Source organism: Python bivittatus, unplaced genomic scaffold, assembly GCF_059951505.1.
Source record: "Python bivittatus isolate LINGU-HERP-01145 unplaced genomic scaffold, Pbiv_v1 ctg000070_np1212, whole genome shotgun sequence".
In the NCBI taxonomy this organism is placed as follows: Eukaryota; Metazoa; Chordata; class Lepidosauria; order Squamata; family Pythonidae; genus Python; species Python bivittatus.
Window position 1 is genome coordinate 49,169,754 of NW_028277034.1, and position 576,716 is coordinate 49,746,469.

The window sequence follows — 576,716 nt, forward strand, 5'->3', positions numbered from 1 at the left end:
AGATTTTGGGACCTACCCAGAGTCTGGTGGAGTGGATGACCGTAACAAATTTAATAAATTAAATTATACTATCTTAGCTATTTGCAGTTCAAAATCAAAAAAGAAAGGTGGCTAATGAACCTGATCTTTGAAAGCTTACTGGATTTGTCTGTTGTAAAGAGTTTTTACCTTCAACAGATAATCTGCTTTAAAGGGGCTTCTGGGTATCAACAGATACCTGGATCAGTGTTTCCCAACCAATATGGACTTCAACTCCCAGAATTCCTCACTTAATGTGGCCATTGCTGAGAATTCTGGGAGTTGAAGTCCAGCCACCTGGGACTTTCACAGGCTGGGAAACCCTGACCTAGATCCTTCCTGTTGAGATGCCATGGAAATGAGGACAGCCAGGATGGGACCTCCTCTCAGCTATCTTGGTGCTGAGACTCTAGCAGTAGGATTGTGGCATTACATGATTTCTGAAAACCAGGAGTTGTACATTGCAGACTTTGGCATACTTTGCCTGGCAAGTGGAGGGAGACGTCACAGCTCAGAATAGCCCTAAACTAAGAGTAGTGGGTTCCCCCCCGCCCTTGCAAAAGGGTGTGAACTCATCTGGTTGGCTTTAGCATATTCTGCACTGAGTTTCTGTTTTCTTTATGAGAAGAACGTTTTCATAACCTATAGAGCCTGTCCCTGCTACTAGGAAGACAGCTGGGTGGAGAGAAAAAGCATGTGTTTAACTGATGGCTGGTGTGGGTCTTCCGGGCTGTGTGGCCGTGTTCTGGGAGTTTTGTTTCCTAACATTTCGCCAGCACCTGTGACCGGCATCTTCAGAGTGCAGGAGCACAGACAGGAGCAGTTCTCTCTGTGCCCAGGGTGATGTGGCCCTTTTGTGGGTATTTATAGAGATCTGAGGGGGAAGGGGGAGGGGAAGGGGGAGGGGGAAGGGAGAACTAGAGAACTACTGGACCCCGACCCCACCACATACAGAAAACTAAAACGGGATCCGACCAGCAAAATCATGAAACAAACCAACACCCTGACGAGGAGCTCCTCCCTTCACCCCAACGTACTTCAACGCATATGCAAGACAGAAGCCCTTACACCCAGACTATACGGACTCCCCAAAATCCACAAAGACTCGATCCCACTCAGACCCATCGTAAGCGCCATTGGCTCCCCGACATATGAATTATCCAAACAGCTGGCCACCCTTCTACAGACCCACGTTGGACAAACTCCAGCCCACATCAGAGACTCAGGACATTTCATCGACAAAATCAGCACCCTGAAACTCAACCCCACGGACAAACTGGTCAGCTTTGACGTGGTCTCCCTGTTCACCAAGGTACCAGTGAGGGACACCCTGGCACTCATCAAACAGATCTTCCCAGAAGACATCGCAGCCTTATTTCAGCACTGCCTAACAACCAGTTACTTCCTATGGGATAATGAGTACTACGAACAGATGGACGGTGTCGCCATGGGAAGCCCCCTGAGCCCAGTCGTAGCAAATTTCTACATGGAACATTTTGAAAAACGGGCTTTAGAAACCGCACCCATTACCCCAACAGTCTGGTTCCGATTTGTGGATGACACCTTCGCAATTTGGAGTCAGGATGAAGAAGACCTAGAGAAGTTTCTGAACCACCTAAACAGCGTCCACCCCAATATACAATTCACCATGGAAAAAGAAGTGGACGGCCAACTTCCATTTCTAGACACGTTTGTCATACGCAAACCAGACCTCAAATTAGGACACAAAGTCTACAGAAAACCCACCCACACAGACCGGTACCTACACAAAAACTCCAACCACCACCCACGTCAGAAAAGAGGCATTATCAAAACCCTCATGGATCGTGCCAATCGGATCTGCGAAACCCAATTCCTAAACTCTGAACTTAACCACCTTAATTGGATCCTACAAGCGAATGACTACTCCAAGAATGAAATAAAAAGAGCCATCAAACCAAGAAAACAACATGCGACTGAAGAAGAAAAACAGCCACCCACCAATAAAGTATTTCTGCCCTATATTAAAGGGGTCACAGACCGCATGGGAAAACTGATGGAAAAACACAATTTCCAAACAATCTTCAGACCCACCAGAAAAGTACAAGAAGTGCTAAAATCAGCAAAAGACAAAAGGGATCCCCTCACCGCCGCAGGAGTATACCGCATACCATGCAGTTGTGGGCAAGTATACATCGGGACCACAAAACGCAGCATCCATACCAGGATAAAAGAACACGAAAGGCACTGCAGACTACAGCAACCATAAAAATCTGCAGTAGCTGAACATGCTCTCAAGCACACTGGACACAAAATCCTATTTGAAAACACAGAGATACTGGACAACACCAACAGCCACTATACCAGGCTATACCGGGAAGCCATTGAGATTCACAAACACCAGCACAGTTTCAATAAAAAAGAGGAGAGTCTAAAAATCAACGAAACCTGGCTACCAATCCTGAAAAATACAGCCTGCAAAAGGTCAACGAACTCAGCTCAACCACCAGGACATGTGAACAGTTCACACAATGAACTTGCTAATCATCCCCAGCAGCCCCTCGTTAACAATTCAATAGAAGAAAAAACCCTGCCTAATCCCCAGGAAGATACAGACAGATGCTGACACCAAAACAAGCAGCCACTCAGTAACCCAACCCCCACACACACCCCCAATCCCCTCCCTCAGATCTCTATAAATACCCACAAAAGGGTCCCCTCATCCTGGGCACAGAGAGAACTGCTCCTGTCTGTGCTCCTGCACTCTGAAGATGCCGGTCACAGGTGCTGGCGAAACGTTAGGAAACAAAACTTCCAGAACACGGCCACACAGCCCGGAAGACCCACACCAGCCATCGTATGCCGGCCGTGAAAGCCTTCCACAATACATCTGTTTAATTCATTTCAGTTTGCTTCTCTCTCTTTGAATTGCAGAGTTTCATAGGCTTAACAGCTGGGCTGCATCACCCTTGTCATCCAGGTAGTCAGAATTGGTAAGAGCCACAGAAAAAGGGGAAAAGAAAACAATTCTAAGGTGCATCACCTTAGCAAATGTTTGTTCAGCAACTACTGAACATGCAGAAGCTTATTTTAAAATGCATCTCATTTTATGCCTTTTTGAGGCTGTGATCCCAGTCCATTTAGAATTACTTATGAGTAATGTTGTTTTAATTGGATTTAAAGCTGACCAGGGAATCCAGATGTGTCCATGAACGGCCAAAAGAGAAACCTTTGCAGCAATTCTGAGTCTCTCTTAATGTTGATAGGATTCAGTTTGGGACAGTTGCACGTAGAATGTTCTGATCCTCTTCTTAGAGACACTGCAGTCCACTCTTTCTCAAACTGTATGTCTGGGCTCACCGCTGGGTCTCAGCCTGGCTTCAGAACCTACACTTTCTCCTCTGCTTGTTTTTGTTGGAGGAAAGAAGATGAGTTGAAGCCAAATGGACTGAGGGAGCGGTGAAGAAATTAGAAAGTGATCAACAGGTTGATATTTCTTAAACAGAATTGTGGAATTAGGCTTATCACATTCAATCTTCTCAGCCTCCTCAGTGCAGGCATCCAAGTTAAAGCATCCGTCCATCCATCCATCCATCCATCCAAATTCTAGGTTGTCCAGCTCCAAAACAATATAGATGGCTATTTAGCCTTTGCTTGTATACTTATGGGTGAGCTCTCAAAGTGCTGTCATGTGCCATCTCCAGCTTCTTTTCTCAAAGCTAAACATCTTCATTTTCTTCAGTCTCTTGTCGCAGCATCAAGAATCCTGGAGCCACAAGGGTCATGCAGCTGATCATCTTTGTAGCTCTTCTTTGCACCTCTTTCGGTTTGTCTGAGGGCTTCTTAAACTGGCTGGGGTTTTGTTATTGTTGTTACTGTTAAATTCTCATAAAATTAGACTGATGGTTGCTTTGTGTGATAATTGCCCTGCCTTTTGGCTCTACCACAACTCTTGTCATTTTGTGAATGATTAGCCTTGTGATTTTCAGCCATCTGAGATGGATCCTATGTAGGAAGTTTGGGAATCCTGGGTACAGTCCAATGAAAACAAACTTCAGAGGGTACTCCAACAATATGCTGTTGAACTGGAGTTAATTAACCAATTTAATATTGCAGAGCAAGATCTTAGCAAATCCTGAGAATTGTTCTTTATGTGTGTGTTTACACTTTTCATTAGCTATTATCTCCAGTGGTGTTAGCTGAAATGTGTCACACCTACACTAATTGAATCAGATATTTATTACATTGTATTTTTAGCAAACTATTCTCTGCATAGCCCTGGGCCACACCTACTGCTGCTATCATTTATGTTGCTTGACTTTTGGTATTGCTTAATTTAAAATATAGACTTATTATTTCCCTCTGTATAAAGGTATATCTTCCTATCAAGTGAACTGTTCAGCGCATCTGATGAAGCAGATCTTAATATCCCACAAATGTTTTTTGTCATACTGTAATTAATTGATTGATTAGATGCCAATGAGTTGGTGTCGTCTCTTAGCAATGACAAGACAGATTTTCTCCAGGATGATCTGTCCCTAACCTAATCATTCGGGTCTTCCAATGGTGCACTGATCACTGCTGTAACTGCGTCCATCCACTATGCTGCTGGTCCTCCTCTTCTTCTCTTTCCTTCCATCTTTCCCAGCGCTATAGACTTGTCTAGAGAGGTAGGTCTTCATGTAATATGTCCAAAGTAGGATAATTTGGGCCTGGTCATTTTTTCTTCAAGTGAGATTGTCATAATTAGAAATGTGGTAAAAATAATTAATATTTCATTTTGAATATATCTAATTTGCCCTTTTTGGATTAATATGCAAACCACGCTATTTATTTGGTATTTGCATTGTCTGGATTTTGTGCTGTTATTTCCTGATCAGAAAATGTGTACATGAGGGTAAAGTTAGCAAAACGATGAAGACAAATTATTGTCAGGAAAAACAACTTACACATATTCATCAGCATTTGGATAGGAGAAATATGTATGAAAATAATTGAATTGGGCAGGTTCAGCCAACTATAGGCCTAAGAAATGCTATGAACCTGCTACCTGGGTTTTGTTTCCTGATCAGTATGTCCTTTCTGCTCCATACTTCATAGGGGTTAAGGTGACAATCACTGCTTGGATTAAGAGTAGAAAATGGGTTTGGAGGGAAATACCTATGGGTGAAGGCACTACAAAAATAGCCTTCATGAAGAATCAAACACTTCATGAAGAAGGATTCTGACAAGAATTTTGATAGAGGAAGTGAATGGTGCAACATGCACAGCTTAAACTCTGTTGCACGCACTTGAATAAAGAGTGACGGCTTTGCAGTAGAATGCATAATGAGGTTGGTGTGAAGACCAGAAGATTTCCATGGCTTGACTGCACTATCTTTTTGATGTATTTATTATATCCCTTTCTATTTGTACGAAAGGCTGGGAATGTTGAACTATGCGCATAACAATAAAAAATTCTGTCCCTGCGGCCCAAAGGAGCAAACAGTTGTGAAATAAGATATTGACTGGTTCTGTAGATGGACTATCTTCATCATATCAGATGGAAGTCATCTTAGAAAATTGGGTGGTTAGCAGAAGTCGGTACTGAGTACGGTGACGTCTTAAATTCACGATGTATATTGTGTTTGTGTACTGGTGTGTGTGTGCTGGGTTGTGGGAGAATTTAGATAAAAAATGCAAAGTGCATAGTGGTTGTGTTATTGCTAAGCCAGAAACAAGCACAGAATGAAGACTTGTGGAAAACAAAAAGTTAGGGGGAAATCATTACCAATCTGATTCCTGAAAATCTTGTAAATAACACTGGTTAGCACTGTGGCCAACCATGGTTATGCTCACCCACCATAGCCTTATGGCATAAACTAAACTCAAGATGGCAATAGTTCTGTATATTCCCAGAATCTTAATATGGATATTTTCATCTCCTGAAGTAAGTTTTAGTGAAATACTAATTGCTCTCCATTCTTATGGAAGCAATATTAAACATTTCTCTGTATCTGTATGACTTTCTCAGTCTAAATTTCAGGAACTGACTGCACCCAGTTTTTTTTAAGGCAAATGAAGTGAAGCTGAGGATCCAAATACCTTTGCCTTTCATTAAAGTTCTCCCGATTTACCTGTCTCTATTCCCTGATTCGGAATAGAACAGGGATATATACAACTTTCAAATCCAATGGTGCCAGAAATAATGTCCAGGAAGAAGGAAGAACTCTTAACTGCATATATTACTGTATTCATTGTAGTTGATCTATTGCTGAAATGATCATCTGATTGTGTATCTAGAACAGGTGCTTTTATCAGCAATAGTGAAATGCAAAGGCCATGACATCTGAAGGGTGTTGTTATATGATTAACATGTCTTAAAAATATGTGTTAAAATACTCTAGCTGTGTTAACATTTAATTTGTTTCTAATGCCAAAGCATCTTAGGGATTAATTGACGCTCTATTGCATGAGATAGGAAAGTCCCATTTGGTGAAGATGGTTGCTAGAGATGAGAAAAGCACACAAGCCATTTACTGTATGTATAGCATAATCCATTTCATATTTACTCATAATTGTCTATTGTGCACACAGGGACTGGAGTTTTAACACTGGAGGTTAAAAAAAATTGCATCCTAAAAGTAATCCCACGTAATGGAACAAGGTAGGTTCTTCACAAACAATACTTTGGAGCTTAAAAAGTATTCAAATCCAAGGCAACATGTTTTTTTTTGTTCTGAGTGCAAGACAATAACATAGCAATTACTTCATTTCCGTACTTCATTTCTACTTTGCTTGGCCTACTAATGAGCTGGTAGCAGAATTACCGGTTACCACTGGAAATTGGAGACGGATCTTTGATCTGACTGAACAGATCTTGCAGACCTAATCCACAGGAGCACAGAACGCCGATGTGAGGTCGTCATTATCCACTGCCGATGTTCATCTGAACAGAAAGAAGAGCCGTATGTGTAGTTTTATGCTTTGTTGAGCAACTCAAGATCTGCTTCAGGGAAGGATATTTGCATGTAGCATCTGCCCAAGAACCAAGCACTAATGAAGGTGATTTAAAAAAACCCAAAACCTGAATCTGGAACCCTTTCATTATGGTTTTCCATCATGGCTAGGAATTCTAGAATGTACTGGGCCAGTGCGCTTGGAGAAGGTGGCTACAGAAGCCTTCTCCAAATGGAATGAATCACCAATCCTCACATTTATTTATTTATTCAATTTGTATGTTAGCAACACGATGACATCAGCCTTTCTTAACTGGGCTGTCTTTTCTTGCACTCTTCCTCCTTTTGCATACTTGAAATGCACACACAAATTACTTTTCAATCATCAGTGCTTTTATGATCATGCGGTTAATAAGTTTGGGCTGTAATTTAAACCCCCACATCAAATCTACTTTCTTTCTTTACCCCTACAGGCAAAGACATGGCTTTTGCTGTAATTTAATCAACTTCAAAAGCATTGATTTATAGGGCATAAGTAAGAAGACACAGAACACACCTTGAAGAAATAATTTCCATAACCTTGGAAGTTTTAATTTGGTTTACTTTTATTTAATCTCTTGATTTCTCAAATTTTCTTATGCTCTCCTTCCCTGTGTATGTGTGTGTCTTTCCACTTTTGGATGATATTTGCCCACATTCCATGGATTTTGTCACATTTTAGGTTTTTATTACTTTAAGATCAGAGTTGTCAGAAAGTGAGAGCAACAGAAGTGATTTGAAGGAATTGCAGAATGTAATTTGCATTCATCACCTGCCTAATGAAACCATTATCAAACTGTTCTTAGGGTGTTTAGGATTCCACTGAAGATAACAGTTGAGCTTTGCAACTTCCTTTATGCTGGTCTTTGGCCATAATAAAGTTTTTCTTTGTTTATTTGAAACCTCCCACTGTTTTTATTCACCAGATGACTGAATACATCTAAGCAACAGGGAAGGTAAATAAATAAACCCACATAGGATTGCAATTGATCAGCTAGCAGAAAGGTTTACCTTACTAAATCCTGTAGCTGTGTTACAATGGAGAATTAATTCTCTGAGAGAAAAATAGTAACATAGGCATTTTTCAGCTTTCCTCTTTGGCCTGTTCTTTGGAAAGATGTTGAGAAGGTCCAATCCCTTAAAGCTTTAAGGTTTTCTCTGGTTTTAGGAGTGTAATCTCAATTGTCTTAAAGCTGTAAGGGGCAATTTTCTGGAATTCAGAAGGCAGTTTCTTAGCACACAAAGCAGGTTGGAGAAAGGCAGCACTTTTCCTACAGAATGACCCATTTACTTTTTTTCTTTTGATGCCTTTGAGTCATTGTTGACTCCTGGCAATGATCTGGACAAATCCCTACAGTTTTCTGGGCAAGATTTCAGAAGTAGATTGCCCTTGCCTTCTTCCTAGGGCTGAGAGAGCGGGATGGCCCCATGGTTACCCAGCCGGCTTTGTGCCCAAGGCAGGACTAGAACTCATGGACTCTCAATTTCTACTCTGGTGCCTTAACCATGAGACCAGACTGGCTCTCTTCTTGTCTACTACCAGGAGCCAAAACAGGAGCTCCACAGCCTTGATGTCATGGCCCCAAATAGTCTGCAGGCCATCTGCTCAATCCGTTGGGTCCGATGAAAGCATTACAGGAATGGTGGCAAGTGAAGTATTCCACTTGCCATCCCTTCAGGGACCTGAAGTAATTTCCTACTCCTGAGCACCAAAAGACAGCAGTGGAGGCAGAGAATGCAAATAGCTGGTTGTCAAACATCTAGCACTGGAGACTTTCACTTCACATCCAACCATTTATCGGACGCTGATGCTTGCCTCTTCTCGTCCCTAGTGCTCGTGGGATGAGTGTGGGTAAAGACTGAATTCCTAGCATCCTATGATCGTGGTTGGTAGCCTAGCAAAACTTTTGATTGGATAAGAGTTTTGAAAAGTGGCACCGGCCACGCCCAGTTAACAAGCTTTTTAGGCCACCTTCTTCTCTAGACCTTCTCATCCACTGCAAATGTCTTGAGATGTGCTCTGTTTTTGAAGCACAATGAGATTCTTCCTTGTCTTTCCTGCTCATGTGTCTTGTTCTGGGGACATGACTTGGCCACTGAATATGAGTGATTATTTTGTTTCTTGTCTCTAATTGACACAGTTAATAAATTGATTAAAGACATACATAAATAAAAAGTTTTACTTTATTAAAAATCAGTGCTCTTCAAGATTTAACTCATTACATTTGTCTGTTGGTGAATGGCAATATATCACCCAACAGAAACCTGGGAGAAGAGCAGTTGTAACTAGGGAAATGAAATCTATTTTGCATCGTACTTCTAGTTGGGAGTTTATGAGCATAATTATGTCATTTAATCATTTGTTAAAAAAAAAAAATACTTGACTGTCCTAGACCGGCAGCCTGTTGGGTTCCCTCCTCCTATATTTTCGCATTATGCAGAGCACAGAGGAATACAGAAGTCAGTTTTCCAGATGCAGATTTAATTAGTGTAGGAATCCTGAGTAGTCTGTGTTGGTTTGTTGGGATTTTTTAATCATGTAATAGTATCATTACATGTTGGCTGCTGTGATAGGTTTATTTTTGATTTGTTACAGAACAAATGGTTTTTCTCTTTTTCTCCTTTAAGTCAGGTTGTATGTATGTCCCATTTATATCAGCTTTCACCCATATGGCACTCTCCCTGGTGTGTGGATTATAAACAGCCACCAGGATTAGGGGCATTGTAATCCAACCCTTTTAAATGCATGCCAAATTTTGTTATTTTGCCCCAATCCACTTTTGCTGCGGTTTGCTCACAGTGACAACTTAGCCACAGCTTTCAAGTGCTAGTAACCCTCCATTTATATTACTGTATTGCATTCTGTGAGAGGTTGCCCTCATACTTGGTCTAGAAGCTCTGCATGGTGCAGAATGTGGCAATCAGGTAGCAAAGTGGAACATCTGGCCATACACATGTGTTGAAGCGATTGCATTGGCTGACAATTATCTACCATGTCAGGTTCAAGGTTTTGGTTATGGTCACATGAGGTCCTAAACCATGTGAGAGCAGGAAACCTGCCAGATCACCTTTGCCGTTATAGATCTAGTTGGCCATGGAGATCATTGGGGAGGTCCTTCTCCCTATACGGAATCAGCGAATGTAATCTCATGATTGCTTGCAGTTGCATTCTGCCTTCTCTTTGGCAGAATTTTCTCCCTCCCAACATATTTTAAGCCCTTTTTGAAAACTGACCTCTTCACCCAGGCCTTCCCGATATACATGTTGGATGATTTCCCCCCATAATGAATATGTTTCATTGAATACTGTTTTATACTGCTTTTATGTACGGTATTATTTTATTATGGACTTCAGTTTTTATTATAAAATGCTTCATGAGATTTTGCCATAGGAAGCAGCATTTTTGTTCATGTCTACTATCTTCCAGCCAACCAAGGAGAATATATGAATGATGCCTTCCAAATGCAGGTTGTCAGGGATGTCTTACAGTGACAGGGGATTTTAATGACCCATCTTCTTCAGAGAGACAAATTTCTGACTTGTCTTGCCGGCAATTTTCTCCTTCAGAGAGAGAATCCAGTGACCCAGAGTGCTTATGAGCTCCTTTTCACTGAATGTGTTCAAGCAGAGACTAGATAACCATCTGTCAGGGCTTCTTTAAATCAAATTCATTTCCAGCAGCAAGCAGTAGCTTCAATACCCCCTGGCATCATTATGGTTCCTTGTGCTGTGTAACCTAGATTTTAGAACCCGAATTCTTAAAAGAATAGGATGTGAAATATTCCAGCATAATCTTTTGATGATCTTCTGTTCCTTCCATGTTTGTGATTCCAAGAATTCTTTATATAGTCCAGAAATACCTAGATGTACCCCCCCCCAACATTTCCTATACATATAGACTGTTCTCATTTCCAGGATATACTTGGAGCATAGGTTAATTTTCTTTAGCATTACTTTGTTCTAGCAAACTAGAATGTTTGAAACTCTGTCTTACTTAGCACCTGTGTCCTTGGAGTGTTCCAGTGCTGACAGATTTCCTATTTTTAGCTTGCTTTATTTTGAAATGATTTTACAGTTACTCCAAACTACTTGGAATTTTCTATAACAACAACTAGCAAAGAAGCAATCCATTATTACCTTCTAAAATTACCTTTAATGAATAGACTTATTGGTTAGAAATCATTTCCGGTTGATATTAACTGTTGGCCTCTGAAAGTGGTGCAATCATTTTTCTTAGTGGTTTGAAGCACAAGATGAATCACACGATTTCCTGTAGTGGCAGAGGACTAGGTGAGATGAAATGGATAACAGGATATTTTAAAATAAACGTTGAGGTGTAACACCCCTCTGTAGGCATGGAAGCGTTTCTATTGTATCCTTTTCTATGAAAAGGAAAAAAGAAAGATATATGTTTTCAAAACCATTCTTTGCGGAAAAGATCTTAGACAATAGTCTTTCCTAGTTAGAAGGATTGATGAAGAGAGACAGGTACTCATCATCATTTTCACTGCCATCCTGTTCCTAGCATATCAGTCCCTTTTTTTCCACCTGCATAAAACTGGTACCAATACTGTAGCTGGTCTTCTATATCAACTACCAAAGATTTGTGTATTTGTCTTATATACATGCCCTTCTTGCTGTGTATAAATTCGAACACTCTCAGAGGGGATTTTTCTTTTCCAAAGCTGATGGGAAGAAAGCCAGCTCCCCAGATATTCTGTCTCATCTGGCCCTGACATTTTTCTATACTTATGTGTAGCAGTTTATGTCATTCATGTTGTTATTTTCCCCTAACATGGAAAAGGCCCCCCCAAAAATTTTTGGGGTGGTAGTGAGAACATGGGCATATTGTGGGATCTATTTATCTGCTGCCTGGGACTTGATCTATGGAGCAACCTTCTAAACAACCTTCCATGGTTATTGTAATGGGTGCAGAGGCCCATTTTAACTGGGAATTCTAGGAGCTGTAGAGGCAGAACATATGGAGAGCCGCTCAGATGGAAGGGTGCTTTACGCTTTGGGGCACTGTTCCTTTCTGGTGTGAAGGTTGTGGCTGCATGAGCACCTCTCCCTACATCAGAACATTAGCTCACAGTGTGACTCTAAACTGAGAAACTCCTGGCAGTCATGCTTGGACTGTCCTTGCGTTGCCTTCATCTTGCTAGCTTCCTGGAACTGTGCCCATCTCTTAATGAATTTACCTCTCCCAACTCTTAATGAATTTACCTCTATTTGGGGCCTCTTAAAGATTGCCGCACTTTGAAGAACCTGCTTACTGTGCAAGCATTCCAGCCCTTCCTCTGGGTGTCCTCTTATATATTTTTTTTGTTTTTGTTTTTTGTTTTACCATGTAGTCCTTCCCCTGGAGCTGCTGCAGTTCCCTGTGCCTTCCTTGGTTCTTTACTAATTCCCAAGCTGCTTTCTCCCAGCCCTTCCTGTGAGCACTTGGCCCATGGCATCATCTGTTCCCCACTTTAGTAGGTGGGTCCTTTTAATTAGAGATTTGCAAACTAATGAGGGAATTACTCTGTGTCGAGATGCAAAATTAGCTTCTTGGGCTTCTGCCTGAGACCCTTATCAAGGAGAAAGAAAGGATTTGTAATATTGTGGATTGGAATTGGGTACATCAGATTTTGTCCTCCAGATGTGTTGAGAACCCAATGCAAAGTGTATAAATAATGGGAGCTGTAGTCTAAAACATCTGGAGAACACTAGGTTCGAGAAGTCTCCTGTTCTGAAGACATCTAATGGTGAAACCTTCAGTTTTATTTTCTACCTCACTTTTCACAAGATGGTATCTTCCAGATATGTTCAAAATACTTAACCTACTTATCTTTGGTACAAACCATTGCTCCTAAACAGGTTTTGATACAATTAATATTACACATTTATTATCATTTTCCTATTCATATCACTTACCTATTTCCTTTTTAGTTCATATAATGCTCAAGTGAGTAAGCCCCATTGAACTTTAGGATGAAGCAACAAGTCATACTGTGTATAGTAATTTGTTTCCTAAATTCTTAGTATTTTGCAGGAACCTGGAATCAAAACTAGGAGACCAGGCAGAGTTCCAGAAGCCAGGAATTAACTGGCAGTTAATTCAGTCTCACTACCTATTATCCTGATTCATGCACATTTGTTAAGGCTGTATGACTCTTTTTGAAGGAATGATTTGGTTGACTTGCCCCTTCGAATGGAATCTTAGAATGGAATCTTAGAATTGATTCTTTTGAAGGATCTATGAAAGTTTTTTTTTTTTTTTAAGTTGGAGTAGGACCCTTCTATATTGGTTCAGCATAACTTCTCTGTAGACTCTTTGCTGGACAGTTTCTGTCCTTTCCTCATCCCATTAACTCTGCCTTAAAAGAAGTGCACTGAAATAATATCAGAAAGGCATTATAAGGAAACCTTTGAACCTATCCTTTGCAAGGTTAATCCCCTTTAAAGCAGGGGTGCAAGAAGTATAACCTAGGAGTCATATAGGGCCCATCAGAAGCCTTTTGTGGACCTCAGAGAGTCCCTCTACTGTAGGTCGGGCCAAACATTTGGGCCTTGCTTCATAGTCCTGACAATCCACATAGTAACACTATACATATTTTTGCAGCATTGAACTTTCCCTTTGCCTCTGGGCACGTCAGCAACTGGATGTCCCTTTTGGCTTTAACCCAAGCACATCAGAAGCACCAGCACTTGGATAGGTTGGGGAGACTGAAGACCCAAAATGATCACCTTAAGCTTTGCAATTGGCTAGCACACCTCCAAAAAGAGGCCACGTGCCCCTACACTTTGATTGTCAAACAAAATCTTGTATGACCCCTGAGCCACTGAAATTTGCAGTCCCCGGCTTTAATAAAATTTGTAGTCCCCAGCTATTTCCACCTTGTGCTGCAGAAAGGGAGGGAGGGAGGGAGGGAGGGAGGGAGGGAGGGAAGGAAGGAAGGAAGGAAGGAAGGAAGGAAGGAAGGAAGGAAGGAAGGAAGGAAGGAAGGAAGGAAGGAAGGAAGGAAGGAAAGGAAGGGGGAAAAAAAGCAGCAGCAGCAACTGCTCACCTTTTGATAAGTTCCTGTTATAGTCTACAGTTGGATATTCTGTCAAACTGAATCTTAAATTGGTCTCAGGAATATCTTGTTGCCTTTGCATTTCAGATTTGGATAAAATTGGATCTTGGCTGATGTGTACATTCCTAATTGCTGTTACTTCCCATGGACATCACTAGAGGTAAGACAGAACTATGGAATCCATTATCATTTCCATGGCTTTCAAAGGGGACTTTGCTTCTTCATAGATCATTACCTTGCAATGGTGATGGGCTTCCTGCATGCCAATTATAAGTGCTATCAATTGGAATGTACGTTCCAGCAGGGTCACCCACAGCAGGTCACAGATGAGAGATCATATTAAATACAATCCACTCAGGAAAAGAAGTGGCTACCTACTCAATGTTCTGCCAAGAAAACCCAATGGGCATTCACAACCTGGACAATGTCAACTTGATATTGAGACTCTGTCCTGTACCCCAGGTCAAACATTTTGCAATGAGCTACTGAGGTAGAGCAGAGGGCAACTGTGAGTTACACTGGTGCTTCTGATATGGCTGAATTAAAGACAAAAGGACATCCACTTGCTGACATGTCCAGAGGCAAAAGGAAAGTTCAATGCTGCAAAAATATGTATATCATTAATATGTGGATTGTCAGGACTATAAATCAAGGCAAACTTGATGCTGTAAGAGCAAAAATGTCAAGACTGAGTACTGACATTCTAGGAATCAGTAAAGTGAAATGGACTGGGATCGGTCATTTCACATCAGAAGGACATCAGATCTTTTACTGGAGACAAGAAAATCATAGAAGAAATGGAATAGCCTTCACTTGTAATAACACTCAAAGTCAGTGTTCCAATATAAGCCTCCAATGATGGAATGACCTCAGTTTGAATCCAAGCTAATCAATATTACAGTGATCCAAGTCAATGATCCCATTACAGACACAGAGGAAGCAGAACAGTTCTACGGCAACTTGCAGATCTTGTTGAGACCACACTCAAAAAAAGATCTCATACTAATTTTACGAGAGTGGAATGCTAAAGTGGGAAGTAGAATACCATATCGAATAATGGGAAAATTTGTCCTCAGTATATGAAATGAAGCAAGGGACAGACTAATTCAATTTTGCCAAGAAAAATGTGTTGTTGTTTTTTTTAATGTTTTGCTGATATTGGCCTTGGTATTTTAATGTGTTATTAGCCACCCAGAGTCACATTCGTGAAATGAGCAGCCATAAATCGACTAAATACATACATAAGAAAATAGATGCTGATACAAAGTACTTTCTTCCAGCAAACTTTACCAACAGACATCTCTGGATAAACAACACTGAAATCAAACGGATTATATACTCTGCAAATAAAGATAGCATAATTATTTTCTGTGAGCAAAAGGACAAGCAGACAGCAGTCCAGATCACAAAGTCCTTTTTGCCAAATTACAACTTAAACTAAAGAAAACCAATAATCCGATAAACAAAATACAACCTCAGCAGTACTCCTTATGATTATGCAGTGAAGATAAAAAATAGATTTAATGGATTAGATTTGACAAATAGAGTGCATGAGGAACCCTGGACTGAAATTCATAACATCATGAAAGAAGATGAATAGTTACCTACTGATATGTTGAAAATACTGGAGAAAGGCTGAAAGCAATAGGCAACAGAGGCAGGAAAAATCGCCCATCTAAACTCTGACTCTCAGAAAAGAGCAAGAAGTGAGTTAGATGTAAATAAGCAATGCAAAGAAATCAAATGTGAAGAACATGCTATTTATTTATAGAAATCAAGTGAAACTTTCATGCAAAGAAAAAAAACACAAAGGCAGAGATCAGAAGGAAATATAAACAAGAGATAGCATGAACATACAAAAGGGTTGTACCAAAACAATTCCCCAAATTGACGATACGTATGAAAGTTTGAAGCCAGACATTCTGGAAAACGACAAGTTATAATGTATTTAGAGTATACTGCAGGATGATATATCAACAGAACAGAAGATGATGCAGAGAAGGTGCATCCTGTGGTTTATAAGCAGTAAGGAAGCGAATGCAAAAAATAATTCTATATTTTAATAACAAAAGGGCAGTGCTAAAGAATGCTCAAATTATTGAATAATTGCATCTATCTCAAATGCAAGTAAGATAAGACCAAGGACCTGGGAATTCAGACTTCAGCTATACCTGGAGTGAGAGCTGGCAGATATACACATTGGAGTCAGGGGAGGTAGTGGCATCAGAGATCACACTGCTACCATCCAAAGGCTAATGGAAAAGAAAGGGAGTTCCAAAAAGACGTCTACTTTTGCTTCACTGTATATACAAAAGCTTTTGATTGTGCAGACTACAACAAATTGTGGGTAATCCTGAAAAGCATACTAGGCCAGCTCATCTACCTATTGAACGATTTGTCTGATGATTGATTATGTGCCATCAAGTTGTTGTCGATTCTTAGTGACCACATAGCTAGGTTTTCTCCATGATGATCTGCCCCTCACCTGCTCTTTCAGCTCTCCCAATGGCATCCCTATTGCCACTGTAACTGAGTCCCTCCATCTTGGTGCTGGTCCTCCTCTTCTTCTCTTTCCTTCCACCTTTCCAAGCATTAGAACCTTCTCTATAGAGATAGGTCTTTGCTTAATGTGTCTGAAGTAGGATAATTTGAGCCTGATCATTTGTGTCTCAAGTGAGAACCCTGGGTTGATTTGTTCAGTGATCCATTTGTTTGTTTTCTTGGCTGCCCATGGTATTTTCAGGAGTCTTCTCCAACACCAAAGTTCAAAAGCGTCAACACTCTTCCTTCTGCTGTCTGATGACCAAGAAGCAAGTTAGAACAGAACATGGAGCAACTAAATGGTTCAAAATTGGGAAGGGCTTGAGCTGAAGTTGTAAACTGTCACCTTATTTATTTAACTTATTTGTAGAATATATCATAAGAAATGCTGCACTGGTAGAAAAAGAATGAATTAACATTGCTGGGACAAGTATTAACCATCTCAGATATGCTGATGACACTATTTTGATGGCTGGAAGCAAGGAAGTTTTGAAAATTCTTGCTGAAGGTGATAGAAGCTACACTAGTGCTCAATATTAAAAAAAAAAAAAGTTAGATAAAGCCAGTCTAATGCAAATAAGCAGAGAAGAAGTTGAAACAGTCTTTTACTGACTGTTTTCATCTTCCTAGGATGAAAAATTCACAGGGCTGGTGATTGTTGCTATGAAATAAAGAAACTCTGCTAGTTGGGAGAAAGGCGATAACAGATCTAGACAAAATATTAAAGTGCAGTGACCTCACAGTTACAGAAAAGGAATATATTGTCAAGACCATAGATTTCCCAGTTGTGATACATGGATGTGAAGGCTAGACCATCACAAAAGTTAAACAAAAAAAATGGATGCCTTTGAATTGCAGTGCTTGAAAAAAGTGTTGAGAATATTTTGGAGCGCAAGAATAACATATCGTTCAATACTAGATGAAGGGAAACCAGGTTTCTCACCAGAAGCGCTAATAATGAAGATAAAGCAGGGTTCCTCAACCTTGGCAACTTTAAGATGGGTGGACTTCAACTCCCAGAATTCCCCAGCCAGCCTTCTGGGGAATTCTGGGAGTTGAAGTCCACCCGTCTTAAAGTTGCCAAGGTTGAGGAACCCTGAGCTAAAGTTTAAATATTTTGGACACAAACTGCAAAGGCAAGTTTTATTGCTTGGATCAAAGGCAACAGAAAAGAGGCCTACAAAAGCAAGGTGATTAGATACTATCAGTGGTAATACAAGCAAGAGCTTGTAAGACTCAAAGAAGCAATAATTGACAGACAATCCTGGTGAAATGATGTCCATCAGTTCACGTAGAGTTGGAAGTTACTGAACAAACAGCAAAGAGATATTCATGGAAGATCAGGCCCTCAATGGCTACTAAGCCGACAGTTATTTACTACTTCATGGATCTCAGGAAGCAGACCTTAATACAACTGCTGGGAAGCTACAGTGAAACACGCCCATCATCTTCCTTTTTATGTTTGTAAGCTTCCTGAATACATCTGGTTGGCTATACAATAATGGGCTAGTTGAGTTCATGGCCTAACCCATCAGGGCTAGTGCTAGCCCCACAAGGTAGACTAGACCAAGAAATCAATTCCACAGGAAGGCTAAAACTATTTTTATTGAGATAATAACAGACTCTTGCAAGTCTGATTGTGCTATATCTCCTCCCCCTTCTTATACTCGAGTGAATCAAGGTCGCATCTGCCCGAGCTGCTTCTGAATATTATCTCATACTTCTGGCCTTATAAAATGTTTCAACCCTTTTTGTCTAGGTAATGGTTCTTGCATATTTCTGACAAGGTCGTCTTCTTTACTCTCTACAACTACTCCTTTGGTTCATACATATTTCTACACATTTTTTAGAGTGATAACACTTTTTCTTTTCAATGGCATTTACCGAGTTCTAAAGTGAAAGAAACCTATCATTTAAAAAATAGTAAGCAGGCATCTCACCTTGTGTCTGCACACAGTTTTAATATTACTGTGCAAATGCAAGGATTTAAAGCAGACAGAGAATCACAACAACCCTTTAATGAATAGCCACAGGGAAGCATTCTATAAAGGTCCTGCTATCTAAGACAGCAGTTTTAAGTACTTATCCCATTTAGATCTTGGAAGACTGCCTCCTTCCTCAATAGGTCAAAGACTTCTGCCAATGCATTTAGTCCTCATGAGAATTGATAGTTAGATTTTTCTTCTGAGGACATGGTCATAGATAACCACTTGCAGGTAGAGGTCCGTTTTGATTGGAGTCCGTGTTGTGTTGTCTCCAGGAAATGCCTGAGAACCAAATATTAGCCATCATCAAACAGGAGGAGGAGAAAAATAAAATCAATCACTGGAACCTGTATGGAAGATCTAACGATGTTCTCACATCGCAGTGAACCCAAAACTAGCAAACCACATTTTAGCTTAGTGTTTCATGCAAATCTAGTTCATATAACCATGTAACCAGTATCATTCTATGCAAACTTAGAAAACTGAGTCAACTGAGTAAAGTACATGGGTTAATATGTCATGCAAACACAACCCTTCTTAGATTAGGTGACCCGAAATTTATTGCAAACTCAGATAATCTTTCCTGCCCCAAAGTATTGAGTTTGGCAAATCTTGTGGGAGAGTCAATCATAAAAAATGTGTATGGAATTCATGAAGCCAAGTTTGGTTATGATATCTCTTGCATGCATGATGTGTTCTAGGAAACTTCTGCTGCTTGTCAGAAATGCAACTGACAAAGGCAGTCAAGATGGTAAGCATTTGTTCATACAGACCCCAAGAGCTGAATCTGACTTGATAGCATCTAACTTTCATACTTTTCAGGTACTGCAACCTTTTGGTATGAATGTTGTGCTACAGACTTTGGGAGTTGGGTGGCATACAAGTTTGATAAATGATGATGACGATCTTGACCCCATTAGATTTGACATAGCAGCGTGAATGAGGAAAGGTCAGCTCATTTTTTAATTATTCTTACCCCCATTTAATTCATCTCCATTTGGTTATATCAATGTTGCTCAGCCTTAGCTACTTTAAGATGTGCAGACTTCAACTCCCATGCTGACTGGGGAATATAGGGAGTTGAAGTCCACACATCTTAAGATAGCTGAGGTTGAGAAACACTGGGTTATGTGACTCTGCACTCACCCAAACAATGGAAGGGACATATGTATTTGCCCATTCAGGCAAGAACTCTGACTGTACCAAGAGTCCTTGATGAAGGATGGTTCTTTGTCCCTCACAACCATTAAGAGATGTACAGTTTCCTATCACTTATATACATCAGGAGATACATTTGTGTTCAATCATTTTACACACACCACACAAAAGAGACTAGCGATGCAATGCCTATGACTTTAAAGTGTCCAGATTCTTCTCGGCTTTAATGCTTAAAGTATATATTTCACACAGCAAGAGAGGATCTGCTTATTCGCTACAGATGTTCCACAGCTGCTGGAACTTAGACCAGTGACCCACTTTGAGTGCAACCAAATACACTTTTTAGGTATGCATTTTTAAATGTCTCACAAACCAATGCACTCATTTTGAAATGTGTATAATTTGATATTTTGTACTGATGCTATTCATATGCAACCCTCTTTCATGGGAAGCACTTCAAAGAAACCATCATCTAAGAGTTGTTTCTGTGCAAACCCAAACAAATTACGGCCTGGGTTGGTTTTGAGAGGAACCAAAGCATGGGTGTGTTTGTCATATTCAGTATCTGCTTAAGGACTTTTTAAAAGAGGGCAGTGAAGAACAGCTGGGTATGCTCAGATCACAAGACAGGGCCATTGTTCATTAGAGGAAGGCTTCCGTTCCTTTGCAAGTGAGCAAACAACTGACAAATGGGTATGCCTCAAACCAACCTAGCATCTCCCATTCTTTTGGAAAATTAGGCATGTGCTTAGTACACTCCCACTGTAAACGGTTGGCATGTAGAATATGTCATCCTTGATTGAATTATGGTCACTGCTGTTTTTCCTCTTTGTTGTGGAGGAGGAAATGGTCTGCCGCCATGTTTATGAACATAAATGAGTAACTTTGGGCTGGCCATAATCTCTTACATCATTATCTCCTTTAGGAGAGGAATCATCGCTCAGCAGAAGATCCTATGTTTTTAAACAAAGCAGACCCAGGTTTGAGTCCCCACCACCTTCAGGTAACAGGACAAGGCAAATAAAGCTGCGTAAGGACCTCCTATCATTGTGAATCTGGATAGCGTGAAAGCAAGACGGGGAGTCACTGCCATGGAAGCTAAACAATACAGGGCTAAGTAAACCAGTAGTCTGATCTGGAAGAAAGTAGCTTTTCAGAGCTGGCTCTGCCATTGGGCAGAAGCAGACAAATCAGCCAATGGTGGGAGCTGGTGAGAGAAATTCCTGGCAGCTTCTCTTGAACCCCTCAGCGTTTGTCTTGTGTTGGGGAACAGAGTGGGGTTGCTGCAGAGCTTGTTTCAAGCTCCCTCCACTAGCCCACTCTTCTTAGGTTTGACAGAGGGGCTATTTTGTCCCTGACCCACCCCTCCAGCTAGCAAAACATCTTGGGGCAGTCTCATAGCGGCCCGTGTCCTTTGATTCTATTGAGGTAAAGCGGTGGTCAAAGAAAGGGTAGGATCTAACATAATCTCACTTTCGGTGCTTAGACTAGGCTAAATTATAGGGGCTAATTACACAGGATGGTAAATGACTCGCTTCCAGTGTCATGTGAAAGCAGATGTGTTTTTAATTAGAAATGCAGTGTGTGGGAAAAGTTTTCATTGGAACCCAAGTGTTTAAAATGGATCCTGGCCAATATAAACAACTGTGAACTATGGCTCTAAATCAGAGACAAGGGCATGCCTTATCATATGTAGCAGTTGTTTCATTTGCATACAAGATGCTTTTAATTTTGGAATGTATATATGCACGCACACAATAAATGAACTAAAACAAAAAAGACACCCTCAAATTAAGGACAACTCCTGATAGATGCATCCAGGCTTCTGTAACTGCACTATCCCAATAGCTGTATCTATCAAGCAAATCTAAGTGGCTTACCAGTCCCATGATGCAACAAAATCACCATCATAATTATTATTAAACAATAAGAGTAATGCAAATAAAATCCTAATGCCATAGCACCCATCCCTCATTCCATGATGCACAGACTGATAGTTCTCAGCATCTCAGTCCCCAAAGGTGATGCAAGCGTTTAATTTCTGGAATACTAAGATGGAGGGTGTTGCTTTTCTTTCAGGGATTCAACTTGTCCACCAAAGAGGGCCCCAACAGGGAATACTCACTTCTGAACTCCTTCTGGCTGTATCTTGGGGATGGGGGGACCTTTGAGTGTGCCTTTCTTGTATACAGATTTGGGCAGACAGCTTCTAGTTAGAGTAAGTGGTCCTGAAGATAAGCTGGGCCCAAGCCATATAAGATTTTATATTTACAACCAGCACCTTGAAACAGGGAAAGAAACAGCAACCAATGTAGCCCCTATAATACCACAATAATCTGGCAGCAATGGGTTCTGCCGATTAACATAGGAGCAACCACATTCCATATCAACTGAGGTTATCAGATGATCCTCAAAAGCAGTGTTTCAGAGCTGTTTTGCCACTGTGTTCCCTTCTGAATTCCCAGTCTAGTCAACAGCCTTGGAATTCCTAAGAGGTTCCCCATCCAAATATTAACCAAAGTCTGACCCTTCTTAGCTTCTGTAACCAGAAGTTTGAGCTATGATATCTTAAGAGTTCCTGATTCTCTTGAATTGTCTTCCCCAGCTGCAAATAAATAAAGCATTTTAAAGTCTTTAGAAAGCAAGAATTACACACTGGTCACAACCATACTTCTACAACTCTTTATCACTTGTTCTGGCTCTGCCCTCAATAACCTGGCCGATATGTGCGGTCAGCAGTCCTACAGTCTTTGGAAAAACACAGCTTGCACAACTGCTCCACTCGAGGCAACTTTTCAATCTTTGTCATTTAAATGAAGGGCTGCCTTAGCATAAAAAATTTCATGGAAAGAAAGATGCAAAGGAAAGAGGAGGATTGGGTTTACCTGGTTTGAAATTGTATTTTGCAGCTTGCTGTTTGGTTTGGATGAAAGAGTGGGTGCCGCTGAGAAGGCTTTTGGAGTTAGAAGAACGTGACCTGAGTTTTGGGTGGCATAGGTGATACAATAAAGTCAAGGTTAATGTGGATTTTAAAAATCATTATGTTAGACATGCCATATTGAGAATATGATATAGATTCAAACTCACTTTTGTTTGTATCCCAAAAACACTCTCAGCACATGAAGCATTTTATAGACGAGAAATAAGAGGCAAACACAAATGGCTAACAAATCATGAGATACTAGAATTTGGTCAAGGGGAATACAAAATAAAATCAAGAGAACAACTGATGGCTGAGGGATACAGCTGCCAATGGTTTTTTATTTACGGTTACCAGAAATATTTAAAGTAGATAAAAGAGTTCATGGTACTGAACATTGTTAAGACCGATTTTGAAATAGAATTGTGTACAAATGATGAACATGTAGTTGTTAAAATATATAAACTTTTATTGAAATTTGAAACAGAAGAAGAACAAGTGAAAGAATGTATGATGAAGTGGGCTAAAAACTTTGGTTATAATTTAGAAATTAAAGTGAAAATATGTGGTTAAAAGGATTGAAATTTACATCGTGATACAATCTTAAAGAGAATTTTTATAAAATGTATCTTTGGTATATGACCATAGAAATTGTCTAGGATGCATAAAGGCACTTCAAATTTATGTTAGAAGTGTGAACAACAAGAAGGGTCATTTTATTGTGGTTAGTTTTTTCTAAAAAAACTAGAAAGTTTTGGATTCAAATACATACAGTGATTCAGAAGATTTTAAATATACAGTTGAGACCAAAAGTCTTCCTCTTGGGACTGATGGACAAACAACTGGAAAAAAGTCATGGGACTTCGTTTTTGTATATGATAACGGTAGCAAGATTATTGTATGCACAAAGATGGAAAGATTTGGCAATACCTACAATGGGGGAATGGTTGGTGAAGATGATGGAACTTGCTGAGATGGACAAATTGACTTGTTTGATTAGAAAAATGACAATATCTATGTTTATGGCTGACTGGAAACCCTCTATGGACTTTTTGCGTAAAACAGAAAAAAATGAATTTATGATATATAGTTTTGATGATTAGATAGGATAGATTATCGAAAGAAGAGAGTCATGATGTAACTTTAGAGCAGTGTTTCTCAACCTTGGCAACTTTAAGATGTGTGGACTTCAACTCCCAGAATTCCCCAGCTGGCTGGGGAATTCTGGGAGTTGAAGTCCACACATCTTAAAGTTGCCAAGGTTGAGAAACACTGCTTTAGAGAAAGAGGTAAATTTATAATTGTACTTATAACTGCTGTAAAGATCAGAAGCTACTTCTTTGTATCTTTTTTCTTTCTTTTCTATTTTTGTTCTACTTTTTCTTTCTTTCTTGCACTTTAGCCCTTTTTTTGATTTCTTTTTCTTTTTTCCTTCCTTACTCTATATAACTTTGTATTAGTTTTTTACCTTTGTTTTCAGTTTTTTAATACAAATATAAATTCATGGAAAGGGTAGGGGGAACCCGCTTCTGAGGAATAGTTTTTTATTTAAAACCTTTCTGCAGTGGTATTATTGCAGGGTTATGCAGGCAACAATTACACCTGGAGATGAGGCCTCTGCCTCTAGGCTGTTCTTCTTCCAGCCCTAACTTTTACTAGTAACACACCTGCCATGGGTCTAATATTCCCGATCTCTATTCAAATTTCCCATTTGCTTCTTTGAGAGCCGTTTTAGCAAAGCCTTCAGAGCTGCAGAAATCCAGATATCCACGAGGTGGCAGCAAAAGCATACAGAGAACTCGAGGGGTCCTATGGTCATACGATCTTTTTCAGCCCAGGTCTGGTAGCCCAGTTCTCAACTGACAAGGTCTAGGTGGGTTCTGTAGTGCTGAACTCCCACCAGCATGGTCATTGCTAAGAATGTTAGGAACTGACATTCACATGTTACCAAGTTAGGAAAGACTGACATATAGAAAGAAAAAGGTTCTCCAGATGTTCTTAGCAAATCCAAGTACAACTGCTAAAGTGGGCTGGAAAACCTGACCCAGGGTTCAAATCTGCTACTGCTTCTGCTTAAAAACGAAAAGAAATACCTGGCGATGCAAATTGGGCTCTATGATGGCACAGCTGATGGTTTGACTGCTGCTACATTTGTGTCCTCCAGTGCTTCCACCTGGAGAAAACAACCAACTGCTAGAACCTATTTCCTCTATTTTATAGTTGGATTATATGGCCACGCAGCACAGAGTGACCCTTGGGAAACCACTTGGAAATGTTGGGTCTGCCAACTTCCTGCCTGTGGCCTGAAAGCTGTATGTAGCTGCCTGCAAGCCTGAGATTATTATTTTTTTTTTTTTGCATTCCATCCTCAAGCTTCAGGCAGAGCCTCAAGGTTTGCATCTGGCAATTGATCCTGCTAAGCTTCAGTTGCTCTAGGCAAAGATCCCAAGTATCTGCTTGACTTGCTAGCCAAACCTCTGTTTATTTCTCTGCCATTTCCTGTAGCTGTCTATTGGCTAACAAACACAGAGGGACTGAGGGAGAGGCATAGCCTTGCTCTTGCCCCACTTACAAGAAAGCTTAGCCCAGCAAAGAACCACAGGAGAAACACCTGTTGTCCCTGTCTTGCGATCTAAACCATAGTGCAGACAAGGCCTGCAAGAGAGTGGTAGGAATCCTTGGCTCCAGAGGTCCCCTCAAACCTGGAGTGGACACTGCCCCTGAAGGATACGATCAGGTTATGTACAATCACAAAGATAGACACGTTTGCATCTGAGAAATACTAATGGCAACAAGTAAGGGGCTTCTTTGGAAACAGAACTTAGTTTACAAGCCCAGATATATGGGCTTGAGAACCTAATTCACAAGCCTTACAGTGAAAACCAATTTAAATTGTCCTATCAGCTTTTGAAGATTTTTCTTCTTCTGACCCTGAGGAAAAGATGTCAGGGTTTGATTCCCCAAAAGAAGCCTGAACAATGACTACTAATTTCAAGTGGGCAATTGTCATTTATGGATAAGTGAACAGTTAGAAGGCTGTGAAATTGGGGCTGGGAGACTGTATGTGGCCTCTTAAATATTCTGAAATACAGTTTGTATTTAAGGTACTTAATAAGAACTTAAATTCACCAATAATAGCTAATCTTCAAAGGCATCCATGCTTTTCAGCAACCAAGTCTGCATTCATATCAACTTTTGCTCATTCCTTTAGTTTCAACAGCTTGTCCTATTTTTATTAGCAAATGCCACATGACCCCTTACCCTCTTCCCACAATTCACAGGAACATAGTTTTTGGGGGGAGAGGGAGATTTACCATGTCATGAAGTAGAAACAGTTATACTTTGAGGTTGTTATTTTACATTGGTCTAAACTGAAGAGCCAGATGTTGGAAGATGGTGATTCAATGGCATCTTATATCATCAAAGCTATCCAAGATATGTAAATATAATAGATGATGTTTTTTGTTGAACAAATCCCTTCTGGAAAATAGTGAAAGAAACAGTTGAAGAAGTGATGACTACTGGTTAATTTTGGATGCTTGTATTTTGATTCTCTGTGATTCTTTTTGGCTCTCTCATTTCCCTTGGATGGATACAACACTGCCAGTGAAGCTACATATGACTAAGTCTCCATTATGTTGTGGGTCTTCCACAAAGTTTATCTATTTACCCTGCATAAAAGAGTAAGGGGCTTGTTTCACGGGCCTCTGACAGAAGCCTCAATGATGTCATAATTGTCATGACATCATCTGCAAATTTTGCAAGTCACATCATTGGCATGTGGCACAAATTACATAATTTATGCTCTTGGACTGATGACATCATGATACATGTGACATTACTTGCTTTCCACCTCCTCCCTTCCCCACAAATGTCCATGGCTTCTTCACCATTTTTCCTGGCAACATTTTTCTAATAAAAATCATACTCCAGCTGATTTTCTACTATGGGGAGGAAATATTATCTTGTGCCCCTGCAGGTTAAAAAAAAAAAAATCAGCATGTGAATTAAAACAATATGTGAGATTTGAGAATATCCACTTGATTGCTGGTTTTTGAAAAACAAAATAAACCACAACTTCAAGTAGTTGAACCTTGTTGTAGTTTTGCTCCACTTTTTCCCAAATGGTGAGAAGAAGTGTGTCAATTAGGACTTGGAAAATTGAGAGGTTTACTTATCCTGGTTAAGGTCATGCAGACTGTCAAAGGCCATTAATCTGAAGTTTGAGTGTTCCCTAATTGTTTGTGCTGTTTGGACAACAGATTCACTCATTGCTGATCTGAAAGAATATTGTTATCTACCTATACCTGTAGGTCACGAACATGCTTATTTTTTTATAAAAGGAATGGATATAATTTATTTATTAAATGTATACTTTTCTGCAGATGAGCACTCAGAGTAAAACAAAATACAAAAAGTTAAAAACATTAATACTAAAATCAGTTAACAGCCCAAAACCTGAAGAAAAGATGTACTGAAGTTTTCTAAACATCCAGAGAATGGGAGAACTCCCCAGCTCAACTTTCCAGGAAATTCACGGTACATCTTAGGGGCATCTGCAATTGGGGGGTAGATTCAAAGAATTTTTGACATTTCCCCACAGACACCTGCGCTCTCTCTCACATCCCAAAGGATAGGTCATGACGATGGGGCCATCTTACTAACCTTAAAGATTTATAAAAGGAGAGGAGGTTGTTCAGACATTCAAACCCTAAGCCATTTAGGATATTAAAGGTTGGCAAGCAGTACACGTTTTGTGGTACAAGCATCATGTGATCCCTGTCCCTTGTACCAATTAGCAGGCTTTGGGGGGGGGTTGGTATTTTTGAGTCATTCTTGACTCCTGGCAACTGCCTGGACTAGCCCCTGCAGTTTTCTTGGCAACATTGCCTTTGCCTTTTTTCTAGCAGTGAAAGAGTGTGACTGACACAAAGCCCCACAGTTGGCTTTCATGCCTAAGGTAGTACTAGAACTCATGGTCTCCCTGTTTCTACCCTGGAACCTTAAACCACTACACCAAACTGGATCTCAATGAGCAACTGCATTTTTCACCAGGTGTAACTTCTTACATAGCCCTACGTAAGTGCCTGTGTGGTGGAGAGGTGAGAGTGTTGGACAGGAGAGGAGAGATCTGGGTTTGAATCCATCTTCAACCATGAAAGCTTACTGGGTGACTTTGGGCCGGTCGCTCTCTTGCAGCCCCAACTACCCCATAGGGTGAAAATGTGAGAAGAAAGAGCTATGCAGGTCACCTTTAGTTCCTGTACAAAAGGTGGGGAATAAAGCAAAGAGACAAACAAATAAGATAGGAGGATGGCTGGCTACAGAATTTTTTATGGAAAAAATGATGTTTTTTTGGAATCTATTTTTTTAACTGTAGACAGCCCTCCTTTTATTTTGACTACACCCACTTTGCACTTGTTTCCCTAACACCATCCTCAAGACTGTATGTATCCGTCAACCCACCTGCACTCTGGATCCACAATCTGCTGCTTCATGCAATGGAAGCCCACCTGACCTCCTTATTTCAAAAGAAGAACACTTCTCTTTTGTGGGAAAGGAGCATTTGAGGGTAAAATTTCCAATAAACAGGATCTCAAGCAGTAAGGCAAATGTTTTGAAACAGCCACCCCCAAACTGCAGCTAGCCTGATGTGTTAGGATTGCAAATCCCAGAATTCCCAGCACACAAATTGCACAGCTCCATATTTAGGGAAGATTGCTTTGAAAAGCTTCTGTTGTCAGAGAAACCAACGTTGGTTAGATTGACTAAGTTCCAGCAGCACAGAAGGTGGAATGAGATGGTCCGGGGATGATTTTAATTCAGAAGTCTATCTTGTCTACATTAAATTTAAGAACATTTTATCACAAAGATATATGAAGGCTTGCCCTTTATTTCAGAATTTCATTACTTAATAGGACCACGGCATAACTGGTCAATGGCAAACATATTAGAGAGATATAGATGGTATGTGTCTTTGAGGCATAAATACAGGGAGACAAACGATATGTTTGTAGGATCTCAAAAATATCTAAGGCAACATTATTACCTTGGGATCCACATTAATGACCTTCCTGTCAGACTTGTTCTTGAAGAGTAAGCCACATGCATTTTCTGCAATCACCTGGTAGTTTGGACTTGAATTCATGGAGCAGATGTTTCTGTCCCAGTTGTAGAAACTGTGGAAACAAAGCAGAAGCCATGGAGACCATCCCTTCAATGTAACAAAAGCTCAAAGCAAACTGCCCTCATTGTCTGCAATTGGTTGTTGAGGGCATTTCTTCCTGAGACAGTTTTCCGACTAGAAGCAAGGATGACAGCTGCTGAGCATCTAAACAGCAGATGACTCCTGCTCCTCTTTTGACTGGAAAGTGGGTGAGGGAATAACGAGGCTTTCAAGGTTTCCTACTGTTTGACCTAGATTACCATCAAGGAAGTCAAGAGAGGAGGACATTAATCAGGAAAGCTTTTACTTTCCTTTGATGGAAGTCTTACTTCACTGTTAAGAGTTTCAGCAGTAACATTCTTCCCAAGATAAAGAATGACTTTCAGCTAGCTGAAGATCTCTGGCTAATCGTCCATGTGCTCTGCTTGTTGAATCAGGGAAGTACAATAGAAGAAACTGAGCTCTCAGATAACTCTGCCTGGGGCTGCAGCCAATGAGGATCCCAATACATGGTATATTCGGTGGTTGTCTGCTACTTTTAAAGTGAGTTTTTGTGTGCTCTGCATCTGTACTACCATTACAAATCCTCATGTTTCAAGAGAAGTACCACTGTGAGCCTGATAAATTTGTAGCAGTGTTCCTCAACCTTGGCAACTTTAAGATGGGTGGACTTCACCTCCCAGAATTCCCCAGCCAGCCATGCTGGCTGGGGAATTCTGGGAGGTGAAGTCCACCCATCTTAAAGTTGCCAAGGTTGAGAAACACTGATTTGTAGCAATGCCTCCCACCCCACCTGGTAACATTTAGAAATGCAGTACGTATGCAATGAAGTGACTACACCAGAGATCTCTTGCGCCTGCAAGCAGTGGTCTATGAGAATGGCAATGGCATCAGGGCACCCATTTCTCTAAAAGAAGGTGAAGACGTGGGCCCATACTTTTCCAAAGGCTCCTGATGACAACATGTAGTGGCAGCCTGCAGTAAATCACTGCAAGCCCAGCCACTTAACAGCTATAGAACACTCCACCAGTTGATTTTATCCTTTCTTTCCATTTCTTTTTAAAGGAAAAAGCCCTTAGAGTCTCATTCTGCATTAAGTGAGCCAAAATGTTTCAGAAGAAAAATGTTTGCACAATCTTCTCCTACCTCCTCCTCCTCCTGCTGGAAAACAGACTATTAGGAGCCCCTTTTTGCTCATTCCTGTATACATGCTCAGTTCTGCAGGAAGATCTGAGTGTGCAAGCCCATGTACGAATTGCAGGTGTCAACTCTTCTCTATCTGTTTATCTCACACGGCTGCCTTGTAATCGCTTTCACGCCCAGCAGCACAGCTCGGCTAATGGACACGTTGCACAACTTGCCTGCGTTTTGAATGAGCAGGTTGATGAAAGGGAATTTGCTTGTGAGATTTCTCATGGGTGGAGTATGAGGTTCTTGTTCTTGCTTTGCTGCAAGATGTCCAAGGGTGTGCACGACTGTCCCATCTTTCAGTGAACAATCATATCTCCAGTTAAATCCCAAGGAAATACTTTGTAACAGAACTCTTCCCGTGAAGCTGGCTCAGATCAGGAATGGGGACACTGAGAGTGGCTTCAAAGTCACAGAAAAATGAGTCATAATTAAAACAACAACCCACTAGCAGCAAGGGGGCTTCCACCACCTTCAACAAGAAAGTCAGCTCAAAAACACCAGAGAAAATCTGAAACACCAGATGAATGCAGAAAATCACTGTTTCTACTTCACGATATGGTAAATCGAGAGCTTTCAGCATGGAGCTAAGAAAAATTCCCTTTCACCACTTCCTCTTATGAAGGAGGAAAAAGAAATTTTTCTATAAAGTATTTTCCCTGGCAAGACAAAACAAATTAGATTTGTGGGGAAAGAACCATTAATCATTGCCAGAATAAGCACTTCCCTCATTTTGCCAAATTTTATACCCACGCGTGAATATCAGTGTGCTTCTGTCCTCTTCACGCCCCAAAGATCATGCACCCGAGCCAGTGAATTAACACTTCCTTTGCAAGACTGCGCTTGACAGGACAAGCATAACCATTATGGCTTGACACTGACTTTTCACCACATGCTCAGTGAGCCCACAGCCCACATGGCTGAAGCATTTCTTCCTAACAGTCTCGTAACACTCCAAGTCAAAATGCAACTGGCTTGATTTTGGTTTAGTGTGGCTTCTGAAACCAGCCACGATGGTTTTAACCCATGCTTTGGGTGGCATGAACTCAGCCAACTGTGGTTTGATAAACTACAGTTAAACTGTGGCATAATGTATTACATGAATGAAGCCAAAAATGTTCCCTCCCATAAGAGAAGAAGCTGGCTTAGAATGGAGGCCGTAGGAAGAGATAGGTTTCTAATTCTACACTAGGGCTTCCTACCTTCCTTTGATACCTCAAACATTCAAGCTATCTTCAACTCCTGTGCCCACCTGCTTCTCTTATAACCCTGGTCACATAAACCCAGCTGAGAAGTTGTGTTGCTTGAAGTTAGCATGACAAATGATCAAGGGAACCAGTGAACTGCTAAGAACATTGCAGGGGAATTTTTGGTTGCAAGAATTTGAGCTGGGTAGCAGTGACTTGAGAAAAGTATCCATTGTTTCTCTGTTGCATCTGCCTAAAATGAATTTCATTATGCTTATTTTCCCCAGAGCACCTGCACCAATTCAATGTCATCTAGATGCATAGGAATACAAATCCAATCAGCTCTTACCAGCATGGCAGTGGATGATGATAAGTGGAACTGGAGAGCACTAAGACTTCTGAAGACAATGTATTTCATCTCTCTAATACTTTGCTGGCTAGAATGAGCCAGAGGGAAATTATCTTGACATTCTTCTACTTTTCCAAATAACATGCTTTTGTTAAGCATGGCAACAGCCTCAACAATTCGCCTTATAAATAAAAATAGCATTCCTCTTGCAGCTGGACAGTGGGCACCGGTTAGGGTTGCATATTCCACATAGCTGAATGTCTACTGGAAGGGTATGAATTCCGTTTGGAACATTTGGAAAACTTAAAATCATAGTTAGAGGAAATTTATGCTACAGTTTTAACACATTTTTGGCATTCTTCACTGTCTATTGGATAACACTTCTTGCTCTTTATCTCAGGATGCTTTGAATTATTTCAAAGGCGGCTCTAATTCTATTAATCAAAAGTAGATTAAATTAACTATTGGGGCTTCTTAAGTTCTTAGGAAGCAGTTGGTGCTACAGAAACACAGTTACTCATTTCTGAGAGTAAGTGAAATTGTCCTGAACTACAAACATGTACTGGCCAAAAAGGTAACAAAACATAAGTTAAAGACAAATCATTGTTCTGTATTATAATCCAAACTATCAGAGATTCACAAGCAAAGGTCTTTCCTAATTATTCTAATTATTCTATAAATGGTTCTTTTCATTAGAAATGCCACAGACTGAACTTTGGATTTAAATAGCAGGGGGTCTACACATGAAGTGTCATCTGCCTCTACTGTTGGGCTGATGATTTCAGACAATACTAAACATTGCTATTTCAGCACTACCTTCCTTTTCTAAGTTGTCCATATGAAACTGTTGTAGCATCCTTTCCCAGGCATTGCTAGGCTTCTCAGGAGTCACTAGCAGGGAAATTTTTCCTACTCAGAGCCTCTGATGAAATAGCTAAATCCAAAGATATGGAACATATTTCACAGTTGATCAAGAGCATGTCCTAGTCTTCAAAATGGACCAAGAACAGGTTCAAAGGAATGATGCCGCTGGACCATTGTGCCAGAAGGAAGTCCCAGCCTCTGACTAATCATACTTGAGACAAACTACATGGATAAAATCTTAAAAAACAAGAAGTATTGAGTGGTGAGCGATGATGACCTTGGCTGATCTTGGAAAATAAAGCAAAGTCACGCCTGGTTAGTGGGAAATCCCAGTGCCGTAGGCCAGGCTGGGAAGTTGAAAAACATATTGCAAAATGGCAAAATACTTTCATATTGTTGTTGAAAAAACTATAGACATCCCTATGAAGTTGAGCTTGACTTGAAGGAAACTTTACCTTGATCTAAGAGCAACCCTCAATTCTATCGTGATTAATCATATTTATTTTTCCTTTAATATTGTAGTTCTAAATATACAACAAGAGGAATCATCACCCTTCCTTCCCTCCTTCCTATTTCTCCATCTCTGTTAATGCTGGAGCACTCTGAATGTCTGCAAAGAGCAGTGCCGGCCCGAGAGACCTGGTTAAGAAACAGAAACAGCCTAGCACATCGATTCACACTGGTGAGTGCTGCTATTGAAACACCAGACTCATACGCTTATTTGCAAGTTCTCCTCCCAGCTGAGCAGCCTATGATTCTTTGTTTGCTTATTCAGGGAACTGAGTAAGGGAGAGCTGCATTCAATTGCTTTGCCAAATTGTCCCTAATTGCCAAATTAGTAAATTAGCATAATCAACATTGGTAAATTAGTGTAATCGAAATACTCATTAAAATCTTCTGCTATAGACCCCTTTAGAATACTGCAGAGAAAATTTACAGATTAGGAGTGTTTGTAATATACCATTAGGAATCCCTGATCAATTGGAATGGGTACAGCTCTGTTCAGATCCCAGTTTGAGGAGAAATTAGAACAGAGAGAGAAAACGCCACACCTACCATACCCTGAGCTTCTTAGAAAGTGGAAGAGGTAGACATGTGATAAGAGAGTCCATCATACATGTGAGGGTGCCTTGCTTTCAGGGGGAGATCTATCTATATCTTCAAGGGGGGAGGGTGTATGTATGTATATATGTATGTGCACACACACACACACACTGCACTGGGGAAATCCTACTTGATTCTCTGCTTCTCTTTTAAACTCTCGCACCAGGCCAGGAAGAGTACCTTGGTTTCACTTCTCCAGTTTTCTCTCCACCCCACCCCCACACAAATACAACCAGATAAAAATGTTCCCTATAGCAGATTGGGAGTTAAATACGTCTCTCCAGTATGTGGTTCCAAACCTTTGTGATGTCAGCCATCCAGGTCCACATCCTACCTCTTAGAACTAAAACAATTACCATTCCAGAAATGGGTGGGAACAGCAAACAGAAGGGATGGTGGTGGGGCTGAGAAACATACATTAGATCCATCGTGCATTTCATTGCAGATTGCCAAATAATCATCTCTTTGGTCCCTTTTTTAGCCTCATCAGATAGGATCCTGAGCTGTAAGTTTTGTAGGATGGGGTTCCACCTATCAGCCTTTTTGAGGTCAGACATTTAAAGCAATTGTTACTGTGATGGCTATGAGGAAAAAAAAAAAGATCCAAAATCCATGGAAGCCACCCCTTTATTAGACTGCAAGCTTTTAAGTTTCAAGAACTCTTCATCAGGCAAGATAATTAAGGGGTGGGGTAAGATAGGAAAAAACCCAGCTTCACTGATCTTGTACAGACTGCAGTGTTTGATGTTTGATGGGGAATTTTCAGATGTGCAGCTTCAATCTTATCAGATAATAGTAGATGATCTCCCAAGTTTGCTGGAAAGATGAAAGGAGGATATGTTTGTAGGTTACCCATTTGGAGAAATACAAGTTCCGGTAATGAAGGAGCACACATACTGGACCGCTCACGCCTTTGGGATAAAAGGCTGTTTCTACTTATAAGGCTGCTTGCAACTTTAGGCTTCCATATTCCTAGTGTTCCATAAACACGGGATGTGTCTTATTAAATCCCTGCAGTTGCCAAGTAAGTAGAGAAAGGGATGCGTAGCTCTCTCCCAGTTGCCATAGATCTGTATCTGTTCCCATGGGCCTCAGCCACTGTGGCCAATGGTTTTGCTGCCTTCCATTCATATAAGGAAGAAACTCTCTGAGGAGAATGCCTGAGAAAGATGAAGAGGAAAATCAAAAGGAGGGACCGAAGACGTATGTCAGAAGGCTGCAGAAATGCCACATCTCAGAGCAAAAAGTAGGGAGAGAGAACACAGGTCATTGTTTCAAATAATAGAAACTAGGGTTACAAATAAAATAAGTATTCACTCTATAGAAGTAGAATGAATATGATGATTAAGAAGTAGATTATTCATGTGGGCCTCCTGAGCAGGCAAGTGATGTCACATGAATCGAGCTATCTTCACGAAAAGGGTGCAACTAGCAGATGTTTCATCATTTGCAGAATCTGTACGATGATGTCATGATGCCTTGGTCAGCATCGTGGTTCCTAACAAGCACCTATGATCATCTAAGCTACATATTGGGAAGGGAAACTTGCTTATTTATGTGATTTATATCCTGTCTCCAGGTTTTCCACACAACAGCAACCACCAAGAGTTATTTGATTGTGGCAGGATAGAAATGGAACAAACTCACTGTCTGGGGAGAGGGACTGGCTCAAATCCCCCAAGGAGCTTCCATGGCTGAGGAACCTATGTCTTCCCACTCCCCATTTGACACATTCACCACTACATCGGTCTCCTTTCCTATTGACCAGAATGAGGGCCTTCCCAGGACTCCACTTCCTGCTACCATCTCTGCTCTTCTCCTCTGAACTGAAGAGTTTACTCAAGATAAGTAGGTGCAGCACCACTTCCATCTCTACTATTAAGTGACTGGGTGCTACTGTTGGATGACTAAGGGAAACATCCGGCTATGGGTATATTGTACTAGAGACTGTTTAAAAACTAAAGTCAAGTTGAACTTCCTCGTTACTTTTCAGACACAGCTATGTACAGAAGTGGTTTGCCATCCCCTTGACTTAAAATATCAACCAGGTCCAACTCTATTTAGTTTTATGAGATGGGCCAAGATCTCATCTTAATGCTGTTACATGCTGTAGGGATAATTAGGGGAGAGGATTAAAGAATGGTTACTCTTTTCAGGAGCCATCTCTTGACTTTGATTGTTTCCACTTCAGGTTAATTTTGGAACATAATTTATCAAAGAAATCTTGCAAGAAGGCTGTTGCTTTGATGGTCCAGCTTCCTCCTCTTCCTTACACCCTTGCAATCTCCACCTTAGCCTCTGTTGTCTATCACTAACCTGTTTCCCTCAGCTGACCCGTGATGGAGTTTTGTAGGTTAAGGGTGTCACAGCATTTCTGACTACCACCCAACAGCTTACAAAGGATTCAGCAGCAACAAGAGGGATGCAAAGTTAGAATTTTAAATCCTGTTTAGCTCTTAATATTGCCCATGTTCACACAACACATTTAACCTGGTTGCTGAACTAGTCTGTGCACAATATATTAAACTGTATAAACTTCCCCAAAGAGATGGGTTTGCAAATGAATGCTTGGTCACTGCCTCCAAAAATCAACACTCCCCTCTCAAGTTTATGAGCTTGTACACAAGCTGCTGTCTTTAACCTGGTTAAATGTGTTATGTGAACACACCAGTGATGGCTTTCAGAAGCTCCCCAGCTGGTTCAGATCAACTAAGTGGCTTTGGGGAAGAGAGCCAACAGCCCCTCCCACTTTTAGGATCTGATAACAAGCAGTACAACAGCTGCGTGACCTCCTCCTCTTATCTTCCAAGAGCTGACTTAAAACAGTGCTTCATGTTGGAGATCGAATCTTTATTATGCTACTACCCAAATGTGCTCATACCAAAGGGATGTGGGGATTTAAATGTCTTTTGAGCTGTGGTTTTGCAAACCCTAACATTAACATGCCTTTGCTACACACGCCACGTCCAGAGACAACCAATGCAACTTGCCCTACGAATCTTAATCAGCCAAGTCATCCATCACAGGGTTCTGTTGCATCAGTTCTTCACTGGTTTTTAATACCCTAAGAAAATACTAATGAACAGGGATAGATAAATCCTGGTCTGGCACCAGCAAAGTGTGGCTTTGCAGAGTCTCCCTGCCAGGTGTGTCCTCACCTAGTGATCCCACTCTGCAAACCAAGGGTTAAGAAGATTCAAGGCAATTTCTTCTTATGAAAATTATGGGAGGTGGCTAGAGAGGTGCTGAAGACGTTGGCTTTCAGCCCTGATTTTATTTAATGTCTTCAGAGGCGGGCTGGAGCAGTTCTTGGATGGGGGGGGGGGGGATTGCACAACTCTGTCGGCGCTGCTCTTCTTTGATGTTACTCAGCCCCCATCCTGAGTCCTGATATTCCCAAACCCCAATGCATATTAAGGCTTCCCCCTCCTCTTCTTTGGTTCTGTTTCTCTTGCCTTCAAATCCAGACTGAACCTGGAAAGAGGGGCTGTTTTTCAGAGAGAAGCACATCAATGTTGTTTTGATGTCGTTTGGAATTTTATGAGTTCTTGGCACATTCAGATCCCCACAGCCCTAAGGGATTGGGGATGTGCAGTTGGCCTCCAGGTTGTAGCAACACAAGGAGGAAACTGCCACGTTTGTTTCCAAATAAGAGCCTTCTCCCAAGCTGTCTGTGAGAATCATAGCAATAGAACATAGGAGCTAGCAGTCTTGGCTGGTCAGGAGAAAAGCAGGGACAGAGTGAGTTAAAACTTGGATGGGGGACCACTATGAAGTCTCAGAGCAGTAGACTAGATGGGGAACCTGAAAAATCATCTGGAGAAGGCAATGGCATCTACTATTGAATTGTTCCCAAAAACCTCTTCATGAATGCATCCAGGAGCTGAGCAAAACTCAAGTCTTTACAGTTTAAGCAGCAATGTTGTGCCTGCAGCTGGTGACAGGCAACATTGTTCTGGGGACAAGCTAATCTCTTCTGCATAAATCTGTGCCATCCTATTTTATACCTAAAAATAGGTATATTTCATAGTGAGACCCTGTGACAATAAATTCTATGAATTAAATATGCACAGAGTGAAGGATTATTTCCTCTTGTGTATCTAAGAAGACCATGCAACTTTTTATCAGCATTTACAACATTGTCCTGCAGTCATTTTAAGCTCTGTATTCCCTTACGTTTAGGTCTTCTACAGAAGATGAGCCATTGCCATGATCACTCAAACTGCTCAATGATCACTCCTCCTCAATTTTGTAATTTGTAAAGGTAATCACCCCTGTTTCGTCCCTGTTATATCAGCCCACCCCACTCGGTCCGTCAGAAGGGGCATGTTGCAGACCCCACCAGTCAAGGAATTTGGACTGGTGGGATCTAGGAAGAGGGCCTTTTCTGCTGTGGCCCACACTCTGTGGAACAACCTACCTCCCGAGGTGCGGTGTGCCCCCACTCTCATGGCCTTCAGGAAGAGTCTGAAATCCTGGCTATCCCAGATGGCCTGGGGGCTGGACGGGGGCTTGCACCAGTGGAGGTGGCTTGTGGGGTAATTGACTTTGCCCCCCCCCGTCATCTTGAATGTTTTTAGTAATTAGGTATAGAGTTTGTTTTTACAATTGATTTTTAATGGATTGATTAATTTCAATTATTTATGGGGTATTTGTAATTGTTTATGGGTTTTTGATTTTAATTGTGAGCCACCCAGAGTCACCCGTTGGGGGAGATGGGCAGCATACAAATTTAACAATAAATAAATAAATAAATAAATAAATAAATAAATAAATCAGAGCTAAACCCAGCATTTCGGAGGGCTGCACAATGGGTTCATGCTTTAGCATTATTATGCCAAATATCTCATCCTCCAATCTCTTTATTAATTATTCTTGGCATGCAACTGTCTTTCTTAAATGATGCAAAACACCAAGCCAACATTTTCATTGACCTGACCCTGGATCTCTTTCCCGATCTGTTGCTGGCTAACTAAACCTCATCAATATTTCAGGGAAATTAGGATTTGGGGCCTTAATATTCATTGTATCACAATTTCATTATACCTTACCTGTCTTTTTATTCTCTTGCTTAGTCGAAAAGTCCATTTTGGCGCTCGCTATAGTATGCTTATGGGAGCAACAGGCACTGATAGCATGAGTAATTAATTTCCATGTTTTAATAACGTAAATAGTAACTTTTTGCGCCAGCCATGGCCCTAAAGGTTTCTACCCAATGCAAATAGTAGCTTCAGGGGACACCTTTATATTAAATTGCAGCCATAGCATTAGTATAATCACCACCTTGGCCCTAAATTCTGACCATCCAGAACTTTTTGAGACCATCTGCAGATCTGACTCCCTTGATACTCCTTCATCATTTCAGAGAATTATCAGTGAATTAATAGCATACCGGTCCAACTTGGAGATGATAGCTTTGGCTTCTGTCAGCTTCTAATTTTTGCAGATCTGTAGAACTGATTCCCAAGTAAGGTTCAATGTGCTTTTTTTTTTTTTAACATAAACATTATCAGGCATTTTTGTGTCTCTTTTTCCTAATAGAGGGCATTTAAAAAACATTATTTTCATAAATAATTGCCTTTTTGCAAGAAAACATCCCAGCATTCTTTCATCCTCAAAAATAATACGTGGATTTTTCTCTTCTGGAGCATTCTGAGGGGCCTTGACCAGAAAACCAAATCACAAAAGTGCTATTTCCAGGGTGGATTGATAGCAGAGGTCAACAATCGTTTGTTCAAAGGCCACATTTTCTTAGGAGTAATCTCTTGGAATTCACATGAAGGATGGGGCTGCGTCAAGAACTGGACCAAAGCACTGAAGGATCCATTCCCTCTAATACTCCTTTCTTCTTGTTAGACCTTATTTTCCCTTTGCTTTTTACAAAGCAGACTGCAGGGAAGGGAAAAAATAGCTACTTCCACAGGTGTAAACTGATATTTTGCAGAAATTAGACCACAAATTACACACTCCTGCATTAAGGGAAGACTAGGGGCATTTCCACTCAACCAGTGCTTCACTCAGAAGCAGTCTGAGGACAGTTTCTGATTGCGTAACTCAGAAATGCTGAGAACAAGTAAAAATCGCTGCTTTGCTCTGAGTTGCTACAGGCACAATAGTAAAAACTGCTCTCACTTCTCCTCTCCAAAAAGGAGGCAGAGAAGCAAGCCCACTGCCGCATTGCAGAGCATCATGGAGAGAAAACAGACAAAACATTTTTTTCCTTATTGCAACCGGGTTGCTGAGAAAAAGCAGTCAACTCTAAAACTCAGGAGTCAACAATTCTTTCTGATGGGCAAAAGGTAAAATTAACCTGCCTCACACACTCATTAATCAACCCAAGCTTTGCAGCAGTTACAACAGTATCACCTCCAAGCCAAAAATTAATCAGCTCAACTCTCAATACTGCTAATGTCATGAGATCACCAAGATCCAGTATTGCTTTCCAACTGGTGCAGAAATCTCTCATGGGAGGGGCCTAGAATTCTAAAAACCATGAGACAGACTTCTCTAAATGTCTGGCCTTAAGACAGGCTTCTCCACTTTTTAATCTTTTTGATTTTGTGTTGCAAGCTGGTGTAGCAAGCCAAACATATCTGCGTACACATCCATCATGCTGTTCCCTTTTGGGGTAAGTAACATTATGCAAAGCACAGAATGGGAGTAAGTAATAGCCATAGAAATTCAGGCATGAAATAAGAAAAGGAAATATTGCTACATCTAGCTGATACCAAGATCATTCACTATACCTCTCCCTACTTTCCAGTCCTTGCAAATCAACTCGGTTTCTACCTTGTCCATATAACTCTTTAACTTCTGCTTGTTGTCCTTTAAACGTCTCACCTCTCATCTTTTTTAGGATTTCATCTACTCCATAACTTCCTTGGTCTTCCCCTTCCTTTCCTTCCTTCCATTCACTCTTTCTTCAACCACTTATTTGATTTGATCGTCATTCATCCATGCTACTGTATACGGCCAAACCTCCTCAATGTATTTCTTTCAAACCAGTCATTCAATCCACCTTCATCCAGCACCCAAGGATTTTTGACCCAATCTCTTGTTTTGCCACACACGTCTTAACCATCCTGTTCCCACAGCACTGAATCTACTTCTAGGCTTCTCCTGATATAGTCAACTCTCACTTCCATAAATAAAGTGGGCAACCACCGGACCTTTTTCACACAGCCATGTTCACTTCTTTTGACATTCATTCTTTGCCACTGATCACATCTGAGCCACAATCTTACTACCAGTATTTACCTGTCTTAAAATGTCTTCATCCATTTTGTCATCTTGAAGAAGCCATCTACCAAATTCATCTACTCGCTCTATTTTTTGCCATTTATGTGTAACTCACATACCTACCATATGTCTCTAATGTCATCTCATGCATTTTTATACATTTATCCATAATTACCTCTGAGAACATCAAATATCTGTGTTTAGCTCCCCATTCCATGTTGAACTATTTGCTGAGCATTCTGTTTATTCCCAAACATGCTTTACTGCTCTTGTGGCCATCAACCTTCAACTTCATGGATACCTTCTGTATACACTCTGCACACTCCCTGCCTGGCACAAAGCCACAGTACATTTCCAACTTTTGTTCATTGTCACCTTTGGTACCCTTTCATCCAGAATTCTCCAAAAGCCTTTCCAGAAACTCTTAACAAACGAATCCCATCATTTTTTCCCCCTTTCATTCTTTCTACCTTGTATAGAGAAACAATAACAGCATTCTTTCAATAATCAGGCACAGATGCAGTCTGTACAGACATGCTGAAGAAGTCACAAGCCACTCCATTCATATTTTTACATTTCTTCAGTTCGCCTATGTAGGTATTCAGCATTCTCGTGGCATTTAGGAGTTCCTTGTCAACCTTAGTTTTCCTGAAAGTTGCCGGCCAGAAATGGTCGACGCTTCAGTGGTTCGAGTCCAGCCTTCGCGTTAAACAGGGTGAGCTCCTGTTTCCTCCCCAGTTCCTGTCAACCCAACAGTTCGAAAACTTACGTGAGTAGATAAATGGGGACTCTCACTCCGGTGGGAGGAAAAATGCTGGCGGCGCCTTGCAAAAAAGGAGTTGGGAGCAGTTGCCAGTAAGCGCGAAAAACCACGCGCGCCCGAAAAGGGCGCGAAGCAACGGAAACCCCACCTCCTGCGCTCGCCAGCTGGGCTCTGCCCTAGGAAGGAGGCTCTGGCAAACCACTTCCAAAAACAGTTGCCTTGAAAACTGCAAGGACTCGTCCAAGCAGTCACTGCAGGGTCAGCAATGACTGAGCACAGACAAAAAAAAAAACAACATTTGTAGCATTTGTTTCAATTTCATTCTTCAGTACTATGCTTTTTATCACTTACTGTTTCCAACCTGCAATTTTCCATATGCTGTGGTCATCACCTGATGGGCTCATAGATATTGACCTCCACCTCCACCTCCACCTCAGTTGGGGTTGGTCAACTAAGAATTTCACATCACCCTTTTTAGTGAGATAAAAAGGTGCACCCTAGGTTACCAGCCTTAGTTATACCCATGCTAAGTCAGCATTTCCTCCTAATGGTATATTGGTCAGTTCTGGCATATTTTGGCCACTATGTCAAAAGTGCAAACAAAGACCAATTTTACTGCAGGAATGCTCACACTACTTTTTGTAAGCTAGGTCCTCTAATCTAGGGACTATTTGCATTTACACTAATATCTGCATCCTACCACTATCAGAGATACGTGCATAGTATTGGCACATTCAGTGTACTAACACATGCAGAATAGAAAACCCTAAATCAGGGTTCCTCAACCTCAGGAACTTTAAGATGGGTGGACTTCAACTCCCAGAATTCCCCAGCCAGCCATGTTGGAAGTTGAAGTCCACCCATCTTAAAGTTCCTGAGGTTGAGGAACCCTGCCCTAAATCACCCATTGATGGTGAAGCAACCAAAACTATATCATGAGAGAGGCATTCTCACTTACTACTTAGAGCCACCCATCAATGCTCTAATTGCAGTAAATAAGTCTTCCAAAAAAGTTTTTGTTGGGGGAAAAGTGCATGCGAACATATTGCTTCCACCAATACCAATTCCTGTTATCACTGAGAATATGAAAATGAATAATCAAAATCCAAGATTAGATTATGATCATTAATATTTGTAATACAGTCTTCAAACTAAGCATGGTGAATATGAGTGTGTGTGTGGTTAGAAACACTGCATCACAAATAACCTGACATTCATTGCAGAGTTCTATCAAAAGGGAAACAATTTTTGGAGTTGAGGAACTGATACAACTGATGTAAATTAGACTTTCTGTATGCTAAATATAGAGCTCTTAATTTTTTCTTAGCTGTGACACAGTCTACATCAAACCAACTGGAAGTAATACTCAGTCGAATATTTCTTTGATTTGATACAGCGGATGCTCCAGATACTAGAGTTTTTCTGATTAGATTTGTTAGAATATTAAAAGAAATTATTTTTTCTGTAGAACTCCCATCTTTTATTATACATGATCTAAAATCTAAAGCTTGAGGAGGGTCTAAAACTGTTTTATCTAATGCCAAGTTGAGATTATCTTTGTAACTTGCTTTTGGGCCTTTTGGCTGTGAATAAAACTGAAACTGAACTGTAAAAAAAAAAAATACAACTGATGTGTACAGACTCTGAAAAGAAAAAAAAGAAATGAGATAAGAAAGAAGGAAAGCTGTGGAAAACAGGTACAGGGATAATCTGTATTCTGGGGAGGGTCTAGACCAGTGTTGCTCAACCTTGGCCACTTTAAGCTGTGTGAACCTGAACTCCCAGAATTCCCCTGCCAGGAATTCTGGTAAATTAACCCTAACACTAACCTTGCCAGGAATTCTGGAAGTTCAAGTCCACACAGCTTAAAGTGGCCAAGGTTGAGCAACACTAGTCTAGAAGGAGCTTGGGTTTGCAGGAGGGGAGGGTTCTTGATGAAAAATATATCTGATGTGAGAAGAATAAACAGATCAAAAGATGGGAAGAAAAAGGACTAAGGGAGCAATTTTGAAGAGCAATGGCTTAACATATGCCCTCTGAAAAAGTGCCCTGCTTGTATTTCATATGAAAAAGGTTTTCATTTGGCCAATGAAGTATTGTGGAAATTTCACTAGCATGAATTAGGGATACCCTACACAAAAGACTTCTGGCTTTGCCACACCTGAGTAATAAATACACCTTTCTCAGCCCTAGATGCGATAAGGCATGGATATGCCAACCACACCTACATCTATTTTTTATATCTCCTTAGATGCAGAACTCTGAATCTCAGCTGTTCCTTTTCTTGTTAAGCCTGTTAACCAAATACAGAGATTCTACCCTGATACAAGATGCAGTTAAAAGCCATTTAAAATAACAGATCAGGCAACAGAAGAGATCTCAGTTAATCTGGTTCAAGGACCTGAAGATTACTTGGGTCACAGTGAGCTTTTGATAGCTAAGTGATCTTGGTCTGGTGCTACTAGAGGTGCCAATGCATGAAAATTTACCTGTGCTTTCTCACATAGTTTCTTAATTTAAACTTCCATTTCTGAAAGAGCTGATACTACAGTTTACCTGAAACAGTGGTTTAAGGTGAGTTAAGGTTATTCTTTAGTAAAACATATGAGGAATTTTGAAGAAAGCCCAAGTGATTTCAGCACAACTATTAAAACAGCCTACACCCTACCCTTCTGAATCCAGCTTAAAACACACCAAAGGCTAATCTTGGCTATTTTGATTTTTGGGAGAACTAGTTGGAACTCAGTACAGTACGAGCACCATTAAGTTTCTATATCAGCAAGTCCAAAATGCTGGCAAAGAACAATGAACCAATCAGCATTGTCCTTTCTGACCAGTTGTCCTTTCTGGCCAGTTGCTAATCATAGAGAATTGATAGATTGAGCGTTCATCTTGTCCACTCAGGTTAAATGCATCTTCCTTCCCTTTTTCACAAACAGAAAACAGAATTCATTGCTAACATTCCCTTCTCCCGTGCTTCATGTGTTTCTGTACATACGTTTAAGAACAAAACATTTTCCCCTTCTTTTGCAACAAAATTCCACAGTCATCTTGAGGGGAAATTGGACAAGAGAAGATGGATTATTATATAAAAAATAGAACAAATGCATTAAACCCTCAAAATGTCATGGCAGCAAACATTATTACCAAATTCCTAATATTCGTCGACCAGCAGTTCTGCATTGAGCTCCTTTTTCTAAACCCGTGTTTCTCAACCTCAGCAACTTTAAGTTCTGTGGACATCAATTCCCAGAATTTCCCAGCCAGTCCTAAACCATGCCAGCATATTGCTACGATAAGAGTCCAGGAAGCCAAGAGACGGCTCATGCCAAGAATCTCCTCCTATGCGCACAGTCTGCCCATTCAAATACAGGGTTGCTGCTTCTGAAGTAGCATTTGCTGGACCAAAAGGAAACGTTCTTGTACAAGGAAAAAGTGGAAATGGCACAAAGAGAGGTCATAAGGACAAACTTCCCAGGCGAACCTCATGCATTCGGCAGAGGGATCAGTGTTCTCCAGGGCCAGGGCAACACAGAAATTCCTACATTTACTGTACGTAGAAGACACTGGACTTGCCTAACTGTGGTTCCTCCAAAAACATTCATAGAAACTACAAAGCCATCCCTACTCTTAGAATGGAAAATGACCTTAGGCAGCAGTTTTCAAATTTCATGAAAGAACACCAAATCATTGCTTGAATGATTGCTAAGCTGGAGATAGGGGCTTTTGGGTTCAGCACTGAAATAACCCACAGGGCTTAGGGTGCTACACACTTTTGACTTGGGCCAGTGGAGATGGTATTTGCTCTCCCCTTCAAATAGCAAAATGTCTTCGTGGCCCAAAGAGATCGTTTGTTAATCTGGGTTGCACCCCTTGGCTGTCCTTTGCAAAGGTTTGACTAAGAGTTTGGGCAGTGGGGAAAGTTGATACGATTTGAGAAGAAGGTTGGCACAGGATATTGGAATAGATGAACATTTCAGCCAAGTATGGAGCCTCCTATCTGAGGAAAACATCTGAAGTATTCTGGGGAAACATAAGAAGTTGGAGTAGAACAAGAAAGTTTCTCAGCAGTTTCTTCCCTCTTTCACTACCTGCAGGCTTATCTTTAATTTTGGGGCTAGGGTTTACCAAATAGGATGGAGAACACATTACACTCAACTTCTTTGTAGTGCAAAGCTGTCAGTTGCAGACAAATGCTCCTTTGGCTTAAGGCAACTTGCATCTTAATTATTCTGTGGCAAGATAGCATTCACCTGTCTTCTTACAGGTGAGGTGTTACAGCTTGTGTACTGCTCTCTGGATTGCTCCATTTTGATCAGAATAGCCTCTGTTAGATTCAAGAAGCTATATTCATTGCACTCAGGTTCTTTCTGGTTTAGGTTTAATTCTAATCAGTGAAAGGCACCGGTAAGTCTCAGAAGCTGCAAATATCTGTAGGGCGCTTGTCTAACCTGTGAGACACCCTTACAGTTCAATCCCTAAACCTAGTCATTTAAAAATTAGTCCTGTGAAGGCTGTTTCATGTGATTCTGAGTCTGCGGTAGATCTTAATCTCACAGCCTGATATCATCTCCTTTATACTGGCTCCCTTGATTTTTAATAAGCAGCAATTAGAACTTTAAACAGATTTATAACTCACACCTTATCTGTAAGTTCAGGGAGACATATCTTGAATCTGAAGATCAGGTATACAAACCATCAATGTATCATTACTAAATTAATTAGGCCCTGAATTTTTAGCTATACCTAGAGACAATCAACCCTGCCAAGTACTCCTCCAATTTAGTCCCCTCCAGAATTCCCAACCACCACTAGGAGGAAAACTGCTCCAGGTACTTTGGCTCTAGAAATCAATCCCTCCAGATTTTGTATAAAAAGTCTCAAGCTTGCTCTACTAGTGGTGTCCTCATGTCCTCCCAAGGTCTATGAAGTCTGGCCAAAGGGGTTCCAGGCCAGCTTGTGGACTATGTTGAGAGGTCTTCTAAACCAGGCTTTTCTATCTTGAATATTCTCCAAATTTTAACATTCCACATTCTGAGCCAGGATATCTACAGGGCACCCAGGTTTAGAATGAGTGTTTTGGATACTGCTGGTCCTGGTTGGGCCTGGAAAAGCCTGAGGAGGCACACTAAACCCCAGAATAAATTTTTGCAACCACTTGGGTTGCAACTTCCTTTCTCTCTTTTTCTTCTTCTGGGTAATGGACATACTTCCAAACAAAGCACTGCCTGCAGTCCCCTACTATATTCCTAAGAAGCCTGTGGGAGGTACAGAAGGAATATTGTAAATAAAGGCGATGCTATAGGCTGATGCATAACAGCTTCCCAGTTCTTTTACATAAACTGAATCTTAAAATAAAAAAATCTTTGGTGTGGAAAGAGCATGGCATATAGCAAGGGACATAGGGGCACACTGGCACTCAGGCATGCATTGTTGTTTACCCCTGATTTCCTGGAATCCACTGGATTTGAAAGAAAGGCATGGGGAGCAGAAGTCTTTACTGATAACTGAGTTCTGATTGGAAAGGACTGGGATGCTAGTTCTTAAGGTTCTTTCTCTCTGTGTGTATTTGCACAAGCGCACACTATACATGTGTCTATGTGTGTATTGTTCTGTGTATTTAAGCTGGCATTCCTCTTTTTCCAGAAAAGGGAATTCCAACCAATAAAGAGCTGATAAGTCAATAATCTTTCTTCCTCTCTCAATAAAACAGAAAACTTCCTGACCTTCACCACACCTTCCCAATTGTCTTTTGTAAAAGGAAACTTCACATTGATTTGAAAAACAGCCAAAGAGGCCAAGCAGATCTTCATTTCCCACAAAGATAAGGTCCTTCAGCCCTTGCAATGACTAATGAGAAGATCTGCGAAGGTGAAGAGGCTGCAGATGGGAAAAGCCCATCAAGACATCCAAGGGGGGGGTGCCCTCACCTCCTTACAACCTTTTGTGGTTATGTTCATGTGGTCATCAGCAACTGTAACATCACCAGGCCTAAGCTAACCTTTTGAAGCTGGGTTGCCACCACCAATCACCTGTTTACGGTGATGGGATTTGGAACCTTTCTATGCCACAACACATTTGATTTGCAAGCCATCCTCAGCATGCTTTTGCAACCATATCATTTCCCAATTTCTCCTAAGTGCAATGTTCAAATGCATGACTCCTGCTGACTACATGGACAAGTCTCTTTTTCTGGATGTACATGATCTTTTCCCCTATGCCTGGAGTTGTTTGGAGTCGTGATGATAATACCTTCAAGTCAGTTTTTGACTCCTGGCGACTGCCTGGACAAGTTTTCTTGACAAGATTTCAGAAGTGGTTTGCCATCAACTCCTTCCCAGGGCTGAGAGAAAGGGACTGGCCCAAGGTCAGCCAGCTGGCTTCTTGCCTAACGCGGCACTAGAACTCACAGTCTCCTCGTTTCTAATCTGGTGCCTTGACCACTACTGTACACCAAACTGACTCTCTTGTTTGGAGTCAGCAGGCCTCTAAATTAATTTATATATATATATATATATATACACACACACACACACACACACACAAGAAAGAAAGAAAGAAAGAAAGAAAGAAAGAAAGAAAGAAAGAAAGAAAGAAAGAAAGAAAGAAAGAAAGAAAGAAAGAAAGAAAGAAAGAAAGAAAGAAAGAAAGAAAGAAAGAAAGAAAGATTGACTCTAAGGTACCCCCCTACCAGAAGGAGGAGCTATAATTAAAAGAGACATTAAATGGAGGGGATGGAATTGTGTAAATGGAGTTTAATTAAGGTCTGGCAAATTAGAATGAGTATTTTTTCTCTGTAATAATCTGGAAACCATATCAGATTTTTCTGTTTTTTGAGGCTGTGTACTTTGCTCAGTGCTTGTGGAATTCCTTTGGAGTGATCATTTTGGTGTGTTTACATTTTCAGGATGAAGGGGAACAGTAATAAAAAGAAAAGGAAATTAAAGTCCTCGGGGTAAAGGCCCTGGCCCAAAAATGATGGAATTGCCACCAGGTTCCAGAAGCTATTTGGTAATCATTCAAAATTTATTATCTTATTAGTTCTCCCCACCCAGGAAAGGAAAACAACATTAATTATAGCCATGGAAACTAAATTGTTTTTTTACTGAAAGCAAGGCACAGAAATAAATAGGCATGAAGTAGCTTTGTAGAGAAGGAAAGGCAAAAAAATAGTAAGATGAATAGTTTCAAATTCAGATATCTATTTAACAGCACTCATGTGCATTGTTACCTTTGGTATTCATATATGGATTTAGGTCAACTCATTTATCCTCAAACTTTGAACAGAAATACTGGGACGTAAGGGATATTTCTAATCAATGCAATGATGTAACTTTATCATGTTGCTGGCATGAACTGGGGTCTCCTATGGCAGCTGGGCTCACTATTGTACTAATATTTGTATAAAAACCTCATTTCCTACAAGGGGACTGGTCCACAGCAAGGCAGTAGGAGGAAGTAGAAGTCACAGATGGCAAATGAGAACATGCCTCCATTATATAGAAAGTCTATAGGTGTGTTAGAGTCAGGGGAATCCACAGGCTGTCTAAAAAAAGTCTAAATGGCAACCACAATGACGCAATTGAAGTTCCACAGTTTTTATGTGCATCGTACATAAATTTGTTGGGGAGTATTAAAACCTCGGCTAGGGTTTTAACCCTGGATCACTTTGATCTGGCTTCATCCTACCTCATCAAAGGGATGGCAATGAGATGGAGGCTTCATTGTGAGGAGATCTCCTCTGCAAAAAGTAAATAGAGCATCTTCAAGCTGTGACAAAGAGGGTTTGTGTCTGCAACAGCTTCAACAGATCAACCAAGAGCATTCAGCCATGACAATCTACAAACAGCAGTAAACCAAATATAAGTAAATAGCATCTTCTCCAATCTGTTGCCTTTCAGATGTCTTAGACTAGAACTTCCAGAATTCCTAACCAGCATCCCTGGAGGCTGGAAATTCTGAGAGTGGCAGACACCTGGATGGTCTCAGGCTGAAGGGTTATATATATAGACTGGTAAAAAATTTTTTACCATGTTTCTCTGTCTATATGATAATACAGTATTTGAAAACAGTTGGTTTCATGTAGGAAGTGCATGTAAGTCCATAGTGACAAAGACTCCGGGGTGTAAGTTGGATGCTGGTAGGCTTCTCCATACTATCTAATTGCAGAAGGAAAAGGTTTGGTTGAAAACATCAAGTCTTAAGTAACTCCAGCCACAGATGTTGGAGGACTTGAATCTAAGTACCACTGCCTATGGATTACATCTGATATTAGAGGTACTTGACTAGTGCCTTAGAGGTAGGACTGAATGTCAGGCTTGGCCTTTGAAATGGTCCTAGATGGCATCTTTCCAAGTCTGGAAGGATTTTCCTCCTGTGGGGTTGCCAAACCATGAGCTTTTAAACTTATGGTTCGCATGACATTTTGAGCAGAAATATTGTGTTAATGAGGTTCTTATTTGCCTTGAGCCTATGAGGATGGAAGGAGCTGTAAATCAAATAGCTAAGATTTACAAAGGCTATCAAAAGTGAAGTATTTTCCCTCAATAGGATGAAAAAGACATGGAATAAACACTAGCTTTCGATTTCACCCGAAGCAGCGGAAGTGTTTGAAACAACAACAGGGAAAAAAAATCCCATTAGCTTGGCTGGCGATTAGAAGCGTTGTGCACAGTTCAGTGACTTGATTCTTTCTGGATGAAAGTGCTTCAGTGCCTTAGGAGATTAAAAGGGAAAAGAAGAAGCCCCTTTGAAGAAACCACAGAACTAGGGAGCGAGCTGGAGAGATGCGTATATTATGTACAGCTTTGAAAACTTGCCTTCAAAAAGACCTAGAATTTCCATTTTGGAGAGCTCATCAGTCTTTGATCAAAAAAGACTGATTTATTCATAGATATTAAATGCTGCATCCTTAAAGGGGAAATAGTTCAAGAAGGTGGCCCATCACAAAAAGAAGAAATGGAGAAGAATCAGATCTGCCCCCAAATTGCTATTCTTCTTTCATTCTTAACTTCATTTGCCCTTGCCAGATAGTCCTTGTCATCATGTGTCTAATTTGCCAATATCCAGAGCTTAATTTAATTTTGCTAGGACTAAGCACGGGAGGGAGGGAGCACAGTTCTTTAATATATTTATTAGATTTATATTCTGCCTTTTCTCCTGGAACTCAAGGCAATGCGCATAGCACTTCCTCCTCCAGTTTTCCTCACAGCAACCCTGTGAAGTTGGTGCAGTTGAGAGACAATGACTAGGGTGCTAAGATTGGTCTTGGACTTGGATCCCACTGGTACTAATCCAACATCTTTAACCACTATAGCACAAACTTTAATCTGCACATATTCTTAATTCCATGTTAAATTTTGAAATACCGTTCCAGCTCTCTGTTAATTGATTATCTCTGTTGGTTGATCTCTGTTCAATGAAGTTAGAACTTGATGATTACCAGTGCCATGGAGATGGTCTTGATAGCTATTGCTATTTTGCTCTGACTTTGAACTTGGCTTGAATGTTTGAGATGAATTAAAAATGGCATAAAATAGACTAGTTGTTTTATTTAATAAGATTTTCCTTTGAACATTTAACAGGGCAGGATGTGTTTTTTTGGCTATTTTCCTGATTACTCTTGTATCATGTAGCTGTCTTGCTTTGTTGATGGAATTATGTAAGGCTGAAAAATGCAGAAGCAGAACACTATGGCATTTGGCCCTTTACACCTCCCTATAAAATCTGTGAATCAGGCTGGATAATTGCACAATAATCTGAAAGCATCCTTTCTCTAGTGCAGAATGGCAATAGAAAATCAAACTTATTTCCAGGCTCTTGTAAGTGAAATCTTACAAGGCATTTCTTGAAATACTGGGACATAAAGTTCGTATTCTGTCCTCAGTCACTAGATATAGCTATTCCATGATTTCACAAAGAAGGAGGGCCAAAGGAAGCAAAGTATGAAGGTATTTTAAACGGATTCAGAATTTTCAAGACTTTTAAACCAACTCATTGTGATATTGTATTGTTTGCTGAATCTGTGTTTTTGTGGTTTTTCAGTTTTAATAATAGTTTGAAATGCTGAATTTCCAGTATATTGCTCAGTGGATATACTGTAAGTTGCACTAAATCTGGATTCGATCTCGAACGGAGGAACAAGCATAGAATCCTATTAAGTAACTTTGGAAGTTACTCTGGAACAGTGTTTCTCAACCTTTTATCACTCGTACCCCCCTTCTGACCTTGCTTTATTTCTGTGCCCCCCTCCCGGTCCAAGTCCCATTACCAGATACACACATGGGATCATAATTGGTGCATTTTCTGGCATCAACAAGACAATATTTGCAGTAAAAAACACTTTGCTTTTCTATGGCCCGTTCTGCAGCTTGGTACTTCTTCAGAGAAGATTTGATGGAAATTCCCAGAATTGTTAATATCCAAGCATCTGAGGGGGGGACGCGGTGGCGCAGCGGCTTAATGACGCTGAAAGTTGCTGGCCAGAAATGGTCGACGCTTCAGCGGTTCGAGTCCAGCCTTCGCATTAAACAGGGTGAGCTCCTGTTTCCTCCCCAGTTCCTGTCAACCCAACAGGTCGAAAACTCACGTGAGTAGATAAATGGGTACTCTCACTCTGGTGGGAGGAAAAATGCTGGCGGCGCCTTGCAAAAGGAGTTGGGAGCAGTTGCCGGTAAGCGCGAAAAACCGTGCGCGCCTGAAAAGGGCGCGAAGCAACAGAAACCCCGCCTCCTGTGCTCGCCAGCTGGGCTCTGCTCTAGGAAGGAGGCTCTGGCAAACCACTTCCGAAACACCTTGCCTTGAAAACTGCAAGGACTCATCCAAGCAGTCACTGCAGGGTCAGCAATGACTGAGTGCAGACAAAAAAAAAAAAAAAAAAGCATCTGAGGGTACCACATTAGGGAAGGATAAAGCTAAAGTTGTCTAAAAACCTAAACATTTGTTACAGCTGATCAGAATGTGAATAAAGCACTTTGGTAGCTCTGTGCTGCTTTTGCAGACAAACTCCGAGTTAATATCTATTTCAAAAATCTGAATTTGAAAAGCACCTTCATGACAGAAAGAAAACATTATCTTAGACAATGACTCAATGGAAACTGAGCTCCAAAAGATCATGATTTAAGAAAAGGTCATCATAAGGAAGGAGATGGTCTTAAGATCCCAATTTAAGTGTTTATGCATGAGAAAATAGAGCAACTTTCTACTCAACTGAGTAGACGCTACAAACTTCAATCGCTTGCTAACTGAAGGCTAATTCACACGCTCACCCAGTTGAGATGCCTGCATGGAGGAACAGATGTGACTCGAGTTCAGTGCAAACATTCAGCAGGCACAGAAGTGAGCAATGTGGTCTCTGCAAGTTTCCTATATGTATGGAGATGACCACATATTCCTGGATTAGTCACAACGGCTACTCCAGAGAAAGTGCATCACACTTGAGAAATCAGGAGGTTACCAGGAGATGGTGCACCAACCAAACAAGAGCTATTTCTGGCTGTCTCATCATCACATGGTGTAATCTTTGACCCATGGTTAATGTGATTGCTAATTGTTCAACAAAAATAAACAAATAAACAAACACATTTGACCCCTGGATAGAGCTGGCTTCCTTCAGAATATGAAAGCATGGGTTCCTTACAGTATCATCTTTATAGAACTCAGTAAACATGCACAGGGTATCTTGTTGCTACCATCTTTATGGGTATATTCAGATACATTCTGATAGTGGTAAAAAAAGTTAATTGAATCCTTTATACCTCCAGGATTCCTCAGAAGGTCTTAGAAAGAAGGGTCTCCCTCATATCTCAACCATCCTATGAGAGAAATACCATACAAAGCCTTTCCAGTGCAAAACAATATCACGCATTACCCATGGATATCAGATGGCATAGCCAGAATTCATTAGCCTATGAATACTGAGCATTTCCATCATTACATATGTGAGGAAAAAACCTGATCACCATATGACCCAATTGGTATTTAAACAAACAAACAAGCAGACAATAAACATGAGGAAATGGAGCTGGAGGGATAGAAAGGGACAAGTAATCCTCGTTTCATTAGCCTGTCAGTCATGGTACACATGAAGCTGAACTGTGTCAAAGGAACAGCTTCGCTATGCGTCCCTAAGGACATGCCCCTTCTTCGTGGTTTGGGACAGACTTCTATTTGGAATATCAGTAATGTGCTAGAACAGCACAAATTCCTGATTTAGGATCTTCAGATCATGTCCTTAACTAATCCCCAACACAGCTAAAATGTATCATCTTAGGACGTGCTTCACTGGAGCTCTCCTTAATGAGCTCCAAATATTTACCATTTGCTATCAGTTGACATTTCATAATAGCTCTTAGAACAGAGGCCAGGCCAGATTTGCGACAACGCAGTAAGACATTTGTTCTCTATCAGTTAATCACATTTCGTAGTGTTTATCTATTGAAAGATTTTAAGATGCTCTTGGACGGGGGTATCAGTGTACGATCAGTGCAACAGAACATCAGCATATAACACAAAGCTGCATATAAACAATGCAAAAATCCAGCGTTCCACTTCAACATGCTTAGAAAGATATCAGACAATGAAATAATATCATTGGTTTAAAGCAGTGTTTCTCAAACTTGGCAAGTTTCAGCTGGGTGGACTTCAACTCCCAGAATTCCCCAGCCAGCATGGCTGGCTGGGGAATTCTGGGAGTTGAAGTCCACCCAGCTGAAACTTGCCAAGTTTGAGAAACACTGCTTTAAAGCCTGATTAAAGATGGTGGCAGGCAGTCTGCATAGAATAAAGCTGTAGTGCAGTTCTAAATATACTTCTTGGGTGGGAAGGTCAAGAAATAAGATGGCAGTGTAAAAATTCCTAACTTTAAATAGTGGAATCCAGAGGAATGCTTTAGAAAGATTAATAACATGTTCTGATCTTTGGCTGTGCTTCATGCTGTATTTCTTTGCAGCAAGGACCTTCCTGGTATTCAGAGGCAGTTCAAGATCTTTTGGTTCTATGAATAATCCAAATGACCTTGCTTAAAATATAAAAAGCAAAATCATGGAAAATTGGCTGACCATTAGGAGCCATCCAGTCTTGAAGTGGGCCGCATCACTCTGTTGAATGAGAGGATCAGCCTTAAATCTATTCGCTAGACTGCCTGCAGCTATATTTAGCACAATAATATTTGGCCATTGACCTTTATTAAACGTTTGACTGGAAAATCATCTGCAATGGATTTAAAGTATACAGTGTGGCAACCCATTCCGTCCCTAAACATGATTTCTTGCAAGACGCAATAATAACAGAAGAAGCACCTATTTTGAATTCAGTGAAATGTGGGAGCAACAGAGTTATAAACCAGTTTCTGATATGATTGATCCCAAATGAAAAGCTATATTATGTCACTCTGATGAGGAATGCAAGTTAAAAGGGAAAAAAAAATCTGGATGTTAGAAACAAAACTTTCATACCATATTAGTAAATTACTGTCAGTATAAAGGATATTAAGATTTGTATGATTCTGTGTAAGTCTGGATACCAAAGTTAGAAGATTGGTTAAGGAAGAAGGGATAATATCATGGTTTCTTATTTGAATATTACTCATGAGGGAGGTAAAAACAAAAAAAAAACAAAAGTGGAATTAAAAATAGTGGAATGGAGGAACAGGTCCTTTACAGAGTATGGGAGAATTATTGGTTCCTTTAGAAAAGAAAAGCAGCACAATGAAAGTAAATTAATCCCCAAAGAAGAATTGGAAGCTAGCCTAAAATTCAATACACAGATTTAATGGCTGGAAAATTAAACCCCAGCAGGGTTAATTGTCTTTTGGCAGTCTGCAGACTTACTCTGTAGATTTAATAAAAACAGGGTTCAGAATTGTTCTACTGCACACTGTAACCAGATTCTTCTTTGTGTGTATGTGTGTGTGTTTTACATAACTGATGCAAAATGTAGTTAAATGTAATTCAATGATTATAAATGTTTGATAATATACAGTATTACTATACACACAGTGGAATACTAGTGTGCAAAACAGAGTATTTATAAAGGCAGATATGTTCTGTTCCAGTTAACCTAGGTCAGTGTTGTCCAAACTTGGCCACTTTAAGATGAGTGGACTTCAACTCCCAGAATTCCCCAGCCAGCCATGCTGGCTGGGGAATTCTGGGAGTTGAAGTCCACTCATCTTAAAGTGGCCAGGTTTGGACAACACTGACCTAGGGATTTGCACTTCTGGCTCCCAAGAGGTATTAGAAAAAGTGAGGGCCATAATTAAGGAAATTCCTGATTGTTTCCTTGGACAGTTATTTATTACTAATACTTTTCCACAGACAAGAGGAACTACGAGGTAAAGTATTGGGAACAAGCCATTATACACTTTCATATACACTTAGGACTGATTCTCACTTGCACAAATACAGTTTGATTATACAAGATTTGATCATTTGCAGCTGAATGTCTGTATGGAAAAGCATTACATGAAGTGACATCACACAAGATTTCGGTTTATGATGCATGTATAATCTAAAATGACTGCCCTCTGCAATCTTTTGTGATGAACGAATAATCATATATTCTAGCAGAAGTGCTATCACGGGAAGGAAGTTCAGATCAACCCCCTCAGGTGTTCGGTAAGCAAACGGGATAGCAGAAACGGATCAACCAAATACAGTAATCCTTTTTTTATTATATGAATGAGTGCCCTCTCTGCAAATTACTGCTTCTGCCCCCTGAGCTCATGCAGGGCCCAAGCATACATTTTCTTGCTCTTGTGCAAGCTCGTAAACCTGGGTTTAAGCAAACTGCTATCTCATATTGCAATCATGCCATACCTTTCTGCATCATTAATGGAAAATTATGTGTTTTCTTCTACAATTACACTCTTGCCTACACTGGGGCTTTTGTTATCTTTCTTTAACATAATACTAAAGCTGAAGAAGGTTTCTATGAAGTGAACTTTTTTTTTTTTAATTTGGTCTCAGTAAAGGTACTGTTCTGTTAATGTTCTGATTTCTTTTGAATTATCTTATCTGACTACAAATCTTCTGTTGAACAGCCTAGCGTGTTAATGCATATCTGAATACTGCCCTCTTTATCTCCATATTCCTCTACATAGGAAGCCTGCTTGTCAGAAGAAAACTGAGTTGTAATTTTTTCCACGCTCTCAGTTTTTCAGCAGTCTTTAGATGTTGAGAAGGATGGAAGGATGTTAATCTTTCCCACATCTACCACTTTGGAGGTTTGACAGTTCTTCTTTGTAGCCCTGCAGGATTCGTTCTGCCATTCGGGTGTTGAAGCCCCACAGCTGTATGTCCACAAAACAAGACATTCTCCTTAGCTTCTGGATCCCTTCAAGAGCCTCTGTATTAGCATTCCTGCAAATATCAGGATATGCCAATGCCAAGGAGAAAAATGGCCTCGCACCACATCATTACTTGAAACATTTTGAGAAGCAATTACAGGTAATGAAAGGACCTCCCCCCACCTCCAGTGATGGTTGTAATGTATAAGCACAGGTGCATCACCCAGACCCAGGAGAAAAACAATGCATTTCTGGCCTGCTGTGGCCCACAGCTTGGATCCCTGCCCTGCTATTTCACTCCCAAACTTGTTATTAGAGCAAGCTGGAACTTCATTCTAAAGCCATATGCTCTGGCTATGAATCAGGTGGGAAGTGAGAAAAGCTCTTTTTTTTTTCAGAATCCAATGTTAAAAAGCCACACACGCTAGAAATATGGTCTCCATGAGAAAAATTAGCGGTACTTCTGAACGTACACCTACTTGCTCTTTCACAAACGCACACAACTCAAACTTTTCTACAGTATAAGGCTTAGGTCAAACTTTCTCGCCTTAGTCATTTATTTATTTATTTATAACATTTATATAGCTGCCCATCTTCTATCGAACTCTGGGCGGCTCCCAACCAACAGTTAAAACAACATCAATATACCATTAACACATACCCATATCTATTAAAACCACAAACATTCAAACCTGGCACCTAAGTTAAACTTTCCCAGGCAGTCCATCCCTAAGTTCCCTTGTCAGCCTCATCCTATCCCAGCGCTTGGGGGAAAATTCAGGTCTTCAGTGCTTTTTTGGAAGTCTAGAAGGGGGGGGGGCTGCTGAACTGCAGGGGGGAAGGTGTTCCATAGGGCAGGGGCTGCCACGGAGAAGGCATGCTTCCTAGATCCCATAAGATGGCACTGTTTAAGGGAAGGGACCAAGAGCATGCCCACCCTATCTGATCTGGTAGGACAGGGAGATGTCCTTAGGGAGAGGCAGTCCTGCAGATAACCTGACCCTGTGCCATGTAGGGCTTTAAAGGTAATAGCCAGCACCTTGAATTGCACCTGGAAAGAAACTGGGAGCCAGTGCAGCTTGTGCCACAGAAGTGTAACCTGGGTAAACCTAGGGGAATCCATCACTGCGTGCACCATTTAATTTTAGTTATGTGGTGCTACACCTCCCTCATTTTTAGCTTACCATCTTTCCTTCTCAATGTCTGTATATATTTTTTTAACCTTTGGCTAAGAAAAACATGTTTTCAATTTTATAGTTGGAAAAGAGGTTAGGAAATATATTGAAAAGTTTCATGTATCTTCGTGATAAATAACTCCCAGTTTAGAAATGATGCTAGATGAGTAATTTATACTTCTTTAGCATCTACTATTTAATTTCACAGGTTGGGTATCCAGAAGCTTCTCTGGATAATCCTTCACAGAACTGTCTTTCCTGGGGAAACTCTTAATGACTCTAGAGAAATATGAGCATTTACAATGTTCTGGCCAACTACCAAGGACTGGAGCGCTGGAAACATTGCAGTCCATGGGAGAAATGGAGGGCAAATCACAGATCCTGCATTGTGACACCTTGCCTCAAATTATGTGACTTACATACTTGTGTCAGATGTTATGACATAAGTACTAAGTTGAATCCTTTACGCAATGACGTCACGATGACCATGTCATTTTGATGTCAACGTAGCTTATCATGGATGCCGCTAGCTGGAGATATCTGTAATTTGGTTCTTCCAGAGATTAGAGTCCATCATGTTACTGATACCTAGTGAGGTTTTTCACTAAGAGTGGCAAAATGTTATCAGGCCTCATTCCAGCCCTTCAGGAATTTGCTGCTTGACAGAAGGCTCACAGATCTGACATGGTTACCTTGGTTTTTCTTGCTGTCAAGAATGAGGCCATATGCAGACAGAACTTCCTTTCACAGTACATAGCCATCAAAGCCTAAATGTATATTTAAAAGCTTTTTTCTCTCGCCTTTCCAAGTCAATGGATATTTCACGGTCTTTTCAAGGCCATGAGAGGCAGCTGGGTTAATTAAATAATTTATTTATCAAATATATATGGCCGCCCATCTCACACAAAGTGACTCTGGGTAGCGTACAATAAAGCCAACAAAAATTCCACAGAGAACATTGAAAACAATGAAAGAAACATAAATAAAAGGAAGGCTGTGAGAGGTATGCATCAGAATCTTACTGAATGTGATGTAGCCAGTGCCCAGACTCCCTGTGGCCAGGCCTGTTGGAAAAAAATTCTTTTAAAGGGATTTCCAGAAGATCACAAGGGTTGGAGGGTAACCTCACCTCGGGGGGTGATGTTCCAAAGGGTGGGTGCCGTGGCAGAAAAGGTTTGCCTCCTGGGTCCTGTCAGATGGAACTCCTTAGCAGACAGGACTTGCAATATGCTTCTCCTGCCAGACCTAATGGACCTTATATCCTTCTCTCCAGCTTGGAACCCGCTAAGAAGACCAAAAATCAGTTTCACAGATAGGTTCTGAACCTTAAAAGTTAGTTATCTGAATTCCCAATGTTAGATATTTAGGAGTGAATCAGAAGTAGCTTAACTCGTTTTGCCAGTCTTTCAATTACGGTGTTGAGTTTCAGAAGAGACCAGCTGTTTCATCAGCAATAAAGGATAGCTGGCATTTATCCTAATGGGATAACAAAGAGCTTTACCAGGATGTTCAGTATTGCTTTTTTAAACAAAATAAACTATACAGCCTCCTGAGGAATTGTCTTGCTGCTAAGTCTAGGTTTGCGAAATAAGGAAAGAAGCATTTCAGTGTTCCAAAAGCTGAAAAAAAATGGGGATGGATCATATTTTGCAGAATAGCTATCCTTCACTGATAGCTTCACAGATGTATTATGTTTCTAGAAGGCATCTAGGTAGAGAAGAATGATATAGAAAGAGGAAATAATCATTCCATTTCTCTTGCAATTATTAGATTATGAGAAAAGCCTTAAAGATGGATTATCATCAGAGTTCACTGAGGCAAGTGAACTTCTGTAGTTTCCCTGTCAAGTCAGGTCCATTGGTTCAGGTTACCCTAGTCCTGCCTATTCTCTGTAGCAGCATGCTATTCTACCAAAAGTTTTACCCAACAATCAATGCCACTTGGCAATGTCACGCTTATGCATACTTCCAGAATAAAGCTATGGTCTTCCCCCAAGGAACCATCATATGTTCTATGGAATGTGGGTTTCCTACTGAAAATGCATATATCACTCACTATGCTGTGCATTACTGTGTCTCCATTCCATATTACTAAAGGGTGATGGTGAAATGCTGAAATGATCTCATAAACCTGGACTGGAATGGATCCAAAAAATCAAGAGACACCAAGACGACCTGGATTTAAGAAGCCATTACTTATTCCAGAACTTCACTCAAAAATTAAAGATTAGACAGTGATTTTGCTGTTTATAGTATGGCCCTCTATTTTTTCAGCAGGGATTTTTGCTGGGAAGAATGAGGAAAAAGTGAAAAGGATTCCAAAGCAAACACTGTATTCCCTTTGAGAAAACTGAATTACACCTGTACCCCATTAGATTATAAATATCAGCAGAGGAAAAAGGACTTAAATTACAACCCAGATTCCAGGCCCATGTTTCAGTGCAAATTTCTCTTGCTAACACATTCCTTTCCTTTAACAACTAGAACCAAATGAGTATCATTAACACATAAATAATGCTCCCTTGATAAAGGACTGCAATAAAATGGAAAGGGAAGCCTTATAGATCAACTACAAACTCTTCAAAGAACACCCAAAGGATTTAAAATATGACTGTTACATTAAATTGTTAATTGTCCAAATCTTTCTCTTTCTTTTGGGAGGGAGAATTTGACTGGATGACATTATAACATGTCGTTTAATGTCTTTTGACAACCTTGGAAAAGTTTTTTTCTTTTTTTAATCCACTATATGGGAAACTTGAGGACAAGAAGGAAGTGCTCCCTTCTAGAGTGAAAGACTAATCTTTTTACAGTTCTGTTACAAATACTTTGTTGCTCAGTAGGGAACATGTGGCTCTCCAGATGTTGCTGAACTCTGAGTCTCATCAGTATGGACACTGCTGAGGAATGATGGAAGCCTGCTTCCTGTAACTCACTTTTGGATCCTCTAAGGCAGTGTTGTCCAAACTTGGCCACTTTAAGATGAGTGGACTTCAACTCCCAGAATTCCCCAGCCAGCATGGCTGGCTGGGGAATTCTGGGAGTTGAAGTCCACTCATCTTAAAGTGGCCAAGTTTGGACAACACTGCTCTAAGGTGATTCTAGTGACCCCATCACTTGCAATTTAGTGATATCCATTGACCATGAATTTGGAGGGGCAACCTAGTTCTTTAAGATGACAGAGAAAAGTATCCCCAGAATGTCCCATTCTTATCGGTTACAGTGGGCAGCAATAAACCAACATGCTGAGAAATGAGGTTCTAGATCAGAGCTCTCCGTATTTTTCCTGGATTCAGCATCATGGTTGTCAGGCCTAGCCCAAGGAACTCCAAGAGATCATGTAAATTCAGTCCAGCTATGTTTATTAGCTACAACCTCTAGCAAGAACCTTCCCAGACTGAAACCCCAGCTCCCAAGTAATGCCAGCCACAACACTGTGAATTCCTCAAGGAGGTGCCAGTCTCATCCTCTTGTATCTCCCACGCTCCTCAGGAGATGTAAGAAAATGTTTTTCTCCCTGAGCCTGGCCTTCATAATTCCATTCCATCACAATGGTTACATATATGACCAGACTTATGAAAGTTTGCTTCTTCTCAGATGGCTCTTCCCCACTAATGCAGAGCATCAGTCATCCTCTCCTTAGTCTTCCTCAACCTGGCCCCATCCAGTGAACTGAGATGGCAGTGCCCAGGATTTCCAGCCAGTGCAGGGCTTGTATTGGATAACATTGGCTGGGACTTCAGGGATAACGTTCCCATATCCATGAAGAATATCCAACTTGGGGGGAACCGCTTTACATTGTAATTACTTCATTTCTGCAAACATTTCCAAAACATAGTGAGCCTATAGGGACCCTGTAACTATGTGGTAATTTTCAATGCAGTTTAAATTTTGCACAAACATAGAGAAAGAAAAGCAGCATTTGACATGAATTGTTTTGATGCATTAGGCAGGAAATACACATACCACTCCATAATGATTTAATAAATTAATTATTCAGTTTATTATTAACTGATTGGTCATTGGTATCCCCCTAAAATCTACCACTTAGCTTCCCTTCTAAAAAGAAGCCCAATATTAAAAGACCAAAATCTTTTAATACCCAAACATATGTATGGAATCCAAAGATTTCAGTAAGTCAGAAAATAATGCTAATTCTGCTTTCTGCCCAGATAACATTATGCTATTCCTACAAATACAATCATGTACACAAAAATCTGAAGTCAATGAATCCATCAGAATAAGTTCAAGTAGGAGCCTACAAATACCCTTCAAAAAGCCGTGCCCTAAAGATTAGGACAGTTGACTATTATGAAGCATTAAGAAAGATCTTTCTTCTCTAGAGCACTTCACAGTCCCAGACAGCATGTGCCTTCCAGTAGGTAGATAATTTGCCTAGTCCATTCCATATCATATTGCTAACTGGTGTGAGCCTCTCCCAGTATGAAGAAATAACTGCAATGCCATGGAGGAGATCAATTAGATTATATCTACAGTGTCTGCTTCTGCAGAGACAGGGTAACAGATGTTAGCAGAAGAGCCTCATCTATTACTGTTGCTAAAGTTTCAGCTAGTTGAGTTCACAGAGGTTAATTCCTTATCATCTGCCACTGGAATGAGTTGTCAGATAGTCCTTCGATAATGATGTCTATATGTAGCATTAGCTGGAGACAACCATTTCGATTGCGGCACCCCAGTCCTGGATAAAAGAAAATCAGCTCTGTCTTGTTCAAACTCATTAGGGAATCAGGGGATGTACAAATTGCCAGAGAAAGATGTCAATCAGGACTCCTATGTGCTTAGTTAACTTTTAACCAAGTTAAATTAAATTAAATTTTCACAACTCCCCAGTAAGCTTAGGATAATTTCATGTCTCCAAAACCTGGGCATGACACAGTACTTTGTTTCACATAGGCTTATAAATTTAAAAAGAACGTTGTATTTATTGCAGCTATTTTAGACTTTGAATGGCCTTTGATGCTGAGATCATACCAGGTTTGTGCTGAAGGTGCAGTTTGTTAGAGATGCATTTAACAGCTTCAGCTGATTCCTGGTGGAGAGACAAAATGTAATGCAGGTGGATGGTCATCCATATTATTTGTTTGGCACATTCTCTTTAAAAAAGCTACTGTTATCAACCCTATATTATAACAACAGAAACAATGCTTGACCTACAGAAAATGCTTCTTTGTAGCTGAGTGGAAATTTCAGCCCAGGCTCTATAATACAGGGGTCTATGTCTACGCCCAAAAACTGGACAGTGGGCCCATAGGCAATGCCTAATCTCCAATGCCTGGGAGATCAAAATTTATGGTCCATCAAATTACTGTGGAAACTATCCAGGGAACATTTGTAGTGCTTTTCTTGTCTCCAAAAGATAGCAATGTGGCATGAATCACTCACGCACGTAGATGCAGTGAATGTATGGCTAAGAGTCTGTGGAGATTTGTGACTGATGAAAAATAGAGATAAAACTCAGTTCTTTAGGAGAATCTTCCAATAAAGTCATGGGGGCACACAGGGCCTACCACCAGATCTAGCTCATGGCATTGGATGTTTTTGGATAGTTCCTTTGCTGGACACGCTAAAACGTATCTTTCTGTATGAAAGCTTGTCCTACTACTGCTATAGTATGTGATGACGACGATGATGATGACGACAATAAGGTATGCAGCCAGAATGTGTCTGTCTTTATGAAAATTCAAACTAATTAGCTGATTGATGGGAAAGTCAGAGGACACTGTGTAGGCTGTGATTAAGCTGTACAACAGACGACAACTGATAGCTTAGAACTCCTTTAATTGAGTACATGATAAACAATCCATTCCAGAAGGTTTGATTAATTCCATGAGATTATGATTTAAATTTCTGAACAGCAAGCAGGCAATCTAAAGAAACCCACATACCCCTCAAGACTGGGCTGTGAATAGCACTGCAAATAACATCAGAGAGAAAACCTGAAGACAAGTTTGTAGAACGAGGCTGAGTCAACACTAAGAATAAAACCAGAAATATCAGTAACACTCAAGAGCAGTGGTTTTTAATCTCCCCATTTGAGGTGTGATGCCTTGGGAACAACTCCCGACATATCTGGAGGGTGATAGTTTGCAAAAGACTGCTATTTTAGGGCTACAGCAGACCTTGATGTTACATCAAGGCTAGGTGCAAAATTAAATCCTCTATATTAGTGTTTCTCAACCTCATCGGCTTTAAGATGTGTGGACTTCAACTCTCAGAATTCCCCAGCCAGCTGGCTGGCTGAGGAATTCTGGGAGTTGAAGTCCACTCATCTTAAAGTGGCCAAGTTTGGACAACACTGACCTAGGTTAACTGGAACAGAACATACCTGCCTTTATAAATACTCAGTTGCTGGCTGGGGGAATTCTGGGAGTTGAAATCCACACATCTTAAAGCCGATGAGGTTGAGAAACACTGATATAGAGGATTTAATTTTGCACCTAGCCTTGATGTAACATCAAGGTCTGCTGTAGCCCTAAACACTGCTCTATATTTTTTCCACCAGGAGGGGTAGAACCACATCAGATCTGCAAGGCTTCTTCCTGAGATGCTACATTTGCGTCCTTATCACACAGGACAACAGTCAGCCACTCTTAACACTCAGACATAATTCAGATCAGAAGGTGGACATTAAAAGAATACAAAAATTCAGCCTGACAATTATTAATGTAGCATCACCAGAATACAATTTAAGGACTACGATCTGACCCTAGGAAAAACCCCAAACCTGGCTAGGGTACAACAAGATGCCTGGTGTCTCACTGACAACTTTTGCCAAAAAGGATCAGCCGCCACTTTTTTCTTCCTCCTCTTCCTGACAGATTCAAGAAAAAGAGTGTCTGATGTGAGGCCATCAAGCTGTGAATTTCTTTTCCTTTTAGCTGTAGTCAGCCATGTAGCAAGATCTCAGTGACTGGAATGATAAGGTTGTAACCCATGGAAATGCCACAAATACCACGGAGTGCAATGCGGAGACAGAATTGAAATGTGGGTGGGTTCCTGCTTTGAACGGCGCTACTCTGCCTGAGCATGCTTGCGTCTTATCTGCAAAGCCCTCGCTCTCATGTGGTGCCTCCTTTATTACACAGCCTAATCAAATCTAAGATACTCAGGCTGTGAACCAAAATACACATCTGGAACTATAGGGCAGATTAGCCACAAGAATCCAGAATTTGCTCAGCCCTGCTGTAAACTGTCAGCCACATGACCTATACGTCGTCCCTAACTGCAAGCAACAGAAAGGTTATAGAAATGGTATAGCTTATATAAATTAAAGGGCAATGCAGTTAAATCCACAGAGGAAATATTTTTCTAACAATCTTTCATTAAGAGGGAGTAGGGGCCTTGCAGTAATTCTCACTCCCCCACCTCTGAATTCAAAATTAGAGTTCAGAGTAACCGGAATAAAAAAACCAAGCAACGTGAATCTTAGCTTGGAGCATCACAACAGCTCCAACTAGTTTATTCTTGTACTAATTGTCTGGAGTCTTAGAAACTGCTCTTGTTTTAAAGTCCCCTTTTAGCACTGACAACTTTGCATCAGGTGTGCATCAGTTTATACCTAAGGAAAATATCCTGAAAGTAAACAGAGTTTCAATAGGTGGCAGCACCAGGCTAACCTTAACTTGGGATGGGAGACCACCAGAGAATTCCAAGACTATAGGAAAGATGGGGAAGATGATAGATGATGGATTGATTGATAGATAAGCTGATAAAACAATATGATTCTATTCTTGAAATCAGTTGAGCTTCTCTCAAAGGAGAACGTACTATTTGTATCTTTAAACAAATAGATGAGCCTGCAGTCCATATGCTAACTTTTGACCTGAACTATCTGTGTGTGTGTGTGTGTGTGCACATGTGCGCATGTCTGTGTGTGTATCAGGGCAAGGGAGGAGACCCACAATTAAATGCATACTTGTTTCTGCACAACTGATCAATTGATTATGTGACATCAAGTTGATGTCGACTCCTAGCAACCGCATAGATAGATTTTTCTCCCTGGTGACACCCCTCCCCTTGAGATCCAGCAGACCCCTCCCCTCTCAGCCTCCCCAAAAGCCTTAAGGACCTGTTTTCCCACAAGCATTGGGGTGGTGTGAGGATGCAGCCCAGAGAAGTTGCTTGTGGACCTGTAGGGATGCATTGTGGTTGGGGACACCAGGAGATTGTGAGTTCTGTGTTTTTTCACTGTTTTAACATCATTTTTACTGTTGTTTGTGAGCCACCCAGGGTTATGTTGCCGAAAAGATAGCCCACTATACAAAATGTTTAAATAAAGGAAGTAAATAAATCTGTCCCTAACCTGGTCCTTCAGGTCTTCTTCTGTGTAATACACATCTGTAATCATGACTACTTACCTGAAACATTTTACCCTGGCTGATTTTTTTAAATGCCTGAGCGCAATGGCTGCTGTTTGCTAATGAATGTAGCAAGAAGAGGAAGTAGAAAGGATGGATTCCAAATAGTTCAAATGCTACATTTAAAACCCAACAAATATCAGGAAAATCCCTAATTAGTTAGCAGCTGGAAACCCCTTATGGACTTTTTGCTGAAAACGGAAAAAAGATGTACTTGTGATAAAGTCCACATGCATTTATAACTGCTGTAAAGAAGATTGGAAGTCATTTCTTTTATATTTTGTCTTTATTTTTTTTATTTTTTTCCCTCTCTTCTTTCTCTTTCATTTCTTTATTCTTTCTTGCCACTTTTTTTACTTTCCTTTATTTTTGTTTTCCTTAAATGTTTTTATTCTGTAAAATTTCTTGAATAATAATTAATAAAAAATTAATTTGTTAAAAAGGGATGATTCCAAATTAGAGATGCCTAGGACATTGTATGCCAACAGAATCAAATATTGGGTAAAAGCCTTGGTTTTCCACTCTTGGAAAAGCCGATATGCTCCACAAGGTTAATCAGCGGTAGAACAAAATAATACCTATTTTTACATTGCTCGCTTGTTCCAATCAAATAAGATTTCAGATCTCTCTTGGGTTTGTTCATGTCCTGCTCCAGAAAGACTCCCTTACCTATACGGCACTGTGATTAGCAGCATTTTTACCAATTCTTCCTGACTACTTTTATCATCTAACTGGACGTTTGAGGAATGCAAAACCCCATGAAATTCCTACCACAGAACAACTGTTTGTTCCTTGCAAATGAAGCTATAGTCCTCTTTTTTATTTATATTAAGAATTTTCATATAATGAAACACAAATTGAAAGAAAAGAAAAAAAAAGAGAATAATAAAAAAGTTCAAGAAAAGAAAAAGAAAACTAAAGTTAAGAAATATATAAATGACTTCCGGCCATCTTTTCAACAGATAATTACAATCTTACTGTCTTTCCTCCCTCTTAAATATTTTACAAGTCTGCTTACCCCCTCATTTAGTCTGCGTCTTTCTTAATCTTCAAATCCATAAATCTTCCATTTTTTTCTTCTTTCAGCAAAAAGTCCATCTAAGGTTTCTAGTCTTTTAGAAAAGTTTTTGTGTCTGAAGCTATAGTCTTCTATGGAGAAGTCATGATCATGCATCATATAATGTTAAACAATACAAGCAGCAGTTTAATTGGGGGGGGGGGGATGCTGTTGCAGTATCCGACGTTCACAGAGGTCTCACTCTGAACACTGCTTCAATTAAAGCATTTGTTCTGTGTATCCGAGTAGATCTTTTGCTTATTCTGAGATTCAAAACACATATGAGGAAATACAAGTGGACATAACAACAACTACCTGCAGAGCAAAAGAAAGATATTCGGCCTCCCCCACAGAGCTCATGGACTTTGGGTCTATGTCTTTCCTCAACGTGATGTCCTTCTAACGTGTGGGACTTCATCAGTAGATGTAAAAAGCTGAGCCAAAGAGCATGTTAGCAGGGAATTGTGGGAATTTCTCAACATATTGGGAAAATGCCAGCTTGAGAAAAGCTGGCCTACAGTTTGTCCTCTAACCATGCTTCTAATTGGAAACATGCCTAGGAAAGGATATAGCAAGTGAGTGCAGGCAAAGAAAGTAATAAAACACTTTTTTTTTTTGCTTTAAGTCACTACTCCCACCCCCTGCTTTGCATGTCAGAAACACATTTGCTGCTGCCATGTTTAATTTCAGTCTGACAACAGCTGAGTTTTGCTTTCTGGGAAGTGCAGTTACAATTAAGTCTTGGGAGTTGAGGCTTCCTGAAACAGCCAAGGTATGAAGCCAGTTGCGCTTAATCAACTCATCTGAATGGCAGATTTGCTGCTCAGCTTCCATGCCAAGTGATATTGCTGCATGTTGGAGTGTCTGGATGCTACCAGTTACCTTAGTATGTCAAAAAATGGCTATGCTGACAAAGTAATGAGAAATGAGTCCGGGCAAGCCCTTGGCTAGAGAGATGTGAATGTGAACACCTTCCAAATTTAGGAAAACACTGCAGGGATGTTGAGAGTTTGCACTGGAATCCTCTTTAATCTTGATACAACAAACAGAAGCAATTAAGAGAGAACACAAAGAGGGAGTTGTCCTATTGGTGCCCCACTTTTGGCTTCTGAGACAAAGGTTTGGAAGATAAGAACATTGTTGCTCAATGCCTTCTGCTGCTCCAGCTAAGGCAGGTGTGAAAAGTGTAACAGCACTTCCTACAGGCTGCAGTGCTGAAGCTAAGATGCTCCACTATACAGAGGCAATAATGACAATATTAATAATAGTGCCTCACTAGGGGTTAGCATAACAGCCTTACATCTTGCGACAATACCTTTAACACCATCAAACAACATCTGCCTATCCCAGGTCCCTGGGAAGGACTCAACAGGTGGACAAAAATGCCAAATCCAGTCTGAACATCTGGCTGACTGTGCACCACCACCACCACCAACAATAATAATAATTTTTAAAACTTGTATGCCACCTGGCTCTCAGCAACTCTAGGTGGCTCACAACAATCGAACAAAGCAATTCAAATAAAAACAATAAAACATTAAAAAATAAAGATGAAATAAGAATAATGATGCCTAATGATGTCAAACATGGCAGAGAAGGACAATGACCAAAAATTTGACTAAAGTTGATGTGACAGTGAAAGAGTTAAGGGCATGATAGCTAGGGGAAAAATACTCCGTGGTGCCTCTTCCCCTGGATACCCCAAGCAAATGCTTATTTTGATGAATGGTTAATCCAGGGCTGTCATAATTAATGTAACAAGGGGGCAAAAACCTCAGTGGTGCAATGCTTTCATATGCCACCCCCCCCCCCATGCCTGTCTCTGCCAATACAGCTTGTGATGATGCAGCTGGATGTATAACCTGGGAGCATTCGCCAACAGAGAAAGTATATCAGCTTTTCATACAGGATGCCAAGCAAATCTTGATACAAATAAGCGGAAACATTCATTCAAATTCTCACTTATTGTACTGTATGGGAATCACCAACTATTTAATAGCCTTTCTAGTGTCATCTGGTGTCCAACAAATAGAAAGATTCTAACTGTTTTGACTTATGCACACCACCAATCCATTGGTGCCCAAGTCTGAAGATCTTTATTCTAGGAGAAATATTGTCCTTGCATTCAACAAAGAAAGGCAGGATTTTGACAGCAGACTAAATGACTTCTGCTAATATACAAAGCTAGATCAATAACTGGAGTCCTGATGCTGATGAAAGACAGATGAATGCATTTCTATTTGATCTCTGCCAATTTCTCATATATTTAATTGTTAAGTCCATTATTTACAACGTCTACATAACTTTGCAATCTTTTTTAGAAGGTATAAAGTACACAATTGTGCATGTAATTCCCTGCCACAATCTCTAATCTTTACAGTTCTGTAGACATCCATTTTTATTTGTAACATCGCAAAACTGGAAGAAGCAGAGAAGTGGAAACATAACAGCGTTACACTCAACCTATTAGCAAGACAGTGCCGATTATGAAAAAATACAGTTCTCCTTCAAACCTCTTCCACATACTGAGCTATTTGATTTGTCTTCTTATTACCATGAATGTGCTGATTCCATATGTGCTATTTTGCTTATTCTCCCTCAACCCCCTACCCAGGTTTCACCTACAGCTTCAACTCTGGATGGAGAAGTTGCTGGAAATACATTGTACCCCATCCTCAGCATCTGCATTCATTTTTCTCCATTTCAATTCAACTTTGTTCAGGTAATGGTTTTACTCTGAAAAGTCCTCATCTGCGTAGATCTGATATCTCTCTGGGATGGGCCTCTCACTTTCATTTTGTGGCAGACCCTTAAATCAGCCAAATAAACTATCATGTTATCTAATAAATTTTACCCCCTTTCCCCAGAGTCTTAATGAAACTGGGACTGGAATCTCTTTTGAAAACATCTGCAAAGACTTTCTATTTACATTCGGTTTTGAGACCAGGCTTAAGTGTTTAACCCTAGCAGATGAATCCGAGAACAAATATATTGAGGCTGTCCATCATTTGCTGATTATAGCATTGAGTAAGAATTTGCAAATGTGTAACTGCCACCAGAGACAGAACACTGTATAGGGAGATGTCACCCTTCAAACAAAATGTTTTCTGAGGCACTTGGTTGACACATTCAGTGGTAGACCCCCAACTATCAAGTGAGAAAGAGAGCAAACAGGCTATGAAACATCTCAAAGCTGTTTTGATCCTCATGCCTATACCATTTATAGCAACACTGCCTCCAAGTACATTTCTAAATTCAACTCAAAGAGCTATTTTTGATTTGTAGAACTTTACACATCGCTGGCCAAAATGCCTACAGAACAGCTTATGGGACTACTTTGGAAGAGATCTCAGTTTTATGACTCACTGCTAGCTAACTTGGTATGTAGAGAGGACACATTTATCCACCAGGGCATCTATGTTGTCAAATATCTTTCCTCAAGCAAAGTATATTGTCCCATCCATTCCCTTTCATGGCTCTAACTGGAAAGTATAGGTTCTAATATTTCCACAGTTGCCAATGGAAGCTCTGCAGACCAGCTGCTGAAGTTTCACATGTGGGCAGAAGATGTATCACCAACCTTAGATCAGTGCGCCTGGGGAAAAGCTTCTTTTTGCCACTGAAATAGACATCAAATTCATCCACCTTCAAACGATGGGCATAATCAATATACGCAGAGACCTCCTGGCCACGGGCATTTCGATCACGAATGAAGATTATGGACTAGAGAAAAAAGGGAAAAGTATTATACTACACTCGAGTGTCCATAAAAGATAGGTTTGCGCCATTTGTGTGGTTTCTTTGCCTTGGGGGACACAAGGACAGGATTTCAATCATTCTGTCCTTCATACTAGCTTCATCCATCTTTCATGTACTATTTCTGTAGCCAGATCCAATCTGTATCCGCTGAAAAGTAGTTTTAACGAGTTCAGTGAGATTTCCCCTGAAGGAAGAGCAAGTAGCGTTGCAGATCTCCTCAGGGGGAAAAAAACCCCTCCATGTTTCAGAGTATAAACTACAACAGTGTTTCCCAACCTTGGGGTACTTTCAGATGTGTGGACTTCAACTCCCAGAATTCCTCAGCCAGCATGCTGGCTGGGGAATTCTGGGAGTTGAAGTCCACACATCTTAAAATGGCCAAGGTTGAGGAACACTCAACTACAATATGACTGCCGTCCCTTTAGAGGGAAATTGGCACCTGAGACCACATTAAGAATTCAAGGAAGAATTTTGACCTTAACTTGAGCTGTCTTGTATATATGGAACCAATCTGGGTGTCATCCGGGGATGCTAAGGTTGCCCATAATGACTGGCCAATAGTAGACTGTCTTAGTGCAGTGTTGTCCAAACTTGGCCACTTTAAGATGAGTGGACTTCAACTCCCAGAATTCCCCAGCCAGCATGGCTGGCTGGGGAATTCTGGGAGTTGAAGTCCACTCATCTTAAAGTGGCCAAGTTTGGACAACACTGGTCTTACTGCCTCACTGTTAGGGAAAACCAGCAAAAAAGCTGAATTCATCTTTTATATTCTTCAGCTCTTATTGCTGGTTAGTAGCATTGCTCTTCTTGTTGTTCTATTGGTATGAAAGCTAACTGGTTTGTTTGCAGACATCTGTATAAGCCCAGTCAACAGATGTGGCAGGGGTCATTGCTACAGAAATGCCATCTAGTCCCCCTTTTCATATTTAAGGGAGTTTCAGATCACATCTCTACATATCTTTGTATCCTGCAGGGCCAGTTTCAAACCTCTGGTATGTGGCGATTTATCCACTGCTAAAATAACATTTAATGTACATTTATGAAATAACTGACGATAGGGCCAAGATACATGGCATTTATTCAAGTTATATAAATATATCCTGCTTCAATACCAAGAAATTATAAGGACAGTAACTCATGCAGTCCATGGGTGTTTGCAAAGGTGGGTCAAAAAAGTCAAGATGGCAGCCATGACCATGTCATCAAAGGCCTGTCCCTTTTTATGTGTATCATATGTAAAAAGAGGCAAGGCCATTTTGACTTTTTTTACTGCCCCTACAGATGCCCCTGGCCACCAGAAATTGTCACCAGGACAAATCCCTGATTGAACTCTAATTAAATATGGATCTAATGCTGAAGGGCAGAACCTCTTAGTTTCATCTGAATAGAAAACTGCTAATTATAACCTTTTGAAGCTCAAGAAGAGCCAGTAAATGAAGATGAATTCTGTAACTGTGATCCTTGTCTTTGGAAGCAGACTATGACCTTTTGCATTTTTTGAAGCTGCAAAACCATTTTGAAACCTTTCCATACGGAAGAACATGTTAGACTTACAAAACTGACAATCCCTGGCCATTGGCCATCCTAGCTGGTATTGATTAAAAAATTCAGCTCAAAACATCTGGAGAGGTTGCCTATCCCTCCTCTAATGTGGAATATATTTGAAACCTATGAAATGATTATAGATACTGAGTTTTATAAATTCCCAAGAACTACCAGTATACGTGTTCATAGACCAAAGGTTGTAAATAAAATCAAATTCCAAATCAAGTCCTGGAAGATGAGCTGGAGAGATGACCTATAGTACAGAAATCCCCAATCTTTCACAAAATGGCTTGGAACTGACTGGCAATAATCTTTACTTTTGCAGAACACAAAATGTGGAGTACATCAAGAGCTGAATCGTGCTCCCTGCACTAATCAGTTATTGCTCCATTGTGCTATCATCGCTCCTGAAACAACAGAAATCCTGGAGCAGGATGAGGCAAAAGTTCTCACCCAAGAGAAGACAACCCCTTCACAATACCTACAGAGCTGCTCTGGTTTCAAATAAACCAGCCAGATGCAGAAGTAAATTAACACATCTGTGCAAATCAGCCAGTGCTGTGAGCTGACTTTCAGGGTCCTGCTCTAAAACAGATAGGGGTGTGTCATTTACATATCAGGGAGATCAGAAAGAGGCATATTGAATGTCAACAAGGAGAAACCCAGAGTGATGTCATAAGATGAAGAGTTGCACATGTATTTTCTATTTACCAGCATGAAAAAAGACAGAAGGTTCCTATCAAACAAATCAACCACTCAATCAACCATTCAAGGAGATTCTAGAGTCAAAACTCAGCAGTGTCTCTTCCCCTCCAACTGCTGCATGAATCACCTTGAAAGAAAAAAAAACTGAGCTGCAATAAAAGGATTTTTACCAGGAACAGAAAAGTATTTCCTCTGCATGGCCAAAACTGAAGTACAGAGCATACTGTAGCTAGGAGGAGATAAAAGACAAACTTACTATAAATCTATGAAATGTTGATTCATAATATCTTTTTCTTTAAAAAAAGGAGAAGAGATGAACAACCACCACCCTAAATTACATGGGATGTTCCTGTGTTTAAAAAGTTGGCAAAGTATGTGCTGTCTTATGTTCAGTGTACAACATAAAGGACATCTTTCAACTCTCACCTGATTATAAAATTAATTTCCTAAAGTAGGTGTTTTCACACAGACCTGCCATGTGGGAAATGACAAATGTATACCGCTCTACAGGGAAGCAGTCAGGATGTCTCTCTGTGGGGTTGTTTTTTAAAAACAGCTTCAAACACCTGATCAAAAATATCTGGAAGTCCCACCCCCCAAAAAAGTCCTGTGATTAAGGTACAAAGGCTTTTTTTTTGCTTTTGATCAGGTATCACCTGTCAGCATTCATCTACATTTTCTTCCCATTTCCAAAAATTCATTTAGAAGTACTTAAAAAGCTTTCATTCATAAAATGTACAAGTGTGTTGGGTAGATATTCTTAAGATGTTCTATCACTTTTCGGTTTTACCACACCTTTCTGCCTCAGAGAAAGTAGGTTCATAGGGAGGTGATTAAATATTTTCCTCCTTAACGTGATCAAGGGTAGATAATTGTGTTCATACTAATAATTAATGTGAGTTTCATGGGATGATCTCAAGGACGTGTTTACTACAAGGGCATTTTAAGGTGACAGGACAGAGCAGGAGTCTTCAACCTGGCTCCGTCCTGATGTTTCGGGAATACAGTTCCAAGAATTTCTAACCAGCATGGCAGACAGGTTACCACCAATCTTTGGGTTGGCCTTTTCATATATGATCAGGGCTGAACAGGGCTCGTACTAAAAGCACAGTCACAAATGAGAGAAACAGCAGGAAATGGTAAGCACTACAAGCAGCCATGAAAATACAGAAGGGTTTACAATGAATAGTGCCAATATTAGAACTGCAAATACAGACAAAAGTATCAAAGCAGCAGCTAAGAACTAAATAGTGCAAAACTGATTAAAATAGTCATTATTTAAGGTCATTAAAATAAGAAATATTGCTTGGCACAGATAGTAGAAGGAGGAATCAGAGTCCTTAGGAGAAAATATTGGAAAAACAAAATGGTTCTAGATTAGATGGTCAGATCAGTATATTTCTGGTCCTCGTCAATTTGGCATATATTAAATTATCAGTTTTATTTTACTTCCATATCAGTTGGTGGCTATTTTTTAAATCGCAGAAATATTAACTGAATTATGTCTTTCCTACTCTCAAATACTGTATGTCTTTACATAAACATTACATATTTACAAAATATACTTTTGTGTCAGCATTATCACAAATTTCACATTTTACATGGTTGGTTCTATTTCTATTACCTGAAGAAACATATATCCAAACTTGATTACTAATTTGAATGTGCACAGATCTATCTGAGTAGTCATGGCTCAAATCCAGTCCTAACTCTACAAATCAACTCTGTAAGAATCCATTTTCCAGTTGCTCTGAAAATCTGTACATGGGCAAGAACTATATATGGTGGAAGACCTTTTTAGAAGGCAACACACACCCAATAACTCATACAAGAATCTACCCCAACCTCCAGGGGAAAAGTAAAATATGCAAAAGCTACATTTAGAGAGTTTTCACTATGTTCTCAGTGATTTTTTTTTAATTCAAAGAATTTATTCCTGCTCCCAGTCCATGCTACCTTGCAAACAAATGGCCAAACATCTCAGAAGTGATTCATGATGCTCTTGAGAAACACATGTCCAAAGACTCACTGTTTGGGCAAACTCAATCATATGTATTTTTGGATTGGAGCCATATTTTGCAGGTATGATTAGTCTCTGCTCCAGTTCCTTAAGCAATTATGTCTGAACAAAAATAACAGACACAATGAACTTTCTCAAAAGCTATTTTTCTCCATGCCCTGAAAAATTCCCTTCAGAAGTTTGTGCAGTTAGCAAAGTATAATCTCCCCAACAGTTATTGAATGGAATGAAAGTGATATTGAAGGAAAACGGATCCCCGGAATAGGTAGAGAAAAGAATAATTTGGTTTTTCTGAAACCAGAGAAGCAGCTTTGCAATTGTGCTGCTTACAAATATATAAAAATATGGGGGCAGGATACATTTTTTAACAATTTTCATCTTAAAAATAAGTTAAATTAGTATAATTAACAGCTATAATCCACAGAACTTGTAATGAATAGCCAGCTCACTGATCACATCCCAGCACGACATCTACAGGAGAATCAATGTACTCTAGGATTTCTTCCTGAATTTTTCTATTTTATTGCTCCTAAGACATCATCTTATACCATCCCATGAAATGCCTCAGATGGCTGATAAAATTTAATTTAAAACTCATGGAATATTGCTCTTGGCCATACCAACCATTTTGGTTATCAGAAAGCTATGAGGACAGGCAGCCAACCAGCCCTCTGCTGCTGGCTAGCCTGAACCTCTTCCTCGGTTCATGCTTAAACATATCCCTAAAGTAAACATATTTCTTTTGTTTCCCCATCCCACCATCTCCTATATAAATGCTGCTCTATTTTGGCTCCTTTGCCAGCCCACATGCAGCACAACAGCAGGAAAACAGATGAGCCAGGACGTGGGACTGCTGGGCCGTCCTTTAATGAGACCACAGGCTGCCTGCCTGTCCCAGCTGCATGAAGAATAAGCAAGCTTATGGGAGCTACCACGAAAGTCACGACCCGGTGTCTGGAGGATGTCAGGGTCTGGATGGGGAAAGCACACTCAGGCTCAACCCAACCATGACAGAGTGGCTGTGGATTCAGAGGCCAACTAATTCCAGGAATGCTCAGTTGCAGCTGGTGCACCAGTGTGGCCTTACCTGGAACAGGATGCACTGAAGAACATCTCTCATGCCCTTATCCACTCTGGATTAGATTAGTGTAATTCACTGTGCATGGAGACTCAGAAAGTTTGGCTATCCAGAATGCAGTGGCACATGTGCTCAGTAGTCAGTCATGATACTGCCACATTACATTTCTATTACAGGAGCTTTACCTGTAGGTGTAATGGACAGAAGAAATAACCTTGAGGAACAAGAGGAAGAGCTGCAACCGAGACGATGGACAGATAAAAGAAATCAGAGTCCGGGCTAGAACTGTACTCTGGGAAAAGCATCTCAGAGAAGACCCTCCCCAGTTCTCATGAAGGGAGGGACGGGGGAAACACATTCAGACTTGCAAGATTCTGTTACTATGACATTATAATAAAAGTAGTATTAGCATGCAGGACTTTGATTTCCTAATCTGGTCTACTTTGAAAAGCTGACAGTAGGTTTCTAAGTGCAAGTCAAGGTGTTTGTTGTTACCTATAAAGCTGTACATAGCTCAGGGGCTGGATATCTTAGAGATTGCCTTTCCTTAATAGTTTCTGCCAATCCCATCCAAACTACTAGGGGTCACCTACTAAAAGTCCCCACCTACAAAAAGGTATGGTGGAAGGAGGCCCCACGGCAGGTGTTCTCTGTAGCAACTCCCCCACCCCCTTTGGAATAGCTTGCCCGCTGAGGTGAGGATGGTCCCCACCCTTATGGCCTTCTGGGAGCAGGTAAAAACATGGGTTTTCCAGAACCCTTTGGGGGTTATTACCAGTGGCACCATGCCAAATGCCAAATTCCGTTTTAGCTATTATTTTAGCATCTAATTTGGAGAACTAGATTAAGATTAGTCTTATTATTAAACTACTTATTATAAACTCTGTAAGTCATCTAGACTCTGTTAGATGGCAGGTTGTAGATATGTCACATACATCAACTTGGGGTATAACTTCTGTCATCATTATGGATGTCCCCCAATTACAAGAACAGTGGGAACACACTGTTTTCACAATTGCTAGCTATGGCATTAGCTGATCTACAAGGGACTCATTGCAATCCCTTGTCAGAAGCCTGCCTACAAATGAAAGATCTACAAAAGAAAGATCATTTAATTTGGAATAGTAGCAAGAAGCTAGAAAGACCTGAAGAAAACTCTCAGGTATGGATGGAATAAGAAGAAGAAATTATAAACACATGAGCTGTTGTTATTGCAAAAGCCTGTTGTTGGTTGACTACAATCTTGACCAATATATAATGCAGTATATAATATAATTTGTAAGAATTAATTGAGGACCATGAAGCTATATAATTCAGCAAGTTCACACAGATTTCCCATCATCACCAGGGCTGCTGTTATAGTGTTATCTGCAGTTGCCTGCACAACTTAAGATGTAGGCGAGAACATCCTTAGTGCTAAGAGTAAGATGGCTGCTTAGTTACTATAGAAGAAAGACATGATCAGAAATAATGCAAAATAATGATACAAAAGATGTGACTGAATGCACATTCTGGACTGGCAGGAGCACATCTGAGAAACAGCAATGTCGCCTAAGCAGTCTTTCATTCCACGTGTCCTAAATGTTCAGCCTTCTCCCCAGTGTCAATATTTAAAGATCTATCTGTCTGGGGAAATGATGATGCCTGGGGTGCATTCAGACAATGTAACAAACCATAATGGGTTACCACGGAATAGGCTGCTTGCACCCACTGATTCATCCTCTGGATGAGAACAGCTTTTTCATTGCCATTCTGCTGTAAGAGACAGGAGATATGGGAAGGCTAGGGGGACAAGTGACATCACATGCATCATGACATCATTGCTGCAACAAGATGAATTGTATCATTTGCATCATGCACTGCTATTTGTGACATCATCATGGCTTCGAACATGAGCCTGGGGAGAGTCGTGTATATGAGGGTGGGAAGAATCTTGGTCTCTGAGAGCCCACACAGTGGCATCTGGACTGCAAAGACTTGCTAGAAATCTTACTTTCTCCTTGAGTGAAAAGTGAGAGAGGACAAAAGTGGGGGAGTATTGAAACCTCAGCCATGTCCCCTGGCAAAAATGACCCCAGCAGAAAATGTTTGAAGGGGTGCCAACTGAAGGGTAAATGATGCAGACAATATTTAGGAGTCAATTATTCACCTACAGGGGAAGCTATTGAAAAAAATAATCAAGCCAAACATGGACAATTTCATAGGTGATGCCCTAAGGGGTTGAAGCAATGATTTCCTGGGAAAGGGGAAGTTTAAAATACATTATAACTTAAAATAAATTCTTAATGATTGGCTATTTTAAAAAAATAATGTTTAGCCTAATGTGCCACCTGTGGTTCAGGTTACATCAAGCAAACATACCATCAGGCTCCAGGAGTGAGAGGAAACTGACCTCCTGTACCTTGAAAACAGATGGCCTTAGTTCTTTTCTGGAAAAATGTCAAAACTGTTTGGCCTGGCTGAGCAGAAGGGATGAAAGCTGGCTACAGAATGATCTTCCATTTCACTATTTTGCCCGGCTGAAACCCAGGGGTGCTGGTTTCAAGGAAAGGAGATTGCTTGACTTAAAGTTTCAACCTACGTTCTCTGGAACATTGTAATTACACTGTCCTCAATCCTGCAATAAACGGTGTGACATCGTGATCCTGTGAATCAGTATCTACCTAAATGAAGCAGTTAAAAATATCTGCCTTGCATCTGGGTTGGCAAGGATACAAATCTAGGATGAGCTAAGTCTGCAAATACATTTTGAATCTGGTATAGGCTATCAGATGGTGGATGTGATCACTTTTAAAAGTGCCCCCCCCCATGTTTGAGGAGTGGGAGACTATCTTTTTGGATGAAAAGTTGGGGTCAAAGCTGATTAAATTGTATATCTATTTCGCAGGGGTGTGTGTGTGTGTGTGTGTGTATAAATCTTCTCAAAGAGCAATAAATGTGCAGCTTGATGAATTCAGGAGACAATTATTTTAAGTTCTACAAATTGTAGATTTTTATACAGGAGTACTACACTTGTAAGAGAGACAAGAGATAATAGTAAAAAAACTGGAGAAAATTATGCATGGTGTGGACAAAATGGACAAAGAGAAGCTATTTTCCCCTTCCCAAAATATTGGAACCAGTGGTTACCAATGAAATTGAATCCTTGAAGAACCAGGGCAGGCAGAAGGAAATATGTTTTTACATAATGCATCATTAACTTTTGGCATTTGCTACCATGAAATGTGGTGCTGGCTACCAGCTTGGCTGGCATTCAGAAAGGGTTGGACTAATTCATGGAAGTCTTGGGGAACTATGGCTATTAGCCTTGATGGCAGTGTGATTACCTCTGAAGGCCATCTGCTGGGAGACTCGTGGGCTTCCTTAGGCAGTTGGTCGGCCACTGTGAGAATAGACTGCTGGACTGAATGGGCCAGGGGTCTAATTCACCAGGGCACTGCTTACGTTCTTAAACATATTTTGTCTCAAAGCATGTAAAATATATATTGAAGCCTAACAGAGATAATCCAGCTGTTAATATTCTACTATGTTGTCCCAATTGTTCAGTTTTGTCTCCCTTCCTTTACTCTGTAGAATCCTAGAATCATTGAGGGAGCATTAAAGGCAACTCCTTGCTCAGTGAGAAATGCAAATTCAAGCGTCTTGACAAATGGCTGTCTACAGCACATCCAATGAATGGAGCCCAAAACTCCTTGGGTAATTAGGCAGCTTTTAGTTCACGAATGCATTCATATGTACATAGATGGTGGATCACCTGGTAATCATACAGTTGTGGGCTGGGCTGGCACAAAATGGCAAATAATGGTGCTATTTCCATCTAACTGCATGGACCACCAAGAGGTGAACCTGGCTCTAGGATGTCACTGGTCTGAGATGGGCAGCTATATAAATTGAATAAATAAATAAATAAATAAACAAACAAACTACCTTTTTATATATGAAAAACTTATTTTTCCTATTCTGTTAACCACCTGAATATTTTCAGGGGTCCTGCATGTAGTCTGCCGTTCTCTGGCAGCTGTTAAACATGATTTGCAAAGGTGAATGAACTTAGCACACCTTAAGGAAAACGTTCAGGGCCAGGTATGGCAAAGTCAAGAGTGTATGAACCAAATAAACAAAGCCTTGGTTCACTGCCCATCGCGCCGACGTTTTTAATCCAATTCTTTAAAACACAGACACATGCATCTTCAGAGGACCATGTGAAAAAGCAATACCTCCCCCACCCCCAAACAAAACCCTTTTGCATCCCAGAACCCAGTTTGCAGGGGAGACAGTGGCTGGCTGAGAAACAGATGTCACAGCTTTGAAGTCTTCAAAAGAAAGGCTACTTGCCCTGTACAGAAGAACTGTTCCACTGTTTGCGCAACATGTGCCTTCCAGTCAACTATTATTCACAGTGTTCCACAGCTGCTACTCTGACTAGAGGAAGCTTGGCAGACTGCGGATTTGCTTATCTGTGTAAACAGGGTGTTGGCTGCATTTACAAGTAGTAATTCACAGTGAGAACAGGCTCCTGAGTGTGTGTGTGTGTTCTTGTATTCGCGCAGATGGCACAAAAAAAACCTGAAAAGCCTTCTGTGCTCCACGTGTGCCACCAAAGCAGCATGGATGTTGCACAATGCACATCCCCTCTAGACTGATTTTCTGAAGACCCAATTATCAACAGGGATGGAAACTGGGGAAGATGTATGTCTAACCTCTCTTACTACTACATGCCCAAAGGAAGGACCTCGGGGGTACATACACAGCTGAATATAGGATTGATCCCTTAGAAAGCACTGAATAAGGTGATATGATAGGAAAGTGCTATTCTGGGTGTTCATTGATGATTATGGAGCTGGAAGGATTTATGGGGCTGTGTCAGCCTTACAAGGTATACCAGACACAAACACCACCAGATGAGCAAATTCTACTTTGTTGTAAAGCTACATTAACAGAATCTTGCAAATCTGAAAGTATGTCTTCACCCCGTCCCCTTTACAGCCCAAAAACTAGGGAGGGTCTCTTCTGAGCCTCTTGCCCCACCCACATTCCTGCTGCAGGCTCAGCTGCCTTTTATCTGACCGTTCCCTTGGCTGCATCTCTTTGCCCTGTCTCTCAAGGTCATTCCCACATACCATTACAGGCTACCACAAAAAAGGAGATTGCGGTGACAGTTGGTGATTCCCAAACAAGTGGGGTGGAGGCAATGGTGCCATCCTAACATGTTGCCGCAAGAGGTGTGTTGCCTCCTTTCTCTGTACATCCAAGTTGTAATGATAAACTTTGCCAACATTCATCAGTCTCAATGAATTCTATGCTGTTGATCCATGTATGGAACAATTATTCCTCCAATCACAACTTGGAACATACTGAGAATGACAACGAGGTCTCTGGGTGGAAATTTGAAGGACTTTGGAAGTACAGGTGGTGTCATTGTCATCTCTTCCCATTGAAGGTCATGGTGTATGAGAAGAGAGAAGAGTACTGGAAATGAATCACAGCTATCCTAGATCTGGTTGTTACTGCCAAGGAAGTCTTGACTGATGAGATGAAAGAAAATAGAAAATTTGGATAGACATAACTAAGACCTTTTTAGGATTCATAAAAGCATTTCTTTATGCAAAATATTTGCATAGAATCTTTTGAGACAACAGCATATTTTATAAGACCACATTTTTAAAACAATAAACTATTAAAATACAAACAAGAAGAACACCAGAAAGAAGTTTAACATAATACATGGAAAATTATTCTTTGGACATGAACCAATGGCCTCAAATTACAAAGAATTTGACTAAACATTAGGAAGAACTTCCCAAGCTTAAAACCTATTTAACAATGCACCAGACTGCCTTGGAAGATGGTAGACAATTCTGTACCAGATGTTTTTTTCCACAGAGGCTGGACATCCATTGGTCAGACACACTGTAGTTGGCAGAATGTGGTAAAGATGACCTTTGAAATCCTTTCCAACTATATGCTTGTATCGTTTGCTTGCCAGTGCCCATTTCAAGGGATAAACAGGCACAGGAAAATTTGCTTTTGATTTTCACCCAAATGTGTGAAAAGTACTGGCTATGAAGCCATACAGATGTTTTAAGTTCAGTAGCTCATGGATACCTATTTGTCATCTCTAAAGGTTGCAGTGATGAATTGGCATCTATGAATCACGATACAGATGAATGAGAAAAATGATTCCATATTTATTTATTTGTCTAGCATTCTCCACCCGTCCCCCCCAAAAAGAGCTTCAACTGGTTTATAAAAGGAAGGGGGAAAAACCTGCCTTGAATACTTATATAAGCAGAAAGGCAGGGTATAAATTTAATATATAAGAAAAACGTTCATAAATACCACCATTGCAATAAAACCAACAATGCTTACATTCAGAAGAAACAAAATCACTAATCGGCAAACTTAAAGGCAGAGCAGGGGTCAACCCAGTTGAACAGGTACACCTTCCATTGTTTTTCCTGAAAGAAAACTGTTTGGAGGTCAGGTGGACATAGTGCCATAACCGGGGTGCTGCCACTGAGAAGGCCCTGCTCCTGGTCATGGTATTATAAGTCAAACCCACTGAGGAGACCACAAGCTGGGCTTTCTCAGCTGATCTTAGTTCAAGAATTGGGTGGTGGTGGTGGTCTTTTAAATCCTTTGATCTTAAGCCATTTGGGACTTTGTAGGCTTAAATTTGTTCTGGCATCCCAGAGGTTACAAGTACAAAACTTTCAAGACAGGTGTTCTGTGTGCACGTTTACCCACCCTGCTTACCAATTTAGCAACTATGTTTTGCAGGCAGTTGCAGCTTCCATATTGTCTATCCAGAAATAGGAGGATGGAAAGAGAAAACAGGTATTATGATGTGACAAGAGAACTGCCCAGGAACCCAAGTGTCAGTGGATAGAGAATTACCAGGACACAAAGCAGCTACTCTCTACATTCATGGCCTCTCCATCTCTTTTACCAGTTGGAAGGTAGAGATGATCCAACAGATCACCAGTGGGCATTCCTCCGGTTTCTCTGGTTCTAACTGCTACCCAAGAATGCCTGCAAAGAGATAGCTGGCTCAGTGTTTCTCAGCCTTGTCAACTTTAAGATGTGTGGACTTTTCCTAGAATTCCCCAGCCCCAGTTGAGAAACACTGAGCTAGAAAGAGTGGGTGGGGCCAGCCAAGAACCAGAAAATGCTTTGTTGCCCTGATCTGCTTCTATAGATAGACTGTGTTTAAAAGATGTTATGAAAGAGGAACAAGTTTTTCTGGACAAGATCAAGACTGATCTGAAAGTGGATTTAAAAATGACAGGCTACAAGAATGATATGGAAAAATGCTACCCTGGACATACAAATAATGTCTTCATAATTAAAAGGGATATACAAAGAAGAAACCAAGAGAGTGACCTGGATAATTTTCTTATATTGGATTTACAAAAGAGTCCTGTTAGAACAATTTTGTGATAAGAGACAAAGAAAAATGAAAAGAAATAAAGTTCTAGGACATTATTTGAGGGGACTAAAGATCAAGATTGTTAAAAGTAAAAGGAAGGAATATAAAATTGGTTTATTTGATCAAGGTTAAAATAGATATGTTGTTATCTGTGATAACCCTTAATGGACTCTTACTGATCAGGACTGAAATAACAAGGTTTTGAGGATTTGTTTACAGAGAATAGATGGGATATGGAAAGATTATTTGTTGTATTTTAAGAGAAGGTGATAGGTTACTAAAATTATTTATACTTGTGATGAAAGAGAAGTAAAGAAAGTAATATATTTCTTTTTTTCTTTACTATAGTCTTACTTTTTCTTTCTTTTCTATTTTTCTTTCTAATTTTTTCTTCTCTGCACTTCCTATTTTTTCTTTTAGTTTGTGTTAGTTTTTATTGTTGCAACTGTAATTACTATTTTAAAAAAGAGAGACAGAACATTATTTGGGAAATTTTCCCAGTTCTATTTACCATTAAAAAATATAACAATGTACATGGTGTTTCCCTACCTTCCTACAATACTTCAAGTGCTTCATTTATGTGTATTGCTTTAGCTACTTCTCATTAGAAACAAATAGCTCCCACTGATATGATCTGATATTTCATTAGTGCAGAAATCACCTTGAAGAAGGAATTCCACAACAGTTATGTAAACTTCAATTTAGCCCAGGAGCAGGTGAGAAAAAGCTCAAGATTGCGCCACCTTGATTCTTTTTGGTATAAGAAGGAGAGAGAAAGAGAAATTGTCAGGCTTTCTGTTGTTATACCCTATAACAGTAAAATAAAGTTCCAGTAGTTCATACAGTGTCTGTTTCATTACTGGTCTATGTCGAAGGGCTGACAATTAGCAAAACCTTTCTAATTTCTAAGTTAATTGGGAACACCTAAGCACTCACTTCTGAAAGTTGAAGAAAACTTTCAGAACTGCTGCAAATACTGCTTTAAGCTTTCCAGAGATCCTTCATGATGCTCCAGCAACAACAACACTCAGCTATCACTGCCAAGTAGAAATTGAGGAGGTGGGGGATAGAGTGCAGGATCTCTGATCTGAAGGGAACTGCAAGAACTCAAGTCTGGATGCTAATACCATAATCCACTCTTTCTGGGAATACATGACTTTAGACAGCCAATTCAATCTTGGGGTCTCTTATATAACTCCCTCATTTGGACAGCTCATCACTCATGGTGGCCACCAGACTTAGGAACATCTCTGGCTTTTCAGATGGCCTGGCTGTCCACACTTCTGTTCTCCATATTTCAGATATTGCACTTCACCAGCTAATGGGGCTTTGGGTTTTGCTGGACTTGTACAGTTATATCAACTTTTTTTTTTTTTAATTTCCTCAGTTACTGTTTCGGGGTGGCGTGGTATTTTGACTGACCACATCCTAACCTGTGAATAAACATACAGATGAAACACAGGAAACTGGGAGGTGAAATTCATATTTGGAGAGGCAAGCTCTGTGAGAGCTGCCCAAATGTTGACCAGAGTAGGGGTTTACTTTCAATCTCTCTACTCCTACCCAATGTAATTGACATTTATGGCATCTCCAGGTTTCAGAAGCAGTTAGTATCAGATATCACACAATTTCTACTTTCACAGAATAATAAAATCAGAAGAGGGCATTAAGGCCACCAATTCCTTGATCATTGCAAGAATCCAGATTAAAGCATCCCAGATAGAGTTCCTCTAAGTTCCTCTGAACAGTGGGGGAGTTACTGTTAAGATGTTTTCCCCTAACATTCAATTGGCATCCACCTTCCTGAACTTAAATCCATTATCTCAGGTCCTGAACTGTTCATATGTAAATGCTAGCTCCATCTCCTCAACTGATGGGGGATTTCTGTCCTGCCCTCATGAACAGCTCTTGATCTTCTTCAGTGTGATGCCTGTTCTGGTATTTGAAGACTGTGGTCATCTCTCAATCCCAATTTCTCAAGGCTAAACACACCCATTTTCTCTAAACTCTCCTTGTAGACCTTAAGATTTCCAGTCCTTTAATGACCCATCTTGCTTTCAAAGGTACAAGCCACCTTCCTCTTGGATTTCCTTGGGAGTACACAAACTGCTTCTGCCATGCATACTGTATTTCACTCCTCACCATTCCTGTCATTTCTGAACCTAAATGGCATTAAAAGGGAGACAGTTTTATAGCTTCGGCCCCAAGGAAAGCAAGCCTTCCTTACAAAGAAAGGGTATTGAAACCTGCACATTTCCATGAACACCATGATTTGAGAGCATGCTTTAGTTTCATGCTACAATATATTTAAGATGGTTCCAAGCTGAAAAACACTCGTATGAAAATTAGATTAAGCAAGTTGAAACAAATAACAAAATCAGGAAGGGAAGCAGGCAGTGTTAACAGAACTGATCTGTGGGAGTTTCATGTGAATCCATTAAATGTTCTGGCAGGTCAACTCCCAGGCAGCAAGATTTCAAGATTCCTAAAAGAGGTTCCCTTCCATCCCTCATTCTCCTCAAAATGCTTCAATGAAGCCAGGTAGACTTCAAGAGATTGTAGCTCCTGCATTTCTTCCTACCAGTTCTTCCTCCCCCTGATGAAAGGGAATTTGATTTTGAAATCTCTTTCAAAAGCAGCATGCACTTCGGTGAAATAATCTTGGGCAAAGGGTAAGATTCTTGCATTTATTTAGTTAGGAGGTCTTCATAGGACATTGTGTTCATGTCCTGTTTTTCACTGTATAGTCTGTAGCCTCCCTAGTTTGCCGTGTTTCAGTTCAATCTAAGGGAAGGCCTCAAGACAGAGATGAGCCCTGCCTTTGAGAAATTGTAGAAGTCCTCTTTTACCTGGAAAAATGGAAGCCAATTGTCTACCCAATTCCTTTGCTCACAAACCGGGGGGGGGGGGGCAGAAAAGAGATTTCTGCTCAGTTTTAGTTCAAAGATCAGACAAAAAGATGCTGTGGTTACTTTTTAAGCCCTGGAACCTGATGCATTTATTCCTCTGAAAGTTACCGTATTCCGTGGCCCTAAGAAAGTCAACTGTTGTAGACAGAGTCATTTTCTCCCTTGTTGGTGGAACAACAACAAAAAATCCACATCTAGCGGATAAAGTCGCTTCAGTTTGCTTGGTGTTGGACTCCAGCCTTAGGGCAGAGCTAGTGGAGTTTATGGGGGCTGAGTCTTGCATGGTTATCTGGGAGGAGTTTGATCCCATTGAATCTGAGGAAGTGGACAGGATTCTTGAAGCTGTTAGTTTGACTGCTTCTGTGTTAGATCTGTGTCCCTCCTGGCTGGTCAAGGCTGCCTGGGAGAGGATGCATGGTTGGGTTTGGGGGGTGGTTAATTCTTTCTTGTGGGGGTGGTCTGCCGGCTTTGAAGGAGGAGGTGATGCACCCTCTCTTCAAGGGACCATCACTTGACCCAACTAGTCTAGACAGTTTTCGTCCAGTCTCCAACTTTCCTGTTTTAGGGACGGTTTTGGAGAAAGTAGTCACATGACAGCTTCAAAGGACCTTGGATGAAGTGGATCTGGACCCCTTTCAGTCAGGATTCAGGCTGGGTTACAGGACTGAGATGGCATTGGTCATGCTCTTGGATGACCTCTGTTGGGAGCAGGATGAGGGTAATGCACCCATCCTTGCTTTTCTTTCTTGATCTGTCAGCTATTTTCAATACCATTGATCATGGTATCCATCTGGACAGCCTTCCCGAGTTGGGGGTGGGAAGTTCTGTGTTGTGCTGGTTCTCCTCCTTCCTCTGGGGTCGGTTCCATATGGTGTTGAGAATGGGGGGAAAGGTCCAGCTCGCAGCCTCTACTTTGTGGGGTGCCACAGGGCTCGGTCCACTCTCTCCTCTTATTTAACATCTACATAAGGCTGCTAGGTGAGGTGATCTGATGGTTTGGGGTGAGGTATGCTGATGATATCCAGTTTTATATCTCCACCCTGGGCCATCTGAGTGATGCCATGGATGTCCTGTCCCACTGCCTAGAGGCTGTAGGAGCCTGGATAGGGCACAATGGGCTTCAGTTCAACCCAAGCAAGATGGAGTGGCTTTGGGTACTTGGGCCTTCCAGCGTCAGGGCTTTTCTACCTTTGGTCCTGGATGGGATGGCACTGCCCCAGATGGACCTGATGTGCAATCTTGGGGTCCTCTTGGACTCACAGCTCCTGTTGGAAGAATAAGTGGCAGCCGTGGCTAGGAGGGCCTTTGCATACCTTCGGGTTGTGCTCCAGTTGTGCCTATTCCTGGACTGAGAGGCTCTGCTCACAGTCACACATGCCTTTGTGACCTCCCATCTGGAATACTGCAGCTTCAAGGGCTGCCCTTGAAGACCATTTGGAAGATTCAACTGGTGCAGAATGCAGCTGCACAGGTAGTAAATGGTATCAGAGATTCGACACATGTAACATCGCAGCTTTGTGAGCTGCATTGGTTGTCACGTGTTTCCAGGTGCAATTCAAAGTGTTGGTTGTCACTTTGTCTTCATGGCTTGGGACTATCTTCCTCTAGTTATTTCTATCCATCCAATTTGGTCTGGCAGGATGGGCATGCTCCGGATCCCATCGGCCAAGGAATGTCGGCTGGTGGGGACTAGGAGGCGCACCTTCTCTGCCATAGCTCCTGCCCTCTGGAACATTCTCCCTCCAGAGATTAGGATGACCCCGACCCTGTTGTCCTTTCGTAAGGCCTTGAAGACCTGGTTGTGTGCCCGGGTCTGGGATCCCATGTGTGTCAAGGGCCCCATTTCCAGGTTATATTAACATATATGGTTATGATTTTCTATTTGGTTTTTAATTGATTTTATGACTGGTCGCCACCCAGAGTCACTTGTCCAAGATGGGTGGCCATAGAAATTGAGAAATTGGACAAATAAATAAAGCAGTGAAAGTACTTTCCCAGTACAGTACATTTTTTAAACTTCTGATGTCTTTTCAGCTTAATCTTTTTTCTGTGTGTGCATATGTACTTGCATGTTGTCCAAGCCCGTGGAAATCTCTCCTGCCATCAAAGTTTTCCTCTGGGGGTGAACAATCATGTACTGTGTGGACGGCTGCAGGTGTCTCTGGATGTCAGCTGGGCTCTGTTTATTATTGGTTTTCTGTGTACAGGAAAGCAGGCCAGGCCACTAGTCACCAATCTGTGCAAACCAGGGTCAGGAAAATGAAAATAAGTCCTGTGGAGTAGGAACCTGTAGGGTCTGAGGCTCTGCTGGCAAAGTCTTGCTCAGTTCCTCTTGAGGTGCTACTTAAAAATTGTTCCTTGTTTGACTTGGAAGGCATTTCACACACCAGAAAGCCGTGCCCATGATGTGAGATATGTATAGGAGAGAAACCAAATGAAAGTGAAGCAGGTGTGTCACTCTTTTCATTCAACTTCTCCTGGAAGAATGCTTTCAGTGAGGAGGGTGTTCTGTCCTCCTGGTTCCATCTCTCTGTAAAATTCTGTTTATACAATGGGATCTGCAAAAATAACGAAGCATTCAGTTCCAGCTTTTTGAACTCTGTGGTCCTCTAAAGATGATTTCTTACAATAAAAAAAAGCTGGTCTTATAATTCAATGAAACAAAGATGGGAGGACAGACTGGCTTTATTTTTAAATATTTTCCTAAGCCATTTGATCCACTCATGTCAGTGGAAAAAAACATGGTTTTTCTAACCTTTATGAAATTATTCACCAGAGTAGCTTGGCACAGCCTTGAGACCCTGGAGCTCTGGAAGGGACAAAATAAGGAAAGACTTTTGCTAAGGGCAATAGTTAGCTTCCAATACATTCACCATGCATTGCTACCTTGAGAGAGTCATATCTGCTCCCTGCAAGATGGTTCACCCAACTGGAGACCCCACCAACCTGGTCCAGATGTCTTTAAGAGGTTCACACATGCACTCATCTGTTTGGAGATGAAATTTGCAGAGTAGGCTTGGGAAAAGGAAGCAGGAGAAGCTAAAACTGGGTCCCTTTGATTCGCAATCAGTAGCTTCCCAAGCAGAATGTGTGGCACCATCCAAGGAATGTATCAGTGGGAGCCTAATGTGAATGTCTTCAGAAACTGTCTACAGTTTCTCCAACCTCATGCCATCCTCAAAGCTATCTTGGGCAAAGTGGGAATGAGAAGACTAGATTTGGTAACCACACAAATCAAAACCTTTGGAAGTTGTTATATTAGTTTTTAATGGCATATTTTCCCCATTTACAGCCTTCTAGTGTGTTTACCGCTTATTCTTGGTTTCTTACCCCTGGCCTCTCAGACAGTAGAGGAGTTAATAGTTAACTTTTTCACGGGGATACTCAACTTTTCCTTACCTGCTGACCTTAAGGATTTCTGCACAGTCTAATTGTCCTAGTGCAAAACCTTGGGTCAGCAACTAATTTTTAACAAGGGAGGTATTTTTCACAGAATAAGAGTAGAGGGGCCAGCAACCCACAGATTTTCTTCCAAAAACCGTGATGTATGGAAAAGGGCGTAGTATTCCACAGAATATATAGCATCTGTGATTCAAATCTGGCACATTCTCATGTATTTCAACTGCTCAGTTCAATTTGCCTCATTAGATAGAAATTTGCCTCATTTCTTGTCTTGAGAAGATGTAATCCTTCAACTAAAAGGCCAGGACCGGATGGCATCCAGACAGGTTTCGGGGCCTAGACATATCCTACAAGTCTCCAGAACCCCACAACTATACAATTTTGAGGGATAAACTCAAATCTTATTGAAGCCAGAGATAGCCATTTGCTGCTTATAGAAGTCTTCAACAAATTCGAGTTTTTAACCTAGCATATTTTACACCTCTGGCTTCTGTCAAGATGTGTTTTTTCTGGTGCATGAATCTAGGAAGTGGTAGAAGCATTACCATGCCTCATTTAACCAATCAACTACTGTCCACTCTTGCTTATCCACAAGGGGATAAATGACATTGCTAGAAGAGGATAACATTTGAGAGGATTATAAGTGACTAAAAAGCCCTGATTAAGAAGATAAAGCTGCTCATCTGTTGGTGATCAAGGGATGAGAATGGAAAACAAGATGCTGAGTAAAAAAGGGTTTCATTAAGAAAGATGATAAGATAGACCATGACCAACACTACCAGTATAAGGGACTCTTAGATGAATATGGTGAAAATGTGCTTTGCAAGAACCTTACATAACTTCTCAGAAGGGCTTTAAACTAAAATTAGAAGTGAGAGGGAGACAGAGGCACAGACTCAGGTAGAGAAATGTTGAGCATTAGGAACAGGGCATCACATTGTAACACAGGAGGTATGAAGCAGGAAATAACAGTCAGAAATCCTAACACAATTGTGTGGAGATGAGTTAACGGTTATATCCCCTGTTACTCAGTCTCTGTACACCAAGGTACGAGGTATTGATAATAAACCTTAACCCAGAAAAGCAAGTATGAACTGATAGATATCACAGGATCCAATTCCTATGACAGTCATGATTGGAACAGAGAATCTACTCATTCAAAGAAAGAGACCCAACTTAAAGAAAAATAGAACAGCTTTGTATGTAATGAAATAATATGCCTGCAAAAAATTCATGTTCCTAAATATGGAAGTCCTGCTGAAAGCATCCGCTAAGGTGAAAAGAACCCAAAGTGATACCATTGTAAGAGTTTGCCAAAGGCCACTTATGGAAGCAAATACACACACACACACACACACACACACACACACACACACAGAATTTTTCTAGATCAACTCAAGTTCTCAAGAGGGCTAAGATTATAGTACCAATAGAAGAGAATATTACAGTGTTAAAGGAAGACTTCAAACCATATATGGACAAGACAAGAGAACCTAGAATTGATGGGATGCTACTACAACAGTAGACCTAATGAGAGGGGATATATGAAATGTATGAGGGAACTCTGAATAGACAGAAGACCTACATCCACACTAACTGAGAAACAGCTAGTTACCCAAAGCTTCAACGTAGTGAAGAGGAAGCTGCTCTCACAGCTTGAGATAGATCAACTACACATTACATCCTGGATTCAAGAAGACGGAAGAACAACTGGATGTGCAGCCAACACCTGAAGCTGGAATGTGTTACCAGGGCCTGAAAGAGAAAGTAGAGAGGATGTGGAAAGTAAAGGCCAAAGGGGTCCCAGTGGTGGTAGGAGTACTCAGGGCTGTGACTCCTAAGGTGGGAGAGGGGCTCCAACAGATGCCAGGAATAACATTAGAAGAGTTAGGGTTAGGGTTAGGGTTAGGGAGTGGGAGGTGCAATTTCTGATCTCTCTTTACTGACACATCCTTTTTCAGAGGGAAGAAGACAAACTACTTAACATCATCTTTATGTCTGTCTTATGATAGGAGATGTCCTTAATTTGACCGAGGAAAGATGGAATGCTGTTCAGAATTGATAAAAGTATAGTAAGAATCCCATTGTACCTTAAATGATTTCAAATCTCCAGGAACAGATGTGGGAAGAACTAGGAAAAGTGAGTGTGATAAGTGCTTCCCCAAAGTACAGTGGCATTAGCCTTGAATGACCCGCCCATGCTTTATTTAACAGTTTTTCTGCCCCTCCATGAAAGCCAAAAAAAAAATGCATTTGGTTTTTAGAAAAACTACCATGAATACTGATGCTGTTTCATTTTTGTCAGTCTCTCTTACTCTAAGGCTGACACGTGGGCCCCTATGCATATTTGAAAGGATTTCCTTCCCACTCTTTTTTTCAAAAAGACAGCAAAACAGGACAGCTTACAAAACATAACAACCAAAATATAATAGTAATTTTTTAAAAAGTCAGCCATGTGAGCTCAGTGTTTGTATCTGCAAATGCCAGGCTCAACCAGGATTCAACCTGCACAGCAGTAGGCAAGTTCTCTCCCTGGATCCAATACAGGACCCTGATGCTGGTTGAGACCAGGCCAGTGTACTTTTAGCGGATGAAAACTGACATTGCTCCTCTTCCCTACAACTTGTTTGCAGTCCTGTAGTGAGTAATTTCAGACTTTCTATCATTTGTTTGGCTTCTTTGCCGTTCGAGCCTCCTTCCCTCCCCACTGCCACAACTTTGTGAAAATGAACCGTCCTCTCCAATCATGTTCAGCAGAATGCCAGTCAACTACAGCTATCAACAAAATCACAAGATAGAGATCCCTTCCCATATAATTATAGGGTGTGCCCTTATGCAGATGTTTCTCTGGAAAGCTGGAGCAGCCCGCAATTAACCAGAAGAGCCGAGCAGCGAATGCGGTTAAAAGGAAATAGAGGGGAGGGGGGTTGGAATCTCCTAAGGTTTATTTTAAAATTCATCAGATCAAGGCTTAAACAGCTATGCCATATTCCAGAATCGACCATATCTTTGCTGCAATTAAATTTGGGGCTGAAACTTGGAGAGTTCTCTAAACACTTTGGGTCATAACCCCCATGTGAAAAGGAGGGTGCTTGAAATTACTGCTTACCAGGAAGGAGATGCTGCAACTGTGTTTGCCAGAAGGTATGAAATGGGCAACAACGGGCCAAAAAAAGAAAGCATGTTGAATGTCCCTGACGTTTCCTTTCTGAATTGCTTTACATCTATGTTCTGATGTTAGACAAGTGAATCACACCTTAAGACCATCTTTTCCAGGGTTGTACCTTCTAGGTAGGCCATGAGGCCTGGGAATTATGGGAGCTATAGCCCAATAGGTATGAAGAAGTTGGGTTGGGGCATTAAGATTTCCCGCTATTTTTTTTTTAAAGGTCTGTATATTGTGTGTATGTAAAATTTGAGATCATGGTGCTGGAGACAGTTCTTCCTTTCAACCCTGGAATTTATAAAAATCATCTCCTTACCCCAAACTGCTTTTTACCCCTGCTTTGTGGGCAATGAGATACAGGTGAAAAGACCATAACAGCATTACCAATTCTAGGAAAAAGGGAGCCAATTTGTTGATCACTCTCTTGGCCTCCCTAGGTAGGGACTGCAAACATCTGGGTAACCACTGGATGGCAGCAACAAGTTAGAGATGTCTGTATTTCTACTACCATCTAGCATGCATGCAATTATTTGCAGCTCAGATAAGGTGTATCTCTCTAGCTGTAGTCTTAGAAAAGAAAACTGATGGGTGGTTCTAGCAAAATGTTTTGCTTAAACAAAGGTAACCTAGGGATCACTTGATGGGGAAATGGGTGGGGTAAAGGCCAGAAAAAGGAGGAACTTTTCTAGTTTGCTTTCTGGTAAATAGATTTTAGTGACTGGTCATGGTCACCATGTTTGCTCTATGAATAGGCCAGCTTTACCTCCCAAGGCTGCCATTTCGTGACAACATCCAAGACATAATTTCAAATGCACTCACTGGTCAAAAGATTAGGGTTAGAGTTTTCCCCCAGCTTCCTTCTCCCCATTAATAACCTTTCAACAGGCAAGGAATAACTTTTTTCTCATTTATATACAATCTAGAAATTACTATTATGCAAATGGCTCCAAGTTAAAAAGCACATCTGATAACAAATGAGCCAGAGGATAATTCAGTCATTTAGCAGATGAATCAGATTTAAAAAAAAAAAAAAACTGTAAAATTTGCCTTTATCTGAGAATAATCAGATTGGCTAATGTAGCTAAACCACAGCTTCAAGATTCAAAATTCATATTTCTAAGAGAAACAGATTATCATTTCACTTTCAAGTTAACCAGTATGACCAGCTAGCAATTTGTCATTATGAATTCATTACTGTGGTTAAACAACTGAACTGTTTGTGAATAGGAGGGAAGGGAGGAAGTTCAGAGGAAACTAGTTTCAAAATGAAAGCCCAGCTGAGTAAAGAGGTCTTTGTGTCATAATGTGTAAGCATGCAGTGAAAGAATGCATCTGTAATACAATTTGGAGGGACCTTATAATAAATGCTATCTGAGGATTATTGTCAGTCCAACCAGGTAGATCAGACTAAGAAACCAATGCCTTATAGGTCAGAACTACTTTTATTGTAACAGGTAAAATAAAAGAATCTTACAAGTCTGAATGTGTTTCTCCATCCCTCATTTTATCTTTATGTGAACTAGGGAAGGGCTTGTCTGACATGTGTTCTCATGTTATTTTCTTGGCCTGAGCTCAAACCCTGCTTATCTGACTGTTGGCTTGGTAGCAGCTTTTCCTCCTGTCCTTCAAGGCCATTCCTATGTCCTCTACATCCATGTTCTTTGCCCCGCTCCCAAACTTGGTATCTTTCAGATTTGACTATCATAGCCCAGCCAGCACAGTCAATAGTAGAAATTATGGGGATTGTAGTCTAACATACTTGAAGGGCATCAGGTTGAGAACAGTGGTGTTAATGTGTCAGTAACAAAAAAAGCTAAACAGCAGTGTTTAGTATTTTTAAGGTGCAAGATGCAGTGTTAATTGATAAACTGATTAAAACATTGAAACTATTGAAGTTTACCCTAATTAATTACTGTATTTTTCTAGTATGATGTTTCTTATATAGAAAAACTGTAGCTGGTTCATACAATACACTAAGCCATGCTTTGTCTTATCATGATGGCTTGAATCAACCATAATTGACTAGGTTCACCCATCATTCTAAGTCATACATCTTAATTTACAAATCACAACTGCCTTTGCTAAGCCATAAACCATTAAGCCACCTGTGATTTATAAATCACAGGTGGCTTGATGCAATGAATGAAGCCTTTGGCTTAGGTCACCTAAAGAAAAGCAAGCTTCTGCTGCAAAGTGGATACACATTGCCTAAGAACCAGAAGAACATGGTTGTTCCATCAGAAATATTATCTCCTTAGCATGGACATTTATGTAGGATTAGACTGCAATCTAGGAATATCAACAGAAGAGAATATATGTAGCTCAGGGTTGAATTGTGGAGTCCTTGGGGTTCTCTGAGCTCGGTTGTTTTCTTGCAGACATTTTGTTACCCGGCTAGGTAACATCTTCAGTGCACTGTGCAAGGACTCCACAATCTAGGAATAGACTGGGAACAAATCCTATTGAAACCACTGAAGCTTACTTCTGATTAAATGTTCAATTAGCTAATTTGATTATCCTTCAAATCTAACCAAGATTTTTTTTCACTGAGCCACAGCAGCCTCTGCTCCAAGTGAGAAATTACTTCAGCTCTGTTAATGTTGAGTAACTCTACCTTACATTCAAAGAACTGGGATCGTCATGTGTGCGTCATGACCACTGAATGTTGAAATGTACTCTAAGAGTTACTTTCCCCCACCCCAAAATCCACTTTAGGGCCCTCCATGGCCAATGCAACATTTACTTCCGTAGGCAACTGACAATAAAATCTGAAGCCTTCTCTTCCCTGCCAATTTTTTTTTCCAACCTCCAGAAAGCTCCCATCGTGATGGGGTTGAAGCGAGAGGTGGGAGGTCTCCTCAACAGCTTCAATGTTCCTGGGGGTTTCCCCTTCACATTTAGATAGTTTTCTTAGAGGTTCTTCCAAAGATGGCAACTTTCCAAATTCAGAGGCATACAAAACCTCACTCCGGCACAGCTGAAAACCTCAATGGCCAAGAGAGCTCGAAAGTTTTTGGAAAGCTTGAAGACTAACCAAATGAAACAAATGTCAATGTTGTTTATATTGCAGATGTTATTGAGCGCTCTAGGAGAAACCTTTAATTTGTTTCTTCTTAGAAAAGAAATATGGTAAAAGGAGAAGGAAAGATACAACATAATCACACATGCATTTCCAAAGCATTTTGTTTATTGAACCCTCTCTCCATGGGCAAAACAAGTATGGCCTTTAATCACATTTGCAAACAGTTACATGTTCAAAAAGACACAATGAAATAAAACTGGAACAGTGGAACTCTCAAGGAACTTTGGCACTGTTGAGTTAAGGAGGACCACGGCTTCCAGGATCAGGGGAACCGTAGTGGTGCTATCAGACCCCAGCCCTCCTGATTTGTTCAAGGGTGGGTGAACTTCCCTGCTTCATCATGTAGGGCAGGCAGGTTCTACATGAAGAAGATGGTCCCAGGGGTAACAAGCACCCAAGCCGTAAATGGCTTTATAGGTCATTACCAACACTTTGAATGAAGCCCAGAAGTCTACTGGCAGTCAGCTCCTGCAAGAGAGATGCTATTCTGCTAAGCCAGGAAATGCTGCACAAGCAGGCCACCATGTTCTGGATCAGCTCCAGCTTCTGAGTCATTTTCAATGGCAGCCCCATGTAAAGCTAATTGTAGTCACCTAGCTGAAAGATGACAAGGCCATGAGTCAATATTTTCAGTTCCTCCCAATCCAGAAAAGAGCACTAACCCTAACCCTAACTGGAGGACCTAGTAAAGCTGTGCAAAAGGTCTCCTACACTCTATACCTGCTGTATCAAAGACACACATGGGGACAAAATGTTTGTCATGGCACCATCAGGCAAATATTGTGAAACCCTTACCTGTATCAGATCTCAGGTGCAAATGGATAAATATCTAATCTGAATAATGACATCATCACTCTTGTGCTGTTATTTTACCGTAATCTTGGTTTGTTGCAGACTCCCACAAATATATGTGCAACTGTACATAAGCAGACAAAAACGCCAACTATAACACACCAGTGCTATGGATAAGGACAGAAGGATCTACATTTTCGGCAACGGGTTGATCTTTTCAGACCTCAAAAGCAGAGCAGGGCTGAGCCTGGTTAACACTTGGATGGAAGACAAGAATATGAAGGCCAGGCTGAGAAACTGAAAAACATCCCCGAAGGCGGCAATGATAGAACACTTCTATGTCTTTGCCAAGAAAACAGCAAGGATGTGTCCATGACACCAGCACGAACTAAACTGGACTGAAAAGAGATTTTACTCTCCTAGGCTTAGCAGCTTCTAAGAGCCCCTGCTGTTAGTGAAGCCAATTTACCAAACCATATAGCACCAGAAAAGAAACTAATGTTTTTCATTTCAGAACGTAAAAACCAGCACACAATTAAAAAAGGTGCCAAGCCTGGCATAGGATACATGAAAAGAATCTTGAGTAGCCCAAAAGTTAAATGGAAATAAAACTGTGCAATGTGGTGGCTAGAAAACAAGTACTACTAAAGGATGCTTTGCTAGAAGCATGGTCCTTGCAAGAAGGAATGATACTAGTTTGTTCTGCTTTGGCCCTCTCTTTCCTGGGATACTGGGCCCAGTGTGGAAGGTGTTCAGAAGAGAGCAAATGACATGGCCAGGAGTGTGGAGACCAAACCCTCTAGTTAAAAGTTGACCTAAGAATCTCTTACAAATAGTTGAATGGCTGTTGCAGAGATGGTAGAACATTGTCTGCTTTGCAAGGTTAAATGGGAACCAACAGATTTTAATGAAATATAAAACTAGCTTGGTACAGGCTATTTTAATTAAATATTAAAAATAGCATGCTAACGGTCAGCATGGTAGCAGATGGTGAATCTTTTTTTTCTTTTTAAGCTTGGTTGGCACTGAAATAATGGGTTGGCTGCATGGATCAGGTGGCCTTTGAAGTCCCTTTCACGTGTATCAACCGACACTTCCCCATAAGATGTTCGAAAGGAAGGCATGGTTATGAATAAAATGTTGCAGCAAATAACAAAGATGTCTGAAACTGGAGCCTGTTAAGCCCGTGATGAGCAAAGCTGAAGTCAAGAAGGCTGTCCTCCTTCAGAATACGAATTTCCTACCTAATAGCCCAAATCTTGTTTAGAATTAACATACGGTTTCAAAAGGCACATTTCTGCTATTTTTCATTAAGGAGATGCACCTTTCAACTGATTTGAAGCATTTTCCCTGACAGATGACCCCAAAATCTCCAGACGAAAATAGCCAAGGTACAGCCTCTAGATGCTGTTCAACTGCAGTTCTCATAGGCCAGAATCACACTGTTCACTTAAATTAAGCATTACACCAGAGGGAAAGTTGGGTGGGTTGCTGTGAACCCACCAAGTTTAAAAACAACAGCAACCCTAAGACACGGTTCCTCAAGCTCAGCAACTTTCAGATGTGTGGACTTCAACTCCCAGAATTCCCCAGTGGGAGTTGAGGTCCACACATCTGAAAGTTGTTGAGGTTGAGAAACATGGCCCTAAGAGAAAGGGGTACCAGTACCAATTAGCTTCTGATCTATTAATGCTTTTGAAGAACGTAATTGACTCCTAAGAACAGGATGGGTCTTTCTTCGTTAGTCTAACTAGGCCCCTAATTTATTTGCTTGACATCTGGTTTGCATCTTTGCACTTTGTATGCTGTGTAGTTTATAATTTTTCAGCAAATACATTTCTTTCTACCTGAGGAAGATCATCTCATCATCATCTCATCATCATGAAGATCATCTTCCTCTCACCTGAGGAAGATCATCTCATCATCATCTCATCATCATGAAGATCATCTTTCTACCTGAGGAAGATCATAGTGTGCACACTTCTACTGTAGTGCGGGGTTATGAGAGATGTGAGTGTGAAAAATTTGCATAATCCTGCACTGCGTCTTCCCCCCTCAGGGTGGCCCACTTTCAAAAAAGATATTATTATTATTCCACTATCTTTGTCTACGATGACATTGAAAATCTTTCAGTACAAAGCTGTCAAAATGTATTGTGTGATATTGTTCTCAAACCAAATTTGGGAATGCTGCTTCTATAATTAGTGAGGGTGGCGTTCAGCTTCGCCCCCCCCCCCCATCTATGATGCCTGTCCCCTTTTTCCTTCCTAGGCAGGCTTGAAAGCCTCTTGCAGAGAACATAATTTTCAGTTGGATTAAACGAAATGTTTACAGGAGAGCAAGCCCATAATCACTTTTCAGCTTGAGAAGAATGTTTTCTGCTAGAAGGGAAAACAAGTTAACCTTGTTGGTGATAATTTGTTATTTCTGACAGCCTCCTTGTTCTGGAAGCCAAACCCTCAAAATGGCTATAGAACATGTTGGAATGTAAAATAGATATTTCAACAGCATCACTCATTCTTCACACCAAGGAGCTTCCTGCCAAGGACAGGGCACAGTGTGGGGTGAGGAACAATTGCAGATTCCTAAGGATATAAGCAATATTCTGTGTTCCTATAACCACAAGTTTAGGATGAGGTCAGTGATTGTTTTGTAAGATTCCAGAACCTCAGGAGACAGGGTAATTGTTACTTTCTAGATAGATAGATAGATAGATAGATAGATAGATAGATAGATAGATAGATAGATAGATAATTTTAATGATCTCTCATTGGAACCAATACAGAATCTGAAGGAGCAAAGAGACTAGAGATCTCCAAGTTTCAGGACTTGCATCACCTCAAATGCTCTAAATTAGATACAACCACTGGCAAATACGGGTGGTAATCCTATGCCTGTAGCTGTTCTGCAGAATTCCAGGATAACCAAGCTTCAGTGTTGGTGAAATAACATTGCTTTCTGCCCGATCCTGGGCCAGCTAGCTTTGGGCAAATTGCCTTCTAATTTTTCAGATCTACCTTTTAAAATAGGAATGATGAACTCTCCTCCCAGAGAAATTCCTTAGATGTTTCAAAGTTCACTTTGGGTGAAATCTCAAAAATAATTTAGAGTTGGAAATCTCTTCCCAGAAGTGTCAAAGACATAGAACTCTTCCGATTGCTTCTGAGATTCTTCAAGGGTAATTCTTCTGAGAGAAGACTGTCCAAGTTTTGCTTCAGATAAAATTCCAGTGGCCAAGGGTAGTTTAGAGGTGCGAGAGACCTCGATTAGAGACAGGAGCCAACATTTTATGTGAATATTCAAAATAATACATATACAGTGGTACCTCGGGTCACGGACGCTTCTGTTCACGACCAATTTGGGTCACGAACAGCACCGTTCGCAAAATTTTGCTTCCGTTCGCGAACTCCGCATCGGGTGAACACAACCCGTGGCCATCTTCCCTGCTGTGACACGTGGTCATGGCTTCCTGTAGGGAGGGGGACTCTCCCTCCAAACAATAACTGCCTCCCCACCCACCTTCCTGTCCTCCACGCCTCAAGCAAGGTTAGCGTTCTCTCTCTTCATAGTGTACTGTACTGTACTTTGTGTCATATTTTTGTGGTTTAAAAAAAAAAATACATATGGTTCAGAACGGATTAATCGTATTTACATTGAACCTTATGGGAAAATTTGATTCGGGTCGTGACCAATTTGGGTCACAACCAGAGTCCCGGAGCGAATTAAGTTCGTGACCCGAGGTACTATTGTAGTTGCCAAAGGCTGATTGCTCTTTCCATCTTGCTATTCACATTGTTTCTTTTTCCGATGACAGCAGAAACTGAAGTAAGATGGAATCAGTCTTCTTAATTCGCATCCTTAAGCCATTTGATGGTTCACCAACCATTTGCTGAATGTGCATGAAGCAAGGAACCATTTTATAAAAAAGCAGTTAGCCTTTTGCTTGTCCAGCTTAATACATGGTCCCAGAGAGGAGAAAGGTAACCTTGAATGATGTGGCATTGAAGGGAAGTTTTATATACTGCAGGTGAGTTTATCAAAATTGCAGCGCTTTGGTTCATGCTTTTAAGAAGCCTTAGAGCTGCTTAGGCTGAACATTAGAAAACAGAAACACACTCAACTGCAACTGGTTCTTCTCTAGCTAAAAATAAGGCCATGCAGCAATTTATCCAGTGGAACTATAGTTAACCAGAGTATTCCCAACACAGTCTAATATGCTGTGAGTCAATTTTGACCTTTTTGATAACATACTTGCCTGGTTATTTTGCAATAGTAAATATTTGTACCATGCTAACACCTTGGGCCTCTGAGCAAGCACGGGTCCTTTTAAAAATGGAACAAACGGGAAATTCAAAAAGGAGAAGTTATGGAAAGATCAGAATCAACATCTCACTTCTTAATTTAGAATATCTGTCCTGCTCTCTCTTGGAAGCATCCCATGGCTGGGATTAATGGCAGGAGATCTCTCCATCGTGTTTTCCAGAGTTTTTCTCTTGTCAGACAGCCTTTGGGAGGAAAAAGAAAGAGGAAAAAGGTTAAATCCTTTTCCTTGAATTATCTGCCATCCAGGTTCTTACTGTGTACATTCCAGGATGTTCTAGGAAGAGTGTGCAAGTGCTAAGAAGTCAGAGGAAATCTGTAATTATTTGTGGTTGAAGAGAAGCTTTGCCATCTGACACGGATCTTCATTGAGTAAATGTCTGTAAAGTAGATAGAAGGTTTGGGATACTGTGAACAAAACATGCACACAGCTGCACACAACTGGACATGCCTTCCTGTTTATGCAACAGATAGGGCCATCCTTTTTTTCAAGCAGAGTCTTGAATCTTTAAGAGATTTCTTCTTCTGTCTGGCATGATCCACCATACAGATGTGCTTGAGTTCTGACCTTAAATAGTTTGGATGACAACAAAACCATCCATGGTATCCTTGAACATTTCAGTTCTTTGGTATAAGTTGACTGAAGAAAAAAATATTCTATAGAAGCCACCTGATAAAACCCATGTTTCTTTAAACACCTCTCTGTCCTTTTATGAATGCAACTCACTCATACTATCTTTTTCTAGCAACCTTTTCTCGTAAGATCACCTACAATATTCACTACACATTTCTTCCTTACTGATGCTCACAACATTGTTTACCAAGTTTGTCATGCCAATATTGTTTAAAATCATGGCCAGGAAAAATCTTGGCTACAATGTTGCATGCAGCCCCGACATTGTAAAGCACCTGGGTGTCCTCCACGTAGATGGAACTACAGTCCTCATCGTCCCAGTGAGTTAGGAATTATTTTCAACACTTCTGGACAGCACAAGATAAGGTGTAGGCCCTTGAACAGCAGCCTGAACTGAAAGGGATTCCTTTCCAAGCATGATTTTCAGCATAACTTTAGCAAGAAAGTGATGGAATTGCAAGAATTCTGGCAACTGAACTATTTCCCACCTAAAGCCAAGATATTCCAAACTATATTAGGTTGGAGAGACTTCTTTATTTTCTTTTTACGTGCTTCTAATTGTGAACCAGCAGACTGGTGGGTCTCTTCACTGAGAACATAGGAGTTTGCAGCTGATTCTCTGCCCAGTGGTCTGCTAATCTTTATCAATCTGGGAACTCACAATTACAGTAGGCTATTAGGGTTGGTTAGTCATCACACCTATGGATGGACTCTTCAATAATTCAGTAATTTCATAGCTTTCCTGCAAAATGGCTGCATACTAAATAAATGCACCCTCTTTTCCTCCCCTTTCTTTACAGCTGGAAAAGAAAAAACACACATTTGGGCAGTGAAACACACATGTTGCTGTTCTCCTTGCCCCATGCTGATTATGTTACATTTCTTTCAGTACTCACATGTTTTCCTTTTTTATTCCAATGTTTTTCAAGAGCTAGAAAGTCCGAAGTATTTGCTAGTTTCCATCAGTCTGGTGTGAAAAATCCCAGTTGCCTTGGCTGCTCACAGAGCATGACCCTCACAAAATATCTCTTGAGTTTGTGAAATAATAATTTGATGGGATTTACACGTTTAATGTGGTGGGGAAAAGTAGGATAGACATTCAGCAAAAGGGGGGAAAAGTTCTGTCAATAAAATGGCCAGAAACTAAAATGTCCAATATAACTAGTTCCTGTTTTTACTGCAATAGGACCAAGCTTGTAACATGTTTTTCTTCTGTTTTCTCAACCAATGACACTGAAGTCCAATGTCAACTTATCTAGGTGGTCTACAACTAAAGGAGACAGCCAGGAAAGATTGGACAGAAATCTCTTTACACCAGTACATGGAACTTCGTACCATATGGAAGAGGGGAAGCATGCCAATCACTGTTTTTGAGTCAAAAGAACCCATGTTTACTAATCTGTAAAGATGTGAAAACATTGTACCTTCACATGGCTTATCACAGTAGTATATGGGTTTGATTAAGAATGATGCAAACATTGCCAAATTAATATAAGACTTATATTGCACCCAGAGATGGATGCAAAACTCTTGCTTAGCCCATTTTCTAATTTTTCCAGCATCAACTGTGTCTCTGCATTATTTCTCTGCGATTTATTTATTTCTGCATTAGTTGGCAATTTATTGTTTTAAAGGTCAGCATAAAAATGCAAATGTTTATGTGCCTTTCTCCTAATAAACAAATTTTCTTTATCAACATTTTTCATGAGCAGTTTTCCCTAAGACGGTGATGGACCTTTTCATAAATTTCTGAGAGCTCTTGTCCCTAATTGATACTTTTTAGTGTGTTTTTTTTCCCAAAAGAGAACTGGCCTCCAAGATTTGAAATTAGTTAAATGTGAAGGCTAATGCTATTTCAGCTTATGTCTTGATTTTCCAGTTTATTCTGGAAGAAAGTTCCTAAGGGGCTATGTCCATGGTTGAAATTGCATCCAGGTTACATTAACTGATGGTGCCCAAATTCAAAATTACCTGGCTTAGAATATGACTTTGGCCACCTCTTAAAATTCAGATGCACTATGAACTGAGTGTACTTCTGCCAAGAACTATTTAGACACCAAGGGTAAAGCAAAATTCTGGAAAAAAAGAAATCACTTTTTAAAAAGCAGGGTGCAATCGTATTACCCTATTTTGTTCTGTGTGCTACTGTTTCTAGGTCCAATTCAAAAGGTTGCCTTTCTTTTCCAAAGCTTAATTATCTTAATGAACCAGGATATCTAAAGGATTATCTCTTTCCATATTATCCTGCTCAGAACCCAAAGTCATCATATAAAGTATTCCTCCAGCTTCCCTGTCAAATGAATCAAGGTGAGAAGCTAGTCTTTTCACTAATCACACACATTTTTAGAACATTATCCTTGAGAAAATGACCCCCATACTATGGACTCTTCAGGATCAGGTGAAATGCCTCCACATATTTTGAGAATGTCTCTAGTCCTTTTAGATCATATCACTTTTTGTTTGCTTCTGGTTTTACTCTGGTTTATGAGCTGAGGTTACTTTGGTCACCTAATCCGAAGAGAGGACCCTTTGGAAAAGACCCTGATGCTGGGAAAGATGGAAGGCAAAAGGAGAAGGGGACGGCAGAGGATGAGATGGTTAGAGAGCATCACTGAAGCAATGAGCATGAAACTGAGCAAACTCAGGGAGGCAGTGAAGGACAGGAAGGCCTGGCGCAATATGGTTCATGGGGTCACGAAGAGTCGGACACGACTTAATGACTGAACAACAACAACAATGAGCTGAATATAAAGGAAGACATTTGGAACCTCCAAGGGTAATGTATTCCATAATATGGGAGCTAACACTGAGAAGACCTGCTGCCTTGTCCAAAACCCATGTACCTTGCAAGGAGAAGGAACTCAAAGCAGACCTCTTGAGATGTCTAAACCGGGTATGTGGAATTAATTGTGACAAGGCAATGCCTGATGTAAACCAATACTGTGATGTAAGTAATAACTACAGGTAGTCCTTGCTTAATGACCACAATAAAGACCAGAAAATTAATTGTTAAGCAAGTCACGCCCAATTTTATTACCTTTTTTGCAGTGGTCATTAAGCGAATCACTGTGGCTCTTAAGTGAATCATGTGGTCATTAAGTGAATCACACAGTACCCCATTGATTTTGCTTGCCAGAAGCTGGCTGGGAAGGTCGAAAATGGTGATCACATGACCCTGGGATCCTACAACTATTGTAAGTGTGAATTTGTTGCCAAGCACCCGGATCACGATCATGTGACTGCAAGGGTGCTGTGATGGTTGTAAGTGCAAGGACCGGTTGTAAGTCCCTTTGTTCAGCACAGCTGTAACTTTGAATGGTCAGTAAACAAATGGTTGTTAAGTGAGGACTACCTGTAATATGTTAGATTTTAGCTTTTTAATTTTACCCTTGCTGTATGATCTCTAGGTATTACACATTCTGATGGTGTGCTAATTAAATTACAAGAGGTGAGTGAGAATCTTGACAGAATCAAAGAGATTCTGAGATGAGCTAAAAGCCATTCATTCATTTCATATTATTAAAATGAACTGGATTTGAGAGATACATAGAAGAATCCACACAATCCTTACATTAAAATGTGGGAACGTAGCTTCTGGGCCCTGTGCAGCACCCACAAGCTACGTTCCCACATTTTGTGTAGCTTGTGGGCCCTGTGCAGGCCCTTTTTGGAGCACATAAAGCACTCCTGGAGTGACAGAACAAAAATGTCTGACCTGCTTTGAGAAGACAAAGAGGGTGAAGCGCCAAAACGAATGCCTTAAGCCTTGGAGACGTTAAGGCACCCAGCTGGCCTCTAACTCTTCAAAACACAGGCTGGAAATTTTGCCCATTGCCCATTCTGGAGGTGCCAAGACAACATCAACCACATGCCCTGCAGATCTCAGAGGAAAGAAACAACAACAAAAACAGTCCTTTGGCCGCAAAGACATTCAAGTCCCTTTCACTCCTGTTTGGATCTGCTCGGTGACATACAAACACAACAAATTGTTCAGCTTGGGTAGAGGAGAAGCTTTCCATCAAGACACACATCCCCATGACTAGGCAGGCTGGCAGCCGCAATACTTTTCTCTTGCAAGAGAAAACCAGGACTGTTCTAACTTTTGCCTCTCACCTCCAAGAACATGCTCCTTAGCTGAAGTCAGCTGTAATTCTGATCACTGGAAATTACCTTTCAGAAATCACGTGTAGGACTTCCCTGACCTTACCGGAAATAGACTAATACGATCTGTTTCTATGGTATTTTAGAAATGGCTCTAGGAACTTCTCTGGATACCACTGCATTGATTTCTAAAGTGGATTCTCCTCATTGTGCTACTTCCTCACTTCTCCTCCTTCACAAGGTAGATGTGAGTCAGGAAAAGAGTTGGATGCGAGAAAAAAACACTGAAACGGTAGGCATGTGTCTGGCAAAATGTTGATGGGCTGCTTATGTTAGGAGCTGCTGTTGTTTTCAGAACTGACAAGTGTTTAAATGACTGAGGAACTGGGAAATTGCTTAGCATTAAACGGAGACCACTATGGTGGAAATAGTCGAAAGATTCTCAGCAGAGTTCCAGGAAGTGAAGACCAGAATGGAGAGAAGGCTTGTGGCAACATTCAAATTCACCCCTAATATTGCTCCCTTGCTATTAAATGTAGATGGGACTTTGATCTTTTCAGCTCTTTATTAAAAAAACCAAGATCATGGAAATATATTAACATACATGAATATGATAGGCTCTCAGAACCAAAACTCAAAGAATGAAGAGAATCCATTTCAGTGAGCTGATGATGCCCTTTCCAACATTAAAGGTATGATGCATGCAAGACAACCAAGCCATAGTCAAAGTTGCAGAGGGTAAGGGAGATGATCTTGACAGAAATATGCAAGAACCGTTAGCTAGGCAAAGAGCACCGAAACATCATTTAAGTCCTGGGAAACGAGGTAATATTCAGAAGTGGCTCAGGCAAACACCTCCCTGATTCACTGGGGTGTAAGAAAGAGGGGAGGTATTGCACAATCAGACTTGTAATATAACCTACCTCGGTTGAGTATAGCCCTAGTCTTCCTGGGGAGCTGATTTTCTGGTCTGGTTTATCTACTGGGGCTGACAACAGGATAGGTTTCATGTCCATACATACTTTCCTATTATGTAGATCTAAGACCCTGATGCTGGGCAAGATTGAAGGCAAAAGGAGAAGGGGATGGCAAAGGATGAGATGGTTAGATAGCATCACTGAAGCAACGAGCATGAGACTGAGCAAACTCAGGGAGGCAGTGAAGGACAGGAAGACCTGGCGCAATATGGTTCATGGGGTCACGAAGAGTCGGACACGACTTAACGACTGAACAACAACAAGATCTACTTACCTTGTCCAACACTACTATTACGGCTACCTATATGGGGAGGAGAGAGGGGAACTAGCAGCACAACACATGGGTCATACAGTATGGAGCATTAGCAAAAGAAATGATGACTGGCACTCCCTCTCCCACCCAGGGACTGCCAAACCAGAAGAGATAATGGAATATGACTGAATGCTTTCACTACACAAAAGGCTGATAAACTGAGTCCCACATATGGAAGTGACCCAAGTCACAATGGCTTGGACGACCCATTTGCCTTGCCGTTTTTTCAGCTGAAGCACACATTTTGCTTCTTGTTTGATGAAGTCACACAAATGGTAGCTGTCCCTTCTACCCAATTTGGCCACTGAAATATATTAACATCAATCCTCTAGGAGACACAAGAAAGTTTGGAGATGTCCCCGGGTCTGGACCTTGGATGGGTGGGTCAGGGAGCCTGGGCTCTTTGCTAGGTAAGAGAGAGGGCGGGGCTTTGGGCTTCCCAGTCTGCAAATGCCTTTCTATCTCTTGTGAGAGCTGGGCAAGAGGGTGGATGGGAAGGAGGGCAGGTGTGTAGTGTATGGTAAAGTTTGGTGAGTGGGGAGGCTGAACAGCTGATTTTGCTTGAAGTTACCTGGTTGAGTGTTTCTGGGTCAGATAGTTGGGAATTTTCCTGGACAGGATGGTGGTGGTGGCCAGCATGGAGGGGTTGAAAGAATGGGGTTTGGTTGTGACAGGCCAGAGGAGATATTGTAGGAGTCTTAGAGCAGGCTGCACATGGACAAATGGGTTCAATATCTTTGATCAACCCCCTTCTGGTTCTGAGACCCTTGGAACCAAAGAGTTCCAGCTGCTGCTATTAAATGCCAGGTCTGTCTGTAATAACACCTTTCTCATCCATGATCTAATTGTGCACGAGAGGGCAGCTCTGGCTTGTATTACTGAACCTGAGCTGGGGAGGAGGGGAGACTTCCTCTCTCAGAAATCTGTCTCACTCCAGGCTTTCAGATTTGGCAGTCCCTGGGTGGGAAAGGGAGTGCAGCTGTTGTCAACCATGACACTCTGTTGGCATCAAGAGGCACTACTTTGCAGATAACTGGATGTGAGACCTGAGGGGCCGGTTGGGTTTGCTGCTTATGTACCATCTTCCCTGCTGCATAGCAGCATCCCTAGGCTTAACCTGCTTGCTGGTGAGGCAGTGGAGTTCGCCCAATGGGTAACACTGGGGAATTCAACCTCAGCAAGGGGTTTGCCATGAGAACCATGGACATCACTAAAGTCAGGGGCCCAGCACACCCAAGAGGCAACATACTAGATCTGGTTTTAATCCTGGGGCAGGTGCAAGGTGCATGATGTAGGCACACTGAATTTCACCCCTTGTCATGGAAGACCCATCTCTCTACATGCTGTGAAGTTTTGTGGTGTGACCTTTCCTGCTGCAGTGAGCAAGGACCTATTAGATTGCTCTGCCCTAAGCACTTGATGGAACCTGTGGATTTTCAGAAGTTTCTTGGGGAGCCTCCTGTGGACCTGGCATGCAGTTTGGCCTCTCCCATATTATGCCTCCTGCCTTCTTTGCCCTCACCTGCCTTGCATAAGAGGAAAAAAGGGAATCACTAAGAGAAACGCCAGCTGTCTTGTCTCCCACTGCCATCAAGAGAACTCGGCAGTAATGGCCTCAGTTTCAGCCATAATAATGGAGAGGAGGAGAGAGGAAACTTGGTCAGCACCAGCCTCTACGAAACTTCAAACTCTCTCACAGAATGCCAGCACTGTCCCAATCATAATTGGTAGCGGTATCTATTTTGTTGACTCAGTATATTTCTAAATTGCAGTTCGGATCACAGGAATATGTTAGCCCGCTGGAAGGTAATAAGCACACAAATGCGACCTTTCTCGTTCTGTAGCACAGATTTGTTTACAAATGAACAGCCCAGAAAAGCCTGTTTTTACAGGCTGCATTCTAGCAAGCCCAAACCTTTCTCCCAATTTTGTGCTTTTTGCTTCAGGGGCCCAGCCACAGTTCCCATCTCATGTGAACAGCAAGATGCCTTCAGCTGCCAGAAAAGGAGCAATGCCTTTCTTTGACTAAGCACAGTCTTTCTGGCATTGGTGGCAACCATCAAATAGACGTACCATAATTTGAAAAGTCTACACCCTGGGATTTTTAATTTTTTTATTTTTTGCCAGGCTGAGTGAAATTCTCTTTAACTGCATTCTTTCAAATTCCAAGTTTGTGCAGAAAAGTTTTGCCTGAGTGGAGTCATGCCAGTTTCCCTTAAATACGGTATTCTTTAAATCTGAGTAGGTTGCTTGCTATTGTTTTGGTGCAAATGTAAGGGGCTAGTGAACATTTAAAAGTTTTAAATACTTTTCCAATGCACACTTGTGATTCATATAGGCTGGCTCATGGCTGTTGCTTGTCAATTAAAACACCCAAGTAAAATCAATAACTAAAATCAAGCAAGAGGTAATGAAATGTACCAAATGAAGAGTGAGCCACAGACCACAGCTAAGCATTAGGTAGCAGTCTCCATGTGGACAGATTGAATGTCGTTTCTATAGAGCAGCGATTTTTGTTGAAACAAGGCAACAATTAAAAATAAGCTTGCTCTGCTTTAATCTTAATATGTCTTCTTTTCTTACTAGTGGAAAATTAATTTGGTATTAAGAATTAACCAGATTCTAAGGCCACAAAACAGAGCACGTTATGGGCAAAGTTGGTGACACCATCAATTCAGCAGGAAGAAATCTAAGGATCACTTAAGCACTCTAGGAAGGATGGAAGCATACAAGGACAAATGTTGGCTATTTCTTATCTGGTTTAGAGAAAGGGAAAAAGGTAAAAGGTGGTTGAAACAAAATGTTCTTAGCCAGGTATTTACTGGCATGGGCACAGACAATCTAGTTCAAACATTTACTGGCCACCATGAATGAGATTCTTAGGTTTTCAAAGAGTCTGACATCCCCAGAGGCTAGAAAAGAGTCATATAATCTTCAGATGACTACTAATTGTCAGCATGTCTCCAAAAATCAGAAATGAATCTAATTAGAAAGACTCTAAACAGAGTAGTTAACTTAATATCTGAAAAAGACTAATCTTTTTCACTTCCTTGACATTCCCAGAAAAATACTTTGTAAGACCCAACATGTACATTCCTATGTTCCCAGAACATGGTCAAATTTCCACCGATCCTTTAACCCCACCTCTAAAAATCTCTTTTTGTTTTGTGATCATAATAATCTGATTAATCTTCCCCAAATCCCTGTAAACTATGCTATTATTTCTAGCATTCAGCCTTTGTGCAATGGTTGAACAAAACAGATTGCCCAAGGCCACCCACCAAGTCCCTACCGAGATCCAGGTGTTCCAGGTCTTATTTTAATATTCTGACCACCAGACCATGCAGAGTTTATGACTTAAATAGCAATTATGATTTGATTGTGGGCACTCGCTGCCTAATCGTCTTATCACCAGGTGCAAACGGTACCCATGAATGGAAGGAAAACAGGTGCAGAAGCCTTGCTGAGCTTAATGCATGCATCAGCTTCACTGCTGATCAGCAGAATAACACCTTGTCTTTGGTATAATTAGGATGACAGGTGTGAAGAGAGCACAGATTTTATCAGACAAGAAAGGTTTGCCTGGGAGAGAATCAGCACTACAGGAATTTCGGCTTTGTCAGTTGTATCTTTTTCTCCTGTTCCTCCATCATGTGCCTGTACTTCTTCTGTTTTGTTTTTGCTGCCATGGAACCAATCAAAAGATGTAGAAAAAATGGAGGTTAGACAGATAGCTCTCATGCCATCTGTCTCAGCTGCCAACTCCTCAGCATCAAGACGGCCAACCCAGAATTGAAAAGAAAAAATGTATTTAGTAAGCCTCAAAATCCCACTGCTAGGACTACATGCGTTTGAGGTCAGCCCTACGTGTATACAAATTTATTTCCTCCCATTTCTGCATCAATTGCCAAATTAAAGCAAAACTCATGGACATTTACATTTATTTTTTGTCCTCAATTTCCCTAACATGTATTTTTATATGCAATCTTCCCTCACCTGTGCAGTTACACAATTTTTCTTAATGTACATATTTATGTACGCAACGGATGAGCCAAGAATGAAAAAGAAAAAGGCAAAAATGGATGCAGTTTGAAAGACAAATATGTGTTACTCTAGGACTGGTTTCATTAGGAGCAAGGAAATTATCATCCAAGCCACAAGTTATCAGGGCTGTCCAAAGCCACAACATACATGGTGAGCAATATACCCTGGGGCACCAAGATGTTGATCAACCCATCCATACTCTCACCCACATACCTCCAAATGATTTTTTTAAAGCCAAAGTTGCATTCTTTCATAAAATCTCAAAGGAGAGATTGTCAAAACCTCATGAGATTTAAAAATCTCACAAGATTTAGGAAAGGGCACTTGAACTAGAACACAAAACCATACAATCACAGAACCCAAACAGCTTGCCAATTTGTGTTATATACTATCCCACATCTACAGTAGCTATTCTGAGTCACTTCCAGATAACCAGCCTTCAAACCACCAAAATAGTCTGAATGAAGCAGTGTTTGAGCAAAGTGTTCTATTTATGGTGGCCAGTCATGTTTATATCTTTGCATGCCTATAATACTCACAGGAAAAGGCATCCAATTAGAATTTGTTCTTCTTGGCCCATTAATGAGGGCAAAGATGGCTCAACCAATCAGTGCTCGTTTGCCAGTTAATAAAGGAATGCCTTGTCCCTCCAGCTTTTGTACTATCTCCTGGTACCCCAAAACTATAAATCTTTCATCCGCTCACCGTTGTGGAATATCCCTTAGCATATGTATGCATAGATATAGACAGCCATGCCATCTTGCCCCCATAATACAATCCCAGGGGCTGGAGGTAGAATGGGTCATGCAGCCCCCTATGGCCACGCTAACTGCTATCCTTCACAAAGCAAGACTCTTTTGGATGTAGGAGTTGCTCATGTGCCAAAGCTGTCACCCCTACAGCAGAAAGCAGTGCAAGAGTGGCTGCCCACGGAACTGATTAGAAGGGGCTGTCTTTGGATTACTGTTCCAATGGCACCCCTATCTGGAAGAATACTAAATCTCTTTGGTCCTTGATGAAGGTCTCAGCACAAATCCCAATGTTTTGCTAGGATCAAAGGGCAATGAACTAAAGAACACCGATCCAAGCCGAGCCTTGAAAGTAATTTGAAGACAGCTAATGGGTTCTCTACCGATATGGAAAAGCATTTTGAAAAAATGGGAGGGGTTGTTCTGTAATCTTAGAATCTTTAGAACGCAGAGGAAATAATCTAGCCGTTCTGGGATTACAAGAGGAGGAGAGGAAAAAGAGAAGCAAGTCCAACATATAGAAATGATTTTCCTTGTAACTTAAAAAGAAATGTGCACACGTATAGAAGAATTCTGGCCCCAGTTGCAAAGGATCCCTTTTGTACCAGCTCCTTTGCACAGATGGCAGATTCTAGCCAGAGGGAAGAAAATAGCCCTTCCAAAACTTTGCAAGTGAAATGCAGTGGTTAGAGCCTTCTTGTTTCATTCTAGAACTCTGTCCAGGACTTTTAAGAAACACATCAGGGCTCAACCACAGAACACGTGCAGCATAACTGGTCTTTGAACTTTTGTAGGATGATTTGTTAAATATGCGCTGAATAATAAGCAGTTCTGCAGACCTCTTAAACAAACCCCGTACAAAAGCAGTTCTGCCTCTTTTCTCTCTTGGCAGCTGCAGCTTGTGAGCAAATGCAAAAAGCTCATTAGAATGCAGGATATCCTCCCTTACCATTCCACTCAGGCAGAGCAAAGAAGAGCTCAGAGCATCTTCCGAAGATAAAGACCATCTTCACTTACGTGGCAAAGACAATCCCTGGATTTCAGTTGTCCTGCTCTGAATGCACGGGGTCTTGATCATGCAAAAATGATCAAGGAGGCCAGACATTTAAGGATTTCTACATAAGCATGCCCAGGACTGAGCTGGGTACACATGCCCAAGAGTTTATTTCTTTATTTTAAGGACAAGATTCACAATACAAATGTGCTATGCATAAGGAGCTGTAAGTCCTATTATATTTGGTGGATGTTGAGGCGACTTCTAATTCCAGGGGTTATTGGGCAGTTTGGCATTTTCCCTACTCCTGGAGTAGTAGGGAGTCTCTCTTGCAGATGGAAACTTGTAACAGGTCATATACAGCAGTAACATTGGAAAACCAGGACCATGTAGTGGGGAATGTATTGGGTTGGAATGGGAAGACCCAGTCCTCTTCTTCACTCCACCGTAGAGTTCACTGAGTGACTCTGGCCCAATCTCTCTGCCTCTCTCACTTCACCCTACATTGCTGGGTTGTTATTGTGAAGCTAACATTGCAGGAGACACACATGTGCACAGCCTGGAGCTTTTAGAGGTAGGATAAATGTAGCAGGAAGGAGAAAATAATAAGACATAGGAAAAAGAATAATGGATTATTTGTTGTTAGACTGACTATTGTTGCAAGCTGCCTTTGGTCTTGCAAATGCAATGGTAGGATGGGAAAGAAATATTTTAATGTACAAATAAAAATTAGAAACACTGTTTAGGGTTCATCTTCACTAGCAATCTGTCTTCCATACCTACTGGGTATTATGGGTTCTTTGGATTTCCTTGATATAAAAACCAGACCAGATCAGTGTGGGGTTGCTAATGCAAGATGAGTCAAGATCTTTTTCATAAATTCACTGTGGAGCTTCCAATGAACTTTTTCTCCCTAATAAAGAGACAAGGCAGGGGAATTCACAGGAGTGCAGCCTTCGCAGCTGTATGTCTCATGTCCCTGGACCTGGTTCTGAAACAGTGAATGGAAGATGTGCTATCTTGGCCTGAAACAGGGTGACGGTCGAAAAACCAAAGGTTTGTCCGGTTAATTCTGTTTTCATCTGTCATCTGCTGAAAAGGAAGATGTTAAACTCACTAGGACCACGTGCATCAAAAGAAAAGTACACCTATTTTAAACCCTTTGTATTGCCAAGCTGGGGGAGTGAGGCTAGCATTTCAGCATCTGGTGGGGCTGATTAACGTCTCTGCTGCTTGGAGCCCAAACATTAGATACAACTGTGGAATGTGGTTTGGCTCTTGCTGCCCTCCAATATTTATGCAGGTTTGAGGGTTTTTATTATTAGAACGATTTGCCTGGCCATATGCCAGACGGTTCATATTTGGGGGGGGAGGGAAGATGGGGAAGAGCACAGCAATACAGTCTCTACTCAAATCTCTAATTGCTTTTCAAAAGCCTAGCTGCAAGGAGCAACTTTCTGCAATGTTCTTTCCGTCTGTAGCGGCTCAAAATAGATTTCGTTCACATTAACATGGGAAAATACAGATGCAAAGTGGTTTTTCACTCAGAGAACAAGTATAGTTCACCTTGACTTGTAGAAGCAAGATGTGGCCCCCACAGGAAGTTGAGTTACCAGTTTAATTCTTGCTTGGGAAGCACAAGCTTAATTTCCTTTGCTGTGGTGGAAATGGAACATTTGCATCTCATACTTTGAGGCACTATCACATTCCAAAACTTTATTTTTTTAGAGTAGGTGCATTCTTAGGATTTTCATATATTTTTATGAGAGTAGGCTGTTACATACATCTGTCTCTCTCTCTCTCCCTCTCTCTCTCTCCATGTTGGGCCCTCGCATATTTGCTCTAGGGAAACATTAAAAGTATGGGGTGAAATCAGAACAAAATCCCATCAAGTGAAGTTTTCAGGCAAGAAAGATGGCCCAGGAGATCCCACCAGAAGTTCTCAAGCAGGACACTTGCCCTTTTATACCAGGATATGCTATTCAAGAGCTTACACAGAAGCCTCGGAAGATGCCTTACTTGGTAGTAAATTAGAGCATTAGTTCTTCTGGATTTGAGGGTTTCTAGATTTTCATATAAGGTTTTTCTCTTCACCCTCAACTGTTGATGGTTGGGTGGAACCCAGGATCTTCTCCATGCAATGGTTTGCTGTTCCACTGAACTAATTTCCCTGAAGACATAATTCCTCTGCAATATTTTTGTGGAGAGGCTAACGTATTACACACATAAACACACTACATAGACACTATAATGATAGACACTAAAATGAAGCATACAAGGTAGAATACATTGCTTTGCAACTTGAGCATTTTTCCAGGATATGCTCCTGAATCTAAGATTTGTATTTTTGTTCAAGAATTATCCAGGGTGCACCCTGATCATTTAACGTGGGTACAGAAGAAATAATGCACAGTTACTATATATGTAGCTGGGGGAATTTCTGCAAAAGATGGAGAAGCCAAGGAAGCATAGTCCCATTTCAGAGTTTGTAATCAAGGTGAAGGTTTGGGTAACATTTCAGCTACCTGAAATGTTGCCTACCTACAGCTACCCTTACAGTTGTATAAATTACATTTTCTGTAGAAAGATCTGGTTAACTCTGTACTTACACAACATTCACAAGTTACATGTTTGTCATGATATGACACTGATGCTTCATGCGGCAATTAATCTCTGGAGTGGCTCTGTGTTGATAATCTATGCTACAATTTCTATTCAATTTAACACACACACCCCGAAATTGTTTAACTTAGTGTGAAAAGAAGTTAAAACAACTTTACTGCAGCTAACCAAGAACAATCATTTATGGATAGCTAGCTATTAATTGAATATTCTTATATTTTAATTTGAATAAAAGCATTCTTGTTTCTATTTTTCAAATGCATCAAAGCGTCAAACAACATATTGACCACCCAGAAATGAAGAATTAGATTCCAAGAACAGAGTTCTGTTTACTGACACATATGTTCCACATTACATAAAGACTTTCTCAGATTTTAAATTGAAATCAATTTTAATTCCAAAGGCAGGGAGCCATAACAGGGAAAGCTGGATATTGGGGTCACCTTTTGCCTCATCTCAGATAACCATGAGTGTCTAAGCGTTTTTTCTACTATTGACTTATAGCATCTTTTAGAAACATCCAACCCTTGTTGAGTCAATATAATACTACAATAGATAGTTTTTATATCATCTGGAAGATGCTAGAAGACCCTATGAGTCATTAGTGGGGAGGTGGCCTTAAAAACCTATGAATAGCAGAGATGTCTTGCTGAATAACAGCCTGTGCGATATTCTTAGATCCCAACACAAACTGCCTGGGTTTGTGCAAAATGGTTATAAAAATCTGAAAACCTTTCCTTAACTAGATTACAAGCAAGCTGAACAACTATTATAGAGTCCTTTATTCTGAATTAACCCTGCTTGAATTTTATAGCAAACCTAAAATAACTTCCAGGGTAAATCATTATATCTATTCCACTTAGTGTAACTTCTATTTTTTTGGAGTAGAAATATAAACCTAGTTGGATATTAGAAGTTTTGTCCGAGGAGATCCTTAATGGCGATTCTGCTATGTGCCAGGAAGAGCATAATCAGAAGCATCTTGTGCTTTGTGATTAACCTAGATCAATTGATATTTGAAGGAAATTGGTTGTGAGTCTAACACTCATAACTTCAAAAACAATCTTTTCTCAAGAAGATCAACTAAAACAAATTAAGGCTTTTTTTTAACCTCATCCCATTCACATTTTTCTGTATACTTTTGTATTTTTAACTCTGCCTTCTTTTGGCAAAATGCAGTTTTAAGGTACAGAGGAGGAGGACAACTGGGTACTAATCCCTCCAATTCCATTCCACTCTGATAAAATATTACTAATAATTGCAAATATGTCCTTAGGAAGAAGTATGTTATCTTTTTCCCAAGGGATACTGGAACAGGTGGAAGCACTTAGCTGACCTTGGCTGATTTCAAAAAAAGAAGAAAAAAGGAAAAAGGGTTAAATTAAGGTTAAATTATCAAAACAATTCTAGGATTGTAGCACTAGACCAGGAAGTAAAACAAACTAAACAACAAACACATCCAGAAGGCAGCAATGACAACCCATTTCCATTATGTTGCCAAGACAGCCTGGCCATACTCATGCAGTCACCAGGAGCACAATTCATCCCAAGAGAGACTCTACTTAGTGTTTCCACAGGTGGTAATATCTAACCATCCTTTTCTGGGAAAGGAAGCAAGGACCATCAGCCAAGCCCTTCAAAATAATGCAAATAATTTGGAGATGGATTTTTTTCTTTAATGTATGTGGCACTGTTACCCTCTATTTATATGCTTTTCTGGCATAAAAATGCATTTACTTATTTATTATCTAAATTATGTTAATCTAGTCAAGTTCAGGGTGGCTAATGATCTTAGGATCATTGCAGGAACAAAACAGGAAAACAGTCAAAGTTAAAAGCAGCAGAATGTGGCCCGATTAGTTAAAATAGCAGCTGGGTGGAAATCAAATTAAATGGCTATAAAGCAATGACTGAAGAGAAACTGCAAATGTGGTGTACAAAATTAGTGACAACTGCAGTCTTTGGAGAGAAAGAGAGAAAGCATTAAATAAATAATGATAAAGCAAGGTTCTCTCAGGAGCATGCTCTAAAGCAGTGTTGTCCAAACTTGGCCACTTTAAGATGAGTGGGGGAATTCTGGGAGTTGAAGTCCACTCATCTTAAAGTGGCCAAGTCTGGACAACACTGCTCTAAAGTTTAGATTACTTTCCCATCTTATTTTATTTTCCCTTTCTGATTCTGTCAGAAGACATCGGCCTTAAATTATCTGCATAAATGGACAGGCTCCAATGTTCTGGTTGGGAGTAAAATCCCTGCCAACTGGAATTAGAAGTGAATTTAATTAGTTGGAATATTTGCACAACATTAGTGTAGTTAGGTTGGTGACAGCTTCTATTTTTCCCATTTAAAGGATAAGGTCTGTAAAGGTCCTGGATGAAAACAAACCCCATTAAAATATTTGTTGGACAGAACCTTTAAAGCAGTGTTGTCCAAACTTGGCCACTTTATGATGAGTGGATTTCAACTCCCAGAATTCCCCAGCCAGCCATGCTGGCTGGGGAATTCTGGGAGTTGAAGTCCACTCATCTTAAAGTGGCCAAGTTTGGACAACACTGCTTTAAAGCGACATATGGAGGTACATTGCTTGCCCTGTGTATACTTCCATCTAAATACAAAGCTAGCTTTGTGGGGTTAGTATCACCTCTATGCTGGAAACACACTGGCTGAATACCCAGCCAAGAAGGATTTGCAACTGCAGACCCTCAGTCTGATTCTCTCTAAATGTTCAGGATGCTAGTTTCAGGCCAACCATTCTCTGCAGGCGCCACTGTATGATATTCAGAGAACGCGTCAGAAGAGCTATGTCCTAGTCCAGCTGGACACCCTCCTGCTGGCAGGGCCAGGAATGCCACTGAAAGATGTGCCCACCCATAATCTGGAACCTGATGATGATCTGATGGATTGCAAGAACAGGTGTGATAGATGACAAAACTCTGCTGCAAAAGAGTGGCTGTTGGAAAAACAGAGTGTTCAGTTCAAATCTATCCAGCTCTATAAACTGAGAAATATACAAGGCCAGGACTGTGCAAATCCTGCATTCAACTACATAAGATAAACATATGAAGTCAAAACAATCTAAACGGTGGATGTAAACACTAAATTCTGCCCCCCTGTAAATCCTGCAAACTTTCTTCTACTGCATATTTTTGCAGAGTTTATTATTCCAATGTTATTCTTTTATATAGGATGTTGCATTTACAACATAAAATTGTCTTGCCCACCTATTGATGAACACTTCCATCGTCTACAGACTATCTCACTCATTAAGTAGAGACCAAACTGGGTTTCCCATTAAGCTTATGTTCAGTAGGGAACAAATGTACCCTTCACTGTTCACTCGTTTAATGGTCAACTTCCCTTTGCTCTCAAAATCACTTTCTGCTCTGTTACTAGTATGACCACTCACTCAGCTAGATCTACTGAGTGATGAAATAATGGGTTTTTAGCAATGTTGCCCATGTTTCTTGGTGAAAAGCAGAGTTTCAAACCTTTCTCAGATATGAGCCCTTAACTTTCAAAGAATTTCCTATTCAGAAGCTGGGGGATCAAAGGAAGTGCATTAACATAGAAGCCCTGAACCCACCTAAAGGAGACAGATGCATCTTTCTGGGTAATATGGTATTGCAACTTCCCTGATTTTCAGGTTGCAGCACAGGAAGTACTTTGGAAATTATGGGTTTATCTCTAGAAAGGAGAGTTTTTAGCAAAATGTAACACCTCACACAGAAACAAACCATGCTAATGATTATGTAGCATGAATAATGCAGCCATCTGCATTGGGAAATGTGCATCCTTTCCGTCACAAAAAATGGAAATCAGTTCAGAATCTAAATGTGCAATTTTAAATGCACCTTATTAAAAAAAAAATTAAGAAGATGTGCTCTTTAAAAGAAAGCATACAAATGGCTCAGCTATTTTTTTCTGAAAGGTTTAGCAGAAGAATATTGCATCTACGTGCTGTATTCACACAAAACGTTAAATTCCCTATACGTAAAAACATACATTTCTTTGCCTCAGGATAACCCTTCATACATCTTATGCATTGTAATGTAGCCCACAAAGGCTTACAGCATCATGGGTTTTTTTAGATCTTAAGGTGCAATAAATTAACTTGGTTACCCTGCTTGAATGTGATCCTAATTTGTTTACCTAAATGTTACAAGTGCTTTCCAGGCATTATCAAAGTAACCACAGCTGGTGGACAGAGTGAAACAGCAAGTGATCTCACCCCTTCATGCCAGAAGTGAGATTCAAACCAAAAACTTCTTAATTTGTGGTTCCAAAGCTTTACAGAGAAGCTTGAGCTATGTAATAAGAAGAAAGTAAATCACCTGTAATGAGCAGCTTTGGGCCTATTAGGCATAATGATTCCAAAGCCACAAGATAATGAAATTGGAGAGTAAAAGGATGTAACTAATGTTTACTGGGGTCTTTTAATCTTGAAGAACAGGTGCTCTCTTCCTGGATGCTAATTGTTCAGCAGAATTCCTGCTGCACAGCAGGTGGAAGCCAATTAACCTAAGAACATCAGAAGAGTTCTGCTGGACCAGGCCAAGGTCCATTGCACAGTGGTCAAAGGATGCCTTTGGGGTGGTGCTCAAAAGCAGGATCCCTCCAATGCGTTCTTACAACAGGTGTTTGGAGGCATGTTGGCCCCAACCTAAAAGTAATGTTGAATCTTCAAGATTGATAGACCTGCCCTCCAAAAGCCATACCACATCTTGTGGTAATGAACTCCAGAGATTAACTATATGCAGTGGAAAGCATGCTCATTTTGTCTTTTCTAAATCTCCTTCCAAACAGCTTCATTAGAAGACTCCTGGTCCTAGTGTCCTGTAAGAGAACCAAAGGTTTTTTCCTGCCCGTTCTCTCAGTCATGCATGATTTTGTACACCTTGAACATGTCCTCTCACTTGCCTATTTACTAAGCTAAAAAGCCCCAAATGTTCTAGCCTTTTTCTTTTCAAGAAGCTGTTTCATTTCCCTGATCATTTTGGTTGGCTTCTTCTGTATTTTTTCAAGCTCTATTATATCCTTTTTCAAATGCAGCGATTAGAATTGTATACCACTCAGTTACATAAGGACATTACAATGTTAGCAATTTTATTTTCTATCTCTTTCGTAGTGATCTGTGATATGGAAGCTGCCTTACCCACACACCAAGTCAGCATTTTCATGAGCAATCCACTATGATCCCCAAACTTTTTTCCTGGTTACAGAGAGTATATATGAAGTTGGGACCAACTCAATGCTTATCCCCAAGTCAGGATAACTTATGAACAAGTTAAAAAGCTCTAGTCCCAGCACAGATCCTTGAGGAACTCTACTTCTTAGCTCCTCCATAAGAAAACTGACCATGTATTCCTACTCTTTGCTTTCTGTTTTTAACCAGTTAGCAATTTGTCAAAAGATAAGTCCACTAAGCTTACTCAAGTGTCTGTGATGAGGAACTTTGTCAAAGGATTTTTGAAAATCCAAGTATGCAGTATGGACAGAATCACCTCCACTGATATTCTAAAATAAATCTAGAAGGTTGGTGCAGAATGATGTATCTTTGTACAATCCATGCTGATTTTCCTTCAGTAAAGCATGTTTCTCTCTTTATTTATCCCTTTTTCCACTTGTTTCCCCAGAACAGATCTTAGGCTAACCAGGTCTAAACCCTCCAGGCCTCCCACAATGAGTCCAATTTGATGGACAAGTGACATATTTTTCATAGGAGATCAGCAATTTCACAAGTGAGTCCTTTTAGGCTCTTAGTAGATGCCCCCAAAACCAGGTTCTGATTCTCTGACTGAGACAATCAACCCAGGCTCAGGTAGGTATCCTTCAGGTAGGACACTGAAGTGTTTTCAGTGTCATTGCAATCTCCAAATCCTTCTTGAGGACCACTTTCACTCCACTGTCATCTAAAGATCTAACCACTTCTGTGGTTGGTTTCCTGCTTCAAATATATTTAAAGAAATTCTTATTGTTTGAAATTCAAACAAGGCATGCTTGTTGTCAGGTAAAGCTCAACTGGAGAGACCTAACTTCTTAAGTATCCCTTAAAAAACAGTGGGGAGGATCCAGTCATGTTGAAGACAACAAAAGGAAAAAGATGAAAAAGCAGGGAGGGAAATTCAAGGGTTGAAGAAGAAGGAAGTAAAATATGGAGATAGGCTTGTCCTTTATAAAACCTAAGATGACATAAGTAAATATAATAATGCATGTAGCCCAGCAATGAAAGGAAAAACATCAAAAAATTAAAAAAGGATGTTCTTCTTAAAGCTACAGTCAGCGTTATGGGCTTCTTGGAGTCAGAGGGGTCTGATCTGTCAAGTTGCTAGCTTCAGGAGTTGACAGACAGTCAGCCATCTGGAAATGACTCGGCAGAAGATCAATAGGGGAAGGTGTGGGAGAAGTCCAGTGTCAAGGGATCAGAGCACCTAGTCCCAGGATACTACTGCAGTTTTGGAGAGCACAGCAGAGGCACCCTGCTCAGCTTCTTGAGAAGCTAAGGGCACCAATGCCCATAATTGAGCCACACCTACATCTGATCCATTTAAGAGCAGCCTCTAGTGGCCAGCCCAAATCCCTCATCTTTGTTCTTATGTCCCAGCTTCCTGTTCTGTTTCTTGAGTCTCAGTGCTTTGATTCAACCTGGCTGACCAAACTCTTTGGTGTTTGACTCTTGGATCGTCATGGGTTGCACTTGCTTCTCTGAACCTGTGCTCTGGTTGGCTCTGGACTAAGTTTTCTAACTGCCTTGCTACCAGGCAAAACCTCACTTTCCTATATCTTTTCTGAGATGTAAACGTGGCTACGCAGCTGGCTCTGCCTGCCTCTGTATTTGGCTGTGTTGCTATTGGCGAGTAAACCCCTTGTAAATCAAGCTGGGTCCATGTGCTCTGTATGAAACGGGACAGTGCTCGTACAACTGATGCATAGCAGAGGCCAAAGAGAGAACCTGAAGAAGACTCAAAGAGAGACAGGCCTTGACATCTTCACTCATAACAACCTGCAGGAAAGACATTATCTGATGAAAAATGAGAAAAACAAATTCTGGGTTAGAGGAATCAGTGGTCTGACTCTGCCTAAGTTACTTCATAGATGCCCATATGTAAACTATGTACATTACCAGTCACCTCCTATAAATCTCTATCCACATGCAAATTACAACAAACATCTCTGTTTCCCTTAGGGGGGGAAATGTGCTAAGTTCATTTACTGCAAGAAGATTTTAAAACAATGCAAAACAGATCCAAAACAAAACAAAGCAGGAAAACCTGAATGAAGGCAACAATCAATACAATTTGTTATTTTTTTCCTCTTTGTTTACTCATAGCACAATCAAGATATGAATGGGACAAGTGTATACCAAATACCAGCAGAGTCCAACATCTTGTAAAGGCGACTTGACACCCCATAATCTTTGGCTTTCGTGGAACAATGCCCACACTCTCAGTTAATTTTCTGGTTAAACTTTGAATGAAATAGAAATACATATCAACCCAAATTTGCAATCAGCTTTGATCTAAGCAGGGAAGCATGCTTCACAATGCAAACATTTGAATCCAGCAATGCAAAACCCTTTTGAATCAATTGATTAGGAGACCACAGGAGTTCATACCCCTTCTTCCTCCCCAATAGTCCTGTAAGCAAAGACCAGCAGTGTTCAGACATGCCTGGAGCAGCTGTTTTCACCACAAAATAAACCTAACCCTGGTTTGTACAAATAAACTTCTTGTGCTTCAGGGATTTTATATATGACAGGATACCAGACAAAATTATTTACATTTTTAAGTCACACATATTTAGAACTGTTTGGGACAGGGGTCTGTATCCTACAAGGATCTCAGCTGCTTCAATTGAGCAAACAATTGTTCAAAAAAGGTTTCTACTCAACTCTTGCCAAAAACTGAATCTTTAGAAGAGGGGCTATTAGGCAAGGTCAAGGACCCCCATATATGGACAAACAAATGGGTGGCACAGGTTTTGTGAGACCATTGCTATCTTTCAAAAGCTTTGGGGCTTTCTTAGCTGCTTCCCACATTATCATGAGATGCCAACTTTGATGATTCTTTTGTATTTCTGTTGTAGTTTAAGGTGTCCTCACCAAAGCTCTTTCATTGTTCTTGGTCATGCTTACTGGGAATGACAGAAGCTGTAGTTCATCATAGTTGGATGGTATCAGATTGGGGGAAACTGCTGAGATAACGCCAGGCAGAAATATCTCGAGGAGACCACCACTGAGTCTTTCATTGTGAGTCCTCATCCAATAAAATAATGGGAAGGAATGAGAGCACAGAGGAAGTGGGGGAAAGAACATCCTTGTTCTTTTTATCCTTGTAGATTATTTTGCGTACAGACATGCCTCCTTTGGAAGAATCCTCTTCTGAAGAAGAGCCTAGCTCCCAAATGCAAAGCTACAATTATATAGCTCTATAAACAGAGTTCAGGAACTCTGGTACAAGGTACCCAGATGCAGATAAGTCCTTTGCCTGGTTGAGAATTAGAGGCTGAGGTTCTACAAAGGTGGTGTAGCCAACTATTGTTCAGACTCAAAGACCCCTTAGCGTGCAATTAAGGCTCATCATAGTTGAAGACTTTCCAGGTGTAAACTCACAAAGAAGAATTCTGAATGATTTAATGACTGGGTGGGATTTTATAGGCTTTGGCATTATCACCTAACAGTGGCTAGCAGCCAGCATTGAAATATTTTTTGACTTGATTCTGTTTCTCTTGATACACAAACACACTGATTCTTGACACTTGGGCTGTCTCTAGAATTTGCATCTGGACAGTGATTTTATTTGAATTTGAGCTCCATATATGATCAATAGTTCAGCTTTGGATTCTGCTTTCAGTTGCCAGTAAGTTGTTGACTCACAGCATACTAGCAGCCAGATTTCTTTGACAGGATATCTCAGAGCTTTGAAAGCATGTTTTTTAATCCCTTTTCTGTACAATCTCTTCCAAAGAAGCACACTTCCAAAATACATTTGTCTGGCCTCTCTAGTATAACTAAGCAAAATACTGCATGAATGTACTCTGTAAGACACAAAGATTCAGACAAGGAGATTTACTGCAGCAAAATTATGAAGCCATTCTGAAAGAATTCCAGCAATTGCTGGGTATTAAATGCAAGTGCTATTTATGAGAATCAATGTTCACATTTCTTGTGCCTCTTTCTCCTGCTCATTCCTTGTAAAGAGTTGGAAATGAATCTCTTTTGGGCTGGAGTTACAGTTGCTATCTGCTTTTTCTTGTTTTGGTAACAGCCTGATCTAGTATTAGCTTCTTTGCTGTTAATCAAGTGAGAACTATTGTACATCTGATAGCAGCTATTGATTGCAGCCCATATCAGTCAAAATTAGAGAATCTAAACATAGTAAGAAATCACTTCTAATTGCCATAGCTTTTGACGAGTTTGGTTAAAAAAGAATGCAAGTTATCATTTATATATTCCTTCTTCTTTGCTGTCCCAGAAAATAGCACGAACTCATGCTACAACTTGCTGCAGATGGATTTTAACTATCTGCTTAGAAATCCATCCTATGCTGGCTGTAGATCAGAGTTTGAAGAAATTACTGAATGAGCATCTCTTTGTAGTCAAACTGACAGGAAAGGGAAGATTAAATATTCTTTTTTTCCACTTCCTTTCAGTTTTGTTATCAAAATTCCTGTGAATGGGCAATTTGAGCTGTAACGCTTACAGCTATGAATATTCTTCAGTACTTGCTCAAAAGCATCATTTATACAACTCTTCTTCTCTGTTGCAGTATCAAACAGCTTCCAGCTGGCGTTTAATCACAACCTATGACCCACAAATCATTACTTCTGTGACTAAATTATTTGGCATTGAACCATTATTTGATGCTGCAATACAATGAATTTTATCAGTTCCCCTTTATTAGACTTTCCAGAGTTCAGTAAGTTAGCAGTGTAATAAAACATGGAAGTGCATTTGGGATTCAATGCTCAGAAGATTGCACATTTGGCATAAAGAGTACCATTCAGATTCTCCACCTATAGAAAAACTTTGATTTTTAAAGCCATTTGGCTGCAAAAAAAGGCTTCAAAGCATATGGGAAAGGTCTAGTGAAATCTTAAAACCATGATGGGAGACGGAACAAGATCAGAGTTGAGGTTTCAGCATTCCATGTGATTCTTGGCACTGCTTTTTCCTTTTCATTTTTCTGTGCTGCTTTGAAAAACACTGATAAGGCAGAATGTACATTTTATAAATAAATATAATAAAACAGATCAACCACATAATCCACACCTTTCTTGATTTTCGTAATTTGTACACATCAGAGGGAGAAATGTTTCTTGGAACCAAATGGTAATACATTCTTTCTTTTACCTTTTAAGAAATACACCCACAATCTTGATTGTGATCTGACATGATGGTGTAATCTTAGGCTGTTCTGGTAAAAGATGTGTAGATCAGTTTTTTATATTTATTGTTGAGTGAATGCAGTAATTTCCCACCAAGTTACTGATCGATTATGTACCATCAAGTCAGCGTTGACTCTTAGCAGCCACACTGCTAGATTTTCTCCAGGATGAACTATCTCCAACATGGCCCTTCAGATCTTCCAACGGTGCACCTATTGTCACTATATTGAGTCCGTCCACCTTGCTGCTAGTTGTCTATTTCTTCTTTTGCCTTCCACCTTTCTGAGCATTATGGATTTCTCAGAGAGCTACGATGTTGCATAACGTGTCCGAAGCGGGACAATTTGAGCCTGGTCATTTGTGCCTTGAGTGAGAGCTCTGAGCTGATCTGTTCAGTAATCCACTTATTTTCTTGGCTCTCCGTGGTATTCTCAGGAGTCTTGTCCAATGCCAGCATTCAAAAATGTCAATCTCCTTCCTATCCTGCTTCTCCAAAGTCCAACATTCACTTCCATAGAGTGTCTAAGGGAAAACCATTGCCTGCATTACACATCCCAGCATCTGAATATAATTTTTAAGCCTTCATTACTATCCCATCAAGTGCTAGTCTGTGGCATATTTCTTAACGGCTGGTTTCTCTACTGTTGATCCTAGAAGGCAGAGGCTATCGTCATTGTCAACAGCAAAGCTGGTTGCTGTACCTGTTCTCTTTAGTTTGGTCTTCTTCATATTTAATCTTCCTTTTTTACTCTGCTCCTTGATTTTCATTACTAGAGTTTACACATGTTTTGTATTTTCAACTATCACCAGTACAGGGTAAGCATAATAAATTATTAATATGATTGTGAGATTACAAACAGCATTCACATAATATTTGTAGTACAGATGGAAATTCACTGTCCATCACACACACAACATGCGCACACACACATATGGGCGAGGCAAGTGAACCTGGAACTGATGGGATGCTACTACAGCAGTAGACCTAATGAGAGGGGATATATGAAAGGCATGACCTACATCCACACTAATTGAGAAATAGCTAGTTACCCAATGCTTCAACATAGTGAAGAGGAAGCTGCTCTCACAACTTGAGATAGACCAACTCCACATTACATCTCAGACTCAAGAAGACCCGGAAGAACAACCAGATGTGCAGCCAACACCTGAAGCTGGAATGTCTCTGCCACCCCCTCTGTTACAGAACACAGCAGCTGATATGAGGCATAAGACCATGGATAAACTAGCTACAGCCAACCCTTGAGACTGATTGCCAAGGCTCAGTGGAGAAGTACCATCAGATAGTATGCTAGAAGATACTAATAGAGCCCTCATGACAATCCCTACTACCACCAACTCAAACCAATGAACTGGTATACACTACAGCTGCTGTAATCCTGGAGATGCTTGGCTACATGATTGAGAAGAACAGCAGAACATACGCCGCTTGGAAAATGAGGTTGGAGCTAAGATCAAGGCAACTCGAAGAGAAGTTAGTCAGCTGCTGGAACTACAGAAGGATGTGGAGATTAAGGATAAGACTCAGCTACTGAAAAAATACAAGGGCCTGACTCCACCTGAAGCCCTAGAGACTGCTGAACAATGTTTCATAGCAGTGGCTACCAGGCTAAGGAGGTATACTAGAGAAGCAGAGCCAAGAAGTTAAATGCCTTGTTCTCCAAAAAACCATCTACGGTGTACTCCAACAGCAGTGCAACAACACAGTAATAGCAGAGCCACCAACAGCAGAAACTGAACAGTACTGGAAGAACACATGGGAGAAAGAGAAGATACATACCAGTGCAAAGTGGTTGCAGGATCTGAGAGCAGACCACAGCAGGAACCAGTCACCATCACAGTAGCAGACACCCAGTAACAGGTCAAGAACATGAACAGCTGGATAGCACCTGGCCCAGACATGATCCACACCTACTGGCTAAAGAAACTAACAACATTGCATGAATGCATAGCAGCACAGATGAACTAGGTACTAGCAGCAGGCTCCCACCAGACTGGCTAACACAAGGAAGGACAATGCTGATCATGAAAGACCCTCACAAAGGAACAGCACTGTCCAACTACTGGACAATAACCTGCCTCCCCACAACATGGAAGGTCCTATTAGGCACATAGCTGCCAAGCTACAGGACCATATGGGCCAGTACAGTACATAAGCACAGCTCAGAAGGGCACTGGGAACAACACCAGAGGCTCAAAACACCAGTTCCTCATAGATAGAGCAGTCGCACGAGACTCAAGGTCTAGACAGATTAATCTGAGCACAGCTTGGATTGATTACAGGAAAGCCTACAACTCAGTGCCCCACACATGGACTGTGGAAGACAACATGGTAGTAAACTCAAGACAGCTCGCACAAGTGGCCATCAAGTACAGCATATACTAAGTTGATACAATGTCCCTGCTGTTGTTCTGCATAGGCTTGAACCCCCTCAGCCAGATAACAAGGACTGGATACAGGTACAAGTTCAAGAGTGGAACTACTGTATATAACTGTGTGTGTTTGGGTGTGCACACATTGAAGAAGAGAGAGGGGTCTGAAGTGCAGATAGGAACATCTCTATCTTTTATAGAATGACCTAACTTGTGCTTTCACGTAGCATATAGCTATCAGAAGTTGTAAACGAGGCCTTCTGTTTTTCCTGCAACAGATGATTTCTGTTCTCAGAAGACTGACAGACCCAAGGGAAAAGAACACAACCCCTGTAAAATCAGTGGACAAGTCTCTGCATGCTTAGAACCTGGAAACCAAGAAGGGTTCCAAATGTGTTCTTCTCCCTGTCTCAGCAACAACAAGCTATTAATCTGGCTGCCTTGGAACCTCCCCAACAAGGAAAGTGCTTGGCAATTCTTGGATATTTGGTGTGGCTGAATATTAATGGGCCAGCTTGCAGTTTTAGGAGAATTAACTGGTAGGACAGAGTGTGCCTCTGAAAAAGCAGAGTATACATAATTGAACAGATCCAGGTGTGTTGCTTTTAAACCAAGCCTTGGCTCCCCTCCAAAGCAAAACAAAAATTTAAGGAAGACCATGCAACTGAATTGCTTCCTTCAGTGCTTCCTCCTCTTCTGGCTCTGCTCCAATCAGATTTGAACCTTCCTTTCCTTCCTGCTCCAAGTGCCTAAGTGTGTGCACACCACAACTACTTGCACCAGGTGAGAATGTCCTAAAGCCAGCCCGACTCTAGAGAACAAGTTTGCATCCGGAGGAGCAATTTACAAGGGGGAAAGACACTATCTTTAAAGTACTTCTACCAGCTTTTTCCTTCACAACAGGAAGATATAAAGATGAAGGCCCAATGCAAATCTGTAAGGCACAGGTTTGCCTATACAAGGACTCAGACATCTGTTCATAAGATCTCAAGGAGCAATCATGTAAGAAAGGTCTCTGCTTGGCAACTTGAAGGCCTGCTGCCAGTCAGAACAAGGAATACTGGCTTAGTTTAAGACAGATGTTGCTCAGTTAACAGCTTTTAAAATCAATTAAAATCAATTCTATTGCAGCTTTCTTGCTCATTTTGCCCAGGACATATGGTGCAACTAAAGCAATTAATTCAATTGTTGATGTTAAAGGGCAGTTTTATTATAGTTAAACATTAGAAAACTAAAACTTATACAGTGTATAATACAGAAGTAGCATTGGATGAAAAATTAACACAGTAGCAAGAATTCTTGAAGAACTGCTTTATACTAATGAAATAATTCCAAAAAGATTACCATCATTTACACAAAAGTAATTTTGGACAGAAATATTGAATATGGGCGATTAAAATGTCTTACTTCTGCTTCAGATTTTATTATTGATGTATTGATTTGACTTTATTTGATTTACACCCATCATTTTTATTCTAGTGAGTGCTCAAGACGGCTAAGACGTTTTCAGACCAACAGAATATAAAAAGCTAAAAATACAGAGCAAAAGAAAAGCAGAGCAAAACAACAAGAACAACATCTTTACAGAGTTTCTAAGTACTAAGAGACTAGGGGGAAAATGTAATGTTGGAGGGAGTATATTCTACAGTCTGGGAAACGTGAACCTCTGACTGGAGGGGCATGTTCTCCTACGACTCTTAACAACCAGATAGGTCTGAATGGTAAAGTCCCTTAGATAGCTAAGCCCTCAACTATTTAGGCTTTAAATTATGCCCAGTAAGGAACAGATATTTCGTGCAGATTTTTCAGTATAGGATCATATGATCTCTCTCTTCCTTCTTCCCTCCCTTCTTTTCCATCCATCCATCCATCCATCCATCCATCCATCCATCCATCCATCCAATTTATGGGTGGCTTACAAACAGGTAAAACAATATAAAACAACCAGACAATACACCAATAACACAAAAGCATATATCTTACATTAGTTAGCAGCCTAGCTACCACATTTTGTATCAACTGCAACTGTGCATACCTTTTAAGGGTAGCTCTACATTGTTTTAATTTGTTTTGTTGCATTTTTGCTTGGTAAAGTTTTCTGGGATTGGGGGGGGGGTGTTGTTATGCTTCTTGTTATTTCAATATTTTCTTGATCACTGTTAAAACAACATTTAAAAGATGTTCCTCAATCAAAGGTATAATAAATAATCCAACTTAAAAAGTCACCAGCCATAAATGAACAAGAAAAATAAAAGGCATTAAAAAGCACAGTGCATTGGTTTATTTAACAAATGGATCTCATGTATAGGACTAATGTGCTCTCTGTTGAAACCCACTCAGTGTCTTGAACACTAAGGAGCCACACTCCTCGATATTAGGGCACTGGCACCTTAAGCAGGGTCTAAGCTGAACTTCTAGAATTTAAGAATCCAAATATACCAACTGAGAGCCAGTTTGGTGTAGTGGTTAAGACATCAGGCTAGAAACTGTGAGACCGGGAGTTCTAGTCCCACTTTAGGCACAAAGCCAGCTGGGTGACCTAGGGCCAGTCACATTCCCTCAGCCCTAGGAAGGAAGCAATGGCAAACCACTTCCGAAAAACCTTGTCAAGAAAACTGCAGGGGCTAATCTGAGCAGTTGTCAGGAGTCAAAAACTGACCTGAAGGCACACAACAAATTAGCAACGATCTCTAAAAGCTGTACATGTGGGCTTGGGAGGAATCTGCATATGACTCATGTGGGTAGAAATGCAAAAGAAAATGCAACTTCCATTGGATTTTAAGAATCCACAATATGCTCTATAATTTTGTCCATTTGACTCTGGATATGTTGGATTTAAGTTTCTAACTTATATGGGATTGGCTATTACTTTACACACAGCCACATTGATATTTTAATTTCTTTATCATTGCATAATTATGTTACTTACATTATTCTGGCTGTGTAATCCCATACATACCAATTTTGCATGCATTTATTTCTTATAGATTGAATGCTGTGCCATTAAGAAAGCCTCTTCTCATAGTCACAATAATCAGTACCAAATGTGCATTTTAAAATATCTGAAACATCATAAGAATACAAAGTATAGAACTGTATATTTCTGCAGTTTAATCTTTTGGTCTTTTCATGTTATGTTTATATTTCTTTCTCAACTTTTTATGCATTAGTTTTATTGGAATTTTGTTGTATTTTATTATGCAGAATGTTCAACACATGTTAGGATAGTCCAGTCAAGCTGTAACTAATGCATGTAGGACATGGCCAGTTCTAACAGTACCAAGAACAGATGTGGAGCAAAAGCACTCCAGGCCACAATGGATGGACGAGCATCTAACAACAAGGCTGGTTCCCAAATTATAAATCTGATATTTTAAGGAAAAGGCAACAGTGTTAGGACAAGCTGGTTTTCTATTCCCAGTCTAGAAGCTTCTTAACTAAGAGCGTCTCTGTTGGATAGAAGAAAAATTAAATGCACACTGTCTATTCTATTTCAAGCACTCATTCAACCCCAATTCTGGATTTGCATGTCTCTCCCCCTGCCCCCCCCCAAATATAATGAACTGAATAGGCAGAGCTGGGTAACACTGATCTCATGATAAAATCGCATTTCCCATCTCCAGATTATCTGCCACAATATAGAGAACCAAAGAAAATCCTGTAGGGATCTAGTGGTATCTTCCTACTCTAAGGAAGAACCATAGCAAAACTGTTACCTGCATCTCAGAAATATAATGAAAATGGTACTGAAAGTTACTGAGAGGTTCAAGAGAATTAAGAATCATATTTCTCCCGTCTAGCTTTTAGCAAAGACGATCTATTGGGTAAACGACATAATTTCCATTCCAAAACTGTGCTCCAAGCCCCACAGAAACAGATCCAAGACATCAGTCTGACCCATGAAATCTTACAGCTGAGTTGCCATTATGCACCCAAGTATTAATGAAGAGAAAAATGTAGTCCATTGCTGACATGATGTTTGTAAAGTCATTTTCACCTTGACTATGACCATTATTTTTCAGATATTACAGTGCCTACTGGTCAAGAAGGCAAATAGAATCCTTTAAAGAAATGAAGTACTCCAAAAAGCCTGATACTCATCTTTCATAAAGCAGTAGAATAAGTTTGCAAAATGATGAGTGAATTCACAGAGCTGCCAATCTTTAGAACGTACTATTGATAGAGCAACCTTTCCCAAAGTTGGTGTCTTTCAGATGTGCAGACCAATTTTCCAGCAACGGCCATGCTCCCTAGAAAAGTGACATACCAGCCCAATCTGTATATTTTGTTCTAATGAAATAATTAATAATCCATATATTTTCTTGGAGAGAATGTAATAACTGGGAACAAGATTCACAGCAGCATTTGTATTTTAAAATGAACACCTGCAACACACTGAGATTAGCATTTTATATTTCCATAATCTTTATTACTGGAAAATTAAGCAAAGCAGCCAGACTTGTTTTAGCTAATGAAGAAACAGAAAATCACAAAGGAAAAGAAGTACCAGCTGAGATCTATGCTATATGTCTCATGCCAGAACTGTGACTCATATTTGAAATTAACAGATCAAATCAAATCAAATTTATTTAACTATGGTCAATGACCAGCAATTAACAGAGCTGTTTAAAAACAAACACCGTAACTAAATGAACATTTAAAACAACAAACAAAATACCCAAGCTACTTATATCTTCTCTAATATATTGTATGAAACTGAAAAGAGCTGTGAGTTTTACTACAGAATTAGATCTGCTCAATCTGTCTGCACTGATGATTTTGTGAACAGCTGGTAATATAACTACAGTACTGAGATAGCACTGATTGTGCTAGTGAATGATCTTTGAGAGGACTGGGACCATCCTGGTCATCCTTGGTCTCTTCAGTACCATCAGTATAGTGTTGCTCAGCACAGACTTGGTGGGTTGGGAGTGGGGACCACGGTGTTGTAGTGATTCTCCTCCTCCATGGCTGGTTCCAGTTGGTGCTGATAGGAAAGGAGCCCCCTCAGGGCTCTCTCCACTCCTATTTAAAGTCTACATGAAACTGCTGGGTGCTGTCATCTGTCAGTATGGGGTTAAGCATCATTACTGCACTGATGATACTCAGAGATAAATCTCTATCCCTGGCCAACCAAGTGGCCGTTCTTTCCTATCTAGAGGCTATGAGGGTCTGGATGGGGGAAAAACAGACTTTGGCTTAACCCAGAAAAAATGAGTAACTGTGGGTGTTAAGGCTCCCTGGATCCAGAAACTTTCCATCTTTAGTTCTGGACAGAGTAGCACTTCCTCAGACATAATTGGTCTGTAATTTGGGAGTCCCTTAGACTCTTAGCTTGTGCTTGAAGAGCAGCTGGCAGCTGTGGCCAGGAGGCCTTTGCACAAATTCATCTTGTGAACCAACTGTACCTATTCTTGGACTGGGAGGTCACTCATGCCTTGGTCATTTCCCAATGGACATGCTGCCATTGAAGGCCATCTACAAGCAGCAACTGGTGCAGAATGCAGATGTGCAGGAAGTCACCACACATGTAACACCACTGCTTTACAAGCTACACTGGCTCCTGTAGACTTCCAGGTGCAATTCAAGGTGATGGTCATCACCTATAAAAGCCCTTTATGGCACAGGCTGGGTTACTTGCAGGACTGCCTATCTTGGTTGGCTCTGCCCATCCTATGAGATCTGACAGGGTGGGTGCATTCTGGGTCGCCTCTATAAAACAATGTCATTGGATGGGACTCAGGAGGCATGCCTTCTCTGTCATAGTGCCTGCCCCCTGGAATGGCTACTCCCAAGACTTAAATGGCCCTGCTCCTGTTGACCATCCATAAGGCCTTGAAGACCTGGATTTTTCTCTATGCATTGGGACAGATGGTTGGATAAGCCTATCTGTAAACCTCCCAGCATCACAATGTACAGGTTGGGCAGCCATATAAACCAATAAAATAAGTAAATAACCACCAATGGTCAGCTAAGATAGATCACCAAGGTCATTAGAGGTCCCATTTAGAAATAAATTTATACAAAAAACAATATGGCTAGAAGTATTAAAAGTATTGCATTTGTATCTTTCCTGCTTGGGGCTGTATTGCTGGGCGTTTCCTGACTATGGATTCCATTATCCCTGCAGCTGTGGGGAGGTGGTAAACAGCTGTTCTGCATTCCACCAGGGCTAGTAAACAAGGGATCTTCCCCATGTACATTCTTATTAATCTGCCATCCTCCTTTGTACTTGCTTACTACTGACCCTGGCAGAATGCTCAACATCTGTTTACAATACAAGTATTGCTTAGTTGGGGGAGTTTTGTACCTTCAAATCAGTCTTGACTCCTGACAACTGTTTGGACAAGTCCCTGTGGTTTTCTTGCCAATGTTTTTTGGAAGTGGTCGGCCCTTGCCTCCTTCCTAGGGCTGAGAGAGTGTGACTTGCCCAGAGTCACCCAGCTGGCTTTGTGTGTAAGGCAGGACTAGAACTCACGGTCTCTGGTTTCTAGCTCATCTGCTTAGCACCTCCCATTTCTCAGGGTGTACAAATGCCACATTCATTTGTTAGAGGTAGGGAAGATAGCAGCTATCAGTGGCCTGAGATGCCAATGATGGAGAGAAGATGGAAGAGGAGAAGTCATACACTGGATCCATATTCCTGTTCTCAGGAATTGCAAAAGCAGAGAGGTTAGACAAACAGAAAAAATATAAGAGGAAGGGCCTGAGTCTTCCCATCCTTTCTTTACTTCATGATAAATGACACAACAATTGTAATATTGTTATAATGTCATTAACATCAACTCATTTGTAGCGCCCAAAATTCCATTGGAAAGCTTATGACCTCCAGGCAAGTATGTTCTTTAATTTTATGAACATTGCTCGTAGACATTTAGTTTCAAATATCCTGATATCGGTAGCTGATCTGCTAGGAGTCAAGGGGGAGCAGAGGCACTATGTTCCTCTGAGTCTCTGCAGCAGTTGGCTAGAAACCAAAGGCACTATGACACCAGTCCAGCCTCTTCAGAGCAGACCCAAAATACCATCCAAGCAAGTCAGCTCCCACTATTGAGAAAGGCAAAATAAATAGATAATCAGAATTTTAGGGGGAACAAGTCAGTAGGAAAGAGTGATCTAGAGCAGATGTTGAAACCCCGTCATTAGCAATTTATTCCTCTACACAAATCCCTTTTGTTTTTGTTTTTTAACAATTACCTTATGAAACCCTAAGGCATTCTTTATCATCAGGATGACTAGAGACTTGCTGGGAGTTTTAAATTGCCAAATTTTGGGAATGATCCGAGTAGAATTCATCCTAATCAGCCTTCCTGAGCAACCAGATCACCTCTTTTGGTTTACTGAGAGACAGTGGTTGAAACAATTCACGTCTCTAATGAGCAGCTCTGTCTGGGCCTTGCAAAACCAATCTTCTTTGGAGTTTACTACTCATGTATCCTTGTCTTTTTGGAAGACGATGATGCACTGCTTGATGTAATTATTTTAATGCTACTGATTGAGTAAATACTCTGAGTAAAGCATGCTGATTAACCTTAAAAGAAGAAGAAGAAAAGCGTGGTTTCAACTGAGATTTCAAATGCCAGAGATGGCATTTAAGCAAATGTTTCATCTTATTCTTTAGCTGTACTAAACAGAAGAAATTTATCTGAAAAGCTTTTTCAATCAAGTGGTGAATTAAAAAAAAAACTGAACTAGATGGAAGCATATAAAGTTCATACATTTGTATTTAAGTAAACACTATGCTGTGGTGAAAAATTATGCCACAATTCTACTTCTACAGGTTGGGAGAAAGCAATATGGATTGCCACTGGGCCACCATTTAGGGTGGGGGAACTACATTTTTCAGACTCCATATGTTTGTTCCTCAGGAACCTGATCTTTGGGCATTTGAGAGAGAGAGAGAGAGAGAATAGAATGTTATACTCCATACTAAATTATTATTAGAAAACAGTTTTACAGGTCTCTGGACTCAACAGGGATGTATTGGTTAAAAGGTGCTATAATAGTTCAGGTGCTAGACCATGACTGGGGAATGGGTCCTCAACCAAGAATAATGTTCTTTCTCTCTCAGCCCTACCTAACTGGCAGAGTTGTTGTGGTGAGGAAAAATTGGACAAGGAAGTTAGGTTTATTATGTACGGCTCATGAAGCGTCTTCAAGAAGGTTATGGTATAAATAAGAACAACAAAATAAGAAAAATAATAGCAATAATAGCAATACTAATACATATAAATACAATGTATGAATATTATGTGGTAATTATATAATAATAAGGGAAGCATAAGCATAGTATCTATTTGCAAAACTGAGATCAGACTATTTTTACCACAAGAAGGTATCTTTATCAAAAAAGTGGTGAGACCCCCATAGCAGGCTCACTTCAGATATTAGAAGCTTGGCCTGTAGGGCTCCACCCCACAGCAAACAGAGTTTGAGCAAATGCTCAAATAATATCTGCTTTCAGTAAATGAATGCAAACGTTGCAGTTGACAGAAGAAGATCCATGTCAGAATAGGGACAAAAAGTCTAAGTTAGAAACAGCAACCGGTTTCTACAAGACGCCAGTTATTCACCTTGTCCCAAATTGGGCAAGGTTCATGCTGGATGAAGGATGATGAACACATTAGGGGTTGCCAGAACAGTCAGGCTGGTTGCCACAATGGTGAGACTGAAACTCCATCACTTTTTTATCTGGGCTGCCATACATTAAAATGGGGCAGGGCTTCAATTGCTGTGACAGCTGCCATCTTGTCCTCTTTTACTCTCCCTGTAAAAGTTGCAATCCGAAAAAATGCCTCTGGATGGGAGTTGCAATCCAACACATCTGATGCGAGAATGAGGAAGCCTGTGCTCCTCTAGCATTTACATCCAGGGAAAATGTGAGTCTCTGGGTTAAATATCTGCATCTCTCTTTATGTACGTGCATGTGTAGAGAACAAGCTTTGAAAGATTTCATTCCTACCAAAAGTCTGAAGGAGCAAATTCTAGGACTCCTTCATTCTTTTTTGTAATGTGGAGAAGGGCTGGAATGTGGAGAAAGGAAACCAAATATCCAGTAATTAAAAAAAAAGATATTGTCATGATGGTGAGCCAAAAGTTGAAAGTGCTACAAAAATAATGCAAAAGCCCCAGAATTTAAGGAAACAGATGCAAATAATTAATTGCTTCTCAACCTCCACGATTTCAAATTCCACATCAAGAGTTTCAAGGATTGCCTGAAGCTCATCCTTTCCCCTCATCTGAAGGCAGCAATTTCAGATGGAGGACACTGTAAGAAAAGAGCATTTAATTAATGCGAGCTGCCTTAAGTGTTTCTACAAACACAAAGGCAGGGTATATATTTAATAGTCCATCAATCCCTGATAAATGGAATTTGCACCCTGTACATTCCATAGTGGGTTTGTTGCAATGAATGGCAAATTATGCTAGTTGTGGTGCTGGTAATAGTTCTGTAGGTTAGTGGTTGGGTGACTCAGCTTACAAGCTTTCAGCTTGTCTCTGCAAATTGTAATGGCATGGACCTTGCTAAATAGTTCAGTCTCAAAGCCTTGCATCTGTAATATGAGGTTAATATTTCCTTATCTTACAGGGCAGCTGTCAGAACTACCAGATAGAGTAAGTTAGCATTCAAAGGTGGTATACAAATAATTACATTAAGATTATTACCAACTCTCAAAATGCATCCTGCCTGTATCTTCTGATGTAACCCCCCACTTCGCTCCTACCTATGGGGATCAGTTACTCATATCTGTCACTAAAGACCAGCTTAAGGGGGGGGGGTCTTTTTGATGAAAAACTGTTCTTACAGCTCGTAGTAAATCAGCTAAGGACATTTAGAACGCAAAATGGCAGAAGGAGAACCACACATCGCCTGTAGCAAAGGAGAACCACGGCAGCACAGGCTTGTTTGTATTTACAAGTCTAATCAGAAGCGCAATGTGGATTTCCAGAAATGCTAATCCAACTCGTCCAAATCAAAGGCAAATGGGGTGGATCCTGCCAGTTGCAAGTGCTGCTTGCTGGAGCCAAATCATCCTGCAGAGACCTCCTCGACCATTTCTCTCAAGCCCATCTGAATTTCCAAAGAGAAAGAAAGTTGCCTATGCATTTTGCCCCTTTTTGTAAGATATATCTATATATCTATATATAGATATATAGATATAAAAATTGGCACGTTGTCTCCCAACAACAATTATCTTTTCCCTGATAGTTAAAGGTTTAAGGAAAGATGCATGCCAGTTTTGTAATTTGAGGGATCTGTGATCCTTGGCCAACCACAATTGCAGAGCGTTACATATATACAGGGTTGCGTGCAGGGTTTATACTGCCTTGACAATTTAGGGAGTAAATGGCAAATGGCAATAACACAGGCTAAGTAACAATACTTTGATGCATTTTAAGCATGAGAGACAAAATGGTTGCATACCCAGGACTGCTTGGATTGTATATGAACTGGCTGATGAAGATGATGTACATTCTAGATGGATAAAGTCCAGTTTATCTGGAAAGCTGAGATGATCTGCCTATGGAGCCAACCCCTTCCTTATGAGAAAAGACTAAAGCAATTCAACCTTTTTGTGCAAGAAAAAAAAAAAATCTTCTGCTTCTGAGTTTCCCAGAGGATTTAGTCCACAGGATGATGGACCTCTGGGCTGATCTAGCAGGGCTCATCTGGAGTTTTTAAACAGACAAACTGAAGGATCACTTTAAAGCAAAATGGGCAGCCTATTGGTGGTCAAGAGGCATACTCAATAGAACAAAAGATTATCTGTCCTGGATCAGGCCAAACGCCATCTTAGACCAGTGTTTTGTTCCTCGCAGTGGCCAACCAAATGTCCTTGGAGCGCTCTCTAACAAGAGATGGAGATAGACCTTTCCAACATTGTTCCTCTTCAACTGGTACTTGGAGACAAACTCTTCCCAATCCAGAGGTAACAGTGACTGTTTCTGACTTGTCCTTCATGAATTTATCCAGATCTCTTTTAGAACCATCACCACATCTCATGGTAAGGAATTCCATATGTTAATTATGAGCTGTGTAAAAACTGCATTATTTTATCTCTTGTAATCTCTTCCCAGTTATCTTCATTGGATGTCTGGTCCTAGTGTTAGCAGAAAAGAAGAAAACCCTCATGCCCTCCATTATACACCTCACTTCTATTTCCCTTCAGTCATCTTTTTCCCAAACGAAAGAGTCCCAAATGTTCTAGCCTTTTCTTGCAGGGAGGTATCTAAATCCCTGATTGCTTTGTCTGTTGTCTTCTGCACTTTTTTCCCTAGCATTATTGTATCTTTTTTCAAATATGGCAACCAGAACTGCACAAATATTCCAGGGGTGGGTATTCCACAGATTTGTACAAGGGCACTACAGTGTTGGCAGTTTTATTTTCAGTCCCTTTCCTAATGTTCCCAGCGTGGAATCTGCTTTTTGACAGAGCCCATATCCACTGTGGCCCAAATATCTTTCTCCTGGTTACTTTTAGAGACGGTTCAGATCTCATCAGTGTCTAAGTGAAGTTAGGGTTTTTGTTTTTGTTTTGTTTTTGCTCTAAAAATGATATTTAAGTATACTTAAATTTGCCATTTGGTTGCCCAGTTGCCCAATTTAAAGAGATCCTTCTAGACTGCTTCACAAATTCTGCTTTTCTCCACCTTAACTAGTTTGGCATCATTTACAATCTTGGGCTGTTTATCCCAAGTTGGGATAATTTTTAAGTTAAGAAAACACTAGTCCTAATCACAGATCCTTGAGAAACTCTATCATGTGAAGAAGACTTGGGTTGATGGATAACTTCAGGAGTTAACCTTATTTTACCAGAACCTCAAAATGATGTGCTACCAGGTTGGGCGAGGCTTCTGAGGGATGCGAAAGGGCCACCACCTTGAGGGTGCTGGTTGCCTAACTTTTCTCAAAGTCATAAAACTCAATGACCAGGGTGAAGGCTTATCTGCAGCAGCTCTCGGAGAACAGAAACGCAGTCTGTAATTACCATCAGTAAGCATTATGAAATCTGTGCCTTCCATTTGTGTTAGATTTCAGTTCCAATAATAATTCCTAGCTGGCTTCAAGAGTTGAAGTCCATTACAACTGGAGGGCACTACGCTGGAACATTTAACTCAAGATCAGTTCAGAGAATCCATCAAATAAATCTTTTTTCTCAGCCTGTACTATTTAGTTGCATGTGGCAATAAAATTGTTCCCTCTCCCTGTCTCCCCCCAACATATTTATATGAATGTTACTTGAACATACTTGATGCATAGTAATAGATTATTCTGGAACATAGGAATAATAAAATCCAGACCCATAAGTTTACAGACTATGTTTGATGGACAGTGTCAGAAAATGCAAAGATAAGAGAAGGCTTGGATACAATTAAATAAGTATGGCATCCACAACCTGGTGCCTTCCAGATGTGCTAGATTACAATTTCTACAATGTCTACCAGTAATGCTACGCTGGGTGAGAATTTGGGAACTGTAGTCCAATAAATAAGGGCATTAAGCTGAGTAAGAAATCCCCAGCAGGAAAGACTCAAGGATAGTGGAAATACAAACAAAGAGAAATTAAGATGCTTCAATTCAACTAAAAGGTGGAGATGTTGCCCTATCTCATCTCATTCCTCCACTCAGAATGGAAAACTTGGCACCTCATGATGTTCACCTCTATTATAAGGTGAGCATTATGATTCCCAAATGTTTCTTCAATTCAGATTTTTATCCAAGGCAAAGAAGAATATAATCTGTCTGTTAGGCAAGCAATTACATTTCCCCCTTGGGTGGTATAGCAGTACCAAAACCCAGTTGTTGCAGGTTGGGGGTGGACGGCAGGAGAGGGAAGCTGAATCCCCCCCACACACACACACTTTCTTTTTTACACTCCTACCATCAGCATAAGAACAGCCAATAAATTAAGTGGGTGGGAAGGCACTGGAGGCTCAGAGGTGGGTGGAAGATGAGGGATAAGAAATTTTGAAGGCTCACAGGGAAATTAGGGTTGCAGTGGGATTCAATCTGATTTAAAGGGGTTAGTGAATATGCCATTTCCTGAAGCCCTCCCCAATGGATGGGGCTCACCTACCCATCATTCGAGACAGCACAGGCAAAGTGAAGTAAGACCAGTCCATGCAATACATTTCTTAAGACATGTGGGTGTGATGTACAGGAAAAGAAAAATGTTAAAGCTGCAGGTCAGTGCATCACATTCCAACATCACTTGCCCGTGTGTTTCATTCCTGCTTCTTGGAGCAAGTACAAGAGCATCCACGGAGAAAACTATCTTTCTGTATACAATCCTCTGAGAGCCTATGAAAGACAGGATTTTTAAATAATTATTTTGGTTGGGCCACTGACATCTTGAGATTTGTAACGATGCGAGTCATTAGTTGAACAGGATGAAGTGGAAGGAAAGCAGACAAACGTCGGGGCCTAGAAAGTTAGAGGTATGTTAGGACTTCCCCCCCCCCCAATAAAAAGTGGACTATTAACTGGGATGACAGAGATTTCTGGCAGCTTAAGGTAAGACAAGCTGCCCAAGAACACCTATATTCAGATATAGAATTTATCCTTTTTCACAATCATTTGGTAAAAGGAAAGAACTAGAAGGTTCCAGTCTAAACTGAGATTTGTAGGAAGACTCAAACGCTGTATTTTTCCCTAGGCACTCATCATGATAAAGGATGGAAGCCAGCTGTACAGAGAAGGAAAAGAGAAGTTTTGCAGGTGATATTTTTGCATATTTTTTTTAATTTTTGCACCTGCAAAATGAATTTCAGAGACAGATGAGGATATTGTTCCATGTCTTTGATCTGAACACATAGATGAGAAATACAGAGACATGTTCATGCAGATGTCACCTGTGGAGCCACAATATATATGTGTCAACACAGCAGTGCGTGCCAGTGCTCTCCTGCAGTGTAGTGAGATGGTTAATGTACGGAAAGTTTAAATCTATTGCCTAGCTCTGGAATGGGGTAGGGAAAAAAGAGACCACCCAGCTGTAGAACACCAAATGATATTAGCAAATCTCCAACCTGACCCCCCCCCCAAAAAAAACAGGGGGAAAGCAAACAGCAGAAGGGTTATTATTTATGCATATTAAGAAGATCCCTTTCCCAGGGGTCAGACCTTTTGATGTTCTCTCTGTATCATTAGCTATCTCGAATCCCTTTGGCTACCAATGAATGAAACTGCTTCCTGATTCTTTCATGTGCTTCCCTTTTGTTCGGGGCAGTGAATCCTCGTGCCAAAGTCAGCAGAGATAATGCAACTTCCAGACCTGAAAACTTGTCCATGCTTTAATATCCTACTCTTAGTATGTCTCTTTCCAGCATATTTTCCATGCTCCTGTTTATATGATTCAATCAGGCGGCATCATACTGTTTGCCATCATCATTTCCATTTCCAAAATCAGAGCAGTAGAACTAGGCAGGTGGGATGCTCAGCTTGACCTAGTACATTGGTACCTCGGTTCACGAACTTAATTCGTTCCACGGTTCTGGTCGCGATCTGAATTGGTCGCAAATCAAATCAAATTTCCCTATAAGGTTCAATGTAAATAAGGTTAATCTGTTCTGAACCATATGTATTTTTTTTTTAACCACAAAAATTTGAAACAAAGTACAATACAGTACAGTATGAAGAGAGAGAACACTAACCTTGCTTGAGGCGACACCAAAAAGCTTCACAGCAAGTGTCTGTCTGCGACCGCGATCTCACATAGAGGAAGCCATGACCATGTATCAGAGCAGGGAAGATGGCCACGGGTCGTGTTCGTCACCCAATGCGGAGTTCACGAACGGAAGCAAAATTTTGCAAATGCTGCTGTTCGCGAACCGAATTGTTCATGAACAGAAGCATTCGTGAACCGAGGTATTACTGTACTCTATGGACTTCCCACAGTCAATACTGCTGCAGCTCCTCCCCCTAGAAGGTGGGAGAAGGAAAGGATGTAGAAGTACACATATATTATTAAGGCCCACCAACTATAGGCTGCTTAGGATTACTGTATTGATTCCATTTTGCAGATTAATTTTTTTGCAGACAAAAGGAGTCTATATCAACGAAGCCCCGTGCATCTTGGCTTAAATCAGTGTTGATGAAATAGCTTGCCCCAGCAGCCTAAAATGTGTCACAACCCATCACTGCTGAAATTTCTCTCCTTCCCCATGCAAAGGCTGCTTCCTACCCTCTTTAGCCAGACAACTTTTGTCCAAAATATTTGCACTCTGAAATGATTACAGTCTTCTTTGGGTAGTAAATATGATCACTCCGTTGACAAATTAAGCATGGAAGATTAAGCTAGCCTAGCAAAGCAACCCCAACACACTCTACAGCCGTAGGAACTGCTTTATATCTCATGCTGAAGCAGAAATAATAAAAACAAATAGTCACGCATGGTAACTATACATAAAGCATAAATCTGAAACTTGGCAACAGCCCTCAGTGAAGGAGGAGCAGGAGGAGCAGGAGGAAAAGGAAAGGGATCTTATCAATATGCAACATTAGTCCACATTATGCTTGTAGAGTAATACAGATTTTAAGGGGACTGACATAGGCTTATTCGTGCATTGAACTGATTTCTGTCAACTCAACCCAGTCTGCTTCAATGACTAAATGTATTTCAAAGGCAGGAAGGCCATGGGAAATGAATGGGAAAGTGATTATGGTCCTGAGATTTCTTTGCAGGTGGACTCAAGTTCCTGTACTTGAAACAATTTTCTAGATTGCAAAAAGTAGGAATCTCTCTTCTCCTTCCAACAAAATTAGATGACAGAGTTGTGATACCTTTTGGAAAGATCTTCTGCATGTTAAGATACAGAACTATGGGCCTTCTAATTTCCCAGTCACATGAAATAATCATTCCACTTTATTCTGCTTTTGTCAGGCTCAACCTCAAATACTCTTAAAATATACATTTTAAGAAGGATTGGAACAGATTCTGGGAAGGCCAAAAAGAATGGTCAGGGAACTAGAAATCAAGTTCTGTGAAGAGAGACTGAAAGCTGGAAAGGAAAAACTTCAAAACAATGATTTATTTATCTATTTATATGCTGCTCAGTCCAAACAAGGCTCCAAGCAGCTTACCAAATAGAACACATTTTAGAGTTAAGAAAATACAGATTATAACCTAAAGCAGTCAAGCAAAAAAACCTCCCTATTCCTCACCCAAGTTAGAAATGATGCTCTCAGTCACAGCCAATCACCAACTGTGAGGCTGACCAGTCTCTGCAGGCTTTATGAATTACCTGGGTCTCTCTAAATGCCAGCAGGATTGGTACTAATGTAAGCCTGGTTGGAGCACTGTTCCAAAGGAGAGGGGCAGCTACAGAACATCCATGCTCTTGTGGTCCCTGATGACAGCAATCCTGGGACTTAAAGGGTGCCTTCCCTACTAGGTGTTACTGGGAGAAGGTGGTCCTGCAGATATCTGGCTCCTGAGCCAGGTAGGGCCTTAATTGTGATAACCAGCATTTTGGATTGCACCTGGAAACCAAGTGGTAACCAGTACTTTCCTCATAGTACTGGTGTTACTGGGCGATCCAAGTCCCTTGACCCACTCAAGGCATTGCGTGTTGGACCAGCTGTAACTTCTGGATGGGCTGAAAGGATGTCATACAGAAGAAGGAGATCTCTTCTTCCTAATTCCAGACTGCAGGACCCAAAACAATGGATTTAAATTACAGGAACACAGATTAGGAGTGAATGTTGCGGGGGGGGGGGGACTTTTAAAAAAAGTTAAGTTTAACAACTGGATGTGTTCAAGTGGAAGGTCCATAGCCACCTGCCTGGGATCCTTTAATTGGGATTTCTGCACTGAGAAGGACTGGATATTATGGCCTTAGATGTCCCTTTTCATCTCTATAATTCTAGTGGGAAATTAAAGAGCGGAAGCTTTTCAGTTTCTGTATTCAAGGACTGTCTGTTATTGAATGTATTCTATCCTTTTAGCTCTTTTATTATCAGGCCAGACCATTAATCCAGGTTCAAGAGATACTGGAGAACAGGAAGGCATTTGTCAAGCTAATGTGAACAGGATACTATTCACGATGCAGAGAGGAAACAACATTCTGGAGGCTGCAACGTAGGTCCACATCTAGTTGCTATTGTAGGATTCGGTTGTTTTGAAAATGAAATAATGGCATAAGCTTGTTAATTCCAAAGAGACTATGCAATGTACAGTGTGTGTGTGTGTGTGTGTGTGTGTGTGTGCGTGCATGTATATGTGTGTGTATCCATCCATCCATCCATCCCTCCCTCCCTCCCTCCCAGCCCTTGTGATTGCCTGGACAAATCTTCTTGGCAACATTTTCAGAAGTGGTTTGCCTTTGCCTGTTTCCTAGGGCTGAGAGAGAGGGACTAACCCAAGGTCACCCAGTTGGCTTTCATGCCTAAGGGGGGACTAGAACTCACGGTCTCCTAGCTTGCTTCTAGCCTGGTGCTTTTAAGCACTGCACCAAATTGGCTGTCATAATTTTTTTAAAAAGTGTTTATATTTTATAGTGCCTCCCTTGAAAGATCCTTCACCGATGTTCTCCAGGTCACCTAATCATAGATTAACCTGTCCTGGGCTAAAAAGGAGATAAGGTAGGAATGTAGGGGACTCTGTGTATTTATGAGCTCTGAGCACAGAAATATTCCACAGCATTTTGCGTTTCCCCTCACGTGAGCTTTGAATCCCAAATGGAAACCTTATCCAGATGTCCCTACTTGTTGTTCCCATGCCTGCTGCTGCTATGTATTGGAACGTGTGCTTTGGCAGTGACCCGCATGAGACATGCATTCAAATCAACATTTGGCATCAGACACCACCTGTTTAAGCCAATTGAAGAAAACCTCTCCCAACAAGGTTTAACTGGATGCTCTGTTCCAGCGTTTCTTAAAGTGTGGCCTGAGGATCCCTAGAGGTCCCCCAAGACCCTCTCAGGGGTCCGCGAAATCAAAATTATTTGCCAAATACTAAAGACATTTGCAAACATGTAAAACAATGTCCCTCTTCTCATTATTTTTTTAAATGTGTTAAAAATAGGGTTTTCATCTAATGGTTTACTATTGTTATTTTTCAGGATTCAATAAATAAATATTCTACAAATGCATCAATTTTAATTTTAATATGGTAAATATGGATAAATATAACCCATGCAAATAAAAGCTCCTTTGGGGTCCTCTATCATTTTAAAAGTGGGAAGGGGTCCTGGGTGCAAAAAGTTTAAAACCTATCCATTAAAGCACCAGCAAATGATGTTCTTCAGGCTGCCTAATAAACTTGAATAGGTTGATTCTCCTGCAGTGGCATTATCCTAATAAGTCATAGAGAATCCCTTAGAGCATGGCTGGCTGGGGAATTCTGGGAGTTGGAGTCCACTCATCTAAAAGCTGCCAAGGTTGAAAAACACTGCTTTAGAACATGTGACAAAACTATAGCAGGAATATGTCCCATCTGCAATTGGGAAAAGCAACAGCGAATACAACATTGGGTATTGGGGCAGGGGGGACTCCCTTCTGCAGAAAATGGGTATTCCTAATGGTTAGGCGAGAAGTGCTGTGACAAAGTTTCTCCCCCAGCCAAGGAATGGCACCAAATATACTGTGAAGCCTTAACACTTATGGATAATTTATCCCCATCTTTAAGTGGACCAACATTCACATAATAATATGTACTTCCCACTTCAGTATGTGGATCACAACCCGGTTATCCTTTTTTCAAATCTGATGTTATAGTTTTCTGTTCAAAAAGCAAAGTAAAATGTGAATCTTACAGAAGAAATGCATACAAAATTGTCTGTTTAGTAAATAACCATAATGGGGAATTATTAGTATGTGTTTTAGTTAGAGATTGATGTGGAAATTGGGAGAGCAGACTTATGAAATGAACATGCCACACTGTCCTGGGTCACAAAGTATAATTGGTCCCTCTGTAGTAGAACTGTATCTGCAGCAAAGTCTTCCAAAACATTTCCTTATAACTGTGAAGTGGTCAACCAGGGGTCAATTGTCAATCATAGCTCTTAGGATCCAGAAAACTAAAGTCCTTGTAGTAGCCTGTTTCAGCGCATACATGGCAGAACCATGAAAGTAAAAGGCCAGGTGCATTTGTACGCCACTAGTAACATTGGCGAGACAGAGTGACAAGTGTAATAAGCAAGGAAAAGGCAGAAGATGCTGTTTCTTCAGAAAACAATCTTATTTTATATATCTCTACAATGATCAGTCCCAAGATGATGATGTTCTGGTCTGAAATTTGGCAGTATTTTAGGGCAGACCACCAACACCTTGAGGGATTTCAAATGAGAATGCCAAAGATCTTGGTGCTCTTCAGAGATTTTGCCTGGGGGGGGGGGAAACTTTTATTTTGATATCTACACCAGAAACCACTGCAGTACCCACGTGAGCTACTAGTTTTGTTTCATTGCCAGTGTTCTCTCATTAGAGCTTTGCTTCTTGATCAGGGATTTTGGGAAGGGTTTTTGTTTTGTTTTGTTTTTTTAGAAAAAAGAAACCTAACAGGTTTTGCAGCCTGAAAAAGTTTGAAAACCCCCGTCCCACAGGGCCATTTGCAAAAACACCAAAGGTTTGGAAGAACCTAAATGCCAGAGAAACATCTGGAATGGCTAGCCATAGGGTAAGGTCAGAGGAGTCTTATGTGTCTTGGCCAATGGGCAAGCTGGAGAGCTTCTAAAAACAAGATCTAGTTGCCAACTGGAAAGCTACCCTGATGATAACCAAGATTTTTTGGAAAAAGTAATTACAGACACTCAGGCCCACCTGAAACATCCTCATATGGAAATATCCTCCAAGAAGAAAGAAGGAAATGTAGGGACATCAGAGTCTGACTGACAAGTTTCTTTGTCCCAGTTCCTGGAAACAAGTGCAGATATGACCTTCTTTAGTGAGCCACTGAAAAGCCCCAGTACCAGCTTCCCTAACATTTAAAGACTCCTTACAAAATTCCTTCATAAGAATTATGTTAGTTGTTCTGATTAAGTACTGTACAGTAAGTAACCAACTGCTTTAAAACCAACAATCTGGATTATAAATTTCTCTGGCTGGGTTGATGTACATGGCTAAACACTGTTAATTTGTAAGAAAATATGAAACAAAATACTTTTATTTGCAGAGTTTTCTGCCCGATGTGTAAACATAATTTAGAGTTTACATTTATGAGATAAGCTGTCTTTTCCCCATGTGGTTCTTTTTCAATGTTATTGTGTAAATTCTGCCACTGCTATATTAAACAACACTAAATCTGATTGCACCTGTTTTGTTCAAAGAAAGAATTTATAAAGTGCTCAAGGGGGAAAAAAACGAAGGATACAAAGCAGGAAATTGTCTGTGATGGCAAACTCCTGGAGATGTCAGCTCTTAAGAACTATTCCAATAAAACTTCAAAACTAAGCCTTGTAGACAAAAATGTGAATCTTTTGGTTTTATTCAACACGGAGGGACATATAGAGAAAGACACAATAGTTCAGAAGATGCAACGCCAGGTCGCTGAATTAGATCAACAAAAGAAGAAGGATTTTCTTACAGCATTCTATTAAGTTAAAAAAAAAAATAAGCACCAGACATCATCTATGGCCAAAGTTTGAGCATTCTGAGTTCAAATAGCTCCCAACTTATCTATGTTAAAGCATCATTTGAAAATTCCTAGTTTGTATGCAGTCATCAATGCAGTTATGTTCCTTGCAAATCATCTCCTATTGTTTTTGCTCAGATTGTTCCCCAGCCAGCATGGGGAATTCTGGGAGTTGAAGTCCACATATCTTAAAGTTGCCAGGCTTGAAAACCACTGCTCTAATCCTTGTCTTCACAAGACCTCACTTGACCAAGTGAAAAAAAATCAGAAAAGAGTTCAAGGAGTAAGCTAGAACAGAGCTGGGGGAATCTTTTAATCAGAAGATGACAAGGAAAAATAAATAATGCAACCCATCATCTATGATTACACTAATAAAGTAATTGTCGTTTTTGAAGTCTCCACATTTTCTCAGATTTCTTCCCAAAATGATAAGACTCACATCACTATCAAATAGTTACTCCTAAGAGGAAGATTTCCCCATATAATCTCTGACCTATGGAATGATCAGTTTTATAACTTCAGTTTAAGGTGGAATAAAGTATATCATGCAGACATATCCTTACAGAAATTTGATCGTCCAAAGATTAAACACGTCTTTAAGATTTCTATAAGAAATGAGATTTCTGATTGTTGCTCTCTTTTGGAGGCCTTTGTAAGCATCCCCAATAGTGTAGAAGCCATGAGGACCACTTGAGTACCTGCTCCCTTTACGAGTTTGAGATACCAACAAAATCTGAATGATCACTTTTCCCCACCACCACTTTCCCCCCATCAACTGAATGTATGATTAAACACTGCATAAATTAAGCAAATATTGTAGCTCTTAATGAATCATACACTTTGGAGGCCTTGGTTTAACTAAACATCAAAGTCAAATATGCCCTCCATGGTTGTGGTTGAAATGGATTATTTTGTTAAATTTATACGTTGCCTGATTCCCAGTGACTCTGGGCAGGTTACAAATTGTTAAAAACATTAAAACAAAAAAAAAAGAACAAAGATGGCAGACATAACAAACCCAGATGGGAACAAAGAAAAAGAAGAAAAAGGGATTTTAACCATGTTTGCCCAAGATCTGGCCAAAGAGCAATTGGATCCTCTTGTTGGATGGATCTTGTGTTTTCTTGTAAACGTTTTTCAATCATTTGGAAGCTTAAAAAAAAAACACTAACTTCTCTCTGAACCCCTCTCCTCCGATATGTATCACACTCTCTGATTACTAGTAGCAGAAACCAATTATTCCAACTAATTTATTTCTACATTCCAAAACTGGCACTAAATGTTCAAGAGTTTTTTTCCCCCACCATTTCCCAAAATGTCACAGTAAAGGCGTTCAGTATGAATGAGCTTTTTGTGATAAAGTTGGAGGCAATTATAGCTTAGATATCTTCCAACACAGTATCACAAGGAAAGAAGAAACCAAGTATCCTGTGGGTTGTGGAATCATAGCAAATATAATCAATATGTTACCAATCAGATCTGAACATTTTAGAATATACACTCGGTAAAAATGGCACAGAAAAATATTTACCTGTTTGGAGTTTAAAACTGAAGCCAGACCTTTTTGGAAAGGAAATATGTGTCCTTTTATGACACATATTAAATAATACTTGTGATGGAATGGACTTATGAAGGCTATGCTCAGGAAGATAAGTGTGTTCTTAGCCCCCAACAGGAGCGTGGGAAGTTCAAGAAGATGAGGCTGGCATCTCCCTTATTTGCATTGTCTCATGGAGTTCTTTGGGCTGAACCTGACAATACTACAGACAATAATACAACACATGGATGGGTTAAGTTGTTTGTAACTACAAACACATTTTCAATTTTAAAAATGAGTTGGCTTTCAAATGCTAAAGAAGGTAGGAATGGTGATATAATTACATCCTTGGGTGTTTGTAGGGGATTTAGCAGTAGAATGAGTGCATTGAACGGTCTTCCATTTTCACCCTTATTTCAAGAAAAAAATTACAAGGCAGTTTTCTACAGTATACGGGTATCTGCAAAATAGTCCTGGGGATCATCCTGTTCAAGAATGAAGTCAAGTGATGTAACACAAAAGAGGAAGAAGTGGATTTGAGGTGCTTTATTATCAGGGAAAAGTTCAGAAGCTGCTGGGTTGTATGTGGACTCTGTAAGATTACAAATCTATTTTGCACCAGCTACCCAGAATGGAAATGGTTCTGAATATACTGCTTTCTTCAAAAATCACAAATGGTATAGTTGAGTATGCACACTTGGGATGCTTTATGAGGAATGGTTAGAGGCCTGGAGTATGCTTTGCTGAAGAACAGAAGACTGGGGGAAGGCATAAAAGCTGTCTTCAAGTCTCTTGAAGAAGGGTTGTCAGGGAGAACATAGAGCAAAATGTTGTTCCAGAAGACAGGACAACAAACAATAGATTTTGAGCTACAAGGAAGTGGATTTGGGTTAGACATCAGGAAAAAATATTCTTAACAAGCATCAATAGAACAGACTGCTTTGGGAGATGGTGAACTCTCCTTTACTGGAGGTGTTTAAACAGAGACTGGGTGGACATCTTTTGGGGGTGCAGGTGAAGAGTTGGACTAGATCAACAGCAACATTCCTTTCAACTCTTACATTCTATGATTCTGTGATCCATGAGTCATCAAACTATAATGTATCCCCACTACTTTTTATACTCTCAATTGTAGATTATGCAAAGCAACAAATAATACTAGATGTTGCTCAAAAATCTTGATTTCAGGAATTTTCAGAGTGCAACTTTGGGTCCAACCAAACTTTTCGCTTTCAAAAACCTCATGACTGTGTTGCAACCGAAGTTTTCAACTATGAAGGATTTTTAAAATGATCTTCTGGAGTCTCCCTCTGGTGCAGGAACTGCTGAAGGATGTATAAACCATTTTCTGGGTCAGAGAAATAATGTAAAATTCCTATCACTCCGCAATAGATTTAGCCACGTCTTCTGGGGGTGAAATGGAATCTTAAACTCAAGCTTTTACACATAGCTGAGTTGTCAACACTAACTCTGCAACTGCCATAAATTAGTTCACCCAAATCATAAAGCTGTCATTTAAAACAATGGGAATCTGAAAAACAATTTGGGATTTTTTTGCAGTTTGAATTTTTCTTCTTACTCTTTTACACTGTTACATTTACACCTCTCTGCCTGAAACATCACTCTGACAGGTAATATCTGGCTGAGGGATCCGCTCAGAACATGAGTGTCCACAAAACGTTCTGAGATGGCACAGTTCCATGTTAAACATTGTGAGCATTAACAATGGCTGCAGAAGGTTCTCTGGGCCTTGAACCTTGGCGGGTGTAAATGGAGAAGATTGTTGGACCACTTCTCTTGCTTTTAAAATGTTTTTGGAAGTGCATGTTTGTAACCTTTGTTTCGACCAAGCATGTGCTTAAAACTGCTTAACGTTACTACATATGGGACGTGATCTGCAAATGGCCAAGTGCACATGAAGGAAATCTTTAAAAGTTCTTTAAAAGATCTTTTAAAACTATTTCATAATTGCCTAATCCATTGGTGTTCTAAGCTGATTGAAAAAAGGGCTTCACCATCATGTGGTTTGTTAGTATTTAGCTTAGCGTGTCATACAAAACCAGCCATGATCATTTGTGTACACTAATTTATGGATTTGCATGATGCATTAAAAACAGGCAATTGCAGTTTATTCCATAAACCATGATGGCTAAGCTAACTACATCTTAGTGCAATCTGTGAATCTGGTGTATATATGCAGTATTTATACCACCATATCATCTATTATAACATACCCACACAGAACATTATTAAGGGTACACAGGGAGGAACTGGGTAATGCATAATGTCCCAATAACCAGTTCCTATAGTCACATTTTTAATTCCTGTATGGACAGAAAAGCAGATATAAATTAATCAATCATGTTTATTCAGGAATAGTATTCATTCAGAAATAAGTCCCACAGAATTCAACATGATTAGCATATACACAGCATTGGTTAATAAATGCAATTCCATTATATTTTAGTTTATTCAGTTTAGGAACTGCCCATGTCCAAACTGATTCTGCGTGGTGTATAATAAACTAAATAATATACTAAATACCCAGAGTGCAATATATGTAGTAGCAGAGGAAAAAAGAAAAAAAGAGAGAGTAAGAACACTCAAACCCCCAAACATATCCAAGAGGGGCCCAACCACCCTACCCCAAAGTCTGGGAGAACAGCCTGGTCTTCAGGGCTTCCTGGACTACTATCAGGGTGGGAGCCACAGAGATATCGGGGGCACCTCATTCCAGAGGCAAGCACTGTATATGATATGCTATCCTTCACCTCAAAGGCTTTCAATATTATGATTATGATTATTTAGATTTCTAGACAACTGCAACTATGTTACTCTCAGAGGTACATTTTGCTATATAACTTTGCTATGGAGGTAATATCAGGATCCAAGACATTTTCTGGGTTGTCCTCTATCTTACAAGAGGTTGGAGGGCATCAAAGCAGAATCTCTGCTAATGATCTAAGGGGCAGGTAAATATAGAAACACACGTCTTCTCAAGGTAGGCAGATTCCAAGCCTTGTGGGATTTTAAAAGTTGGAGATGGTCTTGTAAGAATCAAACTCAACTTGTTGCAAAATGCAGGAAGTGTGGAGTTACAGCATCTCCACGAGATGGATGACCAATCTCTGCTTCAGACCTCCAGTGAGGAATAGGTGATTCCACTCTTCAACTGATATTGCCATTAAGAAGCATAACCAAGACGCTTCACCAAAAATGTCTCAGTAATTCAATCTCTCCCTTAAACCAGAATATGGAAAGTCTACATTTCAAGTTCATAGAACCACCACCATATGCCCCAAATCATGAAGATAACGCCTGCTGAAATTTCAGGACGCTAGTAGGTTGTTAAATCAAATCTTCAAGTGGATGTGAGCGACACCTTTTCTAGTTGCAGAAAGGGTCAAAGAACATCCCAAGAACTGCTGTATTCAAATAGCTTTCCCAAAAGAACAGGACACAGATTTGAGAATGATGTTACGTCAGGGGCTGATATTCTGTGTCATTCCAGTACTGCTGAACTGCAGAATCTATGTACAAGTCAGGCTGAGCACTTCTCTGTGGAGAAGGTGGTCCAATGGGAGCTTTGGTGCCAAGCCCCCGCTTCACTGCACAAGCCTTAGGGGACTATGCCCTGCATGAATTGGGTGGGCTGCTTACAGTGTAGAGAAGGTAGTCCTGCAGCTTGGGGCCAAGCCTTGCAAGGCTCAACAGATTAAAAGCAGCACTTTGAATCATACCTGGAAACCTAACGGCAGTGTTGTCCAAACTTGGCCACTTTAAGATGAGTGGACTTCCACTCCCAGAATTCCCCAGCCAGCATGGGGAATCCTTCCATTCTGGGAGTGGAAGTCCACTCATCTTAAAGTGGCCAAGTTTGGACAACATTGCCTAACGGTAACCAATGCAACAACCATAAATCAGAATATGGCAGGAGGGACTTTGATGCTCTAATATATTAGAGTCTAATATATGAGCTCCCACATTTTGTACCAGCTGCAATTGCACAAGGCAGCCCCATGTGGAGGGCATTGTAGTAATCCAAGTTAATTGTGGTAAGTGCATGAATTACTGTGATTAAGACCTCCTGCTCACAACTGGTGCACCAACTGATACTGAACAAGGCCCCCTGGCCACACCTTCCTATCTGGTTGTGATTTCAGAAGGAACCATCAGGTTATATACCTGCTTTTCGGGGGAAGCGCTACCCCTTCATGAGTTATCACTGGAATGAGGAGAGACCCCTTCTGTACAAATAGTAAAACCATTTTGCTTACATTCAGCTCCAGCCTATTCTGTCCCATCCACAGCAGAACAGCCTCCAAATACCAATTCAAGATTTCCACAGTATCTCTGGGTCAGCCCAGGCTGGAGATGTACAGCTGAATATCATCTGTGAACCAGTGGATGACCTCTCCCAGCACTTTCATATAGATGTGGAACAGCAGAGAGGAGAGAATCAAAACCTGCAGTGAGGGTCCACCAGGGTGACCACTCCTTCCCTTCTGTCACCAGTTGGTATCACCTGGTCAGGTAGGAGTGGAACCACTGAAGGACAGTCCCTTTCAGGTGATTTAGGAGGATAGCATGGTTGACAATATCAAAAGCCACTGAGAGGTCTATAAGGAACGGAAGGAAGGAATTCCCCCAGCAAGATCCCAACGATCAATGATCAAAGCAACCTGTGCCTTTTCCGTTCCCTGACCTTAAAAAGGAAATGTTGGAAAACGGGTGATACACTATTTAAGTTTAAATGTAGGAAAAGGTATCACCTGTAGTTTCTGTTGTGAGCTCTTTCACAACTGTTTGCCCTTGCTCACTCCATGCCACTTTGCCCAAGACTGAAAAAAATTATACATCTCAGTGCTAAGCCAAACCAGATGAATGACATTATAGGTAGTACACTATGTGAAACAATCATTGTGGTTTGTTAATCAGGATTGATGGTTTAACATGCTGTGTACTACTACTTAGCAAGCAACTCTGTATTAAATGAACCATGGTTAAACTAATCATTGTTTAGTCCAAAGTGCAAACCCAACCATATACCACCATTCCCCAAGCCCTTTGGGAGAACTAATATAAGTTTAATCAATTGACAAAATCTGGCTTCACAGAATATGCTAAGCCACAGCCTGTTTTAATCCTGGTTTGTAAATCCATTACGGGCTTGGTGTTATCAAAGAATAGAACCAATGCGTATTAAAGTTCCTTTATATATAAAGTTGATAATGTAATATATGGCAAAGAAAATCTCCCAGAAGCTTTCACCAGGAAATGGAGTTATCTGAAGGCAGTCCCAAAATGTCAGTGTATGTTATACAAAAAACGTGTATTAATTTTTCCTTTCAAATTATGTTGGGGGGAACATAAACTCTGAGGAAAAACACAAGCCCACCTGCCCTAATCTAAGTATGGTGCACCTTGATAATATGAACAATCTGAAAATCAAATGCTGCAAAATAACATTTTTACAAAAAGTGCAGATGTGTCTTCCCTCTTCCCCCACAAAGTACAGAAAGAGCACTTAAACCAGTGTTGTCCAAACTCGGCCACTTTAAGATGAGTGGACTTCAACTCCCAGAATTCCCCAGCCAGCCATGCTGGCTGGGGAATTCTGGGAGTTGAAGTCCACTCATCTTAAAGTGGCCAAGTTTGGACAACACTGACTTTAACGAAAAGAAAGAGATAAAGATAATAAGCAGAAAATCTCCACTGAAGCTCATATATTTGGCTTTTATTGGTTTCCATCCTAAAATATCAATTAAATACCATTCTCTCTTGGCCAGGAATAATTCACTCTCCTGCCAACATGCAGAACCTGGCAATTACATTGTCCACCTGCTTTTGTGCATGACAATGAAATTAAAATATTTGGAGAATTTGGTAGGCCTTCCCTCTTGAAACTATGCTGGTAGTTACAACACAGAGCTATGCGGATGGCCACCGGGCCTGTTGCAAAAAGAAAAATAGCAGTCAGCAGTGGGCCCTTCCGCATCAAAATTAAAAATCGGCTGTTTCCAACATCCAGTCGGGTGGCATGGGTGCTGAAGCGACTGGTCTGCAGCGAAAGCAGTAGGATAAGTTGCAAAGCATGCCCCTCCCTGCAAGACACACAGATTGACCTCAATGGGTGAAAGGCAGAGCTGTGTTTATTCAGGTGCAACAATACAAATCATTGTGGGCTGTACAGCAATGATAAAACAAAGACAGTTCCAAAGAATGTGGCTCACACGGGACTCGGAGAGCTCCATTGTAAGCACACTGTAGTTGCGAGATCGAGTGACAGCCTGGAAGAGAATTATTGTCGGCTGGGGCCCTCGAGCCTCAGGCTGGAGTGGCTGTTGGAAATGGGGGTGCTTAACGGTGCCACAGAGCCTAATTGGAAGGGAGGAGTTGCACGCAGAAGTAATGGGGGGCAGGGAGAAGTTGGGGTCACCTCCTAGATGTACTGAAGATCTCCTACACCCGTGTTTTTCAAACTTGGCAACTTTAAAAAGTGTGGACTTCAGCTCCCAGAATTCCCCAGCAAGCATCAGAGAATGCTTAGACTGACACTCAGAGTCCACCTCTCCTCTCTTTACCAGCTGATTGTTCTATTTCTTCATGTGTAAATTATAAATTGTGGCCTTCCTTAGCTGCCCCCCCCCCAGTCATGGAGGTCTAATTAAATGGAAACATTTTAACATCACTTAACTTTTGAGCAAGCTGTTCTATGTGGAAATGTAATGGGAAGGGAGGGAGGGAGGAAGGAAATATTTTGTAGGTTCGGATTAGATGTGATCTTTTCACCCATGAGTTTGCACCAGTCACAGCAAAACTGGGAGTGATTTTATAGGCCCCAAACAAGTTCTATCCTGCTCCATTGCCTTTTCCACCAATGGGAACACGACCTACATAACACTGCAAAGCTTCATTGCTACAAATAAAATAATCTTTTATGCAATTCTAGATCTACTTCAGCTAAGTTAGAAATAAATCAATTCTGTTGCTGAACATCACCAATGGCAGGAGATCACACCAGTGCAGAGCCCCTTCTTGAAACAGTACAATGTAATGGTATGCAAGAAAGACATTGGGAAACAGGGCAAAGAGATGCTGCCAAGGGAATGGTCAGATAAGAGAGCGCATAGCCCAGAGCTGCATAACGGGAGGAGAAGAGGCTCAGAAGGGACCCTCCTTAAGTTTTCAGACTGTAAAGATGATGGCAGGAGAAATGTACTTTCAGGCTTGTAAGATTTTGTTAATATAGCTTTACAATAAAGTTGAATTAGTTCATCTGGTTGTGTGTCCTGACTGGTCTACCTGGTAAGGCTGACAGAATGAGCCCTCGTAGAATTCCTCTTTGTTTGAATAGATCAGTGTTTCTCAGCCTTAGCAACTTTAAGATGAGTATTTCCTAACTCTTGGGGGAAAGGGAAGGAATGGAATACCAGAGATTGACAAGTGGAACAGACTGCCCTGAAAGAGCCCGTTTCTTAAAGTTTGACAGAACAGCACTTCATATTGCAACCTTTCGACTTTATAGTACAGAACCAAACAGAACTTATTACTGGGTAAAAAGATATTTTATGCGCAGATGCATGCTAGGAACATTATGAGAAATACAACTTGGTCTCTAGCTGAGAGGAGAAGTCCGTGTCTCAGCACTACTAACGGCCCTGGGAAGTCCTTGGAATACAGTTTATAGAACAAGGCACTTGGAAGAAATGTGGCAAAGACATTCATCATGAATGAATTAGTGCTGTACAGTTCTGTATTTCTTCATCCTATGACTTCACATTCAAAACAAAGGCTTAATAGTTTCATTTAAAAGGGCAGTCCCATTCGTACACTCATTTTTCCTAGGTGGAACTCTTGATCCTAGGAGTCGAATTTGCCTTTGAGCACCAAACACAATACATCCACCTTTTTACCTGAGACATGACTAATACTATTTGGGCAACCTTTGTTATTTGCCCTGGACATTTAAAATTACTTTCTTCTTTCTCCTTTTTGCAGCTCCAGGTGTATCTCCTTTTCCTCACCTTTTTCTTTACCTTAATCAGCTGTGTGTTTATGGTTGTAGGTAAATAGCTGGACCATTTGTCATATGTACTGGAAACGATTGGAATGTGCCAACTAGTGGGATACAAATTTGGGATTGTGCTTATATACAAATATAATGATTCAGTTTATGCTTTAGTCTATCTATTGTTCTGTCAGCATTTTATTCTAATCTGTTACAAAGGTATAACCCAACTTTCTGGTGCAAATACATCTGGCTGGGTAGTTGATAATATTTCAAAATTACGATTTTGGGAAATAAAGAAATGGCCCGTGATGGTGGCAGGGTCAACAGTTAAAGCTATAAGCAAAAAACCACTGAAGCAGCATATCACAATGGAATAAAAGAAAATAACTGCTGGTACAAATGTCTCACGATAAAGCGTTCTCTCATTTTCATTGTCTTTCTCTCTCTCACCTCACTCAAGTGTGTTTGAGCATTTCTTTCAGTAGGGAAGTTAAGTGGTATCTTAAAATAATTATTTTCTCAAAATTTCCTGCTGATGAAGTTGGGTCAGCCTTCCTCACCATGTAGATTTACCTAATTGCTTATTTGGTAGAAAACTGGTCTTTATATTTTACTTGTGCTTCAGTTAGCTTCATGCCACCCCCAGCTAGCGGAGAAAGCCAAAAGTTCATTTCTGGTGGGCATATTCAATAGCTTTAAAGACCAGGAGCATCATACAAAACTGAAAAGGTGTATCTTATTTCTTCTCACCAGGAGCACCCGCAGAGCGTAATCGAAAAAGGCAAGGTGGGGGCATGGCAGTGCGATCAAACCTCGACCTGTTTTTTCTCTGTGTCGTTCCCCACCCTCTCCCTGTTCTGAATTCAAACTGGGGCCAATATTACCCAACAGTCTGAAAAAGCTTAATTGTAGAATATGAAATGCACTACCTTTCGTTAAGATTTAGGAAAGGGCTTGGTTAAGCACTAAGGCAAAACTGCAGAGCCCCATTTCCAAAGAAACCCCTCTTGGCCCTTTCTTGTTTAGATTTCTGATGCTGCTACGGCTCGGAAGGCTTTTGAAATGCCAGGTGGCTCAATTTCAATTTCATGAATTTTAATCATCTCCTTACCAAAAAAGAAAAAAAAATGAAATTACGGTAGGTTAGCCTGCTTAATCCTTTGTTGCTCTAACGTTTAAAAATCATATTTCGCTGTCTTATACTTTGTAGTTTTTTGGGCAGAAGAAGGAAAGGATCCAGAGGAGTGTTGTAGCATTCCAATACCAGCCATGACTTTTTGTACAAATGTAGAAATGTTGCGTGCTGGCACACTCAAAAGGGGTGGAGCTTGTGGCATAACGCTGTTTTAGGCATTCTGTCCCTTGCAGACCCCACTGCTTGATCCCTGTTAAAAATCCTCCATTTCTGTAGAATGTGGGAAGGGCAGTTTCACAGCTGTATGGCGTAACTTTCAGTGCATGCTGCCAGGACCTCTGAGCATCCCTGTGTGTGAAAAAGAGCTGCAGTCATGTATCTTCATCCATGCCATGATCTCCTTTGCAGGCTATCCAAACACAGAGACCAGTCTTTCCCAACCTCAGCAACTTTAAGACATGTGGACTTCAACTCCCAGAATTCCCCCAGTCAGCGTGCTGGCTGACTGACGTAGACAGAGAGGATTGGTTGCAATGGCTCTAGATATGTGGAATGTCCTGCAAGTGAGGATTTCTCAGGTGCCATCATGGCCAGCTTCTAAAAACACCCAAACCCAATTTAATCAACCCAAGGGTTGAATGTACCCGATTGTTTTGATTATAGTACAATGCAACCCAGGGGTTTAGCATTTTGGAGAGATTCTTCTTTCACTTTCTGTTTTAGAAATGTTTGCCCTTTTTCCTGAGAGCTTCAGGCAACATACAGTGGTATCTCTACTTACGAACGCCCCTACTTACAAATTTTTCGAGATACGACCAGCTCTGGCCCCAAAAATTTACCTCTACTTACGAACTCGCCTCGACTTATGGGCCATTTTCTGCCCGTTCCACGTGGTCCGTGGCCATTTTCTGCCCATTCCACGTGGTCCGCAACCATTTTTCCGCCCATTCCACGTGGTCCACGCCCATTTTCTGCCCGTTCCACGTGGTCCATGGCCATTTTCCGCCCATTCCACGTGGTCCGCGGCCATTTTTCCGCCCATTCCACGTGGTCCGCGGCCATTTTCCGCCCATTCCACGTGGTCCGCAGCCATTTTTCTGCCCCTGACACGTGGCCCGCGGCCATTTTTTCGCCCTGCCGCGTGGTCAGCGGCCGTTTTTCCGCCCCTGACGCGTGGTCCACAGACGCCGGAATGGATTAACGGTAATTACATTGAACCTTATGGGAAAATTTACTTCGACTTGCGACCAACTCGACTTGCGATCAGAGTCACGGAACAGATTAAGTTCGTAAGTAGAGGTACCACTGTATATGAAAGTTTCCCCTAACTTTATCTCAACAACAACTCTGTAAGGGAGATTGGGCCGAGACAGTGAGTGCTCCAAAATCACTCCGGGCAGAGTAGGAACCTAAAAACCAATTGTTTGGCTTTATTAAAATGTTATTCCTTTTTTTACATATATCAGCTGCCTTGGCTAGTTTTTTGATGTAACAGGTGGTGTAGGAATATTGTAGATAACTAAAAATGAATAAAGGGATGGCAGATAAGTCTGTCTACCTCAACAGGAGGGAAAGGGCAATGCCATATTTCCCTGTACCCACACGTACATTCTTCCAGCACATGGGAATTAATTGGCCTTTTTCTCCAAGGATAGGTAGGTTATTGTTGTGTTGTGTTGAATGTCCTGGCAGCATCTGATGCAGAGAAATATTCAAGAAGCCGATCTTGTAGAAACTGGCTTGAAAGAGACAAGGAAGCTCATGGACATCTTTGTTTATCTGACCTCTTTCTCACCGCGAACCACACAATGGTGTCTTACAGGGTTTTGTTGCTCAGGGAATTCCCTGTTTTGTCTAAGCCAGTGTTGTCCAAACTTAGCCACTTTAAGATGAGTGGACTTTCACTCCCAGAATTCCCCAGCCAGCCAAGTTGGCTGGGGAATTCTGGGAGTGGAAGTCCAGTCATCTTAAAGTGGTCAAGTTTGGACAACACTGGTCTAAGCAAACCTCACACATGAAGAGAAACTGTTTTGAATCAGTCCAGGCTATGTGAAGGCAGCAAAATACAGCAGATGCAGCCATATCTCAAAAAAGCAGGTATGCCCTGGCTGGAGTTCCAGGGTTTTTTGTTGTTGTTGTTTTTTTAACAAAAGCCTATTTCTATAAAGTTGTGCATCACAGGTCCACCTGATCTGGAAAACAGACATTTGAAACTTTAAAAAAGTTTAAATATACAGTATAGGGGAGCAAGGCAGTTGATTGTCCACAGAGGGGAGTATGTGCTTGTAAGCATTGGAGCTTGGACTGTGATACTGTGCCCATTATCTTGAAAATGTTGACCTCTTCCCCTGCAAATGCTGGTGCAGCTGTCATGATCAGAGAATGGATATCGTCGGCCTAATCTGTTGTTGGTTCATGTGGAAATCTTCTGCATCTTCAACTGGCTATAAGAGCAGAGGTAAATCACCAGAAAATGCAAACACCTTCCCACGGATGGTCCACATGCAGGCAACCGACATCAAGCTGACTACATATTACATCTTCAGTAAATCTGTTGACCCATAAATAAGCCAACAAATACGGTAAATTAAAAGCACTCTTATCTTGGCAACTCACATCCTCATTCAACTTTTTCATCCCCATGATGATTGGGCTGTAAGGGACTGACAGCAACATTGTTCAGCCACTGATCTCTTCTGTAAAGATAATCAAAGAAAGCAACTTCAACTGGGATTCCTGAAATTCAGCCTAAAATGCTGTTCCACCCAAAAAGTAGAATGAAGGACATCTGCGGTCTTCAACATCTAGGGTTCTGAGCATTCTTGCATCCAATTATGACCAAGTATGGCATTATGCCTGTAAAATTATTGCATTTTCAGTGGTTCTAATTAAATTGCACTGTCACACGGAGGGCAGTGAAGAAGGGACTTTATATCACCTCCAGTTCTTTATCCAAAGATTCAGTCACATAGAAAGTTTTCAACTTTTATTGTTTCAGTCTGAATGAAAAGCTTAACTCTCCCACATCCATACATCCATACCTATCTAACCAACTCATTTAGCTGGCCAGGCTTAGTATGAGTTCTACAGCAATCAAGGTGGGTCGCTCATAATGGATCACATTCTTCATGATGGTTCCAAAGTACTATAGTTTCCACCCACTTTTATAACTTCTGAGAAGTTCTGGCCAGTCCCAGCTTATCCTCTTCCCACATCTCTTGCTATTTTTTCACTTGAGATCCAATACCTCATCCATTTCACATGAGAACCATCTGTTGTTTTGGAAATCTTTTATTGTGAAAACCATCTCTCTCTCTCTCTCTCTCTCTCTCTCGTTTTTCCAAAAATGGTCTATCTTCTTAGAAGTCTTCATACTGGTATTTTTCCACACAGTGCCTAAACTGATACCCATCTGAACAAATTCTTTAGCCTTTATGGATCCAAATAAACATAGATGTTCATTCTTATCCTTACACAAACACTCAGCCCAAAACTATATATTAAGATAGCATTAACGATATGGTGACTACAACATGGCATTAGGTACTGGCAACAATATATTTGTATATGACTGCATGATAACAGAATGGAGAAATTGCAGTCAGCAACTTGGCAAATGGTTTCTGTGCAGAAAGGTATTACCTTTTGTCCCCACTCTGTAGTGAACTTGAATACTAAATACATGTTGCCCTTGAGTTCCAGGTCCCAACCCATAAAGGTCAACACCAGCACCTTAAATTGTACCTGGAAACCAACTGGGGGCCTGAATGTTATAAGCTCTCAGTGCCAGGAGCCAGTAAATAAGTGGGCCAGTGTGTTCTGGACCAATTGCAATTTCAGAGTAGTCTTTAAGGCAGCTCCATGTAAGGTGTATCGCAGTAGTCCAACTAGATGGTGATGATGCGTGAGTGCTTCTATACCTGGCAATTGGCATACCAGCAAAACTAGACAAAGGCCATTGTAAGCCATGGCCTCCACTGCTGTTCAAGCAGGAGCCATGAGTCCAGAAGGACCTGCAAATCACAAATCTGCTCCTTCGTGATACATATGCCTATCCAAAGATAACACTAGATAACACCATCCAAAGATAACAACATAGAACCTGGATGTACAAGCAGCAATTCCCTCTTGCTTGAGTTCAGCCTGTTCTCTCCCATTCATATCCTGTGTCATAAACAAAAGGTATCTAAGCCATCAAAAAGGGGCCTTATCTGTCCCCAGAAAACATGGTTTATCTGCTCTGTGGCCATGCTCCTTGGTTTCTAATCCTTCCCAACATGTGCTTCAAATTAGCACCTGCATAGCTCAGTTATTAGATATATATAAAAAAGTTCTCTCTGCAGATCTCTTGTATACAAGAACATATCCAGCGGCATTAGGCTTTCCCTTATCAGATATGTGCGGTATGACATAGTGAATGGAGCAATGTAGTGCATTTGGCAGGTATTCAGTTCCCCATGGGCACTGGGTCACATTTCCCATCAGGCTAGTTTTGTACTTAAAACAACAACAACGAATAAACATCTGGTCCAATTATTTCAAATGCTGGAACTGAATCGCAAATGCCTTCACATCTGCTTGGCAGGATTTGATGGCCACTCCGGAGCAGGAAAAGCCATTCATGCAGCTCAATCAACAATAGAGGTAGACCAGGCTAACTGATTTGTACCACGCGTTGTGTGTGAAAGCAATACTTTATAGGGTGACTCAAGTCCTTTGCATACCTTATTTTAGTTGTCACAACTATCTGGTAAGGTAAGTCAGAATAATTGTCCCTGTACTGCAGATGGGAGGCTGGGTTACCGAGAAAGACCATTGCAGAGACAAGCTTTGAGGTGCCACATTCATGTTTCCTTCTAATTAATGGGAATTTGATAGGATGCCCAGAGCCACAGCAAGTTCGTCCAACTGACTGTCAGGAGGTTTATCACCAGAGCTACAACTGGCAGAAAGGGTTATTTCAAAGGTGGGTGAACAGCTGAACTGGAAGCAAGAACCTAGAAGAAGAAGAGCTAGGAATGAAGGGGTACAAACCTCTCTCAGGGCAACTGCTACTACTACATAGTAGAGGAATTTGAAACTCCTTTTCAGTTCTGCCCATTAAATCCAAACTGCTCCCTTTGGGCTGGAGCGGGGGAGTCCAAGGACGTGAAATGGCCTTCTCAGAGAGATCTGCCTGGCAATTTCCATATTATCTTCTCAGTGCCAGGCAAACTGTTCTTTTTTTTTTTTTCCTTGTATCCCACCCTTCTCACCACCTAGAGCAAATGAAAGTCGTTTTTCTTTGTAGGCTTCTGAGGGCTTTGTAGCACTGAACGTTGCATCCATTGTGCCTAACAGATCATCCAGCCCTACGTGGACGTAGCCAACTGTCTCAATCTCTCCATATTAAACTCTCCACTGTAATCTTCTGAGTGGCTGAAGATGCTGCTACTTGTTAGCTTCTAGTTGCTTTTGTTGTCACAGCTTGTTCTGGATCTAAATTGCCTGTTAATTTTAATCACCCAGAGAACTTGATGTTACGGAGCGACATTAAAAGCATCAATAACAGAAGGGAAGAATCAAATGCATTCAAGCCTCTCTCTCTCTCTCTCCCCCCCCCCCCCCGGTGAACATTGCAAACCCTCAATTAAAGACAACGAAGTCATATGACCAGGGGGAATCTGCTAAGGTAACACAGGGTACAGGTAGATAAAGATCACTCACACCTGAAACTGACTCACATGGAAAACATGCTCCCTCGCTTTGATCTGTCCAGCACATCTCTCTCCCCCATATGGGTGGCAAGTGACAAATTCTAAGCTGAAACTGAAATGAGGACGGGGTGGTAGTGGTGGCAAATGAAACTGAAACAGGGAATATAGAATCGCAGTCCAGGTGAGTGCCTGGAAGCATTCCTGAGGACACGTGAACATTTCTTTTTTAGAAGACTAGAGGCCCACAACGTGTGCCATTCATTTCAAGAATGCTGAGCATGCTAAAACCTCCTTGAAATTTGGAGGACTGTCATTTAAAAAAGGTTAAGCACAACCAACTTTCCTTTCCTTGCCAGAATTACCAAATGCTTCATCAATAAAAGCATGGAATTCTCATATAGTAAGAATGCTAGCTGTACCTTCAGCTCACTTATACCAAAATTGGACTAACACATTTAGCTTGTACTCTCCATCTTGAGACTGAAGTAACAGGCTGAAACATCTGGGGAGATGACAGACAGACAGACAGACAGACAGACAGACAATAGATACAGATAGGGGCAAATTCCCATTCTTTTGCTTTTTTGTAACATCTTGGGTAATAAAGAATTCTGAACATGAAAGCTTGTGTCCTTTCATTCTAATTTTGCTGGTTCAAATATAGGTATTTCCCTAAGGTACGATTAGTTTTCAAGGGATGCACATTCTGAAATATTATAATGATATGAGAACCAAGTGAGGATTTAAAGCTCTTCCTGGTTTAGAAATCTGCTTTTAAGAATAAGATCGGAGGAGTAAAAATGCAGACACGTGTTGTTCTTTATCTTAGAGAAAATCAGGGTCAAAGAACAGGCAATGCTAGTCTATCCTGGGTTTTCAAAAAAGAATTTTATGTAGATTTTATGCACCACAGCTGAACCTCCCTATATCAATGTTTCCTACAATTCCCAATACCTTTAACTAGCAGGCTGGCTGGGAAAGATGGAAGTTGCAGTCCAACGTGTCTGGAGAAAAGAAATTTCATTTACAGAGTTGCAAGGTTTAGGTCATCGAGTTCAATGTCTTGCTTTGTGCAGGGATTTGGAGCAGACTTTCTTGCCTTTGACTGTTATATTTCAACTAAAGATGTGTTCAAGCCTAACTGAAGATCTATCCAAGAACTATTTGAAATTCTAAAGCTTCCTTGTATCAGCACTTTGCAATGTCAATTCAAGCCCTGTGCAAAAAAGGAGCAGGAATTTTTCCCTTTGTTTCTTCCAAGGGCAAACTCTGAGATATTTTGGATTAAAGATGAAACTCATTCCTTTTCATCTGAGCTGAACGTAAGCCAGGACACGCTGAGAATGGTGTTGTAGAATTCTGCACAGCTGTTCACACTGTGGTAGATAAGAGGACAACATCTTTCAAGAAAGATGCTTCCACTCAGTTCACTTTCACACTGGAAGAGAAGAATGGAAGGAGCAGTTGAGAGATCAGGAAGATGATCCGCAGCTCGCAAGGCACTGACCGAGGAATGAATGGATTCGTTAAGATGCAACTACCAACTTTCTCCCAAATCTCCATGTTTACAATTCCGGTAGCCTGCATTTACATAATTGCAATTTCTCTACTAGCAAATATTTGGAAGCGAGGTTGTCATGCCTGATTTTCTCAACAGCTGTGCTATGGTGCTGAAATCTTTGCTAATTATTTTGGACCCTGAATGGGAAAAATGCATGACATATTTGGTTACAATCATTACATCTTTAAACATTTTATGGTCTTGGAAGACAGTGGAATTGAAGAGGCTTTCCTCCCCTCCCCCCCCCCGCCTTTTTGTTGCTTATTCGCTCCTGAAGAATGGCACATGCGAAATATTTCAAAAGCCAAGACAGCTGCGGAGGCTATTCACCAGACCAACACTGTCTGTTCAGTATCCTTCCTAGCTTTTTATAGATACACATTAAAAACACCATGAAATTTATTTCCTGTAATGATCCCAAAATATTTGTTTAAGAAAGTCAATGTTTCAGCAAAAATTGCCCAAGAATGCATGGCTAGGTAGTTCCACTGTGTGACGTAGCACTTACCCACTCCTCAAGCCAACTCAAGCTTCTCTCATTTTCAATTATTTGCATGACCTCAGAGTCACCTTTTGTGAGATCCATTGACTGAATACACAGAAAATACCATGTCAGAAATCAAGATGAAAGAACAGCCAAGCAGACATTTAGGGGACACATCCAGAGAGTTATGGGGGTCAGAGAATCCTCCAGTGCTGACACCTCTCAGACCCAGGTTGCTCCATCACTGCATACAGATCAGATAATTGCACCTATTGTACTATGGATATCAAAAAATCCCCCACTTAAAATGCTTTTCCATATTCCTAGACAAAGACAGAATGAGAGAAGCAGTTTTGGGAGGGATACTCCCAGGTTTCCTGCAAAAATTATGCCAAACTACCTAACCCTATGTGTTGAAAAGAACCAACCAATAATTTTTGCTCTTTTTAAAAATTATTTTCATATGCTGCTAAAAAAAGATAGGGGTCTGATAATGTGCACGCACACTATTTTTCTTCCATAAAATATTGCTACTACCTAACCATCAGCCCTTGACAGATAAATTGTTGGGAAATAGCCCAGAAGGGTCCAATATCTATAGGGACAGTGATGGTGACGGTGGGACTCTTAAGTGAAACAAGGAGAAAATCTACTGAACCCTATTTTACATCAACTCTGGGAGATAACCTTTTTTTTTTTTTTTCAGTTTGTTAAGTGAAAGATTTATATGGTCTGAAGTACAATGAGTATCTATCGAGCTATCTTGTTTGTTAGGGATGAAGCTAAAGCTGACTCAGTTAAGACTCTTCCATTTAATCTTACTGATGAATCTTTTACACTACCCCCCGCCCTGCCCCGTCCTATTCACTAAGAACATTTGGAAAGGTTGCCTACAGTTTTCACAGGCCCATCTGACAGTGAGTGGAAGCTGAACCTTTTAGAGCACTCACTGAAAATAGACCTTCTGCTTCAGCTGTTACAGGGCTAAAATCACTTGATTCACACATTGTGCAAAGTGTGAGAGTACGTTCTCACACAGTCAGTGAGAAACAAGATACGAGCAAACCTGCAGAGATCGAAGGACAGATAGAAACAACCCAGCACACTCAAAAGAGGGCTGGTAGCTGGGTAGGGTAGAAAGAAAGAAAAAATGTAAGAGGATTTGAACACTTGTACTTGGACTACAGCAGTTGCTGAAATTCCTTTGATGATGGGCTTTTAACTTTCTTTAAGAAAAATTACTTATCAGAAGTTATTGGATTTATTGTGTACCTGCCTAAGTGGTTCCTGTTCTGCCTGTGGATGTTCTGCAGTTTGCTTTGTATCAGCTTAGTGTATTGTGTCAACCAGCCAAGGGCTTACAAGCCAGGGGTTTTGGCTTTGCACATGTAAACCAATAATAGTTTGTGTACAGTGTAGGCTTGGACTGGGATCAAGAGACCAAGATCTTTGTCCTTACATGACCAGGAGCTTAATATATGGCTTTGGGCAAGTCATTATCTCTCAGCCTAACGTACCATAGTGTTGCTGTTGAAGGAACAAAATTTGGGGAGATCCTTATGGATGCCACCTTGAACTCCCAGAGGAATGGTAGTATAATAATAATAACAACAACAACAACAATAACAACAACCCCCAGCGAGGCACATCAACAAACTGTGGTTAAGCTGAGTGATAAGTGAACTCAATCAGGTCTCTAGGATAGATCACTGGACATTTTTCATGTAGAATCCTATAGGCTTAAAACAATATCAAACAGCTAGCACTAAGGGGCACCACATATAACTCATAAAAGGTGAGACAGTGCTTAATGTATTTCCCTGGAAAACTGTGTCACTCTCATTGTAGTCTTGAGCTAAAATGTTGAAAGTTCTGTGATTTTATTGAGGCTTTTGGAAATATTCAGAAGGATAAGTCAGTACTAAATCCATCAATTAAAACAACAACAGTGTGTCCAGAGAAAGAAAGCCCATTCAAACAGAGTATCCTCTAAAAGGTCCTGCTGTTCTATCACTCCCATATCCGTAAAAAACAGATCCAGGGCAAAAATTTTAAGATTTCACAATATAGTTCCATTTCTGCAGACATGCGTAAGGTTAACAATTGTTCTCCAAGTATAAAGATTTGCAACAAATTAATATCAGGATTCGATTGTCACATGACTGGAGAGACATTTCTAACTTGTGTATCTTTTAAAAATGCAATTTTTAACAACATTACATGATTTTTTTTCCCATATAAAAGCTAACAAAAACCTACATTAACATAGCAGAGAGCAGACCATTTATCTACCATTCACGTTTGCAGAAGCCACATGAAACTGCTTTCCACAACAGACATCCACAAACTGAATCCATAAACAAGTGTTGCATCCAATTTCTACTCAACGTTTTTCGCTGGAAAAACATCTGTAGCAACCTTCAGGCATCTTCTTACATTGTACAGCTGAGGAGCACAGCTCACTGGCAAATCACCCTTGTTGTAAACAGAAAGGCAATATTCCTCAGCTATTAAGGACAATCCTTTGCTCCAGAGATACGCTGCAAAGCAGCTGTCATTCAGGATTAATAACTCCTCTCTGTTAGACAGGGTACACAGATCTGACTCCAGATAGTAAGGAGGTCTTTCAAGGTCTTAAAAGTTAGAAAGTATTTCCTAGTAGCTGAATAAACCATGATACAGTCTACATTCACTCAGGGCCAGCTAGATGGCAATACCCAACCAACCAGCTGGGGAGTCCTTGGATGGAAGACCAGGAAGAAATCAGGATTCTCAGTTACATTGGGAGGGAAGGACAGAGGGGAGGGGAGGCGAGGGGAGGGGAGGAAACAAATCCTAGAAGAAGTCAATAGCAAGCTGTATTCCTGTATTGCTGCCAAGAAAACTCTATGGATGCACTCAAGCTTGATTTGAGGGAGTCTTTACCTTTATATTCACCCAGAGAACTTCCTCTCCTTTAAAGAAAGATACATAAAAACTGTTCTCATGGTCCTCCAGCCCCAAACAAATGCTTTATTATCTTCAACCTTCACACGCATTTCAAAACGTATTTATTTTCTTTGTTGCCTCTTAGAAATCAAGGGCAACTGGTGCAGAACCATAGGACAATTATTAGTACTTTTCTCATGATGTCTCTTTGTTAATATATCACTAGATCATGCATTTTTTTCTGATTGTTATTTCTACTGCTATAGTAGGTCCTTTCTGGTGGAATTGATCCCATACAGGATTTCCAGAAGTTTGGATCCTGCAAAGCACAAGTAGGTTTCACTGCTCAGAGTGCCTTTCATCAACCCAATCTTGCCACTGCTATCCTCATAACAAGAACTTTTCATTTTGACATCATTTTGTGTCCTACATTGGACTGCCTTTGATAAAGGACCTGGAGAGTTCGGTTGGTCTAAAATAAGGCAATAATACTGCCAATAAAGGTGGATATAAATCAAATAAGAAAGGGACACCATTAACGCCCCCTCTAAGCAAAAGAGAGAGTTGTGGGGGTTTTGCTGATTCAGAATTACAGAAATCTATTTCATTTAATGATAAAAGTCTGGGAACAACAATCCAGTACATACAAAGATTAATTTGTCTGGCTAAGGAAGTCCACATGCACATGCCCCAGGATGCCAAGATTAGAATTATTCTTAAGATGTACATTTCACTTTCTTGCCTTACATTTTGTTTTACTTTCCCTCATTCACCCGCTCAATCAGTTGGTTACATGTCTGTCTTTCTCTTTTTACAAGGAGAAATCTTTGCAACCTCCCAGGCTCATGAGAAGTATATATGCTTAAGTAAAAGAAGATGAAATCTCTTCCACAATGCTGAAATGGAATAATGCTGGGAAATCATCTTCAGTTTCAACTTTAAACCTGATCTCTGGGTTGCATGAAGAGGCACTTATTATTCCCTCTACTGAACAGCCTCATCCATGCTGAAAATCACAGGTCCATAACCCCAAAACAAGCATAGCTATTGTATGGTACAAGATCATATGAAAAGGAAAATACAGAAGCCTTGACAAGCCATTGCCTTCCACTGCCGAGCAGTTTTGATGGAAGGAATCTGCTTGGCTTTCAGTTTCACCTTCTAACATGAATTAATTATATCATATCCATCACCAGCTGTTGACAATGATTTTTTTTTCCTTCCGCTTGCACAGTCTTGACATTTTTCCTGAAATCTTATGCATGTTACAGGACAACAAATGCAACTGAGGTTGATCAGTGAGTCTTGAGGAAAGATGGGACAGCATTCCAATTTGAGATAGATAGATAGATAGACAGACAGACAGACAGATCTGTTCAGTCATGTCCAATTCTTGGAGACTGCCTAGACAAGTCCCTGCAGTTTTCTTGGCAAGGTTTTTCAGAAGTGGTTTGCCACTGCCTCCTTCCTAGGGTTGAGAGAGAGTGACTGGCCCAAGGTCACCCAGCCAGCTTTGTGCCTAAGGCAGGACAAGAACTCACAGTCTCCTGGTTTCTAGCCTGGTGCCTTCACCACTGTTCCAAACTGGCTCTATATGACACACTAATAGGTGTTTGATGGTAAAGGAGATAACAATTTCCTGCCCCCAAAAGGAAAAGCACAGAATTATAATGACCAAAGACATAAATGGATTGTGTAGTTGCTTCAAGTATATGTACTTCATCTTGTATTCATAAACTAAATGAATCTTTTTTCTCCCTGAAATTTTAATACTATAAACAGCAAGTGACTTTTTTTTTGAGGGAGCCTGTAGCACTTGTAGTTATATGTTTGGAAGATATCAAATTGTCTACAATCAATCTTTTTAAATACTAATGCGTGTGAGAAAGGGAGATCAGCATAGACAGGAATCTATACAACTACTTAGGAACCAATGAAATGTCTCTAATCTGACTTTTGGAGCTGGACAAACCAGGAGGATATTCTTGCTGCTTCTGACATGATCATCAAACTCATAATGTCATCAAGAGAAACAGAGTGATTCACCATATTTTTGACTTTGAAGGGGATCACTGCTCACCACAGCTGTGTCTGTAAATATTTTTTTCCACTGATGCCCCAAATACCCAGATTAAATTTCAATTCTATCACAAAGTCATTTCCCAGTTTTGCTGCAGTTACGTCCCACTGTTACAGACACACATCTGTTTTTAAACTCTACTAAGGCTTCAGAAACACAAGGACATTTTGCGCTGAAATCAGGAAATGATGCTCCAAATAACTGTCTCCTGTACACGCACACCCCTTTTGGGATGTTGGTGCAGGTAAAATGTAAATACTGTGTTGGTCAAAATATCTTGGCTAGGTACTCAGGCCAGGTTGATAAATTCATGAAATCTATCATGGGATGGCAATTCCTACTAATAGTTTGTAAAATTGCAAAGTCATAAATATGACTTCTATGTTGCTTATTCCAGCTGCACTTCCTAGGAACATATGTTCTTCTGTTGTCTAAAGGAAATATTACCTCTTCATCAGCATCCTCCTTTCCTTAGCCCAATCCTATGTTGGAGCAACTTTTTGTTTTCATACAATTGCATGCTATAATTCCCAAGCATTAAGCAGCCCTAATTCCATGCAGGAAGAAAAGAATCAATAGGCCTGATTATATCTCTCTCCCACTTTTGAACCCTAGAGACTGAGACTACCTTTGCTATTTTTTTCCAGGCTACCTATTCTCAAGATAGGAAAACCTGCTAACAGGAGAAATAAAACTTAGGAACAATTAGATTCTTTTGAAAATAAATGGTGGGGCAATGGAAAGAAGGGAGGGGAGGATGCTAGAATACGAAAACCAAAAAGCAGGCAGGCAGTGTCAAAACCAACCCAAGGCTCACATTTCATTCCTTGTTAAAAGACATTACTAAATTCAGATTTTGCTTTAATCCTAATTTGGTGAATAAAGCCCAGGGACTCAGTTCCTGCATCATGCTAAGAAAAACCAACCACATTTGGGGTTGGTCTGTGGCTTGAATGCAGCTACTAGCAGAGACTCAAAAAAGCTTGGGATGGAACACCAAAGTTCACGATCTATTAAGAACAGTAGGACTTACTTTCAAACAGATATTGCTGGCAGGGGCATTTTGTCTGCCAGAAAAGGTCCACTTTATTTATTGACATCCGTCTTTCTTCCATGATGATCTACGTAGTGTTCCCAAGAATCTCCAATCCAGTCACAGACTCAGATCCAGGTCTAGCTAATTTCCTAGGTTATTTGGTTCTACTGTTACATTTCTCTTGTTGTTAAGAGGTTCCAGTCAATATTAACTGGAATTGCCTTCTCTGTAACTTTAGGTCACTGATCTGTGTCTTTTACCCAAACTACATAACTTGTTCTTCAGTAAGACACTCCGTGAGGTATATCCTCCATGCTTGAGACAGTGCCTGGGAAAATGTTACATACACAGATGAAGATGGAAGGGAAGTCCTTACACTTGGATGTGTACATACAGCAATGCAGGCATGACACCTGATCTTGTGCACGCTTACTTGGAAATGTGCCCCACAAAGTTCCAAAAAATTTGGAATGCAAGCAGGTTTAGGACTACAGTCTTATTTGCTTCCTTACTCTGAGCAAAATGTGTAGCCGATGTACATCAATCTGTGCTGATGTGCAGTTGCTACATGCATGGGGCAAAGGGCGGGGGATGTTTTGTATACAGTAAGGTGCTTTTAAATGTCTCTCCCTCCTTCTGCAGTGTCAGCAGAGGAGAATTCCCAAGGTCTACTCAGAGGGAGGCAAAAGGCTTGAAGCTGCAAATTGAATTTTCTACTTCAATCTTGAGTCTGTTTGGCCAGAAACTAACTGCCTTTTCATTCTTCTTACTTTCAAAAGTTATTTGACATGCAGTATGGAGGATGATATTGGGGGGGGGGGCAAGCATAATACTCGTTCCTGCTTGCTTTATGTTTTCTGGACATTTTTATTAGGACAGGAACCATTTTATTTGGATGTATGTTTTGATCATGACTGGGGTGGGCTATTATATTTATATGGCAATATAAATAAAAAAGTTATCTGCAGCATCTCATGATAAGAATGTATATTAATAAATGAAGGTGCTCTTATAATTAATTGGAGGTTTCTGTCTGGTCTAGCCTAGCACCATCTAATCCAGATGATGAATCAAGCAGGAGAGGTCAATTCTCATAAAGCACCAGAGAGATTAGCATTAGATTTATTTGCTTTCAGAGGCTGCAAACTTTCATCACTATTTTTTTTTTAAAAAGGCAATTGGCTGTAACTTTAGGAGGAGTTTTGGGGACTCATGCACTGTACTGGGGCTTCAGGTTGTACGTACCTGCTGCTTACTAAGGACATCAAAGCTTTGCGTGGTGTCTTCCTAATTCCCTGAAACTCCAGTTCCTGTTAATGGCTGATAAAGCATGTGCTGTAAAAATCCCAGAGTGAGTTTTAAATGATGTTTAATTCATATTTCTTACTCATATAGGTAAACTTGTGTATAAAAATGGGGTTCAGTTTAATAAACCTTTTATTAGATATAAAGGAACACTGTGAATTAAGTAACGTTTTTCAATCACACCAAAAACATTTCAGTTGAACAACTATGCTTACATTGCTCTGCACAACCCCCCCAAAAGCTGACTAGGGCTACTTCAACTCAAATTATTTATATATTTTATTGTTAATCCCTTTCAGGTATTTTAAAACTCAGGAATTACCATTATTCACTGCTAGACTGTAGTGAAACCAGCTAATGGGAGAAAAGGACCATCGTTTGTTCGTATTAGGCATCTGCTCCACCACTTTGATTCACACTTTCACTGATTATAAAATTTCAACCTTTTAAACAAATATATTTATTCAAGGGCTAAGTTGATGTCAGGCAGGTTAGAATGTCTGATACCACATTATGTAAAAAACCAAAACTGAACTAAAACATTTGACCGAGTTCTTGCACAGATTAAGGGAAAGAGATCTAGAAGTTATTTTCTCCTTGATTATTTCTCTTTGATTATTCTAGATGAACCCCCACCTTATCCCCAGGATCCAAGATGGGGCGTAAGATAGCCTAATCACATTTTCTTTCATCTTTAGCTTTGACTGCCTAGGGCCATCCAGAGAGCTTCTGTGGTTGAACAGGAATTTGAACCCGACTGACAGCATGTCACTGCATCCATTATAGCACGCTGGATTTTCACACTAAGATCTTGCATCTTGCGTGTGCACACAGTGGTAACATTTTAAGATATGCCCAGTACTATAAAACTGCTTGACCTTCCCTGAGTGAACGTGTTGCAGCATTTGAAAGGAGCCATGAAATGCAAGTTCACTCTCAAGGACAGATCTAAAAAAACAAAGGGGCTTCAAGGATTTATAGGGGAGATGGGAGGAAAAATTGAAGAGCTTAGCTCTGGAAGAGGAAACCAAAGAGAATAAACTAATCAAAGGAAAGCAAAGGAGGAGGCCAATCTTCTGTTTCTAAACATTTGCCCAAACAAGATATAATGTTTCAGGTGACAGAATTTAAAGGGGTTTATAATTTGCATAGTCAGAAGGTGCTTGACTTGCCTTGCCTTGTCCTGTGGGGTCTGACCTGCCAGGATTGGATATGCTAGATGCTGTCACAGCGTCTTGTATATTTGCATGTATGTCAGAATTGCCTGAAACTTGAGCAATCCCCTTCTGGTGTTCCTTTAGATGACTCAGATTAGGCTACTGTTTAGAACAGACAACGAGGCTGTATCGTCTCCCTTTATGTCCCAACAAGTTTCCTTCCTCCAGCCAGAAGAAATGATTTTCCATGATTTGGCAATTTTGCAAATACTTCCAGGACAGTTCTGGACGACCCATTTAGCCCTTGCCTACTTCCTTAGTTCCTTGTGCTCTAGGGTTATCACTTGCCTTCTTCTCTGCTACCTCTCATTCCTTTTAGCCAGCAACCTCCAACTTAGAATCTGGACCAGGGTTTCTCAACCTCAGCAACTTTAAGATGTGCGGACTTCAATTCCCAGAATTCTCCAGCCAGCTAGGCTGGCTGGAGAATTCTGGGAGTTAAAGTCTGCACATCTTAATGCTGCTGAGGTGAGAAACACTGATCTGGACAGTGATTGCTTCAGTTGTTGGACAGCTCCCTTTCAAGTGGTGCAATGAACCCTGGGTCAAAGATACTATAGTTCCAACCCTGAACCCTGGCTGCATGCCTCCTAGCCCTGAACAGATTAAACAAATGGGGGGGAAACTGTTAGTGATGATAGCTATGAGGCCCATTGTGTTCTAGAAGCATGGCTGATTAATGGAGAATGGTGGACAGACAAAATTGGAGATAGTCTAGCAATGGCAATGGAATTGTAACCCAAGTAAGGCCCTGTTCTAAACACTGTGTAATTGTGGATAAGAAAGAAAAAAGTACAGGTTGTAGGATCCAAATTTATACTCGCTGGGCTATTTCACAGAGAAAACTCTAAAGAGTTCTTTGTTCCTTTCAGAGTCCTTCAATACATCTCACTTTCTTTCATGTTATTTAATGGTGACATATATGGATTTTGGACACCTAATGCTGAAAGTACTTTGTTTTCTCAGCTTTCAGAGTTCAGAATACAAAGCCAACTCAGCAAAATATTGCAGGAAAAAAAATATAGATCTACGGTGAAAACCAGTCCATTGAAAAAGAAGTGATTTGGCAATCGGCTGACAAAAATTACTAAAATCTCCGGATGAGACGGTATGACTGAAGCAAAAAACTGGACTGTAAGATCAAAGTACAGACTGAAGGCAAAGATCAAAAAGATCCGAATAAGACCCAAAGTTGAGATTTTCTGCAATCTTCAAAACTATGAGGTTATAAGACAAAAAGCCTCTATGGGCTCTGAGGCAAGTCTTTATGATCCAGGCAGTCACTTTAGCAGAAGTTAAAAAAGGGAAAAGAGAATCCTCAGTGGGCTTCACAAAATTGCTCCCTGCCAGAAAGATGAAGACTTTGGTCCGAAGCATGAAGGGGTTGTATGAACTCTTTATGTGAAAAATATACAAGCTAACAGTCCCGTGAGGCAAATTCTATGACAGAAACACACACACACACACACACACACACACACAGAGGAGCTCCACTTATTTAAGGAAGTTGCTTTCCAAACCAGGAATAGAAGGTAGTTCTCTGGACACCGAATCCAGCTCACTGAACCATACTGCTTGTTATTTATTAAACTAAACAGTGGAGTGTAAAGCTTGTTTATACAACAGTTCCAATTCTTTCCATGTTTTCAATTTCAAGCCCAAAAATATTTGATGTGACAAGAGTGTTGAGGACCTCAAATGAGCATGAAGTACTTTCTTAACTATTTTCCTCCTTCATTCCTTCCACTTCAGCAGCCATTTTCTTTCCAGGAAGGGAGAAATAAAACCAGCATATCAAACATTTCTTTTAGCAAGGACAAGAATGTTCACAGACCAGGGAAAAGCACATGTCCAACTAGGATGGGGGGGGGGGGGGAGGAAATCAAGGACTTGCTGATATTTGGAACTGCAGCTTGAACAGAAACCTGACATCTGCTGGGAGATCTGGGGATTTTACCATTAACCAAAGTTTTTGACCAAGTATATGAGACTATATTTTACTGTTCCAGTCTTCCAGCTCTGGATTGTATGTGAACCAGAAACTTTTCTCTTTTTTTAAATAGTAATTTTATTAAACATTACAACTAATACAAACTAAAAAAAAATAAAAAAATAGAAGGTGCAGAAAAAAAGAAAATAGAAAGAAAATTAGAAAAGAAAAAATAAAAATATAGTAAAGAAAAAGAAAAGAAATATATAAAGAAATGACTTCCCCCTTCATCACAAGTATAAACAATTTTAGTAACTGATCACCTTCTCTTAAAATACAACAAATGATCTCTTCTTCCCGTATCTCATCTCTTATCTTATAAACAAATCCTTAAAGTCATTCAGTCCTGATCAGCAAAAGTTCATTAAGGGTTATCACAGATAACAAGATATCTATTTTAACCTTGATCAAATAAACCAACTTTACATTCCTTCCTTTTACTTTTAACAATCTTGATCTTTAATCCCTTCAAATAATGTCCTAGAACTTGTTTCCTTTTCCTTTTTTGTTTATTCCTTCTCACAAAGCTCTTCAAAGCTTTAACAAGTCTCTTTTGTAAATCCAATATAGGAAAGTTATCTAGGTCACCCTCTTGCTTTGTTATTTGTATATCCCTTTTAATTATAAAGACATCAGCTGGTTTCATTTGTATATCCAGTGTAGCATCTTTTCATATCGTTCTTGTTAGTCTATCATTTCAGATCAGTCTCAGTCTTGTCCAGTAAAACAAGTTCCTCTTCCATAACAACTTTTAATTACAGTCTATCTATAATGGCAGACCGACTTAAAATTAACTTCTGGGTCCATTGTTCACAAATATCATCCAATGTTAAGGTATTTTGCTCCACTCTGTATTAGAAGTCAAATGTAAGCATTCTTCTCCTTTAATTGTAATCTTTAGTTCCTTCTGGTTCCCTCTAGTGTCCAACCTTTAAAGTCCCATCCTGTCAGATATAGATATAGATATAGATATATAGATATAAAATTCAAAACAACAGCATTTTCCCATGGGAAAGATTATTATAATTAATTTCAAAATCTTATTTCAAATCCATCTGGACCCCTAGTCCATTTGTAACTTTCCAAAATCAATGTTCTAATCACCCTTTTGCTGTTTATTCCCAAAAAAGTTTTTTTTTTAATCCTTAAACTTGTTTTTAAAACATCTTTCACTATGGATTGAAGGAAACTCACTTGGTGCTTCAAAACATGTTGATCCAAAGGTTCCTAATAGCTGAAAAGCAGTTAACAAGCAATTTCCAAAAGTGATTAGAAAAGGTTGTATGCAAACCCAGTGTCGTTTGAAGGGCTAAAATGGCATTCCCTTGTCTCCCAGAGTTCTAAACGTGCCGGAGACCACTGTCTTGTGATCTCCTTGTGAGGACCAACTGTCTGGAGCACTAGTGGGCGATCCCAAGTCCTTCCCTTGTCTGGAGAGGAGTTGTGAAGAGTCAGTCCACTTGCCAGCTCTTCATTCCATTGCGGTTGTCGGCTCCGCTCTCAGTGGGGACATCTTCAGTTCACCATTTCTTCCCCAGAAGTCCAACCAGAAACCTTTCTAATGATAATTAATCCATTCCAGGCCTGCATAACTTGATGCAGCTCAGTTTGCATAATTCTGAGCCACAATAGGGAAGACATGGGGGGAGATTAATCAGCCTTTGCATTTTTCTCCTTGCTGAGTGACCATGAAAAGAAAAAAAAGGAGGGTGGGAAACAGCAAGCCTATTTCTGCCTATCTGACAGGCTGTATTTAATGTGATGTTCATAATTATGGTCTAGCAGTTCTTTCATCAAGTAAATTTTGTCAGCGTAATTAGCATCCATAGCAAAATTTGGAAGCAGAAGAAGAGATAAGAAGGTTAATGGAGACTATATTCCTTAGTGTCAGGCAACTTTTATGCCATCTCAACCTCATCTTCTATAAACAATCTATGATGCCCTCATGCTAAATAGAACAGCAGTATATAAAATCACTACAACATCCATAGTGCCATTACAAACTGTACTACAGTGCACCACAATGACCCATCTAATCTCCCAAGGCCTTCTGAAATAGCCAAGCTTTTAGAAGATGATTGATCTTCATTCTATGAATTTCAGGAAAGTAGACAATGTCTATTCAGGCTGTAGTACCTTCCTATTAAACTGCATCTCACAGAGGTTTTTCCCATTATGGACTCCCTGGTTCTTTTAACTGAGTGTCTAGTTAAAAGTGTCTAGGTCTGTCCTTCCTTTTTGCAATGTTTCGCTCTGTCCCTGGCACCTTGGCCATGGAACCCCATTCCACAGTAAACATATTAATCTATTGATTACCATTGTGATACTTTGCAGATTGTTGCTCATTCTTGTTTAGCAACGGCAGTGAGAATGCAGCAATTGTCCACTTCCTGCTGGTGGGAAAAAGAGCATCTCATCACACCCCCTTCCTTCCCCCAGTGAAAGAAGTAAAAATTGCTCATTGGGAGAATAGGATATTTGTCTGTTGGTCTGTTAGAGGAAATTGCATCTGCATGTCTGTGAAAGGGTTCACATATTGGACTTGGCTATACCATGGTTTGCTTTTGATGTAATAAGATCCAGGATACTATGGCTTATTCGACAAATCACAAGCAAAGACACATACATCATACATAGATACATATCCATTACACTATTCCTTTTCCGGATAAGTAGCATTATGCAAAGTGCAGAAAATTAATAATAGTAAAAAATTAATAACACAGAAGAAATTAAAAGCAGGAGATAAAAGAAAATCTAAATCTAATCTACACCAACACCATTAACAATACATCTCTTTCTATCTTTGCAAACCATCCTTTGCAAACCGCCCTGACCATTACACAGGTCCCTACTTAATCTTTCGTTTTGAACATTTTCACCTCTCACTTTTTGAGGATCTCATCAGTTCCACCCAACCACTCATGCCTCCTTCCTTTTATTTATTTGTTCTCCTGACATACTCAACTCTCACTTCCATATTCCACAGTGGGCAGAAGCAGAATGAGTTGAAATGATGGCTTATTTGGCAAACATGGATTAAGATTGGCTCGCATCACTGTGTTTCAAAGGCAGCTCCCAAAGACCTGACCCAGCATCTGATCCCAAAGGCTCTGCCCCTTCTCCTTCTTTCCTTCCTTCATTTTACTAGACTTTTATATCACCCTCCCACAAGATTCAGGTCAATGGTTTACAAGGTCAGTGGCAGGAGCTCTTGAATTCATGTCTCTTCCCTCATTCAGCACATGACTACCACCCCCAAAAACATTCGTTCTTCCACGTTTGTCACTTGTTGCCACCCAGAGTCACTGGCTGAGATGGGCAGCTATAAAAATCAAATAAATAAGTAAATAAATAAATAAAAGTTTGAATCTTAGACATACAAAATAAACGTTATTGGAAGATTTCAGCTTCTAGTTCTTCCCAGGTGTAATATGAATTGGGTAAAATATTAATTTTACTTCCCCTGTCATGAACCCTCTTCAGGTGCACCTGTTTATGTGAACTTTGTTGATAACTGTATAATTAAATTAAAGGAAATGGGTCTAAGTGTTTCATATTATACGTCTGTTGCTATTCAGCAAAACAAGCAAAAGAAATTATAGTTAAAGCAGAACAAATTTGGGGTTTTAATTTAAGCATCATGAGGGTTGCTAGAACTGTCATTTAATCTCCTCTGGGACTTTAGAAAGCATAGTAAGAAGTTCACTGAATGAATGGAGAAAATTTAGATGCAGACATGATAGTAAGTAGACTGAAGCTTCTTTCAGTTCTTGGTCACTTGTTAATCTCTCTGGAAAATTAGCAGGGCATTTCAAGTTGAAACTCAAAAGAGGTGTCTGGGAGAGCATCAGATCAGGAAGGATTTGTTTATCCCACAAACAAAGGTAAACTATAATTTAATGATACCTTAATCAACATTTGTTAAATAAGTATAATGGGCTGGGTTCACCCTATGCACAAAGCCATAAACCATGGTTTTAAAACCACAAGGCCGCATTTGCATGTCATGTTAGGCTAAAGCCAAATAAACCACATTATAGGTTAGCATGCTAGGTGAACTTAAGCTTTCAGACTGAGAAATCTAGACAGTGAATTGTTATTTGAGCGTGTTAACAGAGTATGATGTTTCTCAGGGATGATGTGACCCCCTCCTTTATTTCATGAATACGACCAGCTCTTCCCTCTTTGTCTGTGAAGAATGATCAGCACCTAAAAAGGAGGATCGAGAAATCAACTTGGAACATCATTGCACCATTCTTAGTTCTTCCACTGAGCTGTTTACTCTGGAAAAGTATATCCTGCAAATAGGGCTTAAGATTGTTCAGACCAGGGATTTTAGGTTACAAAATGCATTGAGTCCTTATGTAAGGACTCAATGCATCTATTAACACTTAACTGCCATCTTCTCTATTTCTGTTCATTTTAATCACAAATATTTGCCACAGGAGACATCTCACCAGGCTTCCATCACAATATAAAAATCACCAGCACATACCTGTGGCTATACTATTGAAGAAGTAGTTCACTTCACCAGATGGCTGGCCAAAAATATTACTTAAAAAAAAAGAAGCATGCATTCATTACATTAATCTGCATTCATCTATTTTTTTTTTATTCATCACTTGAACTTCCTTCTTAGCAGCTGGCACTCATAGAAGTCACACTTAGACTGTTCAATAATTGGAGAAAATTAAAATTATCTCTTGACAGAAAAGCTGTTTATTTCACTTATTGCCTAAACACATTTGTGCATCAACTCCCTCCCTTCTCTTCCATCTCTGGCCTTGAAGCCAATCATTCATAGTATGCATTTTCCTCTGAATGGTAACTCTAGGCAGCCAGAGTCTGACTTTTATTTTCTTTACAATTACAAATCTAAGAGAAGAAAAACTGCATGGATATTAGACACAAACTCCTGAAAACGTTCATATAATGTGAGCAGTATTCTCTAACGTTTTTATCCACAGGTAACATAGTCCAGAGAAAAGAGTTAAATTTATACCCAGCCAGGTTAGGTTAAAGGCATACATTTGCTTCCCCTCTCCCCCCGCCCCCCCCCACACACCCTACTTTTTTTCCCTTCTCCATGTAGGACACATCATTTCTTGTTTCATTTCTATTATGTTTAGTTTTCTTCCCCCCCCCCCTTTTTTTTTTCTGGAGAGTCAAAGCAAGGGAAAATACAAAGGAAGGGACTGTTTTAGCTGTATAATCTTTGGGAAACATGTACAGACACAGACAAGGAGGTGGTGGTAACCTGGAGGACATGCACCATGTTTGTATTTCTGCTCAAGGAGGATTCCATCTACAACTAAACCAAGTGCAAACTCCTTGCGTTGCTGGAGGAAAAAGTGGAGGGCCTGGTGGCACATCTGGTCACACTAAGACTCATCAGCAAAGTTGAGGAATTTCTGGACAGGGCAGAAGGATGTCTGCAAAATGAACACCAGAAAGAAGAGACCACAACAAAGAAAACAGGAGTCACAGAGGAAGAGGGCTGGCAGTATATAACTCAGAGGATCAAGAGACTGTCTCTGTTGCTGGAGCTCCACAATCAATTTCAGGCCCTCCCTCTGAAGAGTGACTTTCAGACTTCTGGAGTATGGTTTTTGCCCAGGGTTCTAGGGATTGGAAATAGAAAAGCTCAGACTTCCATGGAAGTGAGGAATCCAACAGCTGTCCTAAAAGGAAAAAGCATGTGGTGGTCATGGATGACTTGCTGCTGAGAGTAATAGAGACAGCAATCTGCAGACCAGACATCAAGAGAAGTATGCTGTCTCTTAGATGTGAAGATCTAGGATGTGACAGAGAGGCTGACCCAACTAATCAAACTTACTGTCCACTATCCCTTTCTTTCATTTCTTGTTGGAACAAATGACATAATCAGAAAGAGCCTGGAAAGAATATCAACAAACTATGAGAAACTAGGAAGGGAAGCAAAAGAGTTTGGAGCACAGACAGTCTTTTCATCTGTGCTTCCAACTGAAAGTCATGGCCGAGGAAGGATTCTGGAGTGAACTAACTGGTTCAAGGGATACTGTCATCAGGAAAACTTTGGACCCCTGGATCATTATCTGCAGGAAGAGCTTCTGGTGAGAGATGGGCTGCACCTCATAGAAACTGGGAAGAATGTGTTTGGAAGACATCTTGCTCAGGTCATATGGCAGGCTTTAAACTAAACCTGGAGGGGGAAGGAGACTAATACCCCAGAACCACATTCAAAGCATAATTCCAAAGGCAGTAAATGTTACAACAGGGAAGGAAGTAGTAAAGGGGTGCTCAATAATGAATAACAAAAATAAGAAAATGGTTCTTTGAATATGTGTGGAACAAGAGGAAATGGTCAGTAAACTAGTTGGAGAAGATAGGAAGTTAGAGACATACAAGAAGGAGAAAGATGAACTGCTTAATTCCTATTTGCATTGTCTTTTTGCAAAAGCAAAAAGTGGTTCAATTTGTCAGAAGCAGCACTGGGGGATTGAAGAGAAATGCAAGTCAAAACAGGCAAGGAAGTGGTAAGAGAGCACCTAGATGCTTGGAATGGATTTATGTCCCAGGGGCCACCTCAGAGAGCTAAAAGAACTGGAGGATATGATCTTCAAACCTGTAATCTTTGAGCACTCCTGGAGTACAGGGGAGGTGGCAGAAGACTGGAGAAGAGCTAATGTTCTAATCTTTAAAAGGAGAAAAAAGTGGACCTAGGAAACTACCGACCAATCAGCTTGACATCAACACTGGAGAAATCCTAGAAAAGATAATCAAGCAGTGCATTTCCAAGCACTTAGAAAAGAAAAAGATGATTACTAGAAGCCAACATAAATGACTTGGATGAGGGAATAGAAAAGATGCTCATCCAATTTGCAGATAACACAAAGGTGGGATAGAGGTGGGAGTGGGATTTCTAACACCTTAGAAGACAGGTTCAATATTCAGAAGGATCTTGATAGACTTGAAGATTGGGTTCTATCCAGTAAAAAGCTGTTCAACAGCAAGAACTGTAAGGTTCTACACTTAGGTAGGAAAAACCAGATGCACAGTTACAAGATAGGTGGTACTTGACTTGGCATTAATACTTGTGAGAAAGATCTGGGTGTTCTGGTAGGCCACAGTTAAAGCATGACCTAGCAGTGCGTTAAAGCTCCTAAAACAGGCAGAGCAATCTTGGGCTGTATCAACTGAATTATAACATCAAGATCACAAGAAGCGATCATTCTACTTTATGCTGCACTGGTCAGATCACATCTAGAATATTATGCCCAGTTCTGGTCACCACAGTGAAGGATGGTGAGGAAGTGGAAAGAAAGCAGAGAAGAGCAATAAAGATGGTGAGAGGCTTACAGACTAAGTCCTATGAAGAACAGTCAAAGGAATTGGGCATACTTAGCCTAAGGAAGAGAAGGCTAAACATAAAAGCAGTCTTCCAATACTTGAATGGCAGTTACACGGAATAGGATGTGGATTTAATTTTCCATAGTGCCCAAGGGTAGGACAATAATCAACAGGTGGAAGTTTTACCAAGAGAGATCGAAACTCAAAATAAGGAGGAATTTCTTGATCATGAGAGCTATTAAACAGTCTGCCTCCTGGAAGCTTTCAAGCAAAAGTTGAACAGCCATTTGTCTGGGATGGTCTGAGGAGTTTTGCCCTGGACAGGGGGTCAGATTAGAAGCCTCCAAAGTCCTTCAATCCCTGTAATCCAATGATATGATTCTAAGATTGTAGTTATACACACCACCCAGGATTGGTCTCAGGTTGGGGGCAGGGGGTGCTTATAAATCAAAATTATAAACAAACAAACAAATAAATGACTTTCAGCCATGAATTAAAACAGGCTTTCAGTAAGTCACCATCTGTCAGCCTTGGCTGAACATTTATAAAATGGGTGTAACTTGTAAAGTTCTGAGAAAACAAATGTCAGAAAGAAGCAAGTTTCAGGGTGAAGATAGATGATGCAGTGAGTCCTTTACCCCAACTGCAAGTCTTAATTCTGCTTGATTTTGCAATGTTTACATATGAGCAAGCTGGACGGTCATTTTTCTGGTTCCTTTCTTTATGCAAATATCTGTTTAAATTTTCTACATATATATATATCCATCACTCTATTCCCTTTGGAGTTAGCAACATTACCCAGAGTACAGAAAAGGAGTAAGAAAAACAAAGACACATAAATTAAATGCAGAGATAAGAAAAAGAAAAGGACATAGATTTAAAAACAGTCCATTAGTTCATGGTTGTAAGTTTATTCTTAGTCTTATTTTTTTAAAGATAATAGTGTTGTTGAAATAATTGTCAGAAGTCTCTGACTATCGGGGACATGCGTTTCAGCAATGTAATGGGCATTGGCCAATCAACCCTATAAAGCAGCACAAATTGGATTTTTATTTGACTTGAGTCTTCTCTAGCTTGAAGCTGGAGAGGAAAAGACCCATATTTCCAAGCATTATAGAAATATATCCAGGTTAGTTATACTGTTCCTCATTTTGAGAAACGACTTACTGGAGGATCAGGTGTGTAAGTGTGTGTGTGTTTCATCTTATAACAGCCGAGCATTCTCCCAATTATAGTCTGCCTTCAAATTAAGAGGGTTTTTTTTTTCTTTTTTGCTTTGATGTAATTATTTTCTTCTTGGATAAACATGATATTTATAGCAAGAGAGTGTTAGCTACTTTTTAAAAAGAACATGTTCCTAGTGTTAAATAAATTCTGAAGTTTTTCAACAAATTAATAGCTGCTACATAGTTTTGGGACGCTGTGATCTGAGTTGCCTGTAAGCAACCTTATTCAGCTTTTTTTGACATTCTGTCATCTAATTTTTGGCAGGGATGTATTGAAAACTACCATGTTAAAAGAACTGCCTTATTAAAAGAATTATTCAGAATTGCAGGATGAAATCATAGCTACAATGAATTTTGCTAGTGTCTTTAAGAAAGCAAATTTTTTCCTCCCAAGTATTTCCAACTTATTTGAATAGGTGCTATTCAAATGAAGTTTTACCAAGATTGTTTATTTTATCTTGCCTTTTTGTCTTGTTCCGTTTATTTTAAAGGCAAGCAATGAAGTCATGTTTCCAAATGGTAAGAACAGTTGTACAATTTAAGACTCTCCCCAAGAGGAAGCCAGATGAGAACCTTTCGGAAAAGGTTTAAAGAACCCATTTAAAAAAAAAAACTGAAAAAATTGATCCCAGAGGCCAATTTTGTTGTTACTCAAAATTAAATTGTTCTATAATAAATTAAGGTGATCTTTACAAAATGCCATTTAAAGAGTCCCAAAATATAGGGCAGGAAGTCAAATATTTTCTTAAGGAAATCAGCGAGGACAAGATTATGCCCTTAACGGTATCAAAGAGTAAAACTCTTCCTCTATGTGTACCCCTCAAGGCTGTAGGCGGTATGAACAAGTTGTCTATTTAAAGCAGGTTGTGTAGATTTCTTGCACACAGAAAAATGGCAGGGGAATGGGAAGATGATGGAGGAAATACTTCTCTCTGACATCCTATTTTTCTGATCTTTGGGACTGTTTGGTTTAGTTTTCCATGAGGTTCATTGTTGGTTCTCCTATTTATTCTTTAGTCCTATAAGCCATCATATAGGCTGGTACATACAGTACATGCACAGATTGCTGTTCAACATCATCTTTATATAGGGGGTTACCTTTGCACAAAAGAACACAGTGGTCCCAACTACTCCGGCTAATTATTAGCAGGAAATGATAATTCTGCATTTTTGATAGGCCTAGAAATGACTCTGGTGGGGCTACTTTAAATATCAGAGTTATGTAGATGATTCCAATAGGTCAAAGATGGGGGACATGTGGCCTCTAAATGTGGCTGAGCCAGAATTCCCAGCAGCACCAACCGGAATGGCCAATAGTGTGACACATGAGGAGTTCTGGACATCAGGGGTATCCATGCGGGAGGGACAGGGGAGGACAAATTATTATCATGCAAGTGCTGCAGCCAATGTACTTGCATCAGACATCAGGATGCAAGTACATAATAGCAGCATTTGTGTGATGACATTATTGTATCCATATCATCACTTGCCTTCTTCGTAGATGATGCTGTCTACTTCAGTAACATCTGGAGGGCCACAAGTCCCTGGTTCCTGCCAATAGTACCTTTCAGTCCCCTTATTTCAGTGTTGTCCAAACTTGGCCACTTTAAGATGAGTGGACTTCAACTCCCAGAATTCCCCTGCCAGCCTTGCTGGCTGGGGAATTCTGGGAATTGAAGTCCACTCATCTTAAAAGTGGCCAGGTTTGAACAACACTGCCTTATTTTAGCCTTCTGGAAGCTGTCAAGAGCCACTGATAAGTAGGCAGCCTTAAAAATAAAATAGAGAAAGAAGACAACGACGAATGAGGAGGAGGAGGAGGAGGAGGAGGAGGAGGAGGAGGGAAGGAAGGAAGGAAGGAAGGAAGGAAGGAAGGAAGGAAGGAAGGAAGGAAGGAAGGAAGGAAGGAAGGAAGGAAGGAAGGAAGGAAGGAAGGAAGGAAGGAAGGAAGGAAGGAAGATGAGCTCCTTATACAATCTCCAGTCAATTCAGAATTGCTTCATCTAATCATATACAGTAAGGTTATCCAATGCAGGCAGTTTCTACCTGTGTTTCCACTGTGTGTGTTGGCACCCAAAAAAATAAAAGTAAAATCCAAACCTCATCTCCACATTAACAGGTTCTGAGCTGGCAGCGTCTCCCCAGGAAAAAGATCTTGCAGTCAAGGTGGACATGTCAACAAAAATACCAACCGAGTGTGCAGCTGCTAAAAAGAAAGGCAAATTTCATGCTTCAAAACATTTGGAATGGAACTGAAAATAGAACAGCTGATATAATAGTGTCCTTTTACAAATCTTTATAGTACGTCCACACTTGGAATGTTATCTACAGTTCTGGACACTGCACCTTAAAACGGGTTTTACAGAGCTGGAAAAGTGTCAAAAAAGGGCAAACAAAATGATTAGGGGCTGAAACAGCTCCCTTGGGAGAAAAGATTGTAGCAGCTGAGTCTCTTCAGTGTGGAATGAAGGAGGGTAATGGGAGACATGTAGAAATATATGAAATCTTGCAGGGCAGAGATAATGCCGAGAGAGTCAAGTTTTTCTTTCTCTCTCACAGCATTAGAACTTGAGGTCATTATTTTTGGGACTAAATGCAGGGAGATCCAGGACCAACAGGACATCATTTTTCACTCAGAACATGGCTACCCTGTGCAATTTGCTGCCTACAGCTGTGGTAAATGCTATCTATCTATCTATCTATCTATCTATCTATCTATCTATCTATCTATCTATCTATCTATCTATCTACCTACCTACCTACCTACCTACCTACCTACCTACCTACCTACCTATCATCTATTTCAATTTATATGGCTGCTTCTCTTGCAAAATGATTCTGGACAGTGAACAGAGTTTAAGCATTAAAACAACAAATATAAGTAACTGTAAAACACATTAACATATATCCAAATGAAAAAAGGAATAGTAACCAAGAATAAAACCTCAGAGTAATGACAAATCACCCAGGCTTCACTTACTTCCCAACCCCCACACCTAATAAAACAGCTCGGTCTTAACACTTTCCTAGCAGAGTTGAGAACAATCTGATCTCGGGCGGTAAAATGTTCCAGAGGTGCACTTCCTGAATCCCACAAGATGGCATTCCTTAACTGACCAGACCCAAAGCATGCCCCTCCTGCCAGATTTAATAGAACAGGTAGAAACAACTGGAGAGAGGCTGTCCTTCAAGTGTCCTGGCCCCGGGACATGAAGGGATTTATAGGTGACAACCAGCACCTTGAATCGCACCAGGAAATCTATTCGGATCCTGTGCAGCACATGTGACAAAGGTGTAACATGGGCAAATCGAGAGATGCCCATACTTGCATATTGCCACATTCTGGACCAACTGGATTTCCAGATGTTCTTCAACCCCTGGTAGAACACTTTGCAGTAGTTCATATGAGAGGTGATCAAAACATGAGTGACTTGTGGAGTGCCTCACAATCCAGGAAAGTGCACAATTGGCACACAGCATGAAGCTGTGTAATAGCCCCCCAGCCATGACTGTCACCTACTCTTTGAAAAGGAGCCATGAGTTCAGGAGGACTCCCAACTTTCATAGTGATGCTACCTGGGATAGTGCAATCCCATCCAGAACTAAAGATACAATATCTCTGGACCTGGAGGCTCTAAAACCCAAGCCACTCAGTCTTGGTAAGATTGAGCTGAAGCCTGTTCCTTCCATCCAGAACCTCTCAGCCTCCAGACCCCGGAACAGAACCTCCATGGCATTGTTTGGTTAACCCAGGATGGAGATGTACAATTACCTATCATCAGGATACTGATTAATACCTCAACCTCTGCTGTCAAATGACCTTACCCAGTGGCTTCATGTAGATGTTCAACAGGAACAGAGAGCGTTAGTGCTGTGGCACCCCGCAAAGCAAGGGCTGTGGGCTGGCCCCACCCACCCCTCCCATTCACACCTACTGGAACATACCCCAGAGGAAGGAGGGGAACCAGTGCAAGACCATGTTCCACATACCTAATCCCTGATACCTGATTGATGGTATCAAGCCACTGAGAAGTCAAGAAGAGCAAGGATGGATGTAGTACTCATCCCGCTCCTGCCAGAGGGCACACATAAGTTCAATTAATACCATTTCAGTCCCATGTCTAGGCCTGAAACCTGTCTGGAAGGGGTCCAGATAATCTGTTTTCTCCAGGGTTCTCTCCAGCTGCAGCGCAACCACCTTCTCAATAACTTAATGGGATGTCTGGAGACAAGTCCTTCTCTCAAGGCTGCATTAACCAGCACCAATTTATATGGTTGCATGGTTTTAAAGAGGACTGAACTGATTGACAGAGTTAGTTATAGTTAGTTTATACTTAATGTCTTTAGGTTGGTTGTGACTTACTTTATTTATTTATTTATTATATATATATAAAAATACTATATATATATATATATATATATATATATATATATATATATTTCTTTTTATCTGTAAGTCACCTGGAATCATCAAGGAGTTGAGAGGCCTTGAAACTGGATAAATAAATAAATATGTAAAATCAGGCTCTAAATGGCTACTAATATTAGTAATTGGATATGAACTGTACGTAGCTCTTATCCTCCACTCCAGGCTTTTGAACTTTCCAAACAGTCATCTTGGCCACTGTATGAGACAGAATGCAGAATGAGATGATCGTATGGCCGGACCCCTTCCATCTCTTTTTGTGTCCTTATTAGATGGGAATGGTCTTCATGATGCTTTCCTGTGCTCAGTGTGACATTTTAAAATGAAGCCTCATATGTGGGCTACCTACTGTGAATCCTACTGTGCAGCCTATTCCTTGAACTGCATCTCCAGAACTGTTTCTCCAACATCTGCAATGCAGATTAACTCTGGTACACAGAATGTTGCCGTCAGACCACGTTACTGCCAAACTAGGGCACAACGACCTCAGAATGAGTCAAGGCAAGCTGGGAAACTGAAATGAAGCAAGGCATGAGAAGGCAGAAAAAAGTGAGATGCGAGATCTATCTCCTGATAAGGACCAGGGATAAGAACAGCATATGTTGTTAATTGGATGGGTTCACTTGAAGGAGCAAACTTATCCTGACAGCCTTCGTTGCTCTAGACCAGTATTTTCAAACTTTCGGGGGCCACGGCACCTGTTAATTTAAAAAAAAAAAAAATCCCAGAAGCTCTGGTCAAGAGGCAAAGCTCTAGAGATAGAAAACTGGCAGTGTTTGAGTGAACTTCCCCCCATCCCCTTAGACTTTCACAAATCCCATTAAGTTCTCACAGACTGTGGGCTCTACAGAACACAATTTGGTGTTGGGACTACAACTCCAGTACTCATCCTTCCTTCCTTTTTTCCCCCACAATATCTTTCACCCTTCAAGAGCTACACAGCATTGTAGAGATGGGACAATGTCACTAGTCTTCAAAAGTGGAATTTTCATCCTGCTTTTACTGGAAGAGAAGTTACAAAGTGTTTTGTTTTTTAAATCAGCCAGGTTTGTTAAGCCTACCAAAGACTTCACTTCATGTGCCCATTTTACCTGTGATTTTTTTTCCCCCAAAAAAGTGGTGGTGGAGGGAACCAATTTTTTGCAATTTGATAATATGGTCTTGGGGATCCCTGAATATTGCAGAAAAGGGCAAGGAGCCACATGTGGCCTAGATGCTCATTTACCACCTGACCTTCTCTAACCTGGTTTTCCACCTTCCCTTGCTCAGGAATGAGTCACCGCATGAAGCTCTGCCTTGCAAGGGCAACTTCAGAGGTAATTCTTGATTCAACTTGCTTTGTCTTTCCTTCCAAAACCTCAGACTGACAATTCTAGGTTTTCTTTTCTCAAATATGGCCGAAGTAGCTTGCAAGTTCATTTCAGTTCAACTCTGCAAATCAAGAATGTAACTTGTTCTAGCCTATTTTTTCCTTCAGGGAGCGTGTAAAAAATAATTTTTAAAAAGCCAGAAAAGGAAAAAGAAATAACATTGGGGGGTAGGGAGGGAGAGAGACTGCAAGCAAAATATTATTTTTTAATAAAACCCATAAACAACCTTCTGGCAAAGGTAAGATATTTAAGCTGCTGAAACACCATTTCTTGTGAAACCTCCTTGTTACCTCTGTACCTTGAAGCAAGGGAGAAAGAATTATTTATATATATCACAGCTATTTCCAGGAAATACAAAGTTTAATTACATTTTACACTATGCAAAGAACTAAAATCTAGTATGTGCTTTATACTGCAGGCATAAAAGGTATTTGTTTGAAATTAAATTGTGATTACCCACATGACTGATATAAACTCTGCAGGGAAATCATTAATTTCACCAATATGAGTTCAATCAGAAGGGAAATAAACATTTTGACAATGCTTCCTTTTTTTTTCCTTTTGCAGCAACGCCTATAAAAACTTGATGAAATGTAGAAGATAGCAAAATACCATAATGTCACGTCCAAAAGACTATTTGCAATGATATACAACGTAATCTTTGCTTTCAAAGAATTTCAACCTAGGAAATTGTTGGTGTTACAAACAACCCAATTCACACTCATTTTCTTCCCCCAGAACCATGTTTCTACACTACTTTCATGGACACAATGCCAAGGTCAGTCAATGCTAATTAATTGTGGACATAGTAAACTTTCAACTATATTGTAAATATGAGCATTGTGTAAACTGAGGATTAACAACGATTTGACCAAATATCTGTAAATCAGTCTATTAATTTGAAGAAAAAGGCATTTGTGAAATGTTTCTCTTCTGGCCATCTATGTTTCTTTTAATCATTTGATGACTAGACCACATATTATTTGGGAATAACTTAAATAAGGTAGATCTTGGATATACTGTATACTTGTATACACTTTTAATTTCTGATTCCTCACCATTACCCCTTTGTCCCTCTACCTTCCAACCCCCATCTGATATCTTAATTTTTTGGATATAGCTTTCAGTATTTAATAATTTTAGGGCTCTTTTCCCCAACTTATACTTATTTTTTAATGGGAAAAGAACAAAATAATGCATTTCCTATGAATTCAAATTTTAAAATAAGACTGCTAGAAAACAACACTAGGATTTTATACAGTTAACAAGTTTATTTCACTCTCAGCCCTTTGTTGAAGAGGCATACCACACTGTACCTCTTCAACACAATAAGCTGCAGAACTAACATTTTAGAAAACTGAGCTTTTAAAAAAAAAATAGGTAAGCATTCAACTACCTCCTGCTGAGATGATGGTCCTGGTGAAGTGTGAAAGAGGCAGCTTTTTCAAAGAATGCCAAATATTCTGAATTCAAAAAGTATTTTAGAAGGGTGACCATTTTCATTCTCTGTCTCTGAAAGTAGAACTTTGTTCCACTCACAATTCAGCCAGAACAGCTAACCTACTGGATAGGCTACAAAATACTCCCTGGCAGTTTAATGTAGCCATTGTTTTTATCAAGGGTTATATCTATCTATAGCTACCCAAGCTCAGACTAATCTTTTAATTATAGCTCCAGTTAAGCATAAAGCAGATTTCATTTAGATTATTTCTTAATCATTCAAGCAATATTGTTGGTAATTTGCTCCCTTAGATCTCACTGCCATACAAATTCATTAATTAGTCAAACTAACAAATGAAAAGCTATTTGTTATGTCAACCAAAGATTCCACTAGCATCCTATTAACTCTTGATATTGAAAAGACTAATTACATCCATCCATACCTATCCATCACATTATTCTTTTTCAGGATAAGTATGTTATACAAATGCAAAAAAAATTAGGAAATAGTAAACCAAAGAAATTAAAGGCCCGAGATAAGAACATATAAATACATTGTTTTCATACATTACTTTTTGCTCTTTAAATTTCTAACATCTGTCTTTTTGAGGGTCTCCTCAAACCGACCCAAACACAATCTTCTCAGTCTCCCCTTTCCTCTCAATCTATTCACTCCACCTTTGTATATTTGTTTTCCAATTTGATCCTCATTTATTCACTTGATATGGTCAAGCCACCTCAATATATTTCTTTCATTCCAGTCATTCAATTTTTCGGTTCAATCCACCTTCATTCAGCAGCCATGTCCTTTTTACCCTATCTTTGTTTTACCACACACATGTCAAGAGAAACCTGTTTCCATTGCACTGAACTTACTTTCTCCTGGCATGTACAACTGTGAGTTCCATATAAGAAAGTTGGGCAGAAACTTACAGAAACTATTGTCTCTTCTTTCAACAAATATTAATTCTCACCACCTTTCTACCAACACTCATAAGCCTTCACCGTTTCATACCCATTTTCCCATGTTTAGTTAACGTTCTACCAAAGCGCACACATTCATCAACGTTCTACTTTTTCGCCATTGATGTAGAATCTATAATCAATCATTCTATTTTTCTCTGTCAAATGCAACCCCCTAGGTTTCTGAGACATTTTCAGTTCTATATTTTTGTCTCATCAAATATTATACCATTTGCTGCAAATCATTTGGGTTCTCAGCCAACAACATGGCTTCACCAGCATACAAAAGTTCATGTAATCTGCACACACCCAACAAAGACACCTCTAACTTTATTGCGTGCATTATGTATATATTTGTCCATAAATCATTCAAAAAAAACAAGGCGACATCACACCTTCTTGCATTACGCTGTGTTCTCTCCCAATCCATTCAAGTATTCCATTTATTCTCACATATGCTTTTCTTCCATTATATTGCTTTTAACCATTCAACAGCCAACCTTCAACTCCACATTTGTACAAAATGTTCCATAATTCCAGCCTATTGCCTCCATATTTCCTACCCAGCCACCCTACACTTCCCAAATTTTGCTCAGTGACCCCTCTCATACTCTTACAATCAGAATTCTGCCAAACAGCATTCCAGGCCCTCTTAACAAATGAATACCCTTGTAGTTTTTGCACTCACTCTTGCTACCTTTTGTACAAGGGAACAATAAAAGCATTCTTCCAATCATTAGGCAAGAGGTTGTTTTCATACATACATTAAACAAGTTGCCCAGACACCCCATAAGCAAACTGCACCCTTATTTTAACATTTCTCCAGTTATACCTTCTGCATCTTCAGCCTTATTGTCATGGCATGTCTAACTTCCCTTTCATCAATTTTTTTCTCTAATACTAATATTTATAACATTAGTTTCAGTCCTACTACCACAATCATTACCATGCAAATCTCTAAAATACTCCTTCCAGCATTCCCTCAATTTAGTTTCATCCTAAATTCCATCACTGTTATTTTTACTTCTGTTCCCTCTGCTGGAGGCTCCTTGTTCTACTTCCTAACTAACGTTAACCACACTGAAACTAATTATAAAATATCTCGTATCAACTTATAGAAATATGTAGTTTTATACATCTGAAGCATTCAGATAGACTACAAGATTGCTGAACATATGGCAACACATGGAAGATAAAGCAATAAACTCATATTGTTTATTCTTATATGTTACTAATAATCCAAGTTGTAATCTGTTTAGCTCCATTTGCACAATTCCATTAAAGAAAAATATCCCTGAAGTTTTATCAATATATGAAAGGGTGTCCCAGGTTTGTTCTGAAAAACAGACTGAAAATCAACTTGCATATTATTTGAAAGTACATACAGAAGATTTGCAAGCCACAGTGACTATGTAAAAGAACTCTTCATGAATTATTTAAAGGACAGATGGGCAGATTTCAAATCTGACTGATCTATTTTGGTTTTGGTTTTAATTAAGCCCAGTGATGGGCCAATCAGAGCCGTGAGTACAATGAATGCATTCAGTAGGAATAAGCAAAATCTCTAAGCAGATTCTCTAAATTGGATTTTAGCACACGAGCAGAACCGCACATACATTTTTTCTCATGAAGCTGCACTCCTGGTGATGCTGGCTTTCTTCCTTCCAATAGCCAAATTTAGGTAGCAAAAATGTATTATGATGCCGCTAGGGATTACATTAATGCAAGTTGGAAACACCCCCCTATTTATCACAAACACGTAGTGTTATTTTAGCAAATCCCAAGCTACCTCCTGCCCATTTCTGAAGTTGCACATACAATTTCTGCATGTAAGCGAGTACATATATTCCCACACAGATGCGTTTTATTCAATATACTAATTCAGATGTTGCCAATACCAAATGGCTCTGGGTGGCTTGACAGATATATTTATATACACTTAGAAGATGGATGGATGGACGGATGGACTGATGGACGGACAGACAGATAGACAGAGGATGATTATGCACATATGCACAAATAGACACACCATATAATCAGCAGCATAAATAAACTCTATAAACTCTAATAGGCTTTATTATATTAAACTGTAATAAAGAGGAGACCTGTCCGAACTCCAACAACCATTTATTCCACAATAAAAGCCCCTTCCAAATGTCTCAAATGGCATATATCCAGCAATTATGAAGTAATTATGAAATAATCACAGCGTGGTATCTTTGTATATTTTTAGTTCCACTGACCACCGGTATGCCAAGATAGAACCCAGCCAAGATGCTGGTCACTAATAAAAGCCTGATGGGGCTCTCAGAAGAATGGACGATTGGCTCAGGGCTCTGCAGTTTCTTCTAGCTCTCTACACACAAGGCTCTCCTTGCGATCGCTCTGACTTTCTCTGCCACCCCGAACTGAAGTCATACTATGTATGTCATTCAGTGCCCTGCAGACTTCCCAGAAAGAACAAACCTGGGCCCACAGGGGATGGTGCACCAGAAGGAACCTCAATACCAGTGTTGACTGTTACCTCTGGATTGCCCAGCTCCTGACTTTTATTACACAGTGAAAACGGACTTAGCCACCACCAATGGGGTGATGAAGACCAATTCAGGTGATTTTAAAAAGGGAATGGGCCTATTATTTGTTAGATTTATATCCTACCTTTCCTCCAAGTGCTAAAGTCAGCTTATACTGAGATCTCCCTTCATTTTATCCCTACAGTAGCAGCTTTATTGAAAGAGGAGGACTGGCTAAGTCACCCAGTGAGTTTCCATATCTGAAGCTGGACTTTGAACCTGAGCCTCCCCAGTCCCAATACACCAGTTTAACCACATTGGCTCCATTGGAGTATCAATGTTGACTAGTGTTGACGGCATTTTGCTGCCTCCTGAATCCCAGGAAGAAAACGATGAAGATCAGGTACAGGGAGACAGTAATGGAAGAAGATAATGGCTTCTGCCCTGCTGGCTGACTACCGTCTAACACAGAATGCTAGACTAGATGGGCTCTTGGTCTAATTCAGCCTCAGCATTTTTATGTTCTTATAACCACTTTGTATGTGACCTTTTAAGTACTTTTACTGACATTTAGACAGTGTTTTCTATTTGTCTCAACAATTGGTCTAAAGATCACCTGCTATGACCACAGTAATTTGATCGGTGATGGCTCTTCTGAAAATTGCCCCTGTATATGAGAGTCCAAGTAACCTTGAAAGCAGGATTACTATTGCAGGAGGACCCATACTGAACCACCATATTCAAGCACAATCATGGTTCAAATATTAATAGTGTTAAAACAACACATTAGAAAGTGTGACTCAGCCATTGTGCACAACTTTCCACATATCTATTTATAGTTGATGAATATATGAGTTGGAATATATGAAAATTTGCCTCATTTCCCCATACATATAGTCCTCTACAAAGGTCATTGTTGGAACCTGTGATGAAGTCTTCCACAATATAATTTTACTAATATCCCTCATTCTCCAAATCTTCAGCAACAAAGAGAGATCCTCTCATATGAATATGACTGAATTCAGTGGTCACTGTCAACAGGATATCTGACAAGTCCACCCTGCCTACGATGCTCTTGAATGGTTCCCACTAATCTTTAATGTTTAAATAATTGTTGAAATCTTGTAAGATCGCTGTTTTTCACATGAAGCCTTGCAAGACTTTGTTTATTTTTATTTTTAATATTTTGGTACCCATGCACAACACTGCCAGCTGGCTTGAAAAACCTGCAGACCTTTAATCTATTGGGAGGGGAGACTCTGTACTATACAATCTCTCCATGTTTTCACACAATCTTTATTCAACTTGTGCCATAATAACAACAACATCAATACATTATTAAATTTATATGCCCACCCCAATTCCCAGTGACTCTTTCTAAACCTTCCCCAGAACTTTCTTCTATAGGAAATTCAAAAGTTTTGTCTGATTTAACATTCTGATATAGACAGTTCATAGTTCCAGGGTCTGGATGGTAGATTTTCATCATAATCGTACACTGTTTATAAAACTTTCTTTTCAAATTTACTCACAGACATTTTCCCATTACGGTTGGCTTCCTCCCTCTCTGCCAATGTCTTCAGAAAATTATCTTTCAGCTCTTTCCCAGCACTTGACAGAATTCTAGAAAGGAAAAAGCAGAGCACAGTTTTTATCTTTACATTCTTCTTGATCCAAAGAACCACCTAAAAGGCAAAGAAAATCTGATTAACATGTCTTGACAGCGCCAGAGGATTTATCAACACCAGAGTTCCAAACCAAGTTAACAAATTTGGTTTTCATGTCGCATGAAGCCATAAGATTGACTCTGGCTTATGCCTAGCCATTACAGCTTGTGTGTGAACTCAGCCATCTGTGACTTAGTCAAACATTATGATTAAAATAAAGAAGGGCTTACTGTAATGTGTGGATCTATCCATTAAAAGGGCTTTTCTATAAATGCTTGATTATTAAACTTAATCCCTATTTCTTCTAAATAAGATTTTGCAAGAATCACTTAGAAAATCATTGATCAGGTCATCCAAGTTATTTATTCATCAGTTTAAATGTCCCACCTAAAACCATTCTAGAAAACATTTAAAAACCCTATTAAATGAACTTGCTTTGTGAAGGGTAAAGACAGACCCTTCAAGGGAGTTCCAGGGAATTGGCCCATAAGTTTCCTCAAGGTGAATATGTGAAACAAAGTCCAATAACTTTTAGTTAGAAAATGTATGTTTGTTTCATCTTCAATAGCAACTGACCATTTCAGATTCCTCTTTGCTGGCTGTTTTAATAAATCAAATTTGAAACTTATTTAGACTTTTGGCCTAGCATGGGTTCTTACCTTTGTGACAGACTATATACAGGTATACTTTTCTGATTCTTTAGGAGATAGAAGGAAACCTCTAGAAGGGGGCCTTTGTCCTTTCCTAGAAATGCAACCCTTAGGCCTGGATTTAGAAGTAGCAGTAAACCATTGTGGAGGCAGATAAGTACCAGGGATGCGTAGACTGGCTCCAATTCAATTTGAATCACTGATTCAGTGTAGATTGCTCATTTCACCAGATTTGAGAATTCAAATCAATTCAGAAGATTGATTAGGTTCCACACTGAGATTCAAGTTGGGTCCAACTGGATCCATTAGATTTTCCTAATCTTTTCAAATAGTCCAACGAGGCTGAAAGCCATCCAATTTCTTTCAGCAATCTGACCCAAATCATTGATCTGTTTCAGAACATTGATCAGACTTGGAGATTTGGTGTAAATGCCTTCAAACTGAAGTTGCAGATCAAAGCTTTACAAAGCATTAGGATCTTCCTTTAAAATGTATAACAAAGGAAGCATGGCAGCCTTTTTACTCTGCAGGATTGGGCGTGTTGGATGCTGTACTTTGTCACACAAGGGAACTTTCCATGCCCAGAGAATTTCATATGTCCACAAGAAGTAACTGAAGGAGGAATCTATTTGTGGAGATGACAACTGAGCTTTGTATGTTTGTATTATGCCATCTGAATTTTTCACAGGGAAGAGAGATGTGATAACTAAAAGGAGGAAAACCATTCAGGTTCTTTAACTTCCACTACGCATTTCTTCTGTTTGAGTAAATGTATTGAACACTCTGTGACCTGAGAAAGCTTGTTAAAATAAATACCACAAAGAAGTTATTTAAAATTATTGAATGCATTAAAAATATATGTGTAATAAGGGAAAGGGAAGGGAAGCAAAAAGGTGCTAGAGTATTCACTTTTCCTGGTTATGTAAACACTCAATTCTTCTGCTAATTTACTCACACGATCGTACCCTTTCAAGGCACTATGCAGACAAAACTGATAAGAAGAAAACTGAAAACAGTTTTTAATGATTAGCCAGCAAGTTATGTATGCAATTACAATGTAATCCACATAACTCTAACATTTGTATGTTTATACTTTCCCTTCCTATAACCCAAAGCTTCTGTCTGTGATGTGGGAGATTGTATTTTCATTTACCATCAAGAAAACATGACCCCAGAAACACCTTCTGCATGAACCACACTTCAAATCAATGAAAGAAGCCCAAATCAATGACATGGCAATCAAGCAGGAAGGCCTTAAGCCTGTTGTCCCTCACCCTCTGGGATCAATGGGTACATTTTGAATTTTTAAAGCATGTCATAGCACTCTCACAAAACAGTTGCCATGGCAAGTGTGGTCATTCACAAAGTACCTATTTAGCAGAAAGCAAACAAAGTACTGTAATACACACACACACACACACACCACAATCAGCATTTTTTTTAAGAATGCCTCAGTGATCTATGTGGGCCCCACAGGTCTTGATGGAAATACAGGTTATATCCTTTGCTTTGTAGCATGTTAGACTGCCATTCATGCTTTCATTAAAATAATCTTTATTTAGCCGGATTAAAAAACCCAGCACCCTTCTCCCTTCTCTGCCATCTGGATGGCGAGGTTTGGTTCTGTTCCTCTACTCAGTCAGGAGATGGATTAAAAGTCTCCAAAACTTTATTAAGAGTCTGCAGAGTCTTGGTCAGACACACAAGGAGACATTAAGTAACATTCCCAGGTGAAGGACCCCAAACACAGGTAGTCCTCATTTAACGACCATTCATTCAGCGACTGTTCAAACTTACAATGGTGCTGAACAACTGGCAGTTATGACCAGTCCTCGTACTTATGGCATCCCCACAGTCACATGATCATGATTTGCGACCTTCCCTGCTGGCTTCCTACAAGCAAAGTCAACAGGGAAGCCAGCAGGAAGTTGAAAGTCATGGTCATGTGAGGTCCTTGCTTAATGACCCACACAGTCCTCACTTATTGATGGGAAATGGGACTTCCAGAACTGCCTTTGCTAAGTGGCACAGTCACATGGTTTTTCAACTTACGACCATGTCGCTCAATGATGGAGTTTCCAATCCCAATTAGCGTCTTAAACAAGGAGTACCTGTACACATACAAACAAGCCTATGTAGTCCATTTTACACACAGAATTTGCACTGGGAATTCACATTTGGTCATTTACATATTTCTAAGTGGAAAAACCCCTAAAGGTTTACCTTTGCACCTGTGTATAATAATGGCATTTCCATAGCAACCTGCTATAGGGTTTGTCCGTTATCTATAGCAGCTGTTTTGTAGCACAGTGTGCAGTTCCACCACACCCAAACTGCACCCTTGCACCTGCATAAGCCTAGTAACCATTTGCTTATCTATTCCATGCTGTTTCAGCTAACTTTGCATTCCAGTAATGAAGTCTGTTTGGCTGAGACTCAATCTCTTTATCAGGACTCAATTCCTCATGAATCCCCCACATTCATCAGGGTTCATCCATCTCTTATAGAAGGTAGGTAGTTAAGTAGATAGGAAGATTAGTAAGAGCGGTGGACCACAAGGAATACATGGATGGGACCTGGGTCATTTTGGAGATCCAGGTCATCTCAGATTCGAGTATGCTCAATGATCAAAATTACATTATGTATAAGATTTAGGCTGCTGATGACAGAATTCGTGAATGCTGGAAGCTACAGGTGTTTGTTTCGTTTGCTTTATCCACTTTCCCACACTCCATATAAAATATATATAAAGTAAGAGAAACAAATAATTTACTTTAGTCTTATGCTGGTTCTGTTGCTGTTAGAAGTGATGATGGGGAAAAAATGAAGACCAATGGCAACAAAGGTATTATTATATTTATTAAATTTCTATCCCCCCTTTCTGTCAATCATAATGGCCAAGGAGGCTAAGAACAGTGACACAGAAATTAAACAGAACCATAGTTAAAACACAAAAACAGACTTGTGGCTATAGAATTGATGGTACTACTAGACAATTACAATCTGAAACTTCGGTTTGGCACAAAGATGGACTCTTGAATCTCAAAGATTAGTTCTCACATGTTGTCCCTGCCATACAGAAAGATACTCTGAAGAAACCACTAAAAACACCACATCAACAAAATAAACTCATGTGCCTTTGTGTCCCATGTGTTTCTGTTGCACAATGTTTTTACTAGACCCCAGGCAACCGGTTGTGTAATTTATGTTGCTGGGATAACTTTGGGATGAAGGATAATCATTCTAGAATCCCCGGGAAGGAGCAACTGGAACCACCATAAATGCAACTTCCATAGTTCTCACTAAATCTAATAGTCAATCATACTGTTCTTGATAATCAACAGTATCTAATGCCTTTATAAAGTTTAGCAGGGCCAAGGTCACACAGCCTGGGCATATTTTCAGGCCATGATTGCCAAAGTATCCCAACCACACAGCGAGTCGAAAAATAAAATGCATCTGAAAAATCCAATATGGTCCAGAGTTAAATTAAACTAACATTATGCGCCCACATTGCACTTTTCAATATAGGTACACTTCCTTACTGCCTCCCTGGAATATCCAGAGAATAGATAAACTTACTATTTTGTTGATCTGATTTTTTTTTTAAATGTACTGTTACTTTCAGCTTTTTCTCCTCCTATGACTAACACTGGTACCTCTAAATTTTACAATTAAACTATGTTCACATGCTCATTGATCTTCCTCCGAAATATGAATTAGCCATATGCTGATAACAAACTAAAATAAACCATTTACAAGCTGGAGTTCTCTAGGTATGTTCAGACTACAAGTGCCAGAATTCCCAGGCAGCAAAACCACTAACCGTGTTAGCCGGGAATTCTAGCGACTGTAGTCAAACACAGTGGGAGTATAGAGAATGCTGGTTAGAGACAGTCTATTCAAGTATAAAGGAATGTTTCTTGGTTCCCTTTCAGAGTTACTAACCAACATGTGTGTGTTTGTGTGCTGTGAATAATGTTAATGTACTGAGATTTCGGTACAATATAGTTAGTGGGCATTCTAAAAGATGGTAACCAAATCTCTCCAAAGGACTGGTGTTTACACAAGAAAAACATTCACCGAGCAAATACTTTTTATCTACATGACCTATTTTATCTACATGAGATAAAAATAGCAAGTACTTACATATATCATCCATTGTTTTGTATTTTTTTTTCCCATGAGAACAAGCGATTCCTCCTCTAACTTAACCGCAAGGGTCCTGAGAACTGGACTGGCCTGAAGCTGATTTAATTAATTAATTATTAGGCTTATCCCCCACCACATTCTAATTACTTTTGGGGACTTCCATAGCATATAATATATTAAACAAACAAACAAACAAACATTTATGGTATGACTAACAGATAACATCATAACATCCCAGAAACAAAGCAACAATAACCACATATGAAAGAAAGAAAGAAAGAAAGAAAGAAAGAAAGAAAGAAAGAAAGAAAGAAAGAAAGAAAGAAAGAAAGAAAGAAAGAAAGAAAGAAAGAAAGAAAGAAAGAAAGAAGATGGCACCTTCTTAAGCTAGGAGAATGTTCTCCAAAATAACCCTATTTTCAACATCTTCCTGAAGGTCAGCAAGGAGGGAGGCAGCTATTTCAAAGCACCATGGAAAAGCAGGGACTTCTAGCTCCTCCCTCCACCCCCGTTCTTCAAAAACGTTTCTCCCTAAAGGATTTTGTGAGTTGGAGGTAGTTATTTTTTAATTGGAGGTAGTCAAGTGCCAAACCATGAAGGTCAATACCAGCACCTTAAATCAGTGTTTCTCAACCTTGACAATTTTAAGATGTGTGGACTTCAACTCCCAGAGTTCTGGAAGTTGAAGTCCACACATTTTAAATTTGCCAAGGTTGAGAAACACTGTCTTAAATAATAAAGAAAATACACTGCTTTATGTGAATTTTAGAAAGCTGGCACTGAGGGCTTAAGGAATGTTTGTATGCATGCTTGTACGTGCATAAACTGTTCATATGCATGTGTATAATTTAGTTTGAGTTAAACATTTCAATTGTGGAAGGTGAGCTTTTGACATATTCAAGAACACTTGCCACAAATGTTATTGCCTAACAATTACTCAGGCTGTATACACAATTAGCCTGAGCCAAGAATGGTTTTATTTGCAAAGTTTGAATTTCTTTTTATGTGGTTTGGAAATTAGGGGGGACAAGAAGGAAAGGGAAGAGGAGCTAGAGCACATTAATATTTACAGGCTTTGATGAACCAACAGCATAAGACAGATACCATGAAAATGACCCTTAGTTAATGCTAAGTGGAAAAACTCCAGATGAACTATCAACCGACTTCTTAGTAAAATAGAAATTCTTCTTTCCATGCCTTAAATTGCTGGTCTCTGCATACTGGTTTCCACAAGCATTTCTGCAGCATGAATAGAGCTTTTTTGAATGGAACTTATTTTTAAAAGATCTCATCCTCAGCTGTCAGAAGAACAGCTCCAAAACAGTCCTCACTCCATAGGCCATATGTATTCATTACTGATCTTCAAATGAGATCAGCAGGGCACACACTTCAATGCTCAGAACAACCTTTTGCACACCGCTGGAGATCACTGGTTTGCCGGATGCAAAACAAAACTCGCAAACAAAATCTGCTAGAATGATCAACTGCTGTGACATAGGACTTCCAAAGGCTTACAGTTGAGCTGGAAAAAGAGAACTGGAGCTGTTTTTTCCAGCTGGGCTGATTCAGCTCATTGGCATGGCTGAACAATGCCATATGCAAAGGGTCAAGAGTTATCAGGAAACAATGCACATTTAAAATTTTTTAGGCTAGGGATGAGAGAATCTCATTCCATAAGTGATGAAGGGAATGATTCACCTTCTCTAGAGATGGCCCTTATGCCAGTTTAGGCTTAAGGACCTACAATGTGTTCCTTCATTGCATGCCATATTTCATGTATGGCTGCTCTTAAGGGAGAGGAAGTATGATTCAGACTAAGAAAGTAAAATCTAATGTACTTTGCAACCAACATAGGTTTTCATTAGGTTTGAGAGTTACCTTATTAAAGTTCATTTCAAGGTTTAGTTGTAAAAAGTGTCCAAAGCAACAATAACTGTTCATATTAAAAATGAAAGAATCCTATGCTTTGCTCCCCATGTCAAACCCCAGGTCTCTCAAGAGCGCCCTCCTCCTCACGTTGTGTAGAAATTGATATTGAGAGATGCACTGTCCATAATGGTGGAGAACAGTGTCCCAACTGGACAGGGCTGGTGCGTTGCAGCAAAGTTTGCAAGATGAACAAACTTTGCACGATGGAACATCACAAATCACTTTTTAAAAAGAAATGGTCGTACTGATGGAACATCTGAAACTTGAGGCCAGGAAGCTTCCCATGGCTGGTGGGATTTCAGCCACGATAGATGAGACTGGATAAGAAGACTGAAGTTTGAAAGTTCCCGTGGAACTGCAGTGGTGGATGATGGGAGGGCATTCTTTCTCTTGAGTAGCTAACGTAAGCAAAGAAAAGAAGAGTTGTTCAATAGAAGAGGTTCATCTGAAGCAAGGCAAGGTGACTTACTGGGTTATCCCCCACCACAATCTAATTACTTTTGGGGATTTCCATAACATATAATATATAAAATAAATTAGCAGGTTGGCAGGGTTATTTCTCCCTTTCACACATACAGACATTAGTAGCCTACAGATATTGAAATAGATAGGTGGAATGGTGGGTTTCCCCCCAAAGGCTCATACAGAAGCAAGCACTTTGGGGAAGACTAGTATGTAAAATAAAAGAAACAGGTTTAGTGTTGTTCCACACTATTTTAATATTAATCTGTCATGAGGGAGAGAGACAGAAATTACAATTCTGTGTTCTTCTGAACCCCACAGGTGAGTGACTGATAGCTGAGTCTGCAGCTTCTAAGTTTGGCTTCTGGAGAAGAGCGGGATTTGGAAAAAGTGCCAGATCTTAAACTTGACAAAAATTTTATTTTGTGTAGGTTTAGGGTGAGGAGTCACATCTGCAGATGGCTGTCAATGAAGGAGAGGACAGAAAAAGGAATTCACTCTTATAGGCTATACATGCTTAAATGTAAGTTGTCCACCAGGACTTACTCCCAAGAAAGAATTCGGAAGGTGACAATAAAGGGTTGTGATCCCATGGATGTGTACTCAAAATGGCTTTCCAGTGATTTCATCAGGATTTACTCCCACAGTAAGTCTCTACTTATTACCATCAGTTTAGCCTACACTTGGAAACTACAGTGAGTCCAAAATAGAGCAGCCTATAGAATGTGTAAACTGGTTCCCATCACTGGAAACATTCTACACCAGTGCAAAACATACATACTTAGGGTTGAAATGTTGATTCTTGATGAGCCTGGTTTTCATCCTGCAGACATTTTATTTGTGACTGAGGAGTGTGATAAAACATCTGCAAAGTGAAAACCAAACTTTGGGAATATCAAGATCCCCCCACAATTGACACCTATACTCTGGGTCCAGTACTGGCTACCAATTAGCTTCCAGTGCAAAAGTGCTGGTTTTAATCTACAAAACCTTCTATAGTTTGGCACCTGGATGCCTACAGGACCACCTGTTGCAGCTTGAATCAGCCCAGCCTATTAAATCATCTGGGGCAAAACTACTCCTAATGGTACATCTGAAGCAAGGAGGCACCGCTTTCCTGTGAAAAATGCCAATCTTTTGGAACAGTCTCCCTGTAGAGATCCCACTGGCACAATCCCTGAGCGTATTCAGGAAGATTTTGGAGACCGAGCTGTCCCAGTGAGGGCTTTAACCTTTTCAAGGCCCTCTTTTGTTTTTTGTTTTGCTCTGATTTCACTGTTCTGAAGTTTTGTTTCACACTTTAAACCTTATTTGTAGATGTCTGAAATTTGTTTTCTACTATATAAGCTACCGAGAGTTGAATTGATTATGGCAGGATACAAATGTAATACCTATATGCATAGATACATACATACTCAGGGAGATTTATTTTATTTATTTATTATTTATTTAGTAGACTTATCCCTGCCCATCTCCCCGCAATGGGGGACTCTTTACATTTTACATCAAATTAAAACAATAAATACATAATTAAGATTTATAAAAGAAAAGGAAGATGAATTTGAGGATAACTTTTCAAAATCTTATTTTTTTTCTTTGTTGTATTTCTTTTCATATTTTTTTTTGTTAAACCACTTTCATGTATTTTTCTTTTTGTAATCAAAAAATAAAACTTTTATTTATTTTTATTTATTAATTAAATTTATATGCCACCCTTCTCCCCTAATTTAATTTAAAATTAAATTTAAAAATCTTATTTCTTTAAAAATGTAATTAAAAATTGGAGTACAATTTATAAAGACCCAAGCATTCTGATGCTTATCCTTATTATTCAGAATGTGGTATCTGACTCTATGCCCCAGGTTCACCCCCAAACATACTGAGGAAATTCTGCCTTTTTTAATGTATTAGTGTACTCGTATTAATACGGTATTAGTGTATTATTTATTATTATTATTACTATTACTTTAATTATCATCTGTACTTTCATTACCATCTGTGATAACAGCTATTACTAATCATATACAGTACTAATTGCACTCAAATACAATGTCATTTATTGGGTACTGTATATTATTTTTATAGAAAATATAGATATATATTGAATTCTGGTTTTAAAATGACTGTAGCTATTACATGAGATACCTTGATTCTATAAGTGATGGGAATAACCTTGGACAGATTAAGAGTTTAGAAACTTTGCATCTAGGACCTCAAATGGACTTGAAAGCTTTTTTTTTTCCCCCTGCCTTCTACAGCTTCCCTTAATTGCACTGTTGAATTTTTGGAATATGATTTCCCAAAATTGCTGGTATGTCAGAACACACAAATTTTGCAACATAAGTCCTAAAGCAGACAATCAGAGTCAACCAACACCTAATTCAGGGGTGTCCACAGGATGTGGAAAGATAATGGCCACCATGGTGTGATCAAAGCTCTGGTCAGTGTGTCACACATAAAAAATGGGCAGACCTTTGATTGCACTATTATTTTTTTTTACCGCAACCTATGAACACCCCTGACCCAACCCTTTCTCCCTTTGTTGTGCAGCCTTCTCTGTCCCCCAATTTGCTCATCCCCAATACAAATAAAACTCCCTAAAAGAAGTTGGGACTATTTTCTGGTGTCCAAACTCTACTCTGTGTTCCCTAAACCATGCATCACTCCCCAATAACTGTTTTTCTCATGTCCTATGAAACAGTTGCATCTATATCTTGAGATAATGCTTCTCCTCTGAAAGTTCATGCTGGGACTGACTTCCTCACAGTGAGTGGAGCCTGCTGGTCCCTGCAAGTGTGCTTTTCACTGACGTTTTAAAAACAGGCACCTTGAATGTAGAGGAATTTCATACATATGTAGCAATGAACTTTCTATAGATACAAGAGAAGCAGAATATCAGCTTTCAAACACTCTTCTTGTATGTGGATTGTGTCAAGAAAGAGCTACTCTTCACAATGACTAATTGGATTAGGAAGTTACTTTTTAAAAGAAAGTTAAAACTCTTACCATTTGACATTTTTGGCCCATGTTCAATTGAGAAATGGGGTGTAAGACTTTTGATTGTTACTTACATAATCTAATGTACAGGAAATACCTTTGAAGGGGCCTTAATCCCATGTACTTTATTCTTTAATAAAATGAACAGTAATTGTAAAAACTACCCTTACAACTTCATACGTGAAACTCTGAAAAGTCAGGAGTAGGGTTTTTTTTTTCCCAAAAAAATATTTTAGCTGCTTATGTACTTTATTTGAACAGTTTCCATGGTTATCACAGCTTTGGCTGACAAGGAGAAATCTACACCTGACATAATATTGGCAGCATTCATACAAACAGTCAACAGCAAGCTAGCAGCAATGTGGTCCTGTCATTTCTCCAATATTCACAAAATTTGAAAAGGTTACTTTATCAGCTCTAGGCTAAGTTCATTAAAAAAAATACTGCTGTCACATTGTTTGCTTTTAAAGTAAGATTTTTTATTATTATTATTTCTTCTTGCATGCAAATAAAGAGGAAAAAAGGAGAAAAAGAAAAGTTCTTTAAAGCACATATAAACTAGTTTCTTTAGTATCTCTCTCATGCACGCACGCACACACACACACATATAGCAATTACACAATTACATTATTAATATTTAATCCAGTTTATTTAACCGTAGGAATTAAGCATATAAAACAGTATATGCAGTCCCAGTGGGACTCCTGGTGGAAAAATGCTCATTCAAATATAAAAAGAAAAATCAGTTCCTCATACCAATGTATCCTTGATGAGCAATGATTGTCCTTCTAGTTTTGTAGTATCTTTTGTTTGCAATCATAAAAATGTACAATGCCCACTTATTTCCAAACCACTTATATATAATTCAAGAAGTACATATTTGTTGTTTGCTTGTTATTGGTATTTTATGTTCTTTTAATGTGTTTAAGTCAGTTGCCCAGAATAGTTGACAGTGAGCAGCCTGAGAAACTGACCAAATAAGGTCAATTAAAAAAAACATAAGCAGCTCCAAAAATCAATACATCTTCTACAATAAAATCAATATGTAAAATAACCTGTGCAAAAAGAGCTATTCAAACGCATTACCATATCATATAAATGATCTGGAATCAGGCATGACTAGTGAAATAGCCAAGAATGTTGATGACACTAAATTGTTCAGAGTGGTAAAAATAAGGGACTGTGAAGAGCTCCAAAGAGCTTTCTGCACATGATAATAATCAATTAAACTTGCATGCTGCCTGACTCCCAACAACTCTGGGCAGCTCACAACAATCAAAACAAAACAAAACAAAACACAATAAAATCAATAAAAAGATAAAAGGGTAAAGTGATGCACATCGGTGCCAAAAACCCTAACTACTCTTACAAACTAATGGGAACAGAACTAGTAGTGACCGGAAGAAAGAGATCTTGGAGTAATGGTAAACAATTCATGAAGGTGTCAACTATAAAAATGCCAAGAGCATGTTAGGGATATTAAGAAGTGGTACTGACCATAGAGATGCTGCCAATATTATAATGCCCTTATGATAAATCAATGGAGCAACTGCCTCTGGAATACTGTGTGCAGTTCTGGTTGCTACATCTCAAAAGGGATATAGTGGAGCTAGAGAAGTTTCAAGAGGAGAACTCAAATGATCAAGGAGGTGGAACAGCTTCCCTATGAGGAAAGGCTGTGTCATTTGGGCTTTTTAGTCCCAAAGGAGACAAATGAGAGGGGACATGGTTGAGGTGTACACAATTATGTATGGTATGGGTAAAGTGGATAAGGAAAAGCTATTTTCCCTTTCCCAAAATACTAGAACCAGAGGTTATCCAATGAAATTGAATCCTGAAAGAATCAGGATAGGCAAAAAGAAAAATCTTTTTACACATCACGTAATTAAATTTTGCAATTCACTATCATGAGATGTGGTGCTGGCTACCAGCTTGGCTGGCTTGAAGAAAGGGTTGTACCAATTCATGGAAGTCATGGGGATCAATGGCTATTAACCTTGATGGCAGCGTGACTGCCTCTGAAGGTCATCAGAGACTTCCTTTTATAGTTGGTTGGCCACTATGAGAACAGACTGCTGGAGTAGATAGGCCAGGGGTCCAACCAGTAGGGCACTGCTTATGTTCTCAAGTTCTTCTCATATAAACCAATGTTGCATTTTGAGGACCTTATCTTCAACATTAGGTAGAACCCATTAACTTACCTTAAAAACATAAAAATACTTCAAATGAAAAGTTTTATTGTGATTCTTAACCTTTGTTAGGAACCTCTAGGAAACAGGGCTAATTTAAAGAGGGGACTTTGTCTTGAATGCTGTGTAGGATTCAAGACAAAGTAGCCAATTCATAGTAATAAAATACCAGGTATTTTGGATACAGAGCACTCTATTCTATCATCTGCTTTTTTATTAAATGAGAATCCCTGAACCTGGTACCTGTTAACAGTGTTGGACTACAATCCTGCCAATGAGTGGGAATGATAAGGATTTTAGTCCAACATCTGGAGGTCACAGGTTGGGGAAACTAGTTTACACATAACTCATACTGTAGAAATAAGAATGGAAGTGCCTTTAGCATCCAGAAAAAATGGGAATTGGAGTTCACCCCTCCCTTCATCATACTCCTGGAACACTAAGGTATCAAGACAGTAAGTTTCACAGGGTCAGATTTGCCTCCAAAATAACAGATGACTGAAGACAAGCAACAAGGGAAAACTGTTTTTCATGCTCACTTTCCCCCTGTTGTTTTTGCTGCCAGGCCACAAATTTTGACTGACCATTACTGGAAACAGAATGTCAGATTAGCTACTTTGGCATGATTCAGAAAGATAATTGTTACATAAAACAGGATACCTCCGTAGCTGTATATAATATAGATACCATTCCTGGAAGTAATTTTCATTCAAGATAATTACATGGTATAAATGACAAGACAGCTAATACTGTCTTGTCATTTTGGAGAAAGGACATTTTTAAAATATCAACAAACAAAACAGGAAGTGACACGAAGACTCTGATCATTGATCCTTTCCCAAAAACTGTTGCAAGTGTGAGAACTGGGTTTAATTTCCTTGTAACATTTTGATATATAGGTTAAAAGGTGACATTTCAAAGATTTCATCTTAAGATACCAAAATGGACATTCAGCCATACTGGAGTGGATTACCTTCAGATTTTTCTCGGCAGCTGTTAAAGCCGTCTCAGTTTTTAAAGGACACATTTTTTTAAAGGTAAATCTGCTTTTCAGAGATACGTGTGGGCAAAGGTTGTGGTTTGGGGAGCCTTGGAGCTATAAATATATTTTCTCAGCAGTTTGGGAGAAATAACTAAGCAAAATCTAAGAAGTATAGAGATCAAAAGTATCAGAAGTACATGAACCTTGGATCACACCATATAAGAGGCACTTTTAAAAATAAACATCTTTAGATCAAGTCATAATATTAGTCTACTCTTGGGCGGGGACAGAAAATATCTGTTATATTATCACACACTTTTGCTACACAAGATACAATATGCCTTTACAACTAAAAGGCTCAAGCACTATATACTGATGAGTAGTAAATGAAAGGCTTAGTAACAACTAATAATAATCCTAAGCAATTTTCAAATTTTTATTCTAATGGAGGAGTTTCGAAGAAGCTGTGCAAACAAACAGCAGCCCTTCCTTTAAAAAAGCACAAAGATTTCTTCTAAGAGATTTGAGAAAAAGCAAAACCTAACTTTTGCATCTTGGCATTTTCTCTTTAGCACAAGATGTTCCTTGGATAATATGTACCTGAAACGTTCGTCTTGCTGACCACAAATTAGGGAAAAAGGGATGCAGAGAGAGCTGAAAAGAGAAACGTGCTGGGAAGCAGAAAGCATACACAGTAGAAACTGTGGAAAGCGAGCTGCTGCTCGTACACTTTCACACAACAAGACTTAGCATCATTGACACTGGCCTGACCTAATGCCTAACCAGCAGAATGTTTGGGTCTTAACACAAATGCACCCCATACTCACTGTTGGATTCTAAGTGAGGTAGGTCAATATTATTCTTGGAAATCTGGACCCAGTTCAGATTGTTTCCATGTTAAGAGCCTCTATAACTGCTTTTCAAAACTACCTGGAGCTGGAATGAAATGATTAAATTAAATTTAACTGGAATTTCATAGAGTGTTAACTCCTTTTAGCAACACCCTTCGACATGTCAAGATTTTTTCATAATGTTTCTTGGAAGTCTCATACAACAAAGAGTTCCCAGTAACATAAGTCAGCACCTTCTTCCTTGATGCTTCATTTTATTGCTTCTTATTTCAGAACAGAGGCAGATTTGGCCCTTTTTAAATTTAAACATGACCCCAAAGCTGAGGCCTGAAAATAAATAAGGGGAAACAATACAGAAAACAACAGGAATGCAATCAGCTGACAAGGATCTGCTCTCAAGATCTGCTTTCAAAATGCACCAAGAAAGAATGGCAATTCCTGATTAAGCTGCCAGTGTGGAAGCAACCCCAGGATTGAAGTTCAAAAATTTTAGGAACTTATTGCACAACTTTTCTGCTGAATATGTGTAGCCGCTAGGAAATTTTTCTATCTGAAATGATCCCACACGATTTGAAAGCACCTAAACATTAACTAGATCTTCTGCGTATGGGGGAGGCAGCATATTTTAACGAAATTATATGGATTGGCCTTATCAAAGTTGATGCCTTCCAAATTTATTGAACTATAGTCCTAAAAATCCCAGCCAACATGGTATTGTAGTATTTGAAAGGCACCAAAAAAATACATCTGCAAATGGGGAATCCCCTTACAAAACTTTCTACATTCCACTTGCTGCAGTTGGCATGGTCTGGTACCATACATATACAAACCTAGCTCAAAATTTTACTCAGAGTATTCATCTATGGTTCCTCATCCAACTAGAGGAGATATCAGGTAGGCTGTTCAGTCCTAGATCCTGCACACTTTAACATTTTTATTGATGTCTTAGATGGAGAAAATGTTTATCAAATGAGCAAATGACACAAAATTGGGTAATTTTTATTCTATAGAATAGAAATAAAATTCAAAATCATCTTGATAGTTTCAAAAAATGGGCTGACAATAACTTTTGACAAAGACCAATGCAAAGTTCTAAAGAATGGGAAATCACAGAATGAGAGATAAACAGAAAATATCTTGGAATAGTTTAGTTTAGTTTAGTTTAGTTTAGTTTAGTTTAGTTTAGTTTAGTTTAGTTTAGTTTAGTTTAGTTGGAATGCCAACTAAATATGAGTCAGCAGAGTGATGTGATAGCAAAAAAGGCAAATTAAATGTTAGGCTGCATCAACAAAAGAAATAATTATTCTATTTTATTCTGCATTGGTCAGATCCCACCTCAAATAATAAGTCCAGTTCTGGGTGCCGTGGGTAACAAAGGATCGAGACAAACTAGAACAGGTTTGACAAAGGGCAACAAGGTTGATCAAGTGACTAGAAACAAAGTTCTATGAAAAGAAATGGAAGATATGTTCCCAAAAACTGTGGGAGGATGTAACAGCTGCATCCAAATACCTGGAAGGATGTCAAGACTTATTCTCTATCTTTCTAGAGTACAGAACACAAAATAAAGGATTTAAGTTGCAGGAAGACAAATTCCAGTTGAACATTAGGAAACATTTTCTAATAACAAGAGTAGTTAAAATGTGGAACCTCTGACCTAGGAAGGTGGTGCCCCACCACTACTTAATGGATGTCTTCAAACAGAGGCTGGATAATTATCTTTGGGGATGCTTTAATTTGGAACACAAAGAATTTCTGCAGGGGGCCAGCTTCAATGGCCATAATGGCCTCCTCCAACTTTATGATTCAAAGCGTGCAGGTGGATAGTTTCTCCTGCTGCTGGACCACAAGTGAAGAACCATGCCACAATTCCTGAATATCATGAGATCTAAACATTCTCATCTTGTCTGGATCACAGTCAACACAACGGAGGATTTGTTTTTTCAGCTGCTGAAAAGTTTAAACAAAAGATGACTGCCCAGAGCTTCACTTAAATACTATCTTGGCAAGGAAAGCGGGTGGAAGAAACCACATACCTGTGCAATTTAACAGATGGTGCACTTAGTAACAATGAATGAATACAGCACTTTTAAGTGGGGAAGGGGGCTTAAGTGAGTATACACTTTACCAAAAGACTCTTAACTCTTCGTGCTTGGCTGACTGGCCATTCTCTATTTCAATTATCAAGGCCCTGTTATGCAAATGAGATCAAACCAGAAGACACACACCTGTGTTTGCCTCCATCTTTAATATTCCCAAGAAGGTCTTAAATCCTGTTCAGAGGCAGACAAGCATATAGCAATGTTCAGCTCAGGTTACAGGCAGGCAGGTGAAGCGGCTTTTCAACCGAGACAACAGTTTGCTGTACAATAGCCTTGATCTTATGGCTAAGGCCACTTTGTCCAATTAATTTCTTCCATTTCTACAGATTCTTATTATGCCTACATGCAACTCAGTGGCTTGAAGCAACCCCAATATCAGAAGATTAAATACAATTAAAAATTAAGATACAGTAGAGCAAAAACAGAGATTGTAGGTAAATCTATCCTTTGCAGCAGACATTAAGTGGGCAAAAGCTGGAGTTCCTAGGGGAGATTTATTTTATTTATATTTCAAATTTAGACACCACCCATCTCATGAGATGGATAGATCACTGTTGGAATTAGGGATAGTGTTAGAGATGAAGTCTTAAAAATATAAGAGGAACTCTGGGAAGGAGAACTGGGAGGATGGAGGTAATGATTGGTGACTAAAATAGACCTAGACAGCTCTAGCTGTTGAAAATCTATGGTCCTAATAAGTAACATTGTAGACTGGCAAACCTAAATAGGATTGGGTAGTATTTACACTGCTGAAGGCTTGATGGAGAATGACCCAAAGTCCACAGTGAGTAGGAGGGCAAGCTGAAGAGGAGGAAGCATCATAGGATCTGCCTGTCTCCCCTATGCAGATCACCCTGGTTGGCACTGAAAAAGATGAAAGATCAAAGGTTACACCATCCGGTGAAAAGCCAGTTGCCAGCCTAACTCAGAGAGAAAATTGCTATCAGTATTTGTAAGTGCTTTTTAAATTCTAAATCAGAAAATAAGTAGGGCATAGAAATAGCATAATGCGCATATATATTAAGACAACATTATGGACTGCATACATATCCAGTATAAAACACTTATGCTATATAGTATTAAGCAGAGAGGAAAAAAGGTTCAGTCACTCAGAAGTTTAGTATAGCAAGCAGCTGTGATTTATCTTGAAATGGAGAGGATGAGATGGGAGAGCCCAAACTTGGCATCTCTAACATTGCTGTCTAGTCAGTTAAGGACTGTGGATTCGAAACTGAAAGTACATGTTGAACAATTGCTTGGTTTTATGTCTAAATGTCTGAATAAAAGCTGAAATGGTATTTGCACTCAGTTTCTACCACATCCTGAGAAGCTCATGTGACAGCCAGATCTCCCATGTTGCATCATCCATCAATTTAATAAGCAACCCATTATCCAGTCATTAATAAAAATGTTGAATGATACTGGCCCCAAGACAGGTTCTCATGCTCTACAATTTGATACAGACCCTTTAATGCCGACTCTCAACTGCAGTTCACCATCTTGTGGGCCCACCTTACTGAAGTGCCATCCAAACCATACTTTAACAGCTTCTCAATGAGAAAGTCGTGTGAACCTTGTCAAAGGCTTTACTGAAATCAAGGTATATTACATTCACAGCATTCCCTTGTTCACTAAAGAAGTTGCTTTGTCAGAAGAAGAAGCCAGATTTGTTTCTCAAGGCCTGTCTTGGACAAAGCCAAAAAATGTTGCCAAGCAAATTGCCTGCACCTGCCTGTTGCTGTCCAGGCAGTCATCAGGAGTCAAGACTGCCTTAAAGGTACACATACATGCACAATACTGGTAGGGCTAAATAAAATACACAAAGAAAATTAAGACCAAACAGAATGAATTAGTAGGAAAAACTACATCATATTACAAAAAAATGCCTTTGCGGGTTCAAAAGTACAATTGCAGAAAGTGAAAAGTATATTGTATTGTACTGTAGTATATATTGTATTATATTATAATTATAGTGTCACTGAGATACTAGAGAAGATGCTGCTTTCTACTATCTGGGAATCCTCTCTATATTGCCATGTGCTATCAAAGAATCACGTATTGTCCTAGGAGCCTGTACACTCTTTAAGATTTTCAGGAAAGGGTATCCCACACATCCTTGTTGTATCAACTGCGAGGCTTTCTCTAAATATGTCCTAACTGTAGATCTCCTCACCTAGGGATTCTCTGTAATAGCTATTTGGTTCCAGGGTGAAGATCTTCCTTTTTCAAAAAAGAGTACAATATTCAATCTGTTGAACTGACATTTTATCAACTTATTTAGCATATAATAGCACGTTAAGTGTATTTATGTAATGAATATGAGGTGGGTTCAATTTGTCTTTATACAGCAACAGAGAGATTAAATCAATCCTGATTAACATATCTTTACAGTTCACTTGCAAACACAGGTTGCTGCTGCTTCGTGTAAAACAGCTTAGCATGAAAGCATAGAAAATCATTTGCAGTAAGTATATGACTATCCAATTGGTAAATTCAATATTGTCCTTGATAATTTTATACATTAAGGAAAAAGATCGAGTAACATTTTTCATAACAGATGCCGATGTACTCTTATAACAACTTAAGTCAGTCCCCAAAAGGTTTAAAGTAGCCCACAGAGTCACATGGAACAAATAGGAGTGCAAAATTAACTCACACAATGCAAAGAAATTGGGTGTAAAGCACATCCATTATAGAATGACACAGTAGAAATATAATAAAGCTGTGACTCTCAAGACACCAACATGCATATCCTATTCTTGATAGTTTCTCTGAATGGAATTTTATAAGAAAACTCCAGATATAAACCCAGGAAATGAGACCCATGTGTGAAGGAATACAATCTTCCCCAAATGACAGATCTTAAAAAAATGGGACCAACCAAGCAGAACTTTTGAACAGCAGTCAAGGAGTTGTCATCAAAAACAGCTGGAGACTGTGATAAAGTTGTCCTGCTAGCAGTGTTTTATCAGGCAGCTGTCTGGGTGGAATTCCAGGTGGTTCTCAAATCCAGGGCAAAACATAGAGGAAAAAATCATAAGACCCAACATTTCTTTGATGCTTCTGTTATATATGTGTAACCAATGCAGTATCTCTGAGTAAAAATATGCCCACAAACGGCTCTACCTATACTTACAGAGTGTCCAGCTGATATCCTTGAAGTTAAGTGATGACCTCTAACCACCTTCCATCTTCATTCCCCTGAATGCCTCTGAGACTTACATGGATCCAAAGACATTCTTACAAAAAGAAAGATAACAGATGGTTGAAGCCACCATTCTGTTTTGAAGTGCTCCTGACAGTGCAGAAAAAAACAGAAGGAATTACATCGCACAGCAAAAAAAGCTGGAGATAACATGGTGAAATGGGAAGAGGAAGCAAGATGTATGGAGGCTGCAATGGGCAAGCAATATATGGTGTAAGAGATATACCAAAAGTAGAGGGAGTGCAAAAGCAGCTGAGAAAGCAGAGAAATGTTCCATATGTGCATTTTCAACATGTGAGGTTGAGCATTTGTGTGTGTGTAGAAAAGGAAGTTGAAGAACATAATCTTGAAAGAAAAATGAGTGACTGTGGTGACTACATCTTGTGTGCTGGTGGGTAGATAGATGAGAGAAAGAAGACCCAGAAAAAATACTTAGAGCAGGATACAAGAGATAGCACCATTCGGTTTCATTGTTTTAAGGAAAAACTGTGCTGCTGAAACTCACAGTGTTGCTACTTTTAATTGTGTCAGCATATTCTTGAGGTATTTGGGAACCATCAGAGACTGGTGGGAGAATATGTCTTCCAAGCCTCAGGTTGCCCATGCTGATACAGTACAAACAACTTTTGCTCTTAAATGCATTACTTAGCATCAAATTGGGCATGAAGATAACATAACTTTAAGGATAAAATCAGATATTGCATGACAGATATGTATATGTTTTTTTAAAAAATAAAGTAAAATAAGCCAAAAAAGTCTGTTTAAGAAGAGAGAGAGAAGACACAAAAATGGATGTTTGCTTAGTCCAGCTCACATTTTACCCAAATCTCTTCCCCTAGAAGTGCAAAAAAATAAAAGCACTGGGAAGGATTGGCTCTGGAGAAAAAAAAGATGAAAAGTAAAGCAGTCTGTCTCCCACCTGCTCTTCATTTAAGGAAAAGAAATGGGCATGTTTGCACATATTTATCATGTAGCATCTCCTTTAATACCCCCCCCATGCCAAACCATTTCATATCTTTTCTTCCCACGTGTTACATAAAGAGGAAGTCTCTTGGTACAGATCTTACCCCACTTTAGTCTGAATATTTGCATCTGAAGATGGAGCCCCAAATCGGGCCCCTGTTCCTAGTTTTTGAGGAAGAACATCCAGGAGACCTTCAGAACATCCCATGCATAAGCATTTGGTTTCTCCATCTCAGAGTGACAAATAGTGCCAAAACATTCAAACTGTCCTCAGCCAAAAGCATACACAACCTCTAAGGAGATGTTTCAGGACCTTATCTGGTGGAGGTTTCCATTCTCTGAATGCTGCAAAAAATGTACTCTAACAATATTTCATCTAATATCGGAGGTCTTGCAGATGATGTTATAGAAGATGGAATCTATCTATCATTTATGGAAGATAGATGAAATATTGTAAAATTTGTGACCTTTGCCCTTTTGCAGAAAAAAAAAGATCCAGCTTTTTTTTTTCTGCAAAAAGAGCAAAGGTCACAAATTTTGAAGTGCAGTACAATTGTTCCGTGACATCATCTGCAAGACCTCCAATATTTCAGAATAAATCTAATTGATCATACAGATCCCCATGGGACTCCAGTTTACATCTCTAACATCTAAATATTTTGAATATTCATTTCAAGTTCCATGCAATGAGAGCAGTCCGTATCAAGACTTGAGGTGAACATGAAAGCTGCATTCATTTCTCTGCAAAGCAATACCTCAGGGCCTTCATTTGAACCCATGGTAGTTTGATTCATTAAGGCATGGATACTGGCTTTTACAATCTGTTTCACATAGAGACCACTAACACACATATGCTTTTGAGTAACTCTACATGAAACATGGAAATGGCCCTAAAAAAGCAGTACAGTTGATACTGTGGAGTCAGCATCATTGCCCTTGAAGTGTCAACAGCTTAGATTTTTGGAAAGCATATTTATTTTATATATGAGTCCCACTAGCAATATCAGACTCGAAGCCAGAACAGATGGTAGTCAAACATATCTACTGAGATCAATGTCTAGGAAAATGCTGAATCAGGTTCAGATTCCATCTATTTCAATATACTGTTCAAAACAGCCAATCAAATGAGTGCAACACACAACATGAAAGCTTTGGTCCCTGTTATTTATCCCCATCCAGAGATACTAAATGTTGGAAGGCTTCATGAAACTAAATTTGCCAGTAGCCTGAGACAGATTTATTTTTCTTAACTGTTTTTGGGGGCAGGGGGAATGCCTTTGAGTCAGTGTTGACTCCTAGTGACTGCCTGGACAAGTCCCTGCAGTTTTCTTGGCAAGATTTTGGCAAGGGATTTGCCATTTCCCCCTTCCTAGGGCTGAGAGAGGGTGACTGGCTCAAGGTCAGCCAGCTGGCTTCAAGCCTAAGAGGAGACTAGAACTCAGGGTCTCCCAGTTTCTAGCCTGGTGCCTTAACCACTACACCAAACTGGCTCTCTTCCATGACTTACCACCAATTAATTTATCACAAAGCAATTCAGTGAGGATCAGCACACTTTCTCGGAGAAAGAAAAATGAAACAAAGGATAGTAGAATTTACTTTCCGGTTGCTGTCATGCATTCTGAATGAATACTACTAAGATCTCTAAATGCTGTAGCCTATAGAGTAGTGTTTCTCAAACTTGGCAACTTGAAGATGTGTGGACTTCAACTCCCAGAATTCCCCAGCCAGCATACTTGAAGCTGAAGTCTTCAAGCTGCCAAGGTTGAGAAACACTGCTGTAGAGTCTTCAGGAAAAAAACCCTGAAATCTTACACACACTACCATCCCCTATTGGTAGATGAAAACTACCAATATTCCACTACACATGATTTCTGTGTGGTATGGAACACAAGGGCTGAATACAGGCATTAAATAAATAAATGGAATCTAGAATGTACATGGTGCTGCTCTGAGAAAAATCTTCATAGATGTATGCCCAATGGTTTAATGAACATTACAATTATTTCAGTGGACTGCCTAATCCCCACAAGTGGTGTACCAGATGCACAGATCAGGATAACATTAGTCATCTTTCAGTGTTTACTCTGGAGGCTCCACTGTTAGCTAAAGGTGAATAGGTATCCTCAGTGAATTCATTTAATTTAATTTTTAAACCCTCAATAGCCATAAGAAGACATTAATATGGAACCTGCAAAGATTGCATAAATCATGTTTCAGATCAGAAAACTTTCTTGCCCTGCAAAAGAAATTCACCTGAAATATGTTTTTAAAATTATAAGCAGAGGTTCTCTGCATTCCACTGGCAGAAAGATACTAACTGGCAAGCTACATCATTTCTGACATAAAACAGGTGCGATGGGTCCAAAAAATAGATTATAGGATAAGTTTCCAGCTTGCCTGACCTTATAAGGCAGGATGAAGATAAAGCACTAACTAACTAGTAGTATAATACAATGCCAGGTAATTGAACTGGTAAAAATTATCAAAGACCCTGATATCTAAGCTAGTTGTTATACTGAAGTTTCACATTTTTGCACAAAAGGTTTTAATCATTATTTTAAACAGTTAATTCGGAAACAGTTGTTAAAAGGTACTGTTAGGTAACAGTTGTTAAAGGATATTTAGCCAACAAAGCAGTAGCAAAGGTGGCTGTGTAGATATTCCCATGAAAATCCAGTTTGCCTGTTATTGGCTGATTGTATACTATATGGGAAATAAACTGGCAGTTTGACTGCTCTCAGGCACTGCAGGTGACCTTCTGAATACCAAAAGAATCAAACTGTGAGCTTTTATTTGTAAGTGCTATTCAAGTGAAGCGATCATCAACTTTTTTAACTAATCAAGTTGCCCAGAGTCCAATGCTCCTTGAGATAACACCACCATTAGATAAAGAAGTTGGCTTAGGGTAAAAGACCTGGTAAGTGCTTAATACAAAATAAGAGGATGTTTACCAGATCTCTTCCCTATTTTGGGGCCTGGGATGGTCTCTGCTTTGACAATAACAAGCCATTTCCATCTAAGGTGGAGAAAGACAGTGCAGTCAGATAAGGCAGAACTACTTGATTTATACTTGCTAGCTTTTAACTCTGCAGAAGACTATAACAGAAGAAATGCAGTTTAGGCCACTGCAAGATCCAACATGTCAATGCAATGAAGTTATGTATTACTTAATAAAAGTCTATCCCCCTTTCCCATACAAGCATTTGCAAAACAATATACAATTAGTGTGAATATGAAACCAATAGATCAGAGATGCCAAACCTATGACACGCATGTCAAAGGGGACACGCCATGACGTTTGGGTGACATGCCAATGTTCACCAACACTCGACAACTATTCTCCATTTGAGTTACCAAGAAACTGAGTTTGTTTTACTCGTATTTCATTTTTGTAATTTTTTGACATTTCTTTATATAATACATAGCACCACATATGACTGGACTGTATTTTTTGTTAAATAAATGAATATGTAAAGAATTGTTTCTCTTTTGTTCAGGGAAACAATGAGAATGGGAAACAATGGGGGGGGGCGGGCGGCATGCCAGCAGAGTCAAGTTAGGCGTTTTCTCAATTTTTGACATGCTGAGCCCAAAAGGTCCACCATCACTGCCATAGATGAAAAACACAATAAGCAACTGAAAGCAAGGGTTTTAAGAAATCATGGCAGTATCAGAGTGTAGCAATTACAAGCATCAGGAATAGTCCCAGAAGGTGCCAGATCCAAAGATATTCAAGCAACCAGTCTGTAATTTTGGTACCACCACAGAAAAGGCCCAACTTCTTGTGTTTGTTTCCCATCTCTCATGTCAGTGATGTAAGATGGAAGAGCTATCTGTGGAAAGGTAAAGAAATTCAAGAAACAGCAATTGCTCATTTGGTGCCCAAACCAATGAGATGTAGTGGATAAAATGATTCAACCCCTTATTTAGCTATTGGTCAATCTTTTCTTAGCTATTCAAAGCCTTCCTTGCTGAAAGGGCTACTGAAATGCAATTCTAAGCTATCTTAAAGGCTTCTGAGTAATTGTAAATTGGTTAGCTTTAGGGTATCATAAGATTTTCTCTTCTTCAATCATTTTTTTATGTATTTATTTGATGTATTTATCCTATCTGTATTTATATACAGCACACTGAAGCAAGCTAGCCTCAGACAGATGCTCCTAATTTGGATTGCGTAACTTAATTCCAACATCAGCCTGCTTCAGACATTGCTGCTGCAGTGAGAACATTTCAAAAACTCTGCTGTCTATATTTTTGCATATTAACCTATTTCTTCCTTCTGCAGAACACTTCAAAAAGAAAATCCCCTTTACCCCATAAAACAGGATTGGAAAGCTGCCTTATTGGCAGTAACGTTGGCATTTTAACTCACAGCAATGCATTTTTATTTAACTATCCAAGCATGTTTTAAAAGGCTTAAAGAGGTACCCCAGAAAGTTATACACTAAAATGAATAGATGGTTTGGTAACGGAAGAAAACAGGGGGAGAGAAGTTCCTTGTATTACTTCCTGTGGCTTAGATCGGAGAAATCTGTTCCAGAAGGTACTGGACCCAGTTCTATGGGGATTGCTGATATCTTGTTTAGGAACGCAGGAAATAATATTTTCAGTGGTGCCCTCCCTGTTTGTAGTAGACCGCACATGCAAACCAGATGGAATTTAATTTCCGTCAGTTGTAACTAAAGTTCATACTGAAGAAGGAATCAGATGCCTCAAAGGGACCAAACACTTTCTAGAAATGACTGTTGATTCAAGAAAAATAACAAAAATTCCATCAGTGAAGTCACAGAGAGAAAGTAATTTGCACTTAAGTTAACTGACATCAGTGGAAGTAATTAGTCACATTCTCAGAAACACCTATTTATTTCACTGGAATTTATGCAATGTTGACTTTGTTTTAAAATGGAACCCAACATTATCCAAAAGTAGGATTTTCCTTTTGGTCCTAAAAAAATCACCATCATCATTACCACCAGCACCGTTACCACCATCAACTTAACAATAACGGTATGCCTTTGGACAGCTCACGGTAATCTAGAAATGTATCCTTTTTAAACTCACAACCACACTGGAAAATAAGTTAGTAGGACAGTTGGGTGGCAAAAGATCAGCTATGGTTTTAACCAGGCATAGGCTTTTCTGATCCATGGGCATCACTTTCAGAGGGAAAGACAATATTCTGCCCTCTGGTTCTGGGGAAAATAAGTAGCATTTCTCAGGATCATGTACTTTTCTGACCAATTCACCAGTTCTACTCAAAGATTAACTATCATTCCAAATGAGGAAATGGCCCAGTGTATAAAATAGCCATATTAATGTCGCAGACTCTTCACTAAAATAATGTGGGTATGGAGAAATATATGTATTTGGGCATCTCTTACTCTCTGAACTCTGCTAATTACCTTGTAATATGAAATCTACCAATTAACACGCCAAAACATTCATAAAATGTATTGTTTCCATGTAATTTAATCTTGAATGCATCCAAAGGCAGATATAAAATGTAGGATATATCTTAGCCATGTATTGAAGCTCATGGGATGAAATCGTATTGCAAATGTATTCTACTCTTCCATCATTCTGCAGCCGGAGTTGCATAGTCTGGGTTATATCTTTCCAGCATTGGATAAATGCCACTGCATGAATTCCAATCCAAGCCACCTGGCTATAAAGTGCAAATGCAAAACTCTTGAAATTCAAATATTTAATCTTTGTCTCCTAATAAATTTCAAGGCAGCTCTTCAGGAATGTGAAGTCTTCATCATTGTGTCTCTTGTTATTAATGTGAAGCCCTGGAGCTAATGTTAATGCAAAGGACTTTGTTTTATAAGTTTTTTATTTAAAAAAAAAAACTGTTGTAAGGGATTGTTTCTGGATCTTTTTCATCTCCATTTTCCTTACCAAGTTATCTTAAGACACATGTTTTCACCTTACTGGGTAAGAAATAAGGTCAGCCAGAGGCTAGGCTAATAAGGTTATCATGCAGACTGTATTGGGAAGACACAAGAAGTAATTTTTCTTCTTCCCTGTAGGCAGAAGGAAACCTTCCATATGGTATGCATCAGCAGAAATAACCTGTTTTTAATGTGAAATCATTCCATACAATTAATTAGGATTATATTTTGTTGAATTCTCTTTCCTCCCATTACTACCCCCAATCAAGGATATCCACTGGAAAAAAAAAGCATGTGTGTGCATGGAAGAAAATGCTAGATTCTTTAGTTAGATACACCTGCTCTAATCACTCTAAAAAGCCTATTGTACTTGCTGAAAGATGAGAATTCTCTATCTTGTTTTTTAAAAAAACTACAATACTAATATCTACATCAGCATTATCAAACCAGGGTGCCCTACAGGTGTGCAAGTTCAACTCCCAGAATTCTTAGCAATGTCCGTGCTATCTGAGAATTCTGGGAACTGAAGTCCACAAATCTGGAGGGTACCAGGTTAGGAAAGACTCATAATGGAAAAGGCCTAAAAGGAGAGAAGAAGTGAAAGTCAATTGCTACTGCTTACTTTCCAAGCCAAAATTACTCATGCCCACAAGGTAGCCAGTGAATCAAATTGTACCTCTGGCCGTGCCTCTAAATGTAATGCACTCAATCACAACAACCCCAAATTTCTAATAGCTGAGGCACTCATTTTTGTTAAATTAGAAAAAAATACATTCTTATACCTGGAGAAGAAAAAAAACCTTACTGTAAAGAATAGGAGCAAATCCAGGGTTGTATCGTGCAAAATCCAGACATTGCAGGAAAACTATAATAATTGCTTTACAAGGCGCATCCATTTCTACCCCCAAATATTTCATTTACTTTGCTGTATATGTATTAAAAAACCTCATTCTCTTTTATCCCTATTTCTCTGCACACATAAGGCATCCTGTGTAATGTGAGAATGAGTTCAAGATTTACTTTGTTTCTATTAATTTCTTGGGAACTGAAAAATGGTCTGGCTCCTGAGATGAGTAATTAAAGCATAGCAGCACCATCTATTGGTCTGCCAAGAGTACTTTTTGCCAATCGTTTTTTTTTTAAATAAAATTTGATTTGGTTTATCTATTGTGAAATTAATTAGTTTCTCTTGGGGGCAAAGGTGTCAGGCCTAGCCCAAGGAACTCCAAGAGACCATGTAAATTCAGTCCAGCTATGGACTGAACCTCTAGCAAGAATCTTCCCAGACTGAAACCCCAGCTCCCAAGCCGTCCAGCCACAACATTGTGAATTGCTCAGGGAGGTGCCAGCCTCATCCTCTTGTATCTCCCACGCTCCTCAGGAGATGTAAGAAAATGTTTTTCTCCCTGAGCCTGACCTTCATAATTCCATTCCATCACAAAAGGATAGTTACATGCCTTTATACTACAAAGCCAAGAGGTTGCATTATTAAAATTCTTACTTTTTCCCCTATTTTTACCTTTCATTTGCTGGAAGGGCAGTACAGGGTTTGGGAGCGTTCTCTCCCTTACAGAAGGGGTTAGAGGGAGATTGTCAGATGAGAGGCTTTCTGGAAGAGATATTAGCAGCAGTAACTACCAAGCAGCTACAACAAAGAAGGAAGGTAGGATCAAAGTGTGTAGAATCTAAGGGCTTCAAGGAGAGGCGGTTTGACACTCTATGACAGTGTTTCTAAACCTTGGCAACTTTAAGATATCTGGACTTCAACTCCCAGAATTCCCCAGCCAGCATGCTGGTGGCTAGATGGTGACTGCAGTAGTATAAGCGGACACTGGTGGAATACTTTTTTTTTTTTAAAGATACTGCTGTTTTGTTTCTGTCACACAGGCCAGTGTATAACCTGAGACAGATAGATACATGTACTTTTTTTTCCTTTTAACTTCTTTTTTCTTTTTAAACAGAAAAATAAAGCCAATTGCACACAGGTGAGTTATTTTTATGCTTATCTTCCAGGTTCAATGGGATAACTAGGTTAGCGATAGGAAGAAAAACTTTCCTGAATACTGTTCAGCAATGGGAAGACATCTTTGCCTGTCCATCCAGCAGAAGCCATCTCACAGGACATCAGTCTCTAAGAGCAGCCAGCACAAGTACTGCAATGTGACCCATCAACCCATTTGAATTAAAGACATTGGAAATCCAAGCCCAGAAAGATTTCAAAAGAATGGAGCTGGAATTCCAGAGGGAGACAGAAGAGTTTAAAAATGGAACCGAAGGAAGGGAAAGAAATTTTCCACAGAAGATTTGGAAAGCAAAGGGAAGCTGGTAGGGATTGCTGCAAATCTTCTGTGGAAATTTGGCTTCAATGGGGAAGCCAGCAGGAAGTCAGAAGTTGCTTTCATGTGAGGTCCTCACTTAGCTACCCGCACGGTTCTTGCTTAATGACAGCAACTGGGGACTTCTGGGATTGCTAGCACTAAGCATTGGAGTCATGTGATATCACACTTTAGGACCATATCACTTAGCAATGGAAATTCCAGTTCCAATTACTGTTGTTAAGTGAGGACTACCTGTACATGTTTTCAGAATACAGAGAGGGTGAGGATCCTTACCACTTCCTGGATAATTCTGAAAGGATGTGACACAGCTATAAAATGGGGATACTCACAGTGTTTGAGACCATGTTTAATTGATCCCTGTGATCAGTGTCCTATAAAGCACTTCAAGCCAATGTGGACTACTATATGCTATTCAAGACCATAGCAAAGTCCAGGCTAGAAGTGACCCAAGAAAGTGATAAAAGGAACTTTGGAAGTTCTTTGGAATTTAGACTCCTATCAGACCTTCACCCACAAAGTGAAAAGAGCATAAGTTCCCACGTGCAAATGTTGGCTTGCATACAAGAACTTGAAACAAAATGTTAGATATTTCAAAAAAAGTCAATTTTTCAGTCACTGAAGCTTCATTTGTATTGATATAATCCTCAAAGAGAAATTCTTGTTACAAAGTGGTCATATATTTTTCTCATACAAAGCAAGCAAACAAAAAACCTTGGGTCCAATTGTCTGAATATGCTCTGTAACCCACAATAATATCAGTTTTCTCCCAATACCACTTGCTTATACAGTTATTAAAATGTTTCTCTCTTATTCATCTACCTCATATTTTGACATCATGATCCTGCAAATTATCATTTTGATGAAGCTATCTGTCTTACAAGATACATTATTGTCTAGGTGATCTATATTTTCTTTAAGAGCCATGTAAATTTGGATTGTTTGGAATAAACTGAACTTCCTTATGCAAGATTTCCCAATGTTGCCTCTTTAGGCAAGGAGATCCATTACAGTATTCTGCAGCCCTAACACAAATACATCCAATAATGAAGTACACCTCTGTTGTTCAGGGAACAAAAAAAAGTTCTGCTCCATAATATAATAATCCTGTGAGAACCTCATACTATAAAAACTGTTCATAACTAGGATAAAGAATTAGGGAAATTAATTTTCTTTTATTCTATCTTGAGGGCTGAACTTTAAAAATAACTGAATAACATTTATCAGACCAAAATTACTTTACTCCAGCTGATTGCCAAAGAGGCTAACTCAACAAAGATTGTAACTGTTAGGGCTAAAGAATACTCTCTCCAAACCTTGGAAGAGCCTTCACCAGTCAATGCAGTAGACAGTGAGTTAGATGGAGCAAGAGCAATTAACACATGAAGCTGCCTTAAGGTATTGTGAATAAGGAAGAGAGATAAAAGAATCTAGAACAGCTGTTAATTCATATAATACAGTATGCACATTACTTGTATATACTAGCTCAAGTTTTAATAAACAACAGCATTTTTTAGTAGCAATTGATACAGCCTACCCACAGCTTCTAAACTAGTCTTTCCCAACTTTGAGCACTCCAGATGTATTTAATTACAATTCCAAGAGATCCCACCCAGCATTGCTTTCATGAGATTAGCCCATTTGGACAGCATCACATTGAACAAGTCTATCTTGAAAACAGTAGAAGATCTGTGAAGATCTTTTTCCTATGATGGACATTTAGTCTTCCCAGTCCTAGCCTTCCTCACTCAAGAAGCATATATGCCTGTGATCTTTAGACAGATCTCAACCTTCATAATTTGGCCTCCTTTCCTTTGCTTCTTCTCCCCCCAAGCCTGGTGTGCCCACAAAGTGCTCCGGCAAGCCAAGGGCACGGCAGCCAGTGTGACCACTGGGAGATAACTGTAACGGAAAAACTGGATTGTAAACTCTAAATCCAAACTGGTGTTAATATAAGGCCTGTCCAAAGGGGGCAAGCTGTTTAGAGAGACCCCAGGTGAGTCCTAATCAAGACCAAAAAGCTTTTTCCCCACCAAAAGAAAATATGAGGACAAGGGCAGCAGGACACCAGGCCACACCTCCCTTTTCTTTCTTCGTTGCCTCAATCAAAGCAGGTCTTGGGACCACATATGACAGAAATCATCCAGAAGGAAGAGACTCCAAACAGAGCAGATCAGCCCAACCCCAGTTACAGTATGGGTAATGCCTTCCACCACCAGCAAAAATGTACACGTGGGGGGATGACACAAATCACAGTTATTATCTCAGCCTCCAGATAAGTGGAAGGCTAACAAAATTTGCCCATCAACTGACCTGTAAAATATCAGAAATACCCAAAGATGTTATCATGCAGTCACATCATGGATTTCATCTAGCCCTTTCCCAGAGAAGTTTGCCCCACCTCCCAAGCCTTGCAAGGAGACATGATCTGGTCCTAAAGGCCATAAAATAGCTTTTTAGTATACAGAGGATTGAGCAGGCCCTTCAAGGTGAGAGATTTTGAGCTCATATCCCACATTCTTCATCATTCTCAAAAAAACAAACAAACAAGGAATGATGTGCCATCTTGGATCTGCAGTGGATTAACTGCCATGTCACATACCAAAATTTCCAGATAGAAATTGAGGTCTATGATAGAATTCCTTCACAATAAGAGATCTCCTTGCCTCAGTGGACTTACAGGAGGCCAACCTACACATTCCCATTTACCTATCTCACAGGATAGGTTTGAACACCAGGGGTTCCTTTACCAATTCAAGGCCTTTTTGTTCAGCCTCTTCTCGGCATCAAAGGGTGATGGTAATCACTGTAGCTCACCTCATTCTCTCAAGGAGTGGCTCTTCAAACTCTGTCCAAGGTCAGATGTATCTGGCCCTTTCACCAAGTCCAGCTCCCCACAGATGCCAGCCTCATAGAATGGGAAGCATGCTACCTAGGGTATATGGGCAGAAGAAGAAGCCCAAACAGCATAAATTTCCTGGAACTATACACAGCATGACTATTTCTGGACAAATCCAGATTTTTCTAAAGGGCCAACCTGTTCTCTTCTTAATGCACAACATGATCACCAATCATAATACTACATATTGTATTGAATTCTGGAAACAATATGATTCTGAATATCAGTTGTCAGAGAACAAGAGTAAGAGGGCATCCTGGCAATCAAGAATGAGCCTTTGAACTAATAACAAAATGTTCATGTAATTCCAGAGCATAGCTCTAGAGATTTCACAAAGAAATGAATTAAACACGGCCTTTTTTATTAAAAAAAAATCAACCTGGATTAAAGTTATTTGTAGAAAATGAGAAGGTGCATAAGGAAAAAAAGAAAGACATCTGGAATTCATTCACTACCTTGCTTTAGAGACAATATTCAAACTCTGCTGATGAATAACTTTCTGTCAATCTGACAACATTGCAGAGGTCACAAATACATTTCAAGAATTCAGCTGTTCAAGGAATGAGAGATGAGAAGAACCAGATGAAGAAGTGACCCAATGAAAAGGGGCTGCTGAGGTTGTTTTTAAATTGGTTTCTTGGAATAGAGGCACTTGGGCTAATCCAAAAGAAAAGTCTCCATCTGAATTGCCAACAACAACGTTGGTGAATCAGACTGCTTTGTCACTGCCATAATGCTAACTCATATACTGTATTTCCAGATAGAAAATGAACTTTATACCAGGAAGAACAGAATCTGAAGAAGTACCACATACCTCCTGAGTAAAGCTGGAATTGCTGGAAGGTGGACCAACCCAGATAGAGACAATATGACAGTGCCAGTTGCTGTATGTGGGGAAAAGATGGTGTTTCATCCCTGACATGCTGAAAAGCTTTCTGGGAACAGCTGGCTGGCAGAGTCAGCTTATATTAATATTTGCTCATTATCTATATGTAATAGCACCATGAACACATATCAGTCATCTCTCTGAATATGAACTGGAAATAACTGTGGAATGCTTCTATACACTCATGTTCTATAAGTAGGCTTCCTACAGGCATCTGGTTGGCCTTTATGGGCACAGAATACGGGATCTGCAGATGGCCCTTTACTCTGATCCAACACGGCACTTACATTCTTAGGCACTACAGGGAATAGGACATCAGGCTTCATTCGCCTATACTGTAGTTTGACTCAGCAGTATTCTTACATCCTTATGGCTACTGTATAGTAGCAAAATCTACCTCTGGATGCTGCTTAAATTGTTGTCATATGTGCAAACTGTGGGCTTCACATGGATCCTTTCAGCTTATATCAGCCCTTGGAGATAGACCAGGTCAGAAAATAGACACAAGAAATGCTGGAATTCTACTTTATTGATATAGGCTACAATAACAGAATCTTGAAAGCTCTTCCCCTATCTCTTATACCAAGGAGAGTTTGGGTAGGGCAATTTTGAGTTTCTTTCTCATGCTTTCCTCTTTTCCTGGACTAAGCTCAAGTTTTACTAACAGTTGCAACATATTTTCTTCAAGGCCGTCTCTGAACAGCTTACTGCTTCCATTAATTACTGCTGTTTCATCAATCAAGCATAGTTATGCCCACTGTGCTTGAAGTTAAAAGCAGTCTAAAATTTCTGGAGTGTACCAGTTTGGGGACACCTGCTCTAATCCTTGAAAAAGTTAGCCTCTTGCTAAAAAGATGCTTGCTCTGAAATAAATACTGCAAGGCTTCAAAATGTCAGCCCCTATGACATTGATTCATATCATCATTGCTCTAACTCAGTGTTTTTCAAACCTGGCAACTTTAAGATGTGTGGAGTTCAACTCCCAGCACGGCTGGCTGAGGAATTCTGGGAGTTGAAGTCCACACATCTTAAAGTTGCCAAGTTTGAAAAACACTGCTCTACCTCACCTCTTCCAGCTTCCAATAAAACTAAACAAAGAGCAATTTAATTCATCATTAAATTCTGAAAACTGATTGTGAAGAGTGACACTATTTTTGAAAACTCATTCATACATGCATTTCCACATGTGATGTTACGGTCCATGTGTGATGAACAAGTACATGTCAGCCACTCCAAGCCAGCCTAACATTATACTGTTGGATTCCACCCACTGAAAACCCTGTTGTTCTTATTATGTATTCTCTGTTACGTTGCAAGCTGCTTAAACTGGTCACAGAAGTGACATAGAAGCATTTGTAATAAATAAAATTCAGAATGATTTTAGTCTGGCGGTGTCTGAGCATACCATTATTCTTCCCTAAGCCAAATGCAGTCTGTGTGCTTCAGAGTCAGCCAGAAGTCAGCCGTAGAGCTGTTTTTGACTGACTTGGAACAACGGATGCCAGTTGTGGCTACTGAGGACATAAGATCCCAGCCACAAATACTGAGCAAATCAACTGATGCTGCACTGCCAAATTAATAAACAGTGACTACACAGACACATCTGTGGTATTTTCTTGACAATAATTCAAATGTAATTTGCCACTGCTTTCTTCTGGGACCTTCAACTTCCCAACATATAATCCTGGGAGATTTTAAGTCATCTTCTAACCAGGTATGTCTGATCCTGCTTGATTTTTCAAAATCAGTCAAGATCAGCTAACTGCTGCCACCTGACATGTCAATCTACAGTATCCCTAAAGGAGCCTGTTAAAAAACGTATTAAACCCAAAAGTGACCCAACATTGATCATGCCCACTGAAAAGCAAAAGTACAGACTTCCCCAGGCCAGTGGCTACTTTTATCATTTTATTCAGAAAGATAGTTTAATAGTTTTCTGACTTACACAGTATTTATTATAATTTCTATAAAGATGCTACATTTGCTATCTATATATAATAAATCTTTATTATTTATACCAATAGAAATATAGTAACATATGAGAATTACAGTATATACAGAACACAATTTCCATAATTTGGTCTCATTAAATCCTGTACTTTTAAAAGCAGCCAGTAAAACAACAAGGATTTTAAAGGAAAGGCATAGAAGAAGAAGAATAAAGTGCTCTGGGACTTCAGAATTCAAACAGTACCTGCCACATAACTTCCCAGACTTAACTGTTGATAAGAAAGACAAAAAAATCTGGACAGTGGACATTGCAATGCCTGGAGACAACACACTAGAAGAGAAAGAACCGGAGAAAATCACAAAATACAAAGACCTGCAAATAGAAGTAGAACGACTGTGGCAAAAGAAAGCAAAGATAGTACCAATAGTGATAGGTGTCTTGGGTGCAATCCCAAAACATCTGGAGCACCAATTGAACACCATCAGCATTGACAAAATCACCCTCAGTCAATTGCAAAAGGCAGTTTTACTTGGAAGACCTTACATTCTGTGGTGATACCTTTAACACCATCAAACAACATCTGCCTATCCCAGGTATATTATAACCAAAATTCTTAGCCCACTTTATCATACATTCTTTAACCCGTTCTTCCTCTGTTTCAAATTGCAACAAAGGTTTATACACTTTAGCAATTACATGCCCATCATCAGTACACAGCTGTACTTCAAATTCTGTATTATTTTGCTCTATACCGTAAGTCTTTTGATTCATTTATCGTGACCTAAATTCTGATGCTCTGCTACTTTAATCATTCTGAAAACCTGGAGTTAAACCCACAGGAGTAATGTGTAAGTTTAAATGTTCATCTGCAGATGACAATCACCCTGCAGAGAGAATCACAACAAGAGTTGGCTTAATCTAGCTAACAGAGGAAGCTTACTGTTTATAAGGCAATTAATTCAGAGCAGAAATAGGGGATGTTCTAATTCAGCTTCCACACTGCAATCATCTTGAATCAAATCCTTCAGAAGTATCAGCATGAACTTCCCATCAAAAGAGCCTTGTGCCTTTATTCTCTCCTATTATTATTCTCTAGTGCCAGTACAAAACCCTGGGGGGTTTGTCCCCTGAGTCTGAATCACTGAAAACAATATTTATTGATTTGTTGCATTTATATCCTGCCACAATTCAAAATTACCCTGAGGTTTATCATAAAATAATCAAAGAAATTAATTCAATATAAATAGATGGCTAATTTTGAATTAAAATGTGCTTCACAAAAGAGCTTAGATTTTAGCATTTTCCTAAATGCAATCAGGAAGGGGGCAAGCTGGAAGATTGTTCCAATAGACCAGTGTTGTCCAAACTTGGCCACTTTAAGATGAATGGACTTCCACTCCCAGAATTCCCCAGCCAGCCATGCTGGCTAGGGAATTCTGGGAGTGGAAGTCCACTCATCTTAAAGTGGCCAAGTTTGGACAACACTGCAATAGACAAATGTATAACCCTTGCAAGGGATTTATCTAGAGCAGAGCCTGATTCTGTTATTCAGACCATTCTGTACAAAGTCTCTAATTGGACAAATCTTCACCAGAAGCAGAAGAGGAAGGAAAAACAGGATTCTGTCAATATCTTCATCAGAGCTCCATTCCTTCAGCAAAAAGATTTTCCCTTCTCCTTCTCCTTTCTCCCTTCTCCTTCTAGCGTAGAATCCATTCTGATGTGAAGCCTTCATCTCATATGATATGCACATACAATTAGGAGGGTCAAGTTCACACGCAGCTCTCTCACTTCTTCCCTATACGTGCTGCAATTTCCTAATTAACAGGCAGGTTCTCGCCAGACCTCAGTCTGCTGTTGCATTTACCCGCAGCAAACTCTTGGTTCTCCAGAAACCAAGCTCAGGTCAATTTCAGGCTTGAACCAAGCACAACGTGCAAGTCTGAAATTTTTCAGCACCTCCCCATTTTTATTTTATTTTTTTTAATTTTCAGGAGAATCGTAAGGACGGAATGGCCATTTCTGAAAAGCAATTCAAAACGACCTCCCTGAAATTTGGTAATTTTGCTATTGAATATCAGCCGCACAATCTCAGGATTCGGTGGGGAGGCGCCCAATGAGATCCCAGAAGAACTGCCTGTAATGTAAGGGTTGCCCACCTCTGCTCTTATCACATTTTTGCAATTAGAACTGCAGTTTAGACCTTCCTGTTTCTGTTTGTAATTGCTGAGAACCACACATATGATGACCCCAAAGGAAGCACCTGTTGTCATGACCACCCGTACGCGCATCAGCTTGGCCAATCATTCGTGTTAACCTTCCAAACTGTTTGTTTGCTGCAGAACTGCTACCCAGCCATAACTTCAGACCAGCATCCTGTATCACACTTAAACCTATTTATTTTGACAGCCATCCCATTTCTGTATTCCTAACCCCTGGAACGCCCTTGCCAACCACACAGACCTGCCCTTGTCGGGTTAAGAAAATACACTAGGGATAAATTTAGTTACAAACAAGTCCAGGGATGGAAGCCGAGCAAATAAAAGATTGCACTCATTTTGAGAGCTGGGCAGGTTCTCGTGTTACACGTCGCCCAACGCAACAGCAAGCAGGACGTGAAATGCTTTTCATAGAAAGGAAGGAAAGGTTCAAATGGAAGAGGTCTTTTACACCTGCTCATTCCAGGGGGGAGGATATTTCCCAAAGCATTCAAAGCACTGGGGGTTAAAAGAAATATAAATCAATCCGCTTCTGCTGGTTGGTAAACCAGACACAACAAATTGACACAGCTGGCTTGGACCATAAAAGGAATTCACAAAAATACATACGGCTGACATACCCCTGCCCTGGATGCATTAGAAAGTTTAATGGTGGAATTGATTATGCTCTGGCAGAGGGCCAGACGCAATATTCTCTGATGTGTATTAGCTAAGCTGTCCTCGGGCAAAAACAGGACAACATGGAGAGAAGAAGGCTGGCAATGAGGAGATCATATTGTGCGAAAAGGGAGAATAGCAAGAAAGTTGCCGGCTGGTTCAGATCCAAAGGCCTACGTCCCTACAGTGGCCAGCGCTCACCAGAAACCGGAGTTGGAGATATGCTGCCTCTGACATTGGATGGAATGTAGTATCTAGATATCATGACCCTGAGCCACTGATAATCATCACCATGTAAGCCATGACTTAAACTCCTTTCATGGTTGTGTCTGAATCTGTCTGAATCTCCTACCCAGTTTCATTGGATGATCTTGGGTTCTAATATTTTTGGAAAAACGCCTTCTCTTCTTCCATTTCCTTTATGTCATACATCATTTCTGAACACCTTTATCATGCCCAGTTTACTCGTTTTATTCTAAATGGAGGATCCAAAATATGGTAACCTTCCTCTTACCGTATCCCCTTTTTTGTACATTTTCGAGCTTTATAGGAATGTGGATAACTGGTGAGAACACTGTGAGAAGCCCTCCACAGACTCCCCACTCTACAGGAGGTGAGAGGCCAGGCCAGATGGCAAGGCTTCTCTGCTGGGACCCCTGTACTTTGGAACTCCCCCTCCCTTCTTGGCATTTTGTAAAGCTCTTAAGACAACACTATTCCATCTATTTAACTAGGATTGACTTCTGGCAGCCATCTGCTGGATTTCTATTTATTACACGTTTTTTTTTTTTTTTTTTTTTTTACTTTCATGCTCCTTTTTTACTCTGTTGTATGCCACTCAGAGTCTAGGGACTGGGTTCCAAAAACTCTGAAATAAATGCATAAATAATGTGACATCATTTCTGAAGCATGGCAACTATAGAAATGTATGGCAAACATGGATCACTCCACAGATATTGTCAAAGGCAGTATGATATTATTGTCTCTATTTTTTCCAAAAACACCAGAGGCAGAAGGGGTTACTAGATACTACAAAGCCAGTATGTGGCATTAATTAAGGTACTAGACTAGGATCTAGGAGATTCAAGGTCAACTCCATCCTCAGCCATGGAAATGTTTCATTTCCCTTTAAACAGATAGGTCATTCCATACTATACAAAGCAGCCAGGTTTGTGGAGCATATACTGCCATTGTCTCAAGTAGATACAATGCAAATTGTAAGAATATACCTATCAGATCTTGGCTGTAAAAATCCAGACAACAGTAGATGGCAGCAAAGAGGTAGGGATTTCTGTATTTCCTTGCCTCCATCCCAGAATTGTACGGATTTTTGCAGTTCAGCTCTGGTGGCACTACCTTATGACACATGTCTACTGCAGTTGCAAAAAAACACCTTAGGAGGACAAAAAGCAGGCTGAAAATTTTTGGTTGCCCTTGTGCCTTGTGCCCTTATATTTCTACCCCTTTATGGCTTAAAAAAGCCAGGTGTGGAAGGAGGCCATTCTCCTCCCCTTTAGGACTTCAGTTAACAGGGAACTCTGACCTTAAGCATATCAACGTATGAATTTAAGGCTCTCAACATCAAAGTAGTTGACTGAAACATTCACTGTGAAGTTTGCATCAATAAAGCTAATTTCTCACACCTGGATAATGAGCTGTGGTGTTCCCAAAATAATAAGAAAAAAGGATCCTATCTCATGGCCTTGGGACATTCCCTTTCTCAATGCTAAGGCAGGAGTGCTCCATGACAGAAACCCTGGTCCCACCCTTGCCAAGGGCTTGATAAATGAAGCTCAGGGAGATGCCTCTTCTCAAAAGAAGAGAGAGAGAGGACCTACAGAAGAGATGGCTACGAAAGAGTTTACATTTCCTCTGAAGTAGATTTAACTTCTGGTGTCCTTAGAAGTATTTTATTTTTATAACACTGAATTTGAGTTTCCTCATCTATCAGTTGGTTGTCTATACCAGATCCTGCACAGGCTATCACTGAAGTTACGCACTTTCAGAGAAGTTTCTCCTTAATGGTCCAACTGGTAATTTTTGGAGCTTGACTGTGATTGGTGCAGGTAGCATCTTATATCATCCTAAAGCAAACAGCCAACAACAGTGGGATTTAGAGAAGCATAAACGCTGCCCCTGCTACTTAGAGCAAAAATAAATCCAGTTTGAAGACCTTTTGGCTATAGCAGCCAAGTGATAATAGAGGGGGAAGATGCAAGTGGCAGACCAAAGGGGCACCCAGGTTCGCATTTATGTGTTATGACAAGTATCTAGCCTCTTCAAGGCCTGAGACTTTTCTATCCTAACGTAGATACATTGTTTTTCAAATGAATGAAAAGCTGAAATTCCAAAATTTCCAGATTCTCAAAACCTGTGCTGAAGAGTATATTTTCCACTGTATTAGAAAGGCAAAAATGGGCTCATATTACTACTTTGAAACAAAGTTTACTTTGAACAACTTCCACACCTCTTACAGCCAATACCAAGATCTTCTATAAATAACAGACATGAATCCTTAAAAGTTCATGTGTACATACAGTACATGACAGTCAGAGGGGAATGTGGTTCCCTCCATGCACACAACTTCAGTTAAGACCAGGGTACCCATACCATGGGAAATCTCTCTGGATAGCCTTTGACAATTGGCTGCAAGGTAAAATGCCTTGAAAGAAAGCAGAATGGAATCACAAAAGACAGCAGCTTGGAATGGGGAAAGGAGGGGACCGTGTATATTCATTGATATGCTTCATGTGGCAAGCTATGTCCCCACTGAATGATTACAAGGCTTTCAACACCTTGTTAAATGGCCACTCTACTGCCAATGTCACTGTAACTTCATATAGCCCTGAAAATGCTCTAAGGATGGTGACATAGCAGGAGGACACTTTCCAGTGAAAAGCTGAATCCGTTTTTTTAATGTTGAGAAGCAAACAACAGTCAAGTCAATCCAGCTTGAAAGGATGAACAGAACTTTGGACTGCAAACATGATGACTTCCTCTTGGTAACCCTTGCAATCAGGGCTCAGTTTCAAATGATCTAGAAGCCGTATGGAAGCTACTGCTTCCATGAGTGTTCCCATGCAGCCATAGCCACGCATAAGAGCTGGAGCCACCCTGACTTCCATGATTCTGAGATACATGCAAGATGGCAACATAGCATAATGGTGGCTCCCACCTATTCATGAACTGCTGAAATGAATCGCCTGCATGGAAATAGACGATTCTTCAAGATACCTCCTGACATAAGCCCTGTCAGGAATTATTTAAAATAAGATCATGCATCACAATGTGTTCTCTGCTTACTGAAAGAAAAGAAAAAGAAGACAGGCTTACTAAAATAATAGAAGAAGAAGACAACCAGCAGCAAGGTGGATGGACTCAATTACAGTGGTGATGGGTACACCATTGGAAGACCTGAAGGATCAGGCTGGGGACAGATTGTCCTGGAGCAAATCTATCCATGTGGTTGCCAAGCATCAACACCGACTTGATGGCACATATCCATCAAGAGTGAAAGAATAGCAAATGCCAAACAAAGGCAGAGCAGGACTAATATGCAAAGTTTACAAAGGGGCAAGATACTCCCAACCTTCTCCTGACATAGAAGTAGAAACCTGGCTGACATTTGTACTCCACTCCTTAGAGAACTGATCAACACACAAAGGGACAGAAACAGCATGAAGGAAAAAGAATTTGCAAGGGGAGTGGGGTACAAGGGGAGTTGAGGCTTGGTAGTCTCCCCAAGGAGACTCAAGTTGGAGGACCACGCTTATTTCTCCTCCCTATCAACTGTTGGGGAGAAAAATTCCAGGGAATGCAATTGGTTCAGATTTAATTGCTGTTTCCTGAGACAATAAATCACCTATGTTGAGATCTTGGCTTATTAAATTGCCTTTCAATCAAGTCATCAACACACAGCTCCAGATTCCCAGATGTAAAGAAAAAGATAGACGAAAATAGTAAAAGATCCCAAAGATTAAAGCTAGAGAGATCCAGTGATCTTTTCCTATACTGTATTGCAAAATAAAGGACTTTTTCAGGTATTATGGCCAAGTGTTGAAATCTAGAAGCCTATTCCTTCTACAACATGCAAGCAAAACCCTATGCGAAAACAGAACCTCTTTTGCCTCTGGAAACAAGAAGAAATGGATCAAGATTTCAGCTCCATATTTCAAATAGTATTATTAAACAAAGGCTTGGATTTCACTTCATACATTGTTTCTAATTAGCCAAAATGCAAGAAAGCAGGAACATTTTTTTTTTTAATTGAGTTGCTCAGTAGGAAATTGTTGTATTGTTTTTCCTTGTACTTCTGGTTAACAATTTGAAACAATATTAAAAAAAAAAACAAACCAGAAAAATCAACAAGAGAATCCCCAAGGGCAGTATATCAGATTTCTATCAGATATGTATAAGGAAATCAACCCTGATTGCTCATTGGAAGGATCGATAATGAAGCTCAAGCTCAGATATTTTGGCCACCTAATGCGAAGAGAGATCTCTTTGGAGAAGACTCTGATGCTGGGAAAGATTGAAGGCAAAAGGAGAAGAGGACAGCAGAGGATGAGATGGTTAGATAGCATCACTGAAGCAATGAGCATGAAACTGAGCAAACTCAGGGAGGCAGTGAAGGACAGGAAGGCCTGGCGCAATATGGTTCATGGGGCCATGAAGAGTCGGACATGACTTAACGACTAAACAAAATCAGATATGTATAGATGAGATTCAATTGCTTCTTATCCAATTTGGTACACAGTCATTGCATATAAATTTTTTTAAAGAAACTTCTGTAATCACATCTGTTTGTGATGATGGGGAAGAAAAAAAGAGAAGCACAAAGTTAAAAAAAAACCCTAAAGCCCTTAAAAAAAAAAAACCCAAGAAACAGGCATATACACATCCTATGAACTTAGCAAATAAAATAAGTTTTGCCATGTTTATAAGACAAGTTTGTATTCCCATCAGAGAAGTCTGAACAATGTGCTCCAATGAGAGGCGGCTTCCAGCAAACTGATTTATATCTGATGCTGAGCAAAGGACCACGAAATTAGCACACCAGGGTTGCTCCAGGAAGAAGTGTATGGCCAGCATTTCTTGCTGTTGCTAAAAGCTGCGAGGGAGGAACTGCGGAGTGTTGTGGACTGCCAAGGCCTCAATGTAAACACAGATGTTGTAGAAGGAAAGTGACTGGGGCTACTTTATTCAGCAGCCGGGGAAATGCTGGCAGTCAACAAGCTGAATCTGAATACTGTTGCCACCACGGCCGGTGCTAGAAGGAAGAAGGAAGAGCGCTGAAATCTAGTTCTCAAATCTTACATTAAAATCCGCTTGGATACAAGCAACCCCACATTCCCAGAGCCTATGAGCAACTTCTGCCAGTGCTCCAAGGGGGAAAATTGTCTTGGCCACCTGGTTTCCCCCACGCCCACAATAAGGCATCTTTTCCTCCTCCATGAAGCCGCCTGGGCTTACCACCTCATTGACTGGCATTTCACAAATATTATTTTATACATGTAGGAAGGTCGAAGCTGCTGGCCTTTGGGGGGCATCCACTCCTAAGGTAAAGTTAGGAGGCGGCATGTCTCCTGGTGCAGATGTGTGCTATGAAAGAAGAGAACGGTCACCGATTCAGTGGCCCGGAGGAACAGGTCAGAGATTAGGCCTCCCTGGTCTGTAGTGCTTTGGACAGCTAGTGACACAGGGTGGCAAAATGACATATACAACATTAATAATATGAAGCTTCCATAGGTGTGCAAAAGTTGAGGCACCTCTGGTCTAATTATATGTTTCAGGGAATCTTTATGTGAACAGAAGATGGCGCAACAACAGAATGATACAAAATTAAACAGGACATATTTCTGCAAACTTGAATGTATTCGTACCATTTATGTGTAGTTGTTTTCAAGCTGCATCTTGAGGGGCACTGTGTTAGGCTCCAAGACTGGATGGAGGCAGTCAGCCCGATCACCCCAATAGGACAAATCAACCCACTTGTGCCAAAGAAATTGGAAACCCAGCCATGTACAAGAGAATATAGCACTGAAAAGACGTCCAGGAGTGGCATGAACCTCTACTGTGCCACCTCATTTGTCAATGACCAGCACCTGGCCCAAGCAACATGAGCACAAATGCTGTCTGCCAAAGGCCATGCAGAAAGCACCCTAGTTAAACTAACTTTTAAATAGTAGTAATGCTAGAAAGGGGTGAGGGAGTTTGTGGTAATGAAGGATAATCCCTACACCATGTTATTCAGAGAAGATGTAACAGGACATGTATGTGAAACCTTCTCACCAGCAGAAAAGGACTGAGAGGAATCAAGGATGGATCTCCTAATCCTGATTGGAAGGCACTGCCCACAGCCTCCCTTGGAAACTAGAGACATACCTGCAGAAAACACAGCCTGGAACAGAAAAAACAGTTCAGGTTCAGGTTCAGGCTCTGAGTGAATCAGCAAGAGCAGCTACCTCCCAAAGCATGGGATGAACCTGCACACCCAGAGTCCCTAAAACAGACACCACAGAAGCAGACCTCTAGAAGAGAATCTACACAGATACGAGGAACAGTCCTCAGGGACCACACAGAGGAGTTCAAATGAGAGCAAGAAAAGGGTCAGAGACTAAAATACAAGAGGAAGTGGATCGTAACCTTCCACCTCTCAGCCAAGTTCAGAACATCAGATCCATCTAAAGAAAAGGACCAGTGCATCAGAAATATCACCCATAAGAACTTGGGGAGGGTTATGAAGCCTTGGAGACATCTGGCGATGCACAGTCAATTTTGTAGGTGCATCCTAACTTGGCATGTGATCATCCACATGGACACATGGGGATGGACAGAACCAAAGAAAGGTTAAGACAATATTTTTACTGGACTGGACAAGGCAGGGAAACGAATATGTAAAATCCTGTAATAATTCCAGAAGGTGAGGAACAGTGAGGATGAAGTGAAGACATCTGTACAGCCCTTGCTTGTCACTGAAACCTCATTCCAGAGAGTGGAACATCCTAGGGTCTGTCCACTGCAATGATACCCCAAAATCTTTTAATCTCTCAAAAAAGAGCATTAGGCAAAGAAAACAAAATGCAAATCAGGAGTATTCTAAATCACTAATACAAACAGATTTGTAAGCACCTGCTAAGCAAAGAGCTATCACTTGATTCCAGCTAAAACTGTGTTGTATCTAGGGGAAGGGAAGCAAAAGCGAGCTTTTGCCCAAGACAAAACAAGGTTTTTTATCAGTGGTTCACAGATGACCAGAATTGGCTCGCTGTCCAAGGTGGTTGGTTAATTTAAAACACGCACACACGGACACACACACACGGACACTTTCCAGGTCATTTCTGAGAAGTTTAGCATACATGAAAGTGAGCGATTAATAGCACTGGCTAGGCTCTGGGATACGGCAGGCAGGTGTCCACGCGTAAGTATGCCAATTCTCTCTTTGCTGAAAGGCCTTTTGATAATGCCTCTGGAGGACTCTATATTTAAGATTCCCCTGGACCTCTCTTTCTCTCTGGAAAAGAAGTTTATTACATGAAATGTTGTTCCTTGGCTTCTGCAGTTACTAAGGCTTATGGCCCATCAACTTTCTCCACTATTCTGCATCTGCTGGGGATCATCATTTATTTCCTTAACTTTATGCACTGAAGGCAGAACCCTTACGGTGCCAGGATGAGATCAGATGCCTCTTTGGGGAGGCTTATAATGGGAAATGGGAGAGAGGGAAAAGGAGATGGCTTTAATTTTTTTTAAGACATTGCTGTAGTACAAAATTATCAATACCAAAGTTTTAAAAATAAAGTCAATTTTCCAACTGGCTGCCAAGTGAGCTGGAAGGAGAGAAACCACTAAACTAACAGCATTAGATGAGTCACAGATTCTTTTCCTGACACTTTCTAACATTTAAGGCAATAAAATTGACAGAAATTACATACACACACATTTCCAAATGTTAAGAAAGCCGTGCCATATTTTGGAAGCTCTGTCTTTTAGAAAACATCAGAGCCATAAAAAGGAACTATTGAATTTGGGTAGGAGAAACCAGATAGTGCTTTTCATCAAGCCTCAGTTACTCGGTAGGATGTCCAAGACAAATCCTGTAAGAGAAGCCCATTTATTTCGCAAAAGGTCAACTGTGAATCTGGTGGCCATTTTCAATTTCTGGGTAAGGTACATTAAGCAATACATAACAAAACATCTTCAAATATCTTAAGGGCTCTTTTAACAGGTCAATTGTCCATTTTTTTTCCATTGTGCAATAATATGGACTAACTGACCCAATTATACACTTACATTGGGATGGGACGAAATATTTTGCACAGTAATTAAAATAATTAAAACAATAAACTATTTAGTTTCACTAGGCCAGGCCTGGATGCCTATGAATCACAAATGTTTCTCAAGTACATCTCCTTGCGATATTCATAACTGTTATCTGGGAATGCTAGTTTAGCAACACAACTGCTCTAGTCCTTCAAAAGTTTGGATGGGTCATTTAGGAGTTACTCTTATTAAAGTCACTGAGTTCATTCTAAAGTTATTAAAAGGACTAGCAGCAGCAGCAAAAAGAAGAGGTAGCTGTCATCTGAAAGGACCCATCATTGCTCTAGTACAGGGTTTCCCAACCTCAACAACTTTAAGATGTACAGACTTCAACTTCCAGAATTCCCCAGTCAGCATGCTGGCTGGAGAATTCTGGGAGTTGAAGTCCATGCATCTTAATTCCCATAATTCCCAGATGCAAATCTCATAATTCAAATAATCAACATGTTGATCAATCAACTGGGAAGTATGGTCCTGGAAAAAAAAAAGGTAGTAGGGACCAGAAAGGGAGTATGTCTGCAGCAGGTCCCCTCTGCAATCTTACCTCCTACAAGTTGCTCCAGATTGTCTAAACCACACCATTTGTGTTGGCAGAAGGTAGAAAACATCACTTTTAAACTGGAGCAGGAAAAGATGAGCAAAGGCTGCTTTTGTGATGGGTCAGGGATGAACCCAATAATCCAATGATTAACTAGGCATCTTCCTGCCATGGGTAACAGGCCATGGAGAAGACTCCTAAATTTTGATTTAGCCTCTTTTTTTTTTTCTTGGTTACTTGTTGGTATATATTCTTGGTGATTATACACATCTTCCATTTTGTATACACATGTACTTTATAACTCTTACTTAACCCCAAAGCTCTGTTTGCATCCACAATAGTTTCCTAACCTGTTCCCTGTTTCATTTTCTCACTGCAATAATACTTCCAGTGCCTTATTTTTCAGAAGTTTCCAACTTTCCTGTACTCTCCTTGACCTGAGGATTTCTCTCCATGAGATCCTGCCTAGTAGTTCTCTAAGCTTGTTGAAACCGGCTCTCCTGAAATCTATTGTGCATTATGCACAATTTCGTTCCAATTAATTATTTGTAGTGTCTTGAATCCCAAGGTAACACGGTCACTTCCCTCCCAAAGTTCCACTGTTTATCTCCTTAGCTAGCTGGGGTGGTCAAAAGATTTGCTTCTAGTCCTTTTATCATCTCTTCCAGGAAACCAATCAGCCTGCACTTGCACCTTGTATAGTTCTGGGAAGATAACAAAGATGGCATATCTCTTACAGGCCAGGAGAGCAGTTCCCTCCTTCTGATGAACAATAAACAACAACACGAAGTATCTCTCCGGCCAAACTTCTGTTCACTTGCTTTCTGGGCAATTGGCTTCCTTATAGGCCCTCTGAAGCTGCCTCAACGAGGGCCACAGAAAGCAGAGCCCTAATCATACACCACGGGCAATCAGCAACAATCAGTCAACAACTTCTCCACCTCCTTGGCTCTTTCTTCTTCTTCCTCTTCTCTGTCCTCAGTCGAACTCTCCAGCCAATCTTCAGTTTGCTCTCTCTCTCTCTTCCTTTGCTCAACGAACCACAATATTAATATTAATATTGAGCCACAACATTAAAAAACCACTTATTCCTGTAACTCTAATTCCTAATACTTTTGAATGATTGGCCAAACAACCTCGAGATTTCTTTAAAACTTAGGGGGAAAAGAGTGTGGCTGTGATCCAAAGACTTCTTTAGGGTTAAGCAAGGATTCATGCTTAGACAGTGAAATGTTTAAATGTTCCTGTTTTTCTTTGAACAGCTGACCCCCATTAAATAAGTGCTCCTGAAATTCCACCCAGTTTTCAAAAACAGTTTGTCATCTTATGAGAGAAGGATGCTCCTAGAGAAAAGTGACTCAGTAGTCCCTCAGGCTGGCAGAGGTAGTTCCATCGTTCTTTATAAAAATGCAATGGTTCACATTTGTCACTTGCCTCTTGAAGAAACACTGGTGAAATTGTACCTAGCCCCCAGCCCCCCAAAAGAACCTTTGCAAATTAAACCTAATTAATACATGAAGCAATTTGTAATCATTCCACTAGATAAACAGACAAGCAAAAGTACAGTAATCTATCAAGAATCTAGGGCAGTGTTTCTCAACCTTGGCCACTTTAAGATGTGTGGACTTCAACTCCCAGAATTCCCCAGCCAGCATGGCTGGCTGGGGAATTCTGGGAATTGAAGTCCACACATCTTAAAGTGGCCAAGGTTGAGAAACACCAATCTAGGGGGTTGGCTTTTTTTTTAAAACATATAGGGATCCATTTAATCTGAATGAATAAAATATCTAGAAAAGGTTTTCTAAACTCAAGAGGGCTTTAGCCCAAGAACAGGTTCTCCCATTCCACACAGTAATATCTACCATTCTTTTAGGAATGACCAGTTAATTCCTCTTGGCTACACACTGATTCCTGAGGGATATATTTGGAGGCAGCATATTATTAAAAAAACGATGTCCAAATAGCCTACGTGTTGAAATGCTAAAAGACACGACTTTCCTTCATTCAGAGTCAAGTCACTTCAGAAACATGCTTCAGGAAAGAATGTCAATTTCATTTACCTAGTCATATATTTGCCTGTCGGGGTCATGCAAAATATTTCAGATTTGAACTGTTCAAATTCAAAACGTTCTGCTTCAAGAGCAAAACTCCCATTTTGAGAGTACGACAGCTGTTTCGAGCACAAAATGGGCATTTTTGAGCATTTGGGGAGTGTTTAGCGCTCTAACAGCTCTGTTTCAGTGGGAAATACTTTGGGCTGAACTCAAAACACCTTAAGACCTTGCTCTCTGCGTAATGAATGGGAAGAGACAGATCAATATGTAACGGGGAATCACTCTAACATGAAAAAAGGCACAAATCCACTCACAAGTGAATGTTGCTTCAATAAGAATAATTTCCTACTACAAATACCTATCTAGCTTTGCTGTTCTGTCACTTTTGTCCCTTCTGAGGAATTGAAAAGGTATGTTCGGATCAAAAATGAGTTAGGAATTGCTTACAATGGTTTGCCAAAGGATTCCTGCAAGACATATCCTTTAAGGATAAGAGGAAAGATGGTAAGTTTTTCTATAAAACCACTACTGTTTAGATACTTAGGAAGAACCATATGTTTGCTTTAGTGGGAAAGGAATGTGTAGGAAGGATCCTGTTCCACAAAAATGTACCGAGCAGCCGACGAATACACATAAACCATAAAAGCCCGGTTTGGAATAAGAGGAAACGGATATGGCTGCAAACCCATACTGATAGAGACAAACAACAGATATCTTGTTAAAAGGAAGATACAGATCATTCCTCCAAAGCACATGTGGTTGCCAAAGACAGCAAAGATCATAATTATGGAGGAATCTTACTGTTTATTGATTCCATGCTGAAGAATATATATACAACTTTTGCCTTGCTCGCTTCAGTGTAGCTAGTCTTTGAAATTCTGAAGGCATCATCTGGCATCAATGTGCTAATCAATCTGTTAAAGTATAGTGAATCTGCATGTTCTGATCGTATTTTAGGACTTTGATATAGGATTACATAATTAACATGAGCACCCTGTAGCTCAACTTGCCACCAAATGTTCATGAACCCTCCTATTCATTTCCTGCTTATCCATGGAATTCCCACTTATCATGTTCCTAATTTCTGTAAAATATTCAATACACACATTCATTCCATCTTTGAAACTAAATGAGGGGATACCACCTTTAGAATTGCTTTGTAACATAATATTATATATTAAATCAGCAGTTCCTTCCTTTTTCTTCTATATGGACAACTACATTGCCATCAAAAGCTTTTAGAGACTACCATTTTCATGTCATTCCCATTTTCTAGGCACCTAATGTGAAAAGAGCATTGGTTCATCACGTATATCCAGAGAATGTTGTATTTATGCAATGAGCCTGTGAAACAAGTTTCATTGTGTATATTAATGTAACACTCAATATAACATGTAAGAACGGTTATTTTTTATGCAATCTTTCTCTCTTTTGCCTCCATGGGCTACCTGCTTATCTTTATGGACCATGAGATAGGAACCATTGTAATAAATTATATTTTGATGCTATGAATGAGCTGTATCATCCAGAAGACATATGAACTAAGAAGCTGCTAGTTCAAAATTTGTCTCTTCAACATGCTTGGACAAACCATGTCTTTAGCCATGTCTTTTGCATGGTAATAATACTGACCTAGTCTACATGAAATGGGAAGTATTATTAATATCTTACAATAATGGAGAAGTCATGCAGATAGAGCATTATAAGTATGTACTTCAGCAAATACATTCATAGCCAGCTGTTAAATTTATATGAGAACCCAAAATTTCAAAGGAACCCCAAATTCAATTCCATTGCCAGTCATTATCGCTTAATTCCAACTGTATCCTGCTTTAAAGCAACAATAGAACAAACAAGACAACAGATTCTACTACATTCATCCCAGTTGATACCAGCAACTGATAAACACTCAGTAAAACAGGTAAGTTTTAGCCTGACATGAAAAAGATACACTTCTTGGCATTCCATATATAGGACACCATCATGGAAAAGGTCCTGCTTTATATGCCTGTTGACTTCTAAAATGTTTGAGAGAGAGAACACATAAGCAATGTTTTCAAAGATACAGGTCTCCAGTGGTTTAAGGTGGTAGGTCAAAACAGCATGGAAATGAATATGCAACCAATGAAATTCTTGAAGATCAATTCTAGACAATCCCTGATACCTGCTCCAGACAGCAGTATGACAATTGTAGCTTCTGAGTTGTACTGAACAGCAACCCCAGGGAAAGAGCATTGCAATAATCCAATAACAGGTTACCAGAACATCAGCCCCTTCTATTCCCTTGGTCTGGGATGACTGAGAGCTGAGAAAAAGTTCTTGCTCTCTCATTCTGAAAGCTCCCTGGGTCTCCAACCGGATCAAACCTTACCTCCAAACAATACACTTGCTCCAGAAAAAAACTGTCTCCCTAATTGCTGGATTCAAGCACCAACCATTCTGGCAGAGTTGTCCATGGGGGTGGTCAAAAAAGTCAAGACGGCGATCATCTGGATATGATCAAAGCATCACACGTTAAAAAGGGGTAGGGCTTTGATCGTACAGTTGCAGCTGCCATTTTGACTTTTTAACTCCCCCTCTTCCCTCCCCCATGGACATCCCTGCATTCTGGTCTCTGTGACTAGTCAAGATTCAGTCTATGTAAGTTGGTTCTCATCCAAGCAAACAGCAATTTGACCAAATGAAGGAGGGAGAACTTTTCATTAAATTGAATTCTTGGTTGACTCCCAAGCCTCTGTAAAATCCCCTTGACTCAATCAATAGTTAAGGAGAACTCAGAAATTTGCAAATAAATGTTTCCCTTATTTAGCTGAGGTTTTCTTTTATTTTTCTCCCCATAATCTTTTTTGGCAAGTTGCCAAACCAACTCTTAAAAAACAGTGTACTCCATGCTTTAGCTTGATAGTTCAATTGTAGCTTGAAAATTGCAGCAAACGATCGAAAATGACATCCACATGTAAAGGAGAAGTGGTGAAACTGAAAAGAGGAGTGAAGTGTGCTATTTCAATAATCCCCAATATCACAACTTCCATTGTGCTGAGACTCAGCCTTTTCAAAAAGACATCTCCCAGACATCCTTGACTACAGCTTCCAGAATTCCCAGCAAGCAAGGAATTCAACACATCTGAAAGTAAGGGCCATTGTGTTAGAGAAGATGGTTATTCTTTAATGCATGGAGTCCAGTCTGAGCAGTGAAAACAGACTTTATAGCAGTTTCAGTCCAAGCACTGAAAATAGACTTTATTGTATGTCTGATCTGACAAAAACAACTCAAATTAACCCTAGTAGCAATATGATGTATACCAATACACATCCTCTGCTTCTTTTGAGCGCCTTTAGAAATGCAAATTTAAGCAATGTTCAAAAAATTAAGGTGTAATAATTTTTTGTATATGACTGGTATTTCTAAATAATTTTAAATTTAAATGTCATATTACACAGGGTGCAGAAACATATGCTTTTTAGACAAATACATGATTGCAAGTGAAATATACCAGATAATTTTCTTAGGAGTCAGTTGAACCCTTGAAAGTTTAAGACATATGCTGGTACATCAAAAATACGTTTTGAGTTCCACAAGGATAATGTCTTATTGCACCGACAAGTCTGTCTTTGCAAATAATAAGTCATAGCAATAAATCTGCACATAGAGTCTGTCATTTCAAGCTGGAATCCTGCAAATCATCTGTGCTAGGAGTAACCAACTGCCAGTCGGAAATTATTTCACTGATCAGCTCAAGAAATGACCTGCTGTGGGAACTCACTGCATTAAATTCGTATGTTTTGTGAAACTGCAGGAAGTTTGGAAAGAGATTTCTAGAGTGCAGGCTTTAAATAAGCTTCATAGAGCCTTCATACTGTAGCAGCCATTCTCACAACCCCACCGGAGCATCTAGAACTGGAAACGGAGTACCAGTTCACCTGAGATTGTCAGCCACTTGGGGAAAAAAAGGGCTTAGAAAAGGGAAGGCCCTCCAGTTGCGAGCAGAGTGTGCGCTGTAAATCACAGTTATTAATAAATCAATCAATCTTAAGGAAAAAGCCTACCTCTGAGCTATTTTGCACAGATGGAGAATGAGAAAAAGCCCTCTAATTCTACCACTGAGATCAAAAGCATACAGTATCTGACGAGAGTGATTCGGAATAGGAAACTGTAATTTTTGAAAAAGAAAATTTCAAATGAAGTTTTCTTTTAGAAAATGTTTCACTAAAACATAAGCTAAAATCTAAGCAATGCCAGGATGGTAATTTGCCCTTCACTGTAAAAACACAGGTACCTATGATGTTAGATAGTTGGCCACACTGATTTTATTTTCACTGCTTTTTCTATAAGGTCATCAAGAAAGTACAACATTACCATTTAAAAATGCAATTTGTCATATTTCTGGGATGTCTGCTCATTTGCTCTCCAAAGACTTCACCTGGACAATAAAAATGGAGCATACAAGCCACAGTAAATTCCTATAAATGTTGTCACCGATAGCGTAAGAGGAGGCAAAGTGTTTTACCTATTAACTATGCTGCTTTGTGCTCAGCTGTGTGAAGTGCTTGCACACAGCTTGTATCGTATGAAGTCCATTTTCGTATCCACCGATTAATAGCTGGTAAATCTTAGCACTTCCATTATACGTACCCTAGATATTTAGGGCTTTTTCTATCAAGACAGTTGCATGCATGCATTTATTTATTTATTTGTTTGTTTGCATTTCTAGCATCTGCCGTAACATTGCACAGAACTGCATTTTCATTAGAAGTACATGCCACAATCACTGTGTGCCAGATAAGAAGAGGCTAGATAACCCGAGAAGGAGTATAGGACCTTTCTCTGCGATGAAAGAAAATGAATAGCAATTGTTAGCATTCATAATTGCATTTGTCTACTCAAAATTACTCACATTTTGCATGCTCAAGCTTGAGACAGCTTTGACATAACAGAAAAATGCTGATAACAGTGAACCAATTCAAAACTAATTATCAAGAAATACAATAGGAGTGGGAGCAAAGGACCACAGATTTGTGAAAAGCCTTAGCCCAAATATGTTCCTCCATCTGAGTGTAAGACAGTGTTGTCCAAACTTGGCCACTTTAAGATGAGTGGACTTCAACTCCCAGAATTCCCCAGCCAGCCATGGGAATTCTGGCTGGGGAATTCTGGGAGTTGAAGTCCACTCATCTTAAAGTGGCCAAGTTTGGACAACACTAGTGTAAGATCTTTATATGAGGATCATCTCCAGGGGTCCCCACCAAATGTTTTCAGTTATGGCACCTCATATGTGTAATGTCCTCTTCCAAGTGGTTCCCCTTGTAATAACTTTATCATCATTTTAGTGCCAGCTGGCAATTATTTTTATATTTTTCCTGGGCATTTAGAGATTAGCCTAAAGTCTACTTCAATGCCCTCCAGAGGCACTGGAGCTGCAACTCCCCAAATTCCAAGACTTTGTTCACGCAAGGTTTATTCTTTAGAGACATCTGGAAAGTATCACACTGGGAGAAGTTGTGCTAGAACCTCATACTTTGCATTATTACAGTTTAATATGCTGCATTTATTGTTTCTGCGGCTGCGCTAAAAGGTCCATAAAGGTAAAAACGCCCTCAGATTGGGAAGTGAAAAAAATTGCAGGTAGGCCTAACTCAATCTACTCTACAACCCTGACACTTTCTGTGTATTACCTTCCCTTCTGCAGGCTTCCTTCCAAATGTCTTAGCTTTCAGAGATTAGTCTAGATCCGTTAGATGGTGCCACGTTGCTAGGCAGGATACCTTTAAATATATAGCCCTTAAGTCCTTGATGCAACTGCTGGCCTATCTGTTGCCTGTGTCTACCATAATAATTTTATAAAGGCTCTTAGATGTATAAAATCACTGGCAGGGGCAGGCAACATAACGTTTAGGAGCTGCATCAGGTTCCCCCAAGTGCTTCCAAGGTAAGATATATTAGAACAACTATCCACATTTCTCCTCTGTTAAACACCAGCCTCAGATTCTCTGTTTAGGCCGTTCTTATTTTGCCTATTGTTCGTGCACAAGGAAGAGAAAGGAAGAAGTAGCCTGTGCCTTGGAGTAACTCACCAATTATGTCATCAGACCCTTCCAAAATTTGTGCTACTTACTCATTAAAGTAAGGTTTAGGTTTCACCTAAAATGAAATCTGAAACAAATCTGAGAGTTTCTCCTCTGGCAAAATAGTTGAGGAATGTATGGCTGCGAGAGCTGGACCATAAAGAAGGCCGAGCGCCGAAGAATTGATGCCTTTGAACTGTGGTGCTGGAGAAGACTCTTGAGAGTCCCCTGGACTGCTAGGAGGTCAAACCAGTCAATCTTAAAGGAAATCAACCCTGATTGCTCATTGGAAGGATCGATAATGAAGCTCAAGCTCAGATACTTTGGTCACCTAATGCGAAGAGAGATCTCTTTGGAGAAGACCCTGATGCTGGGAAAGATGGAAGGCAAAAGGAGAAGAGGACGGCAGAGGATGAGATGGTTAGATAGCATCACTGAAGCAATAAGCATGAAACTGAGCCAACTCAGGGAGGCAGTGAAGGGCAGGAAGGCCTGGCGCAATATGGTTCATGGGGTCACGAAGAGTCGGACACGACTTAACGACTGAACAACAACAACAACAACATGTGCCTTACCATAAAATAACAGCAAAAATATTTTGGAGATGTTCCACTTTGAGAATTGAGAGTCTGTTTCAAATCCACCTCCCCCCCAACTGCTGTTAAAGCAGGCAAAGACAGAGAACTCAAGATGCAGCGTTATTTCTCAAGAGTGGCTTCAGTGAAAAGATTTGAAAAACCATCTAGCGATAGGTCTTTTTTTTTAGCGAACCCAGAAAGCAACCTGCTAAAAATCATTTGAACTACACTCTGATGTCTTACAAAAAACCAGTACTCCTGGTTTATTTATTTGGTTTCCAGAGAAACCACATGTCACATTGCTCAAAGTAAATTACTGATTTATTTAGGACATGGAATACTTTTTGAAGCCCCACTTAAGCAGGGATCATTCATTTTGATCAATCCAAGGCTCCACTCACACGAACAGGGATAAAGCCAGTGGTTCTGTAAGCTGGATTTCAAGATTCAAATAAGTAGTGGTTGAAACCTGAGTAAATACGCATATAAGCAGTCCGACTTTGTAACTCCCTAAGTGCAAGTGGCCAGGCCTATGGTAAAAGCAACACAGATACATCTAACAAAAAAGGCTCTTAATGAGAAAAAAGCCATTCCTTAATCTAACTCTGACTGAAGTACATTTCTGTAGTTAAGAAATTCTGTAGCTTTAGGTCACTGGACTCTGGGTTGCATTGTATGTTTTTCTACAATATTCTAAGATCTACACCAGGGTTCCTCAACCTTGGTGACTTGAAGATGTGTGGACTTCAACTCCCAGAATTCCCCAGCCAGCATGGGTACTGTACTGTAAAAGAGTCACCCATTGGGGGGAGATGCACGGCATACTAATTTATACATACATACATACATACATACATACAGTACAAATCACCCAAGCTCCTCTCTCAGCAGGCATTCCAGTTTTAGCTGGAAAAGGAGAAAGATTTTTTCCCCTCCAGGAACCTGCCCTACTAGACTTGAGCTTCAAGGCATTGTGAATGCAGGCTGCTCAGTTGGGTTCTCTCCTGCCTACCCACGGCCATTGAGTTGCTACCACCTGCCCTTTGTCAATGATCATCGAAGTTGGTTCTGTGTTTAAAAATAATACTTATGGGGGTTTTTTTATTTATGACGGTCTATATTGTCTCTGGGGGATGTTTTATTCTGAAAGCTGAGTTGTATATAAGTGCAATAAATAAATAAAAAGTGGTACCTTAGAATCTTAGAATTGGAACGGGCTGTTGAGTTCAACCGGAGCTCCATGTAGGAATCCAAAAGAAAGTGTCCCTGAGAAATGATTCAACTAGCATGCAATCACTTGTCTAGAGCAGCGTTTCCCAACCATGGAGGCTTGAAGATGGGTAGACTTCAACTCCCAGAATTCCCCAGCCAGCGGTGGGCTGGGGAATTCTGGGAGTTGAAGTCCACCCATCTTCAAGCTGCCAAGGTTGAGAAACACTGCTCTAGACAAGTGATTGCATTTCCTGATAAATTTGTTTAACAAATACCCTGTCAAGGGTTGGTCATCCAGAGAGGTCCTGCTGAAAGTCCTCCCTTGTTCCAGGATACATGGGATGTGGGACAGGGGGCCAGTCTTCTCTGTGATAGCCCCCACTCCGTGGAATGCCCCACTTTCAGAAGTATGAACAGCCCACACTTTGCTGATATTTTAGACACAACTCATAGCGCTAATATTCAAGTTCAAAGAGGTTTTCGCTCCCCTGGAATAATTAAGGGTACCCATCTTGAGTTGGGTTTTGCTTTTCATTTCATTGTGATGTCAGCTTTTTGTTTTTGTGAGTTTGTTTTGTTTGCCCTTGTTTTTGCCCACTACCCAAAATCCTTCAGGAGAGGGTGGGTTATAGGCACCATTAATTAACTAACTACATAAAATAATACGGTGGTTCTGGGGGGGAATATTGAACAAATAATGTAATTAAAAGAAGGCAAAGCCCACCATTAATTTCCCTTGCAGCAAAGCTGATACTTTGCAATATGTAGTTAGATGCAATTTATACTTTTAAGATTTAAAAAAAATAAATACGATGACGTATCACAACAGGCTGTGACTTGTAAAAAATGGTTGCAACGTGCAAATGAAAACTGTGGATTAAAAAAAGTGGTGGAGGCCAAAGCTTGGGAAGGACTCATTGCCCTCCTTTGTTTTCAGCCAAGAGAAGAACCCTGGTTTGTTTGGAGCTGGCAAGCAATTTGAGCTCTCTGAGTTTTCAAAAGCTGTTTCCAGAAAGGATTTGGATCTAGCATCCTTGGCAGCTAGTGGAATCCACTGGTAAACATCCTTGAAATGGGTTCTGAACACCTGCAGCTGTGGAGTTGAAGTTCAACTGTTTTGGAGAATTGTTTGTGCCATTTCACTTGATTTCCCCTAAGGAGGAAATTAATTTTACAACGATGTCAGTACATGATGGGGACTCTCTTCGTGCTTCTCCCTCCTCTGGCATGTTCCCTACCTTTGAAATCCTTTCGGGGGGCAGGTGCATAAATAGAACAACTTTCAGTCAATTGCAAGCTTGCCCACAGCATGCCTCCAAAGGGGAGTACACCTGTGGTAATAAAATACGGAGGAAGATAGCGCACCGAATTGGCAATTATGGGCTGCTTTGTTAATCAGTAGGCAACCAAAGCCATTTGCAAGGGGCATTGCTAAGTGAGCAACTAATGTTTCCCAGAAAATGCAGAGGCCGGTCTTACACCACAGTGCAAAAAAATGTGTATTTTTGTTATTTGGAAGGGGACAGCCTATTCACACTGCAGTTTCATCAAGCAAGTGGCACATTATGCAGCCCAACTCAATGCTGATTTCCAGACTGTGAGAATCTCGGGTTCCTTTAAGAACAGAAGTTTTTGGCCCCTTGGAAGACAAGCTGCCATGGAACTACAACAGTGGTTAGCTGTGTTATACAAAAAGAACTTAGGTTGTGAGACAACGCAGCTCCAAATTGCATAGCTTGTGGAAGAGAGATGCTGTCTTCACGCATGGCTTAGCAGTGTTTGCAACCACTACCGAAAAGGAGAAACTGAATATGGGAGGCCTCCGTCACAAATTGTGCACGTTTTACAGGGTTTTACTGTAACTTGTGCTGATTTTCCTCAAGCGTTGCAAGGACAAAGTGAATTCAGTTGCGCACAGGAAAGTTTGCAAGTTCATTCAATTTGCTTGAATGTGCGCTACCCAAATTTCAGTTTGCAAACAGTAGAACAGGGTTTCCAATCTGATTAGGATAATCAGCATATCTGGCATCTTGAGAGCACGTTACAAGCACTTCCACAAATGGCTGTGGTAACCAGTCAGATTGCTCCCCATCGCTCCCTCTAATCTCACACGTTACTCCAGACCCCCTAAGTTTACTTGTTCTGGAGAGAGAAAGCATGCTTTCCAAGAAATCCGAGTTGCATTTCCCCATCATTTTTATTTTTCAAGAATGCCTCTAGGGTTAGTGGGGACCCACCGAATCATCCTTAGGATGAAAAATTATGCTTGAGACTGGTACTTTGTTTTGCAGTCTCTTTGCTTTTTAAAAATGTATGTTTTAAAAAAAAGGTGGGTATTAAAACAGGTGTCAGGGCTAAGGGGTACCAAATTAGTTTCAGTACCTTTGAGACAATCTGACCCATCCTAGGCGAAATAAAGGATTTGATTATCGTTCAGTGGAACAAGGCTGTCACAGCGAGCCGAAGGAAAACCAGGTGGGCACAGCTGTGCTAACGTGAGGCATTTTCATGTTTTACTTTGCCTTGACGGCTGCAGGCGCTTGCTTAGAGCCGGCAACTCAGCCATTAAGGGCACCTGCCTTGGAGAGAATCTGGAGTTACTTCCAGTAATTCATTTGGAAATTGGAAAGAGGTATGAGTCAAGTGGAGCCATGAGACCCAGAACATGTATAAAGTCATTGTGCTGGATGGCAAACTGAAACTCTGTATTTGCTTCATCTCATATTATAAACCTTGGCACTCCTCTAGTTTCCCTTATTTATGTCAACTGCAGATTTCAGCACCAGCTCTGCTAGCAGTAAAAACAAGGAAAGGATTATGCTGCCCACAATTATGGTTGCTGTCTGATGCACTGAAGACCAACTCTCCATCTAACCTCCTAAACAAAGCTACAGTGACTCCACCAGATTCAAAACTAGACCATGATCCTTACCACGGGCCCATGAAACATCTCAGAAAGAGCAATGAATATACCAAAAAGGTTCTTGGGTGAGTCTCCCTAGTCTGCCTAGCTGTAGAAGGAGAAGAAAACAGCACCCAGAATGAATCAAGATTTAGGACAGCTCCACTATGGGAAAAGATCTCTGGAGGTAAGATGGGATACAATATATAAATTTCTGCAAGTTGAGTATCTTCTTCACAACATTAGATGAGCTTTTCCCAATCTGATGCTTCTAGATGTGCTAGTCTGGGACTTCAGCTACCAGAATTCCTAGCTAACATGCCCTGGGCAAGTCTGGAAATTGCAATTCTAACATTAGGGCTACCTTATCTGCACTGCAAAACTCTGGAGAACTGCCAGATGGCAGCAAGGAGATTCAATAAACCTTTAATTTCTGCTGCCATCTAGTGGACATCCAAATTCCTGCAGCCCAAATAAGGTCGCTTTACTCAAAATATCAGGTTGTACACATACACAAGGTGATCCAATGAAGCTGAATTATGGTAGGGTAAAAGAACAGTATTCCTTCACATTAACTCTAAAAAAATGTTACTCTAGAGCAGTGATGGCGAGCCTATGGCACGCATGTCAAAGCTGACATGCCACATTTTGGGTGACATGCCAGTGTTCACCAACAACCGACAACTATTCTCCCTGAGTTACTAAAGAAACTGAGCTTGTTTTACTCATATTTCATTTCTGTAATTATTTGATGTTTCTTTATATAATACATAGCACCACACATGATCGGACTGTCCTTTTTTTAAAATAAATGAATATGTAAAGAACTGCTTCTCTTTTGTTCAGTGGGGTTGGTGACACGCCAGCTGGGCCAGGTTAGGCATTTTCCGAATTTTTGACACGCTGAGCCCAAAAGGTTTGCCACCGCTGCTCTAGAGTTTGCTAGCACTCAATGCAGCGAGGGTCACCAACTTGGACTGCTCAAAAAAGAACTCAAAATCCCAAAGGTTTCCCGCTGGACTAAATAGATTTTGTCACATCCAACAGGGCATTCCCACTCTTTATACACCAATGGCTGAATGAAGCCATTATTTGCAGAATGGTTGAGAGTCACATTCAGGATATGTTGGGAGTTGATGCCAACAGCGGCAATGACCAAGGACAGTGTCCTCATGACTTGCTGAGAGAATGAGAGACAACCCGTTCTGAAGGAGGTTGCACCCCCTCAAAGGAACTAGGCCGCCTCCCAGCTGAGATTTCTGGGCCTTGCGTGTTTCCTGAAGATCAAGTGGCTGCTGAAGCTAGGAATAGCCTTGCTCAGTTGTGTTTGTTGATGGAGAAACTAGGGATCACTATAATGAACCATGCTTTAATTACAGATTATGGTGATGCACTGGGTGCAAGGCTACTCTTGAAGAATGCTCCAAGCCTTCAGCTGGCACAAAATACGGCAGTCAGATATTTGCTCCTTTCCAATTTCCTAATTATATTACATTGGCCCTATAGCAACTTGGTTAGTTTTCAGTGGATCCAGACAAAATTATGTGCTATTACTTTCCTACAGAACCTTAACTAGCTGGCAGCCATCCTGTGTGATATTTGAGAGATCCTTCCTCCTAGTTTAATTTGTTTAGCATATACTGGGTGTCTATGTTTTACTGGGAATGTCGCGTGGAAGGGAAATGGGCGTAGAAGGGTACAGAGATGGCCTTAAAAAGGATATGCAACAGCCACTAAGCAAGCACCAACTTAGGCCTGGAAGGAAGGAGGGAGTAAGTAAGAAAATCAAGACTGCCCCACCTTGATTCTCTTGGGTATAAGAAGTGGGAGAAAGAAACTCTGTCAGGCTTGCAAAATTGTTATTATACCCTATAACAATGAAGTAGAGTTCCAGTAGTCCTTGTGAAGTCTGTTTCATGACCTGATCTACCTCAAAGGGCTGACAATGGGAGGCACAAGACAACAAGTAAACCCCACTACCTTCTAGCACTGATGATGTTACCTAGTCAGGTAATGAAATGTCTCCAAGCAAACAACCAAGCTCAGAGAACCCAAAGACTCAACAGTTCAGCCCTGCACTACAGAGATTCTCTTCTATTGGTAGCTAGCAATTACTCTGATAAATAAATAAATGGCTTGATAAAGAGACATCCTCACTAGATTTCAGCAACAGGACACAGGCTTCTATACTCGAGATCCGAAAAATAATGTCTCAAGGTTAGTCCTCCCCTGCATTTCAATTTAAGATCAACATCTTCTCTCACACAGCAGCGCTTGGGGAAATGTCTTGAAATGAAGAATAATTCTGCTTCATAAGCAATGATCAAAACAAGGAATCATGAGCCCTGCAAATGGGACAGTGGGGCAGAAGAGACAGCTTTAAACCATCTATCCTGTGATATACCAAGCACCACTCAGTCCATTTCCTTCCACTTGGGGGAATGTTTAATATAACAAACATGAGACGTATAAAAGCAAAGGGTTCTCTTTAATCCTCTAATACCACTGCAGCTCAAAAAAAGTATCGGTAGAAATTATTCCATGGAATAATTCAGGCAAATATTAAAACAAAAGCCGGTAGCAAGATTTGTAGGAAATAGCAACAGCAAAAGAGATATTCTTTAAATAACATGTCTGTTCAAGTGAGCTATTACCACAAGCTACTGAAAAAAAAGGATCTACTTGAAAATTAAAAAAAAAAAAAAGGCACAGGTTAACACCAAATGCTGGCTATTATTCTAAACAGCACTTCGGTAAGTTTGGGTCACCGGAGTCTGCAAAGCTTGAAAAAAAAAGACAAGTTGCACTGACGAATAGCAGAAAATTGGTGCAGGGCTTACATGAGGTCCAACTCACTTTTTCCAAATAATGTTTAACATGTGTACAGGTTTAGCAGCAAATGGATGAATTATATACCTGTCCATACCAGATTTTGTGTTGGTAGATCATGTCATTTCAGCTCAAAAGAAATATAGGAAACATTTTGTTGACATTTCCTACTTCATCCTACCGTATGTTGCTGATTAGATTCAAGTACCATCTATCTAGATTCTTGCCCTGCCTTCTCTCAAATAGCTCAGACCATGTTGCATCATTTTCAATATTTTATATACAATTCCAGGAACAGCTTGGTTTCTAAATTGGGGAGAAACTTCTTAGAAAGCTATTACAAATGTACTGTTTACATACACATGCACAGCTCCTAAGATTGTTCTTTACCTTTACCAAAGAAAAAATATGTTTGCAAGACCTATTAAGATCATTTTTTTTTTATTCCCAAGGCATTTCCACCCAACCGTTCAGAATTTTAAAGCTGAAACAAAAAGAACAAAGAGAGAGAGAGAGAGAGAGAAATTTATTCTTAACACTGAGAAAGTTGGTTATCGCTGCCCCTTTCCAGGTGCAAAAACATTTCCATTATTGTAACAAATTCACTTGTGCTGACTGAAAAGCTACCCAAACACACCTGGGGCTTTTCAAAAAACGGACTTAATTGTGTATGAAAGTAAACATGTTAAGGACAGGAACATTTGGAGTCATCAAAAAAAGGATTTGTGGCTTACTTTATTTAAAGTAAACAGCCTTTTTTGTTTGTTGGACGCCTGCTCTGTGTATGTGTGTGTGTGCGTGTGTGTGTGTGTGAATGCTACAAACTGAAGAATATCTTCAGTGACTTAACATAAATGGCAAACTATCCAACTTTCAGCTTACTTTCCTGTTTTTTTTTCATATGGACAATTTTTATGTTTTTTTTCAATTTTATATGTATTTATTATTTTAATGGACTGTGTGAGCCGCCCAGAGTCCCCCATTAGGGGGAGATGGGTGGAGATAAATTTAATAAATAAATAAAATAAGGCACTGGGCAACTAGCTTTCCTCTGGTCACCTTCAGCCCACAGATGTATCTTCAGGAACCAGTAAAAGGCAAAAAAGATTTGAAGATTTCTTTTGCGGGTTTCTTCCCCAAACCAAGTGGTTTTATCCAACTTCCCTGTGTCAAGACCCCTCCATGCACCTTTAGGGAAATCCCATCTTCTGCCACTTGCTCACCTAAACTCAGAGGGGGATTGCCGGAAAGAAGATGGAGCAGAACTGGAGGGTGCTTAGAAAGAAAAAGGAGCTCAGCAAAGTTCAAAAACTTGGAGAAGTGCAACATCATAAGTACAAGGGGAAACACACACACGCACCCTTTACGTGTGTACCCAAGCCAACCAACAGAGAATGGGAGAAGCAGGGGAGCCAAAAAAGTCAACCATGCAATGAAAGCCCTGTTCTTTTTCACATGGGTCGTAAGGCACGTACAATTAGAAGTGGCTTCAAGAGTGGTTGTGGCCTCCCTCTTGACTTTTTTGACCCCACCCTGCGGACACTCCTGGAACGAGCTTCATAATCAGAGAAAGGAGGGTGTCAGTTGGAAAAGAGGGACAGCCTGGTTGGTTGGCTTGGTGCTTTGCTTAAGAAGAGCATTAATTTATTTCACTCTCTAAAACAGTGTTTCTCAACCTTGGCAACTTTAAGATGTGTGGACTTCAACTCCCAGAATTCCCCAGCCAGCATGGCTGGCTGGGGAATTCTGGGAGTTGAAGTCCACACGGCTTAAAGTCACTGAGGTTGAAAAACACTGCTCTAAAAATGCTTTTGGTGTCTACTTTACCATTTATAATAGAAGAATCCTCTCATTATCCATATGAGATGCTTTACCTAAAGCCCCCTTGATTGCTGTCTGGACAGATAGGCCAAGTGCCAATCAAATTAAGTAAAAAAATGAGAAAAGCAAATCCTTAAACCAGAAAGACAAGGAATAGATAGAATCAATGAAACACAGCTTTGGGTGGGAGATCTAAGAGAACAGTTTACCCCATTTTGTTAATTTTAGGAGCCCACCAATCTATTAAAATACCTAAGTATTTCAGAGCAGCGACACAGATTCAATTCATTCTGCACAACTATTTCTGATGTATGGGGAGTTAGTGTGGTGTAGTGGTTAGGGTCCTCAACTAGAAACTGGGGGGCTGTGAGTTCTAGTGCCCCCCCTTAGATACAGAAGCCAGTTGGGTGACTTTGGGCCACTTACTCTCCCTCAGCCCAACCCACCTCACAGGGTTGTTGTTGTGGGGAAAGAAGGAAGAGAGAGCATTAAGTATACCCCTTTGAGCTACACAAAAATAAAAACAGATATAAATTAAATAAATAAAGGCTTTAACTGGCATTTCGTTCCATCAGAACTAATTTTTGTAATTCTATCTAACTGTATATGTTTGTTTCCATTTCTTCTTTATATGTGATTTGATTCCGATAAATACACCGTATGCAATAAATGATCTTAGTCGGTTCAACTCTCAGGCCAGTTATTATCGTCGGGAGAGGAATTCAGCTGTGCAGGGCACAAAAGTAAAACAGAAATAATAATAGATGTTGGCATAAATAAAAAACCTGGAAGAGCTCTCTGTAAAAGCTGGTCTCACTGTTGCCTGAGCTCCTCCCCAAGTTATGACCTGATTTTCCCATCCTGTGCATTGTTTCTTTTTCTGCGAAACTGTTGATGTATATCAAGTAATGTGCCCAACTTTTTTCGTTCGGCACATTGAGCTGAATCCATGGATCTGGAAAGAAGCATTATGCACATGGTGGGGAGCAACCTCTGCCACCTGAGATGGGACCTCAAGGCTCCAGCCCAACTTGGGAGCTTCCTGATTGGTCTGCCACCTTAGGGGGTAGAGCAAAACAGGATGATTCACAGCGAGATGGAGCACCATCAGCCCTGCAAGGTAGGCCAGGTCAAGAAACAGACAAAGCCGGGATTCCAGGAATGCTGCTTTATTTGCGGGGAGGGGGGGTATAATAACAGAACCTTGAAAGCCAGTCCAAGTGTCTCTCTGTCCCCTCTGATACTTAACAAAATCAAGATGGAATTATTCTGATGTTCCTTCTCACACTTCCTTCTGTCTCAAGACTGGGTAATCTCTTCTCCAAATCCTTCCTTCCTTCCCTGCTAAATGGCTGTTTCATACCTTCTCTAAGGTCAGGACTACATTCCTTTCCAGTCCTGCAACTTCCACAGCGACCCACCAGTCCGACAGTGGGGACATTCAGATTGGTGCCCTGCGCTGCACCAAATGTTTGTAGCAGTAGCCTAACTACACATCTCTTGCTCTCTCTCTCTTCTGTACTCATCTCTTGCACGCGTCTTTGGTGCTACTTGGGCACGCAGCTGTTCCAATGAAACCAACAGGATTTAACTTGTCACTAACTTACTCCTCATGCGCTTGTCCAGAGAGAGCCAGCTCGATGTAGTGGTTTAAGGCACCAGGCTAGAAACCAGAGACCGTGAGTTCTAGTCCCGCCTCAGGCACGAAGCCAGCTGGGTGACCCTGGGCCAGCCGCTCTCTCTCAGCCCTAGGAAGGAGGCAAGGGCAAACCACTTCCAAAAAACTTTGCCAAGAAAACTGTGTGGGTTTGTCCAGGCAGTCACCAGGAGTCACGACTGACTTGAAGGCAAAAATATACGTTTTAGTAGAGGAGGACATCCCCAAGCCCAGCCGAGCCCACCTTGAAATCACCAGCTGTTGTGGTTCAGACGTTTGGTTCCCCAGCCAATTACACAAGTATAAAGACTCATCAGAAGTTCTGAAATAACCCTCTCCTGGGCAATGTGCTGGCACAGGATCAGTCGCCAGCTGAATCAGAAAAAGGTGGTCCACTTCTTTGCCTTTGCCTCTTCTGAAGCAGAGCACTTGGCAAGCGCGCAGAGTGCCATGGTTTCGGCAGACGGCAACACAAATATCCAGGTGTTCTCCAGGCATGTAGAAAAATGCAAGAATGTTGACATAAGCAGCTGATTCATGAGTCTTGTGACAGGAAGAGCCAGCAACGGACCTCGTGTGCATGTGTGCGTGAGAAAGGGAGATTGTACCATACAGAGAGATACATAAGCATATTTATGATTAACTACTGCAACGCAAAAATGTTCTGCACAGAGCGTTTGACTACCCTGAGCCCACCTGTTTCCATCGTTTAAAAGCCATTCTGCTTACAGTCTTTTTCACCAGAGCATCAGGACTCCATAACAGCACTTTTAATATCGCACTTAAAATTCAGAATTCAAATCCTATCTTTCTGCTCTTGCTGCTGCAAAAGTATTTGTCCTCTGCAACAGGCAGTCCTGCCCACTAAGATTTCCACCTTCTGTTACTACTAAGCAGTGTGATGTTTTAAAAAAAAGAAAAAAAACTGGATGCTACAAGAACCAGACAGAAGGAAAATGACAATATTGTACCTTGTGAGAGAAGGAGAGATTACCACCATTCTTGACAGTAATCGTCTATTAATAGATTTGATTGATTGATTGATTGATTGATTGATTATGTGCCATCAAGTCATTTTCGACTCCTAGCAACCACATCGATTTTCTCCACAATGATCTATCCCTAACCTGGTCTTTAATGTCTTCCAACGGTGTGCCCATCACCTCTGTAACTCAGTCCCTCCCCCTTGCTGCTGGTCATCCTCTTCTTCTCTTTCCTTCCACCTTTCCCAGCATTACAGCCTCCTCCAGAGACTATTAACAGATAGATTATATTTATTTTATCTATTCTTACCATACTGACTCTGGGCAGCAAGCAGAATTTAGGACTAAAACAACAATATGAATGACCACAACAAACCCCCAGCATATAATCCAAAGAAAAAGAAATAGCAGTGGAGAATAAAAAACTTTAAAGTCATCAAGGAATGAGGAATGAAGTCATGAAAGACTTTACTAATTTAGTCCACATACCAAATCTCTGAGTTGCCTACAGGGTGATATTAACTTTCGGCCTACTTTTTATAGCCATCAACTTTCATAGCTCCTCGAGACAATACAAACAAGTATTATCAAAGCAACCCACACTCACAGCTGACCCCTTACTACAACTGCACTCCTGAGTTATGGCTAAAATATTTTTGATTCTTGAGACATTGTTAGAAAGAAACAATATCTTTTGCAATGCAACAGAAGTAGTGGAGATAATAAAGGGCAGTGATTCTCAACCTTGGCAACTTGAAGATGCATGGACTTCAACTCCAAGAATTCCCTAGCCAGCATGCTAGCTGGGGAATTCTGGGAGTTGAAGTCCACACATCTTAAAGTTGCCATGGTTGAGAAACACTGGTTTAGAGCATGCTGGCTAGGGAATTCTGGGAGTTGAAGTCCACACGTCTTAAAGTGTCCAAGGTTGAGAAACACTGGTTTAGAGCATGCTGGCTGGGGAATTCTGGGAGTTGAAGTCCACACATCTTCGAGTCCCCAAGGTTGAGGAACCCTGCTCTAAATGACTGATCTCAGGTTAAAGAATTCATGAACTGCAATTGTCAGGAAGACATAAGGCAAGTAATTTTGCACAAATCACCACCACGTTAATAAAAATAGGACACAGCTTGAATGAAACAGAAGTCCTGGCTCAACTCAAAGACACTCAGGCTGCAGGTACCCAAAGCAGAACAGCAACAGGGCCAATAGCCTCATGAGAAAAACTTTACTAACTCATTCTCCGCAACAATCTCTTAACTTTCGATCCAGCGCTCCTGTTCCAAGAAACTGGGAAGTGAACTCAAATTGCCGATCCAGGATTAGAAGACATGGACACCGGCAACTGCCAGGGAAAGACACATTCATCTTTGAAAAGCAATTTTAACACCAGCTCCTCAAATTGCTAGCTCAGATGTAAGAGTATTTCTTAACAGCTGAGAATTTCCAACTTTTCCTCTCATTATCTTCCAGAAAGCATATGAAAGGCAGAGGTCAATTGTCGATTATGCAAAGCTATGGATAAAGAAAAGTGAAAATGTTTTGCTCCAACCCGTGCTCCACTTTAAATTTGACAGCCAATGGGACACCATATGTCTGACAGCTGTCCAAGCAAAGCAAGACTTCAAAAAACAAAACAAGAAAAAAACAGGAGTACAAATCCTTCCCCACAGGACCCGGGATCTGGATTTGCAAGATGGGGCCTTAGCAGGAGAAACGTGGCAAGTATCAAAAATCCATTCAGAAGGCCACTGCTGGTTCTGGCTGCAGTATAACCCCAATGTGGGGAGACCGCAAATCTCAATGGGCATTCAGTGATCCGCTGTTAATGATGCAGAACTACAAAGCAAGTATCAGGAAGGAGCAAACTCCAATATCGTGATGTATAATGCTGCAGTAGGTACATTAGCAAGTGTAAGACACTCTCCTTTGTGTGCTGGCTGACACTCCCTTTTCCATGAAACTGTTCAACAAGTTCTGGAGCCTTCTATTTCTCAGCATGCAGATGCTGCTGCTAAACTGGAGCAGCAATTTTGGGGTACAGCCCTGTATGTGTAGAGAAAAGCATTGATTATACCAGTGTTTCTCAACCTTGGCAACTTTAAGACGTGTGGACTTCAACTCCCAGAATTCCCCAGCCAGCCATGCTGGCTGGGGAATTCTGGGAGTTGAAGTCCACACGTCTTAAAGTTGCCAAGGTTGAGAAACACTGGATTACACCAATAAACCTCTCTGCTGTTACTTCCAAGGTGAGTAACTTAATGCAGTTCTCCTGTAGGCCTTCCACCGATATATTTCCATCTAAACTATTGTGTTCTTTTAATCACAGAATGAGAAAAACCTCCAGTTTTTTTCCAGCACTGAAACTAGTTTGCTCAGATTCCCAAGATATGTGATCTTTCTGAATTAGAAATCTATTTCCTTTTTGAGCTCAAAATAGTTGTCGTTTTAGGGTGAATGAAGAAAGGATCTGCTCACTGAGAAGCCCTATTTGATGTTTCCTCATGAGTCACCAATACTCTTGGAAAGAGGCAAGTCACACACGTTGTATGACATCTCTACATGGGGAAGGATGGAGCTGGTGGTGTCTAGTGGAGAAATATGGTCAAATTTCTGTCCTGCAGCTGGAACAGGAAGACCAGAAAGAGGACAGACCTCCAACAATAAATCATGCAGACACACACAGGCAGTCTTCCTCATGAAGAGCATTTTGCTTTTATGGAAGTCTTCAACTACTGATGTGTCTTCAGAAATGGAAATAAATAGCTGAGTTTAGAAATCATTGATCTAAATACATGCATTGGGAGTTACGGATCTGAATTTATTTAAGGCAGCCTTCTCCAACCGGGGGCTCATTAAATAAACTGATCTTCAACTCCCATAATACCCAGAAAACAGAACTGGAAAATTAACTCGAACTTCCTGGAAAACCATGGTTGGGAAAAGCTTCTTTAAATTCTTCTACAAGACTTCATAATGGCAACCCTCTTTCCAGTTTTAGACAGCTACGCTTTAACTGATATGTTGATTCATCCTTGATTACCCTTCTTCATATCTTCTGAGATGGTCCATTAGTATCTAGATGTCCCTTACTTCTGCTGGTGTCTCTCTGAGATCCTCGATGCTTCAGCAGCTAATTTCCTGGCAATGAAATCTTCCCTTTTCAGCACTTCTCCACTTCCTCGAAAACCCAGCTCTACCAACTGGCGGGCCATTTCTTCATTCTGGAGAAGCAAATGAGAACTCAGTTGAAACAGTAGAAACATCAGGGCTTTGTTATTTGCAGCAGAAACACATATACTCTTGGGCAAGCCATTTTTGTCATCAGACCTTTTCAAAGGAAGGATGCTTCCATTGCTTTCTTGGTTTATTTTCACTATTTCTATTGCATTTTAGCCAAAATAAGAAAACGGGTGATGTGTGTCTTTGCCTGGAAAAGTCCACAACCTGGGAAAAGATTTATTTATGCACATGATCACACATGCAAGCAAATATATTTTTGCTCCTAAACCTAAATATCTAAGTTCTCAGTAACTAACGGTAGCTTTTTAAAAAAATAGTTTGAACTCTCATTTGTTTATCACAGACTGACATCTCCCATTCAAAGGAGCTTGACGGTTGTCACCAAGGAATAGAAACAGCAGAAACCTGCACCAGTCTGCTCAGAGTTAGGTTCCTATGGGTTCAGTGAAAACAGTTTTATAGCTTAGCAAGGCGAAAAACCCAGACCAATTGTGATTTATTCAATAAACCATTGTTTAGCACACCCTGGCAGTCAGCAAGTGAACCTCTCCAAATGGCCTTTTAGCTTTTTAGGGAGCATTTGAAGAGCTTTTCAGAAGGTTCATTAAGAGCTTCTTCAGGAAATCCTTTTGAGATCCCATGTGTGCATACTATCCTAAAACTCAGTAGACTGTGACTTTTTAATTGTACAGTAAAGTTTTTCCTACAACGTCCAAAACGAGGGTCAAGATATCTAAAGGGCTGACTGTCAGTTCCCATGTGAACCTATCCAGAGTTCCAGACACTGTTTGTAGAATCATAAGACGGCGAGGCAGACAGAACTGGGGTGCCACAGAGTGACTGGGAGTCGGGCGGCATATAAATTTTGATGATGACGATGATGACGATGATGATGATGATAATATAGATTGCAATCTCCTCTGGGCAGAGATAAGCTTTTTCTTTTGTTACTTCATAAAGTATGAGGTGTATATCAAATACAGTACTACCAATACAGTATTTGTAGCAATACTACGCACTATTGCTATTTCCAATAATAATAATATAGGAAAAAAATTGAAATATAAGGGAAATAGCGATCCAAGACAGAAGCTTGCTGCAGGCATCAGCAAAGGAATAGGGCTGTCCAGTCCTTATCATCAAACACACATTCCTGCAACCAGAAAAAGTGGGCTCGATGGGCAAACCTTTACGAAATTGCTGAATTAAAGATGCCACCGCTCTCTTCGTCCCTCGGTGTACTTGTAAGGAATAGGAGCACCGTTTCAAACAAAAGTGAAATAATATTTCCACCTAGTGGCAATCTGAGGAACCACAGTCCAACTTCACAGGACGTATCCATCAGAAGCTCCCCAAAATAGTGAGCTAAAGACCGGCCTTTTAGATGACACACAGCAACCTCGGAAGGACATTATGGAAAAGAGTGGTCCTTCCTTTCCCAAAATATCCCACTAACGCCAAGCAGGTTCCTGCAAGGAAACGGTAAGAGCCATCCTCGGAGGTTGAATCATCAGAGGGAAGTTGAACTGGATGACCTTTAAGACCTCTCCCAACTCTATGAGTCAACAACCCTTATGGGGAAGGCAGCCTTCCTTCATCCCCCAGCATTAAATACGTGGAGCTTCAACTCCAACATCACCAGTGGTGACATGGCTGGGAGAAGGAAAGGCCACCCATCCTGCCTACTTTTTATCATATTTTTCAGGATCATAAATAAGTCAGCTAGCATCAAGTCACCACTGTCCTCTTCTGTATGGTTCTAAACTGTTCCACACTGCCTGGGAATAATGATCTCCTCCCTTCCTTCTATTCCACCCAGTTGATTCATTGCTTCCCCCCCCACCCCAACTTTGAACACTCAACGCCTATGTTATTCCCAGAGCAATGCTGGGCATTCTTTTTGAAGGAGGGGGATAAACAATAGATCGGACCTCTAATCAACTCCTGGTGTCCCGCAACAGGGGCAAAATAATGGACAAAAATTAACAAGGGCATCTTAGAAGGCACACTTCTAACAGCTTCTGAGAGCCATGGATTATGACTTCATAGAGGCATAACTCTGTGAGGTGGATTGGGCTGAGAGAGAAGGACTGTCCCAAGGTCACCCAGCTGGCTTTCATGCCTAAGGGAGGACTAGAACTCACAATCTCCCAGTTTGTAGCCCAGCACCTTAGCCACTACCCCAAACTGGCTGTCACACACTTATGCATTATCTCTGCATACCGTTGCTATCACAAAGCTGTTCCCAATTAGTGCCAGTATTATACAGAAATGTTTGGATCACATGGATACCTTGGCTCAATCTTCCACAAACTGGGTTTTCTGCAGGCCAGATGGCACTTTGCACAACCACAAGCAATCTTAAGTCACTTCCACATGGACTTTCCACATCACTTCTGGAGAATCCTTCTCTTGGTGTGGTCTTACGCTGTAGTCTCTGTTCAGCAGCTGAGCTGATTTATTTTTGACTCAGCTGTACCGTATCTAGTATCACAGAGAATCTTTGCAAATAGGGCAATATATAAACCATTGTATAAATATTATTTTCCAATTTCCATTGCTAAAGCTCTGTGGTGCTTGTGGGCAACCCTTTTTCTCACTGGTGGAAATTCCTGCTTCTTCCAGGCTTCCAATTTTAGCAATTTTTGCTTTTCCACCATAACACATAGCTTCAGAACCCTGTTCATGATGCCTACAGACATTCTAAACCATTCCCCCCCCCCCCGTTCTCTCTCTCATACATATCTCCTATGGGCACAGAAGCAAGTAAACCATGGTTAGAGATACTGAGGAAGCAGCTGCTTACAAAAAAGTCAACATGCTATGATTCCACCACCACAGACCCTCAAGGTTAGAAGAAACCTTGGAAATAATCTTGCTTTTAACGGAACACCAAGTGTGTGTCCTTGCATCTGAGAAGTTCCAGAGCTTTCCAAATATACAAACTCTGTTTTTAAATACATAAATAGTATTTATAAATATTCATAACTATTTTGGCAGACCTCTGGACAAATGCAGGCCTGTGGTGGAATTGTGAACAGAAAATAATTTATTTCATATCCTTTTGTATGGGATGGGTTGAGGGGATTTTGTAACGGTGGGCTCTCTAATAGCTCAGGGCGTGATATGGTTTAGGTGACTTTTTTGCCTCCTCCACTGAAACAACTGGAAGTGAGCCCTGAACAACATCCACAGGAGGGGTCAAAATCTGCAGGATGACAGGTAAATATTGCAGTGGCAGCTCTGCCCTTTTCATTTGTGTGATGCAAACACAGAAGGCCTTACAACATCATGCCTGCCATTTTGCGGGTTTCGACTCCCCTTTTGAAGGCCGTTGTGGTCCTTTCAAGGTCAACAGAAGTGAAGATGATCACAGGTTAGCCGCATTTGGGGAGTGAAAATGGTGTGGCGTGTATGATGTGAGTTACAGCACAACGTAGGGCACGATCTGGGTCCCAAAACTGGTTGAGCTACAGATGCAGGATGATTCAGCCACAGACCTTTACAAACATCCCCCACAAGTTGCATTTTATCATGGGGAAGCGACATTTTTCAAAGCTGAAATCTTCATGGAGGGCTACAAAGTTTGCTGGGAGAAGGTCGCTTCGGGTCCACAGGCCTGGCATTTGCTTTCTAGCTTTGCCACACTCCATTCTCCCTCATTTAAAATCTCAAGAGCAGTGCTTAATATTCCTCTGTATAATAAAGAACCATGCAGAAAGATTATTTTTACAGTCAGCTCTTAATCCACTGCTCCATTGAAGCAACTAACTGTATTTAATATATCTAATTCTAACCCTAACCCGTGTACATCCTCACACCTGATTTCAGTTGTCTTTTCTCTTGTCAGTCTTATGACTCATCTCCTCCTCCTCCTGCCTTTCTTCTACATTCTCAACAATCTCTTTAAATATCTCTTGGAAATTCTTGTCCCGCATTGCATGCCCTTGGATTCTCATTGTCAGAGCACCAGAGCCTGGCATAAGCTATTAGGAACAGCAACGGAGCCACAGGAAAGGGGAGAAACAGAAAAGAGACGAGTGAAGAACAGTAACTAGGATATGATGTACTGTATAGTCAAAGATAAGAGTTTAAACGAAAAAGAAAAGGAGCATTTTGTGTTAGCAGGAAGCACTAATTTCATCATGCCTGTGTAGTGGGGGAGTGAGGGGACAGGGCAACGCCCCCTGTTATTTAGGGATACGTGACCTTCCCTTCTTTAAATTCCAGCACGTGAGTGCATTAGCGAGGAAGGCTAGCATACAATTACCAGCCATTCAAAGTGGCAGTTAGGTGGAGAAAGAATTTATGCTGCATCCTGTAGTTTTCTCAAGCCCCAAGCTAGTTTTCCCCAATCTGATTCCAGTTCTCAGAATGCCCACCCAGCAACGGCCAAGCTGAATAGGAATTCTAGGACTTGTTCCCCAAAACATCTGGGGGACGCCAGGCTGGGAATATTCAGTCTAGACATGCAATCACTCACATTTCACTGGAGGACACAGGGGTTGTTCACCGTTAAGAGAATAATTGCATCCGCCTGGGATCCAGCTTAAAGAGCGTTGTGCATTACAGACTAGGTATATGTGTATGCGTGCATGAGAATGTGTGTGGAACTGGGATAAGTTCAGCTGTTCCATAAACCCCTGTCCACATCAAAACTGTAAAGATAGAGATGTAAAACGAAGAGCACTAGAGTAGATAAAATATAAGAGGAAATAAACACAACAGAGAAAGAGAGGGACTGAGAGGGTGATCTATGATCTCTATAGATAGTGTTGAAAGGCAAATGCAATTCCATTTGTACCTTTCTAGAGAGAAACGGTAACTTATTATTGCTCAGAGCCACTCATTTAGAAACACTCTAAATGCATCAAGACTGGATTATCACAAAGTTTTTTTTCTGGCAGATGTCACATATTAGTACTAAGCCACAATAGCAGAGAATATCTGTAGCTCAGGGATGAACTGTGGAGTTCTCGGTGCTCTCTGAGCTTGGTTGTTTGCTTGTAGACATTTCATTACCTAACTAGGTAACATCATCAGGGCGGCTGGAAATATTTACCACTACCTCTTTGCTTCTGGGGTTTAACTAGAGCAGTTGGGTTTGGAGTTTTGTTTTTTTGTGGGTTTTTTCCCCTTTTTTTGGCTTGTCTTGATGATGGTTGTCTTGAGATGTGGTCTTGATGGTGGTTGGTAACACATCATGTAATCCTGATGATGTTACCTAGTTGGGTAATGAAACATCTACAAGCAAACAACCAAGCTCAGAGAGCACCAAGATCACCACCAGCCACAATATGTTTGCAATTGTGCAATAAGAGAACATACCCAATATAGCTTAGTCAACAAGCCATGGTTAAAACAAGCTGTGGCTTAGCATTAAGTCATGACTGCCTTTAAACTGTATCAAATTTGTATAGTGAGATGGGCGGCATATATAAATTTGAAAAATACATACATACATACATACATACATACATACATACAGTACATCCGCTCATGCAAAATGAGATTGGTAACGCGTTGAAAGAATTACAGTGATCAAAGCATAATACTCCAACATCATCTTTATTTCCAAATCGGCGTGGACTGTTTGTATTCAACAGCCTCTTAACAGCACTGGAATAAATGACATCCCCCTTTCCTGGCTCTGACCTAGAGGCCTTTCCCTTCTGAAGGGTTGACCAGTGACTGTCTGAGCAAGAACATGGTGGAGGCACAGTTGTAGAAATCCCTCCCAGGGAAGAGCCAACAAGCCCCTTTCTTGCTGCTTTCATTTCAATACTAGATTTCTGGTATGTGATTTTGGCTGCTAAATTTTTATACCCACTGATGGTTAACTTAACCGTTAAATATGCAAACGGTATTGTTCTATCTTTGCATGTTGTTTTGATTATATGTGTAGTGAAGTGTGATATAAATAAACTTCATCATTGTAACAAACACAACTGCTGGATCCTCCGCGACACAGATGTACCCAGAATAGTTGTGCTTGCTATGGAAGACGTGCTATTAGAATATTCCAAGCAGGTTTAGCTTTAGCTTTGCAGCAGGGGTGGAGAAGCTGTGATCCTCCAGATGTTGTTGAATTATAACCCCTAGCAGCACCAGCCAGCAGGCCAGTAGTGAGAGATTCTAGGAGTTTAAGCAACAACTGGAACACCACCAATTCTCCATCTCTTGCCTTGAGAATCTACCTTGAGAGTCTCCTACAAATGGCTTCTTTCTGATGAAGAATGGGAAAGTGTCAAAACAAATAGTAGCCCCAATTCTGCATAATGCTGGTATTGATCCCTGGGAACATTCTAGAGCAGATCATAAAGAGATGATCCGTTAACTATCTTGGAAATGATGTGCTTGCTAGAAGTCGGCGAGGATTTGTTGAGAACAAGTGTTCTACCCTAGTGTATATTATGTTTTGATCACTTAATCTACTTAGTAGATTGTGGGTATGCTGTGTACTTAATACATCTTGATTTCAGAAAAAAAAAATTGACAAGGTTATTCTATGACATTCTGATTTTTTTTAAGATGGCATCCAATAAGATCCACCTCTGTATGAGCTGGATAATGGGATACCTGGATCTTTATATATTTTTGGAGTGAAGACCCTTTGGGGGGGGGATGTATGAGAGAGACTGGAGGTTGGAGGTAAGGGTAAGAGAATTTGGAAGGGAGGAGAGGAAGTGAAACGAAGAGGAGCGGCAGATAGTGAAACTCTGTAGGAAATCATCAAGAAGCCAGAGAACTAATGTTATAGGATCTGTCACTGGAAAGCAGTGGAGGAGCAAGACATGAGCAGACGTGGAAATGGCTGGTCCCTGGACTGCTGTGGTTGCTAGGGAAGGACTCTGGAAGGCTGGGAAGATGGGGAAGGGTGGATATCACATGACGGGAAAGGTCTAAAGGCTACGCGAGGAGAAGTTATTGAATTGCAGCAGCAAAAAAGAAAACTTGGAGGACCTGGTGTGCTCAAGAAGAGGTCGGAGGAGACAGTGTGGAAGTTCATGGGTCAGTCTGGAGGCAGATGGGGTATGAGAGTCTCTGTCACTGTGTCACAAGATTAGGAAAGATGTAAGGGGCCACTGCCTGGGTGAGAGGCGGAGAGTGAAATTTGCACAACACTCCCCCCAAAAAACACACACACAGAGACGTAGGGTGTGAGTAGAACGCCGCAGGAGAGGTGGTTTGGCTTGTGAGGGAAGAGCAGTGATAATAACTAGGATGCAGATGTGTGAATGGATTTCAGGAGGAAGCAGCAGGGATCTGCGTCCTGAAAGGGCTTGACTCGTTTCTTGACAGCCACCCTGCTCAGGAGAGCTGTAGTGATGGCTTTACCCATCCCCCTACTTCATTCCCGAGCAAAAGTATCTGGCAGAAGCCTCAGTAGCATCATGCACCTCATGAAGTCATTGTCCAAATGCAGCAAATCATGTAATTTGCTTCAGGCACGTCCTGATGTCATGACATGACTAGTGTGCAACACAGTTTGCCATTTTGTGCAAACCCGTTGAGTTAATTCGGTAAACCCCAGCTCAGCTCGAGGGGGTCAGCATGCTGCATGCACAAAGCAAGTGTGCGAGAGAGCACAAGTCCAGGCTCCACCTTGGGGGCACACTCCGTGACTCCCTGCCAGGCATATCAGCACAATAGAGATGTTGGTCACATTCAAGCTTGTTGTTTTCAGCTGCTATACACAAGATACTTAACCCGGTTACTTTTAGGCAGGCATATCCATTTGCACAACATGCTAAACTTGGTTAGTGTTAACCCTGCTGGGTTTGTGGTGGGTTGGAGTTTTGTGTGAACCCGATCCAGTTTATTAGCTTACGGGTCAGTAAATTGTGCAAACTCAAAAATTGCATTAATTACCAGGCGTTGTAGCCCTAACACGGCTTTGCTGTCCAGTCCCGTCCTCTTCGCTTCTAAAGACGAGCCATTCATACAGGCGCAGAAGAGCATGCACTCTGCCCATGCTCAGGGGCACTTTATGCAAGGAAGGAACGCTCACCTCCAGATAAAAGAGGTCCTGCGTGGTGATCTGAGAATCCAGATAATCCTCGTAAGTGCTAAACTGGGTGACGATGTGATCCAAGGCAGCCCCGGCGTCGTCGCCCTCAACGCCCGCCATCCCCGAGGCCGCCCACGCTCGAGCGGAGCCGGTCTGCCGCGTCCCTAGCAACGGCCCGCCGCGTCCCTAGCAACGGCCCGCTGCCTCGCTCCTGCCGTCCAGAACACCGCCCCCTCCCCTGGTATAGCCAATCGCTCGGAAGCATCATGAGCTCTCCCCACCCTCCCAGCCCAGCCCACCAATCGCACAGCGAGGCCGGACTATTAGCGCCCCGCCTAACCACATAAGCCACGCCCTGACGCCTCCATGGACCTCCCCCGCCCCCGCGAAAATTAACCTGCGGAGGAGTCAGCCTCGCCCACCGGCTCCCTTGCAGAGGCTGGCCGGAATCAGCGGCCGCGGCGCCGAGCAAATGCGGCTCTGAGCCTTTTCTCGGCAGCCGCCGCCCGCCTGCGCAGGCCTATCCAGAAACAAGGAATGTCTTAATCCATGGAGCTTACCCACGAGTAGGCGTGCAGGGGCTGCACGAGACTGTGCTCGCGCCACAACCTTATGCACGCTTCATTCATCCAGGGTTTCTTCCATTCCACCAATATTTCTTGAGTTGCAAGGTACTCTCATACACAAAACCTGATTCTGTGTGTGTGTAACTGTATGTGTGTGTATGTATGTGTATGTGTATGTGTATATATGTATGTATATGTGTGTGTGTGTATATATATATATATATATATATATATATATTATTAAAACGAAACAATTAAAAACAGCCTTAAAAAACCATTAAAAATAAATATAAACAAAGCCCCGAGAGATTTGGGCCGATCACTCTCTCTCAGCCCAACCCACCTCACAGGGTTGTTGGGAAATTAGGAAATATATATGCCAACTCAAGACAGTGAACATAAGTAATATTTCTGCCTCCTAATTTCCCAACAACCCTGTGAGGTGGGTTGGGCTGAGAGAGAGTGACCGGCCCAAATCTCTCTCTCGGGGCTTGTTTATATTTATTTTTAATGGTTTTTTAAGGCTCTGTTTTTAATTGTTTTGTTTTAATAGCACATTGCCCAGAATCACATCCATGAGACGGGTGGCTATATACATTTGATAAATAAATAAAATCAGTGACTAACAGGTTGGATTCGTACAACATGTTAAACTAAAATGTTGGAGGCTTAGTGGGTCGGGGAACCACCCAGCCACATACAAATTTAATAAATAAATAAATAAAGTAGGTTTGACTTAGAGTTGGGTAAACCCAACCATTATGCTTTAAAGCCATGGTTTTAAAGCAGAGGAGGTGTGTGAACCTATCCAGTAGTAATGATACCCCAAACTGTGGCTTGTGGCTGTGTGAACCCGGCCATGGTGTAAATAAATTAGCAAGACATGCATTACGCATTAGATTCCTATAATCACCTTTCTTTCAGGAGCTAAAGGCAAGGCATAGAGTGCTTCTTCCCACCACAACCCTGTGGGTAGTTTGGGCCAAAAGATGTGACTTTCCATGAGACTTTCCGAGTGGGTTTCCATGGCTGAGGGCCTTCCCACTCCTAGTCCAACAGCTTAACTACTGGCTCTCTTACTTCCACAAGATCGAGTGACCTCCCTAGGGCAGATGCATGAATGAAGATGCCCAGAAGACCTCCCTCAACCACGGCGTTTCTCAGTCTCAGCAACTTTAAGCTGTGTGGGCTTCAATTCCCAGAATTCCCCAGCCAGCCTGAAGACCACCCACCTTAAAGTTGGTGAGATTGAGAAACACTGCTCTACCACAATAAATAAGTTAGACTCCTTCCTGAAGTTCTTCTGGACTTCATTATGACATTATGGACTCAACCATATTGTTTTCTTGGCCATGCAGGAGTGGTGTGGTTGTTTGTCGGTTTGTTTTTAACTAAGCTTTCCTAGTATTCTCCCATCCAAGTACAAAGCGGTTCTAACCCCGCTTTGCTTTTTCAAGATGATCAGCTGCTATTTCACAAAATGTGTCTGAGCTGGGATAGAGTCATCTCCAGATGTGCTGGACCAACATCCAGAACTGTCAGTTCAGGTGGATAACCAAATTTGGATTCTGGATATTAAACTCCAGCATGGTTAGAATGCACCTGACTGGATTGCAAGCTTTTCTTGCGAATATTGATTCTGATAGTCACTCCCATTGAACAAAACTGGCCTTTTCCCTAATGTTTAAAGCCACACTGAATATAAATTTCCACAGAGTTGTAATAATTAGTATTGTATACCCTTTTCCCTCCCCTGGACTGTGTAGCCCAGCAGCCTATCCCTGGTCATCCAGAAAGATCTATTATTTTTCTGGTGCTTATTCCTAATTAACAACTCTTGCCATGTTGAAATATACCTATTTCAGCCTGCAAGATTGTTGTTACTATTTATTTCACATCCTTCCTTTTCCTGGAGAGGTCAAAGCGGACATGGAGGTCTTCCCCAATTTTAACACCATCTTCAACCCTGCAAGGTAGGTTGGACTGGGAATACTTGGCCCATAGTCACCCAGTGAACTGCTATATGGTCAAGTGAGAAGCAAGGTGAGTCTCTCGTGTCCAGGTGTAGCATTTTCATCACTACAGTACAATTCCACAGGCTTACTCAGCTGAGACCCATCGTACCTTGGATGGACACATTGGATTGCTTTGTTAACTGTTGTCTGAATTGAACACGCTTAGGATCCCTCCAAAGAGACATAGATCTATGTACACTTGGGAGTAAGTTCCATATTACTTCTAAAATAAACATGCATAGGATCCCTTTTAGAGCAAAATTATTTCTGGCTCTATCACCCTTGAAGTGTTAGCAAGTTTCTTCTGGAATATTACCTGACTCTGACATGGTAGAAAGCTGTATTTGCTCAAAACACACTGGGACTCTCAGCTGTTTATTGACTAAGGTTATTTTTAACTCTTGTCTCAAATCATAATGATTCCTAAGGCAGGGCACAATTAAAATTGATTGTTGACTGCTTGCCTTAAAATATAACTCAACCTCTGGTAATTTTCCATTAAGCAATTTCAATCCAGTTCATCTGTTTGATATGTGTTTTGTTACACCAGTCATTTGAAGTACATAACGTTTATTTTATCGAGAGAAAATGCACTTGAAATAAAGAACATAACACTGCTAAGCCGTTTTCCTGAGATACAAAATCCATGAAGCAATCTGACAGACACACTGATGTGAGTGTATAACAGATAAGGCTTAGAAACTGGTGGAGGCTGAGCTTTTGGGGAGGGGGGGAACTTCATTCTGCTTATCAGTTGCTGGGATTCGTTAAATAACTATGTATTTGCAGGATCACAGTTTGATCGAGGAGAACCTTTTTAAGCCTTTAATCCAGGTTTGCCATCCTGAAGATTACAACCCAAACTAAGTCTGCCACAAAGGTTAAGAGATCCAATCCATTCATTGCTTAATTTAAACCAAGTCAGGCTGAAATACAAGGATACCAATTCGGACCAAATGGAATAACTCAAAAACAAATCAGCCTTATTTTGATGCTGTCTGATCTGCTGTCTCCAAAAGACACGCTGCCAGTCGTAATGGCTAGAGCAGTGTTTCTCAACCTCAGGAATTTTAAGATGTGTGGACTTCAACTCCCAGAATTCCCCAGCCAGCATGGCTGGCTGCGGTTTTGCTGTCCGCATCAGGGTGGGCCACTCATGGGGTCTCGACAGGCGAGAGTGAAGACAAACACGCAGGTTTTCCTCGAGGTGAGTGAGCCCAGAGCGTGTTCTGAACTACTCTTTTATTGGGTATTACAAGTCAGGAAGCAGGTGGTGGGGGCAGGTTGTGGGGGCATATAGCCTTTTATAGTCATGCAACAGCTTTAAGCAACACTATTGGTTTATTCTATGTTTCCTGTATAGCCTGTCATGGTTATACGTTTCCCTACTTGCTTACGTAGCATCAGGTATGTCTCAAGCAGTGATCGCCTTATCGTGCTTTTAGGTGCTTTTATTATCTGGTGCCTTCCCTCATCCTAGGTTTCTGGTTCGTGTGCTGGCCACTGGCCTGGCCACACTGCAGAAGCCTGAATCAAGTTTCTGATAAGCAAGCATTTTATTCCAACAGCTGGCTGGGGAATTCTGGGAGTTGAAGTCCGCACATCTTAAAGTTCCTGAGGTTGAGAAACACTGGGTTTGAGTGTCAGGCTAGGAGAGCTAAACCCGGTACTTCATGTCCCACTGAACATGGACATTCATGGATTGAGTTTTCGCACTTCAGAAAAAAATGCACCTACTTTGGGTTTGGTATAGTACATTGTGTGAACCCAGACTTAATGCATGATGTATGCTTTATCATATTGTGGAAACCCAGACATTTGTGACTTCTTTGGGAAAGCATGAATAGAGATGCCATGGTTTAGAAGCACAGTTGATGAGGGACATCACTGGGTGACTTGGAGCCCTGACCAGCTGCTGTCTGTCCCCTTAAGTGACTAGATAAAATGGGGAGGTATTTAGGTTCTCTTGTACAGAACAGATAGGGAATTGATGTAATAATAAGATAGACAAATGCAGTTAATGTAATAACAGTAGGGCCAGCTTTGTTACCCAGAGACAAAGCTCTTTGGGTTAGGGTTTAGCTGAAAGTCCCCAAATGTGGATCTTCAGATAGAACAGCTGAACAACCTACTTTTCAAGTCTCCAGGAGCCCAGCTGAGCATTTTCCATTTGCCTTCCCATGAGACCCCCAAATGGTGTAATTGTCAGGCTGATGGATACAAAGCAATGGCTCACGGGCAATCTGGAAGCAGAGCAAGAATCCCCTGATATGACTCCGCTTCTAACTTTCTCTTTGTATAATCAGTAGGTACGTCACAAACGTCTGCTTCAAAAAAGGGCAGCCAGCTAGCGAAACACTTACAATTGATAAGCATAGTAGCAATGCGGAAGACCATGGTTGTTTCGAGGCGTTTAGGTGACATGGTTTGATTTCTCCTGCACACGTTGCTCACTTTGAATTATAAAAATGCTTAGCTAGCTTGCTCTCACTTTTACTTAGAAATGGAGGGGGGCAGGAAAACCCTTGGGATTGTTTCGGTTAAGCACTAGCTTATCTATACAGTTCTCAGGCCCTGAAGCAGGTATCACAGCTAGGCAAGGTCACTTTCAGGGCCCCGGACTCCAAAACAGAGTCATGGGCTTGCAGTGCTGGACTTCAATAAAGAGCCCTGGCATTGCCCCTGGAAGTTGGAGCGTGGACACAGGTCTTGGGACCAGGCGCTGTGTTGTCTAAACCATCCTAGGGTATCACCGCTGTCGCCATATGGACAGCTATATAAATACAATCAATAAATAGAAATACGATAAATAAATCTAAACACAATAAATGAATGAATGAATGAATGAATGAATGAATGAATGAATGAATGAATGAATAAATAAATAAATAAATAAATATGGTAGCTCCCAACAGGAGGGGAAGAGTTTTATCATCTTGCTTGGAATGTTATGTTTTTATAGTATGCTTATATATTTTTAGTAGAAGCGAATATGTGTAGCTCAGGGTTGAAGTGTCGAGTCCTTGGGGTTCTCTGAGCTTGGTTGTTTTCTTGCAAACGTTTCGTTACCCAGCTAGGTGACATCTTCAGTGCTAGAACGGAGTGGGGTTTGCTCTCTGTTTATATATTGTGGCATGCCCTGCCAGTGTTGGGTGTGTGTGTGTGGGTTTTGTTTTGTTTTATTTTTCCCTCTGATAGTTCCTTGATTAGGGTATTGTTTACTGCTTGATTGTATGTCTGGTGGTAATCTTGGTGTTAATCTCTGCTTATCTGGATGATGATTGCCGGTGAGGAGATGTTCTGGTCTTTTGTTTTCCTTTCTACTGTCTTTTTTTTAATAGTGTGTAGATGTTGTTTATCTCTGTCTGCCTGTTGATGGCTGCCTTGTCTGAATACCACGCTTCCAAGAATTCCCTTGCATTTTTGGATTTAGTTTGGTCTAAAATAGAACAAAACAAAACCCCCACCCCCACCAACACTGGCAGGGCATGTCACAGTATATAAACAGAGAGCAAACCCCATCCCATTCTAGCACTGAAGATGTTACCTAGCTGGGTAACGAAACATTGGCGAGAAAATAACCAAGCTCAGAGAACCCCAAGGACTCCACAGTTATGTATTTCTGTTTAATTCTATCTTACGCTCTTGTATTCCTGTTTAGGAATGTATTCTCATCTGTTTGCTAGACTTAAAAAGAAAGCTTAACGTCTCCTTACCTACTGGTGTGTTCACTGTCTCTGGGTCTAAAAGAAATAAAAGAACTCCTTGTCTTGCACTCAGCCAGTGCTTTGACAATTGGCAAAACAGTAAATGCCCGAAGCATGCCACCTTTAAAGGGAAGGAAGAGAGAGAGAAAATGCAACTCTTTCTGTTGGTGGGCTAGGTTCAGTGTTTACTCCAACATCATCCCTGCCTTTTCAAGAAAGAAATAGATCACACGCACGTATACACAAAATAGGGCGAGAAAAAAGAAGGGGGAAAAAAGAGAGCTGTTAAAGGACAGGAAACATAGACAGAATACAGATGAAATTGTAAGCTGACATCCATATTACCAGAAAAGACTGTCTCCTAGCTTTTTAAACTCCTCTGTGGCTCTCTTTCCAGGGGCTCAGTCCTGTTCAGGTAGAGCTGGAGTCCCAGAGTTGCCACTTACATGCTTGAAAATCTCAAATTTCTCTGTGGCTGTGATCTCGCAAGGAATCAGACAGTTGCTGTAATCTTTTGCTTCTGACATTTCCAAGGCACTCAATAGACCAGGATACAGGCACCTTTCAAATCATCTGCAAAGGAAAACAGCATGGAACAAAGTCCAGGTAAAACCAACAGCAGGGGAAAATCAGCATCCCAAGGAGTCAAAAAGTGCTGAGATGGTTTTGTCTGTTGGTTTTGGCCCTTGGTTTTGCTTGATTGCATAGAATACAGCAGTGTTTCTCAACCTTAGCAACTTTAAGATGTGTGGACTTCAATTCCCAGAATTCCCCAGCCAGCCGTGCTGGCTGGGGAATTCTGGGAGTGGAAGTCCACACGTCTTAAAGTTGCTAAGGTTGAGAAACACTGGAATACAGTAATTCTCAAATGATGTAAGTCAGACAAGCCAATATACAAGGAACTGCTCCTTTGGGTGACTTTGGGTGACAAAGGAAATCAAAACCAAATTCCCCCAGATCTCATCTGCATTTTCAGTATAGAAGTCCAAACACAGGCTTTTCACTGAAGTGTCGGATCCTGTCATTTGCCACTGTGCAGCCTGAAGTGAATCATTCCAAACACTGAATTCATTTTTGTTGCCGGCTGTGAGAACCCGCAATAATGAGGACACAGAAAAGGAGAAATTCAAAAGCAGACACCTCTGACGGAACACAATTTTGCCGAGAAGGATGACTGCACAAGTCTTTGCAAACCATGAACTGTGATCAAAAGCTTTAGCTGAGAGAACAAACTCTTTCTGCTGTTACCACATTTATCCTCAAAGTCAGACAGATTGCCAGGCCTGCATTATTGAAGGAACACATGGACCCGAGAGAAAGTGATGGGCAATTCAGAAAAGCTGGCATGAAAAGGCATGAAAGACGGCTCAGTAAAGAAATGTGTGCAAAAGATGGGTCTGTAAAGATGTGTACTCTTTGGTTAGTTTGACAACAATTTCCCTTTCACACAAATGAAAAAACTTCCTCCTTGTTTTACTCCAGATCTGTTATTCCAAGTTATACTGCTCCTGATCATGAAGGTCCAAATTCCCTATTTCAACCCTTGGCAAAATTTCAGTAGGGTTAGCAATTTTAGTAGTGAAACTGCAGGAATAATAACACTGATGAGAATTTAAATCAATAATGATAATTTAGTTAAGTATTGCAGTCAACCAATTATCAATGGATGTGGTGCGTCCACTTTGGGAGCATGATAATGGTCGTCGTCACCAAATCTTCTGGATTATTGTACGTTCTGTGAAAATTCTGGGATGGCAATGATAGCTTTATTGATCTGGACTGATGAACTGCAGAATTTGTGTTGATGACTTACCGCTTGTGTGAGTGACAGGGACCAGGTTGAGACATTGTTTGGATGCCTGCAATGAGAGAGAAAGAAGTCCTGAGATGTGGCGAGGGGGGAATTTCCCTTCTCACAAAATATTTGTGATGCTCTTGACCAAGTGTTTAATGCCTAGTTTTGAACTACAGGAGGCTGCAGAAGAGCTGATAATTGCTTCACACTGGAGGAAATCTGTTAACAAATGTGCTATCCCAAGTAATATCATACTACATCACAATTATAGGATGGTTATATCATACTTTGACACAATTCCAGAGATTTTACAATGGCAAAATAAGATTTTCTGAATAGATTTATAAATGTCAGCTCCACAATTTATCTTTTTGTATGTCTATGCCTTCTAGTCAGTCTTGACTCCTGGTAATTGCCTGGACTTGTTCTCTTGGCAAACATTATCGGCAGTAGTTTGCCCTTGCCTCCTTCCTAGGGCTGAGAGAGAGGGACTGGCCTAAAGTTACCCAGCTGGCTTCATGCCTAAAGCAGGACTAGCTTCTAGACTGGTGCCTTTAACCACTACATCAAAATGGGTCTCAACATCTACCTTAATATATCCATAATCTGTTCTAGTTAACAGACTAGAACACAAAAAGATTCCTGAAGGATCAGACCAAAGGTCTATATATTATTCTCTCTTACATAGTGGCCAGTTAGATGACTCTGAGAAGTAAGATGTGAAGGTAATAGCCCTCTTCCACTGTTGTTGCTAGCCATTCATATTTAGCATATTGTCTGGATTCTGGAGAAAATGCAGAGCTTTTGAGAAGATTAATAGTGACTGATAGCCTGTCCTCCAGGCTTCTTTTAGTGCTCAGAAGACCTTAGCACCTGGCCATTTCCATCAATTCTCAATAATAACAATGGCCTAGGAATTTCCTCTGCATGAAGTAGTGACTTAATTATCTCCAGATTTAGACTCCAGAAGCTCTCTTGTTGCTAGTTAATTCAAAATCTGATTGAACAGGAACAGGTGCCAAAAAGCTATAGCTTTTTCTGATAATGGATCAGAAATGCATCAAGCAGTTCTGCTCCCTCTAGCAGTGAAACCTATGCTGATAAGAAAAACTGGGGAATGGCTACAGTTCCAGTGGGCTACCTCCTTTATGATGTTGGGCTCTGCCATAGCACCATTTCTTCCATATGCAAGTAATTCCCAATCCCCTTGAAATCCAACTTGTGATTCCCCTACTTTGGTTTCACCCTCCATGGATTCAAAATGCCTGTGAGCTGCAAGAAGTGCACTTACAGAGCAGACTACGTTCACCTCTGAAACTGCCAGCCATAGTTGATGGCCAAATGTCACAATACCAAATAATTAGACCATGCCTGTTAGCCCAGATGTTCATTTGGTAGAAAAACATTCCCAGCACCTGTTAGTCAGTGATGTGGCTATGAGTCAAAGGATGTAAGGAGAACTCCAACATTTCTGGGGTGTCACTCCCCTCTCACACACAGTTTCTTTTCTCCATCCCAATTACTCCTCCTGGTTTTCTCTCTGTCCCTTCCATCTCCCCAGGCCACCAGCCCTTATATATACATTCACTTCATTTTTTTTTCTCTCCTCCCTCCCATTCTCAATTAATAGGAAACAGAAGCAAATACCTTTTGTTTCCCTTGTTAACGTTTAAGAGGTTGGGTGTATTGTCAAGAAACTTGCACTCCCACCTAATGTACAGTATTTGATTCTGTAGAATTGTCTTTTTTAAGCTTTTCAGGACAGAGACCCCCCAGACATAAAATTCTTTCAGTCGCTTAATTAATGAATGGAATATTGAAAGAAACACATTTTAATGATACACTTCATTTTCTGTTGCATTTCATAGATCAGTTGTAAATCTCAGTGGGATGTGTGAACTTGCATATGATGATATGTCTCATCCATGTTTGGAGTGAGATTTGTTGCAGAAAATCTTAGGGTTGGTATGGTCTTGGGAACTGTGTTTGGAGGAATATAGAGGATGGCTTGTGGGCATGAAATGGTTGCACTTCAAAGGAGTGGTGAAAATATGTTTAACCAAAGCAATGTGAGCTATATCAGGAGGGCTTAAAAATGAATCCTTTAAGGGAACGGAAATAAAAACCCTGAAGTAAGGATCTCAGATAAAATTTTGTGCACTGTAGAAGGAAATGGGAGTTTTTAGTAATGAGGTCTATTAAATCACTCAATGAAAAATCAGAAAGCACATTGGCTCATAAACTTCATGGCCTTCGCTGCCTATACACGAATGCTCACAATTTGGGAAATAAAACAAGATGTGCTTGAATTCCCAGCACAGAAAGACAAATACAATTTAATAGGTATAATGGAAAATGGGTAAGACAACCCCCATAACTGGAAGATAGCAAGGGCAATATACAATTTGTTCAAAAGGAAAAGAAGCAATGGAAAGAGGAATTGTAATGCAGAGTCTACATCTGCTGCAAGTGAATTTGGTGATATTGTAGAGAGCATCTGGGTTAAAATGGAAAAATAAATAAATGAAGGAATAAATAAAAGCAATATCTGTTGTTACCCAGGAGAAGATATAGATGATGCCTTCTGAAAGCAAATTGCAGATTTTTTTCCAAAAGGCATGAAGTAGCAATGAATGGGGGCTTTAACTACTCTGACATATCTTAGAATACAATCTACCAGGCTTGATCCTCCTAGAAAATTCTTGGCTTGTCTTGCTGATAAATTTCTCCTTCAGAGGGTAGAGGAAGGGACAACAGGGTTAGCTATCTTAGACTTGACACTAACCCATAGGGATGATTTAGTAGAGGAGATGGAAGTAACAGGAACACTTGGAGAAAGTGGGCATTGCTGGATTTCTTAATTTTAAGGGAAATTAAAAGTGAGTATAATTGGAGATGAATTCCAGACTGCCAACAAGTGGATGTTGATAAACTCAGAGCAATGAGAAACAGGATTCCTGGTAGGAAAAAGCTAATGAGAAGAAGCATAGGAGATGGGTGGGAGTTCCTAAAAGAACATACCAAAAGCACAATTATAAATAATTACAATGAGGGACAAACTGAAGAAGCTAATGTGGCACCACAGAAAACTTAATCATGATTGGGAAAGAAGAAACAGTCTCCAGCAAAGAGGACCTACAGATAACATGGAACTGTAGTGATACTATCAGACAGGCTAACCCTCTAAATGATCTGAGGTAGGCAAAGGGTTTTAAGAACAACCAACCAACTTCTTTAGATATATTCAAAACAAATGGAAGAGAAAAGAATCAGCTGATCAGGGAAAACGACAAAATGCTGACAGGTAATCAGCAAAAGGCAGGGCTACCCTAACCCTACTTGGGTTCTGAAACAAGTGTTCCACTCAGCAGTTGTGAAGAGCAGAATGAAGGGGCAGGACTGAAACCTGAATTGGTAGAAACATGGTCAGAGAATGTATAGTTCCTTTGAATGAGTTTTAATCTCCAGGTAGAGGTCAGTTCCATCCCAGGGCACTGAAGGAACTGATCGATACTCCAGCTAAACTCTCCTCTTTGAAAAATTCTGGAGAATGGGTGAGGTGCCAGACAAATAGAGGAAAGCAAATGTCCTTGTCTTCAAAACAGAAGGAGAAGACCCAGGGAATTACAAACTTGGATTCAGAGGAACAGAAAGGCAATGAGAATGATCAACAGACTGGGAACTGATTCCAATGAAAATTGAGGGAAGGAACTAGGCATGCTGGTCTCTGAGAAAAGAAGAATGAAGAGGGACATGACAACACTTTTCATGTACCTGAAAGGATGTCTCACAGAAAAAGGTCAAGACTTGTTTGACAGCTTTCCAGAACACTGTTCACAGAAAAATAGACCTAAGTTGCAGGAAGGCAGATGCCAAGTGGATATTAGTGAAAATTCCCTAACAGGAAGAAGAGTTTGAAAATGGAATCTACTATCCAGAAAATGATGGGTTTCCATTCCCTGAATGTGTTGTTAGTAGACGTTGGATGGCTTCCTTTGGAAGCTAATTGAATTTGGCTTCCTGCTTGAGGTTGCCCTCAATGGCTGAAACAGCCCTTTCCAATTCTGCGATTCCGATAAGAAACTTTGGTCCTCACTGAATCCATACGAAAGAGCTAAACCTCTTTTCGGTCCTGATGCTCCTCTGCCTCAGTCTAATGGAATCTTAACACAGGCAGAGAATTTACTTATTATTTAATATTTATCACCAGCATCTCTATGTTCCCTCATCAAGCGACATTAGACAGCCTAGCATATGCAGTTTAAAAACAACCATAAAACACTTCATCATTAAATGACACAATCATTAATATTTTTTTTTAAAGGTTGCTATCTCGTTAAAAAAAATTCTAACCAAATGCTCTTTGGAAATGAACAACCTTCACTGGTTTTTGGAAAGATACAAGGGTGGAGGCCAGCCTGAACTCTGGGAACGTGTTGTTCCATAGAGAGGGGTCTACTACTGAAAAGGCCCTTCTATAAGTCCCAGCTCTTTGACTTTACATATGGGGATACCTGAAACATCCTTTCCCTGCTAGATCCTGTGGGTTGGACAGATTCTACCTGGAGGGGATGTTGCTAGAGGTAATAAGAACCCAAATCTATAAGGCTTTATAGGTGATCACCGTAACCTTAAATTGGGCAACTAGTGCAACTCCTGCAAAATTGGTGTTATTTTTCTGGAGTGGCTAGCTTCCAGATTGTCTTCAGGAACAACTCTACATAACGTGAATTGCATTAATTTAACTGCAAGATAACAAGGACACAGTTCAGGAAGGGGCACGACTGGAAGACCTGCCAAAGCCTGGCAAAGATTCTCCTGGCCATGACTTTCATCTGCTGTTCCAGCACAAATTGTGAGTCCAAAAGAACCCTCAGATTCATACTAGGTTCTTCAGAAACATTACAATCCCCTCTAGAGCAATACATGGATCATTCAGGGACTCAGAGGGTTCTATCCCAAGATTAACTCCATCTTGCTGGGATTCAATCTTAGTCTATTTCACCCCACCCAGTCCCTCACAGTTTCCAGACACCTGATCAATATCTTCTTAGCATCTCCTGCTCAGCCTGGAGTAGGGTTTCATCAGCATATTGCTACTACCCCACTCCGAACTGATCGATGCCCTCCCCATCAATTTCATATTGATGTTAAACAGAAGAGAGGAGGGAACTGATATGTGGGGCACCCCTCATTGAAATGCCCAAGAGCTTGACAGTCCTCCCTCCAACACCAATTGGAACTGCCCGCTCAGGAGAATCTACCTCAGAACAGTGCCTCCAATCCCCAACCCTCTCAGATATCCAAAAAGATACCATAGTGAATGGTACCGAACACCTGAGAGGTCTAATAGGATGAGAAAGGTTGCAATTCCCCTCCCCAAGTCCTGTTGCAGGTCAACCACAAGAGCAACCAATGTAGTTTCTATCCCATGTCCAGGCCTGAAACCTGGGTGAAAGAATCCAGATAATATCTCATTCATAGCCCTCTTTAGCTGGAACCCAGCCTTCTTCTCAGTACCATGAAGCAGAATGTTGAGTTTGCCAAAAATTATCTAGGATGGCCAGTTAGCATGTTGGCTGTTTGAGGAGGTACACCACCACTGCTTCAAAGCTGGCAGCACTTCTGCCTTCACCAAACATGCATTCACCATCTCCTGTACCCATCTCACCACACCCTGGGTGGCTCTATGTACTATCCAAGACAAGAAGTTAATTTAGGAGGGCTGAATTTATCCCACGAGGACCCTGTCAACTTATGATATTTTCCATGGAAAGATATTTAAGTGATGGATACATTTTCACTTGCTAAATTTGTTTTATTAAAAACAAAAGGGTAGGATATATCTTGAAAAAAACTGAGACGCTAATAATTCAAGGAACTATAGTCTAGCATGTATGATAGAATGCTTCCTTAAAAATCACAACACCTCCCCTAATACACATACACACATGTGTATTTCTCGGAGAATTTCCTGGAGATAGGAAAACCTTGTCTCTAACCTGATTGATTGATTGATTGATTGCATGTTTGCATGGATAATAATTGCACGGGCGGATTTTTAACACCAACATACTCAGTCAGTCCTGATTGATCTACGTGGCTGATCTAAGAAGCTAAGCAATGTAGACCCTGATTAATATTTGGAAGGGGTGCCATTGGGAATTTCAAGATGGTAAATTACGCTGGGACGTCAGAAACACATCTTGGGAAAAGGCAGTGGCAAACCACTTTTGAAATGCTGCCAAGGAAACTGTACTAGGGAGTTCATGAATCTTTTCGCTTACTAGTAGCATAAGAGAAAAAATTCCAAGTTGACTAAAACAAGAATGGCTCCCTTGTGTATCCTGTGTGATACAACCAGGCAAACTCAGAAACTTACAGTAGGGGTTTTAAGGAGAAAATAATTGATCTAAAGATGATCATTAGAAACCATTTTAATGTTTATAAATCATCAGGTGGGTAAAATGGGAAGGAATTTAAAACTATGTACAGTAGTTTCCCAATATGGTTTTACTGTTTTTTCTTTTATTTCTTTTTCAGGGTTTTTTTCCCCCATTTTTTTCTTTCCCTTTTCCTCCCTCCCCCCTTTTACATGGCTATCTACATCTATCTTTGGAACAATGACAAATAATGGTAACATCAATATTATGTTTATAGTTAATAGAACTTTCTAGTTATTTCTTGAGATGACATCATGAACTTAGTTCTATACATTTATTGATTAATCAGTTTATAATAATTGTAAATTCTTTGTTTAATTGCTGATATTTTATTTTTATCCACTGTCTTTTTCGATCTTCTGGGGGGGTTTTTTCTTCATTTATGTAACTATTTATCCTGTTGCTTTAAATGTTTTAATAAATAAATTATAACACAAGAAAAAAGAAAAAGGAAAAAAAATCCAATTATATAGTCCTCTTTCCAAGTTGGCAAAGTATGCTTTTTATATATTATGTCATTTCCAATGGTTATATTATGTCATTTTCAATCATTCTTAAGGGTTGATGAGCTTGGGAAAATCTCTTTTCATTCCTTTCTGAACTGAGAAACACTGAATAGCATTTTTAAACCCTGGCTTGTGTTCCCACCAAATCTCGTGGCTCAGTAGGTCAGTTAAAGACCTAGCAGATGCCTTCACACAATGTGTTCAGTTTCTTCTTTGGAGGATACACACACAAACCCAGTCTGTCTGGCTAGTTGATGATTCAGTACATTGTATAAACCCAGAAAAGGGGTTAACTTAGTCACCACATTAAATGCATTGTGTGAATAACGCCTCTCTGAAATCAGATCCTTTCAGAAAAAGATTGGGGCAGCCGTAGCTATTTGGAGTGGAAGAAATGGGAGATGAAAGTGCTTCCCCATAATAATCTGGGGTGGGGAAGTATTCTTTTTCCTCAGGCAAGTTCATATTTGAATTAATCAACATATGTGTAATAGAAATATATTAATAAAAATAACCAGAGGAAAACAGATTGTTTCCTGTTACTTGTCAAGTCAAGTCTCTTTATTGCAGTCAAAGGCCAGTACAAAATAAAGCTCAATTGTAAAAAAACAAAAAAACACACAGATTACATACAAAAAAGAACAGATTGTAAAATTAACTGGTCTTATCAACTGGTCGGCTGTACATTCTGCACATGATGGAGCAGAATTTAGCTACATTTAGGGTAACTGAGTCACGTTACTTGCAACTTGCCAATTATTAAACAGGAGAAAATGAGAAGCAAAGAAAAAAAAGGTTTTAATGGTGTTTTTTTTTTTTTTATGGCACACAGCTTAATATTATTATCTGATACTTGCAGACCATTCTTTCAAAAATCTTTTCAGGCCCAGTTCATGATGGGTTCCCTTTTCTGATCCTCTTTTTGGCTACAGACACAGCTAGCCTTCATGCAACATCAGTGCATATGGATGATATTTCTGCTGAAATTTAACAACTACAGAGAGTGCCTGTGGACTGGAAGAAAGGATTTCAAAGATCTTCTCTGTTATTGATTGCGGCTTTTAAACTCAAGTAAGCCCTATTTTTTTTACAGTGCGATAGATAAGAAAGAAAGGATAGAAATCAGCACAGTAGTACATTTTCCCCGGGACAACGTCCCCATAAACTTGCTGTTAAACGAAAAGATTCTAGCCAAAAATACAATTGTTCTTGTCCAGCATTTGATTTCTCCCACAGGAGACAATCGAGTGGTTCTGGGTGTGAGATACTTCATCCCCTCTGCCAAATTGTTTCTTTCATGGTGCAGAACAGAGGAAGGATCACCTGGTGTCCTACTTTCTATCTCTATTCTGGTACTGCTTTGTACATAAAAGAGTTAAAGATGAATAATCAGTGGCCACTCCTTTGATGGGAGAGCTAGTTTGGTGTAGTGGTTAAGGCATCAGGCTAGAAACCAGGAGGCTGTGAGTTCTAGTCCTGCCTTAGGCACAAAGCCAGCTGGGTGACCCTGAGCCAGTCACTCTCTCTCAGCCCTAGGAAGCAGGCAATGGCAAGCCACTTTCGAAATCTTACCAAGAAAACTGCAGGGACTGATCCAGACAGTCACCAGGAGTCAACAATGACTCAAAGCCACCAAAAACAAAAAACGAAAACACCTCCTTTGGTGACTGTTCATGCTAATTATCCACACTATTATTTCCAGTGGCTCTTGAAAGTTCTACAAATATAGATAATGTAGATATGACTTTGGGGGCACGTTCGCTGCAGGAGAACAACTAACTTGTATTCAACAGGACAATGAGTTAGTTAAGAAACTGCCTTATGCAGAATCAGGCCATTAGTTCATCTAGGTTAATATTGTCTTATTGTTTCTTCAGTATGGCCAAGGGCATCCATGGGGGTGGCATGAGATGAAATGTGCGTTGCAATATCACAACACAAAACCTGCAAATGATGTATTCATGTCAAGAAGATTAGCCTTTGGGGCTAATCTCATTTGGCTACAGATGTCTCTGAAGATGTTACAGGTGTTGTTGTTGTTTAGTTGTTAAGTCATGTCCGACTCTTCGTGACCCCATGAACCATATTGCGCCAGGCCTTCCTGTCCTATGTTACAGGTAGTCCTCGACTTATGACCAGTCATTTAATGACTGTTCAAAGTTACAATACTGCTGAAAAAAGTGACTTGTGACCAGTCCTCACACTTACAATCATCGCAGCATCCCCACAGTCATGTGATCAAACTTCGGGCACTTGGCAGCCAGCATGTATTTACGACGTTGCAGCATCCTGAGGTCACATGATTGCCATTTGCTACCTTCCCAGGGTGCTTCCAACAAGCAAAGTCAATGGGGGAAGATGGATTCACTTAATGACCATGGCAAAAAAAAGGTTGTAAAATTGGATGCAACTCACTTAACGACCGCATTGCTTAGCAACAGAAGTTCCAATCCCAAAAGTGGTTGTGAGTTGAGGCCTACCTGTATTGCTACTGAGATGCCCAGAATCTTTGGCCTATTATAGGATCTAGTTCTCACACAACTGGAAAGCACCAGGTTGGGGAGTCTAAACTGACTGACAGAGGCTTTTGTTAATTTTAAACCAAAATCTTTCTTAGTCCTAATTTGAAATGGGAGTCTTCTGGATGTGAAGTGCATCCTCTCCTATCAAGGCTGATCATAACTAAACGCTTGGGTATTGCAAAAACATTGTTACTGAAATACAGCTTGGGGGGAGGGACAAACCAGGCTGATTCAACTCTGTCATGACCCCATCTAATTTGCTGAGAAATCATTTGCAAACAAGCCTTTCCCGTCCCATCCAACAGATTGAAAGTTAAACCTTTGGGGTGGATGGCGTCATTATTTGATTTAACCATTAGGTGGCACTGGACTGAACTGTATTTAGATAGGGTTTTTTTTTCCCTCTATTCTGTTCTTGTTGCTCATTGACAATCGCGCTCATTTACTGTTCTAATGGATTTCCAATTCCTTTCTTGCACAGCCCATCCAATCTTTATTTTCATATTCAGGGATGCTGAACCTTCCCTCCCACCGAGGTTGCAAACCACGTGAATCTCGCCTGTCCCCTCTGCTCAGCCTCTGAAGGCTCACCCCCTCAACTGCCAAGTTTCAGCCAGAGAAGGAAGCCTTAAAAGAAACCAAAATCTTCCTCTAATGTCATCACTGCTTTTATTTTAAACAAGAGAAATCTTGACCTCTGCCATTTTTTTAAAAAATAAACTTTCTAACCTTTATGGATACCTGCTGAAATTTCAGAAGCTGGAAGCAAAGAATTAAAATGGGGTTTAACTGGCACAGCTTTGAAGAGATTTCTGCCCTTATTTGTCGCCCACAGTTGGGGGGGGCAGGGGGGATATACAGAGGAGGATAAGATACCAGATTTATATACATAACATAATGCAAACGGCAGAACCTAGCTTTCCGTGCTAAAGATTTTTTTTGTTTTATCCTTTCTTTGGTGCAGATCATACGCTTCCCTAGCTACAAGCTACTCAAGAAAGTCCCACTGGAAAAAAGTCTCACTTCTTTACAGAGCACTGACCTCTGGCTTAGAGACGGCTGCCCACTCCGAGTTGTGGCAGAATAGCAACAAATCGACACCCTCCCCTTCCTCACTCCCCTCCACTCGACTGGTCGATGTGCTTGGATGTCGCGAGCAAGCCACAGGTCCTCAGAGTTCCTGGATGGTGTTCAGCATGGCTGGCCTTGAATCATGGCACGGCTTCATGCAGAATTCCCCCTCCTGGCTTTCTTCAATGCAAAAGGCTCTCGGATGGGCAAGAAGAACCGCGAGTGGGGTGTTCTCTTTTGCAAAAGAAGGCTCAGAGGAAGGTTTCTGCTTGCTGAGTCAAACACGCCTCATTCAGGGGCCATGTCAGCCACGGCTGACATTTGATCCTGGTATGGAATGGAAGTTGCTTCTCTGATGAAACTGTTTTTTTTCTCTTTGGACCTCGAAGAGCAGAAATTCCACGGGGTCACGGCAGAGGTATTTTAAACACTGTCCTTGCAGCAATGAGGTTGGGGGTCAGAGTAAGATTTGTCCTTCCAGCTGTCCAAGGAACAGCAGGAGGGTGTTTGGAAATCAGGTCATTTAGAAAGGAAGAGCCCATTTCCTCTGACTCGATCCCTTCCTTGTCCCCCTGCAGAGGAGGAGGGAAAACACCTCATGCCATCTTAGAACCCACCCGAAAAGAGAGGAAGGGGTGGGAACAGGCATCGTGGCACTAAGTTCAAAGATAGATACTTGGCCAAAAAAACGTGAGTGATGTTTGCAAAGGGGAAGGGAATTTATTCTTCAAGAGATACTAAATGGAGGTAGAAAGGTTCGGCCGCCATCACCTGGATTCTTCATATTATGAGCACGGGCAAAGGTTTTCTGGGTTCAAAAATATCATATGCGTGCACAACTCTGAGTTGCAACAAGTGCCTTGACTTCTTCTCTGTTGGGAAAGGGAAGAGGGTTCCCCTGGGTTGGGTCACGCACACATTTCTGGAAAAGTCGCAGCCCAACTTGGGGCCCTGCAGGGTGGGGGATGGAGAGTAGATTAGAAATTTTGAAAGCATGTCATGAGCACACTGATAAAATGACCGCTGTGGCACCATGCCCAACCACAGCCCATTACCCAAAAGGCAAATGGTAGACATTGCTCCCCAACAGCCTTTCAAGTATCCCCAGGACGCTCTCTATCATTCCAGACTGCCTTTGATCTTTTCTTCTGGACATGGGAGCACATTTCCAACCAAGCATTAAGGTGCAGCTGACACCCTTTTTTAATGTTTTGAAATGTTTCTGGGCCCCCCATGGAAGCTAATGGCAAAAGCTTTCCTTTCCAGCATTCCAGACTCCCATTCATTCATGTATTTATTTTTATTAAAATAATCTTTAAACATTAAAAACAGGTTGGGCAAGGAGCGTGCAGGCATCAGGTTGGAGGCAATGGGTACCCAGTCGCTACCCTGTTTTTATAACTGAGGGGGAAAACCATTCAAATGAAGATGATACAGCCTGATTCATCCACTATTTTTTTTATGAAAGAAGATGGTACTGGATTCCCCAAATCTCATACAAGACAGAGACTTCTCCCTTAAAAAATGAGTGAATATTCTATCATCCTCCAGGACATATCTCAGCCCCTCCACATGTCTTTGATAATAATTCCCACCATCCCGCCCCCCCCCCCCGTTAATACATAGTGTGTATGTTAATACATATACATAGTGTGTATTCATGTGTATATATATACTGTGTGTGTGTGTGTGTGTGTATATACACATACACACGCACACACACAATGTAGATATACATACATATACACAGACACACAGACACAGACACACACACACACACTGCAGAGGAACCAAACTGAAGAAATCTGGGATGCCTAGCCTTCAGTGTTCATGGAGTATTACTATTCCAAGTGAAAGTAAACTCCTTGTGAGTCAAAGCTCAACTCCTGACAATTTCACGGATGTGTCCACGTTGTCTTGGCCACAGTAGGGAAATGTTTGCCACAGGGTGTTTTTTTAACTTCCCAGTCTAGCCTACAGCCCCAGGGTTTCCTAGAAGTCTCTTTTCCAGCATAGCGCTCACCAACTGTGACCCTGTTTAGCTACTTGGGATCAGCCAAGGCTGGTAAATGCTGCCATCTAGGTGGGCATTATGAGTTTGAACTTCCCTTAAAGGTCCTTGGACATTTAGATGGACGAGAAACACACATATGCCTGCCAAACAGGTCTGAAATGTTGCTTTCTGCTGAAATTGGATGAAATTTCCCAAACAAAACAACCCCTAATGTACTCAGTAGGTCACATCAGCTCCTACACACGTTAGACCTTAACACCGGCGTCCTCAAAGAAGGTGGCATACATGTGAAAAGCACAGGTATTGTACATGTAATTTCACATCAGATCTTTCCATCTTGATCAATTTATTATCTCCCTTTCCTTCCCACCAGATTCCAACATTTCTGAATTCTTAAAACATTTAGATCACCAGATGAATGCGCTGAGCAAATCCACTGATAATCATATTTGAGGTATTTTCAGACATGTTTTTAAAAGTGCAGAAAAAAAAGTGAAGGAACAGACAAACGTGCAGAGAACATGACATGAGCAACTGTCTTCGCCTCTTCCCCTGTGCTTACAACACAAAAAAGTACAGAAATAAAGCAATTAAAAACCAGGTAGAAGTAATAAAAATAGAGAGAGAACAGACTCAACATATGAGGTAATCTTTCACATCTTGGAAAAGTTATCTTACACACAGCAGTTCAGCCACTGAAAGCCAGCAGAAGACAATCCGTGGTCAACCACTGGAAAGCAGAGAGATGGATTGGAAAATTAAGGCTTCCTTCTGAATTTGTCTGAATTCCTTTGGCGCTGTCCCTCTTAGCATAGCTGAAGGACTCCATGTCCTTTTTAACACTCTCCCCTCAAAGTGGTCGGACTTGTAGGTTAGGCCCCAAATGAAGGTGGACTTTTCCAAGAGTGGAGCTGAAGGTATCACGGAGCGTGGTCTGCTTTTCTGCTTGGAGGCAGCTCCTGAGTAAAAATGATTGTTTCTTGGTTTGAGAATTAACAAGGAATTGCTATCCAAAGCGAAACTTGAGTCTGTACTTGACCGGCTTTTTCTGAGGGACCACCAATGGAACCTTTGGCTTGGCTGGAAGAACCACTGGGGGTCTCTTCTTTTCGGGGACAGCAACCGTAAAAGAAAGTTCTGGCGGTTCCGCTTGTTTAAACCGTGGGAGGAAATGAGTGGAAACATGCTGGGGTTTCACCCGTGGGCTGCACCCACGCTTGGCTTTGCCTCTCTTGTTCAAAGCCACGTACCATTCTCTTCCTGTTTTCAGAGTCCTGTGGACTGCTGAGGAGTAGGTGTTATAGCTGTTTTCTTGAAACCGTTCCCTGAACTTACAATCATCTGTAAATTTGGCCTGGAAAAGAAAACGCAGGAATCAGCAAGGAAATTGATTTGCATTAGGGTTACAACTCATGACTCTTTTTTTTTTTTTAGTTTCATAAAGCAAAAAAGAAGGAAGGCAGTTCCCAGGCTTGATGGTTTGGGTTCACTGGGAGGGTGATAGTAGACTGGCTTAATTTCCTACATTATCCTTTTGCCTCCTTAACAAAATGTTTTGGTCAGCATAAAGTAGCCTGGTGTTTCTCAACCTTGGCAACTTTAAGATGGGCAGACTTCAACTCCCAGAATTCCCCAGCCAGCTATGCAGATATCATTGTGGGTTGCCTAAATGGCTTCTAGTCAGAGAATATTTCTGTATTGTTAAAGAAGAACCTGACAAGAACCTGCTGATGGTTGGGCCTTGGAAGAAAATAAGAACACTGCTAAATCAGACCCTGATCCCTCTAGCACAGCCTTCTGTTTCTCATAGAATGGATGAATTTGGGAAGCTCACAAACCTGGACAGGAAAGCTTCATATGACTGTTACTGTAGCTTTTTCAGCAGTCATGGAGAAGCCTGAAAAAAGACCGGCTGCTCTAATAACCAGGCGAGAGATGCTGGTCATGTACTAGAAGCATCCACGGAAGGGATCAAAAAGATAGCTGCAAGTGAGCGATCAAAGCTTTGTTCTTTTTTTGTGACATTAAAAAGATGAGGGCTGGGTTTTAGGGAAGAAATGGCGAACTGCAGCGGAATGATGAGCAGCCGAGTAGACTGGCTCTATGTAATGCCTCTCCAGAGAAGGTAAGGGCTTGAGATTGCCCACAAGTGCTCCAGATAGTTGTTCCTCGTGAGGAGACCTCAAGACAGTGGTCTCTAGTGGGTTTAGAGCTCTGGGAGATGCGGGAATGCCAACTTCGCCCAAACCATGGTCAGTGCCTTTATAGACCCAGGACTCGCATACTTCCTTTTTTAATCACTTTCAGAAATTGCTTGTTAACTGCCTTTCAGCGATTAGGTACCTTTGGATTGAGAAGTTTTACAGCACCGGGTGAGTTTCCTTCAATTCTCAGCAAAAGAAAGTTTTAAATACAAGTTTAAGGACAATTTTTTTTTAATAAACAGCAAAAGGGGATTAAAACTTTGATTTTAGAAAGTTACAAATGGACTAAGGGCCCAGATAAATTTGAAATAAGATTTTGGAATTAATTATAAGAATCCTTCCCATGGGAAAATGCTTTTGTTTTGAATTCTTTTTTAAAAAAAACATGATAGGATGGGACTTTGAAGGTTGGACACTAGAGGGAACTAGAAGGAATTAAAGATTACAATTAAAGGAGAAGAACACTTAAATTTGACTCAGTAATACAGTAACAACAAAATATTTTAACATTGGACATACTGAAGGATATTTTTGAACAGTGGACCGAGAAGTTAATTTTAAATGTGTCTGGCTCTATAGCTAGATTGTGTTTAAAAGATGTTATAGAAGAGGAACAAGTTTTACCTGACAAGATTGAGACTGATTTGAAAGTGGATTTAAAAATGACAGGCTACAAGAATGACATGGAAAAAGATGTTATACTGCACATACAAAAGAAATGGCTGATATCTTAATAATTAAAAGGGATATGCAAATAAGAAACCAAGAAAGTGACCTGGATAATTTTCCTATATTTATTTACAAAAGAGGCTTGTTAAAGCTTTGAGGAATTTTGCGAGAAGGGACAAAGAAAAAATGAAAAGAAATCAAGTTCTAGGACATTATTTGAAGGGACTAAAGATCAAGATTGTTAGAAGTAAAAGGAAGGAATGTAAAGTTGGTTTATTTGATCAAGGTTAAAATAGATATGTTTTTATTTCTAGTAATCCTTAATGGACTTTTGCTGCATCAGGATTGAAATGACAAGGTTTTAAGGATTTGTTTATAGATAAGAGATGGGATATGGGAAGAAAAGATCATTTGTTGTATTTTAAGAGAAGGTGATACTAAAATTGTTCATATTTCTTGTGATGAAGCGGGAAGTCATTTCTTTATATATTTCTTTTCTTTTTCTTTACTATATTCTTATTTTTTCTTTCTTTTCTATTTTTCTTTCTATTTTTTCTCTGCACTTTCTATTCTTTCTTTTTATTCTTTTATTTTGTAGTCTGTATTATTTTCGTTGTTGCAATTGTAATTTTTAATAAAATTACTCTAAAAAGAAAAAGATGAGGGCTTTGCTTGCACAGCTGTGGCCACCATCTTGACTTTTTTGACCCCCGTGGATGTATTTGCAATGCACACGCAACCTTATACTACATCATCATCTTTATTTTCATTTAAAATTCACCACCACCTAGTTTTCATATATTTTATACTTTATTTTCTCTCTCTTATCCAGACTCGTTGGTTATTTTCACCAAATTTTTCATAAGGTTCTGAGCAGCTTTGGGGGTTGGGAAATATAACTCGCAAGATAACAAAATTTCACTCAGTCAAGCAAAAGGTACATATAGGTCATCAAGTCATCTGTAAAAATGATTTTAATTTGTATGTAAATATAGTGGATCATAGCAATGACTTAATGAAAAAACTGACTGCTATGACATGTAATCATTCACCAAACCATTGATAAGAATGAAAAATAATATTTGTGTAAGCATACTGTAGCTTATGTGACATGGTGGATGCTTGATGGTAATTATATTACTTGGTTTTGATATCTCATTATATGTAGGCGCCCTTCCTCCATGTACCGGTGACATCTTGCCTCAACAACCATATTATGCTTTGCGTGGGGCTACCCTTAAAGATGGCCCAAAACTTCAGATCTGAGTAGCAAAGGGGGTTAGGAGTTCTGATCATAACACATATATAGTATGTCAGACCCAGGTTACTGATGTATTTCCAAATCCAAATTAAAAGGTGGGTATTGGTCTAAAAAGCTTTAAAGGGTTAGTTGCAAGCCATATTCAGTAAATTAAACTGCCCACCTGCATCTTTACTGGTAAATCCCAGTTATGTGTTAGCCCTTTGAGGTAGTCCAGACAAGAAGTACAACTAGGAGTCCTAACTCTATCTTTACTGTAAGGTTACATTAACAGAATCTTGCAAGACTGAACGTATTTCTCCTCTCCTTTCCTTTTACTCTCCAGAAAACTAGGGAGGGTCCATCCTGAAATGCTTCCCACACCCCCTCCTCTCTCTCTGTGGACTGAGATATCTTTTACATGCCAGTTATCCTGTCTGTGGCTCTTCTCCTATTTCCCACGGTCATTCCCACATACCATTACATCATGAGATCAATTAAATTTACCATGACTAATTACATGTGAAAAAGCTTGGTTCTGAGTTCTTGGCCACTCCAGTCCAAATCCTCATTTGAATATGAAGGCCAATGAGTGACCTTGGACTACACCAGAGATGAGGACCTGTGATCCTCCAGATGTTGCTAAATTATAATGCTCAGCTGATTGGGAATTATAGTTCAGCAACATCTGGATGGTCAGTCACAGATACCCATACATTTCCTTGACCTCATAAGGAGAAAATGAGAGGTTAAAATTCTAAATAATAATACAAGCTGTTTATTTTGCAGAAATGGATGCCCTTGACCCATCATTTTTCACATCAACCTGGCTTTCATCTCTATCTGCATTTCCCTGGAGAGAAAGGGAAACAATGGCTTTAATAAAGCACTTCCAAATGGTTCATTTTGTATTGTTCCCCATCCTGGTTCGCCTGTAAAAAAACACTAATTCTGCTATCTGCCCCCCCCCCAAAAGATGGAGCTAAGTATCTACTGACAACAGAGAGAAGCTGAAAGATGACCTGCTTGCATAGTAATGAATTCCTCTTGCTGACTTATTCCACTATAAATTTGAGAAGACAATTTCACATGATTGCCTCCCAAAGGTTTTAAGTTTGTTTTGGAAAGGAAACATGTCTCTCATCTATCAACAGGCCTTCTTCAATTTGGGTGAATGGGAAGGGTTGCTGAAGTCAAAGGTCTACTCATTAAGATACCGAAGAGGGGGAAGTCTTGGAGAGAGAGGTTGTCAGCAAAACTGCTTCTCTTCTTCTCCCTGTTTCTCATGGGGAAGGTTGTCTTCTGGCAAACTTCTCCTGCCCCACACTTCTCAGGAACTCTGATTTTGTGATAGAGCAAGGACTGTCTAAGCTCTAGAGATCGCCACCATAGGCCCTAGTCTTCCCAGAAACGTAAATTAACTCACAGCCTCAACTCTCCAGGGTTGTATTAGTTTGCCTCTGATAGGTTCCCAAGGCTGCCAGACCTCGCAAAGAAAGAGCACAGCCGTGGCTTCTTCCATTGCTGGTGAATGGACTGAAATGACCTTTCTCTCAGTGGGAGTTGTAGGAAAAGATTGAGTTGCAGAGTTGCAAACTCAGCCTGGCAGTGGAAAGGTATTAAGTCAGAAGAGAAAATTAAGAAGAATTCCTTGGAAGTGGAGAAAGCTATCGATGGAGGCAGAATTCTGATCTTTCCATCTTGCAGACTTACAAGAAATACATATACTTAAAGATAGTGGATCTCCAGCAATAAATCCGTTTCTAAGCCACCTTTTAAAAATCTTGTAGTATGCTCCACCTTATTAGATGTGCCATTCCTTTCATGTGGTGTCATTTAAGTAAATCATAGCAAGGAAAAGTACCTGGCCAACTTGGCCAATTTCAAAAAAGCTATGCAGGGTTGGATCTGGTTAGCATGGGAGAGAAGACCACCAAGAAACCCTAAGATTATAGGGGAGATATGGGAATCAAGACTACATTCTGGAAGAAAGCAATGAGAAGCGCACTCTGTCCCCCGCATAGGATTTTAGGTCACACCAATCTGCCAGCTCTGAGCACCATACAGCTTCCTAACATGTATTTAGGATGAAAACTATACAATCAAATAAAAAAAAGAGCAACTAGAAATATTCCTTTGGAAGTGGGGACTACAAAAAAACACATTAGCAATAATGAAAGGAAACCAGTCTCACCACGGAGAGGTCACTTGAGCCTCCCTGGCTTGGTGGAACAACCAGATGTTCACTACTTTCCTAAAAGCCGAAAAGGAAGGGGCTGATAGGACACAGGGTGGGTGCATGGGGGAGAGTGTTATTTCAGAGGAGGATGCCATGAAAACAGTTACAAAGTCATTAGGAACCAGCCCCATTCTAAGGACACATTCCTTAATGAATTAAGACTTTGATAGTCCCAATTTACGTGGAGGTGGAGGTCCTACTATTGTATATATATACCCTGAGCAAGTTATTTCCTGCCAAATTTAAGGCCAAGTTTTCAAAAGTAGTATGAGTGGGTTTGCAAGGCCAAAATATGCTTCAGTACTATAACCTTGGAGCAAATTGTTGGTGGCCAGAATGTACATTTTTTTTTCCTGGGGAGAAAGATACAGTGGGTTGGGTGGTGATATAAAAGATATGGGTTGTATCCTGGGCATGAATGGGACTGGAATTTTGGATTTTCCTCCAGTTTGAGAGAAAATAATGGTTTTGGGGGGGGGGGTTGTGTGTGTGTGTGTGTGCATTAAGCGTTAATACATGTTAGGACTTAGACTAACATTTCCCACCTCAAAAAAGCAGAAAACCATGCTGTCAATTTTCAGCAGTCATGTTGCTGAAATTCGGCATTGCAATCAGAGCAGATTCTGGGGTTGGCAAAAATGAAATACCACAGAATAAAATAAAAAGGATGATTCCAAAGCTCAGAATTGCTCACCTCTGTTAGACAGGAATAACCCAAACTAAATATAAACATAAGTCTAGACGGCAACAAAAAGTCATCTCTTTTATTACTTTAGGCATGAGGAGTGCCCAAATGTTACAGACCTTTTCTAGATATAAGTTCCAGAAAAACATATTGCTGGAATTTCTAATGTCCTTCCACTCTGGTGAACCCCAAAAGAATTAACAATGTCTGCATCCAATACAAGAAACATCTGCTATGCAGGTCATGTCTTCCCTCTAATCTTCGTCTGGCCATTCGTGCTACAACAAAAGCATGAAAGAGTAGTGTTGTGATCTTGTCTAAAGCTACTGAAGCAAGACCTATGTTTTCTGCCAAGATCTGTGTCAACCAGAAGAGCAATTCCTTTGTCTCTTGGGACATTAATTTTGCTCAGCTGCCTTTGCAATCAGCGAGGAAAGAATAGTACACTAGAAAAGGCCTCTGTAAATTTTGCTTTTTTATAAGCTCCAGACATCAGCATCTAAGCCAGATCCTTTCTTATCAATAGTTATGCCAATTAAGTTTATTATTTCATGGTTAAGTCCACAGGTTATAGGCCATACATGAGACTGTACACAGGAGATCTCTGATCTCACGAAAACAATTCAAGGAGATATTGTTCATGATGATGATTTCTATATCCCCTTTTTTCCAAAGAAAAATTTGAGGGCACTCAAATTAGAAATGCTGGTAGAATTTGTTTCTATTCAAAAGTCGGCTAAGTATTTTTATAATCCAGCGCTATTCTCATGACCTTCAGACTTTTCACATCCCAGCTTCCAAAATTGTATAACAACAAAAAAAAAAAAATGCTGGGAATTTGGGGAACTATAGTCTCAACATGCATGAACAAGATCAGGTTGGGCAAAATCAGTCTGCTGCATTGCTTTGGTAAGGGATGAGAAAGGTCAGGTGTTGCTCAGCTACAATTCTCACCAGTATGGTTAGAGGTAAGGGATTCTGGGAGATGTAGTTAAACAACATCTGGAGGACTAGAAGGTCCCCACTCCATTCAAGACCTGTGTTCCTTATCAAGTGTTTCTATAGGAACTCACTTGTAGTCTTTTCTATCAACCGTCCCATGTCTTTGATATGGAAAGCAATATATAATTCTATATATTGTTTATAATTCTTTGTCCTTCAAATTCTTTCTTCACCCTCTTCATGGGAAAGTCAACTGCTGTGCCCATCTTCCTCCCCCTACATGTATCTCTCACCTGTTTAAAATTCATTCCTGGTATAAAACACCTTCCTTCTTCTTGGCTTCCTCTGATCAACATTTCCTTTTCCTCCATGATCATATCCCAACTTCAGACCCATCTATTTTTCTGATTTATCCCACCATAGCATACTTTGCTTTCCCCTTCACTACCATACACCTCCTGGGGTGTTTTTCTAGAAGAGTGGGATCTAGACTGCATGTCTCTTCCATCTTTCCTTCCTTAACTGATTTTCTGCGGTAAGGAAAAAGAACTGGAGGAATTTGGTAGGAAAAATGGGACAGTCACAAAAGAAATACATCATCCAGCACCCATATAAAACCCATAGATGAGACAGGATGACTGCACAATGAAAGCTGAATACAAAGTCACCCTTTATGGAGCATGAATCATGGAAATTGGGTTGTATCAATGATCGCATTCAGATTTTTATTTCTTTTTTTAGAAGGAGAAGAAAAAGGAGAAGGAGAAAGAGGAGACTTATCTACAATCAAAGCTTTAACTGATTTTGTAGTAACTAGGTATTGTAAGCACACTTTCTTTCCAGCCTCTTAATTTGTATGACAGATGTACATTCTAGCAAGTCACATGCTGGACCAGTACAGCTGACCTGTCACTCTATACCCTTCCAGCTTCAAGAAAGCTTCTTTCCTGTTTATTCTTTTGAGAACTGGGGCTAATCTTCCATTGACTGAAAAACAAAACCAGAAACAATTCCTTATTACTTGAGTGATCAGCATGCTGGGTATGGGAAAGACAGGAGTAACGATACCAACTGGATCTGGTTTAGCTGTTCTGCCCCGAATTTCTTTATTTCTTTCCAAGAGCTTCCATAGGAAAAAAGAAGACATAACAAGGATTAGACAAGAAAGCCCTCCTTTCACTTTATTCATTCTTTATTCATTCTTAACAACTCCAGTTCAAAAAACAGGAGATCCTTTTTCCCTTTGTAAAAATACCTTGCCCCTACTACAGTAATAGAGGTTTTAAAACTTTGGCATATAGAAGGACCATGAAAATCTGTTTGAACTGTAAGAGGATTCATAGCCCAATCCTATACATTCTTAAAATAAAGACTCCCTCAAATCCAGCTTCACGGACACATCCGTGTGACTTTTTAAAAAAACAATACCAACGTGGTTTGCCACTGCTTTCTCCTAGAATGGTTTTTCAACTTCCCAGGCTAGCCCAGAGCCCTGGGATTTTATGGTGGTCTCTCATCCAAGTCCAGCTCAGATCCAACCTTGCTTAGTTTCTGGGATCAGCCAAGGCTGCTTAGGTGCTGCCATGTCCATGTTTACTAAGAAGTAAATCCTGTTCAAAGCAATGGGTTTCTCTCCTGTCAGATTGCATGAGCTTTCAATCTGAAACATACAGATTGTGTGTGTGTCTGTGTGTGTGAGTGTGTGTGTGTGTGAGAGAGAGAGAAAGAGAGAGAGAGAGAGAGAGATAATGAAAATGGAGCCATCTGTGTCAGGAGCTAAGAATTGGCAGAATTCGTATTGCTTCTGAATCCAGCTTCCTTCAAACAAACTGCTTTATAATTTAATTAAATCACCCTTCAATGGATGCCTGAAGTGTAGATATGGAAAGGGGGGGGACCAACACAGCCTATAGAATTTCCATCCTCCTTCCAAGAACAACAGAACTTAATTTTATTTTGCACTTGGCTAGCAATACGCCAAGCCTTGATAACAAAGACTTTCTATGAGTGACAAGCACAGTCCTCCTCCAACTCATTAGCCCATTCATCTTGCCAAAGCAGGAAAGTACAACAGATGCTGTTTTTACATTATCAGCATTATTTAGCCCAGTAATCGTTAGACGTTTGGCTTGGGTTTCAACTAATTCCTTGCACTGATTTGAAGGAAGAATCACAGGTCACATCCTTTCCAGACTGACCTCGCTTCACTTGGGTCTATCTGTAACAGCATGTCTGGCTCACTGCCGTTAACCAGAAAACAAGAAGGGGGTTAATTTAATTTTAGCAGTCACTGAATTGCAAGGCGCAGCTTTAACATGAAATATCAAAGTAATTTCACGTTATCTGGGAGAAGAAACCAAGATTTCCGCACTTCGGGCCATTCTTTACCTCAAGCTCTTGAAGAACCAACGCAAGCTTATAAAGAACTCATCCATGTTATTAAAAACAGATCCTATAGTAACCCTACTAGGCAATTAACATTAATTATGCTAAACCAGAGCTGCCAGGCCAGTCCTCTATATCAGACAGCTCGATTTTAATGTCTTGCAAGGGCCTCTTCATTTTTGAGTTGCCATCTAAGCAGAAGATACTGTAGCCTATAAGCCAAGTTGCAAATGCACCAGAACTACATCAGATCAGCTCCATCGTATAACCATAACACACGACTCAGTTAACCACAATCACAATGCCTGCACTTCTAACATATCTTTGCACGAAGCTGACCAGCAGTTTACCTGTTGAGGCACTTGCTGAAGTAGACGGTTTAGAAGCCACCTTTGTATCTCAGAATCTCCTGGGCTGGCATCTAATTTCACAGAGACCCAGCGAGATTAGAAGCCCTGCACTGGACGTCATTTGCACTTCATATGGTTCATTTGGGTTTTATTTTGCCAGTTGTGTGAATCCAGATATAGCAATTTACGAGGCAGGCAAAAAAGAGGCAGGGCTTCGATTGCATGGCTGTAGCTGCCTTCTTGACTTTTTGACCCCCACCTGTGGGCACCTCTGAAAGCCATGTTGTTTCTAACCTGGACAGGCCCAATGTGTATAGGTGTGACAAGAAGGATTCCGGCTTTCATGACTTCCATGTATTCAAGACTAAAAAACTAGTACAGAGTTGATAGATCACCTGGGTGAGAGAATTTGGAGTAAAAGAGAGGAAATTGCAATTTCCCCCCTCTCTTGGTGCAAAGTCCTACTGCAGCTTCTCACATGGAAATGAAAGAGGTGATCTTTCATGAAGCCCAACATGAACCTCTAGGATTATTTCTGCATGACCAGGAAGTCAATTTCTAAGGTCCCCTTCCCAGTCATGTTGAGAGAGGTTCAACCAAATATGCCTAGGGGGGGCAGGATGACAGTGAAATGGATGTGATCTTAATCCCACATTGGAATGACATACTCTACATAAATAGAGACCAGCATCTATCCAGATGCTAAAATATCCTGGTTTTCCTCCCACCGTAAAGAGACAAAAGGGGCGTCAATCCAGTCTCTCTAATTTGTGGCTTGTCTGGTTCATTTTTGTTTCATGCTTTGCATTTATTTACTTACCATGGGGGATGATCATGATAGTTTGATGTTTCTTGCTACCTGGAATCCTTTGGAATTAGGATGGATCAGTGCAATAAATACATACATAAATGCCATTTATTAGGACAACCTTTCTTCACTCAGTGCCTTCCAGGTAGTCATGGACTTCAAAATTATGTAATTCCCAATTAACCTGGTTTAGGAAGACTAGATAACAGCCTGGAATGCATACAACAACGTCCTTCCGTGGCATATGAAAAAAAAATGGGTACCCTATCATAATCCATTACAGAATGAAATTTAATAAAGACAAAAGCAAATGGCTTCATTTAGGAAAGAAAAATCAGGCCACATGTAGCGGAGGGAAGATAATTGGCTTGGTAACAGCGTACATGGACATGATGTTGGAACTGAATATAAACAGTGGGATTTGGCTGTTGAAAAAGCAAATGCAACTTTAAGCTACATCGACATAAGTAAAGTTTCCCAGCCATGGGAAATAATGGATTCAGTATATTGGGTCAGACTCTACTTTGAATTGTATCCAGTTCTGAGCACAACACTTTAGAACAGTGTTTCTCAACCTCAGTGACTTTAAAATGTGTAGACTTCAACTCCCAGAATTCCCCAGCCAGCCATGCTGGCTGGGGAATTCTGGGAGTTGAAGTCCACACATCTTAAAGTCACTGAGGTTGTGAAACACTGCTTTGGAACAAATTGGGATCAGTTCAAAGAAAGGCAACTAGAGCAATCAGGGGATTGGAAACTATGTCCTCTGAAGGAATTGGAAAAATTTAACCTTTAGAAGAGAACACCGAGGGGAAAGGACAGCATTCTTCAAGAATCTGAAAAGTTATGACACAAGAAAGTCCAGACTTGTTCTCTCATATCCCAGACTTCAGGACACACAGTCATGGCCCTACGTTACTGGAAGGCAAATCTGGCTCGGCGTTAGAGCAAATGTCCTAGCAGGAACAGTTCGAGAGTGGAACCAGTTATCCATTAGGAGAAGGAAGACCTAGCAGAAAGCACCTCCTTCAAGGTTTCAGTTAAAGTCTTCTTCACAGCCAGGACACAAAGCAAAACAGTATCCTGTATCCTTTTGTCACAGCGCAACAGCATGTCTCAGAAGCAGTGGCTTTTGCGCGGGTACAAAAGCATGCACCGGACGTCGCTGTTAGCAGAGCTGAGCAACCGATCAAGACAGTGTTGCGCTGGGGTGGGCTGCAGACAGTCAGCACACCCTGGTTGCCAAAGGAGGCATCAGGCTTCCCTTCCTTGCATCTGTTAAAATAACTGGACAACCTTCTCTCTGGGAGGCTTTGATTCATACAACGGGGAGGGGTTGGGTTCAGCGGCCATTTCTAAGGCTTCCGCACTGGATAGGAACTCTTAGCCCTTCAAGGTAGTCCAGACAAGAAGCACAGCAATGAATCCGATTGCAAGAATAGATGACAATAAATCTCTCTTTATGGTCAGGTTCCATTAACAGAATCCTGCAAGACTGAAAGTATTTCTCCCCTCCCTCTCATCCCCCCCCCCCTTTTTTGGTGCCTTCAAGTCAGTTTTGTACTCCTGGTGTCTACCTGGACTAGTCCCTCCAGTTTTCTTGGCAAGATTTCATAAGTGGTTTGCCCTTGCCTCCTTCCGAGGGCTGATAGAGAGTGACTGGCCCAAGGTCACCCAGCTGGCTTCATGCCTTTGTGGGGACTAGAACTCCCAGTCTCCTGGTTTCTAGCCTGGCGCTTTAACTACTACACCAAACTGGCTCTCTCCTCTCCTTTTACTCTCTCATGAAAACTAGGGAGGGGCCCTTCTGACCCTCATGCCTCCCCTTCTGTGGACTGAGATATTTTTTACATGCTGGCTGTCCAGTGTGCAGTTCCTCCTCCTGTCTCCCAAGGTCATTCCCATATGCCATTACCGAAGCACAACACTCCCTTTCCATTTCTGAAATTTTGGGGAAACAATGAGATTGGAAGATTTCACGAATCTCCAGTTAGTTGCTGTACATAGCCTCTTGGGTCAAAATTATATAGGCCAGGGATGAGTATCTCAAGTCAAAGAGAAATATCTTATTATACCTAACTATATTTCCAGGGTTTGCATAATCAAACCTCATTATGATTAGATGATGCTATAGCAGTATATATTTCCCACTGACACATTTTGATGAATATCCCAGAAATGCATGTTTTAAAAATGTACTTACACTTGCATGCAGTTTTCCTTTTTTCGACATGGCTAAAAATTTGTTGCTGAAAACTCCTCGTATTCCCACTATCCCCTGAGACACAGCGAATATTTCCAAAATACCTATAAAGGACAAAAATCCTCAAAATAAAATTCATGTTTCATAGGGCTGTGAACAAAAAAAAGAGAAAGAAAACTTAACTGCCTTGTCATTTTGCACTGTCTGAGAAGGAAAAAAAAGCAGAAAAAAATCCCTGTCATTTTAGGCTTATAACCAGTGATTTCATGGTTGATTGCTTCTTGCTTGTGCTTGGGTTATCTGAATATACATTTATTTATAGATGTCCTGAGGTTTTAAAGGACACGACTGATGCAAGATGAAGGGGGGGGGATTTTAACCACTGCTTCTGTTAGTAGTAGCTAATTGCCTTCCATGCAAAAAGCATCGATGGAAATGTTGGAAGGAGAAGAAAGGACACTTCAACATCTGAAACTTTCATTTAAGTCAAGATACCCCATCAGCCAAAATGAATCCTGGGCTCAGCTGGATTTATGGTTGGATATAAGACTGGGATGATTCAAGTAATGACACAGATTAAAAGAACCTCTGAGATTGTACAGCGCATGTTTAATGGGCCAGCCAATCACCACATTTAGTTCCACATGTGAGAAGGGCTTCAGAAGGAGCCCCTTACCCAGACATGTGTGAGTCTGGAGCATTTCATCTATGCCTTTTTTCAGCGGCAAACTGCACGTATGCTGATTGCACCCACTCATACAGCAGCTCACAGAAGCAGGGCGAGTTCTGAAGTTGCACAGGGCTGAGGCACGCATCCACTCTAAAACTGGAAAAGGAAAAGAGATGCCCTCAACCCTCCACACATTTTAAAGCTGTATTCCCCCACCAGATAGGTACAATGCATAATCGGGTGTCATGGCTTTGCGTAACTCAGAAAACACTGCAATGATTGGCGTTAGCTCCAGTCACAGCCAGTTTATACTTCCACATGCCTTGGCTTGCTCCACCCATTCCTACTCCTGTTACTTTGGTCAGATGTGGACCATCAATCTTCCATGAGTTACTCTCACCCTGCAAAGCAGACCAGAACAGCGCACCCAGGGAGGCAACCAATGGAGATTTCACACAGACCAATGTTCTCCAATCTTCTGCTTTCCAGATGGGTTTAGCCAGGATCCCAATGAGCCTGGCCATTAAACTCAAGAACCCCTTGGATGAATTCTCATCAAAGGAAGAGGGGGAAAGGTTGGAGAGGCATTTGAGCCAGAAAGTTTTATTTGTCTGTGGTTTCAGACTTGACCAAGAATTCAGAAGTAAAACCAATGCCTCCTACTTTTTCTGAACCTGCAATCCATATCCCCAATCCCAGCATGACAACGTGCAGAAGAATAATGTCATGCAAGGTGTCAAGGCTGTGTGCCTTGAGAGTAAAAGGTTATATGGGAATCAGGAATTTTTCCTGAGTTTTGGGTGGAGTTCTCTGCTGCTTCTGCATGTCAGCCTTAGAAGTAAGCAATTGTTTGAAGAACAATGCCTGTTTGTAGTTCTCCTTGTGGTCCTACCTCTAGTTTATTCTACTGTATTCCTGAACCTCTGTCTCTGGATTGTTCTTCATTCATGCTCCCTTGGATCTCTGTTATTGACCCTTACTGCCTTTTCACCGCTGTATCTCCTTTCTGGTCTTGGCTTAGCAGATATACAGTATGTTCTGCTTGTACCCTTTGAATAAAAGATTCAGGTTGTTGAGATGGTCAACAGAAAAAAGGCTAGTGAGAAACATGTTACCACCAGGCTATGGGGGAGGGGACAAACCTGGCCTAAGGTATGTCACTGCCTGAGCTGAAGGACAAGATGATACTTGCCCAAATCCAGATCAGCCACTGACTTCCAGGTGGAGAAGCAATCAATATGGAGGATGCAAGTGAGTCTTCATCTTTGGCAACTGCTCAGTTGCAGTCTACTCTGCCTCCATCAGTGCTCATGTCTGCTCTTAAGTGCAGACCTAAAGAAAAATGATTTCTGCTGTGGATATTCTTTCACATGATCCATGGAGTTGTCAAATTATTTGGGCTGACAGTAATGGGATCCTTCTGCCACCTGATTGGGTAGCCAGTCAATGTGCTAGCTTGAGGCAGCTGTGGCTCTGGATGTTCATTTAGCTGGCACTCATCACTTGTTACTCAGCTGCACAGCTGATAAAGGTGAGAGTCATGAGGCCAATCTGGATCCCAATGAAGCCAATGTAAGTGTCTATGGTACAGCGAGGAACTGATGTCCATTCTAGTAATACGGATGGAAGCCCAGTAGGAATTGGATTGAGACAATCTTGTATCTTTCCATTATTGCAATGCTCTTTTCTTGATTTTATCATGCAGATCTTCCTCAATATGGCACCTTCCTAATGAGCCCAGATTACAATTCCCATTGTCCAGAGACAGCAAATAACTAGAATGGAAAGTGGTGGAATCATAGTTCAGATCAGATTTCCAGGATGGGTGAGGCTGTCACAGTTCCCCCCCCCCCCTTAATACAACATGTCTTCATGGGCTGAAGTGTAGGAGCTCCATCTCTCCCTCTCAGAATCAAATATTTCACTGCTAGGCGGCTCTTCCTCCAGTTCTGGTTTCCTTCTGCCTCCCAGTTCTTTGGAGGATTTGCATCTGAAGAGGATGCATTTTGCTCCTGAGCTCTGCTTCAGAGGGCTATTGAGAAACAGGAAAAAAATAGGAGCAGATTTTGCCTTGAAGGTCAACAAAGGTGATTTTGAAACTGCAGAAGGATCTGGGTTTGGAGTGAGTGAAGCGAAACATTGTGGTGTCACAGTCTGGATTGCCTGCCTCTGCAAGGTTGTGAAATTGCAGAAAGAAAAACCTAAGGCTCTTTTCCTTCCCCTCTCTACTCACAAAACTTTACTGGCATAAAATAAGCTGTCCCCACTAACGTCCCTATTCTGCTTCTATTGCATCCGTTCCAAGTTCCCACCAAACTATGCCTGTGTAGTAGATACTGGAAGCAAAGCCCTCCCCCTCTCCCCCCCAGTCTTCCATGACTCCCCTGTTCAGCATATCAAGGCATTGCCATAAGAAAAGGATGAGATTCTCTAAGCTGCTTTTTCTGCCTCTCCCTCAAAACCCATTCTGTCACAATATGAATAAAGTGTAGGAGAAGGAAGAAGATCATCACAGACAGAGCTGAATTGCTGGCAGCAGTTTTTGGAGAGTGTGTGTGCGCCTTTGAGTCACTATTGACTCCTGGCGACTGCCTGGACAAGTCCCTGCAGTTTTCTTGCCAAGATTTTAGAAAGAGTTTGCCATTGCCTCCTTTCTAGGGCTGAGAGAAAGTGACTGGCCTAAGGTCACCCAGCTGGCTTAGACAGGACTAGAACTCCCGATCTCCCAGTTTCTGGCCCAGTGCCTTAACCACTACGCCAAACTGGATCTCTTTGGAGAACAGCACTTTATTTTTTCTTATCTCTTTCTATCTTTTTCATAAAAAGTCACCAATTGCCAGCCTGCAGATTCCTCTGTGTTGCGTTCTGGAGGAAGAAAAAAAGATGGGCTGGCCCCCATTTATTATTATGCTTTCTCAGGATTGCCAACATGATATATCAGCTCATTTTCTTTATATTTTATATGCTGTCATAGCCAGTTCTTGATGGTGGAAACAGCAGAATGGCCATGGAAGAGGCTGAGCAAGGATCAAAGGAAAGGGGCGTGTCCATATGGTTCTACCCCCAGTAGGTACCTCTCTGGTCATCTGATTTTGCCTCCAATGTCAGGGGTGGCAAAGCTTAACTGACTTTGCACACCTCAAGGCTGCTGATGAGTGGGATTTGGAATGCGGGGGTGGGGGACATTCTGGGATTGGGGATAAGATGAAAGAAGTGTGGTGAGGACAAAAGATGAGTTGGGCAGCTATATAAATCTGAATAATAAATAAATAAAGAGGGAAAACTTCCTGCAGGGGCAGGAAATCACAAGGGGAGCTAAGCAAGACATGCTGAAGATTCTGGCATGGTGCCATGGTTAACTGCAAATGGGGACATTGTCTAAGTGTTGTTATTATGAGGGTATGATAATATAAGAGGGAATGGGCTGGCAAAGGACCATGGCTGAAAGGGGAGAAAATTGCAACTGAGTAAACAAAGTTTGGAAGATCTAAGCTAAACTGGGACAGAGCACAGCAAACAGAGTGACACCAAGCTTTCCAAGGTCATTCTGCACTAGCACTTCATAGCATCCTCCAGCCATCACTGAAGTGATCAGCGTCTACCAGCATGACCATGGTTGGGTGACTCTAGAAGTTGCTCGTGCAGAAATGTTCCAAGTCTAGCATCCTTCACATCTGCTGGAATTTCACTGGCGAGCCAATGTGATGTAGTGGTTCAGGTGTTGGATTAGGAGTGGGGAGACCCAGGTTCAAATCCACCCTCAGCCAGGAACGCTCCCTGGGTGACTCTGGACCAGTTGCCATCTTTCAGCCTAACCTACCTCATTGTGGAGGCAAGAGGTGGGACTCGGAGATGCTGCTATTTGTGTATCAGTGTTTTGGCTCAGCCCTTGTTCTTTCAGCAACTGGTCTTCACTGTACAAATAATTAAAGTTATCATAATGCAGCTTTCCCTCCATGTTGATGTGTTATCCCACAAGCCCCATAATTCCCAGCCAGCATGGCTAATGGCTGGGCCTGATGGGAGGTGCCTTCCAACAGATCTGGAGAGAGGAAAGCTACTATGAAGAAATGAGGGAATACAAAAGAGTTGTGGGGGTAACTCAAACAAGGCACTCATGAGAAAAATGCAGTGGAATGAAGAGGCTGAGAAAAGTGGGGTGAATTGCAGGAAACTGCTGACACAGGAAGCTTTTTTCTTCCAGCTGGAGGAACTCAGCAGATGTTCCCGTTCTTGCTGTGTAAATAAAAGGCTTGGTTAAACAGCATCAATATCTACATGATGTAGAATGCTGCAATTGAAGCAGGAAGAATAGCTGTCTAGCCGGATCTCCAACAAGCCAATTATTCTGCAAAAATTCCATGGCAAACCTCAGGAAATCCAGAAGCTCCCTAAAGTTCATCTTGGCCAATTCTGTCCTCTACTCACATCAAGCCCGAATACACTTTTAGGCTCTCCTGCCTATTAATAGCTCATGTCATAATCATGCCTCTTAATTTTAAGGGGGGGGGAGTTAAATCAATATCATCTCTTCCTGGAAGGCCAGGTGATCAATACAGTTTTGATCTTTTTATGTTGGTACTTAAGAGTGAGAAATCACAATCTACTGGACGAAGAGTTTGCCTTCTGTAGCAACACGCTGATCAGATGGAGGGACAGATGTTTGAATTCAGAACTTTATAGTGGGTAGTGACACCTGGTTGGCTTTCTCGCATTAACTGACTCTTAGCACACCAGAATTCTGAGGTTGTGGGGACAGTATCTCTACTGATATGCCTCTTTTTTAGCCAGCTCATTCATCAGTTGCAAACTGGGCAACCAGTTTCTTAGCCAGAAATGATATAGATAGGGAATGATTTGAAAAACACCTAAAGCGCTAAAACTAACTAATGGGGAGGTAAGGATTTCCCCAGGTCATTTTTTTTTTTAAGAGGATGTGGGAATGGTACAAGTCATAATCCAGGAACTGAGGAGCCACAGGGTACTATAGCGGTCATCAAGGATTGGACCCTAATACACATTTTTTATTCATTTCCCAAATTTATATTTTTTGAAATTTAAATAGTCTCGAATTGTTTAAGGCCTTACACATATTATGCAAAACCTTGAACCTGGAAATTGGTGTTAGGATTGGCTGAATAAACTTAACAACAGATTAACTACAGGGTGCAGTTTTCACCCAAGTGGTTCCCTCCTTATGTGGTGGGATTCCAGCTGAAAGGCCTAGTCAGCATCCTGGCCAGATATCCTGGGACTTGTACTTCTGGCACATTTGGAGGGGCCCAGTTTAGGAAAGGCTGGTTTAGAGCAGTGTTTAGAGCAGTGTTTCTCAACCTTGTCAACTGTAAGTTGTGTGGACTTCAACTCCCAGAATTCCCCAGCCAGCACGCTGGCTGGGGGATTCTGGGAGTTGAAGTCCACACATCTTAAAGTTGACAAGATTGAGAAACACTGATTTAGAAGCAAAGCTGAAACAAAATGTTATGCAGACTTGAAGCCCAGCACAACTCTAGAACTTGAAATAACAAATGTTAAAAACTGAGATTTTTTTTTAATTTTTAAAACTCAACACTGAGTGACCCCTACCACTCTCTCCTCCATGCAAGGTCAGCCTTATCGTTAGGCATGGTGGTGATCATTCAGGTAGCAGATATCATAGGAGAAACATCTGGAGAGCTACTGAGTCCCCAGTTGAAGAACCAATTGTTGAAGGACCAATTGTACACTGCAATTATTAATTAGCTTACTGCCTTCAGATGTATTGAGGACTTATTGTCCACAGCCAGTGTGGCAGTTAAGGCTCAATTCAGTCAATCTGACTTTTTTATGTGGAATGCAGGGACACCACTAACCTTGAAGACCTCACCCAACAAACCCTTTGAGACTTCGGGTAGACTTTATTGCAATTCTGCTAACTTTAAATTTTCTAAATCTGACTTTGGGAATACTGGAAGGGGAAATTAAAATTAGAATGTGGACATATGACCCTGTAAAGCATTTAGAAATTGTTTAAGAACTCCCCCTTAACCTGGTTGCTGAATTTGCACAATACACTGCATCATAGCTAGTAACTTGAGTTCACACAACACACTGCATACACGCACCCAATTTAACAGAGATTAAAACTATACAAGCTTAGCATGCTGTGTGAATAAAGCTTCTAGATCTTTAACTGACCTGGTTACCTATGCTGCATGACGACCAGGATGGTAGTGTATATAGCCAACAGTCTTAAAAATTAATTATTAATTACTATACTTCATTCAGTTAAGGAGACTGGATTTATGAGATGTTTTCATACATTTGTTAGTGCCACGAGACACTGTGATTCTTCGGTGCCTTGTTACCCCTTATCCCACGCTTCTCATCCACCTTGGATCAGGTACAGCAGGAACAAGGGTGCAGACTTGATTTTTCATGCCAGCCAGCCAGCCACCCTGAACCAGATTGCTTTCCAGATATGCTGAGATTATAACTTCCAGAATGCTTTGACAGGCAATGGAAGTGGGGAAGACTAGCATTTCATTGCTTCCTCAGAGAAAGGGAGACACCATGGAGGATATCATTCCATCTGATGTGTTTCCAATATGTCAACAATTTGGGATGGGAGACAAACTTCCCTGAAGTGGTATAGTCCGGGAAAAACATGTGATGTTGCAAAATATATCAACTGAGCCTTGTGATTCATATTGTAGTGGTGCCTCTTCCTCATCTCCAACATCCCTTCATTTGCGCCATGCATTACTGTATTTGCATTAGGAACTCTCCTGACTGTATTGGCCAATTATAAACCTCTTACATTCTACTGCATTCCTTCAGATGTAATTGTTTTTGTAGTCACCAGTGACCCATTTCTTCCATAGTTATACCAACTGACATCCCCTGACTTCCATGGATCTTGCTTCCATGTAAGTCAAAAACACCAACAGCCAAATAGTGTAATGTTTTCTCTACCTAGGCAAAATTAAGTCTGTTTAAACTGAATAGGGTCTAGATCCCCTTAATGGAACAGCGGTGCAGTGGAAACATGGGGAGTATTCATGATTTCAGGGAGGCAAAAATGTAAGCTTTTTTCCAGATTATTATTGTAATACTTCCCAGTCATTTTCACATGGACTGCTTCTCCACGTATTTGTTAGTGCTTTGCTCAAAAGCTTCCACTAGTAGCAGGCATCTTCCATTCCCAATTTACAGACAACTATCTGGTGAACATCCCCCAACACAGATTATGGCTCAGCCTGATTTTGGAGCTCCGTGCTCAGGACTTTCACTGACTGAACCGCGGCAGCAAAATCCCCAAGGCGCTGGGCAGTTCCCATCCGAATAGCTCCTGGAGCGCATGCCGAGAGCTTGGAAGCTAGGAATCGGGCAGAACTGAAAGGAATTGCCTAGGGACTGAGCCAGGTATGCCAAACTAGACATTCGTAAATGGAAATTAAATATTTTAAAAATCCAGTTGAAACTCGGGCATGCCCAGAGGCGTGCGCACGCACAGCAAAGTAAACACCCCAAAATGCAGGACTTCGTGACCCGGCCAGCCCCAGTTCGCCCAGCAAGGGGCGGAGAGGCGCCAACGCACTTACTTAAGAGGCTGCCTTGGTGAGAGCCGTTCACCTGCCCATCCGGGTGGATCTGGAGATGGAAGCCGATGCCGACCCTGCAGTAGAGGCTGCCGGTTCGACGTCCGGAGGGACTCCACTTAAAACTGCTCATTTCGGAACTCCCGGCTTGAGCTCCCCCCGAGGGGGAGGAATAGGAGGCAGGTGCGGAAAAGGAGGAGGAGAAAGACGAAGTGGCGGAGCGACTTCCAAGATCGCTGCTGCCGCCGCCGCCGCCGCCGCCGCCGCCGCCGTTGCCGTTCCCGGCCTCTCCAAGTTGCGCTCGAGGGGGCCGCGTCCGCTGGCGCGCCAGAGCCAGGAGGATCAAGTGGCTGAGCAAGAGGAGGCAGCGGGAGAAAGGCAAGCTCATACTTCCAGCCGGAGGAACGCGCCAGGCATTTTGGAGAAGCGGCGGCCGCTCCCGCCGCTGCACCTTCGAGGCAACCGGGCGTGCGCTCCGCCGCGCTGGGAAGGAGGCATAGTCGGCCCGCGAGAGGGAGAGCGCGATCCGAGCGCGCGGCGCTGGCACGGGGATATTTATAACCCGGGTGATCTCACAGCTCTCCATACATGCCTGGAGTCTAAAGGAGGCTCGCTTCGCCAGACCTTCCGAGGCAGGGGGAGGGGGCGGAGGTGGAGACGCGCCTCGCAGGACCACCGGGAGGAGGAGGAGGAGGAGGAGGAGGAGGAGGAAACGGCGAAGAAGGACGTCGGGGAGGCGAGGGTCACCCCTGGTCACGCCGGAGAGACGGAGAGCGCAAACCGGGACGCGCAGCCGAGAGCGCCAACCGCGCTTTTACGCACCAGCTGGCGGGTTTTCCTCCCGCCGGGCGAGGTTTCCGAATTGGGAAGAACAGTAACAGAGGGAAGGCGGAGGAGCCGGGAATGGAGATGGGGTTCTCCTTGGGTGGGGGGTGGGATGCGAGGCTACTCCACCGCCAGCCCAGAATCGCTGCAGACAATATAAAACTTGATGGAAGCGCGACTCGCCCCCGACGTCTCCATCCTCCTCGCGTGGTTTTCCGAAAGAAGAACGCGGCCCTGCTCGGTTCGCCAACGGGGCAGCCCGCAATGAGTTGATTTAAGCCGACCTGGCGTCCCGCGGAATTCCCGGGGCGTGATGGTTGCCAGTAGTGCAGAGGGTTTCACAAGGCGGGCGGGGGGACAGAATTCCATGGAGAGCAAGAAGGGGCGTGTGTCCATAGCCCTTGGTCGCGGTGACGACGAAACCTCGAGGTTGGGGTTCACAAAAAAGGAAAAGGAGAGTGGGTTGCATTTATAGCCCCTGTGTGGAAGAGCATCTCGTTTCTAGATTCCCAGTCCCGATTTCCAATAAGATTCGGCATATAGATTATAGGTCGGGCTGCGCAGTAGTGGGAAAAAGTAGATCTGCGCGAGCGACGAGCCACGCGATCCTAAAGACAGCCTGCCGTGGAGGGAGGGGCATTCATCATCTCATAGGGCGGTGTTGACGGTTAGGGATTAGGAGAATCAGAGTACCAAGTGCGCGCGTGCAAGATTACAACCTGAAGTTGCGGGGTCCTTTCATCTGCACCAATGAGGTGAACGAGATGATCGGGAAGGGGTCAGAACAGATGCCGAGAGCTTGGGGTGGCGATATCGGGAGCACGAAACCTTTTGTAGCCTGGACAGAATTGGAGGAGCAACGATACCAGGTGGAAAGGCCATCCAGGCCGGGAAAGACGATTCTTCCGCTGACTCAAATGCATAAACCTGGGTTATTTCTAGCTGACACGAGCCAGCTAACTGAGATGCCATTCTGCGCATGCTCAGTTGGGCGCATCCCCTTTTTTTCCCTGTTTCCAGCGCCGTAAATGACCCATAAAGCAAGACCTGGATTATAAGTGCGGGAAACTTGGTGTAGCTGTTTGAGCTTCGGGGCATCTCCGCTTATTTTCGGCTTAAGAGAATGGTGGCTTATGGCGCGTTGCAGTGCTAAGCGTCTTCCTTTGCACCTACACGTCATTTCAGACCGTGGGTGAGAGGGCTTCTAGTTACCTGGGTATCTGTGGTTGTCACTATGTTCGGTGAAAACCTGGAAAATACAGTCACACCCCATCCAGTGAAAACGTGGAAGATACACTCTTCCGCAACATGTTTAAGCTTGGTTAGAGTTAATTTAGGTTAGATATTCTTCTGGTGTCGGGCGTTGCCCGTCTGGTTAGCTGTAGGGTTCACCCACCAGGTTAGTCCACTAATCGGGTGAAACGTGTCCTGTAAAGGCAGCCAGAGCGTGGGGAGGACTGAACAGACCTCGGCGGAAATCGCTTCCGTGGGTCAGGCTGGCGGGGCCGTATTTCGAGCGCCTCCTCCTTCAGTCACCCTTGCCTCGCCAGACCCCTCCCGATAGGGTTAGACGGCGAGTCCCAACCCCAGAGCTGGGTGACGGGAGCTGCAATCAAGCCGAGACACGCCTGGACAGGAGAGGCGGGCGCGGTGTGTCCCAAGGTCGGAAACGCTCGGAAGTTGCTTCGTCTGCACCCTGCGCGCTTCTAGCTGACGGCCTGCCCGGCCGATGAATTATTCACTGGACGTGGCGATGATGCCGGAATCGCCGGCGCGCACGCCCGCCTTGCCCGCCGCCGCCTCTAGTCTCCCTTTCGCCAGTCCTGCGCGTGAGTCCTTGGCTGTCTCCTGTCTCGAGCCCCGGCAAGAAGCCGGTTTTTGCTCTCGGCTTTCTGGTGAGGAGGGCTGGATACGTAATCCATGGAAGTTGCTCGAGGTCTTTAAGAACAGTCGTAGAAGAGAGGCGTAATTCCGCAGGGATGCTAGAGGGGAATCAAATTGCCTGCCATTCACAATACTATCCCGTCAGGGATCTCTTAGAAAAAGTGCCTTGCAAAGAGAAGCATTAAACTAAGCCATGGTTTGTTGAATAAACCACAAATGGCTGGTTTCACACACACCACGAAGGCAGAAATGGAATCAAACAGAATGGCTGGGTTTGCACATTATGCTATCCCCTAACCAAATAAGCCATATTCTGGTTCATCCCAATGTGTAAACCCAATCAAAGAGAGATCAAATAAGATGAGGATAGAAAGTATGTGTTTGTTTATTTACCAGTTAGAATGCTGCCCCAATCCCCAAGGTATGTAACTTACAAACTAGGTTTGACCATTAGAATACTGAAACGACAAGAAGCAAAAAAAAGAGAAAAAGACTGTAATACATGCCACACCTCAACAACAAATATAGACTACCAGGGAACAAGTCTCCATACCAATGTTTCTCAACCTCAGCAACTTTAAGATATGTGGACTTCAACTCCCAGAATTCCCCAGCCAGCATGCTGGCTGAGGAATTCTGGGAGTTGAAGTCCACATATCTTAAAATGGTCAAGGTTGAGAAACACTGCTCTATACCCTGGGGAAGTTGGAAGGGCCAAGTTTTCACAGTTTTCTGGAAGCTAAACAGGGTTGGGTCCATACAAACCTCAGAAGAGATGCTGTTCCAATGGCTAAATTGACTTCCTTGATCAGAGAAAAGACAATATCTATATTTATTGCTGACTGGAAACCCCTTATGGACTTTTTGCATAAGACAAACAAAAAAAGAACTTATGATTTATGGTTTTGATTATTAGGTGGCAGGTGCACATTGGGAGAAGGCACACCTCCTAGGTCCCACAAGATGACAGTGTTTTACAGCTGGGACATGAAGCCTGCTCATTCTTCCACATCTTCTTGATTGGGCAGAAACAAAAGGAGAGAGACAGCCCCATAGATAATTAGCTATGGAAAGCTTTATAGGTGGCATCACCTTGAGTTCCACCTAAAATCCCACAAGTAACCAGTGCAGTTCACAGAGCAGAGATGTTACATGGGCAAAACAAGGGACACCCATAACTGCTTGTGCAACCACATTCTGGAACAGATGGAGCTTTGATGTAGACTTCAAGGGTAACCCTAAGTAGACTGCTTTGCAGTAGTCCAAGGGGAGGTAGCTAAGGCATGAGCAACTGTCAGAATACTACTAATATAGCAAGCCCCTTCTGGTGCCAGTGTTCTTGTTTGGCCATGGCTTCCTCAAACTCAAGTGGACAAACACAGTATGTTTCAAGAGGATGCTTCAGTAATGAGAGAAGTGTTACGATGATGGTGGTAAACGGCCAGCTTAAGTATATCTTCCAATGAAATGAAACAATCTATTTTTTCTTAAGGGCAGTGTTGATCATTAAGTAATACTTAATATTAAATGTTAAGTGATATTTGCCAGAGTCCCTTCGTTTTCGCATTCCCATAGAAACTCCAGTCCACAAACCTGTTGCTGTAGAGCATCTTTGATCGGCTTTTTGCTGAAGCGTTTTCATCCAGAGTTGCTCCTTAAATGGAAGGAGCCCCCACATTTGGACTGAATGTAGCAAATCTGTATTCCAGAAACGCGGGCAACGATTTGTTCAAAGAATTCTACCCTGCCTTTCATAAACGGGTTTACAAGTCTTAAGTACAAGAACAAGCATTACATGTTCTTGCAATACGGTAGCTGCAATCTCACCATTTTTTTGACATTTTTGCATGGAGCCATCTGTGTCTTCTCATGCTATTTTAACCCCTTCTGTGCCAAACCATCTGTGTTATCAAATGTCCCTGTAAGCAGGCATTTTTGTTTTTCTGAGCAAAAGATTCGTGCATGGAAATTACAGCGCAGCCTTAAAACTACAAAATCCGTGCCCCAGTGAAGAATGGGACGAGGCGGAGCATGTACAAAAGTCTTCTCACAATAAAAACAAGCAGAAGAAAGAAAAGCAGCCCAAACAGACAGTTTCTGGGTTGATTGGTTGGTTGAAGGAAAAGATCCAAGGTCTTTCCTGCTCGGATTGGAGCTCCAGTCAATAGAATTAAAAGCAGACTTTCTCTTGAAGGGCTATTATTGTCTACCTGTGCAACACTTCAGTTTCAAAGCACATGGGTGTCTCTAAGTAGCACCTGTCTGTAACTCCTTAAACCAGTGTTGTCCAAACTTGGCCACTTTAAGATGAGTGGACTTCAACTCCCAGAATTCCCCAGCCAGCCTGGCTGGGGAATTCTGGGAGTTGAAGTCCACTCATCTTAAAGTGGCCAAGTTTGGACAACACTGCTCTAGGAGAAGAAAAGCAGTTGTGATTCCTTGGAAAAGGCAACGGCTGAGGCCACTTGTGATGTGGCCACCAAATCACCTTTGTACAGAAGTTGGGGATCGCTCTGGTCCCTGAAAGCAGAGGGCACAGATCCCCACCTTTTTGAAATGGGACAGGGATGGAAAACATGGCATCAGTCATAAACACAACACAATTAAAAATCACAGAAAGCTGCCAAACTCCGCTTTAAAACCAGACTCACTCTCTTTGCGGCCCTCAAGCAAGGTTGCCTTTCTTTTGAGATAATATCCTACAGAGTCTCAGCTATCCTCGATTAGAAATAATTCCCAAGAGAAATTTCTCAGTCAGATCAAAACTGGAATCATCCCTTGATGATTTATAAGAACAAGATAGCATTGCACTGTTTTTATATATATATATTTTAATATATTTTGTTAAAATTCTACACATAAAATAAACATAGAAAACACAAAACAGAAACAGAAACAAATACAGAACTAAACATCGAATTTAAAAAATATATAGTCCACTTCCACCCTTCACTTTCCTCATGGATCCATTAACCATTTCTTATTCTTTTATACCATTGTAATCACTCTTTAAATTTTCCATTATCTCCCCTTATTTAATCTGTAAAACCCTTTATCATCAAACTATTTTTCTCTACTTTTATAATATAATCCATAAACAGACTCCAGTCTTTAATAAAACCCCTGTAGATTTCTCTCTCTCGTTAGACATGCCAGTTTTGCCATTTCTGCCAAGTCTATAACTTTAAATATCCAATTTTCAACATTTGGAGCTTCTTTATTTTTAAGACTGGCGTTGCAATTTTTAACTTGCCCAAGACCTACTGGAGGTTCACTAAGAAGCGGTGGAAAATGAAATGCTTTTCAACTGAAGATATCAGGGACTTCCTCCCCACCATCAGAGTCTCTTAAAATTAAAGAAAATATTATTTTATTTATTGGGTGGATTGGTTTATGCCCCACCTTTCGAATTCATGAGCACTGAATGCTAATTCAATTGAAATCAGTGTCTAGCTGTTTTTCTTGAAAAGCAAAAACAACAAAATACATTCTTGGGCCTTATGCCTCTCCTCGCTGATGCTTGCTCCTTTTCACAACATGGATTTTCTGCACATTTTAATTATGGCAGATGGTTTTAGCACATGGACTTTGTTTTCCCTGCTTCCTCCCTGCCTTTGGCAGGCAAAGGAACACCTGTTGTCTGGATATAGAGAAAAACATCTGTCAGTGGAAGCTGGAAATGGTAATCTTCATAGAGTTTTCACAAGAAATGGAGAGAAGGAGAAAACACCTGTTTGGGGCTACCTGAAGACCCAATGAGAGTTTATTGAGAGAGAAGATGTCAGTAGAGGACAGCCTTCTTTCCACTTCAGCTAGTGGTGGCTACCACATCTATTAAACAGGGGGATGAAACTGCTAGATTTGAGACATGCCTTTTGAAAAAGAATAGAGCAGAAGAGGTTGGTGCATCACCAGCCACCCAACCATGCATGTGCTTCATGGATTATGACCAGATTCTTTTAGAAGAGTGTTGTGGAAATGCAACAGAGATGTGTGGAGCTGAAGACCAAGAAATAGCAGCTGGGGAATTGAAAACCAAGATAGTTTGGGGTTGGCTGTGAATTTTAATTGGAGAGTTCATAGTTTCCCCATGATTCATTATTTCGTAAAGGAAGGGGAGGGAAGTGCTTACTATGGTCTATTCTCTTTCGTTTCTGCACATTCATTCTGCAATCTTACAGCACTGTTGCTTGTAGATTATTTCTAACCCTAGCAACCAATCTGTTTTCAAGGTGAGAGCCTGGGGGCTCAGTCCAACTAAACTTACTTGGGCCTTCCACTGAAGCCAATCGTGAACTTAAGTCTTCTGGTTTCCAAGGGGAGATAGTTACCACTAAATTTAGATAGAATCAAGAGCTGCAGTTTGCTTTCTAAGAATAATAGGCCAGCAATTTAAACGAACCGCATTCAGCCCAATCAGCGTAAGGATGTCTCTGAGATCTAGATCTTTTGCAATACCAATGGGCCTTAGAAGAGGGTTTTGCTCTACTGCAATACTAAGAAACATTTCAGTTTTCCTGAATTTGATGAAAAACATGATACTTAAGTGTGGGATAGCTTGTTATTTATGAGATTGTTAAATTATTCCCCACTGGGGAAAAGCTTCCTTCAAGATGCTCAAGAAAGTGCTTGGGATTGCTCTGTATAAGATATTGAATTAAATTGAATCAAGCTATTTATTGGTTTGGTGATTAAAAGCAAAGAGGTAATGGATGAAAGAGCTTTAACTGGTGGGTACCAATACTTGTCTTCTACTGTATAAGAGCTAGAGGTGACCAATGAAGAAGCAGAGTATAAATGCAGAGAAAGTGTTGGACACATCATTCCTGTCCACCAAATGGTTTCTTTCATGGTGCAGAATAAAGATCACCTGGTGTCCTACTTTCCATCTCTATTCTAGTGCCATTATGTGCATAAAAAGGTTAAAGCTCGAATAACCAAAGGCCACTTTCTTTGGCATTATCTGTGCTAATTAGCCACAATGTTATGACCAGTGGCTCTGGAAAGTGCTGGGCTTTTTGATACATTATCTGTAGATACAGATAATGTACAGGTAATCCTTGATTTATGACCACAATAGGGACCGGAAAATTCATTGTTAAGCAGTGTGGTCGTTAAGCAAGGCATCACATGACCACACCCAATTTTACAACAATTTTTGCCATGCTCATTAAGCGAATCACATGGTCGTTGAGTGAATCATGTGGTTCCTCACTGACTTTGCTTGTTGGAATCCGGCTGGGAAGATCACAAATGGTAATCATGTGACCCCAGGACACTGCAACCATTGTAAATACACGCTGGTTGTCCAGTGCCCGAATTTTGATCATGTGACCATGGGGACTGTGGTGGTCGAAAGTGCAAGGACCAGTCATAAGTCACTTTTTTCAGTGCCGTCATAACTTTGAATGGTCGCTAAACAAATAAGGTCATAAGTCAAGGACTACCTGTAGTTTGTTGCCTGTTTTTCATCTCTCTCTCTCTCTCTCTCTCTTTCTCTCTGCTTTTGCCTCATTTTTTAATTTTTTTGCCCATTAACATTTTTTGATGCTTTGCTGATATTTAACCCATAAACATCAAGCGACATTTTTGCAAGTGATAACAAATAGTGTGTGTGCTTGCTCTAATTTGGATGTAGCCTGAGAGCATGCTGGGTGCTGACTAAGCTGGAAAATAATTAATTACTTGATTAATGAATTAATTTTCCAACAGTAAAAACCTTCACCGTTCATTATCTACTCCATATATATTGTCTTCTTTCATATCAAGGGCCACATTTGGGGGTGGGCGGAGTGGGGTGGGAAGGTAATTTAGCAGGGACTACATGCCAGCAGTGGACACAGCTGAAGTCTGGGATGGACAGGACCAAAGCAGAAAATGGTGATTCTGTTGCCCCTTTCTCCCCCCCCCCCACCCGCTTCCTTTCCCCTCTTTTAACTTTAGTTAAATTACAAGATTCCAGTGGAAGGTTAGACCATAATTCCTAAGAGAAATTCAGCAGAGGAATGAACTCCCCTTCAGTTAATTGGTTCAAGGGGAGCCTAGATGACCGTCTACCCGGGATGCTATAGTCTGATACCTACACTGAGCAGGACTTGAACTCGGTGGCCTACATGGACTTTTTAAACTATGATTCTGTGATTCTTTCTTGCTTCTTCTCTCTTCCTACTAGCTCCTCTTTTCTCTCTGTAACTCTGTTAGCCACTGCATAGCAAGAACAGAAATTGGCTGAGGGATAATCCTTCATTCCAGCAACAGACTGGAATAGTCCTAGAATCAAGGTGGCCTCTGCCCACTCTAGCTGTTGCACCAGGGATGGCCCTACCTCGCCTAGGATAGCCTAGCTTCCATGATTCTGGCCCTCATGGCCTCACGATGGTCTTCCTGTCCTGCCTTCCACATGGCCCACCCTTGAAGACAGCACGAAAAGCTGCAACCGTTTGCGGAGCACAGCTCCTCTTATTGAGGAGGGTGAGGGGGGACCACGGACTCCTTACAGTTCTGCCTTGCCGACCTGTCAATAAGACCATAACTTGTTTAGGACCCCAGCGCTTAAAAACCCACTCCCCTGACACTGAGTAATTTTAATGTGAATTGGAAGCCCCTTTCGGACTTTCTGCGTGAAACAGAAAAAAATGAAATTATGATACATGGATTTGATGAGTAGTTAAATTAACAGATCATAGAAAAATGGATGTTCAGTTGTAATCTTAGAGTAAGAGTTTAATCTGTGTTTTACTTATATCTGCTGTAAAAGAAGTCACAAGTCATTCTTGTTTTGGAATTCTGGTTCTTTCTTTCCTTTTCTTTATTCTTCTGCACTTCTGCTTTCTCTTTATTCTTTCTTTTCTTCTTTTATTAGTTCTTGTTAGTTTTTAACTTTCTGGGTTTTTAAAAAATTAATAAAGTTATTATAAGTAAAAATCTACTTCCCTGAATACCACTCATTTCACACACTAAGAATCAGAAAGAGTCTGTTAACATCTCCTAAGCGCAATCAATTTTATTAAGGGGCGTAAGCTTTCGTGAGCTGCAGCAGACTTCATCAGTTAAGCCCCTCCACGCATCTGATGAACGTAGATTTTTTTTCCTTCTTAGTTTGTATCTTTAGTTTGAATTTTTAATTTTTTTAAGTTTCTTTTTTGATTAAAGATTGCATTGTTAAAAATAAAGATATTAAATTTATTTTTTAAAAAAACATTATTTTAAAAAACAAATATTTCCAAAAGGCCCTCTACAAAGAAAGTAGGGACCTGGGTTTGTTATACAGACCTGTGTCCTCCTTTCCTCTTTTTGTTATGCGCCAGGGGCCCCTCACTCCTAAGCTGCTATTCATTGCCTCTCCCATGTTCTCTGCAAGGACAGCAAAATTCTTTTAGAAAGAGGTCCTGTATGGAAAGGACTCTGAAATATTTTTTTTCTCTCTCTGCTGAACAACTGTGAGCAAGAGCTGTGCCTGGAGTGCAAAGAAAGCGCGCTTCCCTTCTTGGCTTCGGAGACGGAGGGGCCCGGCCTTCAGGACGGAGCACGCGGATCCAATTGCACAGGCTTCCAAGTGCACCTTGGCCTCATTGCAGCAGCTGATGCTTCAAGGAAGTGGAGCTGCAAATCCTAAGTAAATCCCATCTCCGGACAGACAGACCCTCATCCCCAGCCTTGGAGTTTCTGTGCTTTCATGTCATTAGGGCAGATTAATGGGATACGTGCAGCCTTCCCAAGATCACTTATCAGGCTTAGATTAGTTATCCCCACTAGCATGCATTACATCACTAGATTCACCATGAGGGTGCCAAAGAAGAGTTCATTATCTTAAAGTAGGCAGAGCTGTTGGAACATTAAGAGCTGGGTACACAAACTCTGAGTCTGAGGCCCAAGAAGGATCTAGCTGGCTGAGAAGGAATTGGCAATCGGTCCAAGGATAACTCAGGGTAAATCTAATCAGCCATTAGATGACATCAGTGTGTCAACTGGTTCATTCATGGAACTCCTGGTACAAGCTCCAGCCTATTGTCCCGAGTCTGTCTTCTCTCAAACATCAGAGGTTTCTCTGACTGTTGTTATGATACAGCTTTCATGCACTGCCAGTACAATATTTTACAGGTAGTCCTTGCTTAATGACCTCAATAGGGACCAGAAAATTAAGCAGGGCAGTCATTAAGTGAGGCATCACATGACAACACCCGATTTTACAACTTTTTTCCAATGGTTGTTAAGCAAATCACATGGTTCCCCAGTGATTTTCCTTGCCAGAAGCCAGCTGGGTAGGTCGCAAATGGCGATCACATGACTGCAGGATGCTGCAACTGTTGTCAGCATATGCTGGTTGCCAAGCATTCGGATCACAATAAGCGTGAGGACTGGTCGTAAGTAGCTTTTAGCACCGTTGTAACTTCAAATGGTCGCTAAATGAATGGCTGTTAAATGAGGATTACCTGTACTTGTGAAACCCACAAGATGGGGGATATGCTGACTTTATTCTGGTTCACGCTGATCTGATTTTGTCCACTTCAACACCAGCTTTCCCCACTGGCATATGGCATGTGGCCTCCTCCACTTACTACATGCAGTCCCCAGGGGCCAAAGGATGGTCTATTCCTGCACGGTTAAATTTGTTTGCTACTGTCTGAACAAATACAGCCCCTTTGTCTTTGTTCCGGCTGAAATGCTTTCTATGGATGTTCAGCCAGAGGGCAGCAGGTTCAACCCCTTCAACGAGGGCTGTCTTTGAAATGCTAGATGCAGGTTTTATGTTTTCATCTCTTTTCTCCAATCCGACTCCCAATTCCTGGCATTGCTGAGAGTATTTAAAGTGAACAGGAGTCACTGAGGGGCTGTTTCATCTTCTCTGACTCCCAACAGGTGCTTGGGGGAGTTCAGGGTGTATAAATCTGGAGCATTAAGTTGTCGACTCTTCTGAAACAAATTCAATGAGTCTTGGATTTCGGTTACCATCGCAGGCTCCCCATTTCTTGTGTGCATCAGCTCAGCCTCGTGATCGTCTGCCGCCCGAGCTCTGAGGCTTTTCAGCCCTAAACGAAACAGGAGAGGAGAGGAAAGGAGGGGAAGGATTGCGTTGCACAGCTCTAGGCTCTGGGGAAGGCAAGACGATCACCAGCAGCTGCAAGAGGAGTGGCAAGGTGTTCACAGCTAGGCAGAGCAACCCCCCCCCCACCCAGGCCTTTGTCTTCAAGACTGGCCTGACCTTGGTCCAGTTGCAGTGGTGGCCTTGCCCTTTAACAGCAGGATGATCTGCTGCCATAAGCCCATTTTCTGTGGATGGGCTGTGACCGCAAGATTCCTTTAACCAAACTTGACTCAGCCATTTTCTTACACTGATTTGACCGTGCTTCACTTAGTCCAGTTTTCAGGTTCACGTGACACACTGAACCATACCTTAACTAAATGGCATAGGTTCACACAATACGTGACAAATTGGCTTATGTAATGTCAATCCAGCCTTCCTCCTGATAGAACTCCAAATTTATCTCTCAGGAATTCTGAACTGATTAAGAACTATGTTTCCTCTCTTCATCACTTTCTGTTTCTGCTACCTCCCTTTTCCATCTCTTCCTGCTCTTCTCCTTCACTCAACATGCATGAAATGAGATGATAGGCTGCAGGTTGCCCACTCCTACCATATCAAAACATTACCCTCTTGCCTCCTCCCAGGTATTTCAGGGGAACAAGGATTGTTGGCACCATGGTCTATCACCGTAGCAGCTTCTCCGTTGACTTTCCAGCCCTTTGGAATCCCTTGGAATGCATTTCTGTGGCCCATACACTTGTTGCCTTTTCCCTCTGCAGTCTCTGCCTCGATGGCTGGTTTGATACATCACGTGATTGATTCAATGCTATCAAGTTGGGGTCAGCTTGACTAGGCTTGATGGTTGTATCACATATGCAGAGACCTAGCTATAATGCTGGGAAAGGTGGAAGGAAAGAGACAAAGAACTTGACCAGTAGCAAGGTAAGGGGACTTAATTACAGTGGCAAAGGGGGCACCATTGGAAGACCTGAAGGACCTGGTTGGGGACAGATCATCCTGAAGAAAATCTGTCTATGTAGTAGCTAAGCCATTAACAATGACTTATTAACTACAATGGCTGGCTTTTCATAACACATGGCACCATAGTTTGTTTTAAAACCATCACATTCAATCATTATTTGTTGAGGGAGCCATAATTGCTGGATTTATGCATTGTCCTAACCAACCAAATGACCTGAAGGTTTAACACAATAAGTGATTCTGTCAGCCCTACTAGATAGACCAGGCTGTGCAACCAACTCCACAGGAAAACTAAAACTAATTTTATTAAAATTGGCTAATAACAGAATTTTGCAAATGTGATTGTCGTATACTTCCTCCTTCTTATAGTTCAGTGGATTAAGGAGGCATCTGAGCTGTTTCCAGATGTTATCACATTGCCATGGACTTTAAAAAAGGTTTCAGCCCCTTTTGCCTAAGTAATGGTTCCTGCATATCTCCATCAAGGTCATCTTCCTTATCTCTACAGATCCTTTGCTTTGCTGCTAATTCTGCTACTTACTATATCATTTTTGCTCGTCTTATTTTATTGTATTTGAATTGTTTTCTCTGCTGTATTGCAGAGAAAGGAAATTCATAGACCATTTTAAGTCTGACATGTAAATGAGTCCATGATCAATACAGGGAGGGATGTTTGGATAGAGCTCTTAACAATAAAGAGCTCTTAAAAATAAACTTGTTCTGCAGTTACTGGAGTAATAACTCTCTGATGGCAGCCATACTGCCTCAAAATTTCCTCAAAGCACTAGGGATTCCTACTGAAATGGATAAAGCAATGCACTTAAATGGAAAAATATCGGGTGGCTTCAGAACAGTATCAAACTGGATTGCTCAGGCTTTGGTAGAACGTTTAAAATTAGGTAGGAACTTCAGAGCCATCGCATAGAACAAGGCACCAGGTGTGGGTTTATCCATTAAATAAAGGCATCATTACATGTGAGTTGGTAGGACCAATTCAGAGATGCCCTGTTCTCTGCAGTGTCTTCCTTTTAAAGGTTGAAGCAGATGGCATCACTTAGCTGACTTGGCTGACCTTGGAAACTACACAAGTCAGGTGTACTTAATACCTGGGTTGGAAGATCACCAGGGACATCCTTCCTAATAAGCTACAGTGGGAAGCCAGGGGAAAAAATCCTGAAGGGAATGGCAAATTGCTTCTATAACATTGCCAAGAAAAGGGCATGAATGTAATCTTCAGGAGTCAAGTTCAACTCAAGGGCATCTTTAATTTATTAATTGACACAATGCTTTAAGCCAAAACACATGACTTACAAGCCATAATAGCTGAACTGATGTTACCCACAAAGTCACCAACAAACTGTTATGCAGAATGTGAATCAGCCATTCTGAATCTAGGTGGGAAGCCCCATCCTGCTCTGCTCAAGGTTTGACCGTGGAAGATCATCACATACATTTTGCCAGAAGGAGACTACTGTTTATCAAAAGTAATCCAGCTTTATTGCCTTACTGCAGGTGGGGCTTCTATTGGCTGAAAGACTGAATGCTTTCTATTAATAACAAAAGAAGAATGATCCCTATAATAACCCCAAATGTATCCTGTTCTTGTATTTCTCACAGTGGGCTGCTAGCTGCTAAGAGAGAACTGTGTTTCAAGAACACAGTTATGACTTTTGCTTTTTTAAAAAATGCATCTTAAGCCGAAATGTATTCATCACTGCTACAACCATGAATGATTAATTTAATCAGAAGTTGTTTAACCATTTTTTTTTTCAAAGGTATGAGCAGTTGAAAACAGGAACTGTTCAGTTTTTCAGGAGCTAGATAATTAATTCAAGATCTTCCCTGAGTTTTTACTAAGTCTCCTTCCAATGTCAGGATAACATAATGACATCCAAGCTTAATGATGTTCAAGCTTAAGCATGAAAAATCACCACAAATAAAAGAAATATGAGCCTTGCAATTCCCTCACAGCTAAGGTTTTGTAGAAATTATCTCCCCCCCCCCCCCCCCGAGAAGCTGCAAGTTTTGTCTGTTTGGTCTGTATATAAGTTAAAATGGTCTTTCAAAATTCTCCACCAAATCTGTGGGCAGAGAAATGGCCAGTTTCTCCCAAATTTTCCAGGAGAAGGAGACATTTTCTAACTCTATCTCATAGGCATGGCCCTCTCTTTGCAGTGATAAGAATGCCACTACTGAAAAAGCCCAGAGAGATGAGGTCCATCTTGATCTCTTCTATCAGGATGGAAGAGTGAGATGACATTCATGATTAACTCTTTCAAGAGTTGCCAGCAACTGCTGCTTTCATGCCCCTGCAGGCACCTAAACACCTTTTTGGAAATCAAATCAAATCAAATCCAAAGCACTGGACAGCCCTAATGAACCCACACTCGCAAATAGGGATTGGGGTTGCAGAATTAGCTTCTCTGATGCAGTACTGAGATTCTGATTGTCAGTGTTGTCCAAACGTGGCCATTTTAAGATGAGTGGACTTCAACTCCCAGAATTCCCCAGCCAGCATGGCTAGCTGGAGAATTCTGGGAGTTGAAGTCCACTCATCTTAAAGTGGCCAAGTTTGGACAACACTGTTGATCATGAAAGTGCAGCCATGTGTATCAAGGTAGCTTTCTCTTCCAGAATTGCTCATTTTCTCCAGACTTCAGTTCTATGGTTCGACCAGAGTAGCTTTTCCCAATGTCCAAAACTGCAGACATACTTTTGTTCTTCTCAAGGAAAAAGGTAAAATGTTGGACTCTTATTTTATAGAATCCTATTCATGGGCTGAGCCAGTTAGATGTAGTGGTTAAGGCACCAAGCTAGAAACCAGGAGACTGTGAGTTCTAGCCGCGTTTTAGGCATGAACACCAGCTGGATGACCTTGGGCCAGTCCCTCACCCCACCCCAGCCCTAGGAAGCAGGCCAAGAAAACTGCAGGGGCTAGTTCAGGCAGTCGCCAGGAGTCAACACTGACTTGAAGTCTCTCTCTCTCACTCTCTTCAATCTCTCTCTCTCATAGGCTAGTTTCTGTGTTCACATAACATGCCAAGTCCAAGTAAATAAACTCTGATATGGCTTACTGTGATGGCTTAGCTTGTCTGGATCCCCACAGTATGCCACACCATTGAACACTCTTGTAGTCCAACCTAACAAGATGTGCAAACCTAATCACAGTTTGCTCTTTTTTTTTTTTTTTGGTAATAATGTTATTAAAGATTGCATTATACAAATGAAATTAATACACACTATAAAAAAGAAAAAAGTGCATTAAAAAAAGGAGGGGAAAGGAAAAAAGAAAAAGAAACTTCCCCCTTTGTCCCAGCAAGTATACACAACTTTAACAACTTGTCACCATCTCTTAAAATACAACAGTCTTTCCAACCCACATCTCACCTCATTCTCTATAAACAAATCTTTAAAGCCTCATCACCCATCCTAATCAGCAAAAGTCCATTAAGGGTTACCAGAAATAGCCACCTATCCATTATAAACTTAGTCTAATAAACCCACTTGAACTCCTTCCATTTACATTTATATCTCCTTTTCTATTTTTAAAACAAATTCCCCAAACCTCATCATTCAAATACAATCAGTAAAAGTCCAATGAATGTTACTAGAGATAACAGCATAACTATTTTAACCTTAATCAGATACATTTAAAATGTAACAAACTCTTACCCATATAATTCTTATCTATAAAACAAAATGTTAAAGTATCATTTTCCAGTCCTAGTCAGAAAAAATCCATTAAAAATTGCCAGAAGTAGCAACCTATCTATTTTAACGTTGGCCAAATAAACCCACTTTATATTCCTTCCCTTTACTCCCAACAATCTTGGTCTTAGGCCCCTTCAGATAATATCCCAACACATGATTTCTTTTCATCTTATCTTTGTCTCTTCTCACAAAGTCGCTGACAACATTAACAAGTCCCTTTTGTAGATCCAATATAAGAAATTTATCCAAGTCACTCTTCTGGTCTATTATTTGTATGTCCTTTCTAGTTATTAAAACATCAGCCAGTTTCATTTGTAAATTCAGTGTTTCATCTTGTTCCCTATCCTTCTCATAGTCCATTATTTTTAAGTCCACATTTGAATCAACTTCATTCTTGTCCAATAAAACTTGTTCCTCTTCCATAGCATCATCTAGTCTATCAATAATGGCAGAAATCTTTAAAAGTAACTTCTGAGTCATTTGTTCACACATATCTGTCAATACATCCATTGTTTTATTTGCTTCTGGTGCCCTCTAGTGTCCAGCCTTCAAAGTCCCATCTTACCATTTGTTTTTCTTTTGAATGCAAAAACATGACTAGTTTCTCACGGGAAGGATTCTTATATTTAATTTCCAAATTATAATAAATCTATCTGGACCCTTAATCTGTTTATAACTTTCTAAAACAACACTCCAATCACCCTTTTGCTGTTAATTCCAAAAAAACCCAATTTTTTATAAATCCTTAAACTCGTAGTTAAAACTTCTTTAGGTAAAAGGTTGAAGAAACCTCACCCAGTGAATACCATAACACTTGCCATTCCGGAGGTTCTCAATATTTAAAAAACAATTTAAAAAAGTAATTCCAAAGTGGTTAAGAAATTAGGATTGGTCAAACTTTGAGTCCAAAAAGCTACATTATGACTATGAGCTTAGATGGAATCCATCAACTCCCAGCTGCACCACTCACCAGCTGACTGCAAAAACATCAGTTCTTGAAGTTTACTCATGAGGAGTAGCTGTCTGGAGTACATGTGGGCAATGTCAAGATCTCTCCTTTCTCCAGAGAGATTTCACTGGCCCGGATCCTGTATCCAGCCATGAGTTTCAGTTGTAATGTCATCCCTGTTTTTCAGGGACATCTTCAGTTCACCATGCCCTCACTGGAAGTCAGTATGCTCCTAACACTGATCAATGTCTATTCTACATCAAAATGCATTAAATGTGTAACAATGGGCTTTACTTCAAGGATACTTTTTTGGTGAAGAGAACCAGTTGCTGCTATGCCTGGGTGATATTTCTAGAAGCCAATTAATAAGAGCTAATTCTATCTTGACAGGAGAACATAATGGAAGGGAGGCTCCAATGAATACAGGTAGGTATTCTGGAAACCAAAGCCATTTGCAGCGACAATTCTCCTAGAACAGAAACACAGCCAAATTGGTGATATATCTATACATTGTTTCTTCTACACAAAGGCCTCAGAAGCTGAAGAAACCCAGTTTTCCTTTCAAAATGTCCTGATGCAGTAATGTGATAACCTCCATCAGAAATTGTTTGATGACAAGTCCCATCATCTCTAATTTACTAGGCTGGTTGAGGCTGATGAGATCTGGAGTTGAATGGCTTATGGAGGGGGGCGGGACTGCTGATTCCTCATGCCTGAGATGGAGCATTGCATTTAAAAAAGAAAGCCCTTGGCTCTATAATCAGCCATACCATTCATGTTGGTTGGATTCACACATTGCATTAAACTATGGCTTGTTTTAAACAAAGTCATTTGAAAAAGCTAAAGCTTCCTGACATCTTAGCTGTATACCATGGCTTAGAAATCCCAGGGGCTGTCTTCACGCAACATGCTAAGAGAAAATCAAATTGCATTATGAAGAAGTATGATGGGAGAACTCTGGAAAAAAGAGAGGAGTTTCTTTGCATTTTGTTAAAATACATAAAGGCTTAACCTAATATTTCCTTACATGAAAAGTGGAGCAGAAATGAAGCAATATTTGAAAAGAGGTGTGAAGAGAGAGGGACTATTGCACAAAAAGAGAGAAAGGAAAGAAAAAGAAGACAAATGGGGTATTAAAAGGAAAAGAGAGAGATTGGGGGCTATTGTGAAAAATCTATCATCATTCTATAAAAATAATGGAGTTCTGTACCTCCAAAAAGAAACTATAGAATTAAAAATAGAATTAACAGTTCTCTCTCTCTCTCTCTCTCTCTCTCTCTCATAATCTATGTGGATTTCCAACAGTTTACAATAATTAAAACATGTAAAATATATACTATAAAAACTGATGATGATGATGATGATGATGATGATGATGATGATGATATCAGCCTTCAGAAACCTACAGCACAAAAGTGCAAATTTGGAATTCAGAGTTGTTATGGCAAGGGTTTGTATAAGGAATTACTACCCTTTTTATAAAGTGATGCATTGCACTTAGCATACATGTTACGCACTCTAAAAATAAATTATGATCTGCAACTCAAAGACGGAAGATGAAAGCCACAGGCATCGAGAAGGATGTGCGATGATTGAACACAGACTTTCAATGTCAGACAAGAAAGGACAAAGGAAGATATCTTGGTTGAGAATGTCAAGAATGTGTTCACTCCTCCTGCAACAGGTTTAGTGGATGAGGTTGGGAAGAGAACCATAAACCTTTAAGCTTAGAACAAACTGGAGTTACAAATAGATTTCAAATGATCTTCCCCTTAAAACTGTTGCAAGTGTGTTCTTCAGCACCTCATGACCCACTGACCACAAGGGGCAGTGGGTGTAGCTAGAGAGTTAAGGATGTCCTCTATGCCTCCTGTTTGTCTATCACTCTGCCTGCTCTGTCTCTAAGAGAGTGGCAATCTCAAGGTCATTTGCTTCTCTCATTGATCCCAGTGCCACGCACAAGAGCTCTCTCCTCTTGACTATACCCCTGGTAGGATGTACTAACTATGTACTAGGCTTGGCCTATCCTGATCATGTAACACCAAAACTATCATAGTAAACCTGCTTTGATCACTAAGGAATAAATTAAATTTGATGGGCTGGAACAAGCAACTTTCAATTAGATGACTGCACAGTTCAGGGCATGAGACCATAAGGGAAGGAATGACAACGATACTCCAAAAGGACATTGCTAGATTTATGGTTAGCTATAATCTAATAAACATCAGCACCACCTTTATAAAGATTAGTGGATATCCAACGTTGCACATGTCTATACCCTTACTATATATCCAATGGTGGAAAATTTGAGGAATTTGGGGGGAAACTGCAAGAGGTGCTAAATGCAACATTTAGAAAGAATATAGTATTACTCATAGGGGACTGGAATGCAAAAATTGGAGAAATGGAAGATCTTGGAATTATAGGAAGATTTAGGTTAGGCAAAAAAATAATTCAGGTGGGATTGTGGAGCAGACCGTGAATTTAATAGGCCAACTAGTCCATCATTTGTGGTGATTTATGTCGTTTGTATGATGACATCATTACGCAAATGATTAACATGTAATTATGTCATTTGCATAAATATGCCCATTGATGCAGTTTATATTATTTTTGCTATTTGCATAATGATGTCATTATGAAAATGAGGTAAATTGCCATGAATGATGTAAAATTAATGTAAATTTAACTCTTCTGGATTACTTCAGATTTGTCTGTTAATTCACAAGGATGTTTGGACAGAAATTTGATCCATTATCTCCAAAGTCCACTAAGTGGTGATCCATTAAATCAAGATTTCACAATATCGAGATCCAAAATACAAGTTAAACTTAGGAAACTAAAGAGCTCAGGTGTGCCAGTAAGATTGGACTCGGAGCAGATGCAGTCAGATTTAGTATTCTTAACTTACATTACCTGAGGAGTTATGAGAGAGATAAAAGACATGAGAACTGAAGCAGATTAAAAAAAGAAAAAGAAAACCTATTCCCAAGATTTCAAAGAGGAAAAAATCCAAGTATTTTTTCAGAACAAGCTTTCATAATCGTCAAAGAATGATGGAAGATGAAAGCTATGGACAACACAGAGTTTCAATGTCAAGTAAGGAAGGAGAAAGAAACAGAACTCAGCTGAGTGTGTCAATAAATAAGAGGAAAGTAAGAAAAAGGGAATGAGACATTTTTGGGGAAATCATGGAAAAATGAATGTAATGAAACATCTGCCAGAAAACAACCAGACTCCGAGAACCCCAAGGACTTCATGGTCTGAAGTGCTGCGTAACACTATTAAACATCCTTCTTAGATTCCCTTATTATACATCTTCTGCTAGCTATTCAGCTATGAAGGTTCAGCTTTACAACTTGGGGAAAAGACCAGCCTGCTAACAGGTGCTATGTGGATCACCCCATGCACCTCCAAGTATCTTTTCCTCTTTGAATCCAGTGCCCTGACCTAATGCCCACCTTTGCTTTATTGACCACAGCAAAATATTTAATTTTATGGATAATGCCAGAATGTAGAACACCTTCCTGCTAATGGATATTCCAGAAGCACCCAATTATTCTTCTGAAGAACCCTTATTTATTTATTTATTTATTTATTTATTTATTCGGCTTGTATGCCGCCCATCTCCCCCACGGGTGACTCTGGGCGGTTCACAATAAAAAGAAGAAATACAATTCTCTCCAAGATGGCTAAAAACTATAAATAATTTTAAAACATATTAAAATACCGTAAAAAACCTCCTCTAATTTTGGCCCTATAAAAATCTGTAAGATTCTGGGGGGGGCAACCCATCATCCCACCAGCCATCTCCACAGGTGCGAGCCCCCCTCTGGCCCCCAGGCCTTCTGGCAAAGCCAGGATTTAATACCTTTCCTGAAGGCCATGAGGGAGGGGGCACACCAGACCTCAGGAGGCAGGATGTTCTATAGGGCGGGCGCTGCAGCAGAAAAGGCCCTCTGCCTAGACCCCACCAATCGAAATTCCCTGACTGGTGGGGTCTGCAACCTGCCCCTTCTGCTGGACTGAGTGGGACGGGCTGAAGTGACCAGGGCGAGGCGATTCCTCAGATAACCTGGTCCCGTGCCATGAAGGGCTTTAAAGGTGATGACCAGCACCTTGAATTGGACCCGGAAACAAACCGGTAACCAATGCAGCTCGCGCAACAGAGGTGTTATATGTGCCCTCCTAGGGGCGTTAAGAACTGTCTGCGCCGCCGCATTCTGCACCAGCTGTAGCTTCCAGATACTCTTCAAGGGTAGCCCCATGTAGAGCGCATTACAGTAGTCCAACCCAGAGGTGACCAGGGCATGAGTGACCGTGCGGAGGTCCCCCTGATCCAGGAAGGGGCGTAACTGCCGCACGACACGAAGTCGTGCAAAGGCCCTCCTGGCCACGACTGCCACCTGCTCTTCGAGCAGGAGTCGTGAGTCCAGGAGAACCCCCAAATTACGCACCGGGTCTGTCTGGGGTAGTGCAACCCCGTCAAGAACCAAAGATGACGAAGTCCTAGATCTTGAGGCTCCCCGTATCCACAGCCACTCCGTCTTACCAGGGTTCAGCTGAAGCCTGTTGTCCCCCATCCAGGCCCCCACAGCCTCCAGGAACCACGAAAGGGTAGTCACAGCATCACTTAAGGCACCTGGGATGGAGATGTATAGTTGGGTATCATCAGCATACTGATGATACCTCACTCCATGGCGCCGGATGATCTCACCCAGCGGCTTCATGTAGATATTAAATAGGAGCGGTGAAAGCACTGACCCCTGTGGCACCCCACACAGTAGGGGCCAGGGGCTGGACTTCTCGCTCCCTATCAACACCGATTGGGTTCGGCCTTGGAGAAAGGAGCTGAACCAGCACAGCATTGTGCCACCCAACCCCAACTCCTGCAGCCGACCCAAAAGGATACCATGGTCGATGGTATCGAAAGCCGCCGAGAGGTCAAGAAGAGCAAGGATGGATGCACTACCCCCATCCCGCTCTCGCCAGAGATCATCTAAAAGTGCCACCAATGCTGTTTCTGTCCCATAACCAGGCCTGAATCCTGACTGATAGGGGTCCAGATAATCCGTTTCCTCCAGGATCCTCTGAAGCTGCCGCGCGACCACCTTTTCTACCACCTTTCCTAAAAAGGGGAGATGGGAGACTGGATGAAAATTGTCCAGGAGGGTGGGGTCCAGCGACGGTTTCTTGAGGAGAGGGCGGACCAAAGCCTCTTGAAAGGCTTCGGGAACACCCCCTCCTGCAAGGATGAATTAACCACCGCCAGGACCCACCCTAGGGTCACCTCCTTGGTGGATCTGACTAACCAGGAGGGACACGGATCTAAATCACAGGTGGTCACACTGACAGCCCCGAGGACCCTGTCCACTTCCTCAGGGACAACAGGATCAAACCGCTCCCAGATAACTGGGCAAGAACGCTCCCTGGGCAACTCTTCTGGACCTTACAAGGAACCAGAATGAAACTGAGTCTTCCAAAAATTCTTTGGAGAGGAATAGCTTGGGTAGGATCTGCATCAATATAGTTATTTTTATTGTTAGTGTCTTGGGATTTTATTCTGCATCTTCTATTACAATTATTCCTCTATGGCAGTGTTTCTCAACCTTGGAGATGTGTGGACTTCAACTCCCAGAATTCCCCAGCCAGCATGCTGGCTGGGGAATTCTGGGAGCTGAAGTCCACACATCTCCAAGCTATCAAGGGAAACACTGCTCTACGACATTGTGACTTTACTTTGTCTACCACCTAGAATTTCCAGAGTGAGTTGGTTTATAAATCTTGCAAATAAATCAACAACAACATCAACAATCAAATATGCATGTCAAGTAGTGGGGATCTAATCTGAGAGATACCCAAATCCTGCACAATAATATTCAGTATAAAAAATTCACTAGCCATAATGCTGAAGAGTCCCCACCACCACCACCACCATCACCATGGGATTAGAGCTACATTTGATTCAGGTCTACAAACTCAAATGAGAAGTAATGAATAAATGGTGGGGGCTTTCAGAGGTCACTCCACCGTCTCAGAATAACTGTGCAAAAGACGAATTTCTCTCCCCTTGGCTATTATAAATAACAAGGCTCCACAATGCCGTTTTGCACATCCACAGGGGGTATTTTTATACAGGCGATATATTTAGGCCTAGGATGTGTAATCAGAAACTGTTCTGGGCAACGTGAATCACCTCAGCGTGAAGTTCAGCCCAAGATACGGGCCTCGGGCTGCTCCGTTAATCCTCACTTCCTTCTCAGATCGCATACCTGTCAATAACAGCTCAGTTGGCCAGAATGGCAGTTTCACTGTATACAAACAGAACTCAGAACAGCCACCCACAAATTATCAGGACCATCATGGTTGGATATACTTTCCATGTATTTATCTAAGGCAGTGTTGTCCAAACTTGCCCACTTTAAGATGAGTGGACTTCAACTCCCAGAATTCCCCAGCCAGCTGGCTGGGGAATTCTGGGAGTTGAAGTCCACTCATCTTAAGGTGGCCAAATCTGGACAACACTGATCTAAAGGATTTATAAGGCTGCCCAACTCCTAACTGCAAAAGCGTAGGCCTTTCAATAAAATGTGTTAGCTTCTCAAGGCGCTACTAGACTCCATCAGATTTTGAAGGAGTGGAAACCAACATGGATCTTCTCCTCCAATGCCAGCATCTTCTTTCCTTGTGGCTTTTTGTGCTGTTACATTTGGTTGGGTGTGGTTGTTAGTATTAGGATGATCCGGGTTGGTTTTAATGTGTCTGTGGATGTTTCCATTTTTGTTTTATATATACTGTAAGCCCTGAGGGTGGTAGAACTATGACTTAGAGATAAATAAATTGACTCATAATGTTATGATTCTGCTGGTGTGCATCAAAAAGAATAAAAGACGAAGTCAAACAGTGTGTGTGTATATATATACTGTATACACACATATGTACGTATATACACACACCCACACCCACACTCCAATATAAGAAGCAGAAACACACTCATAGAACAGGCTCAATGACCATTGTGCCCCAATGTCAGGTCTTCACAGCATTAGGAAAAGCCAGCAGAGTCAGGCCCCCATCACAAACCATTATTTTGTTCTGAGAAAAAGACCATTTTGGAGATAAAAGTCCTTTATTTAAATCTAAATAGCTTTTCCCTTTACTTCTTCTCCAAGCCTGAAGGGATCTCTAATTTTTTTGAACACTCCCATCTCTGGTTTCTACTTCATTGCTCCCCTATTTCTAAACCCCATTCCTTATTGTCAAGAGTTGGACTGCAGTCTTGCTGGGGCAAGTTCTTGCCATTTTCTTCATGTTGCTCCATGGTGTATTATGTTGACAGAGTTCTGTGGAAAGGAAGAGAACTTTTTTTAAACAAGAAAGAACAGAAGGCTGTTGTGATTATGTTGTAATGATCTTACAAAAGTTCCAATTTTGCTTTGCAAGGTAAAGGCCATTCTTTTGAAAATACCAGGAATCCTCTGGAATACGTTGACTTTATTCCATCACAATTTTGCTCTTTATGTCACAGTGCCTGCCCATCCTTCCTTCCTCAATTTCTATTTTTTCCTTTCTGTCCATAGACCTTTGCTGCGTTGAAGTGCTGAAACAGAAATAAAAAAATAAAATTACAGTTCCAGATACATCCAAATGAATAAACCAAAGTTTAAAAATAATGCTAATGATGATTATTTTATAAACATTCAGTCACAATCTTTCCTGTTTCAACAAAAAGTGATAAATGAATTGCAAATGTCTGCTACTTTCCACTAGGTGGTGCTAAATAAATTGATTTTCAAATCAGATTGCTTACTATGTTACCCGCTTCTTCTAACCACCAATATAGAAATATATTCAAATATATTGATTCAGAAGTTTAAAAAAAAAACTAATTTTATTGTGCACTGTATCATCTTCCTGTTGGCTTTATTATTTTTTCAAGGGACTTTATAGATGAGACTTGAAGCTACTAGGAATGAAAACCAGCAGTAATTTGCGTGCATTCCCTGCAAGGGGCTGTTGTGTGCAACTGCTCAGCCATGATGAGAAAGAGAACGCTGGACCGATAGATTTTTTTGTCTCTCCTCTCATAGCATCCTGATCTTTGTGTTTCACTCAACGGATGCACTGCACAGGTCACTTTGGAAAGTATGATGTGGAAACCTGGGTGGCGTCTTTGGCTTATGCACCCAGCTTCTGTCTCAGCAGATGGCAGCATTGGTTGATCTTGTCTGTGCCTGGAAGTCAAATAGGGTTGGACCAAGCTGGCATTTGGATGGGAGGCTACCCAGAATTCCAGGACTGAAGGTTCAGCTGGGAAGTCAAGAACATCTTGGAAAAGAAGGCACTGGCAAGCCACCAGTGTGTGTGTATTGTTGTCCCCAAATTTGCATGGATGTGTCCATGGAGTCAAGTTCAGCTCAAAGGAGGCTACTTTTTCATCTTCTCAATGTGCAACAAATTCCTTTTTCTTGAGTATAGAACAGTGTTTCTCAACCTGGGCAACTTTAATATATCTGGACTTCAACTCCCAGAATTCCCCAGCCAGCCTGAACTCCAGACATCTTAAAGTTGCCCAGGTTGAGAAACACTGGTACAGAAGGTCCATTCAGGCTTCCCTTCCCTAACTTGGTATTCTCCAGAACAGGACTTGCTTTGAAGGAACTGCACTGGCTGCTATGTGCTACCAAACCAAGGTCAATATGAAGTGTTGTTCTGATAGATCTTAAGTTCTACCCACTTTGCAGCCTGGATAATTGATGGATCACCTGCTCCTTTCTGTACTTACCTAGCAATTAAGACTGAGCAAGGAACCACTCTTGCCGCAGAGCTGGCATGCAAGAACGCGAGAGAAGATATTCTCCGTAAAACGGCCATGATGATAGAGGCCTTCTCTGTCTGGCTACGGCTGGCACACTGCCTTCTTCACATCTGACATCTTCTCAAGACCTACCCATTGATCCGAGATTTTGACTGAATTTATGCTGCTGTGTTGGTTAGTATATTACTGTCACTATCACTTATTTACTTCCTCATTTATTAGTGCATTTATATCCCACCTTTCCTCTTGAAAACAAAGACTCAACTTGAATTTGACTCCTGTCGACGGCATCCAGGCCATTTTCTGGGCAATGTCATGGATGTGGTCTGCTGTGGTCTTCTCCCAGAATATGGTTTCCACTTCTCAATCTCTCCATAGCCCTTGAAGCCTCAGGTGGTCCTACATCTAACCAAGTCGGATCTGTTTAACTTTTTCAAAGTCAAACGGGGATAAGTGGAGCTATCTGCTGAGGTGCCTGACGTGGGGATCTTCTCTACTTTTATCCCCACAACAACCCTGTGAGGTAGACTGGTCGGAGAGAGAGTAAAGGGCCCAAAGTCACCCGCTGAGCTTCCATGAGTGACAAGGAGCAGAACCCGAGTCTTCCTGATCCAACTCCCACCCTTTTACTATGCACTACACTGACATCCAGTAGTAGTAGTTAAGAGGGTTGTGTGAACTCAACTTTTGACTCCAAATGCGAATAATTACTATTGTCTTGGAAGAATCTTGTGAAAGCCTATTGCCATATTTTTTCTCCTGCTGCAACAACACCACCACCAACCCAAAAACAGGATACCAAAAGAGACAAAGCCATATTAGCTAACAACCAATTCAACCAGCAGATGAACATAACATAAAACCAATTTAATCAGGGATTACGTTTCATTTAAAAGAAGTGAGAAACAAGGACAAATGTACAGATTTATAAAGTGGGATAACATTACACATAAACATACTGAAGTCTATTTATGTTCTGATATGTGTGTATATACGATATGAGTGTTTAAGCACATGAGGTGCTATTTTTAGGTTCACATATAATTTTTCACATGTATCGAGAAGTGGAATGTAACCAAAAAAACGTCTAAGGTATAGAGTCATGCCATAATTTAGGCCTGATGAGAAAACAACTCACAATTATGCGTGCTGTTCTCTCTTTTGAAATCGAGATGGACCAAATCAAAGGAAAAGTTTTTAAAATATTTCAGTACATGAAGAGAAGGAAGAAAACAAGCCGATAAATTACTTCTATCCAGAAAGGGTTTTTACAGTTTGCAAACTCTATTTACACTTCTTGCAATGCAAGGCTACAAATGTCTATTCAAAAATATCAATCCACATCCAGGATTACAGACACTGGCCAGAATTTCGTAGAGCTACATGACGAAATGATAAAATAAAAGAAAAGTAGAAATAAAAGAAAATCAGCTGAAATACAGTGCAGGCACAAATACTAAAAATAAACTAAAATATTTAACAACTAGATTACTAGATTACTAAACTACTCGTTAAACAAAATGTTGTTGCTTTGTTGTTTAGTCGTTAAGTCGTGTCCGACTCTCCGTGACCCCATGAACCATATTGCGCCAGGCCTTCCTGTCCTTCACTGCCTCCCTGAGTTTGCTCAGTTTCATGCTCATTGCTTCAGTGATGCTATCTAACCATCTCATCCTCTGCCGTCCTCTTCTCCTTTTGCCTTCAATCTTTCCCAGCATCAGGGTCTTCTCCAAAGAGTCCTCTCTTCGCATTAGGTGACCAAAGTATCTGAGCTTGAGCTTCATTATCGATCCTTCCAATGAGCAATCAGGGTTGATTTCCTTTAAGATTGACTGGTTTGACCTCCTAGCAGTCCAGGGGACTCTCAAGAGTCTTCTCCAGCACCACAGTTCAAAGGGTTAAACAAAATACTGGAATACTAAAATATAATCAACTAAAATAATAGATTAGCCAACTACCAAAATACTAAAATGCTATCCAGAGTCAAACCTCTGTCAATGATTCAGTCATTGTTTCAGAGCCACAACAGATTCTTTGAAATCAGAACAACTGAGTTTAGTGGGACTTATTTCCAGATAAGTATATATAAAATTGCAGTTGAACGTTCTTTCACAAATATGCAAACAGATGCTACGGCGCTCCCAGAATTGACAAGATCCAGAGCAATATTCTTTGGGATTATTTTCCTTACACAAAAGATGTCTGGAGGCTTAAGGGAGTCTTATAATTTGCACTCAGAAATGTATCCATAGACATCTTTGTTTACTCAAGATTCTTGCATGAGCTAAATTAGAAATTCTCTTTTTCACCGAACATGCAGGCGTTCTTACTTTAAAATGGAAATAAATATCAGCTGATGGAGAGGGTTGACAATTTGGGGGAAACCCAGTAGGTATGGCTTTTCTCCCCTGCTTTAAACCTGGAGAAAATCAGTTTATTAAAGTTCTTCGTTACTACTACAAAAGTTCTTTCTTGCTTGCTACAATAACAACAATAGTCCAACGCCCTCCAAGGCATAGTATTCCCCTGGATACTTCAACTCCTGGCAATCTGATGGATATCTCTTGCGATTTATTGGGGTTATTCACCAGATAAATAATAAAATGACCTATTAAAATGAATGGGTTGCATTGTTTGATTTGTAGATTATGAAAAGGTATTCCACTGTGACCGCTACTTCCAATATATTCTTTTTAAATAGTCTGCTGGAAAAATAAAGTTTCAGAACACCTGGTCTATTTGAACTGGCATGGGTTTCCAGTACCTTAAGCAAAATGATGTCCCTCCAGTCACTTTGGTCTTGGGCTTTACAAATCCAGGGGACTTGGAACTTGACATCCCATACATCTGGTCAAGGAAGGCGAAGTTCTTCCCCAAATGGCACCTTCTAGGTGGGCTAGACTACAACCCCCATCCCTTCCAACCAGCTCAGCAAATTTGACTAGCAATCTAGAACAGTGTTCCTCAACCTTAGCAGCTTTAAGAGGTGCTGACTTCAACTCCCAGAATTCCCCAGCCAGCATGCTGGCTGGGGAATTCTGGGAGTTGAAGTCCACACCTCTTAAAGTTGCCAAGGTTGAGAAACACTGATCTAGAAAGTGGCAGGAAGGAAAACACTGGCTAAGGAAGGATCAGATCCACTCAACTGATTCTGACATCTTTTTGCCACTGTATCTTCTTTCTTCAGGATGGAAAGGCCTGGCAAAAGGGAAGAGACCTCCCATCCTTGTTCTGGATCACAAAGGGTCCTCCAGAATCTGTTCTTTGGACCTACTGCTTTATGTCTGACCTGAGCCCCCAACCCCTTGGGTTTAATAGAAGAATTTCCTAGCTGAGGGAGCTCCTTAGTTTTCTGTGCTAAGTAGTTTACCTGCTCTGTTTCCCTCTTTACTCTGCTGATGAAAGCTCATTCATTTCTATACTTCTGTCCTGTTGTGTAACATAAAGCCAGCCCATCTGATTACTTGGCAATATGTTGCAAATGATTTTAACAGAATGCAGTTGCCTCTGCACACATATTGTACAAACACAACCTATTTCAGTTGGATATCTGCTTTATTTGAAACCTGGTTTCCCGTAAAGGAAAAGGGGAAGTGAGCTCCAGCTGACTTGGCATGAATTACAGAAGGGCCTTCTTTCAGGTTCTTCTTTGGAGTTCCCAGTCCACCCTACAAGCCTGAGATTTCCTAGTGGTCTCCCATCCCAGAACTATGTGCAGCCCTGCCTAGCTTTTGGGACTTGTTAGAACAAGCTTGACTCCGTAACCACAGTTTCCAGCAAGGAATATTTTGCAGCAAAGACAAAATAAAAGATCTTGGGTCACTGTAGAGACAGTCCCACTCTCCAGTTTATTGATTTATTTCAACAACGTATACAGCATGGCTCTGGGCAGCTAACAACCATTTAGAACAAGGACCCAAACAAATGGGGACCACCACCCCTCGTGCGATGTTGCGCCACTCAAAACTCTCCAAAACATACCAACCATCCTGTAAACCTGAGTTCCTGGAGCAGAGAGAGAATAGCGATTCTGCTGATTTAAAAATGGACAGGGCTTTCTGGAGTGCGGTAGTGAGAAAGGAATTCAGTGGTACAAGATATTCCTGTTGGACACAAGAGGGCGCTGCCACCTTCCGTGGACTATTTTGATAGACGTTTCACGTCTGCCTAGGATCCTCTACTCCTATTCCTATTCCTATTCCTATTCCTATTCCTATTCCTATTCCTATTCCTATTCCATTTCTTTGACTGTTCTCCTCTCTCTATTTCCTCCCGCTTCCTCAGCCAGGGATCCGGAGGGGCCGAACTGTCACCTTGACTGGGTCCACCTTCCAGGAAGGTGAAATAGCAAGAAGGCCAAAAAGGAAATACATCTAGAAGTAATGGACGAATGCTGAGAACTCTCCTTCCTCCTCCTCACAAATGCAGAATAAGGGCTGGATGAGGACTTCTCTCCAGCCCAGGGGCCACGATCTGGATCCTTCCTTTGTTGGTCCCAAGAGATGCTCCTGATGGTTTGAAGGTGTAGAGTTTCCTTATTGGGCACAACATGGAGTCAAATTTCTCCAGCAAAAGAAGGACAAAGCGGTTTAAAATTTAGAGGGGGAGGAGGGGGGTTAATCTCCATGGGTGTCTGGAGGGGAGTTTTGTTTCATCTGACAAGGAAGAAACTCTCCGAATCGCACTTAAGGAGCAGCCGAGCTGTGGCTGTTTGCAGCATCTGATCTTATAGCGTCACCCAGGCAGGTTTCTGACGTCACAGCCATCGGTGGATGACGCTCTACGGAGCTACCCATCAAGCCTATGGACCGCGAGAGCGACTGGGCGCCTCCAACCGGGCGCCCCGCGACTATCGCCAAACTGCAGCGCCTCACCCTGTCGGATCCATGGTTCCCCCGGAATAATTTGAATGCTGGCCTTGGGATCCAAGGGCAAGCGGCTGGTTCTGGATCGCGCCCCATTAAAAGGAGGGGACGTTTCGGTTTTTTTTTTAATAGGCGCGCATCAGGGGGCTAATAGCGAAAAGACTCGAGACTTTTCCTTTTGGGGCGCAAGTCCTCTCTGAACAGGCAAGGAATCGGGGGCTGCAGACCGTCCTCCCTCCCTGCCTCCCTCCTGCAGGAGAACTGGGGGACCCGCCTTCCTCTCAGCCCTCGGAAGGAGACAAGGGCAAACCACTTCCAAAATCTTGCCAAGCAAACTGCAGGGACTTGTCCAGGCAGTCGCCAGGAGTCAACACTGACTCGAAGGCACCCACCCCCGCAGAAAGAAAGTTCTTGGCTTGTAAGTACCAGGCAGGGGGGCTCGGCCCTGAGGATCTGGCGCAAACAAGCAGAAATCGGCCTGGAAGAACTGGGGGGGGGGAGGGGGGTATTTGAACTTCGAAACGGGAAACAGATCGGGCGAGGCAGCCCCAACACCCGCTTTTCCAGTGTTTTCCTTGTGGACTCGCCTCTCACTCAGAATAACATTGCCTTCCCCTCTTCAAGGTACTAAAATGTGGGAAAATAGCATTTCTTGTCTCCCTGTGGATGGAGATGGTTTTGCCTTACCCCTCTGCCAGGGGTGTCCACAAGGTTTGGTCAAAAAAGTCAGTACAGTGTTTTCTAAAAACAGGCAGAGTTTCAATCATACCATTGGGGACTCCATTTTGACTTTTTTGACCATACCCTGCGGACGCCTCTCCCTTCTAAATGGAACTTATAAGCACTGGTGGTGCAAAATCAAGTGTGGAGCGCAGCTGTCATCACCCCCTCCACTTCCCCGAGTGTTTTCCGACTTTCTTTCCAGGTGAATACGGGACGGGGTTGAGGGAGCGAACAGCCCCTTCTTTTCAAGGGAGCAGAAGCGGTTTTAGAAAGGAACCGCGGGAAATCGTGAAAAGGCCTCTTGCCTGAGCCTGCCCGGGGGTGTGGTTGTGAGGAAAGGGATGCGCATTTACAAGTCCCCTCGGCTGAGAAAGGTAAGATAAAGTCTATCTTGTCTCCAGCTCTGGACTGGTGAACATCTGGTGAGCCAGCGTCCTTGTCAGGAAAGCAATTTGCCATCCCTGATTTCTTTCAACATTTTTAAATACCTCCCAATCTGGTGAAAACTGCTGGGACCACTTGGTGGTGTCCCATCCAAGCACTAAGGAGGCCGAATTCTGCTTCTCTTTTTTTGAGATCAGCCGAGATCGCTAGGTGTTGTCATCCATGAAGGCAAAAGGGATACAAGTCTAGGGCATACCTGACAGATTGTCTTCCCCGTTCCAGCCTGGGTGTGGTCAAAAAAGTCAGGATGGAGGCCGCAACGGTGTGATCGAAGGTGCGCCTGATTTCTCCGTGGGTCGCCGGTGACCCCGTTGCAGCACCATCTTGACTTTTTGGACCACACCCTGCGGACACCCCTGGACTGGCGGATGGACCCTGGACTGGTGGGTGAAGGTCCGCGCGTGTCCCAGGAATCGCGGGACCCCATTGTGCAGTTGCCTCCGGACCGTGCTCTCCCTTCCTGGCCCGCGGGAGGTGCCCTCGTGGCAGGCGGCGATGGCGAATTCGGCTTAGGAACGAGGCGGAAGGACCCCCGAGGCAATTGGCCCTGACCGCGAAGGGGATGCTGCGCAAGCCAAGCCAAGCCTAAATAAATAAATAAATAAAAATTCACCAGTCCTGCAGGAAATGTTTCGGCGAGGCTGGGAGCGCTCCTCGGCGACTCTGCGGAACCGCCTCCGCGGCTCTTTTTTACGGCTGCCCTTCACTCGCGCCTCGGAGAAGACGGAGCCCGCGAAGCCCTCGCCAGCTGGAAGGTCGCCCGCCGGCGCTCCGGCCCGGGAGGGGCCGGGCGGATCCGCGCTCCAGCACCAGCGCCGCCCGCCTCGGCCGCCTCCCCAAAGCCCCACCTTAGATGCTCAACGGACAGCGATCCGGGCCCTTCTCCCCTCCCCTCGGATTGCCAAGCTGAAGAAGACGTCTCCGAGCCTTGAGATCCTCCGGATCCCTCTTTTAAAGAGAGTTTCCCCGCCGGAATAGGGAGGCCTTGACCACTGATTCGTTTCTAAATCCATGCGCCCCTACACCGCAGAGAGCTCCCGGGACTCTTTCAGTAACCCCGGGACTGCGATCCCAGAGAACCGCACCAGAGATGAGCCCGCCCGATTGTGGCTCAGAGCGCTGTGCCAGCCGGGCCCTGCCCTTTGCTTTAGGGTTCCGACCATCGTGGGAACCCAGGTATTGAGATGGATGGAGCAAATAAGCTTATCGTGGGTAGGGCTAGCAGATGTAGGCTGCAAAAACCCGGACGACTAGGTGACAGACCGAGAGTGAACTAGGGGTTGTCCGGATTTTCGCAACCCAGATTTGGTAGTTCTAACTGTGGGGAACACAGCCTGCCCGCCCTAACGTGCTCCTAACCCAGTTTTCTCGTTTGAATCCAGCTCATTCAAAAACTGATCCTTTCAAAACCAGATTTGACGGAGTCTTTTTGGAGAATAAAGGCTGCAATCTTATACTCACTTGGAATCAAGTTCTCTGGATTCCAGTGGCTCTTATTTCTGAACGGATAACTACAGGACTGACCAACTGGAGGTCTCAAATACACTTAAATTATAAAATTACGAATTATCTAATTGTAAAGACTATTTCCAGAAATAAAACCACATTCGTACTTGCAGTTTAGCCACCAGTGAAATTAGGAAACTCCCAAATTAGTGTGGAGTCATTAATCTCATCGAGTTCAATGAGTTTTAATCCCCATTAGCGGGCATCGATGACCGCCGTCATCTGATGGATCGACAGCGCAGTTCAAGGCATGATCTACTCATGGGTAAATTACAGTCTTTGGGAATCATGCTGTCACAGCCCAGGACCCAGGCCGCCTTACGACCCTTTTATCCAGGAACAAGTCCCATTCAATTCAGTGGGGATTACACTCGAGTAAATATGCGTAAGTAAACCATCCCCAGAAGGGAGAAATGTGCGACCGTTTTCCAGCAGTCCCGATTCGCACCTGGGCAGGTTACATCTTCCGGTTGGGTTCACTAATGCGGTTGTTTTAGCACGTGCGAGCCAAGCCGTGCTTTAAATCTGAATGCGGTGGACCGCGTAGCATGTTAGGCAACACGAGAATCCTGTCGCAAGCTCAACCCCGAGTCCCTTTCTCTCAGGAGCCACGCTCGATACGCAATTCTATGCATGTTCATCCCCGGCTTCTGCCTTTTCCTATCTCCCTTGTTAGATGCGTGTCTCATCCAGGGCCTCCGCTGTAACGTTGGGCTCCCACCACGGAGCTGAAGGGGTTGCGCCCAGACGTGCCCAGGTTAAAACCAGTGACGCGTATATAGGAAAGGGCGGGGGGTGCCCCCCTTGCAACCTGCGGGCACAGGAATCCTGACCGAGCCTACAGTTGAACTGCCCCCCCCTCCACCGCCACAAACCCGCCCGTGGCCCGCTGCGGGGCCGACTCGCACCCCAGCGGCGTCTAGGCACGTGACTGAGCTAGCGCGGAGGGCGGGCGGAGATTTGCTGCGGGGAGCCTCCGCTCCTCTTGATTGGGGCAGCCACGAGATGGCAGAGAGGAGCATCGGAAACCTCTGCCATGGCTGCCACCTAGCGGCGGTGCAGGCGTTGCAGCCCGCTTCGGTAGCCCAGGCCGTTCCCCGTGAGCTGCTCCGCCGCCTCTCGCTTTTTAACCGAGGACTAACGCTGTAATCGGCCCCCCACCCCACCCCCGGAGCGGTTTGCCTTGGGGTCCCGAGAGCTCTACCTGCTGGGTTAAACTGCCTTTCTCAGCAGAAGCCTTTTAATCGCAGCTGTCTTTTCAGGCAGACCTGAAAAAGTAAGGGAGAGGCGTTTCTGAAACAGCTGGGACTGGAAGCCTCGCCCGCGAGGAGAACCTGACTCGTGGACCTATTTCGCTAGCAGAAAGAATCCAGCGTACAATTTAGTGAATCACCTGGGAATCCACATGGCGCTGCTGGACCCCTTTGGCACGCCCGCCCTGATGCGAAGTGGGGGCAGTTTTGAATCCAGAGCTGATTACAGAGAAAAGGGGAGGAGGAAGGGGGGGCACTCCTTCCTTACAAGATAGGCCATCCACTTCTTCGGAAGTGATCCCCAAACAAGCGACAATAAGACTACAACCCCGGCCTAAATAGTGCATTGAGCGACACCTCGCAACATTTAAGGTTCAGGCGCGTCTGAATTCCAAGGCGCCCGTTTGCAATCTACCGACGAAACCAGAGCGGAGGTGTTGGTTCCTGCACCGAAAGCCTATTATGACTATTTCAGGTGAAAATCTGAGATTCCCAGCCTGCTCCAGTCCATAGAATTTACAACCACAGCCTAACCACTTTTGCTGCAAAGAATAAGTACATATACATTTAAATTATTATTATGGTTGGTCACACAGTCAGCCAGAAGTTTAGACTGAATTTGGCATTTTTATCCACCTATCGAGTCCTTCCCAAGGACCTGGGATGGGCAGATGTTGTTTGATGGTGTTAACAGTATCACTGCAGGTTTGAGCTGCCTTTTGCAATTGACTGAGGGTGATTTTGTCAATGCTGATGGTGTTCAAGTGGTGCTCCAGATGTTTTGGGATTGCACCCAAGACACCTATCACTGTTGGTACTATCTTTGCTTCCTTTTGCCACAGTCGTTCTACTTCTATTTGCAGGTCTTTGTATTTTGTGATTTTCTCCGGTTCTTTCTCTTCTAGTCTGTTGTCTCCAGGCATTGCAATGTCCACTATCCAGACTTTTTTGTCGTTCTTATCAACAGTTAAGTCTGGGAAGTTATGTGGCCGGTGCTTGTCTGTTTGAATTCTGAAGTCCCAGAGCACTTTAGCTATTGTGGTTGTTGATGCTGTTGTTGTTATTGACAGGGCTCCCCTTTCTCCTGCATGCGTCCCAGTTATGGAGTCTCAGGACTTGCCACCCTGATCTCGTCACGATGTCCAGCCCAAGGAACCGAAAAACTCCATTGCTAACCAAGTCGCGTGTGGGTCGGGCCGGATTTCCCTTCGTCACCGACTGTGCACTTGAAAGATTATGTCAGCAGGCAAGCTCCAAACAGAAGTACCATCCATGCCGATTTTCCAGGGAGTAACTCCCGGGCGGGGCGGGGGGAATCTTCCGAGGAAATGATCATCAGGCTGGGCCCCCGTTTCCTTCGCGGGGGTCAATCCCGCCACGATCCTATCGAAGGTTAAAACCCACCGCAACTCCATGTTTGTCATTTATGACCCGCTTTTCTTTATAGCCACCACGATCCCAGTGGCTGGGATGATCTTGAGTTGAGTTCGAATTACTTTTCAGGTAGCGCCAGCAGCAGTCGCGCGCCCCCAAAGGGGCAAAGGCTAGCGGAGCTTTCGGAATCCGCAGGAGGCCTCCTGGTTCTCCCGCCATCCATTGGATGCCTCCCCCTGGAGCCCTTCCTCTTCCTCTGCTTTGGCTGGATGGAAGAGCGCAATGAACATGGGGGAGGGGGGGGAGGGTCTCCAACGAGCTCAGCAACCTGGTTTTGCGCGAGCCTAAGCCTAGGAAAAGCGCCCCATCGGGAGCGCCTTGAAAGGCGCAAACAACCTGGTCTGACTGGCGTCCCATCTGATGCCTTTAGGATCGCCTAGTCGAGCGTCACCACCGTTTTTTCGTGGAGAATCCGCATCACGCTCTGGCAGCAGAGCATGGATCTGAGGCTTCCCCCTCTTGGTTTGCCCTTCAAACGGTCGGGGTACCTGAGCGATTTGTCCTGATGCGTCTGGAACGCCCCGGCTTGGCCAGGGCTGGTGTTGGAAGAATCCAAGAGAAGTGGAAATCTTGCACGGGCGGGCCACGATCCCTTTCCGCCAAGAATCGCCCAGGAATCGGCCGATATCCCCACTAGACAGATCCGTCACCGTCCCTGGCCGAAAGGGTCCCCAGGGGCTTCCCAATGAGCTGGGTGCATGAGGAGGGCTTTTCTTGCGCTTTTGGGTCCTTCCTAACGGGATTCATGCGGCAAAGGAAGGAAGGTTTGGAGTCCGTTGCCTTCTTGAGGGCGTTACTGCCTCCCCTGAACAGGAGAAACATTTCCCTCCTCTGTTTCAGGGGAAACAAATGGTTACGCTGGAATCCCCACTTCCCCACCTTTTCTAAATAAATCCTGGGCCACACCCGAGTGCTTTGCAAGAAAATAAACTCATTTATTGTCAAAGCATCCAACATACCCAGATAAACTATAAAGTTTTAATCTCTTTTTCAAGAAAAAAAAGAAGTCGGGGGAGGGAGAGGGGGGGAAAAGGAACACGTAGCTATTCAGACTTCATTTCACTGGCACAAAATTACACTTTGTACTGTATTAAAAGAAGATCCCTATTTACAGAACTTATGACATTCTGCACCAAAGTCCCTAATCTTTCCATGTGGAACATGCACTTCCCCACCAGAAACATAAAATGAATTCAAGTCTTTCTGGATTTTATTACTATTATTTTTGCAGAGGAACAGGAAAAAGAAACTCATCAAGTAATGCAGAAAAGCTTTGCATCCATCTTCCTTATTTTTTTTAAATTTTGCTTTATATCTAAAATAAATTTTTACCCTTACATATAGTTATTACAGCTAAACCATAAGTGCTTAATAATTTAAGTAGAAACGTATGACAAATGCATCAATATGTTGCAATATATGACATTTTAAAAATGTACTTTTAAAAGTTATTTACTTTTTTGGAAAGTGAAAATGCGTGCATTTGAAACAAAAGGGGGGGCAAACCCACCCATCATCTCTCTCTATTATTATTATTATCATTATTATTATTATTATTTGCAAAGTAAACATATGCACAGGCATAAAAATTTCAACGGTGGTTTTGGGTGCTCTGCTTTTGTGGCCAATCCACAATGCCCAAGATACATTTAAAAGCTTTCAAACTCAGAGACAGAATGACTGCATTTGAAAATGGACATGAAGCCTGAGGCTTGTTTACTTTGAAGAAAGCCCACTTGAGCCCAATGGGACTGTCCCCAAAGTAAATATGTACAAGACTCCAGCTTTAAAATCTTGTGAGGTTCTTGTGAAAACATAAATGCAGATTGTGGATGTATTTATAGAGCAACCACAGACAAAAAGCAACTTCATGTTCTGCTGGTGCTTCAGCAACCTTACCAGTTGTTGAAATGGTTACTTATGGATTACTCAGAAGTAAGTGGTTTTAGATGTAACTCCTCTGACCTCCTTACATTTCATTTATAGGGGAAAATCTTCAAAGCTTGGTCCATAACCGTTACTTTTTCTTCCTATTAATTCCCTTTTCTCATTTACCATTGCCCCAATTTATTAAATGAGAATAGTAGCCTATTCACCTTAATTTGCATCAAAAGAGGAATATACTTATTTCCTTAGCTTTCTGTGCATATTCCTAATATAGCATTGGAAACCTCACCACAATCCCGCCCCCCCCCCCCCCCCCCCCGGTCGCAGCAAATATCTATGGGGCTGGCTTGGTTACTTCTTATAATTTCCATTCCACTGGAGAAGAGCATCTAATGAACAAAGCCATTTCTGTAACTATTCCATGACTTTAGGGAGGCCAAAATGACACCTAAATGGGGCTTTGAAAGATTTCCACTCAGCGCAAAGCATCTTTCTTTTAGAGCCAATACGTGTGGCTGCGTGAGAGAACCACAGATACAGTCTGCCCGTCATATTAGAGATCTGAGAAAAGAAACTATAGACTAGGTTCATTCTGTGGTACATCATGGTTTGTTGAAGCCATAATTGAGTGAATTCATGCAACGTCATAAACTACTATGGCTGAGTTTACATAAACATGTAAACATACAATAAACCACAAACCGGCCACATTTCGACTTAGCACAAAGCAGGAATCTCATCTTAGACAAGGCATTCTGACCATTATGTGTCTGTGGCACCATAAGCCAAACTTGTTTGTAGCTTACAGTATGGTGTGAGCCACCCATCGTGGCTTGTATACCATGGTTTAGTGAGTTGCTAACTTCTGCCAATTGCAATTTATTAAATAAATCACAAACAAGCCAGGATTAACTTGTTGCACAAACACAGCGGGCTCTCTTGTGATTGGTGTATGGCCTATGGATGATGCCCACCTGTTCTCTAATTATGGGTACTCCAAAATGCAATTTAGAAAAAGTGACCGGTCAGTTTTCTTCTGGCCATCCATTCACCTAAGTTAGCCCAGACTGGAAAGTCTGATGGAGCGATGGAGCGTTATTAAAATCAGACAGCTTTGCAACTCCTATCCTTTAAGGGTAGGACTGATAAGACTTCAGGCCAACCCAGAACTATTGATTGGAAAATTTCACCACCTTCTCTTTTGCTGACATTGCATCCTTTCTACGATAATAACGGCGCTTTGTATTTTACATGCCTGGGAGCATGCACACATCCCACTAGAGACCGAGGCCTGCAGGCGCGTGCATTCCTCGCACTGCTCTGCACTGTCCTTCCCTCCAACTCTTTGGGCACATTTACACTACACATTTAAATCAGTCCGTGGTCAACCTCCGCCCTTGGTCCGGAGAATTCAGGACAACTGTCCTTTTGTCCATGCCTTGCAAAAGCGCCCCCGGCCGCTTCTAGCCCCCCCCCCGCCCCAATTCTTTGAAAGAGCAAAGGCGCCAGCCGCGGAGCCGGAGGGCTGGCGGGGCGAGCGCGGGGCCCAGGGGTGGCGCAGCACAGCGCAGCGCCCGGCTTCAGTTGTGCGACGTCATGTGCCGGGAGAGGTGGTGGCGCTCGCGGAAGGACTCGTTGCAAATAGGACACTTGAGCTTCTCCTCGCGCCGCCTCTTCACCAGGGGCTCGAGCGCGTACTCCTTTTTGTGGTGGGAGCGCATGTGGTACACGAGGTCAGAGGTCATGCGGAAAGAGGCGTTGCACTTGGCGCACCAGTTCTGCGCCGGCAGGCACAGCGAGGTGAAGGAGGGCGGCAGCAGCGTGAGCGCCGAGGGAAGCTGCAGCTGGAGGGGCCCCGCCGCCGCCGCCGCCGCCACGGCCGCCGCCGAGCTCTTGGGCCAGAAGGTGGTGGCGTAGAGGAAGGGGCTCTGCTTGGGCAGCCCGCCGCCGCCGCCGCCCGACCCGGCCCCCCCGCCGCCGCCCCCGGTTCCCCCCCCGCCGCCGCCGCCGCCGCCGCCTGCCCCGGCGGCTCCCCCGCTGCCGAGCTCTCCGGGCGCGCTGGGCAGCTTGACGGCGAGCGGGTCCGGCGCGTAAAGGCGCGCTGCTCCCTCCGCGCCCGCGTGGCAGCCCGCTTCCACCAGCGCGCTCAGCTTCTGTCCCAGCACCAGCTGCGTGGCGTGCGCCGAGGCGGCGGCCGAGAAGGTGGACCGCGCCGGCTGCGAGAAGGCGCTCTTCCGCTCCTCGGGGCTGCCCACGCTGGAGGGCTGCGAGGAGGGCACCGTGGAGAAGGCGCTGCCCCCGGAGCGCGCGCCCAGGAGCGAGGGCGGCGGCGGCGGCGGCTTATCCGCGGCGGCGGCGGCGGCGCCTGCCGGGGAGCCGCGCTCCTTCTCCTCGTCGGCGCCGTCCACGCCTCGGGAGGCCTTCTTCACCTCCACGAAGGCGCTTCTTTTGGCGTCGCCGGTCTCGGGGCTGGGCGGGCCGTAGAGGCGGGTGCTCTCTTCCAAGCCGAAGTAGCTCCCTGCCGGCCGGTACTGCTGCTGAGGGGTGCAGACCAGCTCCTCCTTGGGCGAGGAAGGGACGGGCCTCTCCAAGCGCCCCCTGCCGCCCGCCGCGCCCCGCTCTTCGGCCAACGTGTCTCCTCCGGAGTATTTCCGCTTCGCTTTGCCGCCGGGGCTGGCGTGGCCCTCCGCGCCGGCCGCCGGCTGCTCCCGGCTACTGGGAGAGCCGCCGCCGCCGCCCGCTCGCGAATTCTCCAGTTCTCTGGCCAGGTTGTGGAAGTCCGTGGACGGCTTGGTCACGCCGCCGTTGCTCGGGCTGTGGCTGTCCTGGGCGCAGTGGTAGTGGTGGCGGTGCGGGGGCGCGGGCGGCTGGATCTGCGGCTGGCCCCCGCCGGGCTTGCCGTGGAACTTGCTGGCGCCCTCGTGCTCCTTGGGGCTGGAGTCGTCGGCTGGGCTGCTGTCTGCCCCGTGCAGCCTCTTGGGGCAGCGGAACCGCAGGTGCGCCACGTACGGGAACTCGAACTGGAAGCGCTGGCCACACTCCAGGCAGGCGTGCGGGGACGAACCTGGAGCGGGACAGAAAGCGAGAGGAGAGCCCGTGGGTCACCTGTTGCACCAGACCGCCTGGTCAAGCTGTCAGATGCACAAGCCCTGGAAAGCAACTTTGAACCCAGATGGTTGACCATTGGGAATCCAGCTAAAACCTCTGTCAGACTTTTAAAACCCACAAACTACGTTAGAATTGTGTTTGTGAGCTCTGACCCAATACAGTCCAGGCTTCCTGCTGCAGTGAGAACCATTCTCCTCCACATGTCCCTTTCAGAAGTAACCCCACTGAATACAAGTATGTATAGAATTGCAACCAGAAATTCTGGCTTGGTTCATGCAAAAGAGTCAACCATGTTCTGAGCCACATACTAGACCCAAACACATTAAACCATGACTCACAATTTACTAACCATAGTGGCCAGATTCACACATAAGCTACATCACGCTGTGCTTTATTTCATGTATGGTTTAGCATTTATTATATTCATATCCCACATTTCTTCCAGGAACTCAAGGCAGTGGACATAGTAAATAGTCCAGGCCGCTATGTTCACTGTTCATAAAGAAGGAAATGAGGTTCTTTCTGCCTCTGAAAATATAAAAGTTAATTTGGGTTGGGGTTCAGAACCCCTTTTTTACATCCCAAAACCCCTGTGAAGGTTGGTTAACTTGGATACTGTGACTTGCAGGCAAGTTCATGGCTCAAAAGCACCGGGCTTCTGTTTCCCAAGGGCCAACTTCTCACTACATCCCCCTGCACCGCTAAGAGAGCCTTCTGCTGTGCAGCTACTCAGATCAGGACCTGCTGAGTTCAAGATGCTTGTTGAAGGGCTTTCTAGACCAAAACATCTGAAGAGCACCAAGTAACTTGTCTTTCATGGCTGATTATGAGCTATAAGTTTCTTCACACTTTAGGTGAGCACCACCACCACCAACCTGTCACTTTCATCCTAGATGCACCCATAAATCTAATAAACAGAATGTCAGGAAGTGAACAGATGTTCAGAGAAGCAGCTGTTAGGGCATTCTGGAGGCTCTAGATGGTCTCATTTGCAGGGTACTAGATTGGGGATGGCTGGACGAATGGGATGAAGGTGGTGCAGTTAACTACTCCCTTGTCCCATAAAGCAGGAGCAAAATAAAATGGAGATCTTGCAAACACAAGCTACTGTAATTTCAACCCTGGGGACCATTCTGTTTTTTGTTTTTTTTTAATGTAGCCCCCATGATCCACGTATATTATATTTATAAATTCTTAACCAGGCTACTTGAAGATTCAGTAACTTCTCTTTTGTGTTAAGCTTGTCTAGTGTTATTCTTGGCTTGTGTGTGTGTGTGTGTGTGTGTGTGTGTGTGTGTGTGGTCACTGTGCTCTGTAAACCCATGCTCTTTGGTTAATTTTTGATTCAATAGAACATGTTAAACCATAAAGTGGGCTAATTCAGAATGTACCCACGTTAAGTATTTGTGAATGCAGCCTCTGCAGCAAACAGCACTAAAGCTGACATTTTTTTGTTGTTTAAAACTCTGTGAAGCTGCTTGCTGGATTACATTGAGGGCCTTCATCCTAGCAACAAGTGAACTGTTAGATTCCCTAGTGAACTATATCACTCTTCCCACAATGGATAGTGAACCAAATTTGCTCTCTCTGTTCTCCTGAAAGACAAGGGACCAGCAAGTTCTCTGAACTGAGAAGTGCCTGAGTGACAAACTGCACTGCTGTGGGGAGAGATCTTACAGTAGAAAATGAGATTTGCTTCTGCAGTTGATCATATAATTAGTTAAGCATGAGTTCTGGAATTTGGGAGGGTGTGTGAGAGTGTAGGGTTGGGGCAGGCTTCCCGGGCTCCGCAGAGAACATTTAAACACCTTAACAGATTGCAGCCTTTTGGCTAATCCGGCGTTTCCGACCGTTTCAAATGGGATGCTGTGGATTACAGTAATTAAGCATCATTTGTGCCTGGAATATTTGGTTAACCCCCTCGTTTGCCAGTCAGGTTGACAGGGCTCCCGTCTCCAGAAGGAAGATGCCTCCTCCTCTCGCTTTAGTCTTAAATCCGCTGGGACTCCGGATCCAAGGACCTCTAGGAAATGCCCTGGGACAACCCCCCCCCCCGCCCCCACGAATGGTCACCTACCCTTCATCTTGCTCTGGGACCTCACGGGGCTCAGCAGCAGCAGCTCGGTCAGTTCCTTCCCGTACCACACCAGTAACTCCTCGTCTTTGCCGATTCTCCGCAGGGAGCGGTAAAACAACTGTCCGTTCTTGATGTAGGCTTCCAGGTTCTGCTCCTCTTTGTCCCGGGCCGACTGGACCAGGCGAAGCCACATCAAGCCTTCGGAGGACCCGTTGGCGGCCGAGGTGTCCACCTAAAGGGGAAGAAGGGAGAGGCGGCGTCGGCGCGTGAGTGGCTGCCCAAGCAGCTGAGCCCCTGGCCAGGCCTTCGTGAGAAGGCAGCGGGGGCGGGGTGGGGGTAAAGGGGCGGAGGCGGCGGCTGCCACCCTGCTTCCCCGGATCAGTCGAGAGCTTTAGGCTGGCATTCGGCACAGCCGTGGCTACGCCTTGCGCAGCCGGGCAAGGCTGCGCCCCGGGCACTGGCTGCCTTCACCTGACCCACTGAACCCCGAAGTAACCGGCTCGTTTTGTGCCCCGTTGGAATCCGGGCCACTGGGAAATTGACTAAACCATGGTTCAGTTAGCCTTAAAAGTCCCCCGACTTTAGCCCTGGACAAATCCTATCGGGGCTGGCTTGGATGGGCAGAAGGGCTCTGGCGTCCAATGGGATTATTCCCGTCTCCCTCTCCCAGGGACGCGTTTGCAGCCACACCTGTCCTTCGGTGGATGCGGCGCGCCAGGTGGAGGGGACACACATGGGGGCGAGATCTTGGACGCGGGAGGAACTAAGCCAAGCCCAGGAGATCAAGACGGAGGGTCCTAGAGAGGGTCCGAAATCCGCCCAGAAAAGCAAGGCGTCGAAGCGCAGCGTCGGGCCAAGAAGTCTGCCTGCCGCCCGTAGCAGTTCCGAGCCTTCCCTGGACGGCGTTTCCCTCCCGGTCCCGGACGGACTGCCGTCTCCAGAGCTTCCTAACGACTCTTGGGCATTTAGCCTAGCATGGTTAGGAACGAGATTTGTCTGCATCCGATTCTAGTTTTTTTTTTTTTTTTAACTGCTCGAGAAGCTTAAATTCCAGCAATAAGTTTTTTAAAATTGGAGGAAGAAACCCGCTTTTTATTCAGCTCAGTTAACTGTGCCCCGAACGTGACGATTTGACTCGTCGCCTCCCTCCCCAATCCTTACACCGAGCTGCCGAATCGTTTCTCCGGAGCAGGCGGGGAGCCCGCCGCTCCTAAAGACAGCAAGAGCGGGCCGCAGGTTCACTGGGGCTCCCAGACTCCCTCGAAAACGGGTCGCAGTCTGAGGGCGGACCTGAGCACCCCGCACACCCGGCTTCAGCCTTGCATCTTTCCCCCAGATTCGGTAGGCGGGCGGGCGGGCGGGCAAGCAGCAGCAGCAGCTGACAGAGACCAGAGCCGCGGGATTTCCAAAGCCCCCGGATGCGTTGCTTTGAACTCTCCGGTGGCAGGTGGCGCCTGGAGCCGCAGGCAGCCAGATCCGGCCCGTCTCTCTCTCTCTGCCCCCCCCCCCCCGCCGCCTCTACACCCTGCAGAGGGACAAAGGCTGTTTTTTAGGGGTGGTGGGAGGAAACAGCAGCTAAAGCTTGGCGGCTCCTTCGCGCCTTGTTCCGTGCGCTGTTTGCGCTTTACCCGGAGAAGCTGAACAGACGCGTCCCCTTCTTTTGCCCCTTCGCCGCCTCCCTTTTTCGGGAGGCGGGCAATTCCGACAATACGTCTGCCTGGAAGCTGCCAGGTTACTGAATGAACCCGTTTGCTGCGTTCTCACCACACCTGGAACTAAGAACACGGGATTGGATTCTCACGGCAGGCGAGGCACCAGCAAAAGCACCAAGGCTCAGCCCGACCGAGCTTCGTTGGTGGTCTGAATCCCTTCCCTACCTTCTTCGCTGACCTGATTCAGCGTTTTGCGCGAACCTGAGCAGTTGCTCCTGGCCGCTCGCTGAACCGATTCAGCGGAGAAACGCAGAGCGGGGCCGACCGGCGGGGTTCCCCGCGGCCTCCCTCCAACGCGCCCAGGCTGAGTTCCGCCACAAGGCCGCTTTCTGGCCACGGAAAGGAACGCCGGCGCCCGATTGTAGGGATCGCCTCGCCTCCATTTCAGCCCCGGGGGTGGCGGCGAGGATTTGGCTCCTTTCGGCCGCGGCGCCTGGAAAGGCGAGCTTTCCCCCGCCCCTTGCTTACCCCCTTACCCGGAATATATAGGGGACAGTCCTCTTGTCAGTAGACTTGAGCGCGACAAAAGCAATGCTGTCGTAGAGCGAGGTGTGGCTGAGCACGCAGGGGCCAAAAATGGCATTCTCCGGGATGTCGCAGGTGGTGTACACGCTGGTGAAAATGTCCGTCAGGCACTGCTGGACGGCTTTGGCGTCTCCATCCCAGATGCTCCGGGGCACCCCGCTTTCCTCCATGGCTGGAAACAGGAAAGAAGAGGAGCGGGTCTCAGAACCACGTTGGAGAGAAAAGCCCCGGTCGTTCCGGGGCGCCCCCAGGACATGGAGTCCCATTGGGCTTCCGTGGACCCCTTTGTAATGCCCTTTCACAACAGGAACAGGCTCATCCCTGAATTGTCCTGCATTCAACGCCAACAGCCACCGCCGCTCTTCCAGAGTTCAGCACGCTTTGAAATTGAGACTCCAACTCGGTGGGAGAGATGGGTGCAGAAAGCTGCGACCTGCACTTCCTAACCTCCTGGCCAAAACGCCTGGACGCAGAGGGGCTGCTTCCCCTTCCCCAAAGGCCCGCGAGGCCCGAGAGCGTTTTGTTCCTTTAAACCGCCCGAAGGAGGAGAGCTCTGGCCGGCATTTTGCTCAGCGCGGCGGCAGAGCAGCCGAGGCCAAGCCGGTGCATCTAAGTCGTCCGGTCAAACGGCCTGGCTCTACACGGGAAGGGCAAGTGCCCGTCTGGGTGCGTCATGCTGAGCCTCCAAACGGGCCTTGTCCGAACCCTTCCGAGGAAGAAGAAATCGAGAAATAATTCATGATAGAAAGGAGAGCGCGGAGGAAAGGAGAAGAGGAAAGCGAGACCGAGCCCGGCCTCTGAAGCACGGGGGCTGCGGCAGGATCCCAGAAAGAGAGGAGGGGGCCAAGAAGGCCTCTCCGGGGCTCCCCCTTCGCCCTGTTCTGCCCTGGGTGGAGAGGAGAAGGGCCGCTTCTCTACCCCTACCTGCCCGGTGCCTTCTCGGAACTTCTTCCCCGCGCGTTCCCTCGCCCCTCCGAGTCCGGCGCTTCGTTCCGGACTTTGCTCCTGGCGGAGTCTCGAGGGTCCCCCTCTGCCCCCGCCCGGGCCTGTCCTTCCTTCCCCGCCCCATGCGGGGCTCGTGACGGACGGGTCGGGCGCGCAAATGGATTTCGAGCGCCTTGTCAGGGTCGCTGATTTGATGTCAGCTAACCTTTCACGGAAGCCGACAAGAGGGAACGTATGTCGGCTCATTACCATAATCCAGCAGTTTCCCTGGGAGACTTTAATTAAAAGCAGCGAGCAGAGGTAATTATTTCTTACCACGACACGCTTATTTATGGGAGGCGGGCGAATCCCAGTTTCCGTGTTATACACGGGGATACAGGCAAGACAAACGCGCGGCTGGCGAGACCCGGAGCCGCAGAGATAGACTGAACAGGCGTGAGGAAACCTAATCACGCCAAGAACTTGGTTTCAAAACTGTCTTTTGGAACGATCAACTTAGTAATAACAACAACAGCATTAGCATCAGCAAGAATAATAGTAATAATAATTCCTACCGTACGCCATACCGAACGGAAAACAGGCAATTCTCTCCAAATCTGCCCTGTAATCTTTTTTTCCCCTCTTCTCGCATTAATTCCCCCCCCCCCCCCGCTCCTCTCCTCCCTCCCCAGCGATCGCTTGGTACAGGGAAATTTAATTAGCCATTCCAGGGAGGCCTGTTTCCAGAACCTCAGCTGGTAAGTCTCCTGCGCAAGGCCCACCCAAGTGGGAAGAGGAAGAGCGGGCGCTCCTCTGGAGGGGCCGCCAGAAGGAGGGTTTCTCGCTGGATTGTGGCCACGAGCAGGGAAAAGGGGGAACCGGCTTCGGCGAGTCAAGCGTTTGCTTCGCCGGGCGCAGCGGTGGAAAAACCAAACTTTTCTAAACTCGGAGCACCCGCCAAATCTTGACCTTCCGCCTTTTCTCCCTGGCTTGTCTGAGCCTTTATAAACTAGCCTCAGTCGGCAGGTTGGAAAGAGCAAAACGCAACAGCCGAACGAGAAAACTGCGATCCAACTGCGATCGAAAATGGTTCATAATGGTTAAAGTCCCATTATCTTTCTTCGGGTCAGGCGTGTTAATGGGGGAAGGAAGGAAGGAAGGAAGGAAACCAACCAACTGGTCACACCAGATCCAAGACTCCTTTTATAGTTACAGTATGGCCTTTCGAAAGTGGAATAGGTGAGGGCGATTGGGAACTTTAGCAGGCTGTAACGTCAGCGCTGGGAGGAGAGGGAATAGCATTTATCCTGCAAATTAAATGAAACTAAAACAGCGTCGGAAATAAATCTACCAGCGGAATAGATCCCCGCCTTTCCGCCTGCTTTTCTCTGGAGAAGACTTCAGGTTGGGTAGGAATCATCGCCGCGCACACTCTCGAGGCCCGCTCACACGCACACCTAAGCACCCCGTGGCTCCTGGCTCCCTTTTTAGAATAAGGACGCTGGAGGTCGCCGCGTTACGGCGGGCAGCAGCCGAGGGGAAACCAGGGGGTCGGATAATCCTACCGAACAATGCCATGGAGCCATCCTCCAGCCAAAAAGGCAGCGGGCGCAACTCAAAGAGAGAGATTAAAAGGGAAAGAAAGAAAGAAAGAAAGAAAGAAAGAAAGAAAGAAAGAAAGAAAGAAAGAAAGAAAGAAAGAAAGGAAGCAAGCAAGCAAGCAAGCAAGCAAGCAAGCAAGCAAGCAAGCAAGCAAGCAAGCAAGCAAGCGGTTCTGGTCTTCTGCCAATTTCTGTTTCTGAAATCTCCCAGGACCTCAAGCCGCCCCCCCACCCCCGCCAATAGCCTGCCTTCCTCTGTATCTGATCAACCATCAGCAATCTTTTTTCTTGGCGCTCCGACCTTTTTTTTTAAGCTTAAAAAGACGAAGCAAAAAGACGAAGGAAAAGAAGGGGGAAAAACCAAGCCAACAGATAGACTGGCTGCTTCAAAGTCATTCATTCCTTGCTTTATCCATATAAATACTCCCCCCCCCCCGGCTTTGTATGAATCTATCTAGCGAGGTATCTTTCTCTCTCCTACCCCCCCCCCTTTTTTTTTCCTTTTGGGTGCCAGGAAATACGGCGAAAAGGAGCGGTAATGGGTGGTGGGAACAGAGGGGGGGGGGGAAACAATCCTCGCCGAATGATTATTTCGCTGTGCTCGGCTGCAAGCGGTCTTTACTTACCAGGAATAAGGTCGGGGTTATAATCCTAAAAACAAGGGATGGTGGGAAAAAAATAAAGTAAATATTTAGATGAGATATAAATACGTTTCAATCCCCAGCAGAAAGTGGCCAAAAAAGAAGAGAGGAGAGGGAGGCGTAGAAGTCCCCGGTTTTCTTTCTTTCTTGGGGGGGGGCGAGGAAAGCTCCCGTGCCTTATTGTATCAGTGCTCTTCCATGGCCGCGGGGAAGAGGCGGTGGGAGCGCGGCGCTGCTCTGCTGGGCAGGGCGCACGAGAGCTGCCGGGTGGGGAGGGAACGGGGAGGGGGGAGGCCGCGGGACTTGGGCAGATGGGCCCGATGCACTGCCTGCCTGCCGGCCGGGCGCCCCGGTTTTGTCGCCGGCCCAGAATTCGTCCAATGACGCGTGACAGCCCCGCCTCCTCCCCTTAACGCTTTCCTGGCCGCGGCGCTCCCCCACGCCTGCCTGGCTGTCCCTCTCGCCGGCGGAGCTGCTCCGGCTGCTGCTGGAGGCGGGGGAGGGGGTTGCGCCCCTCTCGCCCAACCTCCTCCCCCCACCCAGGTCTCCGGGCTTTTGCCCCCTTCTTCCCCAAGGATCCCACTCGTCCCCACAAATGTCCTTGCGCGCCGGCTTTTGAGCCCTTGCACAAACAGGATTTGCGGGTGCATACGCTGGGGGCGGGGGGGGGGAGAATTAAGAGGGCAGGAAGCCACCCAAAGAGAAAACCCCTTCGGCGTCCCACAGATGACCATGGAGAGGGAGGGAGGCAGGGAATCTGCCCGGTCTGCAATGGGGACGCGTCGCTCAAGAGGAATGGGCGCTTCTCCAACTTTTCGCCCATTCCATGAAAGCCAACAGATTTCCTTCTTCTTCCGCCACCGAAGTTCAGTTGGACCTTTGCTAGAGACGCTCAGTTATTACGCTTGGGATAGCTGGGCGCGGAGTAGTGCCCCCTCCCTTCCAAAACTTCAGTGGAGCTTGCGCAGGAAAACTTCCCGAGAGACTTTTTTCCGTGCGTTGGGCAGGCCGCTCCCGGGAGCTCCGCGGGACTCGCCTTCGCGCGCTTCCAGGGCGACTGCAATGTTCCGTTTCCACCGGAGGCGAAATCTAAGGCGACAATAAGGATTGAATCCCTTCCGCGCACAGAGTTAAGAGAACAGAGCAATGAAAGACGTGTAAAATAAGCCCATTCTGTGCAGAAATTCACGGTCCGTAAGTGACACCGAGAAACCGAAAACAGCAAAACAACAGACCGGTAAACGTTCCTTGGCAAACTTCCTGGATTTGTCTAGGAATCGCCAAGAATCTAGCTCGGTTCGGAGGAGGGTCACCGTTCTTCATCTTCGCAGCGAAGCTTTTTCTGTTCCCTGCCTCCTCGGCTGAATATTATTGCAGGCACCCGTAATACCTAGAGCCGAGCCGGGAGAAGTACTCCGGACCGCGTGGGGGAATGAAGCGATTTGCCGCGGGGCGTGGAGGGGTTGGTCTGCGCTCCGGAAGGGAAGCCTCAGTCCCTAGCAGCCAAACCTCCCCCACCACCACCCCGACTTGGGAAACCCCCTTAGACTCCCAGCCTCTAACTATCCTGTTTAGTTGGACCTTTTCAACGGCTGGCGGTCCTGGAGCTATCGGGACGGGAAGAGGCGCCTTCTGCACACCACCGCCGAGGCTGCCCCTCGCTCTCCCCCGGGATGGGGAGGGAGAACCGCTTCTTGGACTGCGCATCCTTCCCGTTTCCAACCGGGAGGCGGGAAAGGTCTGTCCTGCCGCAAGAGAGGTCGCCTGGCCCCGGAGGCGAAATTCCCGGCCAGGCCTGGACCCCGAGATAGGATTTACTCCCGTGAAGTCAAAGAGGCTGAGTGCCCAGGAGGCTGAAGGAGGAATTGGGCTGGATTGGGGCCGAGGCCTCCAAAGGAACCTCCCTTTATGTGGAAGGAGTTTAGAAGGACTTGTTTGGAAGGACTCAAGGACCTATTAAGAGTGAGCAAGGTTTACTTCTGAGGAGACGCACGGAAGCGATCTCCCAGCTCCACTGAAGGGCATCCGAGAGTGGTCCCCGATCCCTGAGACGGGTAGCACGAGGAGGAGCAAATCGAAGTGTAGAGGCCGTGGCAGATTTTTTAAACACCCCACCCCATCGTTGATTTCGTTGGGGAAATCAAGCCAAACATGTCAATTCTGATCAATCGCATTGTGAAGATATTTTTATTGGGTGGGGTGGGGTGGGGTGAGGGACGGTGGCTGTGACCACCGTTCTTTTCTTCTCCTATGGTGGCATTTCCCCCCTTGAAATGAGCCAACCTTATTCCCCCCCCCCCCCCCCCCCCGTTCCCCGAATGCATCACAAAAGGAGAGAAGGTCCAGGGTAGGATTTCGCAAGCACCCTTTGGGGAAAAAGGTGAATAAGAACAGCAACAACTCTTCGATATTCTCACACATCCTCAAGGAGAGTCAGGCAAGATTTAGGTCGGGTTTGCAAGATGCACTAATCTAAGCAGACTCATTTTAGTCCAGTGCCTTGTGAGAACCCAGCCCCCATGGCTAGCTTAGGAGGCAGGGGTTGTGCCAATCGAGGAAAGGGCATTCGTTCCCTCAATCAGGATCTAGTTAACCTGACTATGCAAATACTGTTTTAATCTATGGTATTTTCTCTCCTGAGTCCTGGAGGGATTTAGTCTTCAGAAGAATTGGGACCAGCCCCTGGGCCTCCCAGCTCTTGCTGGCCATGGTGTGTGTGTGTGTGTGTGTGTGCACGCATGTGTGTTTTACTGCCATTCTCCCAAGCTATCCTCCACCTACTCCGCCTCTCTAGATGTCTGGATGGCAATGCCCATAATTCCCAGCTAAAAGCCAAAGGGACTAAAAATTGTGGGAGATGAAGTTCAACCAAGGTGGCACCAGGACAGAATGTTCATTTGAGCCCACCATTTTCTTCCATTTCTTATTAGTTTCTCTTTCTTTCTCCCTCCAAGGTTTTTGGCCCTCTGAGATCAATGGCCCATACCCAGGAATGTGGAGAGAAGATCAGGTTGCAGCCCAGCTTGAAATGAAAAGTGTTGCTCCATCTGGTCATTTCAAATCCTGAAACATTTGCCTGGTCCTCCTTCCAAAGAGAGGATAGGGTAACCCTCCCCCCCCCCAAATGTTGGAGTCCAACACATCTGGAGAGTACAAAGTTAGGGAAGACAGTCTCACACTGACTTTGAATTAAGGCTCTGGGATTTGCAGAAGGAAATGTAAGACTTGGGGCATGTTTATTCAGGAGTAAGCCTCAACTTTCTACTATAGGAGAGGTTCAGAAGACAGATCTTTCTATCTGAATTAGTTGCCACTGATTGTAATTGCTCTTCCTTCCTTCCTTCCTTCCTTCCTTCCTTCCTTCCTTCCTTCCTTCCTTCCTTCCTTCCTTCCTTCCTTTCCTTTACAACTGACTTCAACTGATTCTCTTTGTCCACATTTTTCGTTGCCTCAAGTGCCCTCTGGGCAGAAAGGCAAGGCAGACACAATTGTTCTCCCCATTTTCCTTCTCCTCCTCCTTCCTCTTCACTTTTCAAGAAATGTGCAACTCAGCTGCAAGAAAATGGCATCTTTTGCTGATGCCTTCCAGGCCCTCCATTGCATTCATTCAAAAGACTAAAGTTTCCTGGAGGAGGGGCTGGGGGAGGAGGATTCCTTATCCTTTGAGACAGAGCTAGTCATTTGGGGATGTCTAAAAGGGGGGTGGGGACCCTTTTTGCTTCTGGGTTATTGGCAGCTCCTTGAAGGTTGGGGAACAGACAGTGCAACAGAAATAAGACAGTAAGGTCTTCTCAGAAGCCAGCTCAATTGATAGTGAATTGACTTCATGAGCTGACTTGATCAATGTGGCTTTGTTAGCATGATATGGAAGCGGTTTGCCATAGCCCAGTCTAGCTTATGCCCTGGGATTTTGTGGTGATCTCTCCCATCCATGTACTAACCAGGCCTGACTTGCTTAGCTTCTGAGCCCAAACAATGTTGTCTGGATGCCGCATTCAGGAGGAATGGGGACCACCCCCTGCCCTTTCCCCCTCCAGCCACCTCTCAGGCAGATTCACTGGAGTCATTCAATTGAAGGGAGAGAACTAGAGAAGCCAAACTACCTGTCTCACTCATTGTGCCATTCTACCCTAACCTGAAGGTGGTCTGCACATCCCGTGGTAGCTGGTGACAATGGGGATGGTAGCCTAATAGTTCTGGAGGCTGCCCCTGGCTGAGGGAAAGGGATCCACATGGGCTTTCCAAGTCTGAGCCCAGATGGCCTCAGTTTGATTATCCTGGGGGTGACTTGGGAAGAGCCCCCAAGAGTAGAAGGCCAACCTTGGAGTCCTGCCAGCAATTCCTCAAGTGCATCTTTTGGTCTCTGGGATGGCAACTGGAAACCAGATTACTTCAAGGATCTGGATTTTGGTCTGGATCAACCTGTAGCTGCAATGGAAAGAGGCACTGACTTTCTGAAAGCAACAATGATCATCCCTGAAGATGCAGAGAGAGTTAACCTCCCTCCCTTCCATTTCCTCCCTCCCTCCCTCCTTGTTTTTTCTACTCTGCCAAACAAGAGTCCAAAGGCACAAGTCACCTTGAATACAGGACATCTGCTTAAGAGAAAGTTGTGGCAAAATAGCAAGGAAATAGAAATGGAGTTAATGGAGTTCAAAAGCAATATTCCGCCCCCCCCAAAAAAAACCCTGCAACCCTTCTTTACATTTGGATTGGGGTACTTATATGTTGCCAACATCCAGCTTGTTACAGTACATCTACAAAACCCATTACTTTTTAAAAAGAGAGAGTCAATTTTAAAAACACACAGAGACAACGAGACAAATTCGTGCTTGAAAGTTATTTAGTTTGTTGAAATCCTTAGATCTTGCAGAAGTAAATCCCTTTAATCCAGATAGTATTACTAAAATTGAATGACTCCAAAGGAATGGATTTGCTAAGATCTAAGATTCAGCTACTTTGGAAAGTTTAGGTACCCCAAATCCTGAAGAGTTAAATTTGTGTTTCACCGTGTGGTGTGAAACTAGCCAGTTATGCTTTATTCACTAAATCAAGGTTAATCAAACTATGGCTTTGTTTTGTGGAAACATTTCCTCGGACTGCCAGTATTTTATACCAAGATAGCAAGAAATTTTCTCAGTCTCTCTCTAAATTGTCTTGTTAAAATGAAGCAAATTTTGAAGAATCAAGGCTATGTGGGTGTCTGTGACCTTTGCTGAGCCTCATATTTAAGAGATCATCTTTCTGTTAGACTTTGCCAGCCCAGTCCAAACAGCTGGGGGTGGGGGGGAGGCTGCTAAAGATTCCTCCTGTCATGAGGTGCAACAGTTGGGAAAGTAGGTGTTCTCCTTCCCGCAAGACAAGGCCGTCTCACAAGACAAGGATAATTCCCACCCTCATGATGTATTAATTTTGTTCTTTTGTTAATATGTTTTTGATTTGCATACCACCTAAGGTCCCTCAGATTGAAGGGGTAATAAATAAATAAACTTATGCAATTAACTTCCTGAGCACAGAATTCTTTAACTCTAAGTGTGTGAGGTTTTTTTTTTTATATGAGTCTTCAGCTGGTGGATACTAAGCCATCGTTTTTTACATCGGTTTTCTGTTGTAAGCAGAGAATGATTTTTTTAAAAAACTCAGCCATTTGTTATCTGGACTGTTAGTTTAATATTATTGTTTGGTTTAAATTCTTATACGTCACCCAGAGTCCTTGCTTTAAGATGTGTAGCCATATGAATTGTTTAAATCAAGCAGTCAGTTAGTCAGTCAGTCAGTCAGTCAATCAATCAATCAATCAATCAATCAATCAATCAGAGAGTGAATCAATTGATCAATCAATCAATCAATATTTGATTTAGCCCAGTTTTGCCCAGTTTTTTTTCCCCCCTGTAAAGCCCCAAATTTACCCAGAACAGACAACATTTTCTCTGGTGAACTGAATAGATCAACCATGTTATGTCTACAAGGCATAATTCAGCTTATGTTGAATTAAAACCCAACTTATGTTTGTTTGTTTGTTTGTTATTCATTTATTTTTAGGCTGCTTCTGACTGCAAAGAATCCCATAGTGGTTTACAAGTGAAACAAAAACTGAATCAAAAGTGCAAACAGAGAATGTGAAACAGAGGATGAATAAAATAGCTCTTTTGTTGGACTCAGTCATAGCATGAAGTGAGGAAAGTCTTCCCAAATGTATCTTCAAAATGTGTTGGACTGTAAATCCAGCTGAGTTACATGAATTCCCAGTTGGCAGGACCAATGGCTATGTTTTTTGGAGATCCCAAGAACTGTAGTCCTAACTGAGTAGACTAAAGACCATGCCTCTTTTCTCTAATCATGCACCAGAGAAACAGCATGGCATAGTTTGGCATAAATCATTGCATAGGGCATAAATGATATCATTGCACATGACATGAAATTATGAAAATCACAGTCATGTCTTGTGATAATATACATTGGTTTGATTGATTCTTGAATATACTGGCAACTGTGGATGTTAGCTGTATCTAATGGAACTTTATAATAGGAGAAAATGTATTTCAAATATCTGTTAGCTCTTGGGGGCAAACACCAAGGGGGAGCTTTTTGAAACATTCAGCCTGTGAGCTTTCCAGAGACACTTTTTTGATGGCAAAGTTGGAAACAGGATGATGGATCAGGTAGAAGCTATTACCTCTGATCCCTAAGCAGTTTTCATATGCCTCTTAAGTTGCTGTCTTCAGATGGTGCATTGGGCCTCATTACTGAGTCACAGACTGACCTAAATCCCATTCAAATATGCACAAGGGACTGAAGATGGACCCAAATCCAAATTCCCATGGGTGTCTTGGATTTAGGGCAGTATTCAGATGTCTGACAATGGAGTATTTGTTCTGCAACAGCTCATTCACATGAGCAATTTATGGCTAGTTCAAGCAGTTATGAAATGCTGAATGCTGAGTCTCCCTGTGTATCCAGGCTGTTTAACCTAGCCAACCACTGAATCCACATAGTTCCCATGGCTCTAACAACACATAATCAAACAAGTGCCATTGTTTGGGGGGAATATAGATTCCCTGCCCAATTCATTCAGTCCTCTTGGGGATACCTTGCCAGGTTTCAGTACAGTATTGATCCCCTTAGGCTTGGCGGGCAGCAGCAGACATGGCTTAGGTGTTGCGATGAATCAGCATTGGGAAAGTAGGCTCCAGGGGGCCAGACTTTGTCGGTGAATTCTGTAACAGACAGGCCCTTTTTTTTAGCTGCTCTATGCCTCCAGCTCTTTTCCTTGGAAGACTGGTTGACAGGTTTTGAAGACTGTCCCACAGCTGACTAGACTTTGATGTTCACATGACATGAATGATTGAAGGTAGTTTTAACCAAAATATCCCAGGTGCTTTTGGGGGGCTAAAACTAACCCCCTATTCTCCTACTTCTGACTGGATTTTGAGAATCACATAACATATTAATCCTGTTCTTGGCCTGATGAAGTGTGTTGTATAGTATGAACCTAGCCACAGTGTAAACCAGTCAATAGGCCTGTTTAATTGACTCCCTGAATTATTCAGTGTTTGTAAAAGGCTGAATTTGCTTCATGACGGAAGTGACAGATGTGTGCATTTGCTCTGAAGGTGATGGGCAGGCCAACTTTAAACATATTTACTTTGAAGTAAGTCTAACCTTCTATGCACTGTTCAAAGGACTATATTCTATGTAGATTTGGAAGTTGGTCTCTTTGATTTGCAAGAATTTGTGTCTGCATTAAGTCTTCTGATTCCCAATTTATAGGCTAGAAGGATCACACAATGTTTCATCTGAGCTGAAGAGTTGTTATCCCAGATCCTGAACTTTCACCAGAGAATGAAGTGTAGCACTTTTAGATTTAGAATAATAAAAACGAACAGCCCCCTGCAATGACCTGGGCTATTTGCTACCCGACTAGTTAAAATGAAGTTACCAATATTAACCTTTTGATTTCAGTGGAGTATAAAATATATAATGAGGGACACGTACTTTTTTTTAAAATTCCATCCCAAACTGGAGAATGCAAGAAATTATTTGCAAATACATGCTTGATACAGTACACTTGACTGAATTTTCAAGACCAGGTGCAGTTCCCTGGAAAATGTAAATTCAAAAATACCCAAGCCTGGAGCCACGTAATCTGTGAGACAATCCTTTGTTGATATGTGAATCGTAATCTCAGTTTTAGCTGTGAAGCACTTGAAACTAAACAACAGATCAAGAACCAGGACCACGGAGAGCTCCTGTTTATTTGTGCCAAGGATTAAAGTAAGGAGAGGAGGGTTGGAGAAAGGAAGTGAGCGAAGGCTGGAGAAGACTCAGCAGTTTATGCAACACCCACTGAGCTATGCAGGGAGAGGTGGAGAAACAGCCATGGCAGGCTACCAAGGTGAAAAGATAGCAAGGATCTATCAATTTACAAGCAACATATCCCCAAAATAGCTTGTATTCAACATGGTGAAAACCTTCCAGGATACAATGTTCATTTATTGTGTTCATATCCCGACTTTCTTCTGAGAGCCAAAGATAGTGTTTTTAGGGGGTTCCCTATATTCTTATCCCACAACAACCCTATGGGGCACAATGGGCTGAGAAAAAGTGACCAGCCCCAGGTCACCCAGTGAGCACTACAGTTTGTGAAGACATCAGTCTGGATCTCCTCCAAAAGTCCAAAAACTTAACACGACACTGGCTCTCCTTTCTAGAAAGGAAGCATGGGTTGTGGTATCGTGAAGGCTATAGAGTGTCTGATTTGCCTCCAAGTTTGTGAAAGCACTTTTCTGCCTTCAGGAGTGGTCCAAGATTTTGTGGGACTTGGTGGTCCAAGACAACTGGGACTGCAAAACAAAGTAGGGGAAACTTGCACAGCCTGGCTTCTGAACTTCTTTCAACTTCTTTTACCAGCTGTGGGCATATGAAGGTGTCAGCATTTTCTTCTACTTTACAAAATAACCTACTTTATCTGTGTAGCTTTCTGGGTGTAGATATGCTGAGAAGCACAGAACATGCTCTGGTTGTGTTATATGACCAGAAAGAGGGTGAAAAGGGGCTGAGAATGGAGCAGGCAGCAACATTTTAATCAACTGCCCAATTGCTTCTCCCCATAGCGATATATTGGGAGTATTTTTCCTGGAATTATCTTATCCTTAGCTCCAAGCTAGATTTGCCAATTTTCAACTCAATTTTTCTTTGGCCAACTTCTCCTCCTGTAGCAAATTGGGTCCTCTTCTGTTTAGTTTTCTGAGAGTTATCCTGCTGATGGACAGACTGGTAGACAGACTTCTGAACTCCTTTGTATAATTTCCAAAATTTCACTGGGTTGAAAAGAATAAAAAAGTCATGAAGTGCTTCAAGTTTAGGTAAACTCATGGTAGTTTCATAGGCATGTCCTTGTCAGGGTTTTTCTTTTTTAAATTTGGAAATAGTTGGCTATTTCCTTCTAGCTACCGCATATTTCAGTATTGGAGACAGGCTAGTGCTGCCCACCTGTCAGCCTAGCAAAGTAGTCCAAACAGATGAGCTAATTCTACTTTATTGTAAGGTTACATTAACAGAATCTTGCAACTCTGAAAGTACATTTCTCCCCCATCACCTTTACAGGGCAAGAAACTAGGGAGGGTCCCTTCTGAGGCATTTGCCATGCTCCCATTCCTGCTGTGGGCTAAGCTGCCTCTTATCCGACTGTTGCCCTGGCTGTAGCTCTTCCCCCTGCCTCCCAAGGTCATTCTCACATACCATTGCACCGCCACAGACATTGACCTCCCCTGCTCAGCTGGACTTTGGTAAACTAAGGTTTTTACCTACTATTTTTAATAAGAGAGAAAACATCAGCTGGTGGCAGAGAACAATACCTGTGGGTCATCTGGTGATGCCTGTGGCATGCAGAAGATTGCAACTTGGAATATAAGAGGAATGAATGGTAATCAGCATGAATAAAGGAGTGAAATAAATGGGGAAAAAAGGCATGTGTGTCTGTGAATTTAAGAGAAAGGGGAAGGATATGATAGATATGAAGGTGGTTTGTTCTTGTGGAGTTGATGAATACACATAGGAAAGTGAAGGGGTAGAATGAAAGAATTAAAAGACTGTCAGAAAGTATAAACTGGTGCTATCTAGGTTGCTATAGAGGCATATGAAAGTAGAAATGTACAGGTTGGTGCTACTGCATGTTATGCTCCAATGAGTGGTTATAAGGGAAGAACTAGAGATGAATCAGGGGGAAAATTGTGCAAAATTCTGAATGAATATGATCGGGAAGGTGGGATATTCTGTTAGGTGAGATGAATGGATGAGTGGAAAGACGAGAAAAGCATAGGAAAAGTGACTGGGCCATTTGAAGACCCAAGAATGAATGAGAAGGGCAACTGTCTGGTAATCCTCTGGTATCTACCTCTTCTGCCTAACTATATGTTGGCTCACACCATGAGGAAGTGAGTGGGAATCATCCAGAAAAATAAAAAGGATGTTCAAGTTCACAAATCGAATTTGAGAATTCTGAGTTTCAAACTGATGTAGGATTTTGTTGCAGCTGAAGCACCTACCCCTCAGACCAGTTGCCTTATCCTGCCTAATAATAAACCCAGTTTAAAGGGTAAAGTCTTCTTCAGTCAAGCTTATCTTCTGCTTCCTTTGTGAACCTGTCCATGTAATTTTCAAAAGTACATACAGTAAGTGGCTTCCTCCTCCTTCTTTTGAATTTTGCCGATTAGCCAGCGGCCCTAAGATTTCCTAGTGGTCTCTCACCCAGTACTAATCAAGTCCTCCCTACTTAGCTTTCTGAAATAATCTAAGGTGGAGATCAGCTGTGTACTACCACCTAGCTGGTCAAATCCAGCTCTGCTCACCCTTATTGGTTTCATGTCATGGTGGCCCCGAGCTCCTTCTGTCTCTTGGACAACCTGGAAACATTCTGTAGAGAAAGACCCACCACTCACGACTGCTCTTTCTTTCTGCCAGGACTCTGGGCCAAAGCAAATGTTTGAGTTTTCATCTAGCTCGGTAGTGAACTAGAGCACTCCCAGCTGGACTATGGGGTGTAAGTGCGCCACAAACATTCAGAAAAGACAAAGTTTGTTCCCAAAGAAAGATACTTTCTATGCCCTTTCTTTACTCGCAGTTTACACCAGCCCCAGTTGCTGGCTTTATTTCATCCTCAGCCATGGACTCGCCTTAGCCCAATCCTATGCAGGTCCTTCAAGTACTGCATTGCAAAACAGTGTTTTTGCCCCGCTTCATCTACTAAGAAGCCATGGTGTATAAACTCTCCTCTCTCTCCTTTTTGGACAGGTGTGTTCACTTGACTAGGCAATTGGGACAGCCAAGAGAATCAGAATCCTGGATCACTATCTTGCAATACGTTATATACGGCCTGGGCCCACCGGCATCTAGTCCAGCATGATCATGCCCTGCCACATCTTTGATACACAGAGAGCTGAGTTACGCTACAACAGATTTCAAGGTGAACCCTGAGCATGTCTCTACATTTGGGAAAGGAAACTTGGAGTGAGAGTTGCTTGCAAATCCCACAGGCCAGAGAGGGGTGCTCTAGATACGCTCAGCTTCTGCCCCCTTGTTTCCTCTTCCCTGTGGCAGCTAGAAGTCAGGGAGGGCAGAATCTCTGCCAGTTTCCTGGCATCCGAGCGACTTGGAACTCTGCCACTTATGGCGATTTGAAGTGAAGCTGCCAGCCGCGGCAGCTGCTTGGCAAGACACCCCACTCCACTCCACTCCACCGGCCTGCCCGCCCGCCCGCCCTGGCCAGGAACAGCCCAGAGTGAGGCTGATTCCTCAATGGAAACTTTGTTCTGGATTGTGCAAGGCAGCTGCACCTCCCCGGAAGACCCCATTCGCCACGCCTTGGACGAGAAAGGAGCCGGCGTTGGATCCTGCAAGAGGGGGAGAGGGACGGCCCCACAAAGGCAGAGTCAGCCCTCCATCCCCCTCCAGACATGCACACACATGCTTTGCACGGCCAGGGGCTGGTGACTGTCCCCTCTGCTGGGATCAATGCTCCCTGGGTGGGTGGGAGTGGGGGTGGCGGACAGCCACGCCCCCGGCCATCCAAGGAGACTGAGTGCCAGCCCATCACTACCAGCAAATATTTCTTCAGAGCACACTGGCGCTCAGCCTCACTTTTGCCACCCATTTCTGAAGCTTTCCTTCCCCAGCCTGGGTGTTCGTCCTCCCCCCAATGCGCGGACTTCAGCTAGCCAAATTCCCTCACCAGAAAGGCCACAGCTGGGCTTCTGGGAACTGAATTCCACATGCAGAGTTGGGGAAAGCTGGAACCCTTGGATGGGAGCACTTCCAAGTCCCAGAATCCCCCAGCCAGCATGGTCATTGCTGAGAATTCTGGGAGTCATCAATAGACACATAGAGATAAACCACATTTACACACCGTTCAAAAGAGACAATAAAAAGCTAAGAAGGAAACCCAAAGACCAGGACACATCTTCTCCAGCAACCTACACGCAGATAAGCAGGGATTAACACCAGACAAACAATCAAGCAGAAAATAATACCCTAATCAAGGATCTACCAAGGAGAAAACCATACCCCCCACAATGCTGGCAGGGCAAGCTACTGTATATAAACAGGGAGCAAACCCCACACTCACTAGCACTGATGACGTTACCTAGCCAGGTAAGGAAACGTCTGCAAGCAAACAGCCAAGCTCAGAGAGCACCAAGGACTCCACAGTTCAATCCTGAGCTACAGAGATTCTCCTCTATTAATTCTGGGAGTTGAAGTCTCTACCTCTGGAGGGGGAAGGTAATGAAATTGTATGGGGCTCACAGTATAGGTCAACATGAATTGCAAGCAGCCATTCTTCAAACAGGATTTCCCCAGTCTTGATCCAGATGTTGGACAGGACCCTGACCTTCCCTGGGTAAAGCAGGTGTTGTTCTGCTGCACCACATTGTCTTTCCAACTTGCGACTGTTTATTTTATTTTAATTCATTTATTGATTCATGACATCCCTACCCTGCTAAATCCTTGCCCATTATTATTACGTTTCATTCACGGGAGCCTTTAGCGGTCCGTAGAAGTTGTTTGACCTGATAAAACACTTTGCTCTCCTCTTTCTGTGTCTCTGGTTTAGATCAGTGGGGCTGGCTTTGTTCAGGTCAGTCATGCTCAGAAGATGCTGCTCCTGAACAATATTTGGCCTGAAGAAAAAGCGATGATGATGATAATAATGGTTTTAAATGTATACGTCACCCAACTCCCAGTGACTCTGGGTGGTTTACAAATCCTTTGAAACATGAAAAACAAGACATTAAAAATGACAAGAAACAAAAAGAAGGATAAGGATGGCAGGATGACAAACTGGGTGGAAATAAAGGAAAACACCGTAGGTTACAAGAAGGCTTCAGTCATCTTCGCGAAGAGTCCGGTCGTCAAGGCCCTTTGAAACATTAGCAATGAGTTCCCCTTGAGCTCCCTGAAACTCTCAGGATCCAGGCAAAGGAGAAGATGAAGGATTAGCAGACTAGTGGCTAATACTGCAAGATCAAGGCTGGATCTGCAAGCTTGCACTGCCTCTCCTCTTGTCAAAATAACAGAAACACAAGCGTTTAGATCATATGTTTACCTAAGCACATATGCGCTTATCAATCATGTATCTGGAAGTTCATCCAAGGAATCAAAACAGTGCTTGGGAATAAGAGAAGGGGGGAGTGGAGGAGGAGGAGGAGGAGGAGGAGGAGGAGGAGGAGGAGGAGGAGGAGGAGGAGGAGGAAACAAAATGATTTTGCATCAGTGGAGCTTGCTTATAGTTCAGTCACGTCCCTGGCTTAGAAATTCACAGGAACTGTATGATAAAGTTTAAGGCAATAGGCCATGGTTCACTTTGTGCTGCTCCTCTTCCAGAATAATTATGCCCCCCCCCTTCACATATTGAAAGATAGACTGTTACTTGGCAAAAGCCATTTTTTCTACCCCCTTCCCTGGCCTACAGCTAACTTGTTGCAATGCGGTGCTAATGAGCCCTGTGTGGTTTAGGGATGGAGTAGAATGAGAGGTATGGTAACTCAGTGGGGACACTCCTGATCTGCATGCCAAAGACCTCGTCTTCAGTCCTCAAGTTAATAGCAAGTAATATGGAAGCTCCCAGTCTGTGAAAGTTGGCAAATTGGTGCCCAGAAGTATTGATTCAGTGGGGTTGGACTGTACTAAGGGCTTGACGCGTCTGAACAAAATGGCAGAAGGAGGCTTCTCAGTGAACCTTGAATGGGAGAAATTGAGGAAACTAAGGGAAAGATGTCTACTAACGTTCAGGAAGCACATGGTTTGGATAGAGCTGCCACTGAATATTAAAGGCTCTGTTAGGGTGAGGTTTAACATATCAATCTAGTTGTTAGCGAAGGACAAAGCAGCCTGGAGCATCAGTGATTTAAGGGAAGGGTGGGTGCCCTGCAACCCAGACGAGGTGCATCTTGCATCCAAACCTTCTAGAGAGGGTAAGCCCTAAAATCGACTTTGGGCAAGTGACAAGAAAACCAAGCCAGCCTACATTTTTTTCCTCCAGGCTAGGCAAACACACAGCCATATACAGGTAGTCAGTCGCCTTTAATATTCAGTGGCAGCTCTATCTGAACCATGTGCTTCCTAAACAGACAAAGCAATGTTAGTAGGCGTGTTTCCTCAATTTCTCCCATTCAGGGTTCACTGAGAAGCCTCCTTCTGCCATTTTGTTCAGACGTATCAGGCAACCACAATTGGGACTGGCAACTCAGTCATTAAGCGAAGTGGTCACTAAGTGAAACCGCAATTGTGCTTATGATCTTACTTCAGCTTTCCTTTGCTGTACAGACCTGCGAAGGTCATAAATACAAGGATTGGTCGCAAAGTTACTTTTTCATCACTGTTGTAACTGTGGATGGTCACTAAATGAGGCAATTGCTAAACAAGGACTACCTTGTTTATATCCCATGGCTCCACCCACTTTGCATCCTTTTTCTTATCTACCTTAGCCTCCTCTCCTCTCAAAGGCCCCCCACCCACCAAAAACTTGTGAATTTAGGAGAATGGCTTCAGACCTTACCTTCTGTAGTGTCTTTGCCTCCAAAATTACTACAAGAACTGGGACTTGCTGCCTGATAAACATGACAAACTCTGAAAGTCCATCACTCCAAAAGATGGAGGTTTTCTTAAAGAATTTTCCTCAAGTTTCTCCATATATTCTGTACTCTGCGTGAAAAACTTTGTGAGGAAGCATTAAAATAATGGAATGGAATAGAAGGCAACCCTGAACAAACCTCATCTACCAACTTTACCTCACTCATGATGAATCCAAAATATTTTTCATGACAGGGCCTGCCCTCTGGAGAGATCTCCCCTACCTTCCAGTTGGCCCTGACTCTGCAGGTCTTGAGAAAGACAGTGAAAACCTGGTTCCTTCCTTGGGCATTTGGGTCAGGATGATTACAGTTCCCATCTGGAAGACTGTAATAAATCCGAATCCAATGGCTGATTAATTACTTTCTTTTTTTTTTAAACAGGCATTGTTTATGTTTGGTATATTTTTATTCATGGGCTTACTGTAGGCCACCCAGAATTGCTTTGTCTGAATTGGACGGTCCTCTAAATGCTAGAAATACATGAAATAAATAAATAAATGCCCACCCACAAAGATAAATCATCAAGTGGGGGGAGGGGGCAGAAATGACCCTTTCAGGTCATTATAGATAGCAACAATGCGGTTTTCGGTGCTCAGTTGCAGACAAGGCAGCTGGGTCAGAGAGCAAAGGTCAGAGATGCAAATCAGCTGCTCAGAGCTGGCCAGCCCCACCATTTGGCAGAGTGAGGGAGACCCCTCCGGCGGAGACGCTGTGAGGTGGCAACGTGCTATTGGAGGAAAAAGCTACAGTCGGTGTGGCGCATGGTCTCCTATGCATCCTTTCGGTTGCTGGTCCAGCTTTGCATGCTCCAGCATTTTCATTCTCTAGCCCAGCGTTTGTCAACCTTGGCAACTTGAAGATGTGTGGACTTCAACTCCCAGAATTCTCCAGCCAGCATTCTGGAGAATTCTGGGAGTTGAAGTCCACACATCTTCAAGCTGCCAAGGTTGACAAACACTGCTCTAGCCACATCCTTGTAAGAGATGCAAAGACTCACGATAAAAGCAGGCAGACTTCTCAGTTTGTCTCTGGGGCCAGGGAGTGGGAAGGCTACTGTTATAACCAGCATTAGAGAGAGGCAGATCTGGCCGGCTTAATTTGTCTTGCCTCTAACAAAAAAGGATGTGTAAAAAAAGCAAAAGAGAAAGAGAAAGGGGTGGGGGAGGAAGGGGAGAGGAAAAGGAAAGCATTAGAAAGCCACAAAGCATATGTCTATTCATGTCTCGTTATGTAGTTAAATGACAAACATTTAAGTCAGTTTACTTAACAATAGAAAACAAATAGAAAATTAAACGTGAACTAATATATACAGCCCACATTTCCAACCAGCCCTTGAATTGGGACATGGAATTGTAAAAGACTTGTTGGAATATGGAAAGAGAGGTGAGGTCTTTTGACTATTGAATAATTGACAGAGAATGGGCGCCCTTCCAATTTGGTTGCAGCCGCCAATCCTGCCTATTATTAATTTTTCAAAACACAAACAATAGATGGGGGGGGCATCACCAAATCAAATGACAGCCACGTGCTCAGGGAATGAACATTATGACTCAAATGAAACTTTTCCACTGGCTGTCCCCAACTTCTTGCTATGCACTTGGATTGGGTGATCGTAACTTCTACTTGTAGGAAAGGAGGATAATTATATTCTTCTTTGGATCCTTCATAATTGTACGGATTTCCCCAATTGTGGAATTCTCCATTTGGTCCTCGCCCCCCTCCATCCAAAAGCACCCCAAAGCCCCAGCCATCCCATCTTTTAGCCTCCTCCTGGCAAGCCACTCGGCCTTCCAGCGCAGCTCTGAGAAGGGTGAAAGCTGTAGCCTAAGCTGTTGGGTTGGCGAGCCCTAAATATCCTGCTCCTTTTACCTCCTCTGCGAAAGAGAGGATTCTGGGGAAGACAGGAGAAAGCAAGAGAAGCAGTCTGACCTCGCTAGAGAAAGTGGAAGGAGCTAAAAACCCGGAGGAAGAGGGAAGGAGAGAGGGAGGGCAAGATTTATTTTCTCCAGTCGTAAATCTTGTCTCCTTGTTCCTCTGCCCAACGAAGCATGATGAAGTCCTTTTCCATAAAGTATTCAGTATTAAAGCCACAAAGCTCACCCAATCAGTAGCCATCTGTTTCCACCGTAACAGTGACTCCAATAGCAGGAGGGGGGAAGGAGCCCACAGAGAAAGGACATCACTGTTAGAGCCAGGGGGACAAATGACGGAGTGCTGAATAGCAGTGGAAATCCTTTAGTTTTCCTTGCAAATCTGTATCTATAGAGACAGAGGAAGAAAGGGGGCATTATATTGATACAACAATTGTCAAACGGAACACAAAAAGGGACAAGGCATCCAGAGGGCAACCGGAGCAGGCATCAGAGTTCCCGGCGTGAAAGCAGGGCCTAACAGATTTATAGAAAACTTTAATTGGTTTTCAATCGCAAGACAAAGAGGTTGAAGCAAAACAGAGGAAAAATAATTTATTTCTTTAAAGAGGTGTAAGTGTTCCTTGTCCGGCTTGGAGTGGGCTGCTCCCTTCGCACACCCCCCCCCCCCGTTTTGATAATGGAACATTTACATACATCCCAAGGAAATGTTTTTAAAAAGAAGGGAAATTTAAAAAGAGGCAAAGGGTTTGATGACTGTGCTATGAAGAAAAACATGGTTCAGCAGGGTGCTCAAACAGGCAACGCCTTCTTTGCCAAAGGCATGAATTGCCAAGCACTAAGAACACACATACACACCCCAACATAAGAGGCGAAGAAACGAAGGGCGGAAAGTGCTTTCAGAAGATGGGATGAAAGGACTTTTTAAAAATACACATTCTCTGAAGGCAGAGAGCTTCTACATTCACTTTCCCCAACATGGTATCCCCCAGATGTGTTGGAACTGGCTGGGAGAAAGCTGGAGGAGGTTATTCTACACCAATCAATCAGTGGAAATTTACAGGACGCTAGTTAACAAGGTCATAAATGTAAAGTACCTTCTGTCCAGTGACAAGATAGCAACTTCTTTGAAAAAGGAAAGGACAGATCTGTCAGGTTCATTTTCTCCCCCGCTGAACCAATTTAAGGTCCCTTCATCTTATTCATAAAGACATGGGGAAATATGGGCAAGTTGTTGTTAAAAAAACAGAACCATTTTGTCCTTGGTCTGCAAGGTCCAAATTAGAGGGTTCCACCTATTCACTGTGGAGAAGGCAAGGAGCTCATCACCTAGCCTTCTTGGGGCAGCATGGGGATGGCTCACCTTCTGACATGTCCTCACACCAGAGCTTGGTGGCAGTTTGCTCTTGAAATTGGGCTAAAATTCTCCAGGATGAGAGTATTGTTTTCCATCTAGTAGTGGTGGAAGCCTTCCCAGAGAGACAACTAAGTGCAATTGAAGAGGCAGCTACAGATGATATGGTTGGGGTCAGCCAACTTCCTGACTCCAATTAGATCTAATCAGATCTGTTTTGAGCCATTCTCTCCCATCTGCTGGATGGACTCCATGCTCTTTCATCATCCTCTGTTTGGTTGTGAACATGGCTATACTACCCATACCCCATAGCTGCCTTTGCCCTTATATTTTTCTGAAAATGCCAACCAACTGGCCTTGGTACACTGGGAAAGATCAACCTATTGACTTTCAAATACCGGCGCTGTAGATCATTTGGCATTCGTACCAACAGTTGAGCACCATTCACTTTCCTATCTCTTATGTATACATTGACTTTCTCAAAATACAGCTGTGAGTTTGCAGCCAGGATAACAGTTGTCCAAGACCCTGAAATCAGTCCTTTGTACACGTATCCTCACAGGTGCCCAGGATTCATGGAGGTGGCTGTGAATGGGGGTTCACAGTGCCTTGTGTTATGGCAACTGGTAGAAGCTGCTGACACAGGATTGGGCAACACTGTACACCTTTCTAATGTCAGTCCACAGGTCAAGGGTAGGAATACTGTTGTGAGAAAAATGCTCACCTTAAATAAGAAACCAAATCATTTGGAGATACAGGTAGTCCTCACTTAACGACTGCAATTGGGACCAGCAAATCCATCACTAAGTGATGTGGTCATTAAGTGAAACATCATGTGACCATGCTGGACTTATGTCAGTTCCACTGCGGTCGTTAAGCAAATCACCTGTGGTCATTAAGTGAAACATCACGTGACCATGACTTGCAACTTACTGCCAGCTTCTCCATCGACTTTATTTGTCGGAAGCTGGCTGTGAAGCTCACAAATGGCGATGCGTGACCGTGGGACACTGCGACCATTGTAAGTTTAGGACTGGTTGTAAAACTACTTCTTCAGCATCGTTGTAAGTTCAAACGGTCACTAGACAAGGCAGTTGTTAAGTGAAGACTATCTGTAGATGCAACAAAGGATCCTTTTATTAGCACGAACAAACTACAGGGATCAGTGGGCTCCTTGCTAAACAACTGCAGAAGAGTCCTGGGCAAAGCAAGGCTGCAGATTGTATATGTTTGGCTCGTTCATGATAGAAAGGATAAAAGGAATATTGCAAATTATAACATGACTCCCGGAATGCTTTTGATAAACTATTGGAATGACCTCTCTGTAACTTTCCACATCAGTAGGGCCCTATCTTTTTAGATAATATCAGCATGTACAATATACAACATTGTTTATTATATCTGTATCCTTCACACCATTCCAGTCACATTCTGACGGAAGGACAGCTGTCTGGTCTCTGTTAGATAATGTCTCCATTCCAGGGTCACAGCTCTGAACTACAAGCTTCTTAATATTCAGGCTAACAGAATACATGATCTCTTTCTAAGGCATAGAAATGAACATATGAATTAGACCTCCATAAGGACTGTCACCATTAGGTATGCTAATAGTCCTATTCTGGGAAACATAATTTCTTGGAAAGTGGAAAAGGCCCTTAAGCACAGCCTGGGAACTGGTTGGTGGCTTCTTCCCATGGATGGTGATATGGGGCAAGACGGCGGGGAGGAAGCATAATTGCAGACCATACAGTCTCGTGTAGGGGAGCTGTTTGGAGGGCAGTGCAGCACCAATCTCTTCCAGATGCACGCTTAATGCATGTGGTGGGACAGTTTTGGTTATGTCACCATGTTCTCCTCCCAGCTCCAAGGCATGAGAGAAGCACATCATTTTTGCTGTGGGGATGAATCCAATGTTTTGTTGGCTGCCGTGGTGATGTTAAAGATGAGACTCTGATAGGAAAAATAGGCGGCAACCCTCTAACTCAATACCCCAAACATGGTTAGAGACACAGGGATTCCAAGCCAAGTTTTTATGAGCTCATCAATAAAATGTTGCAGTTTAAAATAAAAACATGTAAAATATGTTTAAATATGCAAACAAATCTGGTAATTTCGCTTTCTCATACATTTCATTTTTTAAACATCTTAAATTAGTTTTGCCCTAGTTGAAAAAATATTTGTCAATGCTGATAAGTTACTAGCTTTTGCTCAAAAGGCAGGATATTGACTTAATAAATGACTAAAAACAATATGAAAAGATGTATTGAATGAAATTTTGACTCACTAGAGGGCTTGAGGCAGAAATACCACCCAACGTAACATGTCAAATATCTAGACAGTTTTTCCATCCTGCTAGGCTGGAATCAATTACTAAACAGAACGAGATCTCCCTAGATCCAGGAGGGAAAATCTGAACTATTCCAGAAGTAACTGGAAGCCACTAGGATGGTGGGTGACTATATAAGACAGTTTACCCAAAGCAAGTAGGGATGTAAGATTGTACCATAAAAAGGTGTGGGTAAAATCTCTTCTATCTGGCTACAATGATGGTAGACAGATATGTTTAAACTAGGTCCACTTTAATCATATCCAAATGGTAAGAATGTAAGTATGTCTGAGTCCATGGACACAGAAATGTTTAGATGGCATTTGGATTTTCTTTCTCTCTATCAGACTATAGACTGGGAGAAAATCACCTTCCTGAACACAATTATGAAGTCTTGCTCCCAGTTCAACTCATATCTCTTCTTAGGAGAAAAGGGTGTGCAATGAGCAGACTACACCAGCTTCTACTACTTTGGTTCAGGTCTGTTTTTGTAGGCCAGAGTGAAAGTGGGGGCAAGCAGATAATAGGCACAGAAGTCATAGCATGCAGGACAAGAATGTGAATGCATAACCGAAGCTGCTAGTCCAGATCACTAGAATAATAGTTTTGATGCCATTAGGACTGTATCTGGAATCTTGTGCCTCTGGCATCACATTATCAGAAGGATTTTGAAAACCAGAACTTGTCCCAAAGTGTACAACCAGGATACCTACAGTTCATTCTAGATGGAGGTGCTAAATAAATGCCATAAATTTTTAAAAATGTGGAATTGAAAAATGAGGAACAATTGAAAGAGACGGGTCTGTTAGGAGAACATGAAGAAAAAGAAAGATAGTATCTTTGACCATCTGAAGTGTTGTCACACAGAAGGTGGCTTGCCAACTGCAAATCAAGAGGGCAGATGCTGAACCGATGGTGGAAACTACAGGAAAATAGATTTTGGCTAATTAGAAGTTTCCCGAATGTTCAGGAGCAGAATAGACTGCCTCAAGGAAGTGATGGAGTGCTAGATATATTAAAGTAGAAAAAAGTGCTAGATGTATTAAAGTAGAATCTGAAAGACAGAATGCCACATTTACATCTTGTATAGCAAATCCTGCATTGAGCAGGATGCTGGAGTAAATAACGTCAGAACTACCTTCTATTATTCTGGTACAACTCATACATTTTCTTCAGCTGTGTTAGACATATCACTTCTCATATTTCAAATGTGGATCAGTGCAAAGATGTTTCTTTATGACAAATCTGAGTATCTCTGCTTATCCATACTTTTAAAGGGGGAATGATAAATAACAGAATTAAGGGTGGAGGAGAAATTTGGTTAATTTTAATTGGAATGTGGATTTCGCATATTTGAACATGGACTGAAACTTAGTGATTTTGAAATTCACAGTTCTCCAAATTTTGCAGTGTAGTTCACCAGCTGTAAAAAAGTATATTAGAGGAAAATGTCTACAACTGTACATATATTTTTAAAAATAATGTGCAAAATCCATTGTACTAGCAAAATGTGGAGATGTGGACCCATTTGCAAAAAACGTTTCCATAGGGCAAAACTGCAAACAAAAAAATGTATCTATTGAAATGTGCACCAAAACACATACTATTTCAGGGTGAATTCTTTAAAAAAAATTCAGCTTCTAAACTGCACTTCACACTTCGTAAAAATGGAAAACTGAAAGGAACATAAACTGACCTATGTATAAGAATGAAACCGAAATAAGATATTATCCTAATCTTAAACACGTACGGTCTGGATATGGTGGGGAGAACTCTGTAGCTGGATTGACCTAGACTGTTAAGCAAATCCAATAATGCAGGACGTACGTTAAGAGAATTTTGCAAAGATAATTTTTTATTGTCAGTTTCCGCTTCAACTTACACATGGACATCACTGGGTGCACAGTATCAGAATTAAATAAACGACATAAAAGAAGTAGTACCTTTTAAGACAGTTTTATTTTAAGGCATCAGTGTCATAAACTCACAAAAGCTTATGCCTTAAAATAAAAGTTGGTCTTAAAAGCTACTACCAGACTCTTTCTGATTTTTGGCTACCATAGTCTAACTCTCCTAGCTCTCCTCCTACAATGTCTACAAGGGAAATAGAATATGGAAAATTCAGTCCAATCAGCCCGGTACTTTCATATGCAAAGTGTTAAGGTAGGTGAATTACTGATGATAAATGTACAGGTTAAACTTAGAAACTGAAAGAGAGTAATTGTGTCAACAAGGTATGACAGACAGGATCTAAGGAACAGATGCAGTGTACCTAACTGATGCGAAAGAGAACTTGGGGAATTGTGAAAATCAAAGCAGAAAAAGATGCTAAGAAAATTTCAGAGAAACTTTTAGTTCAAGCTAGGTTGAAAAAAGAGGGAGTGTGAAAACCATGGGCAGCAAGAATGACACACAATGGCCAAATGCAGACTTTTAACATCAAGCAAGAAACTGTTAATAAAAATATCCGTATCAGGAATGTCAACAAACCAAGGAAAGGAAAGTGAAAGTCATTTTTTTTTAAGTTCAGAGAAACCACAGGAAAATGTACAGATAAATTAGGAATATTAAATTTAGAAGAGATCTGAAAGAAGCCAATAAAATTAAAAGAAGGTGGAAAGGCTTTATTGAAACCCTTTAAAAACAGCACAGTAAAAATCATGCTTTTATATATAGGAACTGACTCAATTAGAAAATAAGGTATGACAGGCAATAGGCCAGCTGTAAAATAAGAATGTACCTTGCATAGATGAACTGTTGAAGACTGCAGGAGAAGAGGCAGTGAAAGTGCTCACAGCTGTATGTCAGCAAATTTGGAGCTAGATTATGTGGCTTAGAAGTTATATGCAACAGCCATGTATATAACTATACCAAAAAAGTTACAAACAAGAGAATGTGCAAATTGCCACACCATTGCACTAATTCCTAATGTAAACAAATTTTGGGTTAAGAACTTACAAAGAATTATGGAGTTGTACAAGGCAAGAGAAATGCCACGTGAATGGGAGGTGTCAGAAAAGGCAGAGGAACACAAGTTCAGAGACTGGAGAGAGCAAATTAATGTAAGAAGATCTACTTTTGTTTTTTTGGCTACAGCAAGACCTCCGTGTAGGCTGTACTACAGTGTGGAATATATTAGGGCTAAGAAGGATGCTAGCATATTGATTATTTTTCTAGGAATCTTTGTAATGAACAAGAAAATACTATAAGAACAGTTTGGAGAAACAGTGATTCAGAATAGGAAAGGATATGAGATGAGTGTGCATATTCTCCCCATATCTCTTCAACCAATCCCAACAATAAATTATAAAAATGTCAGGACTGGAAGAGCCAACCCTGGAATCAAAAAATGAGGTGGAAACACTAACCATTTGAGAAATGAAGACAAGCCCATTTTGTTAGCCCAAAGTAATGAAGGCTGAGCAAAGTTCATGGAATGAGAAAAAAAAAAAATTCTGAGCTAAGGCTAAGTATTAAGAAGACAAAGATAATGTCATCTAGCATGCTTAGTAAAGTGATAGTGGACAGGGAAGAAATGAAGGTGGTAGATAGTTTCCTGGGCTCAAGATAGATAAAGATGAACAATGTGATGGATACTGATTCTAGGGAGGAAGAGAATGCTAGATACTATAACCAGGGATAAATATATTTTTATGAAACCTAATTTCAAAATACAGTAGTTAAAACAATGTTCTGACCCAAATAATGCGTGGCTGCAAAGGCTGGACAGATGAAAAGAGAGAGAGAGAAAGAAATGCCTTCAAATTATAAATTTGGGGATTGGGGATTACTACTAGTGGTACCATGGACCCAAGATGATCCAGTAAGTCAATCCTTTACTAAATAAAGCCTGATTGCACATTAAAAAAAAAAAAGATAGAGCTTTGATCATGCTATCACGACTGCTATCTTGACTTTTTTTTTACGCTCTGAGGACACTGCTACCTTTATTGGTCCTAGTTTGGCATCTGATTTGGCTCACTTGCACAAGTCACCTAGCTGATGCACAGTTCTTGTGGCACCTTCTTAGGTGTTGTCTTTTGCTGGAGAAAAATAACTTAATGGTCCTAACTTCCTCCCCGCCCTCCCCCGTCATTACTCAAAATCCATGCATTGAGCATTGCTTCACTAGAGAGATGCTAAAAAATGTATGATAATTTTGCATCCTAACCAACAGCCCAGGGCTCCCCAAAGTGCTATTGAAAAGACAAGAGAAACAGTGCACTCAATATTACCCCCATGTAATTATACAGGATTAATTGTGGAGCTATCTGGTTTCCATAAGAGAAAATTGTTTTGGAGGGGGGGAGGAGAACGCACATTAGATTATGTTAATGGCTCTTTCCTTGCATTGCTCTGCATCTTCTTATTTTTGCACATGGATGTTTCCCAAACAACTGGACAATCAGACTTAAAAGACCTGTTAACGTGAACGTAGTAGGTCAGAAAAAGCATTTGTAAGGGATTAATGGAGGCCTTGTATAATGCTGCATTTTCAGAATTACTCTTAGGATTAAGAGGCAGATATAGCAAAGAGACATATTTTGTATTCTCTATCCATTTTGATTACTGCTTACTGGAGGATTCAGGATGGTGGGGAGAGCACAGAGGTGAAAAATTACTAAACCAGCTTCTGGAGGTACATTTAAGAGGATGGTGGTCTCTTCCTCTTAAATACACACATAGATGCACACACATTTTTCAAGCGATGTGTTGCTTATATCGGTGTTTTTCAAACTTGGCAACTTTAAGATGTGTGGACTTTAACTCCCAGCATGCTGGCTGGGGAATTCTGTGAGTTGAAGTCCACACATTTTAACGTTGCCAAGTTTGAAAAACACTGGCCTGTATGGATCAACTTGTTCTAACCAATTAAATGGGCTGATATATTTGTTATTAATTCTTTGTACTCTTTTGTATGATTTAGACAAGGTGGGAGGTGGATCAGCAATACCAAAGCCATGGACATTATCTTTAAAATGTGAATTCAACTGTTCTTCAGATTGATGTGATATTAATGGGTATCGCTCACACGCTTGCAAGCAATTCTTTATTACCATAAGATCTGGAAACTTGCATTCAAAGCAGAAAGAATGCAGAATTGCACTCCACTCCTGTGTTCCCTTTTAGAGTGGCACAAACTAACCATTAAAAAGCCATTAAGAGCAGAAGGCAGTGCATGGTGATTTGTACAAGAAAGCCCTATGGACTTTGGTGGGATTTATCTCTAGGGAAGTGTTTGAAGGATTGCAGATTTGAAGACACACTCTCTTTAAATATAGCCAATTTGTGCTCTGCTTCTTGCTGGAAGGTTGAAACAGCACACTTGGTTGATTGCTGTCACCAGTGCAACTTCTAGCCACAGCTAACATACTGATAGAAGAGGCCGCAGAAGATTAGGCATATGAGGCCAGCTTTGCAAGTGAATTATAACTCTGCCCCTTTCTTTCTTTCTTTCTTTCTTTCTTTCTTTCTTTCTTTCTTTCTTTCTTTCTTTCTTTCTTTCTCTCTCTCTCTCTCTCTCTCTCTCTCTCTCTCTCTCTCTCTCTTTCCTTTTTTGCTGTTGTCACAGAAGGTCCATTGGTGTCTGTGGCAGTGACACTAATATGATTTATGCAGAGCATTAAATTACAGGCTGGGATGTGGGAATAGATATGCGCGTGGAGAAAGCTGTCGCTTTCTTTCTGCTTCCCAAGCTTTTGGCCCATCCACTCCCTCCCCCACCTGCAGAGATTTTGAGCTCCATTAAATTCTGCACTCCAGGTGGAACGCTGCCCTGGCATTCCCTTAAGCTGCCTGAGGTCCAGCTGTGCTCTAGTGTGTCTGAGAGCTGGAATGTCGCACAGAGGCACATCTGCTCGATGTGGATAGTGTTCATTAGCCAGCCCTTCAAAGCCAGAGTCCTGCCAGTTGTGCCTGATGACAATCATCTGCGTGCTGCCAAGGAAAAGGCAAATCCGTCCAGACGTGGCGGTTTGCCACACCTTGGCTCCAGAAATGTTGGGAGCACTCTATTGTCAACTTCTTCTCTTGCAGGGCTGAGCAAATAGGCAAAACTGGTCCATACTCAAGGGTAAATTTACCAGTTAGGAAGACAATATTTGGGGTGTGATGACACAGAGAATGGAAGTAAATACTGTGAAAAACTAATTGAGTGGACAATTCAGCAGGCTCACATGCAACAGACCAAACTTTCATGGTGGTTTACTTCATGTATGTAACACTGTCATCCTGCAAATGACATTGCTTGGGTCACTTGCTCAATGACACCATCACACAAATGATATAAATTAATACAAGTGAAGTCATTTGTGCAATGATGACATCACACCTGTGACATAAATTCCCACAAGGATGTTTGATGGATATTTAATTCAATAACTGACACCCCTTTTCTCCATTACTCCATTAAAAGGAGGTGTCACTGTGTTGTAAAGACAGAAGGTAAATATTAAATACTAAACCCAGTGGCGGTGTGTTATGCCCAGGCAACTACGCCATCTTATGACTTAATGTGAAGGACTGGCTCATACAACATCCTAAAACAATGGCTGAGTTCCCACAATATGCTGAACCACAAACTACCCGACCCCTTTTTAGCCTAGTCTAAAGTGTTGTGGAAACCCAGCCAGGATGTCAGCCATTTAATGATAACAAACTCAGCTGATGACTTGCTTATAATGTGTGAACAGATTATGTACACAGCAACTTGCCTAAGATGACTAATGATGAAGACTTACTATATTAGAGGGAAATACAAGTTGGAAAAAGGAGAAGGGAGTGGAAATTAAGCAAGCTGGGGTCCCAGTTTTTAAAGTTACCAAGTTTGTATATAATGATCAGCTTGAGAGAGGATTGAGAAGGGAGACAAACTGCATAAACAATTTTTCAAAAAACCTGAAAGACCAGGTTAGGGATAGATCATCATGGAGAAAATCTATCTATGTGGTTGCTAGGAGTCTACAACAACTTGATGCCAAGTAACCATCATCATCTGGGGAAAAACAGCACCAAAGGCGAACCAGATTGATGCCATTGCCATTGTCCAAAGACCACATGGAAAGGAAACCATAGAGATGGAACTAAAGAGGCGGGCCCAGACTGTACTTATGAGGACCTGGACATTGTAGTCACTATGCAAGGAAAGTCCTTGCAAGGAAAGTACATTTTAGAGACAATGAAAACAGCACTGGAAAAAGTTCAGATGTGCTAAAATGAAGGACAGCAGCATGCAAAATGTGAGGACAGAACAGAATGTTATGAGCCCACTTGTGCCACACCTAAAAAGAGATGAATGAGGAGATGCAGATCTGCATAAAAGTTGCATCTGCCGATTAAAATAATCAAATAATTTATGTAGAAACTTAGTAGAAAAACTCACTGTATTGATGAAGAATGTGAACAAGCTGAACCACATATATGCTGGAGGACTTTTCCTCAAAGCCATCTTAAGATGCATTCCTCCAATCCTTGAACCAACAAGGTATAATCTGTGATGTCCCAATAGTCAAGCTCTACTCTGCCATGTGGAAAAAGCTGATGTTGTCCCCACAGTTTTAATGTGGGGCAAGTTAATGGCAGTGATTGGTGGATTCTCCTAGTTATGTTTTCTTTCTCTCCCAATGTCACCTGCCAGCAGGAGAAGTGATCTCTAATTGGGGCCATATGTGGTGGGCAGGCTTGAATGAGGGCTGGTGCTTTTAGCCATCTTCCAAGTGACAGTTTCCAGCACAAAAGTTACTCACACTGAGGAATTATCACTCAGGCTATTTCTGAACATGAGGACAGCTAGTTAAGGAACACTGCTAAACCCATGTCCAAAAATTGTCCAGCTGGGTGAATTGGGATGGAGCTCACTCTATGTTCAAAAATAGCTCAAATGAGAGCTCATCAGCATGCTAGAGGGCTTCATAGGCAATCTTGAGTGATCCCCCTCCTGCTTCAACCTGCTTTTCTGCTTTGCCAGTGACCTGGGCTAGAAGAGGAACTTCTTATCAATTTCACCCAATTTAGGTTGCCTCCATGGCTGAAGGTGTTATGAAGGCATCATCATAAGGATACATTATCTAAAAGCACTTAGTACAGCATCTTGATGACACTGCTAGTAGGACATGGGTATGAACGTCAGGTCTGCTTTCCAAGTGCTAATTTTGGGTGGGCACTTTTAAAAGCCTTTCCATTTTGGTTTTTAAAACTATACTTGGCCCCAGTAGCCCTTGAGACAGAAGATACCTTCTAAGAGAGGACTGTCTTCTGCAAAGTGAGACACATGCAGAATAAAACACTACACCCATATGGGTTTTTACTCCCATATTTGCTCTGGGCCATGCTTTACTTGTGACAATCTTGGAAATTACTCTTTAGCACGGTTGCTAAATACTTACTGTGTTCATGCAATGTTTTAGCTCAGGATAGGCATCCATTTTAGACCAGGTCGCTCTTTAATATTTTGAGAACATGCGATGGGTGTTCACGCAATATGGCTGTCATGACAGATGTTTGCTTATTCTCCAAATGGCAGCCGTAACAGGATGGAAGAAAACATCCATTTACCAGAAGGCAAACTGTTTAGATTGTTCTCCCACCCTTTTTTCCCTCTCTCATATAGCATTCCTGAATAAATATGTTGTTGAAGACTAGGGCCTTTCTTTGCAGCAGGCCAGTTTTCTATTTTTAAATATTTAATTAAAAGAATTTTTTCAAAATAATGAAGCCAGGTGGGAGAGGGATTTTGGCGGGACCTGCTAGCCACCATTTCGCGTACTCCAACAGTAGGCAAATATTCAGATTGCCTGAAGCGTTACTGTGGTGATAATTCATTTGGAGGACTGAAAATTTATACCCAGTCACATAACTTGCCTAACCATTCCTCCACCCCTGTCAGGTAGACCAGACTAGGAAACAAAGTCCTGCTTGCTAATATTACTTTTATTATGAGGTTATAGCAACAGAATCTTGTAAGTCTGAATGTGCCTCTTCTCTTCCTCCATTTATCTTCATGAGAACCAGGGAGGGTCATGTCTGAGATGTTTTCTCAAATTACACTTCTGCCCTGGATTCAGATTTCTTTTATCTGACTGTTGTCTTTGGTAGTGGCTCTTCCTCCTGCCCCTCAAGGTTATTCCTTTTGCCTCTTACAACCCTGCCCTATCCCAGATTCCCAAATCAGAGCAAGCAATACCAACCAAGGCATCACAGTGAGCCCCTGTGCACCCCATTGACTTCCAGCAGGGTTCAGAACAGTTTTGCACCCTTCCAGCTCCCGATTCGTAAAAACACCCTGCCTCTAGCTCTCTTGAGCACACAACAAATATCTTGGCTCTCGAGCTGCCTTCTCAGTAATACTCTTTTGTTCGAAATGGCAAGCACAAATCTAAATAAAGACGGTGTGGCCACTGCCGGCCCAGCAGCAACATTAGGCATCAGCTAACATTTTTGAGGGCATATGGTACTTCAGAAGCCATATGTAGAGCTGTTTAGCGATTCTGGCAGAGAGGCACGGAGCAGTGAAATCCAACTGCCAACAATACTGAAAACAAATATGTAAATGCTCCAGTGCTTTTGTTATTCATAACATACCTCTAACTCAGCGCCTACAATATGCTGCCCGTTCTGTAACCAGTGCAGCTACTAAACCAGAATTGCTTTCAGTTCTGGATTCCTGTCCTTTTGCCGAACCACTTGGCATTTTCTGTCACTCACCTTTTTCAAAATCTCTTCCCCACTGTCTCCTGCTCTGCAATTTTTGAGTGAGGTGGATGGAGGACACGTTCTCTCGGGAGGAGGTTCCTGTCCAAAGCATCTCCCGAAGCAGGGACTGCTCACATAGAAATCAACAGATACGGCCTCAGCTGGATATAATAACACTTAACATTTGTATACCGACTTCAAGTGCTTCACTGTATTTTTTTTTATTATTATTGTACTTTTGTACCACCCAAGAACAGGAGTTCTCTGAGTGGTGAAGAGTGACCAAAAATCTGCCGTAAAAATCAGAGCTCCACAACAGCCATGTAAAACAGTAGGGGGAAAATCCATGAACTGAACTGATTGAACAACAAAATAACATAAACATCTTTTCAAAGAACAGCCCAACTGATAAAGGAAAAAAGTGACCACCGTGGCAGTCAACAGAGTAGCATGACAATAATGTGGCAGCAACACATCAGAAGTCTAAAGTAACAAAATCGTTCTTAAAAGGCCTGAAATATAAAAAGGGCTTCAGATGGCATCCACAGGACCATAGCACAGATGTTAAGCAAGCATCTCTAGGACGACTCGCTATAGTCAGGAGATCATTAGCAAAATGGCTTCCTCACTGGGTAGGGGAAGATACAGGTGGACCTCAGGCGAAGTTTCTTGGCTGCTGGTGGGCATATATGAAGGAAGACTTTCCTGCAGGTATTTCTCATTTTTGTTAGAGTTATATTCTTCTATTCTGTTCAATTCAATTTATGTAATGCTATTGATTATGTGCTGTCAAGTCGGTGTCAATTCTTAGTAACCACATAGATTTTCTCCATGGCAATCTGTTCTTAACCTGGTCTTCTAATGGTGCGCCCATATGATACTGTTACTCCTCACATATTTAATATTTTTTGGCTTCTGTTGGAAGTTTGGGGCTATCTTACAAGATGCTCTGGAGATTGCACCCCAAACTTTAATGGCACTATATGTAGCCCTAGCAAGGTAAGATAAATGGCTGGGAATATTCATATCTCCCACACTGCAATCAGGGGAGTGAGGCTAAAGTTGAACATGGTCAGTTAAAGACCTAGAAGATGCACTGATGCAACCTGCTAAATTTGGTTTATATTAGCCAAGGTTAATCTATTTGTAGCTTACTATGTTGTTTGAAGCCAACCAGTTAGTCTATGATTCAAGGTACTGACCCCAAAAAGGATTACTTCTGTAACTAAGTCAAGTATGTGGTCTGAATGCCGGCACAGAGTGGCTTGCTCTGGCAAAAGAAATTCTCTGAACCAAAAAGTTTGTACTGTATGAATTTGAATTTGGACATTATCTTGGAAGGTGGTCTGACTGAATCTCCAAATTGAATGGGGTTTCCGAATCAAATTGTCTAACTGAATTGCATGCCTCTGAATCAGTTCAGACAAATCTCTGAGTTGATTATTTCTGCACACAGCCAGTTTCTTCCTCTCTCTCCCTCTTTCTTTGAACCACAGAAAACCCAGAAGAATGGAAAAATCATAACACTCATAGAAGCAGTTTGGGGGATATGACATCACATTTTTTTTTTTAATATCAGAATGCAGGAGAGGGGGGAATTAAACTTCCCTCCCTATCAGTTAGCTCAATTCACAACATCTCCTCTGGACAATTGGCCCTGGCTAACCACCATCACCACTAACCACCCCCTTAGTACCAATGGACATTTCTCTCTTTTGTAATGCTTACTTGCATCTAAGAGACTATTTTCAAAGCCTCTTTAATAATATTTGAAGAGGGATGTGTGTATCTTCTGCACAGAACATGCATTTTAGGTTACTAGCTGCACTTTTATTCATCTAGAGATTATTTTATACAATACACACAGCGCAACAGACTTTGCCACTCCCACTCAGGGAGAAGTGGTCACACAACAGACTTTTCCCTTTCATGCAGTTCTCTATAAATAGCAGTAGGTGGAGTGAGAAGAAAGTTTGAAAGTATACTCCAAACTCACAATTGGTTGAAAGAATTGGTTAGAACTAGTTTCGGTTAGCTTGCATTTAAAAAATATTTCTTGTGACAGCTTTTTTTACTTACTGCTTGAATCCAGATGGAGAATGCCCATTTTCTCCATGGCGTTAGGGTTTGTTCTGTAGCAGTCCACGGGAAGGTGTCCCAGAGCCTCTAAGATTCCTTGGAGTTTCTCTTCCAAAGTCATAGAAAGAGAGGTGAAGATCTGAATTTGGAAGGGGAAAAACCACTCCTGGGCACCGTCATTTTGTCATCAGAAAGGAACAAATAAGCAGGCCATCAAGCTGTAATTCAGAATGTTTCAGAAAAGAAAAATGATGAAATGAATTGGGAATATTTGGGGAGGGAAGTGCTTGAACACTTCACTCTCACACACTCTCATTTAAATAATACACCTTCTTTGACCAAAAGTTAAATCTCTGTATACATGGACTATGGAATCTTTCCCAAGCTCATTTGAACTGCTCCCTTTTCTCTGAGCCAACTGAAAACTACAATGGCATAGATTTTGCCATCTCCGTTGCCAATTCCAGTTGCCTCTCTACTTGTCTGCCCTATAAAATAGGCCAGACAAAGAAACCAATGCGAAATACAGTAGGTCTAAAACTGCTTTCATTATAAAGCTACAATGACAGAATCTTGCAAACCTGAATGTGCTTCCCCCCTCATGTGAAAGAGGGAGGGGCCTGTCTGAGATGTTTACTCAAACTAGTTTCTTGGAATGGGCTCAAGCCCTGCTTGTCTGATCATTGTCTTGGTAGCAGCTTTTCCTCCTGTCCTTCAAGGTCATTCCCTATGTCCTCTACAGTTTTGGTTGGCAATTGGAGGACAGCATCTGCATTTCCCATGCAGGAAGGCTGCTCTTCCTGTCTTCCCAATGTCACCGGCACTGCTGAGATTGGGTTTAGCCGTCTGTCAGAACTTGTTTGGGCTGGGGGTGGTAGAAGACAGAGGAAGAGAGGAGGGCGATCACCTGCCAAGTGTCTGAATGGATCCCCAGCTCAGAGATATAAATCAGCCTCAATACCTGACATCCCAAACCACAATTTCCTGGTACGGAGGAGGGTCGTGTGCGAGCAAACTATCTTTGTTGCTTTGCCTTGCTTGTCAGCTGGTGCTTGGGCTGCTTCCGAATACAGGTTTAGCGTTCTTCTGGAAAAGAGCTAAACCCATGGTCTTTGGAGCGCAGATGTAATGCTCTTCTGGAAGAGTGGTATACCCATGTTTAAGAGTGGCCAGAACAACAGCTGACAGGTATGGGAGGAGAAATATTGTGAAATGGCAGCAAGAGAACTGGCCCCCTTCCTCTTCACTGCAGAGACTTCTCTCTGCCACATTGGCTGATCAGCAACCACTTCGACAGATTTTCTCCATGATCTACTACCATTGGGCAGCTGCTATTCTGAAACATTAGACCAGCTCATTTTAAGGCTGGGGAACAAATGAAAACAATGGAAAGGGGACACAGCAGGAAAAGAAAGGTTGCTGTAGTATGTCTGTGCTATGTTTAGGCTCAGGTGCTGAAACTCATACGTGGCTTCTTGAGAAATATGACACTAATTGAATATATATGGTGCTATTTAGGGGAAAAAGTGAAAATTATGAAATGATGTTTGGGGAGAACTTCCTTGGCTTCCACAGAGCAAACGGTTGCAAACACTTGATGATAATTAGATAAAATTAGACTTTTCATCAAGAAATGATAAAGATTCAGGATGTGGGCAGATTAGAAAAAAAGAGGCATTAAGACAGGAAGGACTATCAAGTCAGATTAAGACTTCACTTCTACGAAAACTAATTTTCATTTATAGTAACTAAGTTGCATGAAAATAACTGTTTTACATAGAAGTTGATGCTGGAAAATGAGATTTTATGTCTGAATGTGGGTTTTAGAGGAGGTTACTTTTAAATGCTGTCCTCCTGCCTTTTTTCAAACTATTAATGATTCTTATTTTGTCATTCCCCCCCCCCCTTGGAATTAATAGCCTATCTTTCAAATACATTCCTAAAATATCTTAGAATACTAAATTCCAATTGATTAAAAAAAACCTTATTTGGTTTTAATTATTTGTTAATTAAATTTTCCTTTTCTTTCTTCAGAGATGGGGTATAAATATATGAATCAGAAGGTCATTAGTTTAGCTTAATCACATTTGCAGACAATAGCTGATATCTCATTAGATAAGGCCCACTAAATTCTAATCTATTGCAGCTTCTTTATTATACAAGATATTCATTGTGTACTTCCCACTTCTCCTGGTAAGAAATCCCAGGAACATATATTTATTTTTTATTTTAGCATGAATTTCATTCTGTGTAGTAATAATTTATTAGCAGGGTCTTTCCTTCCTTCCTTCCTTCCTTCCTTCCTTCCTTCCTTCCTTCCTTCCTTCCTTCCTTCCTTCCTTCCTTCCTTCCTTCCTATCAAGCATAATTAAATTTAATTTACAATATAACTCCAGCGTTGCCTGGATACAGTATCCATGAGTTGTGTAATGATCAAATGGGATCCAAAATGAAGAGCTGAAAGAATCTAGTCATCATCAAAATTGAAGGAAAATCCCCCATTTTAAAATATTGTTCCAGTGAAAAGAATATTCTACCCAACAAGGTCTAGAGCAAGAATGGTTATATGTTCGGTCCAGAGGGCACATTTGAATTCTTAGAATGTTTTCTCAAAATGGCTGCCTTGAGGATTGCCTGATTATTTCAAAATGGCAGGCAAAGCTGGCCTGCCTGGTCATGAAATAACTCTTTATCAGAAAGCCAATGACTAAGAGTGCTCCCAACCATTCTTTCTAACTACTCCCAGCATTTGTCTTTCCATTCCCAAGTCAGCGCTGTCTTTTTATTTTCTCAAAGCGCTTATGAAGTCTGCCTTCTTGGGAAGCCACTCAAAAGTTGAGAGACAGCCAAAGGAGAAATAGGAATTTTAATAAAGGCTGGAATAGGCGGGGCCCCCAAAGAGTTTCACAATAAGGGACACCTTCCAGTTTTATCAAATGACCTCTTTGGTGTGACAGAACATGAATAGCACTTCGGAGAATATATGTATTCTAATGCATTGAATGTATTCATTGAATGTATTGATCAGGGCTTTGAGAACAATTCTTGGACCTCTTGTGAAAGCAGCCCCCTCTGCTATTATTAACACAGCCCAGCTTTTCTCAGACTTTCATTGGACCCTGAAAAAGAAAAGCAGCTGCTTTAAGAAGTCCACTATTGAAAAGGCAGCACCTTTTTTCCCAAGTTCATGTGGAAAAAGTCAAGCATCACAACAGATAGGTCCTGGGTTTGGATATCCATTGCTTTAATATTTATATACTGCCTTTATATGCTGGTTGTTTCTGGAAGTCAGAGGTAGCATTTGGATTCAGTTAATCATAACTAGTACTGTTGGAAATCATAGGACTTAAGTTAGCTATTATAATTAATTAATATTAATGTAATAAAATATAAAATAATCAGTGGAGCATCGCATGAGTACCTTGGACTAAATACCTACCTCCTGATAAACAGCAAAAACAATTTTGAAATAAACCATTAAAAGAAAGCAGAACTGGATAACAATGAAATCTCAAACAATTTAGACAGATGGCAGGTTAAATTAAAATTGCTTTAATTTAACCGCAAGTGCAAAAAAGCAGGGCTAAATAAAATGAGGAACAAATTGCGCTCTTTATTACCTTGAAAAAGGAACCTGCTACAGTTTAATCCTCAATAAGGAACAGATCCTTGAAATGGAAAACAGGTGTTGTAAGTACTTGTGGGAGATCTCGGTTACGAAGACCGTGTGTGTATGCATTTATTTATTTAAAATAAGCCTGCTTTGGAAAGGCAGCCTCCAAATTGTAAAGCTTAAATAAATAAATATTTCAGCCTATTCAGCAAAGAGAGGGAGAATGTTCAGGGTGGTTGAAGACGAGAAGTTGATCAGTATGGAGCTACTTCCAAGAAAGTAGCTTAGAAGTAGCTACTCAAAGCTTTTGCACCTCCCCAAAGCTGCTTGGTAAAGCCACATGGCCCCTTCCCTCATGCAGAGTGAAGTACCCTCACATAAAATTTGAGCTGAGCTTTGATTGCACAACCGTGACTACCCTCTTGACGTTTTCGACCACACCTTGTGGACACCCCTGAAGAGACTGTTATGTTACAAACAGTCCACCCAGAAGAGATTCAAGGGGTTCAAAGAGACTCCACCTTAATGAGTTCACTAATTACTGACTCCTGGAAATTCTATCACAATGTCTAATTCTGCACCTTACCCCTAACCCTCACATTAAAGACATACCCTGTGTAATTCTTGCTTCCTTATTCATGCTTTGCTATGAAGGGTTTGATGACACTACAATTCAGACTCCAACAGAAAAACCAGATTTAACAAGTTCTGAAAGGCTATGAGAATCAGAGGCCGAATTGAGGCTATTCATGAGGAGAGGTACACAGACCCTCACAGAGAATGTACCTCTCTTGATAGTTGGGGACCCTCAGCAGCCTACCAGATTTCTTCAGCAATAGTAGTTTTATTATTACAGTCAGCTGCCACAATTAAATGCAATTATAAAATAATTAGGATAAAAAGATATGAACAATTATTAAATAAGTTCTTATAAAAAAATCTAAAACACACAGAGCTAATTTGCTAGAGTACTGAAATGATTAAACAAGTTATCAATCACTAAAATAAAAGGACTGAAATACTTAAATTTTAATTCAGTAGTGACTAAATTTTTAAGCTACCTAATTGATAACTCTAGTAAGAGAGACATAAATAAATGAATATAAATTGGTTAGAAAACTCTGACTGCTACTTAACATTGTACAATCATAAAATGACAATGTTAAAATTCTATGATGAAGGACCTTTACCTTCTAAACATGGAAAACGAAGCTATCTTGCAACAAATAGCAATGGTGATCAAGCAGAATTTGGCCACCCTCCTGGAGATCATCCACAGTGGTGTCCCGAAGGGTAGGCAAAAAAGCCAAAAAGCCAAAATGGTGGCTGCAATGAAAAAGGATGGGATTTTAATCTCATGGTTGTGGTTGCCAAACTGACTTTTTGATGACCCCCTCCCCTCTGAACGCCCCTAATCATCTTTGAAGTGTCTGCTAGAAGGGGGAGAATAAAACTAGCATCTGTTTTGCTGTGATTGGTTATTACTAGAAGTGTAATTAAGTTTTTACTCCAATTTGAATAAAAGGGCAACAAAAAAGGATTATTGGTCCAATTTCCTCCAAAGGGTGTGGACATACACGATCTTTCATTGGTTTGCCATTGAATCTGCCTTCCAGAATTGCTGAAGGTGAGGCATTGAGATTGACTAACATAAAGGCTCTTCTGTGTGTTGGATACAAAACATTGGCAAGGTAGTTGGGTGTTATGAATGGTCTCCTTAGCTTGTCTAAATGATCGATAGCTAGAGTAAAGCTTAGGTCGTTTTGTAAGTCTAGATCAAGAATCTGCAATTTTATTTCCAAAAGAGGTTTCTCATAGCTAGTCAAGACCAAAAACTGAGTGGAAAGTCCATAAAACCTAGATCAGACTTTATTTCCATTAGCCATGAGGGTTTACAGTTATCTTGCAAAATCAAGACAACTAAAAGATTTCCAAAGAAGACTAGATTGAGCCAACAACTCAGTTGGCAAAGTCAGATTTGGGCATCTGATGAGGTCAGTGCTGTTCCTTGTCTTAATAAGGAATTGGTCTCACATCTGGCCACACCTTAGAAATTTTAACTGAGCTGCTTCAAAATATGCAGTGTTGTGATGGCCACAGATCTGAGTGCCATAGAGCAAATAGCTCACTACCTTAGCTCTCAAGATGTTAATTGCAACCATAATATGCCTATTATCATTATGGGTGGTGAACTGAAGGATGGCACTTGTCATTCATTGAGTTTGTAGAGATTCAGATGTCATTTGTTCAGCCTCAAAATAAATTTGGGGGGCTGGGGATTCTTCCAAATAACATTAATTTGAGCTCCTTATCTTGAGTACCTAGAGCAGTGTTTCTCAACCTCAGCAACTTTAAGATGTGTGGACTTCAACTCCCAGAATTACCCAGCCAGCATGGGTGGCTGGGTAATTCTGGGAGTTGAAGTCCACACATCTTAAAGTTGCTGAGGTTGAGAAACACTGACCTAGAACTTAGTAACTGGGGCTAGTGTAGAGGGAGTGCCACAGATTATTTTCTGGTAGCCCGCAACATTGCTACAAAATATGATCTGTTCAGTCGTTAACTGCCTGATAGTGATCATCTCCCCCAGTAATGAAACTAGTAATAAATTCTTCATTCCACCAGCATAAGTCTTATTCTTTGTTCAAGCAGTTGGAAAAGGATAGAAGAAAGGGGTGGCATAAGAGAGTAGAGGAACTCTTCTCCTTCTTTTGTTCATATCAAGCCTCACAACTCCATCATTCCACGTGCAATAGATGCTAAGCCACAGACATAGTCAACACCTTCCAAACACTGACATCACCTGCCAAGGATGTCCTGATTACAGCCTTACCCCAAATCTCAAAGTGAGGTATAATTCTAAGCTCCAACTCACCCAAGCATGTGCAAATGCTAAGATAAAGCTAATCAATAATCTCAGGGCATACAGAACTAGGAGACTGACCTCCTTCTGTCTTACTGTATTAGAAGAAAAAGCATCATAAAAATTCATTGTAAAGAGAAAAAAGATGGTGACTCCGAATGCCAATGGGAAGAAACCTGACCAAATCATTACAGAAAAGAACCCCATGGGGTTGCGGCACTTCTGCATCTCTGCTTTTCCAAAAGCCCTAGATATCCCTGTATTCTGACTCAGTTTCCCCTGAAATATGGATCAACTATTTTAGAAGTCAGGTTAGCGAAAATCCAAACTCCATCGTCTCAAGAGACTCTTGTTCAGAAGACTTAGCAAGCTGGACTCCAGTATCCCACACCCATTGCACAGCTGAAGCAAGGCAATCCCTCAAGAGTTGATCCAATCTTTGTTGAATACTGAAGGTGAATGCCAGTGGGTGAGTCCTAGTTCTAGCAAAGCTAAATAGACTGTACAGCTCAAATTCCACCAGACTGGAGCAAGTCTATGACTGCTCTGCTATTCAGAAAGGAGATAAAGCTACTCTTTCAGATTGCAATCCCATCAGCCTGTTGAGTGCCATAGGCAAGCTGTGTGCCCAGTACCTGAATGGGAAACTGGCTGATCGGAGGCTGCAAAATATCATCATAGTGGAGAACCAAACTGGCTTTAGCAAGGTGTATTCAACACTAGGTGTCCAACATTTGGCTTTATGCTCATGTGGCAAATTCTACATGGCTTTTATAGCATTTGACTCAATCCCAAGAAGCAGACTATGGGAGAAATTGGTTGCCTCCTCTATTATTAACTGGTGTGTTCTCATGCTAATAATGAGGTTGCATGAGAATAATATGATGCAAGTCTATTGTGGCCCTTCAGAGTATCCTGTCATCTCTCTAGCAATATCCATCCAGAAAGGATTGAAACAGGAACATATCCTTGTCCCAACTTTTTCCCAATTTTCTATTAACTTTCTGGTGAGCTCATTACCAAGAAAGGAACACCACCATCTTATGTTGGCCAATAAACTTGCTCCTGTCTTTCTACATGCGGATGAGGCTTCCATCCTTTTTACTTCCCCAAACCTGTTGCATCATATTGCAGAGAGGATCAGTTTAAGTATTAAAAAAAAATCTAAAGTTAGATTATTTCAAGAGGCTCCTTTGCTATCGTCCTGGAAAATTAACACTATCTGTATTCAACAAAGAAGCTCATTCAAGTATCTGTGAAACTTATTTCAAGCCTCAACGTCCTGTGCAAACAGATGAGATTTGTAAAGCCCGTATAAGAACTGCTGTAATATGATCAAGATGAATTGTATTGTATAGCAAAGTCGCAATCCTATAGATTTATTTGGAAGTAAAACCTGTGGAAGTGTTTTCAGGTAAATATATTCAAGATCGTGCAGTAAGAGGTTGATTCAAAGGTCATTTCTCACTAGTGACTTATTGACTCACCCAACCACTGTTGTGCAAAGTAACAGCAAGGAAAACATGCTTTATATCATTCCAGAAATGGCTGAGTGATATTATGAAGATGCTGTAAGTTATCGATGGGGAAATGGCCCAAGTGCCCTACTCAGGAGTAAATGGCACTAAATGCAGTAGAGCTTATTTTGGTCAACATCCATGGGCTTGTGTTGTGATCATGTCTATTAATTTTAATTAATTCCAGGTTAATCTTTTGAGGTACTCATAAGCATATCAACCCCACTTTTGTGCTGGTATTTACGGTGCAGGTCATTAGAAAAAATAGTTCCAGTGCCTGGATTACAAAATTAAATTTGATGGGAGATGGGCATGCAAGAGACAGAGAATCTAAGATTGGAGGGGAGGGGAATCTATTTTTGCAAGGCTTTCCCACCCCTCCCTATCTCTCTTAAGCCTATATACTTGCTACAACTTTAGCGCAACACACACACACTGCTGAGTGCACACCCACCCACACACTCCTGTTATGGTTTCTCTGCTCAGATGGAAAGTACTGCATGGAACTCAGGAGTCCTGGTGTGTTAGGGGAAATTAATATGCGCTGTCTCCACAAAATGGAAATGAAGGCATAACACTTTATTTCCATGATTAGACAAAAGTTTCACTGTGTGTTAGCTTGTACTTGTACCATGAGTATCTTGGTTTGAATTTGTGCACTGTGCTGTTCCCTTGCTCCCTCCCAACCTGCTCATATTTTGCATCTAATTTTTAATTTTTAGTGTCTTCAAGGGGTAAAAACTTGCATCACTGTCATAAAAAATTAAATCTAAAAATCCCAGGAAGTTGACTTTTGCATCCTGTAACATCTATCACATCTACTCCCATTTTCCTTTGCATTCTCATGGAATTGCTGCATCCAAAGCTATATTGGGTCCATTCACACAACCTTCTTATTCAGATCAAGTCAATTCTTAGCAGCTGCATTCACATAATGTGTGAACCATGCCTGATGTTGTTCATTGCCCCACATAATGTATGGCATGACCTGAACAGATTGGGAGGAAAATCATTTATGGTGGAAGCAGTAATGGGAAGGGTCAGGGACTCCTGGAGGTTGACATAGGAGCGGGAAATCAGAGCTTCTGATTTTTCCCTACCTGGGTTGCTCTGCCAAGAAAGGTCCACTTGGGACTGACCTACAGTGAGAATATCAATACGAGGGAGATACTCAGGCCTGAGTATGAGAATTCAGCTACAAAGTGCCCTAAAGGAAATGGATTATATGGACCTTCCTCTGTCAGGATTCAGCCTGGATATGGGACAGAAATGGAATTGGTCTCTACCTTTCTTGGGACCTAGTCCTATTAGATCTCTCAGTAGCCTTCAGTACTATCAACCAAAGTATCCTTCTGCACCTCCTTGAATAAGAAGTTGAAATTGTGGAACGGTCTTTGGCATGGGAATATGCATCTCATCTTTGATCTCCAAACTGATTTTCAACTTTTGTTTTGACGGCAATATGTGCTGAAAATCTTGACCCTAAAAGGCATGTAAGTAGGGATCAGAACTTCCCTACTTACTTTGCCAGACCATGATAGGTTTGTGTGAAGAAACACCAGAAACATTCAAAAACTAAATTCACATTGAATCATTTCTCTTGTTGTCAAGTCAGTGGGGTCATCTTTGGCAAGGTTTGCATCATTGATGCTGTCTATGTCAGCAAGGAAATGATTACAAATCCACATTAACATTTTAAGTTTATCTGAACAGGAATAACCTGAACCAAAAGTTCTGTAGTGTTTCTATGTATCTGCAGATTTCTGCCTGCAGACAAATTAACAAGGTCTTGTCGACTCTTGACTGCAGGCTGGAATTCCTTCTTCTAACACTGAAAAGTTCATTTACTTGTCTGTCTCCACTCTCCTCTTCCAGAAAAAAAAAAAAAAAAGCTTTAAAAAGTTTGTAGTTTTTTCAGTAGCATCCATAATGGAGATGGCAGGGCCTTGAATCAAAAGATTTACTTCATTCATATGGTCAAGCCAAGCTGTGAATAAACTCCTGTCCATCATTCTGAGTGTGGGATTTCCTTTTGCCTCAAAAAATGTGAACTTCTGCTCAAAGTTCAATCAAGCACTTCTTGTTATCTGGAAGGCCAGAAAAACTGTGCATAGAGAACTTCATCTTCTGTTACCATTTTTTGGAAAACCTTTTAGAAAAGAGGTTGATTCAAGGGTCTGACTCTGATGAAGTCAATGAATATTACTGTAGTAGCTAAGCCTTCTTTCTGGATTTCAGAAGTATATTTGACACCACTGCTGCTGATACACAAAACATAGGCTAGCTGTCCATACAGACCTATCTCAGGCATGCTTTTCATTAAATTTGTAGGTCTGCCAGATCAGCTACTGGTTACACACTTTGATTTCTTATTTCCATGCCATCTTAATGCTGAACATCCACGAGTTTAAATGTTTCCAACCTACTTCACTGGGTGGTTGTTGTGAGGAAAATAGAAGGCGGGAGCATTAGGTGTATACACCATCTTGAGTTGAACAAAAATAAAAGCAGGATAAAATAAATCAAATAAACAAATAAAAACAAAGTCGAAGATACGAAATCTTTACTTTAAAATGCACCATGACCTGATGTAAACAGATATCCATAATCATAATAGCAGGATAAATTTTCTCTTATTCCTACTGATGGGAAATTAATCTAAGAATCATAACATCACAACAACACTGTACATTCCCCTGACTGTACAGTAGCATTCTATGCCACCCCTCACTCTTTTTTTTAATGCGATTACATTATTTGACATAAAAAGACAGCTTTCAAAGAAATAGAAAGGAAATGGAAGAAAAGGGTGTTTTTTTTGTTTTCTGTTTGTCTTGCATGGACATCCTGAAGCCCATCCATGGAGCTTCTAAGGATATTTGGACCACAGGTTAAGAACCTCTTCTCTACAGTGCAAACAATTCCGAGGCATGTTTTCTGGTATGCAATCAGTTCACACAGCTCTAAGTCATATGATTCAGACCTGTCATTGCTAAACATGAATTGAGAATGCTTATTGGCACACAGCCAACACCACCTTCCTTCAAGGCTGGGTGTTCCAGGAGAAGAAACGCAGGGAGAAGCCACTAGCTTCTTCTGCGGATTGGTTAATCTGTTGGAACCACTGTTCATTCATCTGAGAAGCTCAAAATAAGTTTGAAGGCATGCTACTCAGTAGTTCCCAAAACACAATTTGAAAATTATTAAGGAAAGGGCAACAGATCTGGGCTGCAAAAATCCAGACAACCATTAGATGGGAGGAAAAAGTTAAGAATGTTCTCTATTTCTGTTGTTCTGTCATCAGTGGTTGTTCCAAATATTTCAGCCCAGATCTTGCAGCTCTATCTAGGGTCTTTCCCCACTGTTGAGTTAAAGTGCTCTCCACCAGTTCTTGGCTGTCCCCATTGTCAATCATTATTTCTATGGCATCTGTTCCAAGTCACTGATTAACGATGTCTTGATTTGTCAGCGTGGCAAGTTTTCTCCTCTGGCTTTGCTTCCATCCCATTTCAGGAGGTTATCAGCCAGTGGGAAAGATATCCATGATTCAGAGCAGGGATGAGGAAGCTCTCGTTTCAGGACCCTGCCTTGGCGTCTCTAGGTTGATTTGTCTACTCTTCTTCCCACACTCCATTTGGGCATTTCCAAACTAAACGAATGTGAAGTAAAGAGACATATGGGAAGAAATCAGGACAGAAACAGCCCCCAAGAGAAGAGGGGCAAACTCTGGACTCTGCCATGCTATACAACTAGGTAGGTTCTGTAGAGCAGGAGAACTGAAACTAGCTCCAGGGCAGTTCTCTTACTTCAAGGGGGTGGAGGGTGGGAAGTGTCAAATGAGCACAACCAGGAGTCCTTCCTCAGATGAAATAATGGAAGTCTGCTCTCGTCTCCTATTCCTAGCTGGAAGTCTGGAGAGAAGTTGCCATAAAAACCAAAAAGGGTTGAGGGGATGGTGACAGGACTGAAAGGAACTCAGGGAATAAATTGTTAGTGGAAACAGCAGATGTTGCCAAGAGGGCTGAGATGAATGCTGGCTAGTGACCAGAGGGAAGGGAAAGGGCTGGTCCACATCTTCCACATTATGGATATATGCACATGACATACTCCAGTCAGACCCATAATTAGTCACCAGACTTCACACCTGGCCAGTCATAACCTGAAAGGAGAAAGGTGGAAGAGTGAATCTACCATGCTTGTGCAACTAGCTAGATTCTGTATAGTAGAAAACTTGAAACTGCCTAGGAGCTGGACAACTCCTGGGATGTTTTAATTTGGATTTCTGCTCTGAGTAGGGAGTTGGATTCAACTTACATAAATGAAATTTCCTTCTTATTGTGGCCCCACCTACTAATTTTTGGAGTACAGCCTTTGGCCTCTGAAAATCCTAATGCAGACGTTGGCCCAGAAAACAGCGCACACCCTGATTTGAAGAACGCATCTATGCTTTGTTGGGTTGGTGGTGGCTGGGATTTTCCCAAATGCAAGACGTCTTTTGTAGCACAGGACATTTCCTCGCTAATCTGGCTGTGGCTGCTACAACTATAAACAAAATGGAATAAGACTGATGAGTTGTACAAGGAAAGGACTTTGCTAGAACTCTGGTGTAATTAGGAACCATCATCATCAACTACAGGAAATTGGCACATCTGCTTTTTCAGGCTGTTGATCCAACTGTGTTGCTGAATGCACACCCTGGCAAGAAGATGCAGCTTGGATGTACTCAGCAAAGATGTCTCTGCATAAATATTTACATAATTTTCTCCAGGCAGCAGTGCTAGAAGCAGCTGTTTTTAACACTTCTCTTCCCATGTGCAACTTTCTCTCCCCTCCTCTGATCTTGGGAAAGACAAATTGACTTGAGATCCCAATGTTTGCTTTCTCTGCTGTTTTCTCTCACTTCCTCTCTCTCACACTCTGGAAGAATTTCCCTCCACACAAAGTAAATATTAGTTGATGTTTCACAAAGATAGTGCAAAGCAGCCCCTTTCACCCTGGCACGCTTCAGATGTGTCGGATTTCGACTTCCAGAATTGCGGACTGAGGAGGTCTAAGGGTGGAAATCTAACTCCTTTGGGAGGCACCAGGTTGGAGAAGCCAGTTCTAAAGTGAGAGGCTTAGATAACTGCACGTGGACCCACACTTGAAAAGCACTTACAAGTTGTAGCCAGTGCAAAAGGCCATAGCTAAATCAAGTGCTGGTGCGCACTTGACAGATGCCTGTCACCAGGAGTCAAGCTTGACTTGAAAGCGTCATTACCTTCTTACAACTGATTTCCAGTTTATTTCCAAGTTTTGAGGGTGGGTTGGTTTTCGTTTTGTTTTTTCTGGCTATAAAGCTCTACTTAGCTCAAGGCTAGGATCCTAGAAAGGCTGTTTCATTTTGTATGAGCTGGTGCTGTAACCAGTAGCCATTGTCTGAGCTTTTCTCTTATGTCTCTCTAACCACCGTGTTAAGGAGAGCTGGGGGGCAACTGAGACATGGGATTTTGTGTGGTGCCCTTTTCAGACTTGCAGGATTGATGTCAGCCTTGTGAAGTAGTCCAGAAGCATACCCAGATGAACTAATTCTACTGTATTGGGCTTTTTAAAGATAATTTTTATTAAAGTCATTTTTAACAAGATAAAAACAATGCAACTTTTAGAGAAGAAATAAAGGAAATAAAGAAAAATAATGAATAGAGAAGAAAAGAAGAGAAAGAAAGGAGATGAAAAGAGAAAGAGAAGAAAAGATGATAAAAAAGCAGTTTCTGATCTTCCTAACAGCAGTTATAAATGCATTTATATTTTAGCCTCTCTCTCTGAGATTACATCATAATTTCCTTCTTTCCATAGTCTACCCTTTTTAAGTGTCCCACCCATAAATCACAAGTTCATTTTTTTTCTTTCTTCAGCAAAAGGTCCATAAGGGGTTTCCAGTCACTAATAAATGAGGTTATTTTACTGTAAGGTCACATTAACAAAATCTTGCAAGTCTGAAAGTACATTTCTCTCCTGTTGCCTTTACAGTCCAAGAAACTAGGGAGGGTCCCTTCTGAGATGTTTGCCATGCCCACATTCCTCTGCGGGCTAGGCTGCCTCTTATCTGACTATTGCCTCGGTTGTGGCTCTTCCCCCTGTCTCTCAAGGTCATTTCCACACAGAGGGAGAGAGAGATCCAAAGTCACGCAGGGAACTTCTGTGGCTAAGGGTGGACTTGAATTTGGGTCTCCCCTGTGCCAGTCTCACACATTTATTACTACACCACACTGGCCCCTGAATTTGTGCTTCCCTACTCTCTTCTCCTAGGCAAACACTTAACTGCTATACTGCGTAAGCATCAGCACAAAGATCTGAACATTGAAAATGGTGGAAGTGGCAAACTGCAAGGACCTCTCCAGCATTCATTTTGCAGATCCCAGAGCAGCTCCTGAATGTGTGTTTCCTTTGGCAGGCTTGAGAAGTTGTCATTTGTTCATTCATTCATTCATTTATCTCCTTATATGGCTCATACACTGCTCTGAGTGGCTTACGGGCCTTCTTACAGTAAGGTTACCACAGTGGAGAATGTATGTAGCTCAGGGTTCCTGGAGTTCTCCTGCAGATGTTTCATTATCAGGCTAGGCAACATCATCAGTGCTTGGGGAGTAGAGATTGTCAGCTCTTTACATGAATGGGATATTGTTTCTTCTTTGATGGCTCCTGTTTATCTGGGTGTTAGCTAATAGGTGTATGATAATGGCTGGGTGTTATGCTAACGGCTGATTCATCATAATACATAGTTAACAGACACACTGAGATACTCTGTCTACAAACCATTCAAGAAAGGAAGCAACCTCAGGTCAAAGAAAGACCTAATACCCCACTTCAAAAGCAATCAAGGAAGAAGCAATGCCCCCAGTCATGGCTGGTAGGACAAGTTACAGTAAGGTTAACAACAAATGATGTGATTAAATCACAACCACAGAAACCCTGACACCCAAGGAACATCAAAAACAAACAAACAAAAAAGAGCCCATAACTAAACGAGTGTGATGGAATGGACTTATGAAGGCCAGGCTCAGGGAGATAAGCGTGTTCTTAGCCCCCAATAGGAGCGTGGGAAGTTCAAGAAGATGAGGCTGGCACCTCCCTAAGGAATTCACAGTGTTGTGGCTGGCTGGCTTGGGAACTAGGGTTCAGTCTAGGGAGATTGATGTCAGGTTCAGCCCAAAGAACTCCAAGAGACAATGCAAATACAGTTCTGTTGCATTTATTAGCTTCAACCTCCAGACAGAAATCTCCCCAGACTGAACCCAAGTTCCCAAGCCAGCCAGCCACAACACCGTGAATTCCTTAGGGAGGTGCCAGCCTCATCTTCTTGAACTTCCCATGCTCCTGTTGGGGGCTAAGAACATGCTTATCTCCCTGAGCCTGGCCTTCCTAAGTCCATTCCATCGTAACCGGGTCTCTCCACTTCTTATAACCATTCTGCCCACAAGGTTTGTTAATGATCTTCCTAAAAACCAATCGTGTGTGGGTGGGGGATTGGGGAGTCTAATTGTAGGGATATGTTGTTGAAGGTTTGAGGGGGAAAATGGATGCAGCCATTTCACTGTTAAAACCCTTCCAACCCTTTAAAGTGGCCCCTTCCTCCTTTTCTAGGAGCTTAAAATATCAAGCGTTCACTCTTTTACTCTCCCGCAAATCCTGTGCTAATAAACAGGCAAACAGTTTTGATCCCATCTGTGCTGGGAACATTGTGACCCAATCAGCCACACCCTTTGCTCCCTTTGCAAGTGCCTCATTGTTTTGTTCCAGAATATTTGCCCAGTCCTGATGCACACAATAAATATGAAAAATATATCTGTGCAACAATATTTGGACAATCATGAGTTTTCATTGATTTCGTTTTTGGCACCTAGGCGACTGCATGAATTCTGTGACTGCACTCAGGGTTAGAAAAAGTTGTTAACTCCTGAAGCTGAGCAGGGATCCATAACCATGGATGGGTAGATGAGGGGAGCTGAGGGCCATGCTGGGGCCATGGGGTACATCAAGCAGACAAGGCCGTTTTATGCATATTGAGATTTTCTGTTCTTTCTTCCCTCTGGGGGAATTTGTGTTTGCTTCTTTGTCTAACAACCAGGCTAAGCCCATTTCAGAGTTCACCTTATTACTTTTGTTTGTTTCTCACCTTAAAATAGTGGAAAACTATGTTGCCAACTTTAGACAATTGCAGTTGGGAAAGTTCTAGGGGTTAGTGACTGCCTCTGAGACTCGCAGGCTTCCTTGTGCATGCGGCTGGCCAGTGTAAGAACGGACTAATGGACTAGATGGGCCAATCCAATCCAATCCAGTCCAATCCATCAGGACGCTGCTTACGTTTTATGAAATTGTGAGGAGACTGGGAAAGGAGTGTGCCGGTCCCACTAGGTGGACCATACGAGGAAATCAGCTCCACCGGAAGGCTCAAAGCACTTCTGTTGAGATTGGCTATAATCATAGAATCTTGCCAGTCTGATTGTGCTGTTCCTCCTCCTTCTCCTTATAGTTCCATGACTTAGGGAGGCATCCACCTGAGCCGCTTCTGCATGCTATCTTGCTGTTCTGGACTTAAAAAATGCTTCAGCCTCTTTTGCCTTGGCAATGTTTCCTGCATATCTCCATCAAGGTCATCCTTTCTCTCTCTACAGAAGGAAGGGGCATAGACAATCAAGAGATAGAAAGTGAGTTAACTGGCAGCTTATATTACAAACAGCAACTCAGCCCAGATGGCAAGAAACCTGGGTAGAAGCATTTCAGAACGTCTAGACACTCCACTTTTAATGCACTTGTTATAAAAGAGGGTTGGAAATTTCTCTTGCAGTTTCCAGATAATGTATTTACCCTTTCCCAGCATTAAAAATACCTTCCTGAAATCTGTGTAGTTCTCACTGGCTGCGGGATGCTTAACAGGCCCTTGGGGATTGATGGGGTAGCTGTCAGAGCCAGTATGAGTTGTTTTACTTGTGTTGTGCTGTGTCACTTATTTAGGATAACTCTAGTATAATTTTTTATCTTTAATATCTGGGCATCCTTAGAGCCTATTGAGATTGAGGCAGTAGATCAGCTACATTAATAATAAATAAATTAAAAATGGCAGCTGGATGTACTGAAAGATGGCCCTGAAGACTTCTGGTTTGATGAGGCAAATCATACAATAGGCCCATACTGAAATCTTCTTCTTGTGACATTCCCATCTTTCCCCATCTCTTTTGCTTTGCTTTGCTTTTCACCAAACCAAAATAAAACTCCAGTCCATTGAGAAGAAAGCAAGAGGCTAAGAGTTGTAATCTTGCTAGAACCTGTCTATCTGGAGGCATGCTATACATGAAATCATACATGTGAAAGTTGCTTGCTGGAAACATCTAGGTTCATGAACCCTAACTTCATTGCCATCTTCTACAAGTCATGAACTAATATATTTGAATATCCTGTGTGAATGATCCTTTTTCTGTGATGATTGAGTCTTACGTTGCATATGTGTCATTTCCCCTTTTTTTCAGAAGGGAAGACAAAGGTATTTTCTTCCCAGACAAGTTTATTATTCAACCATTTTAGGTTTTGGTTTTTGTATAAATTGCTTTTGAAATGCTATTTTTTAAATTTTCATTTTATTAAACTTCAAAAATGCTACAATTAATATATTTTTAAAGAAGCTTAACAATTTCTGGTGCTATATATAAGCTAAGTAGTGATATAACAATATAACTATTGTTATATAAAAATTAGATAAAAACTTAGCCTGTTCGATATATAGAAAAAGAATATATGGTCAAGAGAGACAGAAGGAAAAGCCTTATACTAAATTACTTAATATTGGAGAAGACTCCTCAGAATACTCTGGGCAGCCAGGAAAACAAACCGATGGATCATCGAACAAATCAACCCAGAGTTCTCACTCGAGGCATAAATGACCAGGCTCAAATTATCCTGCTTTGGACACATGATGTGAAGATCCAGCCCTCTGGACAAGGCTCTAATTCTGGGAAAGGTGGAAGAAAAGAGAAGAAGAGGACAGCCAGCAGCAAGGTGGATGGACTCAGTTACAGTGGCAATGGGGCACCATTGGAAGGCCTGAAAGATCAGGCTAGGGACAGATCGTCATGGAGAAAATCAACCTATGTGGTTGCTAAGAGTCGAAAACAATTTGATGGCACATAATCAATCAACTTTCAAAAAAGAAAAACCCAAGCAAAAATGTCATACAGTATATCTGGAATCTTTATATCAACACACTTAGAACATAAAGCCTTAAATAGCATGTTCACTCAAACATAAATTCTGTTACGTTCTATGGAATTTGTTTCAACTTACTCTCTGGAATGCATCAGGCTATTTTTTGCATATGGATTTGCTTTAGGGCACTGGATCATATTACAAACAGCTTTGTCACATCTTACTAAACATTCATAACTTCATCATCCCTCGGCCGCAAGTCGTGTTGCTAAGATTGTGCCCAGTCATGTGAGGAACGTGGAATGTGGAACTGAGTTGCCAATTTTTCAAGTGTCAGTTTTTGATTTGGTCTTAACACTGGCTGGCTATGTATACAATCAGCAGTTGCCTTTCTTGGTAATCTGAAATAGCCACCTTCTGCAGAGACCGCTGCTGTTAAAGTTGGAGACTAGATCTGTCTAGCTGACTTCCCAACTAACAACCTGAACCAGGGAAAGCTCTTCCAAAAGTCACAGTGTCTTTTCCCAGGTAACCTTGGGCTAGTGATTTTTCTTTAATGTCCCCTACTTTGCAGAGTTGTTGTGAGCACAGATGGGTAAGAAAAGAATAATATGCCCTTCTGTGCTCCTTGGTGGGAGGGACAGATAAAACCTACTTAAAAGATCTGACCAAGCTAATGTAGGCTGTTGAATAATGCATTTGAGCAAAACTTCTGGTGTCCGGAATACTAAGTTCATATGCCAGAGTGAAAGCTTCTGCATTCACAGCAACACCTAGATCAGGAATTGTACAAGTAAGCCTAATTTTGTGCATTATACAGGCAGGAGAACCATCATGGCAGTCTAAGAGGATGGCGAAAGGTTTGCTTGCTGTTGGTCAGGGCAAAGCCAGTTTGGTGTAATGGTTAAGGCACTGGGCTAGAAATCAGAAGACCGTGAATTCTAGTCCTGCCTTAGGCACAAAGCCAGATGGGTGACCTTGGGCCAGTCACTCTCTCTCAGCCCTAGGAAGTGGGCAATGGCAAACCACTTCTGAAATCTTGCTAAGAAAACTGCAGGGACTTGTCCAGGCAGTTGCCAGGAGTCAACACTGACTTTACAGGTAGTCCCCAGTTTAAGAACAAGTTCTGTTCCCAAGATCTGTCCTTAAGTCAAATTTATGTAAGCCAGAACAGTATTACTGTATAATGCTGTACAAGTGGTATTGTGTATTTAACTCAAATCATTGTGTATTTAACTCAAATTTTGCTACAATAGGCTCCATTCTTAACTATGGGACATCCTTAAACCAGGCATTCTTAACTTGGGGACTACCTCCATATACAAAACAACTGCATTTTTTTTTCATTCCTGCTGAAATAAATTCTTCACCCAAATTTTGTGACTCAAATATTTTATATCCTTTTTCCTAATATGCGTTTCTTGTAAGCAAGTCACATCTTGTTTTAACTTTTTCAAATAATAATTTTTTTTAATTAGGAGCATTTACTCCATTTATATTCCACTTTAAGCATTTATAATACATAATTATGCCAAAATTTTAGAAAAATCAATACCTGTAGTGCCCAACATGGTAGTATCGTCAGCGTCCTATTATATCTGTTGTGACATTTCTTTAGTCACATATGTCATTGTCACTTCCATTTGCATTTCCTCCAATTCTTCGTTGAATTTTCTGAAGAAATCTCTTGCTTTCTGCACAGAATTCAGTCTGAATCTCTACTGTTTAAAAGTAAAAATCACCCCTTCTAACTTATCCCATCTAATCTTTTTCTGTTTAGTTGTCTGTCAGAAAAAAATACTATTTTCTCTTGCACAGTATTCTAATTGGAATTTCCTTAAGTACAATTACATCTGTATTTTAATCCTCAAACTAGTATTAAAGTGCTGCTGCAGAACCTGATCTCTAGTCTTCTTCCTGACAAAGTGTACAAGGAAATCCCTTAGAACATTTCTTAATTTTGCAAATTGTGTATTGATCCTATAAACCTTATCATCTCTGTCTCGGTCTCATCTTCATCCTAATCCAAGAAGTTAGACAGAGATTTAACAATCTTTTCTCTGATATCTTCCCCATGGACTTCTGGAATTGTTCTAAATGCTAAACAAAATTCTTTTTCTCTCAGTTCCAGTAATGCCGTTGCCCAAATCTTCCTCCATCTCACTATTTATAACTTCTGTCTTACTTTCTAAAACTTCCAGTTTGTCATCAATTTGTTTTGCATCTCCAGCCAATTGTCCTTCAGATTCTTCAGTCTTCTTAACTTCTTTCATATATTTTTTTATCCCTGTAAATCCTTCTTCCATTTCCTTTTTAAAAGCATTCAGATTATTGGCAACTATTGCAGTCATCTTCTTGCGAAATGACTTAAACATTTTCTCCCATAAATCTAGCGTGATGCCCTTATCTGTAACTTGTTCTAGTGAACCTCTCCTTCCCTCTCCTATTTTTGCTGCTTTTCTTGTGGTTCCCATTATGACAAAGTGAAAGGATGTCAATTACTAGGGTGAATGTAAAAGGCAATCTCCCCCCCCCATTTTGCTTTTATCTGTCTGTAACACTTTAGTCCCAATTAGCTCTCCGTAGCTACAGTCACAGTCTGGCTCATATTACCCTTATCTTCTTATTTTGTAAAATCCACCAATTATCTACTTTCCTTAATAATAAACAATCAGCATTCCCATAAAGGTCCAGCCTGTTTGTCTGAATAATTTTACTATTTTCAAAGGCACTTTCGTCAGAAAAAAAATTTCTTCTGTTTTCTGAAATTACTGTTCCCTTTATCCATTTAAAACTTTCTTGAATCACAATTTTGTTGAGATTTTGCTTTTAAATTAAAATCCTTTAAGATAGCATTTTCCCCCCATTCTTAATTCCAAACAGAACGTGACTCACCAAGTGTCTTTGTTCTTTCCTGCCATTCAGCAGATCTCTCTTAAGTTGTAAATTAATTGTATCCAAAAGTGTTTAAGAAAGTGAAGTTTTTGCAAGTCATATGTCCGTAAAGGCTACACAGCGGTTTTGAATGCAATGATGTTCCCTCGGCTCCCAAGTTGCTCAACTCATGATTGACCATAAGAAACTCAATTCCTATAATCTCCTCACAAGAAACAGCTATCCACAGCACAAGTGGGTGATCTCCCAATCTCTCCTTCTCCAGAAAGAATTTTGTTGGCCAGAACCTGCTGCCTGGCCACCAATTTCGCCACAGTGCTGGCTCTACTCGCGGAGATGCTCGTAGGGATGTCTAACCCGCCGTAGGTCCTCACTCGGAAGCCAGATATTTGGATTTTTTAAAAAAGTATATCATCAAGTTCACCATCCTAGAGAATAATCTTTTGTAGTCTAAATCTATTTATCTTTAAATCATCCTGGGAGGTGAAAAGTATCTTTTTAAAAAAGACAACACAACTCTCTTACATTTAAAACAGGCAAAAAAATAAACATAAAAATATTACAAGGTTATTTTAGATTGGCACAGCATTCACATAATCAGATAATTAGGTTTGTACAGTAAATTGTTCAGTAGGTCTATCTGAACCATACCCATGTAAGAACTGATGGAAGAGTCCATTTTGGATATAGCTGAAGTAGCTTCGATGGGAGTTCTCCTTTTATACTCTTCCTAATCTAATATGTGCTTAATTGTGCATGCCTCATATTTGTCAAGATATTGCTAAGCAGGTAACTTCATCATCTTTTGTGGGGTGCTGCAGGATTTGGTTCTCTTCCTCTTAACATCTCCACAAAGCTTCTGGGAGTGGTCATTCACAAATTGAGGCTGAGGTATCATCAAGACATTGATGATGCTCAGTTGTGCATTGCCACCCAGGCTGATCCAGAGATGCCGTTCAGGTCTTGTCCTTGTGCCTGGAGGCTGTTAGGTTCTGGATGGGAGAAAACAGGATAAAGCTGTACTCAACCACGGAGTTGCAGTGTGTACATAGAGGTTCTTTGTTGACTACAGTGTTCCATAATATCAGAGTTCTGAATCTTCTAAGAAAAGCAGGCAGTTGGCTATTTAAGACAGGCAAAAGATGTATTTTAGCTATGCACAGTTAAAGCTTGCATCTACTTGCTGTCCAAGCAATTGCCACCAACTTGGATTTGACAACTACAATAGAAGGTGATGAGGTCATCTATTACTTCTAGTTGTCTTTTGTTCCAGCATGGAGGAAGAAGTATTTTTGTTATTATTTGGATAAAAGTTTTATATTTTGTTTCTCCACCTTACTCTATCTCACACTAATGATACTAATCAATATCATATAGCATAAAAGAAGAATATACATTCATCAAGGACATCTGGGAAAAGATGGTTGCCACAATTGAAACCTCACCCCTTTTTATGTGCACCATGTGACAAATAAAAGGAATTGGGCTTTGAGCGTGAGGTAGTGGCTGCCATCTTGACTTTTTTGACTCCCCTGTGGATGCCCCTGATGTTCATGTCCATAGGTGGCCAGGAGAAGGACCACTGTTTGATGACCCCAAAAGCCTCGGCTCAGGTTTTTCCTATGCATATATCCACTCTCTCCTAATTTCAATTTATCTTTCTCTTTCTTTTTAATAAAAATGGATTTCAAAATATAGGTTTTTCTCATAAGGACTGTGACGCCATAAGAGTGCTGTGTTAGTAATGCATGAATGCTGCAATGACCATGAAGAGTAAATATCTGGAAATGAGAAATAAAATCTGATACAGCCAAAGGGAAGGAACAGCAATTTCAATCACCACTTAAGTTACACGCAGACAGTATAAAAAGTACAAGTACCAACACATTTTGGAACTCTGTTGATCATAGGAAATGAGTCAGTGAGACTAGTTATCATGGAATAGGGGGAAATTTAACTGAAAATATGACTTTAGAGGAAGAGGTGTAATTCCTCTGCAAGGATTTTAACTCCAGAACAACTCCTATGCTCTTTATTCACTGCCACAAAACAGTGTTGTATTGCCTGCCGTTTCAGAGAGCAGTTCAAGATTTTTTAACAGGGCAGACAGCACTTATCACAAAGTCAGTAGTAAACACATGGCAAAATTCCAGGCCCGGGATCAATGGCAGCCATCAAAGTTCAGAAGATTGAGGATATATCATCACTAGTTTCAGATAAACATCAGTTTCTAGGGAACTCAGAAATTTAGGAGTTTTTCCAACAAACCAATGTTATTGAAAGGACAAGCTTTTATTCGTTGGAAAAGTGCTACCACACTCCTGAATTGTTGTCACCATAGACTAACACAGCTCCCTTCTTGTCAGGGAACTCAAACTCAGGAGGCACAATCATGAACATTATTTGTATAATTAAGCACTTTCAGACAGAAGTTTTTATACTGGAAGCACCTGGCTTCCAACAGAACACAATGAATACTAAATTGGCTGTAGCAACGGAGTCATTTGTGACAAGCAGACTGCTACTCCTAAGATACTCTTTCAAGAACTTCTCATCCTCTCTGTTCTTTGGGTCTCAGTGTATCATAATGATACACTCACGAACTTCAGGGCTGTGTCACTATATCAGGGGTCAGAGTCACAACTGAGTTGTGCATGCTGACTGAGAGTGTCAGAATGTTCTTCAGTTGTGTCTCTGCTTGGCCATCCAAAGAGAATGGAATTTTGTTAAGAGGTCCTGCCATAAGCTACTTTTCTAGGATAGCAAAATAACTTAAAAATATGGACTTACCAAATGTTCAAGAGGGTAACACAAAGAATAATGCCCCCACTAAAACTCCAGCTATCTTGGGGTAGGTGGAAGGATAAGCAGGTGTGTGTGTGTGTGTGTGTAGAGAGAGATAGATCATAGATACATAGATACATAGAGGTCCTAAGCCTCCTACATTATAATTTAAGCATCAAATGAAGCAGGTAGAACTGGGACAAGAAGTACTAAATGAATTACAGATTTTAACTGCTGATGGTCAAGAGCTGATGTAAGAATCAATGCAATCGAACCAATTATTTGATTACTTTTTGTAACTCTGAATAGCTGCTGCATGTAAAAATCATCTATCTCCCATTAAATGAAACTACTTTTTCTTCCACATGAGAACAATGGCATTTCTCAATGTGACATGTTGATTCTGTTATGTATTGACAGAGAATTTTCACTGAGGGTGAATTTCAGGGTAAATGATAAATGTTGTTTTAAAATGATCATATACTAGGAACTAAGTATGATTGTGTTTATCAATCCAGGCACTGAATTACAGCAACTACTATATTCTAACTAGCAGATTCCATAAAGTAATTATGTACTGTGTGACTTCTGTACTTTTCTGGAGTCTGTTTTGAATCTCCCATAACTTAATTGGACTTCAACTTCTATTATGATGAGACATAATATGTGCTTATTCTTTTTATTCAATTTTACAGAGGAGTACAGAGATAACCTTGAAGAAGGAAGGAATGACAGATTTATTTGTTAGATTGTTCTAACCCAAAGAACCCAAATATTGTAATTTGGATCAAAGGAAATTGCATCCCCTCCATGCTCATTTTGGTTGTCCTGTTCTGCACCATTCGTAACTCTGCAAACATAGGCATAAAATCAAAGAAAAAGAAACACGAACACCTCAGGCACAAATTATTTACAACCACTTCCTTGTGTATGTAGGGTCTCATGCAATCTTATGTCCTTGATGTCTGAATTTTGGATTGGCTGGTTTGGAGGAGGGAAAGTTACTCAAGCAAATGTTATCCTTTGTTTTTGCTGATAAAGAGCTTAGAAATAGTTTTGCTTCTCACAGGTGTTAACAGGAGAAGGAGGAGACAAAACAAGTGTTTGCATCAATGGGGGAAGTCTTAAAACTTCCAAAATGGGATGTCAAGATTGGAGAGCATTTTGGGGAGAAGAAGCTGAGTAAGGAAGGAGCTGCACGACAACAAGAGATCCTACAGAGGCTAAAACCAACTAGCCAGCTCCAGCAGCTTTTGAAAATGGACTACTGGAGTGTTAGTTTCTAACCCAAGTAAAGTTAGTTGGAAAACCTAAAAAATGAAATGAGCAGTTACCACTTATTAGGATTCATGGGATATTGAGTGAGACCTGAAGAAGACTTAGCAAAACATTTGAGAGTTGAGTTTGGAGAAGATGCTTAAGAGGAACAGTATTGTAGAACATGCTATTAGATACCCCTGGACTGGGGGCTTAAGGTGATGGGAGTGCAAACACTCTTTTAGGGAGGAACTGACAACAGGATTCCCCACTGCCACCACCACTTTGTGCAGTGAGCAAGTTGTGCACTGTGAATGTTTTAATGCTGCATTTGTTGTTACACTGGACTTAGTTAGTTAGTAACTTAGTTAGTTAGTTAGGACTAGACTTGCCCTAGGAAGAAGGCAAGGGCAAACCACTTCTGAAAAAGTTGCCAAGAAAACTGGGCAGACTTGTCTAGGTGTCAAGACTGACCGGAAGGCACAAACCCCCCAACAACCACAGGCGCCATCTGGAAGAGGCATGCCAGCCAGGGATCCCGGAGCCCTGCGTTGTGTGTGACCTCCGTGCTGAACTCGTGTTCCAAACAAAGAAAATAAAAGGAAAAGTTGGGAAGTCAGTATCTAAACTGTTGGCCGTCCGGGTGAAGCGAGTTTAGCGCGCCCTGCCTTTAAAAAGTACAGAATTGCCAAAAAAAAAAAAAAAACGAGGGGAAGAGGAGCGAGGGCCCAGCCTCCGAAGGCGTGGACAAAGACGCAGAAGTTACTGTACTCTCCTTTTCTTTGGAGAATGTAAACCGCCGTGGGCCGTTGGTGGAGCTTTGCTGGCCAAGCCGCCGAGGGAGACGCGGAGCGCCCGAAGCGAGCCCCAGCCCCTCTCGTTCCCAGGGCACGGCAGAGCTGCCCCTTCGCGGTCTAGCCGGACTTCGCGGCCCTCCGCCTCCGCTCGCTCGGCCGCCATAGGCTGTGGAGGGAACCCTCGGCTGGAAAGCGGCAGCTCCATGGATCGGCCGGGCCGGGCGGCGCTGACCTGCGCTCTGGTCGTCCTGCTCCTGCGGCCGCCGGCGCTCGCCCAAGAGGAGCCGTCGTGCGGCACGGCGTTCGACCTCTACTTCGTCCTGGACAAGTGAGTGGAAGCGGAGGGAGAGGAGGCTTCGCAGGCGGGCGCCGGGGCTCCGCGCTCCCGCCGGGTCGCCATCCCTCCCCGCGCCTCCGCTCTCCCGAGGGCACGGCACGGCACCATTTCCCTCACCGCCCCGCGGTCTCGTCACAGTTGCGCAGGCCGGTGGGAGAGAAGGCACATCCCGGTGGAAGACTTCAGGCTCCGGCCGCCGCGGAACGGCCTTGGTGCCCGGGGGGCGGGGGCGGGGGCGGGGGGTGCAGCTGCTTCATGGCAAACCGTGGATGTCGCCGTTTCGTGCTCCCCCCGCGCTTCATCCTGCTTGCGAAGAGGCGCGGTTTTGTAAAGCGTGTTGCACGGTTAAAGTGCAAAGGATAAAAGGAAAGTTTGGAGTCTTTGGCTTGTCACTTGTAGGAACGTGAAAGAAGTTTGTTGCACTGATGTAGAGTCAAGGGAGGAGACCTGAATTTGCAAGAGTACCGAGCTGGAAGGTTGGTTGCTGAATGAGACAAGGGCAGTTTCTGATGGAAACAAAGCATATGCTGTATAAATGACATGCCTGGTGAACATGGAGTGAGGTGTACGTAAGACAAGGGGTTATGATGTTCCCTTGGTTCTTTAATGCATGTATTATGTAGATGAGCCCTTGAGAACACAGTAGAGGTCTCTTAATTGGGGAATGTGATCGTGCACATTCTGTTCTATGCAGACGATAAGAACTTGAGTGATTTGCAGAGGATGTCTGATAGGATGTATGATGCAGTGCTCTGTATGTATATGAAAATTGGTGTATCAAAGACCAGGATAGGTCTGTTCCACAGGGGATGTGGATTGAACGATTGCAATTGTTGCATACATGGTGTGAAACTAAAGTAGATGTGATAGATTGTTTACTAAAGAGGGTAATATAAATGGAGACTTTTTAAGACATACAGATGTTGATAGAAAAGCAATAACATGCAGTTTGTTGGGAGCAAAGAATGCCTGTTGAAAGAAATAAAACAACCCCCCCCTTGCATATTAAAGTGGGTACTTTATTGCATGAAAGTGAGAGCTGGCATGTTAGGAGAATCATAAAAGTAAACTGAACGTATGGGAATTGGGTGCTTAAGTGTGTGCAGTAAAACACTTAAGAGATTTCAGAAGAGGCAAACATGGTGCTTTTCAGTGTGATGCCTTCCAAGGAAAAAAGTCAGCTAAGCAGTTGCATTATCTCCAGCTAAATGTTGCCAGGACTAAAGAGAAGAACTACAAAAAAAGGAGACTAGCATAGGCAGATTTAATAAATTCCATCTGCAGTGCCCAGAGTGGGGCTATATTAACTCAACAGTCAACTTCACTCTGTACCCTCTTTGAGATATGACTCCCTTGATAAAACCATCTGACAGCCTCAGGTGGATGGTCTCACTCTAAATACCCTGGTCAGTCTCTCTGAGGGGGGGGGGTCTTGCTTTCCAGTCTTCTGATCATCTTTGGTGCCCAGTAGGTTCAGGGAAGGATGGAGAAAGTGCAACTCTGATTGTAAAACAGCCATGGAGCCTTTATGGCAGCAGAACTGCCTTGTTCTACTGTGAGATAACAATAGTTTTCAGCAGTTTTTCTCTTTGGACACCTGTAAGAATGCAGTTTGAAAGTGGTTGCATGTGTTTTTAGTTGATATTTGTAGTGCCAAAGTAGGGTATTGAAAGTCAGCCCAAGTAATAATGAAACAAGAGAGAGAGACGCTCTGTGAACAGTCATTGCCTGCACTTATATGGTAGTGTGATGAGGTGACTTGTAATGTGAGCAGAGATTTATTTTGTCCTGTGGATTCAGATGAAGCAAATAAGGCATTTCCCAGCATGAATTGCACCACTTGTGATTTAGGTCCATGCCCTTCCTAGCTTCTTTGGATGGCCAAGGGGAGTGTTTAGCTGGAACGGGGAGTTATTAGCTGGAACGGTTAATGCCTCTTTGGTGGACGAGGTCAAGTTGATTGCCATGAAGGAGTCATTGTGCAGCCTCTGCTGAAGAGGCTTCTTTGAATTCAGCTATTTTGGATACTTGTCCCCCTGCTTCCAACCTCCCCGTTTTAGGGAAGTTTGTTGGGAAGATGGTGGAAGTTCAATTACAGAAAGCCAGTTCTGTAGAAGAAGAGATGATCTGAATCCTTTTAAGTCACAGTTTTAAGTCAGCATTCGGGCCTGGGCCTGGAACAGAAATGGCACTGGTTGGTTCTTGTGGATGACCTTTGTTGGGAACCGGTGGGAGAAGTGCACACCTCCTGGTCCTACTCCATTGCCATTGTTCAATGCCATTGACTATTGTATCGTTTTAGACTACTGCAAGGGTTAGGGGCACTATATTCAATAGCTCCATTCTTTCCAAAGCAAGTGGTATCAATCATTTTAGGGGGAGGGGAATCAGACTGGGGAATTCCCCCTTGTAGGGTTTTGCAGGCTTAGTTCTCATACTTTCTCTTTAACATCCACATGAAACTGCTGGGAGAGATCTGGTTCAGGATGAGATATCATCAGTACTCTAATGACATCCTAGAATCATAGAATTATAGGGTTGGAAGGGATGGTGAAGATTATTTGGACCAGCCCTCTGCAATGTTCAGGAAAACCAATTGCACCATCTGTATCCAGCCTCTTCTTAAAAACCTTTAGAGACGGGGAACCCAAACCTCCATAGGTTCCATTGTTGTGTACATCTTACCATCAGAAAGTTTTCCATTTAAACAAAATCTAGGTGGCTATAATTTACACCCATTATTTCAGGTCCTTTTTTTTTTTTCCTTTGTGGACATGGACAATAGTTCTTGACCACCCTCCTTGTAGCTTCTCTTTATGTACCTGTAATGGAATGTGAGAATGACCTTGGAAGATGGGGGAAAGAGATGCTACCTAGGGAACAATCAGATAAAAGGGGGAGGATCCCACAACTGAGTAATAGGCAGAGAAAGAAACTTAGAAAGGACCTGCCCTTGTTAGTACATCCCCTATGAAGGCTAACTGAAGGAACTTGGGATGTTCAGGTGGTAAATATTCAGGTGGTAAACTAGATCAGATGGTAAAAAGGGATGGTGGGAGATTTGTACTTTCAGACTTGCAAGAGTGATGTCAACCTTCCCAGGTAAACCTGTGATGGAATGTATCTACAAAGAAGAGGGTGATGTTGGGTGGGGTGTGTGTGGAAGCAGAGAGCAAGGCTATCAGGAAGGAGGGGGTGCATTCCAGGAAGGGAAAGGAGACAAAAGACAACACAGTCCTCAGGAGGATCATGGGAAGCATAAGAGGTTCAGGATAGCCACTCCCTAGAATCTCCTAGGGTATGTCCACTAGTTGTGGTAGTACAGATTGAGTCTGGCAAGATTCTGTCTATAGGTGTAAGCAAATACAGGAACTTAACTCAACTGGACTGTTTCACCATTGTTATTGGGCTGGGCCTGATAAAACCAGACAGGAAACACGACCAGATGTGCTACTTCTACTTTATGGTTGGGCTACATTAACAGAATCTTGCAAGTCTGAAAATATAAATCTCCTGCTGTCCGTATTGACCGCCTGATCAGTTAGGGAGAGTCTTTTCTAAGTTTCTTTCTCTGCCCATTACTCATTGCGGGGTCCTCCCCCTTTTATCTGATCATTCCCTAGGCAGCATCTCTTCCCCCTGCTTTCAAGGTCACTCTCACGTTCTGTTACGGTACCTGAACATGGCTGTCATGTCTCCCTGCATCTTCTTTCCTTCAGACTGAACATCCCAAGTTCCTTCCGTTAGCCTTCATAGGGGATGCACTCTGATCCCACTCTTTATTGCCCTCCTCTGAACCCTCTTTAATCTGTCAATATTCTTCTGGATGTTTAGTGCCCAGAATGAGGTGTGATCTTACCAGTGCAAAACAGAGATAAATAATGACTTTCTGTATCTTTGATACAATATTGTTTCTGATACAGCCCATAACTAGGTTAGGCCTGTTTCACACTACTGACTTCAGCTTGTTGTCAGCGACTAGACCCAAGTTCATCTCAGATGCTTCCAAATCATGAACACCCCATATTTTATGTGTCTTCTACATTCCTTTCTCCCTAATGTAATGCCTTATATTTCTCCCTGTTAAAGTACATCTTGTTCCTCTCAGTTCAGCCTTCCAACCTGTCCAGTTTAGACTGCAATCTCTTTCTGTTGTCCTGAGTATTGTCCAAACCTCTCAATCTTGTGTCATCAAAAAAATTTATAAGCAGCCCATCAGTCCCGTCATCTAGATCAGTAATAGCAAAGCTCCAACCACAAGACCGATTTCTGCAAAACCCCACTGGTTGCTGATGTCCAGCTTGACATGGGACTGTAAGTGGTGACCCTCTAAGTGCAATAGGGTGCTGATACTGTCATTGTAATTTTGTTTTCATTTGTGTGTGTGTGTGTGGGGGTTCATTTATTCAAATCTTAACTATTATATTTATTTGATATCAATCACTTTTAGCTGAGGAGAACTAGTATAAACCTTTACATAGTAAAATAAGGCAAGATAATGAAAGCAGGAAAGACTGAGTCAAAGTGGAAAAAAGTGTTTCAAAAAAGTATTTTAACAAATACGACTGTTTATTGGCACTTAATGAACATTTTTGGCTTTTTTTGTAGATCAGGGAGTGTATTATCACACTGGTCAGAAATCGTTGAATTTGTGAAGCAGCTGACAGACAGATTTGTGAGGTAAGTTGTTGAACAAGTTAGAAAGAAATATATTTCCTTTTTCTGATAACTGTTTCCTCTGATTTCCTGTTTTCTTTGAAGACTGTGAATAGTTCCATATATTCAAATAGTTTCATAGATTCCAGATGGATTTGAAATGTGTAAAAATCATGCCTTTTGTAGTTGTTCACATATTTCCTGAATCTAGCTTGTTCTTAACAGCATAAGAATATATGTTTTGTTGGTCAAATTGAAAAAAAAGTTGGAATATGTTTACAGTAGGTCAGATTTCCAGTGCTTACTATGAATATCTCTCGAGATGGTTATTAAGAGTGGATCCTGCATTTTAGAATACCAAATATAATTTTAACCAAAATGACTACCACTGAGCAAAAAAATGGAGGGGCAGAATATTCATTTATGAAGAGATTAAAACATATATAAAATCAAACAATATTTATCAAAATATAAAAACAAGGTGTCTTAAATCTGTCCTGTAGTGAAATATATTCATATGAAAAAGGAGAACAAAAACAGGAAATACATTTTCTGTTCCTTAGTTTTGCTTCCCTATTTTTCTTGTCTTTTTTATTATACAAACACAGCTTTTCATACCTTTGCAGGTAAAGCAGCAGTCTGAAACCAAGCATTTATTGCCTTCTATAGTTCTCTTAGTTTTTTGCATGGATGTCGCACAAACGTATGAACATCTGCCTTATGGCAACATGATTTTGATCGTTCTACTACTGGGACAGAAATAGATCTTTTTTAAAGTATAGACTATGCTTAGATCTAGTTAAACACAGAGCCCTTTGAGTCCTGGAAGTAACTGCATAGACATTATTGCACTTAATTGTTTCCTATGGAAAATGCAGTACAGTAGGCAATTGTGTTTGACCAGCTGGTGCAAAATAACGTGGAATAGGAAGCTTAATTGCAATGCATCCATCTTCATAGGGCCGAAAACAAGGCCTCTATAGAATAAGGAAAGAAATCTGATTGAATTGTCCTTCCTGGACACAATGTAAGTTAATAAAAAGAGTAATTGGTAGAGGCCACGCGATCTGGAATTTCAGTTACTGGCAACAGAGATGTTTGTTCCTTCCAAAAATGATCTGATGGCCCATTCCTAAGGCCTTTGGTCACTCTTTCAACAAGAAATCCACCCTTTTATTTCTGAACTGACTGAAACAAAAATGATTTGGTGGAATCATTTGTTGAACCGTTCTTAACAGTTTTTAAGGATTTTGTCCTTGTTCCCCCACTCCTTTTCTTTTTTAAGGGAAAGGGGCCTGTTTAATGGTTGACGAATGCTGTTCAGTGCAACATATGGTGAAAGTGCAGAGCAGGTCTTATTGTAAGAATTAGATCACTCCAGTATGAGTTGTACATCTGTTCTCCATTTTTCTGGGCCTAAGCGATGAAGGCCTGAAGTTACAACATAACACACGTTCCATTTCTTTTTAAGAGCTTCAAACTCGTAGTGCGAATATTTTAAAAATAATGGGAACGTATGCTTATGAATTTCCCCCAGAATGGAATTCCTTGATGATGGGATTAAAAAAAAACAAACATACAAAAAGGAAGTGAAGAGTAAAAAAGTATTTGGCAATGAAGTTGCCTATCTTCAGACAAAAAAAATCTACTGAGGAAAATGCTTGAGATAGCTCCCTCAGGTTAAATGAGAACTAGTGACACAAAACTGCTCAATTTGTGTTATAACAGTCTCTCCTCCATTTTTCACGACAACTTGTGAGACAGATGCTTGATGTGGTCTTCCTGGACCTTCCCGTGCTGTAACATGACACTACAAGTTGTAGGGCATATGCTTTGTACAAAGACAGCTCTGAGTTGATCCTTCATCATTTTTAGGAAAAAATATCTCTGCTGCTAGAGGCTGAATGGGTTCATTTGTGTTTTACTTAAGGAGAAACAATATAAAATAAGGTGAACAGGGTTTCAAGAGAGCAAAGAGCAGTAATGTTCCTCAGCTTTTCAGAACCATGAACAACTCTGTTCTGGTCCTTTTTGTAAGGATTGGAGCATGTCCAGTTTGGCCTTTGAATGGAAAACACATTCATTCCCAAATTTTTGTCTCCAGAGGTGCAGATCATTTCCTACTAATAGACAGCAGGTACAAAAGCAATTTTAGGACCTTGATTGGTCCTGTAATTCCTCCTTTTGGCCAAAACTGAATAGAGACAACACAGTGGACTAAACTCCTAATAGGCAAAGCAACAGCTTGATTACTGATATGAGAACTACGGTTTGTTTGATCCAAAATGTGAACTGAGCAAAGTCAGGAAGTCCCAATATGAGTATCTGTAGCTCAGGGTTGAACTGTGGAGTTCCTGGTGCTCTCTGATCTTGGTTGCTTGTTTACAGACGTTTCATTACCCAACTAGATAACATCATCAATACCCTAGTTGGGTAATGAAATGTCTGCAAGCAAACAACCACGCTCAGAGAGCACCAAGAATTCCATAAAATCAAGCAGGATTTTTTTCTGGCCTTCAGGATAAAGCTATTAGCTGAAATATAGAATTGCTGAATAACATGTTATATGCTGGACACTAGACTGTTCTCTGTGTTGCTGTATTAATTTGACATATGTTGTAAAGGTCAAATTAAGGAGTTCTTGCAATGTTCTGGTTTATATGGCTGAGGTTAATGTTTTAATTTCTCTTTCTCATCTTTAAAAGCCCCCGGATGAGAATATCCTTCATAGTGTTTTCCATGCAAGCAACTGTAATTCTACCAATAACACAAGATAGGTAAGTAAGTCTCAGAATTGTTCATTTTTAAATACTAGCAAATACTTTTTTTTTTAAAGCAACAGAACTATGAACATTTTCAGTGATTAAAATTATACAGTTTATAATAAATGGGTAAGTAGCATTAGGCTTAATTCAGGGCCTCTTGGTGATTATCTGTTTCCTTGTCATATGAATGGTCGTGTTGGATCGCTATCTTGAATACCTCCTCAAGGACATTGAAAGGCAGATATGTGTCCTCAGGCCCATAATCTTATATACTCCATGCTGCCCATTCTAAAACTTTCACTGTAACTCCCAGAGAACTCCAAAAGTTGTTACTCAGATCAGCATTCTTAAAGTACGCAACTACAAATTTATCACATACCGTATACACTTGCGTATAAGCCCATCCATGGATAAGCCGACCCTCAATTTTTTAACCAAAATATAATGAAAAATGTGCCACTCATGGACAAGCCAACCTGCAATTTTCATGGTATTTGGGTTAAAAATTTGAGGGTCTGCTTATCCGCAGATGAGCTTATATGGGAAATATGGGTACTTCTAAAAAGTATTACCGTATATACTTGTGGATAATCCCATCTGCAGATAAACTGAACCTGATTTTTTTGGGTGCATTTTGACACCTAAAATTCTCAGCTTATCTGTGAGTATACATGGTACTAAGAGGGGAGTAATCCTATGGAGCCTATTTAGTTTTGATTCAGTGGACAGTAAAGTGTTGAGCTCTAATTTAATTTTTTCCCTTGGCCCCATCCATTACTTTTTGGAGATAGCCTCTGATGTGCCACTCAAGCATCAAGTACAGCCTTTGGCCCAGACAAAATGGGCACCTCCTGGCTCCAGAGCGTGAGTCTGCTCTCTCACTTCACTCTAGTGGCCAGCCCCTGTTATATAGGAAAATGTGGGGGAGCATTCTGAAAACTCTGATATGCCATCTAGATGCTGAGTCACGTAGTAGCATTAACTGGATATGCTAATATATTAATTGGGAGTAAGCCATGTGCCTTCTCAAATTTGACGGCAAGAATGAAGGACTTGGCGAAATGAGTATTAAGTAGGGTTTGGAAGGAAGACAACCAGCATGATAACTGTGAGGGATAAAAATGTGCCTTTTCTGAAAGACAGAGGTGTGAGATTCTTCTGCATATGTTCCACTGAGATGTTCTATTTGTAACTGTTAAGCACAGACAGCCTCCAAGTTGCCATCAACGGATTGTCTTCCCCTGCTTTTGTCTTGAATTCTAAGTGGGTTTCACAGGCCTTCCAGATTTGCTTGGTTATTTCAAGGTAGCCAACTCTTCAGAACTTGTGTTTTAGCTTTTGTGGTAACAAACCATCACCTATTACACTGTGCAAATGTCTGCTTTTATTGTTAAATATGCTTTGATGTGTACACAATTCATCCCAGCGATGGAGAAAGGATTCAGAATTGAGGTTTTGGGCAAAAGGCTTTGAGATCAGGAAAGAGTCAAGAAACGGGTATCCACTGTGTGGAAACAAGGGTGGGCCATGAAGAAATATGCATTGTGACATCCTGATAGAAGCTCTATGCCGTCCGTACTGGTGCCCAGGGTCAAGACATTTTAGCACATGTTTCATCACTTTTTTTCGCCATTGCAGTTTGTACTGGATGCCCGCAAAATGAAAGAAATAGTATATTTTATTTTACAGTGTTCGGCCAAACCTGTATGTATACTTTCAAGGAAAGAAAGAGTCTGGTTCGTATCATGGGGGAAGCTTAACTCTGTGCCCAACTGCAACCTTGGAGCAATTAAGCCAATTTGTGGCATTGCATACGGGTTCGGGATGGTCAGCTGATGAGTGTGGGTAGCTGATCACCTTTGCCTTTGGGGGCTGAAAGACTGAATGCCTTTCGTTAGCTTTTGTATTCACGTTCCTTGGAGATATGGGTGTGGCCCAGAGGTGTATTGATATTCTTTGGCGTTGGTCTTACCACCGCAAATAGCCTTGGAAGTCCCATATATTTGTGTCCTTGCATAGTCCAAGAACAAGGCCACAATGAGGAATGCAAAAAAGGATTCTGACGAACATATTGTTCATCATGCTATGCTCAACTGTAACAACATCTGTAAAGATCTGGCTTTTAAAGAAACCTGCAGTTGGAACTGATTTGTGCAATGAGCCGCCCCCTGCCTTTTTTATTTATTTATTTATTTAAATGTCAACTTTATATCACCGCCCAACTCCCCCACAAGGAGGGACTCTGGGTGGTTCACAACAAAACAATTTAAAATCAGTAAAAACATAAATAATACAAATATAAAATGCAGTTATTAGATACAATGAAGTCCAAGAGATGGTGATATTATTTCAGCCTGTGACCAGATAATATTGGTCAAAGGTAAGACTAGGGAACCAGCCAACCCCAAAACTGACTATTCTGATCCCCACCCCATGCGTGATGACAAAACCAGGCCTTCAGTTTTTTTCTGAAGTCTAACAGGGAGGGGGCCAACCTCACTCCTGGGGGAAGAGTGTTCCAAAGGGCAGGGGCTGCTGCAGAGAAGGCTCGCCTCCTGGACCCCATCAGATGAAATTCTCTTGCAGATGGGGTCCGTAGCATGCCCTCTCTGCATGACTGGGTGGGACGGGTTGATGTGACGGGGATGAGATGGTCCTTCAGGTACCCTGGACCCATGCCAAAACTTTTATGGGTTGTGTTTTGATATTTCAGCATTCATCAGATGCTGAAGCTTTTTATAATTTTAGTTGTAAATTTAATGGTCATGTTTTTACACTTTTTTCCCCTCTTTTCTTTTTAACCTTATTAGTAAAAGAGGGGAACATAAGTTGATCAGAGCCCTTAAGACCAACTTAGGACCAATACTCTGCTTGATATCTTGTTGAGAAAACATTGATAGGTGTGCTTTGAATGTTGTTTTTGAGCATGGTATAAATTCTGTAAATTTTCATGCCTTTCGGTCTACACTTAACCAATTTTGCTAATCTGGCTGTAATGGAGATATTTTGAAACTTTGCTGAAACCAAGATATTTTACATCTACAGCATTCCTATGATCTACTGAGGAATTATCTGATTAAAAAATGAGATAGGGCTAGTCTGCCAAGATTGGTTCTTGACGAACCCATCATTTGGTGATGATCCTATTGTTTTAGGTGATCCTAAAGTGCTTATAGATTTAATTCTTTATGATCTTCCCTTAGACTGATGTCAGATGGTCTGTAGTTCTCGAGATTCCATTGTTTCCTTTTTGAAGATATGGACAATATTTGTCCTCTTCCCCTGGCCTGGCATTTCACCATTTCTGCAGATTTCTCAAGATCAGGGTTGAATCAGATCATCAGCTAAGTTCTTTCAGTATTTTAGGATGCAGTCCATCTGTCATGGGAGTTTTTAGCTCATTCAAAGTAAATAGGTATTTTCTGACCATTCTCTTGTCATTTGCAAGTTTTAATCCAGCCCCTTCATCCTGCTTTTCCCAGTGAAAATTTCCAGTTGTTGGAGAAGAATTGAGGCAAAGTAGGAGTTGACTTTTTATCTGTTAGTATCTATCTGTCTTTATTGAGCATCTGGCAATTTGATTTTCTCTCTTCCTTTTATTTTGAATACATTGAAAGAAATTCTTTTAGTTATATTTGGCATTTCACCCCAGCTCATTCTCAGCTTTAGCTTTTCTGACAATCTTTCTGTAGTTCTGACCCACCTGAAAGTATGTTTCCTTTGTGACGTCTTCTTTTTTCCACCTTCTTTCTTCTTTAATAGGACTGTTCCTGCTGTAGGAGGATCCACACGCCTTCTGCAAATATATATCTTGCCTCATTAGCCTTTTAGATTTAGAGAGTCTTAACAATCATGATACAGGGCAATCTGATAGATGTACTGTATTTGGATTTTCAAAAAGCTTTTGACACATCTTTCACCAGAGATTCCTGAAGAAACTTGGGCAGGCTTTTTCTGAACTAGGCGACCTCCAAATGTGTGAACTGCACCTCCCAGAATCCCCAGCCAGCATGCCTCTTGCTGAGAATTCTGGGAGTTAGTCAGCACATCTGAAGGACAGCCAGGTTCATGTTTATCAGTAATTTGTTAAAGAATAGGAAGCAGTAAGTAAGAATAAGTGGTCAAATTCTTCAGTGGATGGATACAGCTACTCCTAGGATCTGTACTGGAACTGATGCTCTTTAATTTGTTCAGAAATTTTCTGGGGAAAAGCAGGCAAGTGGCTGATTTTGCTATCAGCTCCTTCGTATTTAATGTGCTTAAAGGGATTAAGTCAGAAACAAATTCATCATCTTATAGCTTATCTATTTATTTATTTTTATACTCCTCCCTCCACATAGACTCATGGTGGTGTACAATAAAACAAACAAAAATTATAATACTACTCTCAAATGAATGCAAATAAAATTATACATTAAACCCATAACTAATTTACTCTCAACATGGAATAATAAGCATACTGAGAGCCAGTTTGGTGTCGTGGTTAAGGCACTGGCCTAGAAACCTGGAGACTGTGAGTTCTGGTCCTCTCTCAGGCATGGAAGCTGGTTGGGTGACTTTGGGACGGTCCCCCTCTCAGCCCTGCCCACCTCACCACGTGGCTGTTGTGGGGAAAATAGGAGGCAAGAGTTTAAGTATGTTCACTGCCTTGAGTTGACTCTATATATCTATTGTTGTTGTTGTTTAGTCGTTAAGTCGTGTCCGACTCTTCGTGACCCCATGAACCATATTGCGCCAGGCCTTCCTGTCCTTCACTGCCTCCCTGAGTTTGCTCAGTTTCATGCTCATATATCTATATCTATATCTATATCTATATCTATATCTATATCTATATCTATATCTATATCTATCTACCTATCTATAGATATATATATATGGGATAAAAATCTAATAATGATACTGATGACAAATCAATATAGGCATGTTCATGACAGATTATAACCAAAGGTCCTTCTGAATAGCCCTCATTTTGACAGTTTTCTAAGGAGCAGGAAGGATAGTTCCATCCAGATTTATGACGAGAGGTGTTGTGTAGGATGGGTGCCTTTACCAAGACATATAGGTTTCTTACACTCCCTGGAATCTAGTGTGGAAGATTAGCATTCCTATCTGGGAAATGTGTGCTGGAAGTAAATAATCCTGCAGGTGCCAAGTCAAATAGCCATTTTGTGTGAGTCAGGCATAGGGCTACTGCAGGTTCCTATTCAAGCAGATTGTTGTGAAGTGTTGCTTTACATTCAGAGACAAAAAGGTGCTTTGGAGTGTGTGGGGTCCTCGGTTCCTTAAACCAAATGTGTCATGCTCCACAACACCTTTTTGCCTTCAGGCTGAAGTCCTGCACAGCCTTATGATAAAGTACATTTGGAAAAAAGTGACATGCCAGCAGTCTTTCTATTACATTTGGTTGGCCAAAGAGGTCTTTGGTGTAATCCGTTGAATGCTAATTCAGACTATTTTTGGGTGTAATCCAGAAATTTCTTTCTATATTTGTTCACTTATAAACATTTATGATCTGGGGGTGGGTTGCTTAGCCCTCATCTAATTCGGATTGTTCTTTTTATCTGTTAATTTAAATCAACACTGAAAATCAAGTCACTTACTACTTGATGAACCAAATCAGTTAGGAGAATGGGCTTTGGGCACGTAGACGATCCCATCTGAACTCAGTTCAAAATGTCATGCAGACTCCAGCTGAATTTCCAGATCAAAGCTTTACATAGTGCTGCATTTTCTGTTTCACAAGGTGGTTAGAGCTTGCACTTCAAAAGAAGAAAAAGCATAACAGACATAACCAATGTGAAAGTTAACAGTTCATAAAACAGTGAACGTTCATGATCAGTCAGTCTAGGAGGGACAGTCTTGGAGTTAAGAGATCTGACAGATGAGTGAAAAGAAATCGGGGGAGAGTCCCTTATGTGCCTACCACTCTAAAAAAATATGGGTGTTGCAAAATTGAGCCTTATTAAAGCTCTTTTGATTGGTTTAAAAGCACGATAAGCAACTGTTTTATTTTTCTTCTATCCTTTCCTTCATTTTTTTCACTCAAGCAGCAGCCACCATTGTTGGTGCTGCTGTGCTGGTGCTGCTCTTCCTCTTCCTCTTCCTCCTTTTTTTTTACTTCTTTTTTTTAACTGTGGAAGCGACTTTGTTCTCTTTTTGTAATCAATGGGCTCCATACCTGAAACAGGGCTGCAGGTGTCAGCAAATGCTGGGAGGTCTTGGTTCCATGCTGGATAAATAAAACTGAACTGATTGTACGAGAACTATTTTTTGCATTGCGAAATCTGGTTTAAAAAAAAAAAGCAACCCTGGAACTTGATTTGTCATTTGTTTCTTGGCAGCAGACCTGCCAGAGCCTGCGGACAGTCTGCCAGACATCCCCTGGCAACCGGAGAGCGTCTGCTTTGTAATCTGCATTCGTACATAATCAGTTTCAGGTTGTTTTCAATAGACGCCGAGTGTAAAATATTTTGGATTAAACAGATTGCATTGACTTTATGTAACTTGTTCAGCTGCCATCTATAGCGCACAGCATGTCTTCTGTTGCAACCAGGACTGCTAGTACAGATATAAATTGCTTCGTGCAAGGGGTTTTTCTCCCTCTATTCTACCTTTTCAGTTGCCAGTGGGAGGGATCAAATGGTGAGTGATTCAGAAATTCGAAGTCTGCAGGTTTCTCTGTATCTTAATCTCTGTGTATACCCACGTCTATACAATTATGACAAGTGTAATTTCATGTTGTCATTTTTTTTTTTAATGGTCCCATCACTTCCACTTTCCAACTCTGGCTTGGGAAATCTGTGGAAAAGACTATTCAAGGCTTCAGAATGGTGGAAAAGCCACTACCTAAAGTTGGGATTCAGCTTTGGATAATTTAGGGCTAAAAAGCACAATATATTAACTGCACTCTGCATGACATGCCCTGCAGATGTTCCCTGGGGATTCTTTATCTGACCTGATTTTATTTGAAATAAATAAATAAATGGGATCCTGCAATGCTTCAAACCCAAGCACCAGCCTCCAGCATCACACTTATTTCTAATAAAGCTTTGAGGCTTCTCAATATGCTCCCTCAGCTTAGCTATGACGTTTTTCTGGGCAGGTAGATACACTCCCAGAATTCTGAGTTTGAATCACTTACAGTTTTCCTTTTTAAGAATGGCTGTGGGATCACTATGGCTAGGACTATTATATTTGGGCTCCAAAACTCTGAATGACCACTTGTATTAGAGTTTTCCATACGGGCTGAGGATCAACAGGCAATCAAGAGAATCACTTGGTTGAATTCATAAGTCATGGATAGGCCAAATTCACCCAGTGGGCAAGGGGTCTTTAGATATAGCCATAGAAGGCAAGGTGTTTTAGGATTCTGGAGTGAACGCTTTTGCCTGGAGGAAAACTATGTTTACATACCTTTTCTCTCCAGAGATCTACCAAGCTACTAAGGGCTGAGATAACTCCTGTAATTTTGGTGTTCTTAACAATCTTCTTCATTACTTTCCCTTTATTCTTAGGCGAGAAATTGAGAAAGGCATTGAAAAATTACAAAATGTTAAGCCAGGAGGTGAAACATACATGCATGAAGGATTAAGAGAAGTAAGTTCCCTGCAGTTTCTTTAATTGGAGACATAGCCTAGTTCATTAATGTTTGAGAACGTTCAACCTTTTGAATCATTTATGCATTTTTTAAAATTGGCAATATTTCTAGCCTGCCCCAGTCCTGAAGAATTCTGGGCAGCAAACATGATGAAGGTAATGATTCTGCCTCGTGAAGCTCTTTTACAAATAAAACAAATACACACATATGAATACACGTGCAAAGAACCATGACTCATAGAACTAAGTGGATTGCTTCAGGAGAAATGGAACAGAAAATTCTGGCATAATATCTTTGAGAAGAGACATATTCTACCAGGGGACCTAGCTAAGAGGAAACTAGAATGAACATGCTATGAATTGAAGAAAGATTTTACTGCTAAATAAAGTAAATGGAAATGTTTTCTTTAAATGAATTGTGGTGTTAGTGATTGGAGTGAAACCCATTTCATTAAAAGGATTGGAGCCTCAGTCGTCGTCGTCTTCAGTCTTGAGGAACAGGAGGAAGGACCGCAACCAAGACAGTCAGATTAAAAAAAAAAAAATTGAGTCCCAGGCAGAAATGTAATTTGAGAAAACATCTCAGACTTGATCCTCCATAGTTCAACTTTGGTTTCCTAGTCTGGTCAATCTTGAAGAGCTGACAAATATGCCTCAAATAATTCCTTTTCCAATCAAGGAACCCTCTAATGCTGTGAAGTTACGTGTGTTTGCTAAAATACTCAGTCCCATGACATAGTTGTCCAGTCTTTCCTGCTTATTTCTCATAAAGAAATTATATCTTTTTTGGTTATTGCTCTTTGGGAAATTGTAGGACTCTTAAATTACTAACGGAGATGACAGGGTGAACGTGGAGCTGGGTTTAGCTTCATGTAGAGCTTTCTGCTGACTCCCCAATAAGATAAAGTTTCACTCCACATCAAAAATAGAAGATCTGAACTTGATGAGAACTCCCCACCCCCAAATGTGGTTTTCTTGCAGGGAAAAAAAAGTAAAATCAGCCCTGCAAAATCAAAAGGCATAAGGAATCATTTATTGAGTTTGGGTGCAACTTGATGAGCTCTTAGCTCATTATGGTTTGTAATTTTTACGTTGTGTTTTTTGTTCTTCTCCACTTCCAAATGCAATTGTAAGAGCACAAGTTCTTTTTTTTTCCCCCAGGCAAATAATCAGATTGAAAAAGCACAAGGGTCCCAGTCCAATAGTATAATCATTGCCTTGACAGATGGAAAGTTGGAAGGCTTGATTCCACTGTATGCAGAAAAAGAGGTGAGGGTTGAATTGAAACAGCGCTTCCTGTTGAGTTCCACATTTGCACATGTGTGTTATTTTTTAGCAAATGTAGACACGATTCTTTTTTCCCATTCTCTCTGCTACAGGCAGATAATGCCAGGTCCATGGGAGCTAGAGTTTACTGCGTTGGAGTCCTCAATTTTAATCAAGAGCAGGTAGGGACCTCTGCTTGTGGAAAGTTAGAGCCTGCATATCAAAATGAAAAATGGGGCAAGGGTGCTTTCTTATTTAAGAAATGTCCTTCATCTTGGATCTTTTCAGCAACTATTTTGTGCTTTGGAGTTCTTTTTCTGGGGTGGTGGTGCCTGTTTTCCAGGTATCTTAAGGTGTATCTGGCAGCTTACACACCATTTTTTTATATCACTTAAAAGAGGTGGGAAATCATATCACCACTGTTTAGTGAATTGGTGCCAAATTTCAGAGGCATGATTTATTCGGGGTTCCAGGATATACACACACTTCCACCCCCAAAACTGAGGGGCATGTGGCTTATGGCCCACAACCTGCCCATTCCTCTGTTATGTATTCAGTGTATCATGTAGTTTGGCCCTCAGCCTGAAGCTCCTGTTTCTGCTAAATTGGATCATTGTCCCTCTGGCTCAAGATTGTTCTGTTTTTTGCTCTCTGGTGCCTTGGATAATACTCTTAATGGGTACAGTGAGAAACAAGGATGACATAATAGTTAGGCTGGTTTTAAACAAAAGAATCAGCAGATTCACTGAGAAGAACCATATATGGAACTGCTCCATTGTGTTTTTCTTTGGTGACCTTTCAGAGCTGGGAATCTTCCTTGAAGTTGTATTTAGTTTGTTTTGCATTGAGAATTAGAAAAATTATGACTACTAAACAAGATCCTGTCTATACGTGTGGTTCTCTCTTAGCCATTCATTTTCCTTCCCTAAATCTTTGCTAAATCTTGTGTGTGCCTCTCTGTGCCTAAAGGTTGGTAGCACAAATCTGAATCGTATTTGTGTTTATTTCCCTAGCTTGAAAGCATTGCTGATTCAAAAGACCAAGTCTTCCCCGTAAGGGAAGGATTTCAAGCTCTTCGAGGGATAATTAATTCTGTGAGTATTTGCAAAAGCGCATTTGTTTAACTTGTACGTTTTTTTTTAAAAGACATTTCTGCAGTTTCTTCATTTTTATGTTAATAATTGGTTGCCTGGACTTTCTCTAACTTGAATGCTCTATTGCAGAACGCGGTGATTTTGAACAGACTAAAATTGCTTAGTTGCATGATCAAGCATCTAGAGATGCCCTGTCTGAGACAGGAATAGAAAACTGGCTTTTTGGGTGTTCCTGAATGACTGCTCCCAGGATTCCTTACTATTGGCTATGTTTGCTAGATCCCCTGGCAGACACAATTTAGTATCATCTACCTACATTTAAGGTCTGATAGGCTGTAGAAGAGAGAAGAGTTTTCTCCTATTAAATGGTTCAACGTCATTTAACCAGAACCATTATGGCTGGCTGCATATCCCAGTGTGATATTACTTAGTTATGCTTTATTTACGGCCAAAGACCAGTAGTCAATTATGCATTACACACAATTAAAAGCAAATAATAGGAAAAGAACAAAAGAATAAAATTATTCAAACAACCGAGCAAACTAAGTAGACTATACCATAGCCTAGAGTGTGTGTGAGTTTATCGATACAGGTAGTCCTCAACTTATGACCATTTGTTCAGTGACCATTCAAAATTACAAAGGCGCTGAAAAAGGTGACTTATGACTGGTCCTTGCACTTATGACCGTGTGATTCACTTAATGACCATGGTGATTTGCTTAATGACTACAGCAAAAAAGTCATAAAATTGAGTGTGGTCACGTGATGTCTCGCTTAATGACTGTGTTGCTTAATGAGTTTTCTGGTCCCTGTTGTGGTCGTAAGTCGAGGACTACCTGTATCAATATAAGGATATATAGATAAAACTAATGATACTGGCTCTAAATTGGTAACTCCCTTATAGCAATAGCAGTACAATAGAACTTAGCAATCCATCTATACATTTCTGAAGATGAGTCAGTTAGTAGAAAAGAGAGTGTTTTCCTCATCTGATCTATCTGGAAGGTTGGATAACCCAGTATGATTCAAGGATTTCTCTTGTCCAAGTCATGGGAAGGGTTGGAAGACTTTTCAGTGATCTTGCTGATCTTCATGCAAGTTGTATAAACAGTGCTGCTTCCCTTTGGCCCATTATCTGGATCTGATGTGATGGATCTCCATTCACAGAAAGGAGTTGGGATAGGTTCATGTTGTGTGAGATAGTGTGACAAGATATATGACCCTGTGCATGGTATTTCCCCTTGACAGCTTCACATGTTTCTATTATGAGGAATTTATTTTGGAAGATAAATATACTGGCAGGGTTTGATTCCTATAAAGGATTCTTAAATAAGACCCTACTGGTTGCTTAATGGTTTCTTTATAGATGAATTGCATTTTTAAACTGCATTCCAGCTTGGAGGAACTGTATTGATTGAATTCCTTTCCTTAAAGAAAATCATGGTGTGAAAGCTTTATGGAATAGCTTAACTGTGCATATTTATTTCTGTGCTAGAATAAATATACAATTCTCCATTAAGGAAAGCTGTATCAAATGTAAATGCATAAAATTTTAATAAGATTTTTTTGGAAATATTTGCTAATGAACTTGTTTTCTGTTGTTCACTGTGGATTAAAGGGATTCAATCAAATAGGTCTGGGTGTTTATATCTGCCAGTTCATCTAGTACATAAAAACATGCTTTTACACCAAATGGGAGTCCAGAATTGCTACTATAACTAGTATACTTAAAGCAGGGCTACTAATAATTTGAACTATAAATCAAGAAACATAGGCTTTTATTAGGTAGGTAATCAGACACCTGCGGTAGCTCTGGGATACAATGACCTGAGCAGATGGGGGCTGACTCAGATAATGAGAGGCCTGCTCCTGATAGGGCACGTGGTCCAAAAATATGCTGATAGCTATAAAAGGCAGAGCAAATGCCATCAGATGTCCTTGAAAGGGAAGTGCAGCAGTAAGTCCTATTCAAGATATACCATCAACTGGGGCTACAGCCTCAGCCTCCAGCTTGTTGCTCTCTATTAGAAACAACTTAGAAGCAACTCTAGTCCTCTGTTCTTGACCCTCTTGGTCTTTGCCCTGCATTTGACCAATCCTAGGCTTGGCCTTGTGGGATTTTCTAGCACTAGAAATCTGGATTATTATAGACATCTCTCCTATCTATGCCTTTGTCTTTCTCCTGCCAACAGACTGCCGATGACTCAGATTTCAAGGTGGGTCAGGCATTCTCTAATTATTCCCCTGATTCCTGATTACTTTCAGAAAGTCTATGACGTGGGAATGAAACGTACAAACTTGTATTTGTCTCGTTTTCTATGTGCATTGGCTAGCACAGGACACTGTACTCATAGGTGTAGCCTGTTTGAATGTGGCTTTTCTGGGCTATTCTTCTTCAACCTGGATTGCTCTGGATGGGCTTGAACTAGAATTCATAAAATTCTCGGCCAGGATGGCTAGACATGCCTTGAGAGCATGAAGCATTTTATGCACATAGACCGCATAGAGATCAGCTGTCCCCTGTAGAGAATGTTGGTATGCCGACTCCTTACTTTGATGCAGAGACCTTAGCTGATTTTTTCTGAAGGTACATTATATACTGTACCTTCACACAAGGAGATGGTTATGTGAAAACATGAAGTGCAGTGATCAGTAATTCTGTATCTTATTCTGGATTGCTTTTGGAATGTCTTGTCCTGTTACCAAGTGGTCCAGGAAGAATAACAACCCTTTATATTCTTTTTAGTAGTTGTGTTGCTAAATAGTACTTGGTGCACTCACCAAGTTTGTTTTCTCAGTACAAATGGGTTGCTAATACATTCTTTATGTCCAGACTTGGCTGTTAGTACAGACTCACCCTTGCTAAGCTCTCCTTTACCAAATGTCTAATTCTGCTCTCCCTTTTTGTCACTTCATGTAGAACCTGTCTCATTTGGGGACATCTCAAACGTTCTTCATTTTCTTGGTTGTGTCACTGCCCACCTAGTGCCACAAAATATGGCAACACAAAAGTATCAGTATATCAATAGCAAATAACACTCAGGATCTGCTCAGTGTGACCTTGGATCTGGTTTTGGCCAGATGTTGGAGACAGTAGCAGTGGCCCAATAGTAAGATGGAGAGTTGGGGCAAGTCAAAAGGACAGTGGAGTATGGAAGGTAGAGAAAGAACATGAAGAGGGAAAGGGAACTGAGATAATTTATGAAGGGCAATAGTTTTAATGAGTATGTGCAGAATTCTCTTGGCTACTAGATCAATTCCTATGACTTAAAGCTAGTGCATCAGTATGTGGTCAGGAGTTACTGGATTTAGCATCCACCTCCTTCAAAAGGCATGTGGCTACGCTAGAAACAGAATTCTGGAACAAGGGATGATTGATAGAAGGATAGATTACCAGTTCTCTGGCCCATCCCTGATATTTCACAGATGGTAGCTAGGATATATCAAACTTCATTCAGAAGTTCTCTGCTTTGTAATCTAATCTGGGTTTGACCATAGGAAAGATGCATAACATGTTCTGGGTCTAGATCACACTTACCTTTTGAGTATCATACCAGGGGCCACCCCCCTCCCCCCCCGATACTGGGTACATTGATTTTCTTTACTTCAGTTTAGTTTCATTAAATTGGAATATACATCATTTGGACACATCAGTCACATGTTTAAAAAATTTCCTTTTCTATCACCTTATGAATTAAAATTTGGTAAAGATTTTAGGGTGTTTCTAGAGCCCCCTGAAGGTTTTCAGGGTCCTAAGTGTGGCCCTGCGATTCTTAAATAATGTTATTATCAGAGCAGGATTTGATTACTCTGAATAGAGTAACTTTATCTGGAGAAATACAGAACATAGCTATGTAATCTGTTGTTGCAGTTAAACTGCAAGTGACCTTTAGCCAGATTTGCTGTTGTTGTTTATGTCTCCCAACTTTACAAAACTTTTGCATGAACACAGATCTGTCAGAATAAATACAAGTGGAAAGTTGAATGCTGGGAAGAAATGCTGAAGTACTGCTAAAATATCAGGGCTACAAAAATGTGTCCAATCAGTAGATCTGACTATTTTCTGTGTCTGTGTATGTGTGTGTGTGTGTGTGTGTGTGTGTGTGTGTGTGGTTGGACACTCTGTGTTTTTTGTAACCGTTTTGAATGTTGTAATCTTTAAGCATTAAATATGAGTCAGAGCAGTAACTGGTGGTGAAAGACAAAGAATCTCAGAAACTCTTTGTTTATCCCCATATACAGGAAAAGTTGAATAAATTATGCCAAGTGTACGGTAAACCTAATTTAGGCTTGACAGCTGAAACATGCTAAGAAAATCCTGGCTGCATCCACATTTGTGACTTGGTCCCACCCACTCTGCATCACTGGCCGTTCTGTTGCAGCCCTTGCGCCCCCCACCCCGGAAATCTTCAGTGCACCCCAGCCATCAAAGGTTTGCACGCATAGATCAGTTCTGCCCTCGCGTTTATGCTGTTACAGATGCATTGTGCTGTACGGTTTGCAAAACATTCCTTCTGCAATCCATTTCATAACCTGTCCGTGTAGAAAGAGACACATCTTATGTTAGACTTGCATAAATAAGCAGTCCTCCAGTTTTGTACAGTTACTGTTATGATTCTGTATCTACAACAATCAGCTTGTAGTTTAACCACTAAAATGTAGGATGTTGGCTGTCAGTTTTTAGCTTGATTAGTGTGTGGTTTGCAGCACTGGTGATCAGGACTCTGTGATTGCATCCTGCTACACCAGCCTTCCCCAACCCAAGCATCCTTCAGATGTGTGTACTTGAACGGCCAGAATTCTTAGCAGTGGCCTGGGTGCTCATGGAAGGAACTGCCTCCTCCCCCAGCCCCCTCAGCAGTTTGGTGTGCATGTGAAACAAAGCATTTTTAGGGAAAGACACAAGCTTTTTTTCCTCCTCCAGCCTGATGACCACCAATGGATTAGGCCTACTCTCCCTAAATTTGCCAATCAGCATGACAATTGGGAATTATTGTTATTCTTAATCATTATATTTATATGCCATCTGTCCTTCCAAAGAATGGGAATGCCAACACACCTTGAAGTCACATTGTTGGGGGAAGATGGGGCTAAAAGAAGTCCAGGTAGGCATCACAACGCATGTTAGGCTACCCCAAAAGTTGGATAGAGAGGAACAGGGCTTTCTCCTCTTCAGTGCTTTCTCCTCGCTCCTTTTTGTTATTCTTTTACGAAGTCCCCTACTCGGAGTCAGCTGAGCAGAAAATACTGTACAGGCTTCTGCAAGGGGCCAGAAAAAGTTGTGGTAGCGATGTGTTCTTGCTTTTATAAAAACCAACTCCATTAACAGAAAGCATCTGATTATTAATTCCAAATGCCCTTAAATTGGAACATTTCCTGAAGGAGGAGAGAGGGGGAAAAGTGCTGTATTTAGATTTTGCTCGTAGTGGAAGAGCCAGGAAATGAGCCATAAAGAGCTTCCACAGTAAGAGGAGGAAGAAGAAAATAAAGAGGAGGTGCACGAAGTGAGCACTGCAGGGAAATTATTCCGATTACATCAGTCCCTTGTTAAGTCCACATGGAATAGCCTAACGCTCCGGCTGCTTTTGCTCTGAGATTTACAGCAAACTTGTTAGGGGGTTCTGTGTGCTGAGCTGGGATGTGGGAGTAGCAGAAAGAGGGATAGGTGGGGGGGGGGAGATTACTTAGTTGATTTGTTAAAGCAACCCAGTGGCCTGGAAATGAAACATTTCCCTCTTCCTAGCCTTCAGTATTGCACAGGGCTTAATTTGATATCCGCTGACATATTACAAATCATATAATGTTCTGGTGTTCAGATGGCTGCTTAAAAAGGAGAAACTTCTTGGGTAAGTTTCCAGGTTGTCTTGCCCCTCCTTCCAGTTGACTCCCTCTGGGCACATGCACACCCTTGGCTGATGATTCAGAGATGACTTGTCAGTTACCCTAAATTGCGATCGCTTTCGTTCTATAACCAATCTGATAAACTCTCCTAACAAGCCCAGCTCCAGAGCTCCATTTTTTCCTCCTTTTCCCTAGCCATCTCTGTTCTCTCCTTTCTCCAGCTCTTCAAAGGCTTAGTCTGAGGTGGAGCTTCCAAGGGGCCCCTGAAGACTTTAAGCCTTGGACTCCTTTGTGTCTACCATAGGTGGAGAATATATGTATTCTGTTCAGGGTTGAATTGTGATGTTCTCTGAGGTTGCTTCTCTTCCTGAAAACATTTCATTACCAAGCTAGGTAACATCATCAGTGCATGGGGGAGTGGAGTTTGCTGGCTATGGGGCTTGTCCTACCAGCCTTGATTGGGGTATTGTTTCTTCCTTTTGGGGTAGGTTATTGTTACTTTCTGTAGATCTTCAAACTGTTCAAGAAAGGAAGCAACCAAAGGTCAAGGAAAGAGACAAACAGATGTAAACACTTCCTTCTCATCACAGACCTGCTAACTCATACCCAGATAAGAAGGAACCAGGACCAGATAAACACAAACAATCAAGAAGATAAGCACTAGATGGCAGCAAAGAGAAAAGTATCCCTTTGCTGCCATCGACTGGATGTCTGGACTTTTGTACAGCAGATCTGGTAGACCTAGGGATAGCCTACATGGCTCCTTATAATTGTTACCAGCTTTCAAAAGCCCTAATATTGGACAGACTATAGATGTTAGAATGAAGCTTAGTGGTGGTAATCCTGTATATTGTAGTGGTGTTCCCTTTAATAGGGTAAGTTACAGCTACCTAGATTTCATTTAAATATAAGGAAAATCTGTGCACAACAGTGGAACAGTCTACCTACAGAAGCTGTGGGTTCTCCATGGGTGGCTTAATCAGTTTTTCTACAGATGATTGGACTTGTGGTCTCTCCCAGTTCTACAATTCTGTGATTCTCTGACTTCATCATGCTTTGATGGTATAATTGCCAACAGAACTGGAACAAAAAGAACTAGAAAATAGTTGAAGATATCAGCTGGATCTGTTGAAATAGAAAGTAGGGAATAAGAACCTCTAATGAGCCTCATAAGAATTGAGGATTCTCTGGAGCTAGGAATGTTGAGGATCAGTTGAAACAGAAAAATCAATGGATTGTCCTGGATGTGGACATGACTGGTCAGCTGGAACTCTACATGGATTACTTTATGAGGACAAGGGTACATATCAGATGTTTTAATTGGGGCCCTGTTAGATACATGCTTTACTTATGGCATTTCTACCCTATTCTTTCTTGGTGGATCATGGAGCCACTTACGTATGGTTTTCAGAAGAAGTTACAAAGTTCTTACAACCTCAAGCCATTTCTACACATGAACTGAAGCAGGTGATAATCTGAGTCCCATAAGAAATGCATTATTTCTTTTAGCATAATATGCTTTGTTCATCCCATTATGCAGTTTTTTTCTGCCAGTGGTGTGTATTATTTTAATCCCCAGTAGTATTTCGCATAATGTTTGTGTTCATAGTAACTAAATAGAAAAATAATAACATCTGCAAGAATATGTTATGAGCTTCCCCCTTCCCCATGATTTTTCCAGTCTTTGAAACACTGAGTATAGTGATAAAGCTGTTAACGTTAATTTGTGTTCTTGTCTGGGTTTGTTGCTGCTGTTTTATTGACACAGGATTGTGCTAGGTAAAATTTTCAGTGAGTGCAAATGAAGCTGGCATGAACAGCAGCAATAAGGAAAATGCTCAGCTTTTCATCTTCCCAATTCAGTGGAAGGCATTAATATTTACCTTAGAAAGCTCTGGTTTGAGGGTTGGCATGCAGGGTTTTTTTTGGAAAAGAAAACACAAACAAATACATATTAAAATAAGAATGCTGCTAACAAATAGTGGCAATGAGCAATGGTATCATGTTTAAGCGTTTACAAGTTCTCTGGCTATTCCTTTGGAAGTTCTCAGATGGTCATCCTTGAAGTGGATATTGAATTCAGTCTAGATAAGGTCTGCATTTGGTCTTCCTTTTTCTTTATAATACTATTGAGATATGAAGCTTATTTTGATCATGCCTAGAACAAGATGATAAGACTAAAAGAGCTGTGACTTTCAAAAGATGGGGCTGGTCTTTGGTCTGCTTCATTTTGCTTAAACCTGGACCCATCCCCATCTGATACCTGTTTTGCTTAGTTCTTCATCACTGCTACTTTAATCAGAGAAGCAGATGCCTTGAAATGTGAGGATGAATTTATCCTAACATATATTTGGTGCTTACTCAGTCTCCTCTCTGACTTCTGTCATTTCCCTTGTAAATGCTTGTGTTTTCAAGTTGAATTTGACAGCCGGAACCACTCAAAATGTCTATATCAAAGCTAGGTTTCTCAGAAGTCACTTGTGAAGGGGAGTGATCACAATTCATAGCCAAACACATGCTTAATATACCAAGTGCTTTATACTCCCAAATGTTTCCATTTAGTGAAGGGGCCACAAGGTTGGAACAGAGCATTCTCAACATGGACAGCATTTTACATGTGCTACAGTAAATCAGTAGTGAAGCCAATAACAAGCTTTTCTTTCTTACACTGATTTGCTTAAACTAGTCTCTCTCTCAAACCAAGCTAAACTCCAGGTGATCACTTGAACATATCCATGTAGTTTTCTTGACAACAGTACAGAAGTATTACCTTCTTTTGGATTTATTTTCAACTTTCCAGTGCTCCTATAGCCTTAGAAATTTCTGATGGTTTCCCGGGCCAACTGGGGTAGGCTAGGCAGTTATCTACCTGGGCATGATTTGTTGAAAAATATTTTATGGGTGGAACCTGGTATGCTGCCAATCTTTAGAAGGAACAGAGCCACCACCAAAACTCTATGCCAGGTGCAGTATATTTCTGAGTTAGAAGTCTCTGTGTTATTAATCCATAATGAAATTTAAAAGGGATGTTATATATTAGGAATATCTACAAAGTTTATGCCAGTGCTGTTATTCTTAAGGCAGGGATGGTCTGAATATTTTCTGCATCACCTTGGATAGGCGCCTAATTAGAGCTTTTTAAAAATTAGCACTAATTAGAGGCCTATCCTTTTACTTAATGAACAGTTTCACCCATTGCATTTAAGATTTTCAGTGGCCAAATTAAGTTAAGGTAGGTGTTTGTGTGGGATGGGGAGAGGTCCAGCTGTACTGTAGATTTTATCTTAAATCTGAACTCTGTCTATTGTTTTGCGGGAAGAACAGATGCTACACGTTATGCTGATTTTGCAAATGGGGAAACATCATGATTTATGGTAACGATGGCTGCCAAAACCTTTTGAACTGTTTGCCAGGACAAAGTGAAATCAAATGATACTCTGAAATGAATTGATGCTCAGTATATTTTGCTAATTGTCAAAAGTTGCTTGTTCTGCTCCTTCCTTCCTTCCTTCCTTCCTTCCTTCCTTCCTTCCTTCCTTCCTTCCTTCCTTCCTTCCTTCCTTCCTTCCTTCCTTCCTTCCTTCCTTCCTTCCTTCCTTCCTTCCTTCCTTCCTTCCTTTGATTTATATAACCACGATCTCACTTTTATGTGACTCTAGGCAGCTTACAATAAAATATATAAAATGCGTAGAATGCGTCAAATACATGATGATGTTGAGACTCGCTCAGTAGATATGAGAGGTGCCGTGTTTGGAGATGCTGAGTTACACGCTGTTGGCTCTTGCTTGCAAAGCCATCATACATTTTGCTCTGCAGTTCTTTCATGACAAGAGATGTGGCTTGTAATCCGGAAGTGCCTGGCAAGTGAGTTCATAAGAAGAAGAAGGCTCTATATTTAATCCAGGAAGCAAAGGTGGTATTGGTTCTTCCGCTCGCTTTGCAATGTTCAGTCAAGAAAGTTTACTGATAAGTTTCAATTTATGGTGTGTTGTTGCACAAATGCTTTGTTCTCCTGTAATGGCCTTATATAGTAACTCTTTTAAATGTAACCTTTGGCAATGGTTCAACTTGGTGCATTTTTGTGGCTCTCTGGCCAGCTTTCCCCTGGCCTGGTATTTCAAACAGGAGGCTGCCTTTTAATATGAAGGTCTGAAATCTCTCCCTCAAGAGAGTTGGGCTTAACTTTAACCCAGACAGATGAATGGGCCTTGACTCTCAAAAAGCCAGGCAACTTCGCTTATCCATTTTGAGCTTCGTACAAGCCAAAGATGTATCAGCTGTTGGTGTGTGTGTGTATGCGTGCGCGCATGCATACATTATGAGAGCCACTTCAGAATTGAGATCTCGGTGACCCATTGTTTCTCTGTTTCTTCTGTAATCGAGCCTTGTACAATATTTGGCCATATTGACTTGAGTGACAGAATTTGTAGTCAAACACAGTTAGAAGACCTCAGGCTGAGCAAGGCTGCCTCAAGCTTTTTCCTGGGGACTCCTTCTGTACTCCTTGCCCTTCTAGTGTTTCTTTTTTAAGAAGGATGACGGTAGCCAGGCAGAGATCAGGTTTTTATTCCAAAAGGGCTGTACTATACACATACAGTATATACAAAATACTTTGGTTTTTCCCCATGCTAAAGACAGTGGCTTCCTATTTGTGCCCCTTTTAAACTTTGTCCCTTTACATTTCTTTGTTCTTTTCCCTCTCTAATTGCAACTCAGTTCCTTTTGATCTTCTGTTGCTTTGCAGCTTAGCTCTTTTATTACCTTTATTTCTTTTTGCTGTCTCTTCTCCGTCCTAAAGTTTAACTAATAGAGATCCAGTATTTTCTTGTTTCCCTTGTTTTTAAAACATGCAATCTGAGGATCCCCCTTCCATGAGAGAGGTCCATTCTGTCTTTGGATCTTTGCAAGTGGATTTCGAGCCCCTGCCCCCACACTTGCATAGGGCCTCACCTTCTATCAAACTGACCTGCTTTTCTCTTCTTTTTTGCTGTTTCTGCTGGGAATTGGGAGTAGGATGTAATGAATCTGTGGTCCCTTCTGCACTGCCATTGTTCCTGCTTCTCAAACCCTCAGAAATGGTTTCAACCCAACCTGTGGTTGCCCTCACTGTCACCAACACAGAGAACACCACACAAGGTGGGAGTGCACCCTCCTGTTGACCTGTAGGATGGCCGGAAGTGGCATCTGGATGCTGCCACTCATCTCCAGATTTTGAATGCATATTATACTTGGCATTTGGTAGTTTGCAAAACAAAGTGTTAGCCTCGGTAATGAGGGGGCTGCAAAGCCACCAAGGCCCCATCTTTCTGCTCAGTCTAAAAGAGTTGAGAAGGTAGCTTAACCTGTAGTGGGAAGGGAGAGAGGCCACGAAACAGGGCAAGACAAGGTTTCCTAGCAGTGGGGAAATGGCTGCTGCAAACTCCATGGAGCTCCAGTGCTTCAACTGGAAAGAGGGTCTGGTGTGATCCTGCTGAATTGCAGCTAAACCTGAAGCGGAAATCAGTCCGCTTAGCTGCTGAACAGAAATGACAGGTTGAAGTTGCATGGCTGCATGCGAACGTGCCCCTTGTGTACCTGCAGGCTTGTGTGTGCAGGTGCATGGTAGAGAAAATGGCTTGGGTGTGTGTGTGTAGGTGGGTGAGCCATTCATTTTATAAATAGGGCACCTTGTTTTATAGGCAGTGAGTTTTAATCTGCAGTCATTAATTCAACTAACATTAGTTAAATTGGCTTTGCCAGTTTTCGGGGGAGGGGGCTGGGTGTGTATTTATATACACACATACATGAACAACATAAATGCGTCACATGTGCATTTATTTATTTATAGATGTGATTGTGGTGGAATATCGCGGATTGGTTTCAGCCGGAATTGACAATCCTATGTTGACACAGTGAGAAAGCTGTGTTTATACATTTGTGTGTGTGTGTGTGTGTGTATGTGCATGTGTGTGTGTACACACACCCACACCCTTTCTTCCTTTTGGCAGAATCACTTGCGGTCTCTATTGCTGTCCAGTTCTGGAATGCAGTATTTGCAGAGTGGGTCCTGCTACCGTTAATAACTTTTTAAAAGACCCTACAACACGTCTTTTAAAACAGGCTTTTAATGCTGACTAATTGTTAATTTCATTTTTATTGACTTGTTTTTTATTTGCTTTGTTTTTATTTATTATTTTAAGCTTAATGTACTGAGTTTGAATTGAAATTTGTTTTTACTGTAAACTGCAGAAGTCTTGGTGGTCCATGTGTACTAAATTTTTTAAAAACCACATAATTAAGGGTTGTCTTCCTTTGGAGTAAATATGGTAAGAGTCGTGTAAATACAATAAAAAAAAAAGTACTTCCCGCATCTGTAAGTATGTGTATGTTAAAAAGGAAATTGAAATCCTGGGAAATGTTGTAATAGTAATTTGCAACCAGCTTCCTCTAGTTGCAACAGGAATTGGGAAACGCAGTCAAGTCAAGGACAGAAAACATTGCAGTCCCTCTATTCAGTGTCAGATTGGAACTTGTTTCCATGTGTTTATTAAAAGTTCTTTCGTTGGTAGTGGTTGACACAGTACTTAGGCTAGGGTCTGCCAGAGAAGCTAGATTTATGTAAACCCTCATTTTTTAAAAATATGGAGCAAGGATTGTGAGAATACAGAGTAACTCTAATGCTCTAACTTCAACTTCTGCTTGTTTGGTTGGGTCATGGGTTAAGTCATAGATTAAAGTCAGTTTCAAATATACTGTATGTATGTATGTATGTATGTATGTATGTATGTATGTATTTATTTATTTATTTATTTATTTATATGGGGATTGTATTTAAGGATGCCACTAATCTGACTTCTTATTCCTGGTGACTTTAAATGTAGATTAAACCAGCATAGCTCTACCCATCCATTTGTATGTGCAAGTGGAGACCAGAGAATAATAGATATGTATACAGCCCTGCCACATATGAACAAAACCATTTATCTTCATTGGAAATTCATTTCTTGCAATCTCCTGCTTATCATAATAGCTTTTATTATGGTATACTTATCTGCAGCATTATGATCCTTGTGTCAGCTGGCATGTCACTTAAAGCAGAGGAGCCATTGCGGAATTACTACAATGCCCAGCAACTCCTGTTTTCATACCAAATGGTGGGGATGTTGGAAAATAAAGTTCAACACTTGAGATATTGAGAAGGATAGAATCTGGAAATGCTTTCCTTGGGTCAGTTCAAATCTTGGAGCCAGGTGGATTGCATTGTAGAGTACTAAAGGACCTTGGTGATGGTTTTGCCAAAATTTTTATGTATGATCTTTGATAACTCTTAGAAAATTAGTGAGGCACCATATATATGATAAGGTCAAATGTTACCGTGATCTTCTTAGCTTTCTGAATCATCTTTTTCCAATCTAGTCAGTCTGACAATAATACCGGGGAAGATCAGCAGTGCAAATTTTTCAAGTTCCCCCCTCCAGTGAATCAGTACAATTTAGCTTGTGTCTTGTTATGGATATGAAAGCCCAGAGCCCATATTCTAAAAGTGAGCCGAGTCTTTTCACATTATTAAAGGAATTTTAAAAGAAAAAAAAAAGGGCATTGTTTCCACCTTGCGTTATGCTGGTGACTTTGAGGAGTTTATGGTTGGGGTGTTAGTGAGGTGAATTGGACCACAAATTCATTCTGAATCACGGGAGTCACGATTCAGAGAGGTTCATTCCAGGCAAAACACAGTTGCAGTCTGCATAAATGTCTGGGTTTGCTAATCCATAATGTCTGTGAATTTGTTTTTCAAATGAGGGCCTTCTGTAATAACCTCTACCTAGACAGGTATCACACTTCACAGCATCTTGCTAAAATAATTCCTCGTAACTGAATTATGTTGCCTTGAAAAACTTGTAATATATATTTGTCAAAAATATTTTCCCATTTTACCCCAAACAGATACTGAAGCAATCATGCACAGAAATTTTAAATCTGGAACCCTCAAGCGTTTGTGTAGGAGGTGAGTGTGCGACTGGAAAACAATGTGAAAATATTGACAATCCTGCTGTTACATCCTTGGGCAAAATGTGTAACTGTAGTTCCATATGCTGAGTAGGAAGATGTGAATAAAAGGAACTTTCCCTTCCTTGCTCCAGTTTGCTAAAGTCTGTGTTACAGATTTAAATTCTTATGGTTTCCTCTCCAAGAACCTTGGAAGTTGTAGATTTAAAAGGAATGCATATTTAGATTATTGTATTGCATATATGTTTTTTTTAAATGCGTAATTTTGTTATTGTTTTGCGTATATGGTATGCCACAACTTGGGGAGATACGGTGCTTTTTCAACTCCTAGAATGTTCTGGATTGTAATCAACAGATGCCTTAGGTCATCTCCACAATAATTCTGTGAAATAGAGTTAGGCTAAAGTACCCTCCTCCAATGGAGGAACAATCTACATGTTCACAATTCCCAGCATTTCCAGCCAGCATGGCCATTGCTGAGAATGCTGGGACCTGAAGCCCACACAGCTGGCAAGCACACCAAGTTGGCAAAGGCTGCACCAAAGTGTAATGACTTCCCATTGTCACTCAGCAAACTTCTGCCTCAGCTTGCATTTCCCATTGAATTATTTGCCATTAAGTGTGATGGGTTCTGCGAAATGCGGAGAGACTTCAGCTCACAAGGAGCAGTTTCTTCTCTAAGCAGTGAGACCTGAGCAAGGTATAAAGTGGGATGGAGGAGAAATGAGCTGAAATCTGGGCTTCTCATTGTGTGAATGAATATGCTTCTGATTGGCAGTATGCTAAAATATGTAGATTTCCAACTTATAAATTACCAGGAGGAAGAGGATGTTGGTAAATTTGCAGGAGGGATTTTATTCTTGAACTGTACTGTTCACTGTTGAAAAAGATTGCCTCATTAAATATTTTGAAAATGTATCAGAAAATCTTAAATACAAATTCTTTTTGACTAAGAGAAATGAGTTTTGGTCTTTAGCAAAATAGCTTTTATTCACCGTGATGCTTAGCAATAACTGCTAGAAATTATTGTCGTCCTTTTTGTGGACAATTAGTGATGTTTCCTGACCAAGAATAGAAATACAAGGATTATTGCAGAAAAAGAAATGAAAGGGCTGGAACAGCTGTTCCTAATTTATGAACCTGATTTTACAACTTCTCGATTGGGCTGGGTGTTGATGATGGAGTGAGTGACTAATGTGACTTGTTCCATTTGGTTCTGGAATTGTATATTTCAGAGCCAGGTTCTTTGTTAGATTTATTTTAAGTCATACAATTCTTTGTATTTGAGAGCATGGATTTTCCTCTTCTTCTCCCATTCCTCTTTCCATGTTTAAAATGAAAACCACAGCAGTCACAGCAAGAGCTATGATTGCTGTCATGTTCTCCTTCTCACATCCCTTTGAGACTGTCTTTGGCCTCTCTCATTTGGGTGAGTGGGAGGAGCAAAAAAAATGGAGACACACAGAACTCCTAAGTTTAAGCTTTAGAGGTGTTAGCATTTCATCAGTAGCTAGAATTTCCTGGGGTAGGAAGGTGGAGAATGTAAACAGGCAGCTCCCATTCGCAAGTGAGTGTGGGAAATAAAAAGCCAGTTTACTGTTACAAGGTAAAGAAGGGGGAATAAAGGCATTGGATTTAAATTCAGAGAATTTTAGGAATCAGCCTTAACTGTCAGAGACTGCCAGCTGTAAAGTATATTGTTCATGACTTACAGTAAAGGTTTAGTCCTAGCGGTGGAAAATTTCTTTCAAGCCTGCCAACGCGAAGTCTGGCAGGAGAGTATTTTCAGAGGCAGCATATTTTACCTCATGGGTGGACTACTTTTTTAGGCCAAAGTCTGTACTTGGCTTTTGTGGTAAAGCCAGGGAAAACAGTAAACTTGATTTAATTTATTTTAAATTAAAATCAGTCCATATGATTAATCCCCTTATATTTAATAATTACTCCCCGTAGAGTTAATAATTTACCCTTTCCCTCACATTAAAAGCTATAATTTAATGACAACTATTGGAAGGACTGTAGAGGGCTGCCGATAGTGTTTTTCTTGTTTTACAGTTTAAACAACGGAGAGAGAGAGGCATTAAGAAGATGATGGTTTGGATAAATGCATCTCTGATCCAAAATACACCCTTTCAAAATTCACTGAGAAATTTGGTGAAAAGAATGATCATTTGGGATATATTTCAACTGACCTCCCACTCTCCCTCCTTCTCCAGCTGCTTTACTAGGACAAGAATTTCTTTGTGTGTCCTGTTGCCTTTCTAAAATCATAGGCATAACTATAAATATCAACCTGCACTGAGTATAAAATATTAAGGATTAATGCTGCTCTCAAAACTCAGTGAGGATACTTTTGTATTCTCCTGGCATGGATGTACTTTTTGATGACTGCCTGGTTCTGCTTTTCAGAGGAGTTTCAAGTTGTTCTAAGTGGAACAGGATTCACATTGGGAAGGACACAAGACAGCGTCGTCTGCACTTACATGGTAAATGGAACAACCATTAGTAAGTATCCATACAGCATAGAGATGTGCAGTTGAGTCATGAGATTATAAACTCTTAAACCTCTCTGCTTTGTTCTTCAAGCTTGCTGAGAACGTTGGAAGTATGAGAATTTGGGTAAAAGGGAGACAGGAAGATCATAACATTGGAGGCACAATAATTTATATGAAAAGGGAGACAGGGCAATCATAACTATCTTCCTTCCATACAAATTATCATGCCTCCAATATCCTCAGCAAACTTTGGGGACTTAACAGAGAACCAAGGAAAAGGAAAAGGTTACCATTCTAATTTGTAATGGTATGTGGGAATGACCTTGGGAGACAGGAGGAAGAGCTGCAGTCTAGACAATGGTCTGATAAACGAAATCTGAATCCGCAGGAGGAGTGGGGGTGAAGAAAGTGTCTCAGAAAGGACCCATCTTGGTTTTCAGGAGAGTAAAAATAAGGGAGGGGAGAAGTACTTTCAGACTTGCAAGATTCTGATACTGTAACCTTACAGTAAAGGTAGTGTTAGGACTGACACATATTTTCTTCCAAGAAAACGATATGGGTGTCTCCATGAAATCACCAGGAATCATACTCAAGAGAGGCTTTTCTTTGAGACAGAAATAATCCTTGGTTTGAAGGAATTGGGGGGAAACCATTCCCCCACAATCCTCTTCTGCTCTAAATGTGGCCATTTGCCACAGATTTCAACAAAGCAATCTTGGGGTGCTTGGCAGCCAAAAAAGGGGTACAGGGGCTGCAGTTACCTGTAAGCAAGGTGCTACCTGTTGGGTCTTTTGGCGAGGGTGTACCAATTATGCTAAGCCAAAACAAGGCAAATGTCAATTCAGGTTATCTCAATGTATGAATCTAATCCCTGACCTTAAACTGGAGTACATTCTGTCCAAATTAAAGGGATCTACTTCGGAATAAATATACCTTAAGTAACCCTTCTACAAATAGAAGAGTTTTTTCTGTACCTGATTCTGCTGGTGAAGGGTAGCAGGGAGGAGGTCTTTACCTCCTAATAGTAGTAAAGTAGTAAACCCCCACCCTCCATCTGTGGGAGCTGCAGGAAGCAATGAACATTTCTTTCCCTACTTGAAGGGGATGGATTATCCCATCCTTATGGATCTGTTTCTATCTGATATTACAATGCATGGTGTTTTGATCATGTTTTTGTTTTGTTTTTTAGTTGAAACCCCCCAAAAAGTAGAATCTAATTTCATGCTCTGTCCGGCACCCATTCTCCATGAGGTTGGACAGTAAGTACTTTATCCCATTTAGGCATAAGGTAGGGTTGGGGAGGTGATCTTATTTCAGGGATGTACTGTCTGGGGCAAATGGGAGAAATGAATATGAAATTAAAGTTTTTTATTCCAATCTATGTATTAACTTCGTGGAATGCTACTCTGAAAGGCGAAGTATGTCTCCTGGAATGGGAATGTTAGTGTGATCTGTGATTTCCTTCTATTATGGTTTATTGTTAGAGATGTACAAAATGTTTGGAAAGTGGAAACAAGTGTCCAAAATGGGCTGTTCTGACTACACAGCTTTTCACCCTACTGGAGGGTGGTTTTTGAAAGTGGATTCTTGCAAGCTCTAAACACTTCTTGGAAGTTTGGAATACTTGTTGGAATACTTCTTGTGAAGTCGGAAGAGTCCCTTTCAAGCTCTAAATTTTCAGAGTTGAAATCTTTTGCATATTTCTATTTTTTTCTCACACTTCTGTGTCAGTTGTGATGGCATTCTTCAGTGGCTTGTGATACAGAGGGACAGGTGAATCATCTTAATTTCCAGATGACCTGTGGGAAAATTAGAAGTTTTAGAGAACATTAAAAAAACCTGCTATGAAATACTGTAGTACTTGTAATGAATGGAATATTCATTATTACATTCATTACAGAATATCACTAGGTCCATGTAAGCATAATCAGAAAATAAAAATTGTTGATGCCTTGGCCTGGAAGTATATAACTACATTCAGAAAGACACAAATGGAAGATGGGTTGGTAGTAAAGTAAAGTTTATATCTCAGAATGGGTTGGAGTCACCAGCTCATGACCAGCTTGTATTAAGTATTTCGATGAAGTCCTCTATGGTAATCAGATATATTCCATAGGTTGCCTTTCTTGCCATATATAGGTGGAGGGAATATTTTTTCCTACTGGAGATAGAAATTTGGAATGGGTGACTTTTTTTGAGTGGGGGGGGGAGAGCTGTTAGACTTTGGTACGTTTGTTAGCAGGTAGCTAGATATTTGTTTAGCATCTTGAATATCTACTTAGTAATATAATCTGGTTCTGTAAGCATTGAGCAGTGCAGTACCAGCAGTCGAGAAGAGAATTTTATGATTTGTCTAAAGAGTTTTTGGCGGTGGTGGGAGGCCTCCAATCGTAAAATAACTATGGCCCCACAGTGTTATTGTCTGAAAGTTAAATCAGAAGGAGAGAAGCTTCACATATGGGTGGTGCCATATTTTTGGCAAGTATGGGAAGGGAGTTAGAGTTTGAATAGTAACCCTTAGCTAGCATGTTGAGTAGAAAATTCTGGGCCAACATAATGCATTGGTTTTTATGTGTTGAGGGGAATGTGCATGCTAAAAGCGCAGAAGCATTGCTCAATCTCTCTTTCCCCCCTTTAGAAATGGTACAGTCAAACATCATGTGGAGCTCATCTGTTTTAGCTCCAAGATGATCACTATAGTACAACCTGCCAAATGAGCACAAAATGTGCTGAATTTTTATTGCATGTCTTTCCAACCTTGGTGCAAACGAGGAGAACATGTTGTATTTTTATTGTATTGGGCTACAGTTGTCAGGCGGTACGGGGTCGCTGCAGTCAGCGTGCACTAAATTATAATGGCAGGGCCAGGAAGGCACTGAATAGACTTGCAGCTCTTTTTGGATAGCCTATGTTAAAGACCGTGGGGTCATACATGTACAGATATTACATAATAAGGTAGACCTATAAAAATAATTTTAGTACGTTGGATGGACATATAAGTCTTGTGGTTTTGGAGGGATTAAAAAAAAAATCATGAGAAACTTGGCCTAGGCAGCTTGGAGCACATTACAAAACTGATAACCCTGAAAGCAAATGTACATATTTGAACTTCTGACTTTCTGTTGGCATAATCTGTACTGTTGTTGGATACCGCCCAACGCTTCTCTTCAAGTGGAGCGGACTTTAGTTGCTAACTCAACAGCAATTTGCAAACTGCTTCTCTCCCTCCCTTCTCCAATGGGATTTGAATGTGGAGTAGATTAAGTTAAAATGATGTGAAAGGAATAGCGTCTGCTGCTAATAAGCTGATACACAAGGAGGCCAGACTACCTAAAATAAATAGGCATAGTTGGCAAATCACTGGACTGGATTGCACTCCTGACCAATCTCACATCCCTGTTGCCAGTTCCATTTGAGGGAGGAGATTATCCATTATACTTCACCCCCAACAATACAGCATCCTGCTTCTTGCATCATCAACAAAGCCGAATTGTACCAAGGTTGGAGGAAGTGTGACAGCATCTGTCAGTTGGGAGAACGGCTGTAAATTAGGAGTTAGAATAAACATTAACATCCTGGGGCTTGCATACAGCACACAAATTAAACAAGCACATTTTTTAAAAATTTACATAATTTACGCTTATTCTTTTCTTAATGGGTTCACTTTCTGCAGAGAAGGAAAAGCTGGTGCACAGGGTACCAAAGCCAGGTTTCCAGATCCTGGGATAACTCACTTAGCTTTCTCTTTGACTTGTGACATTTTAGCAGTTTTGGTTTTCCCCCCATCTGTTCCGATACATTTAGCATTGAAGAATATCTCCACCTCTGATTTGGCCAAACACTTTCCCAGTGGCTTGATAAGACCTTTGGCCAACTTCGTTGGTAGCCTGTACAAAAGCCAACGAGACCTCTGGGGGGCGGGGCAGGCATTTACATCTTCTGCTGAACCCATATCAGGGCTAGCTTAACCTCCGGATTATCCCCACCCTTTTTATTTTCCATGGGATGTCACTAATCCATCACTTTAGCTACAACCTTGCAACCAATAGAAAGCAATGGAACTGAGATTAACCCAGAACTGAGTCTTACGATCCTACCCAGATGGGAAACTCTAACACCCATGACTAGTCCTGGACTAGTTCAAAGGGGATTGCATCTTAAATCTTGTCTTGAGCCCTAAAGACGTCAGATGAAAATGCCACAGTTCTCTTTGAGACCACCATAAAATCATTTTAATTGCTATGGTTCAAGTGTGCATGGCCCAGTATAGACCTGGTTTGCACTTTGCTTAACCATGGGTTACAAATAAATCTTAACTTTGCTGGGTTCACATATCTGCTAAGTCCAAACCAAACCACTTTGAGCTAGCTGGTTTAAAAAGTGCTATGATTTTCTACTGCAGTTTCACGGGTACCTCTGTAGCTGCGTAACCTCCTGCATCCTATGTCAAGTGATGAAGGTGCTCCTGTATTCAGTTCTTGAAAGATTAGCCACCTGCATTCATCTTCTAATAGGAACAACCTCAGGTGCTTTGCCTTTGGGATCGATTTAATTTATTTTTGTTTTGCCCTCCAACTCACAAGAAGCCAGGCCAGACAAAGGAGAACGAGTTTCTTCGCTGTGTTAGCTTTGTCTACAAGCCATTGTTGTCTGTGTGATTAGTATTGTTAAGAAGTAAAAATGGAGCCTTAATGGTCCTGTAACATTTTGATGGGGGGAATTGGGAGGAAAGGAGATGGACTTTTCTCAAGCCTTGCAACCGTCTAGTGTAAGTTTGTGATGCTTCTAATCTATATTTTAGAACAAGGAAACCTGAATGATTTCAATCACAATTAGAGAAGTTTGGTATAGTGATACTTTGTAAAGGTCTAAAATGTGGATGCTGACTAGAGTTGAAAAAATAATGAAATCATCAAGTTGGAAGGGACCATTTAGGGCGGGGATAGTCCCTTCCCAGAATAGGTGTGGACTTGGCCCCTTTGGCTAACAGAATGTGTACAGTATCTTCCTGACTTGGCAAATTAGAGAATCCAGAAATGGTGGCTGTCTGCCCTCTGCTTGGACGCATCTAGCAAATTGGGATCCATTGCTTTTCCAGGTCATTGGTTGTGCTGTTGCATTGCTCATTCTGTTAGGATCCTTTAACTAATGTTCACATGGCATTCGGCTGACGTATCCTACATTCTGGGATTATAAACAACAGAGCCATTTTGTTGGAAGTTTACCTTCATATCCCATTGTTTTCCTTCTTTTATCAGGGTTTAACTGACCCAGTTTTCTTGGTCTTTCTTCTTAGCTGCTAGTCTTCTGATCATCCTCACTGCCCATCTTGGAATCTGTGACAGTTGGTTTGGTTCCTTTTAGAGTACAATGCCCAGAACTAGACAGAGTATTCAAAATGTTGTCTGACCCATGCAGAATAGAGTGGAGATATTCACAAATCACATATACTTTTAATTAAATATGAAAATATAATAAACTGGTATTGTGTTTTGATACAGTGATTGAAATCAGAACAATTTCTTTCCCTGTCCTGAATTTCATTGGGCTGGCCTACTTTACAGGGCTGTTAAAATGATAAATATAGGGTGGGAGATAGATGACATATGATTTCATGCTTAGAAACCTTCTGGGACACAAATATAATTAAAAATAGCTCTGCAATTCAACTCTTACTTGTGGTTTTCATTGCACTCTAAAGTCAGTTGCAAGTCCTCTAGATTCTGTCCTGTGGTCCAAAAGACAAATTCTTAAAATCACAGTTGATGTGGGATGAGCTTTACAATCCATTTATATCACATGGTTCACCATCTTGCATTTTGTAAAAAAAGAAAAAAAAACCCAACAGCCTTTGCAGCTCTACTTTGTAGCTTGAGAAGTCTCTGTTCTTTTGGCCAGCCCCCACTTTTAACAGCAAGCTGTTTTTCAGCACTATAATAATACACCAATTTCTTTTTGTAAAGCAACTTGGAAGCTCAAGTGAGATTTATGCTTTATTACATCCAACTGATTTTGAAACCTAGATTTTTTTTTGTTTTTATTAATTCACAGCAGCATCTGGCTAAAGAGGAGGGCAAGGGGATTGTCAGATCCATAAAGCAGACACAGCTGAGTCATTTTGGAAGAATATGATGTGGTTGGTAGACGACCGTGTCCTCATGTGTTGTCAGCTGAAGCTGGCTCCTAAAAACAGTTTGCAAAGAGGAAATTATCATATAACGCAATCCTATGCCTACTATTCAGAAGCGAACCTCACTGAGTTTAGTAGGAGTTATTCTTAGGTGCATATAGGATCAGACTTATAGTGATATTTTTAATGATTGGGTTTACTCAAGCCATGGAGTGTTTAAACCTTAGTTTATTGAAGAAATATCATCCTAAGCTGTAAATCATGTTTGAGTTTACCCTTCCCCAAATCCAGTGAATCCATATTACGGTTTAGTGCGGTGCGTTTTTCCAAATTGTGAAAGTGCCAGATGATATCCAAGAAAACTATACGAATGGAGCAGATACCCTCACCCAACTCCAGTACCAAGGATGGAAAGCTTATCCACAGAAACACCTGTCCGTGGCAAGTATAATTATTGTACAAATAGCTTCTTCCACTACTTAAAAAAAAAGGATTACCAACATTCTTGATACGGCTCAGTCTAATTTTGTTTCATAGTTAGTCAGTCGAAACTAAATAAGAATGATTATTTTGATTTGTTTTCCTTAGATTCCTGAATACCTAACCTTACCTTATGATCCCTATGACAGATCTCATCCATCTTCCCTCCTTTTGGTCATATGAGTCTGGATATCAAAAGTCCCCCCCCCCCCCATTTTTAGCCTTTGCTTGGTACACATGCAATTTTGTTTTTCACTCTCCTCTTTTGGGACAGATGTTCCTGAAGAACTCCTCGCCAACCTGTCAAAAAATAAGAGGGCGATGTGAAGATTTGGGTTTTAAAAAGTTTGCAGAGGAGACATATTATGGAATATTATCTGTCCAATTGCTTTCTGATATTTCCTATGCACTTTCCTTTCTCTTTCCCACGCCCATCTTTTTTTAATGGTGTAAGGTTTTTTTTTTTTAAAGGCTATATACCGCATGAGCATGTTCTTACAGATGTAGGAGATCATTGCAGACCTCCGTTGATGCTGTTGCAACATACTTACCAATTGGTCAGCCTTGGAGGCGTTTGGGAACTTTGATCTTTTTGCTACAGCTAAGGAATGAATTTCTGGTTCTGGAACTTGTAACTGCCGGTCATTCCATTGGATTTGAAGGCCCCATCTCTGAATTTGCAATGGCCTTTCTTCTTTAAAAGGGAGGAAGTGACTTTCCTTTGTATTTCTCAAATTTATGTAGTGGATTTTTGATAGGTTCCTGTTGACCTCACCCTTGGTGGTGAGCAGTGGTATCTGAGGACTGGCCAATGTTGTGGTGCTGTTGTTTTATTTTTATTTGTTTCAAAGGCATGCAGGGAAGGGGCTGCTGTGCAAGGTGACAGATATTTATTGTGTTTGTCTAATTAACTTTTGGCGAAGGACTCGGAACCATTAAGAAGCTAGTTAGCATCGCTCCCGAATAAACACATCTGGTCCTGCAAAGAGAAGCGGTTCTGCCTGGCTATGGGTGACAGATGTGCTGATGGCTCCCTCTGTCCTCTCCTTTAAATAATTAACAATGTGCTGGTGGACGAGTCCTCAAAGCCAGCTGTTTGCTCCACCCTCATTAGCCTGCGGCATCTAATGCAAGGTCTTCTTCTGGCTCCTCCAGCAACGGCGTTTTGCTGGGCAGGGGTGGGAAGGGGAGATCGCATCTTTTGAAATAAGACTGGACCCCTAGCTTCTGGGATCTAGAAAGGCACTTGGGGGGGTTGCAGTATATAGCCAAGACCACCCACGTGGGAAAGATCTGCACGTGCCCATTAGCCTGGGAGATTGATCTCTGCTTCCAAACAAAGGGCATCTTAGCCAGTCCCACCCAGATGTTTCATTATTCAGAGGTGGTGGGATGTCGTGGTGAACATCTCTCTTTTGAAAGCAGTGGCGTGTTGTCTTAAGAGTTATTTTCCTGGCCGATGTATGGCCGCCCAGCCTGGAACATCTGGGAAATTATGGGTAATCTCAGCAATGGAGGCAGAGAAGAGGAGAGAGAGAGAGAGAGAGCAAGAAAGGAGAGTGAGCAAACTCCACTGATTTATATATTTGTAAGGCATCTCTACTCTATATTCTTATCTGAAAGTTTGGTTTTGTTTGGCAGTAGATGCTCTGATTTGGAGAGTAGGGATGGAGTGTATGCAAAAGGCAAATGCTTTGTTTGCCTCCTTTGCAAGAAAATATACATCTTAATATGTGGTTTAAGTCCATGATGGCCAACAAGACGGGACACCCAGAACAATATTTAGTGCTTTGCTTTTAAAAATGTCCGAACTTTGTTACATTCTATATTGACTGACAAAGCAACTGTCACTGGTTTCTTCTTGGGATTTGGGCTGTTTCTGCAGCCTTTTTTTTTCCTAAAAAAAAAAAAAATGTTTTTTCCCCCACAACAGTCAACAATAGCGCAGCTGTCCTTCTGTCTAGTAGAGATCTCAAACCTGCAATTTGGCAAGAAGAAAGGAACAAATTGGATAAATACCAGTAAGCGGTTGCAAAAGGAAAAAAAAAAAGACTGAAATGAACTCTACAACTTGTTTGATAAAAATGATTTAAAGAGGCATATGGTATAGTTAAGTATGCTTTCAAAAACATTGGCCTACTTCTGTGAATCAGCTTTTGCATTATTTTAAAGCTATTAAAGCTAAAAGAAAGAGAAGTCAGAGTGTGAATGGCACATGTTTAAAGCATACATCTCTCCTTCCACAAGCACATGCAGCATCCGTTGATAATTCAGGACAAAGTGGGTATAAGGGCAGTGCTCTTAACTTCTGTTTTGGTGCTTGACCGGTGGGGCTATTGGAGAAGATGGGGGTTGTTGAGGATCACTCTCTGTCAGGATTATTCTGGTAGGGACCACTTTCTCATGGTGGCCAAGATCCAGTGGTGAGAGGACCACAGTTGAAAGAGAGGGGTCCCCTTTTCCCCTTCCTGCCTTTTGTCCTCTAATGTCCCTCTTGATCTCCCTGCCCACCAAGTGAGTTGCTGCTGGAGGAGTACCGAGGTCTTTGTTAGTTGCAAAGAGTTTTGAAATTAAGCCAACAACTGCATGGAATTAGCTGTAATATCATAGGTTGGATTAGGGTTATCCTTGCCTGGGGGTTAATCTAGGGTAGGAACATGGATGAGAACTCCCCTTTAGCGTTAACTACTGTCCCAGCACATACACATTTATCTATATGTCTTTTATTTGTTATGGGGTCAAGTCTTGTTTTGCTGTGATTCCCCCTCCAGTCACAATTGCTAAACATCAGCAGTGTGAGTTCTACCATTATGAGGTGGGATATAAGGATACAACCTTCTCCTAAATGCAGAAGACTCCCCAGATCCTGGGCCCAACCATGTTTGTGACATGAGTGCCACCAGTTTTCATCTTCACTGCTTCCTTTGCTTTCCCAAACCATCTCAAATATTCTTCCAGCCACCAAAGGATTTCCCACCTGTATGCAAGGGGCAGGGAGGGCTCTCCTGATGCTGGTATCCAAGATGCTTTTTAAAGTGGATATAAAGGGGATTTGATATAGGACATATGTATTCAAGATTGATGATCCTGGAACTTGTGGCCTCTTCCTTTAATGCTTATGCCTGTTCCCCCAATCCTAATGCAGATTCTTAGCTAGACAGATATGCAGCCTTTCATTTAGTTGCTAGTGGTAAGTATAAAGTAGCTCCAGGTGACCAAGCTTTTGTAAAGTAAAAGATAATTTATGCTTTCCATGTTTGCTCAACCTATTCAAGTGACACAAGACTAAAACAGAAAAGCAGCTGACTCATGAGCTAATAGCATTAGTATACTTGCTTACCACATCTCAGCCGGTAGCTGTTTTTGGACAGAGGAGCTACTAAGGCCAGGCCTGGTTAGTACTTCGATGGGAGACTTTGAGGGAATACTAGAACTGTACATCAGATTAGAAAATTGAAAAAAAAAAAATACACATCTCAGATGAAGGCAGTGACCAGCCACTTTTGTACTGTTGCCAAGGAAACGACATGGAGGGGTCTATAAACTAATCTGGAATCAAGATGGAGTGAAGAGTGGACTTCACTGGTCTACCAAGTTAATCTGAAGCTTCATTTGTTTGGAAGGCTCATATTCAGTGGTAGAGGGGAGGGTGATGGATCAGTATAATTGAATCTTCTTGCCTGCTCCTCACGTCATCAGAACCCATCCCCAAGCAGGTCTAATGGCTATAGGAATGATTCATGGTTCTCCTAGTCTTTCTCAGCCTTGTATCTTCCAAATGTGTGGAATTACTACTCCCAGAACTCCCAGCATATAGCTATTGGCCAGGATGTCTGAAAGGTCTAATTCAATGCATCTGGAGGGCATGAGATTGAGAAAATCAAATTTAGACTATGGTTTCTTATGTTCCTGAATTTCGCCCCCACCCTAATTTAAATCTCTCTCTCCCCTCCCCCCCTCCTTTGAGTTTGCTTAACTAATTTGAGCAAAAACATTTTAAATGCTTCAAATCTAGAAATCTTTTAGACTGGAAATTGTATATACAAGTATCTGGAAATTTCATGGAACTTAGAACTTCCTCCTATGTAGATAAGCATAGGATTGTGCAGGCACCCTCTCATTTTTTAAAATGCTGGCATCTCAGTGCCTCTAAAAAACTTTCTGAGCAGTTACCAGTTTAATTTTCAATGTGTGGAAATTGGAAGTAAATTATTTATTACTTTCAACAAATGTCTTTCATGGTTTTTATTCCCCCCCCCCATCTTTTTAACTAGATAATAAAATGGCCGCATTTTTTGGACTCCCAGAAAGAGGGAAGCAAAGGAATCCTTTGAAAATAGGTTATGGAGTTGTGAAATGTCAGCTCTATTTCATAAAACAGGAAAGCCTTTCTTAAACCAAGGATGCATGGAAGTGTAGCAGTTAGTTCTACTCCTCAGTCATCCATAAAAGAACAACTATCCAGACTCAGAGAGATAAAGAATCAAGCTTAAGATGCAGATGTATTTATAGTCATTGATGCTTGGGCTTTCAAGTATTCAGTCAAAAGTAAAGAACATTTTTGGAAACAGAGCTCATACAGTATTTTATTCCTAGAATCTGTCCCATTCCCGTTTGCGTGCAAAAGTACTTCAGTCAAAAGTAAAGAACATTTTTGGAAACAGAGCTCATACAGTATTTTATTCCTAGAATCTGTCCCATTCCCGTTTGCGTGCAGCATTTCTTAGTACATAAGAACTTTGTTTGCAGCTCCCTTTAATGTACACATAGTGGACTTTGCTTTTACCCCATGTAGCAATGGCTTTAAATGGGGGTGGGGCAAATCCACAAAGGGATCCACTAGTAGTGGCTAACAGATTTGATGGCTGTATATTATATCTTGAATGCCAGGCAACATTACTTAAAGACCAGCTTGGGGGTGAAAACAGCTTGTGAATTTCCCAAATGCACCTGGTTGGCCAGAGTGTGAATATTAGTGTAAATGGACCCCTTAATCTGATCCAGTGGTACTATAAATTATTGTATATTAAGTACTGCAATATATACTTTTTAAAGCATGCATCTTCATTGATATGCTTAATTTTTAAGCATAGAACTTTCCAACTTGTTTCCCCCCTCTTAAATATTCTGTTTTTGTCTGTGGATTCTGTAGCAGAAGCAACTGAGTTCTGTGGGCATGGCTGCCCGTTAATGCTGCAATGGGCACCATTTTGAATCTCTCTGAGTGGCAGGTTTTTTTAAAAAAATTAAAACATTTTAGGTAATTAAACAGAGCCAGTTAAGTGCTGGCCTAGAAACCAGGAGACCATGAGTTCTAGGCCTCCGTTAGGCACGAAAGCTGGTTGGGTAACTTTGGGCCAGTTGTTCTCTCTCAGCCCAACCCACCTCACAGGGTTGTTGTTGTGGGGAAAATAGGAGGAGGAAGGAGTGTTAGGTATATTCGCCACCTTGAGTTATATATAAAAAAGGCAGGGTTGATGATGATGATGGTGATAATAATAATTCAGAGTGATGGCCATGAGTCTGTAAGCATGACTGAACAATGGTGTTGCTTGAAATATGTGTTTTAAATAATTTTCAGTTTTGGGAAACCCATTCTCATTTTGACATAAAAATTCCCATATGTTCCCCATCCATTCCAGAATCTAGATTTAGAATGCTTATTTAAGTTAGCAGAAAGAATGTCATTCCAAAGAAATCAAAACCCATATAAAAGCTGCACACACTTTTCAGGCATGTCTTCTGCTTCGTGTAGGGCAATGTTGTCCAAACTTGGCCACTTTAAGATTTGTTGAAGTCCACTCATCTTAAAGTGGCCAAGTTTGGACAACACTGGTATAGGGTGATGCGGGCCTAATTTGATTTGGAGATTTGGAATTTGAAGAGGGCTCGGTTCTATTGGAGTTTACGCTTTGACATTCAACAGCAATCCAGTTTGGGTCAGGCCACTTCAGGATGCAGTTCAGAAGTCTTGTCCAAAAGTTATAAAGGGGGAAGCATCAAACACATCCAGCTGCTTCATTTCCTCGGCAGAAAGGAATGAAAAGAGTGGGGGTGCTAGATCTTTAGAGGACACAAAACCTGCCAAATTTCCAGTTGGATATCATCAAGGCTTTCACCCCAACAAATGTTTGAAATATTTCCTGTGTAAGATAGAGAGAGCAGAGATGAGGAAAAGTCAGCACCATGCCTCCAAATTATCTAGCAAAGATGGTCCATTATGTTGATTAAATCAGCATGGAAAGGGAGCCACTCCAACTTAAAGATAAAACTTTCAAAAATATATCAAGCATGGTTATTGCTTTCTGCACTTACTTTTCAGGGGGCGGTGTGTGTGTGTTCAGATTTGGCGTGCAGCACTAAAAACGCACACTGACTTGCCCGTGTGGGGTGGGGTGCTTTGCTACTTCCAGTTACTGGATTGTTGCGATATCAAGAGGGTTGGCATAATAGTTTGGCCTGGGAAGGGCCCCCTCATCGCTCATTTCAGTGGGGTGCCAGGTTGGCAGGGCACATTTAGCAAAGCTTGGCCTGATCTGAGGAGGACTCATTTGTTTTAGTGTTGTGCCTTGCTGGCAGTGTTCTTTGTTGGTTATTTAGGAGAAGCGGTCTAGTACATTGAGTTACAGAGAAAAAAAGTTGGCAGAGAGAAAGTGGCATTTATTGCTGTCTCCCCTGTCTCAAAAGCAGTAAACATTTGGGTAGGGCCTGTATTAGCCTGGCACCCTTCATTCTTTATTGAGTGTTTCAAGCTTGCCCCAGTCATGCAGGATGTAAAAGTCAGGTTTGTCCCAAGAATACATCCTGGGCTAATTAAGCCTGTATTTAGTCTTGAGAGTTGAATTCTTAGTTGTATTGGCAGGACCAGCACAGAAGTGTAACATTCTGTTGTTGCAAGGGAGAGAAAAGTTAGTTTTTGCTACCTCCAAAAAGTTCTGATAGGTAGAGAGTTTAATGAGGTGATGGCTGGTTTTCATGTCAGTGCCAGTTCTGTCACTCAACCTTCTCTTAATATCTTCACATCCCCTTAGCACGGACGTGGATTTGCCACGTTCTGTATTGTATTGTCTACAACAATTCCAGAAGCAGCAGAAAAGCCGTTGGGTCTGTGAAGCTCTTCACTCTTCACAAAGTGCTTTGCGGTACCTGATTCAGTCCATTACTTCAGAGCAAATCTCTGTTTTGATTCAGTCTTCAAAGATGTGATTGAAACCTTGTCACATGGAACCACTCTTTCTTTTCTTTTGTTTGACTAGATGCTGTAGCTTCTGAACCTGCCTGTCAAATCTTGCCTCGCTTAATTCAATAATTCCAGTTGAATTGTTGAGTTCTCCTTCAGATTTTCACCTGTCAGCAACCAAGGTTTTTGCTTGAGATTATGGTCAGGATGGCTTGGCAACTGAAGGTGAAGGGTGGAAAACTACCATTTAAGGACGTTTGAGTTTTGCAGAAAAGGAAGGGAAATAGTTGTTTTTGGTCCTAATTTAGGTATGAGTTAGGTTTAAGGCCTAATTCATGACTGAACATTAAAGCCACCTTAATTAAGCCCACATAATTAAAGCTGCAGCCCTAGACTATCTTATGTGGGAGTATGCCTATTGGTCTTAATAAAGCTTGGTTTGTGAGGGACATAGATGGCTTGGAGCACTGCAGCCATACACACATTTGCTACAGGTTAAGTCCCATATTAGTAGGACTTTACTTTTGAATAAATTTGCATGGTTTTGTGTTGCTGAGAAAAATGCTTTAGAAAACAGAGTTCTGACTAGGATGATTGACCTTTGGGCAAATTGAGTGTGTTGGTGGTTTGGGGTTAAGTCTTTTTATATTTTTACCCACAATCTAAATATTGTTCTCGGAATCACATTTAGAACCCTTGGAATTCTGTTTCAGTTCCTGGAGTCTCCCCATTTCCCAACTGTATGGAGAAGTATGGACATTTTTAAAAATCTTGAAGGACAGACAGGGTTGTTATCAAGATAAAGTTGAGATAAGTGGCATATAGCTCGCAGAACTGGTTCAAGAAAGGATGTGGTTCAGACTTAACAGATAAAATGCTCCTGGGACTATAAATCCACAAGCATCTATAAAAAGTTGACTCTTCCAGCTTAAAGATAAGGAAACTTGCTGAGGCTGTGATCAAAACCATAGAGGCCAGGAACAGCTGATCTCTAATCCTTACCATGTGCTTGGGTTTTTCCAAGGTTATTTGAAGAAACAAGAAACTGCTTTCCTATTTATATTTCTCTGCTGCCTGATTTCTCTTTGCAGAAAGCCACAAGTCCTAATTAGTGACTTTTATACTATATCTGTGTTGTTGGATGGTAATTAGTGTGTTTATTGCCAGTCCTAACATTTTTATGGGCATGAGTGAATCCATGTAATTCTTCACATCACCAAAACCCACAGTTGGACCGACAACTCAAATCTTTTTTCAAATGACTATTTTTATTACTTTTATGCTTCCGGGATGAAGAGTCGACATGGTTATGGTTTTCTATTGATAACAGCGTTGTTTGGTCATATAACTCTTTTGTAAGTTAAGTGGGGTCCAGGGTTTTAGGTCTCATTGGGCCATTGGCCAAATGGGATGAATCACTGGTATTGCTTTTCTTCCACTGTATGTTTCTCAGCTGAAACACGGGTCTACCAGTCTGTTTCCAGGCCTAATGCAAACCATTGATCCTGGTCTCTTGAATGGGGACCAAGAATATTTATCCATCTGTACCCATCTGGGTCTTCAGTAATCTACGGAGGCTCTCCTCTGGATGTCCTGTCAGGTGAAAAAGATAGGAAGGCCCCCAAGTGAAATTTACATGGGGCCCTTCCTATCTAATTCTCTCCCCAGATAGGTCTGCCTGACACCCACCTTGATGTCCTTTCAGCCCTTGGCTAACACACTCTTTTGCCAAGCATTTCTGCAGTTACGTTTTTCAAATCATCATCTCAGGTGCTCACATTGTACTAGGGTAGTGGCTTTTTAATGTTTTTATTATAACTTTCCTGTGCTGTTTTTTAATATGTGTGTTTGTATAGTTTCTAACATTTTAAGTAGTTTTGCAATCCATCCAAAAATCATTGAGCAGGTTAGAAACAAGATAAATGATTGAAAAATGAAAAAAGACCTTGTCTGGATAGTTATAATAGAATGCTTACAGTGGGGCAAAAAAGTATTTAGTCAGCCACCAACTGTGCAAGTTCTCCCACTCCAAAAGATGAGAGAGGCCTGTAATTTTCATCATAGGTATACCTCAACTATGAGAGACAAAATGGGGAAAAAAATCCAGAAAATCACATTGTCTGATTTTTAAAGAATTTATTTGCAAATCATGGTGGAAAATAAGTATTTGGTCAATATCAAAAGTTCATCTCAATACTTTGTTATATATCCTTTGTTGGCAATGACAGAGGTCAAACGTGTTCTGTAAGTCTTCACAAGGCTTTCACACACTGTTGCTGGTATTTTGGCCCATTCCTCCATGCAGATCTCCTCTAGAACAGTGATGTTTTGGGGCTGTCGCTGGGCAACACGGACTTTCAACTCTCTCCAAAGGTTTTCCATGGGGTTGAGATCTGGAGACTGGCTAGGCCACTCCAGGACCTTGAAATGCTTCTTACGAAGCCACTCCTTCGTTGCCCGGGCGGTGTGTTTGGGATCATTGTCATGCTGAAAGACCCAGCCACGTTTCATCTTCAATGCCCTTGCTGATGGAAGGAGGTGTTCACTCAAAATCTCACAATACATGGCCCCATTCATTCTTTCCTTTACACAGATCAGTCGTCCTGGTCCCTTTGCAGAAAAACAGCCCCAAAGCATGATGTTTCCACCCCCATGCTTCACAGTAGGTATGGTGTTCTTTGGATGCAACTCAGCATTTTCTCTCCTCCAAACACAATGAGTTGAGTTTAGACCAAAACGTTCTACTTTGGTTTCATCTGACCATATGACATTCTCCCAATCCTCTTCTGGATCATCCAAATGCTCTCTAGCAAACTTCAGACGGGCCTGGACATGTACTGGCTTAAGCAGGGGGACACGTCTGGCACTGCAGGATTTGAGTCCCTGGCGGCGTAGTGTGTTACTGATGGTAGCCTTTGTTACTTTGGTCCCAGCTCTCTGCAGGTCATTCACTAGGTCCCCCCGTGTGGTTCTGGGATTTTTGCTCACCGTTCTTGTGATCATTTTGACCCCACAGGGTGAGATCTTGCGTGGAGCCCCAGATCGAGGGAAATTATCAGTGGTCTTGTATGTCTTCCATTTTCTAATTATTGCTCCCACAGTTGATTTCTTCACACCAAGCTGCTTGCCTATTGCAGATTCAGTCTTCCCAGCCTGGTGCAGGTCTACAGTTTTGTTTCTGGTGTCCTTCAACAGCTCTTTGGTCTTGGCCATAGTGGAGTTTGGAGTGTGACTGTTTGAGGTTGTGGACAGGTGTCTTTTATACTGATAACAAGGTCAAACAGGTGCCATTACTACAGGTAACGAGTGGAGGACAGAGGAGCCTCTTAAAGAAGTAGTTACAGGTCTGGAGAGCCAGACATCTTGCTTGTTTGTAGGTGACCAAATACTTATTTTCCACCATGATTTGCAAATAAATTCTTTAAAAATCAGACAATGTGATTTTCTGGATTTCCCCCCCCATTTTGTCTCTCATAGTTGAGGTATACCTATGATGAAAATTACAGGCCTCTCTCATCTTTTTAAGTGGGAGAACTTGCACAATTGGTGGCTGACTAAATACTTTTTTGCCCCACTGTATGGTGGCTAGTGTATAGCAATTTGTCAAGGATTTGTTGCAGAGATGAAAGAAGATCCTTGGGTCTCAGTATCAAAGCCTTCTAGAACTATCTCTGTAGCCATACTTTGTTCTTGGTCAAATTCCAAGTCAGCTCAGACCATGATGCATTTCTGGACTTGGAATGATTGGAGTCTACATCTGTGACAGACTCCAAGGAAATGAAGTTTAGAATGCTGATTGTTTTTTAAATATGTACTGATTTATAGGACTTCTCCAAGGACAAATCTTTTATCTGAGGTGGTACAATCAAGGAGCAATTTTTCCATCTCTATGGGTTGGGCAAGGATTTGTAGCTTTGTTCCCCATATGTAATGATAGCTCGAGCCATTCATTACAACCTGCTGTACATAGTTGGGTTCCAAGTTTTTGCTTTGAGCTGTTTAGCAAACCAGTTAACACCCACGAGTTCTGGCTCGATTGCCACATTGTCTATTTTAACTATATCTGGCCAGTCCACTGTGTAAGCATACTATTAAATCCTGTGTTTGCACCCCCCCCCATTTTTCTTTCCAGAACGATGGATGTTTTTGTCAGTTTGAACCAAGGGCAGTCACTCATCTCCAGCTCTTTAACCATTACTGCAACAGAATGTGTAAGTACACAGCCAGTAAGAGACAGAAAGAGGTATAATTATATCTGGGAGGCTATATTTTTTAAACAAAGCTAGGTAATCCATATCTGGCTATGTAATTTTAAAACAGACTATACTCATGAGCTGTATCTGAAGCCAGGCATGCTTGCTTTCATCTACATTTTTAAAAATGGCAGAGATTACTACTATCTTAGAGTTGTTACTCTGGCATGCTCCCCTCTTACATCTTAGATGGGCATTCTTTGAGTTGATAGCAAAGGCTGCTGCATTTAACATATTTGGGGGGGGGGATGAAGGCCCCATTGAGTGATTCAGAGTTGACCAAGCTAGATCATGTGTCTGGATGGAGTCAGAAGTGTCTTCTTATTTCTTGGTGGAAGGGTTGGGGGGAATCTTTGTTTTTGTTGTTAATCCGATACTTGTTTTGTTCTAAAATGTAATTGTAGGGCTTACGCTATACTTTCCATGACTTTCCTACCTCAAAATGACAAGAAAGCATGCCACCCGTTATTGGCAATTTGCATTCGGAGGGGACATAGAGGATTTCAAAAAAAGAGATTGGGGTGGCAAGGTGGCTCAGATTTCCACTCCTATCTTAGATGGAGAAGAAATCTTCCTTAAAGGATATCTCTCCAGAAATACCTACCTTATTTATAGTGAGCCAACCCCAACTCAGTGCCCTTTCATAGGTGTCTGTCACCACAATGATGCCAAAATGATGAAGCCTGTCATGACCTCATGACACAACATCTACCCTTTCATATTTGCTTTGTGCTGTTGCTAGCAAGGAGATAAGGGGAGGAGTTTGTGTGTGAACTCACAATGTACATTTCATTACTTGGCCCCCCACTTGCCCTCCTGCATATGCCTGTATGCCCCCATGCTGTGTTGGGTGCCAATTCCTACAACCCCCAGCCCAAACGCTGGTTGAGAATCCTGGGAGTTGTAATTCCGTCTGTTATTTATTTATTTTTTTTGCATTTATTTATTTTTATTAAGAATTTTGATTACAACAGTAAAAACTAATACAAACTAAATTTAAAGAAAAATAGTAAGAAAGAATAAAAATAGTAAAGAATAAAAAGACAAAAGACAAAACAGAAAAGAAAGAATATGATAAAGAAAAAGAAAAGAAATATATAAAGAAGTGACTTCCAACCTTCATTACAACAAGTATAGACAAATGGAGTAACTCTTCACCCCCTATAAGATTACAGACAGATATCTCTTCATCCCATATCCCATCCCTTATATATAAGCAAATCTATAAAACATAAACTTTTCAATCCTGCTATCAGCAAAAAGTCTGTAAAGGGTTGCCAGGACTTTGCAAAATGAAAAAGTCTTATTTTAACCTTGATCAAATAAACCAACTTTACAATCCTTCCTTTTACTTGTAACAATCTTAATCTTTAATTCATTCAAATATTGTTGTAAGATTTGATTTTTCTTCAATTCTTCTTTATCCCATTGCACTGATTTCCTCAAGGGTTTAACAAGCCTCTTTTGTAGATCCAATAAGAAAAACATTTTCCAGGTCATTTTCTTGGTTTGTCACTTATATTTCCCCTTTAATTTTTAAAACTTCAGCCAGTTTCTTTTGTGTATCCAATAAAGCGTCCTTTTCCAAATCATTCTCTTGGCCTGAGAATTTTCAGTTCCACTTTTGTACTTTTGTCTTGTCAGACAAAATTTGCTCCACATCTGTCATTCCTTCATTGACATCTTTTGGACATAATCTATCCATAGAGTCAGACATAATTACTGACACTGTTGATATTGTAGCTACTAATTTCTGGCTCCATTCTTCAAATCTGTCCTTTAATATTTCCAATGTTATGATGTTTTGTGTCATTTTGTAAATCCGAGTTAATCAACCCCCAAAACAGGTTTGTATTTTTTTCCCCCTTCTACTTAGAATATTTAGTTCCCTTTAGTGTCCAGTTTCTAAAATCATAAAATTGCTTATCTTTGTTATGAACCAAGATAGCCAAAATAAATCTGGTTCCCATGAGAAACAACTTATTTTTTATAGTTAATTCCATCTTATAGTAAAAGTCAATATTCCAAATTTAACTGGACCCTTAATCCATTTGTAACTTTCTTAGATCAAAATCTTATTTAGTTTTTTTGGTGTTTATTTCAAATGCTTGAAGTTCTTAAGCTTGTAATTAATTTTTCTTTTGTTCAGGGTTGAAGCTACAGTAAACTCACCCGGTGACTTTTCAGACCTGTCATTCTGAAGGTCTCTAATAACTTTAAGCGGGTTAATAGGTAATTTCCAAAAGTGATTAGACAGTGAGGCTTGCGACTTTAAAAGGCTCTACTGCGGTTGTGAGCAAGATGGCTAGTCCCCTTTTCTCCTGGCACTCAAACCCATGGAAGACTGCTATCCTGCAGTCTGCTTGTGAGGAGCAGTGTCCGGAGCACATGTGGGTGATCTCCCATCCTCTCCTTACCCGAAGAGGTTCCAAAGAACTGGTCTACTCACTGGGTTCTTGGTCTTTGCCACAGTCCTCAGCTCTGCTTTCGCAGAGATGTCTTCAGTTTGCCATGCCTCCACCGGAAGTCCTCCATAATTCAGTCTATCCAGAGGGCATCACCTCAGCATAACCTGCTATAGCCTCTTCTCTTTGGAGTATAATATCACAGTCTTGCCGGGGATCAGTGTAAACACCGCGTTTTGGTGCTCCGTGAGCATTGCAAAAATAACTAGTCCACAGTCTGTTTGTAGAAAACTGTACACAGACTTTTACTGTACAATCTATACAAAACTTACAATACACCAACGTACCAACCACAACTCCAACTACCAGCCACACCATAACTCATGGTGCACCTTACTGTATACTGTGATTTGTGTTGGGTCATGTAGCCACACCCTTCAGGTGTGAGCTCTGAGCAAGTTGAGTTGATTGCATGCACAGCTTAGCTGTGCTCTGTCATTGCCATATTTACACTGATAAATTTCTCCTCCAGGGTAACACCCTGACAAGTCTTACTCTGATACCGTTTTCTGATTATTTTTTTTTAAATCCACTAAAGTTCATCCTCTTGAACCAGCAATGTTCAAGCGATGCCTTCTATTTCTGTTCAGCCATGCAGCCAACCGGGAGTAGCCATCTCTTCATCTAATATCCCTGCAAGGCAATTGGGATGAAAACAGAGTCTCTTCATGTCTGCTTTCTGAAATCTCTAGAGAAAGGCAGAGTCAACTTAAAAACAGTTAGGGATATGGTCTCTGGTCCCAGGAAGGGACTCCCCCTCTTTGGCACATGCTGCTGTTATTTACATATAAGGCTTATTTCCTTGTAACACACTCAGCCGCTCATAAAAGGCTCCTAAACCCACTTCCCTTGAGAGGCTCTGTTGAGATGCATCTGCAGCCTCTTTAAAGAACAAACAACCCTCTTTCCTTCACCTCTGGAAAAAGGCCCCAGGAGATTTATGGCAAGCAAGTTTAGATCATAATGATCACCTTCTGAAATAAGGACGGTTCTTTCTCTCTGATTGGAAATTAAACACACGTACATACATAAAAACCTCTTGGCTTTGCCTATGTTGCAGCAATAGATCCATCCTGACAAAATGCAGAGGGAGTTCCTTTTATGGAGTTTGTTTTACTTTTTTACGGTATTTATCAGGGCTGGGTCAATGCATGCTTTTGCCAGAAAAATATTATGATCAACCTGTGGACAACCGGTAAAAATAACAAAATGTCTAGTTTTCTTAAGCAGCTGGAATTTAACATCTATACGTGTGTGTATGTAGCAATACAGGGTAAACTCAGACATAAAGTTTTTCCCTCTTTGTGATTCTTAAAAAAACTTCCTGATCCAGAATATGAAAGTGAGTGTGTATTGCTTAATGCAGCAAAACCGCAGTCTGATTTTAGTCTGAACTTACTTAGTTACATTTGCTATCACAACCCTTTATGTTATTTTCATAAACAGGAAACATATTTGCTGATTTTTACTGGCGGAGAAAGCAGCAGCTTCTCTGCAAACATGAAAGGATCCCAAATATTACAACTGTTGAAAGCCAATATCGGCCTATAGAGTCATTCTGCACATGCTCGTATTCGGAGGCGCTGCCGTTACATTCATTAAGATGCTCGTTTTCTGCTTAGAGCAAATATGGCTAAGAAGAGGATGCACAAATATATGAACTGAGACCCCACTGAGGGCTTATTCTTCTCTTTGCCTTCAAGCAAAGGGTGTATTGTGACTGGCCAAGCCCACCCTGGCCATTGTGATACAAATAGGCAAGTCTGTGCCTCATGACTATCATTTTGCGAGGGCACCTAAGACTGCTGTCAGAATTTCACAGGTGCCCATTGGTCTCAAATGACCTCTAGCCTATGTGCTAAATTATGGTTCTCAACCAGAAAAAGGGGCACAAAATCAGGCAGATACTTCCTGCCTTATTCCAGATTCTGCAAATGCGAGGTTTTCTTTATGGCCAGGAAGACTCTTTCAGTCAGAGGATGAAGTCACCCATCCTTATTTTTGAAGGATGCCTGTGTTGCCATGACGGGATTCAGGCTTGAGAGGAGGTTTAAAAAAAGCAATATGATGGCTGAGACCATGGACGCCATCTTAAATTTTTTGACCCCCCCCACCCCCATTTCTGAACATAAAGCTTTTGAGCATAAGAGATCTCTGCTGAAGGGTTTTCTCTTCATTGTGATGTCATTTCTTCATCTTTTTGTTTGTCCACGTGCAAAGAGAGCAGAGCGTGCCAATAAATTCCAACCCATCCTTTCCTTGCAGGCTGTGTCTTAAAAATTAAGGTGTACTTACTTATCTCTAAAGATTATTTTAAAAGAGACAAGTGTCAAGGTTGTCAATAAAGACAATTCTTAGGGCTGGCAACTTAGTTTGCCTATGTTAATCCCTCTTTCAGTGTGTTAAATAAAAATGAAATAAAGTACAGTAAAATAAAATAAAATAAAATAAAATAAAATATAGATTGGGCCAGGGAGCCTGTCATATACCAAGAAAGAAATCTGCAAACACATTGCAGTCAATATCCTACATTGTCTCAGTCTGATTTAGCATGATGCCAAAAGAGATCGCTGCCTTTCCGTTTCCATAAATGAGAATTAAATTATTATCTTTCTCTCTCTCTTTTTATAGACAAATGGCATTGTGGCACTTATAATTATCCTTATTTTGTTACTCTTGCTGGGGATTGCTGCCCTGTGGTGGTTTTGGCCTCTGTGTTGCAAAGTGGTGAGTAAAATCCTTCGTCTCTGTGTACCCACATGGCTCTTGCATATCTATAGTCTTCAGTCAGTTTTGGTGAGTGGTGTGGCCGAGGTAGGAATATTGATTTGCTAGTAATCAGGTTGGAGATGGTTATGCTAGGGTTGGACTGACTGAGGCATCTTGCGACTGAATGCAAATAAAAATAGCAGATTGGGACTACCCCATGTTTGCAACTAGCACTTTGGAACTACAGGCTGATCAGCAAGATCTGTTAATTGATTGACTTCTGGAGTTTATACTCCTCCACTCTTCAGGGCTAATTAGCATTCCCTTGTATTCCCTACAGAACAAATTAAAAAATGAAAACATGGAACTGGGTTTAATATCGGGATCAATCCCCCTCTATCCCTAAAAGCCAGTAGCTCTTCTTGTTAGTCGATAGAGGTGCTGTGAGAAAACAACACTGAGTTCCGAACTGTTACTTTATCCCAAAGCATAGCCTTTGAGGTAGCTATTGTTAGCCCAAGAAAAGGTACCACATTTTATTGCAATGATGGTATATACACTTATAATTATTGTAACTTTGACTCCTGCAGTCTTTTCCGTATTTCGGTCCTGGAACAGTGTAAGCTGACATTCTTTTTCAACAACCAGTATTGTTGCAGTTAAGGCCCAGTTTTCACCATTTTAGTTAAGCTGTGCCTGCCTGCATAAATATTGCAGGATATGAATAGAACAAAATTGCAATGAAGGAGGAAGATCCCCTCTCCCCCCCCCCCCCCCAACATTCAGTCTTCCTTGTTGGCAGTAGCCAGTTGGCGTCTAGTGTGTCAGAGGAATTGGGGCATACTGTTTAATTGTTGGCAGGAGCCAGTTGGTGATTTTTATTTATTTATTTTTAATTTGATCTACAGTCCATGCACATCTCCAGGTTGCCATTGGTTTTTCGTTTTTCTTTCTCTTTTGTAAAAGAGTTGGCTGTTGACAGTTTGTTCACTCTTTCGTGAACGTTAGAGAACATCTGACTGCATCAAACTGGCTTTGGGCTCTGGTGCTGACATTTCGTAATGCCCACCTCGTTCGAGCATTTGAGAAGTGTTAATGAGCACATCAAGGGACTGTTGCCTGAAGCAACTCATTTATTAAAAAAAACGAATTCAATATCTTTATCTGTCTATCTGCCTATCTGCCTATCTACCTATGTATATATGTATGCATCTATCTATCTCTCTGTCTGTCTGTCTGTCTATTTATTTATCTATTATGGGGGGAAACCGGCTGTGTTCTGAAATGAAGTCTTAATTCCCCTCCTCCCCCTTCTTTGGCTAAATAAACACCCAGCAGCCTGTTCTTGACAATGATAATAATACCAAACCCTAAAAATTGGAGAAGACTCAAACTCTGCATATGGTAAACAAAATGGCGATTTAGTCTCCTGGGCTCTTGAGATGGTGTTTAAGAAATGTGAATGAAACAGAAATACTTGACATCTTGGCAATATTATGTCTTTTAACATGTGCAAGTTCTCAGGATGAAGAAGTTGCATACGCTCTTCCTTTGCCTTCCTGCCCCCAAAAGATAAGGATGGCTTCCTGAGCCTGTTTTGAAAGAAAAGATGGATCTAAAGTAATTTAAGGGCATCACACACTTTCAGGAGGATTCCAGCCAACTGTTAATAAAGTTTATTTAAGTAAATTACTTTAGGGAGGAGAGGTCTTAGCCATCTTTATTTCTTTTGGAGAGTGTTATGGGTTAAGTGTTGCACCCAGTTTGAAAAAAAATGGTATAACCCTAGTTTATATAGATGAAACCAGATCCGTACCATGGAGTATAACATGGTTGGCCAAAGGCCCTGCAACAACGAAGAACTTGGGACTTGCTGCTGTCAACATTCACAGAGAAGCAGCATGGACCCAATTGGCAATTGGATCTCATTATCTGGAAGGGCACCATTACTTGCAGCCCATGGAAAGCCCTGAGTGGTGGCCCCATTCTGTTTAAGTAAAACAAGCTTAGAGCAGGATACCATCTCTTCTGAAATTTCATTGGCTCCAGCTCTGCCGGTCTTCTGAAAAGCTTCAAAGACCTGGATATGTTCCCAGGTATGGGAATCAGGAGGTGAGCTGCAGCCTGTGGGGTGTTCTTAGTTTATTAGATTTGGGTTTTTTTCCTTTGGTGGTCATTATAGGTTTTATATCTTGGTCATTTTTTTCTTGTCATTTTATATGGTGTGTTTATCTGCCCAGAGTCACTGGTGAGACATAAATCTAATTAATTATATCTAAGCATCTTTACAGTCACCCAACAGTTGTTCTGCCAGTCTAACAGTCATGGGGACAAATTATCTCTTACCTTAACCATGGCTAGTCGATTCTGGAGGTGACTAGTGGAGAAGTACCACAATCAGAATAGTATGTTACACTGTGGTTTTAAATTGATCTTTGTCATTCTGTCCTTTATCATCTAATTTGTCCCCTTCATTAATAGGTTATTAAGGATCCTCCTCCACCCCCACCTCCAGCTCCAATAGAGGTAAGTTAACAGACTGCTCCATGCCTTGCTATTTACAAAAGTAGTTCCACCATGTTGCCAGTGACTCAGAAATACAATTTAAGGATGACATGACTTGATTCCTTTATCTTATGAAGTATCCCTTTTCTTCTCCTGTTATGCAGTAGCTGGTGATGTTAAACTGAATATACGTAGGGTGGGAGCACTTGAAGGAGGAAGAACCATAAATAAGTCGATTATCTCCAAATAACCATTTTTATTTATTTTTCCCTATTCCTGGGACAGAGTAGTAAGTGAATTTTGCATGTTAGAAAAGGGAGGCTGATAAATCACAGGTGTGGTTAATAGTGTGGCAGCCTGCTGTTCACAGCAATGTATATATCTGCCCTAAGAGGATGTTAGGAGTTCATATTTAAGACAGTTCAGCCATGTTTTTACTGTGTTAGCCACTCTCAAAGGCTGGCCTTCTTGGAAAGGAATCGTGGGTCCAAATACACTTGTGGAATCCTTTGGTAAAGAGTAGATCTCAAGTGTCAACACAGAATCCCGTTGGGAGTTTTTTCTCATGCGATGGGAGCTCTCTTTTCAAGCCTTGAAAGAAGGTGTTTTTTATTGTTATCTCTGGGCACAAACCTGACCAGGAATTGTGGTAGCCAACTCCTAGTAAAACATAAGAACATAGACATGTGCAGACACATTTATACATAGACACACATTCACAGAGGCAGATCCAGAGACTGTGACAACTTCTTCACTCTCTCTCTACGGCTGTGCTGAAAATCAGGCAAGACTATCTACTGGTGTGGGGGTGAAATGGAGACTTAAACCTCAGAATTTAGAATATGGAATGTGGTGTCAAAGCTTGCTAATTGCTATATTTTGCTTTATTGTCTTATTTTACGTTCCTGGAGTATTTCAGAAGTTTGTTATGTTTTTACTACAGAAGAAAGAAATATTCATTCTGGTTTCAAAGGAACTTTGTCTCATGAGTTTTCCTCAGTATAGGTAGAAGCAAGTAGAAACAAAGCTCATTAGGTCCCATAGCAAGCTTCTAGTAGGAAGGAAATGGTATCTTCTGTAACTTACCCATGGGCTACCCTACCCCTCAATAATCAAGTGGGAACTGGAAAGAGGGGTATGGTTAGACCTATTAAGCTGACAGGGTTAGGACATTTAGTGAAATCTATTTTAACAGACTAAAGAATGTCTGGAGAAAGAAGGGTCTGTTGTCCCCCAGAGTTTGGTAAATTAAAGAGTACATGACTGCAGCAATGGGAATTTACATGATTTGTGTGATGATGTCATCCCAATGATGTCATTTCTGTAATGATGTCATTATGCCAGTGAAGTGTATTCACAGTGGAATTTCGTCTGTTGTATGTGAAGCCTGTTGCCCAGAAGTCCAGAAAAATCCAGGTTTCACTGCATTGTCTGTATGTGTACACACACTAGTGTATGTAAACACACCACATCGGGTTACTTTGATGAAGATGTTCTTGGGGAGGGTGAGAATTAAACAGAATAGTTCTTTTGCCTTATGAACTCTAATGTTTATTAGCTCCATCCTACTTTTTTTTTTTTTTGGCAACATAATTGATTATGTTGGACCCCTGACTCTTTGGGATTTCTCATAAAATTGTGTAATCATATGCATCAATTTTAGCTGGATATCCAAATGGGTAGCAATAAATAAAGGGGTGGGGGGAGCTAGTTGGTTAGAGCACAGCGTTCCTTTTTATATGGTACACTCCGTTAGCTAGATTGGTTATCCCGAAGCGCACAGGTAAAGTGTTCCTGTGTTGCTGAACAGGAATTGGATCGTAATAGGCACTTCAAAATGCATTCCGTTGCAAATTGATTTTCCTTGCACATAACCAGAATGCTCAGTTTATGCATTCTGTGGGTGAGGATGCCAGTGGCGGGGCGGGGGGGGGGGGATTACTTGACAATTCACAGAATATTTTATTCAGTCTCCCCACCAAACAGTATTGTAAACATGGTCGTATCTTCTGATCAGGCTGTATTAAATGCCTTGCACCTCTTTATTTTTGCTTAAGTGCTTCTGTTTGATAAACCCCATGCTAGTCCTACACATTGTTTTTCCCTCTGTACGTTCAGAGAGATGTTCCTAAAAGAGATGTTAGGGCACATTTGCAGTGCAGCCAGTGTAATAATACAAAAATAGTGATGATTCCCTCTTCCTTAGAAACTGCAGAGAATTCTCTGCCCTTCTTTGGGGGAAATTATAACTGCAATCAACCAAAGTTGGCTAGGCATGTAAAACAGCCTCCCCCAGCGTGGCGTCTTCCAGATGTGTTGAGGCTGCAGCTGCAATTGTAGAATGGCTACTGGCCATACTGGCAGAGGAAGATGGGAGCTGTAGTGCCAACCCCTTTGGGGGAAGGCTGCAATAGGGGGTGCTTGAATACACACCCAAGTTCTTTCCCCAAATACATTATTTTCTTTCTAAACCAGCTGGCATGGAGGGTTGGGAAAGATGTTGGCTTGCTGTGAGCCCTTCATTTCAAGCAAGGGCAGTCAGAAGAGCAGCAGTTCTCTTTTCCCTCGTGCTGCCCACCCCAGAGGAGGCAGGGGTGACTAGTGGACTGCAACTTGCCCACCCCAGCATGCCCAGATTTGAATGGACTTAGCGATGCATGTATTTTGTTCATGATGAGGATGGGCTGCACAGGCTGAAACGTGCCACGTATTTTGCTAGGACTGCAGCTCAAAAGGCTGGATCAGAAGAAGAGGCAGATCTCGTATTTACAGGGCAGCAAGATGAGCCTTATTTAAGGTGACCTTGCAAAGGAGTGTTATGTTGAAAGAAAAGGTTTATTTCCCAGTGGTATCTGTGGGAGCGCCAAAGAGGAGCAGATGGATGGAAGCCGTGTTGCCCCGTTGTCATGCAAGCCCTGCCTCTCTTGTACACGCCTTGTGACATCACACAAACGCCCCAAAGAGGCCGAGCTTATGTCGCGGGGTGCCGCTTTCACCGTTTTGACGAACGGAGGAAGGATCTGTGGGTGCCCATGCTGTGCCACTTAGCACATTCTCAGCGAATTGCAACGCATATCTCCTGTTTTTAAATGTGCGTTATTTGAAGTGAACAAACCAGTCTTCTTTTTGGAGAAAGACATCTCACATTCCTGGAAGAAGGCATTAGCAAACCACTTCCAAGGATTGATGAAAAAACTACAGAGAGATGTCTGTGCAGTCACAGTTCAGCTCAACTCAAGGAATCTTTACCATTTTTTTAAAAAAAATTCAATATTCAGAGGGTTCATGAGAGCATTTCAAATAAGCTTTTTATAACCTGATGCCCTCCTGATATGTTGGACTGCAAATCCCAAAGTTCCCAGCTAGAATGGCCATATGGACTGTGAATTCTGGAAGTTAAGTCCCCCAAATTAGAAGGGTAGCAGATTGTGGAAACTTTGCTGGTCCATAACTCATTTTAACTATAGCTATGACACTGATTTTGGTGTCTTTGCTGTAGGTTTTGTGCCTTCATTTAATGGAAATGTTTTAAATCATGAAGGTCTGTTAAAGACCATATTTAAGCTGTGCTATAGATGTTGACAATTTCATTTAATTTGTTGGGGGAATGATTTAATTAAAAAACCTCTTATCATGAAAAAAGAAAAAAATAAAGCAACAGGTTTTCTGCTGTTTCTTAGCTTGCAGTAGAACTAACATTTCAAGATTATTAACCAAGTAGTTCAAAATACATGTGCAGTATGTAGGAAGCTTCTCAACAACCATTAATTTGACATTTATATTACATGCCAGAGGTATAGCCCATTGTCCTTAATATCTTCCTTTGTTTCCCACTATTTTGTCTCATGTCATTCTCAGGAAAAAAATTGCCTGCAAGTAAATTGGTTTTAGATATTTAAGAGGAATTTTGTTACCTTCTCAAAAACCAACATTAACTGTTCCCCCACAAAAAATGTTCTTGGATTTTTTGCAGGAGGAAGAAGATCCTTTGCCTTCAAAAAAATGGCCAACAGTAGATGCTTCCTATTATGGTGGACGAGGAGTTGGTGGAATCAAAAGAATGGAGGTCCGTATTGTGGAGTGTGCGCATGGCAGTATGAGATGGAACATCTCATATGAGTTGAGGGGGAGGCAGCTTCCCATTTTGGATGGGACATACTGACAGTTACCATTGTGCTGTATTGCTGGTTATAAAGCTAAGCCAGAGCAACTGGGCTTCTGCTTTGGTGGGGCAGCAGCTGAACCTTCTGAATTGGTGATTATTGCAAAACATTGTGTAGCTTCCATGGAATCTGATGGATTTGGAAGAATGTAAAATGTCAAGAGATGAAGCAGCCTCTTTGGGGCTGTTATATTATTGATTAATTATATGGTTTTATGATTATAAAGTACACTGCCTTGAGTCCTTTTGGTAGAAAGCAGCTGTGACTTTGGGTTCTCCTCCAGGAATTGAGGTGGAATAGCAATTGTATCAATGCCTGCAAAGGATTATGACCTCATTTGGATACACTGGGTGGTCCACTGTTTTTTTCACTGGTGTTTTTTCACTTACTTGCCCTCTACAGCAACTCCACGCTTGCAGTGCTGTGCTCATCCAGATGGACTGGTTACATCTGGTAAAATGAATAAATAACATTTCAACAATAACAAATAACAATAAACAATTTATGTTTATTGTTTTGAGGTGATATTGGCTTCGGCATCACTTCTTCTTTCAGCAGTTTCATATCAGAACCTAAAAGTGCAGGTGTGAGGGTCAGAAATAGTTTGAAGAAAAATGGATGGGGTGATATATTTTCTTCTCTTCCATAATCTAATATTACTGAATGAAATTGATTGATGTATAAAAGAGCACAGAAAAGACAGTGGTTCTTCATACAGTGCATCATCAACATGCAGAATGAATATCTTGCAGATGTGAGGTTTGTCACTAACTTACAGAACAGATCCAATGGAAATTAATGGAAAACAGATCCAAGAGAGAACTAAGCTATACCATCAGAGATATATATTTTCAAATATGCGTTGCTGGGGATTATCATTGAGCCTCACTTGTTGACTTCGTGCGATTGGCCACGGTTAGGAACTGGATATAGAGACTGGATGAACTTTTTTTAATGAATTGGACTGCAGAGGTACCCTTGTAGGATTTCCCCCCCATAAATAGAACAATTTTGGGGATCTTCCCATAGTTTAGGGAAGAGCTGATTCCATCATTTCATTAAAACCTTGAATAACAGAGAGGCTTGTTTCAAGCAATTGAATGCCAAAGAAACAATAAGTCTTTTCAAGTCAATTTTAATCATTTTGGGGAAAAATATATAGTACTCTATGAGTATTCTCATTGTGTGCCAGCCAAGTACTCTTACAAGGGTGATATTTATACTAGAAGCTGTGCTTCTTCTGCAGCTGGAGCAGTTTTGACATGATTCAGAACTCCTAAGTTCATGTAGCAGGCAGAGATAGGCAAGGCATTATCTCTTAGCCTCAGGTCCTCAACTGTGATAGTAACATTGGCTTAGGAGTAAGGCACGTAAGGATGGTTGAATCTGAATTCTGACACTCTCAGAACTCCCATGGGCATCAAAACTGCTTCTTTATGAATCTTGTTAAGTTTGCTTCTTGCTTCTTTGGAGTTTGGGGTTTTACAGTTTCAACATATTGAGAAAGATTGTGGGGGAGCTGTGAAAGGAATGAAAGAGAGCAGCAGACAAGTCAAATGATAGCTTATCTTATAAAAGGTAATTCAGGCGAGGTGGGGAGACATCTGGGAAAAATCATTTCAAAGTATTCAAAGAGACCCTGCCTTAATTAACTCACTATAAATGAGGCTGGGAAATTCCTCCTGTAGTTTCCAAGATAGTATATTTATCCCAGATGAGCATTTAAGATACCTTCCTGAAATATGGGCAGTTCTTGCTTTCCTGGTTTTGCCCAGCTTTGTGGAATGTGAAACATATTTGGAGAGTTCCAGATTGGGGAAAACTGAAATAGAGCAATAATACCCATCATGAGTATGGGAATATTTTCTGGAGAATTATACTTGACTAACCAATCAATGTAGCTACGTTGACTCTGGATGATAAGGGGAGCATGCATCTTGTGTTCATGTGCATGCTAGTCTGATACTGAGACTTGATTTCGTTAGGTTCGTTGGGGTGACAAAGGATCAACTGAAGAAGGAGCCCGGCTAGAGAAAGCAAAAAATGCAGTGGTGAAACTCCCTGATGAATCAGATGAGCCAGTTCTATCTAGACCACCAAAACCAAAGCCTACCTCATTGCCCTCCCAGGAAAAATGGTACACGCCGATCAAGGTACTTGATAAATCCTTCATCGTTGAATACCATGTTTGCTTTGTACTTGTATTATGGGTCAAATTATGGCTGATCTTAAAACAGCTGGATAGCCTAGGCACTTATAACATTCAAAATAGGAAAATATCTTTAAGCCCAACATTTGACAAAGCTGCAGAAGGTAAAAAGGTCCTTGGCAGGTAGAAATCCTGGCAGCCTAGATTTTTATTTGTAAGATTTCCTATAGATAGCTCTGTCTTCTCAATAGAGTCCATAGAGCACCCTGGGCCATCCCATTGTTTAAAGCATTGCAACCATTACAGTGGAATACCAGGTTTCATGGACTCTGTATTCAGCCTTTACTCCACCAGCACTCCCAGCCACATAAGCGACATCACAGACTTCCTACGAAGACTGAATTCCACTGACAGTCTCCCTAATAACACCATTTTAGCCGCCAACATCCCCTACAAACCTGGACTTAAAGCCATCAAGAACATCATCACTGATGTCAACACAGCATACATTGCCACTAAACTTTGTGGTTTTATCCTCCCACATAATTACTTCACCGTTAGCAGTTATATATAATTGCAAATCAGTGGCACAGCCACAAGCACACTCACAAATTGGCAACCTGTTCGTGGCTGACCTAGAATAACACTTTCTCAAGTCTTACCTCCTTTACTTGAGATTCATTGACCTATTATCATGGACTCATGTAAATGAATCTCTCATCAAAGACCTCAACAATTTCCATCCTTCCATCAAGCACAGCCTTGATGTATCTACAGAACATGTCCGCATCCTTAATGTCATGGTAAAACTACACAATGGACACATATACACCACTTTGTGCAGCACAGGAAACCTACAGATCACCATGCATACCTGTGTGCTTTCAGCTTCCATCCAGAACGCACCACCAAATCTATCCTCTGTAGCTAGGCTGTACACTACAAGTGCATTTCTTTTAACCCATTTGATAGAGATGCTCAACTGATGGAATTAAACCAGGGATTTGGGAGACTGAAGCATTCACTAAGGGAGATTATGTTCACTCAGTGAGATCAATAGACAAATAAAGAGAGCCAGATCAATTCCCGGAGAAGACTGATTAAAAGACAGACTGCCAAAACAGAACACCGCTGGCTGTCACCTACAGCGCACAGTTCAAGCCACCCAAACACATAATTATAAGGTACAGCCCCTACTGAACAATAAACTACATCTTCTCAGATACTGGCTAGCAGGTGCATAGTTGCGTATAGACAAACACCCAACCTCGCACAGGTTCTCACAAGCAACAAGAAACAACAGAATGATGTTAACATGAGAACCAGTCCCTGCAACAAACCCTGATGTCTGCTTTGCTCCCACATTTACACCAACAGCACCATCATAGGAGGACAACACCCTAAAATAGACTTAACATAGTTTTAAAAAGAAAGGAAAAACTACAATCCCTTTCAAAGGCAAAATACATCCTGCCCTTTCCATGTGCTGGGCATGGTTCTTTCAGGTTTGTACCATCGCCATCCCCACAAACTATTAACTAGCCAGAAATTGCCCATCCGCACTCACCAAAAATGCTGAGTTCTCCATCTTTGCTGAACTGAGCAAAAGGGATGTGAGCTGGTGGCATTTGATAGAGCTTGGGAAGAAAGAGGTAACTTTGGGTAGTAATGATCATCATCATCTTCTTCATCCTCACCATCCACCCTCTCTGTTAGATGTACCAATTGGAGATAATTATTACACTTCATAAAATAAGCAATGTTATTACTCTAGTCAAAATGACAAAAGTAACCACAATGTTTTCTGATGTACTGGAGACTTGCTAGTGGTGAGATAAAGGAATATATATGTTTGCACTCCATTTGGTAGGAATGCAGTTCTATTAATCAGCATGGAAATAGGTTTTCCAAGTTATAAAAGCATATATAATCTTTCTCCACTGATTACATTTTAGCTATGTCTTCAAATTAGGGGATAATGCTAGGTAATGTTACCAAATGCATTAATGTGAGTTATTAGTGGAATTGTCTGCCTATTAAAAAGATAGAGTGGAGAAAGGTGTACAAACTGATAGTTAGCTGACGATGAAAAATTATGGAAAGGGAGAAATAAGCCAATAAAGATTTTTCAGGAAATGTTGTCAATGTATATCCAGTACTTCAGCATGCCAAATATGTTATCTGTTATGGCAACCTATTAATACAGTTTATTTGATCTTATACGGGTATAGAATAATGCTAATAATATCACATTATTAGTTTATATCATCTGAATATTTTCCATCTACTTCTATCTAATGTTATGTTGTACAAAATTGAACAAAGAAGTAATTAAAAATAACCCTACTGTATTTTATTGGGTTTTTAAACTATTTATTGCAATTTACAGTATGTCTAAAGAAACTTTCCTTCATCCAATAATTCCGTTTTCATTAGCCAAAATTTCACTTAAACAGAGATATTATACAGCCTTTAGTCAAGACCAGGAAGATACTTAGGTTGAAATCCTGAATGTACTTATCTGAAAGTAAGCCCCATTGAACTAAGTATTTTGAGTAAATGAGTTTAGGATTACTTGAAAAGCTTTATTTGATCTTGGTCTGTATGTTTTAAAAGCCCAGAACTTAGAATTTCCAACTCATTTAACACACTGTTAAGAACTACTTACTTACTCATGCATCACTGGCTCAATGTGTTCCCATTAAAGAGAATTTATACCTAATAGCATCCCATTTAAGGAGCAATTGCTGTCCTACAGTGTCATTTGGCTGGAGATGATGCCTGAGACATATTCAGGGATGGTTAATGGGTTGGGGAATGGTTCTCACCTCTGCCAAATCATCAAAAGTCTTTTTGGGTTTCTCTTTACAGGGTCGACTTGATGCCCTGTGGGCTTTGTTGAGGCGGCAGTACGACAGAGTGTCTTTGATGCGACCACAGCAAGGAGATGAGGTTGGTGAACATATGTGCCTGAAGGCTTTTCTTAGCACATAGAAGGATGTGCACATCAGCATCTGAGCTTCCTGGGAGTGCTTTAGAGGCTTAGTGCAAGGGAAGAAACTTCTAATGGTAGAGAGGTGTGTGTGGATCTACCATGAACATCTTGTTTCCTTTTCTTTTGCTGAAACATTCACACAGAATTGCAGTTTGAGTATCTAACTAGAACACCATATTAAATTGTTGTTGTTGTTGTTGTTGTTTAGTCGTTAAGTCATGTCCGACTCTTCGTGACCCCATGAACCATATTGCGCCAGGCCTTCCTGTCCTTCACTGCCTCCCTGAGTTTGCTCAGTTTCATGCTCATTGCTTCAGTGATGCTATCTAACCATCTCATCCTCTGCCGTCCTCTTCTCCTTTTGCCTTCAATCTTTCCCAGCATCAGGGTCTTCTCCAAAGAGATCTCTCTTCGCATTAGGTGGCCAAAATATCTGAGCTTGAGCTTCATTATCGATCCTTCCAATGAGCAATCAGGGTTGATTTCCTTTAAGATTGACTGGTTTGACCTCCGAGCAGTCCAGGGAACTCTTAAGAGTCTTCTCCAGCACCACAGTTCAAAGGCATCAATTCTTCGGCGCTCGGCCTTTTTTATGGTCCAGCTCTCACAGCCATACATTACTACTGGAAAAACCATAGCTTTGACTATGCGGATCTTTGTCGGCAAGGTGACGTCTCTGCTTTTTAATATGCTATCTAGGCTTGCCATAGCTTTCCTCCCAAGGAGCAAGCGTCTTTTAATTTCATGGCTGCAGTCTCCGTCTGCGGTGATCTTGGAGCCCAAATAAATGAAGTCTGTTACTGCTTCCATTTCTACCCCTTCTATTTGCCAGGAATTGATGGGTCCAGATGCCATGATCTTAGTTTTTTTAATGTTGAGTTTCAAGCCAGCTTTTGCACTCTCCTCTTTCACCCTCATCAAGAGGCTCTTTAGTTCTTCTTCACTTTCTGCCATTAGGGTGGTATCGTCCGCATATCTGAGGTTGTTGATGATTCTCCCTGCAATCTTAATTCCGGCTTGTGATTCTTCCAGCCTGGCATTTCTCATGATGTACTCTGCATATAGGTTAAATAAGCAGGGTGACAGTATACAGCCTTGTCGTACACCTTTCCCTATTTTGAACCAATCGGTTGTTCCGTGACCGGTTCTAACTGTTGCTTCTTGGCCCGCATACAGATTTCTCAGGAGACAGGTAAGGTGGTCTGGTATTCCCATCTCTTTAAGAATTTGCCACAGTTTGTTGTGATCCACACAATCAAAGGCTTTTGCATAGTCAATGAAGCAGAAGTAGATATTTTTCTGGAACTCTCGTGCTTTCTCCATGATCCAGCGAATGTTGGCGATTTGATCTCTAGTTCCTCTGCCTCTTCGAAACCCAGCTTGTACATCCGGTAGTTCTCGGTTCATATATTGCTGAAGCCTAGCTTGTAGGATTTTGAGCATAACCTTGCTAGCATGTGAAATGAGTGCAATTGTGCGATAGTTTGAGCATTCTTTGGCGTTGCCCTTCTTTGGAATTGGAACGTAAACTGACCTTTTCCAATCCCGTGGCCACTGTTGCATTTTCCAAACTTGCTGGCATATTGAGTGCAGCACTTTAACACCATCATCTTTTAGTATTTTAAATAACTCAGCTGGAATCCTGTCATCTCCACTAGCTTTGTTGTTAGCAATGCTTCCTAAGGCCCACTTGACTTCACTCTCTAGGATGTCTGGCTCAAGGTCAGTGATCACACCAGAGTGGACATCAGGGACATTAAGATCTTTCTTGTATAGTTCTTCTGTGTATTCTTGCCACCTCTTCTTAATCTCTTCTGCTTCTGTTAGGTCCCTGCCTTTTTTGTCCTTTATCATGCCCATCTTTGCACTAAACGTTCCTTTCATATCTCCAATTTTCTTGAAGAGATCTCTAGTCTTCCCCATTCTATTGTTTTCCTCAATTTCTTTGCATTGTTCATTTAAGAAGGCCTTCTTATCTCTCCTGGCTATTCTCTGGAAATCTGCATTCAGCTGCTTATATCTTTCCCTTTCACCCTTGCTTTTCGCATTCATTCTTTCCACAGCTATTTGTAAAGCCTCATCAGACAGCCATTTTGCTTTCTTGCATTTCTTTTTCTTTGGGATGGTTTTAGTTGCTGCCTCCTGTACAATGTTACGGACCTCCGTCCATAGTTCTTCAGGCACTCTGTCTACCAAATCTATAGGATAGCATTATCACTATTTTACATAGTATGGCATTCCTCAGTCTAGCACTTCCAGATGTTTTATTACTTGCTTGTTTGCTTGTCTACTGGCCTTTTAGACCACCCCAATGGCAATCAACTCTGAGCAGGAATTATAGAAATTGCATTGATGGTGGGTTCTGAAAGCAGGAGATTGGGAAATAGGAGATGCAAGAGGTTATCTGTGACGAAGAGAAGGAATGGGGGTAAAACCAATTTTCCCCTGGGTGTAATTCTTCATCTGCTGTGTAAATAAGGAACTAGCCTTAGTTCTCTTCCCACAACATCCAAAACTACTATTCAGGTTTCCCCCTCTGCCCCACTCTTCAAGGATCAATAATCATTTATCATAGAGTGTTTGGAAATCTAGGGAGCAGCCCTCTGGGTTCCAGCTAGCGCTTGCCATTTCATAATGCTGTCCATGTGACTCTCCTTGTGTATGAACCACACCTTATTACCTGAAGAAGGGAACTCTGTATGACAACCTTTTTCAACCTGGTGCTCTCTAGTTCCTTTGAGCTTGCAACCTTTAGAATTCCTGGTCAGCAGGAATTCTGTAAGTTGCCATTCAAACACATCTGGAGAGTGCCAGGTTGTGGGCAAGCTAGTGTAGACCTTAACGTGGAGATTTGTTTTTGATTTTTGATTTTGTCTTGTTTGAGGATTATAAGACAGACTTCCTAGATTGTACATCATGATCAATCAGGGATGAAATTTGTCAACAATGTTGCATTACTAGGTAAGAATTCCAGGCAATTTTAACATCTTTGTGTATAAACTTTCACAAAGTCTGTTAAAAAGCATGCAACTGCAAATGAAAGTAGCTGGAAAGTTAGCACAGCTTTCAAAAACTCTTCAAGGGAGAATACATCAAAGTTTCAGTGTTCAGTAACACTGCTTTTAAAATTGAACAAGTTAAAGGCAAGACTCAGATATATTTCAAAACCTTTGAACATGTTTCATTCATGCCACCGGTGCCTTCAGAGGCAGGTGGTGGAATTGGACGTTAACTGGGCAATTCTTTCCAAGTCTAATCAATGAGAAGCTCTGCTGAAACCAACTGTACTTCCAAGTAAACCTGCTGAAAAAGAATCAGTGAAATGGTTCAGAGAAACATAGTTGTGGGGGCAACGTGATTTCACAAATTGTTTTCTCCTTAAATAACTGAATCACATTTATGATTTTGTAGTTGAGTCAGTTACTCTTCCTTCCCATATCCCTTCACCACCATTGACAAAAAAGCACCACTGAACTGGATGTGGCCTATCATATACTCCTAAAATAAGAAATTGAAAAAAAGAGAAGCTCCTAAATAAGGGGGGGGGAAAAAACACAACCACCCTGAACCCAAAGGAGTTTTATTTCAGCTCTAGATTAGTAAAGGTTTAGAATTATCTCTTCAGTTGACTAGTTTAAATATTGTCAATTGACCTCTATTCCCTGACTTCCATGTCACAAGAGTAGACAATTTTTATGCGTACTCTACATGATACTAACATGGTGAGAGAATGAGGCAGAATATAAACCTAACAAACTTAAATAAATAAAATACATTTATTAAGTCCATCGTGGGGAAAAAAGAGGACTTTGGTAATCTATAAAGTAAATAACAGCCAATGTTTAATATGGTTAGAAAAATCAAACAAAAAATAATAATCAATAATCAATGTTTAATATGGTTAGAATGATCAAAGAAAAGAAGAAAAAGAGAAGGTGGGAAGCAGTAGAAATATGTTACCACATCTACCTTAGAGGGCAAAAATACCATCCTCCCTTGAACATGGTGCCAGCCAATCAAAGATGGCCCCCTTCCCCATTTCACAGGTAAAATTTTGGTGGGAGGAAAAGAAAAGAAAAAAAAGAAAAGAAAAGAAAAACAGCCTTTTTAGATAACTGCAGGAAATTGGCTGTTGGCTAGCTATGAAGTCAGATATTATCACTGAGTTGTGATTTGCTATGTTGTAAAAACATAGTTCCTGTCTGGGGAAAATCCATATTTTCTACCCTGAAGGAAAATTTATTTGTGTATTCATAAGTTCCTCAGTACAGAAATGGCTTCAGTACCTTGTGTGACTATAAATCAGGAAATGGAGCCTTCCCTTCCCATGACGCTGAAACGCAATTGAAGCAAAACAGGTTCTGGCCACCCATCTCCACACTTGCCCCATTTGAATTCCAGGCCTCAATCAGCCCATTGAAGTTGAAGCATGAAGAATCAGAGAAGAAAAACCCTTCTCCCTCCTCTTTCATTCCCCTGTTCTTTTCTTACAAATGCCAGCTATTAATGGGGAGGCTGGCCTGGTTTGAGAGCTGCCTTCCATTGATCAGAAAGGCTTTGATTGTGGAGGGAACCCCTTGGAGTCATAAATTTTTCAGCTGGCACTTGGTGAGGTGAGAGCGGCTTGTACAGGTGTGAGTTAGCAGGTTGTCGCTGACATCTGTTCCAAGCAGAGGCTTAGGTCCACACCCGCCTGCAGTGAGACCTCTGGGTTGTCAGCAGATGTAGTTAAGGAGGAAGAACGGTATTGTTTGGTCTCACATTTGCTGCCCGAGGCGGGGCTGAAACACGAAAGGTAGAGTGGAGATGGACACAGCTGCGCTCCCAAACTTGCCCGAGGCACAAATAGAACAGATCTAATGTAGTTTGACTCTGTAATGGTGGGGAGAGAAGGAAAGAGAGCCACTACAGAGAAATGGAACGTGGTAACATCTGCCACCAAATTTCCAGGGAGTAACAGAGGATGGAAAGTGGAGATCCAAGTCCCCCTGTGCTTAGCTCACATTAAGCCATGAACTCTTTTGAAGGCCTTCCATCAAACATCTGGGAGTCATCCACAGGAGCTGGTCTTTTCAAAGCATGCTTTGGGCTGGGAGTTGATTTTATTTTAGTTCGTTTTGGAACACCAAGAAGGTAATTTATAACTGATACACTACCACACAGACCCTGGCTGTTTGTTTCAAGACAGGAGAAAAGAAGAGGGGAGAAGAAAGTATGTGATACTTTTGGAGTGGCTTTGTTAAAAAAACAAAAAACAAGAGTCAATTTTCATAAAATGCTCCTTAAATTTAATTGAGGTTCTGTTCACCTTCAGACCACATTGCTACCCCACTGCAATCGCTTGGGTTTTTAGGCATTGTGGCAGCAACATCTTGTCATGCTGTTACAAAAGATGGCGTCGGCTGTTCTTTTCTGCCTCTTCCTCGGTGCTTCTTTCAAGGGGTTAGGGCAACTGTAGACAGAAACTTGGCATGAAGTTCAGTGTGAGCATGAGGTTCCTTTGCTGCTAATCTGAGCTGGCTCATGCAAGTTGATTTATGAGTTCAGGATTGACACACAGACACCTAAATTACTCATGTTTTTTTTTTTCCTGAGGTTTTGCTAGTTCTTCTTTGTGGGATTTGCCAGGATTGAAAACTTACTGCCACTTATGAAAACATTTATTTATTTATTTATTTATTTCATACATACATACACACATACATACAACATTTGTAGATGGCCCCAATCAAAAAGACTTGAGGCAGCGCATAACAAAGGCAACATAATAATGCAACCATAATAACATAAAATAGTCAATAATTCTATACCTGGATGGCCATCCACAATCTCCTATAAGCAAAGTCCCATCCAAATAAAATGGTTTTAAAAGGCCTTTCAGAAATTAAAGAGGTTTAGGGCCAGGTGTACTGCTGTATATTCTACAGCTTAGGGGCCACTACTGAGAAGGACTGCTTTCTAGCTTATCTCTCTCCTATCTCTTGTGGGGATAGCTCTAACATATTCTGGTACCTCACCCCATAGGGCTTTATAGGTAATGACCAGCACTTTAATTGGGTCTGGAAGGTGACCAGGAGTCAGTGCAGCAGCCTTAGAGTAGATGTAATTCTACCTGAGTGGGTTGCTCTGACCAGTAATTTGGCCACTACATTCTGTATCAGCTGTAGCTTCTGAGTAATCTTCAAGAGCAGCCCCACATAGAATCTTTTGTGGTTGTCTAGTCTTATGCAGTGGTCCAGTTTTGCTCAAAGTAGGGCATGGGTTTTGTTTGGATGGACTTAGTATAGTCAAGCAAATCAGCCAATGCCATTTGGAGACATCTGTAAGCTGCATGTGGTCTCCCAGCCCCATTTTTGGGGTTCCCATAGAACGATTACAAGAACGATTAGACCACTGAAACCAGTTTTTGAAAGAGAGGCTTTTGGTACCTCTTACTCCAAGAGGTGTAATATACCTGTTTTGCATCTGAAAATTCACTCCCAAATCAGAGGAAAAATGCAAAAATGACATCACTGATTCACTAGTGACATCTTGTATGATCTTTGGAGGCTAAAAAAAAAGTTTTAAAAATAGAAAATGCAGTTTGTCTTCTCCTGGTTCATGACCTAGTGTGACATCTGCTCCCTACTCTTGCACTGCACCTCAGGAATGGCCAGTTTCTCAGGAAAGGTGTTGGTGGTGGCCCCAGTGTCTTTTCAGAATTGGTTCATGAAGATTAGTGATTGAAACAGGTTCACATAAGATTTTAGAAGGCTGAAATATGAAATTTGGTCCTCTGGGCTGCAGCTGATATCACCTACAGAACACACTGACTGAGTCTAAGAGCATAAAGAGGTAACGTTAAACAATAAATTCATTCTGCAATCTATTTTTTACCCATTAGTCCCTAACAAAAATTCATCAGTTCTTATCCCAAGGCTGGTACCTCCAGGTTTGTAAAACAAATCCCACCCTTAATCTTACCTTTCCCCTAGTTCTTTCTTATTTTTATTATTGAACTAAACTGTTCTGTAGCATCCTTATAATTGCTTATGATTGAATGGCCCAGTCACTTTTTCGATACGCTTTTGATACTTGTTCCCATCCATTCATTCATGTCACTTAACAGAATAACTTTTTCCCTGCACTGCATTCATTCAGAACATTGCACAGTTTGATCCCTGCGGACACCCCACTATGATCTACCTTTGAATTCATTATTTTATATGCACCACAACAATCTAGAAGACTGTAATTCATACATGCTGACTCACACTTTAGGACTTTCCCTGTTAATTAATCCTTCAATTCCATGCATTTATTTATCAAACCCACCAATCTCTCCACCTCCATTTCAGATCAATTAATTCTTTCCCCAACCCTTAGTTACACAAACATACAGCGTATCTGTTTTTCTTTCTTTCCTTTTATCTGTTCATTTTGTTATTAATTTGCTAATAAAAGAAATAAGTTCATATTCTTTATCACATGCTTTTCTTACATTCCAGTCCCAGTCTCCCATATGCCGTGGTTATCAAGTGAGGGGCCCATGAATATTCACCCCTACTGGCCTTTGTGATTTTACTCAACCAGGGCTTTCACGTAACACATTTTATTAAGATTGAGCAGACTAGATTTCTAGTCTTAGTCATACCTAAGTCACATGCAGAATTCTCTACTAACACTGATTAGATTTGATGCATTGTGGCTAGAATGTCACAAGCTCGAGTATCTTTTACCCCAAGCATGTTCATACTCTTCTACCCAAGGTAGGAACTACCGTATAAAGACTAAAGAATATAGTGTTGCCTGCATCACACTGGTACCAGATCTGCTCTAATATTTGATATCGCTATCTCTCTGTTTCTCTCACTTTTACGTTTCAGCAGAGTGTCCCACTATAAGGCAGATTGGAACAAAACACTTGTATTTAATTGAAATGATGCTCTTGGGACAAGAGATGACTTCTTTGTATAACTGTGCTCAATCATAAAATGCAAACTCCCTGATTCCAACGCAGTGATTATGACCTACAGTATTGGGAACTGACGTGGTTTATGCTAATGCCAAGTATCTCATTAGTCCAGTTTACAGAAGGGCTTGCTACCCTTCCAGAAACAGCATGTAGGAACCTGACAGTTTAATTCAGCTGCTCCCCTCCAGAGGAGACGTGACAGCTTTAACTGTCTTGTGCCCCCAGATTTATGAACTAGTCTTACGCTCTTAACCAGATTAGTTCCTTTTCCATTAACTCTAGAAAATAGGGCAGCTGTCCGAGAGGCTGGTTGTAAATTCGATATTATCTGCTGTGTTAATCTCTAAGCTTTTCAGATGAAGAAGGGAACAGATAACAGGATTAAAGTTTCACATCCTGGGGTTTTCACAGTCTGAGATGGGGATGCTAAGAAGGGGCAGGAGCAATTTGGGGAGGAAGAGGGGGGCACGCATGCAGAAAATGGAGAGCGATTTCTGTCATTAATCTTAATTGATTGCCAAGACGTTTTAATCTGGGTTATTAATTAGGAAAGTCCTTAATGCACTGTCTGTATAGAAGCATCAGATGCTCTTTTATGAATTATGATGTGTTTGTGTAGATACAGGATTTATTGACAATGTATTAAAAGCCCTGTCTGAATGAGGATTTTTGTTGATTAAAGACCTACACACATAACACTTGGACACAGAAATAATGAATGTTGAAAAAAGAAAGGTGAATGTTGATGTTCACATGTTATTATATAGCATTCCAGGTAAATTTCACAAATGTTTTGAAAATAAGTATGTTTCCATACATGTTTTAGAAATATCTCTTCAGGGATATTCTAGTTTAGGGCTCACTGTTAATGACATTGAGGTTGGGGTTTTTTTTCCCCCTTACTTACTTTCTCCTCCTCTTTCTCCCTCCCTTTAAAATTAAGTTTTGTCTGGTGGCTGACAATATTGATCTACCTCTTAGTTATAAGAGATCCACAATCCTGAATAGGATTAGGGTTAGGGTTAGGTTAGGTTAAATACCTCTATTTAATTGTACTGAGATGCTGGGATATAGATAATGGATATTGGGAAATATGAGGTAGATGTACATGTAGATAAATGTCTGTGCATATGTGCACATACATGTACTCATATGGTCATCTGTATTAAATGTAAATGTTAGTAAAATAATGTGTTATATCATCAATAATTATAACTGTAAATAGAAATGTGCCATTTTAAGATAAAAGTTGGTGTACCTTTCCCCATTTTTCTGTCTGTTCAGCACATAAGCATGCTGCTTTATAGAAAATATGGAACTCTTTATGTATGTATGGAGGTGAACACATACATTTGCAAAGCTATCTGCAGCCACTATGCAAAATATAATAATTTACATAAATATCCATATTTATTTCAATCTGTCAGTAGCTCCTATTAACACAGCTTGGCTCAGCTATTAGTATAGAGAATGCTGCAGATTGCATAACATCTTGAATTTGAGATCAGGCACATCAGTTTTGGTATTTCAGAATATGCTGTAGCAAAGTGCTAGTGTACAGATTTTCATCCAGAACCAGGCCTGTTTCAGGATAGTGGAGCATCATTCTCTTTAACTGTAAATTAAATGCTTTCTCTGTCAATGACTAGACAATGACAATGGATAAACTCATTATTTCATTGTTAACAATCTTGAATAGAATAGACATAAGTACAAGTAAGTGCCTTGTTTGACTGTTAGTAAGAGCAGTGGTCTTTATTTATTGGGAAATTTTATTATTTGGTCATCCTCACTGAGTAAAGTGATAGCTGGTCCCAAGAAAGCCTGAGATAAGTTCAAGCAGTTATCTCTGAAAGCTAAGTAGCTACTGACTTGCAAAAGCTCTGGATTTAGTATAATCAAATATGCCTTTCCCCACACTCCATCCACACACTGATTAATCTGTTAAGGTATTATGGCATATTTATGAACATTATGATTGCTTAGAAAGCATAAAAAACAGCAGATGATGCTTTGGAACAGATAAATGTATTTGATGTTGACAGAAAGGGGAGTAAGCACCATTGTCATAGCATTGTCAACTGGAAGACAGTGAATCAAATATAAGTTGTTAAAAGGTATGAATGTTATTGTATGTAAGTAGTATGACTATGTGGTGTGAGGTTGAAAAAGTATGGACATAGAAAAGGACTTACAACAAACAGCCATTGATTAAATTAAACATATTTCGATTGGTCCTATTGTAGATAATATTCATGACCAGCCTAATTACTCCTCAGGATGGATTTATTTGGCTGATCGGATAAAACACATGCATTTGAATTATTGGTTATTGAGAATGTGCCCTCAATGCATCAGTGCAGAATTTGGCTTGTGAAATACTATAGCTGTATCTAGCAAAATCCTGGGTTTCTTGATATACACTGAACATGAATCAATCCATTTGTGGCAGGTATGTGAGTGCTCCAGTAATTTAGATTTTCCCAACCAGTATCTTCCAATTCCTAGTAAATGTTACTCGGACTCTGCCTCCCATAATTTTCACCAGCACATCGGATGGCCTTGGCTGACTGAGAATTATGGTAATTTGCCATGTCTGAAAGCATCAACTGGGAGACAGCTAGAATGGAGACTTGCTCCTTGATATCTAGAACTCTTGGCTCAAGAAATGCCAAGAGAAATTCATTTGCATGTGAGCCAAAAGGAGGTAGTTTGTTTCAAGTAGGTACTTAATCCAATTTTACTTCTTCTCATCCTTTTATTGTACCCCTATAACTCTTAGTGATTTTATTAATTTCACAATTAATTTTTGCATGCTCGTAGCCCATATTAATGAAGTACGGTTTCATTAAGTTACTAAAAGTTGGGAGGGGGAGGGAGAAATAGTAAAGAATTGAGTTATTAACATTTTGAAATTACTGTGTGTGCTCACTAAGATTTTTCTCTAATCGCAAAATCTGTCTTCTTCATTATTACCTTCTCCCTCAATTTTTTTTTTTTTTTTTTTGCGCACAGGAGAGATCAGTACATGCTTCTGTAAATCTGCTTTTTTGTTTTTTGTAAATGTACTTTTTTAAAAAAAAAACAAAAACCAAACACTATCCAAAGCACTAATATCCTATGCATTTTCTAAATAATCAGGATGATCTGTTTCTAGAGAATTGGGTACTTTAATCACTTGGGTTGTATAAAGGTAGGCAGCCGTGGACAGACATGAGCTGTGGGCCTTACAGGTTAAAAGGTTGGTACAGTAGGAGTAGCTTTATACAAGGTGAGGTTATTTGCCCCTTTAACAGACTGTTGCTCACTCTGATTGACAGAAACTCTCCAGGGTTTCATGTAAAAGTCTTTCCTGTCATCTGCTGCCTGACCCTTTTAGTTGGAGGTGATGGTAATTAAACCTGGACCTTCTGTAGTCAAAGCATGTGTTCCGCCATTGAGTGAAGGTGTGTTTTTTGGAAATATGATTGGAACGCTGCCTTGGATCCTTTGCATGTTTTCGGAAAGCAAAGACCTCTTTGAGCCCAAATTCACTCACCAGTTCTTGTTCTCTCACCGTTATTGCCAACTGTGATCAGCTGTGCCCCCTATAAAGTTCTTCCTATGGCACACTTGATCTATGAAATAAGGCCCCTGCTGAGTGTATCTAATATTCTCTGTCCTTTAAGAATGTAGTGGCTCCCTGATAGAAACCTTTTCCCATTATCAGCTGCTAGCGTGTGTCAGATTGCTTTATAAAATACTACAAGTCTTTTGCTGGGGTGATAGCAACCTCTGAATAAATGTCGGGTATTGAGTGCTGCCTTGTGCCATGTTATGAATTAGAAACTGAAGTTAAAGAAGGTCAGCTCCTGTTGAATCATCCCTCTTTTATTAAGACAGAAGTTGGAAACTGGCATTCATGTGTGCTTGGTAGCCTGACACCCCCCAAACAGTGTCCATAGCATGCGAATTAAAGTAATATTGCAATATGAGGAGAAAAAGTCTTGCAAGTGATCTCATCTGTGTCTTGCATCCAGTTGCCTGGTTGCAAACTATCAGACAAGACGACCAAAATGGTTGACTGGCAAAATGAAGCTCAGTTTAGGGCTCGTGCCAAAGCAAACAATAGGGTATTACATGCCAATCCATTATGCAGAGCCAAAGCTGATAGCCAATGTTAGAAAGACCAGCACCACAAGAGAAACTGTACATCATTACAATAACGCAGAAGATCTTTAACAAAAGTCAGAGAAATGACTGAAGCCAAGTCAGTCATCCAAACCAGAGAAATGATGATAACATAAACTCTTCTGCTGTTAAAGGAGTTTCACAGGAAAAAACAACAACACCAGGTTCTGAGAGTCAGAGATGCAGATACTGGTTGAAGATAAGGTCCAAAGGTCAGATGCTGTAAGAATTTTAAGAGTCTGTTGGCAAGAGTGAAAGTGGAATGGGAATTAGTTGATGAATGGCAATTGGCAATGAAACAGAAGTGTAAGGCACCTGTTAAATAGTGTCAAATCCACTCAGCCCCTACAGAATGAGGAAAATGGTTATTGTCTTCCTAAAAGCAAGAAAAACCACTTTCCTTTTTCTCTTAATTTTACTCATTCTTTTAGGACTTGGCACATGCCCAAAGCCATCTTGTGTTGCATAATGTTCAAGATGGTTGACCTTAGGTGCTGGAATTTGCCCATTAGTGGACAGATACATTGGCCTCTGCTGGTTGGGAGTCTGATGGCTCCCCTACCACAGACTCATGGTCCATTAGGTTTGCATCCTCTTCCTCTGATTCTGACAAATCCATAGGCTGAGATTGTCTGCAATCTTACATGAGATCTGCTGGTCTGGAGGCTCTCAGCAGAACATTCTTTTCTTAACCCTCCCACAGGATTAAAAGTAATGTTCGTATTATAACGCCTCACCTTCTTAAGTCCTTTCTTAAATGCTGAAGGAAGTCTTCAAAAACTTACCATTTTATTTCAAAGAGCCAGTTGTCAAGATAAGACTTTGAATATTCAGGGTTTTTTTAAATATCCAGAACTGAAAGAGCAAAAGATCTATCCTAAACTAGAAGCCTTAAAATTAAAACTAATCCTATCAATCAATGTACTAGTATACTAGTTAGCAACTGAAATATTAGTTGACTGAACTATCAGCTCAATCAAGCTTCCCCATTTTTGTGTGCCCCAGATGTGGAGGGGAGCATCACTTTGGGGAAGGATGAGTTACAGCTTGGCATCCCCATTTTATTTCTGGAGGAGCTGTTTATTGGAATGGAGCCAAGCACGCATTTACCCCCCATGGCCCCATCTTCCCAAGTTCACAAGACAGGCCTGCTTGAAGGATGGGGCGCCATAGATCTCCTGGCCCATCTTTTTATTTTTATTTAACTGTGTCATGGCTCTGAGCATTCAAATGCTGACGGTGCTCCTGCTTGTCAGTTTGTGTCACCACCTTAATACAACTTAAACGTAAGGTATGCTTTTTATTTAACCCACGTGAGAAGAGGAGAGGGAGGATGCATTAATTCAATTACAGGTGCTACTACTTCCTGTCGTTAAATATATAGAGATACATATGACTTGTCTCGCATTGGGTCACCCTGAAATGGATTTTTCAAGCGATGCCTTGGTACTGGTGGAGAAATGCTAAATGAAAATCAATCGCTTCCATTTAAATGGCCTAACCGTGCTCTCTTTATTAAATAGTCTTCGGCAGGCAGCGAACCTAATGATAAGATGCAGCTTAACCTTTAGCCTTTGGCTGCTGTTTAACATAACCCTCGGAGGACTCCGGCCCCCTTACTCTCATTTGCTTCTTCCATATGGAGGCTGTAGCCCTGCGGGCTAATGTTAAGGAATGGCTTCCTTCCAAAAACTAATTTTGTGACCTTGCCCTACACTGAGAAGGAGTCGTTCCCGCCTTTGAGAGGGAGTTCCTGGTTGAATTTAAGAGAAGGAGGCCAAACGGAGAATCTCTAACACACCATTTTCCCTCCCCCTTTTAAAAATCGCATCTCTTCAAAGAGAACTTTTTTGTTTTACTTTTCTTAACTGACTTGGTGATGGATCAGCTTCAGTACTTTGGTTTTTCCCCCCCCCCTGTATCCCATTTCTTCAAGGTGGTGAACACAGGGATATTCTCAGTGGCTACAGCTAAGTCATTTTGTTTCCTATGAATCTATAACTTTCGAAGTATTAATAGTGCTTCCTAAGATTCTCTGTACTCCCTGTATTTTATCTCGGATGCTTCCTGAGATGTAGAGATTTACCATTATACCTTTTAAGGTGTGGGTATGTGACTTTTGTTTTTACATTATGAAATAAGTGGCGGGTATACGGCTGATGACTTCCGCCATCAGTACCCGTAGCACAGTTTTCAACATCTCACTGTTTGGGCTAGGTAATTAAACAGTGGAAAATATAGAACACTTAACTGTTTAGATGCAAAATGTTAGGAAGCCATCAGACAAATGCTGCACATGAAGCAGAAGTTGTGGTAGACAGTTTTATAGGATGTTGCACTTATATGGAAAAGAGGCATTTTTATGCTGGATTATAGTCAGACATAAACCCAGCTCTGGCTAGGAAGAGTGATAAGATGATGGTCATGTAGCACGGGAGATTTTCAGAGTAGTGATCTTAAATCATTGGACCAGCAAAAATAATAATAATTATTATTATTTGGACCTTTTGCTCTAAACAAGCAAAAAACCCAAAATGTGCCTGGAATTTTGGATCTTCCCCAGTATTATAACTTCTCCTCTGATGGTGTTCACGTTTGTATGATGCTGTTAGAAGCTCAAGAAACTCCTGCCCTGTGGTGGTATCTCAGTCAAGATAGATGGAACTTATATTTATGTCCATATAGTTCAACTGTTACATCAGCCTTCCTTAAGCTGTTGCCTTTTGCCTATGATGGATGACAACCCCCACTGTCCTTCTGGTTAGGAAGGATAGAAATTTTAGTCAGACATATTTGGAAGGGAATACGTGTTTGCACAGTGTTGGCAATACAACATGAATCAGAGATCTGATACTAATTTGTATATTTTTGAAGTAGGTCTGTGCCAAATTACATGCCCATAATTTTATCACTCTTCCTAGCTAGACCTGGGTTTATGTCTGACTTATAATCCAACATAAAAATGCCTGTTTGCATTTTAAGAATGTGGTCACCAGTACTACAGTCTTATCTTGTACAGCTTTAGATGACTGCCTATAATTATTTGTGAGAGCTCAGTTTAATGATTTTATGGAATTATTCTCTTCTGAATCTTGTGAATCTTGATTCACAAATTTTGCTGAATGTCAGATATTTGGGGATTTCTGTGCTCAGTTTGTCTGGATCATGAAAACAGGCTGCTGTTCTTTTCTGGCTAAATTGGCATGAGGAGAATGGTTGATGGGCATGCACTTTTTCACTAGTGCCACCATGCTTACGTTCTTGCTCAGAGGTCAGAGTTAACAGTAATAAACATCAGGTCCCATTGATGATTTGACATAAATATATTGGAGTTCATGGGAAGAAACAGGGACAGTTATACTATAAAACACTACAGTGTTTGGAACAATTCGGTCTAGAAGAAATTGGGCAAGAGGAGACATGATGAGGCAAATAAAATCATGCATGGTGTGGAACATGTCAATGAAAACTTCCCCTCCTAACATTATTTGGACTCTGGAACAACTGTTGAAGGTAAAATGCAAGAAAGTTCAGAACCACTTAAAGGAAGAACTTGCTTATATAGTGCATGCTTGTACTGTGGCATTTGCTATGAAGATTTATGCAGATGGCCACCAAATAAGACAGTTTTAAAATGGGACTCAAGGATGGAGGACTAGACTATCTATGGCTACTAGTTTTGATGGCTATTGATTCTATCCAGAATCAGATGCAACATTCCTGTATACAATCTCTAGGGTTCAACAGTGGAAGAGGCCTGACACACTTATCATTTCTTGTCACATTTCTCAATGCACCTGGCGTACATCGTGTGACACAGCATGCTGGACTCAATAGGACTTTGGTCTGATCCAGCTGACTTCTTATACTATTTTTAGTATTTTTTAAGGATTTCAGTGCCATAATTAAGAAAACATTAGGAATATGCAAAGATCTGGATTCAAAGGACAAAATGTGATTGGGAGTATACATGTAGGCATCTACATCACACCTGTTGTGAACACTTTAAGGCAGTCACTTCTTTTCCCAGAACTGAGCAGTTGCCCATTTCTGTATTTGTGTTCTCCAACCTGTTGTCCTTCAGACATTTGGGCTTCCCACTATGAGAGCTGATGGTGCCAAAGAGGGGAGGGACATTCTTCTCTGCTATCCTAGCTCTTTGGGTTTCTTTTTGCCCTACTTAAAATTTTACTGGTTGTACCCGTGGAACTGTTGGCATTCAAGGGACATGTTCTTTCTGGTGAGTTAGGACCTAGAAAATAGGTGCAGAATGACAAACGTGCCTGTTGAAACATAGGAAACTAGGGTGAATATAACTGTATGCAAGATACAGAGAAGCAGGAGAATTTATAGAGGGAGGAGCTTAAATAGAACTCCTTAAGGTAAGAAATCAGGCTAGGCCATAAGTAAGCAGATTGAATTGAAAAATCAGAAGTATTGGCTAGATTCACAGTAACCCACCATGGCATTTGTTCTGTTTTGGTTTGACATGGTATATGAATCCAGCCCTTCGGGGTTTGTAAATTGTGATTTATAGCTTAAGTGTGGTGCAGTCCTGACCAATCATGGTTTGTTCATCTGTGGTATGAACAGAACTACTTATCTGTAAAGACTAGGGTCTGCTCTGTAAAGGATTTTTAAAATATCTCTAAGGATCAGCAAGAGCCAGTTTCCACATAACTGCTCTGCAACATAGACACCCCACCCAAAGCTGTGGTACAGGAAAGTAACTCATTTCATTTTCACATTGTTTCCTGATCACAGTAATGGCTGAGCCAGAAGTTATTAGCAAATTGCTTTTACTGAATGATGATGCAGCTGTGATTAGAGGTGTTTCTCCTGATGCCTAAAGCAGTTGCCCCTTTTCAGGCATTAAATTAGCACCGGAGGAAGGCAAGTCTCATCCTAATGGCTGTTAAGAATAGATTGCTCTGGTTTCATCTTGTAATATGTTGGGGCTCTGTTCAGAAATGTGGCGGCCTGGGTTTCACAGTGCCCTGGCCTTTTTGTACCAGAGTTTTTTGCCAATGTTTTTCCACTTCATGCAGAGTCCCCTTTTGCAAAAATTATGGTGAGCATTTGCAAGGGGTAGGATGGACAACGATGACCCTTGCATTGTGACATCAGTACACAAATGATGCGGCTTAAGTACTTATGCTGCCATAACATAATGGCACCAATTGCACAATGATGTCATGATGCCCATATGGGGACTTTGATGTCCTACTGGCTTGCTATGGGTGTGGCTGCCTTTTATGTACCACGGGACTACGTCATAGTTCATCTCAAAGCACGCTCAGTGCTAATCAGGTTAAAAAGCCACCTTGTGATGTCCGTTTCCAAATCCTCAGTTCCCCATTTCAGCCGGTGAGCAGCCCCCGTGGCTGGTGCAAGAGGCTCGATTGTGCCGAGAAGCGGAGTTTTTGATTAGATACCTTGGAATCAGTGATGGAAATGCTAACGATCGTAGCTTTGAAACAACCCCCCCTTTGGAAAGCTGCCTTCAATTACCTTGAGCCAGTTCCCAACAGCTGGACCAGATGCCTGCAGGTTCGCTAAGTGCTCAGGGTATCTTTTCCCATTGAAGGAGCACCTTTTACAAGCTGACAGCAGTAGCAATTAAGACACAAAGCCAAGAGTCAGAGCGGGTTTCTTAGGGATGCGTTGTCTGAAGAGGAGGTGGTGATAAGGAGTGAAATAAACGATAGAATCTGACGGGTTTGAACAGTGAAGCAAACACCAGCTAATGAAGGTTACAGAACCCAGGAGAGGTTCTTTGGGGGAGATTGATGAACCAGGTTCTTAGGACAGAAACGGAATAGCTCAGAGAACAGACTCTCTTTTTCATAAAGAAAATACCAGGAATCTTGCACTAGAGCAGGCAACTCTTCTAAACATGGGCCGTGTGCATGCATGAATATATTTCCTTCCTTCCTATTATGCACGCTGAAATCTTGAAGCAGTGTTAGTTAGCTAGTTTTTGTTATCTTCAGATAGTTGTTTCAAAATGTGCAACGTTCCGATTGCATTCATTGTCTTAACACCTGTGTGATAAAGGTCGTTTTGATTTTATGGATGGGGGAACATTGATCCATGAAAATATGATTTATTTGCCTTCAAAGATCACACAGTTTTGAGAAGCATTGCTTTTTAAAATGTCTTTTGCTTCAAGATGTGTGCCTGATCTGAAGAAGTTTGATAATTGTCAATTATTTAGACTGTGTTTTTATACGCTTCACTCTTGGTTTGGCTAATAATCATTTAAATGTATTATTTCTGAAAGCACTTTCATAGAATCTGCCAGCCTTGAGTTTGTTATTTATTCCCCCAGATTTTATGTTTGTTTTTGTTTACCTTCTGTTTTATTAGCAGCATGTTGTTTTCTGTTGGAAATGCTCTGGTTATAACAAAGTCTGAACCTGAGCTTAATGTACCAAGTATTGCAAGAGAAGGGAATATTTACAAAAATTGTGCATGAGGGATTTTAAAGTTGTAAAGAGAAGAAGAGGACGACCAGCAGCAAGATGGATGGACTTAGTTACAGTGGAGATGAGTGCACTGCTGGAAAATCTGAAGGACCAGATTAGGGACAGATCGTCATGGAGAAAGTCTATGCAATTGTTAAGAGCCGACACTGACTTGATGGCACATAATCAAAAATCAAGTCAAAGGGTATGTAATATTTTCAGGGGTCTGTGTTGGTTAAAGTCGGAAGCATTACAAAGAAGTGGTTAAGAAAGGGCAATGTGAAAAAAAAATTTTCTCTAAGCTTGCATCCTTCAGAAACAGCAGCTGGTAGAATTCTCAGCCAGCTGACTTGAGAATTCTGGGAGTTACAATCCACCCTCATCCAGGGGACATGGTTGGGGAAGTCTGAAAGAGAGTTTCTGGTACAGACGGTGGTACATTCATACACTGTACCTCAAGTACCCCAAACCATTTTGATGGGTGAATTTGTATGAGTTGACTTAATTGACTGAATGAGCATTTGGGGAACTGATGTGCTTGAGATGGGTATTGGTGATCTGTAGGGAAGCTGTGATGTTTCCAAACAAAGAGCATCTCTTACGACTGTCTGTAATGAGTGAGGATAAAAAATAGGTCTGCAGGGAATGCAGTTGTCCGTATGCATGGGTAGGGGAAACCACCTGGACATCTGTAGTTATTGGGAAAGAGCCAAAAAATGGAATAGTGTTTTCTGGCTGAAAGTGCAGTCACACATCATAAGCAGAGATGGGGAAAAGATGGGAAGGCTATTTTCTATGCTGCTTTCCACACAGAGTATCTGCAGGTCATGGTTCTTGTGGTTCTTGTGGTTGTGGTCCTTTGAGTCAATCCTGACTTCAGGTGACTACATGGACAGGTGTGGCCGCAAAGTTTTCTTGGCAAGGTTTTCAGAAGTGGTTTGCCCTTGCCTCCTTCCTAGGACTGAGAGGGGGCAACTGGCCCCCAAATCACCTAGCTGGCTCTATGTTAAGGCAGGACTAGAATTTGAGGTCTCCCAGATTCTAATTCAGTACCTACAGCTTCTCAAATCTGTTAATTTCAGTTTTGCTCAGTTTCTCATTCTTTATGAATCTGTATGCTACTGTTTTTCTCAGTTTCTCATCTTTGCCTGGTGGGCTCTTCAAATTAGGTAACTTTTTAAAAGTTTGCATAAGAGGTAGGTGCTCATTTGTCTGGATATGTGCATTTTTGTTTTCAGTTTTGCAAACCTGAAGCTGTAAAGGCCTTTCCCCCCATTTTTCTCTGATAGTGTTTTTCATACACTATTGTCATAAATGCCAGCATTTTTGTACAGACAACTGCATCATACTTCGTTGCTCTTCTTGGTGGACTTCCTTTCACAATTCAGAGACCTATGAATTTCAGATTACTATTTTTCAGCGTATGCATTATTTTGAAAATGTGAAATACAATAAGTTCTCATTCAAATGCAAACTGAATGCATTTATTTCCTCTCCCTGGTCATGGTAACTATCTCATTTTGTTGCCCCTTGTCTCCTATACCTGGTTTTTGGTTCCTCTGAGTCCTGCTCGTCTCCTTTTAACCTCTCCATGAGTGAGTCAGTGGACACTATAGCTGCAAATTCACTGAATGACACAAGATTAAGAGAGCCAGTTTGGTGCAGTGATTAAGGCACCAGGTTAGGAACTGGGAGACTGTGAGTTCTAGTCCTGCCTAGGCACAAAGCCAGCTGGGTGACCTTGGGCCAGCCACTCTCTCTCAGCCCTAGGAAGGAGGCAATGGCAAACCACTTCCGAAAAACCTTGCCAAGAAAACTGCAGGGACTTGTCCATGCAGTCGCCAGGAGTCAACACTGACTCGAAGGCACCAAAAAAAACCATATGATTGTCATTTTAGCCCGGGACCCGAAGCCTAGTCTTCCCCTCACTGAACTCCAGGAGTGTTTTCCACACAGCCTGAAATTTTGGGACAGCTGGAGATTATGGGGCCCTGGTAGCCTAAAGGGGACACGGGCATCTGAGGGTTGATTCGCAAGACATGAACTATTTTGTCTGGGTCTGTGTAATTTTTTAAAATGGCAATTAATATTGTTTAAGATCCTCCTTTGTGTCTGTCCTGGGTCTGAGCTATGCCCAGTTAGGCCTCTATGGAGACCCGATTATAGCAGGCAGGGTCAGCACACCTGGGAGAGAGACAGCTGTTAGAGCTGAACTCCGGCCTTGTCAGCATTAATGACCTGCTTTTGACACCTTATCCCAGCCGTCCTTGTTTCACGTACGATCTACTGCTTTCCAATAATTACTAGCTGTCATCCTCCATTTAACGGACATTCTCCTCTTAGTCAGCCAAGACATATAAGTGACATGAGAGTGTAGCTAAAGCAATGTCAGTTAACTTAGCTCCCCACTGCCCCTAGCTCCAACTTCAAAGTGAAGGGAATGATTTCCACTGGGTTGTTCGCTGTGGTAAAGGCCCTTGTTCCCAGATGATTATGAAAGAGTACATTTTTATTCTTTGTGGTGTGATCTAGACTTCCCCTCTGCTTAAGGCAGTGTTGTCCAAACTTGGCCACTTTAAGATGAGTGGACTTCAACTCCCAGAATTGACTTAAGGACTTAAGTTGATTTCCTTAACACTGGCTTAAGGAAAAGTTGAGACATGGAGCCTTAGCTGGACCATACGAGGCTCAGCTCAGAATGAAAAAGGAACTCTGCCTGGAGGAGTTCAACTCATGTGAGTGGTTACATTGGATTTCCCCTGTGACATCTGAAAGAGTGCTCTGCTTTGGGGAGGAAACCTGACATTGGAAACTACTTCCCAGTCTCTTACTGGCTTCTGAGATCATTGCTTTCTGATAACAGGGAAGTCTACATTTGAAAAGAGACAAAAGAGGAAGGAATCATGCAATCATTGGATCTACTAGTCTTTTAGTTCCTCTACTACTTTCTCAATCCTGGATAGAATTTATCCTAGTCTTAAAATTAAAGATGTATGTATTGTTTGCTATGGGAGGAAAATCTCTCTTTAAAAAAGTTAAAATGGCCCAGAAGGGACCCTGCAATCTCTTTTCTCTCTTGGCAGAAGGATGATAGGGTAGAGCTGTCATATCTGGGTTGCAAGGATCCAGGTGACCATGAGATGGCAAGTATTCATCCAGATTTTTTGCAGCCTAAATATGCACTATGGTTGGGTGTTCAGGTTGATGTCGGAATCTTCCAAGGAGAGCAGTGTAATTACTCTATTAGTATTGTTGAAGGAACAAGTCATTGAAGCCTAGGAAATAGATACAAATCCTACTTCAAAAGTATCCATGATTACACAAAAGGACTAGTAGTATGATCTTTTAAGAGGTCCTTGCAAGCCACTTTCATTGAGGTGTATGGTACTGCACCTAAAATATGTATCCAGTGAATCTCAGGTAGAATATAGGTTTTAAGTTTCTGTGTTGTGGTTATGATTTCTGGTTATGGCTTAGCCAAGTACATTTTAATGAACAAAGCAGGATGCAACATTATTTGTGAGCCTGCTCTGTATGTTAGAAACTTTAAATAATACACCATCATTCTAAACACAAGGATATTCTCTAGAGCTATAAACATATTGTTGCCTTTGATAACATCTTATTCTTTTTGATTACTACCTGTTTTACCCAGCATAGAAAGTCTTAACTAGTAAGTCTTTTTAGCATGTTCTTTTGAACATCCCTGCAGCATCTCTGGAAAGAATGAATCACCTTTTTGACCAGTAACACCATTTATGACTATTATAAGCCAGTTTTCCCCAGTCTGATTTGCTCCAAATCCATTGGGACTGTAAAGCCCAGAATTCCTCACTAGCGTGGTAAATTCTGGCAGTTTCAGCTCCAATAAGTTTGGAAGGACCCAGCAGATAGACAGATGAAGTTGCTGAAATTTGGTAAATATACAAAAAAGGCTGTTGAAGAAAAGATTATTACTGTACAGCAATGATAAAACATGCTTGCCAAAGTTGTGCAGCCACCAGAAAGTGACCTTGTTGGAAAGAGAGGAGAGGGGAAGAGAAAGTCTTTAGTGCCTCTTGAGATCAAGTGAAGTGATGCGTATCAGAAGAAGACACTAAAGATTTATTGTCTGTGGCAAAAGAAACACCAATCTCGGCTTGTACAATAAGTGTTTTTGACATCATACAATGCAAAGGATGATTGGATACGGTAGGTTACGAACAGTTTGGTTGAAGGAAAATAACAAGGCATTTTCGCGCTGTCGTTCTCTTGAGCTTGGGGTCTTCTGGCTAGTTTGACATTTCAGAGCTGAGGACATTTGGAAGGCCTTTGTTTGTTTTGAATCTGGTGGTGGTGGTGGTGGTATAGTGGTTTTACCTAGCCTGTTTGAGTCACAAGATTGCTTACAGTGACAATAGAATTCCTAGTTCCCAAAACAGTGTTCCCCAGTCTGGTGTCCCAGTCTGCAAGTTCTAGCTTTCCCCAGCAAACATGGCCAATAACCAAGCTGATTGGGAATTCTAGAAGCTGCGGTCTCAGCTCATCTGGAGGATGGCAAATTGGAACAGGTTTTACTTTAACAATCTGAATTTAAAGCAAGCAAACAAAAAACACTGTTGGTTATGTTTAAGAACTACACACCCAAATCAGGTCAATGTAAAGTAGGAGAGTATACAGCCAGGGAAGAAGACTGCAATGTGTATTTCACTCTCAAATTACTGCTTCCTGCAGCTGAAAAAGTGGATTACGGTCCATAAAAACCTGTGCTGTAATTAATGTGTTACTCTTTAAGATGCCATGAGAAATTTTGTTATTTTGCTGAAATAGACTGACATAGCTATTCCTTTGGTAACCATGTTTAACAATTTCATTTCCCCTTGAAATAGAAGTCGTGACAGTTTGTTAGAAACAAAACAGGGAATTTTCCTTTTTCCTCAAAATGTCACCCCTTCCTGGAACAAGTAGACAGGGTGCAATTTCTCTTTTTATTGTTCTGTTTCAAAAAACGTGTATTTTTATTTGTTATATGGCCCTTTGTCCTGAAATATAGCATTACTAAGAATCAGAACAGGATATGAAACTGTAACCCTAAGTTAATAATACTATTGCAAAGCAAATTCAGCGGTTGTTTTTTCCCATCAGTCTTCTGATGATTTTTAATTCCAGAAATTCAGTTCAAAAACTGAACAATAATGGAATGATATTCTTCTGCAATTTTATCTCAGTATGCCAAGACATCAGTACAGACAGTGTATTTGAGATTTTTCTGCCTAGGGAAAGATATGATTAGTTTCAGGATCATCTATATATTATGGCCATTCAAATCAGGTCTTCCATTATTTTGCAAAAAATGAAAAATGCAGAAGTGTGCAAATCTAAAGGAAAACAACTTAATTTCAATAAAGAGATTAAAGATAATTAAGAAATATATAAATCTTTACGTAGGTAACTGGATAATTTGAAATAAAGCAAGAGAGCTTTAAAATGTATCCTAATTATTTAACACGTGCAACTAAATTTAGACACACAATTAAGCAGTTAATTATGTGAAAATGCCATTGATTTATCCACAGCTCCAGAAATATCCACTTGTTTATGCTGTCACAGAATCTCCATCCTTCTATCCTCAATTTTGTTTTTAAATGCTACTGCTGGGAAATTTCATTCCAGACAAGCAGAGAGAGTCTAGAATCATGTCTTCTGATCCCAGTGTCCCGATGTAAATGTTGTTATTTATCTTGCAAACATGACACTTAACGCATTAAAAAATGATCTTCTTGCTTGGGGGAAACCCACATGTTACAGAATTATAGAAATTATTTACAGAAAAAATGGGGAACTCCAGACTTCCTAGGGAAGCCTGTGTTTTCTCAGTAACCATGACTAGTATACAGCAGTGACAAATAAATAAAATGTGTGCAGAGGAATAACACTGAGTATCACTGTTCTGGAGCAAACAGCAACGTTTTGTTGCTGTTCCATTTTTAATGGAGAGATGTTGAACCAAGTATTAGAAGAAGCCAAGGTCCAAAGATCATCTCAGCTATGAACTGACTAGCCATAGGAAAGCAATTTCCTTTTCTCCTGAGTTGGCCAGCTGAAGTCTGAACATTCATGTTCCACAGAGCAACTTTTTATTGCAAATTTATTTGTGTTCTTGTGACAGTGGTAGGCCACATGCAGTTTTGAGCTAGATTCAATATCCCTTTGCAAGCAGTCAACCTAGACTTTGGGATAAGTAAATTGTCCCTTTCCGAATAATGTGTTTGGAAGGAAGGAAAAAGGAGATAGAGAAAAGGATGTCAAAGAAAAAACAGTGGGAGTCAGAAAGAAAAGAATAGATGGATTCACCCACTTTGGGCTTTGGCTCTGCCCACTATGCCCCCCCCCAAAAGCTAATGAGGCCCTTAATCAAGACAGGTGGCCAGTACATGTTCAGTTGTCCTGAATACATCAAGTACTTGGAATATTTATTTATTTAACAAATTTATATGGCCAGCCATTTACCAAAAGAAACTCTGGGCAGTGAACAAGAATAAAAAAACAATACAGTTATCAGAAGGCACACTTCTGTGGCCCCACCAGGTAGTACTGTTTCACCAAGAGGTCCCTAAGTGTGACCACCCTGCCAGATCTAGTGGGAAAGGCAGAAACCACCAGGTCCTGCAAGTAACCTGGCCCCATGCCATGTAGGGCTTTAAAGGTGAAAGCATCTCCTTGAATTGCAATTCCCTTTTTTCATATACATAAGAAGGATTCAGTTCCTGTTGAACTGTATCTTTTTCACAGCAAGCAAAGAAGGATAGAATTACTTCTGCATAAGCACTGAGAAATAGGGGCAATGTTATTTGGCTCATTCAACTCCCAAAATTCTTGTTTTGCCAAGAGTAGATCACAATGACATATGAGTGATTTATGAGTCTTGGAATGGAAATAGAAAATGCTATATATCCTGTAATTGTTCCTGCAGTTGGGATAAGAATAACACATTTATAGCATTAGGTAGCAAACTTCCTTCCTAACTTTTCTGCTCTATGGCTCATCTTCCTAGTTTTGAATTTTACCCACGGAGAGTTTTCCAGGTACACCTTAACCTTATTTTCCTAACTGGAGATGGAACAGGAAAATATCCTAAAATTAGTCATTCTTGATCATCCAGATTTTGTTTTCTATATCTTTACAGAGTGCAATTCAGGCAAGAAACTAATTTGCATTTTTATCTCAGCGGATCACTTCCTACTTCCTCTGCTGTGGTGGGAGAGAGATTCTGTCTCCCCATTCAATTTGCATGCATGTGTCTGCTTTTGTCTATTCTGCCCAATCTTAAGAGCTCTCAGCTGAGAATTTGCTGCTATTTGAAGCCATGTGATGCTGGATTAAATGTTCATTTCTTTTTTATTGGTGATGCTATAGAATTGAATATCCAGCCTTCTCCATAGAGAACATCTATAAAGCCAATATACGAATTAATCTAGTGTTTATACATACAACTCCTGCACTTTGTTCTCCTGAACCACATTTAAACCAGAAATTTGCTGTTAACTATATGTTCCTGTTTCATCCAAAATGTGCAAATGGGAATGTCATTTGCAGAAGCCGGTCTGATATCTTGCTGGTCTAAAACAGGTAAAGGTATTTTCCCAATAAAAATTGGGCATATACATTTGATGAATGAATAAATAAAGAGAATCATAAGACTGGCTAGTTGTCTGGTGAAGGTGAAAATGGGAGCAAAAGATGAGCCTTTTCTATATCTCTTCTTCTTACATCTTTTTCAAAAGCAGTCACTGCAAAATGTATTTGTCGTGTACGAATGTTCAGCCAACGACCAAATTAAAGAAGGAAAGGAAAATACATATTTGCGAGACGGATAAGAAGGGTTAAAAGGGGGAACAAATGAGATAATGGGTAAAATAGGCTAAAACTGAGTAAATTAGAATAAAATGCGTATGTGTGTACTGTATGTGTATGTATGTATGTATGTATGCATTCATTTATATGTAATAAACAGCAAGATGGTAAATAGCATTTGGTAACTGCCTTTATAGTCCGTCCCCAGAACAACCAACTGTGCCAGGCCTAAACCACTATAAACCGCTTAGCTCCTGATAACAATTGCAATCAAGCAAAATTTAACAGGTTTCTTGGGGATTTCAGTGCTCTCAGGCCAGCCCATACGTCCAACAAGAAGAAAGAGATCAGAACCGATTTCCAGTCCTGGTGTAATCATGGTGCAGCAGAATATTTGCTCTTGATCCAAAAGCTAGTTCCCAGGGTATGCAGTAGGTGATCTAAACAGCAAATACTTTTAAACCTCCCTTCTACAAAGGGAAGTAGCAGATTGAATTTAGCATAAATACCTTTCAGGGTAAGGGAGAAAGGATATTAAAAAATAGGTCAGACCAGGAAAAGGACTAAGGTAAACGTCCCCTAAATTCGCAGGGAAATAGCAGGTGTACTCACAATTGCAGTGGTTTTGTTTCGAGCCAGGAATAATGTTCTTACTTCCTGCCACTGGTTTTGCAGAGCTTGCTGCTGTGGATGCTACTGGTTGTAGAGGTGCTTTGAAGTGCCTCTGTTGTTTTTGATTCTGTAATTCTAATTCTTTCGGTAAAGAAAGAAAAGTAAATGTGCTGCCATGGAACAAAGCTACTGTAGATCCAAACCACAGTCAGACGGTTCTAGGGTGAAATTTCTCCTGCAAAATGGAGAAGGTCTTTGTGGGTGAAAGTAAGTGGGATCAAAAGCTTGAAAGTCTCCTGAGTGGTGGATACACTTAATGTGTTTAAGAGCTTAAGTGAATGGATCTTTCCATGTGTTTGCAAATGTCTTATCTTCCGTCTGCAAAACCGTGAGAGCTGCCATTTCAAGCCTCTTTCATTTCCTGTCTTTGTCACACTCAAAAGGGTGCATATGGATTTAAATCACTTAAACAGGGGGGGGAATATGTGTTAAATTTGCCCCTGAACTGACTGAACGAAAAGAATGGAAACTCTTAAGATATGCATAGTACCTTGCAGCAGTATTGTTTAATTATTTTATGTTGTTATTTTTGGTCACACAGTCAGCCAGATGTTTAGACTGGATTTGGCATTTTTATCCACCCATCAAGTCCTTCCCAAGAACCTGAGATAGGCAGATGTTGCCGTTTGATGGTGTTAAAGGTATCGTTGCAGGATATAAGCTGTTCCAAATAAAACTGCCTTTAGCATTTGACTGATGGTGATTTTGTCAGTGCTGGTGCTGTTCAAGTGGTGCTCCAGATGTTTGGGGATTGCACCCAAGGCGCCTATTGCTATTACTATACAAGGTGCTATCTTTGCTTTCTCTTGCCATAGTCGTTCTACTTCTATTTGCAGGTCTTTGTATTTTGTGATTTTCTCCAGTTCTTTGTCTCCCATTATGCCGTCTCCAGGTATTGCAATGTCCACTATCCAGACTTTTTTGTCTTTCTTATCAACAATTGTTAAGTCCTTTAGATGTTTTCCCAGTGCCCATTTTTCTTCTTCAACCATCTGGTGTACTTGTAACATTCCACACCCACCTACTGTATGCTCCTTGGTAAGTAGGACAACACTGCTGTGTGGATGAAGGGCATGAATTATTGTCATTATTTTTCTGGTCTCCCTATCCAGGGCTTCTAGTTCTGCTTGAGTCCAGTCCACTGTTCCAGCTGTGTATCTAATGACTGGAATTGCCCAGGTGTTAATTTCCTGGATGGTATTTCCCCCACTGAGTTTGGACTTTAAGATCTTCTTCACTCTCACTACTAACCTTCTTCTTGACTTCAGTATGTTTGATATTGTCAGCTTGAAGATGCCCAGGTATTTGTAGTGACCTTCTTCATCCAGACTCTTGATGTTATTTCCACAGGGCATCTTGATTCCTTCAGTTTGCACTATTCTTTCCTTGCTGATGGTAAGGGTGGCACATTTATCCTGTCCAAACTCCATTGCAATATCTTGGCTATATATTCGGACAACGTTGAGCAGCAATTCTATTTCAGATGGTGCTTTTCCATACAGCTTCAGATCATCCATGCAAAGGAGGTGGGATAGCCTGGCAGATGTTTTTGATATTTTATAGTCATGGCCTGACTTGTTCAGTACTGTTGACAGAGGAATCAGTGCAATGACAAACAGTAGTGGTGATAGTGAGTCTTCTAGAAAGATTCCTCTCTTGATATTAACCTCTCCCAGTCTATCACCATTGACCAGCAACTGTGTCTTCCACTGTGCCATTGATCTTTGCACAAAGCTTCAGATGTTTCTACTGACTCCTGTTATTTCTAGGAACTTGATTATCCAGTCATGTGGCAGGGAGTCGAATGCCTTCTTATAATCGATCCAAACTACATTCAAGTTGGTCTTCCTTCTCTTGCCTTTTCCAAAATCATCTTGTGAATTAGGAGCTGATCTTTTGTTCCTTTGCTATTTGGGAAGGTGGATGTACATTGAACAAATAATTATTCATCTTAATGAAAGTATACCAAGAGGAAGATGAAAAGGTGAATAAAATAAACTATTTTAAAATGGGTGCTTGGTGGAAAAAGTGGATGTGCCTGTCTTGTGAGAAAACGCCTTCAGAAATACCTAGATACGAAAATGAGAATTTTATCTATGCATATTTTCAGAAATTAGAGATGAAGGCAGAACTGTAATTGAATGGATTTAGAAATTAGCAGATGTGAACATGGCACAGGCCAGATATATGCTGCTCATCCATCCTGGTCGTGTTTATTCTGCTGTGGCAGCATGGCAGCTATATATAGCTCCATGCCAGAAACCCTTCAGAGGAAGCCATGGGGATGGGAGGGAGGGATCTTGAATTGTGGAATAATCAACAGATACGGGGGGGAAAAACTACTGGAGTTGGACAGTTTGCCTTGTATGAAAGGGATCTGAAGTCCATTCCTAACCCAAGTCCTCTCTTCTCTCCTCTAAAGAAGAGTTTACATTCCATCCTATCTAAAGCATGGGACCTACCTACCTTCCTCCCTCCCTCCCTTCCTCCCTCCCTTCCTGTGAAGACACATTCTTCTATTTACAGTTAAGTCTCATGTCCAACACTTGCAAGTCTGTGTGTTTGTGTGTGTGTGTGTGTGTGTGTGTGTTTTAAAAAAAAACTTCCCTGACAATCCCACCAGACAGACGAATGATTAATTAGCTGAAATCAGGTGATTGTTTTGCTGGTTTGTTTTACTACCTCTTACATTATTTCCCTGGCCTTGGAGGGTGGTGGCAAGTAGAGAGGGGGCTCTGTACAAATTTCACATCTACAGTGAAATCACAAAATCCAGGAATAAGATACCCAGGGAGGAGGGAGCTTTTCTAACCCACTTGGCTCTGGGAAGCATGATCAGAACTACATCTTTGTACATTAACCTCATCATCTGAGTTTAATCTGGGTGTACTTTGGGGTGGGCAGGGATTTCTAGCATGTGACTTCTTTTATGCCCAAAAGTGAGTCTGTTCCCATCCTGACAGCTTACTCCAATTAAGGCAGATCATCCTATCCTTAACTCATCCCCCCTGTGCTTAGATACGGCAGCAGTACATATGGTAGACTGCATCAGGCACAGATGCAAGACCATTTTCTTGAGTCTAGTCTCAATGGAGGAGCAATGGAAAACTTCCTTTGGTTCTGCTTGCTCTTGTGTTTGTACAACATGCTAATTTAGGACTGCCTGAACTATGATTTACTGAATGAACCTGTTTGGCTGGTTTTGCTCAGCACACTGAAGCCTGAACAGGCCAGTCCTATTTTAGTTGTATGCTTTGTGCAAGGACAGCTGCTGTGTGACTTTGCTGACTTCAGTTTAATGGTGCTATTGAAATCCATGATTCTTTGAATTCAACTATCAATCTTGGCAGTTTGTAATACCCGCCTGTAATCTGACCGGACATTAGAACACTAGGCCAGATGACGATTAGAGTTGCTAATTCCTTTTTCCCATCCCTCATTTACTCTTTCTTATACTGTCCCACAAGTATGGTGTGATTTTAGACTATTCTCAGTGGGGCTAGAAATTCTCAGTTTTATTTAGGATGCTGAGCTTTTGTGACATTTTGGTTAGCAGTTAAAAATCAATATTTGGGTAATATGTTTAAATCTCTCAGAAATTGGATCTTTTTCCCTTCTGCATACCTATTCTGAAATTCACTATCTCTAGATAGATTCCATAGCCATATTTTTGAATTGCTATCAATGAGATTCATCCTTGTTTTCAACATCAGTACTGCAACGTAAGTTGTGTTTAAGATTTCTGAAGTGAACTAGAAATGCCTTAGTTCCACATCATGCTAAATCAATTCCTGAAATTTCATTGGGTTGAACTGGGACCAAACTGAGTCAAACATAACCACATCAAACTAGAAACCAGATACCAAATCAAGGTGTTTTAAGGGGCTGAACCTCTCTCCACATGCATATTGCTTCTCCTTGCTCCACATGGGTTAATCTGTTTCCCTATCAAGATGCAGTTGTACATTTGTTCTTAGTATGGAAAACAAATAAACCTATAGGGAGCTGAGTTTTCTAATTCCAAAAAGAAGGAAGGTGGGTGCCCAGAAAATACCAATGCTTCTGAAACGAAATATGGCTGCTGGAAAGCTATGCATCACCATCATCGTCATTTGCAGAGTCCAGGTAGAATTCACTCTGCATTTCTGCGAATGTGCGAAGGAGGGAAGTGTCATGAGGAACATGTGTTCAGAAGTGCATTTCCCTGTATTTGACAGGCAATTAAGCAGAAACAGGAAGGTCCAAGAATTACTGGCAGTTCTGCATGGTAATTCTTCTGCAAACCTTTTTTGAGGCCTCTTGATAAGAAAACTACAACAAGCAATTAATTATTAACTATTTCACAGATAATTCACTCGGAAAGCTGAAAGGAGAGAGAAGAAGTGTCAGGTCAGATTTTTCCTTCCACCTATTTGCCAAGTCGCACGGAGGCAGGGAGGAGAGCAGTCAAAGCAAGCTCTAGAAAGCAGTCTCTCTCTCTCTCTGTCTCTCTGTCTCTCTCTCTCACACACACACACACACACACACAAGACTACAATATACCTGACCCTTGGCTGATCAAAGAAAAACTAAGTACATTTAGATTTAGTGAGGAGTTGGATAGAAGCCCACTACAATGGGGAAGATAAAAAAAGAAGTTTTGGAAGAAGGCAATGGCCAACCATTTTCTTAATATCAATGAGTTAACAATGTGGATTTGCCCCTTCAATTATCAGATCAAGTTGAGGAAGTCTTAATAGAATCCAGTGGTGCCCTGAGATTATATATAGGTAAGCGAGTGGACTAGCAGAAAAGAGGAGGAAAGATTTATCCCTTCTCTCCATTCACTCTGGAGACCAAGAAGCCACCACAGAAGGGCAGTCCCATCAACTGCACCCAGCAGAGAAAGAGAGCTGTCCCGCTTTGCTCTCTGCCACCAGCAGGCTAGTAAAAAGAACATGTTTTGGGCCAGTAACTTTTGCAGGTTTATTTACAAGGATGATCATAAATGTTCCCCTTTTTTGTCTTAGAATTTTAGATGGTTGATTTGGGAACAGCCAGCTCGTGCAAACCCCGGAGTTCATCTTGCCAATCACATTATATATTCCTGTAAAAGCACTGCAGCTATTTGGAACTTTTTCTGAGTTGGCATTGGCATCTTTTTTTGCTAGATTACATTTATGCATTAGTACCATCTGTGCCTGCTGCACCTTCTGTGAGTCAGCCCTGGCCAAATGACTGGCATTTATCTGGAAGTGCACTCCAAATAAAAAAGGAGGGAGAGACAGAAAGGAGGCTACCCAGAGCCTTTAAAAAGGAAAGAAAAGCTTGCTGGCCTTGCAAGCAGTTGGCACTTAATGGGTCTCAGGGAAAGAGCTTGCGACTAAGCACAAAACATCTGCAGCTGGTGTCCCACACTTCGGTTGCACTTAGCCATCAGGTGCCTGTAGACTCAAAAGAGCCCAAGCTATTTATTTTTAATATGATGTTTGCAAAGTCCATAGTCTTATGCTTGCATATTTTCTGGAAAGGATAACATTGGCAAAGACATGAAGCAGTGTGGGTTAGCCTGACTCCAGTATCTAACACGTCTACTTCCTTGTGGTTCCCAAGTCAATAAGAAAAGTGGAAAAGAGGCAGTGTTTTTCTGCTGCTTTTGGCAAATGCTTAAAAAACCCAGATCTCCCCCTTCAGAATGTTAAAATAAGGGTTCTTAGCTTTTACACTTTGGTTTGGCCCAAGCCTTTTGAAAAGGTCCCATTTTTGTACAAGCTTTCAAAACTGATGAAAACCGAAATGAGGCTCTACAAAAGTGTGATGGACTGAGGAACAGAGAAAGGCCTTGAATCCCAAGATTTTTATGTGGTTTCTACAATAGCTGCTTGTATTGCTTGAAGAAGCAAGGGATTTTTCTTAATTAAATATCCAGGTCAAATGCGAAGAGGATAACTTTTACTGTAGCCTTCCCCAGCCTGGTGTCATCTACACATGTGCGATTTTAATTCCCCATCAGCCTAGTCAATAGCCAAGCTGTTTAAGTATTATGTGGGGGAGGGTTGCAATCATAGCATACTTGGAGACACCAGTTTGCGGAAGGCAACTGCAAAGAATGTGGAAATGTAACACAGGGAGACAAGAGGCTTTATTCCTTGCATAATCTCAATCATTTTGAATTTGAGTCCAGAAATTCTGCTGGGTGGCCTCCAGATGAAAGCCTTTTGTGGTGGTGTGAATTTGCAAACATTGTTGAAGAAGTCTTAATAGAATCCAGTGGTGCCCTGAGATTATATATATAGGTAAGCAAGTGGACTAGCAGAAAAGAGGAGGAAAGATTTATCCCTTCTCTCCATTCACTCTGGAGACCAAGAAGCCACCACAGAAGGGCAGTCCCATCAACTGCACCCAGCAGAGAAAGAGAGCTGTCCTGCTTTGCTCTCTGCCACCAGCAGGCTAGTAAAAAGAACATGTTTTGGGCCAGTAACTTTTGCAGGTTTATTTACAAGGATGATCATAAATGTTCATGACTGAAAATTCTGAAACTTAAATTACCCATAGGGTGATCTTCTGAGTAGACAATTTAAAACACAACTCTCTTTTTAGGTTGATACTATATATTATAGTTCGTTGTTTTAAAAAGAACATTTGGTTTTGACCTGGGGTATCTCAGTTCATTCCTGGAGGTAGGTACAGCTGGATTCACACATTGGATTAAGTAGCGGCTTGAATAAATCTGCTGGATTCACAATCCCACCGAATGATTAGGTGGATTGGAGATTATCAGGGCAGAATTCACACAACACATGATCCTAAAGTAAAAATGGATTAGTGCGGCATGTAAACCCAACCAGTACCTATTACAGGATATTTTTAGGGTCTCTGTCAGTGGATTCTAGACATATTCTAGTTATCACCGGGATAACTTGAGAAGATAACTGCCAATGGTCAGAGGTGGTACTGTGAATAGGCATTGATTTAACTGGGATTATGGGGGTGAAAGGATTCCATCTGAACCTGTAGGATTCTTAATTCTGGGTTGGCAGTTCATCTTAACTGATCTCCAACCTAGCTTACCCCAGAGGTTAATATATGGGGTGTGAGTGGAGAAAACATCTTTTTTCAGACTGAAAAAATAATCTGGGATTGAAACAATCACAAGAGAAGTTGGATGAAGGGAAATTTAGTTGCCAGCCAGCATATTTGGCGTTAGTTGAAATGCACTTTCTCCTTCCACAGCATGGAGATGAGATCTTCATCTAGAAATGTCCTTGCGTTTTGCACGCTAGTGAATTTGCATACACTTAAGTCCTCTCTCAAATGTAAAGATGTATCTTTGAATTCACTTCGATGCCCAAAACTGAATAATGTTTCAGATTTTCTTCTTTTTTTTAACAAGTCAGTTGCTGCTGCTTGCCTCCCTTCTCAGAAATCAGGACAATCCCATAACTATGCTTTTTGGCAAAGTGAGACCTTCAGCTGGAATTCTGACTGAGCAATAGTAATAAGGTCACCACTGTGCTGAACCATTCCCTGTGTTATAGACGGATGACCTTGTGTCAGGAAGAAAAATCATTCTTGATTTATGCATCAGGCCTGATCCTTAGACTCTTCTGTCTTCATCTCCATGAATGACATCATCTTCGTAGTGCTCGCATGCCCGTAACCACACATAGAAGCATTTCTCCTGATGCGCAAGGCAACACAGAAAAACTTGCAGACGCTCTCTTCTTGGCCGCAAGGCTGCCCTTTGCATCAAGGCATTTTAAATACACTAATAATTATGCCTGTCTTTCTCCCCCCCCCCCCCATGCCCCCTCCCCAGGTTCAGTTTGCATTTTGTGCAAATTTCACTTCTGGTTGAGGTGACCACAAGAGCATAATTTCTCAAGTTACTTAAATAAGAATGGGGAAAAGGCTCAGCTTGGGAGCTAAGTCCATTATTCCTCCTAACCCAGCAGGACAGGGACATACAAGGATGGAATGCAAAGGAGTGATGCACCCTCTTCGTTAAGAGCCAGCCCTGCTATGCATTTTGGTAACTTGAGGAATGCTGGAGCAGTTCCCAGTGATCCAGGGAAAGGCAGAGCACGAATGAAGCAGAGCTGATTTCCTACTGCTTCTGTATTGTAGGAGCAGGTCTTGGGGTCAGAAGAAACTCATTTAAGTCCTCACAGGACAGCCTGGTGAGCCGGATGAGGCCCATGGTCTGGACGTTCTCCATCCCTGCTTGAAAACAAACCAGCAAAGAGCCCCTGGAAAATAGTGCCTCTGAATAAAGATTGGTGTGGGGGCCAAGCTTCACTTGTAAGAGAAACAAAGCTGTGGATTTTCTCTTGCAAGTGGCCACATGCTTGGAGAACTTTCCAGTGGAAACCATGAGTGTTCCTGAGACATTTGCAACTTTCCTAAACCCAGCCAATGTGGCCAGTAGCCAGAGATGGGGGAATTGGAGTCTGAAATGTATAGAGCCACCCTACGTTTCAGATGGGGTCTTAGTTTACCTTGTTTTGGGAGCTGGCTGGCTGGTGGGGTCAGGCAAAAAGGAGGCAGGAGTTGGGATCCCAAAGCCACCAGTGAAAGCTAAGGATAAATCAGGAGACAGGGCCAGATGGCGAGTCATGACTGAGGAACCAAGAGTTTTGGTTTCCTACAAATGGGAAAAATGAAATCCTATGACTTATTCCCATTTATGGCACTTTTTTCTCTCTCCTTGCAGAACCGAGCAAAATAGTTTTATGCCAAGATATCTATTTCAAGATCAAAGTGGTAGGGGAGTCCTGATACTCCTGATAGCAAGAGCAATCCTGTTAGGCAGATAAAGATCCATCCTGTAGTCCATTGTTTCTCAACCTTGGCAACTTTAAGATGTGTGGACTTCAAATCCCAGAATTCCCCAGCCAGCATGAGGAAACACTGCTGTAGTCCAATGTCCTGTTTCTAACTAGCCCACCAAACCTATGGGCCAACACCTCTCTCAGAGAACCAATATCTGATATTCTGGGCTATACCTCTTCTGAATATGGAAACTTCATATAACATTCCATGGTAGACCGTTTCAGATCACGGGAGGTCCATTTACCAGTTTAACAGCTGAATTTGTTGACTCTCTTCTGCTATGCTGTAGATTTTTGTACAGTGGCAGTTACAGCATTTTGCCTAGGAATCAAGCTTTGGTTTTTCCTTCCCCCATATGTTCTGTGTTAAACATATGCTACGCTGTATATTTAAAACTAGCGAAGTGCCAATATATCTCTCATCCAAATATGTTTTCTTTATTATTGAAAGCTGCCATGTCCTCATCCACTCAAGCAAGGCAAAAAGAAGAAGAAACTTGACAAGAATCTTTTAATAGCTACAGAGAAAGTGAAATCTGGAGCTGTAATTCCAGTTTACTGAAATATGGTAGTTTTTAAGTAATTTGTGCTATTGGAGAAGCCCACGTGCAAGGCTTAGTAATTTGGCTGTTTCTTTGCCTGCAGATTTTCAGAGATTAGCATGGGTGACTTTGACCCAGTCACTCTCTCTCAGCCTGGCCTACCTAAAAGAGTTGTGGTGGGGAATAATGGTAGATGGGTGGGCTTTGTATGCTACCTTAAGCTCCTGTACAAAAAGTAGGATATACAGGTAGTCCTCGCTTAACTACCACAATTGGGACCGGCAACTCTGTTGCTAAGTGACATGATCATTAAGCAAGACATCATGTGACCATGACGGACATACAAACCTCACTTCCGCTGTGGTCATTAAGCGAGACATCACAGGACCAGGATGGACTTATGACCTCATTTCTGCTGGGGTCATTAGGCAAGACATCATGTGACTGCGGCTTGCAATTTTACTACTGGCTTCTCCGTTGACTCTGCTTGTCAGAAGCCAGCTGTGAAATGTGCAAATGGTGATCATATGATTGTGGGATGCTGTGATGGTCGTAAGTACGAGGACCAATTGTAAAGTTACTTTTTCAATGCCATTGTAACTTCAAATGGTCACTAAACAGGACAGTTGTTAAGTGAGGACTATCTTTAAACTAGTTTGTATGGCTGCCCACCTTAACCCCTATAACTCTGGGCAGCAAACAGGTGCATAGAAAGATAATGAGGAAACAGAAGCCAGTTAAAAACCTAGTTAGGCACACTTCAAAATTGCTCTAATAGCATAAAGCAAAATACACACCTGATAGACTCCACTAACGTCCCCATTGGATATCTGCTATTCATTTGTTATCTTTGCTGATTTATATCATGCTTCTCTTTAAAATTCAAGGAATTGGTTTCAGATTTGATTATAAATAGGTCTGCTAATGTAAGTGGTATTCAAGTTGGGGCAAATTTAAATCTCAGTGATTTCAGTTAACCTATTCTAACTTTGATCTAATCTGGACCCTATAGGCATAGAACAAGGATATAATCCCCCCCCTTTTTTTTTTATAGGGGACACCTTTGTAAGTTTGAGGTTCAGGATGTTGAATTCTTAACCTAAGGCTCATTTCTGCACTGATGTGGTTTCAAGAAAAAAAATTGCAGAATACGTTCCTGCAACACTGATAGTAAAACTTGAGCTATAAAACTATCAATGTTGTGCCTCAAAAAGCCCCAGCAACCATCCTCAAAATGTCTTATGGAAATACAACCTATTTGCATACATTTGCTTTCCACAATTTGTTTGCTTCGAAGAGATTTATTTATTCCCCCCCCCCCACCTTGCAAGGATTATGGACTCCCTTTAGTTCAGGTACTAAACCCTTCTTGATTTAAGGGCATGTGTTGCACTTGACTCCTTTTTCTGGATATTGGTGCTCTAGTAAAGAAAAGAAAAATAGTTTATTTTTTTATTGAATGTACCACCAAATTCTGTTTTTGTTTAATGCTACCAAAAAATTGCAGGCAGTGATCCTATTAACAATATTTAATTTAGCTGAATGTTAAACTCATTTAAATTTAAATGTATTCACATTTAGTTTTTGTCCCTGGCTCATCCTTTTTTTTTGGAAAGCAGCCCCAGTATAACAGTCAAAACCAATTCACCTCTGTCCAGGGCCACAAACTATAATTGACAACCCCCCATGACTGGATTCACCTAACTTTAAGCTAAATACAAACCAGCCTTTGATTTGGTGGAATGTGGGAATCCAGTCATTCTAATGCAGCTTCTGATGGGTTCCATTTTAGTAGTCTTCCACATGGGCACCTTCAGATATGTCAGACGTGCACTTCCCAGATTTCCCATCCAGCTTGGAATTCTTAAAACATCTGCAACAGGTTTTTGGCCTCTATTAGAACCAGAGGGACCTGTTTCTAAGATGGATCCCTGAACACCTGTGGAAGATCAGATTGTATTGACAAAAAGCAGGCACTGAAACAGATGACCTTGAAGGTGCCTTCCAATTGTGTGGCTCTATTAAGACTGTCCTGGATTGGTTGTCGCAGTCAATGAAACTGTCCAGCTCTTGACAATATCTGAAGGTTAAAATACAATGGTTGTTTGTAAAGAATGTCATCAGAAGGCAAAGAGTATGTTTTGAACTGTCATTTCAGATCATCCGCCCCAACTGTCCACCGCTTAAGATTGCAACTTGGCATGAAAGGTTAGCTCAGTTGTTCTGGTGGCATTATGCTGTGTCTACAGTTGTACTTGACAAGATGCTGAGATGATTTTTTCCCAAGTAAGATAAAAACCTAGGGCCTACCAGAGACTTGCTGTCAAAGATACACTTCATGGTTGTCACCTTAATCTGCTGCTGCAGAGAGGAAAAAAGAAATCCTGCCATTGTTTGGTAGACACTTAAGTTATTCTCTCCCTGGAGAACTTTCATATCCTTTGCAAATTGGTATCTGTGGCTGTTGCGGGAGCTTAATTTTGTTAAAAGTGAAATTAGAAACAAACTTCCTCATCTTCTAAAGTGGCTTGCAGAAGATACCATAGCACCATGCACATGAAACCCATTTCATATTCCTGTGCAGATAGGAATTCTGACACTCTTCAGGTATATCTTGTGACACCTTACATCAGTTGCTGGGCTCACATAACACACTAAGCTATAAGTCATGGTTTCACAGTGGTTCACAACATCCTGAGCTGAAACCAGAAAGTCAAGACTTTGTGCAACATATGAACATTTTCTCATGTCTTCAGGAAATAATTAGGAAGCCCGTGATGACCCCTAATGGCCATAGTAATATCTGGCTGCTATAAATACTAAACCTTTGATGCCTTTCTTTGTTTTTGGTTTGGCAACTCTGAGGCTAGGTAGAATCCACCCTAAATACAGTATATAACTGAGATGTTTATTTCATTGGAATTAACGTTTATTTCTTTTGCAACAGCATTGTCCTTAGATAATTGCACATCTGTGTACACATCCTTCAGAGCCAGCCAGCCAGCCAGCCAGCCAGCCTGCCTGCCTGCCTGCCTGCCTGCCTGCCTGCCTTCCTCTCACTTTTTCTCTCCTCACAGCCAGACTTTTAAGTTGGTGCTAACTTGCATAAGAGAGTAATGGGACATCCACATTATTCATTAAGAATAAAAAAATAGACTAAGGTCCTGTTCAGTCCCAACATCTTGCTCCCACAGCGATCAGTCTGATAACTGTTGGGACAAGCAGATCATCTACGAGGCATCAGAAATCCTGAACATGGATGTTGATCACTCATTCTTAACAATAAAAAATAGGGAAGACTAGTTCTTAGAGAATCAGGTCAGCCTACCCCCAGTTAGATGTCTTAGCAACTCCTGTAACTCTCAGCCAGCAATCATAGTAGATGCTGTTTAATACATCTGATAGCACCAGTTTGGGGAAGTCTGAGAAATAGTCAACATTTTACCTTGTTTTGTAAAGAGGAGAAGAAAGAAATGGATGTACGGGAACATCTAACATTGGGTGGATCAGAGAAGTAGCTTGTCACACAATACTTTTTTTTGGATTCTTTCAAAATACGAATAAAGGGTTTCTGTGGACTTTGCATTCATGGTGTATAGTAGCCTAGAAATTTCTTTGGTTGGGTGAAACCCCCAAGTATTTTCAGTTCCTGCCACTGGATTTCCATTGCTCTTGATAAAGGTGCTTCTTTCATTTTTCTTAAAATCCAAGACCACATTAATCTTCCTTCTCTTACTGTGCATATCTAGGTATAGTCCAAGTCTTCCCCCTTTACCCTATTTTCTACCTCATTATATTTAGGAGGAAAATAATATTTGCTACTTTGTAAATAAATTGAAACAAAAGACAGGTCTGTTTCTCAAGGAAACTACGTGCAGACATCAGAGATTAGTAATGTTTTCAAATGAAATGTAAGAAACCGCTATTGTTATAATAGTTATTACATTGTAAGAAAGTGATCCCATTTTATCAAGTTGACAGTCGTTTTATTTCTCATTGGGAGGATTTAATGAAAGGAAATGCTTCTGTTCCTATTCTTGTTAACACTTAAAATTTATGTGTTGCATATTTTTCCTCCAGTAAATTGCAACACTTGATCTTGTTTCTGTGTTCTTTAAAATCAGAGGCTTTCCTTGTATTTGAAAATTGTATTGTAAGCCCCTGGAACACATACTCTGGAGCTCAGCAGTATGAATTCCACGACATCGCTTACTGTGATTAAGATTAGTGCGACAATTACAATCACTGCAGATACTACTAGTAATAACGCTATTATTAGCATCATCATCATGAGTATTAGTACTTTATTATAGCGGAGTTCCTGCTGCTATTACTGGAACTCTATTAGCCCTGTGGCTGCAGCTGCTGAATGCAGATTTAATATACGGAGAGCTGGCAAGTTCCTTTCATCGAACATAAGAAATGTACAGGGTGAAGGGATCAGTCTGTACCACCCTGTAAAGAATGAATTTCCATTAACATTTGCAACGATTAATCAGACCTACACCTCTGGGTCAAATGAAGCCTTATGACGGTACTCCATTTAATAAACTGAGGATACATGTCATTTCTTTATCTTATCCCCCGGCGGAGCATTTTGAGTGCAGCAGGTGTAAAGTCTCTCATTTGTAAAAGCCTAGCTTTATTCATTCATTTTTCCCTGCCCTTTCTGTGATGGGAGAACCTGGCTGAGGTTCTGTAAGCTCTCTCTCTGGTCAAGTGGGTCTGGCATTCACAAGGTTAAATTGCTGGTAGACGTGTAATCGGGGTTTTGTGCTCTGTGCTAACAGGTTGGATGCATCCATATGCCCAGTTGAAAAATCAACTCTATTAGCCTGGATAGAAATGCTGCCTTAATAGCATTTCCCCAAAGCACCTTGAGGACAAAAACCTTGGCAATAGTAATAGGTTGACTGTTGAGGCAATAATGGAATACTGACTCATTGTTGGTGGGGGAGAAATGTAGGTCCTGCTTTTAGTTATATAATATGAGTATGTGAAGTTGAAATATGACAATATATACCCTTAGAAGTAGATATAGATATATAGGCATGTACTGAAGTATTCTTTATTGTAACTATCTCTTCTTGGTCCTTTGTTGAGACAACAGCTTTCAGAATTCCTAGCAATACCATACTATGCCAAGTCATAAAACATGGCTCATAAATCACAAAGGTGGGGTTTAGAAGGACTAAGCCCAAACAAACCATTTTATAGCTTAATCCAATATTGTTTCCAGTCTTGGGTGGGATGCTGAGCAGTTTATAGAGCCAGATTTTGGGGAAGGAGACATCGAGACCTCACCTTCCAGCCATTAATCTGTCCAGAAATAACTGTTTCTCATGTGCAGGACTGTACTTCCAAGTTGACTTGTTATTTAGGGCTTGACCCTGCAGTCATCAGAGTTCCCTTGGGCTTGTTAGAACTTCAGTCTCTTCTGTCTTGGGTGAAGGCCCCTTGCTTTATGGATTCTGAGCCTGGAAGCTGTTTGTTACCTTGTGGCCCATCAGATGAGTCATCCTCCTCTTTTGCCAGGGACACTTCAGGCTATATTGCTTATTGTTTGGGAGATGGTATGCCTCTCTGTGTCAGTTGCTGGAGAATGCAAGCAGACGAATGCTGTTGAATACTATCCTCCTCTTGGATAGCCATTAAACATCTGTTTGAGGACAGAGTTTTGGATTAGATGGCCTTTGAACTAATCTGTCATCCTCCTCCTTACGTTCTTCATCTCCAACTTTTCCTGGGAAGATAAAAATAAATGTAACGGACTAAACAGATTCTGGCAAAAAGCGATAGTGGTTTGCAGACTCTTATACGTTTTGGAATATCTGCATGTGCCTCTTTTATCAAAAATGGGTAGCCATCTCCTTGTATTAGTTTTTACCTTCCTTTTAAAAAAAATATTTAATAAAAATTATATATATGTAAAGAAAGGGTAGTCATCTCCCCACTGCATCAACAGACAATTAGCAACAAGATCCCTGCTCTAACAAACTTAAAGATAAATGGGGTGCTAAAGTAAATGTATTTGATGGCCAAGATTTCTGTAACCTAACCCGCCTTTTTCCCTTCAATAACCTGATTAATAAAAAGAATCTAGCTCTCTTGGTTGTGAGTGGCTGTGAGGGGCCTGGCAATTTAAACAAATCTTCACCATCCATCAAATGCCATAATGTTAGACATCAGTGGAGTTTTTCTGTAGAGGATATTCCACGTGCAACTTTAAAGGCCTCCATTTCTGTTCTGTCTTCTTGTCTCATTAGGCAAAGTATTCACAATGGCTTTAATTTTATCAGTACATATCTGCTTCTGAAAGGGCTTCAGGATGATCCTGTGAATGCCAGATTAAGTGCAAAAAGATGCGTATGTTTTTATCCTTCAGTTTTACAACTGATGTCTAGAGAAGCTTCTATATGTAGCTTTTTGAAGACAGTACAGCAAAATAAAGTTATAAAGTAAGTGACGGGTCTCCTCTTTTCAGGCTTCTAACACTGAGGAGATACTGTTCCTTAAACCCACTTTCTTAAGCCTCAAAATAGGATTTGCCATCTGAAAGTGGCCCATCCAAGCTGCCCTGATCTTTCATGAGTATCATGGGAGGCTTGCATAACTCACATTTTAATTACTATAGCCCTAAGACACTAATTTAGTTCCATTTTACACTAACTACATGTTGGTATTGTTAAGGTTTATGACCCAATGATTTACAAGGCATGATACATCTGAATTCAAATTGGATGTATTGATTGTTTAATTGAGTACAAAGGGCATGGATGTAACATTAAACCACCACATTGTCTGATTGTGATAATATGGCAGCGATGAAGACCTAATCTTTCCAGATTTTTTGTTGAGATCAAGTGACAAGGAAAGAAATCTGACCTGGGCAATTTTATTCATTTTTGAAATGTGTTAGTTTATGTAAAACATGTATGAGTTAGTACATTGATAAAGCATTTAATAAAATACAATTAAAATAAATACAATAAAGCAAATACAGAAGTGGTTAAAAAACAAGGAAATAAAGATGCTATCTAGTGAATATGTTACATTCTCCCAGTTGCAGTCTCACAACGTGTAAAGGACAGTTGATTTATTGGAATTATCTTGGATTAGGATCTAAAAAGTACATTTAAAAAAAGATTTGATCCTAGTCCACAATATAATTGTGCTTGAGGGTTTTTTTTTGTTTTTTGATTTTTTTTTTTGCTTCATTGCATATATCCTCTGGGAGCTCAAGGTCTCTGCTGATTTTTATCTTCACAATAACTATCTTGCAAACCAGGTTGGCTATGAATTCTGGTAGCTACAGAACCGAAAGCACCTTTCGGTCAGGAGGTTGTCTCAGAAAGGAACGTAAGGGGGAATTACACAAAGGCTGTCCAGTCTTTTGGGACCTGTGGGGCCATTTGAAATGTCAAGGTTGTTTTATGAGAACTCTCAGAAAATGGTTGCTCTGATGAATATGGCAATCGCGATCCTACAGGTAGTCCTCGACTTACAACCACAATTGGGACTGGAACTTCCATCGCTAAGCAATGCAGTCGTTAAGTGAGTCACACGCGATTTTATGACCTATTTTGCCGCAATCGTTAAGCGACTCACACAGTTGTTAAGCGAATCCAGTTTCCCCCATTGTCTTTGCTTGTCAGAAGCTCCCTGGGAAGGTCACAAATGAACCCAGGATGCTGCAACCATCGTAAATAAATACCTGCCAGTTGTCAAGATGTCAAATCTTGATCATGTGACCGCAGGAATGCTACGATAGTCATAAATGTGAGGACCAGTCGTAAGTCACTTTTTCAGCATCATCATAACTTTGAACGGTTGTTAAACAAATGGTTGTAAGTCGAGGACTACCTGTATGTTAGACAAAAAATCATGAGCTGGATCTACCTCCCATTTTCTAAGTTGCTCTAAGGTCTCAGCGAGGCCCAGAGACATTGTTGTAAACACAAGTTATAGTTGATGCTGCTCCAAATCCTTGCTGCTTGTCCAGTCAAAACAGGGGGTTGGATGAAATTGTCTCTTGGCCCACCTCAGGAGCATGACATCAAGAATTAAATCAGATGTCATGCATAGAATTTTAGAGCCATTCTTTATGTCTCCTAAGTCCTGGCACTGGCATCTAGGGCAGTGGGGATCACTTTATGTGCTGAAAGTTGCTGTGGCTTTATAGGATAATTTTTAATGTGCCCTCTGCGTCCGTGCATTACGAAGTGCACCTCTTGTCATATTCTATTACCTACAGTTGCAAATGGTTCTTTACTATGCTGGCATGGATTCCTTGCTGTTACATCAGTGGTGATACAACAGCCCCGACCTTCAGAATTAATTAGCACTTTCAGTACATTTTCCAACATTCTGCTTTCTGTTGAGCAGGCTCACAGCTCAGAAAAAGATTGCCTCATCTGCGTGTGTTTTGATTTAATGCTGCTCATCGAGAAGCTTGTCAATATGGAAAGTAAGAATGAAGTTGAAAATGTGTAAGCAGAAAGGACCCTATTGTCGAGGCTGAACTTCTCCTAACCCTTCTCTTTGTATGCCTGGTATTTTGATAGTGGAGGGCAATAAAAGACATAGAGATGTTGAAGATAATTTGATAAAACACGTGTTTTCCATGCACTGTTTAATAGGTGGAGCTTCGTAGGCCTCCAGCACAAAAAGCTATAAGAAAGGGTGTTGGGGGAATTATCCAGTCTGAGAACTCCTACCAGCTAGATCAGATAGATGCACTGATTGCTGGATGAGATCATATGACAGCATTGCATACTTACAAGGATTTAAATGAGGGACTTGAATTCAAGAGAATCTGTGGTCCTCCAAATGTTGCTGAACTATATTTTCTTATTGGCTAATCTAACAAGGACTGGTGAGAATAGGAATTCAGAGCTTCTGGAGATTAGGGCTGACAGATCTTGGGTGCAAACATCTGGAGGGCCACTAGATAGGAGCAAAGAGATACAGAAAGCACTAATACTTTGCAGGTATCCAGATTTTTTGCAGCCTATATTTGTTAGACCTATTGCAAAGTCCAGATTTGGAAATCCAAACTTGGTTGAGAGGAATTGCTGGACAGGGTGTAAATGAGCTTAAAATGTTATGTTAGAGTATATTATATTATTTATATTTATTATTTCAATTTATATCCTGCCGTCCTGCCCATAAGGAACTCACTAAATAAGGTAGCAAGAGTTCTTAATAGTGCGACCAAAACGGGCTAGCTGAAACTGTTACTCTCTGTGTTAGTCTCCGTGGACTTCTCTGCACATTTCTTGCTGCCCCAATGATTTGTAAGCCTTTGAAAGCCATCAGTGAACGTTCCTGAATGGATTTCATGATTGTATTCTGACCTCATTAGTTATAATTTGTTATTATGAATAAGAAACTTATTCTGCAACTTCCTTTCTTTGCTCATCGTTGAAAAGAAAGTTTGAACTTGTATTCTGCATTCTCAGTAATATGTACTTTGTCCTGATCTAAGGCAAACTCTAGTGGGCAGAAGAATCTGAATTGGCAGAAAAGTTGCTTTCTTCTCATGCATGGAAAAGAGAAGAACAGGCATACCTGAGTCAGAGATGTGAGGTTGCTTGTGCTTGTAACAGTAAACTGTAGTTTGCCATTAAGCTGAAGTGCAGTCAATATTTGGGGAAGCACATCTTTGCTCTAACTGTAAAAAGGTAAGAATAGTCATACATGTTCTATATAGCATTTGGTGACCATCTACATTTGCCTGGAAATGTGGACCACTAGTGACATCTTATGAACACTTGGACATAAATAGTATATAGTCTTTCCACTATTACGGTATACATGAGAGGAGTCTGACAACCATAACTGGATAACTGTCAGCATTCACTTCAGCAACTATAACTGTACTGTGACCTTGTCAACATTCACCTGTAGACATCAACGATCCCCATGCCTTTCCAATATCCAAGTCAGAATTCTTAAAGCATGGTGTGTGGGGGAGTGGATCTACAGTTTTCATTGACTTAATTTCCTTCATAAACTACTCAGGATGAAACTTCAGATTAGCTTAGGTGACTTGATTTCTAGTTTAATAGGTACCAAACATTTTGATTATTCATTATGAGTTTGGCTGAGTGCTGATGCGCAAACTTCCACCAGCACTAGGCTATGAATATGAGAGAAAGAGTTGGTCTGAGGCACACAGGATGGATTCTCAAAGTCTAAGAGCTTCTCCTGGATTCTCTAGTGATCTGTATCTACAGTAGGACCAAACCCCTTTTTTGTGACTGATGCTGCACTATTTTACTCAATTATTTTCAAGGGCTGCCCTCTGCAGTTGTCACACGATCCCAAGGAAAGACAGGATAACTGAAGGAGTTTCAGGAGACAGGAGTTATGTGCCTTTTCCTCTTTAAATCCCAAGGGCAGCCCTAACATTGAGTCAAAACCTTCTGCCTTTAGATTTGGAGGAACAAATATTTGTTTGCCCATTTGTATGGATTGTTTATGGTTTACATCAGAAATAGGACTAAGCATTTGGTTATGTGTCCATAAAGCAGAATCATGGATTTGCTTTTTTCGGTTGTTGTGTGTGATGAGGGATCTGTGATGATTTTGAATTTACCAGGGAAAGCCTTCCCTTCCCTTCCCTTCCCTTCCCTTCCCTTCCCTTCCCTTCCCTTCCCTTCCCTTCCCTTCCCTTCCCTTCCCTTCCCTTCCCTTCCCTTCCCTTCCCTGGAAATTGGATAACTAATTTTGGTGGTCTGTATTGTAATTAGCTGAAAAACCACCTTAGTTTTTCAAAGTTCAGGGACCTATTTCTCATTTACAAAAACACTCATAGACAAAGTGCAGCAATTGTTCCCGCCATGCATGTGCAAATTATCTTAATTGCATGCAACTAATATATGTAAATCAGCTAAGTTTCCTCAGCCCATGATGCATGTTTAATCTGGCTCTCACTGCAGAACAATCTGCTCATCCTCTTGATTTTAATCAAGGCCTTCTGCTGGGTGATGGTGCAAATCATGATTATATTAATGGAAGATGCATTTAAAGAATGTTACACATTAGGCTTACAGTGATATAATACACACTAGAATCACTGTCTGATATACAATGGGATTTTTTTAAAAAAAAATAGCCACTGTATTCAAATATAGCAAACCTCCTGAAGCTATCAGTGGTACCTTAAGGGTAGCATTTTAACTCATTCACCAAATACAGTAGGGTAAGAAACAAAGAGAAATTGTCCAGTACTTTTTACACCTGCAATTACTTACTGACCGTAGCCAAGTCCAATATATTCAACCAAAATATTGACAATTGGGCAGTGTCCCATTGTTAAATTTGTTGGTGCATTCCAGAGAAAATTTCTGGAAAGAAGTGCTGTATCATGAGTTATTTCATTATGGCATTTGTGTCATTCAGAGACAAGGAAATTGCTGCTAACACAAGATATAATTGTAACTATTAATCTGTTTGGCTTTAGAAGGGAATTTCACCAACAGTGTCCTCAGCAAACAGTGGTGAGGCCAATATGATGGGTGGACAATGATGCAATAATGCAAATCCTGCAATTACACACTTGCATCAGGACATCTGACACAAATACATAAATTATGGCATTTGTATGACTAAGTCATCATGTTGTTATACATCAGAGATGCCCGGACTTTTGACAAATTAACAAAGTGGGAGTTCTCTAATTGTGTGTTGTGGGATGGTGGTGTGGCAATTTTTTAAGAGGCCTGATTGGGCCTGCACAGGCATTTGGGACTGTTGTCAACACTCACTCTGGGCTATGTCCGTCACTTTGCCTCTGCAAGCTTGTAGCAGGCAATTGTGGTACTGCAGGGTTTGAGAACTTCTGTGATAAAACAGATTAAAATTTAACCATTAAAAATAAGTGTATATTTATATCATGCCCAACCCTAACCCCAGTGAAATAATTAATTTTATTCATGGATGGATCAAACAAATCCATTTATCATTTTAAGGGATCATAGGAGCTCCCAGTTTGACAACCTCTGTCATAGAGGATTGGTGTCTACTGGTCATTACGGCAAAACTTTCTTGTATCACAGTGTTGCCTTCAGGGCATCTGCATGAGGAGGGATCAGAAAAGTCAAGGTGGTGGTTTTGGCAGCGCGATCTAAGTACTGCTCCTTTGTATGTGCGTACAATGTTGGCATACAAAATAAGTGGGACTTTGATTACGCTGTTACAATTGCCATCTTGACTTTTTTGATCCTCCCCCACTCTTGTGGATACCGCTGATGACCTTCAACACCACTGACTGGGAAACATGAACAAGTCTTGTATTTATGTTTTGTTTAGCCTCTAAAATACCAAGCCAGAGGCTCAGACCATGAGCCTTTAAGGAAATGGCCTTACAAATGGAAGCTTAAACTTCACATGTATTTTAACATTCACATCATGATGATTTTTTTCAAGATGCAGAGTTGGGCTACTCTATTGCAGCAAAAATGAATCAGCACGTGTTGCATCTTAATAGACCTTGACGTCTATATCTATTTATTTATTATATTTTTAGGTTGCCCAGTAAGCAGTATTCATTGGTTAAATGGTTAAATCTGTTAAGAACATATAATACAAAACAGATCCATATACAACAAGAAATCAAGAGCATAAAAATGATAAAAATAACATCACCATTATCAGCAGCAACATTAACAGTAGCTTTTGATGTTATTGAAGGTAAAATTACAAACTCTCTGCAAATCGATGTTCGGTAATTTTTAAAAAGTTACCTAAAATGTGTGGAAAAATAAAAAGGTCCTTGTTTGTCATGAGTAAGACCACAAAGAAGGCACCGGACCAGGGCTTCAGTCACATGATTGCAGCCACCATCTTGATTTTTTTTACCTCCACCTCCATGATGGCCCTGCAATAGGCAAGAGCTTTGCAGGTGTGGGGGCAGGGGGTCAATATCAAGAAAGTCCTTTTTTTCTGGTAGCCGCTCACTTTGACTGATTTGGTGGGATATGAAGGCTGTAATAAATATGTTCATCTTTAAAATAGTCCTAGGCAGTTTATTGATTCTTTTCCTTCCAGTGGCATCTTCCATATTTATTTAAATTTCCTCTCCTCCAGAAGATGATTACTGATGGTTTCTCTTGCCAAGAATATCCTATTCTGTTTCCTCTTGTACAGATCACCCTTTGGGTTAAAGCCATGATTCAACCTTACTGACTTTTTAGAAATATCTTTTCCAGAGCCACAAACTAAACGTTGCATTACTTTTTGTCTTCGCAGGGCCGGTGCATAAACTTTACCCGAGTTCAGTCTCAGTAAAGGAAGGCGGGAGAATGAAAAGCCGTCTTATTTTTCATTATAACCAAATGAAGACAGTGAAGCACTTATAGAGAAATCCTCAGAACGATTCCTATCTCCTCGCTTGGAAGTTTGCTCTCTTTGGTTCTGCAGAAGTCATCCACTGCCACGTTGAGCTCTTCCATCCGCCATGTTCTTTTCAGCTCATTACTTCGTACAGTATTCCTTACAGTATTATACACTTTGCAAGTGGTCACATGAAGAACTTTGGTGTTGCGTATCTAGTTTTCCACAGCAAATCCAGCACAAGAAATCACAAGTTACGGATGATGTTGGCTTTTGCGATTTTAGCACTCAAGCCTGGATGTGCCTCTTCCCTTGGAGTGGTCTTGTTTCATGGGCACGAAGATGGAACTTATTATTTAAATATGAATGTATTTACCACAGGGAGTAGAGTGAAATTCCCACTGGGCTGAACAAATAAAAGGAGTTCATTGCCTTACAGTGGTGTCATCTCATGGAAATCTTTGAATCTCGGTCCTCTTTCCCCTGTGCTCCCACCCTGCTGGATTGTGCCTTACGGGAAACTTCTGACTAAAAATCTTGTCACTTTGACACTGCGCAGTACACATGTACGACAAAATGTAGTTATGGTGCCTAGAGGTATTGGTGGCAAGCAAAACTTTGCCCTCTAGTTTCTGAAGACACCTTTCTTACATGATGTACCCAGGACAGGAAGAAAAATTAATAGAGCGTTATTCTCCAGGAAGACCGCCTGTAACCAAAGATCTTGAGTGGAGATTGAGGGAGCTGAGGCGTCAAGGGCTGTGCGCTGCGCCTAATTGTTTCTCTTCCCCTTTTCTGCACTCGGTGCTCAGTAGCGCATAAAAACATTGTCCTTTGTAAACATACGTAGTAATTCTGGGCTTATGAATTATTATAATAGGGTGGAAAAAACAGTCACCACAAAGCTGGCATCTCCGGGTCTTTTCTTTCTCTCCTTCTCTCTCTTTCTCTTTCTTTTCTCTTCTCTCCACCTTACCATCACCAAATCTCCAAGGGCTCTTCAACGTCACAAACCAGCAACTCTCTTTGCATGAGAATTTCAAAGTTTAATTAATATAATTAAAGGCAACAGCAAGCAGCAGCCTGTGAAGGTTTTGCTCATCTTTTTTATGCCTTTTGACATTGAATGACCTATCCCTGTATGCACATTACTCAGTTTTGAGGGGCTACCATGCTTTGGTGGAGATTCAACACTGGGATCGAGAGAAAAGAGAGAGAAGGCGGGATACTTTTTTTCCCCCCTCTCCATTTCTGCAGCAAATGTGTAGTGTGCCAGCCATTCAGGAAACATTGACAAAGTATGCATATATATATATATGTATGTATGTGTGTATATACACACACACACACACACACACCAAAAACAAAAGCGTGTCGTGTCACATCGGCCATGCCAAACAGCGTGAAAGGAAGCTCTGTGGGGGAGGAAGAAGGCAGCAGCTGAAGAAAAAGGCTCAAATGATCCAGTCACTTTCGATACTGTACTTCAGATGCAAAATGGATATTCGAGGCGAAACCTGACAAAATGCGCCTACTTTGATGGGAACCGGTATAGACAATGACCAGTGGCTGGGTCAGTGGGATGTCTCTCTGCAAACAGGGAGGCTTATCAAATGACACTAAAAATAAGTTCAACAACCATCACGTTTGAGGGGAAAGGAGAATATTTCACGTCGGGCGGGCATGCTTGTGCGCAAGATGGAGAAAACGAAGGGATGTGTGTTGGTCTAATTATCCCTCCTTTGTTGCTTTTCACTGAAACCTCAAGGGACATGAAATTATTCCCTTGGCCGATGACCAAATTTGCAGCTCTTTCTGAGCAAGGCTTCCCCCAGAATGCATTCCCTTGCTGATAGGGAAGGGCATACTGGAGGAGGTCTTGTTCTTTAGATCGAAGAGGGTATAAAATCTAATGTACTAGAAAATATTGGAAGACCAGGTTCTTCCACACAATCACTATGGGAGGCACTACCTGGCCACAAATGTGCACTAGATTTATAGGGAGATGCTGTGCCCAGCTGGTCAAACTGTTGAGGGTGGTGAAAGAAATCAAGGGAGAGAAGTTTTACAATCGTGAGGGACTTCAGCTTCCTCCACACAATTGAGGTAGATTCAAACTCAAGCCACCGAAAAGAAATCATGTTTCTCAACACCCTAGAAGACTATTCCTTAGACCAGTTGGTCTACAGAATCATTGGAGTCCACTCGAGAGTGGACCTGTAAAAATTGGGTGCAGTGCCAAAGAACTGGAAGGTAACCAATCTGACATCTGTTTTTGAAAAGGAACCCAGGGAAGACTTGTGAAATTATAGGCTGGTAAACTTAGCATCTTGGACAAGTTGATGCGTGGGAATAACCCCATAGAAGAGCAAGCATTGGTGAAGGAAACTCACCATGGTCTCTGCAAGGGTGGATCTTGCATTACTCTACTTTCAGGGTTACTTTAGAGCGTCAACAGGCGCAGGATGGAGATGACCCAGTTGACAATGTATACATGGATTTTCCAAAAAGCCTTTGACAACATCAAAAGCTGTTGAGTAAACTTAACTGTTGTAAGGTAAGAGGGCCTGTCCTTTTATGGATTGCTACCGTACTCAAAAACAGAAAGCAAAGACTAATTGGCATTCTTCTCAGTTATCAGAACTAAGAAATTGAGTCTCTCAAAGATCTGTGCTGAGACTGGGGCTTTTTAACTTGTTCATAAATTATCTTGAGTTGGGGTTAGCACAGAACTGGTCAAGGCTGCGGTGAAAATCAGAAATAGGGCTCTCTGTAACTAACCAGGAAAAAGATCTTGAAGTCAGAGTAGATAGCTTGATGAAGATGTCAACTCAGAGTATGGCAGCTGTGAAAAAGGTAAATTCCATGCTAGAGATCATTAGCAAAGGGATTGAAAGTGAAACTGTTAACATAATGAACCTATACAAATCTGATATATTTGCACCTGGAACATGATGTACAGTTCTGGTTACAAAGTTTGGAAGAAGGATATAATAAAGCTGGAAAAAGTGCAGAAGGTGGCAGCCAAAGTGATCAGGGCTCTAACACCTTATGAGAAAGGGTAGAGTGTTTGGGACTTTTTAGCTTAGAAAAAAGTGACAGGTGTATAAATCATGCATGATGTAGAGTAAGTGGACTGAGAAAAGTTTTCTCCTTCTCTCAAAACATTAGATTCAGGGTCAACCAGTAAATCCTATTGGAAGGAGATTTAGGAAAGACAGATGGAAGCATTTCATGCAGTACATAACTAATCCACGGGATTCATTACCACAAAAGGTGGTGATGGCCATCAACTTGTATGGCTTTAAAAGGGACCTAGATAAATTCATGGAGGAGAGGTCTACCAAGGTCCATCTGGCTTGAAGACTCAGTGTTACATCCAGGTTGGGGAAGTATTCCTTCAGATACCAGTATTAGGAGAACAGTGGTGGGAGAAAGATAGGTCTCTGGGTCCTTCTTGGGAGCACCCCAGAGGCATCTGGTTGACCACTGTGAGGAAGAAAATACTGGACTAAGATGGGCCTTGCTCCAGAAGAGCTGTTCTTACATTCTTACATAGTCCTGGCTTAAGATGATCTTTCCCATTGAAAGCATGGCTGAACCCCTACCACCAGCTGTATTGTGAGTTCACTCAGATGAAGACTTAAGGTTCTACAAGCCTGTTCCTGCTGCTGTTCCCAAAGGCTGATACATTTTTTAAGTGGATTTATAGTCTTCTCCAACTGCTGGTTGCCACCACTGAAGCTGTCTTCCCCTCCCATTTTGTGAAGGGTAAGGAGGCATGCCACTGGCTAACTCAGGGGATTTGCGCTTAAATAATTCTGTAAATTTGTCTGATTGTATAGTGTGTTAAATGTGGGGTTAGCAATGGCAATAACAGAACAATAGGGCACCACAGTTTCCTGCAGCTCTCAAAGAGATTAGCTCATAGCTCTAAAACCAGATCTGCAGACCTTTGCAGCTGGGGAAGAAACTGTTTTGTGTACAAAATGCTCAATACATTTCTTGACAAGCCAATACTAGTTTATCCGTGCGATTTCCTATTGTACCAAGAATATGGTAAACGTCAAATCATGTCAATTTCCTATCCATTTCCTATAATTTTGGATCAAGACCATGAAACATCTGATATGGAATTTGAAATTAATTCACATTGTATATTAAAAATATTTCAGTACAAGTGTTTAGAAAACAGTCTATTACATATTGTTACAGGGGATATTTAATTTCTTCCTTTCTTAAAAGTATATTGCAGGGCTTGCACCAATCTCAAAATAGAAAAATTTACAAAGAAGGCATTGGTTAATGAATTTTGGTATTCAAACAGATCATATATAAAATTGATCATCTATTTCCATCTTTAAGAATTTCTGTTCTTATTGTTTATATTCCTTTCTACAGAACAAGAAAAGTTTCTCAGGGTACAACATTTCATTATTTAATTCAACCTTTAAAAATAATTTAAAACAATACAGCCTGAGGTAGGTGATTGCTCATATCATTGTTGACTGGGGATGGGGGGGTGGGCAAAATCTATTTTTAAAAGTTCTTGGGTGAATAATCAGACAGCTGTGTTTACCAAATTCATGTCCAGTCAGCTTTAGTACAAATAACTGAAGCATTATTAAATTAATAACATATATTAAAAGAATTAAAGCTATGTGTTTATACCAATGCTGAATGAGTTTTCATTTCACTTTGCGTTTTCAAATATTATAGAATCATAAAGGTTTAATGTGTTGGACTGGAAAAAGAATTTCAGCCACAGAAACATCACAGAGGTACAATTTGGGAAAATAATTGCATACATTTCTTTCTCCTGAATTTCTCAAACATAGATTAGGATCTTGGAAGTGATATGAGACGTAAAGACATGGAATTATTGTTTCTCTATATACACATATATAAAAATCTGAGTAAGCCCTGAAATTGTAGTTTTAACCTGCCACTTTTCCCCCTTTGAACCTTAAATTATGTGCTGAATTACAGTTAGATATTATAAAGTGAAGTTTTAAAAACAAGTCATATGAAAATCCCATTTTACTATTGTAAATATAATAATCACAATGGAGTCAGTACTTTTTGTGTTTAATTCTTATTGGACCAATAAATACCAGCCTGGTTATTTATATACAAAACCCAATCAGTTTCCCATATGTGCTCATTGCATAGCATGGATGAAATGTATGAAAAATATTTGTTCTCCCTAAAAATATTGCTTGTCTGCCCCATTTTCCCTATGATCCTATATATTCCAAATACAGAATACCAGTATTTATCAAAGCCCCCAAATATTCACCAGATCTTAATTGGATTAATATATTGAGAGATTAGCACCTGTTTGTTTGTTTGGTCCCCGTATGTGTACACTACATGAAATTGTGAAATGAAGTCTTTACCATTGATATAGCTGGGTGAAATGGCCTCTGCAGGTCAGATGGCAGTCTGATGTCAAGATGCAGCCACAATCATGCAACGACTTCCCTCTTTTTATGTGTGTCACATGAATTAAAAGGGACAACACTTCAAACATGCAGTCATGGCCACCATCTTGACATTTTAAACACCTCCCCGTAGATTTCCCTAGTTTGGTTCCAAAACTTTCCACAAATAATGGACATTTATATGAATAGTTTATAGGTGCTCTGCAAGAATGTAAAGGAATTTGGAGTGACCTTGGGGAGAGGGAAAGAGAGAACGATCTGTTAAGGCAGGGCTTGCAGAAAAGAATTACACAGTTCTGAAAAAGGGGAAAGTGTGAGAAAGAAACTCAGAAGAAGCCCACCTTGATTTTGTTTAGTAGAAGGTGGGAGAGAGAGGAACTTGGGCAAGCTTTCGATTCAGTGGAGAGTTTTTTCCTGGAATCTCTGCTAACCATGTTTCTTGAGTTGGCCTACCTCAAAGGGATGACATCAGTCTTGAAAGCCTGTCCAGGTTTCTGTCCCGTCTTAAACTAAACACAATAATAGTAATCTTTTCTGCAAGGCCCCCCCTTCATGGCTCGATCATTCCTTCCCTATCTCCAAGGCTAGCTCTAATTTCCTTTACAGAGGAAGGCAGAACGGATGAATGTTGTTTTAATGTTAGTTGTACCATATGAAATTGGCATTCTACATGGTAAATTGATTACAAAGAACCCTGATATTGGCAATAGATTAAATTACATTTATTTCAAAGACTTCAAAAGAATGTTTTTGCAGAACTGATTTAGCATATTGCAAATAGTGAGCTAATATAAGAGACAAGAAAAAATGGTTATTTTCCAGCCCTTGTTAAATGTTATGAAAGGCACATTGATTTCAAGTTTCAGTCTCTCCCTATATTTTCCTTGCCATTTAGAAAAAGTTCTTATAGCCTACCATATGAATTGTGCAAAATCAATGACAAGACGTTTGGAGGAGACATCAGAACTAGGTCTCTCTGCCTTGGTTGACTCTAACCTTGTATTTTCTTGATGCACAATTGTGTCAACTCCAAAGACTTGAGACTCATTTGGAGATAGGGAGGATCAGATGGGGTTGAATCAGATGGTGTTTTCCTTATATCCTATCTACCTATCCACCCACCCACCCACCCACCCACCCACCTTCCTTGATACTTCTGCAGAAAATGCAAGCCTTTGAAAAGTGCCAGTAGTTTTTAATTTAATTAATTTAACTTTTTAGAACTACAGATGCTACAATGTGATATGGACCTTGGGTGAGCACAGCATATCCCTGGTATTTATTAAAGCAGCCTAAAAAAGCAGATGTAAGTGCTTTAATGTTTAAGAGGTCCATTGACTCTGTAATTCAATTATGATTAATCATTATAAATAATATAATTAATAATTATGAATTAATAATGAATCAATGGAAATAGCTGGACGTGTCCAGCGTAGGGTGCTACACTGACACTGAACCACTTCCAAATCATTTTCAGTATGTGCGCAGCCCTATTATTCAATTTGTGGGGCTGAATCCTTGCTGGGCGGTTGTTGACCGAAAGAACAAGGGGAAAGGGAATGGCTTGCTGGCATGAGGAATTAGAAGGCTTGATCTTGTGCTTGAGTTGACAGCAGAAATATTGGTTCTAACTCTTCAGTTTATATGCAACAATGTGAGCAAAACTATCTTAAAATAAGGGCAGATTTTCTCCTTGGAATTCTGTTGATGCCCAATTGCCCTGAATTTATTTCAGGATGTGATAAAAGGGCCCTGGTTTGCTTCTAACTTCCCATTATGGTTTGGAACCAAATGACATCATGTCACAAAAAGGATCATCTTTAAAGAAGGCTGGAGTTCCAGAATACCAGACTTCAAAAGTCCATAATGATGAAAACAGAAATGTATTGCAAAGAAACTCTTGAAGACTGCCCTGAAATCACTCAAAGTGATCAAAAAAAGCTGAATACAAATGACTGTAAATAAACTAGGTAATTAATATTTGATACCATCATTGTTAAGAAACCCAAAGCCTCACAAAGGTGGTATGGATCATTCATGCTGCTGGTACTTTAATATATAAAGAAAGTCCACAGTAAATTACTTTTGCATTGGACTTAATGGCAGCTGTGAGGAACACCAAGTAAAATGGATAGTGACTTAGACTGCAATTTAGTTGAGAGAGCCCGTGTCTTCCCATACAAATCTCCATTCGTGCTCAGTTCAGTGGACAAGGAACTAGCAATGGCTGAAAATTCATGCTTTCTTCTTATGGAAATAAAATTAAGGGAGACCTTAATGTACTGCCTTGAGCACTCAGAGGAAAGGCAGAATAAAAAAGGTGGTTTCCCCCCCCCCCAAGTTCCAGTTGATTTGGTAAAAAGGCAACATTGCTTTCAAAATTCTTCCTTGGGTGGGAGTATGGCATTCTTATGATAAGATGGTCAAGGGAAGCTTGCAAATGTCATGTCTTTCACTGTACGTTCATCTCGCTGACAGTCTGCAGCCTCCCCAGCTTTCCACACATTCTCTCAGTGGAAGATACAGGATACAGAAGGAACTCTTGGGACTTTTTTCAGGTACAGTATTCCTGTTCCTGCTAAGGGAGAGTTGGGGAATGTTTCCTTCCCTGGAGAAACTTTGGGGGAGGGGAATCATTCACCCAATTGCTCTATCTGCAAATTTGGGGACCCAATGCACTCAAATAATTGAGTAGCAGGTGAATATGAGATACATTTAGTGTTTGATCTCTGTAGAAAACATTTATTCAGATGAACTCCAGAACCACATAAATTGTGCTCAGTCTCATCAAACAAATCAACCCAGAGTTCTCACTTAAGGCACAAATGACCAGGCTCAAATTATCCTACTTTGGACACATGATGCAAAGACCTAACTCTCTGGAAAAGGCTCTAATCCTGGGAAAGGTGGAAGGAAAGAGAAGAAGAGGAGGACCACCAGCAAGGGGGATGGACTCAGTTACAGTAGGCATGAGTGCACCGTTGGAAGAGCCAAAGGACCAGGTTAGGGATCATCAGGGAGAATATCTATGTGGTTGCTGAATGTTGACACTGACTTGGTGGCACATAATCAATCAATCACCAGCTACAAGAATGGCATCTTAATCTTCACCTTAGAAGATGATGCATAAAGCACCCCAAAGAGAAGAATGAGTTATTCATTTCCAGTCTCTCACAATTTATCCCTACTTGCCAAATTATTTCTGCATCTGTTTAGTGGTATTAGGGAGTACAATAAAAACTGTTATCAAGTTTGTTCTGCGATAATTGTTTAATTGTGCTGGAAGTCTAAATAAGAACTGGGGTGATGTCATCACTGGAACTTGGATATATGGCCTCAATGTGCAGTCTTAGAAAGCAGTTATTTGGTACATTTTTTTTTAAAGGCAGCAGTCAAAAGGACCAGCTGGATTACAGCTTGACAAAGGCACTAGCAAGGCCCCTCCATTACTGAAACTCCAATAAGATATGTTCCAGACAGAAGGATGGATCTAAGTCAGCTTTTGTAAGCACCTTTGATGGGGCATGTGTCTTCTTTTAATACTTCCACCAGTCCTTGTTATTCCATTTATCTAAAAGGAAGACAATTTAAGGCTACCTCTTCCTCCCCAAAAGAAGAGGAAACAGTGGGGGGGGGGGGGAGGTGAGAGAAAAGAAGAAGAAGAAACAGAATCCTGTACTATGTTTAGTGTCCCCATTTTAGGGACACTAGGGAGGGGTCTTAAATAACTTTATGAAAAGCAACCCTGAGAGCAAGGGAACTATATATACACCTGTCTTACCCCTGGCATCCTTCAGATGTTGTATGGCTGACAATCACAGAATTTACCACTAGCTGAATAGTGGATTGGGGGCAATACATGCCCATACATACATTTACATGCAATGAACCTTCTCTCTCTCTCTCTCTCTCTCTCTCTCTCTCTCTCTCTCTCTCTCTCTCTCTCTCTCACACACACACACACACACACACAGACCATTTCTCTTTCTCCTTTGTTTTTCTTCTTCCCAGTAACTCATTGTAGTTTGCTGATTTCCTCCTGACAGCTGAGATTAGGTCCCCATGAGTGTATTGAACAGATATCAGTTGGCTGCCAAGAACCAGATATCTTGGTTTCCTGCAATTAAAGTCAATAGGGAACCAGTAATCTGGTTCCAAATGACCAGCTACACACATTACAGCTGGTGGAACAAATGGATTCACTTTATGTGGATCCAAGGGTCTCCATATTTTGGGCTGAGGGGCATGTTCACCTTCCAAGCCACAGGTTACCCATCCATGATCCTGAATCTGGAAACCTCTGTCTTTAGTTTCACCATGTCTCATGGACTGTGGGGAGGTATATGAGATAAATAAAAGGAAGTTGTTTAAGCTTTACTATGTGGGGGTGAGAATCTCTTCCAAGAGCAGACTCCCCCTTGACTTCAGTCTTTGAGAACAAATTCAGGAATGTTAAAGTTGTTCTGTTCCCCAAACTTTGCAGAGCCTTCATTTCTCTGGCATCCATGGAGGCTTACCTTTCAGTTTTAAATAAGTCTCTAGCCTGACTCTGTAGAAACAGAAGGAACTACGTGCACGCAAAAGTTCTTCACAAGGCCTACCTGCTTGTTCCTTCTAACATTCAGAGTAATGAATGCAAAAGCTCCTGAGATGGTTGCATGAATGCAAACAGATAAACTGCACAGCAGCTAGTTATATTTTAGCACAGAGTGTTGTGTAAACTTAGCCTATAGGGAGAATTTTTGGTTCCGTTGGTTGTGCAAATGCAACAAACTGAAGAGAATAAACAAGGCTTCTTTAACTATAGTAAAAGTGTTATGCAACTTAGAGTAAATAGTTTTCATTAAGAGGTAAAATATATTGTGAATTAACTGATCTGAAAGAAAAGTGAAGTTTTATAAATATATACGACTCATGGATGCACAGTAACTGAAGCCTATTAAAAGAGATACCAGCTCGTTTTTACAATTCCCAGTATTTCAGGCCTTACAGGTTCTTGTCTTAGAAAAATGCTCTTTTCAACTTTTCAGTGCGTATTTAGAAGTTCAAGTGCAAGTAAATAAGGCAAAGCACAATAAACTTTCCAGACTGATTCATTTAAACTTCACAGAGCCAGATTTTGCCAATATGATGCAATGCTTTCTTTTATATCTGTCTGTCTGTCTATCTATCTATCACCATCTATCCATCCATCCATCCATCTGGCCGCTACTCTAACATAACACAAGGGGAATCCTAGCCAATACTAAACTTTGTGACAATATTTAGTATTGTAAAATACTAAACTCTGTGACACTCCCAGCACTTCCCCATCTGAGTTCACAACCCACTTGAGCCAGAAATTACCCAGCTCCACTCCAGCCCAGTGTGTTGTGCACATTCAGTCCTTGTGATTAGTATATTACTCAGAAGCAGATGCTGAGTTAATTGACTGCACCATAATTCAGGCAAACACAGATAAACTTCTTGTTAGAATACCTTTTCCTGTCTTCAGCTAGTGATATTTAAGTCCTGATTGTTTTGCAGTGATTCTTCCCTCTAAAACTCAACACTGCTGGTCACAACCCTAAGAATCAACCATGTCTTTTTCAAGGGTGCATGAATTAGAGTGCAAGCACAGAAGCGTAGAAACAAACTGTCTGTGATCTGTGTCGTTTCTGTCCTAGCAGCAGTTTCAATTTTTTTTTTTATTTCATGATCATACATTAGCCCTTTGAACTGTAAGTTAAGCTTTTTGTTTGTTTGTTTGTTTGTTTGTTTGTTTATTTTCATATAAACCAGGGGTGCGTCACATTTGTCATGGACAGATTGCATTGGGCTACAGTGAGCAGTGGGGTAGGACCAGAGTCAAAGTGGTGAGGATATTCATATATGGCACCCCTTTTCCTTTTTCTGATAACTTTTTCTCTTTTCTATCAGGGGTGCCCACAGGGAGGTCAAAAATGTCAAGTTCACAGGCACAAATATGTGATTGAAGCCATGTTCTATTTTATGTGTGTGGCATAAATATTATAAGATCCTCCCTTAATTATGGACACTGGATGTCCCAATCTAGTGAAGAATTAGATGAACCCAGGTTTGTCTACTTAAATATACTTGCAAGGAAGTCGGTGCTGACAAAGACAATAGAACAGACTATCCAAGAAATGTGAATTGGACTGCACTGTGAGTATAGCTTTGGATATGTCATTAGCATTATATTTTTAAAAAAAGTACAAACTGCACACACAGCTTATGTACAGTTACCGGTTATGTACAGTTACAGGTTCTGTAACATACCAATGGGAGAACCCAGAACAAAATTTTGATTATTTTATTTTACTATTTTATTTTTAAAATGTGTAGGGCTGCCCATCTTAAACAAGTAACTCTGGGCAGCTAGCAAACAATACATAAAACCCATATTAATAAAAACGCAATACAGAACAGTGCAAAATTCAAGTAAAAGTGGTTATCAAATTATAACCAAGGTGCCTCAAAACAATTCATATCCCCACTGGCAAATTGGTCTCCACTGGTGTCTGACACCTGAGGAAAGAGCCTTCACAGCCTTCTAGAAGGTCAATAGATTTGGGGCCATTGGCATCTCAGGGAGAAGGCTGTTCCAAAGTGCAGGTGCTGAAACAGAGAAAACATATCTCCTGGGTCCCACAGGGTGATGCTTCAAAGAGAAGACCTGGAGCTTGTCTAGCCTGCTGGATCCAGTAGGACAGGCTGAAGCTACTGGAGATAATGGTCCTGCAGGCGATCTGACTCTGTGCCATACAGAACTTTAAAAGTGATAACCAGCACTTTAAATTGCACCCAGAAGGCTATTGGGAATCAGTGCAGCTTGAACAGTAGTGGTGTCACATGGGCAAATCTCGATGTGCCTCAAACTGTGCACACTGCTGTATTCTGGAGCAGTTGAAGCTTCCAAAGGTTTTTCAAGGGCAGCTCCATGTAGAGTACTTTGCCAATTGGGAAGTGACTAAGGCATGAGTGATCATGAGCAGATCTTCCTGATCCAGGACTGGATACAACTGATGCACAAGATGAATTTGTGTGAAGAGCCTCCTAGCCATGGGTGCCACCTGCTTCTTGAGCAGGAGCCATGAATCTAGGAGGACCAGGTTGCACACCAACTCAGTTTTGGGGGTGGGGTGTGCTATCCCATTCAGAGCCAGAAATGGAAGGTCTCCAGATCTAGGGGGGCCAAAAACCCACAGCCACTCAGTCATGCTAGGGTTGTGTCGTAGCATCCAGACCCACCCTGCCTCCAGGCACTAGGTGAGAGTCTTAACGGCATCACTTGTATGGCCTAAGGGAGAAATATTATAATTATCATCACTGATGATATCTCATCCTATACCAATAGATGACTTCCTCCAGTGGCTTCATGCAGATGATAAATAGGAGTGGGGAGATTGTTGAGCCCTGAGGCACCCCACATATGAGGGATGGGAACTGCTACTGTGAGAACTGAATGTGAAGACTATTGCACGTGGAGAAGATCTGTGATATCATTCTAGTTCTTTCCCATTTTATCTAGGAAGCCAGGACCAAAGAAACACATAGCAAGCTGGACTGCACACCAGCAGGTGGAAGATTAACTTTCTTCCAGAAAAATGGAACAACAGGTTGAGAAGTCACAAGCAGTTTCTATTTAAGCTTAGGATACCAGCTGTGACAGCTACAGTGTTGTCTCACAGACAGGGGACTGGAAAAAATCATAGAATTAAGGGACTGGATAATCAGATGCCCTTCTTTCCAATGGACTGCTGACTCAGAATTTGGCCGTGCATGTATCCTGTATCATTCAGGAGACAAACATTATGCCAGCCAAAGAGGAGTACAGAGATGGCTTTGAAGAAGGAATTCAATGACCATTATGTACACATCAGCTAAGGAGGGGGTAAAGAAAAAAACTCAAGATTGCCTTACTTACTTTAGAATAAGAGGGGAGAGAGAGAATCTCTGTCAAGCTTTCAAGAGTCCTTGGTGCTCTCTGACCTTGGTTGTTTGCAGACATTTCATTACTCATTCATTCATTCATTCATTCATTCATTCATTCATTCATTCATTCATTCATTCTTTTACCCATTCATTACACTTACACATTACCCAACTAGGTAACATCATCAGCGTGAGTAACATTTACTCAGAGAGCACCAAGGACTCCACAATTGAACCCTGAGCTACAAATATTCTCTTCTATTGGAGCTTTTCAAGATTCTGTTATTATGCCCTATAACAATAACATAAAAATCCAGTAGTTCCTGTGGTGTTTGTTGTAGTCATATAATGCAGAATTTATTTATTTATATATCAAATTTGTCACCACCCATCTCATTGAAACAACTCTGGACCATTTACAAAACAGTTAGAATCAATTAAAATTACAAGATTACAATCTACTATTAATAAATAGAAAATAAACAGATCCGAGAATAATTGGCAGTCATTCAAGGAGTGTCATCAGGGCACCAGCCACCCCCAGGATTGGGTAAGATTGTTATCACCCCACACAAGTTGGTAGAACCAGGTATTTAATTATTTCCAGAAGGCCAGGACAGTAGGGGCCTGCTGCACCTCTGGTGGGAGAATGTTCCAAAGGGCGGGGGTAATGGCAAAGAAGGCTGTCCTCCTGGGCTCCACCAGCTGACATTCTCTCGCTGACGGGGTCTGCAACATGCCTTCTCTGCCTGACCAGATGGAACAGGTTGATGTGACAGAATACTGAGACATACCATCCTTCCTTCCTTCCTTCCTTCCTTCCTTCCTTCCTTCCTTCCTTCCTTCCTTCCTTCCTTCCTTCCTTCCTCCCTCCCAAGGGACATGTGAACCCCCAGCAACACTTATACAGCATCTCTATAGTAAACTAACATGTTGTTATGGAAATTTTAGATGTTTATGTCTTTCCTTCATTAATTTTCTTCCCTTGTTACTTTATACTACTGTAGCTCTAAGAAGAAATGCCTTTTCTCATTTCCCTTGTTTTATTCATAAACATCTTGGGTTTTAGAAAAAGTCAAATCCATCTCCATATTTTTTGCCTTCTCGTTCCTCTACACTTGAATATCCCTCCTTGCTTTTCCATCGTTATTCCAGTAATCTTATGACAGGATCTTTCCTCCACCACCACAGAGATTAAGATGGAGCCCAGCTGACCTATTCACAATCATGCGTTGCTTAAAACTCTTCCTGTTTACACTCCTCAAGAATTTAGTAAATCTAAATCAGCACTGTGAATCATTGGATCTAGCACTCTTCTTACCCACTCTTAATAATAACCTCTTTATCATTAAATCTCATCAGGAGGTTCCCTCTGCTGTTCTATTGGTTTAAAGCAGTGCTTCTCAACCTTGGCCGCTTTAAGATGGGTGGACTGCAACTCCCAGAATTCCCCAGCCAGCCTGGCTGGCTGGGGAATTCTGGGAGTTGCAGTCCACCCATCTTAAAGCGGCCAAGGTTGAGAAGCACTGCTTTAAAGTTTTATTTAAAGTTTAAAGTTGTCTTTATTGATGTTCCTATTAGTTTAAAGTTCACCTATGTACAATAAGAGTGTAAAAAGTATGCTGTAAGGAAGAGGGGTGTGGCTTAGTAAAGAGAGAGATGCCTGTGCTAGGCTTCCCCCAATTTTGGAAATTAAAATAACGTGTTTTTGCCTTTTGCCCTGTCTGCAAATGATCTTAAGAATGTCAAGGGGAAGGCTAGCTTGGGACTAGTTTTGCTGTGTGCTGTTGTTTCCTGGTATGGTGGATGATTTCTTCCACTGAGAAGATAACTGCTTTGACTGTGGCTTATCAGCTCCCCAAGAATTAGACTTCTGACTTCAAGGTGACTCCAAAGGAACAATATTTCCTCCGTCCACATTCTCTTGTGTGAATATGCTACAGAAATATGCACTGAACTGGTGCACAAGACCAGAGGACTGCTGCATGATATGTAAGCATAAACCCCAGAAGCCAGATCTTTATGGTCTTGACAGTTAAATGACTATACCAAGAAAAAAGGTAGCCTTTATTATTTTTAGAACTTGTAACAAATGACTAGTCCTTAATTGGTTACACATTCTAAAACGATAGCAGTTATATTTCCTTTTGAGAAATCACAGGTTCTGCCCTACCCTGCAGATTCTCAGCTTCACTGACATATGAAGTAGCAACCACATTTCTGGCACTGAACGCTTTAGCACACAATTCGGGATACCGTTCCTGTTAGCACAAGCGCTACGCCTCTCTGATGATAGAAAAAAGAAAAACAGAATACTTTGGCCAACTTAACTGTATAAGGAAAATTAGCTGAATTACAGTGCTGAAAGGCTTTCTGTTATCTTGTTAGAATGGGGAGGATGGGCTTGGATAATGTAATGGTTGGCCTGATTTTATTTGATTAGGCAAATTATGAAACAACTGTGTGAAATTCATTATTGTACTAATGTGATCTTGAAAATTGGAGTCTTATTACAGCTTTGGCCTTGATGCATTTTATCATCATGTTGAGCTCTGAGGTAATTTCCAAGGAATAAAAATAACACAGGCACGCGCGCACACACGCACACACACAGGGTTACATAGCTCTCATTTACCTGAGCACTGAAAAGTTCCAGAGGCAACATACTCCATTTGATCTCATTTTCTTCTGGAGAGAGATCACGAGGGGTGAATGCTGATTTGAAGATGCCCAATGAATTTAGAATGGCAGAGGAAGCTCCAGGATGTGGCTGAATTAGACCATGTAACATGGTGGAAAAGTGTTTTTAGTCCCCTCTTTTCTGAATCTCTTACATCATTCAGCATTCTATGATTACCCACAGTGCAGGACATGAAATAGTGCCCTTAAATCACAGGAAGGCAGATTCTGGTTGAATGTTAGTAAAAATATTCTAATTTAAAAAAGCACTTCAACAGTGGAACCGATTACCTAGATAGATTGTGGGCTCCTTGGATGTATTCAAGGGTAGACATAACATCTGTCAGGATTATTTTAATCCGGATGCTGGCATTGATCAGGGTGCTAGACTAAACAGATCCTTCTAACGGTATGATTCTAGGCACTCTTTCGGACAAAACATGGGTAGAAAATATATTTCTTGTGGTTCTTAAACTGGCACTCTATCAGTCAGAGGATTATATAGCAATTTGTTTTATTCTCTTTTTTTTGTCTCTCTCTTAAATAAAATGAGGTTATGACAGAACTTCTTGGTCAGAGATAGTGATGCATTGAGGTTAATGAGAACAAACTACGTCAATTCGGAGTGAGGGTTCTGAGTAAGGAGCCACTTTGAAAATAATCACTAAAAAATTGCTGAAAATAAGGAGTTGGCATTATATACAATGTACTTTGGGCTCATGATAAAAAAATTCAGAGCCAGTTACCTGTACCTGGCTAGTGTATTGCACAGACCCATCATATTTGGCCTCCAAAAATCCAGGCAGCTATTGGATCAGTGTTTTTCAACCTTGAGAACTTTAAGATGTGTGGACTTCAACTCATGGCTGGCTGGGGGATTCTGGGAGTTGAAGTCCACACATTGTAAAGTTCTCAAGGTTGAGAAACTCTGTATTAGATGGTAACAAGCATTTCCTGCCATCTAGTTGTCATCCAGATTTTTGCTGCCCAGATCTGGTAATAGTATTGTAGTTTTTTGAGCTGTTTTCTCTTTGCTATCCTAAGTGTCCACAGCAAACCAAGAGTATGTCAAAGGATTGGTGTCCATGAAGGAGGGAAGGGGTGGCAACTAAACATACATCATGAGGCAAACTCCACCCCTTACATACTTGTGTTAACACTGAGATGCAACTATGAAAGGGCACAGCTTGCATTGTGATATTACAATACACATTTCATTATTTTGGCATCACCGAGGCTGGCTGTGGACATCTATGGATCAAGCATCTTCATGTATGCCTCTGAACCCCGGTTTAAAATACTTTTTTTTTTTTTAATTTTGCTTCGATCAATCTCTATTTTTTTGCAGCCTCCATAAAATATAATGGGAAAGATGAAAGCAATGAAAATAATTCACTCGAGTGGTAAGTGAGTGGAAGTAAAATGACAAGAGTAATATATAAACATTTTAATAAAGAGCAGGATGACAAGAAAGGGAAGCACCCCTTTCTTGATTGATTTATATAACTACCTTCATTATGGAAGGCTGACAACAATGGGGCACCCTCCTTCTTCCTGAAAGTACAGCAGGAAGGTGGTGACTCTTTCAGCAGGAATGTAACAAATGAGCCAGGATGCTTTGCAATAAAACTCATCTTTGTTGGAGCCATCTCCATCATCACAACATTGAAAGAAGCCAGTGCTTGCAGAGATCTCCTAGGATGGAGTTTTCAAACTTTGTAAAGAATTTGCCAGCAAAATGGAGGCAAGAGAAAGGAAATTCCAAATGGTATTTTTCTTTCTTTCATTGACTGTAATAGAATGGCAATATTGCCACTCTGGTTGCTAGAAAAGTTAACTGTGGACTTGAGCAGTAGTCCAGTGTATCCACAAGGATGGGCCCAACAGGCTTTTTTTACCATGTGCAAATAAGGAAGATAAACTTAAATGGTCATTTTGGAGTTGGCAGCAATGGACTCTGTTATCCAATCAATAAATCCCAGTTGCTGCATGTGTGAATGTGCCTATCTGTTTGTCTCTCCTTCTCCTTCTCCTTCTCCTTCTCCTTCTCCTTCTCCTTCTCCTTCTCCTTCTCCTTCTCCTTCTCCTTCTCCTTCTCCTGAATATGGAGAAACATCTTTAGATATGAGCTAAAGCCAACATTCTGACTGCAGAGTTTAGCTCCATTTTTCATTCTACAGCGGTCTTGGATTATATACTATCAAATTTAGGGGGTGCTACTTAATGCTCCATAAGGAGATATCCACATTTCTGCAGTCACCTCTTGAGAGAGGATTTCAAAAGTCAGAGTACTCCCCCAGCCCAGATGTATTTATTATCTCATTATTAACAAGATAATATTTCTAAGATTAAATGTTGGCAAAGAAAATTTATTTAATGTCACATTATCAACATTTTAACAATTTTAACAAAACTGTTATAAGATAATTGCTTTATGGCATGGTTAAAATAATTTATGGAAGGTGCCATATTTTTTCAACTTCATTTGACTTTGGGGTTGCTGGCAACCATATAAGATATGGTCATAATCCAAGACAAAATGTGAGAAAGTGTACAGCACCTTTCCTCTGTACTAATGCTCTCTAAATGCATTAGGTCCACAAGTCTTAAGATACCCCGAACAGCTAACTAACTCATATATTATAGGGGTAGAAACCTGAAATCCCACCATGCAGTCAGATTGGAAAATAGCTTTGTCCCCCAGGCTATTAGATACTTGAATGTCTAATAAGTTAATGTCAAATGTGTATAGAATGAATATTTTATAGTAATTATGGTATTTTGATTGCATTTTAGTGTTTTATTGAAATTGTGAGCCAACTGCAATGGAATTTCATTTTATTATGCATTTGGTGTATAGTGTATAGTGGAATGACAATAAAGTTATTATCCTATCCTATCCTATCCTATCCTATCCTATCCTATCCTATCCTATCCTATCCTATCCTATCCTATCCTATCCTATCCTATCCTATCCTATCCTATGCAGGTGTCCTCTGAAAACTGTTGGTATGGCCTAGAGTCCCTCAAAAACATTGGCATAGAACTGTCAAGTTTAATGTAACCGAAGGGAGAACTTAATGGCATACATGAAGAATACTTGTATTAGCTGCATGAAGTGTAAATCTAAATGTACTCAAATGTTATTCTTTTCATATCATAGTTTGTCTTTTTGTCCTAGCCCCTTTTGTCTATTTCTGGAATCAGCCTGCACCATGCCTTTCAAAGACCAAATATAGCCTCCAATCGTTAAAAATAAATGAATTAATAAGTATTGCACACCGTCTCATATGATCAGTATATTTTCTCTTGTTTTCAGATTTCTCTCTTGTGGGGACATCTCAACCTTAGGCAGTATGAACAATGTTATTGAGGAGATGTTTGCTTCAATATGCATTAGGAGTACATTGAAAGTTAAGATACATATGTATATCTCTTTTGTATTGATTTGGTAGCACTAAAATGGCTTGAGGGTGCAGCTTTGGTGATGCAATCACCTTGTCTTATTTATGAAATTTAATACGGATGGGAACATCATCCATGAATAAGTGTCTTACTAAATATGAATCCCTTAAGGAAGAATCTATGGAAGATCTGTTGATGTCCAGGAACATCCAACATTCCAAAAAGGAGAAAAGTTATGCTGACACCCTTCTAGGATGCTCATTTTTATATAAATATTTCTCCTTTCCCTCCTGTCTTGCCAGTATTCTGTTGCTTATAATGAATCTGGAGGACAGAATTTCAGGGGAATGTCATGGTCAGGAGAAAGAGCAAGCATGTCCTTCTTCTCTGTTCCACCTTCACTGTTAACTGGTGCCCATCCAGAAGGGTGCTTTGCAAGGAAAAAAGGACAATGGAGAATTCAGTACATAGTGTAACGTGCAGCTTGTATCTGGCACTGCTTCCCCTAACAAATAGCTAAGATGGTAATGAAGGGTTGAAAAGTTCAGCAATTTGTGCAAGGCTTGCACAGGATGAGCCCAGCATTCTTATTTTAAGTGAGCGATGACAAGGTAATATTCACACTCTCTGATCCATCCTTGGCACCTTCCTCTCAGTAGCAGCAAATGCATATCAAATCTCTCTTTCCACTGTCCTCCTGCAGTTCAGCCTTGGGAGACTGGCCAGGCCTATCTGTTTGCTGGGCGTGACTTGGTACAGCACCCGGGGTGCATGCTAATGAGGAAAGGAAACACAGAACATGTCGTTAGGTTTTGGGTTGCTTCCTCTTCCATCACAGAGAAGCCCCCCTTATGCCCACCTGCAGGTGGCCATTTTCTTGGCTGAGAGAAAGGAAAACTCATGATAATGACAAACGGGCTTGGAAGGATGAGAGGATCCCCTTTCCTAGAGCTCAGAATAGCTCAGAAGGTCATCATTTGATCCTTCCTGTTCTTGGACTGTAAAGTTAGGAAGTGAACACATAGCCACCAACCACACTCATTCAGCTCTCTCACGTCTCTCAGCTATTTAGAGTTATGCTGATTCATGTCTTGATTAGGCTGGTAGAGTTAAAGAAGGCTGAGTCTGTTACACTCAGGTTGATTAGGCATCACTTCCTCTATTTCTACTGTTCATTTTGTGAGTCATTGCTTGAGGAACCCAGATGGGACCTCACATATTTTTTATTTATTATTGTATTTATATAACCACCCATCTCACCTAGGAGATATCAACAGGCTTGGGTGCCGTGGCTGGATTATAACATTTGCTGAAATACACACACACACACATACACACGCATATGTGTGTGTGTGTGTATGTATATGTGTGTATGTATATGTGTGTGTGTGTGTGTATGTATGTATGTATGTATGTGTGTGTGTGTGTGTATATATATATATATATATATATATATATATATATATATATCAGACCCCACTCCTCCACCATAGTCCAAGGAGGACTACACATCTTCAGTGCCTATGAGATTATTATTTACTCATAAAATGGACATAGCTCCTATCTTACCTAGTGACCCTAGGTGGCTCACAACTGAAATAATAAAACACAGTATTACAAATACAAACAGTATAACAATCTGGACCCCTAAAAATAATCAAACAATGCTACAATTGTAAGTGAGGTCCCATCTTGCAATCATAACTCCATACATGCCAGGCTGAACAAACAACCTGGCTGCAATGCCTGAGGGAAAAGCCAGATCTTGAAGACTTTTTGGAAGAGCTGGGGCTGAACCAAGGAAGGATACAAGAAAGGAGGTAAATGCCTTCAAACTATGAAGGTGCCGATGTTGATGAAGAACCAATCAGCCGGTTGAGAACCAGGTAGGCTCTTTGAGCCAATGATCAGGAGTATTAGGGCACATAATGTAAAGGATTAGAGAAAAAAATGGCTATGCTTGGCAAGACTGAGGGAAGTGGAAGAAAAAGAAGACAACAGATAAGGTAAATAGATAGGATCAAGGAGATTACCAGAATATCTTTGGAAGAGCGATGGAGTATCAACGTAGATCAAGATGGTGGACATTTGTTTAGATCATCACCAGGGTCAGGTCCAATTCAAGGCCTAGTAGGTAAAGTGTTCTGCTGTATTTGTGAATCCTTCCTTGGATGCCAGGTTCCTTGTTCCACTTCATTAAGACAAATTTTTTTTTTTCAATTAATAAGGAAAACCGGCAGATGGGCAAAGCAAAGTATGAACCTCTAGTGTTTATTTGAAAGTGTGCTCTCCTGTCACCCGAAAGGAATAAAGTAAGCAGAAATTGGGAGGTGAGGAATAACAATGGTTTCTGCTTGTCTGGTACAATCAAACAGAGTGGATGCGCTCTGGGTCCTGTTGATTAACCACTGTCATCTTACAGGACCCGGGGATTATGCCTTCTCTGTGGCAGTGCCTGCCTTGTGGAAAAACATACCCCCCCCCCAAATTCATGCAGCTCCCACCTTTATGACATTGAGGAAATCACTAAAAATCTACTTGGCCTTGGGGTAGGGTGATTGTGGAGTTCCCATTAGTTGAATTTGGTTTGATAGCTGGTTGTATTGTTCTTCTGATCCACCAGGATCTCTTTTTATATGTATTGTTTTTCTTTTTCATTTGTAAGCCACCCTGGGCCATTAAGTAGTCAGGCGGCCTTGAAATTGGATAATAAATAAAGAAATAAAAATGAAACCTCCCCAGTTTACCTTCGAGTAAAGGGTTTTCTGGTTGGCCATGCTATCTTTGACTGCCATTTAATGAATAGGCAAAACCTGTTTTGTGAAAGCAGCCACAACATGCTTTCAAAATGCAAATGTGCTAGTGATCTCCAAAGGTAAGGCTAGGTTCTGCCAACATCTCCTATCCATAAAGATGCTCCCTACCACTTAACTAACCATCATCATTTTTCTGCACCATTTTTCACCAGGTTCCTTTACCCATCTTCTCCATCTTGCCTTACAAAAAACCCGATAACCTTCCAATAAACATCTCTTGCAAATCATACACACAAGGACAAGAATCAGCTTTCCATAGATTATATACCTTATCGTTTCCAACTTCCAAGGAGGTGGCTGAACTGAAATACGGGGGAAAAAATGAGTTGGAGTTTGCTTTCAATAATTTCCACCTCATCGTCACATTTTAGAATGGGGAAATCCTCATTTATATACAAAAGAGAATTAGTCACTGTTAATGGGCCAAAAACGAAGAGCACGTGGCTCAGAAGAAAACAAAAAAGCTGCTGGATACAATCTCCCTCTTCTGGCTCACGTTCCTGCATGCAATAGATTTCTTGGAATGGGCTTCCTATCCAATTTCCTTTCTTCTTTTTGGAAGCTGCCAAGATGCTCCAGAACATGCTCAACCAAACTTTATGGCCCGTATTGCTTAATCATAGCAGTTACGATTAAGCAATGCAGATTAAGATGTTACCTAGCTGGGTAATGAAACATTTGCAAGAAAACAACCAAGCTCAGAGAACCCCAAGGACTCCACAGTTCTTAGAAATCTTTTTCTGAGTAAACATTCATGTCAACAGCTATGCTGGTTATGCATGTATTCCCAAACTTTAAAAAAAGGAACAAGTGCAGTCCTTAATGTTGCTCATAAAAGGCTAGCAGCTGGACTTCAGACTAAATAAGTAGGTATCAAAGTCATGGGGTTACCTGTTTCCCTTATATTGAGAAAGATGTTTGGAATCACTACAGATTTGTATTGTTTCTGTTTCACATGGCTTTTATATTAGATCTTGTTCAGATATGAGCTTTGAATGGCACATTTTTCCATATTACAATGATATGTGTAATGATAATATACATTCTGAGTAATGCTGTTTGTGAGATTACACAAGTAAGTAAGGGAACAAATATGGGGTTATAGAAAGTTAGCACATCTGTTGGCATAGATAAATAGCCAAAGATCTAAAAAAGAGAAAGACTTTGGGGAGGTAGATCAACTGTCATAGCCACTGATATGGCTTCTATCTAAGCCTTCACTCAACATCAGGAGTTGGACTGGATTTACCTAAAAGGTTGACTGTTTCTGTAAATTGTCTGGACCAATCATGAGTTGAGGAGGTTGGCTTGCTGTAGAAAGAAGCAATCCAGAGTGGAGAAAGAGCCAAGACGAGTAAGGGCATGGGACCGGGTTATCTGATTAACCTCTCCCCAATTACATCTGCCTGTCCCACCAGAACTGGCAGAGGAGGCATGCTGTAAGTCTGTGAGAGACTTACACTTGGTGGGTCCCAGGAGGCGAGCCTTCTCTGCCATGGCAATGGCCTTATGGAACATTCTGTCCCCCAAAGTCAGGTTAGCTCCATCCCTGTTAATGTCCTGGAAGTCCCTCAAGACCTGGCTCTGCCATCAGGCCTGGGGTCCCAAGGAACCGGTGACATTCTAAGACAGCTCCACCACTGTGGTTAATATTTGCTCTCTCCTGGGCCTTGTGGTTTGTAGATTTCAATCTTAATAATGGTTGTTTTATATTTTCATAATGATTGTTTTTATATATTTATTGTTTTACTTGATCATTGTATGCTGCCCAGGGTCACTTCTTGTGAGATGGGCTGCCATATAAATTTGATAAACAAACAAACAAACAAACGTGGCAACCAATTAGAAGGCTTGAATCCAAGGGATGTGGAACAAGCAGCCTAGATCCTAAGAAGGTAACAGGGGCTACATTTTTGGGATGAACGCCAAAACTATTCCACCACTGTTGGGCTCAAAACACATCTCTCTCAGCCAATCTATCCTAGATTTCTTGCTTCTTGTAACTGATCTCACCAGGATTCATGAAAACCAGTATCTTGGTAATTCACTGAAACACTGGGAGTGCAGTACTCTTCTTTCTGCCTACTTCTGTGCACTTGTTTAGTTACTCATTTCAACACAATATTGCTTGCTTACTAGTTCAGTAAAGATTGAACAATACTAGCTTTCCAGTCTCTGCATAATTTCCATTCATTGCTCTGCCATATAAAGGGGAACTGGACTGAAGACTTCCCAGTGTCTGAAGGCGGATGGTGTAGGAAAGCATTGGAGACTGAAAATATACTTAGTGTTGGATAGCAGATAGCTATATACAGTGGAAAGAATGAGTAGAGAGTGAAACCCTAAAGTTAGCAACAGAACTTTGTAGAAAAGTATTCCTGAGGCTAGTGTTGCATGAAAGAAAAATAGGCAAGCTTTATTTAGGAAACAATGCGGTGATAGGAAAGTAACTCGAGTCTATTTGCAGTTAAGGGACTGTAATGTATGTAATTATGGACAGAACGAGTTAAATTCTGCAGATCAAAGGAAGAAAAGAAAGACGGTTGAGCTGAGACAGGATGGAAGTCCTGAGAATATCCATCTAATCATTCAGAGGCATGTTCTGCAGAAACGTGCAAAGAAAGTCTTTAGATAAGCAAAGGAGATACAAGGACAATCTTTCTGCAAAGTAACTGTACATCTATTGCTCCAAGTGGTCAACAGGTTTATAGTTGTGGAAGGTTGATGCATGCAAAATTGAATCCCAACAGTTTGACAGAACTGTAATTTTTAGTAATAGTAGTATACTTTAGTCATAGAGCCATACTATGGTCATTTGACCATATCAAAACTGTAATTTTTAGAAAGACACATAGCAACCAATTGACAGATAGATAAAAAGGACAACTGGGAGTGTGCATACAGCGCATTAAATTTGGGGGACATCTGTTTGGAAGTCCAAGGGGAAATGGGACTTCCAGGGGAGGCATGGTGAACTGAAGGTGTCTCCAAGAAAGCAAAGCTGAAAATTGTGGCAAAGACTGAAGAACCGGTGAGTAGACCAGTTCTTCAGAACCCCTCTGGATAAGGAGAGGGTGGAGATTGCCCACATGTGCTCTGGACAGCTGCTTCTCACCAGAAGACCACAGGACAGAGGTCTTCTGAAGGTTTGAGCGCTGGGAGACAAAGGGATTACCCTTCTTGCTTGCAACCATGGCAGAGACTTTTAAAGGACACAAAGTTTGCCAGCCTCACTGTCTAAACACTTTTGGAAATTGCCTATTAACCCTCTTAAAGCTCTTAGAGACCTCCGGAACAAGTTTAAAAAGTCGCTGAGTGAGTTTAGCTTCAACTTGGAATAAAAGAAATAAGATTTTGATCTAAGAAAAATTAAGGGTCCAGTTAAATTTGGAATATTGATTTTTACTATAAGATTTTGGAATTAACTATGAGAAATAAATAGCTTCTCTTGGGAACCAGAATTATTTTGGCTATTGTGGCTCATAACAAAGATAAGCGACTTTATGATTTTAGAAACTGGACACTAGAGGGAACTAATGATACTAAGAAGAAGGGGGGGAGGGGAAATACAAGCCTGCCTGCTTTTGGTGTTGGTTAGTACTGGGACTTACAAAATGACACAAATATCATAACATTGGAAATATTAAAGGAGATGTTTGAAGAATGAAGCCAGAAATTAGTAGCTACAATATCAACAGTGTCAGTAATTATGTCTGATTCTATGGATAGATTATGTCCATAAGATGTCAGTGAGTGAATGACAGATGTGGAGCAAACTTTGACAAGACAGAAAAAGTATCAGAAGTAGAACTACAAATGACAGGCCAAGAGAATGATTTGGAAAAGGATGCTTTATTGGATATACAAAAGAAACTGGCTGAAGTTTAAAAAATTAAAGGGGATATATAAATGACAAACCAAGAGAATAACCTGGAAAATGTTTTTCTTATTGGATCTACAAAAGAGGCTTGTTAAACCCTTGAAGAAGTCTGTGTACTGGGATAAAGAAGAATTGAAGAGAAATAAAATGCTATGACAATATTTAAATGAACTAAAGACTAAGACTGTTAGAAGTAAAAGAAAGGAATATAAAGTTGGTTTATTTGATCAAGGCTAAAATAAGATTTTTTTTTCAAAGTTCTGGCAACTCTTCACAGACTTTTTGCTCATATCAGAATTGAAAAGTTTGTTTTATGGGTTTGCTTATATATAAGGGATGGGATATAGGATGAAGAAATATCTGTCTGTAATCTAATGGGGGTGAACAGTTACTAAATTTTTCTATACTTGTAACGAAGGTTGAAAGTCACTTCTTTATATATTTCTCTTCTTTTGCTTTATTATACTCTTCCTTTTCTCTTTCTTCTTTCTTTTTCTTTTTTCTTGCACTTTCTATTCTTCCTTACTATTCTCTTTTCTTTCTTTAAGTTTAGTTTGTATTAATTTTTACTATAGTAATCAAAAGCCTTAACAACAAAAATTGTACTTCTAACTGCTGTGAAGAATATTGGAAGCTACTTCTTTATACCTTTACATCTTTCTTTATATTTTCCTTTTTTTTTCTACTTTCTTCTATTTTATTTTCTTGCACTTTTAGCTTTTTCTGTTATTTCTCTTTCTTTTTTGTTTTCTCTGCACTAATTTAGTTTCTATTAGTTCTTATTATTGTTCTTAAAACCTTTAATAAAAATTATTTTAAAAAATCATACACACACACACACACACACAGTAAAAAGGAAATCCAAAGGGAAATACCTTTCAGGTCATAGCTATGGGTGTCTTGACCTACAAGTGAGGATCATTATCATTATCATTATTCCTCCCTCCCTTTCTTCTGCACCCATAGCCTGCCTGCCTGCCTGCCTGCCTGCCTGCCTCCCTTCCTTCCTTCCTTCCTTCTCCATCCATCTCCTCCCTCCCTGCCTCCCTGCCTCCCTCCTTTCCTTCTGCATCTATCTCCTGCCTGCCTGCCTGCCTGCCTTCACAAAGAATCTTGGCATTAGCAAGGAAATGTTTGCAAGTGGATAATCCAGGTAGAAATTACCCCCATGGAGTGCGCTCACTGAGATTCCTCTTCAGCTACTTTTGCCCCTGTTCAGAAACAGCGCTCTCCTGACTTTCTCCCTTCCCACAGATGCTCTGCGTTTTGGGGCCATGGGTTTATTCGGTCTTCTGCATGGATGGTCCCGCTTTTGGCTACAAAGGGGTAAGCCTTCAGAGAAGGCCTATTAATATATGTGGCAGTGTATACTTGATGGTTTTTAGATGAGCAGACCGTCATATTTTTCTTCTGCTGCTGTTCTGTCCTCTCACCGGGGTGCTTTCTGTATTCCCCCTTATATTGCTCTAATTGGGCAAAGGATGATGCACATGATGAGATTCTGTTTTAATCTGCAGGGATTTTGGGGGGGGGGTGCCTGTGTATGTGTTGGAGGGGCTGACGTAGGCCTCTTTTACACAGATAGCTTTTAAATACAAACCAATGAATTGCAAACATTTGGGGCTGCCCTTTGAGTCCTGTAAGCAAAGCCATTCAACGCACACCGACATTTTCTATAGCTGAGAAAGGATGATGTTCCTTCTTGCACTAAGCATGTGCCAGATTACTCATAAACCTGGACCATATGCCGCTGCAATTTGTTGATGGGCCCAAGCTGTTTTGGTAGCTATAAAATCTAAGGGGATTAGTGAGGCTTGCTCCACGCTGAAAATGGAACAACCGTGTTGGGGCAGCTGCTTCTGGTCTTCTTCCTGCTTCTCAGCTTCGGTCAGGGTTCAGGTGGAAACCCCGAAGAGGGGAACGCGAGTGGCAGGGATGGTTGTGACATACTGAGCCTGATACTTGCCTTCTGCTAAGCCATTATACTGGGCTTGTTTCTGCAGGCTCCGTGCCCAGGTTAGAATGTCCAAAGGACAAATAGTTCACGCACAGACACTCAAACTTCTGCCCGAGTCTGTTCGATATAAAGCTGTGGAAGTTAATGGAGTCTTATTCCCTTAACCAGCGCTGGGTTCACTTTTGGTCTTCCCTTTTACCAATACTTTGCTTCCCAGCCATCTGGGAAAGTTTCTTTATTGTCTTTTTCAGCCCTGGGTAACGATTTTTTTTTTAATCCCCCCCCCCAAGTTTTTCCTAATGCGTTACTGCTGCTGAGATGTTTAACTTTGATCGCTGCTTTTACTTTCTCTGATGCTTTTATTTTTATGGCTGTTCTGTATCTTATACCGTGTTTTAATATATGCTTTTATCAACTGGTTCACTGTTTTAAAGGCTTGAATTTGATGGTGAAATAAAGTTGTTGTTTTTTTAAATTGGGCAGCAGTAAACAAATGTTTAAAATAAACCAAACACATCTATGATGGTTAGGACTTTTGTCATTTTTTAAAACCATTTTTCTTTTAGGGATTTTCTTGGTCCATGTTTCTAACCATCCCTACATTTTTCAGCATTAGTATATACTTGTAACACTTACTATATTTACCAGATGGCTTCTGAAGTCTACTGGGTGTTTGAAATAGGGAAGAGCCGTCTAGCATTTCTTTGTACGTGATAGAGAGGTTGAGCGCGTGGGGTAGAAGTTGGGAACTCAGGTTCAAAGCCCTTCAGAATACGGGTGAATGTGGGGCCAGTTGTGGTCTCTCGGTCAACCAACTTCACAAGGTTGTAGTTGTAATAAAATTGAAGGAGGGAGAACTAAAGGCAGGGATATAATAAATGAAAATAAGGGCCCTGAAAAAAAGACAGTTGCCAGGAGTCAACACTGACTTGAAGGCACCAAAAAAAAAAAAATCTATAGCAGAGGAAAAACCTCTTGTAATGTAAATCTGTAGCAAAATTATTCTTTTTATACGAAAATAAAGAATAATATTTTTTTTTGGTGCCTTCAAGTCAGTGTTGACTCCTGGCGACTGCATGGACAAGTCCCTGCAGTTTTCTTGACAAGGTTTTTCAGAAGTGGTTTGCCATTGCCAACTTCCTAGGGCTGATAGAGGGTGACTGGCCCAAGGTCACCCAGCTGGCTTCGTGCCTAAGAGGGGACTAGAACTCAGGGTCTCCCAGTTTCTAGCCTGGTGCCTTAATCACTACACCAAATGGGCTCTCTGCTATAGAATTAGAAATCTTTTCATGCAGCATCAGAGCAAAGTCAGTAAGGACCACCCAACAGTTCCAGTAAAGTTTAAAAGCTTTGTGTTAGTAATACAAGCCTCTCATGTTCTCTCTCTCAGTCATACAAACTTTACACATCAAGAAGCCCTTCTTTCTGTTGGCAAAAAGAAGAGGGAAGTCCAGGAGAAATGTTCTTTGATGGCTTCAAACTTCTCCTTTCTTCGGTTCTCTTTTTATAGGCAATGTCAAATTACCTTTGCATTGTACCTTGAGTTTTATTTGGTTGATGATTCTTCATCAGTCCACGAAGGTCATTCTTTGTGAGCATCATTAGGATGTTCCTGTTTGTGCCCACACTATGATCAAATCATAAGCTCAGGGAGAACAAGAAACTTGTCATAATGATGGATTCAACAGCTGTAACAGCTCTATCCCTTCACAGCCTGGTACATCTTGGCATCTCTCTGAAAATTGAATATCTCAACTTCCAAATTTAAATCAGATTAAAATACAAGCAATATTTGAGGACAGGAGTGGGCAATTGCCTCTTTTGGTATTACTCAGACTGCATAGAAATATTCCTCTGGAGTGGCTGCATCTCACTTGTCTGTAACAAGGTATATAAATAATTCCCACTTGGTTAATTCATTGCTGTAGTTGGAAATCCATTTTCAGTCTATCTAAGATGGGGGTTTTGCACAGAAACACAACCTTTCTTCTCCATCAAGCTATAGAAATTTGAAATGTGTTTCCTATGCAGAATTCCTCCTCCACTTGTTCAGTTTGATTCATTGAAAAGGAATGAGTTTTCAACATTTCTTTCAGAAGAGAAAAGGTATTCTGGAGAATTCTTACGGGGCAAGGATGGTGTTCATGCATTTCTATAGGGTGTCCAAATTGTACCTCTGCATGTATGCCAGACCAATCTTTCTTTGCACAATCCAGCAGTCAACATCTCCTTGGCGTCACATACTTCCATTCAGTTCTCAGGGAAGACATCGACAGGATACCTCCCATGTTCCTTTTCCAGTAGTGATCATCACTAAGGGGAATCCTGGCTTTGAGGAAAGTTTTGGAGAACTTCTTCCACTGGAGAAAGTTGGAGAAACCATCCCCGCAGGTTCTCCACCCACAAATATGATGGAACATTTTGATAGGCCATTTGTGCTAATCTCTACCTAAAATGATTCCTCTCCCACCAGAAGTGATTCTATATTTTCAAGAGGATCATTTTTATTCCTGAATATTTATCATCTTGGTGATGTGTTCTTCCATCAATACTGTGAACTCTCAGTGGGCTTAGCAGATGTGTTACAAAGGTTTGGATTAGAACTGCCTTTGTATAGCTTTGATCGTTCAGTGTTTTTCCCCAAAGATTGTAATGTTGCAGAAGAAGATTGTTTATGGGATTTAAAGTGGCATTTTGCTGCTCCTAATCTTTCTCTTAAAAAAAAAAAGAAAGAAAGAAATGATTTAATTGTTTTCACGCTTAAGGCCGTGTTGCCTTCTTGGCAGTGAAGGTGCTAAATTATTTAAAGACATTGATAGTAGACAATACATATATTTTTCCCCCATCTGTGTCTGCAGTGTCCTGGCTCCCAATTGCATTCAATTTCATTATTATAACAGCACCTCTTAAAAACAATTGCTTTGGCTTGGCAGAATAATTTTATAATGAGAGGAGAAGGGGAATCAACAGATATGGAAGCCTAGAGATAAATGGTTCCTTAGGGCTAAGACGGGCAGTCAATGGTGTCCCTAAAACAAAGCCACATTTTT

General features: G+C 41.2%; 4 protein-coding genes and 1 long non-coding RNA gene across 7 annotated transcripts; 2 read left to right on the top strand and 3 right to left on the bottom strand.

Annotated features, from left to right (window-relative positions):
* The first annotated feature begins 14,152 nt into the window (after positions 1-14,152).
* On the top strand, positions 14,153-35,483 carry LOC148216895 (uncharacterized). Its single transcript, XR_015794663.1, has 3 exons — positions 14,153-14,195; positions 32,916-33,075; positions 35,077-35,483. It is a non-coding gene; the product is annotated as an uncharacterized LOC148216895 (long non-coding RNA).
* CFAP299 (cilia and flagella associated protein 299) lies at positions 18,748-276,959 on the bottom strand. The gene is made up of 6 exons (XM_007425361.2): positions 276,840-276,959; positions 268,679-268,809; positions 199,168-199,258; positions 70,975-71,117; positions 28,689-28,818; positions 18,748-18,843 (listed from the first exon to the last, which is right to left on the bottom strand). Exons 1-6 carry the CDS (start codon positions 276,957-276,959, stop codon positions 18,748-18,750), a joined length of 711 nt encoding a protein of 236 aa, XP_007425423.1.
* Positions 276,960-298,484: 21,525 nt separating this feature from the next.
* Positions 298,485-319,841, bottom strand: FGF5 (fibroblast growth factor 5). Its single transcript, XM_007425360.3, has 3 exons — positions 319,457-319,841; positions 311,204-311,307; positions 298,485-298,832 (listed from the first exon to the last, which is right to left on the bottom strand). The coding sequence occupies exons 1-3, from the start codon at positions 319,839-319,841 to the stop codon at positions 298,485-298,487; spliced, it is 837 nt and encodes a 278-aa protein (XP_007425422.3).
* A 36,962-nt stretch (positions 319,842-356,803) lies between these two features.
* PRDM8 (PR/SET domain 8) lies at positions 356,804-370,429 on the bottom strand. 2 transcript variants are annotated; one of them, XM_088133140.1, is made up of 4 exons: positions 368,332-370,429; positions 365,132-365,352; positions 362,944-363,175; positions 356,804-360,822 (listed from the first exon to the last, which is right to left on the bottom strand). In XM_088133140.1, exons 2-4 carry the CDS (start codon positions 365,348-365,350, stop codon positions 359,339-359,341), a joined length of 1,935 nt encoding a protein of 644 aa, XP_087989266.1. In that variant the 5' UTR covers positions 365,351-365,352; positions 368,332-370,429; the 3' UTR covers positions 356,804-359,338. The 2 variants fall into 2 exon arrangements, with proteins under 2 accessions (XP_087989266.1, XP_007443972.3); XM_007443910.4 differs by lacking the exon at positions 368,332-370,429 and adding an exon at positions 366,105-366,736.
* A 48,950-nt stretch (positions 370,430-419,379) lies between these two features.
* On the top strand, positions 419,380-546,550 carry ANTXR2 (ANTXR cell adhesion molecule 2). Of its 2 annotated transcripts, none has more exons than XM_088133142.1 (17): positions 419,380-419,494; positions 431,645-431,716; positions 434,398-434,469; positions 441,972-442,053; positions 443,215-443,322; positions 443,433-443,501; positions 444,333-444,413; positions 458,178-458,238; positions 460,650-460,745; positions 461,925-461,994; positions 478,658-478,736; positions 483,875-483,970; positions 486,434-486,478; positions 490,431-490,523; positions 492,606-492,773; positions 495,641-495,721; positions 545,467-546,550. In XM_088133142.1, exons 3-17 carry the CDS (start codon positions 434,405-434,407, stop codon positions 545,503-545,505), a joined length of 1,233 nt encoding a protein of 410 aa, XP_087989268.1. In that variant the 5' UTR covers positions 419,380-419,494; positions 431,645-431,716; positions 434,398-434,404; the 3' UTR covers positions 545,506-546,550. The 2 variants fall into 2 exon arrangements, with proteins under 2 accessions (XP_087989268.1, XP_087989267.1); XM_088133141.1 differs by lacking the exon at positions 419,380-419,494 and adding an exon at positions 426,630-427,027.
* The last annotated feature ends 30,166 nt before the right edge of the window (positions 546,551-576,716 follow it).

What these genes read in the sequence shown, in the direction of transcription:
- FGF5 (XM_007425360.3), bottom strand. Translation starts at nt 319,841, where the DNA reads ATGAGCTTGCCTTTCTCCCGCTGCCTCCTCTTGCTCAGCCACTTGATC. An exon ending in TCACCAAGGCAGCCTCTTAA is followed by an intron (nt 311,308 to 319,456) that starts GTAAGTGCGTTG and finishes TGTCCTTTATAG; the next exon opens with GTATTTTGGAAATATTCGCT. An exon ending in AAGGAAAACTGCATGCAAGT is followed by an intron (nt 298,833 to 311,203) that starts GTAAGTACATTT and finishes TTTCTTTTCCAG; the next exon opens with GCCAAATTTACAGATGATTG.
- ANTXR2 (XM_088133141.1), top strand. Translation starts at nt 426,903, where the DNA reads ATGGATCGGCCGGGCCGGGCGGCGCTGACCTGCGCTCTGGTCGTCCTG. An exon ending in CTGACAGACAGATTTGTGAG is followed by an intron (nt 431,717 to 434,397) that starts GTAAGTTGTTGA and finishes CATCTTTAAAAG; the next exon opens with CCCCCGGATGAGAATATCCT. An exon ending in TGCATGAAGGATTAAGAGAA is followed by an intron (nt 442,054 to 443,214) that starts GTAAGTTCCCTG and finishes TTTTTCCCCCAG; the next exon opens with GCAAATAATCAGATTGAAAA.
- CFAP299 (XM_007425361.2), bottom strand. Translation starts at nt 276,959, where the DNA reads ATGGCGGGCGTTGAGGGCGACGACGCCGGGGCTGCCTTGGATCACATC. An exon ending in ACCGTAATGGGAAAATGTCT is followed by an intron (nt 71,118 to 199,167) that starts GTGAGTAAATTT and finishes TTTTTTCTCTAG; the next exon opens with TCCATAATCTTCATTCGTGA. An exon ending in CCCAGGCGCACTGATCTAAG is followed by an intron (nt 28,819 to 70,974) that starts GTTGGTGATACA and finishes TTGTTTCCACAG; the next exon opens with TTTCTACAACTGGGACAGAA.
- PRDM8 (XM_007443910.4), bottom strand. Translation starts at nt 366,249, where the DNA reads ATGGGGCGGGGAAGGAAGGACAGGCCCGGGCGGGGGCAGAGGGGGACC. An exon ending in TCCGAGAAGGCACCGGGCAG is followed by an intron (nt 365,353 to 366,104) that starts GTAGGGGTAGAG and finishes TCCTGTTTCCAG; the next exon opens with CCATGGAGGAAAGCGGGGTG. An exon ending in GTCCCAGAGCAAGATGAAGG is followed by an intron (nt 360,823 to 362,943) that starts GTAGGTGACCAT and finishes GTCCCGCTCCAG; the next exon opens with GTTCGTCCCCGCACGCCTGC.